General features: G+C 44.2%; 8 protein-coding genes, 1 long non-coding RNA gene and 1 other non-coding gene across 22 annotated transcripts; 3 read left to right on the top strand and 7 right to left on the bottom strand.

Moving 5' to 3' along the window:
* Positions 1–55,974: 55,974 nt before the first annotated feature.
* Positions 55,975–67,796, bottom strand: SPACA1 (sperm acrosome associated 1). The gene is made up of 7 exons (XM_090031406.1): positions 67,658–67,796; positions 64,188–64,250; positions 60,602–60,703; positions 60,099–60,205; positions 59,433–59,568; positions 56,530–56,650; positions 55,975–56,242 (listed from the first exon to the last, which is right to left on the bottom strand). Exons 1-7 carry the CDS (start codon positions 67,794–67,796, stop codon positions 55,975–55,977), a joined length of 936 nt encoding a protein of 311 aa, XP_089887532.1.
* Positions 67,797–260,446: 192,650 nt separating this feature from the next.
* Positions 260,447–304,661, bottom strand: LOC149872907 (uncharacterized). 3 transcript variants are annotated; one of them, XR_016440777.1, is made up of 5 exons: positions 298,755–304,657; positions 294,527–296,166; positions 291,433–291,806; positions 261,769–261,884; positions 260,447–261,009 (listed from the first exon to the last, which is right to left on the bottom strand). It is a non-coding gene; the product is annotated as an uncharacterized LOC149872907 (long non-coding RNA). The 3 variants fall into 3 exon arrangements; XR_016440778.1 differs by lacking the exons at positions 260,447–261,009; positions 261,769–261,884 and having other exon boundaries at positions 282,881–291,806; positions 298,755–298,925; positions 299,070–304,661; XR_016440776.1 differs by lacking the exons at positions 260,447–261,009; positions 261,769–261,884 and having other exon boundaries at positions 282,881–291,806; positions 298,755–304,660.
* Positions 304,662–308,363: 3,702 nt separating this feature from the next.
* On the top strand, positions 308,364–326,561 carry AKIRIN2 (akirin 2). The gene is made up of 5 exons (XM_090036362.1): positions 308,364–308,874; positions 320,884–321,027; positions 321,716–321,865; positions 325,446–325,517; positions 325,865–326,561. Exons 1-5 carry the CDS (start codon positions 308,667–308,669, stop codon positions 325,873–325,875), a joined length of 585 nt encoding a protein of 194 aa, XP_089892488.1. The 5' UTR covers positions 308,364–308,666; the 3' UTR covers positions 325,876–326,561.
* Positions 326,562–333,944: 7,383 nt separating this feature from the next.
* On the bottom strand, positions 333,945–413,479 carry ORC3 (origin recognition complex subunit 3). 2 transcript variants are annotated; one of them, XM_090036344.1, is made up of 20 exons: positions 413,367–413,479; positions 403,624–403,675; positions 395,080–395,177; positions 385,596–385,740; positions 383,431–383,535; positions 382,144–382,298; positions 379,977–380,110; positions 378,107–378,266; positions 376,536–376,649; positions 374,862–374,995; positions 374,303–374,366; positions 358,054–358,170; positions 357,086–357,165; positions 348,207–348,340; positions 343,796–343,878; positions 343,277–343,371; positions 341,133–341,274; positions 336,645–336,761; positions 336,107–336,186; positions 333,945–335,292 (listed from the first exon to the last, which is right to left on the bottom strand). In XM_090036344.1, exons 1-20 carry the CDS (start codon positions 413,388–413,390, stop codon positions 335,187–335,189), a joined length of 2,139 nt encoding a protein of 712 aa, XP_089892470.1. In that variant the 5' UTR covers positions 413,391–413,479; the 3' UTR covers positions 333,945–335,186. The 2 variants fall into 2 exon arrangements, with proteins under 2 accessions (XP_089892470.1, XP_089892475.1); XM_090036349.1 differs by having other exon boundaries at positions 343,796–343,881; positions 413,367–413,471.
* Positions 356,257–356,363, top strand: LOC149872905 (U6 spliceosomal RNA). The gene has a single exon (XR_016440094.1). It is a non-coding gene; the product is annotated as a U6 spliceosomal RNA (small nuclear RNA).
* A 129-nt stretch (positions 413,480–413,608) lies between the features above and the next one.
* On the top strand, positions 413,609–477,582 carry RARS2 (arginyl-tRNA synthetase 2, mitochondrial). Of its 2 annotated transcripts, none has more exons than XM_090036296.1 (20): positions 413,609–413,800; positions 419,693–419,766; positions 423,206–423,311; positions 428,774–428,857; positions 432,498–432,595; positions 435,295–435,350; positions 436,538–436,621; positions 441,476–441,552; positions 449,856–450,011; positions 452,699–452,805; positions 453,299–453,394; positions 454,768–454,828; positions 459,650–459,726; positions 460,942–461,066; positions 463,081–463,148; positions 463,247–463,356; positions 464,290–464,385; positions 469,306–469,380; positions 470,196–470,259; positions 475,203–477,582. In XM_090036296.1, the coding sequence occupies exons 1-20, from the start codon at positions 413,762–413,764 to the stop codon at positions 475,287–475,289; spliced, it is 1,740 nt and encodes a 579-aa protein (XP_089892422.1). In that variant the 5' UTR covers positions 413,609–413,761; the 3' UTR covers positions 475,290–477,582. The 2 variants fall into 2 exon arrangements, with proteins under 2 accessions (XP_089892422.1, XP_089892432.1); XM_090036306.1 differs by having other exon boundaries at positions 413,743–413,800; positions 423,210–423,311; positions 475,203–477,579.
* Positions 477,583–477,601: 19 nt separating this feature from the next.
* Positions 477,602–499,408, bottom strand: SLC35A1 (solute carrier family 35 member A1). 2 transcript variants are annotated; one of them, XM_090036329.1, is made up of 8 exons: positions 499,196–499,408; positions 494,547–494,724; positions 490,427–490,586; positions 488,628–488,780; positions 487,076–487,142; positions 480,856–481,032; positions 480,381–480,515; positions 477,602–478,897 (listed from the first exon to the last, which is right to left on the bottom strand). In XM_090036329.1, the coding sequence occupies exons 1-8, from the start codon at positions 499,209–499,211 to the stop codon at positions 478,767–478,769; spliced, it is 1,017 nt and encodes a 338-aa protein (XP_089892455.1). In that variant the 5' UTR covers positions 499,212–499,408; the 3' UTR covers positions 477,602–478,766. The 2 variants fall into 2 exon arrangements, with proteins under 2 accessions (XP_089892455.1, XP_089892445.1); XM_090036319.1 differs by lacking the exon at positions 499,196–499,408 and adding an exon at positions 495,321–495,454.
* A 2,000-nt stretch (positions 499,409–501,408) lies between these two features.
* On the bottom strand, positions 501,409–530,929 carry CFAP206 (cilia and flagella associated protein 206). Of its 6 annotated transcripts, none has more exons than XM_090036239.1 (13): positions 530,844–530,929; positions 529,010–529,118; positions 526,256–526,339; positions 524,681–524,771; positions 522,729–522,917; positions 522,303–522,461; positions 519,318–519,526; positions 517,402–517,521; positions 514,921–515,119; positions 510,774–510,914; positions 509,843–510,036; positions 506,564–506,707; positions 501,409–505,327 (listed from the first exon to the last, which is right to left on the bottom strand). In XM_090036239.1, exons 2-13 carry the CDS (start codon positions 529,115–529,117, stop codon positions 505,097–505,099), a joined length of 1,869 nt encoding a protein of 622 aa, XP_089892365.1. In that variant the 5' UTR covers position 529,118; positions 530,844–530,929; the 3' UTR covers positions 501,409–505,096. The 6 variants fall into 6 exon arrangements, with proteins under 6 accessions (XP_089892365.1, XP_089892373.1, XP_089892411.1 ...); XM_090036247.1 differs by lacking the exon at positions 530,844–530,929 and adding an exon at positions 530,246–530,559; XM_090036285.1 differs by lacking the exon at positions 530,844–530,929 and adding an exon at positions 527,379–527,539.
* Positions 530,930–557,069: 26,140 nt separating this feature from the next.
* On the bottom strand, positions 557,070–566,355 carry C1H6orf163 (chromosome 1 C6orf163 homolog). The gene is made up of 5 exons (XM_090025873.1): positions 565,206–566,355; positions 562,590–562,684; positions 560,862–560,969; positions 559,248–559,450; positions 557,070–557,568 (listed from the first exon to the last, which is right to left on the bottom strand). Exons 1-5 carry the CDS (start codon positions 565,351–565,353, stop codon positions 557,070–557,072), a joined length of 1,053 nt encoding a protein of 350 aa, XP_089881999.1. The 5' UTR covers positions 565,354–566,355.
* A 5,211-nt stretch (positions 566,356–571,566) lies between these two features.
* SMIM8 (small integral membrane protein 8) lies at positions 571,567–574,064 on the bottom strand. 3 transcript variants are annotated; one of them, XM_090036217.1, is made up of 3 exons: positions 573,939–574,064; positions 573,283–573,440; positions 571,567–571,880 (listed from the first exon to the last, which is right to left on the bottom strand). In XM_090036217.1, the coding sequence occupies exons 2-3, from the start codon at positions 573,415–573,417 to the stop codon at positions 571,722–571,724; spliced, it is 294 nt and encodes a 97-aa protein (XP_089892343.1). In that variant the 5' UTR covers positions 573,418–573,440; positions 573,939–574,064; the 3' UTR covers positions 571,567–571,721. The 3 variants fall into 3 exon arrangements, with proteins under 3 accessions (XP_089892343.1, XP_089892353.1, XP_089892332.1); XM_090036227.1 differs by lacking the exon at positions 573,939–574,064 and adding an exon at positions 573,757–573,925; XM_090036206.1 differs by lacking the exon at positions 573,939–574,064 and having other exon boundaries at positions 573,283–573,750.
* Between the last annotated feature and the right edge of the window lie 2,652 nt (positions 574,065–576,716).

The raw sequence follows: 576,716 nt of genomic DNA, 5'->3' as shown, positions 1-576,716 counted from the left end.
ACAGGGCCTGCAGCTTCACGTGGGGGAGAAAACGCCCACAGCTGGGGCCCTGTGGATGCATTGGCTCCACCAGAGGAGGACCCTGGACAGGACCCTACTCCTGGACAGCCTTGCCATGGTATTGGAGGACTGGATGGAAAATGCTTGGGCCTGGCAGACAGAGGATACCACGTATAAGGACGTGTAGGATTAGTGCAAGAAGGTGAAGGACAGGGCAGACTTAGAATTCCAGGTGCAGCTCCTGGCCCTGGAGTGTGAGGGGGTGGAGGCACTGTAGTTCTGGGTAGGACAGTGCAGGCTATGGACAACGACCACTGGGTGCTAGACACCATTCTGGTCCTGGTGGTTGCCTTCATGCTGGCTGCTGCCCAGCCCCTGACCCTAACTCTGCCTGCCCCCCCAGCAGCCACCCGCCAGAAGCAGGCCCCTGTCTGGGCCTTGGAGGAGGTCCTGCACCACCTCCAGCAGCCAGAAGCCCCTGGCCTGGACCTGCCCTGGGTCCAGCACCACCCAGACCTCCCTGCTAGACCCAGCCCTGCCGCTCACCCCGACTCCACATGGGCATGCAGCCAGCATTAGAGGAAGTGCTCAGCCAGTGCCTTCTGCACCCAGTACCCTGGCCCCTGCTGGTGGGTGTGTGGTTCTCCTAGGGCCTCAGATGGGGGGAGGGCAGTGCTGCTACTGGCACTGTCACCACAGGTGGTGCTCCTGCTGCCAAGCGTCCTCCGCACACTATGCTTCCTTTGCTTAGACACCATGGAACAGTTCCCCCTGGGCCTCGCAGATATTATGCAGCACACAGGTCATGAAGATGAAGGCTCCAAGACACTGCTCGTAGTCCCGGATGTGCTGGATGACATGCCACTATCAGTCCTGGCTGGCCAGAGGCAGTGGGGCTGAAGGGCAATGGCGGCCCTGGTGGTAACATCGTAGAACTCGTTGTCAGCCTCCCTGGCCAGGGTCCAGCCAGCCAGATGGGTTCGAGGTGGCAGGTGTGTGTCAGCAGCCCTGGGATGGCACACAACTGGTGGGCAGGTGGTCTCCACATGTGGGGGAACCAGCAGGGGCAAGACAGTTATGCGCCAGCCAATGGCCAGCACAGCATGCCAGAAGGGCCTGCGTAGCACCCAGAAGGAGTGTGGGGCACTGGTCATCATTGCTAGGGGGAGAGGCAGGAGCAGCAATGGTGCAGGGAGGCAGAGGTGGTGAGGAGAGTGCTGCTGTGTGCTGTCCCTTGAATAGGACTGCCAGATGCTGGCAGCAGTGGCCAGAGCCTGGAGCTCCTCCAGGTGGAGTTCCTCCTGGTGGTGGCCAGGGCCAATTGCAGGGCCCCAGGAAATGGGAACAGATTGGCAGCAAATCTCCCACTTCCCTACACATGTTGATGCCTGCTCAGCACCATGTACTCATGAGTAATTTATTCACAAGTAAACGGGTGCTGCAGCAAATGCACATGCAGATGCGCCCACACAGCACAACTAAGCATCGAGTTGTATGCCAAACTCACATTGTCTTTGACAGGTGCTCCACATATGGAGTAGTGACAGCACAAACCTACCATAGTTTATGAGAAATCCCTTTGGGAACTTACCCAGCTTGCTGAGCAGGACCAGATTGTTCATCACCTTGCAGGACTGACCTCATAGCATGTCATTATATATTATACTGGTAATGTCTCTATTATAACTGGAATATTTAATAAATGGATTGTGAGGAAAGATGTGTTAAAAACACTGGGCATGTGCAATGCAAACCTCCCCCAAAGATGTAAAAATAAAGGGGTCAATTTTGCCATCAGGATGTATACATGTAAATCTTAATTGTGGAAAAGGTGATTGGGGTAAAGAACAGAGCCATATAAATGACTCAAGGACTGGAGAAAATCCCTTTCTGTAAGAGACTGAATGGACTAAGTCTGTTTCTGTTATCAAAAAGAAAATTAAGAGGCAACTTGATCACAGCATGTAAGCACCTTCAGAAGATACCAGGTATTAACCAGCAGGCAAGTGCATGAGAAAAATCAATAGCTGGATGCTGAAGGCAGATAAATAGATAAAATAGAAATAAGATAAAATATTAACAGTGAGAGTGATTAGCCACTGAAACGACTGAGGGAAGTGGTAGATGCTACAGTTCCTAATATCTTCAGGTCAGAACTAAATGCTTTTCTGAAAGATATACTTTAGCCATATTAAAATCAAGTTATTAGGCTCAGTAGAGACTGACTGGTTGGAATTTAAGTGTCTGTGATATACAGGAAGTCACACGAGATGATATAATGGTCCTGTCCAGCCTTCAGAATTTATGAAGCTATTCCACTAAGTGGTAGCCTTGTGTACATAACTGAGGGGGGAAATTGATCCTAAGCCTTCACTGTATCTTTCATAAGGCTGAGGAAAATGAACATGCCCATTTTCACTATAGAACTGAATCTAACGAGACGGTAAGAGTTAACAGTAAGAAGAAACAACAGTTAATTAATTTTTATTTTTTCAGCAATTATATTGGAAGTCTGGGTCCCTATAGAAATGAATACCATAAGGCAGTAATTTACACTGGAGTTGTTCAAATGAAATAGGCACATATAAGCGTGTGTTTGGAGACTGTTAGTCTTCTGTGATAAAATTGCATTAGTAATTAATAATCTCACTGAAAATAGATAGAGAACCATCATCTGCTACCATGTGTCTATTAGCAGATAAATCCAAAGTGAAAGATAGTCCCTGTGGGAATACTTGATGGATTATATTAAATTTAATGGTAATGGAAGGAATACTGTAATTGTCAGATGCTGCAGGGAAAAGATATGGAGGAGGTGAGAGAGAGAGACTCACACTGCTGGTATGACAGACCCAGTCACAGGGCTGACTTCTTACAATTCTGCACAAAGGAACACAGGAAGTTTTGGCCCCCTCTATAAGCAGCAGGATGCTCCAGACAAACCTAACTAATGTGATAGCCTGCCCACATCGTCCCCAAGGGAAGTATGTTCTGCAGGTTGGGATACCTCCTGCTTCTCAAACCAGCTGGCACTTATCATGCTATCAAGGGGCTGGATTCTATTACAAGTAAGTAGACTTAGACACCTGAGCATGATTCTGTTTCATCTTGCTTGAAAAACTTCTAATACAAACGGTGAGTGGATCCTCCTCTTCACTGCCTTCTTGCAAGTCATTCTTAAGGGTATGGTAATAATGTGTTACAAAAGTAGGCATATTCCTGGGTTTTCAGGGAGTTGAACAGGGTGAAATATAAATGTGCTTCGGTACCTAAGTCCATTCAAATGCCTGGCAGATAGAATGCAATGTGGCCCTGTGTGTGCACTAGGCTCCCATTCCATGAAGCATTGGTAATGTCCTGGTTACCCCATTTGATGCATAATCCTTCACTGGCCCACAGCCGATAGGTCGTGACCCAAAAGTAGGTTCCAAGAATATGTGAAACGGTTGTGAACAAACTTTAAAAATGGATTCTCATTTAAATGAGAAAAACATGGGAAACTGTGGGTTTTGCCTTGCAGACTGGCAAAGTTCCAGTGTGCATGGCACTGCTTGGGGCCCCCCATGCTGCACACCACACACCCACCCTCTACCCCACATACTGTGCGGCTGGGGCCTGGGGGGCAGTGGGTCGGGAGTGAGGGGGACTAAGTTGGGACTGGCCATTGATGCTTACAAATTAGTGCTGGTACAAAAAAGAGGTTGAGAACCACTGACTTAGGGCACACTTACACTGTTTCCACAGCATGCACAGGAAGCCTGCTTCACTCATCTGTGGGCTGCTCCTGGCAAACTCAGAAATAAGACAGTAAGATCATGCTGACAGCTCCCCCTGCTGCCACTCTTGGACACACCAGAGACAGAGATCACATCAATACCCAACTGAGTCGGGGGCAGATCTGGGGACGGTTGGTGGTCCAGTATCAGCCCCCTTTAATTCTTGATTCTTCTACCACTCAAAGTTTAAAACAAACTTTCCAGCAAGGACAGCTGCACTCCTATTCAGGGTGACCTGAGGGAATCAACTGATTTCAGAGTTTATTATTATCCATTTGATACCTACTAATCTCTTCACTCCATAGGTGTCAACAATCTTTGATCTTCCACTAATAAAGCTAGTCTTTCTTCTACAATTATCTTATCTGCTATCTACTGGTAATGTCTCACTACCCACTCCCCAGTGTGTCCAATAAAGATGTGCTGCTACCGAGGAGCCTGTACTGGATGGTTTTGTTTCTAGAAGATAGGGAAGCTGTGGGGGGCTGCACCAGCAGCACAAAGCCAGACATGGACAGATCCAGGACAGTTAGTCTCCCTGAGCAGGTGCTGCAAGCAGCTGAAGTGAGTCCTCCCCAGGCCCATCTGTTTCTTTCTTTATGCAGAGGGTGGAGGGCAGTGGAGATCAACTATGGGCATGCTGTGGGGAGGGGTGGGAAAATGATGGGGAAGGAGGACAGTTACAGCTCTACTCTCACCTGCCCTGTGACCAGGGAACATGAGAGGTGTGGAGAACTGCTTGGGAGTTCATTCATGGGGACAGTTAGGAGACAGGGTAGGACTCAGTGCGGTGTGATGGAGATGGTGGGGGGTCTGATGGGGTTTGGGGCATAATGGGGTGGGACTAAGCATGAGGGATATGTGGGATAATGGGGGCAGAATGGAGCCGGGGGCATCTGAGGTGGCAGGGGAAGTGCATAAAGGAGAGTGAGGGGCACTTTGGAGCCATGGTGCAGTGTCTTGGGGACCCACATGTTGGGATGTTGGGAGAAGTTCTGTCTGTAGCTGAGCTGGGGGATAACAGTTGTACCCTCCTGGCACCAGATATCTGTCCACCCTAGAGCTGTTAGTCAACCCCTCCACCCACCCAAACTCAGTTATATATGCTTTTGCTTGGATCTGAAACTGAATCATATAGCCCTACCCCCTAGAATATTAGTAACTCTTTTAATGTCTTTTTAATTGGATAAAATATGTGTTGTGTTATGTGGTGATGCACCACACCACCTGCACCTTTCTTTTTCAAAATCCTAGAGCCACCCACTTACTGGCTAGGCTGAATTTGGCCTTACATGTAAATATTGTATATGTCATGGGAAACAAACATTAGAAATACAAATCTACAATTTCATTTCAAGGGGAAAAATCCTAAAAGATCAATTGAGTTTCCAGAAGCAACTGAACACAGCAGTTCTTAAGTAACCAAAATAAGGTTGTGGGCTTTTTCTCATCCAGCAGTGTACATGGTGCACCTATTTGAGCAAGGAGCATATGTCCAGACACTTCTATCAGCAGTATACAGGTATGTCTAGATAGAAACAGCTCCCAGTTGTCCAGACTTCCCAGAAGCATAAATGTCTGAAGTATTTTCAGTCAGGAAGAAAAGTATTTTGATCTGTTTGTTTGAAGATACAATAATCTTGTTAAGAAAACACATATACCAGGCAACTTGTATTTAGCACCTGGTGCATACAGAATCCCACCAAAATAAAACAGAACCACATTGATCATGACTATGGTCCAAGATGTGCTAGAATAAAAAACTGAGTTTAACAGAACAACTTGTTAAGGAGAAAAGAACAGGTTTTCCCCATGACTTTCCAGCATGATACTAAGGATTAACCTACTTAGCCAGTGAAACATCAAATTAGTATTATGTTAGCAGCACAGACTCTTGTCTGAGCTCAGTCTTTCCCAGGGCCCAAAATACCATTTTAACTGGTGTCTGAAAGCTGCCTTCTGCAGATTAGCATTTTTCACAGGTGTCATATGCCACACAACTGAAAGGAAAGCGATGAACAAAAGCCAACACATGTTGACAAAGAAACAAACCGTGAATATAATATTATACTAGATTCTGTACACAGACCCTGGAGCTATGAGATGCCAGAATCCTAATCTTCTAGTAGTCTTCCATATAACAGAGCTCCTGGGAGAAGAGGGGAGGATGGTATTGGCGTTTCAAATTTTGGTCAGTTGATATTTTTTCTGTTGGATTTATGCTTCTTTTTTATATTATACAGTTCAATGTGATGTTGTGGGAGCTGGGTGAGAGATTCATATCCGCTTGTTTGACTAAGGTAATGAAAGTATTCAGTACTGTCTTTTAGGAGACAAGCCCCTGTAATGGTCCCACCTGTCCCAGGCTGCATCCTCACAATGCACTTGGAACCCCTGGTAAATCATTGTTGAAGATTTTGTCCAGTCGAATCCTTAATTTCTTTGCAGAGGAACATATCTGGGAGCAAAGTGTAACCCTGTTGCTACCCTACTGCTATGACAGCTCTCTGTGGCGCTTATTTGCATACTACTATTGGTATGCAAGGTTGGATTATAGGGACTGCATCTCTTATCTGCATATCCTCCATTGGTATGCATGGGCAAGGGAGTGAAAAATTCTTTTGTGCTTGTTTTGACTGTGATAACATGTTTTAACATTTTGAATGTGAGTGGCCAGAGAAGTCTGGCTCTGCCTTCTAAAACTGTAATTTTCTTAATGGAGACTGATGCTGTATGGTTGCATCTACATGAGACACTTTACTGCAGAGCTGACTAATTAGCATCACAATCTACATGTGCAATGCTATTAGGCTGCAGTAACTTAATTTACTCTGCTATAGGATAGTACTGCTTGACACAAGTACTATCCTACAGTGGAGCAGTTACATGCCACAAAACGCACATGTAGACACTGACATGGCTGGCTGGGGCACAAAGGTGCTACAGTGCAGGGGCTGCCTGCTGGTTTGCCCCGCACTGACACACCCACATGTCCCAACCAGCCCCTCCACAGTATAGCTACTCATAGCCCCTCCACAGGCTACTCTGGCTACTCTGGTCCAGCTCAACATGCTGCAGTCCTGTGCGCATGTGCAAATGCTGTGCCTGGGAGCAATATTAATCTATTGCTACATGCTAATGACATGTAGATATACCCTATGAGAAAGTTGAGTAAATGTAGCTGAGAGATCAGTGCTAACTGTGACTTCTGTGAAAGTCTAAATTGAAGGCACCCCCCAGCTCAGGAATCACAAAGCGGGGAAGAGAGATTCCAGACAGGAGCATCTTGCTGCAGGGGAGATCCCATGATCAACACAGTGGTTTTCCCAGGAAGAGGTTTGTCCCTTGTGCTCTGGGCAGGTTGACCCCTGCAATTTCCCCGAGGCAGTTCTGCCAAGGTGAGACCTGTCCATTGCATTCTGGACAGGCTGATCCCTGTGAGCTTGCATGAATGTGGGGATCCTGACCGCACAACTTTGTGACAATGGAGGACTGCTTACACACTTCCCCCATGGCTTGTTCTCTCAGCCTTGTGTCTAGGAGACTAGGGAGCACCCAAACCCCAAAGCCTTCAGCTTGTATGGAGGATGCCTGCCATGGATTTAGGGAGTATCTAAAGCCTAAGACTGATGGATTTGGGAGGAAGGACACTTGCCTGATGGTAGTCACACGTGTAGACTCAAATAACTGAGCTCTGCTTAGTCAAAATTTGGAATCTGACTATCGGGCTTTTCCCAACAGAATTCAGAACTGGTTTGGCCCTTTAAAACAAAATTAAAAAAAAAATCAAACCATAAAAGGATAAATGCTAGCTATGTACAGGCCCCTTCAATGGGTTCAGTCTGAGCCTTGTTCCTAAAAGGCTGAAATCCTTAGGGTACTAGCAGGTAAAGCCTGTACTTGCCAGTTCCCAAAGAGCTGAGGTTGCATTTGTGACGGGCTAGCTGGCAGTGACCTGGCCCAGGGGCTTTGAAGGGGTAAAAGATGATTGGAGGACTTGGGATTCCCTTTCTGCACCAATCAGGCCCCAGAGACTCACCCTGTCCCCACCACTGTATCCCCTAATTGGCCCCTTGGGTCACATGAAGGGGGATAAAAGGGGCGGCGTGGGCTGACTCAGGAGAGACCAGCAAGGGACAACAAGGAAGGAGCGTCACAGAGCTGAGCCACTGGGGCAGGAGCAGTGCCCCAGAAGAGCCTGAAAGAGCAGGACCTGCAGGCAGCAGTGGGACCCTCAGCAGTGCGGCGTGCGGCCGGCAGGAGAGGTTCCCCACTGGGCTCCAGGGTCCCCAAGAAGAGGCTGCAGCCAGCAGGAGAGGTGTCCCTCTGCTCCAGCAGGGATCTGAGCAGTGACCTGAGAGGTTCCCAGCTCTGCTTCCAGCTCCTCCAGTCAGAGGCCAGGCAGCTTGATGTGAGGCCAGGGCTCTGGGAAGGTCAAGACCCCTAGCAGGCAGGAGCAGTGGTGGCTGTGTGGCAGTGTTCCTGCTTACCACAGTGGAGATCTGGGTTTAAGTCCCAGTTGAGGTGGCTTGGGCTGAGTGAGATAACAAGAAGCAAATCTTCTTGCAGTGGAAAGGGGCCATTGTGTTTTTCTCCCTCTCCAGGTACCAAGGCCCTATATTTCCTTGTCATTTGAAATTTTGCATTTTGTGCCCTTTTATATTTCACCAACCCGTATTGTTTGTTCTGATGTTTGTGTTTTATATTTTGTTAACCCTGTTTTTTGTCAATGATTGTAAGTACTGAACCTTTGTTGAATCCTGCCCCCTTGGGGCATTGTAGTGTCCATTATACCCTCTGATTTATGCCTGTTATGTTCCCAGTATTAAAAGGTATATGGTTAAGTCCCCATTGGTGGTCTGGCTCTGCTCTATGGGGGGGGACAGTCCCTACACCTCCCACAGCACTTGTGCACCTGCTTTGATCCATTCAATTAGAGAGGAGGTACCTCTTGGAGTACCGCCCGGGTTACACATTTAAAAGAGCTGGGCAGTGGTGAGGAGTGATGATGAGCAGCACCCCTGAGGAAATGCACCCCCCGCAGCAGCAGCGAGGAATAGTGCCCCAGCAGTGGTGAGGAAAGGGAAACCTTGTACTAAGAGCTACACTAGCTCTACTGACTATACTGTTCATCCTGTGTGGGACTAAGTGAGACCTCTAAATGTATTGACTGTGCTGAACTGCTAATAGTGGGTTAAAATCATAGGAAATATAGGTTGGAAGGGACTTCAGGAGGTCATCTAGTCCAACCCCCTGCTCAAAGCAGGGCCATCTCCAACTACATCATTCCAGCCAGGGCTTTGTCGAGTCAGGCCTTAAAAATCCCTAAGGATGGAGAGTCCATAACCTCTCTAAGTAACGCATTCCAGTGCTTCACCACCCTCCTAGTGAGAGTTTTTCCTAATATCCAATGTAAACTTCCCTTGCTGCAACTTAAGATCATTGCTCCTTGTTCTGTCATCTGCCACCATGGAGAACAGTCAAGCTCCATCCTCACTGGAACTACCTTCAGGTAGTTAAAGGCTGCTATCAAATCCCTCCTCAGTTTTCTCTTCTGCAGACTAAATAAGCCCAAATTCCTCAGCCTATCCTCATAAGTCATGTGCTTCAGCTCCTAACCATTTTCATTGCTCTCTGCTGGACTCTCTCCAACTTGTCCACATCCTTTCTATATTGTGGAGGGAAAAGGGGGCAAAACTGGACACAGTACTCCAGATGTGTCCTCACCATTGCAGAGCAGAGAGTAATAGTTACTTCCCTCCATCTGCTGGCAATGCTGCTACTAATGCAGTTGAGGTGAGCTCCTAATTATTAAGTAGTTCTTAAACCTGCTTGTCATCCCATCTCAGTTTCCCCATTAATAAACCCTGTTATAGTTTGATATTGCTTTTTGAGTGGGGAAGTTTGTTCACATTGGAACACCCAGGCAGAAATTATTTTCCCAGGTTTCTGGGTGAGGGCACAAGCAAAAATAATTCCTTTATGTAAAACACCTAAGGTGAACTCAACCCCTGTTGCTGCCATATGGTGCCTGGCAGAAAAGTTACAGAAGAAACTTTCAAATACAGGTTTCCCTCGCAAACCACAGGGGTTAGGTTCCTAAAAGTCCCTGTGGTTTGCAAAACTGTGGTTGGCAAAACTGGCAGGGCTGGAAGAGCAGGTGCTGTGGGTGGGGGCTGAGGGGCATGAGTAGGGCCAGGGGAGTTTTAGGGGGTATTTTCAGACTGTACCCCCCACCCCCTTCTCTGAAGCATAGATACTCAAAACCGTGGTTGTCAAAACCGTGGTTGGTGAGGAAAACTAGTAATGTAAGAGCTGCTACTTGAAGCCAAAACCTTCCACTGAGGGTCAAACCATACCCTATTTTTACAGGGCAGCATGATCTAACAGAGGGCTGGGAACCAAGTAGCCCTAACTTTGCTAGAGACTTGTTCTGAGAACTTGGACAAGCTACTTAACCTCTGCCTCACCTCCTTCTTCTCTTGCTTCTTGTGGGAATCAATTATTAAATCTTTGTACAAGGCTTTGATGAAGCATGCATCACTTCACATATACTTAAGTGCCAATCTAGTGGTTTTCTGGTTGATCACTTACTGTGTGTTCCTGGTCCTAATTAGGTATGTAAATATGGGTCTAAGCACCCGTGTTCTGAAATCTGGGTTGTAATATGTAAATAATACCAAGATTGTGACAAACTCCAATCAAAGTAAGGGAATTCAGCCTACCTAGGTTTAAATGTTTTTAAGTGCCTAAGTAATTGCTAAAAATAGGGCTTAGGTTCCTAAATCTCAGGCTCCTTTTTTACCCACTTGCTGGTCTGCCACAGCAATACACAGCATGCTCATAGAAAGCAGTGTCTTTTGAAAAAGTACACAAGCAGAGCTGGAGTCAAATTTGTCTAATGTCACGCTTTATCATGAACCCCAAACTTGTGCCTGCAGTTACCAAATAGTTAACAGGGGTTCTCAAATAGTGAGAATATGTCTATAATACTATCGAGTCAAATGTTAGAACTTCTAGCTTCAGTCACATGAACTGTCCTGCCCCTTCTATTCACCTGGTACTACTTTTCAAACACACCACTAAAAAGTATCCTACTTTCCTTGCCAAGTGAAAAGCTGAGACCTTCTCGGAATCTAAAGACTACTTGTCTCACTTCTTGGTTTTGCATATATTTATGGACAGTAAGAAGAGAAAGTCCTGAAGCAAGGAACTGTGGGACTGCTACTGACAGACTACTTGTACCAACAAACAGGTAGTTTCTAAACAAAATGTAAAGAAAGGTGAGTGAGGGAAGTTTGACATCATACCTAGAAGTTTGGCAGAGTTTCCATGTTCCAAGTGGCCTGAATGTAAGAATCAGTGGGAACGGGCTCAAGGATGATATTAAGGTCAAGCTTAATTATTGGTCTAGGCATGGTTTTCCATTGAGTCTGGGCCATGTTTCCATGACTGGATTGTGTTAAGTATGGTTTAAACAGAGACTATGTTTTTTTATCCCATTACCTTGAGCAGGGGTTAGACTAGATGACCTCCTGAGGTCCCTTACAACCCTGATTTTCTATCATTCTGTGATTTCTACCTGGATTAGCTTTTGTGATTCCTTTGTTCCTATGGGATTACTACTTCCATGTTTACCTTTCATGGCACTGCGTTTCTCCCCTTTCCTCCCACTCTAACTCTCTGTCCTTCACTTCTGCTTTTGTATTTAAATTTCCATACTCTGTTTTGTGCACGTCCTTTCAAAGCATCTGATGAAGTGAGCATCAGCTCACAAAAGCTTGTACTATATATTGTTTATTTGATTAGTTTATAAGGTACAAATGTACCCTGCCTTCTCCATGTTTCAGTTGACTTAGGTCACCTAACCTTGGAAACATATTTTAGGCAAACTTCCCCTGCCCCTTCCCCACCATGTATGTTGGGAAGGGATATATGGTTTCAAGTGGAAACCTTAGGGTTTTGTTATGTGTTGCCTTCTGACCTGCTCAAATGTTGATTGGTGTTAGTGCTGGCTTCAGCTAGGAACAGTTGCACCTTAAGGCTGAAAACCTTCTCTGACTGTCCCCCATTTGCACAGCTGTGACTTGCACTAGAGGGCTGGTGTAGGGGCCTGTTTAGGAACTACATCTGTGAGTTGCCACCACAGGGCTGGTGAGACTTCTAGCCCTGTTCAGGGGTGGAGGGAGGAGGGGTGAGATGTGGGGATGCAGGTGGAAACATGAAGCTGGCAGGTGGAGAGTTAATGGGATGTAGGTGTGCAATGAAATGGGAGGTGGAAGAGAAATGGGGTGGGGGAAGCATGGTGAACTGAAGAAAGTCATCCACTTTACAAGCAAAAAGAAAATAATGTTAAAAGAAAAAAAGAGGAAGTAAACCAAAAAAGGTCTCATGTTTTAATAAATTGGTATTGGAGTATGGGGGATGCTGGTCATACTTCCTGGGGTGGCTGGGAGGTGGGAGCAGTGAAGCAACATGTTTTTGGGGGAGCTACTGCCCCTGCCCTGGAAAGGGAGCCTCAGCTCATGGGGACCTGATCTGGTCTCCTACCTTGCTTCCCCCTCACATCTCTAGATCCTAGACTTTTCTGTGTCCTACAACCTGGCTAGCTGGTATGTGGTCTACAGACTGTTTGCATGGGGTTGCACTCCTGGGGATGCAAAGGTCACCCCTGGGAGTAGGAGTTGGCTTGGTGCCATTCCTGGGCAGTAGAGTTCAGGGGATGGAAAGTTTGTTCACACAGAACAGGAGGGTAGGTGAGGGTACACTGAATCCTGGGACACTGGAGGACTGCAGCTTGGGTGGTTCATCTGTGGAGAGTGGCCGCAGCTTAATGGCATGAGCTGGGTAACACAAATCTAGAGTGGCATAACTATAGGCCACCTACAGTGTTCTTAAAGCTGGTTTCAGATGCTAATGTTTGGACAATCCAGGGGTTAAGAGCTCCAAGATCCACCTAAAATTACTGTGTCCCAGCATCTACCGCAGTGACATTTCAGAACCTGCATTCATAGACAAACAAGGCTAGAAGAGGCTTCAGAGGTCCATCTATTTCCCTTCCACCTTTGCCTGAGGCAGGATCTTTCCTGGCTAAACCATGACAGACAAATGTTTGTCTAACCCAGTGATTCTCAAACAGGGTGCCTTGAGATCCTTTCAAGGGTGCTGTGGGGTGCTACACAATGTTAGCACTATAAGGCATGCAAATAAGATAAACCCAGAGATTTCAAATATAAATCCATAGTTGTGGTATTTCTGAGTTATCTGCAACAGAAAAACTGTTCTATTATTTTCTGTAGTCAAAGAAGAATGAAAACTAAAAACCGCCACTTTCAGAGGGTACCCTCGAGTCTGTCCAGAGATCCCTTGAGTCTGAAAAGCTTGAGGACCACTACTTCCTGTAGACTGGAAAAATCATGACAAATTGTTTGATAACCTCCACTGATGAAAACAGCAACTTTGCCTACTTATACCACAGTCTGGTGCAAGTACAGCTCTACGGATGGCTGTCACTAATGGTTATAATCTAGCCAAATCCCCAGTATAAACACGACCTTTATTTCTTGTTGAGTTTCAAGTTTCTTGAAATCTAAACTTGAAAGGAATCCCAATGGGTGAAAACCTATGGAGATGAAAACCAAACAGAGGCTGACAATGCCCAAGCCCACGGTAAACAAGCTGCTGAGCAGCTTGTCAATGGGGTCATCGTGGTATAGCTGAGATCAGACCTTGGGCTCATCTGTATTGCAAAACCCTGGGAAATGAGACTGAGTTAAGCTTGTTTTGATGATGTTGGTGTTATCAGGCCTGAGTTATTGGAGTGTGCTCTTCATATGTTAATAGTTGGGTACACTGTTAAACAGAATCTGATTATGTTTTGTTTACTAGAGGCAACAAATCATTCTCATGGTCTTATTTTCATAAAAAATTATTCTATGTTAAGATTTCATTAAGATGTTAATTGTTCTCTCAATTATATGCACATAAATAATAAACAGGAATATCTACCCATTATTAGAAAATAATTTCAACACATGCTGAGCCATATGCTTTAATTTGATTTAAATTGTAGTGGAAGTTTGGTATATGTGGCTGAAATTAACAAAAGTACTTTTGTTTAGAAAATGTTTCTTTATTTCCTTCTGTAAAGAAACCTGATGAAGAATGCCTTGAATTTGAACATGCAGTTGGTCCAATAAGAGATAGCTTCCAAAAATTCTTTCCTTCTATAATAAATATCTTGCTTAAAACCATGTTGAGAAAATAAACAATATCAGAATAGAATAACTAAAAATAATAGGGTTTTAGTAATGCATTACAATGTGCGGGTTAAATTAGACTGGTATTCTTGGAAGTCACAATAATAAACACAATTATGATATGGGAATGAACTTCTATCATTTTACATGAAGCTAGCTCCTGGGGGCAATCAAAGCTGTGATGTCTGCTGAACCACCAGCTAACTATTTTAGGATTAAAATCTTGATCCTGCAATGAGTGATTTGTGAAAAGAACCATGCTCTCACAGTCCCACCAAAGTGACAACGGGGCTGCCTGCTCATGCAGAATGTGGGTACAACTGGGGACGGACTCTTCTTGTATATTGTTCACTGATGGTCCTCAGAGATTGAAGACAGCAGAACCGGATGAAATAGGGATACATGCTTGGTTCCTCAGTGTAAAAGCGTGAGAGAAAGCAAACAAAAGCCCTGAGATACCTTACATGCTGAGCAAGGGGGGACAGGAGAAGACAAACAGCTGGCAGCAACAGACAGGGAGAGTGAAAACAAACAACACTTACAGCATGCAGGGCAGGCAGGGCTGCAGCTGGAGACCGGAAGGGAAGAGAAACACTCACCACACTTCTGGAGCAGCATCTCACTCCGTACTGGAGGAAGGAGGCTGCCCAGGGGTATTTCCAGCCCCAGAGAGGGGAGAGAAGGGTCAAATCCCTGCAAGCCACAGAGAGAGGAGCGGCTGAGCATCTCCAAGGTAAGGGTTGCAAAACTTGCCAGAGGAACCCTCCAGGAATGACCTGGGAGGTCTGCGCACACACTGTTTTTGACAATCTCTGGAGCAGAGTGACAGCTGAGGATCTGGGGAAGAGGACAGAAGAACTGCTGCCTCAGGTTAGAACCTTGCGGTGCATGGGAGAGATCCCACTGGGACTGTGAATGTTCACAAGGGAGCCCAGTAGGCCTATGCAGGACAGTGATTGGACTAATTGATTTCTTTCTGGTGTGATTGGGACATCAGAGCCTGATTCCAGGTGAAGGAGACATGGACTGAGCCTGGCAAAGAGACTGATAGCAGTCAGGGTTTTGTTCCTTTTTTTGGATATTTGAGCACAGGTCAAGGCCAGCCCTGGAAGGGTGCACCTAACCAAAGCCAATGGTCACCCTGGTGGCAGAGGGTGGAACAATAGACTAACAGGCAGTATTAAGACCTGGCTGCAGAGGACTTCGAGTACCATCTGGAGAGGGTAGGGTGGGGTAAAGGGAAGGTTTGGAGCCCCACAGAAGAAAACAGTGATTGAGACTGGGTGGAATCACCTTGGGCATCGTCTCCTAGGAATATAATTTCATCAAAGTCATGGCAGGCAAGAAACACAAGATCAGCTTCCTGACAGACCAGGTGATCTGATGCTGAGGTCCATCCTGTCACCATCTGTAGGAAAATGAACTCAGGGCAGTGGGAGCAAGCTCTACAACACCTACAGTCGTCACACTCAGTTACACTCAATTTTACTTAAAGGGGATGACATGGACAGATTAATTGATCAACAAATCTATTCCAGCTTTAAAGACAAAATGTATTAAAGACATGAAAAACACAGGGGAATTCTTATGTAGAGCTTCCACACAATGCGACAGCTCAGCTGGCCAGGCATTGTCAAAGCACTGAGACTTCCACTCACAACAGCAAGGTGTCTTGTAAGGTTTCCATCTTCCCAGCTGTTGAGCTTTCCTAAGGCTAAGCTGCTTCAATAGCTATTTATGTCATTCCATATTGTTTTTTCATTTCCACATGATTAACATGCCTTCACATAGGATGAAGTTACCAGCTCCAACCAATCTCTCCTTTACAGCAATTATTCTCCACCAATCACTCCCTTTCAGCAACTATCCCCTCACTTACTCTCTTCATAGCAACAGTCACCTTGTTACTGTTACCCACATTCTTTCACTCTTCTAAGTGTTAAAGAGGTCAGTTACATAGGTCAACTAGCTAGGTCGCCTCCCCCCCCACACCCCCAGGCTGCTACCTACCTGTCCCATGTCTAGCAAATGGCACTGGTTATGTTAAGGCAGCATTTTGCCATCTCGGAACCAGAAAAATACCAAATTATATTCTAAAAAGTCAACATCTACAAGATTTATTAATTTGATTTAAAAGAATATTTTTGTCCCAATTTAAATCTGTTTGTATGGTGTACGTGTTGCAAAATAGCTTAAAATGAAGTCTTAATCTTGTATATTGTGAGGGGGACACATGGGGGTAGGTATAGGTTTGTGGGGGGCTGTGCAAGTGTGGGTGTGTGGGCTGTGCAGGAGGGTGTGGGTGGTGTGGGTGTGGGGTGAGGGAGCATGTGGGTGTGTGTATGGATATGTGGCATGTGGGTGGGTATGGGTTTTGTGGGGCATTGTGTGGGAGGGTGGGTGGCTGGGGTGTGTGAGGGGGTGTGGGTGTGAGGGCATGCGTGCATGGCAGTGTGAGGTGGGGTGTGGGTATATGTGTATGGTGGGATGTGTGTGTGGAACTCATCCTATGGACACACACACTCTGTCCTTCCCTCCCTGCATACACACATACACACACACTCACACACACACCCTTCCCTCTCCTGGCCCCGAGGTACTGGCATGGACCCTATGCTCCCATGGTCTGGCAATGCAGCCAGGAGCCACATGGTACTGGAGCAGTACAGGGACAGGAAAGAAGGGAAATGGCTGGGGGTGGAGCGGGGCTGGGCTGGGCTGGGCTGCTGGAACTTGCTGCCAGCTCCCCCTGGGTCCTACTGCCCCTAGCTACTGACATTTTTGACAGGCAGTCAGAAGCAAATAAATAGTAATTTTCCAAGTTTTTAGGGGCCCTGTGGGCTGAATAGAGTGGGCTGGTGGGCTGCATCTGGCCTGTGGGCCATATTTTGCCTGCCCCTGTTTTAAGGCCTCAAAATGGCTTTGGTTATGTCAAGGCCTTAAAATGGATGTTGAGTCCTACACCTCCTCTTCTAAAATAGCAGTGGCTGGAAACTCTACAGAGGGAACCCTTAGAAATATCACAGCAAAGGATTTGCACGGAAGCCTACTCATCTAACAAAGTAATAGCATGGAGTACAGGAGCCTGAACTGTGGTCTCTGTAAAAGGCCCATTTCTGCTACTGACTGAAACAGGCAGAAGGACCAAAGATACACTTGCTGGAGGTCTGATGATGCTGAGAAGCCCTGATTTTTAGTGAACTTCAGCAGGTAGAAAGAGTAGTGAATCCAAGGCCATGCAGTGGTATGGATACACCCCCTTTCTGCTACAGCCCCCACTGATCCTGGATGATCTGAACACACAGAGCTCCTCAGAGCTGCTTCTACCCACTCCAGCCTCATGCTGTGGCTGTGCAGGGTGCCAGGCTTAGCTGGGGACCACTGCAGCAGCACGGTTTCCTCCTCCCAGTGCCTGATCCATGCCTCCTGCCTCCTCTAGTGTTCCCTGCTGGCCAGCAGAAGATGCTGGAAGGAATAACCTGTGCACTGCTGCCACTATCCCCAGCTCAAACAGGTACAGAGGCAGCCACTCCTTCCCCTCTTCTGCCCCATGCTACAGGAAGCAGCTGTGTTGAGAGCTTGCTTGGCCAGGAACAGTAGCAATGTACAGTTTCCTCCTTCCAGAGCCTGCTCCCAGCTAGCAGGTGACATGGGGAGGGGAGTGAGGAATGGGCAGGGAATTGGAACTGGAAGGAGGAAAATGCATGCTACCATCACTGTCCCTAGCCAATCTCAGTTCCTCATATAACCATTCCCTATAGCCCCTGGCTGAAGTAGGGAAAAAGCAGTTTTGCTCCAGGTCAGCCAGGGACAGTGGTAGTGGTGGCAGCAGGGACAGAGGACACGTCCATTTCCTTGATATGCCTGCTCCTTGCTCAGCTCCACGGTGTCTTCTGCCAGCCTGGGGACTCCAGCCATGCTTCATTTTCATGCCCCCATGATTTGAGGGGAAGTGTGCTGCACCCCCCTTTAGGAAAATTTGCATCTGTCCATGGGTAGAGATAAAGAAACAGGATAAAGAAAAAGGCAGCTCTTTCAGATGAAAGTGGAAGATATACTAGAAAATATGTCCACTATATCTTCATTTCTCAACTTCCATACAGGTATTAGAAGTTCAGCATATGTGTGGGAATTCAGATATGTCACCAAATAGAAACGTGAATGGTGAACAAGGAAAAATATAAATGTAGAGTATAAGTAATCAGAAAACATAAGTGAGAGCCTGAACTTCAAGCAACCTCAGTTGCAAGAGACTGCACAATAGGAAAACCTGAAAGTCGAAGCCAGAGGGACTTGGAAATAAGAAAAAGGAAATTAAATTTAGAAGAACCCTATTTGGATAGTGTTAACTTTGAGACAGCAAACAGAAAGGACCAGGAAATTCAAATCTCAGTCCAATTACCTCCTTATTTCCTGGTCCCTGTGAAGAATAAAAAACTCAATCAGATTCAATAGTTGAAATTTAAGTATCAAGTTAACTTTACATATCTTGATATGTTTCTGTATTTGCATTTATTTAAACATAGTTGTTGATAGTTGTGAATTTAGTGACTGACCCATAAAAAAATATTTATGTTTACACTGTTAAGTGCACTTGGACCAGAGTCTATTAATACTGGTATGTCAAACCCAAGATTAAGAATTTCAGAGTTTTGTTGAACTGGAACTCAGCCCAACCCAGGGGTATATATAATTAATCCAATCTTGATTCTGCTTAAATCAAAGATGAAACTCCCATTCATTGACTGAGAGCAGGTTCAAACCATATAAAAGAGTTTCTTATTATAAGGTAACACCGACTGGTCAATGTGAATTATTTGGTAAATATTTATTTTACTAGAAACTAAAGCTTATAGTTCTTAGGCCTTACTCAGATAATATTTCCATAGACATCAAGCTGGTAGGGTTTTTGCCTTCATTGTAGGTTGGCTACTTCATTGTCCCAAGTCTACTTTTTTTTCCTCTAGAACTATAAAAATTGCACTTGACTTTTGGGCAGGGTCAGCATATAGTGAGGCCCCCAGTCTTGACTTTTGACTTGCAGTACTCTTGTATAAGCAGTAAAAATACCAACTTTAACTTCTTTTTTTTCAGGGTGGGTTAATGTTTGAATGCATTTAACCTTTTGATTACTTTCCTTGGTTATCTAATTCTCTTGTGAGATTTTGTAAGGACAACAGCAGTTCAAGGTCTTTACCTGTAGCTACTGACTTATATTGAGGGAAAAAGCTTGTCTTCCATAAAATTGAACAAAAAAGTGTGGAGTTGACTCATATGTGTCAGCTTGTAATTGGAACAATATGGCATTTGAAATACAAAAATATTACAGCGTTTTGACACCTGATCCTACAATCCTTAGTTTCCCATTTGCTTTAACAGGCTCTTGGGAAACACAAATAATATGTAGGCACCTTGTCCTCAGGGTTCCTAGGGAGGTATTTTCTGGGACACCCTTTGCCCATCAGTTCCTGATCATGCATACCAAATCCAGAAATGGAGGGGTGGGGGCCAATTAAGGAGTAGCTCCTGCAGATGGACCCAACACTTCTGTCTCTGATATGTTTGAAGGGAGATTTTGGGAGTGTCTCTGGGATGGTATCAACCGCTCCATTTCCCGGGTTAGTGTGTTAGTGCAGGATTGGGTGGGTGGGCAGGACAGCCTGGGGATGCAGTAAAGAAGTATCAAAAGATGGCAAGCCTGGCCTCCAGTTGTAGGAAGAGATCACATTATCCTGATGAAAGCTATTTGATAAATGGGAGATTCCCAGAACAGTGGACAATTGTTGCAGAGGACATGAATGGCAAAATCCAGACTGGGCCCTTAGATACCCTGCACATAGATGGACCTTAGCATGCCTAAAATTAGCTCCAGGAAGACAATTCAAAGGAACAGTTACGCACCCACACTTCCTACACTGTCAGTGAGGTGAGTTAGGTGCCTCCAAATGGTGACTCAGATTGCTCTGAGTGGGTGCTTGGAGCTGGCCAATAGGAAACATTAAACACAGGGATATCTCTGAAATCCCACCTATTTCCAGATCTTAGGCTTCTAACTCAGGACTGCACCTTAGCTGCCCTAATTCACTTGAGATTGAGAAGTCATAGTTCTCTGCTGGGGGTATGTGCCGAAAGGAGGAGAAGGTCATGCTAGTGCCACTGCACCTACCATGTACAAAACAGCTTAGTCATTAGAGTACTTGCCCAAGAAGTGGGAGACCTGGATTTCCTCATCCTGGGATGATGAATCCCACATCTCTACTGTCTCAGGAGACTTCCCCAACCATCAGGCTATGCGTTAGGCTTTGGTTGAGGAAATGAAGTACCTCCCTTCCCCCCCTCTTATTGAATCAGTGCCTTTATACAGTCATGGGGCCAAAAGGCAATTAAACCAAAGGGAGCCTGATTCTGTGGCCTATTCATTAGTGCATTTATCTGGGAGGGGAGAGAGACCTGGATTTCAATCTGTAGTCTAAGTCCCATAGTTTAATGATGTGGATGTGGCTCTAAGCCTTTCTTTGCAATAATGCACTTCACTGAATGGAATGTGAAGGTGATTTTTTCTCCACAAACACTTTTTCACTCATAGCACTAAAAAAACCCCAACACATCAGTACGGATCATGACTAATTACTCATACATAAATAGTGGGCTAGATTATGCCCCAAGTTACTCACTCTTCTACTCTCAGTGAAGGAAAGTCTGCCCAGCAGTGGGCTGTATCAACACATAGCCCCTTCTTTCCTTTTGCTAGCAGAGCTCACAGCTAGCCAAAGCAGTGGGTGATACTGATTATGGAAGAAACATGACTAAGGTAGGTGGGGAATACTTTGATTCAGTCCACTTCCTTAGCAGTGCCTGCCAGCTGACTGACAAAAAAGCCTCAGCTATCATTTAAAGCTACCCTTTTCCACCAAGAGGAAAACAGCAGTACAATCCCCACTTTACTTTTCCTTGAGAATGTCTTTCCAGTGCACAAGAGTGCCTACTGTGCAGTAAGATATAACTTTTCCATACCAGCATGGGTAGGAGCAAGTCTGACTTGGAAAGTGGCAGTACTAGTCAGACTGACAAAGCCTGCAAGGTTTTGGAGAGACATCCTCTCTCTCATTATTGGCTGAGCCTGTCACAAATTGCCTTCCAGAATTTGTGTGATTACTTGTAATAGAAATACTTTGGATTGCCACATCCGATTGATTCCAAAATTTCCAGGAATGTTCTAGACAATACCCAAAGCCCTTTTGGTTTTGGTGAAATGTTGAAAATTGTTGGAGGGAAATGCCCCCTCTACACACAAACCCCTTGACACACACCAGGTTAACCAGCAGTCTCTAAGGATCAAGGACCTGCAAGGGACATACAGGATGCAAGATGGAAGGGACTGAAAGAAGCACCAGGAAGCTGGTCTACGGGCCCGTGGTTTGAATGCTACTTACACTTGCAGAACTTCAGTACAACATTCCCTGAATATCAAAGAGCTAGTTGAGTATAATAAGCATGAAGTCCTCTTAAGTTATTGCCAATGGCACAGTACTTGAAACATGGTGACAGAACTCAGTTAAATGAGATCCACAGCAAGGAAAATAATGTGATTAACATGCAACCACAGTAGCATCTAGACACAGATTAAACAGGTAGGATGGATAGACTCAGACCTCCAGGAACACTGAATTTCCAGCCAAAAAAAGATTGGCATAACCAAGGAGGCAAAGGCTTAAGGCAGAATTCTGTTTCACTGCTAAGGTGAATAAGTGCCATGTATACCGCAAGTCACCTAATGACATTCTAATTTGCCTTTTGTAACAACCTGAATCCCCTGTGTACACCTTACTTGGCTACATTCTTGCACTACAAACTAGGTTTGTTCCTATTAGGTATGCTTGGAAGCAATATTTTACTGCCTCAGAGGCATCGAAGTCCATTCACACTCTCTTGCTATGCAGCTTTGCCTAGGATGCCCCAGAGCAATGTATTAAGCCCCAAATTGTGGTTAGTCAAAACTCATAGCTCCTAACTTTTTTCATTTTTAACTCAGTGTACTAGGGCATCAGCACTGACCTCTTGCCTGATGGCTGAGGCATTAGGATACCTGTTAATCACAAAGGGTAAGGTTGGAGACCCTGATTCTAGGTCCCCTCCCCCAAGGAGATTTGAGACCCCGGTCAGAGAGCAGCACTCTAATTACCAGGCTATGGAATTAAAAATACCTTCCTGTTGGGGCTGTGTCACTGTGCAGCCAGGGGTAGGGACAGAAAATAAACAAGCAAGGAGGAACCGAATTCTGTCCTTTGCAGGAGGTGCATGCTCCTTTGGCAGGGAGCCCTCGCTTCTGTTTGTGCATTTTGCATTACATAACCTTTGAGAAAACTGTACAAGCAACAGTGCGGGTAGAGAGAAAGTTTCTTCACATGGTGCCCCTCCTGTTTGAAACTCCTTGCCTGCTGACTGCGCTGGGCAGAAAGGCTGTGAGTGGCTTCCTGCATTGCAGAACTTCCTCATGAAGGACAGGCCACTTGGAAGATATGACCCAGAAGCTCCTCCAGGAAAAAGAATGTGGCTGTGTTTGGTGAGAGGCAACTACTGGCTGGTGCACGGGGTAGTAGCCAACCTGAAGGTTTCTGACTTTCCTTTGAGAAAATAAGGTGGCCCAAACGCATGCAATACTGAGTATTCTCCAGCCCTCTGTCATTAGCCCACCTTCCCTGGTGGGACACCAGCTGATTTTCTCCAGTCAGATCTCTCCTGAAATCACAGTTCTTCTGTGACACCTTTCACAAGGGATCCAGCTGTATGAACAGGCTTGGGAGCAGGGATCAGAACCCACAGTGCCATCTCTTCCAGGACAGGACCCTCTGCCCAGCCCTCCCCCCCTTGCCCTTTCCCTTTTGGCCTAGGGGGCAGCTCTAAGAGGGGCATGATGAAAGATGCTCCAGATTTTACCACACAGACTCAGTAGAGGAAGAGGCCATCTGGGGCACTCTGCTGGGTCTTCAGGGGTTCAAGTCTCTGAGACTGCAAGGGCCCTAAAACCTAGGTCCCCTAAGCAGTCTAACCATTAGGCTATTTATGGAGGAGGAGGGTGAGGGTCCTGCAACTATATCAGACCAAAGATCTCTGTTTGGAGGCATCTAATTACTGTCCAGTGAAATGAATGGGAAAGCTATATGGTTCTGCAGGGTGAAGTTTAGCCACACACTTCTGAGGCCACAACTCAGAAGTGACTGAAAGCATAAAAGAATTATACATCTCCTTGGTGAGGCAGCATTCCTCCCTGATTCTCATAATGCAAGTCAGGGCTTTGGCCGCAGACACGTATTAGACACACAGGGCAAAACCCTGTTTACCTTTATGTACCTAAGTGGCAGTTACCCAGCTGTGTAAAGTGACATTTTTGGCACTCTATGAACAATTTATTATTCTGTTTCACCCCCTGTGTCTTGCCCACTGCACCTTGCATTTAATATTAACTGGATAAAATAGAGAGAAATAGTGGGAAAGGTTCTTCTGCACTGGGAGCAAGGACCCAAGCCAGAACTCAGGGACACATCCCATCCAGGTAAGCATGATCTCATGAAACTACACATGCTTTGACTTGTTCTTGTCCTCCTGGCCTCACATATCACCCATGCTTTGCTGTCAGTTTAGCCAGGTTCTAGGAGATGGGGCAGGAAGGGGTCTGTATAATGCCTAGTCTGTGGCTTGGTGATAACAGAAAGGTGCTGAGAATCAGGAGATGCAAGTTTATATCCCCTCTACATGAGGAGAGGGGAAAGCTAAAACCTAGCTCCTACTTCCAGGGACAGTGCTTTAATCACTCAGCTGTTAGGCTAAAACATGTGGGGAATGCCATTAGTTATCAGAATGCAGAGATGAGAATTCAGGTGCCCATGTGTAGCTCTGGAAACTTTAAAGTTTTCATGGTTGAAGACAGGCTCATTGTGAGACACAGCTCTAACCCTAGAGAATTTCCCCCATATAGGCGATGGCAGGTAAACTGTCTAGGGGAGGATCAGAATGGTTTCAGTCACTAAAGCAGAAAAAATACATAATTCAAAGTAACCAGACAGACTACTAAGAATGCAGGCATCCTCATCCAAAATACACTGCACAGCCAATAGACAACAATACAAAGTATATGTGAAACAGAAACCACTTTATGTCTTGCTGTCACAGTCAGGGCTGGATTAACGCATAGGCAAACTAGGCACATGCCTAGGACCCTAAGCTGCAGAGGCCCCCAGTCTTTCCCTCCACCACAGTGACATGAGTGTCCCTGTCTGCCTCCCTTCTCTTCCCCTCCCTTCTGCTGGCCTTGCTGCAGCAGTGGCTGCTTTCTAGCAGTGGCTCCAAGCCCCGTTCCCAGCAGGCGGCAATGCTGGGGTGGGGAGAGGGATCTCAATCAGCCCAGGGCCCACTAGTTTTTTTGCCTAGAGCCCACTAAAGGGTTAATCTGGCCCTGGTCACAGCTGCCCCAAGGAAGAAAAAACAGCTGTAATATGGAGACTTCCAGTGAGGAGGAGGGTGTCTACAGAGTGCATTAGCAGACCAGAGATTCTCAGTACACATGCACTGCAGAAAAAGGCATTCAATTGCATATTGGCTTATGCTATTAGACTAACCAATGTAATATGATTCCAGATGGATTGTGGAGCCAGCTGCAATGTAATCCCAATACCATTGATAAATAACAATATTAGCCTCAAGAAATGTGACCAAGTGCTAGCGATGTACAATAAAACCATTCTGAGGCCAGTGAGCAAATGCAGGCTGTCAATAAGGAGGAAAGACAAGAGATGTCATTGGAGTTTACAGTAGCTACAACCAACTGGGCAAGCTGTGGATCTGATTTCAGGACCACACCAGAATGCCCTCGCTGTGAGAGAAAAGGAAGAATAGACACAGTTGGTTCTCTCCAGAAAGCTTTTTGTTTGTTTGCTTTTTAAATTTCATGTCTTGGACCAAATTAGTTCCTAATTCTATCAATGAAGAGAGCTCAGTTGTTCAAATCAATATAGCACTACCACGGACAAGTATCCCACCTCCCAGACTCTTCGGTTTGGGGCTTCAGATACTCCCACATCCATGGCAGGCATCCTACATGCAAGCCCCAAGCCCAGAGACTTTGGATTTCAGATGCTGCCTAACCTTGCTTGCCCCTAGCCTTTAGGGGCTCTGGAAGGTTGTCCCTTATTGCCAGGGATAAACCATTTGTGCAGGATAAGATTTTGTTTAAAGGGGACCAAATAAGAATCCCAGTGGATTATCCTACAGAACAACGGGAAGACAGAGTTGCCGGTACAGAAAGCCAAGAGACTGCTGATAGAGGCAAAAGAAACAGGAAAGTATCCTCATCTTGTATTATTGAACCATCAGAGTGTGACCTCCTGAAGGCTTCTGGAGACTAGTTAGTAGCCCAGCACAGGAATTTAGGTACTGTAGAACCAAGTCTGTACTCCCCATGAGGAGCAGCCTGCAGCTCCCAGCAAAGGAAAAAGGGAGAGTTCACAGAAGGTGTTATGAGAACAGCAACTGAGGTGGCAGCCAGTGCCCTAAGACTACCCCAGTGAGGTCTTGAGCACAGGACATTGGCTAAGAATAATCCTACAGTGTCCTGTTCCTGTCTTTGGCCACACTTCCTCCCTCTACCAGCTATAAGAGACAAACCCAGACAAACAAAAGAGAAATTGGCAAACCAATTGTTGGTGGGGATCTGCGAGGGAACCTGGCTGCATTTTACTGCCCTGCCTTAGGAAAAAGAAATTGGACATTTTTGGTCTGAGCTAGAACATTTGATGTAGATAGGGGAAGTGCAGGTCCTGCACCTCAGACTGGTTGAGGACACATGGGCAGTCCTAAATAGTGCAGACATGCCTTTAAAAGCTCAGCCATCAGCCAGCATGATATAGAAAAGTTAGACAAAATGAGGTTGATTAGGAATACAGACTGCCATCAGAATGGCACAAACAGGAAACAAGGCTGGTTCAAAGAACAGCGTATTAGAAAGACTATAAGACTGTAATGGACTGGCAGTACAAGCCAGCTCTATGCAGGAGACTAGATATTAGTATAGTAACCCAACAAGTAAAGGTATTAGTACAGTAAACCCAAACAAGTAAACACAGCAAAAGATACAGCAGCAGAAATGATCAAGAAAAAAGCTTCAGCAATCTGCATTTTAACTGAACTTGGAGGGCAGAGCACAGGTTGCAGAAGTGAAGAGTTCAGAGGAGACACGCAAAAGCCAAGCTGGAGCTTAGAGAGTCAGTCACAATGGCAGCATTTCTGTGCATTGTTCTTTTAATGATCAACTAGCTGGTTGTGTTTTACAAGCATTGGGTCTCACATTATTACCTAGCATGTAGTCTATGAAACAGCAGCCATTAATAACTGTCAGCATAACAATAAGACCGTCTCAGTGACCGGTATACTTTATCTCCCAAACAGAATGATAAGTGGGATGGATGCGGTCCCCCTGCACCCTGGTTAGTTTAAGGATGGGGGAGGGATCCTGGTATGTGAGGAGTAGAACGAAGGGGCTGCACAAAGCTGATGGCCTAATGTCACAAACCCTTCTGTCAAGCTGTTCCTGGAGCCCTAAGTTTCTCCCCACTGTCCTGATGCTCGTCTCAAGGACCAGACTAAGGTTTTCCTCCTGGACGACTCCTTGTCCCCGAGTTCCAGCTGACCTCACACTAGACTCTGCAGCTGCAATGGGAAATGTTGCCAGTTCCACAACCTTCAGGCTGTAAAAAATTATAGGTCCAAAGAAGATAGAAGCCTGAGCTTTCAATTGCTCTGAAATCACACTTTACCACAGGCTTTCAGTTAAGACAAACGTATAGCAAAAGGATTTATTACATGGCAGCCAGTGCCCTAAGATGACAATCTACTGATCAATGGTCTGGATCCAACCACCCAGTAACCATACACAATGGCAAAAAGCACCACACCAAGCTGCACTGGGGACTCAGGTCATAGGAGACAGCTACAGAGGCAGGACAGCAGTGGAGATGAAACTCAAGACAAGTGTGGAGGAGCAGCAGTAAGCTAGCATGCATATACGAACAGCACAATGTTCAGGACCAAGACAGAGACTACATCTGCTCTTCTGGCTCGAGTCAACCTTATGGCTACCCTACAGACCTTAGCCATCAACTGTCTATACTGTAAAAGCCCTTAGCTCAACCTTTGGCTGCAGTCCAGCCCGAGTACAATAGCTATTCAGAATTTCCAAGTCTGAAGTCAGCCCTGCCGCTGAGCTCACCAGTCTGCAGGCTTGGATCTCTTTACAGCAGAGATAAATGGTTCAAGACAAAATTACCCATAGAATCTGAAGGCAGGGTATGGAAGTAATTCTCACTTTCTTGTCTGACTATAATGGTCCTTCAGAGAGTTTTGTCAGTATTTCCAGAGACCAGCTTCCCACTGACTCATACCACTTCTGATAACTGGAGATCAAGATCCACCCCAAAAACTACATCTTCCCAACAGATACTTCCTAAATACCTTAACATCAACCCCTTCATAAACTATGAAGTCCTATTGTCTGTACTGTTCTATCTCATTTCCCGGGGAGCAAGAAAGTCTTCCCGAACATCCCTTCTGGCCAAGGGGTGGAGGGTGTGGGATCTGGCATTCTCCTGGTAATGCCCTTTCCCCCCCGGTATATCCTTGTCATTGTGAAAGGCTAGCATTTCTCGCTCTGAGCTGATCAATCCCAGAAATGGTTTGCCTCCCTGTTCCAATAGGCCTCTTTTCCAGGTACCTGGGGGTTGGCCTGGGTTTCTCTGACAATGACCCTTCTTCTTGGAAAGCAATTGGCCCACACACAGAACAGCCAGAATAAGGAGGCAGAGATGGAAGGTGGCAGAGAGCCTGTGTAATAGAGAGGGATGGGAGTGTAGCATCCAGGGAGCTTCTGGGAGAGATACAAGGACATAATCAGCTGAACTGACAGAAGCAATTAAGTATGCAACCGGCTTGCATCTAAATATTGCCTTTAATACTATTAGGTATACATGCAACATCCAGGCAGAGAGCCTCAGCCTCACCATGGCTGCATAACTATCTGATTTCTACCTGTAGGATGAAAACCCTAGAGACTTATTCTGGTCCGCAGCATAAGAATAAGGGAACTTAGCCTTTTCTATGCCCTGGAAATATACCATTTCAAGCAGGGCGCTTTGGCAACAAAGGCAGTTTGATGTTAATTACAGCTTGTGGGTCTAGTTCTCAGGGATAGGGAGGTGAAGGGACCGGAGGTGCACACCATTCCTCGGCTGCACCAGCTCGAGAGCTGCAAAATAAAGTCAGTGTTCCTGTTAACATGAGCCCTGAGAGCTGCTCAGAGGCTGCAGGCTCCAAGGTTTATTCTGCTCACAACGGTTTCCCCAGATTCTGATGCACAGCCCTTCCTCCTGCTTTCTGAACCAGAGCCCCCTCTGGCTCAACAGTCCTTATGTGGAGGAACCGTACGAGGGGTGGGAATGGGAGCCAACCTCCAGGCAGTACATACCTTGTTGCAAATGTTTTTCCAGCTGAGCTAGAGTATGGGCCGTGACCCTCATGAATCCCAGCGTGTGTGTATGACTGCTTGATTTATGTAATCATTGACCTAGTGGCCATGCCTATGATTCTCTAATGGGCCACCTCACGTTCCCTTGCTGGGCTGAATGCATTTGGCCTGGAGCCTCTCTTTCCTGTGCACATACTCGGCAGCCTCTATTTTGTGAGTTTATTTTGTGCATTTGAAATGACTCACAAAATTGCTTCTCTCAGGAGAGTGAAACAAAACTGTTTAAGTGACTCAACCAGCTATCTGCATAGTTACAAAGCAGGAAAGAATACACTGTTACTAGGAGCCAGGCTGACCTCCATGTTAATGGTAGAGATGTGGAATGACACACAATGTACTGCTCCTTTTGTTTTCCTATGTGCTTTGTTGTGGTTTTCAGGCAGAATCACTTTGACATTTTAAATTGGTCTGCTCTTGGATGTGTCACTCTTGTTATTGGCACGCAAGCTGCATAAACCATCAAGATTGAATCCAGGGGAAATTGGCATGGTGGGCCTGGATACTCCACAGGGGTAGGTTCCTCACCTGCCTATGAAGATGAGAATTTGCCAAGATCCCCAACAAACAGGTGCATGAGACTGCTGAAGTGCTCCGGCTGTTTTCTGCAGCTTCCATTTTAAAGGCAGCAGCTTCTCCCATTACCTGTGTGGGACCACTGAGGAGTTCCAGCTGAACAGCAATAAAATCAGTAAGAGCCATAGATAGCATTCAGCCAAGTGGGATCTTTAATTCACCAAGTTGCTGCAAATTAAGTGGGTTGACAATCACCTGAATATGAGTATTCTAGCTCCTGCTGAAAACCGAAGACTGGGGATTTTACATAATACAATGCAAAGGTGATCTCCTGTCCACATACTGCCTGCTAAGCCTTACTTGTCCCAGAGCTTCCTTCTTTCAAGCTTAAGATTGTATTTTTAATGTTCTTTCTGTTGCTGCAGAGTCAAAGAATAAAACATAATTTATATAGTAACAGTAACAAATACTAAATGCATAATCTATTAATACAGAAAAGGAGATTAAGGTAAAGAGTGTGGCCTGTCACTAAATTTCACAGCTGAGACTATTTAAACCCATTTCAAATGCCACAGCAGATGTTCCACATGATGACCTGGGGGCAATGGCAAGCTTGTGAAGCCCTAGTCACTTGACTTCATACCAGGGAAAAGTGCTCCAAATCATTTAGATCAGTGGATTCCAACGGATTCCAAGACTTTGCCACTTGCCTCTCAGAGGGGCTAGAAGATTCAGTTAGATCATACTCAACAAAAACTATCCTTACTGGAAGTGAAAGCCGTGGTGTGGAGAGTGAGTGCATGACAATGTATATCCCACTTATAACCAGATTTTCAGTGTAGCTGACAAGCACTTGGGTTAGGGTTACACTCCTACTCCTTCTCTCTGTCTTTCATCCAGAGACCGTTTGGTCCTGATCTGGTTCTCATCTGGCACGTCTACACGTGCCCCTATGGCATTGTTGTTACTGCACCATTGCTTAGTTCTTCCTTTTGGAAGTACTAAATGACAGCACAGTAACAGCCTGTACTGCACTGTGTGCATGGTGCACAGTTATTTTTAGCTGCTACATAGTTTCAGTGTCACGGTTTTTGCCTGCAAAAGCTACCTCACCATAGCACACTGCTATGGCAGCGTAGCGTCACATGTAGACGTACCCAGCATAAGCTAAAGGCTGCTGTAATTATCACGAGTTGCCAAGAACTAATTTCAGCTACCACAGGTTGCCTGATTGGAAGGAAGTGCCATTTTCCTCCCAGGTTTGCATTCTGCATCAGTGACCAAACAGTGAGGTATTATAGTCACTACTCTACACCTTACCTAAGACTCCACATTGGAAGAATCTTCTTAAAACCTGAAATTTTGCATTGTACAAGTGGTGCAAAGCTGTCAAAAGCAGTCCATGATCTGGGCCACAGCTTCCAACCCAAAGACTTAGACTTCCATTTTTTTGTTATATGATTTGATTCTGTAGAACCTGATTCTGTGGCAGTTATATAAAACCTCAGATAAACTGAGTGCTTGAGAAAGGTAAGTGTTGACAATTCTGGCAGTAATTCTCTATCACCACAGAACAGGAGTTGCACCATGAATAGCAGCATGGTTACAATTTTCCTAAATGCAATTTTTACTCTTCATTTTCCAGCGTCAATAGATTTTTTTCATCCTGTATATGGAACTTGTATACAAACCACAAAAAGTCATGGAGGAAAAAGAAACAGAGAAAAAAGAATTCAGCTCTGAAGATGAAGAAAGCATCACAGGTAGGTGAATTATACCCGCATTTGCAAGTGACAACTGAAAAGAAGTGTTCTGCATTCTATTCCAGTGCTTCCACTTTTGGTTTCTATTTTTTGTGCTTCCACTCATGGTTGAAAAGCCTAGCAATGCAATTCGCATTTCAAACACTGCTGTGAATCAGTCTTCCAGAGACGGATGTGTCTTGCAAGAGGTGGGGAGTGATAGATATTACTCATTTCCCTGGTAAGGTTTTGACATGTCACTTATTGATGAACCAATTTTGCTGAATGCGGTTGAAATCATAAGATGTTAGTGACAGATATGCTAGGTCCTTTCCAGGTTTCTGCAGGATGGAGTCTGCTCTATTATAGTGGTGTAAATTACGACAACTAGTGGTGTTAGGCAACTAGAAAAACAGTCTGACTCATACCAGAATAAGGCCCTGTCAGTATGTAAGATGCAAATCATGGTCAAGAAAAGCTGTGTTAGCTTTTATCAAGGATAAAAATATTCTGAAGTAGACATTCTGTAATCATAGATTCTATGCCACCAATCACTGAGTGATAACACTCTCCTATTTGTACAGCAGCTTTCATACCAAAGAATTCCAAAGCAGTTCAGAAACCAAATTACCGACTAAAACCCAGTGTCCATCTCACCCCCATTGAGATGTAACAAAATGTATGGTAAAACAGCAACTTTTTAACAGCACACCTACTACCCAGCAGGTTAGGACACTTAAATGTATGCACAGTGGTTGCCTGGATAGAGGATGCAATCTGATCAAGTTAAAGAAGGATCTCATCTATGTAAATATGTCTGTTCCTCCCTTATAAAATATTCATTTCATATATACGTTTGTAAATGGCATCAACAGTCCTGGTTTGAGTGAGCCCCTGAGAAAGTTTCCCCCATAAAAGCATATTGTTGTCACACCAGGCAATACCGCAGATCTGTATGCAGAAGGGGAAAAAATTCTCCTGGTCTCTCTTTTTCCTCTTATTTACACACTGAGGATATCTGATTATTCTCTTCAACTAGAATTGAAACAGAAATGAACAGAGCCATGACAGCAGAAACTCTGATGAGGTTTTCCTCTTCCCCCACTATTTTTTCAAAACATAAAATACAATCTAAAATAAAGTACCTCTTTGGTGTTTTCTCATTATCTATGGCTTTTGATTGCAGCATCCATCCTTGCTAGTTTTACTCACTGTGATAGGGGAAGCTAACACAGGGAACTCCAAAACATGCTTTTCCCTCACAGTGTAAGCCAGTCATTGACAGAGCTAATCCAGGTTTTTTGATTGAGAACAAAAATGATCTTTCTGAAAAATGGGCTAATGTTAAAAATTATTCTTTCAAAGGAAATGTTGGTCTTGGTTACTTGGAAAAATTAAAGATATTTTGAAAGATTTTTGGTTATATTTTGAAAACAGAAAACAAAATTTGATGTTTCATTCCTTTCCTCCTCATTTTTGGCACCAAGTGCTAAGGAATAAATTCCTAGGGATTTGTCCAGATTTTCCTTCTTTTTCCACTGTGAAGTTCCTTGTAACTTTGAAAAAACTTCCTCCAAGTCTGGAATGCTAGAATAGCAAAATGGAAAGTTGAGCACTACAATTTTGCAATTCTGACTTACAAGAAGTCATGGGTCACTTTCCCTTTTGTCACACTGTCCCTTCTCCTGAACCCTCAGGTGCAGGGCATGAAGTGAGCTAAGTGCCTCCGAACAGGTTCACAGTGGCCACCATATTGAGTAGGGAGCTCCTGGAGCTAGATTATAGAAAACATTGTTTACAGGACAGTGTCTGAAATCCCACACCTCTCCAGAGTGTGGACCACTGACTCAGGGCTGTAAATTTGTCCCCTTGGGACACAGAAGCCTAGACCCCCTCTTGAAGGTAGGCACCTTTTAGAGAACTGAGCAGGGATCACACTTCTAAAAGCAGTAATAGTTATTATGCTACCATCCACATATCATAAATTACTTGTGATTAGAGCAGTCAGAAACCTGGGATTGCTTCCTTCCTCAATCTGAGGAGGTTCAAACCCTCATCTCTTAGCTCCCTGGAGAAGGTGCTAGCCATCAGGCTACCAGCTAGTCAGGGAATAAAGAGTTACCTGCTATTTCTCCTGTTGAAGCCAACCCACTGGGCAGTCATTAGTGCTAATTCATTAGTGCTGGGCTATTCAAATAAAGTACACATTAATAGTGTTATATAGACAGTTATACAACTAAGAACACGGCATGTTGGTGATACCTACAGAAGCAGGGATTATATCACGTAAAGCAGTGCAGATTCATTAGACCAGAACGTGAAATCTCAAGGGCCAGAAAAATGGTGCAGGACCAGTTCACAGGCTGGATGAATGGTGCAGACCCCACTCTGTGGGCTGGATCAGACCCATAGTCTCTCCTCCCCATCCCCCCATGCCAGATCCAGGTGCAGGAACATGCCACGGTGCTGGGCTTCTTCTCATAGTGCTACTGAGACTCCAATGCCACTGCTTTTGCTTGTGTACTTGGCAGCCAGGACTATGAGCACTGTGGTGCTGGAGCACCAGTAGCACCATGAAAAGAAGCCCGGCATTGCAGACACTTAGCTACTGCCACAGGAACAAGCCACTGTGCTGCTGTGTCTCCAGCACTATGGTTCTTGCCCAGGCACTTGGCTGCCAGTACAAGAACAAGCTACTGGGGCTCCAGAGCTGTGGGTCTCACTCAAATGCTTGACTGCTGCAGCAAGGTCCCTCACCACAGCCAGAATCAAGAAAAAAGTCTGCAGGCTGGGTCCAGACCATGAGCCATATCCTTGACCTGCTGTCTTAGCCAGTGGCTTTTTATTTTAGCATAGAGAGTATTTTTAGGAGTATGGACCAAAACCCAGGACTCCCACTCCCCAAGTGCCATAATCATTGCCATGGGCAAATCTAGAATTTTGAAAAGGGGTATGCAGATATAGTCACATATAATGTAACCAATATTTTCTCCAGTTAAAGAGAAACTAGAAGCTTTTCTAATATGCTAGGAGCCCAGGGCTATGTTATTCAGTTTAAGATCAAAGCAAAAACAAATATAACTTTATTGGAATGTGCACTAATTTGCTAGTTTCTATATTAAGTTTAAAAAACACAACAAACTAGGGGAAAATGGTCAAAACAATCAAAATATATTGTTTCATTAGTCTTGTAGTCATTCGATATACATCTCTTATTCAAAGTCATAAAATAAAATCAAGTCTTTAACATCTTGACAGTGCCTCCCATACTTCACTGTTAGTCATTCCTACACCTTCAGGTGTAATATTACTACGCCTGAGTTAATGTTTCTATCCAAAGCTAAAAACAGTCTACAGCAGTGGTGCTCAACTTTTTTGGCCAGCAGGCTGGATGGGCAGTGCCCAATCCCTTCCCATCTTGGATCTGGCAGGGCCCCATTTGGCCATACAGAAAGGGAAGGGGGGCAGCCAGCTTGAATCTAACCATGTGGAGGAAGGGGTCTTGGTCCAGCCCCAGTCTGGCCCCATGGGGCATGGGCCAGCCCCAACGTAGCTGGGCAGAGTGAAGGGGGCATGGCCTGACCCTACAGAGGGGAGGGGACATAGCCCAGCCCTGCAGAAGGGCATGGCCCAGCCCTGAAGGGAGGGGGAAGGGGGTATGGCTCAGCCTCATGGAGAAGGGGACACAGAAGTGCCCCCCACTACTGCCAGCCTCAGGAAGAAGGGGACACAGCTGAGCCCCAACCCAGAAGCATGGAGGGAAGGAGGTATACCCTGGCTCCAATCTGCCAGTGTGGTGAGAGTGTCCTGGCCTAGCTCCAACCCACTCATGAGGTGGATTCCCAGGATCCATGGGCTGCATTTGGCCCATGGGCTGGTGGTTGAGCATCCCTGGTCTACAGGGCTGTGAAGCAGAACAGAGACATTACCCAGAATGGTTAACAGAGAGCAAAATCACAGAAAAAGGATAGTTTGAATAGTGGAACATTGAGACCATTAAAAAGGAGAGATGGTTGTTAACACCTATGGAATAAAAAAACAGATTAGCAAGAATCAGGGAGATTATAAGGAGCCATGAAATCAATTGGCTCCATTAGTGCTGTCTAAACAGAAATGCCACTTTCCCACCTGGCAACTAGTATTGGGGTAAAGCAGTAATCAAAGAGGGGTGAAACTGCACCATTACCCCATGGCCCCAGAACTGCCCCTGATTGCTCATACCTATAGAATAAAGACAGATTAACAGGAATCTGGTAGATTATAAACGGGGATCCAGGTTTTCTGTTCACCATAGAAAAACATGGTAAAACATGGGTTTTCTTTTTTTAAGGAGAAAAATGCAGATTTTTTCCTTTACAGGAGAAAAATACAGGAAATAGCAGGTTTCCTCTTGTAGGCTGGCGAGTTCCCGCCTGCAGGGGGCTCGGGGCAGTGGGAGGAGGGCAATCTGGAAGTGAGCACCAAGCACCATGTGCACGTAAGCGCACACATGCACGTGGCAGCCAGGCAGCATAAGAGCATCTCCTGCAGCTTCCCACAGATAAATCTGGAGGGGGGAGGGATGGGGGGATTGAGGCCGTCATAGTGATGGAGGGAGGCAGCTGTGGGCTCAGGGCTCCCTGCCCTCCCCCTGGGGCCTTCGTGGCCCAGAGGGCAGGACCCAGTATGGCAGAGCAGAGTGGGGCAGGGAGGCTTTGTGCCACCTCTGGGAGCCGTGTGCCACCATGGCATGGTACCCCCTGGCTACTCAGCAGCACCTGGGGTGGCAGCACGGAGTTGTGTGCCCCACTACTGCCAGGTGGGCAGGGGGGGCCTCACTGTGGTGGCGTGGGGGTCCTGGGAATGGCATTGAGCCACCTCACCCCGCTCTGCCTTGCCGTGCTGAATCCTGCCTACTGGGCAGCGGAGACCCCAGGGGGAGGGTAGCAGAACTGTGAACCCCAAGCCTGCAGCCACTAGCCTACATCCACCCATGCCCCATGGGCTCCATGCCAGCTGTGCTGTCCATCAGGGAGAGGGAGCAGGCCTCCATGCTTCACTCTCCCACAGAAGCCACCACCGCCCGTGAGCAAGCAGTTGAGGCTCAGGCAATGCTGGAAGAGCGGCAAAGGGCTGTAGACCTAGGTTTCTGGCCCTGTAACCCTGGTAGGATGGGGCAGGGGGCTGTGGGGAGAAGTGAAGGTCACCGGCAGGGCTGTGGGGGCTGTGGGAGCTGTGGGTTGGGAGTAAGGGCACCAGGAGGATTGGAGTAAGGGGCATCAGGAGGGCTAGAGGGCTGTGGGTTGGGTATAAGGGGCACTGGCAAGGCTGGGAGAGCTGTGGGGGCTGTGGAGGTGGAGTGAGTGGCACCAGCAGGGTGAGGGGGCTGTGGGTGGGGAGTGAAAGTCACTGGCAGGGCTAGGGATGGGTCAGGAGTGAGGGGCAATAGCATGGGCAGGACACAAGCATATTAGGGCTACTCAGTGCCACAAAGCAGTGGGTGGGGAGTTGGGGGGACAGCTGCAGCTGGACTCACATCCTGGTGAACAAAGGGGGCAGGGAGAGCTCTGAGTTTCCACGATAAAAGCCCCCAAATCACACGCCAAAGTATATAGGTATTTAGAATTTATTTTATTATAATGATTAAGGCACTGGTAGGCTTCCACGTTGCTTTCAAATTGTAAATATGTCAATAAAACATTGTGTACAACAGATACCTACATATATCAGTGGTGTTTCATTTTAATTGTGGAAAAATGCAGTTTTTGGGTTCTTTAATCAGAGGATTTGCTATTTTTTATAAGCGAAAACCAGGATCTCTAATTATAAGGAACTGTGAAATCATTTGACTTCTTCCATGCTGCTTGAATAGAAATGTCACTTCCCCTTCCAGGCAGTTAGTTTTAAACTTTGGGCAGAGCATAAGAAGCCCAAAACTATTGGTGTGTGTTAGGCATCCTCTGAGGACATGTATTGGGTGAGCCCCCCTCAAGGCTGTGAGGGAGGAAGAATGCCTCAGTTTTTGGTAACCAACTAAGGGAATGCAGAGATGAGCTGTTCAGACTGGGATAGTTTTGGGCATGCACAGGAGAGCTTCAAGGCTGAACAGGTCGCACTTAGGGAATTTAGGCAGCAGCCAGCAAAGGGCTTCTGGATCATGTTTTTGGACTTAAGTGCCTCGGTTCCACCTCAATTCTACCTTAGCAGCTTACATTCCTTACTGGGTCCAGCCCTAAGACTTAGCAGCACACAAAGTTCTGATTAACAAACTAGACAATACAGTGTCAACAGAGCACCTGCTAAATGGATGGGCAACTGAGTGCTTAGCTGATCTCAAAAAGTTGCTCTTGGTTGCAGTTTTCTTATGGGGGCTTATAGGGAGCAGCACTAGGCCCCAGGCCCTTCAACTGTTTCCTCAATAATATGCAAGTAAATATAAAATCACTGTTGGTAAAATATGCAGAGGACACAAAGACTGATAGAGTGGTGAATAAGGATGAAGACAAAGCAGATGTTCAGAGTGATCTAGACTACTTGATATGCTGGGGCTATTGAAATAAAATGCATATGGACTTCAGCTACACAGCACAGTTATACATCTAGGGAGAAGGGATGTTGGCCGTACCTGCAGGAAGGGAGATTATATCATGTAAAGCAATGATTCTACAAAGGATTTGGAGGTTATAGGGGACCAATAATTCAAGATGAGCTCCCAGTGCAGTGCTGTGGCAGAAAGCACTACTATGATTCTTCCATGTATAAAACAAGGGGGTACAGAAAAGGGCCACAAAAACTATGTGAGCACTGGAGAGAATGCATTTCATTGATAGCTCAGTCAAAAAGGAATGATGACTTGATTAGAGTGTGTTAATAACTGTGTGGAAAGACAATACTAGGTACTAAAGAGCTCTACGCTAGCATAAAAAGGCTTAACAGGAACCAGTGGCTTGAAGTTGAAGGCAGACCACCTCAAATTAGAAATCTGTCACTCAGTTTTTTTGACAGTGAAGGTAATGAATTCTTGGGACAATGCCTTTCTGGAAGATATGTTTTAGCCAAATGCAAACACAAGCTATATGGCCCATTACAGGGATCAGTGGCAGAAATGTAGGGATCTGCAATATACAAGAGTTTCAGACCAAATGATCCATAGAGTTTCTGGTGTTAAGCTCAGTGAATTTATGACTCTTGGCTTCTCCGTTTTTTTCAGGAAATCTGAAATTTCTTCCCCTGAAACGAATAAAAATCACCTAGACAGCACACAGCCAGTTTGAATAAAATCAGTGATGGAAAAATAAAAACAAGACATTCAATTATACATGACTTGCTCCCACACTATTGAAAGGGAGCTGACATTTTGACTTCCGCAAGCTGGGAAACTGCTAGGAGGATCACTTGGACCGGGAAGACTGATGACATTTTGAAAGAACTACATATTTCACCTAATTAACTTTTTATGAGACAAGGAATTTACCCTCTTTCTAAATACTGTAATTATAAAGCTCTGCAAGCTTTAAAGATAAAATGAAAAACTGACACAGGCGAACTTAATTTACCTGGCTTTTGAAGCTCTAATAATATTCTTTTAATGTGTTTTTTTCTGTGTGTAATTTCCTACATTAAAAAAAATACCAAGTTGAAAAAAAAACAGGGATTTCATCATGTGGCATTAACTTGACAATCATAAAGATTACCAGCAGAGCTACATCTTTTGGCACTACAGGCCTCCTGCCACTTGAGCTGTTGGAGTAACTGACAGCAGTATTAAATTGTTATCCTCTTTCTGGGGTTGACACATGCCTTGCCTGTGGGTTTTCTGGCAGTACAGGAATGATGATGAGACCTAGCAGTACTGGATTTTATTTCAAAATCATGATAGGAGTGTGATCTTCTATTTTTCCAGTTCTTGGTATTTTTGACCACATCCCCTCCAAAGTGGCCCTGCCTGATTTCTGTCTTTACACTCATGCCTCCTTGTCCCAGTTCCTGTCTTGTTGCCTGCTCACAATTTTTTTATCCAGTCAGCCTTAGCCTCTTTCTCCAGGTTTGATATGTGAGTCTTAAGCTTCCTGCCCCATTCCCCTACCAAAACCCAGTCTCCAGTTGCTTTCTCAGCTAGTCACACAACTGTCATGCTCTGTCTCAGATCTTTGACCCAGTTTCTTAACTCTTCCAACCCCAGGACCCCAATCCTGATTCCCTGTCCACTCTCCTTCTAATCTTAGATTTCATTCCCAGGCTCATCCAGTTTGAGTCGCCACTCACTTGTAGCTGCTTTCCCAAAAAGTCCCAGTACTTCCTCACTCTGCAGCTTCTTGTCATATCCATTATATCCATCTTACCTTTCCCCCTGGCACTCAGCCCTCCAAGGTTTCTAGTTCCTGGCTACTTGCCCAATCATACCCAACTTTTCTGCTCCCTTAAGTTTTTCAACTGATTTCAGTATTCTTCTCACCCAATTTCCCTCACTGGCTTTCAGCCTGAGTCTCCTCATCCTGGGTCCCAGCCTCTCCTCTTCATCTCCTAGTTGCGTTTTCACCACTCATTCAGTCCTATCTTCCCAGCCCAGCTAGGCCATCTGCCATCCCGTCCACTTCCCCACAGTCCAGCCAATCTAAGTCTCTTTTCCTGCCCATTCCCAGCTGCTCACCCTTCAAATCCAAGTCACAGTTTCCTCCATCCCAAACCAGCCCCAGTTTCACAAGACTCCATGTTCCAATTCATTTCTTTACTTCCTTTTATCCCACTTTTGTCCCCTTTGCATTCAGATCAGCGGGTTTCTTCTCCAAGCTACCCGGAGCTCAGTTCTAGAGTGTAGCTTAGTTCAGCCTAGGTGGGAGCTTGCAGTCAAGGCTGAACCAGACTTAATTTCTCTGGGACCATTGTCTGTACACACTCTGTTCAAATGTAGGAGTTGTGAGGGGACAGGCTCCCCTGTGGAAGTGGTGCATATATACTCTAGTCAGCGCACAGAGCTGTGAGAGATTCATAGATTTATAGACATTAGAGCTGGAAGGGACCTTGGAAGATCATTGAGTCCAGCCCCCTGCCCAAGGGCAGGAAGTCAGCTGAGGTTACAGGATTCCAGCAGGGTATATGTCCAATTGCCTCAACAGAGTCCAGAGTAGGTGCTTGCACAACTTCTTGAGGCAGTCTGTTCCAGGCCTTGGCGACTTGGACAGTAAAGAAGTTCTTCCTTATGTCCAGCGTGAAACGGTCTTCGAGAAGTTTATGACCGTTAGACCTTGTCATCCCATGAGGTGTTCTGGTGAACAGCTGTTCCCACAGATCCTGATGCACACCTCTTATATACTTATAGGCCCCCCCATGAGCCTGCGCTTTTCCAGACTGAAGAGTCCCATGGCTCTCAGCCTCTCATCATAAGGTCTGTTTTCCTGCCCTCTGATCATGCACGTGGCTCTCCTCTGGACTCTCTCAAGCTTCTCCACATCATTTTTAAATTGTGGAGCCCAGAACTGGACACAGTACTCCAGCTGTGGCTTCACCAAGGCCAAGTACAGTGGGAGGATAACATCCTGGGATTTGCTGGAGAAGCATCTGTGAATGCAATCTAGAGTTTTGCTTGCCTTGCTGTCCACAACATCACACTGATGGCTCATATTCATGTTGTGGTCAATCATGACCCCCAAGTGCCTTTCGGCTGTGGTGCTAGCAAGTGTAGCACTGCCGAGCCTATATGCATGCTGCAGGTTTTTCTTCCCAAGATGGAGTACCTTGCATTTTTCAGAGTTGAAGGCCATCAGGTTTACATCCGCCCATTTTCCGAGCCTGTCAAGGTTGGCCTGAATCACCATCCTGTCTTCAGGTGTGGACACTTTACCCCAAAGTTTGGTGTTATCAGTGATTACTGATCACTGGCCAGTCTGCTTCTAACTCCAATGTCCACATCATTAATAAAGATGTTGAAGAGGATAGACACAAGGACAGAGCCTTGGGGGACCCCACTGGTCACAGTGCACCACAATGATTGACTTCTGTCAATTATCACCCTCTCGGTCCAGCCTCAAAGCCAGTTCCCCAGCCAGTGGACTGTGATGTAGTCAAGGCCTCAGTTGGCCAGTTTTTCCATAAGACAATCATGAGATACCACATCGAAAGCTTTTTTAAAGTTGAGATAAATGACATTAATCACTTCTCCCTTGTCAAGGTGATATGTCACCCAGTCATAGAAGGAGAGAAGATTGGTCAGGCAAGACCTACCCACAACAAACTCATGCTAGCTATTCCTCAGGAAGTTGCCCTCAGCCAGTTGGTCAAGTATGGTCTCTTTGATGATTTTCTCCAAAATCTTTCCTGGGAAACAGGTCAGGCTGATGGGCCGATAGTTCCCTGGATCTACCTTCCTCCCTTTTTTGAAGATGGGCAACACATTGGCCTGCTTCCAGTCTTCAGGTACTTCACCTGAGCGCCATGAGTTTTCATATATTTTAGGCAATGGTTGGGCTATGACATTTGCCAGCTCCTTGAGTACCCGAGGGTGTAATCTGTCAGGACCAGCTGACTTGAAGGTGTCAAGCCTTTCAAGGTGATCCTTTACTAGATCAACACTGATGCTGGGTGTAAATCCATCACCACCCTGGCCATCCCATGTCTTTCTAGCCAGGGCAGTCCCATTGGACTGGTGAAAGACTGACGCAAAATATCCATTTAGGAGGTTGGCCTTATCCTGGTTGTCGGTTATCAGCTCTCCTGCTTGGTTCAGCAGGGGTCCAATGTTCCCCTTACTTTTTTTCTGACTAGGACTTTTTGTTATCCTTGATGTGTGTAGCCAGATGGAGCTTGGTTTCAGTTTGGCTATCCTGATCCTCTCCCTGCAGGTATGGACCAGTGCTCAGTAAACCTCCTTGGTGGCTGTTCCAGCCTTCCATCCTTTATAAGTCTCTCTTCTGAGGCATAGGAGGTCCTCCAGTTCCCTGCTGAGCCATGGGAGTTGCTGCGCCCTTTTGCTACCCTTCCTCCGAGATGGGATGGCCATCCCTTGTGCCGTCAGGATCGCTCCCTTAAGGAACAAGCACTCCTCTTGGACACCTCTTGCAGTCAAGTCTTGGTCCCTTAGGGCATCAACAATGAGCCTCCTGAGCTTGTCGAAGACAGCTTTCCTGAAGTCGTGGACTTTTGTCTTGCTGACTGACTTGTCAGCTTTGTGATGGATAGTAAAGGTGATCAGCTCTTGGTCACTCTAACCCAACTTGCCATCAATTCTTAGGTCACTGACTAGGTTATCCCCTTTGGCAAGCACCAGGTCCAGCAACGCTTTACCTCTCGTCAGCCTATAGACTTTCTGGGTCAGGTAGAGGTCATCCATGCATATGAGGAAGCTTTGCGACTGATCAGATTTTGCTGAGTGCTCTTCCAATGAGATGTTCGGATAGTTAAAGTCTCCCATGACTACCATGCAGTGAGAGCATGCAGCCTCAGCCAGTTCCCTGGTGAATTCCTGGTCGAGCTCCTGTTTCTGGCTTGGAGGTCTGTAATAAACTCCTACTATGATGTCCCCTGTGGCATGTCCCCCATGTATTTTGGCCCAGAGGGACTCCAGATGTCCTTCCTGGGTGCCAAAGTCAACTTGGAGGGACATGTAGCAGTCTTTGACATACACATGGTCTCGCCTGAATAGGGTATAGCCATCTATACCTGTGGCCAGTCATAATTGGAGTCCCACCAGGTCTCTGTTATCCCAATGAGGTCATAGTCCTTCTTATTTAACAGGAGGATCAGTTCCTCCTGTTTTTTCCCCAAGCTTCTGGCACTGGTGTACAGGCAGGCAAGTGTCCCATTGGGAGCTCCTGCCTTCCTTTCAGGTAGTTCAGTTGTTTGGGTAGGGGCGGGTTCCCTTAAGTTCCTTAGCCTGGCGGATTCACCAGGGGTGGCAAGTGGGCTAACAGTGGCAATGGAGAGGCCTGAGCATGCTCAGTTTCCCTCAATTTATGCAGTACATGGGGTCCCAGAAAACTGCATAATTCACATAAAGGGAACCCAGTTTGTAATGTAAGAAAAGGGGATATGTTCCCATGGTGATGAGGGAGGGAGGGAGTAAGGCTGGGACTGGGGAAGGGACTGGGGGAGTGCCATCACCAGCCCTAGCCCTCAGGGGCAGCCTGCTCTCATCCCGCAACAGATCCGGGGGCATGTGCCCCCCGGGAAGAGCCCAGCACAGCCCCCAGCCCTCCTGGGGTGAGCATAGCAGCAAGAGCTGTGCCTCACCCCTGCACCCTGCACCCACTTACAGTTCTCTCCACTTTGGTCCCTGCTGCAGCCCCAGGCCTCCACCTCTCCCCACTCACCCCAGCCCCTGCTGCAGTGGCCCCAGAAGAAGCTGATACCAGCTGGCTGCAGCTGCTGAGCTGCACCATGCCCCAAATGCCCCAGGGTTTGTCCCCATACACCCCAGCTCCTGCTGCAGCAGACCCAGGAGCAGCCAACACCACCTGCCTGCACCACGGCATGGTGTAGCCTAGGAGCTGGGGTGAGTGGGGACAAGAAGAGCCCTGGTGGGGTTCAAGACATGGTGCGGGTCAGTGGCTGCAGGCAGCTGGCATTGGGTGCTCCCAGAGCAGGTGCAGCAGGGGCTCGGGTAAGTGGGGCCTCAGCCCCATGACTCTTTCCCTGTCCCCCACAGGCTTACCTGCTTGGGAGGTGGGGGTCTCCTATGTCGATCACATAAGAATGAATTTACCTCACATATAATGAATTTTGGGTATAAAAAGGGTCATCACATAAGAGCAAATTCGCATATACAGAACCTGCATAAATTGAGGGAACCGTGTAAAACCAGAATCTTTGGGGATTTTTTTCAGCTAAGCTGTAGCAAGTCTCTATTGTGCATATAGAACGTATAGTTTTTCAAAGACTTGTAACATGGCCAAATTTGGGCAGATTTTCATGTAACTGAAGAAAATTTTACATGAAAGGTGCTCTTATACTTCCAGGTATGGAGGTACAACAGCTGGTCAAAGAAAAATATTCAATAATGAATATGGGCAAAACAACATATTTTCCATTGTCTCATTCTCAAAGAGAGCTAGGAACATTTGGCTGAAAATTTCAAAAAATACAGCTTGAGAGCCAGACATCATGCATGGGAAATTTCAGCCCCAGAGGTTTAAATCTGGCAAAGTGATAAGCAACTGCAAATAAGAGTTTGTAATTGGACATGTCAGTGATATTAATAAGAAAGTGTTATCTTTCCCCCCATAAAAAGACTGCCATCATTCTAGGTGTAGTTTTAGCCAAGGGTAGAATCACTTCTTGTGTACCATAAGCAGATTTTATTTTTTGATATAATATCTATTTATTATATCGTGGTAACATCTAGAAATTCCACTCCTGATTGGGAACTCATAGTACAAAGCCACTGTCAAAAGATATAATGTGATGAGATCACTGGTACAAAGAGGTTACAATTTAGATTTAAGACTTTATTAGCTATATCTAACACTCTTCAAAATGGACTTTACACTCATAGACTTCTTTAGACATCTCCATGTGCATACAGATGTTACACTTAGAAGTTTAAGAGGTTAAAAATGGCCACCTGATTTAATTCAGTTATTAGACAGGTGCTGGGAGCCCCATCTAAGTTAACATGGGTAGAGGGAGGAGTGAACGGGATTGGGAGCCCTACCAGGACTGCAGGGGAGGTTGGTGGAATTGGAGGGCCAGCAGGGGAGTTTGGGGGGATCAGGGAGCTAGTGGGGTACATGGGGTGGTTGGTGGGGTTTAAGGGGTTGGGTGGCACTGGGGGGCCTAGTGTGGGCCTGTGGAGGGGTTTGGGGGGATGGGGAGGTTGGTGGGATTACAGAGCCTTTTCAGTTTTGCTAAACCCCCATGGGACTTCCCCCAGTCCCCACCCCAATCCTGCTGAACTGTCCCCAAACCCACAAACCACTCCTACAACCAGTTTTACCAGCATTTGCTGATCAAAGTAAACTGGGGTGGGAGAGGGGCAGGTGAATGGTCAGACAGAGTCTCTGCAGGAGGGGTTGGTGGGAGTGAGGTGGGCTACCAGTTTCACAGGGGGTTGCTGGGGTACAGGGGTGTTTGGTGGGATTGGGAGAGGCTCCCTCCCTTTCCTTGACAGAAGTCTATTTTTTTCCCCCCAACCTCCTCACCACCTCCTGTGGACCAACCCTTGCCTCCACCCCCAACTTACTTAGATTGGTTTCCCGACTCTGGGGCAGTTTATGGGCTGGGGTGGGGGTTGACAGGGGCAGGGGGGCTAGCTGGTCTGTGGGGAAGGGCTGTCAATCTGGGGGTGGTGGGAGAGGTCAGGTGGCTAAAAATAGCCTGGTTAGGAAAAGTGCATCCCTGGGGTTGCACTCTAGCTGTGTACAGATGTTCAGTTCACTTACTGCACCTTCCAGGTGAACTAAGGTTGGTTCGGACCAGCTGTTTATGACCTTTTCCCTTACGGGAATGTCGATACAGTTTAGCACTTAGATCAGTCTAACCAGGAATCCAAGTGTAAGGTTTGCTTGTGGGTGAACTAAGTCAAATTCAGCACCCATTTTTTACCCTGACTTCCTGAACATCTGTACACACCTTAAGTATGAACTGTGATATGTTTCATACCTCCCATTTTGCATAGATACTATGTGATTGCAGGATGTTCATACAATTATAGGGTAGACACAGAATGAAAAGCACATAAGTTAAATAATTTTAGATAGCCAACCATCCATACTGGTTTTCTCACAGGTTTGTTGGATTCTGGTTCTAAGTGCTTCAAGCATGTGTGCTTCTTTCCAGCTATGTTTTCACAGACCGACAAATACTATTTCCTGTTAAAATAATGTTATTCTGAACTACTATAAGGAACTTTCTAGTCTGAGCACTGTGACCCAGTTCTAATGAAAGGATTTCTAGACAGCTTAGATAAAACACAGTAATGTAACACAAGTGCACAATTTTGGCCTACTTTAAAAAAGAGGTGCCCACAATGAAGTGATTGGGAGCTGGCAATGTTTAGCACCTCAGAGAAATCAGTTTATAAATTTCAAATAAATAGTAGGAAACTGCAGAGCTATTATTTCCAGTGGAGAAAAAGCAGAGTCAGCATAAAATACTGCATATTTGACTTCACATTTATCTGTGGCTATTCCCTGCTTTATAAATCAAATTATTTGTTTCCTGTATCATCGGCACTCTGCTTTAAAATTCACCACTAGACACAGAGAACTAAATCTGTTTTCAGCTAACGCACTTTATTTAATTTTAGGAACCATCAGGTTTAAAAATTAGCTTTTTTCTGCTGCAAAGTTCTCTACTCTGCAGAGCAGCAAAGAAAAAAAACATTGAGTTCTTAATATTTTCTAAGTGTGTTTGACTAAACGAAGTAATAAAAATAATGAAAATCCTTGCAACTGAACATCAAAATTTCATTTCCTAAAAAGACCAGTAAAGCTGTCAAGGAAGAGCTGGTTTCCATCATATATACTATTAGATCATATATAAATGAAACTGCACGTACATCATACCTAAACAACTATCTAAATGTATCTGAAATTTCCTGAGACAGATGGTGCATCACATACAAACAAGCCCTGAATCCCAAAAAGTTCTTCTTTTTAAAAAGAAAGAAAACGCAATAGAATAACGTTTTAAGTACTGTTAGAATAAAATAAATATATGAAGCTTATGAATGAAATTTTGACACCTCAAGGTAAATGGGAGTAAGAAGGAGGACACAATCAATTTGGCTGTGATTCAGTAAATAACTAATATATGTGTTTAAATGTATCTTTGTTCAGGAGTGAAGTACAAGCTTAATTTAAGCATGGGTGAAATTTTCACCTTCATGCTGGACAAAGGGACCAAAACAATGGAAAGCTGCTTTAAGGACATGACTATGCTATGGCAACAGCAAGCCCTAATGGGAAGGTCCTGAAATATGCCCAGCCTACATGCTGCCACTTGCATACTCCAAACCTGGAAATGCACCAGTGAGGTCACACCAGTGGCCACTCTGGAGACCTCATTCTCCAGTGCATTTGAGGGTGGCTGCTAGGACAACCCAGGAGCAGCCTCAGCAGCATCTTTTGGGGTTTGGAGTGAATCTTCTGGGAGGAGGGAGTTTTCAGTTCCTAACCCTGCTTGCAGAGCTATTGCTTCTTCTTCGAACTTCCAAATCTCTAATGTAAAATGCCTAAAAAGTTCTGGCAACAGGGATAGGAACCCAGGACTCCCCCCTTCCCAGGACAGCACTCTCTTCTCTGAGCTACGGAACCACAACTCCTCTTGTGCATTTTCCTGATCACATGAATCCTGCACTCTTGTCTGTTCTGTAGGGCAGTTTCAACAGGAGAGGTGGGGGGTGTCCTGGGCCTAATCTAGGCCATCACCTGGTGGCTAAGGTGGGTAGTGGGAGATGTTCTCAGAGTGAGAAGGACCTGAAATCCAGGTCTCCCACTTCTAGTTCTTACCACTAAGCTATTGGGTAAAAGTGGCAGCATTCATGGATGAAGAGGAAGGTGCTTTGCTGTATACCTAACTACATGCTTCTCACAGTTAGGTAGGTCCCCTCTTTTGGGCTGGTCTGTATCCTGAGGTGATGGACATATGGGCAAGCACCTACATTTTAGGCATTGTGACATCTGAGAGTAGGTGCCTAGAAGATCAGTTTGAATCTGACTGTAAATTATGCTTCAGGCTGCTCCAGCCCTTCCAAGCAGCCCAGAATCAGGAAGGCATAAAGGTAGTTTAAATCTATCCTAGCTCCACCCCCTGTGCTGCATTTTACATTTCATCTCTTAGAAATGCAGCATAGTGTCTCATCCCTCACAGCTTAAATCACATTGATTTTAATAGGACTTAGACACATCCTGAATACTTTTCTGGCTTGAGTGAATCATGAAGTCAACATCAAAGTTTCCACTGCAAACAGTGAAGAGGAGGGAATTTAAATATTGTATTTATATCCCAGAAAAAAGGGAAACTTTGGTTTTGCACTCATCATTTATCTACCTGCCAGAATATAACAATGAAAAAAAGTCTCATTGCTATCCATTTACATTTCTTATTAATTGCAGATATTGTAAGACATGTTAATTTATCTTTAATATACCATATCTAATTGTTTTTACTTAAAACTAAGAGCTTGATCAGATTTTGACACACTTTTCTTCTTGAAAAAAGGGTGGGGGTGGGGGAGGGTAAGATGTTTCTGGCACTGAGTTTATCTGCCAGAGATGCTTTCAAAATAATTAATGTATGTTCTGATTATGAGATCAAAGGCAAGAAATTAATGCAATGATCAAATTGCAAGATCAAAAGTCATTTAAGATTGCTATGACTATCCCTATTTTTCACCTCCGGTATTTTACAAGGTATCTAATCAAAGAAAAACACATCGGTTGCATCTACTTGTGAAATCAATTCAAACCAATAAACTCCAGAGCAGTTTAAGCTGGAGTAAACTACTCCCAGGCACAGCACCTACACGCACACCCAGGACAGCAGCAATTTGAGCCAGGGTGGAACAGTTTACACCAGGACTACTCTTGCACTACTCAGGCAATGGGCATGGGGGGTCAGCCGCAGGCTCCAGATGGTGGCAGAGGGGCTGGCTGGGGCACAAGGGTGCTGAAAGTGCAGAGTTGTGTGGCTAGGCAGCAGGCAGGAGTCTAGCCCTCCTGCTGGCTCAGCTGACTGGTCACAATTTGCACCCGTGGTCAGCTTCTACATGTGTGTCTAATCTTAGTTAATTACCCTGCCTTAAGATAGTACTGTCCCTGACAGTACTATTTTACAGTGGTGTTAATTAGTTTACTGTGGCCTAATAGTGTTGCACGTGTAGACAGTGATGCTTTACTCCACAGCTAATTAGTCTACTCTACATTTAAGTACACATGTAGATGTAGCCATTAAGTATTGCATTTAACAAAGAAAAGATTAACTAATACAATGTGCCAGAGCAACCTTAACTTTTGGAATTTCATTACTTCAGTGTTTGTGATCTGCCAACATTAATACTGCAATAGGAATTTATTTACAACCCTGACAATGGAACAGGTAAATGCTCTTCTATATTCAGTGCTGGAGTTTTGCTTGTAACTTGGAAGGAAGTTTTTGTGGGAGACTTTAAGGAACACAAATTAAGAGAACAATAAAATCTGAGGATAATCATGGGTCATAAAATATAATCTTTTCACCATGACAAAGTGTAAATTCCTTGATCTGCATTTATTTAGCTGCACATTTAATTCATGCAGACTTATTTTGCAGCTTTCGAATTCCATGGTCTGTACATTCTTGTGGAGTTTATACATTCTGCTGAACTTGGCAACAGCCCTTATAAATTCAAGGTCCACAATATAGCCCAAAATATGATTATTTTGGAACACCAAATCTCTGAAAAGTTGGTTATAACTGAAGCAGATCTTATAATAGAACTATATCTTCATCAAGTGCCTGCTCTAAATAAGAGTTCAATCTATTAACCTAGTGATAGAATTCAGCATGTAATTTCATTGGGAACTGTCCCCAAGTAAAGGAAAGTAATTGGTTTTGGATGAGTGCCATAGATGAAATTCTGGACCTATACAAATGTCCCTCTTGACTCCATGGGGATGATTTCACCTATAATGTTTAATGCAGTTTTGTAAATAGCTCTTCCCTCCTAGACACATTTTTCTTTTAGTTTTAAAAGACTTTCAGGTTCATTTATCAAAAGAAATACCCAGTGTCAGGACTACCAATAATATGCTCTTTTTAAATTTTTCTTCCAATGGATGTTTCCTAAGTGTGTGTCATTATTTAAATGTGGTGTTTTATTTGCAATAACTTAAATGATTTTTTCACTGAAAATAGGCAAACAAAACAATATATGAAAAATATGATAATGATTTTATAGGGAATAACAGGTGCACTTTAAACATCTGCAATGATATCTGGACTCAAGAGAACTAATAGAGCTTCACTGAGAGGATAGGCTACTCAATGTAGTCTATTATTTTCATTGAATAAATGTTTTAAAGTATACTTTATGTTTATTGAGAAGCAATTCTCTCTATTCATGAGTGTTTAAAATGAGCTTTCACAAAAAAAAAAATCACAACAGGATACAGTACCAGAAGGACTGCTATTCCATCACAGCGATAGAGCCTGTCAGCTGCCTTTTATACTCCTTCTACTAGTTGACCTATCCATCCCTCTGCATAGGGTGATAGCTACTTAGAATTCTGGTCAAAAGGGACTTCAATGTCTGTGTTCAAAGTATGGTGACTCAGGCCCCATAACTTCTTTTTCAAGTCTGCTTACACATACAGATGCAACAATTTCAGGTGAACCAATACACCGCAGCACTGCAAATACATACCATCTTGAAACCAGGTGTGGGTACCTCCCTCCACTGGAAATCCAGTGTGGACTACTCCTCCCAGAGGTAAGAACCTAATTGACAATAGCTTACTCCTTTCACAAGGAAAAAGAGGTGGTGGAGCCACTATCTTGCTTTTGTGAAATTAGCTTAGTACCTAAAATACTTATCCAGGAAGGGGGAGAGCTCAGTTCTGTCCTCCTCAGCCTGGGGGATTCCAACCCACACCTCTCACTTTCAACAAGAAAGTGGTCTAACCCTCATACTCTTACTTCCTTCTGGATGGGGACAACAGCCAAGAACTCAGGAACCATAGGGAAGGGAAGAATCCTGAAAGTGTATGTCCTTTACTGAATGGCGAGGTGAAGCTTATAATGGACAATGAAGTGTTTCATGTATTTTTTTTCTTCCATTTTCCAGGAGAGGTCAACAATCAGATGATGAGCACAGTTAGCAGCAACAATAGAAGAGGAGATCATGAGTCTGTAATAGGGGAAGAACCAGTAAGAGATTACTTAGACAAGCTAAATGTTTTCAAATCAGCAGGGATGGATGAGATTCATCCAAGATAACTAAATAAATTGGCTAAACTAATTGCAGAACTACTGGTTATTCTCTCTGAAATCTCTACAGAGGTCAGGTGAGATGCCAGAAGAGTGGAAAAGTGTAAGTATAGCACCCTTCTTTAAAAGAGGTAACGGATGATGTAGGGAATTATAGACTGGTCAATACCATGAAAAGATATAGGAGCATATTATCAAAGAATCTACTTTCAAGTATCCAGAGGATAACAAGGAATAAGGAACAGTTAATATAGATTTGCTTAATTAACCTGATTTCCTTCTATGACAAGTTGGGTGTGTCTACACGAGACATGTTAATGTGCATTAAAAATGGTGAATTTAGGCTAATTGGGCATTTATACACATACTTTTCTTCCCACAATGCACTGGAGATCCACTGCTTTGGAACAGACTCAATTAATGGAGTCTGCTTTGCACGTGAGCTGAGGCAAATTGTGGTGCGCTGCATGCAGTTGTATAAGCGGCAAAATACACATCAGCATGCAGAAAATGACGGCATTGCACTTTTGAACTAAAGCATCTCCAAGATGTTTTAGTTCAAAATCACACTGCTGCCATTTTCTCAGTGCTGATGCGCATTTTGCCTATTATATAACTGCAGCTCTTGCATGTGTAAAAATGTCAACAGTGTTTAAATTTGATACCTGCAAATGCAAATGCAGGTATCAAATTTAGGCATGATTATTCAAAGCGCATTAATGCACATGTAGACGCGACCTGGCACTAACTTTAGTGCTGGGTCTGCCCAGCCACTAGGGGCACATGGCAGGGCTGCAGGGACTTGGCAGTAACTTTAGTGCACTAACTTTAGCCCCAAGAACCTGCACATGTAGACAGCCTCCCAAAAATTGCTTAATGTGCATAAGCTTAATGCACATTAAATTTAGCCATGCTTATTTGCACATGTAGGTATGCCCGTTGAAAATAGATTAGTTGATAATATGCTTTATGGATGCAGGGTGAGCAGAGGTTGTGATATACCTCAACTTTAGCAAGTCATGTGACATAGCCTCCCATGATACTCTCTCAAGTAAAGTAAGGAAATATGATCTAGATTAAACTTCTATAAGGTAGGTGCATAAATAATTGGATAATCATGCACTAAGAGTTCCTTATGGGTCTATCCTGTATCCAGTAATGTTCAATTTATGACTTGGAAGATAGCCTGAATGGACATTTAGTAAATCTGAGGATGACATCAAACTGAGTGAGGTTGAATATGCTTTGGAGGAAAGAACTAAGATTCAAAATGATCTTGATAAATAGGTAAAATAGTCTGAAATATAGAATAAAATTGAATAATTTAAAGAACAAAGCACTACACTTATAATAATCAATCAAATGTACAAAAATTGTGACCGACCCCTTAGGTACGTCCAACTTGGACTTTGGTATGCCTAAAAAAATGGGAATGACCATTAGGCTGCAGAAAAGGACTAAGGATTAAAGTAGACTGGAACCTGAATTAGCCAACAAGTCTCCCTAACTGGTTTAATTGGGAAGGTGGTTAAAAATGCTGGGATAATATTATGGAGGGGCCACAGAAAGGAGAGTTCTAGCTGTCCATTAAGAGGGTGTGATGTGTGGAGTTATGCTTGCTGTCTCCAGGTTGCTGAGCAAAATGCTTCTTGGCTTCGCTGGTTGCCACACAGGGCCAGGAGGAACTTTTCCCCCCCCATGTTCCTACAGGTATCAGGGTTTATTTAGGGTGTTATTTCCTCATTCTTCAGAAACATTGAGTGTTGGCTGCCGCCAAGACTGGGGATTTTGCCTGGGATGTGCCACTGGTGTTGGGACTAAAACCCAGAGTATTCAAGATAGAGGGTCTTGCCTGTCCGCTCAGGCACAGACCAAATGCTACATTTGGGGTCAGGAAGCAATTTTATCGCATGGTCAGGTTGATATAGACAGTGGGGATTTTTGCCTTCTTCTGTAGTGGATGGTGTGGCCCTCTTCTTTGGATTTCTCAAGTGTATTCTAACAAACCTTGCAGCTGCAGAATAATGATTACTGTTACCCCCCACACATACTTTACCTGTGGTCAGGGTGCTATGCCTTGTAGTTGTACAACAGGGTTGATTGTGTAGTTTTAGTAATAGGTTAGACAAGGATTTGCATAGGATGATTTGGATAAGGATGACCCTGTCGCAGGCAGGGGGTTGGACTAGTGACCTCCATACTTCTCCGTGATTCTATGATCCTATATTGTTTCAAAAAGTTAATAGTATACTGGGCTATAGTAAGAGGAATCATATGCAAGTCACAGAGTGATTTTTCCATTCTGTTTAGTACTGTATCCAGTTTTGGGTACCACACTTCTCAGAAGAAAAAGACAAACTGGAAAAAGTCTGGAGTAAAGCTACAGAAACGATCAGAGGCCTAGAAAACATGATCCATAAGAAAAGTTAGAACTGAAATTATTTAGTTTGGAAAAGAGAAGACTGAGTGTGTCTATACAAGACACTACTACTGCAGTGATGAACTAGGACAATGTAGCTCGTCACTATGGCGACATAGTATCAGCAGGTATGAACCATGCTGCTGCTGCTGCTGCTGCACAGTAGCAACAAGCTACTGCACAATAGCTTGTGCAGTACCAGGACTGCACAGTACCAGCAGTTGCTGTGCAGTCATTTACTACTTGCTAAAGCAGAAACAACTGTGCAGTCAGGCACATGTATAGATGTATCCACTGAGGGGGAGATTTGGTAAAAAATTTTTAATACAAAAAGGACTGTTATAAAGGGGATGGCTATCTGCTGTTCTCTGGCTCCACAGAATTAATGTGGACCCAGAGAACTAATAAGCCAGAATTGCAACAAGACAAATTTAGGTTGAACTATGAGGTTGGATACAGGAACAGATTACTTAGAGGAACCGTGGACCCTCACTGGAAGTTTTGAAGTGGAGGTTAGGCAACAGTTTATCTGAGATGGTTAGGCCAGCAGTGCTCAATCTCTAGCCCACAGGCCAGACCCAGCCCATGGAGCTATGTCATCTGACCTGTGGGGCTACAGGTCCAGAAAGTTGGTTGTATTAATTGCTGCTCCCCTGCTACCAAATGTCTGGACCATGGGGAGCCCCACAGGCTAGATTGTGCCAATACAGTCAGAGCAGTACTCAGGGCCACCCCACCGCTAGATCTGGTATGCAGGGTCAGGCCAGTGCACAGCTGGATCTGGCATGCAGGTTTGGGACAGTGTGTGGGGTCGGGCCACTATGCAACCAGATCTAGCTTACAGGTTGGCCCCTGTGGGCTGAACCTACTTAGTGTCTGGTCCCCAGACCAAGCTTTGTATCACTCATGTAGCCTGTACAGCCAGGTTAGGCACCACTGATTTAGACAGGTGTGATTCTGTGCTGAGCAGGAGGTTGGAATAGATAAACTGCTGTCCCTTCCAGCCCTGGGATTCTGACTGCCCACTCCCAACTAAGCTCCCTAACCAGTAGGCTAGTCAGTTCCCTTTTGCTTATTCTCTCTCAGGGACTGGGGCACTTCCATTTTTGGCTACACAGTAGCTCAGTTCCAACAGAAGGGGCAGTGGTTTCCCCAATACAGCTATTATATAGCTTGAGGGTTACAGAACCCTTGGGGAAACGGATTTGAAACCCCTCAAGTTGACATGGGCTTAAAGTCAGCTCTCCTAATTCCTCATGAGTACTCTAACCACTAGGCTATTAGACAAAAGGGAAACCCCTCCCTTCCAATCTGTGAAGGTGACCATGGCTGCTGCATTTCATAATGAATTAAATGCTGTATACATGTATTAGGCATGGTCTAGGCACACTTTATGCATGGAAGCCTAAGCACAGGCAGTAAAGCATCTTTAGTCCAAAATATAGCTGCCAAATGAATTAGGGACATTCATTAATGTTGTGGTTGCTTAAGCAGGGATATTGTGGATTCAGGTAGCTAGGGCACCTATATGCGTGCATTGAGGCTGCTCCGATGCACTAATTATAGTGCATGAAAGCACGTTCAATTAATTGAGTCTCAATTAATTGAGACTCCGCATCACATGTATCAACGCCCCCATGCTGAAAAATGGTGGTGAGGATGCTTTAACGAAAGCTTGTTCAATAAGCTTTAGTTAAAGCACCCCCACCACCATTTTTCAGCATGGGGACACTGATATATGTGATGGTCCAGGTGCTTTAATTAGAGTGGCTCTCAGAGCCGCTGTAATTAAAGCAACTTCCCTCCCTACCCTGCTTTTCAGAACACATGTAAATACCCCTAATTTCTAACTAAGTCCCAGTTAAGTGCCCAGTTTATTAGCTATTAACTGCCAAAAATATTTTATTTTTCCTTTAGGTGAAATATATTAAAGGGGCACCTGCCTGACCATAACCATTACATACACACTTAGGGTCAAGAAGAATCTGGGCCACAGTGATTATATACAAGCCTTTAGGCTGGTTATTAATCACATGTGAATACTTTAGAGGATGATCTTCATCTAGAGTAGGCATAGCCACTCTGCAACACATGTGCCACAAGTGGTATGGACAGCCTCTGTGTGGCACATAGTAGATCAGGGAAGGGACAGGCAGCACGGTGGCAGATAGTGTAGGAAGCAACAAATCAGGCAGGGGAAGAGCATACGTGTGGTACTCAGGGCAGGCATGGAGCTTAATCTGTAGCATGCATGCCAACAACGTTGGCTCCCATGGGTGTAGAGCAGTGATGCCCTTATCCTCCCCAGGCCAGATCCAGAGCACAGGGCTCCTCACAGGCCAGATCTAGACCTATTTCTGATGGTGGCGTGAGTAGTAGCAGCAATAAATAGTACAGGTCATGAGCCACAGAGGTTAGGACTACTGCCACTTGCCCTTTCACCACCAACTTGTACCTCCAATGGGTCTTTGTATGCCAGAATTCCACAGAAGACCCATGGGCCATTTCTCTGACACCCGGATTCAGACCATTTAATATTTAAAATGTGAAAATGCTAAATATGCCATTTCCAAGCTCCTTTGGAAAACGTTGCTTCTGGTTTTCAGCACCAGAGATGATCAGATTATTAAAAGAACTAGTAATCTCAGAAAACAATTAAAACCTATCTGAAGTAGTTCGACCCCACCATTTTTCGAAGTCAGTCCTTTACAGCCAGCGTGTATGATATGCAAAAAGCAGTCCTTAAAAATGATACTGTAGGTATTCTAAACATCTTTTAATCTCTTTTCAAACATTTTTAGTCTTATTTTTCTTTCTAATTCTCTTCTTCATTGTTCCACTCATGAAAAGACCTTTGTTCTTGCATGTTATTTTCTATGTGTGAGTGCTGTGATGCATCTGCTGTTGGGGTCAGTGCTGGTGCTGCTGCCAACATTGATGCTGATGCTAATGCTGATCCTGATCCTAATACCAATGCTGCTCCTCTTTCTTCCTCTATGGCTCTCAGTGATCCTTTAGAACCTGATGGCTCTTCTTTGGAGCTCCTTGCAATTTTTGATTTCCAGAAGGCTTTTACAGATTCCCTAAAATGGAAGCAACAATTGAACATACATACAAGTTCAACTAGATATTCATATTCTCTTACACAGAATTTCCTGGCCTTTTCCAGGAGAAATCTAAAGGGTTCCTTTGGAAAGTATTTCTGTCAAGGCTACTCTAGGTAAAGATGTTGAATGTACCGTTCACTAGCAATATAAATATTCTAGTGTCAAAAAATTAAATTAGCTCATCTGAGTATCAATTTTACACTGAATAGTATCATTCCCTGATCGAATAACATTAAAAGTATATTTATATGCTGTCCACCTACCAGTGAAGAATTATGAAAATTAATGCAAAGATCACGCCAACACAAACAATAACTCCCGTGATCAGGACAAACACCAGAACTACATCAGCTCCTGGTCTCTTTGATCTTCTTGTTTCCAATTCTTTAAACGGAAGAAAAGGAAGGAAAAAAAGGAAGAAAGAGCATGATCATTCTGGCTTAAGCATCTAGATAAGATGTTAAATGGAAGGAAAATCATTTTGAAAAACAGAACTTGATTCTTCCTAACACCTTGTGCAAACCCGTAGTACTATGAAAAGTGAATCTGAATCAGAATAGCAATATTTTACACCTACTTTGCATAGGTGTAAATGACTGCAGAAGATTCAAAGCAATTGGAAAAAGAGGGCTCTGACCAACATGGGGGGAAAAAACCCCATGGTTTACCAGAAGCAGTGGCGCATTAGTTGGACCCGGCTCCACAGCATCTGTATAGATCAGATGCTTCAGTGGGGCTTTTTAGGAGCTTTTATCTAAAACTGATTGAAAGCACTTGATCTATACAGACATTGGGTGAGCTGGGTCCAGCTAACAAGATGCCTCTTCTGGGCATATGCTAGGCTTGGTGCCAAGTTTTAAGTAAAGTGCCATTTTTTTCTTCACATATGTAAGCAGCCACAGTGACTAAAAACACTGAGTGGCTGCAAAGGACAGTAAATTAGAAGTTGCAATGCAATACAATATGGTGGCAGGAAATTAGGTAAAGTAATCCTGAGCTGTAAAAAGGACCATCACCTGACAGAAATCATACGTTAGGTAGTCCATTTCTATGCAGCCCTACTAAGATCATACATGGGGGGGCACTGTGCATAGTTCTGCACACATCAACATCAGAAAATGAAGGGAATTAAAAACAGCACAATATGTTAAGTTACTAATACTCACATAAAAGTACAATGAAACTATGAACACTTCAGCTAGATACAGACATTACATTTTTATCAGTGTAAGTGACCAGAAACCAGTCTATACCCATAACAGAACAGAAGTTCAGCACACATAGACTGGCTTAAAAATGGCAACACTCAGTCTAAGATTTGCTCCCCCCAATCAAAGAGCAAACATGTGTTTTGTTCACTACTGATTTAAACTATGCCGCTTACAAAAAAGTACACAACTTAGGTCGATCCCACCTTGGGCTTTTTGAATGTCTGTACTTAGCCCTAGCTGAAGCTATCAATAATACTAGCTGGAGATGGAAGGAACACGACCATCTTCAGCCATACTACGTCCTAGTTCCTTATTTGCGTAGCTGTAACAGGCAGGTAGCAACATCAGCTCTAAACCTGGGATTCCCTTTTTAGGGAGATTCAGCAGCTCTTTCCCCCTTTGTGCCAATATATAGCATAATTAGGACAGAGCACCCAAGGAACTGGCCAAGAAAGTTTAAGTCAGTTGTTCATGGGTCAGTATACCCCAAACAGGTACATATAAATTTGTGGATGATCATTTCGGAACTTCCATAAAAATTAGATTATGTGCAGACTAACCAACCCATTACAGTTGCCTATAGTAGGAACTAGCAGTATATGATGAGTAACAGCATATTTATAGCCAAATAAATGTGACGGGATTGTGAGGAGACATGCTTTTTTTTTCCAATGACCACACTGTTTACTGAGGGAATACTAAACAATGGTTTTCTCTGCCAGGTACCATGAAAGATGAACAGAACCAGTCAGACTAGAACTCTTCTGAAAGCAAGGAGAAAGGAAAATAAGTCATGGCTGTTTAAAGTGTTTTGCTGATTGGAATCTCTCAAAAGAAGCCTCCCGTCCTACTAAAGCAATTCAAGAGTTTGAATAATGGGTGAAAGAATTATTTCCACCCATATTTATTTTGTTTCTAAATTATTGATATTTGAGGCTTATATTTTCAAAGTTGTATGTAAATACAGTAACACAAGTCCATTCTTCACTTCTCATAAGCTACCAAAACTGTACATTTATATTTCTTCATGCCTTACATTCATTTGCATTTTTCTGGTGCAAAAAAATGAGTGGCAGCCAATGGTAGGTACAGGAAGTATCTCAGCCTGTTTTACTGAGGTGAATGAAAAGTCTTGTCAGGCAAGACTGATTTATCCAAGAAGTACTGTAAGGGAGAGCACATGAGGTTGGAAATTTTCTTACAGTCCTTCATGGTTTCATGTCCATCTGAATCCTCATTTTTTTCAAGAAGGGGAAGACCAACCAGGTAATGCCCCTCCTCTTACATTTTCCTTAGGAAGTCTGGAGTTTCCAGGTGGCCTCTCAAGGTTTGGGAAAGTAGACCCACTGCTGCCACACCTGACAGTGTGAGCAAATAATGGCTTGCACCAGAAGAGGGAAGAAAACTGTTCTAGATATTCCATTAATGAAACGCTCTTTTAATTTTCAAGCTTTTCTAAATCTTTCATGAACAGTAAAATTGAACTTGGCAGCAAAAATTGGTAACATTCAAAAGGTTACCTTCCTGCTGCTTCTCTGTAATTTTGCAAGAGTCTAATTGGGGCAGAGAAGAGAGAGAAGGTGCCAACACCTAGAGTATTGCTTCTTCCATATGACTGGTTGCCTTTCTTGCCTTTTACTAGCAGTGAGAGGAGAAATCCTGTGACCTAGTCCAGCTGACCAAGCAATAGTGACCAAATAGTAGGTAAGGGAGGAAACTCTTTATCCTAGCTTACATGTTTTCAAATTTAAGGATTTACTTATTGTTTCTGTAAGAACCTCACATTGTTCGTAACATCATCTTCTTTTATATCTCTTTGTTATCGACAGGTATTTGTACGGCACTTATCACTACAGGACCAGTTGCTCATGTACAATGCTAATAATCTCAGGAAGAACTAATACTGCATATGCTATGGTAAAATGTCAACTACTTAAGAACTGCTATGGACTTACCAGCTGTGGTATATACTGTATATTTTACAGAGGCAATTAGGTCATCATTTTCTTTTGTGTCACACTGGAAAGCAACTGGATGGGTATCTCTGTGTACCTCCAGAATAGCGGAATCATTCGGGAGAATGAGTGCTTGCTTTATACATTTAAAAAAAAAAGATAGATAAAAAATACTATAGACTTATATAGCACTATATCAATGTTGTACAGAATGTGCTTATTCTACTTCAGACACTTTTTCAGCATGTTTCCCCAGCCAGGACACCTCTCCCTGAAGTCCCCTTCCATCTCTATTCAGTACATGCTATTCAGCAAATGGCAAGGGAAGAGTGTTTGTGACCCACTGACATCCATTCACAACCTGTAGGTTTGAAAACCAAGATTTATACTCAAAGAAAGAATAAAACTGGTTCTTTCTAAATTACTTTACAGAAATTATTGATACCTTAAACAACAAAGGAAAACTAGTGTTCTACAAAAAGCACCAGAGGGGAGCACATGAAGGGGACACGCACTAGATTTGGAGTATTAGTCTCTCAAAGAGACACTGCAAGATCTCATTTGTGAAAAGATAGAAAGAAAATACTTGAACCAGGAGTGTGTATGAGTTGAATGAAGCATTGAATAAATACACTAAATGTATTAAACTAAAGGTCAGTTACTCACCTGGTCTGGAATTAACATTTTCCAAACATAAGTAAATCGATTTTCAGGAGGTACAAAAATACAAGGTATCTTCACGCTAACCAGGCTTTCAGAAATGGGTTTACCCCCTGAAAAATAAAGTTGTAATAGATAGATCATTAACTGGCTACATCAGCTCTGTGCATCCCGTAAAGTTCATAATTTATCTAGCAATAAATGCTATTTTGAAATTATCCTTCCAATTAGAATAATTTAAAATATCCTCAGTTTGGTCAAATATTTATAACTTCACACATATCTACAACATTGAAAGAGCAGAAAAATGGTACTTTACAAGGACTTGAAATCAAACAGACATCAGTACAGAAATGAGATTTGAAATGTTACTAGATTGCTTAATAGGGTAATTGGAGACTGGAATGCAATCATTTCATTCCACTTCCACCACACTCACAAAGAATAAGGCTGTCTGCCTTGAATAAACACATTCACTCTAAATCCTGGTATCACAGGGATCTACTTACATCCACAATCTGTTGGTCCTCTGCATTCTTCTACACGAACAATACACTTTGTTTCACTCCCAGGGCAACCATTGGTTAATAAAGTTTCTCGAATGCCAATCCCTTTTGGGGCAAAAAAATTAAAAAATATAATGTAGTTTTCCTTTCTTTCCTTGCTTCCAGCCCTGGATGTCAATGTATTTCCTGTGCTGTACAAAAGGCTCCTTTTCAGAGCACCTGTTAAGACCATACCTCAGATTTGTCTGGCAACACTTACTTTTGCCTTCTCAACCAAACCCTACAAAGTACACTTCTTATACTCACCATGTCACGCTGTATCAGTCATTTTTAATATTCTCATTTTAAAAGAATTCAAAGTGAAACTGAATGTAACATACTGCTAAAAAACAATCAAATTTAAACGTTACAAACTGCATAGGCCTCTCAGTTCTCATGTCAACCGGCGCAGAGAACACTATATGGGCAGCCTACACAATCTGATCTTAGCCCTGAGATGTTCTGGCCATCCTTACACCTCATAGAAGTCACTCAGGCCTGAAGGGGATAAGTATCTCACAGGATTAAGAGAAGACTGAGCACCTTGAATCACTTTACAATACCATAAATCTTGAAAGGGAAATTTCTATATGTAATTCAACTGAATATAATAGATTTTGTTTCAAATATCAGCATTTTAATAAGAACCACCTTACTGAACAATTAGAAACACACAGAACAAGTGTAGTATTTTCTTGGCAAAAAGTGCAAACGCAGTTCGCTGACATAACAAAGACTGTGACAGAGTGGTAGGGAGGGAATAATGCACACTGAAGAAGCTGCCATTATTCTGGAAGCATTTGTTCACTGAATTTCAGGGACACAGGAAGAAAAGAAGTAAGAGCCTCCTGGAATGTAATGATAAACGGGAAACTGATTTGAATACTGAATTAATCCCACTCGTGAAAAATAAATTGCTGTGACACATGTGTATGATACCAACGGATGGATGTTAGACTATTTTATAGATGACATATATAGATTATGAAAAGGTTCTTCAAGTGACAGAAGATGACAGCAACACTCACTGGAACTGTCATAAACTAGGGATCATTCTCCACTGCTGATAATGCCTCATTTTGGAGATGCAAAGACAGAGGGGAAAATGGCAATGAAGTGACACTTTTATTAAACACATTTCTCTTACTCTGGAGTTCTTTATTCTTTCATTTTTTTGAGCCAAGAAAGAGAAGGCAGAAAAACTATGAACATCAAAAAGTGTGGTTTAAAAAACTGAGGCACTGCAGTAGCATTTAACAGGAAATAGCTTGACCTGTTTTAAGTACCTGTTACAACTGGGGAACTCTATCAAACATGAACTAACTGAAAGGACTTCATCTTGAGATCTGCACTCTCTAGAAACCCCTGACTTCACTTTGGCTAGTTTTTCTTCCAAATAATCTTTTCCTTTCTCTCTCCCTTTAGCAGCTGCCAATTCTACAGACATTAATCTACTGCAATACTGGATGTGTCTACACGTGACACTTTAATGCACATTAGCTTAAGTTAATGCACATTAAGGATGTGTGTCTACATGTGTGCACCCTTAACGTACATTAAAAATGGTGAATTTAAGCTATTTGCACCTAAATTTGGTATCTGCATTTGCAGGTATCAAATTTAGGTGTGAATAGTTAAAGCACATTAATGCACGTGTAGATGCATTAAAGCTCATTAAAGCTGTGTGTGTGGACTAGATTAATGTTAGGCCCAAGTCAGTCCACACACAGTGTTAAGGTGCTTTAATGCCTGCACATGTAGATGCCTACCTAAACCTGCGTAATGCAAATCAAGGTAATGCACATTCAATTTAGATATGCTTAAATGCACATGTAGACACACCCAATGTGATAAATGAAGTTGTACTTTAAAGTTACTCAAATTAACTTGCACAGAAACACATGATGATTAGAAATATGGACAGAAAATAACTTAAAATGGATTTCAGTTTGGATAAATACAAATTATTATTTCTGGGTAAAAGTATAAAGAGTGTAAATATTCAACAGGCAGGGAAATAGTTATAATGAAAAAGACTTGAAGTAACAGTGGACAAAACAAATAGATGTGAGGTTAATGCAACAAGCAAAAAAAATAAGGCTCACATAGTACCATGTTACACATGAAGTAGCTTCTCTGTTATGTGAAAATAAGGCCTTAGAGGGTCTACAAAGCTACAGTAAGCTCACATCTGGAAATACTGAATTCTAGCCACAACATTACCAGGAAGATAATAAGGAACTGGAGGAAGTACAAACAGCAATAAAAATGACTGAAGGCTAGAAGCATTAATGTGAGAATTAAGTGTGTATAGTTTTTTAATAGTTCTTCTGAGGGGACTGTGATCATAATTCTCAACCCACCAACGCCTAACCATGGCATGTCATGAATCAAGAAGGCCAAAAAATAAGGGACATAAAACATTTTCAAAATTCAAAATCATGAAGGGTTCACTTTCAGTGTAAGTAACCTGCCTCACCACCTCTAAGTTGTGATTATTTAGTATGTATGTAAACAATTTTAAGCAATAAATGTGAGGGGACATCAAATTTGGAGGGAGCATAAGCCACTTCTGGACTTGAATTAAAACCCTCAAAAAGAGGGACCTTTGTGAGATGTGCTAGAGAGATGGGCTATAACAAATCTTGCATCTCTCAAGGTTGTGAGTATGAAAGAAAGTGATGTTATTTCGGGAGGTATATGATGGGGGTTTAAAAGACAAAACAGAGAAATAGAACCATTAAGTGAGGTATCAAGAAAATCCTCCTGACATCCAGATGGACAAAGGTGTTACAATAGATGTAGTGGAAGCCCCTTCATTCCACACAATGAAAACTAGTCAGGAAAAATGTTACAAAACGCACTGCAGAAAATTATATCAGATTGGGGGGAGACTCATTATTTTTTTCCCTTTCTTTCTTAGCCCTACAATACTATGAGACAGCTTCTATTCATAACAAATGATAGAATATGCGAATCTTTTGCTAAATTTCTAAGCAGTGCAATTACCACTTCATTCCAATGCCTATCCTTGCACTAACCCCAGAGATGTCTTCTTTTGTACTCAACAGTTTCTTCCTATCTACCCACACCAGGATGATACCTCTTCTCTCCATTGCGCAATTTATAAATTGAATAAATGTAGAATACAGAATAGAGTACTGCAGACAAGCAATTTTTTGGCAATAGTGTATGTGGGAAGACATCTGTGAGATGCATCAGAAGATCTTTCATCTTCTGAACATCTCACAGATGTTCACAAATAGAGAAAATTGTTACTTTGGTGAAGGCAGCTCATGTGCTAATAAACGTAGGGAACTGGTTTAAAATAGGAGCTTGCAGGCTGTGAAATTAATAAAACAACAGATCTGACCTAAACTTCTAATGACAATCAGCTTGATTGTTTTTGTTAATTATAGTTATTGGAAATTGAAATCAATGAGAGGTGAAGGAGGGCAAGCAAATTACAACTGCTAATTTGCTACAGTTAGCACTTTTTTTTCAAAAAAACAAATTACAGTATGTTTTATTCATCTGTTTTGCTACTTACCACATGTAACTGTGCATGGTCCAAACTCTACTTGCTTGGGCACTGGAGTGGTGATATTCAAACCTGAACATAAAGTCTGAAGTTATATTTCTAATATAATGAAACCTCTTCACAGGGGTGGAAATACCCAATTAACAGAAAATTCATTCTTAAAATCTGCCTTAGTAATTTTGAGCTGAAACCTGGAAAAAAAACATTTTGTCTAAGTTTTTTCTCTCACCAAATAAAACAGAAGAATTAAGTATTTCCAAACATATCAGAAAAGTGAGTGCAAATAACATCTACATTCTAATCTGATTTTCAAGTGAAAACATAGATAGATAGATAGATAGATAGATAGATAGATATAAGTTAACATGACCTATCATTGAGAAGCATAAAGTACATAAGCCTCATGCAAACTATAGGTCTTCCCTTAAAAGAGTTAAGCAAAATTCTCTCTAAACAATATTCAGTCAACTCATTTCCTAGCTTTTTCTGGCTAATGTATGCCTTCCCACATATTTTTTCCCCCATCACATTTCAAGGTCAGGTTTAGACAGCTAGCACAAGTGATGAGTCAACCAGGTACAGTATTTTAATTAGGTATTGTGGTTTAATCACTGTGATTGGGCGTCTTCCATTTTTCTGGTACTTCTGAGGTTAGGGAATGGGTTTCACAGAATATATAGAAGCAAAAGGTTCACATCTCCATCTGGGATTCAAATCTGGATAATATATTTTATTAGTATTAGCATGCAAGTGGAATGCTTATAAGGATGTTAAAAGAAAGTTACTGTTCAGTAGAGGAAGTAAATAACTTAATGCAGTGCTGTTTCAAAGAATTCACTGAACAGACAATAAGTCTTTTTAATCTTCTAAAATGCTCAAAGACCAAGAAAGTTTATTACAGATGTTTTTACAAGTCTGCATTGGCAGTTTACCCTACTCAGCATACATTTTTCTTTTAACAGATACCCATCGGTACAAATTTATTTTCTTTGTTTCTAAATTATTGATATTTAAGGCTTATATTTACAAAGTTTTATGTAAATACAGTAACACAAGTCCATTCTTCACTTCTCATAAGCTACTAAAACTTTACATAACATTTATATTTCTTCATGCCTTACATTCATTTGCATTTCTCTGGTGCAAAAAAATGAGTGGATCCATTCCACTAGCAAACAGTATACACAAATATACAACTGCCTCCATTACTCCACACTAAAGGTTTGCTACTACAGAGGCACTTTGCATACTCCATAGTAATAAATTGATACCAAACTCTGATAACTACTTTTCCCAACATTATTCATGAAAAGACAAAATTATGCTCCTGTGCTATCCCTCAAGTCAGTATGGCTTTTGTCATTTATTTCAATACATGAGCTGTGTTAATCAAAATGGCCTTTTAGCACATGCACAAAAATATTTAAAGAATAATTTCCAAATTTAGTTCAATGCTAATGAAAGACTCCAACCTATTTTAACAAGAAAAAGAAGAATTACAGATTCTGTCACTGGCCCCTCATGTAAAGTCCTATGGAAACAAAATACTCTTGCAAGGAAATGAAGTCTGGTTCTGGCTCTGATGAACCTCAGAAAGAAACTGATTCTTTTATAGTTGTCCCCTAACTTCGGAAACCCTGCTTCCAGTTCACACATCTTCTATTAAATCAGTGGGAGCCATTCACTCAACAGCTTTGGCTGCTCTCAACTGTCATAACATAACAGAAAGACAGAGATGTCAGAAGTCCTGTCTGCAGTTAAAATATAACCATGTTTAAAAGTGACTGTGTTCAAACTTTATTGTAACATGGTTTATGCTTGCTTGTGCAGTCAGAATAAACGTAACCACTGGTCGTAACCACTGGTAGGGCAGATCTTCCACTGGTGTAAATTGTCAAAACAATGGTGCTACGACAATGTAAATCAGCTAAGGATCTTCCCTTAGGAATCTACTTTGGAAAATATGAATTACAGCAGTCAAATCTTGAGATGGCACAATGAGTCTAATGTGGCAAGATGTAGTCATGTCTGACAGGATAGGCTGCAATCTCAAAGATACAAATGGGGAAAAAAACATTTTGGTCACTATTACTTAATTTGAAAGCAACCAGGAGGGAATGCATGCATTATCTTCAGAAATTCCTAACAGAAGCAGGACAACTTTACTAAGCAAAGAAAGCAAATGTTTTCTACATATAGAGGAAGCCACACTATCTTCTCAACATGCTTTGTATGATTCAGTAGCATCACTGCAAAACATATTACCAGTAGGGCTTTTTTTGTCACAGATGGACAATGCTGATTTAATCATGAGGAAAAATAGCCCTGAATTAAAAAGGTTATTTTATTTTCTAAATGCTAACATTCCAACTCAACCTTTAAACATATTTCAACATAGGAAACTTCCTGAGTTTTAATTAGCAGAAATCACTGGCCATAACCTCATCCTGAACTCTACCAAGTCTATTAAAAGAAGGGCAACAGGATCAGAACCAGAGACAAGCTCTAAAGAACATCGTACTGGATATATCTGGGTTCTGATGCAGCCTTGCATCCTTGTTTACTTGCATTTCTTCACTAAATTTTCTAAATGACGCCAAAACTTTAAGCCAAAAAAAAGTAAAAGCAAAAGAAACTATTGATCCCTATAATTATGTAAAATGCCTGCTTTGGTTTGCATCAGATGGGGATAAAAAGGCCCAGTGTCACCCCTATACAAAGAAATTGATGCCTGTAACTTCTATTAGCATTAATAGGAGTTATATATGTAAATCCCACACACGGAGATGAGAACGTGCTAAAAAAACTGCATTTACATTCCTGTCACAGGCCCGCAATTAGCTTCCGCGATGCAAAGGCAGCTCGGATTCTTCTCTCCCTTTGGCATCCTTGTGAAAAGAACCGGGCAGCAGAGAAATCTGTTCCGCTATTCACTCCGTGCGTGACCGGTCGCATCCCCAAATGCAAGTGGTTTGCTTTATTTGGATAAACACTTTTAACAACAACAACAAAAGAAACCCTTGATGGGCTTAATGAAAAGTTTCAGCCAAGGATGTTCAAAGTCGAGGCTGGGAAGGGAGAGGAAACCAGTTGGAGTTTCAATCCTGAGCTCTGTCCAGAGAAGCGAGTCTGGTGTGGTGGCAGAGCTCACAGGAGCGGGCCCGGAGCTATGAGGCAGCGGGGATGCACTGTCCCTCCCTGCCTGGGGCCAGGGGATCCTGTCCACAGGGGGAGGAAGGCCACAGGGAGCCCCGCGCCAAGCGGGAGATGCCACCTGCATCCGGGCTGAGCCCGCAGGCTTCACACGCGCGGATCCGAGGGGCTGCCAGCTCCCTCGCCGCCGCCGGGCCCACATGGGGCGGCTGCACAGGCCCCTTCTCTGCTCCCTGCTCCCCGTGCACCTGCCCGCTGCCTGCACGTGCGGCCCGGGAGTCACCCCACTGCACCGGGGGCCGGGCCGGGAGCGGGCTGCCCCTCACCAGGCTCGAGGAGCGTCACGATGGGCTCCACCACGGCGGCGTCCAGGGCAGAGCCGCTGTCGTTTTTGGCGCCCGCGGGCTCGCTGGCCAGCAGGCTCAGGAGCAGCGCCCCCACCAGGGCCGCGCCCCGCAGCGCCATCCTCCGTCGCCCGCGCCCGCCGCCTGCTCCGCCGCCCCGAGCCGCGCCCGCCGCCCCTGTGACGTCACAAGGGGCCCGACCGGGCGTTCGGGGCGCCGCCGCCTCAGCGCCCGCCGGGCACCCAGCGCCGCCCTCGGGCTCCTCGCCTCGGTGCCCCCGTCCCTGCCCCGTGTCACCACAGGGGCCTCCTTGATCTGCCACTGCTGGTCTCCCCTCGCCCAGAGGGGTCGCCGCACCCCCGGTCTTCTGCCTTTCTCCTCCGCCCCCTCCCCCCACATCCATCCATGTTCCTTTTCCCGAAGCCAGTCTGGGGGGTGGAAGGGATCTAGTCCAGCCTCTCTCACCCCGTGGGTCACAGCCCAAAAGTGGATCTCAGGAAGATATGAACAAACTTTAAAAGTTTAAACCTGGATTCTCCTTTCAAGGAGAAAAACCTGTGGCAAACCACCGCTTTTCACTTGCAGGCGGGCAGTGTTCGAGCTCGTGAGCCCCCCTGTTCCCCCAAACACTCCCCCCTTGCCCCACACACCATCCCCCGCCCTGGGCATCGGGAGTGAAGGGCACGGAGTTGGGGATGGGCCATCCATGCTTACAAATGGGTCCTGGCACAGCAAAGGTTGAGAACCACTGGTCTCATGGGCGACTGGTATCACCTTAGGGGAGCCCCAGGGACCAGTCGATGGGGAGGAGGGGGTCCCCCTGAGGCCAATGTGCTGGAAAAATCTGGATTTTTCCATTTGCTGCAGAACAACACGGAAAAAACAGACTTTCTCTTTTAAAGGAGACAAGCATGGGAAATGGTAGGTTTCCTCCTCCCCCCCAGCCCCAAGCAGGGGCCTGCTTGGGGCTGAGGGGAGCAGGAGGAGGGCAATCAGGCAGGGGGTGCTACAGGCATGCGCATGTACGGGGCAGCCAGGCAGCATGGAGAACAGCTCCCACAGCTCCCCACAGGTAAGTCCATGGCGGGGGGCTTAGACAATGCATCATGAGGTATGGGGAACACAGGCTATGTGTTGGGGGGCATGTGCCCCCCCCAACTTGTGCACCCACAGCGGGCATGGGACTGCAGCCTGGCTGGACTGGCATGGGCAGAAGCCTCCTCTGAGGCCCAGCTGACAGGACCCAGTGCAGGACGGTGGAGCAGGGCAGTAAGACTCATTGCTGCCACCAGGATCCCTGTGCCAGCCATGCCACCAGCAATGTGAGGAATAATGACCTGGGGTGGAGGGCATACTGCCCTCGCCGCCTCCCACCACCAGCCACTCTCATACTAGGCCACGGCTTTACCCTGCCACCATGGCCCAGCCACCACTGCCTCTCCCCTCAAGCCATGGCTCTGCTCTGGAGGGGAGGTGGGCTGGTGGGTAGCAGGGGCGCCATGGAGACAGCTCCTGCCCACGCTGGTCCAGCCAGGCTGCAGCCCTGTGCCCAGTGTGAGCACACAAATCTGGGGGGATACATGCCCCGCCATGCCCCACACATGGGGAGTCTGGGGCCTGGGGGTGAAGGGCAGCAGATCAGGAGTGAGGGGCACTGGCAGGGCCAGGGGCCTATGAGTCAGGAGTGAGGTGCAGCAGCAGGTCAGTTTACAGTATTTTTTCAAATTGCAAAATGATGAATGTCACTTGCAAGTAATGGAGGGCCACATGTTGATATTGCTGTTAATGTTTTCCTGTTGATACTGATTTCTGTCTTTAAAATTAAGACTGTTGAGCTGCTTTAACTTGTAGCGTGTAGTAAGTATTTTGGGGCCAAAATACTTGTGTGTTTTCTATTTAAACAATTTACTGGATCAGGACAGGCCATCGATGGGTCCTGGTACAAAAAAGGTTGAGAACCACTGGTCTAACTCCATCCTCTTTGAAACCAGCCTTCAAGTATTTGAAGGCTGCTATTAAATCCCCCCTCAGTCATCTTTTCTACAGACTAAATAAGCCCAGATTCCTCAGCCTCTCCTCATAAGGCATGTGCCCCAGCCCCCTTACCATTTTCGTTGCCCTCTGCTGGATTTTCTCCAACTGGTCCATATCATTTCTGTGGTGGGAGGCCTAAAACTGGACACAGTACTCCAGATGTGGCCTCACCAGTGCTGAATAGAGGCGAAGAATCACCTCCCTCAATCCGCTGGCAATGCTCGTACCATTGCAGCCCACTATGCTGTTAGCCTTCTTGGCAACAAGGCTGCTGGCTCATATTCAGCTTATTGTCCACTGTAACCCCCAGGTCCTTTTCTGCAGAGCTGCTGCCCAGCCAGTCAGCCCCCAGCCTGTATTGGTGCATGGGACTGCTCTGTCCAACATGCAGGATGTTACACTTGTCCTTGTACCATGAGATTTATTTTGGTCCTCCAATTTGTCCAGCTCTCTTTGGACCCCAAATACCATCCTCCTCTGGGCTTCTGACACCTGGAACACATTCTACTGAGTTACATGGGTCTAAATCAAGAACAGTTCCTTTGAAGGGTGTTGTCAGGCCTCCCTCGGGGGCATGGGGTGTTGGCTACAGCCAAGGCTGGGGACTCTGACTGGGGAGTGCTGATGCTGTTGATGAGACCAAAGCCAGATATTCCTGGCTAGACAGTCTTTCCCCTGCACTCAAGGTCAGACCAATCATGAGATTTGTGTTATGGAAGGAATTTTACCCCATGGTCAGATTGGTATGGACTCTTGAGGGTTTGGCCTCCCTCTGTAGCAGGGGGTGTGGCCCTCTACCCGGGATGTCTTGAACTTACATTGACATTTTATAGAAGCCAGACATGGGCTGCCATGGTTCTCCTGCTTTACCTGTGGCTGTTAGCTCTGTGTTGTGTCTGGGTTGAGGGTAATCTTATGTAGAGTTTAAATTATGAATTGTATAAATGGTTTGGATAGTGCTGATCCTGCCTCAGGCAGGGGTTTGGACTTACGTGACCTCTGGAGGTGCATTCCAGCCCTACTTCTCTGTCATAGACTATGACTACGAAGTCACTGAGCAGTATATTGGTCTTAATGGGGCCTGATGTGTGTGTGAAGCCAACAACTACAGTTAATGTGCCATACCACACATTTGTACATGTGGATCTCATGCTGAGTTTTCTGAAAATATGGAATGTCTACATTTCCCAGATAGGCCTGAGAAATACAATATGCATCTACAGCTGAATCCATAGTACTTCCCCAAAATTCAGGGAGAAGAGGGTTTAGAGTTAAGTGTCCAGGTTCAGGCCTATTTCTAACAAAAATACTGTACTTTCAATAATGTCTTACATACCTGTAGCCAAAAAATAAATCTATAAATTACACGTATACAGCCCCAAAGAAGAGCATTTGGAGTGGAAAGATGGGATAACTGTTTTACTGGACAACTGCTGGATATAAGATGGACTTTTGTCTACTAGGTTAAAAATGCTAGTAATAGCTGCAATGAACATGTTACTCAAGTGCTGCGATTACTACTCAGATTCACCACTCACCACCAAATACAGAATCCAGTTCAAGATCTCTGTCCTTATAGTCAAAACCCTCTAGGGAATTCATCCAAGCTACCTGACACACACAGCTTCTCTCTCAGCAACCACTGATAATTACATTTCACTGGAACAATGAAACTCAGTTAATAGAGGAAGACTTGTGAATGCAGGGGATGAACTTTCAGAGAAGGAAGATTAAGACGATGGAATTCACTTGTGCAGAAGAGGAGGATGAGCAGAGACCTCCCCCTTCACAGAACTAGATGCAAATTTCATTTCTTCAACTTCGCTTTCCCTCAATATTTCTTCCCACGCAGACACACACAAAGCACCCACTCACTCGCATGCAAAAACATAAGCAAACAAACAAACAAAATTCCTTGTAACTGAACTAGTTATTCATCCTATACGCTGAGAGGAAGGAAGAGAGCTTATTACTTTATTAAATACTGGAGAAGCTCTTCATTTTCAGCTTGGGGAGTTGTAGAACTACACAAAAAGGTTAGGTGATGAGAGGCATTTCCTATTCCGTAAAATATAGGAGACTGTTAAGATTTATAGTGTCAGAATGATGGGGATATCCTAAATACCACCTCACATTTTGAGAGCTTCAAGTCCCACTCTCTGAGACTATTAAATCCAGCCTGGAAACCAAAACAAATGGAGGAGGGAGGGAACCTTCTGTAACAGACAAACTAAACAACCTAATAGGTCAAAACTCTACATTTTTTTTTTCATTCTGGAGGTTTTTAAAGCACTTCATAAAATATCTATGAACAGTGCCAAGGAAATTCTGTTCCCTTTGATGTGGAGGACAAAGGCCAACAAAGGTGCAATGTTTAGGAAGGACAGCAAGGAGAACCATGGCTCCAAAAGAAACAAATCTTTAAAAACAGAGGTCTGCAAGGACATTAATGGGTCTACTGAAGTTTTGAAGTTTCTTCCATTCCTTCACCATACTCCCCAATTATTTAGTCTTCTTCCTCTTCATCAGCTCTTGTCTAACTCTTCCCCAGACTGTTTCTCATTTTTCCTAACTCTCCCTAAATTTCACCCCTTTTAGAATGGATACAATTTGAAAGTCATAAGCAGGGACATGCAGGACTTAAAATAAGACTGCATAACTCCAATGAGGTAAGTAAGAAACTAGAACTTTTTGAGGGGCCAGCTAAAGAAGCCTAAATACTGGATGCCTCTACATGAGACGCTAACTGAACAGTAGCCTAATTTTACTGCACAGTAGCATGAAGGGCAAAACTACACAGTAGTATTAGGCTACTGCACAGTTAGGATCACTAAAAAGCCATGCCCCAGCACTAATGTGCAGTATTGCCAGTTACTGCACATTGATATAGTACTTGGTTATCCAAGGACTAAACTTAATGCGCAGTAACTACAGCTCATTAATGACTATGCAGACACACTGACTTCACACAAACATAGACTGACAGACCCTGCCTTTCTCAGTCCACTACTTCATCTCCCACATACTCAAGGCTCCATGGAGCAGTAGCGGGTTCCCAGATGGGCAGTCACATTTACTTGTGCTACTTCCATGGCTGGTTACATCATGGGTTGCCCTAAGACCAGGGAAAAGGCTGGCAAATGAACAGTTTTGAAAATGCTTACAGCTGCTTCTTCAGCTCTCTAGCATCAGGGCAGCAATAGAAGTTTCTGCAGTGGAGTGGGTGTTTGGAAGCTTTCTTCCAGGCTGTTTCTCTGCTCTCATGACTGGCACCCTACCCCACATAGTATTTTCTCTCTTTTCAGCCAGTTAGAGGAAGGAGGAAGAACAATCTGCCTGGACTCATAGCCACTACCACCCCCATACCAGAGGAACAGGAATTGCAAGAGTGGTCAGAGTTATATTTGCCTTAAATTCCCTATGTGAAGGTTAAAGGGAAGGGAGGTGAACCCCCTAGTACAGGAGACGCCTACAAACTGTACAAGGCATAATAACTGTTATAAACATCCAGATTTGTATTAGTACTCTTAGAGTTCATGCTGTATTTGATGTGGACCTTCTTTTCAATCACATAATGCAAAGTAGTTTCTTGCCAATTTCATTAGTCTTCTTGCTAATTGCTAGATCATATAAAACCATTCCCGCAATTGAAGAAGGGAGCAAAAAAACCCACTTTCTTACTTGTCAATATGAAGAGTAGTACAAAAAATAGATGCTTCACAGTTTCATTAGTCAATCATTGTAGTTGTGATTGGTTTGAAGCTGCACATAATTAAGCAACATACACAATACTGCAAGGGACCTGTGCAGCCATGGCTCTTATTCACATTGATAATCTGGGTGGCTTTAAATGGAAGGAAGGATTTAATCTTTAGGAAAATATGAACTCCATGCCCTTTATCTTCTATAAATGCTTTAGATCAATAATATTTGTTGACACTGTGTAGGAGCAAACGAATTATTCTCCAAGTTTAATGTAATCAAAACTTCCTGCAGTAGAGCTGATGTCACAAGGTCAGCACATCTGGAGTGGGCAAGTGGGAAAACAGTAGTGAAAAACACCTCCTCATTCCTATGCACAGATAAAGGGATGCTTCTTCCAGTGGGTAAGAATTGTTGCCATAGTAATGTTTCCAGCACTCCTCTGGATCAATAGGAGAGCAGAAGGGTTTTTACATTTTGTTTTTTTATTGTTTGCTATTCTGCAGTCATGCCCCTAATATACTTCTACTCTTGCCTGTAAAGTAGATTCTTTCTAAGACATTTCAATTCTATACAGAAATGTGAAAAAGCAACATACACATGGTATGTACAAAAAATTGGATCAAAATCAGCCTAGGAAAAGCAAACCTAATTATGCTGAAGTTATAGGAGTTGAATCTATTTGTTTGGATATCTTAATTTGGCTCCTTCAGTCCATATCAAAAGCTGGCCAACTGCTTGAATACACTTAAACCAAGATAATTAGTTGGGCTCCTCATTGGGACCCAACCACTGTTCCATTCCCAAATCAATGAGCATTTTTCAGCCAGCATCGATAGGAGCAAGGCTGTTCCTGTTCAGAGTGTACGCTAAATAGATTACCACAGCTGAGGCTCAGAAATGTCAGCTCTCAGCAGCTCTGGCAAGTGAACAAATGGGAATCTATTTCCCATTTCCATAATGGTCCCTAGGTAGGATTAAGGCACCACAGTGCCACATTAAGTGCCTAAATCCAAAATTTAGATCCTCAGAATCCTTTCTACATTGCTGCCTTACTATGCAAAAACCTAAAGTCTACAGGTACTTCATTTTTTTACACTGAAGTTCCCTAACTGCTTCAAGGTTTACTTCTGAGCTTTGATTCAACTCATTCCTAACAGTGCTGAGTAGTTTAGCAACTCTGTCTGATACCTAAGCCCATCAGACAGCAAACTGGCCCATGGGCCGGGAGCCTTTCAACTCAGTCTGCAGACCTGTGGTTTCAGTGGCACTTGGTAACAAGGGGCTTTGCTCATGCTGCACCACAGTCAGGCAGCAGGGGCTTTGGCAAATGGGGTCTTTGTCCACACCACACTGCTGCTGAGTGGCAGGGATGGCCAAGTCCTACTGCCAACCAACCTCAGACGCAGGCTGGGTCATACTGGCCCCTTGCTAGAATATGTTGCCATCCTCTGCCTAAGCCATTTTAGGATTCACAAGGTAAATGAAAAAAGTTACCTACTCTTGTACAAGAAACCTCTTAAGTACCTTAGTAATGGCACCATAACATTTGTGTAGACACCTGATCAGGAACAAATCCTTATCTCCCAGCCTCATCATGATCAAGGAGCAAGGGGCTGAAACACCCTCATCTCCCAGCCTGGTCCACAGTCATGGGGCTTGGACTGGGAGAGAAGCATCTCCCAGCAGCAGTCCCACAGTCACGGAGCCAGCGCTGGGCGCTCTCTGCTGGTGGGGGCTGGGGAGCTTGTTCCTTGCCCAGCTCCATAAGCACAGCCTGCCCCCACCCACCACATGACGTGTTCCCCACCCAGCTCCACACTCATGGAACTGGGCAGGGAACAAGCTCCCAAGCCCCTACCCTGTGTGGCCAGGTGGGGGCAACATCCCCCTTCCCCAGCAGCAGGGAGCTTTCAGGCCCTGCTCCCTGATCATGATCATAGAATGGGGGCTGAGAGCTTTTTCCCTACCCCTGCTCTGCAATTGCAGTGTTGAGGCTGGGAACAGGCTTAGAGCTTCTTCCCAGGCCCCACTCCACAATCCCAATTGTAATTGTGGAGCAGGGGCTGGGAGCTCTCTGTATGGGGATAGTTCCCTGCCCAGCCTGAAGCTGGCTGGGACCTGCCCTGACCAGGACAGTTTCCAGCCAACCCCAAGGTGTATGGGGAAGCATGTGCATTCTGGAGGTGGCTGGAGACAGTACTGTTTTGGGCAGTCCCAAGCCAGCTCCAGGCTGCACATACAGACTTCCCCACACAGCCTGGGGCTGGCCAAGAACTGTTCTAATCAGGGTCAGGTCCCAGCCCCATGCCCCAATTGGGTGATCGAGGCATGGGGCTTAGAAAGGACTGCAGGTGTGGAGTAGGTCCCAGCCCTTTGTCCTGATCTGCCAGTGGGGCAGCTATTAGCAAGCTATCAGGGCAGGTGGCTGGGACCTGCCCCTCCCCTGCAGCTCTTTAGAAGCCCCATGCCCCTGATCAGGGAGCCGCACATGTAGACACCTACCCAAAAACCCTTACTAGGTATGTCTATGGCACCAATGTTACTGCTTACTGCACAGTAAATCTAAGCTGGAGTAAATGCATGTATAGATGTGCTCACCAGTTCTTTTCTGGTGACCAATGTATATCACAGCTTGCTGAAAATATTATCAAATGAGAAATTCAAAAGTTGTTCTTTCTGAACAGCAACAGTTAACACCAGAGACAGACCCCTCTTTGGGGGTCAGACCTGATGATCTGTTTAGGTCCCTTCTGACCCTAAGTACTGTGAATACTAGAACTGTGGGAGATGCTTAAAATAGTACACCCTATTCCCTGGATTAAATATACTGTATGCACCTCAAATGACCTTCAAAAATTGGGCATTGCTCTTTCTTGGCTAGTTTGCCTGCTAATATCCTGACATTCTATCAATGGTTTTAGTATTCTTTAGCTGCTGTTTTCAACCCATCCCTGTTTTCAACAATCACTAGACGTTTTCCTTTTTCTGCCAGAGCTCCTTCATCATTGGTGGAGCAGAGAGCTCACTTTAGGCTTCGGTGGTTTTTTGGAACAAAAGATAGGGATCTTCATCTAAGGTTTTTGTCTATGGATAGCAGTGTAATTAACTGTAAAATGTGGATTATCTTTCTGGTTACGTGTTAATCATCAGATGATCTATATCTGTTGGTATTATTTAAGAGATGTGTGTACCTTCCTGAAACTATCCCTTTAAATACAAACAATTATAAGAATAATTCTAGAACTATCATATAACCCCTGTGTATATTCCAACTTTTCATCCAGTCCCATTAACTTTCATATTTTAAGTAGTTCAGTAAACTGAACACAAAATTCAGAAAAATATTTTAGAGTTACAGTAGCAATGAGAGTTTGTATAAGAAGAGAGAGATTAAGAATTGGGAGCATGCACAACTAAAATTCTTGCTATAAATTCTTGTAAACAAAGGGTTAAATTTTGTTCACATGTACAACCCCTTTGTTCGCAGTGGAAGCGAGGGCTTAATTTGATCCAGAAGGCTAACCTTGTTCACTTAAAAATCATTGGGATCACTGCTATTAATATCAGGTAATAGCAGGCTGGTGAGTCTGAACTTCAAAATGTGCTGAGTGGTTGTTGCAGTTTTGATTGATTTCAGAGGGAGTTCAGCACCTAGGACAGTGTTCTCAATCCTCTCAAGGGTGCCATGGGTTGCCACCCTATATCTGGGTTACAAACATGATTCACAAGATAAACCCAGAGATTTCAAATAGAAATCCATAAGTGTGGTCTGAGCTCCTTGCAACAGAAATAAACTGCTCTATTATTTTTCTGTAGTCAAAAAGTAAAAAAAAACAACTTGGCATTTTCTGAGGGGTACCTCAGGTTTATCCAGGTGTGCCTGATGTCTTTCCAGGTATGCCTCGAGTCTAAAAAGAACTGAGAAAAACTGACCTAGGAAAACCAGACCCTACATGTAAAAACTGATCTGCAGGACAATGGAGACAAATATAGAGATTTTCAGTAATGTAATGTCTGTGACATTCTTAAAATATATTTATTTCCTGGCATATCAGATGCACATACTAATTGACTGAGATGACTGCTTTTGGTGGCTGGTAGCTTTAAACTGTAATTGCAGGAGTGCAAGAAGTGAATCGCCTCTGAGTGCTTACCTTCTAATTGTTTCTCAACTTAAATCCATTGTCCTTATAACAATCCATAAGAACTGAGCACAACAACAGACTTTCCATAAGATTTTTTTTTCAAGAAACTTCTTATGTTTGTTGTCTGCCCATCTGTAAAAGTGATTAGAAAGCAGCCAAGGGATGTTTAGTAGAATATGTCTATCCAATTAAAATACTGCTAAAGAAGAATCCAGGCACAGAGCATTGTCTGAAGCATATTAAAAAACAGGTCAGCTTGAGAAAAGCAGATCACCTTTAGTCTGTCTGAACACAGGAAATTTTGACATTTTGACATTTTGACTTTGTTGCCATTACCATCAAAAAACATCACACAAAACATGTAATAAGATACCATTTACAGTGCATCTATATGCCACAAAGCAGCACTGCACTGAAATTGTACTACTTTCACTCTGCACCTGCTAGCTCCCATAAAAGAGAGTGACCTCAGTAATGGTCACTGCACCCTTACCAATAAACTCTATATCCAGTTTGCAAACTAACAAGGAGCAGATTCATCTCATCTGAGCACCGCAGCACTGTATCTCAGCATGGCTCTGCATTGCAGCATATGGACACAGAATCATAGAAAAGCAGGGCTGGGAGAGACCTCAAGAGGCCACCTAAGCCAACCCCATGGTCAAGCCAGAATTATCCTCATATAAACAACCCTAGATAAATGTTTGTCTAACATACACTTAAGACTTCCATGATAAAGTAATCTGTTCTAGTGCTTAACTATCCCAGGTTTCCCTTCACTGAGTCTGTTCCCATGCTCGCAGGGAAAAGCCAGGAAAATCAGGCAGGGGGGAAGAACCCACCTGCTGTTGCTACAGTCACTATCCCCAGCTCAGCTTAGCTCCCCATAACAGGGCAGGAGTGGCTCTGGAGTTTCCCCTCTTCCTAAGTCAGCCATAAACAGCAGCAGCAGCACATAGGAAAGAGGGAAGTAGGAAGAGAGGAAATGTGCTGCTGAGCATGGAGAGAAGAAAGTTGTGGAGGAATTCTTACTTGATTCAGGGACTTAAAGGAAGTCCCCAGCTGCTTGTGTGGTGTGGTCCAAAAGGAGTCTGCCACTGCACCCTCCTCTGGATCTCTCCCCTGGGCCTTACTAGTACTGAATACAGTGGGGGGGGGGGGAAAAATCACTCTACAAGACTTGCATAAACTCTGCTAATCTCAGTTTGCAATGACGTTACCTTGTTGACTTAGCCTGTGGTCCATTATAACCCCAGGCCCTTTTCTGCAGTTCTTCAGCCTAACTAGTCATTCCCCAGTTCAAGCAGCTAGCTCCTTCTCTCTCCACATAATGTTCTCTTCTGGGCTCTTCCTCAGTCTTGAAGAGGCTGCTTTTGCAACACATCATTGGACCTATATTCTCAAGGGCTTACCACCTTCTTCAACTCCCTCCTTGGTTTCCTGAGGGAATCAACCAACCGGCACCTGTCCAGGATGCATTCTCCCACCTGGCTCTCTTTGGCAGGGACATGCAGCCCACATTGCCAGCAAATCAAGGCTGGGACCTGAATGAAGGTAGGTAAAGTCAGAGATCATATATAGACAGAACCTGCAGAGGTACAGGAAGAGGAGGAACTAATTGCATAATGATTTTGGTGATACAGCATCTTCCAGCCATTGTAACACTTCCTTTTCTGTTGGTCTCTGTTAGAACAAAAAAATTCCCTCTCCTTTCCTTGCCCTGCTGATTATTCAGCAAGCTTACATGAAATAAAGACATGCAAGCCACTAAAACACTGAAAGGGAACTCCCCTTCCAAACTCCCAGTCAGATTCCCCTGTTCATTGGCCCTCCTTGCTCCAGGTGTTACTCACTGCTGGCTGGCTTAGGCTTGCAGCTTAACATAGATCAAGGCTATTTTAACAGCTGTTAAGGCTCAGCAGCTCTCAATAGCTCACTGTTCCAAACAACATTTGAAGACAGTGAAAGAACCCATGCCACAAAGCACAAACCAAGCAGACAAATACATTCACAAACCTTCACCTGAAACAACATACCCTGACAAGCTTTCAGAATCCAGTAAGAAAGGGCAGTCAGGAAATTACCGGGAATGCTAAGGAAGTGTTTCTCCAGGCCAACCCTGGGACAGATCATCCTCCAGCCAGAGAACAGCTCCCACATGAGGCCACTGAGTTTATGTGGAGTAAACTATTTTATCTCTGCTATAAGCCCAATCATTCAGCATAGGCTTGGAGGAGGTAGCTTCACTTAAAATCAAGAAATTGCAAAACTGGATTAAATGAACGGCCCATCATGTTCCGTCCTGTCTGACAAGAGCAAATACCACATATTGTAGAAGATGCTGCTAGACTCCTCACAATGGAAAAGTGCACAATAATCTTCAGATATGCTTGGCCAGCAGATTTGTTGTTTGTGGCACTATTTAGAGGGTGAGGGGGATTACTTTCTTATTTGTTTTAGATTTGGCTATGGAGGTGGGTTGCAGGGATTGCAATTCAGGCCTCACTCAGGATCAGGACATGTTCATGCTCCACACCCAGACTACAAAGAAAGATGGTCCTCACCCCAGTAGGTTTTTATTCTTCATAAAACATGTCTTTTTAAAAGAACCTTGGGAATTTTGAATAAAGAACCATCATAATGTTCTAAGTCTTCTGAGTTCCTTCACTGAAAGAGACAGTATTGACTTTAGTTTCATATGGGCAGCAGTTCATCCACTCATGTTGTAATCTCCTGTGGTCAGTGCTCTCAGGGGCAAGGAGGCCAGAACATTCAGGAGTCACCTTACACACTCTCTTGCACATTTCCCTCAGAGGAAGAGGATTTACAAGTCCTAAGAGGAAACAAGATGTCAATTGGCAAAGCCTGAGGGCCTTGGGGATTTATAGGAAACCCTGCCTTCAGCCTGGCAGTTTTCACTAGAGAATTAGCTTGCTGTTAGTCTCAGTTGTTCTTGTTAATTCTGTCTCCCATTTAGACATCTCATCTTCATGAGTCATCTCCTTAGTCTTGGAAAATAACGAGGCAGCTACTTCACTTGGAGGGAGAGGGCAAACTGCAAAGCTGATGGCCTTGCTCTTTGCTCATTTAAACTGTCACCACTGAGAACAGAGGCCAAAGCTCCCACATAATCATCCGTTGCTGTTCATTCTCCAATCCTATTTTATAATCTGCCATGACCCCCCAGCTGGGGGCCTATTATTCTGTCCTCTTTTCTTTTCCACTTTCCTTTTCTGTACCTTGTCCTAACAAGTACTTTCATCTACTGCTTCCTGGTACCCTCACTACCTGACTGCTTGCAGTATCCCTAGCTTTACTCTTCTGTATTCTCAGATACCACAGGCAAAAAGCATGCCTGCTCACAAGCTGTCATATCAGTGCCCTGCCACCTGGCCAGAGGCAGATAGCAAGGCATTGGTAGACAAATGACAAAGCCTCCCTGCTGCCTTGCTAGCTTTCCTTCCCCAGTCAGTACATTATTTCCAGGAACCCTGCTGTTACTGGCTTCTGTCCTCTGCCATTGGGCAGAAACATCCATTTAGAGGACCCAGCAAGAGTTAATGCTTATTAACTCCTCCTTAGATATTGATGGGTCTGGACTCACTGAGATACCATGGTAATGAGTGAGGTATAGGTACACAGACAGACAGACTGACAGTAGTCCCACAGCTAAGTGAGAAATGGCACTGGCAGATATTTCAGTACATTAAATATGTATTCTGAACACAGGAATATATAAATAAGCAAGTCTGTGTACACACAGAATAAATATATTGACTGCTGTGACAGTATTTGCAGGATGCTGCAAAGCCCTAGCAAATATTGTGCTATTAAGAAAACATTTTAAAGATCAAAATAATATCTAATGTGTGATAAATTGTATTTAGAAGGGTTTTATACTTAAATAATTTAAGACTTTCTATTATTAAGTAAAAACAGTCAGCAATTCTCTAGAATGAGTATTCTGAATGTAAGAGATTAAGATCAACAGCCTCTCATATGGCCTAGATTTAAGACTCTCCGTATGATCTTCTGATAAGGATTTCAAAAGTTCAGGGTTCCTTTCTGTTCTAGATGCCAGTCAGTGTAGACCTAGTCCCCACTGTGAATTTAACTTGATGAACCTGGAAGTTGATAGAGGAAGAAATTAGGAGCTGCTTTAAGAATATTAGTGTGTTTGTTTTTTCCCCTCTGGAAATTAAATTTGAACAACCAGAGCATAATTTTCAGAAGGACTGTGCACCTGTGGCTCCCACTACAGTCATGGATATGATGAGTGCTCTATACCTCAGAAAATCAGAGGCAAAGGATAGTTGCTGTGGCAAGATCTTTCCAGGTCATATAGATCTAATATTTACCTTCAGTATTTCATGTTTTTGTCCTTCTAACTTACCTTATTTAAATAGAGCCCCAGACAAGCATAAAGTACCCAGAATGATTTTGTTTAATTAAAAGACTGCAGTGAAAGAAAAGAAAGACAAAGACGTGCCCTGTTTTGCAGTACAATAAAAGTAAGTAAATACAATTCCAGTTAATTATCCATCACTCAATACAGAGACTTCTACTTAATTTAATCACTGGTTAATTAGATTGTCTGTTTTATTTGATCAAATCTACAGTAACCAAATCATCTGCATTTGCATTGTACTTTGTTTATTTTGATCATTTTCTGTTATTAAAAAGGTCACCGTCAGGTCAATTTAGGCCCACATTTATTTTTTTTAATAAAACAGAATTTTGTAATACACAATATTTCTATAGGACACAATAGGGAACTTGATAATTTTAAAGATATTTAGGTCTTACGAGGCCAAAGGTCCAGATCCTCACAAGTAGTAGGTGTCTAATGCCCACTGAAATCAGTACCTTTAGGTTCAAGTGACTTAGCTAAGGCCCACTGCTAAGTATCAATGTAAGCCACCTTTTAAAGTAGGACTGGGCACATCTACATGTGTGCTTTATTGCAGAGTAGACTTACTTACTCCATATTAAAGCATCACTGTCTACATGTATGCCACTATTAGGGCACACAAGACTAATTTACTCTGCTGTAGGACAGTCCCTTCAGACACAAATACTATTCAGTGGTGGAATAAACTAGTGTGATTAAATGCACATGCAGACACTGCACCCAGGTTAGTTTACTCTGCTGCAAATTGCATCAGAGTAAATTCAGTCACATTAATTGCATATGTAGATGCACCCACTGGAAGCTAAACCCACAGAAGGACTGAGGCACTACAACAAGTAACATCAAGCATGTAGGCACCTTTCCACCATATAAGAGTCCACACAGCCCTGAGCTAGGGGATCCAGAAAAGTCATTATGCAGAATGAGATGTCTAAAATACACAGTAGGAAACACTTGAGAACAGGGGCAAGTCTTAAATCCTGTTCCTACCAGCACTAAGGTGCCTCCCTCCACTCTGGAGTTACAGCCAAGAACTGTACTTAAGCCCTTTCTTTAGAAAGCTATGCAGGGTCAGTCCTGTCACAGCCATGGGAAGAGCCCTGCACTTCTATGAAATGGGCTAATGGTTAGAGAGCTCACTCCCCACTCCTCTGCCTAAGGGAATTAACACCCATATGTCACACCGGCCACTAGATTGCCCTATCACATTACTGATTAATTTTTGGAGGAGCTGGGCTCTGTCTCAGTAGTGGAAGCTGTTTCACTTTCCACAACACAGCAGGCATGTTTACATGTTGATTAATGCACTGTAATTGCTGCACATTAAGTTTAGTACTTGGATAACCAAATACTAAATCAATGAGCAGTAACTTGCACTAGTGCACAGTAGTGCTGGCATACAGATTGTTAGTGATGCTTACTGCACAGTAGCCTAAAACTACTGTGCAGCAGTGTATAAGCATGGTTTTTGCCTGGCTCGCTACTGCTCAGTGGTATTAGGCTACTGCATAGTTAGGTGTCTCATGTAGCTGCATCCAGCTAGAGACTAATTATGATTTAGCAATTATAAGCAAACATAAGCATAACTTTTTAGCCTAATGGTTAGGGCAGCCATCTGGGAAAGGGAGGACATGGATTCTAAGGTCTACTCTAAAGAATACTTATATAATTTATTGAATGGCCATTTAAAATTAAAAAAATAAACATGTATTAGGCAGGGACTGGAATCCAGGTCTTTCCTCTCCCAAAGGAGTGTCCTAACCACTAACTTAAAGAATCACTCTTACTTTGTGCTGCCTCTCTTCCTGTGGTCTAAAGACTCTTTTCATGGAAAGCAGAACAGCTTTACCAGGAGAGATTGCAAGCACCATCTTCCTATAGACTGGGGGTTAGAACACACTTATGGAAGTTAAAATCTCCCCATAAGGATTCTCTGTAAATAAATGAAATGGTAAAGTAATGTAAAGTAAGTAAATTATAGCTGACCCAAAAAACATTATCATGCAGTAATAGACAATAAGAAATCATTTAAAAAGACTATGAAGCAAAATGCTGAATGGGCTGCTGGTGGGCTTCTCACAGCAGCTTTCCTTGGATTAAGTTGGGGTTGCACAAAAGGCATAATATTGCAAGATATGGTAGCATCTTGGCAGCTTTGAGGGGAAAAGATCATATAATGACCCTACATAAGATCATATTGACCCATGAAGTTCATGGATTGTTGTGCTATAGGTCTTTAGATGTTTCACTGTATAGCTTTCTTTAGAGCATCTTAGTTTGTTGTATGAGGAGCTGTAAAATGCCTTAGTGCACTTCCTGATGCACCTCTGGGTCCTTTGGCTTTTTTCCAGTATATGTTCCTTCCACTCCATAGTTTCCTGGGCTTGGAATGCAGAATTCTTGTGTAAATCTCAAAACATGTCTCTGGTTTTTTTCTCTTCCTCTTTATCTAGGTCACTGTTTCAGAGGTAATAGAGATGTTCCTTTAGGGTAGCTCCACAAAACCTACTGACAAATAGACATGGGTTGTTAGATTTTAGAGCTTAGCATAACTCACCAAAATTTTCCCGTATGTATCTGCATAAAAATATGAACCCTACTACTTGTTCAAAGCTGTCCAACAGCGTACAGCATAGTGAGCATGTAAAGGTACTTTTCAAATTTTGTAGCTGTAAGGAAACATTGTCATCTACAGTAAATGTAAGAACAGGGTAGCAAGCACTACTAAACTCTTTATATTCTGCAAGATATATTGCTCTTAAAAAGTACCAAAAGTACTAGAGAAGGCAAATAACTTGAGGCAGCTCAAGATCACCCTGGCATGTGTATTGCCAGCCTCTTCATGGTGATGGTATCAACAGAGCCTATCGCATAGTGGCATGGAAAGATATCATACTGCAGCAGAAAAACAAGACAGCCAAAGATGTGCTGGCAAAGATCAAACAGTACTTGTTTGAAAATCTCAGTGAAATTGTGCCTGAGGACAAAGATACATTCATGCCACGATAAGTCATAGCTCTGCAAGTTCAGGAGAGTTGTCACGAGGTACTTCTGTGAGCTGAATCAAAGTTAAGACCCCCTCAGCCAGCAACATACTGCATCTGCCTCTCTGAGTCTGAGCACAGCCTACAAGTAATTTGTTTTGGACTTTGACTTTCAGACTGGAAAAGCAAAATACTATGTTGTTACTGTTTACATATGGATACTATTCCTACAAATGCATGTATTTTTGATGGCCAGTTATTGGATTGCTTGCAAGCATCTTTAGTACCTTTAAAGTATTTTATTTGAGTACTCATATATTGGGTTGAGTGTATTTATTTTTCTGTTGGCAACACATTGAATTATATTTGCATTGTTCTTATGTTCTTAGAAATTTTATCTGCCTTCATAAAGAAGCCATTTGGGAATGGCTTTTTTTGGTTGCTCAAAGTATTTTATTACTCTTTGCTTAATACTATCAGTGCATTCTCTTAAAGTAAACTGGTAACTTTAGAAGGCAGTTTCAATACTCTCTGCCCTGGTTGCCTTTTACAAATAAGGAGGGTGAAGTTTTAGGCATTGTGAAAAAAGTGCATTAATATGCCTGAGTTCCCTTCTTCTTCCTCAGCAGATTTCAATCTCTGTCTGAGCTCTTCTGAGTGGGGCTCTCTCCATCCTTCATCACTATGTAGTGGAACAACCACAAACTACAATATGTTTAGTTCTGGGATTCCTTTCTCTGGACACCAAAATGTGCCTGCTGTCACTGATAGATTGACTGCAGTGTCTCCTCTCAGTGTTGTGCCAAGCTCCATAGAGTAGCAGCAGTTCTGGTGATAGTCCAAAACGTTCCGTCTCCTCAATCCTTTGGTGGGACTGAGGCACTTTTTACCCCACTTGTCCCGACATTGCTGTTCACCCCTTTTGTACCTCAGCTTCTACACATCCTTTTCAAAGTCCAAATGAGCAGCAATTTCCTGCAGCAATTCCACAGCTAGGTTTGCCTGGCCTCTTGTCTCCACAGGCCAAGAAAATCCTGGTTATACCCTGCTTAAATACTCTTCCTCTTAACATCCACTCTGCCACTGTGAGGGACAATATACTGTGCTGGATGGACCTATGGTCTGACCCAGTATGCCAGTATGCATTTCTTATATTTCTACGACCGGGCAGGAGCAAGAAATTTATGTTGGTATTTTACCAGGCCTGTGTGGTCACAAAGGGGGCCTAGGAGAAAGGAGGACAATTCAAGAAGACATTGTCAATTTTATGGAGGAGTGGGGTTGAGCAGTCATTGTACCTGGCTAGCAGATATTCAAGTAAGCAGTCACTGGTGTGAGAACAGGGATATTGTGGGTTTTTTGCAGGAGAACAGTTTGCACTTGTACAGGTAACGCACCATCCACACAGGCACTGTACTGGTGGAGTAGTACCAGTGTAGAACTTAAGCCACTCTAGGAGGTGAATAAATTTGACTGTCGGGAACACAGGATTTTGCTAGTGGGATCCAATATTGAACATGAACACAAGATATGAGGTCAGAAGATAAGGTTTTCCAATAAAACTTTGTAGTGTAGGCTGGGCTAGAGCCACAATAAAATTCACTTTACCCTTGCACCACAGAGCAGGGCAATGCCTAAATGCCTTTAAAAAAATCTGAGCCTGAGTTACGTTCAGCTCTTGTCAGTTCCTCAAGGGATGGGTGGTTCATGAGATTGACATACGGGATTCCAGGGTAAGCTATTGATTTTATAGTAGTGGTGCTGCTACAGTTGATTTCACATTGTTAGTGAGACTAGGCTATTGCTCTGGTTCCTGTCCCTTATTGCCCACTCCTCATAGCGGTACTTGGAAAATAAGATTCTTTTCTTTCTGACAACTCTTTGTGCTCAGCAGTAGGCCTCACCTCGCATCCAGCTTAATTAAAGGTAACTCTTTTGGAGAAATGCACAACCTCTCTGCTCCTGCACCTCTTCCTTCTGTGTAGGATTATTCCAAAACTTCATTCAAAAATAAAAGTTTTTTAAGTTTTTTCCACAGTTCTAGTTTCTAAGTGTTATTATTTGTGTTCTTACAGTCAGCAAGTTTAAAGTTGGGGTCACTGGTTGCTTAAACTGATCTCAAGCATATTGCAGGACCTTAAACGTCACCCTGTTTACTCATGTATTGATTTTAACAACATATTACTAGCAAAAGTCTATTTGCAGAAAGGTATCCCATCATTTGTAGGCATCAAGAGATGGAGAATTTGCTGTTTCCCTTGATAGTTTGTTCCGGTGAGTAGTCAGCATTACTGTTAAAATATTGGGACAGTGCCTAGAGGTCTAACTTAGACATCAGGGTTCTCAGGAGAAAGGCTCACCTCAAGCCTGACATTCTATGAATGATAAAAAACGACACTGACAGTCAGTGACAACCTGTAAATGTAAGTGTGAAGCTAAATGCCAAATGGAATATTACCCAGTCAGTTTCCAGGCTGCTTAGTCAACTGAGAAAGTGTAACCCAGGCGGTACTCCAAGAGGTACCCCCTCTCCCATTGAAGGGATCAAAGCCGGTGTGGGAGGTGTAGGGTCTCTCCTCCCCCTATAGAGCAGAGCCAGACCACCAATGGGGACTTAACCATATACCTTTTAATACTGGGAACATAACAGGCATAAATCAGAGGGTGTAACAGACACGACAGTGCCCCAAGGGGGCAGGATTCAACAAAGGTTAGACATTTACAATCATTGACAAAAAACCAAGGTTAACAAAATATAAAACACAAACAGTAGGACAAACAATACGGGTTTGTGAAATACAAGAAGGCACAAAATGCAAAATGTCAGATGACAAGGAAATATAGGGCCTTGGTACCTGGAGAAGGAGAACGGGGGAAAAGTAATGGCCCCTTTCCACTGCAAGAAGCTTTGCTTCTTGTTAGCTCACTCACCCCAGCTGGGACTTGAATTCAGATCTCCCATGTGGTAGGCAGAAATACTGCCACACAGCCACCACTGCTCCTGCCTGCTAGGGGTCTTGACCTTCCCAGAGCCACGGCCTCACATCAAGCTGCCTGGCCTCTGACTGGAGGAGCTGGAAGCAGAGCTGGGAACCTCTCAGGTCACTGCTCAGATTGTGGCTGGAGCAGAGGGAAGCCTCTCCTGCTGGCTGCAGCCTCTCCTCAGTAATCCTGGACCCAGTGGGGAGCCTCTCCTGCCAGCAGCACACGATGCTGCTGAGGATCCCACTGCTGCCTGCAGGTCCTGCTCTTTCAGGGCACTGCTCCTGCCCCACTGGCTCAGCTCTGTAACACTCCTTCCTTATTGTCCCTCACCAGTCTCTCCCCTGAGTCAGCCCACACTGCCCCTTTTATCCCCCTCCAGGTGACCCAAGGGGCCAATCAGGGCACACGGGGGTGGGGGGCGGTGAGTCTCTGGGACCTGATTGGTGCGGAAAGGGAATCCCAAGTCCTCCAATCATTTTTTACCCCTTCAAAACCCCTGGGCCAAATCATTACCAGATTGGTGAGGAAAGGGAATCCCAAGTCCTCCAATCATCTTTTGCCCTTTCAAAACCCCTGGGCCAGGTCACTGCCAGCCAGCCCATCACAAAAGGAAGAAATTAAACAATACTATGCCCTATGCTACTTTAGGAGTCAGGCCTCAATCATAAAATGTAGATACGAGGCCTGTACTAATCTTACAGGCACAACAGAAATGATTCTCAGAAGACTTTTGCCCTTAGGAACATGGTATGATTTATAAAATAGAATAAGAAAACAGAATGTGAAGAAGGAATACAAATAATGTACAGAAGAAAATGCAAACAGTTCCCTGGGGATTAAACAAGACAAAATAGCCACGAGGGGAGATGAACTCTCATCTTTTTCTGAGCCCGGGTTGCCTGTGTTCTCCATGGAAAATGATAAATAATCAAAATAAACAGGAAGCTTAGGGATTCTTATAATACTGAACAATATCAATTCCCACATATACAAAATATTAACAGTTCCCAGGGTGTATCTGTATTAATCAGATTAGAAAGAAAAAACAGGCTGACTAAAATGAATTATGCCTTTGAATGTATTACTGAAGATTGTTTAGGTTTTTAATTCATTCTTTTGTCTTCTAGAATATCCTTTTTTTAAATCTAGGGTTATTCACCAATGTGAATTCAAAGCTTTTAGCAATACTTTAAAGCTAGCTGAGATATGTACACAAAGCTTTTTTTCCCATTTCCTTTTAAAGGTTTATTGGTCTCTTCAGGGTAGTATATTCTGTAATTATTTTTTTTTAATTGAAAAAGAAATCATAGGTGTAATAGGCCTAATCCTCCCCTTCCACTAGGTTTATACTGATTGGGGTCATTGACTTACGTGAACTTATTCTTCTTTTAACCGACTTGGAGAAGAAAGAGAAGCCTGGTATCTTTCTGATTACCTCACAGAGAAAAAGTCAGTAGTCACTTGGGCCATGTCCTGCTTCGCCCAGGACCTTTGCTGAAAAACAAGTCCCACTCACTCCATATGTATGCAAGCCAGGGGATGAGGAAACAGCCCGGGGAGGGGAGTCCTAGCACATACCCAGCACCATTTAAGACTCTCCTGAAACAGGCAGCCAGAAAGTGGCCCTGAGATACAAGCTTGGAGCTGCTTCAAGACATTATTCTGCTTAATTGTCAGTACTGGGCCAATGCAGATCAGGACCAAGTTGATAGGGCTTGTATAATGGGAGGCCACAGCCCCATTACAGAGAGAATAAGAGAAAGAAAGGGAGAGAAGGAGGTCTCCTTTAAGGTAGAAAGCACAGGCCAGCAGTACCTCCCCTGCAGGGCTATATAACCCAAGCACCATGAAGCGCTTGTCAGAAGGGACCTGGAAGGGAAGAGAGAAAAGCTTCTGCAGGATACAGCTGGTAAAACTAGATCCCAGGGACAGGCCAGAGCTGGGTGAAGTTCAGGTGCATCTAGGCAGAGCTGGTGATAGGCTGAAGTGGGGACACCTTTTGTGAGGACTGATTTGACTGAGGGGCAATGTGGAATTAGAAATCTGAGCCACAAAATGTAGGGCCCCTGTAAGGGGAGTAGGGAGGACACAAATAGGGTACTGCACAGGAGTGTCACATAACTGTTGGGGCTGGCAAGCCTTGGGGATCGTTTTAGAACTGACAAGCTGCTTGTGATTGAGTGAGGGCAGAGAAATTGAGTGTGGACTGAGTTAGGGATAACAAACTGCACCGTGCTGTGTGCTGGCTGGAGCGGTAGACGAAGCCATTTGCCGCTCCTGTCCTGCTGAGGGAGTCTTCCAGGCTCTTCTGGGCAACAGCTTCTGCCCGCTGGGCAGTTCTCCCTGGCTCTTCTCAGGCCTGCCTGCTTCTTTGTCCCCTGACACGTTTACTGTGTGCTGGGCATGCAGCACTTTTTATTCACTCCAGAGGCTCCACCTCCAGAGGCTTGCTGGACCATGCAAGGGGTGGGGTTGGCCCTGCCCAGCCCTTCCCTGATTGGTGGATGGACTCCACCAATCAAAATGAAGATTTTCTGAGTCCATTCAAGCCAGACTGGATTGGTAAGTCTGCCACACATATGGAAAATGCTTGGACTCTTCCTATAGTGAAAATTTATAGGCAATTCTCCCAGCTAAGATGTCAAGGAACAGAAGCATTAGTAAACTACACCAACTACTTCTAGATTATTGATAGGGCCTTGTTACACAGTAATTTTAAGTGGCTTCTGGAGCTCTTAAGTTTTGGATTGGCTGCACGTAACACCTTTTAAGTGGTTTAAAGCAGTACTTATTCATTTTAAAGTTACACCACTCCAGGGCAGAATTATCTCTAATCCACCAACTTTTGCTCCTGTTTCATTAAGGTGTGGCTATTCTCCACAGCTGTTCTGCCCAAGTTGAAGTCCTCCAGCATCCCAGGATGCAGTGGCCTCTCCTGAGTTAGGGCGAGTAGGGATGCCTGGGTGCAGTGGGGCTGGAAATGGCAATTTGCCCCCCAGGCACATCAGGCACAGTGAGCACGGCAGCCCTGGAGCACCCAGAAGCCATGGTGTGATACCTCTCACTGCCACTTGGACCAACTCTCTTTTCTCGCTGGACAAAGTGAGTGCTGCAGCCCCAGAGCACCCAGTAGCCACAGTGCAATGCCTCCCATCCCCACTTAGACCAGCTCTGTTCCCACAAAGTAGAGAGAGCTTGTCTAAGCAGTGAGGGGGTGGTGCTTGAAGTGTTCAAATGGTAAATAAAAATTAGGATTGCCAGAGCTCTGGTGCATTTCAAGAGGAACTCTTGGGTGAAAAAGTAGTTGTTATAAACTTGAAATAATTTAAGTAATAGTATATGTCAGATAAAATATATGAAGTCCAGCAGAAGTATTCATTTTTTTTCTTTATATTTTCAGAAATCAACTTCATAGGTTCCAAACATAGATCATTTCAACAGCCTATATTCTGACATCTCCTGGTGTTATCTAAAAAAATGCCAGCAACTCAAATGTAAAATAGAAATGCTGTTTCAGTTTTCTTTCACATAATTTATTTTCTTTGTCCTTTGACATCCAGTTGCTGCAGATATGATGGCTTAATTTTACAAGTAACTGCAACTAAGTGAAATGTGGTAATAAGTGACATCAAATTCCAAACAGGCTTCAAATCAATTAAAAAATATGTAAATTTAGAAGCATAAATTAAAGTTTTAAATACAAGAAAAATAAAGAGCATTCAACCTGCATATAAAATATGATACAAGTTATTTTATTTCTTTTCTTAAAGCAAACAAGGCTAGTGCTCCAGTGGGATACAACCTTCATAACTTTCACTCAGCATATAACTTGATCAATTTAAGAAACATAAAGCAAAACCTCTTGAGCCAAAGAATCTCTAAAAATGCTGTGTAAGCCAAAGCCTAGTTATAAGCTAGCTATAGGCCAAAACCCACCTCGGGACCTGTATTATTGTTTCTTCCTTGCTTTAGACACCTTCCAGCATTCTCTTCCTGAAATTTCTGCCTTTTCTTGGTTTTCATGACATTGTTCCTTACCTCAGTGTTTTGTTCTGTGGGATCACTTCAAACCCTTCATGGCTTTCAGCAAGGCACCTCCAACTGGACCCTACCTTTTTGCCCTTCTCTTGCCCCACTGGATTTCAACCCTTATTTGCTTTTTCTAGTGTTGGCTTTGTGCTGCTGACTCATAGGTTTACTCTTCTACCCCAGACCTGTCTCCATCTGACTGGACACACATCTGACATTACCCCATAGCTGTTCAGGTCTAGACTCAAGGTGCCAAAACTGGTATCTTGATCTCGCTTTAAATAAAGCCTTGCGCTCTCCACACTTCTCCATTATGATAGACAGGTCCCAAATGCTTAGGTGTGGTGATATTGAGGGGTAAATCCTGTTTCACCTTCAGTTCCTACTGTGTATCTGAGTAAGTGCAGTATTTGGTATGTAAGCAGTGTCTGGATTCTATTTCCACTTGTGCAGTTGTGCTTGCCCTGGGCTTATATCCCAAGCATGCTGAGAACAGTGCATTATGTCCACAAGAGCTCCAGGGCAGAACAGGATCATACATGTGTGTGCCCAAGTCCTGAAACTTCAGTTGCAGAACACCCATAACTAACGAGTGGCTATAGATGACCCAACAGCCTAGTGTTTAGGGTACTGGCCCCAAGAAGTGGGAGGCCCAAGTTCTAAGCCTTGCTCACCGTAAGAGGGCTAAACTTTCCAGCAAAGTGATCTAACCACCAGGCCTCAGGCTAGGTACAGCCCAAAGCACTCTTATTAGAAGCTAGCCCAGTGGCTGAGCCAGGAGGCAAAGCTCTGTGAGGGTAAGCAGAAAAAAGCAAGCCAAAGGGAAGGTAGGTCAGTGAGATGGATGCTGCCCTGGGAAAAGGGGGACCTGGTTTCTGATCCTGGCAGAGTAGAACTTATTCCACAGTTGTTTATTTGTCTTATCCAATGAATATCAACTACAAATTATAGAAAAACTGCTGGGAATATGGACCAGGGTTCCTTCCTTATCACTGTACCACTCTTCCTCTGACCTGTTTTTCTCCTCCCGGTTTCATCTGATATATTCCCTTCCTGTCTGGCTGCCCAGTAGGCCAGCTTCAAGAAGAGAACTGAAAATTACTCTGACCATTGCCCAGTCCATGGCCTGCTGTGAAGTATGAGATGCATGTTCAGACTTCCCTTAGGGGGAGGAACCAAGAGCCTAGGTAACTGCCCTAAGCATAAGTTATTGAGCTAAAAAGTAGGAGGAGCCTCTTCCTGTTCTATTTCAGCCAAGTGTGGGTGTACTTGATTTATCCTATCCCACCAGAGGTGGAAATAGAACATAAAAGCCATGTAGATGTAAAAAAAATTATCTTACACAGCTATGAAGGTGCCTGTTAGGCATAGAAACATGAAATAGGATTTAATTCTAAGTATTCACCCAAAATGTAGGTTCTCCTGGCCCCAAGACTCTTGCATGGTTTTCCACATGATAATTCGCTTTTAACAGGTTGCTTACCCAAGTCTATAGCCTCAGGGTTAGGACAGTTTCATGGAAAGTAGAGGACGTGTCAATTTCTATTTTGTAGTTAAGTGCTCTAACCGTTAGGGTACAGGACAAAAGGATGGATTCTTCTCCTCCATTAGTATACTCCGAGCACACCTTCTGCATTGGACCTATCTGGGTATTTAGGTTGCAGGGACTTAGGTGCAGTTCACTTCAGGTAGGATTCTCAGCTCAGTCAAGATAGTAGCACTTCTAGGTATGCATAGTAGTTGTTATGGTAAAGGCATAAGTCAGTTTTTTCCAGAAATCTAGGATGCCTACATGGTTAGGCAGGGACTTTTTTGGGTTGCTCACTTGGAATTAGGCCTGTACATCTGGTGTAAGGTCCAAGGTGGGTGTCTAAGTCCCTTTTTGGCTTTAGCCTGTAGTCTTTGATACAGCTGTCTCTCTACCCTCACAGATTCAAACCATAACTACACCTTGATGCTCTTTCTTGGATAATATCTCTGGGAATTTATAGATGTACTCCAGGAGGCAGGGGGCAGAGAGAGGGTACTTTAATTAGAGCGGCTCCGAGAGCCACTAATTAAAGCATCCGGAGAGTCATGTGTTTCAGCATCCCTGTGCTGAAAAATGGTGGGGGGTGCTTTCACTAAAGCTCATCAAACCAGCTTTAGTTAAAGTGCCACTGCCACCATTTTTCAGGACAGGGACACTGATACATGTGATTCTGGAGTCTGCTGGAGCACAGTAATTACCACACTCCAGCAGACTCAATTAATCAAGTCTGTTCCAACGCATTGTCATTACAATGCATGAGAGCAGCCTCTCTGCATGTACAGGTGCCCTTTAAGCCCCGGGCTTTCTTTTTTGTCAGCACCGCTAACATAGTCTAGAACTTCTTTCTCTTTGTCCTGTATTATTGCAACTATTGTAATACTGCAGCTTTTGTCTCCCTGAAGTCTATGCAAAATGCAGCTGACTGGATCATCTTCTTAGCTTGTTGCCCTGACTACATCACTCCCTTGTTCGTGGAGCAGTGGCTCCTTATTTTTGTCTCCATATTACACAAAAATAATATCTTTACCTTTAATATCCTTCACATCTTAGCCCTGTCTATGCCTTGCTGCTCCAATAACTTACTAGGATGTTGACCTTGTTTTTGTTCTGCCAGTACTCTGAGCCTATGCCACCCATCAGTATTCTTTTACTTCAAGCAACCTCCTGCTTCTCCAATGATGCATGCGAAAAATTCGCAGATGTCCACCCAGCCATGACCCTACTTTCTTCCAAGCCCCTCCTTAACATTCATCTCTACTGCAATCCTACAAAACCTTATCTGTTCACCATGGGCTAAACAAATGATGGACTGTGACTGCCATTTTCTTCTTTCCCTACTCCCTCACTCTGTCAGTCATGCCATGCCTTCCCATCCTATCTTTATACCAGGGGTGGGCAAAATGTGGCCTGTGGGCCAGATGCACTAGGCCATTCTATCCAGCCTGCGGGGCCCCTAAAAAATTTTGAGAGTTGATATTTATCTGCCCCGGTTGCCTGTCGTGCAGCCCTCGATGCCTTGCCAAAACTCAGTAAGCAACCCTCCACCTGAAATAATTGCCCGTCTCTGCTTTACACAGTTAAAAGAAGAAAAAAAAAACATGTAACCAAAGGCTGCAACAATCATGACTCAGACAAACTGTTCATTTGCTCTAGCCCCATCAGCTGCTGGTCCTCTAGGTTGTAAGCTGTCCAGTACCAGGACTGTGTCTTTCCCCATGGTTGTACAACACAGTGGAGCCCAGGTCTGACTGGAGGCTGTGGATGCTACTCTAATGAATATCTCAAGGCTGTGATAAAAATTATAAACCTGACTAAAATAGACTAGAACAGGTTGAGTGACTGTTTGGATCTGTGGTTTCAGTTCAGCCCATTATAGAGATCAAGATAAGCTAGAAACTTCATATCTAGATCCAGACTAGAACTGCCTCATAATGTGTATTAGAGAACAGGATTTTGGTTTGGTATCATCAGTATTAAAAAGCTAAAACATTAAAGAGTAAGTGTTTCCTAAAAGTCTTTAAACTAAATATCTATTTTTAATTTTTTTCCCCATCAGATAAAGAGAACATTTAAGCACCCTGTTCTTCAAACAGTGTTATCTGTCTTCTCTGTCTTTCCTAGACGTTATCAGTGTTCTAAGTGCCTTAAATTAGAGCGCTCTCCAAAGGACAGCATACAAAGGGTGCTGACAGATGTGCAGCTCCTCGCTGTAACTCACAGGACTTTGCAGAAACCACAATGAGTTACAGTGTTCCCCCCAACCCAACAGACATTTGCATCTGAGGGAGCAGAGGGAGCTCAGCCTGGGGTTTGCCCAGCCTGCGCTGGAAGGTGGGGCAGCTGGATTAGAGCCCTCCCTCCACCTCAGGTTCCATCCATCCATCCATCCCACCCTCCAGCACAGGCTAAGCAAACCCCAGGCTGAACTCCCTACCCTCCCTTCTCCCCTCCCGTTCGAAAGACAGCACCAGGGGTGGGACTGGGCTGCAACAGCCCAGCCCTACTCCCGGTGCGTGCTGACAACAGTTAATGAAGGCATTCCGCTTTGGAGCACCTTCATCTGAACCCTCATGTAATGAGAATTCAGATTGTCATGTGATTGGGCACTTTTAAAGCACTCTGCAGCCATGCTATTCTGTCAGGACAGGGCTGTAGAGCACTTCAGGAGCCCGATCGTGTGACAAAACGTCACTTCTGTCAGTGCCCAAGATGCAATAAAGCAATCTGGAATGCAAAATAGAGGTTTTCATAGTGATAGCATCATTTTGGCAGGGAGGGGAGTACCTGTAACTTTTCTACCAGCTAAACACTTGAGGATTTAAATTAATGGATTATAGGAAGCTGCTTGTCAAATTATCCTCAAAAGGATTGTGTAAACAAATCTTCAATTCTTTTCAAGCAGGAATTCCTCATGGCTCAAATATTACACTGGAAATGAAACAAAATTTGATTTTGCTCAGTAAATGTCTGCCAGTTGAACTGGTCATGCCATGATACTATAGCTTTTATGATAAAATGCTTTAATAACTGGAAATAATCACCAAGGAACACTAATAACCTGGCATTCATATAGATCTAGTGAAAGTCTATCAGTCCCAATGGTGCAAAAATATAAGCAAGAGAAGAGACACTCATCTGTGCTTGGGATAATTAAAGGGATATGAAATAAGAATTGTTATTTATTTTTCTATTCATTGTTATTATCATAGCTTGTGTGCGGGTGTGTGCGTGGAGACTTGCTAATGATGTAACCCTGGAAGGCTTTTAATCTGCTCAGAAAACTTAATAGCAGAAAATTTATATGAACAAATATTAAGGAATTCTGCCTGTCTTCCACTAAGCAGTTGAAAATGAAATGACAGAATGCTATACAAAATCTGCTTGGCAGAAAGTCAATGAAATAAAGGATGCTAAGACAGATAATCAAGTTGTCTGCTGTACTTATGATAGGTAAAGATCAAATGAGTACTTGTCTAAGTTAGGTATCCATAATGGTTTTCCTACACATAAAGGCTAGGCAGATAAGCAGATTCTGACAACTGAACTGTATTCACACATGACTAAATGGAACCTTAGTGGTAAGGATGTGACATGTGTAGCTTAAATTTATGACGGTTCATCTATGAGCTATGTGAGTGGTATCTTGAATGGAGTCCAGCAAGTCTTCTGTCAGCTGCATCCATATGCTATGCATGTGTTCACTGCTAAGCACATCTTTTAAATTTAGTGCTCGTGGGTGCATGTTCTACACTTTCCCTGCATTTGTGGTTCTTCTGTATATATACTTTTAAAATATACTTATTCATTTCAAAGCCTCTACCTGATTCTCCGAGGGCTCTCTGCCCTTTCAGCAGTGACCTCTGAAAGTTTCCTCTCCTACCTAGTTCTCTCATCATCGACTAGTATATTACATTTGTCTGAAATGTTTTGTCTATACAGTGGGTCACAGATTCCTTGGGGACACAGCTGGTGCTTTCTTATATATTTGTACAATGCTGAGCATACAGTTAGCACTTGATAAATAATATATTTGCCTGTTTAAATTTTGAAGACTCCTGGGTTAAGTAATCAAAAGAAAGTCTCTGAAGCAGTGATAGAAACATGCACTTTTAAGACCCCTATGAAAATATGGGCAATAACTAACCCTCATATAGGCAAAAAGCATCTTGTTATTTTTTATCCTTCCCCACCATTTTTTAAATTAATACTTCTCAGTAACTAATAGAACCCAATAATTTAATTGGAATATAAATGGGGAGAAAGGGACAAAGTTAATGTGCTTTGAAAGTGATAGCTGCTTTGAAGGGTGTCCTTCCAGGTTTCAAAAGCAAAAAGAACTTTTTTTCCAGAAAAAAATGAGTCTGGCAGAAATAGGTGGTGTAGAACTACCTGATAGCAGGGTGACACACACTCAACACATTATAAAAGCCTTTTTTCTAGTAGGCATTTGTTCCCAAGTCTTCCGTTGGAACAGAACATACTGGCCCAGACAGCACAAAGAACTTAGGAATCAATGAAACTGAGCAAATTATAAAGGACAAAAATAAGGAATACTTTTCTCACAACTCACAAATGCAGAGCAGTACTGTTCTGACATTAAAGATTGGCACAGTTCTTCAAACTTAAGAAGCAAGACTTAACAAGGGAGCTGCACAATAATATCCAGACGGAAAAGGGGGAAAAAAGTTCATTTAAGGTTGTAAATTAACACCAATATTCAGTATGGCAAAGGGTGTAGAGTAAGAGCTGAAATGTTTCCAGATGAAACACACACAGATGAAACATGTCATAAGAGAAACATTTCAGTCAGAGAACACAGGTATAGAGAGGTAAGCAAGGGGGAAGAAGGCAATGGCAGGTGCCCCCTGGCCCTGCCACTACTACCAGGAGTCTGATACTCTAGCTTCAATCCTCTCTACCTCTCCTCTTCCCCTCTTAGCCCAGCAGACAGGTAGAGGGAACTGAGGTTGGTCTACCTGGCGCCAGCCATGGTATATAGGCTATGGATTGCTCCAGATTTTGAGCTGAGAGAAATCATGGTGTGTTTACAGGGTTAAAACTGTTGGGGAAGCTTCCTTCTTCACTTTGGTGCAAAGTGAAATTCGAAATGCAATGTGTGCACTTTTGTTATTAGAACAATTACCTAAGTTTTAATTGTCTGACCTTTAAAGTGACCACATTCTATTATACTTCTCCCATTACCATATGCACACGTGGAATTTCAAAATGGGAGGTACAGGAATGAAGCCCAATGCTGCAGGGAGAGTTTCACTCCCTTGCTCCCAAACACCTTCCACCAAGTTGGGCAGACCATGCTGTGGGAGCACCAGCTGGGGATTTTTTTAAGGCTCTGAATCAGGCAAGAAACTCCCCAAGCATACTTTGTACCCTCTCCCTCCCTCTCCACGATCATCAGCACCTCCCCTCCCTTCCTATTCCCCCCCCTTGTCCTCTCTATTTGCAACTCTGGGTGCAGAGCTGAGAGACCTACCTGCTTCTGCTGCTGTCCCAGCCATTGCTGCCCAGCTCCAGCCAAACTGCCCAAGGAACCAAGCTCAGCCAGGGACAGTGGCAGGTGGCTGGCAGGTGGTTTCCTCCTCTCTGCTCCTGGGCTGGTAGGGAACACTCAGGAGGATGGGGCAGGGAGTGGGACCCCACCCACTAGTACCAGTGTCCCTGGCTGAGCCTGGGTCTCCACACAGCCCAGCTGGAGTGGGGCGTAGGCAGCTCCAGAGTTTCCCCACCAGATCAGCCAAGGGCAACAGCAGGTAGGAGATGGGGGGAATGGGAAGGGAAGAGATTGGAGGGGAGGTGTTGCTGAGCATAGAGGGGCAAGGGAATGAAGCCAAGGATGCGGGGGGTGAGGAGGAATGTTTACATTCTTTGGGGACTGAAGTCCCCAGGTGTTGCTCCTGTGGCACAGTCCAAAAAGAGGGCGGGAAGGAGGGCACATTATTATGCCATCACACCCCCTCTAGGTCTGGTAGTGGGCAGGGACAAATTCAAGCATCTCTTATCCATTTACATCTTTTTGTCCTGCACTGCTTTCCTTTCCTTTTTACCTCTAATGCCTTGATTTACATCTGTGGCTGAGAAAGGATAAGTCTGGCCAGTTCCCATGATGCCATCTTGTCAGCAAGGCAAAAACTAAAGTAAATTTGACACAGCTCTGTCCCCATCCATCCATCATCCCTTCGGCAAAGTTGTACCCCCTGGTTAACTCACACCTACTGTGTCTGAGGGGTAAAAGGGAAAAAAATAAATAGAAGAGGCAGGAAGTATAACAGAGAAACAGGCACCACTCATAGTAAGGACCATGGCCTTAGAGATAAAAAGGTTTAGAATCTGTCTTTTTTTATACTGAGCAACTCACATGTGTTTCAAGCTAGGCTCAACTTGCGCCTATCAGATTTATGCAGTGGTCCCCTTAGCATGTACACAGCAGGCTAGCCATTTTTCTGGTCACTACACATGCTTTTGTAACTCCCTGCTTAGTGAAGCATGCAGATCTCCTGTGGAGACTAAGTTGCCTGGTAACTCTGAACATACATAAATACACACATACCAACATAGAGCACCATCACAATGATAATGGTTACAGAAAAACTAATTCTCTATGCTTTAAAGTACTCTTGATTGGTGGAAGTATTCAGAAAAATTTATGGCTTAATTCACTTGGCAACATCTATAGAGAGGCCAGAGATCTAAATGTCACACCTCTTTTCTTTGTTCAAATATCCTTTAATTATCTAGTGCTAACTAAATGGATGATGATTAAACAGAATTTATCCTATACTGTCCTGTTTTGGGAGCAGTAATTATCATTCACTATCATTAGACTAAATCAATTCCCTGGGAAACATCCCAATAAGATGATTAAAAGGGATAGTCTAATGCTTTGGGGCAGGGACTGTTTCATTGCCCTGTGTTAAAAGAGCACCTTAGCAGAATGGGATCTAGTCCATGACTAGGCCCTGTAGGTGCTTTGGTAATACAAATACACAGCAGTAATTCAGGGGAAAGTCGGTCACAAGTGGAAAAGGCACTTTGGCAGGCCCCTGCTCAACACATCACGCTAATGCTAAAGCCTCATGCTGAGGGCAGGGTTCTGAGAATACTTTCTCATCACAAGTAGCTACACAGGCACCTTCCCCTGTTCCCAGTGCCTGATTACACAGATCAATGCTCTGAGCTGACTCTGAGCTCTCTGACGAGCGCTCTGTTCTCTGCAGCACAGGAACCACTCCTGCAGGTTTGGTTATTGCCACAGATACTGTGCACTGTGAACTCACTGAGGCCTGAGCTTGGACTCCTGTTGCCATCCCTTCCCACGACTGGTAGGTTAGCGTGGACCACCTACATTAGTCCCAACAGCATCCAGCTCCATCTGGCTACTCTCCTACCCAGGGCACAACTAAACACCCCACCCCATGGTTACACATTCCTCTAGTCTGGGATCCTTTTGATTTTGAATCAACAGCCCCCCTTCTAATGAAACTCAGCTCACCAGCAGCTAAACTTTCATCTTGGTTTGGGAGTGAAATTCTTCCAGCCCAGTGAGTCTATCAATCCGTAGCCAGTCTCCTGCAGTCATTGTCCCCGCACCATGGGATTGTGGTCTTGGAGCAGCCTCTGGAAGGCAGGGTCCCTCCTCACGTCTAGCCAGTCTTAGCTCTGAAGGCGGGCTAGTGTCACCTCACATACCTTTCACCCTGCAGAAGTTAACAAACTATAAACATATCTGTAGTGGCCTCAGAGGGAAAAGCAATAGGTAGCTAGCACCTGGGACACTTTAGATGGTCTGAAAAATCCATACAGGGTAGAGAATTTAACCGATAGACCCACAGAGCTGGAAAGGGCCACTTGGGTCATCAGGTCCAATCCCCTGTGAATGCAAGCAACCATGTACTAAATGTTTGTCCAACTGACGGACACTGAAGATGAAGGGCCCAGCCAAACCTCAGAAAAATCTGACATGACCCCAACACTTTTTCCTGTCACTGGCAGGGGGTTGGACTCGATGATCCTTTGAGGTCCCTTCCGACCCTAGCATCTATGAATCGACAAATTATTGCAGCCTGGGGCCAGATTTTTGGCTACGACAAATGTATGCTTAGTACAGATGAAGAGAGAAGGATGCTGAGCTAGCCAAAATCTCTAATGGCTAGGGATGGCTGCAACATGCACAATAACAATGACACTAGAGAGTCCACTGTACTGGTCAGGAATCAGAAGGAGTGCTAGGCACTCTGGCTCTCCACAAGGCTCTTCCCAATGTGACGGTCTCCTTGTGCTGGGATGGGGGCAAAAGAACCAACTGCTGAAAAGCTAGCAAGTGGAAGGGGTGGGGTATGCCAGGCCCCTTCCTCACCAGCACTAACAGTGCCATGAGGCAGACAAACCCTAAGCCTTCCTTGACAGCAGAGTCCATCTATGCTATCCAAGAAAACCCCTTTTGTGGAGGTATTTTCACTGCCTTTTTAGGTCAGTTTTCTTCCAGATCTGATCAAAGAGTCTGTATATTTAGACCACTTAGGGTTTGTCTACTCTGAGGCCTGGCTGGATCCTGGTGGAGAAGAGGCCACTCATGTTCTGTCTACCTAAGGCCTCAGACATATTCCAGACCCAGAAATGTATCAGTGAAGCCTGTCCAGGACTCCTCTTGTCCTAGGTCCCCAGAAGCCATGAGAATGAGAGCTGGGGACAAGCCTGTAGCTGCCTTATTAGCAAACTTTCAGTTTAGGACATGTCAGCAGGTGCAAATGGAAGGGGTGGGGTATGCCAGGCCCCTTTCTCACCAACACTAACCAGTGCCATAAGGCAGACAAACCCTAAGACTTCCATTACAGCAGAGTCCAAAACCCCCCACTCCTATACTGCATATTTTGCAGGCTCTGTATGCTTATTTTTTGTCAAAACAGCTTCTGTGTCCACAGAAATAGCTTTCTCTTCCCCTGTCCCTCTTCTATCCTCAGACTATTCCTCTGCCAGCCTCTCTGGTTCCTTTGTGTTCAGTACATGTAGGTTACAGAACTAGATGGTTGTTCGGCGTGTGCAGTGGTAATAGTTTTTATTTCTCCATCTTGCAGGCACACCTAATTATTAGTAATACCTGTATGGAGGTTTTTCATTTTCCAAGTACTGTTAAAACAGTAGTCACTATATTACCTCATTGGAGTAGGTGTGTATGAATTGAGGATTTCATGGCATTTTACATCAAGTGATCACAACATGCTTTATCAACACCCGTGAGTTTATCCTCACAGCACAGCTGTAAAGCAGAGAAATGTTACCAACATCATTTTACAGATGAGGAAAATGAGGCACAGGGAGATAAGTAACTTGCTCAAAATCACCCAGTGAGTTGGTGGTAGAGCCAAGATTTGAAACTGGAAGAGCCCGGAGGTTGCCAAATGCATGCTTCTCTTTCCAGGGTGGTTTTGCTGACCTGTGAAATGGATCAGCAAACTGAGTTCCCAAGTATGCCAGCTTTTGGGGACATACATGGGACTTCAGTGAGGATATGAACTTTGTGCTGGCTTTCTACCTAAGGGAAATTTAACTCCTAGATCAGAACTCAGTTTTGGAAGAACGACTGAACTGTAAGGAACTTTGTTGAATGCCTGCCAGAAAGCAATGCCTCCCACTCCTTCCGGAAGCCAGATACCTAGCAGTACACAATGCTGATTGCATTAACAATTCTAGCAATCTTTTTTCCTCATTCTGTGCCCTGAGTCTTGCTAAGATTCACACACAGAAGAAGGGAGTGTGGTAGACTGCACTGAGCTCACTCAGAGTTCCCAGTATTCAGCTGAAAATAAAGTAGAACCCTTGGCACTGAATCTGCTGTGCTGACGACTGCCTCCATATTAAGCAGAAAGCTTGGATTTTTCCTGCCAGAAGTTAGTCATAAAAATCCTGTAATCAGTACACTGCTAGCCTATCATTTGTAAATCAGAGTAGATGCCTGGGGAAAATACACAAACTGAAAATTCATTGTTCACTCACTATAATCACCATAAATAATCCCTCACATTTGAGATCAAAAATGTCAGGTTGGTTTTATCTGGAAGTTTATTTTGTATGATACAGTTCTTTCTAATGTCTCCTAATCATCTTTTATGCTACTAAACGTGTAATCTGAAGTCAACGTGGACCCCTTTCCTCTCCTTCTCACACATCCAGCCTATAACCAAATCTGGTTACACTATTTTCCCACAAGACACTGGAATTTTTATCTTTTCTATTTCCTTTGTTAACAGATTAATCATCTCAGTCCTCAAGCTGCTGCTCCCTCTCTTCTAGCCTCTCAAATGCCTATATTGCCCCCACCCTGATTTATTCAAAACCCACCAGGTAAATTACCTTCCCTGACCATCACCCTAAGTCAGGGGCAGGCAATTATTTCAGGCGGAGGGTCGCTTACTGTGTTTTGGCAAGCCATTGAGGGCTGCATGATAGGCAGCCAGGGGCAGATAAATATTAATTTTCTAAATTTTTTAGGGGCCCCACAGACTGGATAGAATGGCCTAGCGGGCCGAGTCTGACCCACAGGCTGCATTTTGCCCACCTTTGCTCTAAGTCTACTCCCTTTAATGAATGTGTCCACTGGATTCTCCTCACCATTGTATCCATCTCAAAAGTCTTGTTCCCATTTTCAAGGCACAGTTTCCTCCCAGTCTACATCTAGTATCTCATCAGTAATTGCACTCTTTTTTCTTCATCCCTTTATGCCATAACACCCATCTCTGTGTTTCACTCAGTCCTTCCCTGTACCTCTGTCCCCGTTGCACAGGGAATGATCACCTTATCTCACATCATAAGCCACCAATTCTCCTTGTTCAGACCTCCCTCAACTCTCACCTCCTCCAGCACTCCCAGTGTACCCACCACCAGTGAATAAACAGATAAATAATGAAAGAAATGGTGAGTTAGAAGCTCTTTCTGGGTTTCCCAATTGGTTCTGTTTTCTCTTTGCCTGCTTCCTAGATTTTAGCCCTATTTGGCAGGGACTCTCTTTACCTTTGTCTCACACACCACCGAGCATGTCAGCAGTACCTAATTACAGATGTGACAAAGGCTCCAAAGATCCACCAGCAGGTCAGGGTGTCAAACTCATTTCCAGAGGGTTCGAAAATCCATTTTCAATTGTGGTTTGCAAGTGGGGGACTGCACACACAATCTCTTGGAAGACATCCCCCCGATGCCAACAGAAGGTTTGTGTGAAAGTCAAGGGGAGAAAGGGTAGGACCTTGATGTAGTAAGTAATTTGGAAGTATAACCCAGAAACACCCAAGGGTGTGCCCATTCTCAGTTGGAAGGGATAGATGAAGCAGGGGACAGTGCTGGGAGAGGGACACCAGTGATCTGAGCATGGGTCCCTCTTTCCTCTATAGAGTCAACTCCACGCCAATGCTCTTAACTATTTACAGTTTATTGAATTACAATATACGTATTATTTCTTATTCAATATGTATATAGGTAAATATTCTAATAGGTAGCAAAAGAAAACTTTCCAAAAATATTCTTAGCAATATCTTTTAACAACACCAAAGGTATTCAGATAAATATTTACAATACAATAAGCCAAAAACCCATTATACCAAACTAACCCAATCCCATAACATTTTGTACAACATACTCACAATTATGATAACAATTATACAAAATACTAGGCACAGCTTTACACAATAAGGTGCGTTTACCCCTGGATCCCAGCTAGCAAGGGGCACTTCCCCTTCTATGGGTCTTGCTGGGAGGGAAACTTCCACCTGGGGTTTCCTTCGGGGGAGGGGAGGGGGTACCTTATTTCAGGAATGCCTTCCCTGCGGGACCTGACTCTGCCAGCAACTTACACTTTTCCTCAAGGAGCTGCTGACCTTCGTTCAATCAGAGGCCCCACCAGCATTGTCTGTGTCACTCTGAGACCTCCCCTCCTGGCCCTGCGCCCTGCTTTGAGCACCAAGAGTTTTTCCAGCTCTCATGGGGGGGAACCTAGCCGCTGCTGGCTGGGTTTATCTAGACTTATGCCTGGGCCTCCCCTTTCTCGGGCCCTGCTCTAGGCTCTGGGGCTCTTTTAGTTCTTTGGCCGGGCCACACCACAGGGCTCCAATTACCTGGCTTATGTCAGGGCTAACCTGAGCAGCCTCAAGCTCTTCCCTCTCCAGTGTCCCTCACCATCTCTGCCCAGTGTGCTAGACTGGGGGCCCTGCCCCTGAAGTCTGCCAGATCTGCAAAGAGCAGTCTTCAATCAGGTCCAGGGGCTCCTCACCCTCCCTTCTGCCCACCTCCGAGCAGGGGCAGGGCAAGTGCCCTCCCCAGCTGTTACCTGATTGGTAGACATGTTCCACCAATCCAAAGTGTCCTTCTCCAAACCAGGCTTGCCAGGCAAAAGCAGCGAGGCTGCCACAGAAGGTTGGTTCCCAAAGCCCACCTTAGGGAAAATGGTGTGATGGATGAACTTGTATTTTGGTGCCCCCCGCACACAAGTCAGCGGTGCTGCTTCAGGAAGGAGCAAGACAGGCAGATTGGAGCAGGTGCTATCCCATCCACACATACCTGGCCCAGCTCCTCCTGAGCAGCAGCTGAAAGCAAGGTGCAGGCAGGGCTAGGAACTGCTCCTCCTGCCTGAGGCAGAGATCAGCTGAGATAGGGCAAGGCAGGGGAAGAGCACTGCTGTAAGTACAGGCTGCTTACACATGTGTGTGCATGTGTGTGTATGTTTGGAGCCCCCCTAACTATGGCACCCTGGGCAATTGCCCACACCACCCACTCCTAAGGCCAGCTCTGTGGCTAAGGTACTGGCAGGAAAATAAAGATGAGGTGTAAGCTAGTCAGCTGGAGGCAGGTCAGTGCCAGCCATAGTGAGAGCTGGCACAGTTCTGTGGGGACTGCTTCTAATTTACACCCTGGAAAGAGAGTTCCTGAAGAGCCCGTGAAAGAGCTGGTGGAAGGCTCATGAAGCAGAACTCAGATCGACGTTGCACCTCTTTCCTACCTCCTTATGGGAGCAGGAGACTACTTGCTGGCCATTTTCTGCCAGATTCTGGAGCCTTTGCACTGACTACTTTTTGTATCCAGCTGAACTGAGGATCAGTTGTGATCTGGCCCTTAGCACATAATAGTGACGGTCAGTGAGTCATATAGAGTATCGCTGTGCAGAGATACATGATCCCAATCATTATTTCTGTTCTTTGTTTCTTTCCTTTCTCTTCCTCTATGGAGTTCCCCACTCCCATAATGCTGACAAAAATAAGACTTGCGCCAGCTGCCCAACCATTCCTCCCATCTAGCAGGACAGAGCTTGTTACGGGACAGAGGACTGGGGAAGAGGTGTAGGGTGGGTACAAATCTGAGTTCTGCTATGCCAGCCTTCCACCAGCACAGGCTCTTCAGGTACTCTCCTTCTGGGGTGTAACTCTCCTTCGCCTTCTCTCCCTCCACAAAATCATGCCAGCTTTCACCATGGCTGGCACTGACTTGTTTTTAGGTGATTAGCTTGCACCTCACCCTTTTCTTCCTAGTAGTGACTCAGCCACAGAAGAGAACCAGCCTTCCAAGTTTGGTGTCTTTCCCCTAGTTTCATAGTTAGTAGGGTCGGAAGGGACCTGAGCAGATCATAAAGTCCAACCCCTGCCATGGGCAGGAAAGAGTGCTGGGGTCAAATGACCCCAGCTAGGCGAATATCTAGCCTCCTTCTGAAGACCCCCAGAGTAGGAGTGAGCACCACTTCCCTTGGAAGTTGGTTCCAGATCCCAGCCACCCTGACTGTGAAGTAGCACCTCCTGATGTCTAGTCTGAATCTACTCTCAGTCAACTTATGGCTATTATTCCTTGTTACTCCCAGTAGTGCTTGGGGGAACAGGGACTTTCCCATTGCCTGCTGGTCCCCCTTGGCCAGTTTATAGACGGCCACCAGATCCCCTCTCAGCCTTCTCTTTTGGAGGCTGAACAGGTTCAGGTCCCGTAGCCTCTCTCCGTAGGACCTGCCCTGCTGCCCCCTGATCATGCAAGTGGCCCTCCTCTGGACCCTCTCCATGTTGTCCACATCCCTCCTGAAGTGCGGCACCCAGAACTGGATGCAGTACTCCAGCTGCGGCCTGACCAGTGCCGCATAGAGGGGGAGGATCACCTCCTTGGACCTGCTCGTGATGCATCTGTGGATGCATGACAAGGTGCGGTTAGCCCTCCTGACTGTGTCCTCACATGGGAGGCTCATGTTCATCTTGGAGTCTATAATGACTCCAAGATCCATTTCTGCCTCTGCACTGACAAGAAGGGAGTTCCCCAGCCTGTAGGTATGCTGCTGGTTCTTTCTCCCTAGGTGCAGTACCCTGCACTTGTCAGTGTTGAATCCCATCTTATTCTCATCTGCCCACCCCACCCCTTTCCCTGCCTTTGTATCTTGCCTTCATTCCTTCCTCTGCATGTCCTTCCCTGCAACAACTCCCAAGTCCCTCTGTATCCATCCTGGACTTCACACTCCGGTTATATTCACATCCTGCCTAATCAAATGAAATCATTAATGACGACAAGTACAGGGTTAACACTGGCCTCTAGTGTTACCATTGCTCTTCTATCAAGGAGCACATGGGATTTCACACTTCCCAGAGCCACAGTTTCAGGCTGTAAGCAGCCTTACAAAGACAACACAGAACCAGCCACTCTTCATTCACTTCTAAAGAGTTAATTTTACAGCCACAATGGCCAAAAACTTACTTTTAAAATAATGGCAGCTTAGCTTCAGCAGAACAAAAGAGAAAAAAACCCCATGTTCTTATTACATGTTAGCAAACATGTAATAACATGAGGTAAACTCCCTCACCAAGGCAGTTCATATTTTTCATACTAGCAGGTCAAAGTGAAAACTATGATGTAGCACAGTTTTTTATCTTGACCTGCTAGATCAAATTAATAGATGTTTTGGATGAGGAATCCAGAAAACAAAGATGACAAAGCTGAGATGGAAATACAAAGCGCCCGAGCGAGGGACTAACAATCGAGGGATGTGGGAGAGGAGGGGAACACAACTAGGTTACATACGATACAATGTTAGCCAACTAAGCCCGGGGGTGGGGGGATGTGGGAAGGGGCAAGGGGAGGTGGGGGGTCGCAACGCTGAGAGGGAAAGGAGATAGATACACACATACCCGTTACAGTGGTCTGCAATGTTGGAGGAAGTGGCTTGGAGAAAGCGTCTCAGTCCATAAAGTCCAATTGCGGGGGTCCTCTTCGGGTGGGGCGGGGTTGTCCGTGGCAGCGAAATCCTCTCGATGCAAAGCGAAGCGGGGGGGGGGGCGGTTCAGGCAGCAGTGTCTATGAGCTGGCAGTGCAATGCTGTAACCAGTAGGGCAAGTAATACTCTGGCATGCATCAATTGATGCATCTGCAGCAAAGCCAAGAAGGTCATTCTTCCACTCTACTCAGCACTGGTGAGACCACAGCTGGAGTACTGTGTCCAGTTCTGGGCACCACACTTTAACAAGGATGTGGACAAGCTTGATCAGAGTCTTACATGGCAAGCCATACAAGGAAGGGCTTGGGGATCTGAGACTCTTCAGCCTGAAGAAAATAAGGCTGAGAGGGGACCTGGTAGCAGCTTACTGCTACACTAGGGGAGTATGTCAAGGACTTGGTGAGCAGCTGTCGGCCGGGGCACCCAAGAGGAAAACTAGGAGTAATGACCACAAACTCCTGGAAGACTGATTCAGGCTCAACATTAGGGAAAACTTCTTCACGGTCACGGTCCAGACTATAAAATAAGCTCCCTCCAGAGGTGGTGCAACCACCTACCCTGGAAATCTTCAAGAGGAGACTAGACAGTCACCTTGCTGGGGTCACCTGACCAGTTATCTTTCCTACTTGGTGCAGAGGGCTGGACCTGAGATCTTCCAACGTCCCTTCTGGCCTTACAATCTATGAAACTACCTTGACTGAATTAGGATTTTGCTGTATATCATGTGAGCTCTTTATGAGAGGCTATGTGTTAGCCAACAAAAGGTATGAACACACCCTTTTTACTACTGAAGACAACTCCAGAAGATGCCACTTAGACTAGAAGCCAGACTATGCCATGGATACAGATGAAACTACAAGTCCTTACTTGGAACTTGTACTAGGGAGGCGTGGGGATCCTGCTAGACCTTTAAGAAGCCAGGGTGGCTCATTCCCAAGAAAAGTAACTGTAGGGGCAGGATCTGGGGGAAAGTAACCTGACTGAAAAAAAGAGAGAGTTGAGTATAGATACTGAGAGGGACAGAGACAGGACAACTCACAGGGACCTGCTGGACTCCTACCAAAGGGGCTGTGGAACTGATCTGAAACTTGGGCTGCAAGGATCTCAGGCAAAAATGAGTACTCCCTGTAACTGCAACAAGGGGTGAAGACCAAGGAAGGAAAAGATTGAGAGTTAATAATGAGGACAATGTTGGCACAGTCAGCAGTAGGTATAAATCAGTCCTGATTAAATTTTAGCAGGAAATTTGAAGATTTCTAAGCATCAAAGCAGCAGGGTTCTGGAACAGCCTTCCAATTAGAGCAGCGGGGGCAAAAACCATAACAACTTTTAGGATGGAGCTTGGTCACTTTACAGAAGGGGATGTATGGAGTAGTGCCTGTAACAGCCAGGAGTCAGAGTCAATGACATGGTAGGTCCCTGCTTGTCCTGTGCTCCTTCATAACTCAGTTCCTATTTTCCTGTTCTCAGTAAAGTCAACACCACTGTTATTTCCTGCTTCATTCTTCCTTTTCCCAGGTTTGTTTTAACCCCTGTGTGGGGGGGGTTTCACTCTTTGCCAGCTAGTAGCATTTGATTGATCTAGGGATGGTACCCCACATGTCTGGCACAGAGAGGCATCTCTTTGAGAGGAAGCACTTATGGAAAAAAGAACCCAGAAATTGATCCACGCAATGGGAGGAGAGAAGCTGCTTCAGGTATTGGAGAGAAGAGAGGGGAGAGGTTACCTGTATAACAAAGGTATGGGGCTTTGTTCTAGACATCTGCCCATTTTCAAGTTAGAAAATGTCCATAAAATGGAAAGGCTTGAGTTGAAAAATGAACATTCTTGGATGAAAAGTTATATGAGAACACTTTTCTCCTGGGATAGCTGTGACGCTCATTTTGGGGAGCTGGGTTGGTTGGATTTTTGGCTGTATGTATTGCAATGTGCAGCTCCTCTCATCCTAACTGGTTGGACCAGTGTGGTCAGAAGAGTTAATGCAAGCCATTTGTGCAAGACAGTAGCTATAAATCTCATGCTGTCTTTGATCTAGGCAATTAAAATAAAGAATTAGGAAGAAGAAGCTCCGTGCTTCTCCCTGCTTCAGTTTAAATGTGAGGGTTATTTCTTGCACCCCTCTTCCACCTCGAAGGTCCATTCAGGATTTTAGGGGGACAATGTGCCAACTGCAGCACTTTGGGGCTCACTTTTAGCAGAAAATCCTCCAGTGCTCTGTTTGCTGAAAAAGCAGCTTCTCTGCAAGTGTAGCATCAGTGACAGATCTGTTTTAGTATTTTGAATGGGGAAAAAAAATCTGGGCATTGTGCTTTTTCAAACATTTTTTTGAGCTCCGGTAATTAAAATAAATCTTTCATTTGCAAGTGTTAGCCATGACACATACTGTAGATTAGACCTAGGTGATAAATACGTGCTCTGCTATGTTTCATAATGCATCATTTTCTCAAATTTATAATTAAATTAAAATTGTGTTCTGTGTGGGCACACAGTAATAGGTCATTAACTTTATTGATTATGCTATAGCATGGTTCTCCAAGTGACAGGATACCCGGAATTGTAACTACTAGCATACGTACTGATATAAATGGGCATAACTCCTCTGATTTCAGTGGCAATTTATACCAGTTAAATCTTGTATGGCTTGGTGGCAGAGCTGGGCAAAACAGGACAAAACATACAAAAACTCATCTGGTTTGGAAATGTGTTAAACAATCAGGTAAGTACATAGGTTGCTGAAGAATCTATAAGCTTTTCAGCAGCAGATTGCACCCACAGGTGAAATTAGTGTGCCTGCATAAACTCTGGTGCAGTTTGTGCTGGAGTTTAATGCTCCCAGGTGCAGTGTTTACATGTGTGTCTGGGACCACAGCACGTTGAGCCAGGCCAATGCAGCCTCAGTTGGCAGGGTGCCCAAGGGATTAGCCTGCCAGTCCAGAGCTGCTCCACCCTGGATTAACATGCTGGGGAGGAGCTAGCAGGGGCACAAGCCCCTGCACTGTAGCATCCTCATGCCCCAGCCAGCCCTGGTCAACATCTACATGAGCGTTATGGCAAAGTAAATAACCCCGCTCTAGGATATTATTTATGTTGGGCAGTACTATCCTATGGCAGAATTCATTAGTTTACTCTGGCCTAATAACACTGTATGTGTAGACAACAATGTTTTATTGTGGAGCTAATTAATCAACTCTGCAGTAAAGCATGCATGCCCCCATGGAGAGTGATTAGTAAATTCACATGTAGCATCTGCAGGGAAAACAGGATGGTTTTGACTGAATTCTGACCAACGGATTTTTTCCCCAAGCCTCATAGCATAAAAGTCTGGAGTTGTAAAGCAAAATAGATTGAGCACAGGGAAGGTAAACCTTTTTGCACAGTGTTTCCCCAAGAAGCATGAGCACACATTTCCACAGAGTTCTAATCACTGACTTCTGGGCATGCAGCACAAGCCTCTCTGAGGATCTGGCTCAAGAGCTGTATGTACTTGGCACACAGTTTCATTACAGATTGGATTTGGAGGTAGAATGTTTGTGTAATTTGCAGAAATATATAATCTGCTAGTGTATGTCTATGTAAGATTATATGTATACATAAATGTAGCTAAACAGACTGCTGGATTTCTTCTGAAACCTTTATTATAAAAACTAGAAAATTGCCCATCAAGAATGATGGGGGGGCAGGTGGGGACAGAGCCCTGTGTCTGCTCCCCCCTTGTCTGGGCCCACTGCTCCCCCTTGCCCCCCTCCAGCGGCAGCAGCAGGGGGGGCAGGGGGACACGCTTCAGTCAGTGTTTCCCCATCCCTCAGCAATCTTAGTTTAAAGCCCTATCTAGAAGATTGGCCACCCTGGCTGAGAACAGGGACTTACCTCTCTGTATGAGGTGGATGCCGTCCCTTCCCAGGAGTCCTCTCTCCCTGAAGTGTGCGCTGTGGTCAAAGAAACTGAAGCCCTCTCAGTGTCACTTCCACCGGAGTTGTCAGTTCACTTCCTCAGTGCATCCTTCCCTCCAAGAACCATGGCCCACAACTTGGAGCGCAGAGGAAAAGACTATGTGTGCCCCCAAACCCTTAAGCCCAGCCTCCAGAGCCCTATAGTTCCTCATGACCCAGTCTGGATTGCTCCTGGCTGTGTCATTTGTTCCCACATGGATGAGGAGCATCCTCTCTGTGCCCAACAATAACAGCAAGGGGGCCTGCTTTGAGATCCCATCTAGGAAGCCACTCTACACATGAACAGTCAAGATGTGTCAGGCCAGTATCATGGTCCCAGCACAGCCTGAAAGTGGCACCTAGTAGCAGCAATGCCAGAACAAGCCCGGCCAGGTGGCATTCCCTATAAAAACTCCCTATCACCAAGAGGACCAAGATAAGTTTCCTAATGGGTTCTTAGATGGACATCAGAGGGACACCAACCCACCAACTGTTGACACTGACTTGGTACAGAGTCACTTGGATGGACTGGATGTGTTTAAGTCAGCAGTCCCAGGTAAGCTTCATCCAAGAATACTGAAGAAATTGGCTGGTGTCATAGTGTTGCCCTGTGGGGTCAGGCCAACTCTCAGGATCTGAATATTGTGCTGTTAGACAGGAGGGTGTGACACAATTGCATATATACAAACACACAAATCAATCAGGTGCATACACACACACACTACCAGCTCAGGCACACACACATCCAAACTAGCCTAGACACATGCATACCTGTCACCAATTCAAGCACATACACTATACATCCCAGAAGTTAGACACAGATCACTAATTTGTATATCATGCACACAATGCCATATATATACACACACACACATACATACACACACACACACTCTCACACCAGCAACTCAGATATACGCATGTTCAAAATAACTAGTTTAGGTTTATGCACACCTATCACCAGTTTAAGCCCATACATGCTACACACACCAAATTTAGACAGAATCAGTTACCAGTTACCAGCACCAGCACATTCAATACACATATATGGATTATTAATTCATATACCACACACACACACAATGATATCTATATATGTATATATATGTGTATTTACTACCTCAGGGTTGCAAATGACAGTGGTTTTATTGAACAGGGGAGATGGTGACACAATGTCAAATTGGTTCCCTTGCACCCACACACACACGCACACACAATGGCAGCAAGGGTTAGAGAGGCTCGGTGCAGAGACTGCTATTTTGTATCACCTCGAGATCAGCCCAGAACACTACCAGCGGCTCTTCCAAGCAAAGAAGGGAGTGGAAGAGAGGCGACCATGGTTGTTACTCCAGCGACTTCAGGATCTCTTCAGAAAGTGGGTCAATTTGAGTACATGTACGCTGGCGTGACCCTCGTGGACCAGATCGTACTAGAGCAATTTGTGAATGATTTGGAAGAGAGAACCCAGCACTAGGTCTGCCAGCACTCCCCAGAGTCCTGCGACGAAGAATTGAAACTGGCTGAGGTATTTGTGGCCAGGGAGTGGCGTTACCCATGGGGGAAACGTGGACCCCCACCACCGGCACCAATGACAAGAGAAGTGGAGCGGCGGAGACCTGGATATAGGGCCCCAGGAGGGGACATGGTATGCTACCATTGTGGCCGGATGGGGCACTTTGCCTGGGAGTGTCCGGGGCGGGTCCTTGAGAGGTGCCGGATGCAGAGCTCTGAGCGAGGGATGGTTGAGTTCCCTAAAGAACCCATTCAAGGGGAGCCCATGGACTGTAGTTTTGGGACAGGGGGCGAGAGCCCAGTATGGAGGCACCCTGTGGTGAAAGCCTAGGTTGAGGGTCGCCCGGTATGGGCTGTGCTAAATTCCGGGTGCTCTCAGTCACTGATTAAAGCTGAACTCTTGCTAGACGTCCACGATTGTCAAGAGGAACCAGTAAGTGTGTCATGCCTTCATGGGGAAACTCAGGCTATACGCCGAGCGTGGACACGTCTCCGAGTTATGGAGCATCATGGGGAGTTGTTGGTGGGCCTTGACCCCGGCATGTGTGATATATGCTTTTAGGGCGAGATTGGGCACCGCTGTATGATGTTATGGACAGAGTGTGGGATGTCAAGACCACACGCAGGACCCTAAAAACATGAGAGGGATGGCTCAGTGACTCCGAGGAAGGAGATGGAACCCCGTGGGAAGAGGGGGATGCTGTAGCAGACTGGCAAGACATTGCCAGCGGCCAACAATTCCGGCAGGCACAGGAAGAAGATCCTGAACTGCAAGAACTTTGGACGCAGGCAAAGGATGAGGCTCATCAGCCGACGTCAGTCTCCAACCCGTACTTCAAGGTAAGATGCCACCTCTTGTATTGGGTCCAACCTGGCGGGGTGGAGAAAGAAGATAGGGTACAACTGGTGGTACCTTCTTGTTTCCGGAAGGCGGTATGGCAACTGGCACACGCCAATCCAGTAGGGGGCCACTTGGGGAGGGACTGAACAATAGGCAAGATATCCCGGTGGTTCTTCTGGCCAGAAATGGGAGAAGAAGTGGCCTGGTGGTGCGCAGAGTGCCCCATGTGCCAAAAGGCTAGGGAAGACCAGCCCCCCCGAGCCCCAATGAGACCCATGCCTGTTATTGATCTACCCTTCTCCCAAATTGCCATGGATGTCATTGGTCCTTTACCTCGCAGCAGTAGTGGATACCAATACATCCTGGTGTTCGTGGATTAGGCTACAAGATACCCCAACACTGTGCCTTTGAGATCAGTAACAGCACCCCGAATAGCTGAGGAATTGGTGAAATGGATAGCCCACATGGGGATTCCCCATGAGATCCTCACAGATCAAGGGCAAAACTTTATGTCCAGGGTCCTGCAAGGGGTGTGTCAAACCCTGCGAATCAAACACCTGTGGACGTCGCTCTATCACCCCCAGACCAATAGGTTGGTGGAGCAGTTAAACAGAACCCTAAAGGAGGTACTAAGACAGTGCAAACAGGGTGACCCATGGCACTGGGACCTGATGCTCCTGCTGGCTTTGTTTGTACTCAGAGGTGCCTCATTGGAATCTCTGGCGTATTCTCTTTTTGAACTCGTGCTAGGCCATCAACCCTGAGGTTTGTTGCAGATCCTCTGGAAAGAGTGGGAACAGGGCCCCACGGTCATCTCCAGCCCATCAAAATATCAACAAGCGCTCCAGCACCATGTCCAGAGCACCCAAGACCTGGTTGCTGACAACTTGAGACAGGCTCAACAGCGACAAAAGGAAAAGTATGACTTACATGCGAGGGAGCGGGAATTTCAACCGGGGCAGGAGGTGCTGGTCCTATTACCCACCTCGCACAGTAAGCTGTTAACCCAGCGGCAAGGGCCATTCGAAATTATATGATGGGTCGACCCAGTCAACTATGAGGTATACCTCCCAGGTCACCAAAGAACGAAACGGATTTACCATGTTAATCTGTTACAGGAATGGCAACAGCCTGAAGGATGGGCGGCATTCAGAGAAGAGACGGCCGAGGATCCTGGGCCACAAGAACTCAGCCTGGACCCCGGGGTTCCAGAACCCTTAAAGGTTGTCCGAGTGAGTGACGAGCTAACGGCACCTCAGAAAAGGGAAATGGGGGACTTCCTCAAAGAATTTAAGGAGGTCTTTTTGGAGGATCCCAGATGGGTAAAGGATACCTACTACTCTATCCATACACCCCCAGGCACAATCGTATGAGACTGGTGGCAGCCAATACCTCACCATTTAACAGATGAGGTACGTAAGGAGGTGGAAAAGATGCAGGCACTTGGTGTCATTAAGCCATCCTGAAGCCCATGGCGAAATTCCTTGGTGCCAGTACGAAAACCAGACAGGACCCTGAGGCTCTGTGTTGATTACTGAAGGTTAAATGAAGTAGCCACATTCGGTGCCTTCCCCATGCCATGGGTAATGGAACTAGTGGAACGAATCGGGGCAGCCCAGTTCATAACCACCTTAGACTTAGCCAAGGGGTATTGGCAGATCTCCGTGCGGCCATGTGATTGTCCTAAGACAGCCTTTGGAACCCCCTGGGGCCTATACGAATTCGTAAAGATGCCATTCAGCTTGCACAGGGCTGCTGCCACCTTTCAGAGACTAAAGGAGCGCATTCTGGTGCCACATGCAGAATACATGGCGGCATACATCAACGACATCGTCATATTCACTCAATCATGGGGCCAGCACCTACGCGCCCTTAGGGTGGTATTAAACGAGCTCTGGAGAGCAGGTCTGACTGCAACCCCCCGCAAGTCCGCTATCGCACATAAGCACACAAAATACCTGGGGTTCCTTGTGGGTCAGGGGACCATCAGGTTATTGGAAGACAAGGTCTGAGCTATTCACTTGTTCCAAGCCCCACAAACACTCAAACAGCTGCAATCCTTCTTAGGATTGGTGAATTACTACCGCAGATTCGTCCCCCGGTTTTCAGAAATAGCGTCACCCCTGTCAGAAGCCGTAAAGGGGTAACATCAGAAAGGGGTCAAGTGGACGGGGGTCATGTTATGCAGTTTTCAGGCCTTAAAAAAAAGCCCTGTGTGAAGATGTGCTTATACACAACCCTAATTTTAATAAACCTTTTACATTGCAGATGGACACTTCTGAAGTCGCTATTGGGGCAGTGCTGACCCAACAAGGCGCAGACTTGGACCGGCCCATAGCCTATGTGAGTCAGAAATTGCTGCCAACCGAGACCAGGTATGCAACAATCAAACAGAAATGCCTTGCGATTTGGTGGGTGGTGGAGCACTTCCATTATTACTTACTCGGGAGGGAGTTTACGCTCGTCATGGACCATGCACCCCTGAAATGGCTCAGTTCAGCCAAAACCGACAATGCACCCATAGGCATTGGCACGGCGACCCTTTAAATTCCATATCATGTACCACCCCGGGAAAGACAACATAACGGTGGACTTCTTGTCTAGATGCAACGACGGCGCCAACCAAGACAGCGATCGGCGAGGTTGTTGGCCCCCACAGCAGATTGCAGGTAACGATGGCACGCAACTCATGGAACTGCCACAAGGCAACTGGCGGGGGGGTTAAGTCCTGGGAGACAAAGTAATGAGTGGCACTTACCAGCAGCTCAGGACGGGACGTGCACGGGGCAGAAAGAGGAACCCGCACGGCTCATTAGCTGCCTTTTTGTTCAATTACAGCCAGCTGATGACATCAGCATCGGACGCCAGCCAGCGGAAATAAGAACAGCGGCGGCTGCCGCAGAGGGGGCAGACAGTACGGGTGAAGAGTTGCAGCTGCTGTCAGTGACGGGAGGAACCTTCACTGCAAGACCCACGGAGCCAGGAAAGCCGGCAGGGACACGTGTGGAGCGAGGCAGAACATCCCGACAGGAGCCCATGCCAGACAATGTGGGAGCTGCAGGCATGTTACCCGAAGACACGGCTGGAGTGGCATCTGGGAGCGATGCAGCCCACAGGTGGGGTGCTTGGATGACAGGGCATGGAGAAAGCCATGCCAGGTAGGGAAGACCCTAGGAGAGCCCTGAGAGGGTGCAGTCGGGGCGGGCATTGCCGCCAGTCCCAGATAGAGTGACGGGTAGAAGAGAAGAACGCTGGAGGTGATTGGTCCGGGGTGGACCAGAAGGAAACCCCAAGGAGTGTTTGGGGTAGGCTAGTAAAAGGGTAGGGAGTGACCTGGCATTTTGTATTTTGTTGGTCTGTATATTTAGTCACCCCTGACAAAAGGGCAGAGAGATAGGGGTTTTTACCCCAAGGGCTGAGGCTGAAGAGAAGCCTCTATAAGTTTACCTTTTTTTTTGGTATGTTTTCTCCCTGAAGGAAGGGGTGAAGCCGAGGAGGACAGTTAGGAAGGTCCTTACGGCAGTCACAGTGGCTAGGGGCCACTCAAAGGCAGACCGGGAGGTGTTACTCCACAGTGGGGAACAAGACCAATGGACGGGTGACACACCAAAGGTGGCGTGAGGCTGGGGTGTAGGGGTGGCAGACCCCTGTGAGTGACCGCCAGGTGAATCCCGGGCCACCGGGTATCCTGTCAACCGACCCCTCCTACTGAGGAACAGCAAGTCGTGGCAGGTGAGAGCGGGGCTGGTGACACGGGAAGAAGAGAGCTACTCTGGCACAGACACGATCCTGGGAGGTGTTTGACATCCACCTGTAGAGCAAAGATCACTCGAGAGCGGTTATTTGAAACGTGGCGGTCACACAGTACAAGGACAAGTGCAGAGTGCTGCAGCTAGGGTGTAAAAATATCCAGCACACCTGCTGGCTGGGAAGTGACCCTCTCTGCAGCACAGAAGCGGGAAGAGAGCTCAGAGTCATAGTGGACTCCAAGATGAACATGAGTCGTCAGTGTGACAAAAATCATCAGCAAAGCTAATCACACTTTATCATGCATTAGCAGATGCACAACAAATAGATCCAAGGAGGTGATACTTCCCCTCTATGCGGCATTGGTCAGATCACAATTGGAATACTGCATCCAGTTTTGGGCGCCATACTTCAAGAAGGATGTTGATAGACTCGAGAGGGTCCAGAGGAGAGCCACTCGTATGGTCAGGGGCTTACAGGGCAAACCCTATGAGGAGAGACTGATGGATCTGGAACTCTTCAGCCTCCACAAGAGAAAGCTGAGAGGTGATTCTGTGGCTGCCTACAAATTCATTAGGGGGACGCAGCAAGGGATCAGACAGGCTCTGTTCACCAGGGCACCTCTTGGGATAACAAGGAACAATGTTTACAGACAGAGAGCAGATTTAGGCTAGATATCAGGAAAAACTTCTTCACGGTAAGGGTGGCCAAAATTTGGAATGGGCTTCCAAGGGAGGTGGTGCTCTCCCCTACCTCAGGAGTCTTTAAGAGAGGACTGGATAGGCATCTTTCCTGCCTAGGCAGGAGGTTGGACTCAATGATCTGTTGAGGTCCCTTCTGACCCTAGCATCTATGAATCTATGACCTCCAGTGGTGGCTGCTGCATGGTGCCCTGACAACCTGGACCTTTTGCCCCTCCTTAAACCCTGGAGCATATGTGGGCTGCCTCTTCTGCATCCATGGTTTAGCCTGCCTCCAGCTGTGGCTAATCTTTACTACATTTGTGCCCCAGGCTCGGTGTGACAAGGGGGTCTTCCCAGGGCTAGATCATGAGTTAGCCTGTCCACCTGCCTAGGGCAGTCTATCCTGACTTGCCTGCCACAACTTGAATGTTTTCATAATGTATTAAGCGGGAGGCTGCCCATTCACTACCCCAACACCAGGGGTGCTATCCATGGCTCTGTACCTTCTCTACACCATGGCCCATGCCTCACTGATAGCATCCAGAGTATTATTACTCCCTGGCTTCAGGCTGGGACAGACTCAGTACACTGCTGGGCCTCTTTCACACTCACACTCATTCTGCCCCCCTCTCACAAGGGCCTCTTGTATACCTCGCATTACTGGGCCACACTCAGCTGCCCTGCTGTCTTGAGCAACCCCACTAGGCCATCAGACTTTACTACTCTCACTCTGGGTCAGCACATGCAGCAACTTTGATACGTTTACACTCCCCTACTCTCTGTGGCCTTTCCTTGTGCCAAACACCGGACTGACTTTGCCCCTAGCCTGCAGCAGGCAACTTGATCCTCGTCTCACTCGTGGGGCTTGCTCATGTACTGTCCTTCAAGCTGCTCTTGCAGACCTACTCAATACATCTCTGGTGTGCAGTCCTTCACACCATCCTTGCAGCCCTATTCTGTGCCACCCCCCCGATACACAATCCTTTGAGTGCCTCTTTGCACCCTACTCTGTGGGGGCCTCCACACCAATACTACCCCTTTTGGGCGTCCAGGGTCTTATACCCCCGCTGGGCTTAGGTCCCTGTTCTCACCCAGGATGGCTGATGTTCTAGATAGGACTTTAAAAGAAGATTGCTGGGGGATGGGGAACCACTGACTGGAGCATGCCCAGGGACCAACATACAAGAAAGCTCCATAGATGGGGACATTAGGAGAGCAGCTCTTGCAGGAGTTGAGGGAATAGTTCTTCAGTGTGACAGGAAGCTGAGGGTCTCAATTGGAGGACTCAGGTGCCTGTACACTAATGCCAGGAGCATGGGGAAGAAGCAGAAGGAGCTAGCCCTCCTACTCTTCAGTGGGCATTACAATCTAGTAGGGATTATGGAGACCTGGTGGGACTCCTCACGTGATTGGGATGTAGCCATAGAGGGTTACACCCTGCACAGAAGGGACAAAATAGGGAAGAAAGGTGGAGGTGTAGCTGTCTATATGAGAGAGCAGTACACCACCTTGGGGGCTGACATTGGCTCCAAAGAAGAATGGGTTGAAACTCTCTGGGTCAAACTGCAGGGTGGGGCATGGGGGGAGGTCATGGTGAGAGAGACCTAACTGTAGGTGTATATTACAGACCACAGAACCAGGGGGAGGAGCTCAATCTGGAGTTCTCTTAAGAACTGACAGAGGCCACCAGTGCATGAGACATGGTCATCATGGGCGACTTCAGTTATCCAGACATCTCTTAGGAGGAACACTTGGCCAAGTTACATTGGTCGTGTTCCTTCCTGACCTGTATTGAAGAGCTCGTCCTGACTCAGGAGGTGCACAGGCCAACCAGAGGTAATGCTCTCCTAGACTTAGTCTTGGCCAAAGGAGACTTTCTGGTGACCGACTTGAACAGAGGGCAACCCTGGGTGACAGCTACCATCATGTTCAGTGTCCCTCACAAAGCAGGCAAACTGGATAGCAGGACTGAAGTTTTGGACTTCAACAATGCAAATTTCAACAAGCTTGAGACAATAGTAGGGGAAGTGCTGAGGCACCAGGAACCAAAGGCAAAAGGAGTGCGCAAAGGGTGGTCATTCCTGAAGGACTCTGAAGCACGAATCCTTGAAGCACAAAGGAAGTCCATTCCCATGTGGAGGCAAGGTAGCAAAAGGGCTGGGAAGTCTTCTTGGCTAAACAGTGAAATCATGGTCCTCTTAAAAAAGAAGAAAGAGGGGTACAAACAATGAATGCTTGGGGCAGTCCCCAAGGATCAGATTAGAAAGGCTAAGGCAGCAACTAAACTTAAATTAGCAATGGAAATCAAGGACAACAAGAACTCTTTTTTTTAGGTACATAGGGAACAGGGAAAACAAACCAGAATCTGGGGCTTCGCTCAGCAACTCAGGACAGCTGGTCACTGACACTTAGGAGAAAACTGAATTCCTGAATGACTACTTTGCTTCAGTGTTTCACCAGACCAAGGGGAAAATCATGCCAGATAGGGCACAGAATGGGCATGGTGGGAATAACTACCTTTCTACTATTGACGTTGAACTGGTGCATGTTCAATTAAAAAAATTAGACATATATAAGTCAGCAGGGCTGGATGAACTTCATCCGAGAGGGCTGAAAGCTGACCAAAGTCATCACAGAACTCCTGGTGAAGCTCTTCCAAAACTCGTGGTGCTCTGGAGAGGTCCCTGAGGAATGGAAGAGGGCCAGTGTTGTGCCCATCTTCATAAAGGGGAGGAGAGAGGACCCAGGTAACTATAGGCCAGTTAGCCTAATTTCTATCCCAGGGAAAATCCTGGAAAAAGTCATTAAGGAGTCTATGGGCAATAGGCTTAGAGAAGGTAGGATTCTGAATGACAGCCAGCATGGCTTCATCGCAGGCAGGTCTTGTCTTACCAACCTCGTCTCCTTCTACAACCAGGTAACTCACCACCTGGAAAAGAGAGAGGAGGTAAACACTGTATACCTTGACTTCCAAAAGGCCTTTGATCTGGTATCCCACAATGTTCTCATGGGAAAATTGGAGGATTGTGGGCTTAACTGCACAACAGTTTGGTGGGTAGGAAGCTGGTTGCAGGGCAGGACCCAGAGATTCCTAATGAACAGATCTATGTCATTCTGGTATGAAGTGGCCAGTGGTGTCCCTCAGAGGTAAGTGCTTGGCCCAGTTCTTTTCGACATCTTTAAGAGCTCAGTGGCCAAGTTCACGGATGACACCAGGTGATGGGGGAGCGTGATCACGCTTGAAGATAGGCTGCAGATACAGGTGAACCTAGACAGGCTAGCAAGTTGGGTGGATCAGAACCAAATGAAGTTCAACATTGAGAAGTATCAAGTGCTCCATCTGGGGATGAACAATCCTCAACATACCTACAGGCTCAGTGGTGCCAAACTGACTAGCACCATGACTGAAAGGGACCTAGGGGTACTAATAGACCATGGTATGAATATAAGCTGTGAGTGCGGCACTGTAGCCAGCGGGGCAAATAAAACTCTGGCATGCATCAATCAATGCATCTCCAGCAAAACCAAGGAAGTCATTCTTCCACTTTACTCAGCATTGGTAAGACTGCAGCTGGAGTACTGCATCGAGTTCTGGGCACTACACTTCAACAAGGACATGGTAAAGCTTGAGAGAGTCCAGAGAAGAGCTACCTGTATGATCAGAGACTTGCACAGCAAGCCATACGAGGAAAGTCTAAGAGACCTGGGACTCTTCAGCCTAAAAAAGAGAAGGCTGAGAGAGGACTTGGTAGCATCTTACTGCTACATCAGGTGAATACATCAGGGGCTCATTGAACAACTGTTCACTAGGCACCCTTGGGGAAAACCAAGAGTAATAGCCACAAACTCCTGGAAGACCGTTTCAGACTTAACAGTAGGAATAACTTCTTCACAGCTAGCGTGTCCAGACTGTGGAACAGGCTCCTTCCAGGGGTGGTGCAATCACCTACCCTAGAAATCTTCAAGAGGAGACTGGACGGTCACCTTGCTGGGGTCACCTGACCTCAGTTGTTTTTCCTGCCTTGTACAGGGGGACTGGACCCAATGATCTTGCAAGGTCCCTTCCAGCCCCTTAAAAGCTATGGATCTATGGATCAGCAGGATACTAGGCCTGCCACTCTCGTAGCTGTCTGTGGCCAGACATAGGCAGGGACGGGGATGGTACAGATAGAGAGAGATGCATGTGAGTTTTACAGTCCACTAAATCACCCAGGTGGATGATTAAGTTAGAGCATGTATGCAGCTCCCCTGAAATCAGCGGAAATACTCATATGTTCTGAAGTTAAGCGTGTGCTTATGTGTTTTGCTGAATCAGGACCTCGGGGCTTATTTTGTGAAGTGCTTAAAGACAGGTACATGTCACACATCATGCAAACTTGAGACTGAATCAGAACAAGTGACCCACCAGGTTCTCTCATCACTGTTAGAAAATGCCTGAGCTTCATGAACCAACTAATAAAAGACTTGAATTATGGTAGTATCTCCAAAGCCACAGAATGCATTATTGCCATCAAGTTGCTTGCCATGAAGTTAGGACTTATTTCCTAACATGAAGTCTCAAATACCATTAGAAAAGGCTCTGAACATTTTCTATTCTTTCTGAAATGTAATGTTCTAGTTTCAAGGAGAAGAGAGCAGTAAACTATTACACTAAGGATTTTTTTTTCTTTTTCTCTCTCTGTACTCTGACTCTCATCCAAATCCTTGAATCTGTTTACTGCTTACTCCTTTGATTGAAGTACTCCATTGCTGAGGCGGCTGCTTCTCCCTGGGCTCCGGCTGCAGCTGAATGCTTCAGTTTTAAAAAGTGAACAAAGGGAATGTGCCACTGGGGAGTGAGGCACTGATGTGAGGGCTTGCAGGGCTGAGGTTATCTCCTCCCACCAAGAGACAATGTGCTAAAGACTTATCTTCATTCTTGTGTATGATAAACACTATTTAAACATCTGCTAAATTCTAAAGCTGCTTTCACAGGCCACATTCAAATACTTTGAAGAAATATATGACAATTCAGAAATCCATATTATACAATATATTTCCAGACAGAGTCATTACAGTATAGAGCTTATTTTTCTTTTTTTCTTAAATAGAAACTGCATCTCTTAACCTCTTCCCATTTTGTATGCTACTGCTGCTATGCAACAACCTTCAGTCAGTCAACATCTTACATATGCTGAAGGGCTGAATTGTTTTGAGGTGAATATCAGGGTTGACAAGGTACTATCTGCCAACCATGACCTTAACAGGAGTTCAGTGATAGTCACTGCACTCAGTCCTTTTTCTCTAATACTGAACTGTTGATATAAAAATAAATGGAAGCTGCATTTATAAGGGGTCACATCGACACATCCTTTACTACTCACTGAGTACATCTACTTGTGAAATTAGCCCACCCAAATAAACTCCAGCATAGTTTGCCCCTGAGTTTATTGCTCCTGGGTGCAGCATTTATATGTGCGCCCCAGACCGCAGCATGTAGAGCTGGGGTGGTTCAGCCCCAGCTGGTAGGGGACCCAGGGAATCAGCCTGCCAGCCCAGAACAGCTCCCTGAGGCTCAACATGCTGTGGAGGGCTGGCTGGGGCACAAAGGTGCTACAGTGTAGGACTAGCCAACAGGCAGCCCCTCACTGTAGCACCCTCTGCCCCAGCCAGTCCAGGTCACCATCTACATGTGCGTTGCAATGGAGTAAATAACTCCTTTGTAGGATGGTACTTGTCTTCTTCAATACAAATCTGCAGCAGAGTTAATTATTTTACTCCAGCCTAATAGCTCCACACATGTAGTCAGAGATGCTTTACTGGCAGCTAATTAGGCAACTCCACAGTGAGAGCATTTATACATATAACTTTTTATTCCATGGTGTGCTGGAGAGCTGGTGGGTTGGAACAGAGTTGATTGAGTCTGCTCTGCACACGAGCTGACACACACAGCACTGCGATGCATACAGCCCTCCACAGCATGTTGACCCACAGGGAGCAGCTCCAGGCTTGCAGGTTGACCCCTGCGTTCCCTGCCAGCTGGGGCTGCACCACCCCAGCTCAAGATGCTTTGAGGTGTTTTAGTTCAAGTAGACCGCTGCCATGTTCTCAGAACTGATGTGCATTTTGCCACTTATACAATTGTATTTGCCGCAGCACTGGGTGTTTTTAAAAATGCCCAGCTCTGCAGCGCAAGCTTGTGTACAAATGCCCTAAGCATCTCATGTAGATGCAGTCTCTGTGTCACAATGGAGTCACAGAATCACAGAATCATAGAAAATGATGGTTGGAAGGGACCTCAGGAGGTCATCTAGTTCAACCCCCTGCTCAGAGCAGGACCTTCTCCAACTAGATCGTTCCAGCCAAGACTTTGTCTAGCCTGGTCTTAAAAACCTCCAAGGATGGAAACTCTACAACATGTCTGGGTAACCTGTTCCATTGCTGTACTACCCTCCTTGTGAGAATGTTTTCCCTAATATCTAACCTATACTTCCCTTGCTGCAACTTGAGATGATTGCTCCTTGTTCTATCATCTGCTACCACTGAAAACAGTCTAGCTCCACCGTCTCTGGAAACACCTTCACGTAGTTGAAGGGTGCTATTCAATCCCTTCTCAGTCTTCTCTTCTCTAGACTAAATAAGACGAGTTCCCTCAGCCTCTTCTCACAAGTTATGTGGCCCAGCCCAACCATTTTTGTTGCCTTTCACTGGCCTCTCTCCAATTTGTTCACATCTTTTCTGGAGTGAGAGCCCCAAAACTGGACACAGAACTCCAGCTGTGTCCTTACCAGTGTGGCAGGCTGGCCAGTGGCAGCCCAGCTTGATAGTTTGAGCTGGATGGCTCAGGACAGTTGATGGAGCATTTCCCTTTCCTGCCAATCAGGAGAAGGCAGGAGGAAGGGTTGTCCCACCCTGACCTAGGGGTGAGGTGAAAAGAGGACCCGAGGAGGAAACTAACCCCTCAGGCTTTCCCAATGGTCCATTTCCAATCTGGGGGTGGAGACTCTAGAAGGGATAAAACCCCATGTGCCCAGCACATGGGCAGCTTCAACAAGGGACAACAACGAAGGCTGTAGAAGAGCTGGTAGAACTGACCAGGGACAGAGCAGTTGCCCCAGAAGTGCCCAGAAGATGCCTCTGCCAAGCAAGAAGCAGCAAGCAGCTGTGTCCCAGCCCCACCATGGAGGGAGCCGTGGCATCAGTGCACAGATTGGTGCGTGAAGGGTTTGGACAGGACCTCAGCGGCTGCATGAGGCAGCTCAGGTCCCCAGCCCTATAGCAGGCAGGAGACCTCAATGCACAGGTTGATGCACAGGGCTGGAGAGCTGAGAAGGAACTCCCGTGGCTGCACAAGGCAGCACAGGTCCCCAACCCTGCGAGCGGCAGAGGTCCCATGGTGCACGGATTGGTGCGTGGGGCCATGAAAGAGCTGAAGGGACTCCAGGACTGCATGAGGCAGCACAGGTCCCCAGTGCTGCATGAGGCAGGAGCCCTTGGTGCACAGATCGGTGGATAGGGCTGTAGAGCTGAAGGGACCACTGCAGCTGCATGAAGCAGTGTGGGTCTCCATTCCTGCATGAGGCAGGTGCCACTTCAGTGCACAGGGTGGGGCAGAGAGCCAATCAGAGCTGACAGGACACCACAACCGCACAAGACAACCCAGGTCTCCATCTCCGCATGAGGCAGACACCTCCTTTGGTGCAGAGGACAGTGCACAGGGCTGTGAGCTAAGCAGAGCTGACAGGATGCCAAGGCTGCATAAGGCAGCTGCCCCTTTGGTGCACAGGGTGGTGCACGGGGCTGAGAGAGGGCTGACAGGCCCAGAGGCTGCACGAGGCAGCTCAGGCCTTCCTGCACTGAGCAGCAATCACTCTAGTGAGGGAGGAGGTCTTGCATCCAATCCAGAGACAGACTAGCCTAGCCCACCAAAGCTGCTGGGAGTCATGAGCTACCCAGGAAGGGGATTTCCACAGGGGAGGATATCCCCATTTTGGATAATCAGAAGGAAGCCCCTGACAGGGAGGGGGATGACTTGCCCTTGGGTATAGAAGAGAATCTAGGGCCCCAGTTTGTTAAAGGTGGTTTCATGGTTATAGGTCCTTCCTAGTCAGGTGACCTAGGAGAGGGTGATGGTGTTCCTTTAAGTAACAGGATCCTTTCCCAGGTACCATTTCTTCTTTGGCACAGCTGCTGTGCCATTGTTATGGTCTGGTTTCTTGTGTTGTTGGGATTATTTGTGTAACCTCGCACACTTATTGTTGTACTGAGAGGATTGTAAGCTGTTCTATATGTGAAACCATTGTATTGGTTTATGCATATGTATCTCATTTAACGTAACCTTATCATGTATATTCACTTATTGTCCCATCACTGCCAAATATTCCTGTTGTTGATTTGTTGTCTAACCTGTGTTTTATCATTGACTGTTTTTTTGCCTGCTGCCTGGAGGGCCCCGTTGAAGGGCAGGGGCTGCATACTAATCAGAGGGCCACAGAGGGTTAAGGCCTGTGCCTAAGTTCTGGGTTAATAAGAGTTAATGTCTATGTAAACCTATATTTGTATATAACGTATTATATATATACAAATATACATTTGTATATATATGTATGTATGTGTGTGTGTATACACACACACATACATACACACAAACATATGTGTGTGTATATATACACACATAATCATATATATACACATAATCATATATATATATGAGATTATGTGTATAAGTTTTATATTATGTTGTACTATTAAGCCTGTAAATAGTTAAGTATCACTGGATGTCCCTGGTCTCATCTCTGCTCTACTCTGTAGGGAAAGGAGGTGAGCTGCCCTGCAGGTAGGCAGTCATGCTCCCACAGCATACATGCATCCACATAAATCCCTTCAATTGCAGAGGGGGTACCAGTCACGTACCACCTAGGTTACACCGGTGCTGAATAGAGGGAAATAATCATGCCCCTTGATCTGCTAGCAATGCTCCTACTAATGCAGCCCAGCATGCCGCTAGCCTTCTTTGCAACTTACCATTGGCTCATATTGAGCTCACTGTCCACTGTAACCCCCATTAGGGCTATTTGAAATTTCAGCAGCCGTTTTGTTTCAGAGGTGTTTCAGCCTGTTTTGGTGCCCAAAACGCCAAATCCAAAAAGAAATGGAAGTCTCTGAAACATCTCCAAAATAAAACAAAATCATCTGAAACATTTTGGATGTTTCAGGTGTTTTGGAATGTTTCAGAGGTGGGCTTGCGGGGAAACAGATACTGAGAAGAGGGAGGGGGAATGGGGTGGGGAAGGACTGCTCTGATATTGACATCTGTATCTGGCCAGTGTCTGTGATCTGTCCCTGTGGTCCTTTCCAATCCCAGTGCTCAGGGGGAGGGACAGAGAAAAAGCATATAAGCCTGTGTGGAGCCTTTCTCTGCTTTTTGTAAGCTGTCTGTCTGGAAGCAACAGCATGTGAAAGGTACTGGCTGGCTGTAGTGACTGCCTTCTTAGTCAGTCTCTTGCTAGTCTGTCTTTTTGGAAAGGATGGGATATACACCTTTCCAATATATTACATATAGAAGATACAGTAAGCACATAGACAAAGACATAGAAGATATAGTAAAATGAGCAGGAGGAGGACAGGGCTGCTCGTGAGGGTGCCGTCACAACCAGCCAGCTCATTTAAAAATGCAGGAACGTGGTGGGCTACTTCCACCAGAGCATCAAGCAGGGTAAGATGCTGTTGGACAAACAGGCAGAGCTGAGCACCCTGCAGCACAAAATCATGCAGGATCATAGAATCAATGAGTCAGAAGGGACCTAGACAGATCATCTAGTCCATCCCCCTGCCATGGGCAGGAAGAAGCACTGGGGGTGGCAGGGGACATAAGACCCCAGCCAGGTGCCTATCCAGTCTCCTCTTGAAGATCTCCAGGGAAGGTGAGAGCACCACCTCTCTGGGAAGCCCATTCCAGGCTCTGGCCACCCTTACTGTGAAGTAGTTCTTTCTAATATCTAATCTAAACCTATCCTTCCTCAGCTTGTGGCCATTGTTCCTGGTGACTCCAGGGGAGACCCTGATGAACAGACTTTCCCCGAGTCCCTGCTGCTGGCCCCTGATAAAGTTGTAGGCAGCCACAAGATCCCCCCTCAGTCTTCTCTTGCGGAGAGTGAAGAGATTGAGGTCCCTCGGCCTCTCATAGGGCTGGCCACGGAGGCCCTCAACCATACGAGTGGCCTCCTCTGGACCCTCTCCAGGTTCTCCACGTCCTTCTTGAAGTGCGGCACCCAGAACTGGACACAGTACTCCAGCTGCGGCCTGACCAGCGCTGCATGGAGGGGGAGCAAGACCTCTCTGGATCTGTTAGTGACGCCCCTGTTGATGCAGGACAGGGTGCGGTTGGCTCTGCCTATTGCTTCCTTGCATTGGCGACTCATGTTCATCCTGGAGTCAATCCTGACTCCAAGATCCCTCTCTGCCTCTGTGCTGCCGAGAGAGTCAGCCCCTAACCTATAACCATAATGCTGGTTCCCTCTCCCCAGGTGCAGCACCCTGCACTTGTCCTTGTTGAACCTGTTCAGATCTGCCCATTTCTCTAACTATCCAGGTCTGCCTGGATGCGGTCCCTGCCTGCCGGTGTATTCACGTTACCCCACAGGTTGGTGTCATCAGCGAACTTGAACAGGGTGCACTTCACACCCTCGTCCAGGTCGCTAATGAAAATGTTGAACAGCACCAGCCCAAGGACCGAACCCTGGGGGACTCCGCTGCCCACAGCCTCCCAGGTCGACATCCACGTATCCACCACCACCCTCTGGGTGCGCCCCTGGAGCCAGTTTGCCACCCATGTGACCGTTTATTCATCAATGCCACAGTCCCTCAGCTTGCCCACCAGAACTAGGTGGGACACTGTGTCGAAGGCCTTCTGGAAGTCCAAGAAGACGACATTGATTTCCTCCTTCCCATCTAAGCTCTTTGTTACCTGGTCATAGAAAGAGACCAGGTTAGTCAGGCAGAATCGGCCTTGCACAAACCCATGCTGGTTACCCCCCAATGTCACTTCCCCTGCAGGGCTCTCACAAATGTGGCCCTTGATAATTTTTTCAAAGACCTTCCCCAGAATAGAAGTGAGGCTGACTGGCTTGTAGTTGCCAGTCTCTTTCTTCCTCCCCTTCTTGAAAATAGGGACCACATTGGCCCTTTTCCAGTCCTCAGGGACTTGGCCCGAGCACCAGGAGTCCTCGAACAGCCATGCCAACGGCTCCGCAATGACACCAGCCAATTCCCTCAGCACCCGTGGATGAAGGTCATCCGGGCCCGCCGACTTGGACACATCTAAGCCCTCCAGCTAATCCTTAACTAGGTCTGAACTAACAGTCGGGGGACTCGCATCCTTCCTGGGCCTCTCTACACTATCACCTGAGAGCACCCCATTGTCAGCAGAGACAATGGGGAGGCAAAGAACTTGTTGAAGAGTTCTGCCTTCTCTCGTGCGTCCGTCACCGACTGCCCTGCCCTGCCTTCTGGGGGTCCAATGTTACCACAAGACTTCTTCTTGCTACCTATATACTTGAAGGACTTTTTGTTATCCTTGATCCCAGAAGCTAATCTAAGCTCCAGTGCTGCTTTAGCCTTCCTCACCAAATCCCTACAAGCTCGGGTCAGGGAGGTGTACTCCTCCTTTGTCCCTGCCCCGTGCTTCCACTGCCAGTACACTTTTTTCTTTGCCTTCAGGCCAGCCTGGATATCCATGCTCAGCCATGAAGGTTTCTTGGACCCTTTTCCCACTTTCCTGCACAGAGGAATTGCATCCTGCTGTGCCCCAAGGATAGCCTCCTTGAGGAAGGACCACCTTTCCTGGACCCCCATACTAGCTACCCCCTGGGCTCCGAGTGCCTCCCTGACTACTGCCCCAAGCACATCCAAGTTGGCTTTCCTAAAGTCAAGCATTTGCGCTGCGCTAGTTACCCTCCCCACCTTTCTCTGAATAACAAACTGGATCATTTCATGATCACTGTCCCCTAGCTTCCCTTGTACTAGCACCAACCCCACCAGGTTGTCCCCAGAGGCTAACACCAGATCCAATATGGCGTTTTCCCAAGTAGGGACGAATACCTCCTGCACAAGATGTAGGTCCTGTATGCACGTCAGGAACCTTTGTGAGTGGCTAGACCTGGCCGACTGCTCCTCCCAGTTGATGTCAGGGTAATTCATATTACCCAAGACCACAACATCCTTTGCATGCACAGCCTCCCCCAGCTGCCTGGAGAATTCCAGATCCAGCTCTTCCTCCCGATGTGGTGGCCTGTAGTAAAACCCCTACCACCAGATCCCTCTCCCCCCACCCTCCTTGGAGCTTGACCCACAGGGTCTCAGTTAAGCCTTCCTCTGGTCCCATTTGGAAGGAAGAACTGGTATACTGTTCACTAACATAGAGCACAACCCCCACACCTTTTTCCCCAGATGTGGAGACCTGGTGGAACTGGGAACACCTGTCCTGTCTGCCGACCAGTGTTCTGAGCAAGAAGGTGTTCAGCATTGTTGGCGATGTTGTGAGACCCCATCACACCTGCTTGGATCCTGGTTTGGTGGAGCAGCTGGTGTTTCTCAAGGTGAACCTTCTGCTGCTGGGGTTCCCCAAGCTCCATGTGCAGATGAATTGAGTGCCACCCTCCTCATTCTGTCTGTACCTATTTCCTTTTTTTATTTTTTTAAACTATTTAATGCCCTGCTTTCAGAGCTGGACGCGTTACTCACTGTATCAGCAGCCTGCAGGGGAAGAACATTTCCTTGCTGAGCTCCAGTGTCAAGACGAACTTGGAGATATGAGCTGGGACTATGGGGAACTAGGAGGCTGCAGGTCCTGGGCGTGACCTAAAACTGCGCCCTGCCAGGGTTAGGAGGCCTGGTGGGACTGCTGGTGGCACAGCAGCCCCCAAGAAGTGCCAGGACCGCAAACCACCCTGGTGAAAAGCAGGCAGGAAGCACCTTATAACCTCCAGCCATGACACATATGCACAGTCCTGGCTAGGGAAATCCCAGACCTGTAAGATCTTTAAAAGGCCTGAGGCTTGCTGGTTACAGTGGAGTTGTGAGGCTCCAGGTGAGCTTAACTGCCTGGGATGTCATCTGCGAGGCATGGGTCACAGTGTTAGGAGAGGTATGGAACTGCAAATGGATGTCACCCCTAGACATCAGGGGCTGAAATGGGCAGCCTCACTCCCAGGAAACATCTGAATCAGTTTTCCATCAAGGTGTGGCAGGAGAAAGAGGGGCAGGCAGTTAGCCCAGAAACAGGTGGGCAGGCTGAGATCTCACCTCTTCCTGGATAGAATGAGTAGTGAAGAAGCCAGAGGCTGGTATGCAATGCAGGCAAGTAAGCCAGTCAGTGAAAATGTAAATTGAGGTGTCAAGGGGTGAGGGGCAGGTGTGGGGGGCGGGGAAGAGAGATGTAGCACGTAAAAGTGGAGAGGTCCCTGGGGGGTCAGATGTTGGGCAGGTTATACTGTGTCATAAATCCAATGTCTATATTGAATCCACGAGTTTCTGTATCTAGGAGGTGATAAGGTGAAGTTCATAGGCTTGCTTGTGAAAAGTGGTTTGTAAATTCCCTTTAAGGATCAGGCCTAAGAGACTGGAGACAGAGTGGCTTTCTTGTGAGAAATGTGCCTCCACATGTAGTTGGCTATTCGTGTCTGTAAAAGATTTCCAGTATGCGTTCATTCTGGCGTGCAGTTGTTGCTTGATGTCTCCTACGTATTTTCCATCTGGGCTTTTTGTGCAGTGAAATAGATATATAAAGTTTCTGGAGGTGCAGCTGTAAGATCCAGGAGTGGTGATGGTTCTGTTGTGGGGTGTAGTAATTGTGGGGCGCCTGGAAATATGTTGGCAGGTTTTTCATTTCTTGTCATGGCATGGTCTGGAACCATTCAGTGTATTTTGGGCTGTAGGAAGTTTGCTTCTGGTGATGAGGTTAGTGAGGTTCAATGCTTGCTTGCATTTACAAACCACTTTTCACAGACGAGCCTATGAACTTCAGTTCGTCAACCTCCTGGATACAAAAACTCATGGACTCAAAATAGACATTGGATTTATGATGCACTATAACCTGCCTAACATCTGACTCCCCGAGTACCTCTCCACTTTTACCTGCTACATCCCTCTTCCCCCACTACCTCCCAGCCTGTCCCTCACCCCTGACACCTCAACTTACCTTTTCACTGGCTGGCTTTCTTGCCTGCATTGCCTGCATTGGGAGTCATACACAGAACCATCCTGCCAGGAGCAAAGTGCAAATGTGGAATTTGCGCTTTGCTCCTGGCAGGATGATTCTGTGTATGACTCCCAAGTGCCGTGAAGATCTTAAGCAGTGTTATGCAACCTGTTTTAGCAATTGTTCTGTTGCAAAGAATTAAGAAAAACTGCAACTGGTCAGTATGTTTTTGATACTCTGGATTCCTGTTTGAAATCTCTGGGTTCATCTTTTGAATCATGTACAAGTGTTTGCATACCTAACAGGGATAATATTCCACTCCCATGGCACCCTTAAAAGGATCTCATGGTACCCACAGCACCCTGGTTGAGAATCACTGGGCTAGAGGGACAACTGGATGAGCAGGCCCTTCCTCCCAGAACCTCTTTGGTTCTTATCTGCCTTCCAGATTGAGTAAGACTGCTTCCAAGCCTTTAGCAGGTCAGCTCTATTGCAGCCACATTAGAAAGGCTACACTTGCCTACTGCTGCCACTAAGCTGTCACTGGAAGGAGCTTCAGTTTGGAGGAAGGAGGCCAGAAAGTTAATGTGGCCTCAGGCTTCTATAAACCTGCTTATGAATTCCAGGAGAAATACCATGAAGGAGCCTCAGGAAGCCTGAGGATGGTAACACCAACCCTTAACTAGTCCAGAACTCCTTTATGCATGAAGTGGATAGGCAAGGAGAACATGTATCATCTTCTAGGACAAGGGTGAGCAAAATACAGCCCACAGAGGGGGTTTGTCCAGCCTGCAGCGGGTTCCTGGGTCTTGCCTGGTCCAGGTGCCATGTGGCTGTAGCACATCCTGCCCCTCCACCCCCCTGGGCACACAGCGAGGCTGGCTTTCTAAGCAGAGCAGGCAGCAGCAGCTCCTTCCAGCTGCCACCGCTGCTGGCCCCAGCCCTGTGGTATGGGTGGGGACCCGTGCATGTAGTCCCAACCTGGTGTGTCCCATGCACCCATTCAGGTTCAGCAGCGGCAGCAGTGGTGGCTACTGGACAGAAACTGTTGCTCCGTGCAGGGGAAAAGTGGCCCCTCCCCCTCGCTGCTGGCAGGCAGCTCTTGGTGTAGCTGCCTGGAGCCTGTGCTGAGCCAGGCCGCCCTTCAGCTCTTCCACCATCACCGCCACCTCTGGGTTGCCCAGTGGGGCAGCCGTGACAGTGCAGAGCAGCTGCAGGGCAGCCCAGGGGGCAGTGATGCAGGGCAGCCCAGTGCGGCACAGGCTCTGGGTAGCTGCACCAAGAACTGCCTGGCAGCAGCAAAGGAGAAGGGCCACTTTTCCCCCATGCCAAGCAACAGGTTCTGCCTGGCAGTCACCGCTGCTGCCACTGCTGAGCCTGGACAGGCGAGTCCAGAGCAGGCACTGGGTGCACCGGGTTGGGGCTGCGTGCGCAGGTCCCCACAAGTACTGTGGGGCTGGGGTCAGCAGCAGCTGTAACTGGAAGGAGCTGCCCCAGCCCTGCTGTGTGCCCAGGGGGCTGCAAGACCAGATCCTCTGTGGGTAAGAATCTGAGAAGCTCACTGAATAGAGCTGTGACATTGATTCACACTGGTGGAAGAACTGGCCCTGTATATGCATTCTTCACTTCTATAGAGTATATTATTTCAAACTGCTCTGCTGTGTTTTAGAACTTCTGAGATTGGAAGATGAATAAGCATTGTGTTTCTAAGATTGCACATGTGGCTTCTTGGGATTTAATTCTTTCTTGTCCAAAAGGAAGACAATTATTCCGGCTAGCCCCAATTGTGCTGAGGATCTTCTTAGGGATTCTCACAGGATTACAGGAGGAACTTTCTCTTGTTAAGATGCAGGACATCATTTCCATATCCTAAGAAAAAATATGCTAAGTGGCCAGGCAGCAGTTTATCATCCGAATTATCCTGTAATGATAAGGGGCAGAAAAGTGATCTCTCAAAAAGAAAGGGAGAATTTCTAACAAGTCTGCTTTAATGAGGTAAGAAGGTGTTCTTGCAGAATGTTTAATCTCCAAGGAAGCAAGTTTAAGTGAATCACTGGAGGGGAGCTGTGGCATAGCAGATGGATTTGATATGGAACTTGGTACTGTGCAGAAAACGGGTTTGGTGGCTGGGAGAAGGACAAGGAAAGTGTGTGCGTGTCCCCCTCCATCACCACCTGCCCCTCCGTTTCCCTTTCCTCAGGTAAACAAACTTCCCTCTCTCCTTCTCCTTCCTTTTTTTTTAGGATTCAAGCTTGGACCACTTAGAGGAGATAACAGTGTAGAGGAAAAGGAATATGCTCGTCTGCATCGCTTTGACTGTTTTCTCTCACACCAATTCTTTTGCCCTCTCTTGCAGGGCCAATTTCCTGCCAAGTGCCCAGGGGTATAAATTCAAATATAAATTCATATTTGTCAAGCATTTCAATACTGTGTGACAGATATCACATGAGCACAGATAGATATAGCGCTTCTTTGGGCTTGCCAAACAAGCACATGGTATCGTGAAAATCCATTTCAGGCATCAGAAACATTCACTGAGGTTGAAGATTAGATAGGGCTTGCAAAATTGGAACACAATAAATATTTACCTCAGCTTTGGCTATATCATCGTGAAGCCCATGATAGAATATATCTTCATGCAAGGCATCAAAAGTTTGTTAGTTGTCCAGGGGGTGGAAATTTGCCATGGAAATGTGGTCTTAAGCTTGCTGATAAAGCAGGGACTGACTGCTAGGGAGGTGATATCTCTCTGTTGTCAGGCTAGGGACAGATTTGCAAGTTTAGAGAGCTCTTCGACAGCAAAAGATCTCTTGCTTCAGAGCAGAACTTGCTATAGCCATTAGGTGGAAGAAGCTACTCTCATCCCTGACTGTCTCTCATGACCTGTCACTGGGCATTTAACCTCATTTAAAAATAGTATTTGACAACAGAAACCAGGTCATTGATGGTTTGTATATTTTAGTTAGGACTATATTTTCTGATCACAACTGCCACACATTGATTTTCCTAGAGAAAGTATAGGCTCAGTTCCCTACTCCTGTCTACAGATTTTTATGAAACTCATTTAAATGAATTTCTTGGAAGAAAATAACATCTGCTCCCATTTCATGCAATTCTATCAATTTCTCTCTCTAAAAAGGGAGATTTCATGGCCTTTATATTTACAGATAATAGAGGTAATATGGCAATTGGATTTAGTCAAGGATAGGGCATAAATCAGTCTTAGAAGGTAAAAGGGCCATTCAATGTATTTTGAGGTTACCTGGGTTACAAGCCCCCCATTCAGCACTAATAAGGACATACACATACCATTGTCTACCTTTTTATTTTTAAATAGCAACTTTGCTTCACAGAGTGGAAAGAGAAAAGCATAAACAGAACACCCAGGGAAAACTGTTTTTTTCTAATTTGCCTGAGGAAAAAAGAGCCACTGGTTGAACTACAGAAAATGTCAGCCTCAAACTAAAATAAACACTGCAATTTGTTAACATCAAAAAAAACCCATAATGGCTTTAATATCCCACTATTAAAGCATCAAAACAAGTTCATTCAAACCTCCAGGTATATCATTTCCTACAAATTAAAGGAAAAGAAAAGATGTTCCCACACACTGATTTGCTTGCCTGCATTGCAAACACAAATAGAGACCTCCATCAGTGGGAAACACTGTTTCTCAGGGGGACTTTCATTGCACCCACACAAAGCCTGGGCTATCAGACCCTCTTCAGGTGAGGTGTGGATGGGCTGGAGAAATGAAAGAGCTCCACCTTCCTCCCAAAGCTCACAGCTTTACCCCATGGTCACACACACAGTAGCAGTTCAGTGCAGTCTCCCCAGCACAGTGCCCCACGGCTATCCAACTAAGAAAATGTTGCTTTTTTCCAAAGAGCAGCAATTTTACCTGCTAACCAGCCTTTTCATTTTGACACAAAGGACATTCCCATTTGCTGCTAACTTTGATCAGATAGATACCCCCTGAAAACTGTGTCTTGCCTTACCAGTAAAGTGCAACGGAGAGAATTGTATTAAACCTTTTTTCTCCTGGTGTTCTACTGACCCACCCATCTGAATGGCTCATGCAGCTAGCAAAATCAAGGTCCTTTACCTACATTATGAACTACAGAGAAATGTTTCTAAATCTGTCCAGTCTTTCAGACCATACTTATCGCCAGCATATCTTTTCTGATGTGACAGCTAATATTCCATCCTACTCTGGTTTAGGCAAAGGTGGGTGTCTGAGCAAACTACAGGGATGTCCTTCAAGTCTTCTTATAAAATCTGCTACTGAGATTCACTAAATCCCTGACTACAGTTAAAAATCCTATCAGCAGCTTTAGCACACTTCTCTTTTACGCTTCAGCAGAGGACTTTGTCTTGTATATCATTTCAAAACTATTCTGCCTTAGAGTCTTACCAAGAATAAAAAGTACAATTCACATTTACAAGTTAGCATTTTCCAGAAGTGGGGAGACATCCCACAGGGCATCCTCCTTCTGCTACAGCTTGGAAGAAGGAAACATCTAATTGCCTATTCATGAGCCAGCATCAGTTTTCCAGGGAATGTAAAATTTTGAAAGAGGATATACAGAGAATAGTGGTGATTATGAAAACACTAGCTTCATTAATTCAGAGTCTTGGAAGGAACACATATATAAAAAGTTAAATCTCATTTTTTATAATCTACCAGTGAAATGTCTTTAATTTTGTCCTTTTGAATTCCATCCTACCATAATTATATATGGCTTATATATGAAATGCATCCAATCAGTTGAAATACATATCCTGAAAAGAATAGCTCTGTAGCCTTCATACAGTGAAGACGTTATCCTTTGCTTACTACCTGAAGCATTGACTATTGCACCCTAAGGCTAGGATCAGAAGTTACACATACATTGGTTTAAGTGATCAGAATCTGATTTAAACCTGTAACAGAACACAAGTTCAGTGCACACAAACTGGTTTCATAATGTCTGAAACTGGTTTAAGATAAACCTGGTTGAATGTAGTATCAGACTTAACTGATTTAGGTCAGACTAGTTTATGGAACTTCTGTCCCAGGCCCTTTCCTGGTTCAAGTTAAATCAGAGTCCCCCAGCATCCCAACATGCTTTCCAGCTGGGGGACTCTGATCTGATCCAGCGAAGTAGAAAGCCAGGCAGATCCCAGCTGGGGTCTACATGCTGCTGGGAGAGAGGGGAGATGAGGGTTTAATCCCCCTCCCTACCCCCCTTCACCTGAGGCACTGCCCTGGATGATGTCTGGCTATCCCCCCTTCCACCTCAGGGACAAACCTGGCAAGGGCTGCTTCCCCCTTCCCCCTCCAGACACACCCTGGGTGGGGTCCCTGCAGGCCAGGGTGGGGATTTAAGCCCCTCCCCAGTCATACTCAGCCACCTGTCAGGGTCAGGCCATGCCCCCCCAGCTAAGCTTCCCTCTAGCCTGGTGGCTGCTGCAGAAGAGAGGGAGGTTTTGCTCTATCATGTCATGACTTCTAGCCTGAGCCACTGCAGGCATGTGCCTGCATTTCCAGAATCAAAAGTGAATGTCTGTTCACTTGCAATTCAGTTCAGTCTACACAGGTTAGACTAACCTGCAAAGACTGAATCAATTCAGGCTCAGGTTTTTTGAATGTACTTAGCCCAAATCACGCTCAGGTGTCCAGTCCCCTGATGTCAAAAAATCTTGCTGCCAATATTAGTCTTGATACTCCATCAACTGCCTAGATAAGGACTGAATGAGATGTTTGATTTGTAGACCCAGTATATTTCATTTTTAAAAGTACAACTATACCACCACAGGCAGCAATGCCAGTTCTCCTAGGACATCAGAGGCAGAAAGCAATGTTTGTAGAAAGCAATGCTGAAAGTTACTGTGACAAAGGGAGTACAGAACCAATGATCCAGCTTAGTTCTTGGATGCGTTATGTGGTAGGAGCTCTTTGTGAGCCAGGTATGTGAATTCCAGCTGCCAAACCATCAACACTCAAGGGATAGTTCTTCATACTGGTGGTATTTGTCTGAATACAACTTATACTTTGTTTCCCTTTAAAACGCATTCTTTTTTTTTCTTTATTTATATTGTATTTACCAGGAATGATGGGCCAAATCCAGAAAGGACTTAAGTGCCTAACATGAAATTTAGGAGGCATTTGGAGTCCATATCCAATACTGTGATACTGAAAACCTCCACTGACCTGGGGGTACCTGACCTGCATAAGTGCCTGCCAGTTTGACACTATTTCCCAGGAGCCTAGAATTACAAGTCTGAATGCTCCCAGAGAAGTGACCCAGGGCTGAGCATCTCATAGCTAATCTCTATCAGGATCCAGGAACTAAGCACCCCCCAGTGCAGCTGTCTATGGAAGGTATTCCCAAAGCACACCTAAGATACAGGCTGGGCACCCCAGAAGTGATCCAACCCGCAAAATCATGTCACCAAGCCTATGGGGGTTCCCATGGATCTGGAAATTTTGTTGTGAGGGAGCAGTGGCAGCACTATTTGCTACGTTCTTGCTGCCAGATTTCCAGACCTGTGGGGACCCCCGCAGGCTAGATACTGCAGCCACATCTGGGCAGGCAGCATTGGGCCAGCCCATGACTGGATCTAGGTGCCCAGAGTCATGGGATCACACGGTGGATCAATCCCATGCACCAGCCCCATACAGGATCTGGCCACTACACCACTCATCCTGCCTGTGGGGCCAGAAGTTTGGGCACATTGGCTAAGTGCAGGGGTGATCAACCTCTGGCCTGAGGGCCATATGCAACCTACGGAGCTGTGGAATTGAACACACAGCTCCCCACAGGTCAGGAAATCTGACAGCAGAGAAGCAATGGCCATTAATATGGGCGTCCTCCCCCTGCCAAATTCCCAAAACCTAAGCCCAGCACATCCAATCAGAACCAGGCCTCACCCCTTTCCTCACACAGGGCAGGATTGGGACCGGGCCATGCCCCATTCCCCCACTGTGGGGCCAAGCTGGGACTGGGTTGCCTCCACCCCACTCCGCATGGCTGGATGGCACTTTGCTGAATGAGCCCCAGGCACTGGATTGGAACTGCCAGTGGGACCCAGACTGTGGCCAGAGTGGACGTTGTCCACCCAACCTACCAGGGAAAAACGCTGAGCACCACTGGCCTAGTGGTCAAAATATTCACCCAAAAAATGGGCAGCTCACTCAGTGAAAGGTGGAAAATTCCTTTTTGCATCTGAAGGAAGTCAAATCCACATCTCCCACCTCCCAGGAGAGTGTCCTATAGATACAATAGGTGGGGGCATTCTGCCTCCCCTGGGAAAGCTATACTAATCTGCAGCTAAGAAATCAGTCCTCTTTCTGCCACTACATTAACAGTTATTGTATATAATAAAGCTATAGCCCTAAAAGCATGAAGCAAAACCCACATCCCCTGCATCCCAGGGCTGTGCCCTTGTCCCTAGGCTCCAGAGTCAAGTTCCTTCTTGCACACCCACCCTTTGGCCCAGTTAATCTTAAATCCCTTTCTGCATGGTGGTCCAGCTTCAGCAGGAGAGGTGCATCCAGGATAGGGTGATGCTTAGGGTGTTTTTGTGGGAGCTGTAGATATGAAATCACTCAAGGGGCAAGAACTGAAACTGGGTTTCCCACTTCCAGGGGGAGTGCTCTAACTATTGGATTGAAAAAGTCAGGTGAAATCAGCACCATCCTTCCTGTTGTGTCTGAAAAGTGTGAGCCCTTTGCTTAATACTTTGAAAGCAAGGGCAAAGGCACAGGCACACACCAATGGGAGAGAGCTATCAGTTATGGATCCCAAACAAATGACATTGCTGCCTTTGGAGAGGAATGAATTTAAAATATAACTCTGTGCTCAGTATTTCCTATTCATTGCTCTAGGAAGCTGAATCCTGGCTGTGCAGACTCAGGTGGCTCCCAGCTCAGCATGATAGCTGCTTTGGATCCCATTCTTTTTCCAGGCACATAACTCCCTCCAAACATTACATAAGGGGCCTATATGCCTCATTCAGGATTCTGGCTTACACTCAGGAAGTGCCTAAATTTTAGCCCACATCTTTATTGGCTTCAGACCTCAATTTAGGTAGTTCTTCACTCCCAGGATTGTCATGTCCCAGTATCTCTCCAGAAGGCTCAAAGGCAAGTCCAGGTCTGCATATAATTTTTAGTAGTTGCTTTTGCAATTTTTACTTCCAATGCATTTATGGTAGGGCAGAAACATGTGAGCTATTCCAGGCATCCTTCCCAGTTCCACTTTCTCGAGTAATATGCATAGATTTAAATGTGTCCCTGCCAGTTTACAATGCCTTGAAATGAACTGTTAGGGGATGGCCTTAAATCCTAGCTGTGCCTTGCCATTTATATGTGCTTATCCATTAAGAGCCTAAACTGCCTTTATGGCATATATTAGCCCACAGGGATATTTTAAAAGCCAGGCAACAACATCTATTGCACAGGTAATAAAAAGGTTTATTTGTTTCTAATTCCTTTCCCGGTCTTTGTTTGATCTGGGATTTCAGCTTAATAGAAAGGGATGGAATGAAAAGGTGTGCCTAACAATATTATGCCAATAGCTGCACTTAAAAGTAAGAGGAAAGAAAGAAAATGGAGTGTGTGAACCCTCACTCTGTCATTATGTACAATGAAGACAAAACAATTTAACTCCCTAAATTCTTCTGATTCTTTCTTATTATTTTCTGCTCACTTTCACCTTATAACCACAGGAATGCCAAATGTCATTTTCCTTCTTTTGCTCGTTGCCTCTATTTATGGGCAGAAGTATGGAATAACAGCTATCTCAGCCCTGGGGAAAATGGGCAAGTGCTCCTGTTTCTTCAGGCACATACACAAACACATGCACAAACCAAAGGATTTAAACATCCTAAATAAAACCCACTTCCCACTGAATTAATTTCATTTTACTCCTTTGATATCAATAGTGCAATGAACTTACTAATTCTCCAGTAACACAGTATAACCTGCTACACCATCATCTCAGTTAGGAGTTTGTTCTTATCTGTTTGCCTATAGGAATATTTTCTCTAATATCCTAATCCTTACTTGTGCTAGCTTTGCAATAAGAAATCTGAAAAGGCTCTTTCTAACTAATAAAACATACCAACATGTCCTTATATCTCAAACACTATTTGATGAAACTATAATACCAAAAATTGGATTTGAAAACAAGATGTACTATGTGGTTGTGATTTTGTTTCTGTCTAGGATCCATGTACTAATAATCTGATAGGCTGTGACCACTCATTTAAGTTTACAGGTCTCTAATCCTTTCAGTCCTTTCCACTATTATGTTCTGATACCTAAAAGAAACATTTTTATATGCCATGTCCTCCGCCCATCCTCATCCCCTCCCCACCATCCCCCCACAACAAAATCATGAATTAATAATTTATTAAAGTAAAACTACGTACTCAAGGGGAACAGACTGGAAAGACCTGAACAGCTGTTCTGCAACGCAACTATCTTGTATTAGTGATTTCTATATTATTTTCAGTTATTTTCAGGAGTTCAAAAGAATAGCCTATGTCTGGCCCCTTGAAACACAGCCTCACCCTCACTTTGCCTCTTCTGTTTCAAAGGTAAAATAAGTTTTCATGTGTCTGGTGCACTGTGTTTAAAAAAAGTTTACAGTTTCCAAATGTCGGCATGATTCAGCACAAAAACAGCATAGCTTTCTTATGCACCTGACACTGGGGTATCTGAAGATTTATTAACAGTGGGAAATTTATCACAATAGCTAAATCAGAATAATTATGCTGGTATCAACCCCTGTGGGCACTTTTATTCCAGAATAAGACTGTCCACATGAGGAGTTATTTCAGAATAATTATTTTGGTACATTTCCAAGGGTAGACAAGTCCTAAGCTTTCCAGTCACGACTGGCATGACTCATTCATTGCCTTAGTAGAGAGCTGCAGCACTGTGTACAGTGGCCAAATCATTCTACAGCATTAAGCTACCCCATTTTAGTTGAAATATGAGCAATTAGTGCAAATTAAGGGTCTGCTCCTTTTTCTTCATTTAACTAGCCCTTACACAAGTAGTCTCATTGCAGTCAGTGGAACCACTCGACGGCGTAAGTGCCACCAGGAATGACTACAATTTGCAAAATTGGGCCCACTGGACTACTTACACTAAGAAGGGTTTTTCAGGACAGCTGCTGATGACTGACAACACAGCATCAAAACAATTTTTATTTCTCTGCTTCTGGGCCAATTCTACCTCACATACCTGACTCCCATCACAGGGTGCCCTGAGGACTTCACAATGCCGAATATGTTTATCAACTCTGCACCCCCATATGGTAGGAAATTGCTGCTATATATAGTAAGGAACTATTAGTATTATCCTCATCATCCTCATCCTCATCCCAATTTACCAGATGGGGAGCTAAGAAACAGAGGCAGAAGGCTCGGTGTTTAAATATCTATAGGTACTGAGTAATGCCCAGGCACTACTAAAAATCCCTCTAGGTACTTATCTGTACTGTCAGGCACCTAAAAATCTGGCTCTTAGTGACAGGCCCAAGGTCACACAGGAAATTTGTGACAGAGCAAAGCTTTAAATCTTTCTTCCCTTGAGCCCTATATTTGTACCCAAACCACAGAAACATCCCTCCTCTTTAATATGCTTTTTAATTCGTTAGGCTCTAGGTTCACCACTGTGGACACAGGGAGAAGCAGTTTTCATATTCATGGGTCTGTTGGGGCAGTTGCTTTGAGGTGGTAAAGCTCCTGGGAGAGGAAGCATGATGTTATTTGTGTCACTTTTCCCTCAAGGCTACCATCAGGGTGAGAGGCTAAGAGGTACAGAATCAGCGCACCCCCTGCCAGTATTGCTCAGCTCAGGAGCTGCACACCCTGTCTCTAAGACTACTGGGGCAGGTACTTCACCTCCCAGCATGCCCACCCTCGGCAGTCTTTTTCCTCCCACAGAAGCCAGCCTTGCGACTGCATCAGTTAGCAAATCCAGCCCTGAGGTTCTATAGGTAATCAGAACTATTACTTGAGTGATCACGCAGGCAATTTCTAAAGAGGTAATAATTTTGCAGCATTCATTCAAAGAGAAGATTTATTGGCTGTCACACAATGTAGCATTAGCAGTGTTCTGCTATAAATATCGGTGCAGCTCCATCCCTGCACCTGAGCCATCACACGGCTTCATGAGGCACAAAGCATGGCTTTGAGGATTTCTCTTGAAAATCCATATTGATCTGATATTGGCAGAGGTGGGGCTATGTGCCGTCAGCGTTGGATTTCAATCCTGTTCCATTAAGGCTATAAAAGTTTTGCAGAACCTCATCCAAATGTTTTCTGACACTTCTCAATCAGCGATGTATTCATCCAGGCCAAACTCATATGTTCTCCTCTGCAGGTGCTGAGGCTCCTCAAGCAGCAGACCTGATGTGGTTCCCCTGTGAAGGAGGAGAGCTTGGGCAGATGGCACAAATCTACTTAGCAGGAGACTGGGGGAAGGGTATGAGCAGTACTTAGGGATTCACTACTGCTTGGTCCAAGCAGCGGTCAGAAGAATGTAGCACAGTGCAGAAAATGTTACAAAAAAGGAAAGGCTATACCAAATAGAGGTCCATCTAACCCCCTAGCCTGTTTCTGGCAGAGGCCAGGTACCTCAGTTGTCCAGAGTTGACAACTATGCAGTGACATGCCTAGGGAGGAAAGGTTTTTATCTAACCCCAGGTAGTTAGTGGTTGGTTCATAGTATAAAGCAGTGCTCACCAAGCAGTGGATCTCGATCCACTGATAGATCTCGGAGTCCCTTGCGGTAGATCTCAGAGCCTCTTGGAGTGAATCCAAGGCTGGGGTGGGGAGTTGAGTGCCTGTGTGCATGCACATGCCCCAGCCCAGCAGATCAGTCTGTGGGGGAGGGAAGGGGCGGGGGTTGATCAAGGCCCCCCGCAGTGAGGGACAGCACTGCAGAGGCAGGAGCAGGGGTAACTTGAATGGGGCCCCAGCTGGGTAGGACTTACCTGCTGGGCAGGTGCGCCCCCAAATAATTTTTTCTCCCTCTACCTCAATCGCCCCCTCCCCCACTTCCTGCCCCACAGACTTACCTGCTGCAGTGGAGGGGGGCGGCAGTGCGTGGTAGATCTCGGGATGCTTTTAAATCCCAAAGGTGATCTCCTCCTTACAAAGGTCGGCGATCACTGTTCTGAAGCATAAGAATTTTCCATGATATAACTGCACATTTTAATGTCCATGTAAATGTCTGGTTTTTGTTTGAATCCTATCACACTATTGCAGTCAGTGATATTCTGTGACAATGCATTCAGCAGTTTAGTGCAGGCTGTGTAAAAGCATTTTTCAGTTTTAAGCTTGCTACCTTTTAGCTTCTTTGAAAGCCCCTCATTTTTATATCAGAGCTTAAGAAAGCACTTCCTTTCCTTTCTTTCTATCTATCACGTCATCTCCTTCCTAAACTAAGTGGTCCTAATCTCCTCAGACTTTTGCTATGGAACACTTTCCATGCCTTCTCCATTCTTAAGGTCCATCTTTGAATCCTTTCCACTTTGACAACATTTTTTCTAGGAAAGGCAATAGGAAATGGATGGAGGTCCAAGGGCAGAGTTGTCTGTTTATATAACAGTATTGATGTCCAAGATCATTTTATAAACACAGCTTAACTTCTCACATGCCTTTTAGCCAAACACTAACCAGGTGTTTTTATTTTTTCTGTCCACAACAGCGCCAGTATATTTTTCCCTCTATGGTGATTATACTTAATTTCTTTCTTCTATTGTGCATTACCTTATATTTTTGGTACAATAAATGTTATTTCTCATCATGTTGCCCAGTTACCTATAGCTTTGTATACCAAAGTTCTCAGCAACTCTCTCCTAAATAATTGTATTCTAAAAACTAAAGCTATTATAGTTATCTCATTTGCAATATACCAGAAAATTACCAGATCTAGATTCCAGGGAGAGCCTAAAATTCAAAGATGAAGCCCCTGTAGTTCAGAACTGAGTCACTCTGAGTGGTTTTCCAGATTCCCTCATTTTGAATCTAGTGGGATATGCTATTTCAGTTTCCCAGTGATGGTGATTCATATTCTTAGTGCTGGTGTTTCCCTGCAATCTTTCCTTCTTTCACCTGACTGAAAAATCTAATCTGCTGATCTTTTTATTTAGCAGTCCTTTCTGCTTGTATCTCTTTATTACAATTATATTGTTACTTTCTTTTTCATGGTCTGCTAGTCTAGCTCTTCCTGGTTTAGGACGAGCCTATGCTGGACTAAAGAAATCGGAAATGATCGTTTACTAGGAATCCTGTCTTCTCAAATAGATGGCCCAAGTTTTCATGAAGGCTGGTCCTGTAGCTCACCTGGGAATGCAGTGCCACACAATAAAACTAGGGTTGTAGTCTGGTATGGGTGTCTAACACACCCCTTAACCTCTGTCTAGAAAGAAGAAACATTGCCTTGGAGGATTAGAACGACAGCTGGAGACGCTCAGTATCAGGGGAAGACACTGGGGGAGGAGAAGGGGAAGACAGAAAAAGAAAGAGATAAAAATTGTAGATGAAGTGTGGCGGGGTGTCTAAAGTGGGTAGATGAAGGGGTAGATGAAGTGTCTGAAATGAATCGGTGTAAGACGTACAACCTCAGCCATGTATTTTGGTGTGAGAACTTGTCTGGCACATGTCTTTTGCTGAAAGATGGAAGGTGAGGGGAGAAAATGCTGAGACAGCCACCAAAATAAATAAAATCTTTCAGTCCTTCCTTAATCTCAAATTGTCTTATTAAGAGCTCAGCTTCAGAAAGAAGAAAATCCTGTTAAGCTACATATACACCCTAGCAGTAACATTTGCTTTTAAAAACCTCCCTCTCCTACGCACTCCCAAATCACTTAAGAGGTTTTTATTAAATTTCAGAGTGTTAGATAGCTTTCCTTTGTCACACAACCCAGGAGGAGGAGGTGCCAGCCAGTAACAAGGAGAGGGAAGGTGGTGAGTACTGACTTAGGAAATGAGATGGAAAAAACAAGAGAAAATTAATTGTAAAGGTCAGGTGTTATTTTTTCCCTCCCCTTTCAAATCAATTAAAGGTATGTTTCTAAAAGGTACAAGATCCCTCACCCAGTGATCTTAGTTGCAAGCCTGCTGTACGGGAAAGGGCCGAAAACAAAAAAGTATAGTAAATCTATAATAAATTATTAAGACTTAATCACCCCAACAATTTACCATAACATATCTAAGAGGGCCAGACCTATGAGAGCTATCGTGTCACCGTGACATGTATTTACAGAACTAAGACAGGCAATTACTACTGCTGCTGTATTGAGGCCATTAGGACACCCTACTTGATAATCCATCTCATTTACTGTTCTTTTTCTCGAAGACTCCATCTTTCAAATCTATAGGAGAAGGTTCTGCGCTGTTCCGCTCATGTAAATTAACAGCAATTCCATTGATTTCAGTGGAGTTACTACACATTTCTACCACGATAACTGAGAGCAGAACTAGTCTTGTTTTCTGTGTAAGGTATTGAGTCAGCTTCAGCTTTGCTCACTGAACTCCCATAAACACAGTGTATTATATCCCCTGCAATCCTATACAAGGTATCAGAAGCAAGCCCTTTTTTAAGTTATGGATGGTCTCAATTAATCTTTTATATTTTCCCCTCATTAATTGTTTATTAATCTTGGCTGCAAGCACAAATGACAGCATATGGATTTCTTACAGCCATCAGCTCAAGGAGAGGTTAAGGCACTGTGATAATGTTGTCTGGGCTGCACTCCAATCATACCTAGGCATTTTGCATAGCATTCTCATTTCCTTACTGATTCAGACGTAGGGGAGTTGGAAAACAAGTCCCGAAGGAACATGCTCAAATGTATCTCATCATGTATGAGGAATTGCAGAGAACAAGATGATGTAATATTGATTGTCTGTTAGTAAGGAGGATGGGAATGTCAGCCAAAGGAATTAAGTCCATGAATAGCAGATGAAGAGGAAATAATGAGAGAATTGGTATAGTAAATGAAGACATAAAAGCATGTAACACAAAGAAAGCAGCATTTGCTGTGACCCCTAAGACCTGCTGTGGTATTAGTGCACAGTTTTACTACTATAATGATCATTAAGGTTATAATCTTCATCATAAGAAGCATAGACATTTTTCTGACTTGCACAAGTCTGCGCATTCCAGTCCAATATTAATAAAAACTGATTCCACATATCATTATGATTCTCTGGTTTAATCATCTTTGAGTATATTATGCTTTCAAATGATGCCGTTTCAGTCAGAGCAGTGAGCCAGTCATCCTCATTTAACAGGTTGTTTTTTCCAGCATCTCAGTACAATCTCTTTTAGTGTGTATAAGTGCTATCATCATGGCCCATTTAAGCAGATGAGGAGTGAGGTTCAGTGCTTCAACACAGATGCATGATTGTTTGCTTTGGGTTTTTTTCCCCTCCCCTAGATAAATAACTAAAAGTGAACTTCTTCATCTGAGATCTGGTGACTATACTACTAGATAAATAACACTGTTTCTTTATAGAAGCAGACTTAGGAGCAATTCTATAACATGCACATCTGCCAAGAATCCAGACGGTCAGGAATCTTCCAACAAAACGGGTTCTTGTCAGAATATAACAATTAATCAAAATTGATGTTTTTTAACTATGACATTTTGGTTTTTAAGCTTCTCCAGTGATCCAGAGGTTGGTTTGGGTTTCCTGCCAGCTTACTGGGCAGACTTCTGGGAGTCCAAGCTTCCAGGATCCATGGTTCCGGAAGAAGTCCTGCCGTGCAGCTTGCAGCATTCAGGGACCCTTGGCTAATTCGGCTCTCAGTCCTACAGCAAGGGCTCCTGGGAACTATGTTTCCAGCTAGGAGCCTGGCACAAACAGGAGCTCTCTGGGATTCCAAGATCACTGCCAAGGATCCAGAAGCTCTGGTTGGAGCTTGGACCTCAGAGTTTCTAGGCTCTCTGTTTCATGGCTGACAACCCCTCCAGGAGCCACCTGTTTTATGCTGTTTTATATTAACAAAAAACCCAACTGGGAATGTTTCGATTTTTCCAGAAGAATATGGTGAGTGGGGTTTTTTTTCCTGTGGAAAATTACAAAATTACTCATTTTAGTACCAATGTGAAATGAAAACTTGTTTGTCAAAATGCCAGTCTTGCCTAGGGAATAGAAATCCCTTGTTTCAATCAACTATAATCAAAAGTCATTCCAGCACAACGCATCTGTAGCTAACTTTGTTTCCTTAGTTACATAGCTCATGCATTCAGGTAGAAAAGGGCAAGGGTCTGCCACAGCTAATGCTGCATTTTAAAATATCTGAATACTTACTTAGCTTTCAGAGAAGCGAGGAGTGTGTGTCTACACTCAGGAAGACAGCTATAGGAGAACATTTGTCTCCTATAGGAGCTATTTGTCTCTCCCCCCCCCCATTATCAAATCAGTAGGTTTCCAGTTTCTGTGTCTCACTGTTCTGAGAAAATGGTGTTGTAAGGAATGGGATGATTTACAGCCAATTTACTTCTCAAATTCAAAATTCACGCAGGAGTCCACAAACTCATCTTTATTTTCCTGGCTATACCATTATACTTTATCCCTTGCATGGATGCATCCAGGTCTCCATTTTTCCAGTCTAAGCACTTTGTTTAGCCTTCCAGCCAATCTAAAAATCCTTCCCCACTGGGGTAACAAAGTCCCAAAGAAAAGTTCAGTTAGAATAAGAAGCCTGTTTCCTGAGTCACAGCCCTCCCTCAAGAGCTTGCCTCTCTGCCCTGTGTGTTGGGGACTGTGCCTTTTAGAGCTGAGCTTCACTTTCTGGAGAGTAATAGTACTTTCCCCCAGTCTCTACAGCTGGTTGTCTTTCCCTTTGATTGCATAAATGTAAGTACATCATCACCAGCTGGGCTCAAATTGGGCCAGGCAATATCTGGCTGGAGATGTTTTCAATACTTCTGCCTCGCTTTTCAGAATTTTAACTCTAATTTAAAAAGAAAATGCATAAAAGCTCCTACCCCTTCATGGTAGCAGAAAAAAATCTTGAAGAGTGAGAAGATATGGGGGTGCCTGTTAGATCTACAGAGAGTCTGAAACTATAGCTGACCGGTATGAACAATCCCAACTCTCTCAGCACCACTGTTATCTCCAAATGAGGGTACATTCAATATCAACATTGCTAAATGTTTCACTGATATAAGCCACAAAAGAAAGGGAAGAAAGTATCACAGATGAGCACCAATGGTGTCATATTTTGGCGTCTTGAGTAAGTGGAGTTTGGCAGATACCAACACCTTTTCCTTCTCTATTTCAACCTCTGGAACCTAAAAGTCAGAGAAAGGTGGAGCCCCGGGTGCGTATCTGAGCAGCATCAAAGGCAGGGAGGAGGGATCAATCGCACAGCCTAGCAAGGCAACTCAGCCTAGTCTGCAAACACTCCTGGACAGTGTGGGCCACACTTTCTCCAGAAGCAGCCACAGTGTCCCATGGTTTCTCGTCAGCTCTAATGGCAGCTGCTCCTCATATTTATAGAGCCTCCAGCACCACTGCACCAGTGAGCCTTGCAGATACAGTCTAGGGGTTTCTTTACCACCAGGAGGGTTAAAAGCAATTGCTTTTAATCTTCTGACATCACAGCAAGGTTCTGGGAGCTGGGGCCCTTAGCTCATTTCAACTGCAGTTATTTAGTCCTTAACCTGGCCCTCCCCAGGGTGCACTGGAACTCAACCAGCATGGAGTCTGGCTTGAAGAGTTCAACAGAGCCTATGTTTGTGTTCGCCACAACTGCAAAATGCTGCAAGTGGCCTCTGCACTGGGCAGAGACTGCTAATACATCACTACTTTTCTTCTTCCTCTTCTCGTTCAAGCCCTGATGTCTAGCCAGCACCACAGGGGAGCTCATTTTCTTCCATTACCACAAATACTGTCCTGGAGGCCTTACAGAATGAAGCAGCAATTCACCAGCCCTGTTTCACGTTTCTCCCAGACCCATGTCTTTGCTCCCAACTTGTATATCCCCCCTCCAGTCCTTTCCCCAGGCTCTTTCATCAGTGCTTCTCCTGAGCTACTTCCTTAGTAGCCTCTCTGCTGGGAGCCCCACTGGTGGTCATTACGCACTGCTAGGCACCGAGAAACCCCACCAGTAACCAGCCTCCTGATACTCACCTCAGATTTTTCTGTGTTGAATGGAATGGAGTTTTCTACATTGCCGCCCCATTCCCCAGTGTGCATTGCTTCTAGATCTTCCCATCTTCCCACCAAAAACTACAGTCACCCTGAAGTCATAGGACAGTAACAGAAATGATAGGCCTGGCTCTGCCATTTAAACACCAGAATAGCTTGTTAGACACATGCATGTTTTATCTTTGCATTTACAGATACTTTATGAGGAGGAGGCAGACACTTGATGCAATTAAGTGATATGTGAATTTATAACAAATAAGAGGAAATAATTACGCACACAGTTCTCTAGACTGCAAGTGATCATTGGGATCCACACTGAAGCTAGATTAGAAAAAGGACTGAATAATTTTATAACTACTATAATCTTTATGTAGTGTACAAATATATCTCTGACTTCTGAATGGAAGATAATCACCTCAACTAACAAAAATAAACTCCCGTGTGTATGGTATGATTATATAATCTGCTAAATTCATTATGGCGCTTTGTGCTTTTTTTCAGTCCCCTGGAGGAGCAGGTTTTGTCCAGCGTTGGCAGCTGGATTAAACAATTCATGGAGCAGCAGTCCATTCACCAGTGGAAAAGATCACATTTCAAAATGCAACAAAATGTCTTTTGTTGTTGGATATTTATCGTTTTAATAGGTAGAATTTGTATCAGCGTTTTTTTGGAACTGGAGCATTGTGACAGAGCAATATTAATGCATCACAAAATAGCCTGTTCATGAAAGGCCCAAAACAACGACCAAAAAAAATCCCTCAAGCTAACCATTCAGCTAGGAAATTGTCCATTTATCAGTTTGTTTCTTTCTGAGTGGTTGCAGTGATTTCCAAAGGTATGCAAACTGTCATACCACAAGTACCATCTTTTCTCCCCTCTGTGAGAAGTGGCCATTTAAAAAGTGTCAATTTGGACTTCAGAAAAACCATTAGTATTTTAGGAATTGTATATAATGCTGAGAGAAGCTTTCTGAAACCCAAACAAAGCTGTTATGGCTTTTAAAGTGGCAGCTACTAAGTCAGATGCCCAGCTGTTTGGGTTTTTTTATTCCTCCTGTGAGAAGAGAGATTCCAAGACATTCACAACTTTCAAAAGATCTATTTTACTTTTGCAAAGCCTTTCTGACCACAAAACAATCATTACAGAGCAGCAATGCACACAACAGTCACTGTCATCTTGAAACTCCCTGATCTAGGCATTTGAGAAGATCCCATGCTCTTATCTTCTTTCATAGGGAACAGATGGAAAACTAGAAACAAGAGTGGGAGTGAGAAGGAAAAGCACATCTTCCCCTTCCAGGCCCAGGGATCTGTTTTACAAAGCCCATTCCCTGAGGTTTCTGAGAGCAGTCACAGCCCAAAGAATGGCTGTCAGGGATGGGGCTTGATGCTGGATTTGATGTAGTGACTTAAGCACTGTATCTTATAAATAGCAAATTCTGAACCAATATTCAGCTACACTGCGAACAAACTCCTCTCCAGTACTCCACATGAGCGAGGCAGCTGGCAGAAAGGTGCTGGAGGACTGCAGATACCACTCGTGTTAGAGACTGCATGCACTGCACTGCAGGGCACTGGCACATTCTCACTTTTAGAACCACAGGGATTGCCTTTACCTAAGGGCTTTGAAAAAGAAAAGATAGCAAGTATTTATCAGTTGACACACTTTGAGGTATTCCCCAGGTAACACAGAACTAGTATGATCACTCTGCGTAATTCCCTTAAACTCCTCTACTCAAGGGAAGGGAATATGACACAAATACTCTTCATCTTTTCCTGCCTACTTCACGAGACCTTTGGGGATCCAAAGGGGTAGCCCCAAGGCTCCTCTAATAACTGAGCTTGAAATAACCCTTAACCATCCCTTTAACAGGGAAAGTATTATGGTAACACAAAGCCCCTCTTCCCCCTTCCCATACAAACCACTAACAGGTTCCACATCAGACAAAGCTCAGGCGCATGCTGAATCAGGCTCATAGACTGGACACAGTGTGTGTACACTGTCCTTTGCCAGAGCCTGTACTAAACCTTCTGGTTGTGATGGAAAGACTTCTCTTGCATTTTCAGAGGAACTGATTTTATAAGAATACAAGGTGTTTAACAGGGTTATTTATTAAAGGTTGTATTAATGTTGGAGCACTGGCAACTGACAGGTTTGTTAACAATCTTAACTTTGTCCTCAGTTCTGTCATTTTTAATGTCTGTGGTGGGTCTATGTTAAAAGACTGATGGCACTCTACTTTCTAAAAAAGTAAGGTTGAAGTAAATTTACAGGGCTGTTATAGAACAAGAAAAGGCCAGTGAAAGGTGTTAGAGAGAGATGGATTGGTTTTCACATATTAAATATGAATAATCACCCAGTGCTGCACTTTTTGCACATCTGAACCAACCATTTGGTTGGCTCTGAAACGATGAACTCATTTGCCATTGGTGAAGTTTTCCTATGTAATAGTTATCAGTAAATCAGTCCTATTAACCCATCAGGGTTGTGCCTAGGCACCCATTAATTCTTATTTCATAGCAACAACCAGAGGTTATGGCTCTCTTAGGTTCTGGATAAACACACACAAAGAAACAGTTTCTGCCACAAAGAGTTTTCATTTAGAAGGACAAAAACCATGTGGATCACAAGGAGAGGAAGGCAGTCCAGTTCTCTTCTGTTTTACGTACCTGCCAAAGGTTTGATCCAAAGCCCATTGAAGACTGTGGGAGTCCTTATATTGACGCTAGTGGGCTTTGGCTAAGGTCCCAAATGCCTTTTATCTACCTTTAAAATAAATAATGAACGAAACCACCTTGGCTATAATGGATCACCTCCCAAACTGTCCTTCTTTACACCCACATTCAGGAATTAGCAGGCGAATCATCAGGCCATGTTGTTTAGCTTCTCTGCAGAACACAAGTAGCTGTCCTTGGATATCAATCACTGGGGTAAAAACTAAGAAATGTTGCCAAGGAAACGCTGTCAGGCCCATTGGCAGCCTCCTTTGTTTCATATGTTTACATGTGAGGAACAATTTATGATTTTAAAATATAGAAATGTTAAGATAGGCATGGTATCTTTGATGGCTTCACCTACTCAGAGAACACCGGGCTGCAAACAGCACCTGTAATATATCGGTCTATTTTGATAAATCTGATAGTTTCAGTAAACTCATTAATCATCTTTGGATTCAGATGCTCAGCTTTCCTAGTAAAAAACACCCTGCTAAACAAATTTATCATTAATCCAGATGTCTTAGTTATCCATGCAGGTAAATATTATCAATATTTACTGTCCAAAACAGCCAAAAGAAAGTATCATAATGTTTCATATTTTTATCCAGCTTTGAAGCATGAATTACAGCTAGATGGAGGCAAGAGAGATAGATCTGACTTTGATCAGTGAGGTGTATGCTTTAAATTGTGAGAGCAAATTTAGTGCTCGTGAAAGTGAGGGACTAATAGCATTGATTTCAGCCAGACCACATGAGACAGGTGCTGTCCCAGCTTCCATCACCAAGCACTTGTAATGCTCTTCTGTATAGATTAGACATGCCTCTGCTAATCCAGTTTTGGTTTTCTTCTGTGACTCCATTCTGCCTGCTGTTGAGCACCCCCTGTGAAGTACAAAGTGCACTTAGCTACTGGTGAGCACAGGGAGAGTTGATGACGTGTTCCTCTCCTGGCAAAATGTGTCTTTTTACACAGGAGACTGAACCACATGGTACTGGGACATGCACAAGCGGGGACTCAGAACAACAACCTCATTTTCTAATGACTGGAGCTAAGAAGTAGACATCCATCTTTGAAGGTATAAGGCTAATGATACAAATAGGCATAGAGACGTAGATAAATTCATCCATTGGTTTGGATCATCTCCCTAAGATCCACACATCAAGGGGATAGTCAAGGTGCAGAAGGGGGCGGAGGGCTCACTCACCTCATGCTACTGCCTCCCACATCCCTCCAGAAAAGGCCTCTCCACAGGTTCCACACAGGAGAGAGTCTGGAGACTTTCTGAGCCAGATGGGACATAGAGCTCAGGACTGTATTTTCTTTTCCAAAGAGCTTTCCCTTCTAGAGCATCACTGGGGTAATTGGAGCCCAGACGATTCCCCAGCACTGCAAATCGCATGATACCAAAAGGTGCCATTTTATGGCCAGGAAGTAGCACTTTCCAGGTCAGAACAGTCAGGAACCATAAGACTCCACCATGATCCTACAGAAGAGCCATGGGAAAGCCTGCAAGGTTAGGCCTTCATAAAGCCAAGGTTCATAAGCCTTGTCTATTTCTCATACTTCTGATGTGTGAAGAGGAAAACTATTAAACACATACAGTGGCAAAACCCAACACTCCCTTCCCAAACTAAGGTAATCTACACATGGCCCCAGGGAGCCTTCCTCCCCTCCTGCCCCTGCTCTACTTCTCATGCGTTCTATTGTGTGGGTTTTACTACAGAAAGGAATGACCTGGCCTATTTTTATCATTGTCATTTTGATGGCTGTGGCAATGTGTCCATCTCTGTGTATGGCACACATACCAAAACACAGATTCTGCCCTGGAGGATCTTACAATTTAAGGACCTGTTATTCATCCAATGGTATCCCTAAGCATGGAAATAAGTCCAATAAAACTGAAAAGCCATCAAAGACATCTACTGACCCAGCAGGATGCTTGGAGACCAACCCCATGGAGCACCAAATGTCCTCAGCTCCTAGTGACTTAACAGCACTAAGTCTCTGAGAGGATTAGAGGCCAACACCTCATTTTTTTTAAATATAGATGTGTGTATATATGTATATATATGAGATTCAGTTGCTCCTTTCGGCACTTTGCTCAAACAGGTGCTTCCAAGCATTATAAATGTCTTCTCAGTCAGAAAAGGACACAGCAGAAGCCATAATTATTGCATAAATAAAACAATTAAAATTGATTAATGCATTCAGACACCAGTACCAATGTGCATATATATCTGCATTTATTGGCACCTTCTTGGGTAGTACAAGGAGAGAAAAAGCAAGCAGCTCTACTCATTAAGTATAATATTCTCTGATTTGTGTCATTATTTCTGCTAATTTTTTCATTGCATATTTGAGGACAGAATGTCCTGCGCTACAGGAACTCATATGGGCAATAAAAAAGGGGAAAATAGACTATCACTCTGGAAGGAATAAAGAAAAAAGCAAGGAGTAATGATCTACTCTTCTCCCAGCATCTAAAAATGATGCTGCAAGATCATCCTTGCAGCCAAAGGCTAGTTTGGAGAAAGAAATCAATCAGAGCTGATATTCAGCCAGAAAAAACAACTCCACAGATTGAGGTATCCCTTCAAAATCCACTTCCCATAGGATCCCTAGTGAGAACTTTGCAATCCATCATCATACTTGACACTGTACCGTATGTAGCTACATGAATATTATGACTGTGTTTTCATTATGCTGCTCTTTACCATATGCAGGAGTCTGCTGGAAACAGCTGCCATTTTGTGTTCAGTTCAGATACCGGGCCTTACAGAGGAGACACACATTTTCCTCTCACCTGGGCCTTACAGTCCTTCTCATGTTTGCATATCCATGTGCTTAATGTTTTATGTGTGTGGCTTGTCCCATCCCTTATGTGTGTGTATTTGTAGTTTTGATGCCTTAGAGGCATTACTTTTGCCCTGCTTTATTTTGCTGCTGCTTCTCTGTGGGCTTCACAGTCGCCTTCCCAAGAGCACACAGAAATCAGAAAGGAATTGGATAGGGCATGAATCTAAGGCACAGGTCCAAGTCTCTTTTCCACACCACAGAATTTCTGTGTGCTTTTGGGCAAGTCATTTAGGCTCTCTCAGTCTCAGTTCCCCAAGTAAAATCATTTGAGGGGAAAAAATGCCAACCATGTTGAGATAAGGCATTTCATTTCCTCTCCATATTCAGTTTTCCATTTTTTGTGAAACCCATCCTGAGGCCTCATGAAATCTGGTGGGCAGGCCATTTCCAGCAAATTGTCATGGTTCATATTCAAAGGTCGCAGACTGTTATAGATTCCCTTGGTGAGAAGTGAGTCATTTGAATATGGCTTCTGGTAAAGGCTCAGCAAAAAGATATGCATCCCTAAAAAAAACCCACCCCAGATAGGTCACTAACAATGAAGGGCCTGTTAGGGTTAGATCAGAAAAGAACCTGAGGCTGCATCAGGAAGAGCTGGAGGGCAAGTGGAAATCGGCTGTCAGACACTCCCCATCTCATCTACAGTACTTTCTGTCTTGTTCTGAGGACATGAGTGCTCCGAAGACAAGACTTGCTCTGCATCTGCAGTGCCATCATGCTCTGAACTGTGCTAGGAGCCTGGCAAATTGTAATACCCCCAGCCATGAGATGACCAATGTCCAATTCAATAAAACAGAGAAAGGGAGAAAAACCTCAACATTTTAGCAAGCCAACGTTTAAGCAAAAGGAACAATTTTCTTCAGCTGCTTACCCTGAAGCTATGCAGCCTGCATATTCCCCATGTTAAATTGCTCATGTCCTGTTTGGCTGAAACTAGCCGATATTGTGATTTTTATTAGCTGATTGTTTTTACAGCCTCTGAACTTTACTCCTAAATACTTGATCACTTGGACTTTTATTTGTTAAAGGAGGCATGACATATAGCCACTCCGATAATGTTTGTTTGGTCAGTTCCACCTGCTGTTGCCCCAATACAAAAGCGGCCACATAATTACCTAAATATATTTCTATCTTGGTTTTTTCCATAGAGCTTGGTCTTTCATGTCTTTAAGTATTCATGCGCCACCTAGTGGCCTCATGAAACTTTGGATCTATTTGTATCTTCAGCAACTCAGAGTCAGGCCTCATCTACCCTCCAAAGTTTTGCCAACAAACTCCAGTGTTGTCAGCAAAACTAGTAGTACACCCACAACAAAGCTCATCTGTGATTGCAGACCCCTCCTTTCTGCTGACAGGGTCACATCTCTGCTAATTAAAGTTTCTGCAGCCACCCACCAGTTGGCTGAAGGTGCATGTAGATACTCCCCCATCTACAGCCAGCTGCTGAGGCTTTCAGTGGCTGGTGCCTCCCCAAGATACACTTTGCATTCTGTTGGCCCAGCTGGTGCAGTGAAGCCAGACAGAGCCACCAGAAGCGTGCAGATGTGTAAGCACTCTGGAAGTTTGGCAGTGGAGGCTAGGCAGGTGTAGAAGGTCTTGTGGTAGAGCAAAGCAAATATAAATAAAGCCTCAGAAAATCCCATTTTCCCCCCAATCTTCTCACTGAACACTTTCCTAGGAGGAAAAGCAAAACGCCAGTCTACCTATAGTAGGGAATGCTCAAAAAGTGCCATCCCTTGAACTAAGACGTTCTTTAGCAATCTTAGTGACTATTCATTCCATCCAGAAAGAGCACATACCAGCAGATCCTGATGAAGAGTTTTTAAACCCAAAGGCTTGCTAAAAATAGTTTTTCCAACTATGTAGCTGGTCTAATAAAATATATCACATTTAACCTAAGAACTTTGTTTGCCTATGTCCTTAAACCAACATGGCTACAATCTACACCCCTGTTAGCAATCTTTAGAATTCAAAGAGTTGTTCATTGCCTAGGATTTTAATATCTGAGTCCTGTTTATAAGGAGGCAAAGTCATGCATGTTCATAGGTAAGTCAATATGCAGAAACTGCAGTTAGATGAACAAGCTGGGAAAGTGCATATGCAAACAGTTACTCATTGCTAGACTATTTGTGCACAGAGGAGGTCTAAGTTCATTGCATCTGATGTAATTTCATTTATGTCCTTTTTCCCCACCTGTTTTTGAGGATCACTTAGTTTTCCATCATTGACTTTAACATGGTCACTCCTACTCCCCTCTCTAATTTGGGTCCTTTAGTATTTTACTATAAAAGCACTCACACCAATTAAATACACCTAAAAGAACCCATAATTATCTCATAATAGGAGAGGCTGTGCCACCTTAAGCTGCCCCTAGCTCTATTCAGCTCTGCACTGCCCCAAATGCAGATCTATGCCTTCACCACACAGCATAGAACCTCATCTTAACAAGTATTATGGGGCCAGAATCTGGGAGCCCTGGTATTTTCTGGTTAATACATTTGAGGTGGGCTATTTTAAGGAGCTTGAATGAGTTAGGTAGCTAATGCCTATGGAAATCCAATGGGAATCAGGTGCCTGCATCCTACTGGCTCCTTTGAAAATCCCAGCCACAATGGGCTGGCTTTGGAGTGCTACAGGAACAATTAGATTACAAATTATTTTTTGGCCTCTTCAAAGATGGAGAGAATGCAGATACTTTTCTGCTTGAGAACCCATTTGTTAGAAATGTCAGAGAGACTGGGCCAGCCAAGCATTTGATTTAGCCTTTATTATCCAAAACAGGGTGACAACACTACTCTATAACACTTGACCAGCTGTGACCCTGAGCAGATTAAATTCAGATCCATGCCCTGTGCTTCAAAGGAAATCCCATAGTTTTCACCTTCTGTCTAGGGATTCTTCTGATGCTTAGCACTGAAGTTCACAGCTATTGATAGATTTTTACCTTTGTAACAGAAAGGAGCCTTCCCCTGTTCTACTGAACTGAGGCAGATTAAGTGTCTGTTCAAGGTCACACTAGAAGTCTGTGGCAGAGCCAGAAGCTGAAACCAGCCCTCTGAAGCCCAGATTCAAATACTGTGACTTGCCCACTAGACCACCCATCCTCCATCTCAAGTAAAGGGCAATGCAGGGCCAATCTGGAATGCTTATGACATGAATCAAAGGCCTTTTTAGAGCTCCATCTGTCCCTGGCTGCAATAAAGTATAAGAAAGGTAAATCAAGGTATACTGCTCTTCTCTCTATCCAATTACCTTGAATGAGTAGAAAGCAGTGATCCCTCAGGTCCCTACTGGCCCAATTTTTAATGATTCTCTGATTCTCCACCTGATCTTGGTGGAGGAACACTAAAATTTGGTTCATGTACACCATCATTTTTTCAGACCCTTGATTTGCATCATAGCGTTTTAATGAGCTAATAGTTAAAATAGTCCCCTATAATTATGCTAGAATAATCCAGCATTATTCCAGCATAATTATAGTGGGATATCTTAACTATACAGCATTTGCAGTTCTCAGTCACTCTAATGCACAGATGTCTGAAAAAATGATTTAAAATACCAGCAAGTTATAAAATATCTAGCCTTGTGCTCTTTACATCTATGGGAAATGATAGTGTCTATTTTTTCCTACCTCTGCCAGTCATTCTTCCTCATTGATTATTTCTTGACAACTAACCAATAATATGGAAAATAATGGGAATAAAAGAGATCATTATCCCAAATGTGCCCTGGTTTTGTTGACTCCTTCGTGTTCATATCTCCCCATTCCTCTCATGGAGCTTGCTTCCAATATACAACAGTTCATTTCTCAAAATCTCTTACAAATTAAAAAATAAATCTATGGTGTTCTCACTGCTGATTGAGCAAGGGCCAGTTTTCCAAAATGTTGTGGGCAGAAGTATAACAAACTGGGGCAGAGGCGTACCTGACATAACAGGGCACATGGGGGCAGCGGTGATTTCAAGCTGCTGCTGGTATGATTATGTGGCTGATAGTGTGATGGCAGATAATATTTTCATATCCCTCCCCCATCCCACTTACGTTGGTGCCCAGGGCAACTGCCCCAGTTGCCCTAGCCTGGTTATGCTACTATTTGTGGGCTTTGTTGATCAGAATAAAGTGACTCTGCCTCAGGCAAGGAGTTGGTCTCCATCACCTATAGAGGTCCCTTCCAGCCCTAATTTTCACTGATTCTCTGTGATTGTGTCCCAGAACAACTACCGTACCAGCAGGGCATCCATGCCACATTGTTATTCACAGTTAATCTACTTTCCTTTGGAAGAACTGGATCGGTACAGCACTGCACTGCTTCAAAGTGGGCTCAGTGTTCTCAGAAGACGTCCCATGATGCAGTTCTGTGCATTTTGGTGGTTTTTTGCTGCACATGTGCCATACCAGAAGACATCGGAGTTTGGTTACTTGGAGTAAAGTAGACAACATCCCCATGATTCCACTTGTTTCATCCCATCATTTCTCTTGCAGTTACAGGCAAGAACTATTTTGAAAGAGCTGCCAGGGAAAATGGAAGAAACACTGCTGAGCATTACAATCTGGGCTGTCATTAATACAAACTGGCAGATGTGTGTGTCCATGTGTGTATTTCAAGTCATGCAGAGCATGTCTACCTTGACTCTACTATACCCTGAGGCTGCTGCCAATTAATAAGCTCAACATACTCCACCCCTGGAAATATATCTGAGAGTGTACTTGGGGGGCTCCTCCCCCACAGCTCTTGAGATCCCCGTCTCTGGCACACATAACAGCAGCTGGAGGGGGCAACCTCACCCCCAAATTGCAAGGTCTGGAATGAGCAGAGAGGGTGTGCAGGGCTTGCCATATTTTCCCACATACAGCACATACCTTTTTCCAAAAAACCCCAGTGTTATATGCAGGAAATACAGCAGGACCAGGTTCTGCTGCTTAGTAGGCAAAAGCAAAAGTAAAGTCTGCATGCAATCCACAGGGAGCAAAACAATGAGCAGCCTCATCTCCCTAGCTGCTGCTACTTAGTTAGTACAAGAAAAGATCTGTTCTCTTGATCCAGCCTTTCAAAAATAAGGTCTCTCTCTTACTTTTTGGGGCACATTGTATGTAGGGTAGCAGGGCCAGGGCAATATGAGCACTGGCAAAGGAGGCTGATACTGAGCAGCAATTCCTGTTGACATGTTAGTTCATTTGTTGGACTCAGTGAACAGCTGTTTTTGTACTTGGCCAAATAGTCCTGGTTGGTGGAACAAGATAGCTTTGCAGTCCTTGGACGACAACAGAGGTGGCAGGATGTCAGCAACCACTTGCCTAAAGATTTGTACAAATCAAGCCCCAGAGCTGCAGCAGCAAAACATTTCCATGCAAACTCCCCATAGCCTGTCTTGCAGTTCATCAACAACCAGGCATTTCTCCATGGTGCTGAAAGGCCTTGTTAATCAGCCCAAATGGTTCATCAATATTCATATGAACTAGAGAATAGAATATGTGCTCTAACTTTTGATGGTATTGCCATTCTTCCAGTCATTCTAAGAAACCTGATTTATCCTCTGCTTCCCTAGCTTATGAAGCCTTTTACTGGATGCTTAGCAAGAAGGAAAGAGACCTGTTTTACTCTACCCTGAAGAGTAAAATGGCAGTGGAATGTGCATTTGGAAAACTGAAAGGAAGGTGGAGTGCCCAATGTTGAAACTAAAGACTGGCAAGCAGCATCTGTTTCATAAGATAGTAGATTGCTGTGTTTTTCATTGCCCATATAAGAACTGTGGTGCTGACTCAGGTACCAAGAATGCCCTCACTCCATTCATTCTGACAGCCGTTTGTAGACCTGTGTACTACAGTGACTGCTCTTCAGCTGGCACTGAACACTACTCCACAGGGTAATGAAAACAGGAAATTAGCACAGGGCCAGGCAGACTGAAGTATTAGACAAGGCTGTTTTATAGCTGGTTTTAAGTCAAAGTGTATGAGCTGCCTATGAGTTGGCACTGCAAAAGATGACTGCAAGCCAGTTTTTATACAGGGAGATGACCCACGTCCAAGATGACCTCTGGAGTAATGGAGGGCACAATAGTAAAGAGACAAGACAGTCAAAGTAGCCTGCAAAGCATCATGAAATACAAGAAGGACTACATACCAAATGTAGACCATCTTCTTTCAGGGCACAAAATAGTTAGCCACAACTATTTTGCTATAGCTAAACTCATGCTGTCCTATCTAAACCTAGTTCCAAAGTGAGTTCATTAAGTCTAAAATGTCAGATAGTTTAGCACAAGAATCTGAGAGTGTGCAGGGCCATGTGTGCATATTGTGGAAAAAAAACACCCTTCCAGTTACCCAATAACTTTTGAGAATGGAAAAGCCTGAAGACCCTCTGCATATTAAGCCTCCGACAGATTTCCATAGTCTTACCAACTGCTAAAGAAATGAACCTTGGAAAACTTCTATGCTTCCTGTGCTTCTCTGTTGATATTTGTAAAGCTCTATTGTTGTTACAGTGCTACATATGCTACACCTGTTTTATAAGGGGGATAGGGTGGCAGTTCATCCCTCTCTTCTGTAAGCCTCCACCTGTTTTCACAAGTCAAATTGCTGTGAGCTGTATTGGCATGTTTCTGGTTCCCCTCAGGGCTGCCCAGATGGAGAGGTACTTCCACCACTGTTCTCCTGGCTTTTAATTTCACGCTTTGCCTGGGACTGTGAAAATAATAGTACTATGTATGATGGCCAGGGTTCAATCATTATTCATAATTTATTAAAAATATTCTCACCCAGTGAAAACAAGTATAGATCCATAGGAATCAACTTATCGATGTCAATTTACACCTGCTAAGAATCCAGTGCCCAGGCTCTGAAACCCTTCTTGCCCCACATACATGATAAACAGGGATGACAAAAACTCCAGAGAAACTATGTGACTTCACACTCCAAACACCTATCTGAAGTCCTATTTGCTGTACTCACTTATTTCTATATGGATGATGTTCCCTTTGTTTAATATCAGATGACTTGTTAGCCTTCATCTAATGTATAAATCAGAAATGCCTCTTTCATCCCACTTACTGATGCTAAAAAGCTGTTCATGTAGCTTGGACTAGAAATCTGTCTCACACACTAAAAGCCTTTAACTTTAGGAGATGTGTTTCAAAAAAGAGGTTGTATCATTGGGTCAGAAAAGTCAGGTCCGAATCCATGAGGGACTCTCTGTCCCTAAGCTCAGTCATTCTCCACACAACTTCTTCCTCAGGCTCTTGTGGGACACTTCACTACCCCATCTGTAAAAGCTACCAGTCCTGCACAGTGTGTAACCCACACACATTGATCATATACATACTTAACCAGGATTCTTATTTATACCAAGGTAACTGTTATCATTCTTTAGTGGGCCATGACTCCAGTTCCAGTCTGAACTTGCCTGTAGTAACTAAATCCTGTGGGACTCATGACCCTGCTCATAAATGGGATGATCCTAAAAGGGGTCAGGCCCCCTAGTTTGGAAACTATTAGACTAAGGCTTTTTTTTAATACCACCCTGGCAGTGCAAATCACATTAGAGAGGGTATAGATATAATAATGATAACAATATAATAATTTATGCTCACTTTAAGGCTCCATTGCACTGCCAGAGTTTCTCTGCCTTTGGTAAATGGTGTTTATCACCATTTTAAATCTCATGGCAGTGCTGGAAAGCTTAGCAAGCTATAAAGCTAAGCAAATGCTGCCAAAATGTTCCTATCAACAGTCCCTCACATTTCAAATGTTTGCTTTGGCCACCCTCCTCCCATGTTTGCATTCTTGAATATGATTGTGTCTTGTTGATACAAATGTTTGCAAAATGAGCCCTTCCAAGCTGCATGCATGAGCATTCTTGGAAACAGTCTGAAGTTTGCTCTTTGCACGTATTCATGCTGGAAGTCCTTGTACACTTACCCATGTAGCAAAGAAAAGCAAGGCCATACAATGTGGTGAAATATGGTTAGCTGATGCAGCTGAAAGGTGAGTAGCAAATATTCCTCAAGATCAAGCCAGAGAGCTAAAAGAAAAAATAAATCCTGTAAAAAAATATTTTTGGATAACCTTTAAATGCACGATGATTGAATGAATTTCCTCATAAAAGCTGTGCAGGAAGGGGAAAAAAGAGGCTACAGCCATCATCAGCTTATTTGTTGTGAATTCTTTGCTCATTTTTATTAGTTAGGATCAAATTGTTCTTCCAGAGCTACACAGAGAGGAAAACCTTCTGCTCCGTACCTCAGATCCTTAGGTATTGCTCTGGGTCATTTCTAGCTTAGGGGTGTTGAGTACAGACTGTAACAATGTAAATTATGTAATGCTCTGGGGATGTCTCTAAGGAAAAAATAAACAGGAGTAAGGGCCAAGTAATGATTTTTGGCATATATCATGAAATGACCAATCTACTTTGCATCAGAAAAAAATGAGCAAAGAATAAATAAGAGTCTGACTAATTCTCCAGGTCACTTCTGTATCTTCTAGGTTTCATAAAGAAACAAGTCTCCACTGAAAGCTTTTGGACCAGATCTTCCTGTTCATTAAAACCAGTTTATTACCACATAACTGTCCAAAGAGAGCCAAGGAAGGAAATCACTTGGACCAAAGAGACTTGTCTAATAACATATTACATTACAGTGCTGATTAGATCTTTCTCCAACTTCCAGTAAATCCTTAAATAAATTCAATTTTAGAATGCCTCCTTGAAGCTTCCCTGAGCAAAAAAACCCAAAACTAAGACTTATTTTAGATGAGGTTAAGACCTCTAACTTTTAACCAGTAGACCTTATAAACTTGTAAGATACAAATTCCATTATTTAGCTGATGGGCTCTTTTATTGTTTACAAAATACAATACATGTTCTTTAAAGCAAGACAGTCTAGGATCACCCACTGTGACCTCAGTAGCTGGATGAAATGCACACTAAGTACTTTATGAAACAAGGACGTGCCAGTTTCAAATGTGAAGGAATATTTGGTCTATTAATTTTCTCAGTCCAGACTGAGAAATGAGAAATTGTTAAAATATGCATTCAGTTTAAAACCCCCTGCAAGACCAGATGCTCACTAAGTGGTTATACTTCAGCAAATGCCTGCACATTAAAAAAAAAAAATCTAGCACAACTGGAGCATTAAACAAATGCTGACAGGACATGCATGAGCACACACAAGTCGTTTTGTCTACAGTGCATAATTCAGAGAATCCCCATTTGCATATGGAAATACCTAATTGTTCTGATGCTGCAAGTATAACATTGCTTAAATCAATCTAATGGAGGCCTAATACTGCATTCTTCATTCAGACAAATAATTCATTAAATACTCAACATCACCAGCAAAACATGCCCACACCTGCCTTGGGGTGGAGTGCAACAGATATATGGCTAATTATAGCCCCAAGTCAACAATAACAGCCAGAGATCAGCCTCCAAGGGTGGATTGCAACCGTTTATGTGAACAGTGCATTTGTGCTTACTCCAGGTTTAAGCCTCCTGCATATGATAATGAACAATGTTATCTCCCCACAGGCTGTTGCATCTAAAGACACAGTGACATTCATCAGGTACATCTGAATTCTTTCCTCAGGCTGGTATCTCTTTGCACCCTCCTGAAAATGAATAGGACAAACCCCAAGCAGAATGGCATCAGATCTTTTAAATCCGATAATCTAGCATTTATGCTGCAGCTGTCAAACAACAAAACTGCAACAGATGTTACAGCAGGATTCGAAATCTGCTGGCCCAGAAAGGAATGCCGTATCTTCACTGCTCAGTTCTCTATCTGTATTGAGAAACAGAAGCTAATAGATAAGCCACCAATTAGCTTTTTAGGAAAAAAAATCTAAGGTGATTCTTAGCAAGTCAGCAAAACATTCCATGCAGTCATACAACTTCACTTCAGTCAACAGAAGATTAGATAAGGTTGTTTCAGGAGACTTGGCTCATACAGTGTCTTATTATCTTCTCATTTTTGACCATCAAGCTGAAGACCAAATTCCCTCTGAGATTAACAAAGAAATTCTGTCAGTGAAACTAATGGAAAGGCCACTTCAGTTGATTTTTTTATATTGTTCCGTATTTTGTATGTTCACAGAACATAAGGACAATAAAAATTAATTTTGCGATGTAATAAAATGTATGCCTCAGAGCTTTATAGTAGCAGAAGCTGTTTTTTTTATTTGCATGCAAAAATTCATTATGGAGATAAAAATATGAAGATATGGTATGATTGTTAAGCCTTTGTATTTCAGCATATGGCTGATTTACAACAATATAATCAACAAAATGAAACACATGCCAAGCACAATTATGAACATTAGCATTAAAAATAATAAATACCCTATTTTCAATATATTTTTTCAATCCTCTTGCAGTAGGTATATTAAAATATGGTTACTACAGGTGCACCAATATATCAGATTGCCACCGATAAAAGGAAAACTAACATTATGGGCTATCGGATTTTTTGGCTGGTATAGCCAATAATGTTCATTGATCATTATAATATACCTTCTGGCTGGGGTCCCCTGATGCCACATGCATGCATGGTGCTGCACACATGGACATGGCCAGGAATGCAGCTGGCCAGTATGGAGAGCAGTGCCTTGCAAGTAAGTCTGTGGAGGAGAAGGGACATGGGGAAGGGAAGGGACATGGGCGGCAGATCAAGGCCCCCAAGGCGAGTGGGGCTGGGGCTGGGGCATGCTACCCAGTCAGAGCAGTGAATGGGACCTGAGGCCAGGGATGAGATGGGGATGGAGCCACAGGCAGCTTATCCAGGAGGTGGGGAGGGAGGGGGACAGCTCCCCATCACTGTGCACCTCACCCTTGGGGGGAGGCATGAGGGGGCATGTGCCCCCACACATTTGTGCACAGGGCAGATGAGGGCTGCTGGCTGTGGGCTCAGCACTCTGCTGCTTTTGCCTTGGGAGCCCCACACTGGCCATGCACCCCCTGTCCACTGGGCAGCAGTGGGAGAGGCGAGTTGAGCATCCTGTCCTGCTGCCAGGCGGGCAGGGGGTGCACAGTCAGAGTGGGGCTCCCAGGGCAAAGGCAGCAGGGCAGAGAACCCCAGGCTGGCTGTGGGCAGTCCACATCCACACTTTCCCCACTCTGCTCGGCTCTGACTAAAAGTATCCCCGCGCTTTAAAATGATGTCAACAGCGCTTGAACTAAAGTCAATTTGATGAGCTTTAGTTCAGGTGCCCCTGCTGCCATTTTTAAGTGCCAGGATGCTGATCTCCTGCACAAGCCAACCACAACTCTGTTCCGCCCCCTGCCCTAGCCCTAGGTCCCATTCATTACCCTGATTTTACAGCATCCCCAGTCTCTGCCCCTGCCCCACTCCCTCCCTCACTGTGGGGGCCTCAATCTGCACTCCATGCCCCTTCCCTCCCCCACACACTTTCCCCTCCATAGATTTACTTGCAGGGAGCTGCTCTCCATGCTGCCTGGCTGCATTCCTGTAAATCAGTTATTGGATTAGTATTGGCTGATATGACTCATAAATAATTGGCTATCAATATTGTCCAAGAAAATCTTTATTGATGCACCCTTAATGGTTACAATTACTCACTCTGAAATTTTTGTTCTTTTATTCTGGATTTTCAAGGTCTAGTTTTCCTAGAAGTTACCAGATCTTGAATAATACATATTATTCCACTGTAGACCATTTTTTGCTCAATAAAGCCCATTGGTTTTGTTTCCAATTACCCAGAATTTCTTTTTGTTGGGCTTAAAAAATAAACTTGTTTTGTAGTTTTCCCTAACCTTGTGCCTGGTTGTTACTATATGATGCAGCAATTTAAGGAGTAAGAAAAGTAGGGCAGCATGGTGACCCTGCTCTGAGTGGGATCAGAGAGACAACCCTTAGCTTGAGAACTAATAAAAAACAGATTATTTAGTGGTACTGCAGTTCATTTGTGATTTTCCCAAACACCAAACTCCCTTGTTTTCATCAGCTTTTGGATCTGCAGGAGGTGGCCATGACACAAGTCACATTCAATTTTTTAATAAGCTGGAAAATGTCTTAACAAAGTGATGCTTCAAAAAAAATGTTTTCACTGATGATGTGGGTTGCTAATGTATAAAGCATTAAATTGCTAGTTGTCTCTGCAGTGTTTGATAGAGAAACTGAAAGAGATAAACAACTCATTGTAAGAACAGTTAAGTATGGATAGGATCTCTTTGTAGTTTCACATGGACTTCAATAAAACATGAGCAATTAATGTTTACATTTATTATTGGAAAGGTAGCAGAAATTAACTACAAAGCCAAATACTGTTTTGCTTGGAGTTGGGTGAAAGCTAGCTTCAGCTGCTGAGCCTGACAGCCATTCTTAATCCAGGATAAATATAAGATTTAAGCTCCTTTGTGGAATAAGATAGCTGAAACAATATGAGCTACTGCGCAAAGCACAGGCCATACACAGTGCTGAACAGGAACTAAGCTATGTATATCAAGAACAGCCAACATGGATTATCAGTAGTGTTCCGCAGTCTTTTTTTTTTTTTAAATAAAAACTGAATCTGGAAATTCCTTGAAACATAAAAACTAGGATGGAATCAGGATAAAAGAAAGAAAAGGAAAAAAATCAGTTTGAATCAGGGAAAAATTGGCAGTGAGAGAGGGAAGGAGTAAGGCTGGGATTAGGAAAGGGGTGGAGGGAGAGACTCAGTGCACCCCTCTGGCTGCTCCCAGGACTGCAGCAGGGAGCAAAGCAGGGGGAGCTGTCAGTGGGCATGGGGTAAGGGGGCGCGGCTCTTGCTGTTATGCACTCCCTCTCCTCCCCCGAGAGTCCTGCGGGCTGGGGAGCCTGTGCCAGGCTCTTCCCAGGGTGTGCATGCCCTAGTCAGTGGCAGGAAGCACATGGCACCCTGCCCTGCTCTTCTTCCCTGGCTGTGTTCTCGCCCCTCCCCACTTCTGCAGCCATCTGCTGCCAGGCTGCCCTGATGTTTGTGCAGAGGAGAGAGTGGCATGCAACCCTGGCACTGGCACCTCCTGCCCTGCCTAAGGTCAGAGCCCCACACCCTCAGGCAGCGGCTCCAGCCCCATGGGCCTATGCAGAACAGCTGGGTGCAGCGCCCACTGCAGGGAGTGGGGCCAGGCTCTCCTGCCTGCCCCCCCAGGTGGGGTTCACAGCTCCCCATTCCTCTGGGGAGGGCAAAGCTGGAGCTGCCAGGGTGCAGCTCAGACCTGCTTGTCCTAGGAGAGATTTCCGCAACCCATTCTGCGTGGGGTCAGAGCCAGGAGCCCTGCACTCCCAGGCAGCAGCTCCAGCCACCCTCCCCCGGCCCCCGTGCAGCCACCCCAACTCACCCCAGCTCTGTATGTGGCCACTACCACCACCACCCCTACATCCAGTCGGAAACCTGTGTCTCAGGTAACTGGCACAGCAGCACTTTTAGCTTACCAGCACCACCCATTTTTCAATGTCCCATTCCCCACTCATGCCAGTTAACAGAGATTTGAACTGAAAAATGGGTGTAAATCAGTAAAAACTGAAAAAATCATGAAATTTATCAGGTGAAAATTGATAAAAACTGAGAATGTGGAACACTAATTATCAGGAAAGGCCATCATGGATTCACCGAGAGCAAGGCATGCCTGACTAACCTGATTTCCTTCTATGATAAGGTAATAGGTTCTGTGGATGTGAGGAGAACAGTGGGTGTGATATACCTTCTCTTTAGCAAGGTTTCTGTCACTGTCTCACACAGCATTCTTATTAACAAACTAAGGAAGTACAGACTGGGTAAAAGTACTGTAAGGTGGATACATAACTGGTTAGATCATTGTGCTCAATGAGTAGTCATCAATGGCTTAATGTCTAGTTGGGAGGAGGTATCAAGTTGGGTTTCCCAGGGGTCTGTCCTGGGTCCAGTATTGTTCAACATCTTCATGAGTAATTCAGGTAATAGAATTGATTGCATGTTTAGAAAATTTGCAGATGACATCAAGCTGTGTGGAGTAGCAGACACTCCGGAGGGCAGGGATAGGATCCAAAATGACCTGAATAGACTGGGAAAATGGTCCTCAATCAAATTTATGAGATTCAACAAAGACAATTCCAGCACTTGGAATGGAATAATTGCATGCGCAAGTAGATACTAGGAAATGATTGACTAGGTTGCAGTACTGCAAAGAAGGAGCTAAAGGTTATGATGGACTATAAAGCTGAATATGAGCCAACAGTGTGCTCTTGCAGCAAAAAAAAAAAGACAATATGGGTTGTATTCATAGGAATGTCGCTTGCAAATCAAGGGAAGTGATTCTTCCACTCTGTTCAGCACTGGTGAGGCCTCACCTGGAGTCCAGTTTTGGGCCCCACACTTCAAGAAGGATGGGGATAGACTGAAACAAGTTCAGTGAAAAACAACAAAGTGATTTGGGACCTGGGAAGCAAGATTCATGAAAAAAAGGCTGAAAGAACTAGGATTTTTAAAATCTGAAGAAAAAAGACAGAAGGCAGGTTTGCTAACAGTTTTCAGATACTTGAAGGACAGTTATACAGAGGCTGGAGATGGTCTCTTCTCTGTGGCTGTAAGCAACGAGGCCAGGAGCAATGGACCCAAGCTGCAGTTTGTAGATTAGGAGGAAATTCCTGACTATGAGGGTGCTCAAGCATTTGAACTAGAGAAATTGTGAAATCTCCATCTTTAGACATTTTCATGGGGAGATTGCCATTTTCATCATTGCCCCTGTGTTCAAATTGCTACCAGCTGAGTAGCTAGTGGGACTGCTAGCTGGGTTCTCACACCAAGCATGTTGCACTTTTTAGGGTGAGTGATTACAGCCTCTGGGCCCACACCACTAGTAGGCAATGAATCCATCTACCTTCCTACACTCAACATCGAAGGAAGCAGCACAGCTTAGCTCCCTGTACTCAGATTGCTGCTGAATACATATGCAGCTGTCATCCTCCTGCAGGAAGCCCACGGTGAATCTCCTAACAGACCAGAACTGCAAGGCTTTAGTCTGGCTGCCTTCAGCCTCAGCAAGACCTATGGCCTTGAACTTTTGTCAGAAGAGACACTGAGTAGTGCCAAATTGCTTCCTCACCAGATGACAACAATGAGTGGATCACTTTCAAAATCAGTGACACTTCCATCGTCAATGCCTCCAGGAATTCTTCTGTCTTCTGCCCAGCTGCCACCAATCCAACACCCATGCATTGTACTGGTTATCTCAACTCACAGCACACAGATTGGGGCTATAAGAACACGATCTTGATGGGGAGTTCTTGGCTAACTAAGCATCAACAAACAACTTGTACCTGCTTTTTGACTCCAAAGAACCTGACAGCTCTGAGTCAAGAAGATGGCAAATAACTCCCAGCCTTGACCTGTCTGTCTCAAGTGAAAATATCAGCCTACAAGATGAGTGCTGGAGATGTTCCCATGGTCACAACATTGGCCATAGATAATCATACACCTGAGCTTTGTAGCACCAACAAACAGCAGCCCATCACTTAGGTGGAACTTTCACAAAGCCAGGTGGGAAAAATTCAAAACGGATACAAACTCTGTTGCTGAATCACTGCTGAACCCATGTAATACAGCTGTGAATGCCTCTGTGACGGCATTCCTAAATGTACCAAGAATAGTATCCCCAGAGGGTATAGGTATATAAAAGTTTCATCTCAGTTATGCCAAAGCAAGCCAACAATGATGTCATAGAACTCATCAACCATCTAGACAAAGTCAGAAAAGCCAATGGGAAGAAACAATGGAGTCAATTAATTTCTCACTCTCCAGCCAGAAGGCTTGGCAGAGGATAAACCAGTTCACAGGAAAGAAACAAAAAGTGTAAGTGAGTGCAAAATGAAAGCTGATGACATTGCAACTCAACTTGTATGTAATGGCTGCTACATGAAACATGACAAGGAATTCTCTAGACAGACAAAGAAATAAGTTAAACAGCTCTGGAAGACATATGATCCCAATGCTCATCTGTCTGGAGAATTCAGTACTGAGGAAATGAAGTTTCCTTATGCTTTTAAAGACCAAAAAATAACCGGGGCCTGATGCCATACATGCTGAATTTCTTTGTTATATATAGGGAGATAAACTCATGAAGCCAAATGATCATCATCTCCATCTGTGTCAAATGCAACAAGATCCCTTGCATTTGGAGAAAGGCCACAATTGTTGCAGTCTAACAAGACCAAGGATGATGCAAAGAGCTGTAGACCTAGCTCCCTCCTGTGAATTCCATTCAAGCTACTGGAACACCTCATTTATGCCCAAGCCTATCCCATAATTGATCTGCAGCTGCCTAAGGAGCAGGCTAGTTTTAGACACAGAAGGTCAACAGTAGAGTGAGTAACTCTCGTTATTCAAGACATTGAACAGAGTTTTGAGTCTGGGGAAAAGGTCAGTGCTATCCCGGTGGACCTCACTGCTGCATACAACACTATCTGGCTCCATGGCCACTACTACAAGATCTTCTGAATGATACCTGACAAAACGATTGTCAGTTTTATTATGCTCATGCTTCAGAACCGCAGTTTCAGTATCAAGATCATCAATGGACAGGAAAACCACCCTAGCAGTCTTAAAAATGGCATCCCTCAAGGCTTGCTACTTTCTTCACTGCTTTTCAGTGTATACATTGTTGACCTGCCTGACACCCAGTCCAAGATGTATGGCCATGCTGATGACCTGGCTTTCACCAAATCAAGCAAGCGATGGGAAGCCATTGAATCTAGTTTGACATCAGATATGAACACCCTTGCCAACTACTTCCATAAATGGCATCTCCAGGTCAGCCTCACTGAAAGAGTGGCAACAGCCTTCCACCTAAATAACCACCAAGCAAAGAAAGAAATAAAATTCAAGATTGGTGACTGGACACTTGAACATTTTTACACCATTACTTATTTAGGAGTCAAACTGGATCAGACCCTTACCTACCAACAGCATCTAGAAAGGTTCCAGGGTAAGGTTAACAGCAGAGGAGCTCTTATTCATTGACTTGTTGGCACTACATGGGGTACAAGTTTCCAAACATTTGGCACCTCCACTTTGGCATTTGCATATGCTCCTTCTGAGTACTGTATAATCAATATGTGGCCAGAGCACACACACACTAAGTTAGTGGATTCCAGCCTTAACAGCATCATGAGGACCATTACCAGATATCTTATACCAAGATATCGAAGAGGATTGGTAAGCAGTCAAGATATAAGATATTTCCTGCCCCCACCTCTTCCCCCCTGAAGCATCCAGACACAAGATACTACCCTGCCCTTAGGCCTCAAAGCTCAAGATCCAGACCATTTTTTGCACTCCAGCTTAGTAGCCACAAGCCAGAAAACCAACTACCACCTGAAGTCTCAGAACCCATTCTCCACTGAGGCCAATATGCTCATTGAATCTGCAGATGGCGTGTCACCTACAGCCTGGACCTCCCATCGGGGGGCAGGAAATATGCCGCACAAGAACTGTGGCTAAGAAGTTCATTTCCAACACCAGCTTCCACTCCTCAGGGTGGCAGCATCCCCTCAGGCCTGGACTTCTCTTAGCTGCCTCAGAACATGTGTTGGATATTTTAAGGCAAGCATGCACTCTTGGGGCCTCTCCAACGATGCTGGCTGCAGTTGTTGTGCTCAAGCTCAGATGGCGGACCACATCATCTATGAATGCCCTTATGGCCCTCCTTTGGGCACCCAAGGTCTTATTGACATTGTCCATTCTACCTATTGCTGGCTTTCTGGCCCTCGTGCTTCCAGCTTGAGTATGGTGATACTCACCTCATCATCACCACAGGCAGATTGGACAGACACTTGGCTGGGATGGTTTAGTCAGGAATGATCTTGCCTTAAACAGGGGGCTAGATTAAATAACCTTGTGAAGTCCCTTCTAACCCTGCCTTCCCACAATCCTATGTAGCTGAAGTGCTTTCATTAGGGGCTACATGTGAACTCAGAAGGCTGTCTGACACTTTGTTAAAACTGTTTGCATGTAGAAGGGTAACAGTCAGGCAAAGACACAACAGAAGCCGCCAGAGAAGACGAGAGAAAATTAAACACATCTAGAGGACCTGTAGCATGACCCTGGAAATTCTTGTCAAAACACAAGATATTCTATTCACCTGGATGTGGTGCAGCTCTACATTTCTTCCTTCTTATAGGGGACCATATAACACAATCACTAATGAGAAATAATGCAAAGAAATCTAGGGAAAATAGAAACATGAGCAGAAAAACGACAGAAGGAGCTTGAGCTTGCAATCACACATAACAAAAATATCCCATGAGGAGGAAAAACTAAGAAGCAAAAACACTACAGGAGACAAAGCAGTGACTAAGGGAATGGGATATTAACGTGCAATGAGGGTTGATAGTAAAATAAGACTAATGCATTTTGGAGCTAGGCCTAGGTAGAGATATTTTTGTCAGGCAAAAAAAAAAAAAAATTGCCCTACTCTCTCTTATGAGCCCAATCTTGCCAGTCCACTGTGCACAGAATACAAACAGAGATATACCTGTTATAAAAGCACAGACAGAGGGGTGGAGCTGAGGTAACCACTCTTTAATTCTGTTTATTGTTTCTAGCCAGTTAATTATCCACAAAAGTTATAAACAAATGGAAATAAGAGTCACAAAAATTATGAGGACGCTAGAAACACTGTGCTAGATCCACATATGGTACTTCATTGATTTAAGCAGAGCTACACCAGCATGTAGCACCTGAGAAACTACCCCATATTATTCCAGAGAAATAGGAGTGAAGCTAAATAGGTTTAGTTCAGCTGACAATGCCTACAGAAGGGACATAGAATCTACACATATTTGAAAAGTACCATGTGGCAGGAAGAACAAAGTGTGGTAGCGAAGTAGTGAATACGCCTCCCTACACATTTAGAGGTGTGAGTGTGAGGCTTGTGCCAGACCTGAGCCAAAGACTGCTTCCAGCTGACACAGCCTAAATGGTACTTGATCTTTCAGACTGTGGAGTCAAAGGCCACTGAAACAATTTGTCCCCTTGTGTGCTGCTGGCTACAGAAACTGGTGTGCCTTAAACATGCTAGTGTGATAGGCTGGGATAGACCTTCGATCTAGGAAGGAGACTATTTAGCATAATAAGAACTGACTTTTGCAAAGCTTTTGATACAGTCTCTCTCTTTCACAGCATTCTTGCCAGCAAGCTAAGCACGTCTGGGTTGGATGAATGGTTTGGGAGGTGGCTAGAAAACCTGGCTGGATCATAAGGTTCAGAGGGTAGTAGTCAATAGCTCAATGTCTAATTGGCAGCCAATATCAAGTGGATCAGTCCTGGGATCAGTTTTGTTCAGCATCTTTATTAACAATCTGGAAAATCGGATGAAGTGCACTCTCAGCAAGTTTATGGATGACACCAAACTGCAGGGAGTAGTAGATATGCTGGAGGGTAGAGCTAGGATGCAAAGAGACCTTGACAAATTGAAGGGCTGGACCAAATAAATCTCACAAGGTTCAATAAGGAGAAGTGCAAAGTCCTGCACTTAGAATAGAACAATCCCATGCACTGGTATAGGCTGGGGACCAATTAGCTAAGGAGCAGCTCTGCAGAAAAGGACCTGGAGTTTACAGGAGACAATAAGCTGAATATGAGTCAACAGTGTGCCCTTGTTGCTAAGAAGGTTAACAGCATACTGGGCTGCATTAGTAGGATTGTTGCCAGCAGGGCAAGGGAAGTGATTATTCCCCTCTGTTTGACATTGGTGAGGACACATCTGGAGTAGTGTGTCCAATGTTGGGGCCCCCACCATAGAAAGGATGAGGACAAATTGGACAGAGTCTAGGGAAGGCAATGAAAATGGTGAAGGGGGCACAGGATTTCTTAAGTCTGAGGGAACTGGACTTACTTAGTCTGGAGAAGAAAAGATTAGGGGCAGAGGAAGAGGGAGCATTTAATAGCAGTCTTCAACTGCCTGAAAAGTGATGTTCCAGGAAAGAATGGGGGGAAAGACCTTGAATTAAAAAGGAAAGTCCTAGGAAACAGAATAAACAGGAAGGACAGGGAACAAACATAAAAGTTAAAATAAGAAAAAACTTACCCACAGAAGGAGCTGCAGCACAGCCAGAACAGGGAGAGAGGCCTGTGTGGCTTATTAGCTGTATCTTTATCCAGCTGCAGCTGGCCAATGACATCATCAGCAATTGCCGGCCAGCGGAAATAAAAATGACCACTAGTAGAGCAATGGGGAGAGGCAGAGGAAGAATGACAGTGATAGTAGCACATATTCTGGGAATTGCTCAGGGAAGAAGGAGCACCAAATGAGGAGTCAGAAGAGGCTCCAGACACTGACTCTGGTAGCAGCAGCAGGGAACAGCTCAACAGTGCAGAAGATGAACCAGAAGCAGCCCCTGCAGTCAGCAATGGTGGCAGCAACAAAGGAAGCAGAGAGGGAGACATTGTGGCAGGGCACTGTGTGTGCCTGCCACTTCAAGGCCCTGGAGCTGGCAGCCACCAGGTGTCTAATGAGGGCCACCTTTTTAGGTTCAGGGCTGCCCATATAAACATAGATTTCATAGATTTCATAGACATTAGGGCTGGAAGGGACCTCGGGAGATCATCGAGTCCAGCCCCCTGCCCAAAGGGCAGGAAGTCAGCTGGGGTCATAGGATCCCAGCAAGATAAGCATCCAATTTACTCTTGAAGGTGTTCAATGTAGGCGCTTGAACCAGCTCCGCTGGCAGACTGTTCCAGACCTTGGGGGCTCGGACAGTAAAGAAATTCTTCCTTATGTCCAGCCTGAAACGGTCTTGCAGGAGTTTGTGACCGTTCGACCTCGTCATCCCATGGGGCGCTCTGGTGAACAGACGTTCCCCCAGATCCTGGTGGTCACCCCTGATAAACTTGTAGGTGGCCATCAGATCACCCCTGAGCCTGCGCTTTTCCAGGCTAAAGAGTCCCATGGCTCTCAGCCTGTCATCGTAAGTTCTGTTTTCCTGACCTCTGATCATGCACGTGGCTCTCCTCTGGACTCTCTCAAGCTTCTCCACATCGTTTTTGAATTGTGGAGCCCAAAACTGGACGAGGTACTCCAGCTGCGGCCTCACTAAGGCCGAGTACAAGGGGAGAATGACGTCCCAGGATTTGCTCGAGAAGCATCTATGGATGCACGCCAGCATTTTGGTCGCTTTACTAGCCGCAGCATCGCATTGGAGGCTCATGTTCATCTTGTGGTCAATGATGACCCCCAAGTCTTTTTCTTCTGTAGTGCTAACCAACGTAGCACTGCCGAGCCTATAAGGGTGCTGCAGGTTTTTCCTCCAAAGGTGGAGAACCTTGCATTTTTTGGTGTTAAACACCATGAGGTTCTCGTCTGCCCATTTGCTGAGCTTGTCCAGGTCAGCCTGGATCACCCGCCTATCTTCTGGCGTGGATGCTTTGCCCCAAAGTTTGGTGTCATCGGCGAACTTGGCCAGTCCACTCCTGATTCCAATGTCCACATCGTTAATGAAGATGTTGAACAGTATGGGTCCCAGGACAGAGCCTTGAGGGACCCCACTGGTCACAGGGCACCACGATGAGTGACTGCCATCAATCACAACCCTCTGGGTCCGACCACGAAGCCAATTTCCCAGCCAGCGGATCGTGGTGGACCCAAAGCCACAACCGGCCAGTTTGGCCAAGAGGTGATCATGGGATACCAGATCAAAAGCTTTTTTGAAGTCAAGATATATGACATCAATCTCTTCTCCCTTGTCCAGGTGATAGGTCACCTGGTCAAAGAAGGAAATGAGATTGGTCAAACAAGACCTACCCACAACAGACTCATGCTGGCTGTCCCTTAGGATGTTAGCCTGGGCCAGTCCCTCAAGGATGGCCTCCTTAATAAACTTTTCTAAGATCTTCCCCAGGATAGAAGTCAGGCTAATGGGCCTGTAGTTAGCCGGATCCACTCTCCTCCCTTTTTTGAAGATCGGCACCACATTGGCCTTCTTCCAGTCTTCGGGCACTACACCAGAGCGCCAGGAGTTTTCAAAGATCTGTGCCAGGGGCTGGGCTATGACGCTCGCCTGCTCCTTGAGTACCCTGGGGTGCAGGTTGTCAGGGCCAGCTGACTTGAAGGTATCCAGCTTCTCAAGTGTTCCTTCACGAGGTCAGCATTGATGGAGGGTAGGGGATCCCCCTCACCCAGATTTCCCTGTCCCATAGCAGGCATGGGCATCCCGTGTGACTGATGAACGACTGACGCAAAGTACCTATTTAACAGGTTGGCTTTTTCCTGGGCGTCAGTTGTCAGTTGCCCCATCTGGTTTAGCAGGGGTCCAACATTGCCCTTGCTTTTCCTCCGGCTCCCCACATATCTGAAAAAGGACTTTTTGTTGTCCTTGATGCCTGAAGCTAGTTGGAGTTCACTTGCAGCCTTGGCTTTCCTGGTTTGCTCCCTGCAGAACCGGACCAGCGCGGAGTAATCCTCCTTGGAGGTGAATCCCATCCTCCATCCTTTGTAGGCTTTCTTTTTTAGCCACAGTAGGTCCGCTAGGTCCCTGGAGAGCCAGGGGGGCTGCTGTGCCTTCTTGCTGCCTTTCCTCCGTGTTGGAATAGATTTAGCTTGTGCACTGAGGATTGCTTCCTTGAGAAGCAACCACTCTTCTTGAACTCCCATCTCCCTGGGGTCACGGTCCCTGAGGGCCTGACCGACAAGCCTCTTGAGCTTGTCAAAGTCGGCTTTTCTGAAGTCAAGGACTTCTGTGTTGCTGACTGACTTGCCAGCTTTACGGCGGATGGTGAAGGTGATCAGCTCGTGGTCGCTGTCACCCAACTTCCCATCAATCACTAGGTCGCCGATTAGGTCGTCCCCCGTAGCCAGTACCAGGTCAAGCAGCGCTTTGCCTCTCGTTGGCCCATAGACTTCTTGAGTCAGGTAGAGGTCATCCACGCATGAGAGAAAGCTTTGCGCCCACTCAGATTTAGCTGAGTGATCTTCCCACGAGATGTCCGGGTAATTGAAGTCACCCATGACAACCAAGGTCCTGGACCCAGCGGCCTCAGTCAGTTCCTGGGCGAACTCCTGGTCAAGCTCGGGACTTTGAGTGGGAGGTCTGTAGTAGACGCCCACCGTTGTGTCCCCTGTGCCGAATTCCCCACGAATTTTTACCCAGAGGGTCTCTAGCTGTCCATGCCAGTCGCCAACATCAGCTTGCAGGGACATGTAGCTTTCCTTCACATAGAGAGCTACACCCCCGCCCCTTTTTTCAACACGATCCCTCCTGTACAGGGTATAGCCCTCTATACCCGTGGTCCAGTCATGGGTGGAGTCCCACCAGGTCTCTGTTATCCCAATGACATCATATTTCTTTGCACTGAGCAGGAGGACGAGCTCGTCCTGCTTGTTGCCCAGGCTCCTGGCATTAGTGTACAGGCAGGCAAGTGTGCCCTTGGGGGATCTTGCCTTGCCCACAGATTGTACCAGGGCTGGGGCAGGGGTGGGCTCCCTTAAGTGCCCCTTTAAGTGCCTTGGTCAAACAGGGCAGTTCAGCTGCAAGAGGCCAGGCAACAACACTATCTGGCCAGAGGGCTGCTGAGTTTCATCTGAAGGTAAGGGAGGAGCTGTAGGGGATGGTAAGGAGGCTCCTGGTCTTGGGTATGACCTAAAACTGTACCCTGCCAGGAGTGGGTGGCCTGATGGGAAGATGCCAGGCCAGTGATCACTCCAGTGAAAGGTGGGTCAAGGCACCTCAACCCCCAGCCTTCACCTTTGGGTGACTCGCGTTCAATCGGAGGCAGTCGTGGGGGTGCAATTCCATTTCAGGTGGTGTCAGGGTGCAACCCCCGAGGAGGAGAGTAGTGAGCCAGGTCCAGGTACAGCCAAGGCTGCCTGAACCCTGTGGGGTTTTGAGGGGGAGAGTTGGAAGCTAGGTGGGGCCGAGGCCACCTGAGCCTACCTGAGGAGGGAAGCCCCAAGACCATGAGTAGAGGGGGCAGTGCGGAGAAGCCCCAGTGTGAGGGGGCTCAGGCAGAGAGCGAGAGAGCTGAGTCCTGACCCCAGTAAGTCCTCCACTGCGGGGAGGCTGAGTGTGGGTCAAATGTAATGCCCAAGCCCCAGTGGGAGGTGGCAGCGAGGAGAAGCCCCAGTGTGAGGAAGCAGTGTGAGGTGGAACCCAGTGAGAGAAGAATGGGGGCTTACCCAGAGAGTGAAAGAGCTAAGTCCTGACCCCAGTGAGTCCTCCACTGTGGGGGGGAGGGGGGCAGAGTGTAGGTCAGAAATAACATCCATAGTAGCACCACAACCTGCTGTCCAGGGAGGGAGGGAGAGTCCCCTGTGAGACTGAGGCACCAGTCATGGGGTGAGGTACCCCAGCTCCCCACGTCCATGAAGGAGGACCCAGAGAGGGGAACCCTGGGAAAAGAGTACGGGTCATACATTGAGGCCTGTCAGAGTTTCCCCTGAATGGCCCAGGTGGAGGCCAGGACCAGGATGGTCAGAAGGGCTAAGGGGCCCACTGAGAGGGATGCCCAAGAGCCAGGGACCTGGGGTCTGGACTGGCCTGGGGGTGGGCTGGGGCTAGAGGAGCGAAAGGTCCCAGTGAGGGGACCACACATGAAGGGGAACTGGTGGCAGGGAGATGTGGCCTGGTATGACGGTGCAGAGTCTGCCTTAAGGGAGGGACTTCCCAGGTGGGGTCCTACAGTAAGGCTCAGGCTAGACTGTTCTCGGTGATGGCAGATTGCAGAACAAGGAGCAATGGTCTCAAGTTTCAGCAAGGGAAGTTTAGGTTAGGTATTAGAACAAGCGTTCTCACTAGGACAGCAATGAAGCATTGAAACAGGCTACCCAGAGAGGTGTGGAATATCCATCTTTGGAGGTTTTGAAGGCCCAGCTAGACAAATCCTTGGCTGGGATGATCTAGTTGGGGATGGTCCTGCTTTGAGCAGGGGGTGGACTAGATGACTTCCAACCCCCATTTTCTTTAATTCTATGATTCAACCAAGTTAATGAAATTAAAATAAGCATTTGTGCTGGATATCAAGAAAATCCATTTGGCCCTTAGTGGATATTTTTCTTCTAGGAGGTATAGTAAAAACACTGTTGTTTTAAATATTTAAGTTTAGAATGGACAAAATACTAGCAAGTAGACAATCCCACAGTGACAAAAAATAGACTGGGTTGAATAATCTTTTGCAACTTCTGCTTTGATTTGAAAAACTTGTGTAAGTGCAATATTGTCAAAGTAAATATTTCATAGCATGTATCTGATACTGCACAGAAGAAATACATTTTTCTTTTATAGTAGCAAGACACATTAAAGATTCACTGAAAAAACAGAGCTATGACAATCGTGATACAGATCAAATTCCAATACTTAAGAGTTCACATAAGAAATTGTCTGCTTTTCTGCACCACTAGTAAGTTCTGGGTACAAATGTCAGCAGTTAAACAACTAACTTATGGGCAAAAATGGAAAAAAGAAAGACTAACTGATGGTGAAAAAAATTGTGCCCAGAAAAAGCAGCCATGCCCAGATCTCAGATGTTGGATATATACCTCTTGTTGACTTTTTAAACATTACACTCTTCATTCTAAGTGATTTGCTAACTAATTATTAAACTGGCATGAAGTTCTGGAAGATCCTTCCTATATGACTGGTGAGGACAGGGCAATTAGTTTTACAATGGAGTTTGATAAATTAATGAAAGGGATCAGAGATCAGATCATGAGGTTGCTTGCATTAGTGTTCTGGGACTCCAAGTTGGCCAAGGCTGTGAGGATACAAACTCCCCACAAGGTGAGATACTCAAGTACAGGACAACTAAATTTAGGAATAATAAAACCCAACTTTAATAATTAGGAGAAAGTACAACAATAGGATTAGGAAAGAGGGAACATAAAAATAAAGGCTTAAACCAAACTAAGCCCTGATGCTTTTCATTCTCATACCTGTACAGTGCTTTCTTCTCAGTCTCTGCCTGGTTTCAGCAGCAGGCAGGAAACATCACTGTCTCTGCAGGAAACGCGTCCTTGTCCCCAGAGGTCTCTGATTCTCTGTTAGCCCTCAACAGGTTGCCTCTGCCTGACCACCCCAGGCTTTCCAGTTGCTGTCCCCACATGGCAGATGCTCTCCATCTCCTCTATCTGGGGCTTCAAACCAGCAGACTTCTGTGGACTCCAGGAGGCTGGCAGGTACCTACACAGGCACCTGTACTCTCTAGCTCCTCTGCTTATATCTCCTTCCCCAGCTTGTAGCAAAAGCCAGAGTTCTCTGGGCAGGAGGCTTTTAAGAGCCATCTGAAGGGTGGAGCACAATAAACCAGGCCACATCCAGCCCATATGCAGTCCAACCATTAACACTTTCCCTGACAAAACAAAACCCATCCAAAGAAACGCTTTCAACATATAATATAATCGTCACCGTTGGCAACTGGACCTCATAACCCAAGAAGGTCTTTTCCAGTCCTATGTTCTCAGCCCATTCCAACTGAAGTCAGTGCTAAAAGTCACATGGAAGACTCTCAAGTCGTTGAGGCAGATGTTCTATCTGCCTCCACACAAAGCACAGGGACAACACTCAGCAGATAGTAAGATGAGAGTAATAAGCAGGTGGCAAAGGAGGATGTGAAATTGTTTGATGTCTCCCATGATGAGTCCTTACTTTATTGGAACTGTGCACACAGACATGGGAGGCAAGAACAAGGTCCTAAGCTCAGATCAGGTAAATCAGTTTCCCTAGGTCTCTTCCTCAACACTTCAGCACCAGTAAGACTAGGGCACAAGAATTAGCTCCATCTCAGTGCATCTACACAAGACATTTTACTATGCAGTGGACTAAGTGACTGCACAGTAAAGCATTACCGTCTATACATGCAGGCACTTACTGCACAGTAAATTAGTCTACTATGCAGTTAATTTGCTACCTACTGTTGCTGTTGCTGCCGTCGCAGCTGGTACTCCTGGTGCTAGGTGTCCTCTGTCCGCTGCATCTCCTCTGCCTAGGCCTCACGGAAGAGCTCCCCATGGGTCTTGCAAATGCAAGTAGCAAATTAACTAACTGTATTTACTGCACAGTAGCACATGTGCCAACAAGGAGCAACAAGGACCAAGCTTGTTCCCAATCAGCCCCACCACTAGAAGGGCCACACAGGGCCCAGCGCTAGGGCCACAGGGTTTGCAGCTTCTCCAGCCCCAGGGCTGGGGAGGCCCTTTGCCTGCCTCAGCCTACCTCTTACAATGGTGTGGTGACCCTGGGGCCCTGGGCCACCTGCAGCCAGCCTCTGGCCTCTGGATTCCACACCAGTAGCCCTGGGCCAGCTACAGGAGCCTGCTCAGACTCCAGCACTGTCCTGCAGCACAGCCCCACTGCCTGCCTGCCTGTCTCACACTATGCCCCTGTGCTGGGTGCTACAGCCCAGGCCTGCCAGCACCTGGACTGTCATGCACAGCCCTAAGGGCCATTGAGGGGGTCATGCTGACGTCATCCCTGATGCCAGAACTGATCCCAGGAGGAGGCCGCAGATGACACGGTGCTGTGGGAAGAGGCTGAGGTCCTGAGCCAGTTCACCCAGAGCGGGAGCTCCAATACCCGCATCTATGAAGATCTGTCAGGCCACATGCAGGAGTGCTGGCATGGCCCAGTCAGCATGCCAGTGCCACATAAAGGTCAAGACCATGTAGGCACAGTGGGTCAGCATCACTGACCACAACCACTGGTTGGGGACTGCCTGCAAGTCCATGACCTTTATGCAGCAGCTGGATCACATCCTCACACCCCAAGACATTGGCCGGAGCCATGACATGTATTCCAGCATGGGTGGCCAGCCCAAGCCTCCACTGTGGCCTAGCAGCTGGAACAAGGTGTCAGCAGGGAAGGGCCTCTTGGGGTGCCAGAATCCTGTCCTGCCTTTGTTGTTGAGGAGGGAGACAGGGTGGGGATCTATGTTTGTGGAGGGGAATAAAGTGCTTTTCTGAAAACTGTCCACAGTAAGCATGGTGCTGGAGGTGCATGGTGGGGCTGGAGTCTGTGGCCAGCTGTCCAGGTGGCCTACAGCAGGGCTTATAGGAGGAAGAGTCCACCAGCACCTCTCACACCTGGTGCCCCTGTCCCCTGCTGCCAGGTGTGTGACTTCCCTGGGGCCTTGCAGGGGAGGGAGGGCATCGCTGTTGCTGCCACCACAGCTGGTGCTCCTGGTGCCAGACCACCTCTGCTCACTGCACCGTCTCCACCCAGGCCTCGTGAAAAAGCTCCCCCCAGCCTCACAAATGTTATGCAGCACATAAGCTGTGTGGGTGACCTGAGGGATGTTTAGCACCCTCACTGGACCTTAAGGTGAGTGGTGAGGGTATGCCAGCACCCCTTCAGGTGGCTGAAGGTACACTCCACCAGTGCATGGGTCCAGCCCAGGTTGAAATGTTCCTGGCAGGGGTCCAACTGGCTGGTGTAGGGCCACATGAGCCAGGGGATGAGCAGGTAGGAGGGGCAGAACTGTCACCTTGCCCAGCTGAAGGTCCAGCACCCCTGGCATGAAGTGCCTGCTCTCCACAAGGGCTAGCAGAGCAGAGTTGCAGAAGATGTGGGTATCATGAGCACTGCCCACACAGCCAGTGCTCACACTGGTGAAGACACCATGGTGGTCAACAATGGCCTGCAGCATGACAGAGTGAAAGCCCTGCCAGCTATAGTAGAGGCAGTCACCACAGGGTGAGGAAGAGATAAGGATGTGAGTCCTGATTTACTGGGGAAATCCAGGGTGCAGAACCCCACCACCACCTCCAGGGGGTTGTGTATCCAAAGCACAGTGTGTCCCAGCATGTCTTGGAGGGTGCTACACACTTCCAGGATGTCCTCCCCAGGGGTCAGCTGGCCCATACTAAAGAGGTGGCCAACATAGTGTAGGCTAGCAGGTGTTGCCAGCTTGAGCAAAGTGATGGGCAACCAGGTGTCTGCGGGGAGGTGCCACCATATGGTGGTGGGCTGCTGCTCCAGGTGCAGGTAGAGCTACTCAAGGAGCTCCTGGAAGGTGGACTAGATCATCTGGCATGACTCCAGCCACTGCTTGTTGTCCCAGGTGTGCTGGACAATGTGCAACCACCCATTCTGGCTGGCTGGGCAGGCTCACAGGTGGTGGGGTTAGAGTCCCGGGAGCTCATGGGTGGAGCCCAGAGGGTTGGACTTGATGCTCTGCCCAGGTCCCTTCCAACCCTACCAACTATGAAACTATTGTAACCTGGGCAGTACTCCAAGAGGTAGAGGTACCCCCTCTCCAACTGAAGGGATCAAAGTAGGTGCACAAGCACTGTGGGAGGTGTAGGGACTCTCCTCCCCCTATAGAGCAGAGCCAGACCACCAATGGGGACTTAACCATATACCTTTTAATGAGAGAGACAGTGGTGGGAACATAACATATATAAACCAGGGGCTTTAGGGAACACTACAACCCCCCGAGGGGGCAGGATTCAATAAAGGTTAGACACTTACAATCATAGGTGGCTGTCCAAGGTGGGTTTACTCCACAGTAAATTACTGCGGAGTAAACCCATATAGCACTAATTGCACGTGTAGATACACTCAGGTGTAAAGCAATGGGAATCTTTGTCTGTCTCAAAGTAGACAGAAGTCCAGTGGATTGCCTAGATTCACCAGCTAGGAGACTTGAGTAATTTTAGCCTTAGAGCTTAGAAAGAAAGGTCTGGTTATTTGGACTATCTTCAGGTTTCCATACAACCCTATCCTGCCTGCCTAGTGTCTTAGTTATGTCACATTTTTAGCATAATTGCCGTCCCTGGAATTGAAGCCAAAAATGCTGACCAAAGTAGAAAAGAAAGACCTTTTCCTCCACTGCTTTGAACGTTAATTAGTCACCTCTACCTGCTCAAAGTGACTGCACCATGGGAGAAAGATTGGTTGTTTCACACCAAATGGACTCAACTGTAAATGGCTACCCAAGATGCCAAGCAATGGGGAAAGAAGCCTTTTATTTTTATTTGTCACATTTCACAGTTGATTTGCTGTGAAAAGGGCTTTCTTCACCTTTTGAACGCTCAAACTGGTGGGCTGAGCAAAAATGTGCAGCTTCCCATTAACTGGAAGAATAGAATTGGTTATCCCCAGATACAACATATGAAGATGATTAATTATCACACGCTTTTCACTTTATCAGGATAATAAGTGACAGGATTGTCAGGCAGTTGGTCTTACTGTTCAACCTCAGCTTAAACAGTGTGATTCAATCTCACACACCACCTTCAGAAGAGGAGAGACAGAGCCGTGAGTCAGTGGGACACAGATCCAAGATTCCTTGATGCAATATTGTCAGTCTTATCAAGCATCAGTTAAAATATTTATTAAATATAAAGACAGAAGTGATTGTATCGTCCTAATTTGGCAAGGCTGTCAGAGTCGTTAGAAGGCACAGTCCAGATCAGCTTCATTAAAATGTTTCATTTCAGGAAACTAATGATACTCATCAGGCAACTAGAAATTCAATGAAGAAAACAACAAAACTGAATGAACTAATATATGACATAATAAGTGTCAGTTTCCTTTTGTAGTGCCCAACTCCTCTTTATATGTGCATCATTCAGGAATCAGATCTCAGATAAAACAGAAGATAAATATGCTAAGAAAACTTGGACTCCTAACTTGAACTGGTGCCCCAGCAAGCCTCAAAGGCCCATTAAGAAGTGCAATAATACCTGAATAACAACAGTAATAATAAATGCTCTGCCCTTCAAATAGATGCCTACTATTTGGAGATCTCAAAGGGTTTTACAAACCAATGTAAGAGTATAATCCCCATTTTATGTCCTGGTAATTAAGAAGATTCATAAGCATTACATTCACTAATGCAGCTTGGAGAAAGAAATTTCTTGGAAGTCTCTGGGCCAAACTGAGCGGTAATGTAAGTAATACTTTAAATTATGCCTTCGGTGAAATTTGCAGATTGGTGTCCAGTGGCTAAGGAAAAAGGCTGCCAATGTGCCTGTGAGAACTTTATTCACCCTCCCACCCCTGATTGTCAAGCTGCTGGCGTCAGTCCAGTCCACCTCTCCTGAGGAGAAACACAATGCAGTATCAGGGCCGTAGGCAAGGAAGTTGGACACAGTAGTCCACATGGGTAGAGAGTGCCAGGAACTAAGGGACAGGGAACAGCTGAGTCTTGCCAGCTGAGAGGCTGGAGCACTGCAGTATCAGTGAGGGATCAAGTGACTGTACGTACAAGGGGCTCACGGCCTGGGGACAAGAACAGTACAGAGACAGACAGGTCATAACAGGAACATGGAGCTATGGGGCAGGAGCACTGGGGCTCCGCCGAGCGTCCCTGAGCAGTGATATACTAGGAAGGGGGGGCAGGAGGGAATGGGCAGGAGAGAGCTGCAGGGACTTGTGGCTAATTCAGGATTTGGGGAAAGTGGGAAAGACCCTCACCAGGCTCCAAGTAGCTGCTGGCTCCCACCCAAGCAGAGGAAGCAAGCATACAGTAAGCATATGCAATACAGGGAGATGCAGCCATTCCTCTTTCCCTTTCTCCACACAGTGAGGGAATTGCAAGTACCGTTCCCTTTCCCCACGTGTGTGTGCATGGGCAGCTGGCATGTAGGAGAATGACACACTGAAGAGGAACATGGGAATGCTGTCTGAGATGTCAGGTGCTAAGTCAGCTTGCAGGGGACATACAGACATTATACTCCCATACTGGTACTCGCAGACTTTTGTAGGAAATCTGGGCCTGTGCTTACATTCCAAATTTTCCCATAACAGGGAAAGAAGCAGTCATCCAATGGCACTGATGACCTGCAATTTCAGATCACAGCAGAGCATGCTGTCCTTAGGAACACAGATTATACAGCCAGAGGACAGGAAGGACAATTGCCCTTAAGATGCCATTTGCTTGGGGCCACTGAACACCTTTGTGACAGGGCATCCCTCTCTCTCAGAGAGACCCAATGTGGTACTCAAGATCTTGCCCACCCCTATAAAAACACCCTGGTTGTTCTTCCAAGCCTATGATCAGACAGTGGAATTGCTTCTACAGGACGCATTGTCCTAGTGGCAGCTAAATCAGGAGTGTTCAACCCTGAGCCCACTAGCTAGATCCACCTCCCAGTGCCTTGTCATCCTGCCCAGAGCGCTCCCCACAGGTCCATATGGAGCCCCACAGGCTATGGCCCTGTGAAGTAGATCTGGGGCTCAGGGCAGTGCACACCCTGATCCTGGCATGCAGGGCCCCAGAACCCAGTCCCACACACAGAGGGCCAGGCAGAGGTGGTGCAGGGCCTTGGATCTTGATCCCCACTGGCAGGGCCAGGAAGAGGCAGCTTGAGCCCTGGGGCCCCAATTCTGGTGCATGAAGCCTGGAAGAGATGGCACAAGATCTGGGGCCCCAATCCCAGTACATGGGACTGGGCAGAGGCAGTACAGTGCCCCAGGGTGCCAATCCCAGCAAGCAGGACTGGGTAAAAGTGACATGGGGTCCCAGGGCCCCGATCTTAGCATTCAGGGCTAGGTAGGGGCAGCACAGTTTGGATCCAGGTGTGCGGGCCTGATCCTGGGGTGTGGGGTCTGATCTGGCTGCATACCCACCTTGTACCAGTCACTTGGCCCAGGGGGGTAAAATGTTGAGAACCACTGTTCTAGATCTTTAAAAGTGTCTGGTCATTATAGTTGGCTAAGCCAAAGACAACTAAAGAGATTTTCTTCTACCTTTCCACAAAAAATCACTTTTGGTCTAAGAACAAGCAAAAGAAACCATTTAGCATGTTTAAACTTAGAAGCAGCAGAAAATAAAGTTGCAGATAGAAAAATTCTGTGTCAGCTAGCTATAGCAATACTTCTAGGTCTGTAACAAGGGAGCATATTAAGATGACAGAGTTTTCAGCCTATATTGTGACCTTTATAATCTCTCCCACATTAATGTTTCAAGAGCAATAATCAGGAGTGTTCTCTGTGGGAACTCAGGCAGGCCCAGTGCACTGCCTGCCCCGATTGAGGCTCTGTTGGCTCTGGGACACTGCTCCACTTCCCCACATGGCCTTGGGGAGCGAGGAGGCACGTGGCGTCAGGGCCAAGGAACGGAGCAGTGTCCCGGAGCTGGCAGAGCCTCACTGGGACAGGCAGCAGCTCCTCCCCAAGGTGAAGCAAGGTAGGGATGGAGACTGACGTGGGGGGCTGGCGCAGGGGGCTGGCGTGGGCTCTGCCAGCTCTGGGGAAGTGCTCCACTTCCCGACCTTGATGCAGGGGAGCAGAGCACTTCCCCAGAGCCAGTGGAGTCTGCACCAGCTCCTGACTCAAGCCCCTGGCCCTTGGCCCCTGGCTCCAGCTCCTGGTCCCTGGACGCTGGCCCCTAGCTCCAGCCCCTAGACCCTGGCCCCAGGCTCCAGCCTCCAGCCCCAACCTCTGGCCCCCAGCCTCTTGGCACCAGCCTCCGGCCCCCATCCTCCAGCCCCCAGCCTCCAGCCCCCAGCTCCAGCCTCCGGCCCCTGGCCCCAGCCTCTGTCCCCCAGCATCTCAGCTCCAGCCCCCAGCTCCAGCCTCTGGCCTCCAGGCCCCAGCCTCCGGCCCCCAGCCCTCAGCCCCCTTCGGTAAGTGTCCCACACTGGACCGAGGTGGTGCGCTCACGGACCGCTACTCCTTAGAGGGAACATTGTGCAGCACCCACTGTGGACCTGCCTGCCTAGCCACAGTGATAATGACAGGGAAAAGCAGGACCTGGAGTTTGTGCCAGGGCTGCCCTGTGGCTCCTCTGTAACATCCCACTGGGTGCAGGGACCTAGGGCAGCCCAGAGGTGGCACTGATGACAGTGGTGGTGGCAGTGGGAAGGAGCTGCAGGCCAGCCCTGGCATGGGTCCTGGGTCCCACTTTTTCCTGCTGCCACCAGGATGGACCAGGGCTGGGGCTGTGTGCCCAGCCCAAGGCTCAGGCACTTTCCATGCAGGTCTTCATGGGCTCCAGCTCTATCCCATCCTTGGGGCCCATGCAGGCAGGGTGCACAGCCCTGGCCCACCCCTTAAGAGGGGCTGAGGTCCCTGCAGTACCCACTCCAGACCTGCCCGCCCTAGCCATGATGTGCAGTGGCAGCAGGAAAAAGCTGGACCCAGAGCCCACACAGGAGCTGCCCTATGTCTCTTCCCTGTCACTGCTGCCACCAGCACCCATGCCAGCCCACCTATGCCCATACCAGCTCCCTGTCTGCCTGTGGCCCCATCCCACATAGGGAGATTTGGTGAGCTGTTACACAAGGAGGTGGGGAAGGAGGTGCTGACCTGGCTTATGACCACTCCTGAAACTCCCTATGTCCAGAGGAGAGCCACGCGCATGATCAGAGGTCAGGAAAACAGATCTTACGATGACAGGCTAAGAGCCATGGGACTCTTTAGCCTGGAAAAGCGCAGGCTCAGGGGTGATCTGATGGCCACCTATAAGTTTATCAGGGGTGAACACCAGGATCTGGGTGAACGTCTGTTCACCAGAGCACCCCAAGGGATGACGAGGTCGAACGGTCACAAACTCCTGCAAGACCGTTTCAGGCTGGACATAAGGAAGAATTCCTTTACTGTCTGAGCCCCCAAGATCTGGAACAGTCTGCCAGCGGAGCTGGTTCAAGCGCCTACATTGAACACCTTCAAGAGTAAATTGGATGCTTATCTTGCTGGGATCCTATGACCCCAGCTGACTTCCTGCCCTTTGGGCATGGGGCTGGACTCGATGATCTCCCGAGGTCCCTTCCAGCCCTAATGTCTATGAAATCTATGAAATCTATGTGGCCCAGAGGCCCAAATAATTGCCCAGCTCTACTATATTGACTAGGAGAGACTTCCAGGGACTGGGGGACAGGGAAGAGCTGAGTCTTGGCAGCTGAGGAGCTGAAGCACTGGGGCATCAGTAGTGGTCAACTGAGCATAAGTACAAGGGTTTAGTGGGTAAACATCATGGGTTTTTGGAGAGTAGAATCTGGGGATACCAGCTACTGTATACTGTGGCCCTCACTACATGATTTACTCAATATTTTTTAGCTATCTAAGTAATCATTGCAATTTTCCACAAGTGAACTGTTTTACTGCACTGACAGTATACAAACCCAAAGTCTTTGGGCAATTGCTTCTGCAGTTTCTGCAAGAATTACACATATGTGAAGACCTTCCTTAAAAAAAAGCAAGGAGACACACTGCTCACATGAGTGGCAGTAGCTGCATCTGTTTCCAACAAAGCCTGGAAACAGGTTGCTTCTTCTCAAACCACAGCTGTTTCTATTGACAAAACCTGTTATAAACATGTTAACCTATAGTGACCACAGTGTGAACATGGTCCTATTAAAAACTGTAAGCAGAAAAACTCACCAGGGACTGCAAGTATAATTACCGCGAGAAGAAGTGAAATGCTTTCCTGAAAGCCAATTTCTTTTATTTGTAGTCCCTGTTCTCCTTGGAATTATAAGGTACTGAAAATATATGACCTGAAGATAAGGCACAGAAGGTGGATGAATTATAAGACAAGTTAGCCAAAACATGAACATAAACAGCAGCAATGTTTTTAAATGCCTATAAGGGATGGTAGGAAGGAGAATATATTTCTTATGGGCAATTTATAAGGACAAATTATGCAGCTGAGAGATTATATCAGAAATTCTGAACATGACACTGCCTCAAGGAAACAACAGCATGACATTTTTTGAGATTCCAAAAAGTCATTTAGAAGGTTAAATTGAATTTCTTCCATTAGACATTATTCTAAGTGGAATCTCTACAAGTAAAATCCGATCATTGGATGGCTGACCTTTTATCCTCATAAAAAACTTTTTAAAAAATCAGTCAGAAGTTGCCATCTCTATACAATGAAAAAAAAAAGCTTTTAAAAATGTATTTATATGAACAAACTGCTTTCTGACAGACTGAAGTCTTTTCTCAGATGCTCTAATTCAGCAAAATACTTGCAGCACTATTGAAATGCCTCTAAAATTAGGCACATGTAAGCCATTTTATGAAAGGCGGCCTAAGTTTATCAGAATGCTAAAGTAAAAAAGTACCTAGATCAATTACTTGGTATATCAAAATTAATGTCACTGTAATGATTTATTTTAAAACAAAGTATTTCAATTCAGCTCTACATTTACTTTCTCTAATAAACGCAAAGAATGGAGAATTTAAAAATGCAACCTCAGTTTCTAATTTTATGTTATTAATTTGTTGGATTCTTTTTTAACAGGTAAAACAGATGCCTCAAAAATATAACTAATCATCAAAAATAGATTTCTAGAAGAAAAAGTGTTTTTCTTTACGTTACACAAGGACCAACAAAATTCTGAACCTGTCAAACTATATATTCTTGTATGTTTTTCTAAAACAATAATGGCAACCGTGAATTTTGTAAAATCCATTCTCAGTGAGAAACCTGCATTAGTGTGGAAGGATTTCTTTCCTGAGAAGTAAGCAAGAGCGCTACTAAAAATAAAAATATTGCAACAGTCCACTGTCCTAACCTTTAAATATAATGGCACTAGTAGACACCACTGCAATACAATTTATCAAGGGATTCTGGGAACACCATGGTAACAAAGAGAATAATGGAGCTCAAGCGCTTGGTATACAACCTTGAGGTATGAGCACATCCTAGGCCTGAAATATGCATTAGCCATGCAACGCCTAATGAACCAATCTTTTCTTTCAAGCTTTTTCATGAAAAGTTCACAGGGAGTCTGGCTTTTGGACAGGCAGGGCTGGCACACACAAGCTGTTCCAGTTGGCATTTCTTCTATGAGGAGACAAGATGTTTGATCCAATACTCCCTCACTAGCCTGCCTAGCACAAAGGGGAGCAGTACAGAAAAGTGTCTATCCTGGCACTTCACATTCAGCCCATGGGAAACATCACATAGCAGCGGTATAGCTGTGCAGCCCTCTCCTTGCTTGCCATCAGGAAACATAATCAACAATTGCATTTCTCAATGGGATACTTTATATAGAGCTTTTGACTTTTATTTTCTGTTGCTTAAGGCACTTTCAATGACCCATTTTAATAACAAAAATAAGTATACACAGAATGACTGGGATCCATCACCATGGTGATATTCATTGTCCTGGAATAATTAAATATAGTCTCTTCACTTGTCTGATTTGAAACAATCCTGATTAAAATTAAAATGTATCTGTCCTTGCTTCCTGTCAAAAATGACAGGAACCAGGGGAAGTAGGACCCAGGGGAAGCCCAGAGGGCTCCCAAAACAGCAGGGCCTGCCCGGCCCCACTCCACCCAGCTGGAAGCCCCAGCAGGGGCTTCTGGCCTGGGACCATGTGCCTGTACCATGCTGGAATCTCAGGTGGGGGGGAAGGGCAGGGAAAGAGGTGGTATGGAGCATGGGGAAAAGCAGCCCCTCACCCACCCCATGGCCAGCACTCCCTGCTGCAGCCACTCGCAACCCAACACAGGGCTCTAGTCTGCGAGTGGCTGCAGCACGGGGTGCTGGCCATATGTCAGGGGAGGGGCCGCTTTTTCCCACGCTCAGCACCAGCTTATAACCCGACCCCATGCAGCTCCGGGCTCGCCCATCAGGCAGGAGGCTGCAGTGCAGCTGCCACCTCCGCCTCTGGGCTGCCCAACATGCGAGCTTCGGGTGGGTCCGCCTCTGGGCTGCCCAACATGCGAGCTTCGGGTGGGCAGCAGCAGCAAACACTGCCCAGCACAGCAAGTAGGAGGGCTGCAGCTGCTGCTGTTGCAGTGCAGCCCCAACAGGCAAGCCCGGAGCTGGTGCGAGGCCCAGGCTGGCAGTGGGGGTGGGTTACAAGCTGGTGCTGAGCACAGAAAAAGTGGCCCTTCTCCTACCCTGTGGCCAGTGCCCTGCACTGCAGCCATTCGCAGCCCACCTGGGGCTGCCTGTACCTGCTCAGGACAGCCCCACACGGGCTGTGAACAGCTGCAGCAGGGAGCGCCAGCCATGGGGCGGGCAAAGGGCTGCTTTTCCTTTGGCTCAGGCTCCCTGCACAGCAGCTAGGTCCCTCACTGAAGTAAACTGCTTCCTTTCCTACACACTGCTTGCTTACAGTTCACCCATTTCTGCTCTCTCCTCTGAGTTTAAGCTCCTAGTGGGACACTTCCTCATTAGCAGAATATCCCAGCTGCAGATTCTTAACAGGGCTGGTTGTCCACCTAGTTACAGTGAGTCAAAAAAGCAGGGTTTTTATTTTAAAATAGTTTCAATTGAATATTCTACTGGGCAAGTATCAGATTTCCAGATTATTTTTTGGTTTTTATTGATAAACTGCATCACTGGGCATAAAAAAGTTTTTTTGTGGTTAATGTTGAAAAATAACTAACAAACATTGCTATACCAGACCTAGTTACAAGGGACACCATGGACACTGAACTCTTTCACAGTCAGATATGCAGATTTATTGCACAGTAAATACATAAGATTGTATGTTGCATATAAATATACACAAGCAAACACACATCTACAGTTAAATGTACCGCTGACAGCGAGGTGAAAGCCATGTGGTCAAATAAATCACTGCTTGTGTACTTAGTAAAGTACTGCCCTGTGTAGTTAGCAGTATGCATTTCACCTGTCCTGTGACCACTAATTCTTCTCCCCTGAATTTATTAAATAATTATATAAAAGTAATGGAGTAGCTTTAATGAGCCGCCTTAATAAAGAAGCAAACTGGCACAAACATTTCCTTCTCCTTTTCCCAAACCTAGAATTTCCCTCCAAAATTTACTTTTGCCCAATGTCTAGGACGGGTGAATTGCAGTCCTGGGCCAGCAACACAAGGTGTCATACCTACACAAATGTCTGAATTAAGAGAATGTTACAGTTTCAAACTGAAACCACCAACAACTGGAAATACCAAAGCCATAGGTGCCTGCAACCAACATCAACGTCACTACCCACAGATGTAAAAAGGTAGCTCTGTGCCCTGGGCAATGGCTCCACACAGGGCAATGCCAGGTGCTGTCTTTTCCACAGCAGCAGTGCAGCCAGCCCCCAGCTGCAGAAACGTATGTTTTTACTTTCTTTTCCCCGCAAAACAGTTCCTAAGCTGTTGCTCCAATTGCCCCCATCAATTACACTGCTATCACCACTTGTGAATGCTTAATGGGGGGAAATTACTACTGGTTTTATTAGACTAAGCTTGGCTGAATGACAGATCAAGTAAGACTACTTACCCTGACTCCAGAGGCATGAATCCAGACCATGGTAAAAGCCATCCCCAGTCAACCTAGCTGTAATAAGGCATCTGAACATTTGAGTCAAATGTGCCCAGCTATGATGCTAGCTAATCCACTCCCTTTTGTGTAGTTGACTAGAGAAACTGGCATACCTTAATCATGCTAACCTCAATTGTTCAGGTTGATGTTTGACTTTACATTTCTATTGCATCTTTCATCCTTCTGTTACAAAAACAATGCATTCAGCACCAGTGAAATGCAGATACCTCTTGGGTAGAAAGGTGTGACCTACCACACTCAACAACAGTAAGAGAAATTACATTTAGGCTAAGAATTTTTGATCAAACATCTGCTTGATGAAAAGTACTAGATGACCTCCAGTGTCCTTTTAGAGCTGACAAGATATTGATTTTTAAAGGTGAGATTCAAGACACCTCTAGGCAATAAAAAGCAGAGAACTTAGAACCAACTTGGAAAGAAAGGACTAAATTGACTCTGCTGAAACTTGAATCTCTAGGGAACCTGGGTATTTCTGAGTTCCAAGAGAGACACGCTATCTTCTCTAGAGGCATGAGAAGGGAAAGAGTGAAGGCCTAATAGCAAATGTTATCACTTCCCAATTTCAGCAGTATAGCAAAATTTGCTCTAGGATTGGTCTAAAATAATCAATTTTCTGATGAAAAGCAGTCTCAGTAAAAATTTCTATTCAGAGAGAAGTTTTTATCCACTGCCTGTTCTCCATAGGAATGCAGGTTTTTTCACTAAAAAGCAATAAGCTTGAACACAAGTGGTTTGGTTTGTTTGTTTCTGTTCAAGGTAAAAACTGAAATGTTTCAGTCTGGAAGTGCAGCCACAGGGCTTCGTGGAGTTCAGCGTTTTATGCCCTTATTCCCCTTCAGATGCCAAACTCCCCAGGCAAACTACATCTCTGGAAAAACAGGGACAGCCCTGCAATTCCTGATGCACTCAAGAGGGGAGATCATCCTGGGTGGTGAAATCTGACTGAGGACCTGGCTGTTAGAAGACAATGAAAGTGGGAAGCACCTGACTTTATGCACCCATTAGGCACTGTAGGAGCATTTCTGATTTGAACTACTTCAGTGTATTGCTGACAAAATTAATTTTTCTCTGGAAAGCCTTTGACAGAAAAAAATCATTTGTATTGATAATTTTCATAGAAAAATACCAATTTCCTATGGTCAATGAAAACGGAGCTAACTTTCACTGCATCTAGTCAGCAAGGAGTCAGTACCTATGACAGAAGCCAGGAATATAAAATAGTTACAGGATGAAGGTTGTACTGTACCAACAAAGGATTAGATTAATAAATGGGCTGACTAAGAAATAGATAGTTTTCCAGGGAATAATTTAAAAAAGGACCTTTAGTCATTCATTTGTGCTTCTAAGATGAGTTTGTATTAAGAAGGATCTCCTACAAAGATCTGAAGACCATGTTCCCTGTCAGGCACTTTATAGGAGCATCATTTCCCTTCTGGGTTTCATATATTTGTACGGTAGAGACCTTCTCAGGGATGATGGAAAGCCATACCCTTCCAGGCTTTATCTGTTCTACTAAAAATCTCATCCTCTGTCCTTCTTGTAAAAGGCCTAATATTTCAGACAGCAGCAGTCTATAAATGATATTCCACTGGGAAATAATATATATTTGCTTTCTTTGGATCTACAGCTGGAAGAATTATATGACCTTGTTAGTTTTTCTCTCTTCTGGGAACTATAGATTTTTACCCATGTAGACTATTATGTTCCACTTTAAAATTAGAAATCATTTTTGAAAAAAAACACTTCATTGCCTGCATTTGATTCAAAAATCCCATTCTATTAAGCTAAAGGAACAGTCGATACTAGTTCAAAGACAAAAGCTGACAGTGTATTTCAGACACGGAAAAAAATCAGTATTCTCTTGAACACACCTATTATTTGTATTAAAGTAACACAATTTTCAAGGAAACTAAATGCAAATGAATTTCATTTAACAAAAAAAACAAAAAAAAAACAAACCAAGAGTGCTTACACAGGGCAGAGAAATGTATGATCAGACAGTCTGAGTTTAAAACTAGGAAAAGCTCCTGAGTTTTGTTTTCTGACTGTGTGGTCTTTATTGCCATACTCAGGTGCCTAAAGGTAAGTCCTACAATCTTCCTGGGGAAGGTCTTTGAAAAAATTATCAAGGGCCACATTTGTGAGAGCCCTGCAGGGGAAGTGATGTTGAGGGGTAACCAGCATGGGTTCATGCCAGGCCGATCCTGCCCGACTAACCTGGTCTCTTTCTATGACCAGGTAACAAAGAGCTTAGATGGGAAGGAGGAAGTCGATGTCATCTTCCTGGACTTCCAGAAGGCCTTTAACACAGTTTTCCACCCAATTCTGGTGGGCAAGCTGAGGGACTGTGGCACTGACGAATGCATGGTCACATGGGTGGCAAACTGGCTCCAGGGGTGCACCCAGAGGGTGGTGGTGGATGGGTCGATGTCAACCTGGGAGGGTGTGGGCAGCAGAGTCCCCCAGGGCTTGGTCCTTGGGCCGGTGCTGTTCAACATCTTCATTAGCGACCTGGACGAAGGTGTGAAGAGCACCCTGTTCAAGTTTGCTGATGACACCAAGCTGTGGGGCAAACTGAATACACCGGCAGGCGGGGACCGCATCCAGGCAGACCTGGATAGGTTAGAGAAGTGAGCGGATCTGAACAGGATGCGGTTCAACAAGGACAAGTGCAGGGTGCTGCACCTGGGGAGAGGGAACCAGCATTATGGTTATAGATTAGGGGCTGACTCTCTCGGCATCACAGAGGAAGAGAGGGATCTTGGAGTCAGGATTGACTCCAGGACGAATATGAGTCGCCAATGCGATGAAGCAATAGGCAGAGCCAACCTCACCCCGTCCTGCATCAACAGGGGCATCACTAACAGGTCCAGAGAGGTCTTGCTCCCCCTCCATGCAGCGCTGGTCAGGCCGCAGCTGGAGTGCTGTGTCCAGTTCTGGGCACTGCACTTCAAGAAGGACGGGGAGAACCTGGAGAGGGTCCAGAGGAGGCCACTCGTATGGTTGAGGGCCTCCGTGGCCAGCGCTATGAGGAGAGGCAGCAGGACCTGAATCTCTTCGGTCTCTGCAAGAGGAGACTGAGGGGGGATCTTGTGGCTGCCTACAATCTTATCAGGGTCCACCAGCAGGGACTCAGGGAAAGTCTGTTCACCAGGGCCCCCCTTGGGGTCACCAGGAACAATGGCCACAAGCTGAGGGAGGATAGGTTTAGGTTAGATATTAAGAAGAACTACTTCACTGTAAGGGTTGGCCAGAGCCTGGAATAGGCTTCCCAGAGGGGTGGTGCTCTCACCTTCCCTGGAAATCTGCAAGAGGAGACTGGATAGGCACCTGGCTGGGATCTTATGACCCCTGCCACCCCCAGTGCTCCTTCCTGCCCATGGCAGGGGGTCAGACTAGATGATCTGTCTAGGTCCCTTCCGACTCATTGATTCTATGATTCTCTAATTTTTCTTAAAGGAGAGGATAACCATCCAGTTACCTGCTCGATGACAAGGGAGAGCTCATGAAGAGGCCTAATTAACAAGTTTTGCACCCTAAGCAAAACTCTGCTGGAGAGTGGGGAAGAAAGTGGGACTACCAAGTGCCAGGACAGAGGGTGATTGGTCTTACTGGCCCCAGGGAACAAAAGACCCCAGCAGCTGCATCACTCTCTGTCCATTACAGCAGCATGGTGTCTCTGCACCCAACTGCTACTGCGGCATGGGGCTGCTGCTGCTTCTGCTTAGGAGGCCTACCATTCTGGCCTCCCCCTGAGTCAGCATTTGGGGATGGTGCCCTGCTTGCCCAATCCTTAGTTACACTACTAGCATAGGTGGTAGAAGTGGGGGCTAACTGGGCTTAGCCCCCGCAAATGCAGGGCAGCAGTAGGGCTGCAAGGCACCCTGGCTGCAGGCTTCTGGTGGCTGCAGCAGGGGTGGGGAGGGAGTGGGAATGGGGTAGGCGCTGCACAGCTGTGGTGGGGCAGGGCATAGGACAGAGCTGCAAATGGCTTGTTCAGGGGCAGGGGGGTGGCTCCTGCTGCTACGCATAGCCCGGGAGGGCACTGGGGGCATGTACCCCCGGATCTGCATGGGACAGTGTCTGCGGGCTGAGGCTGGGGTGGTCCTTGGCTCTTCCCGGGTGGCGGGGGGGGAGCTGGGCCATGCTGTGCGGCAGTGGCACTGGGAGGGGGACTATGGGGGGGACTGCAGCCACCCTAAAATTCACTGTAGCCCCCCCAACCTCCCCTCCCAGTCCTGCTGCCACCCACCCCAAGCACAGCATGGCCCAACCCTCCCCACAAACCAGGCTCCCCCCCACAGGCAAGCTGCTCATAGCTCTGCCCCGCGCCCCCCCCAATATTTTTATCTCCCTCTGCCTGTGACTACTAGGCTCACATCTCCTTCCCAGGGAGCCTCACAGAGAAGTCTGCTCCTAGCTTCCAACAGATTTTACCACAGGAGGTGTTGATCCAGGCCATCACAGCACTGAATTAGGCAACACAATTTCCAGAGCTCCTAAACATCCACAATTCCCTGAACTTGTCAAAGATTCAGAGTGTCCACAACAGCCTAGCCACTTCAAGTACCTGAATAAGAACCCAGATGCCTAATTTTAAGACGAGAGTTATCTTCAAAGGCACAAATTACAATTACCTGCTATGGGAGTTAAGCTCTTAGCTGCTACTTGTGCCTTCAGAAATCTCCTTCTAAGTTTTGACCCAGACTACTCTAAGCCCAAGTTTCCCCATATAAAAAGGGAACAATTGCAGTAATGCCTATTCTCATGGAAAAATCGCAAGACTCCTAATTTCCAAGTCAAATTAACTCTGACTCATGATCTCTGGATAGAGAGATCAAATCTCAGGATTTTTTCTTCTGGCATATGTAGAGCAGTACTGTGCCAGTAAGTCTGCAGAGGGGAAGGGGTGGCGGGGAGAGGGAAAGGGCATGGAGGACAGATCGAGGCTCCCATAGTGAGGGAGGGAGTGGACAGGAGCTGGGGTGAATGGGGCCCCAGGACTGGGAAAGGTTATGCGACAGAGCCACAGGTGCCTTATCCAGGAGAATGGGAGAGGGAGAGGGGGGACAGCTCCCTGCCACTACACACACCCCTGGGGGAGGCATGGGGGTCATGTGCATCCCAGATTTGTGCGTGGGGCAAAGGCAAGCTGCAGGCTGAGGCTCTGTGCCCTACTGCTTTTGCCCCAGGAGCTGCATGCTGACTGCACCGCACATCCCCTGTCTGCCCAGTAGTGTACAGGTCAAAGGCAGTAGGGTGCAGAGCCTCAGCCCAGAATCTGCCTCTGCCCCACACATAAATCCAGGGGGGCACATGCTCCCCATGCCTCCACCAGAGGTGCATGCAGCAGCAGAGAGTTACACCTCTCCTCCCCCACACTCCTGGACAAGCTACCCGTGGTTCTGTTGCACAACCTGCCCCAGCCAGTCTGTGTGTGTGTGTAGGTGTGTGTGCACGTGCACATGTGTGTCTCTGTGTCTGTGTCTGTCCCTCACTCCCAAGCCACAACCACCCCACCCCTGCTGCTGCCCCTCTCTCCTGACCCACAGTACCCTGCATCCTGCCAGGGTGTGTGAGGACCCCCTTCCCCAGGCTCCAAACCTCCCACACATAGACCCACAGGCCCCTACACCATCACAAATAACCCCACTACGCACACACATTTCAAAAAAGCATCTCATGACTTACATTCCAAATCTCTTACTTTTTCGTCTCATGATTTTTGACATGGTGGGGTTGGCAATAATGCAATTGTATGTACATCACAGGGATGTCACAAGGATCTAGTGGCACTAATTAAGGATTCTGTACAACTACTGTAGTGGTGACATCAATTTAAAGTGGTATTTGGCTAACTTCGCAAAGAGTACTCAATCCAAATATGGGCTCACACTCTTGAGCATCACAATATACAGTAGATCCATAAACAGATAGTTCATAGTTTCTAGGGTCGGAAGGGACCTGAACAGATCATCTAGTCCAACCCCCTGCCATGGCAGGAAAGAGTACTGGGGTCAAATGACCCCAGCAAGGTGTTCATCTAACCTCCTCTTAAAAACCCCCAGGGTAGGAGCCTGCACCACATCCCTTGGAAGTTGGTTCCAGATCCTAGCCTCCCTGACTGTGAAACAGCACCTCCTGATGTCTAACCTAAACCTACCCTCTGCCAGCTTGTGACCGTTATTCCTGGTCACTCCTGGCGGTGCTCGGGGGAACAGTGGCTCCCCCAATGCCTGCTGATCCCCCCTGACTAGTTTATAACAGGCCACTAGATCCCCCCTCAGCCTTCTCTTTTGGAGGCTGAACAGGTTCAGGTCCCATAGCCTCTCCTCATAGGGCCTGCCCTGCTGTCCCCTGATCATGCGAGTGGCCCTCCTCTGGACCCTCTCCATGCTGTCCACATCCCTCTTGAAGTGCGGCGCCCAGAACTGGACGCAGTACTCCAACTGCGGCCTGACCAGTGCCGCATAGAGGAGGAGGATCACCTCTTTTGCCCTGCTTGAAATGCATCTGTGGATGCATGACAAGGTACGGTTGGCCTTCCTAACTGCCTTCCCACACTGCCGACCCATGTTCATCTTGGAGTCAATGATGACTCCAAGATCCTTTTCCGCCTCCGTGCTGACAAGAGGGGAGTTCCCTAACCTCTAGGTATGGTGCCGGTTGTTCCTCCCCAGGTGCATCACCTTGCGCTTGTCTGTGTTGAAACCCACCCTATTCTCATCCGCCCACCCTTGTAACCTGTTTAGGTCTGATTGCAGCCTGTTGCTTCCTTCTAGTGTGCCCACGTCCCCCCACATCTTAGTGTCATCAGCAAATTTGAACAGGGTGCTTTTTACCCCCTCGTCCAAGTGACTGATGAAGATGTTGAACAGTGTGGGCCCGAGGACCGAGCCCTGAAGAACCCCACTGCCCACATCCCTCCAGGTTGAGAAGGACCCATCCACTACCACCCTCTGGGTGCAGCTCTCCAGCCAGTTGGCAACCCATTTGACTGTGTGGGTGTCTATGCCACAGCCTCCAGTTTCTTAATGAGAACAGGGTGAGAGACAGTGTCAAAAGCCTTCCGGAAGTCCAGGAAGACTATATCCACTGCTACCCCTGCATCTAATGATCTGGTGATCTGATCGTAAAAGGCCACCAGGTTGGTCTGACAGGACCTGCCACTGATGAACCCGTGCTGGTTGCCCCTAAGCATGCAGTCCCCTGCTGGCCCCTCCTGGATGTGTGCCAGAATAATTTTCTCAAACAGCTTGTCTAGGATCGAGGTAAGGCTAACTGGTCTATAGTTTCCCGAATCATCTCTCCTCCCTTTTTTGAAGATGGGAACCACGTTGGCCCTCTTCCAGTCCTCCGGTACCTCTCCAGAGCACCACGAGTGCTCATAAAGCCGTGCCAGAGGACTTGCAATGACCTGGGCCAGTTCCTTTAGAACTCTAGGGTGGAGATCATGCGGACCGGCTGACTTGAAAACTTCCAGCCCCTCGAGAAGCTCCCTAACTAAATCCTCGCTAACCCTTGGCCTAGGTGTGCCTCCCCCGGGGCCCGAGGGGGGCCCAGCAGGGAGGTGGCTGTCCTGGTCCCTACTTAGGAAGACAGAGGCAAAGAAATCGTTAAACATGTTAGCTTTGTCATCTGGTGTGACAACCAAGTTTCCCAACACATCCTGCAAGGGCCCCACATTACCCGGGACCTTCTTTTTACCTCCTATGTATTTAAAAAAGGACTTCTTATTGTCCTTAATCTGGGAAGCTAGTCCCAGTTCCATCTCCGCCTTGGCCTTCCTAACTACCCCCCCTACATCCCCAAGCAACTGCAGAATAGTCCTCCCTGGAGATGACCCCTTCTTTCCATTGAGTGTAAGCCTCCTTTTAAACAAGGAGACATTCCCGGATGCTTTTGGTGAGCCATGGAGGCTTGTGTGCTCTCCTGCTCCCTTTGATCCTCGTCAGGATTACCTTCTTTTGGGCTTGGAGGATCACCTCCTTAAGGAGCGACCACTCACCTTGGACACCTGGCTCCCTCTCCTCTGGGATCTCAGCGCTTCTCCAACAATCCTCCTTAGCTCGTTGAAGTTTGCCCTCTTAAATCTAGGGCCACTGCCTTACTGCTTGACTTTGCCACCTTGCGCTGGATGGTGAATTCCAGCAGGCGATGATCGCTGTCGCCCAGGTGGTCGAGCACCCGCAGCCCTCTCACCAGGTCACCACCCGTGGCCAGCACTAGGTCCAACAAGGCATCCCCCCGGTGGGGCTGTGCACCTCCTGGGTTAGATGGAGGTCCTACACTCTGTCTAAGAACCTACGTGAACGATCTGACCTGGCTGACTGCTCTTCCCAGCAGATGTCCAGGAAGTTCAGGTCCCCCATGACTACCACATCCTTAGCCTTCACTACCTCTGTAAGCTGACCCAAGAAATCCTGGTCAAGCTCCTCTCCCTGGTTGGGAGGTCTGTAGTAGACTCCCACCGTTAAGTCTCTTTTCCCTCGACTGCCTTGCACCCAAACCCAAAGCACTTCAGAGTGCCCCTCCCCTGACTCCTTACTAATTGATGAGGATGTGAGATGGATGAGTGCATGCATGAATGTGCATGTATTTCCTGTGTGCACAGACACCCTGCTAGCGTCACTCATCCCACTGCATGACTAGCGCAGCCTTTAAAAAGAAACCACCCTTTTTACCACACGCACAAATATTTTATGTGCGTGCCTTATACATAAGGCATGGGCCAAATGACTTGCCCACACAGTTCTGAAATGTACTCTTGTAAGTCCTTCACTGCCAAGGAAATGTTATTGACTACAAATGGAGATGAAGAAAATTGTACAACCCAGTCCATACCTACAAAAACCAGCAGCCCAAATGCAAATGCCTATTTGAAGGGATACAGATGAATCAGTAATGATATTAGAGTGATTAGCCAACTGCTTTACTTGATATGTACAAAACCATATGTGCTTATAAGCTTACAAATGCTAACTCACGCTTATCACCATCTGCACAAAAAAGCCACAGTAAATTTCCTTTTCCTAAATGTAGGTTTGTCATTTTAAACGAGATGTAGGGGGGAAGTGCTGTTAGGCAGTGATGTACTACATTCTTCACCACAGGAGCATGGGTCTCTTTTAGAAAGAATTTGTTTTGGGAAAAGCAACTTCGAGGGCTAGTCATCGTCCAGATCAATGCAAATACATTGGGAGGACTTTAACAACTCTATCTCCAGAAAGGAAAATAAAACCAGGTGCTTGTAGCAAATACAAAAGAAACCAACACCACTAGCTCTCTTTGTCTCCTTCTTTCACACTCTTGTCCAGGCTCTTGCCCTCACTGAGGACGGATATCAACATCTTTTTTCCAGAAGCACACAAATGACTTAGAACCTGAAGACCTAGTCAACCCTGAAAAGTCTTGCTGGTGTAACAATAGTTGCATGGCTGCAAGGGTTTTATTCCAACATTCTTCTGTTCACAAAAGCCTTACACATGAAGTCCATTTGTTAGTGTAATTTTTTCTGGTTACTGAACCAGGACAAGTGATACCGGCAAAAGCACTTTTTCTTGCCAGCAACCTTTTAGCTATAGACAAGACCTAAGTCCCATTTTCCAAAGTGATGGGAGACTAAGAGCTGAACATTTCTTTGGAAATCAGTGGGTGGTAGGGAACTAATACTTTTATGGATACAGGGTCAAGTCCCTTTTTAAAACAAGCCCTGGAACTTTAAAGAGACTCCTGGTGCTGGATTCTGGTGGAAGAACTATGATGCCTTGCTGTAGTGTGCACTGATGACTGCCCCACAATCACCTTAACTATGAACAGGAACTGAGGAAGTCAAAACTAACTATGCACAACCCCTGGCTGCATCACCCCCTTGAGTGTCTTAACCACTCTAGATGTGTGAGCCCCTGGGCTATGGGCCACCTGGGCTAAGGCTAGACCTTTTAACTTTTTAAAATCCTAACTGGGCACATCTTCACATGCAATTAATATGGCTGAATTAACTCCAAAACAATTTGAGCCAGAGTAAACTAATCCGGGCATCACCATCTACATGTGAGTTAAACGTAATAATTTACTGTGCTGTCAGGTAGTACCTGTAGACACATCTATATGTGCACTTTACTGAAAAGTAAACTAATTTATTGCACAGTAAATGAGATCCAGTGTGGCCATTCCTGTCACTATCTCCACATGCACCATAATTAGGGTGCAGGAGACTAATCTACTCCAATGTAGGATAGTCCTATCAGACACAAGGTGTGTCTACATATGCAATTAATGCGACTGAATAAACTCTGGTGTAATTTGCACCAGAGTAAACTAATCCTGACATATCTGACAGGACTATCTGGCAGCACAGTAAATTAGTCTACTGTGCCCTAATTGTCATGCACACGCAGATGGCGATGCTTTACTGCACAGCAAATTAGTCTGCTGCACAGTAAAGCATCTCATTTAGACATGACCACTGAGTTTTTGTCATGCTGGAGATTAGTTCCTTAGTCTTTAGTGGGAGAGAAAGTTAAAGGGAGAATAAAACTTTAAAAATATTCCATCTGAAAATGGAGGGTACTTCTGCCTGGATGAGTCATTTAACTTTCAGAAACACTGACAGTATTGCACATTAGAAGTGCCATAAAGATTGTATCTGCATAGCAAAGGAAGCTGATAACTTGTTATAATTTAGCTGTCACAATTTCACTGACATAGTGTTGTGCATGAATGACCAGAAGGCCTAACATAATAATATTGGCAGCCTGTCGTATTTCTTCAGTGACATTAAAGATGGAGTGGCTGGTAGATATTTGCTTTGATCGCATTAGCCAACACTTATTTTCTAGCAAATGAAAGAAGGGCTGAAAGGAGGAATGCATGTGAAAGGGACTGTTATTAGGCACCAACAATTCTTAAATGACAGTGTATCCTAGGATGCCCGTAATAAGTGTCACTCACCACCACTTTAACAAGCATATCTGGAACAGCGCAGCACTGAGAATCTAACAATAATGGCAGGGATAGCAAACCAGCAAGTACACAGCAATTTGAGGAGATGCCTTAAATACTTAGCCCCTCTGAGCTGAGCCCCTCTGAACTCAACCTAATCCCCACAGAACTTTAGGAGCAACAACCTCCATTGCATATGGCACCACAGTGCTGAAATCTAGAACAACTCAACACTGAGAAACTATAAAAAATGGCTGGGATAGCAAACCATGGCACTGACACTTGGAAGAGCTTATGCTGAGAGATGTGGGGTATAGTTCACAAGGTAGGTACAAGGAGCAGGTTCAATGAAAATGCTATTTTGAAAGGAGTCGGCCAGAGGAGCTGAAGAAAAGGGACTCTGTACCTATGTCCATGTCCCATCACAACATTTCAATGAGGCACGTCCAGAAAATAGGTTAGAACAAATCAGGTTCAAATCAGAAAGTAAAGCTGCTATTCAGCTTTCACAGGTGAGTAGGCATATTGACTTCAATGGGGCAGTCACATGTTCAGTGATAGGGAAGTGCTTAACACCTTGCCCATCTGATGTCCTTTCCCAGCACAGCTAGTTATAATACCTTAATCTCTCTCTCAGGTGCAGCTCTGATACTCAGGGACAGAACTTCTTAGATGACATTTTATTTGTACATTCATCTTAAACTCATCTTGTTTAAAAAGAAGCAGCACTATGCCAAAAATGTCACAATAGCTCATCTTAAATAAATTACTTTCCCATAGATTTAAAAAATAATGGTAAATGATGAACCACTATCCATTAGGGTTTCTAATAGGGATGCCAAGGATCTGTTCTCAGAGCTGTTTATTCAATAGTTTTGTCAGTGATCTCCAAAAAGTACAAAACCAACATTCAAAAAGTTTGCAGATGACAACAAAATAGTGGAATAGTGAGGAATCAAATCTAAGAGTGATCTGGACAGGCTAATAAGATAGATTAATTGGAACAATGTGAACTCTACTACAGTACAAGGCAGAATGTGTGCATCTGGGAACAAAGAAGTCACACTTAAAGGATGCAGAATTGCATTTTGGGAAAAGAGAATGTGAAAAAGACTAAACTCACTGAGTGTGAGTTCCCAGGGTCATGAAGAGGCTAAGAGCTAATGCTTCCTTGGCTGTATAAGGAGGGGAATATCAAGAGGAGGTAAGAAAAGGATGTTACCTATGAATACAGTGTTAACATGATCATTATTGGGAGTGACCAATTTGGAGCACATAAAATATCTCTTACATTTGCATTATCATTAACATTAAATCATTTTAAAGGATCCCATAAATTCTTGTCTCATGCTATTAAGCAGTCTGTAATATGTGATGTCAATGAAAAACTTTTACATACAAATTTGTGTGGCCATAATCTGTGTGTGCAGACCCCAGATTTGTCTATGCAAAAAAGCATTTATGTGATCAAAGCAGGTAATTGAATGCTAAAGTACCCACTTGTACTCATTTTGTGTACCCATGGGCACTCATTTTACACATGTACATTCACATTCTACTTTTGGTAATCAGGACTAAGGCCCTGAGAAAATCACAATTTTGCAGACTGCACAGAAACCACAAAATTTGCCCCACACCATAATTTTTAAGGATTGCAAGCATAAGCAATGGAAGGCTGGGGCTAACAGGGCTTAGCCTGGGGGTAGGTGGTGGCATGCTTGGAGCCTGAGCAGCTCATCCAGGGGCACAGGGGGGCTCCCACTGCTGCATGCACCTCGGGAGAGGCTTGGAGGGCACATACCACCTGGATTTGTGTGTGGGGTGGAGGTGGCTGCCGCTGCAAGCTGGAATCTGCACGCCATTGCCAGCGCTCCTCCCTCCCACTGCAGCCACCTGGAGACCATACCCAGGCTGCCCTGCAGCCCTCTGCACTGCCCTACGTTTGGGGGGGTTAAAGCTCGTTAACCATGGCTTCCTGCCACCTATGGCAGTGTGCCTGCCTGCCTCACATGCACAGGCAAAGTATCATTTTTCACAGAATTTTTTACAAGAAATCCCCAATTTGGTCAGAGCCCTAAGCAGGACCAAGAATAAATCTCTATTAGACTCCATTAGAAATCTAGGATACTTATATGAGAATGGTCAAGCACTGGAACAGACTACCCAGAGAAGCTGTGGAGCCTTCATACTTTAAAACTTTAAAAAGCAAGTTAGACAGACATTGTTTGGTCAGGGGCGATCCTGCCTTGAACAGGTGGCTGGACTAAATAACCTCATGAGGTCCCTTCCAGTTCTGCTTTCCTATGATGCTATGATCTTATAATCTCAGTGAGGAATGATATATATTATAATAAAATACGAAAACATATCTATACAAACAAATGCTCAATGGAAAATTGAAATTTACACTGGATTTGATAAGCCATCTAGACCAGTGGTTGTTGACCAGGGTGTCACCAGAGCCTTTGAAGGGTGCCATGAGATGTGAGGAGATAAGTGAGGTGTGATGAGATGAGCAAATAAACTAATCATATAAACCAGGAATTATTCCCCACCCATACTACACAATCCCTCTGTAAGAAGGTAAGCACTGTAATATATAGGTTTTGAAATTGGGTGCCACTCAATTTACAAAAGTTATGGAGGTGTGCCTTGAGCCCAATGAGGAGTGCCTCATGTCCAAAAAAAGTTGAGAACCACGGATCTAGACAATTGTTCTGTCTCCAGGAGTATCCAGGGTCAGCAGCTACAGGAGACCCAGAAGAGCCCTGCAGTAGGTAAATGTGGATCATTACGGTAGCATTTTGCAAGAGTTATGCTTGCAAATACAGTCCAGGCGACATAATAATGAGACCTGCTCAAAACAATAAGGTACCCGGAACTAATTTCATGCAACATATTTAATATGTATTAAAGTTCACTGTCCTGTGGCATCTTTGAGATTTACCACCAGACAACAGGAAAGGCTGACAGATTTTTTTTTTCAGTTTTGTGACACTGAGAATTAAAGAGCAATTTTCAGTCTGGTTGAGATAAAGCTCTGAAATTATTCTTTACATTCACTTTTGTTAATGTCTAAGCATATGAATTGGTTGCACACAGTGCAGTGCAGCTTTAAATTCTTTCTAATGTATTCAAATACATGCAATAAAAGTGCAGTTACGGAGCAATTAAAGTGCCATTTCTGTTCATTTAAAATGTCAGTGTAATTAAAGTTCACAGACAATAACACAGACAGATTCATAAATCTGTAGAATTTCCTATGTATTTGCTCAGGTTGCCATTTCAAATTTCCTGAGGTTTTCTTATGTGAAAAATCTCAGCTTCTGTTATCACTGATGTTCAGTTAGTTGGGACACTTTTCTGCCCACAGAAGTGCCCTGTCAGCTTACAAGCTTGTCTACACTTGACATTTGTTGCAGATTAATACAAGCTATATCACATTAGTGATCTCTTTGCAACTTGTGATGAAGCGTCTGGCATTTTAACGTGGATGCTGTTATAACCACTTTGGAAATAGATTTATTAAGGTGAGGGATGAGCTTGCACACAGTGCAGGTGTAGATGGATTCCTGTCCTGGAATGATTGTTGCATCTGCAAAGTTTTCCCAGTGCTATCCAGCTACTAATGTCCTCCTGTTTGTTAACCTATGTAAGTCACTGGATATCCCTTCCCTCTTAAATGTTAGCATGCAGCCAGATGCTCTCCTTTGATTCCAGCTTGTAGGGGATTCTAGTGTGCACATACTTTTGTCCTACTCCTAATTACTCAGCAATCAGGCCTCATGCTTCAGCATGTTCCCATGCTAAAATCCCAGGGTTCATTCCCACGAGGGGGAAAGCAGCATGTTTAGATCCACCTGAATTCTTGTCACACTAGTGTGTAGATACACAACCAGATATCTGAGAGACTGAAGGAGAAGAGGACCCAAGCCAGGCCCACACGGAGGGCAATAACAAGAGCTCTTGAGTCTGCCACTACAGTAAAGACTTGGTATTTATATTTGCATGAGATTTCAGAATCCTGAAAGTGCATTTTGTGGATACTTACAGTACCAACCCATTTTCAACTTTCATGCTCAACACTTTGCAAAGGTGAGCAAGTAAGTGGTCAGTGCACATAGTGGGAGCCAAGGCAGAAATAAGGCAACAGGCCTAATTCTTATTTCCCTGCCTTTGTCAGGGATCCTTCAAAACAAAATCTGCATTGGCATTCACCTTGTGTAGTCTCATGAACTTTGCTGGACTTGCACAGCATAAAAGACTGCCCAGACTTTGGCCATTAAGGACAAAGTTACATGCTGCTGAAATCAATGCCTATATATTCTTCAGTTATATACCTAATGCTTATCTTATCAGAATTTCATCTACCAATGTACATAAATCTTGTGTACACGTCAAGTAGTATTTCCAACACACTAAAGCCCCCTCTACATGTGCAGGTAAAGGTGCAATTGAATCTAATGTGTGATCCACACAATCATGTGTTACCTGGGCAGTACTCCAAGAGGTACCCCCTCTCCAATTGAAGGGATCAAAGCAGGTGCACAAGCGCTGTGGGAAGTGTAGGGACTCTCCTCCCCCTATAGAGCAGAGCCAGACCACCAATGGGGACTTAACCATATACCTTTTAATGAGAAAACAATACTGGTAACATAACCAGTGTAAACCAGGGGCTATAGGGGACACGACAATGCCCCGAAGGGGCAGGATTCAACAAAGGTTAGACACTTACAATCATAGACATATTCATCCAGTTGACAAAAGACAGGGTTAACCAAAATGTAAAACACAAACAGCAGAACAAACACTACTGGTTGGTATTACTGGAAATATAAAAGGCACAAAATACAAAATGTCAAATGACAATGACTATAGGGCCTAGGTACCTGAAGGGGGAGAAGGGGGAAAAACACAATGACCCCTTTCTACTGCAAGAGGAATTTCTTCTGGCTAGCTCATTTACCCCAAGCCACCACAGCTAGGACTTAAACACAGATCTCCTGTGTGGTAGGCAGAAATACTGCCACACAGCCACCAATGCAAGCACTAATCTAGCCTGCTAGGGGTCTTGACCTTCCCAGAGCCCCAGCCTCACACCGAGCTGCCTGGCCTCTGATTGGAGGAGCTGGAAGCAGAGCTGGGAACCTCTCAGGTCACTGCTCAGATGCTTGCTGGAGCTGGGGAACCTCTCCTGCTGGCCACAGCCTCTCGTAGGGGATCCTGGAGCCCAGCGGGGAGCCTCTCCTGCCGGCCACACACCGCACTGCTGAGGACCCTAGTGCTGCCTGCAGGTCCCACTCCTTCAAGCTCTTCTGGGGCAACTGCTCCCGCCCCACTGACCCAGCTCTGTGAAACTCCTTCCTTGTGGTCCCTTGCTGGTCTCTCCTGAGTCAGCCGCACTGCCCCTTTTATCCCCCTCCTGGTGACCCAAGGGGCCAATCAGGGGACACAGAGGGTGAGTCTCTGGGGCCTGATTGGTGAGGAAAGGGAATCCCAAGCCCTCCAATCATCTTTTACCCCTTCAAAACCCCTGGGCTAGGTCACTGCCAGCTAGCCTGTCATACGTGTTTCCTGCTGTGCCACAAGTCCGTGGCAGGAGATGCGACTAAGGGATCATAGATTCATAGAAAATAAGGGTTTGAAGGGACCTCAGGAGGTCATATAGTCCAACCCCTGCTCAGAGTAGGACCTGCCCCAACTAAATCATCCCAGCCAAAGCTTTATCTAGCTGGGTCTTACAACCCTCCAAAGACAGAGATTCCACTGCCCCTCTGGGTGACCTGTTACAGTGTTTTACTGCCCTCCTAGCAAGGAAATTCTTCCTAATAACTAACCTAAACTGGCCTTGCTGCAAGTTGAGATCATTGCTCCTTGTTCTGTCATCTGCCACCACTAAAAACAGTCTAGCTCCATCCTCTTTTGAACCCTGCTTCAGGTAGCTGAAGGCTGCTATTAGATCCCCTCTCATTCTCCTCTTCCCTAGACTAAATAAGCCCAGTTCCCTCAGCCTGTCCTCATAAATCATGTGCCCCAGCACTCTCACCATTTTTATTGCCCTTTGCTGGACTCCCTCCAATTTGTCCATATCCCTTCTGTAGTAGGGGCCCAAAACTGAACACAGTACTCCAGATGTGGCCTCACCAGTGCTGAATAGAGGGAAATAATCACTTCCCTTGACCTACCGACAACACACCTACCGATGCAGCCCAGTATGCTGTTAGCCTTTTTGGCAACAAGGGCACACTATTGGCTCATATTCAACTCATTGTCCATTGTAACCCCCAGGTCCTTTTCTGCAGAGCTGCTGCCCAGCCAGTCAGCCCCCAGCCTGTACCAGTGCATGGGATTGTTCTGTCCTAAGTGCAAGATTTTGCACTTGTCCTTGTTGAACCTTATGAGATTCCTTTTAGCCCAATCCTCCAATGTGTCTAGGTCACTCTGAATCCTAGCCCTACCCTCCAGCGTATCTACTACTCCCCACAGCTTGGTGTCATCGGTAAATTTGTTAAGTGTGCACTTTATGCCATCTTATGATGAATGATGAAAACATTGAACAAACCTAGCCCCAAGACCATCCCCTGGGGCACTCCACTTGATACTGGCTATCAACTAGACATCCAGCCATTGATTATTACTCTCTGAGCCTGATGCTCCAGTCAGTTTTCTATCCACCATTCATCCAACCCGTACCTCCTTAGCTTGCCTGCAAAAACATTGTGGGAGACCATCTCAAAAGCCTTGCTAAAATCAAGGTATACCACATCTGCTGGTCTCCCCATGTCCACAGAGCCAGTCATCTCATCATAGAAGGAAATCAGGTTGGTCAGGCATAACGTGCCCTTGGTGAATCCATGCCGACTGTTCCTAATCACCTTCTTCTCCTCCAAGTGCTTAGAAATTACTTCTCCATGGATCTTCTCCATGATTTTTCCAGAGACTGTGGTTAGGCTGACTGCTCTGTAGTTCCTCCTTTTTCCCTTTCTTAAATATGAACACTATGGTTTGCCCTTTTCCAATCATCTGGGACCTTTCCTAACTGCCACAAGTTTTTGAAGATGATGGTCAGTGGCTCTGCAATCTCATTACCCAACTCCCTTAGTACCCTCAGGCACATCCCATTCTTCCCCATGAACCATATTGTAGCAGGTTTACCTTTTCGGAGCTTGGGTTGAGTCCCAGGATCGAGGGCCTGCTGTTCGATTGGTAGAGCCCGCCCACCAATCTAGAGGCAGCATAAGGGAAGTGATGCCCCGCCCTTTTCTGAAGGGAGGGGGCAAGGAGCAGCTGGACCTGAATCAGAACTGCACCAGCCAGGTCCAGAGAACTTCAGGGGTAGAGCCCCTGAAGGGTATAAAAAGGGAGCATGCTCAGCAGGCTGGGGAGAGAGGACAAGGGACAGCAAGGAAAAAGGAGCTCCAGAGACAGCTATCCTCAGGACCCTGCTTGAGTTTCAATTGTACACAGTCAAGCTCTAGGAGCCACTCGAGGCAGCTTGAGCTGGGCAGTTGGTGTGCAGATCAGCACATGGAGAGGTGGCCCTGGGAGCAGCTCGCGGTTGCTTGGGCCTCACCCAGTGCGCAGGTTGGTGCATGGAGAACCGTCTTGGAAGCAGCTCGTGGCTGCTCATGTTAGCCCCTGCCCTAGGCTGGGTGACCGAAGCCCTGCAGTGCAGCTCTACTTTTAACTAAAAGAGCCCCAGTGCCCAGACCAGGGCCCGGGAAAGGGGAGAACCCCTGCGTGAAACCAGGGAGTCAGAGCCTGCGAGGGCTTGGCCCCCACAAGAGAGAGAGAGCGCTCGGTGCCCAGTGCAGGGTGCCAGGCCGTTGAGGAGAGCCAAAGGCACTGCTGGGGAGAGGCTCTTGTGGGATCAGCCACCAGGGGATGAGCCTTGACTTCTCCAGAGAGGAAGCATGAGTTACTGGGGAAGCGGGCCCCACAAGGGAGGCTGACACAGGTGAGGAGGGTCTGCCACCTCCACCCTCCATTGCAGAAGGGATGTGTCTACATCCCAGGGCCCTAAAGGGGAGGGGCTTCAGGGAAACCCCTTGGGGAAGTGCTGAGTGTGCTCCCTATCTTGAGGGACTCCCTTGGTTCCATGTGGTGCAACTGGAACCAAGAACCTCATCATGTACAGGGATTCTCAGTCCCAGCTGCATCCCACAGGCAGCCAGCCAGGACCAAGAGCCCCACTGGCTGCAATCTCCCAGCCCCAGGGGTGCACTGTGCTCCCCAGCACCTGGGAGGCCACAGCCACTGTGCCACTGTGCTCACAGACAGCCTACATATGCAAATTAATACTGAATAGAAACCAGCTAGAAAGTTATTACACACTTTCAAGCAATAACTTTATAGCTGGCTGGACCTTTGTTTGGGGGGACAGTTAGCTTTGCACATGTAGCCAGTCTACAATGTATTGTGCAATTAATAAGGTAATTGTGTAATAGATATAATATGTAGAGCGGGGCTAACAAACTCAGCCATTGTAATGTATTCAAAGCAGTCCTGTCTTATTGCCACCACCTATAATAGGAGCAGCACTCAGGTGGATTCTCCAGTCTCAGCACAACTTCCTGTTCCACTGCAGTTCCACGTGATGGGCCACAGAGGCCCTGATTGATAACCAAGGGCTAAAGGAGATCCTGTCTCATACAGCAGTACCAAGTGCAGGAATGAAGTGGGGCTCAGGTCTGAACCCCCAAGTGGACAATTGAATCACAGATTCATAGAATCATAGAAAATTAGGGTTGGAGGGGACCTCAGGAGAGCCTGAGAGAGAGGAGACACGCAGCTCCCCATGTAGTTGTTAAAGGGCTGGCTTATAGCTTGAGAGGAGCTTTTTCTGGTCATGTAAAACACTTTTATTTAGTTTGTTATGAACTAAGCACCCTAAATGCCAGAAGGGGACAAGAGACTTGTGGACAAGAGGTATTGACCCAGGTTGCCTGCTCCACCAGCTTACAACACAATGGGCGTGTCTACCTGTGCACTCAGTGTGAAGCAATACACTCCAGAGCTTATTGCTCCAGAGTTTATTGCTCCGGGGTGCACAGTTTGAATGGGCACCTGGGACAGCAGCACGTTGAGCCAGGTCAGAGCAGCCCTGGCTGACAAGGGGCCTGGGGGTCAGCCTGACAGCCCAGGGATGTCCCCCCCGCAGCAACTCAGTGTGCTGTGGATGGCTAGCAGAGGCACAAGTGTGTTCCAGTGCAGGGCTAGCCAGCAGCCCCCACACTGAAGCATCATGCCCCAGCCAGCCTGGGCAGCATCTGGATCTGGATCTGAGCACTGTATGGTATTCAAAGGGTTAGTGAACAAACATATCTAAAACAACAAGCTCCTAGCCTTCAGCAGTTGTTCTGCACTAATCCCAAAGCCTGGTAGGCAGGTCTCTGTGTATACTACTGCTGTCTGAATGTTATGGTGTATAGCCAGACCTGACCTGGATCCTTTTCTTGCACTGATGACTCACTCAGTTTCCTAGCACCCACAGAGTATCTCACTACCTCAGGCCTACTGTAGATTGATAACATTTCAATAGCATCTCTCCCTGTGCAGCAATATCTGGAAAACACAGGAGAGGTCATAAAACAAATTTAGGAAGCTGGATTGACATCACACTGAAGGAAACAGAAATTCTTCAGGGAAACAATTCTTTGCATTATAAATAATGAATATGTGTCATGATACTATTGCCACTGTCTTTGGAATAATTCTTCCACAATACTTTATAATATTAGCTATCTTTCACTGTCCTGTTTTATACTATAGCCATGCTGGAGGACAGAAAATACCTTATAGACAAACTAAATGGATTGAACATATTGTCCCTGAAGACCACTGTATTCCCAAGACTTTTTTCTTAATAAAGAAAGATTGAATTCAAAGACTGCTCCTTTATTGAGATTTCTACATTTTGAACTTTCATCCAGCCTTACTACCTATGCCTCTGATCTTGTCATAGGAACATAGTTAACTCAGATGCATCCAAAAGAAGACAGCTCAGTAATTGCTTATGCAAAGAAAACCTTATCTGCTTTCAGGCATGAAGCCTGATGGAAGAGAAAACTTAAAATTACAGAATCCAAAATATATTTTCCTCTTCTTTGGTCTACTTTAATCTGTTGGTTTTTGTTTGTTTGTTTGGGGGGGGGGGTTGCTTTAGGAAGTCAGGTCTAAAACCTGTTAATCATCTCAGAGAAATTAGACAGAAGAAATAAATACAACTGTGAAACTGTATTATTCATGCCCAGGCTAACCAAAATTCTCTTTTTAGGCCAAAAAAATTAGCTGCTCTTTGATTTGAAAGCTTATCTGGACTAAGAACCCAAATGACTCAAGAAGGCTCATAGCTAATGTGGCCTTCATGGTTGGAGAAGTATAGTACATGTGCCCAGTCAAATAGTTTCTCCTTTCCATTGTGAAAAATATAAAGAGATAACTGCAGTAGAGAGATATTTGCACTACAAAATAGCACAAGATGACTGAATGTTAAATTTGTTTCAGCATGAATTGAAAGGAGTATCTTTATTAGCCAATTCTTATTAAACTGCAGTATTAGTATTCTAATACAAGCCCAAAAAACTTAAGGCTGACCTTCTCTCCTAAATCTCTAGTCACCCTAAAAGCAAAATCACCAAGGGCTTTAAAGGTAATAGAGCTTTGAAATATGCAGAGATAAATCAAGTGCCAGACATTATCTCAGTCTCTCCTAACACTCACCAGGGCATATTTCAACCAGAAAGGGCAAGGAGCATAGAGAAAGCATGGTAAGGTCACAAAAGCCTCTTCCAGCCCTCACCCTGCCATTACATAGTTGGGAAGGACTATGCATCCATAAGGCACAATGTCTTGGAGTTGCACGGAGGTCAAGCAGTCTGCACCAGTATAAGCTAGCTGTGAATAGGCACATTAGCAGCAACAGCTCCAGACATTGTGGATTTCCATGTTCTCCAGCATGTTTGTTAACAGTAAATTGATTTCACTCCATAGCAAAAATAGAACAGACTGATGACACACTGCTCTTCTACCTAGTAAATCACACAAGTCTGCTTGAAAGAAGTGTAGTAACTTTACTATGTCAGGTATTATTAGATGAAGAGTGCCGTGTGTCTGTTCCCCTAGTCAATTTAATCATGGACTACCTGTTTGTTCAATACAGATCAGCTCCCCTGCCACCTAGTAGCCACATGCTTCACTAGCTCATGTCTTGGGCAACCTGCTTGAGAGAGCTGGTGGTGCCTCCACTCTTCATTATGGAGTCAGTTTTCTACGGAGTGAAATCAAGGGTAAGTGACTCCATAGTAATCATGCGCATCTGCACCTGACACCATGTGTTTGCACAAACCTCCTTAGAAATCTTGCTAGTTTTTCCATATGTGCCAGGACAGAACAGGACAGAAACATGCTGGCATTGTCTTTGCTTTTTCTTCAACATTAGGAACATGAAGAAGCCCCAGGGATATCTTGGTTCCAAACTAGCCAGGTTAACACCACATCTTAATGTAACAGGCCTAGCTGCACACAAGCACTGCTGCTTGATTCAGATTCTGGTGGCTTCTGCAAGTGAAGAAAGGGAGGTCGGCTATAGGATTTCCCAGTTGTTCAAAGGGATATGGCCCAATTTCTGTAGATTGCAGGAGGGATTTGCAAACACCTCAGCAGTGGCTTCACTTTGCTCCTTTAGAAGATAAATCTCCCATTGATTTCAGCTAGGCCTGCATGAGATACAACTGAAACTCTCCCTTTTACAGCTGTAACAAAATTAAGCAAACCGTTAAAATTAAGCTACAAGCTGACCTTGACAGGTTGCAACAGTGGGCGGATGAGAATAGGATGGGGTTTAACACTGATAAGTGCAAGGTGTTGCACATGGGGAGGAAGAACCGGCACCACACTTACAGGTTGGGGAACTCCCCTCTTGCCAGCACGGAGACGGAAAAGGATCTTGGAGTCGTCATTGACTCCACGATGAACATGGGCCGGCAGTGTGGGGAGGCAGTCAAGAAGGCCAATCGTACCCTGTCATGCATCCACAGATGCAACTCGAGCAGGTCCAGGGAGGTGATCCTCCCCCTCTATGCGGCACTGGTCAGGCCGCAGCTGGAGTACTGCGTCCAGTTCTGGGCGCCACACTTCAAGAGGGACGTGGACAATATGGAAAGAGTTCAGAGGAGGGCCACTCGTATGATCAGGGGTCAGCAGGGCAGGCCTTATGAGGAGAGGCTACGGGACCTGAACCTGTTTAGCCTCCACAAGAGAAGGTTAAGGGGGGACCTTGTGGCCTGCTACAAACTGGTCAGGGGGGATCAGCAGGTATTGGGAGAGTCCCTGTTCCCCCGTGCGCTGCCAGGAGTGACCAGGAATAACGGTCACAAACTGGCGGAGGGTAAGTTTAGATTAGATATTAGGAGGCGCTACTTCACAGTCAGGGCGGCTAGGGCCTGGAACCAGCTTCCAGGGGAAGTGGTGCAGGCTCCTAGCCTGGGGATTTTTAAGAGGAAGTTAGATGAGCACCTTGCCGGGGTCATCTGACCCCGGTGCTCTTTCCTGCTAAGGCAGGGGGTCGGACTAGATGATCTACCTAGGTCCCTTCCGACTCTAGCTACTATGAAACTATGAAACTATGTTTCTATTTTTTCTTCAGGGCAATTAAATCTGAAAAAATGCTCAGTAACAGTGTTAAAATAGTACCCGTGCAGGAGCTGCGGTCCATTTTCCTAGGTCCTATACAAACTTGGCATGGATTGTAAAGTACTGATGATGACCTATCTGACATGGTGTGGGCACCGTCCATTAGGGCTATGTGAAGCTTCCCGTGCTGATTCGATTCAGAGGAGATTCAGCCCAATTCAGTGGCCAAATCTCTGAATCTGAATTGAATCAGGGGACCAATTGAAAGGTCTGAATCAATTTGAAGCTCTCCAAATCAATTTGGAAAAGATTCAGAGAGCTTTGGCAATTCAGGCAGTCCCCGCTGGCTGCAGCACGGAGCTGGACCTGGACTCCATGACAGTAAGCAGGGGGCAGGGAGGGGGCTGGAGCAGGGTGGTGGGAACAATGGAGGGATCCCCACCAGACCCTATCCTCTGCCTGCTCCCTCAGCCCCACTGAGCGCTTCCCCACCCCTGCCCAGTCTCCCATGGCTGCCCTGCCCAGCCCCAGCTCCTGGTTGTTTAAAAAAAGCCCCTACTCAGCAGGTACTGCCAAGTGGAGGGGGCAATTCCCACTGCCCCACACTGTGTGGGGGACTGTGCAATGACCCCCAGCCCCACTATGGCTGCTCCACCTACCCCAGCTCCCTGCCCTTTAAAAAAACAAAACAAAACCCCTGAACTCACTAGTTGCTGCAGTGGCCTCGGGGCTTCTGGTTTGCTCATGGAAGAGCCCCCCCACACAGCACAGAGCAGTGTGGGTCAGTGGGGCTCACCCCCTGCCAGGCAGGAGCCAATGAGTCTAGGGGTTTGGGGATTTTTTTTAAGGGGCTGGAAGCTGGGGTGGGCAGGGCAGCCATGGGGGGGCTGGTAGAGCAAGTGGGGGATGGGGGCTCATGGCAGAGCCCCCCCACACAGCATGAGGCAGCGGGGATCGCCCCCCCCCCCCCACCCCCCATCTGGCAGCATCCAGTGAGTGCAGGTTTTTTTTTTTTCAAAGAGCTGGGAGCTGGGCCAGGCAGGGCAGTCATTGAGAGTGGGCGGAGGATGGGGCCTGCGTGATTCGGAGATTCAGCTGATTCAGCAGCAGCCAAATCTCTGAATCAGATTCAACCAAATTGATTTGGGACTGTGATTTGAATCACCAAATCATATCACTGTCCCCCACATTAGCCGAATCCAAAGCGAATGCTAGCCACTTCACACAGGCCTACTGTCCATACCTTGCAAGTTGTTTATAATCCCATTATAATCAAATTTTCTTTTCCTGAAAAGCAACTTTCTTCTTTTTATATAGTAGAACTTAAACTAATTCCAACTCAGTATTTTCTTCTATTTTTTTTTTTTTAAACATTGATATTCTCTCTTTGGAGGGAGAAGACAAAGTGCCTCTCTCTGAGATCAAGGTGAAGGGCTCAATCTTTTTCTTGGTACTTCTGGAGTTTCTTTTGGAAGCAAAGAAAGTTTGTCTTGGGACAAGGGTCTCTTTAAGGGCTGGAAAGTTGCCTCATCTGTAATTTTATTTTTTCCAGCAATCCTTTGCTGGGCTGTTTATGCTTGCAGTTGCAACACTGCAGAAGAATCAAACATCCTATTAAAGGAACCAGAAAGGCTAGCTAATACAATGCAATTCATTTTCCATACACAGCAGCCAAAAAACCATGACACAAGCTTATGTAGCCAAATCCTGGCCTTTACTCAGTCAAAACTCCCAGAGGGTCAGATTTTCTTTCCAGCCTCCTTGGCTTTGCATCGTCTGCGATGTTCTGTTGAGGATTGTTGGCAGAAGCGTTATTGACACCTGACCTCCCTTATGGCCATACTTGGGGGCGGGGTGGGGGAGCTTTATTTACTGCCAGTGCTCTGTAAGTATGCCATTAAAGGCTATTGAAGTAGTGCAATGATTTAGTTCATCAGTCTGCTCAGTTCCCTCCCCAGCCAGGGCTATTACCATCTGCTTTTTGGATGATAACTGCTGCCTGCAGGCTCCAATGGGAAGGATTATGTGGTTCCTTTTACACCATTATCCCTACCCCCCATCTTTCTCTGACACCTTCCAGAATCAAATAGCAGGTGAATAATATTTAGTATCTGAAGGGTATTCTCAGTACTGCAAAACAGTTGCAAGCTACCTGAAGGCACACGTCACTGCGTTACGCAGCTGGTGTCACTGTCACCCCAAGACAATTCTAAGAATCTGTGGAATCCAACAGGAAATTTGGAGAAACAAAGAGAGTAAAAACTGACTAAAGCTTTGTGATTCAGCTCACTTTTGAAAGAAAAAGCGGGTTTTAGGGTGTGATTTAAAGAGATCAGCTGATTCAAAGGAGAGAAAAAGAGTTAAATTGATGAGGCAGCCCCAGGAAAAGCAGCTATGAAGAAATCAGGGTTGGAGGATGGGGCTGAGCTAGCTGAGACATGGGCGGATGGCTGGAGAATCATAGGAATGGCAGTAAACACATACTGAGGATACAGAGAGCGGGTGACTGGTCAGTTTACACATGGAAAATAAGTCACTGGAAAATATATTAAATATAGAACATGCAATGAGTGAGTCTGGTTTGTGATGAAATGCAGAGTTTAAAAAAGAGGTGTTGATTCATATCCTGGAACAAGAAAGTTTCAGAGGCCTGCTTCTTCTTAAGCAGAGGGTGACTGATAGCATCCAAAACCAATTTGATGCACTGGGACAAGGGAAGAGAAAAGGATGTGTGCTCAAAATCAAATAGCAGGTGAATCATTCTTCATGTCTGAAGGGCAGTCTCAGTACTGCAAGAGAGTTGCAAGCTATCTGAAAGCAGCAATTTTTCAGCATTAAAGCTGAAAGCTTGAGAACACAGGATTTGTTATCTGCTCAAACAGATCACTTGTAGATCAGTGCCCTAGGTCTAATACTTGCCAGCTTTGGATGCTTTGCAGGATCAAAAAAAATCACAATGCATCTAGCAAATTGTCCAATGCTGTTTTTGAGACCAAAAAAAAAACAGCACTGGTTTTTCCTGACCACTGTGGTCATGACTTTCCTGCCTAAAGCATGAGACTTTATAAACTACATTAATATACAGACTGAAATACTTCGATCCCTAGCCACCAGCCTCATTCTTCTTATTTCATTGGTGTTATAACAATGCATAATTCTTCTGACTTCAGTAAGAGTTACTGCTTTACATTGGGATGCATTGCTGTAAATGGGATTAGAGTCAGGTCTTTCAGTATTTTATGGTTTAAAACCACTACAAGGTGTGCAATTTTCATCATTTAACTAGTATATGATGTAGCAGGCAAGCAATTCAGGGGGAAAAAAAATCTCATCTGGGCTCTAAAACTACTTGAATTGCAAATAGGGCTTGTCATGCTATACCAAGTAATCCTTTTGTGTGTGTATTTGTGCATGCATCTGTGTCTCAGAAAGGTACCAGGGACAATATCCTTTATCAAAGATGAGTGATTTCAAGATTAATATAAAAAAAATTAAACTTCCAATGGTCATCACCAGGTCAGCCAGTATATGACACAATTAAATCTTTAATATTTCATCTCTTTAATCTTGCATGAGTTTCCCTGGGTAAAAGTCAGTTTGGAAATACTAGCTATTTTATAAGCATTATGACTCTGGGACTGGTTGTTTGCTAACAATTTCCATTACATGTAGACTATGCTGAATAAAAATATTTTATTGAGACCAATATATACCAGGCAGTGCCTCATTAGGTACGTTTGCTTTTATTACCCTTTAGGTATTGAAAAACAAATAAAATTACCTCACTTTATCAGAAGATTTGCCTTGCACACAAATTGGCTTTGATTTTTGTTGCTGTTCCTTTTTTAGGAGTAGATTTTCAAAATGCTTCATGCTACTTATATATGTAAAAACTGGGTATCATATAGATATAAGTATGTGCACTGGCTGCTGTCCATTATATTGGACAAAGACATGCAGCAAGAAGATATCAGAAAGAAAATGAGGATCAGGTATGTCAGCTCCATAATGTACAAGGGATTTTCTGTCCCTTCATGAATACATGGAAAAGCACTTCTGCATTGTGGATGCTAAAGAACATATATTTGTTTTCTTCTTGACATTTCTTTTTCAGTTCCCTCTCTATTCTTTCAAATCCCTTTTTTTAAAAATACCCACAATTCATTCCAGGAAGCTGGTCAAAATAAGCCACCAAGTGTGGAGATACCCACTCACAAGAGTTTTGAGACTAGACATTCTCCTGGTTACCCTGTTTTGTTTGGAAGTTGTAAGCAATATTTAATTTTGATTATAAATCACAGATGACAAGAAACATGCCTTCTTCAGCCATGTATAGTGTTGTGCAGAATGATAGCATTTAAAGAATGCATCATAACTTCATGCACAACTGGCACCTGCAATTTATCCCAATAACTATGAGCAGGATGGCTTCAGGTTTGATGGTGGGAAAACAAGCTTTGGTTTAAAAACCACAAGTGCCTCACACCAGAGTTTCAAGGGATCTGCCAAAAATATCTTTGAATTTGATGACCTTCAGGTAGGCAACCAGAATTTTTCCCAAACATGTGAAAAGTGAGCAGAGGGAAGAAAATATCCTAAGAATGAGGATGTGCTGTAGTGAGAGGAAGATATGCATTACAAGACCACAAAAATGGAAGAGACTTTCTGGGTCCCCAAGTTCAGTGGCCAACTATTACAGGCAACCACACCATATTGACCCTTTCATAAGCTTTTTAAATTGCCTGGCTAACTGCTGGTAGTTCATATTCAACTGTACTACAGCACAGAGGATATTATTTGTCTTCTACATTAAGTTATGGCAAGAGCATTGAGGGTATAGGAACAAACATGCTTTGTCGTTGAGAATCCATGCACTGGTATTGTTAGAGCTTTCAGCCTCTTTTGGCCTACCACAAGAGGGCAATAGGAGCAAGCATACCCAGGAGCAGCTCTGCCATTCCACCCAGGAGAAGGAAGCTGTACATACAACTCAATCCAACTAGGTACTGAGCACCATATCCCGATTCAACACAGCATTTCAGACCATGCACAATTTTGAACAGATGAGCTGACTTGCATGCTTCACTGCACCTGGGTCACATCCATAGTGGTGGATAAGATACAACAGAGTGAAGTATGTGGCTTTCATGAGACTTTCTTCTTCAATTCCACGAGGTGCACATTGAAAGTATATAAGTTCAAATGTCAGGTTTCAAATGTCAACATACTCGAATCATTTCATTCCTAAAAAAATGAAAGGATGAGAGCTTAACATGTTGTTCAAAATCCCCCAAACCAAATTGTATAATGAGGAGCCATTTAAGAGATAAGCAGAAAACATGGTAATTTTAATACAATGCTTAAAAAAAAAAGATGACGATATCTCAGCTATCTGATTGCTCCCTTTAAACACACAAGTCTATTGTGATTTTACACTGATGGGTATTTACCTAGGCAAGTAACTCAATACAATGAGCGCACACAGTAAAGTGGTATTGAGTGCTTATATGCGCTAATGACTTCTGCTTAAGGAGTATGTTAGCGAGGAAGCATGCTGCTTAGATAGTATGTTGATAATCACAAGAAAATAAGTATATGATGAAAGCTATCTATGATTGCAAGCATAACAGCACTTACACATTTGCAAAGGAAAAGGATCAAAGGGACTAGAACAATGGTTCTCAACCTTCTTAGGCTCAAGGCACCCTTTAGAAAATACCAGCTCTTCATTTTTACTCCATTTTTTACTACAGAAAAATAATAGAGCAATTCTGCAGCTGAAAGAAGTCAGAAAAACTACAACTGGTCAGAATGCTTTTAACACTATGGATTCCTATTTGAAGTCTTTGGGTTTATCTTGTGAATCATGTTTGCACACATAACAGTGCTGACACTATGGGGCACCCTGCAAAACTTGCCATAACACCTAGTTAAGAATCACTGAACTAGAATGTGCTGAGAATTGGTAACATAATACAGAATCCTTCCACTCCTGACAGCTGGTTCAAACCCACCTCTGGTCAGCAGTGAATGAAAGTCATCACCACTTGGTAGTTTATCAGCAAGGAGTTGATGCTCTTATTTTTTTGCAGTGCTATCCAAATTACCACTAATCAGCAATCTCAGCACAGATCAAAGGTTAAATGAGCATGTAGACTGACCATCTCAATGTGAGAGTGGGTTTCCTCCAGAACAAAATGCTTGACAGTAAGATGAACTGGAGTCTCACTTCTGAAGTGAACACCTACTGGAAATATTTAAGTCATGTTTTCATAACAAATTGAGTGTTAAGTAGGAAATTGAATTCACTTACAAGTCCAGTGATACTCAATTCAATTTTGTCCCCATGCAGAAATCTTTCATTTGGGGTACAGGCTAAAACTCCAAGCAGCACAACTCATCAGCTGCTAGCATAACTTCTCTGTAGTGTGGAGGCAGCTAGTTCCCCTTGAACCCAGACAATACTCCAAAGCCTACCCATTACAAACTCTTTGGTCCCACAAAGGAAAAGCAAGCTTTCCCAGAACTAACTGGGGAAAAGCTCAGAAAGGCTCAGATTACAGCAGGGCAATGAACCCTAGGAACCCCCCAGAAGTCCTGGTACTTCCCACAGTTGAGTGCAACAATAGTAAGGATACAACATCCCCAATTTTATTTTCCAGTATTTTCTGTTCTGACTCAAGCTAGGCTAGCTCAAGAGAATGAACTCAAGTATAGATAGCTTCAGTTAACCCTGCAGCAGAGACATAGCCACAGTTGTTCATAGCACCACTTGAGCAGCTACATGGCATTTATTCCACAAGTAATTGCATGAGGGGAAGTAGAGACAGTCATAGAATCACAGAAAATGAGGGTTGGAAGGGACCTTAGGAGGTCATCTAGTCCAACCCCCTGCACAAAGCAGAACCATCCCCAACTAGATCATCCCAGCCAAGGATTTATTTAGCGGAGTCTTCAAAACCTCCAAGGATGGAGAGTCCACCACCTCTCTAGGTAACCTGTTCCAGTGCTTCACCACCCTCCTAGTGAAAAAGTTTTCCTAATCTCTAACCTAAACTTCCCTTGCTGCAACTTGAGCCCATTGCTCCTTGTTCTTTCATCTGCCACCACTGAAAACAGTCTAGCTCCATCCTCTTTGTAACCACCCTTCAGGCAGCTGAAGGCTGCTATTAAATCTCATCTCCAGTTTCTCTTCTGCTAATGACATAAACCCAGTTCCTTCAGCTTCTCCCCAAAAGTCATGTGCCTTTGCCCCCTAATTGTTTTCATTTCCCTCCACTGCCCTCTTTTCAATCGAATCCCAGCCTCATTTGCTGATTTAATAAGGAGAGATTCAAAGTGGCTAATGGGGAGGCTGGGCATGTGTGTGCAGACACAGAGCAAGAATACAACAGCAGAGGTGTAACAAGCAGGTTTGTGTCCTGGGCAACAGCAGCAGCAGTGGCTGGGCTAGCAAACTTGCACCACCTGTACATTGCCACCCAGGACTGGTGCTTTGCTCACCCATCCCAAATAACTTTGCTATACTATAGTATCCATCTGGCCACTAAGGTGCCCCATATGAATTTAGGTCTAAAAGTTGCTTGTATGGTGAGCAATGAGGGTAGGTTCCCTCTATAGCTTCTTCTGGTTTCTTACACAGTATTATGGGGAACTGATCATGATGGCTGAGGGAGAGTAACAGGAAGGTGTGACACACATTTCTTTTGCTTCACCATTGTCTCTGAGGAACTGTGAGAAAATAAAAGGCAGGGGACAGCTTCCCACTTGTTTTTGGAATAGCATGTAGAGAGTGATTCTGAACCAGAAATAATTACTCTTGCAAAGCAAAAATTAAAATAACTGCAGAAAGTGTATCAAGTTCTTTGTGGCAACCCTTGCAGGCAGCAGTTCTGTAAGTTTCAGATAAACAGAGCAGACACTGCAAAACATCTTTTGGAGCTTAATCAAAACCTCTAACACAACAATAAAGTATTCTCACAGCTGGAGCTACTGAGCCGCATTAATATTTACTAACAGATGAGTATATTTACATGAAAGAGAGAATTTTAAGAGCACTTTCCATAAGGCAATTAAAGCATAAACATGGTCTGGGGGAGAAGATGAAGTGAGACTTTATTATCTACCTACTGTTATCTCTGCTAATTTGCCAGCTTTATAAATGTGCATTCAAGGTCTAGTAACAGGGATGATACAATGCAGTTTTTAACCTGGCTAAGCTTCCATGGTCCTGTCAAATACAATGTCTAAATTTCAGAACACAGAATAATAGAGGACAAGGCTTAAATATGTCAACATGTTATTTTTTGTCAACTAAAGTTCATTATTAGGGTGTGTGATGTAGTTCACAAACATAAGAATGACAGCAATTCTCTGATGGTACAAACCGCTGTGAAAATAAGGTACCTCCCTTTTAACTGTTGAACACTGAAACAACAGGATCATAGGAAAGTAGGGCTGGAAGGTACATCATTAAATCATCTAGTCCAGCCCCCTCCTCAAGGCAGGATCATCCCTGACTAAACCATCCTAGCCAAGTGTCTTGTTTAACCGGCTCTTGAAGTTTTCCAGAGATGGAAATTTCACAGTTTCTCTTGGTAGCCTGTTCCAGTGCTTGACCACTCTCATAGTCACAAAGTTCTTCCTAATCTCCAACCCAAATATCCTCTGCTGCAACTTGAATCCATTGTTCCTAGTCCTATCCCCTAGAGCCACACAGAAAAAGGTTTTCTCCATCCTCTTTTTGAAACTGGAGTCTGCAAGTGAGAGAGGTGCAAGTGAGAATGGGGAAAAAACCCTGAGCATACCAAGTTCCCTCTACCTTTCGGCATCTGCTCTGCCACTGTGTGACACAGAATACTAGGCAAGATGGACCTATGGTCTGACACAGTAAATGGCAAATCTTACATTTGTATATTCTTTATAATTGCCCTTCAGGTATTTGAAGACTGTTATCAAACAGTCTTCTTTTTTCCAGAATAAATAACCTTAGTTCCTTCAGCCTTTCTTCATAAGTCATGCTTCCCAGGACTCTATCTTTTGTCACTCTCCACTGGACTCCTTCCAATCCATCCCCATCTTTCCTGAAGTATAGGGCCCAAAACAGGACACAGTGCTCTGTAGTGCACAGAGTTGAATTCTCAGTTTTGGGGCCTGGGTTGGGATATCATAGTAAATAGTGGCAGTTTCATCATGAGCTGTGATCTTTTAGATCTCACAAACCAGGAGAACAGCTGGGATTCACCAGTGCTTGAATAGACCTTCACTATAAACCTAGCTATGGTCAGAGCTGGTGCTAGTGATTAGTAGCTAGAATAATCCTCTTTAAGGGTTTCACTAGTGTTTGCTCCTCTTTTTACAAGAAACTCTATTAACAAGAACTTGTCTGTCCACACAAATTGTCCCAGTTTACTCAAAGTCCGATATTACTCTGCTTAGTTAAACTAGAGCAGTATTGCATATGGACACTCCTACAGGGATAAGCATTGTTTAACTGGCTTGAAATCAAGATATGCTAGAATTAAATCTAGATAGAGTATGCAAACTAGATAGAACGCAGTGGTTTAACTGCATTGGGTCAATATGACACCTTCAGCTAAAATAGTACAACTTTGTTTTCAAACCATATAACACATTTGTATATGGTAACCTAGGCACTCCATAGACATTAAACATGTGTTTGCTTTAAGTAGGACCTTACTATTATTATGTGTTTAAGTTCCAGTGGCTTCTACAGAGCCCAAATCAAACCAGATTAAGGATGAAAGAAAGGAATATCACCAGTTTTCAATTAATGAATGAATAATGTAAATTGTCTTTGAACCGGAATGTTAAATCTCTAAAAATAGAGATTCTACTACATTCAAATGCTAGTGTTGTACACCTCTTGGGGCTAGGTTACTTATTCTATCATTCCAAGGGCTTTATTAAAGAAATTCTGGCAATTTTATTTTATTGTGAAGCAGGTGCTTGGATGTGTTATCAACATCTTGATTATTTAAAAGGACAGCATTTAAAAAATCCAATTTATATGATCATTTACTTATTTTTTGTGTGTGTCTTTGTCTCCTTGGATAATAAATAGGCATTGAAGTCAGTTTAATTTTATGGAGTCAGTTAATACCTTCCCAGGGCTGCATCATGGGTTGCCAAAACTGCAGAGGTTTTTTTACTGGTACAAAAACAAAATAGCCATTGGATTGAGAAGGAATACAATTGAAGTAGTTCTAATGGGTGAAGGTTTTGTAAATGGTTGGAGGCACATATACACATAAATGCATGCAGACATACATTGTGTTTAAATTCAGATTTGAGTCAACAATCCCCCTCCAATTACAAGTGTTCACTCACTATTGAGAAGAAGGAATGACACCCCTAGCCAGCTGTCTCATGAATCCATGCTTAAAGGAAGCCACTCAACATGACTTTGTCATCCACAACAGTCTCACACCCCTTCTATCCAATTAACAGTCCTAATTAGAGTATTTATACGCAGAGAACTTGATTTTGATTTCAGAGTGATGTAAATGAGATCAGAATCCAGTTCAGGGCAGTTTCTGTTATCCAAGCTATTTTGTTATTCAAATCAGGGATGCTAATTGTGTCACAAATGTGAGCAACAAAGCTGGCACCTTGAAAAGTATTCATCAGGATGACACAAGTCAGAAGATAAATGTCTAAACATATCTCTAAAGAGCTAAATAAAAAGGCCAGACTAGGAACTAATTTTTTTGTCCACTTTGCCCTATCGTCACATTTTCCAGAAATAAGTAAGTGGAAAGAAGAGAAGAGAAGAAACAAAGAAGAATACCACCAAAGAGTTGGACAGAGATAAGAAAAATAAACTCTCTAATTTCAGGCTAAGAAACAGAGGGAGGAATTAACAGGCCTGATATATCTTATAGGCAAAGAGATGAAGGGGAAGGAAAAAGAAAATAGAACAGTTTCTTATTGGTGAAGATACAGACAAAGCAACATCTTAGTCTGAGCACACAAGCCATGGAGATTTTCCATAAGATTCAGCAGTGAGAAGAAGAATTCTCTAAGCTATGGAAGTCAAGTGGATCCTTTTTCTTGTAGCTATTGTAGCACAAGGTCTGCAGTTGATGTCACAGGTCCTACAACCCTTCTTTAGGAAAGGACATCTTATAGATCCTCATGCATGGTGACTAAGCACCTTTAAGGTTAGAGACAGAAGTTACACATAAACTGGCTTAAGTAATCAGAAACTGGTTTAAACCTGTAACAGAACATAAGTTCAGTGCACATAAACCAGTTTCAAACTGGCTGAAATGGGTTTGAGATAAACCTGGTTGAATGTAGTATCAGACTTAACTGATTGAGCTCAAACTGATTTATGCAATGTCTGTCCCAGACCCCTTCCTGATTTAAGTTAAACCAGAGTCCCCCAGTATCCCAGCATGGTCTCTGGGCTGGGCTCTCTACTTTGGTGGAACAGAGCTGGCCCCAGCCCTCTGCTGTCTAGCCTGAGCAGGGGTGGGGACCTGGCAAGACACTGCCTGGCACAACCCTGTTAAGGCAAGGAGGACAGGGAGGGGATTAATTCTTCCCTCCTTCCCCTCCCCCCCACTGCAGCTGGAATCTGCCTGTCTTCTGGGGGGTGGCAGAGTCATAGGGGGCAGCCAGAGCTGGCAGACCTTGGCTGCAGTCCCCAGGAGCGGAAGGGACAGAGGAAGGAATTACCCCTGTCCCTGCCCCCTTCACCTTAATGGGATCGTGCCGGGACAGTGTCTGGCCATGTCCCACTGCTGCAGCAGAGAGGGGATGGGGGAGAGCAGCAGCATCTGTCAGACTGCCCAGGTGGCAGCTCCCTTCCCTGTCTCACTGGCAGGGACTGCAGCTGTCTCAGCATGGCCCCATTAAGGCTAAGGGATCAGGGGCAGGGTTAATTCCCCACCACCACCACCAGTGGGCTGCAGCTGGGTTGGAGCAGCCCCCCTCCTCCATATACCCCCCATGCCACAGAGTAGGGAGTTGGGCTCTGTGCAGGGCTGCCTGCCCCCAGAGGGGGATTCTTCCCCTCCCCTGCAGGGTGAGAGGCTCTGTTCAGTGCTGGAAGGGACCCTTCCTCCCTTCCTCCTTCCCCCTGTCCCAGAATGCCACTGGGTGGGGAAGAGGGCTCAGTGCTGGAGGGGGACTCTTCCACTTCCTCATGGGTGACTGGTGCTTCCTGGCTCGGGGGGGCACCAGCGGGTAAGTGTCAACTGTGGGGGGTCCCCCAGCAGACGATCACCAACCCCAAAAGCACCGGCAGCAAACTGGAAGTGCCATCAGTGCATCTCAGGGGGAGCACTGGCTGGTGCTCCCCACTCCCTGGCTGGCAAGGGCCAATTTCAGACAGACATGGCCCCCTCCACGTCCCCCATACACGTTGCCTATGACCCTACTCCTCCCCTGCCCCTGCCACCATGAGGTGGGGAGGAGGGGGCTCGGTGCAGGACTGCCCAGCCCGGCCCAGCTCAGTCCAACCCAGCCCCACTGAACCCCAGCCGAGGCAGCTGCACGCTGGCCTGGGCCAAGCCAGGCCACAGGGGTAGGGCCACCCCTGGCAGTGGCAGCTCAGTAACATGGATGCTGAGTCCCGTTAGCAGCACAGCCTGGCCTGGCACACATAGGCAGCGGCTGGCTGGGCAGCGGGCTACCTGGGCCAGCTCAGAGGCTCCAGAGGAACTCATGGGTCTACAGCGAGCCCCTGCAGTGGGTGGCTGCTGGATCTGGGCCCTGCAGAGAGACCCCCTCCCAGCCCCACAGCAGCATGGGGTGAGGGGGAGGAGGAGGCGGAAAAGTGCCCCCCCAGCACCAAACAAAACCTCACCCCCACCTCATGGGGGAGGGGAAGGGGAAGAGTCCCCCTCTGGGGCCAGGCAGGCCTGCACAGAGTCCCTCTCCTCACCCCGCACCAGTTGGAGGGGGCAGAGGAGAAGGAAAAGGAGACAGAAGCATCCCCCTCCATCACTGCAGAGCCCCCCTCCCCACCCCACAGCCATGGGGGAGAGGGAGGAGGTGGAAGAGTAAGGAACAGAGCAAGGCCCCTCTGGGACCGGGCAGTGCTCTATGCCCAGATTGCTCCTGGCAGTAAGGGAGCTCCTAGGGTGGGCAGAGCTCTCCTCTCCTCCTACTCCTCCTCTTCCTCCTCGTTCTGCCCGCCAGCCACAGGGATCTGGCCACACTCCCTCTTCCCCCACCCTTCAAACCCCGCAGGCTAAGGTGACAGTTTAAACCCCTTCTCAGTCTTAGGCTTGCCGAGGCCTGGCCATGTGCTTCCCCCCCTCCCCCCAGCTCAGCTTTCCTGTGAAAGGGAAGGGAGGGCTGCTCTAGCACCTCTGGGCTTCTGGCCTGAGCCACTGCAGGCACATGCATGCATTTCTGAAAGGAAAAGGGAATAGACATTCACTTACAAACCAGTTCAATCTTTGTAGGTTAGACTACCCTGCAAAGATTGAATCAATTTAGGCTTGGGCTTTTTAAATATCTGTCCCTAGCCTAAATGTCTCTGCAGATGGCTAGTGGGATACTGCCTTGCCAATTGGTGCTGCCCTGCTATAGTCAGGTCCCTCATCACCTGCAAGACAGTCAGTAGGACTGAAATTTGTCATAGAAGAGAGTATACAGGGAACACTACCAAATACTCAAAACCAAAGAGAATTTCTGGAACTATCCACTAAACATTTTATTTGAGAAGTCACTTGAGAAAGCTTACAGCCTTTTGCAATCACTTCCTATGAGTGTTCATGGGAACAGAGTTCACAGGCATCAGTGCTTGCAGGAAGCAGATTCTTCAAGCACAAAGTAATAATCATTTATGCTAAAAGTATATGGGAAAAAACTCCCACAATGGAGCATGTCCATAGCTCTCTCTACAAGTACTAAAAAAGCATTTTAACGGTGCCCTAAATAGACAGCAGAGTATTCTCTTGGTGTTAAAAAAACTTCCTATATAATCTCTCAAGTTCCTGCATTTCCTTCAGTCTGTGGTCAGCATTTATCAAAGAAAGAAGGCATGTTCTGAGCAGGTACACAGCTGTTGCTGTTGATGAGGCCTTGAAAGCTAGATGTGCTGGTTACAGAGTACATGGAAGTTTGAACCTGCCGCATGGGCTGAATTTATACTCAGACAGTTTAGTTTCATAGTTTCATAGTTAGTCAGAAGGAACCCAAGCAGATCATAAAGTCTGACCCCCTGTCATAGCAGGGAAGAGTACTGGGGTCAAACGACCCCAGCAAGGTGATTGTCAAGCCTTGTCTTAAAGACCCCCAGGGTAGGAGCCAGCATCACTTTGCTTGGAAGTTGGTTCCAGATCCTAGCCTCTCTGATTGTGAAGTAGCACCTCCTGATATCTAATCTGAATTTACCCTCTGCCAGCTTGTGACCATTATTTCTAGTCACTCCTGGTAGTGCTCGGGGGAACAGGGACTCCCCCAATGCCCCTCTGACTAGTTTGTAAATGGCCACCAGATCCCCCCTCAGCCTCCTCTTGTGGAGGCTGAACAGGTTCAGGTCCCATAGCCTCTCCTCATAGGGCCTGCCCTGCTGCCCCCGATCATGCAGGTGGCCCTCCTCTGGACCCTCTCGATGCTGTCCACATCCCTCTTGAAGTGCGGCACCCAGAACTGGACGCAGTACTCCAGGTGCGGCCTGACCAGTGCCACATAGAGGGGGAAGATCACCTCCCTGGAACTGCTTGAGATGCATCTGTGGATGACAAGTTGCGGTTGGCCTTCCTGACTGCATCCCCACACTGCCGGCCCATGTCCATCTTGGCATCAATGATGACTCCAAGATTCTTTTCCGCCTCTGCACTGACGAGAAGGGACTTTCCCAGCCTGTAGGTATGCTGCTGGTTCTTCTTCCCCAGGTGCACACCACCTTGCACTTGTCAGTGTTGAATCCCATCCTGTTCTCATTCGCCCATCCCTGTAACCTGTCTAGGTCTGATTGTAGCCTATTCCTCCCTTTTAGCATGCCCACATCCCCCGACATCTTAATGTCATCAGCAAATTTGAACAGGGTGCTTTTTACCCCCTCATCCAAGTCACTGATGAAGACGTTGAAGAGTGCAGGCCCGAGGACAGCAATCAATCATGAAACAGATACATTAACTATTCAGCTGCTGTGGACAAGTATTTTGTGCTTTATCCAGTGACTGCTTCTTTTTCCTCTCAGTCTGGTTCTGCAAACTTCTCAGTGAACATGATGAAAGCCAAACTGCAGGAAGTTATTTCATAAATTCATAGATTGTAAGGGTCATCAAAAGATCATCAGCCCCCCTGCACTGGGCAAGAAAGACAACCGGGGTCAGATGACCCCAGGAAGGTGACTGTCCATTCTCCTCCTGAAGACTTCCAGGGTAGGTGATTGTACCACCTCTAGAGGGAGCTTTTTCTACCATCTGAACACCCTAACTGTGAAGAAGTTATTCCTAGTGTTAAGCCTGAAATGGTATCCCAGGAGTTTGTGGCCATTGCTCCCGGTTTTCCCCAAGGGTGCCCTGAGGAACAGTTGTTCACCGAGCCCTTGATGTTTTCCCCTGATTTAGCGGTAAGCTGCTATCAAGTCCCCTCTCAGCTTTCTCTCTTTTAGGCTTAGGAGATCCAAGTCCCGCAGCCTGTCCTCAAACGGCTTGCCTTTAAAGACTTTGATCATACATATGGCTCTTCTCTGGACTCTCTCAAGCTTTTCCACATCCTTGTTGAAGTGTAGTGCCCAGAACTGGACACAATATTCCAGCTGCAGTCTCACCAATGCTGAGTAAAGCGAAATAATCACCACTTCGGTTTTGCTTGAGATGCACCATTTGATGCATGCCAGAGTATTGTTTGCCCTGCTAACTACAGCATCACACTGATGGCTCATGTTCATACTGTGGTCTGTTATTACCCCTAGGTCCCATTCAGTCATCGTGCTAGTCAGTTTGGTGCCACTGAGCCTGTAGGTATGTTGAGAATTGTTTGTCCCCAGTTGGAGCATTTTACACTTCTCAGTGTTGAACTTCATCCTATTCTGATCCATCCAACTTGCCAGCCTGTCTAGGTCTAACTGTATCTGCAGCCTATTTTCAAGCATGACCACACTCCCCCATAATCTGATGTCATCCGTGAACTTGTCCAGTGAGGTCTTCATCCCCACATCCAAAACGTTGATAAAGATGTTAAAAAGCGCTGGACCAAGCACGGACCCCTGAGGGAAACCACTGGCTACTTCTCACCAGAACAACACAGATCCATTCATTAGCACTCTTTGGGTCCTACCCCGCAGCCAGCTTCCTCCTCACCTAACTGTCAAGCAGTTAAGCCTGCAGTTCTCCAGTTTTTCCCTGAGAACATCATGGAATACCAGATCAAAGGCCTTTTGGATAGGTCTAGGTATACAATTTTTAGGTATAAGTCTAGGTATACAAGGTCGACCTCCTCCCTCTTATCCAGGTAATGAGTTACCTGGTTGTAGAAGAAGATGATATTGATAAGACAAGATCTCCCTGTGACAAAGCCTTATTGGCTGTCGTTCAGAATCCTACCTTCTGCAAGCGTATCACATATAGACTCCTTGATGAATTTTTCCAGGATTTTCTCTGGGATAGAAGTTAGGCTAATTGGCCTATAGTTGCCCAGGTCCTCTCTTCTCCCCTTCTTGAAGGTGGGCCAACGCTGGCCCTCTTCCAGGGACCTCCCCAAGCACCACAAGTTTTGGAAGTTTTGCCAGAGGTCCCGCAATGATATCAACCAGCTCCTTCAGCACTCTCAGATGAAATTAATCTGGTCCTGTTGACTTATCATAGAATCATCATACAATCATAGAAGTCGGGTCAGAAGGCACCTTGTAGTTCTTCAAGTCCCATCCCCTGCCAGGGCAGGAGAAAAAAAACTGGGCTCAAATGATCCCAGCTAGGTAGGCATCAAGCCTCCTCTTAAAGACCCCCAGGGTAGGAGCCAGCACCACTTCCCTTGGAAGTTGGTTCCAGATCCTAGCCACCCTAACTGTGAAGTAGTTCTTACGGATGTCTAATCTAAACCTACTCTCCAACAACTTGTGGCCATTATTCCTTGTTATGCCAGGGGGTGCTAGAGGAAACAAGGTCTCTCCCAAACCCTTCTGGTCCCCCCTAGTGAGTTTATAGACTGTCACCAGGTCCCCCCTTCAGCCTTCTCTTGTGAAGGCTGAACAGGTTCAGGTCCCGCAGTCTCTCATTGTACGGTCTGCCCTGTTGTCCCCGGATCATGCGGGTGGCCCTCCTCTGGACCCTCTCAATGTTGTCCACATCCCTCCTGAAGTGGGGCACAGAGAACTGGACACAGTACTCCAGCTGTGGCCTGACCAGTGTCACATAGAGGGGGAGGATCACCTCCTTGGCCCTGCTAGAGATGCACCTGTGGATGCATGACAAGGTCCGGTTAGCCCTGCCAACTGTGACCTCACATTGTCGGCCCATGTTCATCTTGGAGTCAGTAATGACTCCAAGATCCCTTTCTGCCTCCATGCTCTCAAGAAGGGAGTTTCCCATCTTATAAGTGTGCTGCTGGTTGCTACTGCCAAGTGCAGTACCCTACACTTGTCAGTATTGAAGCGCATCCTGTTTTTGCTAGCCCACCCCTGTGACCTATCCAGGTCTTGCTGCAGTCTTCCCCTCCCTACTAGTGTGCTCACCTCACCCCAAATTTTGGTATCATCAGCAAATTTAAACAGGGTGCTTTTCACCCCGTCATCCAAATCGCTGATAAAGAGATTGAACAGTGCGAGCCCAAGGACTGAGCCCTGGGGGACTTGCTGCCCACTTCACCCCAGGTTGAATATGACCCATCCACCACCACCCTCTGAGTGCAACTTTTGAACCAATCTGCAATCCATCTGACTGTGTAGGCATCAATGCCACAGTCACCCAATTTCTTAATGAGGATGGGGTGGAAGACAGTGTCAAAGGCCTTGCTGAAGTCCAGAAAGTCTACATCCACGGCAACACCTGCATCCAAGGCTTTTGTGACCTGATCATAAAAGGCAATCAGGTTGGTCTGACATGACCTCCCCCTAATGAAACCGTGCTGGTTGCCCTTGAGCACCATCTCTGAGGCCGGCCCATCTCAGATGTGTTCCATGATGATCTTCTCAAACAGTTTTCCTAGGATTGAGGTAAGACTGACGGGCCTATAGTTGCCTGGGTCCTCCCTCCTCCCTTTTTTAAAGATGGGGACTTATAAATGTCTAACTTTTCTAACTGATCATGCATCAGCTCAATGTCAACAGTAGGAAGGCGGTCATTCCCACCATGCCCATTCTGAACCTTATTTAATATGATTTTTCCCTTTAGACTAGTGAATTACCAAAGCAAAGTAGTCATTCAGGAGTTAAGTTTTCTCCTGAGTGTCAGTAACCAGCTGTCCTGAGTTGTTAAGCAATCGCCCCATGCTTCCATTTGCTTTCCACCTGCTTGCTACATACCTAAAGAAGGACTTCTTATTGTCCTTGATTTCTCTTGCTACTTTAAATTCAGTTACTGCCTTAGCCTTTCTAATCTGTTCCCTACAAGCATGGGCCATTGTTGTATAGTCCTCCTTTGGGACTGTCTCAAACTTCCATTGTTTGTATCCCTCTTTCTTCTTTTCAAGATTACCATAATATCCCTATTAAGACAGGAGGGCTTACCATCCCTTCTACCTTTCCTCCACATTTTCCAATAGGACATGTGATTAAAGGCTGCTTTACAGTCAAAAAAATGTCATGGGAGAAAGGGAGGAATTTTCATATGGGTTTCAACCAATACCCCACCTAGAGTAACATCCAGTCCCCCACAGTGGTTGCAAAACGGCTGTGATGACAGACTAATTAAAGTTTTTAGCAACAGCTGCAGTGGCATGACTTCAGACCCTGCTCTGGATGTGTGCCAAAGACTAATTACCATAGACCAAGCTGTAGATAGGTACCTGGTCAGTCAAGATGTGGAGTTAAAGGTAACCCAGATGTTGTGCTACCTACAGCTCTCCCTTGTATATCACTGGCTACAGGCAGTGGTATGCCTTAACCACACTAACCCAGTAGACTAGTAACCTCATCTGAACATTTATCCCTTTTTTATGCTGGTCAAGAGGAAGAAGGTGAAGGGAAGCTTCATACCTATGGAGTGATCTGCTCCATTTATGCTTTTGTAAAGGTTTGTAAGGGTTTAAAACCCATGCATATTTTTTTTATTCTATCCACATAGCTGACATTTTGTAATGAGATAAGAGTGAAAGGCAATACATTTATTACACAATGAGTGTGTCTACACATGTAATTAATCTGAAGCAATAAACTCTGGAGCAGTTTGAGCATAGAGCAGCTACAGGGGGGCACGTGCCCTGCCTAAAATTGGCTGGGGAGTGGGGAGTGCCAGCCGGTGACCGCCCAAGGAGCACTGGCAGCACTTCTGGATTTGCCAGCAGCACTTCCAGTTTGCCAGAGGTGCTTCCAGGGTTCGCGATCAGCCCCTGGGAAACCCTCCCCCCCCCATCAGTGATTGGCTGCAGGTGGCCCCCCCAGAGCCAGGAGGCAGAGTTAAACAACTCCCAGGTTGTTTACATCTACACATGCACCTCAGACAGTAGCAATTTGTATCAGGGAGGAGCAGTTTACACTAGAGCCACTCAGCCCGACTCCAGGCGGCAGCATCGGGCAGCAGAGGGGCTCGCTGGAGCACAAGGATGCTGAAAGTGCACAGCCATGTGGCTAGGCAGCCGGAAGAAGTCTAGCTCCTAGCTGGCTGTGCTGACTAGGTGCAACTTATACCCATGATGAGCATCTACAGGTGCATTTAATCGCAGTAAGCTACCCCGGCATGAGATAGTACTATCTTACGACAGTATAAATCAGTTTACTGCAGCCTAATACCATCGCACTTGTAGATGGTGACAGTACTTCACAACTAATTAGTCAACTCTGCAGTAAAGTGCATGTGTAGATGCAGCCATTGGAGATTTAACAGTGAAAAGTATGTTTAAGATTAAAGAGCAGTATCATGGAACTGTCCCAATGAGGTTGTTTCTATACAGCCAACAGGCCTTCAGTATATTTGTAAATTCACAGCTATTCGGGATGACATTTGTACCAAGGGAAGGGAAGAGAGGCAGATCCTATGTTCCCACCCAATTCATTACCTCAACTCCTTTCTGATAGTACCAGAATAAATCAAAAACTTTACATACGGCAAGGATGATTTAATCAACTGCTGCTTTCATTGGATGGGGCTTGGCTCCATCTTCAGTGACCTTACAGTCAGGTTTAAAAATTATGCTTAAACCAAGTTTGAACTTGATTGCAATCAAACAGGTTTTGTTTCCCAGCCACTGTGAGTTGACCCAAATTCTCAGGGCCTTTCCACACCAACAAAACAACTTTGTCCCAGACTGTGTTATAACATGTTTTATTCCTACCTGTGCAGTTGAGACTAAATTATTTCATAACATTACCAGCTCATGTTTCAGCCCTGATAAAGTAAAAAGGTAACGAAATATTTACCCTGGGACACAACCCACATATTTGGTTCCCAAGATCAGTGATGGTCTGTAAATGAGTCAAATGGATCAAATCACAGCTTAACAAGGTCAGAAACTATTGTGTTACCACACCTTCACATTTAATAATTTAGATCAGCCAAAAAACAGTTTGGACTCATCATTAGCTGCTAATCAAAAATCTTTGGACTTTAATAGGTCATCTTACTCTTCCCCTTAACATTGCAATCCTTCTTTCCCTCATAACACAAGCATGTTTTAATCTCTCCCATTTTAAAACCCCACCAAATTACCACCATGTAAAGGCCACATCTCCCTTTCATCTCTAAACTATGTGTGCCATTAGCGTGCCACAATAAATGGCAGAACTTAATGCTCTGCAGTTTTTTGCTTCCAGGAAGCTCCTGGGCACACGGTTTACATGTGTGCCCTGACTGCAGCACACTGAGCCAGACTGTACCAGCGCTGGCTGGCAGGGAGCCCAGGGGTCAGCCTGCCAGCCTGGGGCTGCTCCGACCAAGCTCAATATGTTGCAGAGGAGCTGGCTGAGACATGAGGATTCTTCAGTACAGGGTTAGCCAGCAGGCAGCCTCCTTACTGAAGCACCCTCATGCCCCAGCCAGCCTGGTCAGCATCTACACATGCCCTATCAGGGCACACAGGACTAATACACTCTACAGCAGGGTAGGAGTTGTAAAAACAAGTCCTTCCCTGTTGCAGATTTTTTTTTGTGCACAACAATGCACATGTAGATGCTGACCAGGCTGGCTGGGGCATGAAGGTGCTTCAGTGTGCTGAGACATTTACTGTGCAGTTAATTAGTCAACTGTGCAGTAAATGTCTCCTGTAGACGTGCCCACTGTCTACAACAGTGGTTCCCAATCTGTGGTACACAGACAACCTCTCAGTGGTATGCGTTAACAGATTTATTATAATTTCTTTACATGACAAAAAATTGTTGGTGGTACTTAAGGTTGTATTGTTTTAAATTGGTGGTGCATAATCTGTCAGAGTTTGGGAACTGCTGGTCTACAACAATGATTCTCAACCGAGGTGCTGCAACATCCAGGGGTGCCTTAAGATCATTCAAGGGTGCTACCCAATGTTAACACTGTTAGGTGTGAAAACATGATTCAAAAGGTAAACCCAGAGGTTTCAAATAGGAATCCATAGTGTTAAAAACATTCTGACCTGTTGTGATCTTTCTAAGTTCTTTGCAAGAGAAAAATTACTCTATTATTTTTCCATAGTCAAATAATGAGTGAAAACTAATTACTATGTTTTCCAACAACTGCCTCAAGTCTAGCAAGGGGTACCTTGAAGCTAAAAAGATTGAAAATGACTAGTCTACAAAAACCATTTGGAGCTTTCCTCCACATCCAGCTTTTGCCCTCTGTAATCCACTGAAACAAGCCTTCCTAAAGTCTAAGAATCCTTGGCCCTCCAGCCACTGCCACAATCACCTGTTTCTCTTCGTATCTGCCCTTGCTTGCTATGCCTTTTCCTCCTACTTCTCTAATCACTCCTTCAAAGGATCCTCATCCTTCATCGATTTTTCTCTTAGGGTTGCACTGGGCTCTGTCCTAGGACCTCTTCTCTTCATTCTCAACATATTACTTCCAAGTACTCTCATCTACAAATATTAATTCAGCTACCAGCTAAATGCTGGTGACTCATAAATCTACTTCTATTCCAGACTGGTCTCCTTCGGTCCAAACTAAAATCTCAGGCTCTCTTTCTGATACCTTCTTATTGGGCATGTCCACACAAGAAATTTACTGCAGAGCAGACTAATTAACTCCACAATAAAACATCAGCATCTACATGTGCAGTGCTATTAAGCTGGAGTAAGTGAATTAATTCTGCCATAGGATAGCACTGCCCCACACAAGTACTATCCTACAGCAGAGTTATTTACTCCACCGCATGCACATGTAGACACTGACAGGGCTGGCTGGGGTATAAGGGTACTTTGGGAGGGGAGGGAGGTTGCCTGCCAGTTAGCCCACACAGTAGCACACTTGTGTCCCAGCTAATCTCTCTGCAGCATATTGCGGTGGGTCAGAGCAGCCCCGGGCTGGCAGGCTGAACTTAGGGGCCCCTGCCAACAGAGCTGCTTCATCCCAGCTCAACATACTATGGTCCCAGGAACATGTGCAAATGGTGAGCCTGGGAGCAAAAAACTTTGGCTTAAACTTACCGGAGTTTATTCAGGCATGCTAATTGCACATGTAGATGCTCTCATTGGCATCTAACTCTCAGTTCAAGTCCAACATAACAAAGTAAGAGCTCTACATCTCTCCCCCCACCCCCACCCCCCAAAAAATAAATAAAATCTCCCCACTACTTCCTTTCTTGATATGGACAGCACCACCAGGACTGACATTCAAGACCATAATCCTGGGGTCATTTTGCTCTCTCAGGAAGGGGACCTGGGGTTCTCAAATCCATGATACTGCCCACATCATGCAGATTCCATCTGCCTAGCTTTTGTAAAATATGACCTTCCTAACTATCTACACTCATGCTTGGTATCTTATTGTCCCATGTCTCAACAACAGTAACTGGGACCTAGTCATGGAAAAAACATGTAAATTAACTTTGCCTAAATTAATTTCCAGAAAGATGGTCTCTGTGGCTTCTCTCAACCACTTTCACTAGGGTCACTTTGTCTCTTAAAGAAAGCCCAGGCAGACAACCGGATGTGTATACAATGCTTCCCTTAATGGTTTGGTGCTGCTTAGCACACAAACATCTCTGCAAAAAATCCTTTCATTTCTCTAGGAACTACTGTGTTCTGGAGTACATAGATTTCCAGAACCATGTTTGCAATAGCTTTATATGCATTAACCAGGAGGCTGACAAGCCAGCAGCTGGTCTCCATGTACCAGTTTGCTGATGCTGGTTGAGCTTCTTGATCCATGAAAAACCTAAGGAATTGAACCTCTAGTGCTAGCACAGACTGTGCTTATTTCCAAACAAATCCTGATGTTGAGACTTCATAGGTTTTGACTTTTCCCTGCCATCAGTGTCTTGGCAGAAAATGTTATTCTGTGTGTGCACTTCTCAGGTACTTAAGCACCCTGAGGTGACATTTGTTCCTAGAGCTTGCTTAAAAACACCCCCAGCTACAATGTGTTGACATTAACATAGCAATGATCTCCCTTAAAGCTGTGCTGGCAATTCAAGGGAACCCAGGCACAGAGTTTCTACTGTCCTCAAGCACTCACATGGCAAGACAGAAGTTCCTGAGGCAAGAAGGAAGTTTCATTAGCCATTTTTATTGTTATGGCCAGCTCATCACCCTAGGGTCACATACAGAATTTGGTCACCAAAAAGCAGAAGTAGGACTAATTTATTCAATTAAGACCCTCTCCCCCCTAAAAAATCACTCTTCTTCATCCATTCTTACCCACTGAATACCTCCACCTGGAAATGCTTACCTGTTTGACCTACCTGAGCTACAGTGGACTGAAGGTAAAAAGGAATTCCAAAGCTGAAGGGCTGTCCTTTGGCCTCCACACAGTAAACCTGAATGGCATTAATTCCAGTAACTATGGTGAATTCATACTTCTTTACATGTGCTCCAGGGGTGGGGGAGATGCTTTAATTAGAGAGGCTCTTGGGATCCACTCTAATGAAAACATCTGCAGCATCTCATATATTCAGCATCCCACACTTCAAAATGGTGGGGGTGCTTTAGTTAAAGTGTCCCCACCACCATTTGAAAGCACAGGGATGCAGAATACAAGAGATGCCAAGGCTGCTGAAGTGAGCTAAGTAGCATGCTCCAGCAGACTCAATTAATCGAGTCTGCTCCATTGTGCTGTAATTACAGCGCATTGGAGCAAGCATCCCACACATCTACAGGCACCCACTGGTACCACTTAATAGAAAGAGACAGCCTTCATTGTTTATTGCATGTAAAATGCTACAAATTTACATGGATCCAAGGATTTTATAAGCACATCTTATCACTGGTATGATATTAGCCCTCATTAGTAGAGGTCTTCACTGTAAGAAACTATACTTGTTTATTTTTCTCCATTTAAAAAAATTAATTAATTAATGAAATTTAAAAAATAAATCCTTTTCCTGGGCAGCTAACAGTGCTATTTTCTTTTTTAGGTTTTTCTAGCTGGAAGTATTGTACAACTGTGCTTTCTAAATTTTTATAAAGATAGATATTTATAGATATAGATGTAGATATATATATCAAATTGCAGTTTGATAAAAAGAAGAAGTTTGCTCTCTAGTGGCTAAATTTAAATAGCTCTGGAAATTCAGGCTACTTTGGAAAGAAACAGTTTTTAGTCAAAAATATACTTTTTCCATATCCTTTTTGCAACCAAACCTAAGTATTTGTTGTTCATCATTCTTTGATGTCTGAGAACTATCCATGGTCAGTATCAGTTCTGAGGACAGGAAGGGGATTTTTTTTTGTAGGTACAGGCCAATTTTTTGTATCTTTTGGATGCGGAGGAGTTACTATGGGGTTTGAAAGCTTAATTATGGTCAAGGAGTTTTATGGTAGGGAGTGGGATTAAGTGGTGTTAGGCCAGATTGTCATATGAGGTAACTGCCTATTGCCAAAGAATATTACAGGGAGACTAGATGATTTTTCTCACATTGCCTTTGTGCATACAGAAAGGCATATTGTACATGACATCTTTGTAATCAGCTCCCCAAGCAGGTTTTTAAAATATAAGTCTTTATTTTTAAAGTCTTTCTTTAAAAATGCAGGTATCCCCCATTGTTTTTCTTTGTGGTCACAGACATCTCAGTGGGGACTAGTGTCTGCCACTAATCTAGTTCAGGACATATTTTTGTCTATTATTTGTGCAATAGTACCTTCTGGCAGCTCCAGCTCAGATCAGTACCCTAGGAACTGTATGAACACTTAGTAAGACAGCTGCTGCCCTGAGGACCTTACAGTCTGCCTAAGCAAGGTAGAAACAGGTTAAAAGGTGGAAAGAAGCTTGAAAAGGTGAAATGATTTGCCCAAGGTCATACAGATAGTCAGTAACAGTCAGAAATAAATAATCCTGCTCCACATACTACCCCTCAGATCCAGTCAGTCAGTATCCAGATATGAGGGAGGCTTCAGTAGTGGATGTTCAGCTCACTAATTATGCAGCTTGTTGGTCCAGAAGTGTGGGGCCTGATTCCTGTCTGCCATATGCCTTGTGTAGTCACTTATACTTGATCAAAGTAAGTGCAAGAGATTCTGAGACAACCGCACTGTGTGCTTGTTTTGTGCAGATGTGTACAACTACCCACTGTACAAAGCAGTAGAAAACCAGGCCCAGTGGAATTAGATCAGCATGAGAGAAAAATCAGGCACAAATTGAGAGAAAGACGGAAGATCCAATGTCCTCCCTACCCCCCCTTCTCTTCGTCTGACCCACCCACTGCAGCCCTCCCTTTTCCAATTAAAGAGAACCACATGAAATCCCCAAGCTGCTGTGGGTCCCTCACATCAAGAACAAGTTGCTGGGAACTGTTGTTTTTATGGGCAGCACCTCTCCATTAAAGATAAGGTCAACTGGAGGCCAGCCTTCTACCACCCTTGTTTTATTGCTTCTCGTTATAGCATATATAGCTAGATGAGCTGAGTTGAAAACACAGTTGTTAGTGTGACGGGGTTAGCTGAGGTGCAGTAAAGAATCAGACATTTAGCATTAACGATTACTGAGAAAGAAAATAACAAAGTACCAGACAAGCCCAACATCATGTTTTTCACCTCTTTTCATTTTTTTTAATGGAAAAGTCTGCAAGTTCTTGTTATCCTTTAGCAACAGCTGCAGAAAGGAACAAGGCAGATGAGAATGAGAACAAGGCCTCTGAAGGCTTCTTATTCCCAAGGTCGATTTCCAAACACAGTAATTGCCAATCAGCAACTAACGCCTTTATAATTAAAGTGTTGTATTAGCTGGAGGATGACTGGGGTTTTTGGATTTTTGTTTAATCCCTGTACATTAAGGTGAGGCAGACTGATGTAGAAGGAAGGCTCCAGACAGCTCCCACCAAAATCAATGAGTATTTTTGCCACTGATCTAAAGTATGGGTTAGAATAGAGCCAGAGGGCATGAAATAATCATCTACTCCCACTTACCTCAGTGTACATTCACAGCAGGTCCCCCAAGGTGAGGTACATGGAAGCCTCTCACCACATATGGAGAACACAGACATGTCTGCCTCTGTGTTGAAGGTTTAATTTGAAACAAGTCACACACACAGACACGCTTGGGCAGAGGAGAGGGATTTCCAAACTTCAGAAGTGAAGTGTTGTAATTATTAAATCTCATAATTTGGTTAGGGGGGTATATCTATTTTTTAAGGCTTATAGGTTAATAATACTGTTAACTGGAAAATGGAGAACCAGCTTAACTCCCAGCCATTTAATTTTGTTATGCTTTTGACCAATATGTCTAACACCCCTCTGTTATCAAATTTCAGTCCCCATGTAGGTACCTATTGACTGTGATTAAGTCACCTCTTAACCTTCTCTTTGATAGATTCAGTAGACTGAGTGCTTGGAGTCTCACATTATTTAAGACGTGTTTTGCAATCCTTTTAGCATTCTTGTGGCTCTTCTCCGAACACTGCCCAGTTCACTATCACTCTCAGAGTCAGATACAGCATTCCAGAGTCAGTCACGACCTGCCAGATACAGAGGCAATATAACCTCGCTACTCCTTCTCCTCCTAATTACCTTATTTATGGGCATCCTTCATTAATGATAATTTTACTTTTTCTGTCAGTTGCTGATAAAACAGTGTAGGGCCCAGAACTGAGATCCTAAAACACATTTGCAATTCTAGTTTGTCACCTCTCTGTTTTCAGAAACAGTCCTACCTCTCTGCTCAGGGTCTTGACCCCTGTCATCATCATCATGAGTAAGATTACTCTCCTCCATATTTCCTTGGCTTATGGACAGTACCAGAGAAGGTGGTCAATAGTTCCCACCTTCCACTAGCATGTTTGCCTGGGGCAGTCTGACAGGTACTGTTTGGTCACATGACCCAACAGCCCACTTGACCAGTTTATCTCCTGCTTCAGAAACACACTGTGGAAGACCAGGAACCTAGTCATGTGCAGACACACAAGCCTTTCAGTCAAAATGGGACTGAGTGAGGTGCAGGGATGTTACCAGAAGTCAGTAGAAGACATTGGGAAGGGGATGGCAGAGATCATACAGAAAAGAAAAGACTGGCATAGACTGTTCAGAGGTGGGATGGCTGGAGAGGGTGAGGATGATGACAACAGCAACAATTATGATGATGAAGACTATGACAATAATTATAGCAACAAGTGAAAGGACTGGGAAATCAGGAGTGGGAGTTGGGAGGGAGATAGGGACAGGAGGGCTGGGAAGATGTAGAAGTGGTCCTTTGCATGATTGTGATGGCTAAAAGTGAAGGTGACAGGCACACGGACTCATGGGAGCACAGGTGCATGGTTCAGTCATTGTAACAGGAATGAAGATGGTGTAATGGTAAAGGTGTATATTGGACTGTCAAGTGAACCATAGCAGTCACAAGACAGCTTTGTAGAGGTGTAAAGGCAACCCCCACTTAACGCTGTTTCACTTAGTGGTATTTCACTATAACACTCATTTTAAATTGATACCCGATTTCACTTAGTGCTCAGCTTCTTCTTGGCCCTGTACAGGCCATGTTCCAAACTTGCTTATACAGATGCCCATGGGATACTGTTGCATGACAGACAGTAAGGAGCAAATGGAGACCAGCTAGTTAGCCAGCCAAAGAGTGGGCAAGAAATGTCTGTTCCTGTCAGTGGTGAGGGCTCCAACTGACTCATGGCAGTTCAAGCCAGTTTGTCTGAGTAGTGGTCGGTCTATCTCTGAAAACAGATTTTTTTCCTGCAATCATATGTATAGAGATATATAGAGAGAGAGATAGTGAACCACAGCAGCGATGAGATAGGTTTGTAGAGGTGTATATGTACATTCATGGCCATACAGGGTCAAGAAGTTTCCCCCCTAATGTCTCAAAGGGCCTGAACACCCTGTTTCAAATGAAACATGAAGGTATGGAAGGTGATGATATGTCATTCATACATTTCACATTGCTTAAGAAGCTTGACTATAAGAAGAACACTGCAGTGCATGCGTGAGACAGAGAGAGAGAGAGAGAGTCTTTAAACTTTCATTATAAAAATATTAAAATAAAAGGTGAAAGTACAAAACTGCATAGTCCTCCCAAGTACTGAGTGTGAAACACTTATCAGCAAAAAAAATATTTGTACTTCCAGAGATTGAAATTTCCTCCCATCCACCCTTCACGAAGTTGCACATTTAGGAATGTCCATCTTCCACATTGCAGAGTGCCACCTTGCTGGCTCAGTGTGACACAAACTGGTCCACATTTTCTTGCAAGATAAAGTGTCCAGACTCAAATGTGACATGCATCCAGACCAAGAAACAGAAGAATCGGAGGGCACTGTCAGAGTCTGCCCCTGTGAGCCAGTTTCTGCAGCTTTTTAGGGCTGCCATATAAGCCTGGCTCAGAGAGATCACACTCCCTTCAGCTACTCAGTACAGGATAAAGAAAATGTGCACAGTCTCATGGAAGTCCAAGTCCAGTGCACCAAAGAGGGCACTAAGACAAGCAAGAGTGGCCACAGCCAGGGACAATCCAGAAGGGCATGGAAGAGAGTCTTCTCTACCTCCTCTTCACAGAAAGAGCAGGTCACCTATATTGCCAGGTCTAAGTGGTAGGCCAAAGTACTGCCCTTGGCCAGGGCCTTGTGCAGCGGCTACCACAGCAGGTCACCAGTTCTTTTGTCAATGTCTAACAGAGAGCCTGGGACTCTCTGCTATTTTAAGGGAGAAAGCCCCAGGTGAGGAGAGACTGCAAGGGAGAAAGTTGCAGGAGAGCAGGCCCAGGGAAACTGTAACTGTGCTTACTGCAGTTCCAATTTCCCTATTGGATGATACCTGAATGAGCAGTAGGAAGCCTACTGCAGTTCTAGCTGCTCCACAGCTGGAGCCCTGCAGGGAAGACAAAGCACTGCTACAGGTGAGCTGCCCTGGAGACCAGGCAGTGAACCTAAATGGAGGGCACTTGTAGCCAACCCTGTGGAGTCACCTGTCCAGGAAGAGCAGGGCCTGGATGAAAAATATAAGCCAGGGCCTGAACCAGAGGAGATTAGTCTGGCCCTGGGACCTACAGAGAAAAGAGCTCCAGACCTGGAAGCTGCATAGTGACAGCCTGGTGACAGTAGGGTTGCCTGGGGAACAGCTGGCAAGGTGCTGTTGGTTTACAGGGGAATATAGCTCATGGGCTAGGCTGAAGTTTGAGCCCAGCATGGGGCTAATTTGTTTTATAGCCATGGGGCTTATCATTTAGTTAGAGTTTATACTAGGGGTGTGCAAAGTGGGCCCTATTTGATTTGGATTTGGATTCGGCCCGAACTGGGGACAGTGATTCAATTTGTTGATTCGGATCACTGATCCCAATTCAATTCAGCCAAATCTGAATCTGAAGATTCAAAGCTGATTCAGAGAATCAGTGATTCGGCCATAGACGCAGCTTTAAATGTTTTTTCTACATACCTCGAGGCACCAGCGCGGCTCCTGAACACTGTGATGCTGGGGCGGATGGAGCATCCCACAGGAGCACAGACGGGGGCAGCCCTCACATGCTCAGTGGCGAACCAGGAAGTGGACTGGATGTACTGGCTTGGGGACTGGCTGTGGGGGGACCCTGGCCCCACTCCCCAGACCTAGGATGTACCAGTCGCCAAGCCAGGGGGACATGGAGGGCCCCCCTGCGCACTCCTCAGAGGACCCAGAAGTGGACCGAAGTACTTCAGGTCCACTTCCGGGTCTGCTGCCAAGTGCACTGGGGACCCCCCTGCACTCCTGTTGGACACTCCATGTGCCCCACCATTGTAGCATTCATGAGCCACCTGCTACCTAGAGGTATGTAGAACAAACATTTAATGCTGTGTCTATGGCCAAATTGCCGAATCTTTCCAAATCTCTTTGAATCGATTTGGAGGGTTCTGATTCAATTCAGACAGATTTAAGGATCCTCTGATTCAATTCAGATTTGGAGGTTCAGCTACCAAATCAGGCTGAATCTCCACCAGATTGAATCAGGGGCCAAAGCTTTGCACAGCCCTAGTTTATACCAGTGATTTGAGTGGTTCTGTGAGGGGCAGTTTTTGGAGGTTCCATTAGTACCCTAAGGACACATGATCACCTTGAGCTCTGCTCAGGGCAGGCTCAAGGCAGAGTGAGTAAGAAGACCCCAGCAAGGCAGAGTGTGGGGCTGGGGAGCCCAGACCCCAGGGCAGAGCAGAGTGATGAGAGCTGAATCAGGCTTAGTGCCAAAGGAGGGCCAGGGCAAGGCTGGAACCCAGAAGCCAGGGCCAGGGCAAGTGGGCCTAGGCTACAGGAACCAGCCAAGAGAAGAAAGGGGCTGAGGCTGGCAAGGGTGAGTCCCAACAAGGTTGTAAAGACCTGAGGTGGTCCAGTGTTGGGTTACAGCCAAGTCCCCCAAAACATTTAATTAGCCCCAGAAGCCAGAGTGAGATCAGGCTTGGGAAGCTGTGGGGCAGCCTCCCTTTCTTTAAAGGACTATAATATCAAAGTGTGGCGGGTGAGCAAAGGGGAGACTTCCCTAGTAGGGCAGACCAAGCAAGGGCTGAGTGATCACCAGGTGGTGTTGTGGCCACCCCCTGGGACCAGTGTCCAGTTACACAATGAACAACTTATACAGGGTCTGCCAAGCCAGGGAGGCTTGCTCTGGTGTTGCTGCCATTAGGTGTCACCTGCAAGAGGGAGGAAGAGACCTTGAATGGAAAACATATAAGACCCCGCTGTGGTATCTGTAAGATTCCCTCCAAACTCCTATCCAGGACATATTTACAGTTGAATTAGATACTGCATGGGGATAACATAAAACCCAGTACCTGGTACCTATGGCACTTTGGAGATTTGTTAGCACAATTCACACCCTCAGCAAAGCTAGATATAGTCAAGAAACCTGTTCATTCTCATTTCTGTCAGGACAAAATATACTTAAAAGCTCCCAGAAATCTTAGAAATAGCAAGTTCTATAATATAAATTAGAAAACACTGGATAAATTCTTGCCTTACTCCCACACTTACAAATGGATGAACACCATTGATCTCAGTGTTGCGTTTACTGAAAAAAGATTTGGCCCTACTTAGAGCCCCTATTTCTTCTGAGAGTATTTAAAATAGTACAAATATGAATGCTGATGTTTTCTTGTTGATGCATAGATGCTAGGGTCAGAAGGGACCTCAAAGGATCACTGAGTCCAACCCGCTGCCAGTGGCAGGAAAAAGTGCTGGAGTCATGTGACCCCAGCCAGGTGCTTGTCCAGTCTCCTCTTGAAGACCCCCAAGGCAGGGGAGAGCACCACCTCCCTTGGAAGCCCATTCCAGATTCTGGCAACCCTAACCACGAAAAAGTTCTTTCTGATGTCCAACCTAAACCTACTCTCCATCAGCTTGTGGCCATTGTTTTGGTTATTCCAAGGGATACTCTGGTAAACAGAGCATCTCCTATTCCTTGCTGTACCAACTCCTCACCCCCTAGTGAATTTGTATACTGCCACAAGATCCCCCCTCAGCCTTGTCTTGTGGAGGCTGAAAAGGTCCAGGTCCCTCAGCCTTTCCTCATAAGGCCTTCCCTGCAGCCTCTAACCATACCAGTGGCCCTCCTCTGGACCATCTCAAGGTTGTCCACATCCTTCTTGAATTGCAGCACCCAGAATTAGACGCAATACTCAAGCTGCAGCCTGACCAGTGCCGCATAGAGGGGGAGCATCACCTCCGTGGACCTGTTCGTGATGAACCTACTAATGCATGACAAAGTGCAGTTAGCTCTGCTAATTGCTTTATCACATTGACAACTCATATTCATCTGATGCTGCAGCTAGTAAAGCGAACAAAATGCTGGCTTGCATCCATGGATTCTTCTCAAGCAAATCCCAGGATGTCATTCTCCCATGTACTCAGCCTTGGTGAGGCCACAACTGGAGTACTGCATCCAGTTTTGGGCTCCACAATTCAAAAAGGATGTGGAGAAGCTTGAGAGAGTGCAGAGGAGAGCCACGCACATGATCAAAGGTCAGGAAAACAGACCTTATGATCAGAGGCTGAGAGCCATGGGACTCTTTAGCCTGCAAAAGCGCAGGCTCAGGGGTGATCTGGTGGCCACCTATACATTTATCAGGGGTGACCACCAGGATCTGGGGGAATGTCCGTTTACCAAAGCGCCCCGAGGGATGACAAGGTTGAATGGTCACAAACTCCTCCATGACTGTTTCAGGCTGGACATAAAGAAGAACTTCTTTATTGTCCTTGATAATTTTTTCAAGTGTTTTCCCGATGATGGAGATGAGACTAACTGGTCTGTAGTTACTTGGATCTTTCTTCCTCCTCTTTTTGAAAATAGGAACCACATTGGCCCTTTTCTAGTCCTCAGGAGTGTTCAAACAGTCATGCCAGTGGCTCTGCTATGACACTGGCTAATTCTTTGAGCACCCTTGGGTGGAGCTCATCCAGTCCCACTGATTTAAACCCATCCAGTCCCTCCAAGTGTCTCTTTACTAGGTCAGCGCTATCACTTGGTGGGCTGGTGTTTCTCCTGCTTCTGTCAGTAATGCATTTGGGAGGTTTGCCTAGATCCGAGTTCAAGAATACAGAGGCAAAAAACTCATTGAAGAGCTCTGCTTTGTCCCTCCAATCTGTCACCAGCTGCCCTTGTTTGTACTGTAGGGGTCCTATGATGCCCTGCGCCTTCTTTTTGCTTCCTATGTACTTGAAGGACTTTTTGTTGTCCATAATTTTTGTCATCAGCTTAAGTTCTAATGGTGCTTTGGCCTTCCTAACTGATTCCCTGCAAGCATGAGCCAAGGAGGTATATTCCTTCTTGGTAGCTACCCCCTGCCTCTGCATCCTGTATGCCCCTATTTTTGTGCTTAGGCTTTTGTGGATTTCCCTGCTTAGCCAGGAGGGTTTCTTAGCCCCTTTGCCCCCTTTTCTACGTAGTGGGATTGTCTCCTTCTGTGCCCAAAGGATCGTTTCCTTGAGGAATGACCGCCCTTCCTAGACCTCCATTTTGAGCTTTAATGCCCCACTAACTAATCTCCTAAGCACCCTGAAGTCAGCTTTTCTGAAGTCTAGCACTTCTGTCCAGCTGCTTACTTTTCCCATCCTTTGCTGAATAATGAATTCAGTTAATTGATGGTCACTATCCCCTAGGTTGCCCTGTACCTGCAGATTTCCCTCCATGTTGTCCCCCATAGCCAGCACCAAGTCCAGCAAGCCATTCCTGGGATCTTATACCTCCTGCATCAGGTGGAGGTCCTGTATGTACGTTAAGACCCTACGTGAGTGATTAGTTCTGGCTGGCTGATTGTCTCAGCAGATGTCAGGGTAGTTTAGGTCACCTATGACAACCACATCTCTTGACCATTTGACCTCTGAGAGCTGCCCGGAGAATTCCAGGTCTAGCTCATCCTCTTGGTGGGTGCTCAATAGTAGAGCCCTACTACCAAGTACCTTTCCCGGAAGAGTTTAGCTTGCTGTGCTGTGCTGTGCTTGCTTATTTAAGGTGCATTACACCACCACATTTCCTACAGGAGCTGGAATTAATGTGCAATGCGCCACCAAAGCTTGCAAACAGTGACACCGTTAAAGCGGTGCAAAAGCATTTAGCTCACTTTAAAGTGCCATGCACACATGCCCCTTGTTTTGTCTACACGTGGCCTTATTTACCAGTGAAACTGGATAATCAGAAGAGTGCCTGACTATTACTGTGCCCTACCGGTAACTAAAAAGGAACTGAAAAATCGGTCTTCATATTCTTACGTACAATTAAGGAAATCATTTTCCTGCCTTATTTGTCCCAACTTGTTTTTGTGTCTCAGCATGTCTCTTGGAAATAATGAAGTAGAGCACAACCCTCCAAAACATAGCATGCAATACTTTAAAATGAAAATGATCATTAATAGGACAGGAAGGCTCAGGAACCTGGGAATGAGATACAGACCTGTGTATCTCTAGGTGCCTGGTTAGAACCCAGCCCAGACCAATAGTGGATAAACGATGCTATGATTTGATAGGCATGTTGCAAGCACAGCCTCTTTCAGTAATTGTCTGCAGAAACAAATCCTTACATGGGAAATGACAAACTCGATGACGAAAGAGCCAAGAGGAACTTGCACTTACACAAAAAAACAAACGTTCTGTATTTTCTTCTTTTTTAAAAAGTATTTCATGTTTAACCAATTTGTCCTTGGGCCTGGGCTGCATGCAAACTTACACCAATATTACTAACAGTGGGCATGCATCTACACGAGATGTTTACTGTGCAGTTGACTAATTAGTCTTGGGATGTACACGTGTGCCCCTGTTAGGCTCGAGTAAACTAATAAACTCTGCCACAGGAGAGAACTTGGAAATACAAGCACTCTGCTGCTAGAGTAAAAAAGAAACTCCATAGCAGTGCACATCTAAATGGTGGAGGGGCTGGCTGGGGCACAAGGCTGCTTCAGTGCAAGGGCCGCCTGCCAGCTAGCCCTGCACTGAAGTTCCCTCATGCCCTAGTCAGCCCCTCTGTATGCTGAGCCATGGGGACAAACCCAATGCTGGCAGGCTGACCCCCCGGGCCCCTGCTTGCTGGGACTGCTCTGACCCAGCTCCACCTGCTGTGCATGAATAAACTGCAATGCTTATTGTTTCAGAGTTAATTGGTCCCTGGCACACGTTCAAATGGCGTGCCCAGCAGCAATAAACTCTGGCACAATAAGCTTTGGAGTTTATTCATGTGCAATAACAACACGTGTATACGTGCCCACTATATCTTAAATACATTTAGTAAAAACAGTGTAAAATCTATTGTAGCCGTATCTAGTTTGGTTGAAGGATAAGTTATAAGGATTTACTTTAAATTAGTTCTAAACATACTTAAATTAAGCCCAAATAAAACTACTCTTAACTCAAAATAAGGGCGCAGACCAAAGAATAGTTCCCTGTTGCAACTCATAGCACTCTGAGTTGCAACCATTCCACCGAACCCAGAAGAAGTTTGCTGTTGGTTCTGGGAGTTGGGAATTCCAGCTGCTGAGAGATCCTGCAGCCTGGTTCCCGCAGCAATGCCACCCCCCTCTCCCAGCCCAGATGTTGTTTTCAGAATGGGAGGGGGGAAAGGGAGCAGAGGGAGCTCATTCTTGGGTTCCCCAGCTGGTGGGGGGTGGGTGTGTTAGTGCTTTAAAAAGGATTGACATGACACTTTCATGGATGTTAAGCAGAAAGGTTTTATTAATTAGATAATGAGCTTAATAGGAAAGTGACAGGTAGGCTATTACAATAACAAATAAAATGAGCTATAATCAAGTCCAATCTAGCCATGATAGTGATTTCTCACTAGTCACTGGCAAGGAAGTGGTTTTGATCTTGCAGCTTTCACCGGGCATGGATCCATTGCTAAGGATGGTCAGCTGGGTGCAGGTTATGGGGTTTGTCTCTCCTGGGGCGAGTGTACTGTACTGGAAGCTGCCCTCTTCTATTATACCCATTCGTCAAAGTATTTTTTTTTGATGGACTAGCGATCAGAGACCAGACAAAGCTGGCTGGGTGAAGGTTATTGGTGTTGCTTCATTATAGATGTTACCCTTTCAGATCCATCCCTGGTTGTTATTGGTGCAACTGACACGCACAAAACCCTTGATCCTCCAGAGATTTGTTATTTACTTAACTATAACAGGACTTGATTACTTGAGTTTAAACTGGAGGCTTAATAATAGGACTTGATTAATCGAATCAAGCACCTCAGACCATGAGTTGCAGGTACTGTATAGGTCACTGTTACAGCAGGGCAGATCCCAAAACACTTGTTAACCTGTCTAGGCTCCTAGACTGGCGAGTAATGTTGCAAAAAGGGAGAGGCAAAGGGTACTTATTTATAATTGATCTCAGGTTGTTAGACCTGGGGTGTGTTCAATACTGGAATCTGGAGATGGGATTAACTATATAGTTGTATTTCGGGTGGTCCCAATCATGAGTTTGCATTCCTGTGCAAAAGGCACTGTTGTTATAACTTAGTCAGTCATTTACATCTTGCATGAAGGTCCGGACAAGCTCTGAATCCAGCAGGTGGATTGGAGCCCTCCCCACCTCTGGGAGGGCTCCAATCCACCCACCCCACCTTCCAGCACCAGCTGAAAAAACCCCAAACTGAACCTCCTCCACTCCCCCTTCCTCTCCCCTCCTCCCACCCCTTCTAAAAACAGCAACAGGCTGGGAGCTTTGCAGACACAAGTTACAGAACATGCTCTGTTTTGGAGCATGTTCATCCAAATCTTCATGCAATGTGGGTTCAGACTTTTACAGGATTGGGCTCTTCTTGTAAAGCACTCTGCAGTCATACACTTCTGTTTGATGGCTGTAGAGTGCTTTCTAGGGCCAGATCAGGCAAAAATTCTCACTTCTGTCTGTGCCCTAAGTGGCTACAGAGAGTTTTTAACTATCAGCTTTAAAATCAATCAGAACTAAGCCACTGAAGCGCTCTCATGTAGACAACTGTTGTCATCTGGATTGAAATGTTAAGTTTAATCAATACCCTTTTCTAGAGATAGTTTTAAGAGACAATTGAGCACATATTTATGCCCCAAACAAAGATAAAAGCAAGGCTACTCAGAACTCAAACCACCTGAACAAAGGACTAGGCCAAGTATTGTTTGGGGCTTGGCTGTACATGGGGAAACAGACTACATACAAAAAAGACTTAGTCTGCCCTCCTAGTTCGTTCTACTTTACCTATACAGTGGTAGTTCCTTTTGGCTAAGTACAGTCAAAAGCCCAAGGTGGAATTGATCCAATCTTTGCAGGTTTCTCTAAGGTGCATAGACTGGAACCATAGTGACCGGGACTCACATTCGCTCTTCAGTTGGAGAAGCAAGCAGATGTCTGCACTGGCCAAGGCCAGAAGACTGGGGGTGCTCCCACATACATCCCAGCCTGCCAGCCATTGTCAAGGTGAGCTGAGCCCAGGCAAGTAGAAGCCATTCCTGATAAACTGACTGGCACATGCCCTCAATCCCATGCTGTCAGCTGCAGGGAGGTAGAGAGCACACAATTTCTTCTCAGCCCCATGGTGGTAGAGGGGGTCAGAGAAGGGAACGGAGCGCCTGCTCCAGTCCTGGGCTCCCCCTAAGCTGGGGTCTGCTTAGCTGGGGGGAGCCCTATGCTGTGTCCAGGTTGCCCAACCCTGCCCACCAAAAGTCGCTGCCTTTGATCTGCTGGGGGTGGGAAATGGAGCCTCCTGCTCTAGCCTCAGCTCCCCCCATCTGGGTAGACCCCAGCTTGGGAGGCCAAGACTTGGTGGGGGGCTCTGTTCCCCAACCCCCATGGGAGGCCACGAAGCATCCTGGAATGCGAGCTGCGACATAATTTGAGTCAGGAGGGGATCTGGAACAGAAGTTTGATAGGCCTAACCTAAACTGATTAACTCTGATACCACATCCATGCAGGTCTAACTTCAACTGGGTTCTGCCATTCTGTGTGCACTGAACTTCTGTTCTGTTACAGGTTTAGACCTGTTTCTGATCACTTATACTGGTGTATGTGTAATTTCTGTACCTAGCCCTGGTGACCACTAAGGGCTGTTTCTGGCACCAGATTTATGCCAGCTCTGCTGAATGGCAGAAGCTATGTTAGCAGAAGCCTCCTACTGACTACAGAGGATTTTGACCTGCTACGTTAGCTATGGCAGGGATGTTAGACATGCAGCCCATGGGCCAGATTCAACCCACAAAGCTGCTCTGTCCTAGCTACTGGCAGGTTAGGAAAGTCAGGGCTTGTGGCTTGGGTGGAGGCATGGCCTGCTTGAGTTCATAGCCCTCAGTGACAGAGGCAAGTAAGGACTTCTCAGACATGGTCTCACTCACCGTACAGCCACTAGGCCTATTAGTACCACCACAGCAAGCAGTTATTTGTCCCACAGCCACTTGCCCTAACACAGCTGCTACCACTGCCCCATGTCCTTTTCTAGACCTACTGCCATCCCGTGTCCCAGACTGGATCTGCTATTGTCAGCCCCACCACAGCTGCCTTGTGCCTTGAGCTGGACCCAGCCCACAAGGTGCACCACAATCCAGATCCAGCCTGGGGCATGGCATAAGTTCGAAAACCCTGATGAGAGAAAGATCAGAACTTTATCATGCAGACAAGGTCACAGACTGAAAAGAAAGCTTGACCGTCTGAACTAGCACCAGTTGCACCAAGGAAAATCCACAAGAATGAGACTTTGGGGTAACAGTGCTGATTGAATGAGCTGATTCTGTGAACAGGGAAACTGTCTGTGGTGATCTGGTTCCTCTGATGCTCAAGGAAGCAGGATTTTGTACATTCTTGTAAACTAAACAGGCTTGCAGAGATACCTGACATCACCAGTTTCATCACCTATCTGAAATAACCTATGAGCCTCTGAGTTCTGCATAGATGCTTAGGACCAAAAAAAAAACAAAAAAAACCACACACACACCATTTGGAGCAAAATGTCGCTTGCATATAAGCACAATCCACTGATCCTGTTTAAGTATGCTAAGGAATTGTAAAAACAGGAAGAGTGTAATAAGTGTCTTTGGTGTATATTACTTAAACACAAAAAGGTTAAAGCTTTTCAGTATTTTTTTCTGTCTCTTTAATCTATTCACTCTGAACACTCGCTTGCTCAAATCGATGAAAATATGAGGCATCGTTTTTACTTCTCACATTTATTATATAATTTTAATAATTAAGGAGCCATAAAATTAATGTTTGATAATAAAAATCCGCTCTGGAACTCCGATTGTCCAGAAGCATTAACTCTGTTAGTAAATGATAAGATTTTTTTTCTGGCCTTTTTAAGAGTTTGAGTGTTTAGTCCATAATGTTAAGCAAATGTCATCTTACAATTTGCCAGTCTGGGATGTTTGAGCAGATGGATGTGAACTTCTCTTAGACTATTAGGAGTTGAAGGTCATGTCATACTGCATGCTGTATTTAATTTCCCTTGAATTTCCAATAACATCTCCATTTGATCTATAATCTCCAGTATTTGACCTAAAATCTCAAACAGGCAGATTTCAACATAAATTAAGCTTTGGCACTATGCTTTAATGTTTGAATTAAACAAAAAAATTAGTAGTATTCACTTACAAAGTAAATTCCACTCACTTTGGATGCCAAAAGAAGATGTCAATATGAGATTCCAGTCACAATAGATCTTCATAGCATGAGTGTACCTCTCCTCCTCCACCTTGCATTCCTTGACCTGTAGTGAAATAGTCTATGGTGCCAGTATTTACATTTTCATCATTAGACTTCAGAGCCAACGGACCCTCAAAATGAAGAGAAACAGTGGCATTGTCAGTGCTATTGTTTTAGATTGGTGGGTGGTCAGCTGAGCTGTTACTATGCCAAATATTTGCAGTGTACTCAAGGATGATGGTCTTGATTAAGGACTTAGCTATACTTGAAATATAATTAACTCATCTATTCTCATGAAACTGTAACCGTTGCTGGTCTCATGGGGTAACTTGTCACTGGTTCCATTTTGTTCATGCGGGTGGGGTAACAACAGTATAAATGTACCAAAAACTATTTATTAAACATACAGATTGTTTGAAAGAGTATTTATGATAATTTGAACCCAAAATATTATTTAACTAGAACCATGAGCAAAATGTAAACTTTTTTTAGACTTTCAAAATGTGAATGAACAACTTGCTAAGTCTGCAGTTCACAGTGTTTTCAAACTGACAGTTACTTCCAAAAACATTTCCTAATTGTTTTAACTAAATAGTACATTCCTCGCAATGCAGCAGTGATGTACTGTGATGCACACACAAGCAAATCGCTTACAATCTTCGCATTATTTCCGGGTTTTGCGGTCATCTGTCTTTAGACAAAAAGCACAATGTCCACTCATGCTTGCAGAAAGTTGTACTGGGGTGTGTTGTGGCAATCTGTAATTTAGAGCAGTAATACCAGACTTGACAGATTTAGGCAGATTACATGTATCCATCATTCTCCATTTTATTTGTCTGTTAATCAACTGTTCTCCAAGCTTCTGCAAAAAGTGTCATCTTCTTAAATGTGATCTTTGCTTCCAGTTTGGGTTGTGGCCTAGCCAAATGATGAAGCTGGCAATGGCAGCCACATCCAGCATATTGAAAAATATTGATTATCTGTCTGCAGGTGGTCATATGGACTAAGTGGTCAAGGTTATCCACCTCACCCTTGTTTCTATTGTAGTCATGGATGATGTCCAGCTTTCTTTGCTCTCCACCCACTGACAGGTCATGGTGCATGGTTGACATCAACAGCACAACTTTGGACTTCTTTGAAACATAGGAAACTAGGGTGAGTTCCCCATCTAAAGCAAAAGCAGAGTGGAGGATAGTCATCCATTAGTTACTGTGGATACATGAAGTGGACATGAATGAGGTGTGAATGAATGCTGACCTTTCAGATGCGTCTACCCAAAGTGGCCAAACAGGTCTAGGCCCATCACTTTTACAGAAATTGCACTGGGGTAATTACCCCAATGCATTAACATGGGCTTGGGGTAAGTTGTTACCTCATATGGAAAAAATACATTCACACCTGGGGTAACATGTTACCCTGGGCAGTTTTTCATCCACAGAGAGCAAACCATTCATGTAAGCTGGCTGTTCTTTGGGGATATTGTGCACTGTGGTGCCAGTGACAATGTTCTAAAAAGAAAAATTTTTAGAATTAATTAACTTTAAGATACTGCACAAAATATAGGTCTGGGATAGGAAATTACCCCATGGGAACGTATGGGGGTTAAGGTATAATCTAAGTTTCAAATGCAATTTTTATTCAGGGAAAAAGTCCCATTCTAGACAGTTAAAAGCCCCTATGTTAACTGGGATCAGCTGACACTTTAGAGAAAGCAAGGATTGTTGTATTATTTAATACGTGTTCTGTTAAGATGTAATTACCTAGCATAGACTAGGCCTATGTGACAGATGGTTTAGATGCCCTCAGATACATTGGTACAAACAAGGATTCATATCCTTTCTGAGGCAGAAATACCATAGAAATCCTAAACTTGGAAACATCACTGACTACTTTTGGATAAGTAAAACTGGACCTTTAAGGTTTTTACCTGTTGAACAGGTTGCTTTCTAATCAAACTTTGCTCTGTAACGCTGTTGTGGGAGCCCAAGCTTGGATCAGTGTTTCCTTTCTTGTGTGGCAGGAGTTCAGGCTTTGACTTGGGATCTGAAAATGGGTGAAAAGGAGGAAAAAAAGTTAAAATTTTACCAAAACATTGAAATGGGGGTCTCTGCTTGCTTTTTGTCTTAAGTACACCTGTCTGGTTCCTACTGAAGAGTTTGGGGAGGGTAGAATTTAATACTGAACCCCCTCCAGGTTTTTTAATGAGTTTTTAGCCAGCTGTACAGCTAATAGTGTAATTGTAGTTTCAAGCACCTACATTGAATGCCTTCAAGAGAAATTTGAATGTTTATCTTGCTGGGATCCTATAACCCCAGCTGACTTCCTGCCCCTTGGGCAGGGAGCTGGACTCGATGATCTTCCAAGGTCCCTTCCAGCCCTAATGTCCATGAAATTTGTGAAACCTCAAATTTAAGACATTCTGTTTGTGGACATACAAACATTTTTCATATAGTGGTGCTGTATGTACACACTAAGTACCGGACTTCCAAGACAAGCAACCATTCACTGCAGTTAGTGTCTTTGCTTAGTGCTAGTGAATTTTAAGAGGTGTTTTTTGGGGGGGGGGTTTTTTGTTTGTTTGTTTTTGTTTTTAAACACTGTAAACTTGATGCTGTGATTCTTGGCTATAATGCACTTGTCTCCTGGCAGAGCAGAAGCACTATGCAGAAGAACTAAAGTGAAAAGGGTACCAAGCTATGGTTTAACAGTGCCCTCAAGCCATGGACTATAGCAGGACCTGAGGAGCTAGATAAAATGGTCTCATCTACACTGCAAAACCAAGCAATTCTTTGCATACGTAGGGAGACCTCCTTCCTTTAAATTGTTCAACAGAGCCTGAAGCTGGTCAGTTTTTTCTACATACCTCAAGGTACCAGGATGCTCATCAATGCTGTGCACAGGAGTGCAGGGGGCTCCCCAGCATGCTCAGCAGCAGACCCAGAAGTGGACCCAAAGCACTTCCCATCCACTTCCAGGAATGCAGCAGAGTGCACCTGGGGGGGGGGGAGGGGGCCTCACTCGCCTAGCTCAGTGAGTGGTGCCTCCTGGGTCTGGGCAGGCACCCAGAGTCCCCCCACAGCTGATCATCGAGCCATGAGGGGGTGCAGGGGGGCCCCCCAGTGTGCTCCCCGGAGGACCCAGAACTGGACTGGAAGCACTTCTGGTCCACTTCCGGGTTTGCCACCAAGCATGCAGGGTGGCCCCTGCACACTCCTGTGGGACACTCTATCCATTCCAGCATCAAAGCGTTCATAAGCTGCACCTGGTACCTTGAGGTATGTAGAAAAAACATTTAAAGCTGTGTCTATGGCCGTATCACTGATTCCCCAAATCAACATTAAATCTTCAGATTTGGCCAAATCAAATTGAGGACAGTGATCCAAATCAACAAATTGAATCACTATCCCCAATTTGGGCCAAAGCCAAATTGAATACAGCCTGTTTCGCACACCCCTGATGGGTGTATCTTCATTCACTCTAGGTGAAAATTCTTCTGCTGTAGTAATTGGGGAAACAAAAAAGCAATGTTTTATATAATGTCTTGAATTTACCTGAGTGTTTGTTTCTTTAGTTACTTAATATTAGCATCTAAATGGCACAAGTAAGCTTTAAAGATAACACCTCAGTAGAGGGAATGAGGTGGAATGGGTGGTACTGTTGAAAGGTTACTGTTGTTACCTGGCCAGTTGTCTGCACAACCTATTAACTAGAAAACAGAGTATGATTTTACATTGCATCTACATCTAAAAGGTAGGAAAATCTAATTAGTTTTTAAAGGGGAGAGCCAACCTCTATGGAAAGCAGTAAAAATCTGATAAGCTGCATTACTGTGGGATCTGCCATTACTTTTTGATTTTTTTCCAGTTGTTATAGCTTTTGCTTCCCTGTCACCATAACCTAAACATTTCCTCCAGAGCCCTAACAAATTTGTCTGAGGGAGGGGCTGATCATTCTAAGGCCTTTATCAGTCAAACAGCAAGAAACAAAAAAGAAAAAAAACCAATCCAGAACAACTTTTATGAAAAACCAAATCAATCTTATTCCTCACACACATGCTAAAGTACCCGCATATCAGATATTTTTACAAAAAATCCTTGGGAAGAGCAATGGACCAACATTTCAAAGTTAAAAGTTCTATTTAAATATATCTCTACAGTTATAAATTATAGTCTCTCCAGGGAAAGAACTTGCTCTACAACTTGTACAGCACCAAACAGAGCTGTGACACAAAACGGAGACATAATTATTAAAACTAGAGGCCTACCCAAGCCAGAACCTCAGCCCAAAAAAAACCCCCAGACTTGGGAGAGGAATTCTGAATTCAAATTCCATTTTAAATGGTTTGACTGACCTCTGTCTCTGTAGATCCTGTAGGTCCCTGTTTTTACAATCACCCAGAGTAAAGCCCATGAGCCAAGCCTAGATCTAAACAAGCATGGAAGGCTGTGCATAACTCAAGGTAAGGGAGCTGATGTCAGTAGAAGTATCTGTTTGTTTGGACTGTAGTGGCAGAGTCTCACTTCATAAGGAGGACTTGCTCTGGAATTTGCTGAAGGCCATTCCTAGTCATAAGTAGACACCTGGTCCTCTGAGCCGAGGAGTCAAAGGCAGCTGATTATGGTAGTAGGAGCATTGCTCTCTTGAAAGCTGTTAGCTACAGAAAGAGGCATGTCATAACCATACTAGCTCTGTGGGCTAAAACTGCTAAAAATTAAAATTTGTGTCTTAGTACTCTACTGGCTTAGGGTCCTTATCTTCATCCAATATAAACTGACATAATAGTATAGAGGTCAAGGGACTATTCCAGTTTAACTCATCTAGACTACGTGCAGACAGTCAAAAAGCCCAATGCTGAATGAATGCTAATATTAAGTAACTAAAGAAACAAACACTCAGGTAAATTCAAGACACTATATAAAACATTGCGGCTAGGAGCTGGAACCAACTTCCAAGGAAAGTGGTGCTGGCTCCTACCCTGGGGATCTTTAAGAAGAGGCTTGATGCCTACCTGGCTGGACTCATTTGGTGGGGGGGGTCAGACTTGAAGATCTACAAGGTCCCTTCTGACCCGACTTCTATGATTCTATGAATTCAATCTTTGCAGGTTAATCTAAGCTGCATAGACTACCAATAAGCAAGTGAACAGACATTCACTTTTGATTCTGGAAATGCAGTGGCACAGGCCAGAAACTAGGGGGCGGAGTAGTGCATGGCTTCCTGCTCAGCTGGAGCAGATAGCTTGGGCTAGCCCTCTCACTCTGCAATGGGGGATTTGAGGGGAGGTGCAAAGCATTCTAGGAATGCTGGGGAACTGTGAGTAATCTTAAATCTGGAGGGCATCTGGGACAGAAGTTCAATAAACCGATTTAACCTAAATCAGTTAAGTCTGATACTACATCCATCCAGGTTTATTTTAAAACTGGTTTTGGCCATTTTGAAAGCAGTTTATGTGCACTGAACTTCTGTTGTGTTACAGATTTGAGTGGCTTTCAATCACTTATACTGGTTTGCATGTAATGTCTGTCCTTAGACTGAATGATCTGGCCTTGTATATTTAAATACCCATCTTCAGTGTTTCAAAATCTAGTTGATACAAATATTGCAGCTGAGCCTATTTCAGTTCTAAGCCCATATCATTCCCAAACACTGAGGGGTAGAATAAAAATCATAGAAAAGCAAAGAATTTCCCAGAAAGGGCAGGAACTGCAATCACTCATTCCTGACACAACTATGCAGTTGTTGCTTAAGCCAGTCCTTGTCATGCCACAGCTGCTTGATAGTATCAGGAACTACACACACATTTGTCAAACAGGATGACATCTAAAGATAGCATTGAACCTAAGGGGAAGGAATTTAAAAGAAAACAAATCACCATGGTTACAATGTATGATAAGAAGCACAGTTCTGAAGTGTTCCGTATGCATAGAAATGTTGACTTTGGGGACCTTTGCTGACCTGGACTTCTTGTTCTGAAACAGAAATAATCTGTACAAACAGGGGGAAACATGAACAGCTGAGTTCCAAGAAACATGTGCAGAGGTTTTAATACTATGTCTGGATAAAACAGATGCATTCAGCCAGAAAACTCTTCTAAGTCTAAAAAAATTGCCTAGTGTCTCAGGTATGTACTGAGAATGGTAAGAGTTAAAGGCCAGATTCTGACACATGTACCCACCCACACAGGGCTGGAAGGAGGATCAAAGATCATCCCCACCTCTTTGAGTTGACTATGCAGACCTGTGCAGGAGTAATGGGTGTGTACTGACACACTCACTACTCCCCCTGGGAGCAGGTGAGGAGGGGAAAGGGTGGGATTTTTTACTCTGTCACTCTGCACTAGCCATCTGTACCAGGGTATGGGGGGAGGGGACTTCAGCAAGTTATTAGTCACTTGGGACTAGGTGGGTGAAGGGAGAGAATGACATGCAACTCTGAGATGCCCTGTGATTTCCTCATGCTGTTCCTATGGTGATGATGGAGCTATGGACTGCACTATACATGGGACTGTTGACAACACTACCATCTAGCCCAGGGGTGGGCAAAATACAGCCCATGGGCTGGATCCAGCCCGCGAAGCCATTCTAGCCAGCCTGCAGGGCTCCTAAAATACTTAGAATTAATATTAATCTGCCCTTGGTTCCTGTAAAAAATGACAGGAACCAAGGGCAGTAGGACCTAGGGGAAGCCTGGCAGGCTTTCACAACAGCAGAGCCCACCAGGCCCCCCCACCCAAGTAGGGGCTTCTGGCCTGGGACCATGCCGTTGCCCATGCTGGAACCGCAGGTAAGGGGGAAGGTGGGATGAAGGGCAAGGGAGGAGCCCCAGGGAAAAGTATGGGGGGAAGCAGCCCCTCCGCCACCCCATGGCCTGCACCCTGCACTGCAGCTGGTCACAGCCCATGTGGGGCCATCTGTGCCTGCACCAGACAGCCCTGCGCAGGCTGGGAGTGGCTGCAGCAAGGCGTGCAGGCCATGGGGCAGGCAAGGGGCTGCTTTTTCCACCCCCCACATTCAGCTTTTCCCTGGCTCCTTCCCAAGGCAGAGGAAAGCAGCCCCTCCCCTGACCCATGGCCTGTGCCCTGCAGTGCAGCTGCTTGCAGCCCATGCAGGGCTGTCTGGAGCAGGCACAGGCAGCCCCATGCGGGCTGCGAGTAGCTGCAGTGCAGGGCACCAGATATGGTGCAGGGAGGGGCCACTTCCCCCCATGCTCATCACTACACCTTGTAACCCGGCCCCGCTGCCAGCCTGGGCCCTGTGCCAGCTCCGGCCTCGCCCATCAGGGCTCCATGAGGTGACAGCAGCTGCGGCCCCCCTGCTTGCCACGCTGGGCAAGGTTTGCCACAGCTGCCTCTGTGCTGCCCAACGCACAAGTTCCGCGTGGGCAGCAGCAGCCAACACTGCCTGGCACAGCAAGCTGGGGGGCCACAGCTGCTGCCGCTGCATGCAGCCCCGATGGGCGAGCCCAGAGCTGGCGCAGAGCCCAGGCTGGCAGCAGGGTGGGTTACAAGCTGGTGCCAAGCGCAGGGAAAAGCAGCCCCTTGCTCGCCCTGTGGCCAGTGCCCTGCACTGGAGCCACTTGCAGCCCACATGGGGCAGCCTGTGCCTGCTCCGGACAGCCCCACATGGGCTGCAAGCACTTGCAGCAGGGAGTGCTGGCCATGGGACGGGGCAAGGGGTCACTTTTCCCCACACTCAGAACCAGCTTCTTCCCTGCCGGCAAGCAGGGGTTCAGGGCTGTGCACTGCCCCCCACCTGTACCGCAGGGCTGGGGGGCACTGGGAGTGAGCACATGTGGGAGCCAGCAGGAGCATGGGGCCTGCACCGGTGTCCTGGGGCCAGTGCCAGCGGGGTCCAGAGCAGGGTTGCAGGAGCATGGGGTCCCAGCCGGCAGGGACTCTGTGGAGCTGGGACAGTGCCCTCCTCTCCCTGCTGATGCAGCTCAGCCTGACTCCACAGACCACTGTCAGCCTGTAACTCGTCACTCCTCTTTGGGCCCCACTGGTGCTGGCCTTGGGACATTGGTCCCAAGATGGTGACCAGGGGACCTGGCACCTGTCAAGGGGCAGGGCTACCCATGCAGCCTGCCAGAACTGGGTAAGTGGCCCTCCACCCAAAATAAATTGCCCACCCCTGTTCTAGCCCAAAATACTAAATGCTGTAAACACAGCAAGCATGTCCCCATGAGTGCACACATGCAGTTTGCAGCACCGCAGACCCATCTGCAGCACCATGAACTGTACATGCTGGCATTCACCACACTGTTAATTCGCAGTAGAGGGGGTGGGGGTTGATGCCGGGAGGTCCTGTTGTCAAAAAACCGGAAAAAAGGGTGGCACACATGGTGGCAGCTATGCTCTGGCTGCTGGCTAGGCTCCACGCACCTGGATCACCAAATTTTTGTTTTTAAGGAAAATTTGTGTTCCAAGTCAAATTAGCCAAATCAATTTCAAATCCATAAGTCATTCAAAAACCATATATGGCCCTGCTACCAGCAAACATCCTCCACCCAGATGCTTCCAAATCCTTTGACGGGCATCCTACATGCAGACCAAGCCAAGAGTCTTGGGGTTCTGATGCCTCCAAGTTTTGCTTGCCCTCAGCTGTACAGCTGCAGGAGCAAGCTAGGGAGGAGTCTTCCATTTCCATAAAGTGTGTGTAAAATCACTGGAAGTGAATGTGGGAGACTAACTATTCATTACCTCTGCCCAGGTACTACCCCCTTGCCAGAAAAGCAGTTATCCCAGTAGAAAAACTACTTTAGTAGTCATGGTGTTCCCTTTGTGCCTGGATCACCAATGCTGGAGCCTCAGAAGGCCCCAAGGACTCCAGATAAGGCTGCTGGGGCCAGCTGTAGTGCTGGCCCGAGCCTACCCTACTCCACTCGGGGCAACTTGCTACACACCACAGCACGTATGCGGGGTGTTCCATGGGGACAAACATCAGCAACACACATTTCTGCTGCTGCTATATGCCCCCAGGGAATGCACGTTCCCACTCATGAGGACAGTAATTTACAGCTGGAGAAACAGAAGCACCTGCCAGTCCAAGGTTCAATGGAATGCAAAGTGGCACATGGCCTGCTTTGCCTCCTTTTCACCTTCTGCATCCTGCTCTGAGAATAACTTAGAAGGACCCAGGGATCTGGGCTGCTCTCATATGTGAAATAGAGATCATCTGAAAAAGATTAGAAAAGGGTTATGATGGGAATCAATCGGTGCAGTGTATTTCCAGAATGTCCCCAGGTAGCATGATTAAGCTGATGCCTTCAAGTCTGAGAAAAATCAAAGTATACTTGCTCCTGAATTTTTCCCTTGGCATTTTTGGTACCATGGGCTTCTCTCCCAAGGTGAGGTATGTAATAACACTCCTGTCTGTATACAATGCATGTTACTTTGGGGACAACAGCAGTGTAACTTGAAGGAGATACTACTGTGTTAGAAGTAGAGGTGCACAGATACATTGGTCTGATATCGGATCGGTACCAATATGAAGAAAATTTGCTATACCAGATATCAGCCTTATGGGGCCACTAGTTTGGCCAATAAATACCAGTGCTGTGCACAGCTGCAGTGCAGCACAGTGCAGAGCTGGCAGCATGGAGAGCTGCCTCCAGCTGGTAAGTCGGAAGGGGAGGGAGAAAGGGGGAGAGAAGGGGCGTGGGGGGCAGATCAAGGCCCTCCACAGTAAGGGAGGGGGCAGAAGCAGGTGTGGCCCAGCCAGAATGGGGGGGGGGGGGGCCACAGGATGGAGGTGCAGCTCATTGGGTGGCAGCAGCTCCCACTGCTGCTTGCACCCCGGGAGAGTGGGGGGTGCCCCCAGATCTGCGTGGCACAGGGCGGGTGGCAGCTACAGGGTGGAGCCAGCGCTGCATGGGGCTGTTCTTGGAACAGGATCCGGTGGCCCTGGGAGGAGGCTGCAGCCACCCCAAATTTCACCACAGGTCAGCTCCCAGCCTTGTGTCACCACTCAGTGCAGCTGTGGCTTTTCCTGGCACTTGGGTGGTGGAGGGGCGTTCAGCTGGGGCTGCACCAGGTAGCAAGCGGTGGCATGGGCCTGGAAGAGGAGCTGCAGTGAAATTTGGGGTGGCTGCAGCCTCCTCCCAGCACCACTGAAGCACACTCTGAGCCCAGCCCCTGGCAAGAAAAGTCCCGTGCAGCACCGGCTCTGGCTCAACCCTGCAGCTGTCACCCTCTCCATGCCCCACAGATCTGGGGTCACACCCCCCCTGCCCTCCCGGGATGCAAGCAGTGGCGGGAGCTGCCCGCACCCCACAAACTGTGCCTGTTCCACACTGTCCCCCGCTCCCCCACCCTTCCCCGACTGGGCAGCGCCTGCCCCTGCCCCAGCCCCACTCCCTCCCTCACCACGGGGGGCACTGATCTGCCCCCACCACACCCCTTCTCTCCTCCCTCTCCTTCTACTACACAGGACTTACCACCTGGACACAGCTGTATCGGATCAGTATCAGCCAATACGCCTCCTTAAATATCGGCTATCGGTTTTGGCCCCCAAAATCTCTATCGGTGCACTCCTAGTTAGAAGTTTATTTAGGAGACCTTATTAGAAAACCTACTTGAGTAGGCTGGAAAGAGAATTCCACTTCTGAGTGTTTCCATGGAAACAATATAACCGACCAATGTTAATATATTATCAGGGTTACCTCATCAGAGCAAACTCTCATTGGCTAATTACATTTTGATTATACAACACTATTCCTAGCCTCACACAGAAGCAGCTGTCTCATGCATATTTGCCTTCTCTGGGCTGTTGCAAACACCACAGCGATCTCCGTATAGTCACATATAAACAAGTTATGATTATGCCTATAGCACTTGTTTTGTCTGAAGGACCAAAGTGCTTTACAAGTATTAGTATAACTTTTTTGTGGGACTTCTACATACCTAATGATTTCATAAAAATGTAAGTAAACTGGTGGGCAACTGAAAAAATATACAAGTTGGAAGAAATGTGATTCAAGAATTAGCTACCATTCTTCCCTTCTCTTCCTCCATCCCCGATACATTTTCCCCTTTTTTCCCCCAACTTATCTTTCCATCCTTCACTGACATTTTGTCTCTGGTGCTTCCCCATGAATGGCTAACTGGTGAGTGAAGGAACTGTGACATCAAGAGGCAAAGACATATATATTTGATTCAAACCGAATGGCTGGACCAAAAAAAACCCCATCCCTCCAAGCTTAGGTATATCTTTTAGTAGTAAAATATTTCTAGGACTCCTTTTACACACAACATAATTTTACAAATAGGACTTAATTGCTCAGTTCTTTGTGAGATAAAGAGGGCCTGGAAGTTTGTTTTGGTTTGTTTTATTTTCCTTTAGAAATATCAGGCATGTAAATTCCGGTCTTTCCTGATTTTTGCTGCAAAACTTCCTGAGGATATTAGGAGTTGTAGTTGGGAAGTTTGCACACCTTAATTGGAGTGCTGGTGGTGAGCCTTTAAGGTTTCCATCTCCAAAATGTTTTTTGTTATTTGGCTTAAATGTTCACATAACTGTCTTAAACCTTGATTTAAAATCCTTTTCCCTCTACTTTTACTCTTCGTTTTCCTGCTGTCGGTAGTTCTCCGGCCATTACAGAATTTGTTCAGCTCCAAAGTTCTACAGTAAAATACAAACAGAAATTTAAAATATAAAACAAAATAGCAGAGCATTTTTTAGACCAACTGCATAGGGCAGAAGGGCAATTTTTTGTTACTTGCTGGTCACAGGTAAGACTTAGGACCAGATACTATAAATGGTTGAACTATATATAAAATGGAACTGAATGTCTGGCTAAGCTCTAGAGTTGCTTTTTATGGTTTGTGTGTGGTCATGTTAACATAAAGCACTTGCATTTATTCCCCCAAACCAATTATACTAGTATACCAGAGGGGTTTTTTTACCCTGATATTACAATACATCTCATAGCAAATCCTAATGATAAAAGGCAAGCCTCAGAAAAACTTGTCAAAACTATTTACAGTTGGTAGAAAGTTCAAAGAGGCTACACAGGAATTTAGATTAATTGGAAATCTAAGCAAATTGGAAAGAATATAAATATCAGACTCGAAAAACCTTCCAGTTTATGTTGCAAACATAATGCATGCTCTGATCTGTGCTGCTTTTTAAGAGGTGAAAATTCTATGATAAATTGATGTAGCTCCTGGGATGAATAAAATCAATACTGTAATAACATTGAGTTAATTCCTAGTTGACATTGATTGAGAATGAGTGCATAGAATTTGAGGTCTCCTTCCATATATAAGCAGATATTGGCAAATCCAAGACAGATTTCCAATTAAATGTTGCTATTTCAGAGTAGACTAAAATGAAATAACACATGATAAAGAGAGTATGCAGAGAGAAAAGTTATTTAAACCGACGCCTACCATGCAGTCTATGATTCTTAAATAGGAATATTTGGAGGAGTTAAAACTGCCCTCAGAATGTGTGCTGGATTTCATCATCTCTCATATATTTTCCCATAGTTATTCCTGATCAGATATAGCCTTTGGAGGTAGTTTGGGATGTGAAACCTTCGTTTAAAAGACCTCAAAACTTGCCACAGAGGTCTGCTACTATTTTCCCCATATAAGACAAGAGGACGGAGGAGAGAAAAGTAAATGTGGAAAACTAACACCTGCTTTCTCATAGGCCAGCTTCCTACATCTGTTCTGTGTATATCTATGCAGCTTCCAGAGTGCTTCTGAGTGCACTATTGAGGAGGCAGCCCAGCCCAACCACTCCCACTGGACATGTGCCAAACCTGGAAATGAGCTAGTGAAGACACCTTGAGGTGCCCCCTGCTGCTGCACTCAAACACAGCAGAAAGTAAAAGTTTGTGACTGGTGGTAGGTGGGGCACTTCAGGACCTCTTCACTGCCTTCTTTTTAGGAAGGGTATGTGTGGAAGAGGTCAAAGGGGCCCTACTTACAGCAGTGCACTCCTAGGCACTACAGAAGCAGTAAAAATGTATCCTCAGAGTTACATCTGCTTACACTTAACTTCTCACAACATGCAGAGGCAACTCAGCTAGGTATTGCCCGTATCACAGCTATGACCTTTATCTCAGTCTGGTTTGGGCACCCTGATAAGAAACACTAATTGCAGAAACTTTTTGTTTTTGTTGCACAGGCAATAAAGAACCCAAGGGTGGCTTTCAAATTCTAGCTTGGCTTTACAGAACTAAGAGTTCAGGGAAAAAAAAACCCATGTTCTTATAATTTTGTAAACAGAACAGATTTGATCTGGAGTCATTCAAGATCCACAAGTATGGAACCATGTGATGACATTTTCAGAACAGAATTACACTTTAAAACCAATGGAAAGGCTTCCACTGACTTCAATGGAGTTGCGTCAAGATGTTAGTGACTACCCCAGGCCAATGAAGGAAGTCTTTGCAGGGCGAGAAATAGAATCCAGATTTCCTCACTCCTAGTTTTGTGCTTTAAATATAAAATCATTTTCCTCCTACCAACTGTGAAACTTAAAACTCAGCTGGATTACTTCTCTAATTAAAATGTAGATGTATACTTACATAGAGCACAACCCCGCTTTCAAAGATGACCCACTCAGTGACACGGGTGCCTCCCTGTACTGATGTTGGGGTGGCATAGCTACTTATTGCTCTAAATCATGGATGCTCAACCTCGAGCCCATGAGCCAGATCCAGCCTGCAATGCCATGTCATATAGCCCACGGGGCTACCCCAGATCTAAAAACATGGCTATAGGAGAATGGTGGCAGCATTAATTGCTGCTCCCACGCTGCCAATTTTCCAGACTTGTGTGGAGCCCCACAGGCCAGATATTACGGCCCTGCATGCTAAGTCAGGCACACTGAGGTAGGCAGGGGCAGCTCAGGCCTAATTTCAGCACAAAAGGCCAGGTGGATATAGCACAAGGCTTGATTCTTGTGTATAGGGTACAATCCAGCACTTGATCTGGCTTACTTGGCTAGGAGATTGAGCACCACTACTCTGGATACAAGGCTTTAAGCAAAATCACAATCTCCATGGATTCATCTACACATGCACATGCTTACTTCACAGTAAACCTCCCTAATCCCAAGTAAATACGCTACCTGCAAATGCAAGTAGAAAGTTTACACAAGATTAGTAATGGCACCGTAGTGCTCATGTAGATGCCTGACTGGGATCAAAATCTGTTCCTGGTCAGCCGTCCACCAGGGGGCAGGAGATAGCTCCCTGCCCCTGGGAGCTGCCTGCTGCCTGGGTGGGCTCCGTCACAGAAGCCCAGGCAGGGACTGTGTCCCACTACCCCAGCAGCAAGGAGCTCTAAGCCCCCTGCTTCAAGATCACAATCAAGGAGCAGGGACTGGGAGATCCTTATCGCCAGCTTCACAAAAGGGCTGATGCTGGGAGATCCTCATCTCCCAGCCTGAGCTCTGTGGTCATGAAGCTCAGGCTGGGAGACTCTTCTCTCCCAGTGCTGGTTTGTGGAGCCAGTGCTGGGAGATAAGGATTTCCCAGTCCATGCCCCATGCCTGCATAGCTCAGGATGGGAGATAATGATCTCCCAGCACTGACTCTGCCATCACAGACCTGGCACTGGGAGCTCCCACCTGGTGGAGTCAGGGGAGCCTGTTCCCCACCCAGCTCTGCAAGTTCAGAGCTGATAGGGAACAGGCGGGGGGCTTGTTCCCCACTCAGCTCCACACTCATGGAGCCGGGCAAGAAATAAGCCTCCCGGCCTGTTCCCCCACCCCCAGCTCTGTGCCCATGGAGCTGGGCAGGTAACAAGCTGCCCAGCCTCCACCTGGTGTGCAGGGCAGGAACTGGGAACTGTCCTGGTCAGAGACAGGTGCTAAACCCATGTCCCAGTCAGGTGATTGAGTCACCAGGCTTGGAAAGGGCTGCAGGGGTTGGGTAGGTCCCAACCCCCTGTACTGATCTGCTGGCAGATCATGGCAGGGCAGTGGGGCCTGCCCCTCCCCTGCTGCTCTTTTCAAGTCCCATGCCCCTGATCAAGGAACCAGGGCCAGGAGCTCCCTGTTGCCAGAGTAGGGGGCTATTGTCCCTGCTCCAGCAGCAGGCAGAGCCCCAGAAGCTGCTCCCTGCCAACATCTAGGCTAGCACCTGGGGGGAGCCCAGAGCTCGCCCCAGTGGAGGCAGAGGCCCATTTCAGGGCTGGAGGGAACTGGGTGTCTACAAATGCACTCCCTTAATGCGCCTTTAAAATGGCAATTTTAGGCTATTCGTGCCTAAATTTGATACCTGCATAAAGCAGGTATCAAATGTAGGTGTGTCTAGCTAAAGTCATAAAAGCAAACATGTAGATGCATTAATGCAATGTATGTTCACTGACTTGGGACTAACTTTAGTTTAAGTGCGCATAAAAGCACGTGTAAATACACCAAGTATGTAGGAATCTGTGCTACACACAGCAGTTGATAGCCACATGAAAATCACATACATCAAACAATGCAGTTTGGCTCCTACTTGTATAAACAGGTTTATGAATTTATTTATTTATTTATCTAGTTAATCTATTTTCTGCCTACTGATCTCTCAGTCTTGCTCCCACTGAAGTCACTGGGAGTACTATCACTGGCTTCCAGACAAACAGCAGTAGCCTACCAGTTGACACACTGAGGAGGAAGAGAGGGGATCCTGGGTCCCTAGTCCTGTCAATGAACATTTGGGGGGGGTTGTTTTGGGGGGGGGGGAGGGGTTAAATCCAGTGACTAAAAAGTATAAGCAGTCAGAGAATGAGCCCCAAGAGTCACCCTGCCCAGCTCAGTGCTCTAAACACTAGGTTCCAAAGTAATGCTCTCTCAAGGTTTTTTTTCCTGGATCCATGACTCTTGCATTCTTGCCTGAACATTGGCCCAGGTTCTACAGAGGAAGTGTCCACTGTGCCCAAGACACAACAGACTTTCTACAAAAACTTAAAAACATAAACCACCTTCCCAGTATCACCCTCCTAGCCACCATGGATGTTACCAACTCATCAACATTCCACACCAGGATGGCATCCAAGCTTGCCTTGTGTATCTACAAGAGCAAGATTACAACTCAGAGTAGAGACCTAAAGATATTACTGAACTTATCCACACACACAACAACTTTACTTCCATATACCAACACTTCCTCCAGACCATGGGCAGTTAGGGGCATCAAAATGGCCTGACAATATGCCAACCTTTTTATTAGCCACCTGGAAGAAGAATTCCTCAAGGAATGCACCATCAAACCCTTGCTATACTTAAGATATATCAATTACATCTTCTTCATTTGGACTGAAAATCTGCAATCTCTGATTTCTATCAGAAATATATCAATCATCATGCTTCTATCATACTATCTCTTGAATACTCCAGCACCAACATTTCCTTTTTAGACACTATGATCGCTGTCCATAATGGTAAAATACGTACCACCATATACAAGAAACCCACAGGCCAACATACACATCTGCACAGAACCAGCAATCACCCTAAACACACCAAGAAAGTTGCAATATACAGCCAAGCCTTCTGGTACCACTGAATTTGCACTCAGAAGAACACCCAGGATTGTCATCTCACAAATCTCAAAAGGGCTTTCACTCAACAAGGACACTTCTCCAGAGAGAGATAGATCACACTTTTTAAAGAGCCACACAGATACCACATGAATTGCTGCAGTACAGAAAAAAAAAACACCCCATGAATTGCACACCACTAGTTATGACATATCATCCCTCTCTGGAACCTATATGGAAAATCCTGAAACAATTGCAACTCATACTAGAAGTAGACCCAATTCTTAAAGAGATCTTTCCAGAACCACCCATCCTAGCCTTTAAACAAGAACTGAACCTTGCCAACTGCATCACCAGAAGCAAACTTCCTACGGCCCAAGACACACTGGATGGATCCAGACCATGCCATGACAAGAAATGTAAAACCTGCCAACGTATCACCACCACTCCCACAATAACTCCCACAACAGAACCATCACCATTCCTGGATCTTACACCTGCACCTCCAGAAATGTAATGCATTTCACCCAGTGCACCAAATGCCCTGATAGAAAATATGTAGGAGAAACCAAACAATGACTGTGCACCAGAATGAGTGCACACCAGAAATCTATCAAATACAAGAAAACCCAATTACCTGTGGGGCATATTTCTAACAAGAAAACCACTCTCTTTCCAATCTCTCAGTTCTAATCCTCAAAGGGAATTTACAAAACACCTTTCACAGACAAGCCTACGAACCTCACTTCATCAGCTTACTAAATACAAAAAAAGTGTGGACTAAATATAGACATTGGATTTATGACATATTATATATAACCTGCCTAACATCTGATACCCCAGGTGACTGCTCTACTGTTTACCAGCTATACTCTTATCATCAGATCTACATCCTTCCCACACCTGTCTGTCACCCATTGACTGCCTCAGTTTGCACTTTCACTGACTGGCTTTCTCACATGCATACTCATCTCTGGCTTCTGTTCTATTCTATCCAGGAAGAGCACACACCAACTGCAGATGCTTCCTCAGCCTGACAAATGGTGTTTGTACCTGAAAACTTGCAAAGAAGAATTTTTCCAACTATTTTAGTTGATCTAATGCAAAATATCAGAGCCACCCTCCCAACAGACATACAGCCTAGTCTTTAGGTTAGTGGTTAGGGTTTGTCTTGGTAGGTGGGTTTGAATTCCCTTAAGCTGAGGGGGCCTAGAGCCCAGGTTTCCCATATCTTGGTTGTGTGCTCTACCCTTCAGCTATTATATAAAAGAGGGGGACAAGAACACTTGTTCTAACTCCATTTTAAGAGAATGAGACCTGCCCAGGTTTTTCAAAGAACATGTGTAGGTGCCTACTCTCCAGAGTAGCTTCTGGGTTCAGGATCTCAAGTGGACGGAAATGACTCCTCTGCAGCTGCATGTCAGCCACCTAAGAGATAGCAGGGAGTTCTCCCCTGCACTCCGTGTTTCATATTGGCTAGGTCTAGGCAACTCCCTCCACCCTGGAGGACAGGGTTCGGGCATCTGAGGCACCTTACTCTCCTCATGCACTAAATAGGGAACCTGAGCACCCTGACTGGATTCATGATTCCATTCTGGGGAGCCAAACATTGCTTAAAAATTAGTACCGTACATATAGATGCCCTGGATCTGGCTCTAGGTTTGTCATAATCGTAATGGCTGCTGTTGGAAAGCTAATGAATAAGGGAAGCAAGCTGTCAGATGTGACCTCCATGACATAAGCTTTTACAATAACATGCAGGGATCAGGGAGACCACCTTTATGCCTGAGTATTACATAAATAAACCATGGGTTCTTTGGCAGCAGTGCAATTCATTCAACTTTTCCTATAAAACAGCCATTCCCCTTGTTATGGGCAGCTTTAACCTCTGCAGGAGCACCCTCCCCCCCCATAAAAGTTAATATTCTGTCTGAAGAGCCAAAGTGAAGAGATAGCCACAAATAGTTTAGGAAACAGTTTGATCTCTAAAGTAAAATAATGAAGGGTTAAAGGACATCTTGGCATGAGCCTTTAGAGAATATAAAACTTATCTGTTTATTGTTGTACACTGGACCCCGTGTACAGTTCAAATTCAGTTCATAAGCTTATCACCAAATTTTATTTTATACAGTACCTTAAACATAAACTCCCACTCAGCCTGATCAAAAGCTTTTCCGGCATTACAAAGCTAAGCAATAACAGTTCCCTTTTTCATTTAGCCAAGTCAATGTTCTTAATCAGTGTAAAAACATTCAAAGTCAAATGGTGGTTTTTAATAAAACCAGTTTGATCAGGCTTCAAGTCAGTGGCAGCAAAAAACTTTTCTTGTCTACTCCTAAAAAAATGCATCCCGATACCCGAAGTGCACAACTGTAGCAAGGCCCTGTGGCCCATTCAAGGATGGCCATAACTGCCCCCAAAAACAGCAATTAACCCCAAACCATGTCTGCACTCTGGTGCCAGAATGCTGAAATTCATTTGTCTCAGCTCCTTTCACTGGAAAATAACCAAGCCCTCAGGCTTCACTAGAGATCAAAGTAATGATTGCCTCAGTTGTCTCTGTTTAAAAATCCATCATTTCCTCTAACTTAGACACTGTTCCTTATTAAGATAAGGCAACTTGATGGAAAAAGGAAGGTCCACAGCAGCTGAAGAATGCCCAGGAGTATTTTGGGGAACATGCAGGCTACACCTCTCCCTGGTGTATCTGGGGAAGGATCCCCACAAGCATACCTCACCCACCTGATCCTGCTCACGCATGCCAAACCCAGTTTAACCATGCCAGAGGTGTCTCTCATCACCATTCTGAAGTATGCCAGAGAAATGTGTCACTGCCATTATTTCTGGATTTGGCATATGCACATAGGAATAGGTAGAAAGGGCTTGTTCAGGAGCATGGTGTAGATATACCTATGGGCAATTATGCCACTAAAACAGCTGTAGCCTGCACCTTTTTCAGTGTGGCTCCACAGAGCCAAAAAGGTAGTGCCATCTCATGCTGCTCACAATTCACATCACCTGGAGATACCCCCCTTTAAGCATTCCCAGCTGTGCTGACCAAGCTGTTCTTTTAAGCTCTTAGCCTGTAAACAGCCAAAGAAATTGCTTCCTACATGGAAGTGCTGAGAGAAGGAACTCCCTGAATGCCCCCTTCCTTGCCCCAGTGCATCTGCGATAGAGTTGCCATAGTTTGGTCCTGTTTCTATTCACTTGCTTACTTTGATTGAGAAGCTGAGGGTCTTGCCTCAGCTACAAAATCAATTGGACCAGGATTCCTTTTGCACAGCACAGGGCCCTCAATCATACTTTATCCATGGGCTCTAATCACATTAAAGCTTTCAGGTCTTTAGCACAAACTGGGGACCTGATAGAACCCTTGTCTACACTACAAAGTTTTGGCAGCAAAGCTGCCAGTAAAGCCCCAGAGTGGTCACAACTGACGAAAGGCAGCCTCCACCGGCTAAGTTGCTGTCATCTCTGGGAACTGATGAAAGTCTAGCAACAGGAAACTCATTCCAGCAAAGCTGTGTCCACACTAGGAGACCCTGGCACCTCAGCAGTATAGCTGAAACATCAGCCCTTGCAGTACAGACAGCTTAAGACACGGTTGAGTCTCATCTACAGTATATTGCAAAATAGAACTGTGTTTCAGTAGTATCAGGGGGCTGTGGTTTCCTAACAGCCCTGCTTGTGGAGTATTATCAGAATCTATGCTAGAAATTGTATTACTTTATCAATTTTCTAAAGCATTAGCTTCCAGATATTGCTTTTTTAGGGAAGACTCGGCAGCACTGTGCTTCTATATGGCTGTAATAAACATCAGTACCATGAAGTTTTCTGTCGTGCCAGGAATGAGAACTAGCAGGGAAGCTATGGGGAAATGAGACTCTGGTGAAATAAACTTAATTTTCTGATTAACTCTTAAGACATTTCAGAGCAGTTAACATACATTTAATTGTGATTCAAGTAATTAAAGACAACCTCTGGTTGTGGAAAGTTAAGTGGGAAGGGAGAAGGGTCATTTTAGCTTCACATCCTGAGAAAAATAAGGTGACAACACTCCTGTGTTCATTGCCTCCTCTCCTTTTTAAAACTCCCAGGTACAAAAGTTGCGGATAAGATCACTGCAAAGGACTTTATCAGGAAGAGACTCTCCTGATTTTACCCACCCTACATACATATCACTTCACAATGAAAAAACATAACAAGAAGATCTCTTTCTCTCACTGGAATGATCTTGATTGGAAAAACTCACTTGTTACTACTAGCTCTGTTTAAAAAGCCTCTGTTCCCAAATCATTTCAAATCTAAGGCCCCAATCCTTTTGGAAAAAAACTCAAGGTTGATCCCTGTGTGCATGCAAACCTTCCTCCTGGGGCTTTGTTGGGGTACAGGGTCAAAAGAATGAATGTAACAGAAATAGAGACAGAATTTAGATTAGGAAATTGGGCAGGTAAGGTAGGACACAGTTAAGACACTCATTGTGGATGAGTGGATACTTATTTTAATCTTACTTATATATCGCGGGTTCAAGCGTGTTTTAAAGCACATCAAGGAGACAGGGTATCTGATCTTTCATGCTATTATTAAATACTTCCTACTGGCTTGTTTTACATTCCTGCCAATTCAGCTACAGCGAATGAACCCAACAAAGGTTTTGCAATGTCCACGCTATGGGAAGTCCTTATTCTGAGCTCATTTCCTCTCTGACACAATTTCTGCAACCAGGGAGAATGGGTTGGTGGTGGGGAAGGAAGCAAGCTGAATTATCCTGAAATAAACTGTTAGGTGCTTAATAGTTCGACGACTCAGCCAAATTATTTAAAAGCTGCAAGATCACTGATTCACAGAAGCATAGGGCTGGTGGGGACCTTGTGAGGTCATCTAGTCCAACCCTCTGCTCAAAGCAGTGGTGTAACCAGGGTGGGTAACCAAACAGCTGCCCTAGGTGCTGACTTGTGGGGCTGCGGGGTGCAGAATAAAATGGCTGCCAACTCATCTACATAATCACACCAGCGATGGAACATCAGCCAGATGTTATTACTGCCCCTCTGTGTTGCAGCTGCCCTGCAAGCCCAGCTACATTTGCCACTGGGCTTTACCCCTGTCTAAAACATCCCAGATCTGCTCTTAAAAGACTTTCTAGATAATCTACTCCAGTGCTTATGTTTATAGCTAGAAAGCTCTTCCTAAAATCCAATTTATTTCTCCCTTGTTGCAATTAAAGCCCACTACTTCTTGTCCTGATGGACTTAGGGACCTAACTTTATGTACGTGAGCTTTTAAAAATGCCAGCTGACCCTAGAGATATGAGTATCCAATGACTTCATGGACTTGTGTCACTATCACTCTTATAAAAACTAGTGCTTTGTCCTGTCTTTCGCAAACTTCTGCAGATGGGACACCCAACAGGGCCCCAGCTGAGCTGGTGAAATTCATAAGGCTCAGACTTAAGTACAAATAAACTTCAAGGCCTTTGCCCCATGGTACCTGTTTCCACTTCTGTCTTTCCAGGAAGAACCTGCTTTCCAAGAGCACTGAGCACTAACGTAACTAGGGGTGGGCAAGAGGGACACCAGCCTCTGGTGCCAACTTAGAAAGGACACCAGAATTGTACCCCACCTCTGTGAGTCCATATTGCACAGCAAGAGCAGTCCTACGGTATTGCTCTTGGAGCAACAGCAGCTGGTGCATAGACATGCTGCTGATGCTACTTTTTTAAGAGCAAGAGCCACAGTGGGCAGAACATGTGCAGTGGTGGCAGCAGCAGCAGAGCTGGGGACTGTTTGGGATTTCCTGGGCTAGGTAGGACTCCTGTGTCCTCCCCTGGTCCCCTGCTCTTGGTCCCCATATGCTTCCCCCCAGCTCTGGGAACCACATCCCCCACCCCCCATCACTCTCCCCACTGAGTTTGCCCAGGGCACAAACCCTGCTTATTACATCTCTGATACTGAGACCAGTCCCCCCACACACATAAAGTTGGTATCCACAGGGAAAGAGAAGATCACTTGGCTGAGGAAAGAGAAAAGAGGTACCATATATTTTCTCCCTCACCTGTGGGCACCTCCCCAAGACCCATCAAACCAGTCCACATGCCTTCCAATTTTCTCTCTTCCCCCACCCATTGTGACACGTGTTTTGATTTTTCAGTTGAGAAATCTGCAACCCTACCAAGTTTACAATGTCCCCTTTTGGATGCATGTAGCACATTATGATGTTGATTTTTCGTTCTGCTTCCGTTAATCCCATTTGTTATCTCACAGCATTTCCATGTTAGATTACAATTGTGACAGAATTCAAGGATCAACAGACATAAAGGACAAAGTTCAGGTCAAGTGATTTCTAATAATAGGACAATGTTCTTGTGCTGATGAATTATCTTTCTCTGATAATACGAGTTAGGGATGGGAAGAATCCATTTTTATTGTATTTGTTCAGTAATATATCACAGAAATCTGAGTTATAAGACATACCACACAACTGAATGAAAATAAATGTTATATATTCCTGTAGTAGATCATCATGAGATTTTCCCATTCAGGGGAAGGTGGGGAGTTCTATGTTTTTTCCTTATGGTATACTTGCCTCCAGGGGCAGATCCAAGGGGATGCACTGGTACGCTTGCACCCCCTTTTGATTCCTGGTCCATCCAAAGTTTAAAGCCAACTGCCTAGCAGTGGCAGCAGCACTTCTATTCAAGCAGCAGTGAGGGAGTCAATTGACTTAATGGCTCAGTATAATTTGCTTGATTCCTTCTAAACTCTTTGTTCCATAGGTGTTAATGACCCTCTGTCCTTTTAAGTGGGTTTTAATGGTTCCGCTACTCTAACTATCCCTCCTAGGCTAGCTAGAGTAGTTTAGCAACATTGCCATCCGTTACATGCTCCTAGTCACCTACCTCCCATTTCACAGCCCTGCAGACTGTTTTTAACTTTAGCTACAAACATTAGCTTACGTACGGAAATCACTTTCAATGAAGCACTGGAAGCATTGTCTGCATACCCAGGAAGGCTTCATTTTGTTTTATGAATCTAAGAGAGAGATTAACTATAATGACTCTGGGATTAATGAAACAATATCGTTGGATTATTTTTGCCTATTTTATTGTATTTTTATTTAATATATGTTATACCAAATTAAATTACATTCCAATGCAAATTTTTTGGTGCAATCTTAAACAGAATAATATAGCTCTAGACCTCTGTTTATCAGTGAAGCTTCTAGATTTTTTTCTACCTGGAGAAAATGTGTATTGTATTATATGTGATGGTGCACACCATCTGCACTCCCCTTTTCAAAATCCTAGATCCACCCATATTTGCCTTCCAGGCAGAAAAAAAATTATGTAGGGGAGCCTTTGAGGTAAAGCAGACCACCATACCTTTCAGTTAAAGCTCTAAACCCTGGCTGGAGTCTACAGAGGAAGTTGATTTCCTGGAAAAGATAGATTTTAACTTGCTGACATTCTTTGTCACGATATTTGTTGCTCTCTTTGCTACTTAATTAGCAGCTGGATTGTGCACCTATGGAAATAAAAGGAGCCTTGCCATTGTCTTTAAAAAGGAACAGGATTAGAGTCTCATTTCTTTTCCCATTTTTTATTCTTCCCCATAAGAGGAATTACAGATTTGGAAGGAAGCTGGAATGCCAAAATATATAGGCCATGTGTTTCCTGGCCTACAGTAGCCACTACAAGAGGGAGAAATTTCCTTTGTGAACCATTCCATAGTTGTCCTTTACAGTGCTTTCTGTGTCTTTCTGAAGTGTCTGCTTCTGGCTATTGTCTGAAAAAGGAGGCTGAACAATGTGCCTGTGAATAAGACCCACTACATTTTTCACAGTGAAGATAAAGCTAAGTCTGATTTGTGTCCCCTCTGTGAGACTGTGGTTCCCAACCACTAAGCCATGCAGGGAGGAGAGTGTTCAAGGACTGAGACAGGAGTTTCAGGGTCATGACACACCACTCCAGGAGAAGCCAATACATTTTTTAACTTGTAATTTTGTTCTGTCTTTATGCTCTGTTCATACTTTGAGCATCTGTGTGGACATTTTTTATAGCCTGCATCTAGGAAACGTTGTATTTTGTGTCATTACAAAGGAATGGAGGAAATACAAAGCAGCATGGGAATAAACAGGCACTTTCAGTTATAGAGGTCTGTTTGTGTAAAACTTCCAGCAAACACTAGCAGAGCCCACCCAGGCTGTGTAAAGTTACTACTTACAGGGTCAGCACTCACATTACATTTCAGAGTGACCTAGACAAATTGGAGGATTGGGCCAAAAGGAATCTTATGAGGTTCAACAAGGACAAGTGCAAAGTCCTACTCTTAAAACAAAACGATCCCATGCACCGCTACAGGCTGGGGGCTGACTGGCTGGGCAGCAGCTCTGCAGAAAAGGACCTGGGGGTTACAGTGGACAATAAGCTGAATATAAGTCAGCAGTGTGCCCTTGTTGCAAAGAATGCTAACAGCATACTGGGCTGGATTGGTAGGAGTGTTGCCAGCAGATCAAGGGAAATGATTATTCCCCTCTATTCAGCAGTGGTGAAGCCACATCTGCAGTATTGTGTCCAGTTTTCGGCCCCCCACTACCCTGCTATTACTTCTGGTACTGCTTTATCAGAAGAAAATGGAAAATCAGGTTGTATTTTCACAGTGACCAAGCTGCAGCAAGGTTATACCATTCCTACTTTTGTGAGTCTGCTTTGTACCAATGTGAATTGGGCAAAAGCTGCCAGATTTCTACATGATTCACTTATGGTGTACAGAATTGCTACACCCAAAGAACTAGATAAATGAGAAGAAGGAGGATACTCAGTGAGTATTCCCCTTCAGGGTAAGTGTGTCTTGGATGCTGGAGCACCTGAACTTTTCCCAGTTAAAGGCTCCATCAGTAACCTGCCAGAGAGTAGCTAATGCATTCAGTCTGCTCAAAACAGAAGATATTGCAACAACATTCACCATCCAAAAAGAAGGCACAGCCTACAGGCCATAACCTGTAATTCTTTATCTTTATCTCAGCGGTCTTCCATTTAACTTAATAGTAAGCAGTACACTAAGTCACCTCCAATTTTCCAGTTTGCACGGGCTTTATCTATATGATATTTTTTAGTGCCAGCTGTTATTTGGCAGTGACTCCCACTGTAAGATATTGTTTTCAGTTGTTTAAAACTTTCCCAAGTTTCAGCTGCTCATACTGAAAATTTTGAATGGTAAGTATCTACCGCTGACTAATTTTTATTTATGTATTGATTTTATAAGCTTCCTCTGAAAGAGTTCATCTTTTTTCTGAGAACAGGACTAGGGAAAAAGTACTGTGTTATGTCCATGTCAAAAACTGTGGTGTCCTTTCCTTTTGCAAGTGCTTGTCTCCCTCCTCCCACTTCCTTGGGTCAGAGATCTAAAAACTGACAGGAGGCAAGAGGCTTTTGTGTCAGGAATGTCCCTTTTGCCATCCTTGTGAAAAGCCAACCAAAGATGCCATGCTATAAGCCTTTGAAAAATCACACTGTGCACTTTCTCAGTAGAGACTTCTTTGATGTTAACTAAAATTGTTGGAGTCTGTCGTCAGAGACCGTTCCAGCCTCTCAGCCTTCCCAGCACTAACCAAAGTACACATGTGCCTTCAACACAAAGCAAATTATCATGTTCCAGCCCACAGAGATGGAGACCAAGCTGGACTTCCCTAACAATGATCACTCCTGAGCCCCAGCTCCTCTGGATCCAAAAATAAAAGCAGGGACCTGTTTCTCTAATGCTCTCAAGAACCCTCCTGCTGGCATGTCCCATGGGGTAGAAAACCATCTGATTTGAATGAAAAAAGGAAAAAGTTAGATCAGAGAGCCAGATAGCTGTAGACTGGGGCAAAGAGTCTACTGATATGGAGACTGAAGCAGGGGAAAGAAATTAGGATGTAATTAGGACACTGAGACAGATGTTGGGAGAGAGGTAGGTCTGGCAGAGAGACTGGGACTGAGACAGTGAGCCCACAAGAGGAGCCAGTGATTGGTTAAGCAATTTGAACATATTCTTACAGAAAGAATTTAGATCTCTAGAACAGTAGATGCATGTGCAGCAAGACTAGGCAAGAATTTGCAGGTAGTCTATTGCCACAGTAACTTGGTTGCTCAAAGGAGTATTGAGCTGAAGCTATGCTCATGACGAGTCAGTTCGAAATCTACCATGGCAGCAACAGGAGAATAATTTGTAGGCCTGTTGCTACTGTCTGCTTCTATCAAGGAGTGGTAGTTTGGGCTTTTTTGGCGTGAGAAGGAAGACAGAAAAATTTGCGTGTTAAGTTTAACAATTAATTTGAAAGAGAATATAGCCACAGCCTCTTGCAAACAGTTTCAGGAACATCTGGCGCTGGGTGCAGCTCAATATGAAGTGACTTTGATCCAGAGGATGGAAGCAAAGTGAGAAAGAAGGAAGCAGCATGCTGTAAACTTAGACTGCCACTCAGACAACACGTGGATCTGTGAAACTTGTAACAAGTGTCACTCTTGAATTGGGCTTGTCAGCCACAAGCGGATTCATCAGGCACCTGACTAGGCCTCTTACACGTACACCATGATCCAGAGGATGGACAGTTGCCTAGTAATCATTATTTAAAAACTAATGAATTCCACATGTTCTATGTAGATATCCTGAGCATATGACTGATTTTTTAATCTGGGAGAATTTTACAAGAGAGTGCCAGCATCAATCAGTCAATTAGCATTGATTACTGGAATGGAGATGAAAGACAATAAGGATAATGTAATCTGGTTTCCTGAACAATGGGCTTGAGTGTGCTTAAGGTTAGGATGTTCCTGTTGCCACACAGCCCCCTAATGTGAGGTGTTAGTAACCTTTTTAGATTCTCCATGGCTATGCTGATACAGATCTTTGGAATATGGATGGGGAGGAGCAATGAGAGGGATACTAGGTGTGCCTAGGAGCAGTTCTGGGAGTCAGAAGCTGGGAGACTGCAAAGAAGGGAGGGGATAGTGGAGACAGAGAAGTGGCAGAGGGAAAAGGAAAGAGAGGTTTTGGAAAAGGAAAGAGAGGGAAGGGGAATTTTTTGGAGGGGAAGGGAAATAACTGAGGATATGCTGTAGGGGAAGTGAGCAGTATTAGGAGTGGGAGCACAGGCCAGCAGACTAGAGGAAAAGATGAATGGGTTGAGACAGAAGAGTGATTGGCAAAAAAACCCAGAGGTCTCAGAGGTGGGGGGACCACGTCAGTCTTAAATGAGTGAATGTGCCAGGATGTGGTAGGGCTGCCACACTGATGGGGTATGAGGGAGTGTGCCTGTATCTCTCTCTCCCTTATGTGTACCAGCACATAGCTGGGGAGAACCAGCCACAGCTGGGATGGGGGGTACAGCTAGGAGAAAACAGTGGGGGGAGGTTGTGGCACCAGTTTACTGTATAGCTTTGTCTATGTAACCAAGGGAGTGTGTGCCCCTTTAGTGAAATGCTGCCTGTGATATATGTATGCAGCATAAGAGGACACCAGAAATCAAGGAGCAACTTGTAAGTGTTAATGGGTTCTAAAATAATAATGGCTGAATGAATTAGGAAGGAAGTTGCTGGAAATGTTGGCAAGGAAGGCTGTTTGTTGTAGAGGATGGCAGAGGAGAGGACAGAGAAGGACCATGCACCATCCACTCTCTTGTGCTTAAAATTAATGTAACAAACATGGAATCAGATTCAATATTTTTTGGACAGAGCGGGTTGGGGTGGACATAGACCTTGACTTATGTCCCTGCTCTGCCAAACCTTCCAAAACCCAGAAGCAGAGATTTAAAGTACACTACAATACATTTTTAACTTTTCGCTCTTTGTCAGCCTGGCTCTGCATGGCAAAATCGCTGTGACTGAAGCCCCAGGAGGCCCCCAGTACCCAAGGTAAGGCTTTTGGGACAGGCACAGTGCTGGCCCCAGCCTCCCCTACTACCCGTGGGGTAACTTGCTGTGCACCAAAGCGCACATGGCACAAGCATTCCCTGGGACAAGTAGTTGCGGCACAAGGTGCGCTGCTGCCAGTTGTCCTCTAGGAACCAAATGTCCATGCACGTCTGGACGCACCCATGGAAGGTAACTCTAGTCACCCTATTCAGTCCAGCTCACCTAAACACAAGATTTATATTCCAAGTCTCATCTGAAACACTCCTAGGGGCTAATGCACTGTTGACCTTACGATAAGGAATACAGGGCCCTATCCAAGTGTTACACAGTGACGCAACTTCCCTTCCCTTTCCATCTAGGAATCCTATCTTAAAAAATATTAAAGAGTGCTCTTGAGCCTAATGGCCCATAAGATTACTGTGAGTAAGGTGTGCCAGGTTCTGCATCCAAAAGGACATGAAGGATGCTCATCACATTCAGCCACTTAGACTCCCCAGCTTGAATGACCAGAATGGCTTTGACTCCTCAGATGGGGACTGACTTACTGATTCACTCATTTACAGCTGGATCAATTGGGGGCAGCCTTTGACTTGCCTCCAGAACAACATTCAGACTCAGACCTCTGAAACTGCAAGAAGGTACCATCTCTGCTCTGCCATTGCATCCCTCAATTCTAACCTTATTCCCTTTATGTCTGTTTCTTTTCCTGCTACTAAAGCTGTTAGTCCAGCAGTGTTCAACTGTCTTCCCAGACACATGCCAGATCCTGCTGCCTATGCCAACCTGAACTCAAATGCTGGATCCAGCCACTTACCTGCCCGACCCCAGGTGCCAGATCTGGCCACACAACAGCCCAAATCCATGTGCCAGATTTGGCCATGTGCTGGCCTGATCCTATCCCACACATGGTACAATCCTATGCACTAGATCTGGCTGTGGAGTGACAAGCAGGGAAGTGACAACTAATGCTGCCACCACTTCCTTGCCACCAAATTTCTGGACCCCTGGGAAGACCCGTGGGCTGGATGACATGGCTCTGCAGGCCAGATCTGGCCAGCAGGCCAGAGGTTGAGCACTATAGTATTAGTTGTCTCTGTTCTTGACCTTGTACCTTATCAAAGCAATGATTCACAGCCAAAGTGGCCCCCTCAGTTCTGTCAGTTATACTGCAGCAGCGTTATCTGGCCCTGTAACAGATAGCCTCTTCTGTGAACTTGCTTTCACTCCTGCCAGCAACATTACCAGGTTCTGTAGCCAGCTAGACCACCAAGACAGAGGATGAGGATTATATTCCCTAACAAGGGGTAGAGGTGTCTTGTTTTGGAGTGAAAACTAAGACAAACATATCTGGATACTGTTGAATGGGAATTGCTATATAAAAACCTGAGATGTCATTTTAATAATCTTCCTTTTACTGAGGACACTTTAAACCTCTCACAGGGTTATGATAAGGAGTTGCTCAGCCATTTTGTAAGAGAATAAAACATTCTAGTTCTTTTTTCAACTTAAGTTAAAACATGGAAATGTACATTGTATTCAGAACACTTCTTTACCTCCATCAGGAACTGTGCATACCCTTGATAAATTGATGAACTGTGCCTTACAGACATGTGAAATACTTGAGTAAAACATTGAGGTCATATTATTTCTAGAGCTCTGTTACTGAGAGAAAGGTGCTTTCAGTGTCTGACATTCTCTGGGTTTCACAGATCCTGGTTTTCCAGCTATCTCCAGAGTCTGTTGTTTTCTCTGAGACAAGGCAACGTTTTCTGCATATTCATAGAATCATAGAAGTAGGGTCAGAAGGGACCTTGTAGATCTTCAAGCCTGACCCCCTGCCTGGGCAGGAGAAAAACTGGGCTCAAATGACTCCAGCTAAGTAGGCATCAAGCCTCTTCTTAAAGACCCCAGGATAGAAGCCAGCACCACTTCCCTTGGAAGTTGGTTCCAGATCCTAGCCGCCCTGACCGTGAAGTAGTTCTTATGGATGTCTAATCTAAACCTACTCTCCAACAACTTGTGGCCGTTATTCCTTGTTATGTCAGGGGGTGCTAGGGGAAACAAGGTCTCTCCCAAACCCTTCTGGTCCACCCCAAGCGAGTCTATAGACAGTCACCAGGTCCCCCCTCAGCCTTCTCTTGTGAAGGCTGAACAGGTTCAGGTCCCGCAGTCTCTCACTGTAGGGTCTGCCCTGTAGTCCCCGGACCATGCGGGTGGCCCTCCTCTGGACCCTCTCAATGTTGTCCACATCCTCCTGAAGTGGGGCACAGAGAACTGGACACAGTACTCCAGCTGTGGCCTGACCAGCGTCGCATAGAGGGGGAGAATCACCTCCTTGGCCCTGCTAGAGATACACCTGCGGATGCACGACAAGGTCCGGTTAGCCCTGCCAACCATGACCTCGCATTGTCAGCCCATGTTCATCTTGGAGTCAATAATGACTCCAAGATCCCTTTCTGCCTCCATGCTCTCAAGAAGGGAGTTTCCCATCCTATAAGTGTGCTGCTGGTTATTACTGCCCAAGTGCAGCACCCTGCACTTGTCAGTATTGAAATGCATCCTGTTTTTGTTAGCCCACCCCTATAACCTATCCAGGTCTTGCTGCAGTCTTTACCTCCCTACTAGCGTGCTCACCTCACCCCCAAATTTGGTATCATCAGCAAATTTAAACAGGGAGCTTTTCACCCCGTCATCCAAAGTGCTGATAAAGAGATTGAACAGCGTGGGCCCAAGGACTGAGCCCTGGGTGACTCCGCTGCCCACTTCCCCCCAGGTCGAGTATGACCCATCCACCACCACCCTCTGAGTATGACCCTTCAGCCAATCTGCAATCCATCTGACTGTGTAGGCATCAGTGCCACAGTCGCCTGGTTTTTTAATGAGGATATTGTTGTAAAGTGAACTACTTGGAAAGCTTAGGGGGGCTTTTCTTTCTTCTACAAAATAATATCTTGTTCCATTAACCCCCTGAATTTGAGCTTGGTTCCTGTTTCTCTACATAGGCAGTAAATTGACAGGGAAATGAAACTGACTTTCTATTTTCACTTCACTATTCTGTGCAGTGTATCATTGAACAAGGGACAAGGATAACTCTAAAAGCTGAGTGAGCCATTTTCCAGTACAGAAGAGAAATGATCCTTAAGACAGGATTTAATTCCTAAATACAAGATATAGCACCCCCCCACCAGTACACACAAACACATATATGGAGTTACCATGAGAACAGTGGGATTTTGTTGCAAACTCCAAATGTAAAAAAGAAAATCACCATTTCCAGCGATGGGTTAAAATAAGAAGTAAAGCAAAGTTAGCTGTCTATTTTGCAGAACACTGCTTTGTCCCAGGATCCTTGTTGCTGCTGCTGTTGCCTTGAAGGTTTTCAGAGACAGTAAGAGGAAAGGCATTATATGTGGCTGTAGACCTCTTTTCCTTTCACGTTGTTTTTTGCTGGGAAGGGAAGAAATCCAGAGAAAGTGCTTCTGTTCCACCAAGATCACAGCTATGCTATTCCAAGACTTCAAAGCTGACTTGTGATGGTAAAAAAATAAGTCTGTACCTTTTTTCCTGTTTTTTTATGGTGTAAGATAGCCTGAAATAAAATAAAGTAGCAGTCAGGTAACAGGGGCTGATTTATCGTTTCCTTTAGAAATAAATTAGGTCTATCTCTTGACATCTTTGGACAGTGGCAGGATTGCACAGTGGCAGGATTGTAGCCAATGAGGTTAATCCAACGTGTGACTATTGCTAATTGAAAACTCTTCCTGAGATTGAAAGCTGAACATCTGAGTTGGGAAAGCACAATTATACTATTTAAGGAGATAGGACTGCCAGGGGCTTCTCAAGGCCACTATTTTTGTGCACAGGCAGCTATTTTCCCAGAGTCATAGAATCATAGAAAATGAGGGTTGGAAGGGACCTCAGGACATCATCTAGTCCAACCCCCTGCTCAGAGCAGGACCATTCTCAGTGAAATCATCCCAGCCAGGGCTTTCTCTAGCCAGACCTTAAAAACCAGTCACTTGGACTGAGACATATGTAAAGGCAATGATTAAGACTCTTCAAAAATATTTATGTTTGTTTAATACTGAATTCCAAAGACTAACTTTGTAATCATGGTTTCTCTTACCAAAACTTCTAGCAGTGAGACAGAAATGCAATTTTATCTTTGAAGCAGGGTGTTCCTTAGGCTCCGTGCCAATGTAATTGGCGTATTCGTATCCTTCCCTACTGATTACCTCAGGGCACTCTACATCCCTACAAGGCCTATACATTCTGATGATTTCAGTGCATGAAAATCATAAATATTGTTCTGGAACTGGCATGGTCCTTACAGCTTCCTACCCTCAAACTAATTATTGCTGTCAATAATTGCCCAATAGATTCGCACCCTTTCCTTCGATCTCACATTGTAGAAATAGGGGAGGCTGCTAAAAAGCAATGGGGAAATTAATCTTTTCCTTCCACTGGGTGCTAGGAAAATATCCTCCAGGAACTTTGCATAGGAAGCTCTGGGCCACTATGTTTGGCTTTCAGTTTTGGGTTTCCAATATTCTCAGCAAGAATCTTTCAGCCAGGCCATTCTTCTGCTGTATTATATATGGGCCATTCAGGTCACCCCCAGTGGCCAGGACCAGGTCCAGCAAGGCTTTACCCCTAGTGGGTCTGTGCACCTCCTGGATAAGGTGAAGGTCCTGTAATACAGCCAGGAACCTAAGCAAGTGGTCAGACCTGGCTGTCTGCTCCTCTCAGCAAATGTCTGGGTAGCTTAGGTCACCCATGACAATGACATCCCTTGACCTAACCACCTCCATAAGCTGACCAGAGAAGTCCCGGTCCACCTCTTCCCCCTGGTTGGGTAGTCTGTAGTCGACACCCACTGTAAAGTCCCTTTTGCCATGCCACCCTTGTAGTTTGACCTACAGTGTGTCTGCCCAACCCTCCTCTAACCCAAAGCTAATCTTTGATGATGTGAGTGTCGCAGGGATCTCCCCAGATGAATGGCCAGGCCACAGCGAAATGGCAGAATGCTAGGCTGTTACATGGGCCTCTGGACGGGTGACCTCTGTCATGTTCACGAGGCAGGGAAGTCAACTGCCTCGAACTGCCAACAAAGCAGGAAGGAAATTGCAATGTAACTGGCTAAGAAGAAAACAATGAGGGGACTGTGGTGAGGAAGGGGCTATTGACAAGTAGAAACAGAATGCTGGCAGGAAGGTAACACAATTGGCCAGTAAAGATAAGTAAAAAAGAGTGAGGGTATAAAAGGGTAGAGCCACGAGGCCCTGACGGGAGAAGTTCAAACCGTAACTTCAAGCGTCAAAGGGCCCGCGGACTGATCACCCACAGGGTCGCCCCCTGCCCTCCCCCAAGCGCTGCCTCGGGTCATTCTTGAGGCCTCCGCAAAGAGACTAATGTTCCCAGCCATGAAGCCGCTCCTTTTGTTTGCTGTAGTGGTAAGCGTGCACGTAAGACTGTAGTCATTTACGTTTGTATTCGTCTGTCTTTCCTGTAAAAGACCTGAGCCATTGACCAAGTCTGGATCTAGGGTCTTGGCTAGCCGCACCAAGGTCATCCGCGATCTTGAAAACAAGGAGCCTTGACCTGAACCCTGTGACTCAATGGACGTAATTTCCCGTTAAGCTGTTTGTAGTTATTTTGATTGATTATGTTTTGATTGTTAAATGAACTTTTAAGAAATATGAGCTGTTGACCAGGTCTGAGACTAGGGCCCTGGCCAGCCGCACCAAAACCACTCATGGTTTTGAAAGCAAGGGGCCTTGACTCGAACCTCATGACCCAACGGACATCGCTCCCCAGCTTTGATTGTTTGATTATTGTGTGTTGTCATCGTATTATAGATTAGTATTATATAGGAAATCATTTGCTTGGTTTGTCAATATTTTATAGGTTAAAGCCAAATAAATATTGCATATTAATCATAAACTGCGTCCTCATTGGTGTCCAGCCCACTGACCTAGCCACAACTGAGCATTTTCAACCTAGTGCGACAGTAAGTTGCTCTTTGACATAGAGCGCAACCCTCCCACCTTTCCCCTCTGTCCTGTCCCTTCTATATAGGGTGTATCCCCAAATGCCCACCACCCAGTCATGGGTAGAGTCCCACCAGGTTTCTGTGAGCCCTACTAAGTCTGGATTCTTACTCGCAATCAGGAGGCACAGTTCCTCCTGCTTGCTCCCCATACTACGAGCATTGGTTTAGAGGCACTTGAGGCCTCCTGAGGGTGCACACGCCTCCCCCCTACTCCCAGAACTGTTGTGGCCCCCAACTCCCAGGACGTTGTTGTTTACCTGGGCATCCCTTTCTCTTATCACCCTGAATGCTGGTGAAGCATCCTCTTCACTTGGAGCGGCTCCTTCCTACGGCGAAGCTAATTTAAAGCCTGCCGTACGAGATCAGCCAACCTAGAAGAAAAAATATGTTTGCCCTTATGGGAGAGATGAAGCACATCCCACCCCAGCCCCCCACCTGAAAGTCTCGCTGAAGTCCAGATACACTATAACCACAGCATTCCCTTCATCACCCAAGTAGTTATTTTGTCAAAGAAGGATATCAGGTTCGTTTGACATGATTTGTTTTTCATAAATCCATGCTGACTGCTTGCAATCAGACTGTCCTCCTCCAGATGCTTGCAAATGACCTTCTTTAGGATACACTTTAGTAACTTCCAGGTTATTGAGGTGAAGCTTACTCATCTGTAGTTCCCTGGGTCCTTTTTCTTGCATTTTTTAAAGAGGGGAATTAAGTTAGACGTTTTCCAGTCCCGTGGTACCTCGCCTGTCTCCCATGACTTCATGAAGATCATTGTGAACGGCTCCAAGATCTTTTCTGCCAGTTCCTTCAGGACCCTGGGATGAAGTTCATCTGGCCCTGCGGACTTGAATTCATTCAGACCCAACAAAATCTCTCTGACAGTCTTCTTTGTTATCTCCTCCCTCAGTTTGCCCCCTTCCTTATCCAGATAATCCGTGTTAAGTGTCTGGCAGTTTACATTTTTTGTGAAGACTGAGACAAAGTAGCTGTTGAGTAGCTCTGCCATCTTTGTATATTTAGTTAGGAGTTCCCCCAGACTGTTAACAGAGGATCCACAGCTGCTTTGGTCCCTCTTTTCTGGCCAACATACTTATAGAATCTCTTTTTATTGTCCTTAACCTCTTTTGCCAGTGCAGCTTGTTCTTTATCTTTGCCTTCCTGATTTTGTCCCTGCAGGTTCTTGTATTTTCTGGTATGAGCCCTTGGTGACTTGACCATTCTTCCATTGCCTGTATGCATTCCTTTTGCATTCGAGACATTTTAGAAGCTCCTTATGTAGCTACATTGGTCTCTTGCTGTCTTTCTTGTGCTTCCACTGTGTCGGGACAGTTTCTTGTTGGGCCCACTGCGCCCTCTAGAAGCTCCCAGCCCTCCTGGGCACTTTTATCCTTCACTCTATCCTCCCATGACACCATGCATATTAGCTCCTTGAGTTGAATGAAATCTACCTTTTTTAAATCTAGCATGCTAATTTTGCTGACCTCATGCTTTCCAGGCCTCAGGATCTGGAATTCAATACAACTGTAGTCACTTCTTCTCAAGTTACCCATCACCTTCACATCCTCCACCAGTTCTTCCGTGTTGGTCAGGACAAGACCCAGGATAGATGATCTCCTAGTTGTATCCCTTATTTACTGGAAAAGAAAGTTGTCTTCCACACAAGTTAGGAACTGGCTTGATATTTTATGTTTGGCTGCATTGTTCTTCCAGCAGATGTCTGGAAAATGGACATCAGTACCAACCCATAGCTTTTGGATTGCTTTGTCACCTCCTTGAAGAGTGCCTCATCTAACTCATCTTGATTAGGTGGCCTATAATAAATCCCCAGCATTATATTGGCGGTGTGTCTTTCATCTTTCATCTTTACCCAAATGCACTCTGCTTTGCCATCTTCTTCCTGAATCAGAGAACAAGTGTATGTGTTTTTGACATACAAGGTAACACTACAACCTTTTCTCCCAACCCCGTCCTTCTAAAACAGAGTGTAACCCTCAATGTTAACAGGCTAGTCTAAGGGCTGTCCCCACAGGTCTTGGTGATGCCAATCAGATCATTGTTCTTTTCACAGGCATAAATAGGAGCAGCTTCCATTCACTTCCACCAGTGCTGAATTTGACTTTATCATTTACATGAGAAATATTCCCCAGGTCAACTCAAGATGTATATACTTATCTCCGAGAAATAAACAAGGCAACCAAAGTTTCTTATTTATTCACGGAGAAACAAGAGTTGAAAGTAGTTTGCCTGGCCACCTAAAACCCTTGACATTTTAGATTCCTTCCCCACCCATAGCATTAATAGTTTATATACAACAGAATACTTTAAAGAACATAGTTCTAGTACATCCTTGGAGCACTCAAAGATATTTTCCACTGGAGGTTTACACAGAAAAATTGCCTGAGATTATGCCTTCAGGGGCAGATTACTAATGTACCTTATTTAAGTCAATACCTTTCTCCTTGGGTTTTGTGTCCTTAAAGTATATTTAATAGGAACATTTCTTGCTTCTAAATCAATATATAAATGCCAGCTGGAAAGCGTCTAGGAAAAACTCCACCCTCCTTTGCGTACCTTTGCATTTTGGCTTGTGAAACTATTTCCATGCTTACCAGCTCTCTCATACAGACCTCCAAGCAGCAGCATTAATCTGTCTGACAGTGAGATTTATGCAAGGTTTTTAGTAACAACAGTGGCCTTATACGGCAGTTATCACCATTCTGATATTTGCTCTTGCAGTCTCCTTAAAGTATAAACTGCTCTTTTTCACATTTTGTACAACTTTTATTACACATTTCTGTCATTCCAACTTCAGCAATCAGACACTTCTGTATCAGAGAAAACACCTGAAAGCTGGCTTGCTATTTTGCACAGACATTTGGAGTAAGATGTTAGTGACCTTTATATTAAAATCTACACATAACAGTTCATCCACATATGCATGCAGTTAGTGCAGTTATTTATGAAAAATACCATGATGCATTTATATTTGGACATAATGATTTTCTATACAAAAGTTTCAGAAAACAGTACAGAAATTATGACAGCCTATGCCTGAAAATGTAAGTGAACTATATACTTTATGTAGTTTTTAATGCACAATACATCCAGTGCCTATGAATGTGATATTAGGAATGACAAAAATAGGTTCAGGTGTGAAGAAAGACTACAAATAGAAACAAACCTCCTTTCAATTAGAACATGTACAGCTTCTATAAATGATTATAGAGAAGTTTGCTCATATTGAATCTATTTAAAAAACCCACCAACAAACCAGTAAAAAGACACAGATCCTACCAGAAATTTTCTATATATGCAGAGGTTTAGGAAAGTAGTGCATATCCAACATTAATAAATCAAATATGGTTAGCATGCAGTCCGGAAAAATCCGTACTCCAGATCCTCTGTACAAAATCAAAGAGCTGGCAGCCCTGAGGATTCTATTTCTTTGATCCACAATGAAAAGGATAATAAAGCTGTACATACTCAGCCTCCTCTAGTTTTCACTTTCTTCAAGGGAAGGAGTCATGCTGATTCTGGACTCCAAGCAAGCCCCTGGAGAATTTTGTTCTTACGCTTCCCCATGTATCAGACCCTGACTTTAAAAGAAGTCCTCAAACTTTTCTGTCTCTTTACTTAATTTAATCATTTATATTAATTGTGATTTCTTTAGTGCTCATCACCAGGGTATTTTGAATCCTTTCTCATTTCTCTTTTTAAAAGGGTCAGTTCTGGCCTTGATACCTCTGTTTTCTTTCAAAGTCTGACTGAACAATTTGTGCTCCTCCATATTCGCTTCAAGGACAGAATGCTTCCTTTTGTCATGGTAATTCTTATTCTGAAATGTTTCAAACTTATAATCAAGTACAGAAATAAATTTGCTCTTGTTCATACCATGGCTGCTGGTTACACATTTCAAATAAGTACTAGAAACTATATTCTGAAGATGATAATACAGAAAAGAATGTATGATATTTGCTTATTTTAGCTTAGCCAAGAGAAGCTGTTCAATTATTTTACTTGGAATTGATCTAGGAGGATCCAACTTGCAACTGACCCTATGCCAATATTTTGTCACCAATATTTTGCCATTCATATCACAAAACAAGCTGACAGCTGTAATGGGTGTGGCTGCCCCAGCTACACTGGGGAAACCATAGCAAATAAAGCCATTGTGCTTTCTCACATACTTATGCATGGCCATTGCTGGCTTGAAGCTATGTATGGAGAACCTTCTCCTGTTTCCACCAAAGTCAGTGGGAATTCTGGCATTGACTTAATTCCCAGTAAAGCAAAAAATGACGCAGAAGGAATATTTTCCCTTCTTTATTCTTTTGTAATGGAAACCAGTGTGTCTTATATGGTTGTTCATTCATTCTACCCAATAATAAATACATAACAGTGCTCCGAGGATCCAATTCTGATAGGAAACCCATTGTACAGACACAGAGGAAGGCCTGGAGTGCCAACAATCAGACAGTTTCGTACCTGTTGAGGATGCCAGTCATGGGTTGGCAGTTGACTGCTCTTGGCAGATGTGAAGATCTTTTCTCAAGGTTCCAAAGTCCCAAAAAATAGTGAATCCCATTGTTTGGTACCCAGTGTGGGCACTTGATTTACATGTTCTTTATGGCAAGGCGCAGAATTATGGAGATGGTACTAGAAGAGAGGTTTCGTCAAAGGAGCTAATTATTTAAAAGGGGGGAAGAGTTTATTAATATGCTAATTCTTATTCATGAATACAATTATTATTTCTCTAGTGCCAGGAAGTAGCCATTCTCTTGCAGACAGCCAGCTTTATACCTGTTTAGTTCTGTTGACATCAGTGAGGTTATAACCTTTTACAAGCAATGAGACATCAGAATCAGGCCCAGAAGCCCTTCTGAGGAGGCTCAGCATCTGAGGACAGAAAAGAACATTGCAAATATGTGGAAGGCAGTCCATTCTAATACTGAGAGAGCCAGCACATCATTTTTGGCAGAAAGGAACTGGCAAAAGCCAATTCCACAGCTAGTTTCTTGTTAGGGTTTTTGTTTTTGGTTATGAAACAGGAACATTTTTTATTATAAAGGACTGACACCTATTTTAGTGGAGGAATTTCAGTTGGATAGACTTTGTGGGAGAAATCAATTTTCTGGAGAGATTTGAATGAGGCATTGGCAGATTTGGTTTACAAGTTGTCCCAGACATAAATAAAGGGCGGCATAAATGAAAGCACTTAGAGAAGAGTGTGAGGAGGTAAGGAAGGAAGTGATTAGTGGAAGGTATGGCTGGACCACAATGTGTGGGAGCAAAGACACAAGCATTGATTAAGACAGGAACAGAATTGCACACAGCCCTGAAGGTGAAGACAGAAGTCTGAACATGATAAAGAATGGACTAGTTAAAGAATTAAAATAGGAAATTGATGCAGCCTGACTGGTAGGCAAGAAAGCAAAAAAGCAGCTGAATCTAAGAAAGAATCAGAAAGGAGAGAGGGAAGGAGGATGGCCTATAGAATTATAACATTAACAGCGATTGAAACATATACAATGACCAAGCCTTGGACTGGGGCTTTGGTAGTAAGGATTTGAGGAAAGAACAGGTGTTATAAAATAGGAACCAATACCAGTAAGCAACAGTTTATATGTGGTGGGAGAAAAGGAGTCAAACATGACACAGTTTATAAACCTGAGTGATTGGAAGCATGATAAAATTATCAGCAGTAATTAAGAAGGAAGGGGTAAGGGATTAGAGGGGTGTGAAGAAATGTTTGGGGTTTTTAATAACATAATAGGACAAAGTGGTAGTGAAATATACTGTATATTGAGTGTCTCTGGGTTAAAACAATCAACAGATTTGGGACCAAGAAGGAATTTATCCTCAGAACAAGTTGGCAAGGACTGTTAGGATTTTCCTTCCTTCCTTTGTAGCATAAAGACATGACCCATTTCCTAGGATTTTCTGGGCACACTTTTCCTAACAGATTCCATGCAATTTTGGAGACTGAAGGTCTTGCTGCTCTTTGTCTCTTTTATTCTCTTCTTGTGGCACTTGCTAGGCTCTAGGTTTTGTCTGGATTAAAGATTCATAGTTTGGCCTGAGGAATAAAGGGGACTTTGTGGTGTGTGGAAGGCAGGTAAGAGGATCATTCTGAAACGTTTTATAATAAAGGTCTATTACACTATTGCCTGCAATTGCAGGGTGCTGGATTCAGTGATCCTATGTTGAGAGGCAGACAGAAATAGGGAACCGCACAAAGGTGGATTTGGGAGTCACTGTACAGAGATGATATGGAGATGGTCTTGGTAGTTGTGAAATAGATCCCAGAGATAGGCTTGGAAAGAGAAGTGGATTCTGAAAATAAAGAGTTATCAGAAAGCAACAAAAAACAAGAAAAAGAAACTTGTGTAAGATTTCCTGAAAGAGAAGTAAGGGATGAAAAAAGAATCAGAATAACAGTCTGAAAAGCCCATGGTTCTTTCTGTGCTCATTACATAAAAGATGGCTTAATAAAGGGGTAAATTTTCATTTCCCTTGCACTATGTTTACCTGAACAATATGTGTGTAAACTATCATAATACTGTACAAAGAAACAGATTATATTTCTCACTGCTAACACTATGCCAGCCAAAGATCTGGATACTGAAGAGGTGCTCTTTCTGCTTCATGTACCAGGAGCAACAATGAAGTTCCTGGGTTGATTAGTTAGCTAATTGTTTGGCATGGAAGACACTACCAAACTTCCTAGAGCTTGACTCTCCTATATAGTAGACAGCACTTTCAACTCTTACTCTACCCTTAGTGAGGAAATCCCCTGCTAGCTCATTTCAAATCTTTGGCTTCCACTGCATCTGGACTGTATGCAGCTGAAAACATGGCTCAGGATTTGGGCTTTGATCCAGGCAAGCACTTAAATATGTCCATAACTTTAAGCACTTAAGTAAGACCCTTTGATTACAATGGGACTATCCACCTGCTTAAAGTTATGTACATGATTAGTGCTTTGCTGGATTAGGGTCTTTCCTTGTAATTTTTTCATCATTCTAGTTCTACTCATTTATGGTTGACTGTTCTACCCTGTGATTAATAAATCATGCTGTACAGCTCTCTTATGAAAACATAACTTACAAACAGCAAATAGCATCTATGAAAAATAAACACTTTTTTTGGAAACTAGTTTCAATCCCCTTTATGCTAAAGTATAGTATTTATGGCAGCTTCAAGAACAGCAGCAATGTGAAGTTTTAGTGCAATATTAATGTTTCTCATTTCAGGCTGGCAAGCAATTATTTGATTTTTTTAAAACCCTGACCTTTTAAATTTACTTTGGAAGTAAGGGTAAAAATCATCAATATCAACAATGATAAGGATATATAATGTATTTATAGATATGGTTCAAGAGCCTGACAGGTTATATTTGACATTGGAGTCTAAAGATGTACAGGGAATGGGGAGACAATGTATGCTCTACTGTCAGCTGTAATAAAATGTTCAGCAAATTGTGACCATCCTGTTACTTTTTGTGACTCCTCTAGGTATTGAAAAACACTGCTCTAGGGCACTGTTCTATTTTTTTTTTTTTGCTGGCGTTGATACTTTTCTGAGGTTTCAGAAACTAAAAGAGCTGCACTCTATAAAAGTGTAGCAGGCTTACCTTTTTGGAGCTTGGGTTGAGTCCCAGGATTGAAGGTCTGCTGTTTGATTGATGAAGCCCTCCCACTAATCTGGAGGCAGCAGAAAGGAAGCAATGCCCCGCCCTTTTCTGAAGGGCGGGGGTAAGGAGCAGCTGGACCTGAATTGGAACTGCACAGCCAGGTCCGGAGAACTTTGGGGGTGGAGCCCCTTAAGGGTATAAAAGGGGAGTGTGCTCAGCAGGCTGGGACAGAGATGATGAGGGACAACAAGGAGAGAGGAGCTCCAGAGACAGCCATCCTTAGGAGCCTGCTTGAGCTTCAGTGGTATGCAAATCGGTGCACGGAGATCAGGCTCTAGGAGCACTGGCTAGGCCGCAGCTGGAGTACTGTGTCCAGTTCTGGGCACCGCACTTCAAGAGGGATGTGAACAACATGGAGAGGGTCCAGAGGAGGGCCACTCACATGATCAGGGGGCAGCAGGGCAGGCCCTATGAGGAGAGGCTACAGGACCTGAACCTGTTCAGCCTCCACAAGAGAAGGCTGAGGGGGGATCTAGTGGCCTGTTACAAACTAGGCAGAGGGGACCAGCAGGCACTGGGGGAGTCCCTGTTCCCCCGAGCACTGCCAGGAGTGACCAGGAATAAAGGTCACAAGCTGGCAGAGGGTAGATTTAGGTTAGATATCAGGAGGCGCTACTTCACAGTGAAGGCGACTAGGATCTGGAACCAGCTTCCAAGAGAAGTGGTGCTGGCTCCTACCTTGGGGGTCTTTAAGAGGAGGCTAGATGTACACCTTGCTGGGGTTGTTTGACCCCAGTACTCTTTCCTGCCATGGCAGGGGGTCGGACTCGATGATCTGCTCAGGTCCCTTCTGATCCTAGAAACTATGAAACTATGAGCCTGCGAATCCAGCAAGCAGCTGGGCAGTCGGTGTGCAGATCGGCACATGAAGAGCTGGCCCTGGGAGCATCTTGAGGCTGCTCAGGCCCTGCACAGTGTGGAGGTTGGTACAGGGAGAGGTAGCCCTGGGAGCAGCTCATGGCTGCTCGGGACTCACCCAGTGCGCAGGTTGGCGCAAAGAGAACTGCTTTGGAAGCAGCTTGCAGCTGCTCATGTTAGCCCCAGCCCTAAGCCGAGTGACCGGAGCCACGCAGTGTAGCTCCACTTTTAACTAAAAGAGCCCTAGTGCCCAGACCAGGGCCCAGGAAAGGGGAAAACCCCTGTGTGAGACTGGGCAGTCAGAGCTTGCAAGGGCTTGGCTCCCATGAGAGACAGAGAGCCCTGGGTGCCCAGTGCAGGGTGCCAGGCCGTCAAGAAGAGCCGAAGGCGTTGCTAGGGAGAGGCTCTTGAGGGATCGGCCACCCGGGGATGAGCCTTGACTTCTCCAGAGAGGAAGCGTGAGTTACTGGGAAAGCAGGCCCCACAGGGGAGGCTGACGCAGGTGAGAAGGTTCTGCCGCCTCCATCCTGCATTGCGGGAGGAGCGTGTCTACATCCCAGGGCCCTAAAGGGGAGGGGCCACAGGGAAACCCCTCAGAGAAGTGCTGTGTGCGCTTCCTATTTTGAAGTTGTTGTGTTAAGGGCTGTATAGCTAGGGGTATTCTTTAAGGGGGTCTATATGGTTTATGTATTGTAATGTCTCAATGTGTATATTGGTATTGTTATTTGTGAAGGTTTAAAGAAATACTATGGTTAAGTTACTTGGGTTATATAGGTTAATATACCTATGTGTTAATTGTATTGTATAGGATGTAAAGTATTTGGTTCATATTTGGTATTATATGTGACTTGTGGAATATTATATATAGTATTACATGTTAAGCCTTGTAAATATTCTGTGTTTTACATTAAGCGTCTGTATTTATTTTTGTAATAAATTGTACATAGTTAAGTATTTGGTTTTGGTCTAGCTCTATAGAAAGTGGTGGAAGCTGCTCTAGTTGCTGACCCCTTTATCAGCACCCTGCCTGACCACCACTACTGTCATCAGAGGACAGGGCATACCCCCTCTGGTGCACCTGGGCTACAGAAGTGCAACACTTTACTCACAGCTTCCTAATTATTTTGCATCCAGTCTCTTTAGCAAAATTCATAGTTACATACCCATGTGCAGAGGGATTCTTTTATTTTTATACCATCGATGTAGTATCCTAGGACCCTGGCACATGTTTATTTAAAGGCTCCATAGGACCTGATACTTGATTGCAACAGTTGCACCTCCTGCAGTGCCACTTGCACATGGCAGGAGGTGCAATTTAAGGATCAGGGGTCAGATGCCAACTGTGCCTCCTCTGCTTGCTGGTGCAAGGGGAGGCTGGGATCATGATCCTGGTCTCCCCCTGCACTAGCTAGTTGAAAGCCAGATGCCTGCAGCCTGGTGTGAGCCAATGTAGTCCTGGGCCAGAGTTGACCATTATAGCTGGTTGTTGGCCCTGGCCCCAGGACCACATGGGCCAGTTCAAGACCCCACGGCCAGGACTAACAATCAACTGTTTGCTTGCCCTGGCCCTGGAGCAGCCCTGGACATGCCATACATTCAATTTAAGGCAAATGTGAAATATTTTTATGGCTCGTTTGCCATTTTAATATGCACCCTTATCATTTATACCACAATTAACACTTTAATTGCAGCATAAATGTAACCACGTAGAGGGGCTCCTAGAGAAAGGCAAACTTCCCTTAATTTAATTTTATCCCATTTCTATTACTTTAATACTTAGGGATCCCATTTTCACTTCTCTTTCAGACAGTTCTTTACCCACTTGACAAGTCTTACACTAAAACCCATCTTTTCATCTTAACTGATAATTTCCCCTGTGGCATCTTATCAATTACTTTACTTTTATCCAGATTAGATATATTGTATTTTCTCTAATAAAAGGGTCAGCAACCTCTGGTCCGTGAACCAGATCTGGCCCACAGGGCCATTGGATCCAGATCGTGGAGTGGGGCTTTGGCAATATTCAGCAATGGAAGGCTTCAATGGGATTCTGTGGTGAGGGGCTTTGCCCATGCAATGCTGTATTGTGCTGCAGCCTGGCACTTCAGCTATATTGTGCCATTGTTGGGCAGTGGGGACAAGTGGCAGCAGTGCTGGCTGGGTATGAGCACCAGCCTGCCTTCAACCTGAGCTTGGTCATTTTGGTCCATTGCTGGAAAACACTGCCAACCGCAGGTCTAGAAAAATCACAAAGTGTACCTAATGGCAATTTGGCATAGAACAACACACCCAGTACCTAACTTGAGTCTACCTAAACCAGAGAAAGAAGCAGCCAATGTGGCTTAGAATATATGGCCTACTCATTCTGAAAGTTATGAATCTGTGCACCAGAGACAGTGAAAAGACTGCCTAGTATTGTCACCTGTATGGTGTGGGTCCCTGGACCCTTCAAAGGTTCTCTGGTTGGAAGGTGAAGCTGCTGGAGACAGCATAGCATAGCACATCTCTTTTGAAGTGGGCAGCCCTCAGAAAGTGTGTTAAAGTAGAAGGATGATGATGTGAACCTTGTGTGGAATGAGCTAAGTCACACAGAGATGAAATAGGTGAAGCTAGACCAACAGAGGATGCAAAGAGCATGAGAAGAGGGCAGGAAAAAGAAAAAAAAGAAAGGAGAAAGGAAATTAGGTAGAGTTTGAGGCAGCTGAACAAAGGGAGAACAGAATGAGGAAAGAAAAATTGGGGAAACACAGGAAAGAGTATAATGTCTAAGAAGATTTACACTCAGGGTGCTTGATAACCAAGATACCATTGTTCAAAAACAATACACTATTTCCCCACATTTTCCAAAACCACACAATATTAAAACACTGTGCTACATCTTGACTGTAGCTTTTTCAATACATACTGTTATTAAAGTACAGCCCTAATAAAGACACAATTTTGCAGCTTCAGTTTTGAACAGGTTGTTTAACTCTATGCTCAGTGTTAAGAAAATTAGTGGGTTCTACATGTAAATATATAAGACTATAAAATATGTAATATATTATTTAAAATGCGATTTGTTTTTTGTAACAAACAAACCAACGAAAGAACAGCAATATAAGCAGTGGTTCAGAGCCCCGACTCCAAGGTATTTTCCACCATAATTAAACTACAACCAACCAATTCACTGTTACTGGATAATTTTCTGCCTTGGGGCTTATCTACATTCAACATCTCACTTGTTTAGCTTAAGATATAACTTCAAATTTAAATTGATGCTAAAGGTTGTTTAAAAAGATGTTATTGCTTTAGCTAAACTAAAACCAGTGTGTGGTTGTGTATAGCCAAAGTGCTAAGTTAGCTCGCTGTTCCGTCTGACTACAGCCCTGACTGCATAAGCCAAAAAAGCTGCACTTTAGTTCTATTAGTTTTTCTTAACTAAATTTCTTCACCCTCCTCAGACTATGTCAATGGAGTTAAATTGTGTCTTATGTGGCTGGTAAGGTGTGGGGATTTGTGTTCAGGGAAATGGATTGAGCTAATTCAGTTGACAAGATGTTTTTATGGCTCAGAAAGACAAGGTATAATAGTTCCAAATGTGAAATAAAGGATATAAATTATTGTGAGACTTCAAATAGCTGTCTAAATGTGGACAAGTCTCTCAGAACTTAGAGGAAGATGTCTTGATTCTGTATAGATGTAGACTAACATAAACTGGATGGACATATAGAATATGTTGACAGATGACAAGATTTCCCTGATTCAGAGCCATCACCAAAAGAAAGCTATGTTTTGCTATTCTTGGGTTATGGAGTTTTAATCTGATTAAGTCCTGTGTGAAGGCTTGTCTGAATGGGGAAATTATCTGGTATCACAACACGAGCATAATTACTGGTATACTATCATGGTCATGCAAGTATAGCACTTGTTATGAACACTACTATTCACTATTATTCTAATGTGTAAAATAAAAGTTGCCACAGGAGGAGCTGGACCTTGTAAAAGTTTTCCATATATGCCCAGGGGTAAGTATACCCCAGTTTGAGGAGAGTTTTACAAAATCAGAATTCGTCATGGTTTAAAAGTGGGATTTGTCAAAGCCAGCCTCAGGAAAAAAATTGTCTTCAGAAAAAAGAAATTCTTTTCTGGCTGTACATGGTTAGAGAAAGATAGGTTTGTCCATGCAATCAGTAAAAGAGAACACCGATTATTAAATATTTCTTTTTATTACAGTATGCAAAACATCCAAGGCTGATCCCATGGTGTTAGGAACCCCGCAAACACAGGGTCAGCATGGTGGTCAGATGTATATTATGATTGCTGTGATCCTCCCACGGTTTGGTGAGCGCAGATATCACCTAACCTCGGCCTGCATAACTAAAAGTCACTTGCAGCTGAGGTTCTGGAAGGACTTGAGCTTTATTCCACTCATCATTTGCATCATTTGAAACCTATTTGTTTAAAACTTTTTTTAAAAAAACCTGATAAAATCTAGACCCAAGTCATTGCTGTTAGGAATGCTTTTCCATCTCTGAAAGCCTTGCTAATTTCCCAAGGACATAGGCTAGCATGCCTCCATTCTCTCTCTCAGCCATAGTGAAATAAGACTATTGACCTTAGACAGCTAAGTACCCGCTGTCTTTTTCTTTTTTCTCTATTTTGCAGGGCACTGGCTCATGACATTGCTTTGGATGCTCAGGAAGCAGAAGGCCTGGTGTCTTCCCGGCAAGAACAAAGCTCCCTGGTGAGAGCACCATTGGATCGGCTGCAGGGTGCAACACTCCTAGCCAGGCCTTTTCCCGCGGCAGACCAGCCCTTCACTTGTGCTGAGTCCCAGAAATTGTCCAGAGGCCTGCTGCTGCGGACACCAAACTGGCCATAGCTTTTGTGTCCCAGAGGGACTGGGTCCCGGAAGCAGCCTGCCCATGGACAGAGCAGGCATAAAACGGGGTGGGGTAGGGGGGATTTAAATCCACAAGGGCATTGGGACTCTGAGGAAGATTTAAATCCATGAGGGCATTGGGGCACCAGAGAGATTTAAATCCACAAGGGCTGCAATGCCGCGCTGCTGTCTGCAATATTGTTATGATTAACTTTGTATAATCATTATGTTATACATTGTGTATTATACTTACATATTATATTTATCATTATTAACAACAATTTTATTACTATTATTAGGGCTGTGCCAACTAGGGGGTCTGTTGGCCCACCCACTCCTGATGGTATGTGTGTGCAACGGGCTATGGCCAGGCCGGGCCCCAGCCCCTACCCAGGCTGTGCCTCCCCCGGGACCGAGCCCCGCCCGTCCGCTGCGCCACTGCCCAAGGAGGCAACCCCTCCCCCCGCTCTCCAGTCCTTTCACCCGCACCCCGCAGCCTCGCTGGGGATTTAAACGCTACCCCGGAAGTCGGGGCGGCAGCGCGCGGGAGCCGCCGGGATTTGTAGTCCGTCCGTCCGTCCGAGGCGCCTTCTTGCGGAACCAGAAAACCCCAAGTCCCATGAGGCTGCGCGGCGACCACCGCCCCGGCCGCGCAGGCGCAGTGGGGTAGGCTGCTTTTTGAATCGGCGGCGTTGTTATTGACGCCATATTGCTGGTGCGGGAGAGTCACAGAAGGGACCGCCACCGCCATCGCTCTTCATCGGCCGCGCCGGGCCCCGCCGCGCAGTCCCGCGCTGCCGCGCCGGCCCAGCAGCACCTCCGCCACCGCCCGCCGGCTGAATTGAGCGCGGGCGGCGCGGGCTCCCCGCACGCAGCGCCCGGCCCGAGCCGCCCCCCCCGTCCCGCGCAGCCCCCCCGGCCGGGAAGGCTCTCCCGGGCAGGGCCCCGCCGCCCCGCGCCCCGGACCCGGCCCGGCCCGGCCATGGCGTGCGGCGCCACCTTGAAACGGACTCTGGATTTCGACCCGCTGCTGAGCCCGGCCTCCCCGAAGCGGCGGCGCTGCGCCCCCCTGGCGGCCCCCGCTGCCGCTGCCGCCTCGGCCGCCGCCTCCTTCGCCGCTGCCTCCCCGCAGAAATACCTGCGCATGGAGCCCTCGCCCTTCGGAGACGTGTCGTCCCGACTCACCACAGGTGCGGCCCGGCCCGGCCCGGCCCGGCTGGGGGGGGAGGGGGGCGGCCATTTTCTTTGCCCCCCGCGGCGGGGACACAATGGGCGGCCGGGGTGCGGAAGCGTCATGGGCGGGGGAGGGGGGCAGGGCAGGCGGGCGGGCCCGCCCGTGGGTCGCGGCCATTATGGGGGGGGAGGGGGGCAGAGGCAAGGCGGGGACAACAAAGCCGCCCCCCCTCCCCCCGGGGCTGCGCCGAGGGTGCAGTGAAACCCGCGGGCAGGGGGGTTCTCGCTTGGCTGCTCCCGGCGCCTCCTCGCCCTTGTCCCGGCGCCCGGCCCCCTCGCTTCAGCCGGGTGTCACCGTCTTTGTTAGCCGGCTCGTGGGTCCCAGCTTGCTAAGGCTCCCGAAAGCCTGGGCCCTGCTTGAGGGCAGAGCTGTATAGCAAATGCCCGCAGCGGTGGAGCTGAAGGCAGCCTGGGAGAGGGCAGGGAAAAGGGCATTTTCTTGCACTTGACCCCGCGGCTGTCCTGTACTTTAAAAAAAAAAAAAAAAAAAAAAAAAGGTTGGGAAAGGATTTTGCATGAGTCAGCAGCAGGCAGCAGTTCTACTGGGGAAGGATGACACTGGCTGATACACATGTCCAGTTATAGTAATTGTCTTCTTGTATCTTCCTCTCTCTTTTAAGAAGAGCTGAGTTTACCTTGCCCTTTTAAAAAGAGGAGTTCTTGCTTAAAATAGGAAGGTTTTACAGTGGGAAGTGGAAATGGAGGGTTTTGGCACCAGTGTGGTTGAGGAGGAGGAGAAACGCTGTTACTGTACAGTGCTGTGACTAATACGCTTTGCTCAAAAGGGGGTGATGAATGTAGCTGTCAGACATTAGCAGTGGGGAGGCAGTGCATTGGCAGTGGGCTTCATAGGTCTTTACAGACAACAACGTATTATTAGTAGCAACGTTCAGCATCTGTTGGCCTCGGGTTACCTTGTGGGGAGGAAGGACAGCTTAAATTTGTAAGGGAAGAAAGGAAATCCAATAATGACAAAAAACGCAACAGCCCACAGGCAAATTTATGAAGTAGTTAAGGGGGAGTGTCAAAGGTAACCTTCTGGTTAGCAGAAGGGAAATGTGTGAGCCTTTTCCTAATTCTGTGCCTCCTGGTCTGGTCAGCATCATTTATGGATATTTGCATCCATAAACTAGTTGAAAAGTACTGAAAATAAAATATTTGATTTACAATATGAGAAATGAGCCATTTTATGTTTTTGGTTTGGTACAGTCTAAAATAGTATAGAACTCTGGGAGGGTATGAATTATTGTATCCTGGATTTTGTAGCAGCACGTTGGCTTTATTTCTCTGTAGAAATGAGTGTCAGTGGTAGCCTTTTAAATTATTTGCTTTTTATATTTATACATCCTAAATTAAGATGTTCTAGTGAGGTGTGGTTTAATCTGTTCCGAAAACGAAACTGAGATGAGCTGGCTTTGTGAATTATTATTTCATAATGGCAGAAGATAAGGTGTAGTGAATCAGACGTTCCTGCAGGTTGTTGAATGGCCTTAAACATCTTGCCTGGTTTAAATTGGATTTATGCAAATAGTGTGCTATGACATAAGATGTTAGTACTAGTACTGTCATAATGAGAGCTTTTTTGTCGCATATCTGTTTAGTGCTAACTGTGAATATTTGGGATTTAGCAAGTTTTATACTTTTAATTAAATTTAGTGATGTGTTCTTTCATGAAAGACATTGTTGCCCACATTTTACTTGATTACGTTTCCAGGGAGACCCTGTCCTTTTAAAAAGTCACTTTTTAGAAACAATTATAGTATCTATACCTGTATAATTCAGTGGGGTGTTAAACAAACTAATTCCATCTTAAAAGCTTGTTTTCAATTTTTATACCTTAGTAGTAGTAGTTTATTCAGAAGGCTTGAATTTAGTTGGTTCCACTTAGTTTCCTATGTAAAATACCTATGTGTAAGTCTTCAGCACTTGAAGAGAATTTGTAATTTTATTTCATGATAATATTTCTATTAATATTAATAAGTTCTGGGTATACAATAACTTGTTATTTCTATACTCCTGTATAGTCCTTAGTGCAGCAGTTTATTTCATTTTTTTTTTATTTGCTGTTCAAGGTCTTTCTACTGTTTGACTTCTATTCTTAGTAGAGAGTGTGGTGGACCCCTCATTCTGTTTTAATACTAGCTAGTCTCTTCAGAAACAAATGCTATCTGAAAACAGAATGTATAGTTTTGAATGGGCACTGGGTTTACAGGAGTGCAGATTTAGAGACCAACTGTCTTAAATTAAATATAAAATTTAGGCAACTAAATGATATGCCGGTTTGGGAGAGGGAAGACTTCAAATCGAAATGAAATTTCAATTTAACAAGACTGTTTGAATATTTTACGGTTATTTGGACAGCTCTTAGGTTGCTTTTAGTGTCTTGGTGGATTTGGCAGCTGTTCTGCCTTGTGGATTTCTTATCCGCACTGCTTACAGATTCTCTATGTGGGTTTGTATGACTGAGTCATTACTGCATACCATACCATAAATATTTTGTATCTAAAAGAAATTGTTAGAGAGGCTTAAACAAAGATTTACCTTTGTCCAATCAGTATATGTATTTGTTTCTTAATTGTATTAAAATATTTCCCCTTTTTGAGTTGGGGAGAGAATTTTTGTACTTGCTAGCAATTTTGTTGTATATTTTCTAATTAAGATTTTATGTGGTACCCCTATTTTGTGTACATATAGTTAGTGAGAAGTGAGTGCTTTGTATGAATTTAGTTTGAAAGGCTTGGATTAAATAGGAAAATAATTGCACAGTAAAATAATCATAACTAATCATAGCCCAGTAGCTTCAGGGTACAATATGAATTAGAATTTCACATTTTATTGTGATACCTCAAACAGATTAGTAGGTGGGTCTATAAGTACATGTTGGTGGGACAGGATTTAGGCCCAAGTGTCCTGTGGCAGTTTCCTGTATCTTATACCAGTTCCCTTGAAATCTGAAAACCATGTTATAGATCTGATCAGCAAATACATATCGTGGAAAGTGGATGTTTTCCTCAGTGGGATGCATCAGCACGGCCTTACATTTAGTTTCTTTACTGAAGAAAAGAATGCATTCTGGGTAGTAAACTTAATGCATTATTCTAATAATTTCTGTTTTGTGTTTCAGATGTGAAAGGGAGATCATTACAAAAAAAGACTCTGCTGGTTACAAGATCTCCTGGCACTAACTTTTTAAGTAGGCTAGGGAACAGTGTAGATCAGAGTGGGCAATTATTTCAGGCGGAGGGCCGCTTACTAAGTTTTGGCAAGCCATTGAGGGCCACATGACAGGCAGCCAGGGGCAGATAAACATTAATTTTCTAAATTTTTTAGGGGCCCTGTGGGCTGGATAGAATGGCCTGGTGGGCTGCAGCCAGCCTGGGGACTGCATTTTGCCTACCCCTGGTGTAGATCTTTTACTAGCTGCTTTAAATTTAGTTACTTAACACCAATTGTATGTCTGGAAGGCCTTTCTGCACCTTCGCTGCAGGTTACATGTTATATAAACTCAGATTTCAATAGCTTTCTTATAGGACAGTGTTTCAGTCTCAAATGAGACTGTAGCTTACATCTTGGAGAATCATGAGAAAACAATTGTTTGAAAGGGTCTGTAAAACTTCTATCAAAAACCCATGAGCCAGATCTTTGAGTTTATCTGTGCTAGTGATTTGTTCTCCATATGAGGTAATCATTATGAGCAATTTCCCCAGTGGCTAATAGGGGTCACAAACCAAAGATCAAGGGGATATCTACTGGGTATACATAGTCTTTCAACTCATGGCACTACTTCAAATCCAGGTAGATATGAATAGTGAATTAAACTAATTAAAGCAGTTTAGAGACTTGATCAAATGGAAAAGTTGTTCTCATGCCATTTCATGTTGAACTAAAACCCACATTGTAAACTACAGTCACTGTTTGTGACTTTATCGGCCTTACTGCCTAGTCTACCAGTAATTGAATAGGTATGAAAAATTGTACTGTTTTTTTTTGTCTGCTGTCTGAGGAGCATTACTTGACTGATGTGAGAATATTGTGTAGCTGCCAGCCAAACTACTTTTTCCTTGGGTAAAAAAAATACTTCAGCTTCCAGGTTGTCAGTCCTGTCTTTTCTGTGCAGTTTATTCTAAAATAGAATACAACAGTTCTGTCTTTCCTAGCTTCTCTCTTAAAGAAGGATAGACTTCAGGTGAAAAATATGAAAAGGAAGGTTGCTAAAAAGATACAGATTTCTATTTTTATGTATTTGTCCCTCATAAGTGAGGGCAAATATAGAAGAGATTTGGCTGCAAATACAGTCTTCTCAGTAAGGTAATGAATTTAGTTCACAAACACAAGATTGCATAAATGTCCAAATTCATTTTTAATACCGATATTAAAACCACACAACAAAAGATTGGCCAGCTTGAATAAAAATACCTATCAATTTTCTCTTGGGCTGTTCTTACTTGACTCCTTTGAGCTACTTTGTGATAAAACTACTGTTTGTCTGAAACCTATACAGTGTTCCCAAGTATAAATTGGAGTGCTAGATTGAACAAGTCTAAAGGCCTTAAAAGGAGACACAGCTTGTTGCTATCGGTAAACATTTCTCTACTGAAATGATATCTTCTGTGGGCTAATTAGCATGAAGGTTTGTCCTTGGATTATTCTGGCAAGATGCCAGGTGTTTCAACATGCCCTAGTTATTACAAAATTGTGCCCTTCAAATTATTTTTGAAAGTTTGTATCTGAACTTCTCAAATCAATTTACTTCATTCTGCAAGAGAGATTTCTATTGGCACATAAGATGATGTTCATCATTCTCACTATGAAATGATTAATAGGCTGCTCCTGTAGAATGTAATGTGTTTTGCTCCTTGTTTGACAAATACCACAATGGTTAGTTTAGGCTATAGAAAAATACAGAATTGCTGTTTGTCCAGCTGATTTCATGCTTCTAACTCTAATTTTCATTCCTTGAGCTCTAGATTGTGAGAGTTGGGATTTCCTGTAATGTCACATTTTTGTAAAGCACGCTAACACAGATGCTGGAGATGCCAGAACTGATGCAGGAGGACTAGAACTTTCATACCTTCATCAGTCTGAGGTCCTAGTTAATTGGTTCTCATGAGATTGCCACCTCTGCACTATTGGGCCTCTGGGGAGAGGCTGCTGTTCACCCTTTAAATATAGGAACGGGCTGTTAAGTGTCAGAATGCACCATTATCCACATTTTATTCTTTTAAATCTTAGTACTGTCCTTTGAGACTAACATCATTTCCAAGAATAGATAGTCTGTTGCAAAAACCCAGCAGACCTTGTCTGATTGAAAAATACATTGAAGTGACTGTCCATGACCAAAACAGGAGAAAGCAAGACATCTGGTTCCTTTTAAAATGCAGATCTTTGTTAATTCTTGTCAAGATGTCAGTAGATTGTGATTTGGCAGCCTCAAATTGAGATATTACTAGGTAAAGAACAGTGATGCTTCAGAAGTGGCTGCCTCTTGCCTTGCCAAGACAACCTCTGAATTAATTGAACAGGTTGTATGACAGTACATGTAAGAACACCTGGCTAATACTTCCTGAAGCAGGTTTTTGGTGACACCAAATCCTGGGAGAATGAGGGAGTGTGACACTGTCTACTTAAAAGGTGGTGAATCTGGAATTACTGAACTAAACAAGTACAGCTGAGCATCTTTTTTGTACTTTTTATGGTGTGTGGTTGACTGCAGTCAATAGCTTTTTTCTTGTCTGCATAAAAGAAATCTCAGGAATGGTTAGTTTCTGGAGGATTAAGCTACATGGTGAGAGCATAAACTGAAATGTGAACTCTCTCTGGGTTCTGTTTCAGGGCTGGGAAAGCTGCCACTCTAGCTTCTGTCTACTGAGTCACCATAAAACTCATTGTGCCAAAGTGTTCCAGCTAAACGAGGGAAACTGGAATTAAGGTTTCTGAGCTTATTGTTATAAAAGGCAAGGAAGCCTGGAGAAACACGGGGGGGGGGACACGGGACTGTCAGAGCAAACCTGACATCAACTTCATGCTAGATGAAAGCAGTCAGTAAAATTCTGAAAACAATTGTTTGCCTTGTTAAGTTTCCAAACTGCACTGCAGTTTGAATTGTAAATCATGTCTAGATAATTACCAGTCATGATGAGGTGATTATATGACAAGAACTTTTGACATAATTTTAAAAAATGGCCTGCTCCCTTAATTGTGCATTACGGGAAGTATGAAATATCCAGTACTGTTTGGAAATTGCTATTCAGCCTGCTCATCTATTAGTATGGCAAGTTCTGTGGTAGAGAGAGAGTTAAATACATTACCATGAAGTCAGGCAGAAAGCAGGGTAGACCTGCACCATATAGACTGACTAAATCAGAAATGCATAAACTTCTTTAAATGGCTTACTTAATCAGATACTGTGAAAGGACTTGTTAAATAGAAATAGGTGATTAGAATACAAAAGGTAGGGAAGTGGGAGGAAAAAGGTGGTGACACTGCTGGGAAAGGCAAGATGGGTAGATGAGAGAAAAGCAAAGTAGTTAACATGGAGGGACATAAGGTTATCATTGAGGCAGTGAGAGAAGACTCTAGTTCCTGTTCACACTGTACTGAGCCCAGTCCAGTCTGTGGATGATTTCTTGTTCTGTAATTGCATGTTCAAGTTGGTTTTTGAAGCTTTGTTGCCTAAAAAGAGCTGCTCTGAGCTTAGTAGTGCAATGTCTAGAGAGGTTAAAGTGTTCTGCCCCAAGCTTGTGCATCTTCCTGGAACTGGTATAAAATCAGAGTTGATTAATTCTGTCATATAGGGATTGCCAATTGTCTGTCCAGTGTAGATAGCGATATGGCACTTTAAGCAGGTGGTGGCCTGTATGATGTTGGTTGAGGTACAGGTGAATGAACCTTAGATTTTGTCATCTGTGGTGTTTGATCTGGTGATGACATGATCTATGTTGATGAGGCAAGATTGGCATTTGGGTCTGTTCCAAGGCCTGCCCGTGCAAGAGTAGAAATTAGATCATGTGATGCTGGAGAAATGCCGTTTTGGGTTGGGGGACTGTCTGGAAGTTAGGACAGGTTTGTCCACCCTAGCCACCTTGAGATGGTCATCATTTTCCAAAAGGAATTGGAGGTGATTAATGATGCGTCCAAGGTGTTCAAGCTGGGGACTGTAGGAGGCAACCCAAGGGTTTCTCTTACCCTTGTCTTGCTTTTGGTAATGTAGCAGGTCAGAGTGAGGTCTGAGTCTGGCTCTTTTCATTTGAAGTTCCTGTGGTTTTAAAATTGTACTGCAGGTGCTTATGCATTTCTGACTTAAGTTTTATATGGTAACCAGGAATCAATTTCTAACGATTGTGAGTGGTCTGAAGGTACTTTAGGAGCAGAAACAAGGGCTGAGTTTATCTGAATGTGTAACCTGTTGTTTGGAGCATAAAGGACTAACATTTCTATAATAGGCAGCCTTCTAGTTAGCTCTTAGTTTGAAGTCAAGTATAATACAATGTAGCTTTTCACCTTATAGACTAACCAAACTGTGTATATATAGCATAAGCTTTTGTGACCTGAAGCTTACTTTGTCAGATCCTGATATTATAGGTCAGGAAACCTGGGAGATCGTATGTTTTACTTTGTCTAGTCACCCAATATAATAGAAAAGTTTTACTGGTTTTTGTTTTTTGCTTGGAAACTAGATAGGCTTTTGTCTGCCTTCATGTTTAATACAGTATATTCTTGATCAAATGTAGATTTAAGTTATATGATCTTGTTGATAGTGAGCAAGATGAGCATGAATAACCACCCCTCAGAAATGAGGTATCTGTGGTGTACATCCCCTACTCCCTTCATTTAATTATTTGGCACTCCCAGATATCCATTATCTCAACCCTGCAGCCTCAGATTACATGAAACTTTTATAGCTGTTATATTGCTTTGCAGATGGTTAAAGAATGGGTTTTTTCCCTTATTTTAGTCTTACTTTCCTGTGTGTATTGTTGTAGTTTCTGTGGTCTTACCTTGAGTAGGAAAATTATTGTTTAAATTGGACTTGGATTCCATAATGCACACCTGTTTCAACTTACCACTTTTCCCAGACATGTTTTTATTAGATCTTTTGTTTAAATAATTTTTAAGTTAATTTTAACATACATGTTGCAAATTCTTTGCTTTTTTAACATTTTTTATTCCTAAAAAGGCTCATTAGTATTTGTTTATTCAGTTCCTTCGTTGTTTAGGATTTTTTTCTGTTAACTTTTATGCTTAATATTCATAGGTACCAACAAGTCTAGGAAATTTTAAATATTATTTCAAGAATAATGCAGATTCAGAAACAAAATGCATAAGCCAATAGCTTGTGGTTATTTGACACCAGAGGAAAATATTGCTATATTGAATACCCAAACTTCAAGAAAACTGAATTTTTTTTTTTTAATAAATTGCATTTGTCCATCAGAGTTAACAATCTGAAGTTAATGGGGCTTGCTCTTAATTAAGTTAGTTGGTTTTGAACATCCTGTGCAAAGTGTCTAAATGTGGGTTTTGGAGCTAAAATTTAGGGGTTCTGTTTTTGAAAATTTCATGAAAAAGGATTGGGGAAGAACATACTTATTAAAAAAAAATCTATCAAACTTGTATACGAAATATTTTTCCTTTAAAAATAACTCTTTTATCCTTGATAGTTCATTAAATTTATTGCATGAGATTTTTGCTATAATTTTGCAAAGTTCTTCAGATTTTTGCTATAATTTTGGTTATAGTTTACTTTAGGTACAGTGCAATTTCTTTTCTTGTGGACCAAGTTTATTTGAAGTTGAGAAACTGAAAGTTGGAAAAAGGAATAAAAGCTAGACGTAAAGACAAAATCTACTAATTCTAAAAGCTTCAGCAATACTCCACCAGTTAATGAAGTGATGCAGCTAGGTGCCTAGTAGATTTTTTCATGTTAGGTCATCAAAATCCCTGGGAGTTTTGGGCCTGGTGTGCTTAGGCACCTTGGAAAATGAGAATCATTAGCTATAAAAATATTTATGAACATTTCTTCTGGCGTGATAAAAATATTAACTAAATTAAAAGAATGAAGACTTTGCTTAAATTAGTTTTAAACTAAAAAATGTTTTGATATGTTTACATGTTTTATATCAGTGCTAGCACATATTAGATGAGCTTACTTGCATACAGCTGGAAAAAGTGTTTTTTGCTTCATTTAATGTCTGTATCTTGAAACTTGCTGTAGAAATTAAGGGCTCTTTTACACGTGCAGGGAGGCTGCTCCAGTGTGCTGTAATTCCAGGCTGAAACCTGGCAAAGAAGAATTTTCCCAACTATTTAACTGGTCTAATAAAAGATAACACATCTTCTCAAAGATTTTTATTCTACCAGTTTTTTATCCAGTGTTTTGAGTTTGTTGGGAGTTTTGATCCATTGCTTTAGAGGCTAGTTCATTTTTTAGTTTCAGTAATTCAGTGTTTTGGAGGAAAGTTATATTACATTGGCTTTGTAGATTTGTAGATTTGTACTTATTTTGAAAATAAAGGGAATTGCCTTAGTTATGCTTAGCTACGATAGGATAGCATAGATGTAATACTTCTTTGCAAAGCTGTAAATAGAGGATTTTTGTTAGGGATTTTGTCACATTTGAAGCTTAATTGATGTGTTTATAGTCAGACCCAAAGCTTGATAAATGTACTTGATACAAACTAGCAGGAATAAAAGATGCATGTGGTACCACAGTCTTGCAGTTTAAATTGATATGGCAGTATGTGGACCTTCCTTTAGCACAAAGGGTACCTTGTAAGCCACTTGGCTTACTATTTGCAATGGCTTTGATATACAGATACATCCCTCTAGCTAATTTGGCAATGAGTTGTTTGGAAAAGGACTGTGTAACTGCTCTAATATCATTTAGTGACGGTAATGATGTCCTAGCATCATTTAACCAGCAAATACTTTCTGGGCCACTGTTTCGGAACATTTGATGTAGTGCTTCTTGGCAACCCCTTGCCTAATCCTTGTAGGAAGTTTAAAATTGCAGCTACCTTTTCTGGTTCATTCCCAGTTTTCATTACTGTACCATATGGGAGCATGATGCATCTTTTCCTGCTGTCCGTGTGTCTTCCCTGTGCAACCACCCCTTTATAAACTCCACTTTCTGTGCTCTACTTCTTTTATGTCTTCATTTCTACATAAATGTATCTTCGTTCCTACACAAATGTATTCTTTTCTGACTTATTCCTCAGTTGCTTTCTTTCTGAGCCAAGTTACTGACCATATCCGTCCCTTACAGCAGTGGTACTCAACCTCCTTAGACTTGAGGCACCCTTCAGAAAAAGCCAGCTTTTAGCTTTCACTCTTTTGGCTATTGGAAAAATAATAAAGCAATTATTCTGCAGAAAACTCAAAAAGACCACAACAGGTCAGTGCTGACACTATGAATTCCTATTTGAAATCTCTGGGTTTATCTTGTGAATCACGTGAAGGTGTTTGTGCACCTAATAGTGCTAATACTGTGTACCACCTGGCCTTACAGGATTGCACAATTTACTAGAGAGGCTGATAAGTATGTGCCTAAACAGTATCCTTGAGGCTGCTGTTATATGGGGATAAAATCCTAGTGAGGAGCCCTATTGCTGAAGATGCTGCGATTTTTTTATTTTTGTTCACAGATTTTTCTCTCTGGACTCTATTTAGAAACTCCATCATGTTTTCTTGCATCCATCCAGTCCCTCTGGCTGTTGGAAGGTGGGGAAAGAAAAAATAGAGAAAAATGATGCTTCTCTTGCTAAAACAATACCAGGAATCAGAAGATCTGTTTTCTGTTGCAGACAGACTTGTGTGACCTTGACCAAGTAACTTAAGCTTTCCTGCTTTGGTTTATCTACTCTCAAGTGAGTGTTAATCCATTAGGGAATGCATAGATGTAGCATTGCCCTTAGTATTCAGTCAAGCAGTAAAAACTGGCTAAGCAGTTTTCACTATGTTGCACTTTAGCAAAGCATTCAGCAGTCACAGGCAACTTTACTGAATAAAGTTGTCTGTGGACTTAGGCAGACAGCATTGCTTGATTTTCTTTTTTAGTTGGTGATTGGAAAGCTATCTTTACCTGAAGGACTAAAAGCTTAATTTTGTAACATGAAAGCTTACTCTACAGAAGCCAGTTGTCCAGGCAATCTTGTTTTGCCATTGGTAGTGGCATTTTCAAGCCATGGTTGGACTTTGCAATCAAAAACTCCGTATTCAGTGTAGCAGTAAAAACTAGCTAAGCAGTTTTCACTATGTTGCACTTAAGCACTTCCATACCGAATAGGGAAAAAGAAGGATTTTTCTAGGCAATTGGAGGCCTTTTTTATAGAACAGAGTGCTTTTGCTTTTTTTCCCAAGGTGGGAATGTTTGTGAGGCCAGAATGGTTTTGGTTGCACTATGTGCTTGTTAGTGTAACTTCTTGGCTACTAGGTCCTGAAATAAAAATCAAATGTAGTAAATGTATAATAATTACTATTTTGTTATTGTATAGCAGTATCTTTGGAATTGGAGTAGTTTAATGCAAGTCAGTTTGATTAAATATGTAGGTAGAAAAATCTGTGGCATCATTGTAAAGTTACAATATATACTTTATTCACATCGATAATATTCAGAAGAGCATATAGGCTGTGTAATATTGAGTCTAATATTGTTAGGAAAGGACTGGTAACACTCGTGTTTAGTAGTTTATGCAAATCTTGAAGTCCCTTTTGCTTTATTTTATTTTTTTGGCCATCATCAGTCCTTTGACATAAATAGCATGGAGTTAAACCTTGCAAATGTCATATTCTTTACTTGTCAGTCTTTTAGTAAAGGTTTGTATGCTAAACACAGCTTAAGTTTTTAGGAATTCCTTTTGGTTTGTTAATCCTCCCAGGGTGTTTGGTATCTGAAGTCAAAGTCAAGTGTGTAGGGTTACTGAGATGTTGTCATCACTGAGTGAATTGTTTTCACTGTTTGCTTTTAGAACAAATTCTGTACAACATAAAACAGGAGTACAAACGCATGCAGAAGAGGAGACACTTAGAAAATAGCTTCCAGCAGACAGATCCATGTTGTTCTACTGATGCACAGCCACATGCATTTCTTCTTACTGGACCAGCTTTGCCAGGTATTAAAGACAAGTCTGTGGACCTCCAATGCATAATGCCCTTTCACTGCAGGTCCTTCCTTTGCCTGTAGTAAGCCCTGTCTAGTCTCCTGATGTTTACTGTAACCTTACTGCTCTGTGGTGTCTGTCTCGGGAGACAATATGTCAAGTGAAACATCACCTTGTTGAATGTAATCCTGCTTGAAAGATAAAGCGAAGCTGGAGTGACCTCTCCAGGGTGCAAAAGCATGGGAAGTATATATGGAGATGCTGAGCTGCCTACACACCTGTGCTCCCTCTCAGCCTTGCTGGTTTAATACAAATTAAAGGCAGTGTCAGTACTTTTGGAACCAGTTTGGCCACAGGAGGTGCGCAAAGGAGATCATTCATTTTTTCACCTGTTGGGGCTCTGCTTCTAGTCTGGTTGCCAACCAGGGTTAAAAAGCCCAGTTTACCCTATCGTGGAGTGGACTTCAGTGCCACACTTTTTTGGTGGTATTTCCAAGCCATTGTTAAATAAAACTCAGTGCATGGTAAACTGAATTGGTATAGGTTGCTTATTTTTAACCCTCTGTATAAAATTAATAACATTTGGAAGCATCCAAAAGTTGCAGCAATGTTTTTCCTAATGTTTTGTTTGAAAAGTAAGAGTAAATGCCTTACAGCAAACTGTAAGAGGTTAGTTAGATTAACTCTGAATTACTTACAGGTACTTCATCTGCAGCATCATCACCATTGAAAAAAGAACAGCCCTTGTTTACTCTCAGACAAGTTGGAATGATCTGTGAACGTTTGCTGAAAGAGCGTGAAGAGAAAATCCGTGAAGAGTATGAAGAAATCTTGACCACAAAACTTGCAGGTATGTTAAAATTTAAATATTGCTTGGGGATAGGGAGAAAAGAGAAATGATGGGAAAGAAGACATTTTCTCTAACTTCAGTGATTTATGCTGTATGTAGCTGAGCTTATTCTGGCTAAGAATTGGTTTGTTGAACATGGCTCTCGACAGCAGAGTGATGTATAGTGTATAGCAGAGTATCTGTTGTTTTTTCCCTGTCACTGCTCTGGGAAAAAATTATAACGTGGGTATGTCTGCAAGGTTGGCCAGTGGAAGCAGAGGTTTTATTTCAGGTAGCTTTCCTGTGCTGGCTTATTTGAACAGACTACTTTTCTCCCCTTTTAGCTAGAAAATTCCTTTCCACTTGTAAAGGGTTTCTTCATTGGGGTGAACAACTTTCTCATTATTCTTTCTGGAAGATTGGTATAAAAGGCAGGCTCCTTTAGCAGTAGAACAGCAGTTCTCAACTTTTGTTAGCCTTAAGACACCTGGGTCTTTGCACTTCTACAGAGTTTAGAGTTATCCCAGCTGAGATCACTGAGCTAGAATCTAATTTGTGCCAGGTGAGATGGGGAAAGAGCACACCCTCATCCCACTGTTCCCTGCTTCTTCCACTATCTCCCCCTTCTTGATCTCTTGGTCTGTAGCTGTCGGGGGAAATGGTGCATCTCCAGGTACTTGAATGCTGGCACCTGGAGCTGCAAGCTGTTGTCTTCTGCTGGCCCCCGTGGGGGGAGCTGGGTTCAAAACTGCAGCCCTACAACTGCCTGTCCACTCACGGGCTCAGCATAGCATGGTGCTAGGAGCCTGAGGAGCAGTCCTGGGCTGTGGGACCTTGAAGTGCTTGGTTCTGGGGGGATTGGGGTCTTCATCGCTTACTTCCTGGTACAGTGACACCCTTGAAAGAATTGTACATCGCCCAACTGGGAATCATTGCATTGGAGGTTTCCTTCATATTTGCCAGCTGTTTCCTATCCCAGACTGGCAACAATATATAGCAACTGCGTATTGCTTGTAATTCCCTTTTCCATTGGTTTGAATGTCTTCCCTCTTTATTAGGCAGTGGATATGTTCCAGCTGGTTCAGCAAAGTGACTTTTGCACCTGGTGCCAACCTGCCTCCTCAAGGGTTATGTTAATATTCTTGCAAGGCAGCATTCTGTTTGGTTGGTAACTTGGCTGGGTTGAAACTATGGCATCAGAGCAGTTTCTGAACAGATGATGCAATTTCTGATGAAAACAGACTGGCAGCAAGTCAGAAGCTTGCATACAAGCTTAGGGGGGAGAGACTTTCTCAGTGAGTCCCAGGAACAGCTTTAATGTAAAGCTTGTGGAAGGGCCATGGCACAAGTGACTGCATCCTCTGCTCCTGTACCATTTTCTGGGATACTTGTACACGATACTGTCATTGTTAATGCCAGGCTTACCCTTGCAGTTAGTGGAAGGAAGGAAATTTTTGTGGTTATGCTTGTGCGCCATTACTGGTTAAAAATGATTGTAGTTACAGGTCCCTATTATACCTGTATGTCTCTTGACTGAAAGCAGTGTAAAATGCATAGCTAATTCACAAAGTTTCTAATATCCAATTTCTTGCATACTAATCTCTAATCAGCCTCTCAGTTCATACATACTGCTCCTGCTCCAAGTAGATCAGATCCTGGGAAGACTGTGCAGAGCAGCAGGGCTGGACCTGATGATCTCACGAGGTCCCTTCCAGCCTTAAACTTCTGTGAATCTGTAAAGTCATTGTACAACCCTAGTCTTTCCCTCCTTACCTGACTGATTTGTGTTAAGACTTTGTCATGCCTTCCTAGGGTTCTCCAGTAGGTTATCATCCTAGTGTCCCATTTGATTAAGTATGTTTACACATTCATGTCCTGGATAACTATAGGTTTCGACCCATGAGAGACTTCTGGGTGACAGTCTCTTCAGAGGCAAATCCCTAGTAAGCACTCCCTACCAGAATTTCAAGGGAGGCAGTCTCTGGTGAGTGATGAGTCTGGGTGGTCATTTGGCTGCTGTTCTTAGAGCAGAGGTTACCAACGGCTGTTTGGATCATATTACAGTGTGCCATATATTGAGCAACAGAGATAATCTGTGATGTATGAAAATCTACAAAGAGGGAAGTGTCAAAAACATGCTAAACCAAGTCTTCCAAGCCTAAAGTGGTCTGTCTTGTTCTGTTTTGTTACTGCAGTGGTCATCACCTTCCAACTCAAGTGTGGTCAAGTGGTGAAAACCATTCCAGGGTTAGATGCCTGGTCTAGAAGATTTTTTTTTTTTTCCAATCAAATGGCATCCTCTCTAAAATCCACATTTTATTACTTTGAGTTTGTTTTTAAAACTCAGAATCTGTCTCCTATAAGTAAGAATTGAGAACTTGTAGTTTGAGGGAAACCTCCTTTCTACAGAGCACAAGTGCTTTTTGGTCAGGAATGAATGTGGGGGTTCTAGACCCCTCTACTTTTATCATCTCAGATGGTGTGACTCTATAGGTGTTGGTCAGTTTTTGAAAGTTCAAGGAGAAAACTTGTTTAGTGTCTCACTGGCCCTGATGTATTTGTTTTCGAAGTGTAGCTGTTACTTTGGGTACAGCTTTCAGGTAATGGATCCTTCCCTTTGCTGTCATTGTTATGTGGGCCAAAGCCAAGATCCTTGTGTGACTAAGAAAAAGTCAGGAATCTGGATTCCAGTAAGGCAGAGGTTATGCTTGAGGGCAAGTGGAAAAGCACTTCAAAAACCATGGCTGCCATGGCACTGACATGTCACAGATCAATGCAAATCATGATGTCCCCTGCTTTGGGGAAGAGCCCCTGTGCTTGGGATTGCCAATTCATTGTTCACCCTGAAGGTGTAGCTCATTCCCTGGAGAAGGAGTTTTGAATGGAAGCAGACATCAGAATGGGATTCTTCTCTGGAAACTAAAGGACCATTTTGACAAAAAATGTAGTTGGAGGTAAAGATTATTGGTTTTGCCCATGTCTGTGAATGCCCTGCATGCTGCATATTTGTTTTTCCACAAGGAAAAGAGCAAAATAGAAGGTTCGTCTACTAGATACTAACTACCTTGTTTAATTTCCCAATTCCAAAAGGAGTTGTATATTGAAGGGTGCAATATTGTCAGTAAATAAAATCAGTAGAAGGAGAAAGACTATATGTATGTGCTTATATGGAGAAAATCCCTAATAGGAGTAGTACTTAGTTCAGCGCTAGCTTAATATTTGTTCAGTATGTTACTTTCAGTATTGGATTGAAGAGCTGTTTTTATTAGGCCCACAGTCACCTCATCCTTTCCTTTTATGATTTGTTTTGGAATAAGGTGAATAAGATTTTTTTTCACTCAAATGTTCATCCTGTTATCTGCCTTTGTTCTAACATTCTAGCAATTAGTAACAGCATTTTGTAGTGTCTGTAGTGAAATCCCGTTCTGTATTTCTTCAGTGCTGCTATTCCACATGCCTTTTGAATACTTTGGTTTCTCATGAGAATAATAGTGACTGGAACTGAGAGAATGCGCATGTGCGCAGTTAACCACATTATGCTTCCCTTGCATCTGTAAAATGGGTTATACGGCTTTGACTAAGTCTCATTTTGTGCTTTCAGAACAATACGACGCGTTTGTGAAGTTCACGCATGATCAAATCATGCGACGATATGGAGAACAGCCTGCTAGTTGTGAGTATTCCTGCTTATGTTTTACAATAGCATTAAGTCCCTCGAGCATTCAGTAGTAGCTTGACTTCTTTTCACCTCTGTTTCAACAAAAATGGCCTTGAGGTGCAAAAATGCTTAAGTTCGTGATGCGGTGGAGCATGCAGGTTAAAATGGAGGCAAGTGATATAAAATGCAGTACATGTTACAGTGTGTGCAAAACCTTGCCAAAATAGTGTGCCTCTAGTATCACATGGGTTTTTAAATGTCAGGTTTAAGGTGTTTTTTTAGCTATTAGTGTCTTAACTAAATCAGATGTAATCGGAATTGGAGAACTACTCACTAATGGCTTCTTTTTCTACTCTTTTCAGATGTTTCATGAATCATGTTTTCTGCATATGTGGGCTGCCCTATCCACCCCATTTAATTGCTGTAAGCTGTCCCAGTAAAAACTTGCAGCAATGCCATATTTCCCCCACCCTCACCCCACCCCCTGTGAACACAGGTTATTTCAAGCTTTTGTCAGTGGCAACCACTCTTATGCAGCAACTGGTTTTGGAGTGCTCCCTGATGTCAGTACCACCTGGATGTGGACCTTTGCTACCTGTAATAATACCAGTGGCCTCATTTGCTGTATCATTAAAATTTGGCTTCTTATGTTAATAAGTTTGAAAAAGTAAAGGATTAAAGCTGGTGTTCTAGAACTTGCCCTTCACTGGTTGTGTAAATAAAAATGTAGAATGACACTTCTGACTGAAGTTAGTGTGGTTTTCATAACTGTGCACTACAACCAAGCTGTAATCACAGTTAAATTAGAATGTAATCCCAGGACAATTTTAAGCAAATAGCCCACAGTACTGCCTGTGAAATAGTGAAGGAGGGCATTTCTGTATTCCATGACTTTTTTGGGGGTTAAGAATGGGTTTATATGATTTCTCATTTTTGTAGTTTTTATTTATTCTATCCGTCTTTAACAAATGTTTATTGCTGCAATTTTTCAGTGTATCATTGTTTTACTGCCCTTGTAGTACTGGAATTTAGTTGGAAGAATAAAACATTTACTTCTAATCTCTTTGTTTTTAATATGCAGATGGCACTTTTGCTGTTTAAGAATAAACTTAATCTGAGTGTTTAAATGAAAACTTCATTTACTAGTAGTTTGGGGGCTCGGAGAGGCTGGAAGTTGTTAGTTTGGGGGGGGAGAGATGACTGGGAATCTAAAATAATTTTGTAGAGGTTTAAAAAATTCTCTCTTTCTCAAGTATGATCCACCCTGTGCAGAAACGTGATTAACTGATTGCTACCTACTGGTTCAACACATTGTGGCCAACTCACCAAGCCAGAGGTTGGCACCTGTGGTCCATAAAACCTCAGGTCTGGTCTGTGGGTTGGAGCAGCAGGGTCCTAGCATCCACCTGTCTGTGACCTGTGTAGGTCCTTGTGGCCCACCAGTGGAAAAGGTTGCTTAGTACTCTGAGGAAACTGTTTTTCCTTGCTCTCGGGTTTCAGGAGCATAAAACAGACCAAGCTATTTCTCAACCCAGAATCATGTCCGGGCCTCAGAACTAATGGGATAAGCCCTTGGTACCTGAACAAACGGCTCCTGGGTATGTTCTAAGCAGGCCCTGTGCAGCTACATTTGCACAGAAATTTTAAAATATAATGTGTGTTGTGACCGCAAACAAAACAGATGTTCAGTGTCACTTTGATTGATCAGCTGTTGTTTCTGCATGCACAACATAATTAGCTGAAAAGTTACTCCGTGGCCAGAGTCGCTGTGTAGTATGGGTAGCAGTAGACTAAGTTACTCAGTAAGTAGGATTTGCTTCTGCGAGTTCAAGCTATTTCAACACTTGTTTTGTGTTTTTAAGCTGTGGTCTTGCATAGAATTCTTGCACTGCTTTTAGTTTGATAACAACCAGTAACACGAGTATTGACATGATCCCCACTGTTAAGACAAGGCTTTGATCTTATCCACTTTGCATGTAAAGGTTGAGCTATAAATGCAGATTCTCAAAAATTCAAAATAGCAGGATGCAAATCAGTAAGTGCTGCTGTTGCAGCTTGACAAACTGCCTTACTGATATGCCTTAACTCCATTTTTGGAAAGCATTTTTTTTTCAGAACTTTGTAAGCCTTCCTTTAGGGCAATGGGTTTGTTGTTTTTTGGGGTTTTTTTTTACACATGTTGGCGTGGGGAGACATGGACACTTCAGTTAGAGCAGCTCTCAGGAGCTGCTCTAATTAAAATGCGTGCAGCATCTTGTGTTATGTCAGTATCCTTATGTTTCAAAATGGCAACATGGATGCTTTAGTTAAAGTGCCCCTGCCACCATTTTGAAACACAGGGATACTAAATACATAAGAAGCTGAAGCATTGTCATTGAGTCTGCTCCTCTGTGTTGTAATTAGAATGCACCAGAGCACATACATATGGTGCCCATGGTGACCTCTCACAAATACTACAGTCAAGGAAGAAAAGGCTTTGCCTGTTCTGATTTTATGCAATGGCCATACAAATTAATACACCTACCCATGCGCTTGACTTCTTAAGGAATTTGGGAAAGGAAACACGTCTCCCTTCTGTAGGCAATGGAAAGAACAAAGACTCACTTTTCTCAAAATTCAAAGTGGGGAAATAGGAATATCATGCCTGGTGAGAGTGAGTTAGTTCCCTGACTCAGTTGTGTTGCTTACTTAAAGTGGAAGTGTAGCTAGACACCAGCATCCTTATACATTTGGTTCTTTGGTTTCCAGAACCCTGCCCTTAACCAGATAGCTTAGTGGTATACACTCACAGAGCAAACGCTATCAGGTGCTTTAACTAGCACAGCCTCCTTGTTTATCTTGTGATCTGAGTTCAGAGTTAAGCTCAGAAATGCTCATTCTAAAGATTTTTATTTTTTCCCTAAATCTCATTTAACCTTCTTTTAGGGGAGGGTTGCCTTTGTGGCATGTGCTGCCAGAGGCTGTGGGCTAGGTGTTGTGAACCTCTTACCATCTATTCTCAGTATTACCCTCAAGGAACAGTTCAAGATACAGTTCTCTTTATTTAAAAGAAAAAGGGTATAAAGAGAAGGCTGCTAAAAGTAGGGAACGATGCAGTGGCTGTGCATGGATTTTTTTTGGCTCCCCAGGAGTTGATAATGCTGCTCGAGTCCCATTTTAAATCCCTTTTAGTGCAAAGTGTTTTCTGTTTTCCACTTTTGGATGTGTTGAACAGCTATGCTTAATAAGTGTTCCAGTTAGGTGCTGTGTTGAAGTTTCCTGCAGTTGACTGTTGAATTTTCAATCCTTACAGTGACTGTGCTACCATTATACTTCTGGAGATGCATATTTGCCATCTTGTATAAAACTGTACTTTGCAGTCCAAAAGCAAAATTCAGTTGGAAGTGGCTACCAGCTGTTTCAGGCAAAGCCAGTGTGGAGCTGGGTTAACTTACTTTCACACAATCCATTTGTCCATGTTTCTGAGTAGTTGTCTCTTAATAGTTTTGCTTAGGAAGAAACAAATGCATTCTGCCAAAGAAAAAAATGAGGTGATGGATGTTATTACCAAACCTGCGTGTAGCTTGGTATGAAGGAGAGGGATAGGATGAGATGCTTGTATTTGTTAGTATCTTGCAGGGCTGGCATGTGCATTATGGATGGTGATGAGGGACAAGTAGCCTGCCTATTCCGATGTATATGTAAACACCTGTCTCTGAAGAAAAGCAATGGGTGCTGCTGACTAATATGGACTTTTGAAGGGCCAGTTATTCTTTAGGGTTTCAGCAGGAGGGGAGGCAATTAGTGGTACATAATTTCAGTGAAAGCAGAATTCTGTAACTTAAGTTTTCCTCTCCACTGTTCATATGGGAAACAGTTTGACTACATGCTACTTTTAACAAGTAGGCTGCTGCATACATCCTGAATCAGCTAGCCCAGGGGTGGGCAATTTTTTCAGGCAGAGGGCTGCTTACTAAGTTTTGGCAAGCCAGAGGGCCACATGACAGGCAGCCAGGGGCAGATAAATATTAATTTTCTAAATTTTTAGGGGCCCTGTGGGCTGGATAGAATGTCCTAGTGGGTCACATCTTGCCCACCCCTGAGCTAGCCAGCTTTTCTGGCCTTGTCCTTTGCTGGTAGTCTAACTGGTTTGGAATCCATTTCTCATGGCTGTCCCACAAACCAGTGAAGCCAGGCTGCAGCCTCTATTTTACTTAAGTTTTTCAGACTTGCTGCAAGGACTACTAGTAAAACATTTTAAGTCTAGAATGGCTTATGACAGCCCATAGACCAGATTCAGCCAATGGACCTTTTGGGGGGGGGGGGAGGGCTTTACTTCTGGCAATGAGCAGCAGTGATGGGGATGATGACTGTGGCTCCAGCTCCTGCACCAGCCTCCTTCCTTCTCCCCCCACCTCCAAGAAGCTGCTCACTCTTTGTACAGAAAACTGAGCTTTGGCAATAGCAGTTCATGCACATAACTTCTAAGCTGCTACTTCTGAAGACTCGTTTATGTTAAATGAGTAGAGGTGTTTTTGAAATAGGCAGCAGCAGTTAAGTTATTCTACAGCTGTGGCCTTTCACTCAGCTTTTTGGTTTTAATATTGGACCCAGATTGCATAAGGATTCATTCTCCCCCTCTGTCTTCAAGCTTTTTAAAAGGAGTCATTTTTGGTCATTTCTGTCCTCGTGTTGACTTGCCACAAACAATGCAGCCATTGAGTATCCCTGGGAGTTTTATACATGCAGAAAACAAAACAATCACAAGCATGCTGTAGAAACCAGGCTTGTACATGTGGAAGCACTTGTGCACTGTAGTTGGAACAAGGGTCTGAGTGATGCATCTAGGCAACAAAGGATAAATTGAGAATATTTACAAGTCAATCAGTGATGTGTGTAAAATATTTGAATGAATGCATAAATCATAATTGCTCCCACAGTAACCTGCAAACAGGAGTGGTTTGTTACAAGCCTGAGGTAGCTGCAGGAGCACAGGTTTTGGCAAAGACACCAACATTATGTGGAACATAATGTTGGTGGTGTCTTTGCCAAAACCTGTGCTCCTGCAGGTACCTCAAGCCTGTAACACCTCCCCCCCCAGTCATGCATACAGCCCTGTGCTATAATTGTTCCATTCCTGTTGATAATGTGTATGTAATTCTGCAACACTTGACTCCTCCAAGTTGGCTGGGACCCGAGTAAGGACAAATACAGAATCTAGTCTCTGCAGGAAGAAACAGGCTGGAAAATTTACTTTTTTTTTTTTTTTAAATATAGATCTCAAACCTGCCTCCAATCTTCCTCCCAAAAGCAGCTCAGATAGACCTAATCAGACTTGTAATCCCTTTGTAGTAGGTATATTACTGCATTTTGGCAGCACAGTGAGCTCAGGATTTGATCTTGGGGAATAGACATCTTGCTGGGAAACAGCATGTAGTTTAACAAACAGAAGTGACCTTATGCTTTAATGTTCAAATTAGTTTATTGTAGAAAGAGTAACATTACATGTTTCACTTAATCTTTAGTTACTTTGTCCCTTATCTGATTAACTAACCTATTCAGAAACACCTATTTTCATAGTACTTAAAAGCCCTACTGTGGTCCTGTCTTGCTTTGCTGTCCCTCTTACTGCTTCTGACACTTTAGCCTTAAAACATTTTAAATTAATTGGCAAATTAGACTGTATGGTAAAAAGATTTGGCTTTCAACCCCAGGTGCTTTATTGGCTGCATGTGATCCCAGCACATCAGTAAGGATATTATATTTTAAACCAACCTATGCACTTTTTTATAGTGCTTTTACTAAACAGGATGGTTTTTGCCTCATTGGTACAATTAAGTCCAAAAACTCTTCTAGATTTTTGAAGTCTAGACTGGCATTCCAAAATTTTTCCTCGGAAAGGGCTCTCCCACCTGAACTTGTGTCAAAAGCAAGTTCATACTGCTAACAGTGGGTACAGCAGAGATGCTTCAAATGTTACCACCTAAAGCAGTCACCTAAAGCAGTAACACCAGTGCTTCCATATTTTATCAAGGGCTAACTCTTCAATAAAAGCCTGAGTCCATAATTTTTATCTCAACACCCATGATCAGCTGCTGCCTAAGTTTTTGCCAGGATAGTTCCCTAGAGACCTATTGTCTAATAACCAAGTAGGCCACTCACCTGGGAAACAGCTGGGTTGCCATCCTTGCTCCAAAGAATATTTCAGTATGTACACTACATATCAATTGAAGCAGCAACTGAAATTCATGACACCCCCTCCCCCCAACCACATGCCCTCAATGCTGGACTTTTGGACAAATGGAAAGACAGCTCCACCTCTTCTCTCCATGTTTGCATGGGTTTGAGCATAACCAGTGAATTAGGCCCTGAAGCAAGACAGGCAGGGGAAACTCCTATTTATGAAGTCCAAAGGGATGCCATTGTGCAACAGACACCAAACAGCTTACCTCAGTCCTTAGGAGACTCTTCCATTGGAAATTCCAGCAGAGTTGTTAACAGCATTAGCAGGGGATTTCTGATGTATATGCTGACAGTGCCTTGACGTAGGCACCTACACTAATTGCCACTTATGACCCTGCTGTGAATCCAGCACTATTATTTCTCAGGTGCATAATTAATTTAGCAAACAAGTTAACCGAGGGAGTCTCTCTCAAAGACAGCTTTTAAGGGGAGACGTGAATTTGCTTGGACATTTATTTTCCAGTGGTTGGATGGGGAAGGCCTTACTGGGCTTTGTGAATAAATGTTGACTGCAGCAGCTTACCAACTAATATGACAATAAGCAGTAGTTATTTCCCTCCCCCTGGAAAAATACGATTTGCTGCTGTCTGGGGTTGTTCATCAGCTAACCCCAGATGTTTATATCCCTTTGGAAAGAAAAATACAACCTTGCTCTTTGCTGTGAGCCAACTTTAGCACTCTGAAGGTGTTTATGCATTCATTAATACACAGTAATTAGAGTTACTGTGCATTAGCGCCAGCACTTTTTTTTTTGTGATGCTTACTGTGCAGTAGCCTAATACTATTATGTAGTAGCATATTAGCCCACTTATTACCCAGCAGGTTACTGCAGTGTTATTAGGCTACTACACCTGAAGCAACTCAAGTAGATAGAATCATAGAAGCAGGGTCAGAAGGGACCTTGTAGATCTTCAAGCCTTACCCCCTGCCTGGGCAGGAGAAAAACTGGGCTCAAATGACTCCAGCCAGGTAAGCATCAAGCCTCTTCTTAAAGACCCTCAGGGTAGGAGCCAGCACCACTTCCCTTGGAAGTTGGTTCCAGATCCTAGCCGCCCTGACTGTGAAGTAGTTCTTACGGATGTCTAATCTAAATCTACTCTCTAATAATTTGTGTCCATTGTTCCTTGTCATGCCAGGGGGCACTAGGGGAAACAGCGTCTCCCCTAAACCCTTCTGGTTCCCCCTAGTGAGTTTATAGACAGTCACCAGGTCCCCCCTCAGCCTTCTCTTGTGAAGGCTGAACAGATTTAGGTCCCGCAGTCTTTCAATGTAGGGTCTGCCCTGTAGTCCCCAGATCATGCAGGTGGCCCTCCTCTGGACCCTTTCAATGTTGTCCACATCCATCCTGAAACAGGGCGGACAGAACTGGACACAGTACTCCAGCTGTGGCCCGACTAGTGTCGCATAGAGGGGGAGGATCACCTCCCTGGCTTTACTTGAGCTGCACCTGTGGATGCATGACAAGGTCCGGTTACCCCTGCCAACCGAGACCTTGCATTGTTGGCCCATGTTCATCTTGGAGTCAGTAATGACTCCAAGATCCCTTTCTGCCTCTGTGCTCTCAAGAAGGGAGTTTCCCATTCTGTAAGTGTGCTGCTGGTTTCTACTGCCCACGTGCAGCACCCTGCACTTGTCAGTATTGAAACACATCCTGTTTATGTCAGCCCACTCCTGTAACCTATCCAGATCTTGCTGCAGTCTTCCCCTCCCTACTAGTGTGCTCACCTCACCCCAAATTTTGGTATCATCAGTGAATTTGAACAGGTTGCTTTTCACCCCATTGTCCAAATCGCTGATGAAGAAATTGAACAGCGCGGGCCCAAGGACCGAGCCCTGGGGGACTCCACTGCCCACTTCCCCCCAGGTCGAATATGACCCATCCACCACCACCCTGAGTACGACCCTTGAGCCAATCTGCAATCCATCTGACTGTGTAGGCATCAATGCCACAGTCGCCTAGTTTTTTAATGAGGATGGGGTGGGAGATGGTGTCAAAGGCCTTGCTGAAGTCTATGTCCACGGCAACACCTGCATCCATTGCCTTTGTGACCTGATCATAAAAGGCAATCAGGTTGGTCTGACATGACCCTGAGGAGCTCAACCTGTCTTAAAGAACTACCACACAGCAACATGCAAAGAGAATCAAAGATACAAATAGATAAAATAACTGCATCTTCCTGAAGAGAGAAGCCAAAGCAGCCTGCCAGTGTGAGACCATACTTGCATGGCAGATTTTTAATTCTGAGAAACAGATAAACAGAGGAGGAGCCAACAGCTTTATTTCCACCTCCCACAGGCACTCCACCCACCCCCAGGTTAATGGCATTTTACAAACAATTCCGAACCAGTGGGTTAATGTCTGCACCAGGCTATAATAAGGCAGCCCCATCATGGAAATTGTTTTATTCATTTGCGCACAGGGCCCAGACAGTTTGGAATGTCACTGCCTGCACATCTGTCATACAAGCTTTATAAAGCCCCGTCAACAACTGTGTTATCCTACACAGCTGCTTCCCTTTACTTGTCCCACTGCACAACAAACACATCTTCAGGGAAAAAAGTTATGAACTTGTGTTTCTAATGGGTATTTTGTTATCTTCTTCAAAAGTACACATCATTCTCAGAGTCCTGTGCCAATAACAAAATCTCACGGGTACTACAGGTTAGCTAGTGCCACAGAACTTCCCTAGAAAAGACCACAATTTCAATGGTCCTATTAATCCGTCTTCAATAGCATAACTCTGACGATAACAAATTCCTTTGACTCCCTTAAGGAACATTTTTGCTTGCATTTCTAATGCAGCAACTTGTTGTTGTTTTTCTGTTTGCAGATAAGCTTCCCCAGGGCTGCCCCATATACCAGTGCTGGGTAAAGTGTTCAGGAGTTTGTGATTACAGAGGGCTACTTTCATTTTTTGGAACACAGAATTTTTTTTAAAACTCCCTGCAGCAAACAGACTGGGAGTACATTTCATAAGAGAGGCCAATTGAAAGCCACTCAGATTATGAGTAAGGTAATAGGATTCCTTCATCCCTTCTGTGCTTTCCACATCAAGAGATGAGTCAACACATTCTCATGCTGGCCTTCTACTTTAAGTCAGATCAATATGGCCCCATGTATTGAACAGAAGATTAAATCTGGCAAAGTTACAGTGCTTGGATTTGGCACAAGCTGGGTATTAAACCATGTACTGAAGCTGAATCCTTATCTGTTGAAAAAATAAAGGATAGAAAAAAAAGAGGTAGCACTTTGGTATAAAAAAATCATCCAGGCAGCTGGAACATAGTATGTAAGGGGTCAGATGTATCCTTTCACCCTATTTACATGAGTAGAGTTGCATCCAAAGTTAGTTTGGCCCAATGGCTGTATTTCTTCCATACGTTTTACTGAAGAGTTTAAATAATCAAACTTCCCAGGCTGAGTAGATACATGGCTGTGTCTTCCTTAGCTTGCCTGGTCATTTAACAACCTCCCCATGTCAGCCTGGCTACATGATCTGTTTTCTGCTTGCTGGGCTTTACGAATCCTAAGAGTTGTAGTTCAGAAACAGCTCTAATAAAACGAGCGCTGCAGCTTTGGTAAGGGAAATAAATAAGTGTATACTCCGATTACAATTAGACATTACTTTTAGGGGCAAACTGGTTCAATGAAGCATATACAATATATGCAAATCAAGGCAACATGACCTCTGGCCTACAGGGTGGAAGGACCCTCTATCTAATTAGTACTACTACTGCCAGCTTCTATTGGGTCTGGGGATGCCCTAAGAAATGCAGAGAAAATCCTACAAAAAAAAAAATCACTGCTTTTGCCATCTCTCCTAGAAAGGGTTAAGGGTAATTTTGTTTGTATATTCCTAGACAGCAGAACTGGAAGGAAGAGGAGAAAACACTTAAATGAAATCTATAATTTCTCTCTCTGGCATAATAAAAAATGCCACAACATTTTATTTCCATTTTGGTATTAATTACTGTTACCTGGCTAAGAGGTGTGATGCCTTGGAGATGCTCATGTTTAATCTATCTTCCCTCTTGTGCTGCCCTCCCTCACACAGCCCCATACATTCTTGATTTAAAATGACAGAGGGTTTAACTTAGCCATATTAAGGGCAAGAAGGCATGTTTAAAAGGAAACTACATTAATGCTACAGAGCAATGAAAATTGGGCACAATATCTAAAATTGGGCTTGTGGGTTCTGTGCTGCCTTGTGTTTGTATTTTCATCACAATAAGCCTGCTGGAAAAGCATTTCTAGCTCTCTTGAGGTTAATTCTCAATGCTCAGGGAAATCATGTCTGTAAAACCCTGGTTCATCTCTAATGGATGCTACTGGCTTGAAAGTATTTCAACACTAAAAAAAATAGAGCAATAAGAAAGGATACTGGATAATCTCATCCACCTCGTCTGAGGCAACTGAGTCTGCATCTGTTCCTTTGACTGCTGTTACCACTGTTGAAAATGCCTAAAGAGAAAAATCAGCACAGAACGATTACATTTCATAAACAGGCAAATATATAACATCCCTGCACCTTAGAGACAGTACTTCACTGCACAAGCTTTTCTGTGAACATTTGTGTCAGCAAAAGTTAAAAGGCTGAGGGGAAAAAGGCAGCTCTGTGAAGCATAAAATCTGATCTACACTCAACATAAACAAGGTACAAGCAGCAACAAGGATTTTCACTGTTGGTGAAGCCGTGCTGGTAATAAATGATTCCCAGCAGTGGGAGGGGGGTGAGGTGGGCTGGTGATTTGTGGGTCCTGCACATACTTGCAGTGACAGGATGCAGTGTGGTATGAGAAGACTTCAGCTTTCAAAAGTGGCATTGAAGATTTTTTTTTTTTTTTAACGGATACGAAGAAAATCAATTAGCAAGACAGAGCATTGATACATATGCAAGCACTGCTTTCATCTTCACGTACCTCTAACCAGTCAACTAGATTGATTAATCTGCCGCACTCCAAATGAAGCTTATATGCTATGCAGATGTCAGGAGCTTTATTAGAAATGCATCCCGCATCACTTTTCAGAGCTTGATTCTGATAAAAGAGAAACAAAAAATGAAATCACTAAGTAGTTTTGAGAATCTTATCCTTAAAGATCTCTACGGTTAACAGCAAACGTGGTGCTGATGCAGGAAGTTACTATGGCAGGTATCTGCACATTTATTGTTTGTATGTTTAGCAACATGGTGATAGGGGCAATAAATATCAGGGAAATAAGAAAATGTGTCATCTGGTTTGCAAAAAGTACAGCTCTTTCACTGCTGGCTTCACTACAGTTCCATATACTGACAACAATTATGATTTGTTTATTCCCCTTTTCTCCTGCTACTTCTCTTCTGCACACTGGACTAAGGAGGGTTCAATTCCATGGAAAATAAATTTATTATGATTTTGTTTCTGACCCCATTATCTAATAGAGTTCTTTTTTTCCCACGTGGAAGAAAAGGAATACAAGTATGTATCTCTTGCATATCTTAACAAGCTTGTTTGTTTTTATTTATTCGCTTCATATCCTGCTCTATCCAAAAGGCTCAGAGCTACAATAAAAGCAAACAGCCCATGGACAGGAGATCCCAAACAACACGCCAAAACTGAAGAACTCTTAACTTCCCCCTCCCCTCAAACACTACCTCCCTGCCCAAACCCCTAGAGAAGTAAACCCTCCCACCCATCCCAATCATGCCTCCTAACCACCGCAGACATCCAGCTAAAGGACACTTCTTTCCACCCCCCACACTCCCTGCCCTATTTCCCCCCAGAGGAGATCCCCTAACATCCTCTCCAAGCCCACAAACCCCACTCTCCTATGGACGGGCTGCAACTGTTACCCTCTTAACTGCTCCCTTCCTGAACAAACACAATGCTCAATTAAAAAAAACCCTTAACAAAAAATGTAAAAAGACCCTCCATCCCCAGTGGACAACAGCAAATTTCCTGTACATTTTATCTTTAATGTGTAAAAATCACCACATTTTCCTCTGATTTGAAAACTAGGTTTTGATGGTAAAGTCATTATCCAGAAAACATTTGTGTGTCAGGAAATCCAAACCGTCAGCAATGAAGCGAATTGACTGGAAATGTTAAGCTAGAAGCAAAAGTTTTCGATGTTGTTATTGCAATTTATAGCACTTTGACATCTTATATTTTTATCCATAGCCTTTTTTTTTTTTTATACATTTTATTTATATATCCAGTACTTGGTTCCATCCACATTAGCTGACTGGGATCTCCTACCAAGTACACTGCCCTGATTTCTCTGGCACTCAGATGATAATACCTGCCCTAAAAACTGAACTTCAACATCTACAATGAGAGACTGTGGGACCCAAACCTGTTCAGCCTTCACAAGAGAAGGCTGAGCCGGGGGACCTGGTGACCGTCTATAAACTCACTAGGGGGAACCAGAAGGGAGAGACCTTGTTTCCCCTCGCGCCCCCTACATGACAAGGAATAACGGCCACAAGTTGTTGGAGAGTAGGTTTAGATTAGACATCCGTAAGAACTGCTTCACAGTCAGGGCGGCTAGGATCTGAAACCAACTTCCAAGGGAAGTGGTGCTGGCTCCTACCCTGGGGGTCTTTAAGAGAAGGCTTGATGCCTACCTGGCTGGAGTCATTTGAGCCCAGTTTTTTCTCCTGCCCAGGCAGGGGGGGTCAGACTTGAAGATCTACAAGGTCCCTTCCGACCCGACTTCTACGATTCTATGATCTAGGGCATACTATCGGGTGGCTAGGAAAGAAGTGTCACTTTCTCTAAAACGGAGACTACACTCATAAAGAGAAGATGATGAGACAAGGAGTTCATTTCCTGCTCATGGAATCTCTAACTTGCCGTTCACAACAGATTTGTCCAAGTTATGACAAGTTTAGCTCCAAGGCTGAGTTCAGCACTCACACGTAACTCAATCCCACCGCTCGCAAGTAATTCCCTTACAGAGTTTTTTAAAAAATCCAGTACAACAATTTTTCAAATTCAATTGTATTGTTCAAGGAAGACACAAGTTGCAGGCATTAATTTGATGTCAGTGCATCACTCACAACTCAGTCCAGATGGCTTCAGTGTCACAGCTGCACTATCAACTAGCATAGCTGACACCTAAGTTGGCCTATCAAGAAGACATTACAAAACAATTCTGTGATTTAGGAAAACATGGTAAAATCATTCCCTACACTGCCATTTTACAAACTAGTAAGACAGCCAAATTTATCCAACTAGCTGTCCAAGCTAAAACAAGACAACTTCTACAGTTGACACAACCTTTTTAGTCTTAAGTAGTATGTTAATTTGGACTCAACAAAGGCAACAAGAGCTAATCAGGGGGAAATATTACTTGTGCTCAATGCATGGTCTATGCCAGGGCTGAAGAATGATAGCTCACTTTAGATAACTAGGCCAGGTCTTTATAGCTTGCCCTGAGGGAGCTGCTCAGGTTAACCTCAACTTCCTGGAGCAGCAATGCATAACCAGTCCCTGACAGGAAATAACCAGTGACTAAGACTGATAAGCAGGAAGCAGCTCCAGAATGCAAACAATCATTAATGAAAAGGAAGACTTTAAATACCAATACAGCACTTAACTGGCAACTACTGCTACTTTAAAATAAGGAGCATAAACAACTGAAAACAAATTCAGAACCTTCTAAGGGGAGTGTCCTAAGGGGACACTTACCTATTCTCTGCCTCAGGGGGCTTGTCAGTGTCCTCCTCCAAAAGCAGGATAGCCAACATGCAACTTAGGGAAATATTTACTACTTAAATCATCTTTATTGGGTGTTGTTGTTTAAGATCTATCAAAAGCTCTCCTTGCTATCACCCTGAGACCAAGCATCCGCAGCTGCCTGAATTCCATACATTTTGGGCTCAGCTTCATCATTTTTGCACTGGCACCGAGCCAAACAGTGCCTAAGTGAGATCTTCTGAACTGCCAGGGAGCTGGGTTTTTGAAAAATCTATCAGGACAGAATTACAATTCTTTCTGCAAAGCTAAATACCAACCCAGGTCACACTGGGCTGACTTAGTAACTGGAGCAGATTCCCAGGAGAAGAGGCATCCTCTCATTAATCGTTTACTGGTACTTCACTGTGGCAAATACTTACCTGCTGGCACCTCTTTGGTCAGAAGAGCCCTGAGAACTTTTGCTCTGGATATATCCCATGCAAGCACAAACTGTGCAAAATATACCATACTGTGTGGAAAATTATTTCTTCTGTTCAAACAGATTAAAATGTTACCAATGCACCGCAACAACCAATAACTGCTGCTGTTCCTAGACACACAATTAAAAACTCAAACATTTTTCAACAGCATAAGAAATGCATTTAAAAAAGTAAAGGACAGAGTGCATGAAAGGGGAGAACTAAGTCTTTTAAGTTCTGTGACTTCAAGGAGGCAAACATTTATTAAGCACATGAACAGTTAAGTTTAATTAGCTCTCAAAATCCTGGTGCATTTATAGATGGATGAAACTGTAAAGAGTTGAACAAACAGACAAGGACGAACCAATCCAGTACCAAGTGGGTCACATGAATTTCAAGACTGATCTGTATTCAGGTTGATTCCTGTTTCTCAAGTGTGGGTTTGACTCGAGTAGCATATATATAGCCAGGAATGGCCATAATCAAGCGTTTTTAGAAAGGGTGGCTGCACTGAGGGAAATATGGGATGGTTCTGGGAGGAATCAGAGCAATGTGGGAGAGAGCAAAGGAACCCTGTAGCCAAGGAACCCTGAATTCCCATCCATCCCTCCTCTGTCCCTCCCATCCAACCGATTTCACTCTGTGCGCAAGGAGGGCTGGTTCAAGAGCTCAAGTAAAGGGGAAGTGAGGTTCATTGGAGGGCTGGACCAAGAAAGGTCAGGATGTTAGCACACAACAGACCTTGAAGGGAAGGAATCATCCTTTAGAGACATTTGCATTCAAACAGCCTATTACCAATTTCACCAGTTCTCCATCAAGCAGGCAGTCCACAGGAGTTTATCAAAACCAAGATAAAATACCATTTCTGTAAAATCAGTGTCCCTGGAACAAGCCTAGGTAACTTGCGAACTCTCCTTTTCACAGGCCTATGGTCACCATGTTCAGCGTAGAGAGCAATAAGGTCTTTTTGCTTATCCCTATGGAGAAAGGGAACACAATCTCTTGTTCCAAGACATGAGTATAGGAACAGTCTTCCCATCCAAGCCTCTTACTAAAGCTGCATCATCTATTTTCCCAGAGACAGGCAGATTACCTGGCTCCCAGCCAACTCCCCGGTGGCTCTGTAAACAGCCACTTGCTAATTCCCTGTGACAGACTCTCGTGTGAGCCAAACTTTACAAAACAGCAAAATTGAGATGCAGGCAGCTTACCTAGAACCTTCACAAATATACTCAGTACCACAAGCAACTTAGATTTGCTCAGTTCTCACCTTCAGATAGAAATAGGGCTTGTTCAGAGCAGTATGAAGAGCAGTGCGTGGGGCAGCATTCAAATGCTCACAAAGGGTGCTTGCTGCGCTGAAATACACCACCTCATGCAGTGTCTGCATCTCTGCAGGAGCAAGGTAATTTCTGAAAGAGCAATGTGAATTTTAAAAGAAAAAAGTAGGCCTCTACCTAGAAGAGTGCTATGAAACCCTACTGCAGCCATAAGTCTTTACAGAGACTGCAAGAAAGTGCATGTCTCAACAGGCATCAAAAGAAACCCTTCTGAAAAATGGAGACACTCCAATACTTAAAAAGTTGCTGGCTTAAAACATCAGCTGTAATTCTAAGGATTACAGCTGTAACCCTCACTTTTATGGCTTTTTATTTAGACTCCTACCTGAATGAGGGGACCCCATAATAGAGGCAACAGCTTGAATACCGAGACCAATTGCTTATCTTGTCCATTACTTCTACTGTATCTCCTACCCCTTTAAATTTCTTCATTGGCTTCTTTTTAGCTTTGTCATCAAATTCAAGCTTCCTCTCTTGGCCCACATAGTCATACATGAGTTAGTTCCCTCTAGCTTCTCTGTCCCAGTTCCTTTTTACTCCATGTTCATTCTTTCCCTGTATTGAAGCAGTGAAGTAACCACTGCCTTCACAGCCTTTCCTCTTCTGTTCTCCCTTTTCTTCCTTGTGAATGCTTATGCTTGGAACTGCCTTTGTGACCTATCTGCCACACTTTACTTCTTTGTTGGCACAGTAACCAAAGTAGAAAAGAACATCTCACACACCTAGCCCATATAATTCCCAAAGAAACAGCGCACTGATCAGTACTGATTATTATGGTGCGAGCTCATGCTTCATCCTTCCGCAGTCGCAGGAATAAGTTACACAAACTGCTTCACAGAATTGTAGAGTACTGGAATTGGAAGAGATCTCAGAAGGTCATCTCAATCAAGTGTTTGTTTAACTTGTTCTTAAAAACTTCAAAGATGGAGACTCCACAATTTCTATGGGCTACCTGTTCCAAAGTTTAACTGCTCATATTGAGAAAGTTCTTCCTCATCTCCAACCTAAATTTTCCTTGCTGAATTGTGAGGCAAATACTGCTAGTCCTGTCCCCTGCAGCTACAGAGGATCATCCATCTTCAACTTCTTTATAACTACCCTTCAGGTATCTTAAGTCTGTTATCAAATTCTGCCCTCCACCTCAGTCTTCACTTCTCCAAACTAAATAATCCTAGTTATATGTCTTCTCATAAGTCATGTTTCCCAGTCCTTTGCTCATATTTGTCACTGTCTGCCAAATTCTCTAATTTGTCCATATCTTTCTTTAAGCATGGGGCCCAAAACTGGATATAGTTTTCCAGGTGAGGCCTTACCTGTGGCAACCAGAGCAGGAAAATTAACTTCCTTTGATTTATGAGTGATGCCTCTATTAATAAAGTCTAGTATGCTATTGGTCTTTTTTGCAACAAGAGCACATGGTGACTTACATTCAGCTTTTGGTCCAACGTAACCCTCAAATTCTTTTCTGTGGTATTGCAGCTTAGCCAATCATTCCCTAGTTTTGTGTTGGTGCATTTGATTGTTCCATCTTAACTGAAGGACTTTTCACTTGTTCTTGCTGAATTTCATTTAATTAGTTTCAGATTATATTTCCAGTTTTTCAACTTCATTCTGAATCGTAAGTCTTATCCTCCAAAGTGTTTGCAAGCCCCTCCAACGTGATGTCACTATTAAATTAGTTAAGCATGCACTTGATCCTGTCCTCCAAATCATGAATGAAGACATGAAACAATGCAGAGACCCACGGCAGACACCTGGGGAACCTCACTCAATACCTCCTCCCAAGCAAACATGGAGCCAGTGATGAATCACTAAGTACAATGATCCAACCAGATTAAGTATGTATCTTAATAAGCTCACATTCAATTTATGGAAAAGAGGTATTCTTGGAGATCTCAACCATTGCAGAAATAAGAGTCATACTTCAGGGCTAGTTGCAATTTTGATAGACATGAATTTCTCCTCTGAGTCTCAGCTCTTCAGAAACTTGTTGTTTTGGATATAAGTGTTTTTGTGTGGTACACTAGGATACTGCAACAAACTAAAAGTGGGGATCTGAAGACAAGAGACTCACCTTACAAGACTGTCTATAAAGTCAACAACTTCAAACCGGAGCATTTCAAACTTGGTTAATTTCTTAGACCTTGAGTCTTTCAGCTGCAGCAAAGTCTATAAAATAAGCAACATCCTGTCACTTGGATGGCAAACTTATTTATCTAGAGTAATACTTGCTGCATTTTAGAAGTCAAAACATGCAAGATAGTTGCCACTGCTTTCCTAAATAATACATGATTGTAGGAAAAGTAATAAAATTATATCCTCAGAACTGTAATCTCAATTATTATACTGTTTTACAAAAGGTATATAAAGTATATAAGTATCTGGCTGTGAAAAAATGGAAACAAGGGCATGCATGTTTAGTTTCTCGCGGACAAGTAGCAGTGGGACACCTTGTGTTGGGCAGGATGTAAAATTTTCAAATTAGTCACAGAACATGGTTTGTTCAAAAGCAAGACGCACCTAACCAAAAAAGCAACAGCTTAGAAGGGATAAATCCTGTAAATTTGTTTGGAGAAAGTAAAATTAGTTTGACCTTTTGAAGATGATAGAGGTCTGTCTTTTTCTGGAGTTCCTTTTGTGATGATATAGGCTCATCTTGCACTTTGCTGGCTTCTGCTACTAGAACAAAAAAATCAGTCAGTGGTCAACATGTAGGTTAAACTTTCTGAATTACCTCAATAAACCTGTTACCCAGGCTACCCAGAGATCAAGTCAATATTACTTTCATGTGAGATAGGAACCCAAGTCCACTTACATACTAGATTTTTCTACTGGTAAAGGGAGTACAAACAATAGGTTCACTGTATAATGTATTCTACAGTTATGTGAAACCAAACTGTCAGCACAAGACCTCTGCAGTACTTAAGCCCTAATGGTCCATAACCTCAACTAGCGTTAACTGGCAAAGTTCCACTGACTTCTCTGGAGATGTCACTTAATGAGCTTTCAGAAATCTAGACATAGTATAATTTGGTTTTTCACTGAAATTGAAGATGGACTGGTAGCAAAGAACCAAAGCCTGAAAAAAGTGACACTGGGATATACTGAGGCATATTATTGATCACTTTTAGCCTGGTTTTAGTTTATATCCGAGTTTTGCTTATGTTGATAATTGTGTCCATTATTAGCAAGCTTCTTTTCAACACAAACATGATAAATTAGGGTGTTATGTCTTATGGTTGTGTCTGGGCTGGCTGTAGTTTTGCTAATATATTAGGCAATGGATTTGAATGGGATGGTTTGGATAGGGATGAGCTTGCCACAGACAAGGGACTGGATTAGATGATGTCCGGAGGTCCCTTCCAACCCTACTTTTCTGTGGTTTCTACGAGAACCCTGTCCCAAAAACATCCTCCCTAAAAAACACCTCCATATGTTCCATGTTAAGACTCAGGTTTGGAATACAAAACCAAAAAAATCCTTCTTTTTCCCTAGTAATAATTAACTCTAAAAAACCCAAGTGATTTAGGTCATTTGCATTCCTATGGTGTTGGTAATAAATTAGACAAGTCCAGCACAGGTTATTCGTGATGTCTAATAGCAGCTTGGAAGCCTACATGAAGTGAGGTAGTCTTTTCAGTCTAATGCCTAGTAGAGAGCTGTCAGCATCTCAACATCACCACCATAGTTTGCTATCCAGAAGAGTGTAAAAGATTCAACGGAAAAAATGACTCAACTCCTCCCTGCAATCCTACATGTGAGCCCTCAAATGGAGAGCACTGCTATTTTCAGTACTCTTGATTTTTATCCCCAGCTTTGCAGTCTTACATATTTTAAGGCCCCATCTCCTACAGAAAACTGCTTACTGGGTATTCTTAGCTTTCAATGAAGAAAAAAGTATCTAGCTATCCCTATTACAGAGAAAAGACTGAAATGTAAAGCGAGCATACCCTAAGGCTGGATCCAGATGTTCAGGCACATGTGTTTTGTGGCTCTGCAAATTTCTTTGCATCACCACAAACTTCACGAGTTGCACAGTAAACATTGCGTGGTGCTGCTAATTTACAGCGCTAAGGCAAAATGTGCTACCAGGATTCTCAGGTAGCCAAAAAAAAAATCCCAGAAAAAATGGCGCAACCCACGCCAAGTTGGCAAGCACCGGGACAAATGCAGAGATGGGGGAGAAAGCAGCCCAGAGCAGGGAACCCTGCTCTCCCATCTCTGCACATGCTGGTTGGCTGGGGCACAGGGTGCCTCAGGAAGGACAGGGCCAGGCAGCTCTGGCAACACTGCATCCCAGCCTCATGAGGAGCAGATGGCTTGGGCGCGGGCTGCCTCAGTGAAGGGGCTCCACAGTGCCCTGGGCTGCCTGCACCTCCACCTCCACAGGCCACTCTTCGGTGTACAGGGTGCCTCAGGGCAGGGGATGGATAGTCTCTGCCGAGGCACCCTGCGCCCCAGCCAGCCCCTCCTGCAGCACATGGAGCAGTGGCACACTGTGTCTTGCTGCAAAGGCTATGGGAAAGGGTGTACACTGTGGCACAAAAGTAGTGGCAAAAATTTTTGCCACTACTATTTGTGGGCATGCCCCTCCTTGTATGGACTCAGTCTAAAGGTCAGAAATCAGAAAACAAAGTTAAACAAGCTCAAATATATACGTATTCGCAACTCTCATCATTTGAAGACAACTTAGTGAACTCTGAGGCCTGACTTACGACTATCAAATGCTTGGGGTTTATATTATGCTAGTTCTGGTTTCCAAAGAAGCTGGTAATACACAGCCATTCATCAGCTATTTTCATTTTTTAAAAGAAAACAAAAAGGCTAAAAGTAGCTTGGGGTAGTTCCAAAGGTGAACTGAAACAAATGTGAAAGATTCCCCATATGCATGCATTAATGACAGCCTGAAAGGAGATTTAGATGACATCCAGACAAATGAAAAATGAAAACCATATTTCTGTATGTACATAAGATGCAAGATTTCAATCAGGAAAGGCCTCTCTCTCCCCTTCACTATTACTGTGATATATTAACTTTGGGCTGGTTTTATCAAATGTTTCCATCAGCTCAAAACAGACTTAAAAGAATGATACTTTGCTGCCTCTAGCTCCACATTTTGATTTTTTCAGTTCACTAGACAAACCTGGATGGAAGGAATTTTGTTGTTGGTTTACAAAGCAGATTTCTGTTTCTTTACTTCAGGGGACTCTGAGTGAGATTTGTGTATGTAATCCATTTTGGCATACCTTCAAAAGTTTCTGCTGCAAGCCAACACAGTCACAAGAACGTGCATAGTTTTAGAAGCAGTAGAAAGTCATCTGGGCCCACAAGCCTGTCCATTTACCATTCATCTCAACTTTCCCTTAATGCTTTCCCATCACACATCAAACCATTACTTCTCTGAAAATAAATCTTGGCCTTTCTTGAAAAAACTCCTTTATACTCTTTGTTTCAATCATCTTCCCTCAAACCCTCTTTATTACCTCATGTGCAATGTAGCTCTGCTACCCAAATTCTCTCTGTATCCTTTATTCCCCATACTTCAAATGTTTTTTGTATCTTTTAATATTCAAATGTATGAATTCTACTGAAATCTTTCGTAAATGTTATGTTCTAAAACCTGCTAATTCAAATATTTCTTTTCTCCAGACTTGATGAAACTAGTCTTCCAAGGGAGCTTAGATTTTCCTAAACTAGATCTTAAGGGCTTGTCTATAATGCTGCCCTGTCAGCCCCAGACTGCTGCTTAGGAAACAGTCCTGCCCACTCCCACTCCATGCATACGAACTAGAGAGCAAGGCGGTTAGACTGGGGGAACAGCTATCCTGGAAGAGCCTAAGAAAGGCAGGCACATGCTGCGAGTCCACTCAGAGTCGTTCTAAATCTCCAAGCCAGTGCTGGGAGATGTCCAAGTTGGGTGTGAGGAAAACAGGAGCAAGTGGGCAAAGCTGCCTTCTTTGGCAGTGATCCAGGTCAGGCAGGAAGATCCTGTCAATAAACCCTCGTAGATTGCCTTCCTCGAAGTGACTGCCACCTTCCTGTGTTACAGTGGCTAATACTGGACCCAGGTTACCCTTGGACATGTGGTAGCAACTGCCCGATATGAACAACAGTCCACTTTGTTCATTTTCTGACCCAGTCCTCATGCTGCGATTCAGTGCCTTGTTTGCGTTATTACTATAACTGTGCAATGAACTGATATTTATTTTCCCACAATAATCCTCAAACATTTCTTCTGATCAGCATGCTACCCATGTCTGTAGCTGTTGTTTCTGTGCTCACCATCTACTGGCCCAGCTGTCTGAACCAGGGGCCTTCCATCAGTAAATGAGAGGTAGGTACAGCCTGCAACGCTGCCTCTTAATCCAGCTAAAAGGTGCTTTGATTAAGAAGAAGCATGATTTCTATGGGCTAAGCTTCCTTTTGCAAGGACGGTGACTTTGTGTTACATTATAAACAGTTTCTAGGTTGCCACAGGGCTGTACTCAGGTTTCCCATAATCTGAATCCTCTAACTCTCAATTCACTTTGACTGGAGCTTGTTTTGAATTTATTAACTGGCATGGTAACAAACCCAAAAATACTTAAAATGAGTTTGTTACTATTAATATTTTAAGATTTTGACTTATTCATTAAACATCTTTTGATATTTGGCATACACTTGATAAAATACTCAAGACACATTAATTATCAAATGCCTTTTGATCTGTCCAGTTCCCTATTTCCCATAACTCTACCATCTTAAAAAGCACGAGCCATCTGGCTGTAACAGAAATAAACAATTCCTATTCTGTATGTAATTTGTTTTCCATAGAAAGGTACTGTCATATAAAACACCAGTCATACATTTTTCAAGTGAGGAAAATTTTGAGGTTTGATATAACAATGCTATGTAACAACAGTAGCCAGACCAATGAATTTCCTCAGTCAAAATGCAAATTCTTTGTAGTCATTGTATAATGGATTGCTGCTGCTGAACAATTTGGCTTGATGTTACACACTCACCTTCCAGATTTTGAAATTGGGCCAAGAACTCCTTCAGTTTCTCTACTGTGTTGCCAAACTCTTTTCCAGGAAAAGACATAAAAATCTTCACGCATTTTTGAAGCATGGCCACCAAGTCAGCCTTACACAACATCCTGAAAAACAGAATCAATAACTGTAATATAATCAGCAAACAGGAAAGTTTTCTGAAGTATTTAACAGTTTTTGCTACTTATTCAAAAAAGGGAGAAAATTATCCCAGTATTTTCTCACTTCAAAATACACAGCTTTCCTGTACAGCTGATGTCCTTCCTTGCTGTTACACATCTTTATTTACTGCCCTGTGTTTAAAAGTAGCCCAACCATCTATTGGGAGAGAAGCAAGTATCCTGCAGTTTCTCTGAAGTATTGAAGATGACAAAGTTTGTTAGTATCTGGTCTCCAAAGTGAACAAGATGAGGATGCATCTTCTAAACACCTTTCTCTGTGATTCTAGTTTAGAAGGGTGAACTTGGACTTGGCACGTTTGACAGGGTTTGCAATTCATAGCAAACAAAACATGAATTACAGAATCTGGAATAGTTACTAGGGCTCTGCAAAGCTTCGGACTGCAACTCGGATTCGAAGATGATTCAGATGCCAAATCTACAAATCTGAATCGAACTGCTAGAAGCATTAGACTTTCCGAATCAATTTGGAAAAGATTTGGTGGTTCAGCCATAGAGTATAACGGGGAATCAATGAAATATCCGTAACTTTATTGTTGTGGGGCTGATTTGGATGAAACTTCCAGGGTTGGTAGCGGCGTCTGAGAGCATGAAGCCTGCCAAGTTTCAAGGAGATAGGTGCAGGGTTTTCTGGGAAACTGCACCTCAAACTGCTGACAAGCAAAACTCATGACATAGGTGACACTGCATGTGTGTGTTAAGGCACAGGGGGGTGAAAACTGTAGGCCTGATAGGCCCTGCTGCAGCCACAAAGCCTGCCAGCTGTCAAAGAGATAGGTGCAGGGGGAGTCTAGGTTCTGGGGCCCTGCACCTCTGGCTGCAGGCAGGGAAAACTCATGACATGGGTGCTTGTGGGACTGTGTGTGTGTTCAGGTATGCCCTTCCTGGTGCTGGGGCCTCTGCACAACACGGCAGTGTGCCCTCATGAGGCCGCCTCCTCCCCTACAGCCTTGACCAGTTCACCACTGTAAACAACAGCACGTCAAAATAATTTAGCTGGCTCAACACCAATAGCACCAGCAGCAGCAAAGGTATCCAGACAAAACTGTCACAGAGCCTTTCTTTTTATAAAGGAATTGACAGCAAGAAGTAAAGATGTTGTGTTGCATATATGTTACTCGTGGTATGTGATGGCTTATCTTGTGTTCTTATGTTTATTATGACAAAAACCAAAATAGTTGGAAAAATATATCTTAGGAAGCTTTCGGGTTGAAAAATCCTTTATCAAACTGGGGAAGTACGTGCAGTTGGTGTGTCTCCTGGTCCTGGATGGAAGGAATAGTAAAGAAGCCAGAGGCTGGCTTGGCATGCAATGCAGGCAAGAAAGCCAGTCAGTGGAAATGGAAATGGGGGCGTCATGGGGTGAGGGACAGGCTGGGGGAAAGGGGATGTAGCTGCGCAGGTAAAAGTGTAGAGGTGCAGTTTCCCAGAAACCCCTGCACTTATGTCCTTGAAACTTGTCAGGCTTTGTGGCCTCAGCAAGAGCTACTACCCTTGCAGTTTTCACCCCACTGTGGCTTAACACGCACACACATGTGACATGGGTTTTGCTTTCAGGACTTTGAGGTGCAGTTTCTCAGAAACCCCTGCATCTATCACCTTGAAACTTGGCAGACTTCATGCCCTCAGCAGAAACTATCACCCCTGCAAATTCCATCCAACTCAGCCAAAAAACAACAAAGTTATAGATAGTTCACTGATTCCCCGTTATACCGTATGGCCGAATTTCTGAATCGACTGGGCCAAATCGAAAATCGGACAAGCGATTCGAATCTCTGAATCGAATAGGCCAAATCCATACTGGCCCAAATCCGAATAGAATAGCTGCCTATTTGCATAGGCCGTAATAGTTACCAATAGCTACCACGTTAAGTCCACAAAATCCATTACAATGTGAATCCACAAATTAATTTAAATCAAAATCCGTATTATTGCTTTGTGTGTTTAATTAATATAAAACTGTTACCATGTGCATGTAAATGGTACTCGTAAGCTCTAGATCTCAGTGTTTTCTAGAGATGACTAAATATTTCTGTCTCACTATTTTCATTTGAAAGGCAGAAAAATCTTCACAAATATCCAATATAAATGAACTGTAAAACTATTAGCAATAAACATAATGAGTAATTAATTTAACTCACTGACTTAACATACAAGTCTTCTTCTGAAGTACAATCCAAGACAGATTTAAAACAGAGACCATATTGGTTCTGAGTATGATGCATTTGACATATGGCAGTGCCTAGGAAACCTTGCTAGGGAAAAGGACCCACAGTAAATGCTAAGTTTATATAAACTAAAACAAAAAATGATCCTTGCCTTCAAAGAGCTTACAACTCAAGGATTAGATAATCAAGATATAGGCAGACAGGGGGTACAAGGAGAGAAAAGGACAATAATGATCAACAGCACAGGCTGCCCCATGTTTAAAAGCACATTGGCCACATAAATATCACCATGGTTTTATAGGTGTTTTAAGGGAGGATATGAAGGAAAATAAGATGTTTACAGGGACCTCCTCCAAAACGTGAGTTGCAGTCTAGAAGAATACAGGGAGGTGCTTATTGGAAAATTTAGCAACTGGCTAGTGGAGGTTGGCATCACAGAATAAATCGGGGTAGAAGCTTATCTCAGTAGGCAACAAGAGATGACAGTGAGGGACAGAAACAAAAATGAAAGAAAGAGAGGAACAAAAATAAAAATGAAGAGTGAAAATGGAACTCAGGTTTGGGGAAACAGAAAAGAGAATGGTGATGTGGTCAAAAGAGCAGGCCAGGATGTGGTCTTCACAACAGCACTCTCAGTGGGTAGGACTATTTTGTAAAGACTAGAGAAAAGGGTAATCAAGATACAGATGATGAAGGCTTGCATGAAAATTCTAGGTGTGTGGGCAGAGAAGAAAGGCAGTATCTTAGTGATGGAAAAAAGAACTGGACATTTCCTGGATGTGAAGACCTAGAAAACAGTGTGGGTCAACAGTCAAATTCAAGTTCTGTATTTGAGTGATAGGCAGGATGGTCAGATTGTCTACAGTAACTAAGAAACAGGCCTGGGAGGGAGAGAGAAAAAAAGCTTAGGAGGAAAAATTGAGAGAGTTTTGCTCTAGCCATGTTGAAGCTTGAGTTGAGATGTAGAAGGTTTCTGGTTATCCTGTGCTTCTTTGCTTTTGCTTGTCCAGGAAGGAATTTTGTCCCTTTCCTTATTGCTACCTCAATAAGCTGAAGAAGTAGAGCTATAGAGCTAGGATGAGATGGACTGAGGAGGAGAAAAAGAATTCATCTTGAAAGAATCAGCACGGTCATGGAATTTCAATCAAATTCTCTTCAGCCCAAGAGCTGGAGCAGAGAAAGTAGACAGGGGGTACACATCTACACAAGACACTACTGTGTAATGGTTACTGTGCATTTATGTAGCACTTGTATAATCAAGTACTAAATAAATGTGCAATAACCAGAGTTATTGCTCAGTAGCACCAACAAATACTTTTTTTTAGTGATGTTACTGTGCAGTAGCCTAATAATACTGCCCAGCAGCATATTAGCACTGTTTGTGCTGTTACATGCTACTGAGCAGTATTAGTTGGCTACTGCGCAGTTAGCGTCTTGTATAGATACTCCCAGTAAGAGTAAACCAGGGCTCAGTTCTGGAAGGTGGATTCTTCAGTGGGATAGAGGGACAATAGATTTATGGATAGAGGAGAATGAAGCACAGAGAGAATCAACTTTCGAGGAAAAGACAGCAAGGAGGAAAGCTCTGTGGCAGAAATCATCAAAAGGGGTGGACTAGAACTTATAGAAAGGCTGAGTGATAGGGTTTAGGGGTTGCAAGCTGATCTGCAATACTGAAAGAAGGCAGATGACAGAGAGGGGGAAAACTCCAACAGGGATCAGTGCTTGGAGAAGGCCAAGTCAAGTGAACAGAACTTCTGATAAGTAGTAAAGCTAAGCATGAGGAAATGCATAGCAAGGGTAGTGGATGTGTTTTTAGTACTGAAGCTGAAATCATCAACAATTAATATGAGAGACAGAGAGAGAAACACTGAAGCTGAAGTCAGAGAAGAAGGCTGATGGGAGCAATTGGTTAACATGAAGAGGGAGAAAAGCAGACAGCTGGATGCAGGGGTGTTTAAAAAGGAGAATGGAGGATGCAGGAGGAAAGAAGGGCGATTTATGGCATCTGAAAAATGAATGCTCTCAAAGACAGGTGCTAGAAAAGAGGCTAGAGCCAGAAAGGGTATGGATTTTGCTATGGCTATTTCTGAAGTCAGTATTCTGCTGGCTGTGGAAAATAGAGAAACATTTGTTCAAGCCGTGTTCAATAACATTCCTTGAACTCCTGAATGTAGATCCACATTAACTGAATAAGGTCCTTCAACTGTAGAAAGTTAGAGCTCGAAGAGACCTAAGGAAGTCATCTAATCCAACCCCCCATCCCCAACTAGATCACCCCAGCCAAGGCTCTATCTAGCCAGGCTTTCAAAATCTCCAAAGACAGAGATTCCACAGCCTCTCTGGGTAACCTGGTCTAGTACTTCACTGCCCTTCTAATGAGAAAGTTTGTTCTAATATCTAACCTAAACTTCCCTTGCTGCAACTTGAGACCATTGCTCCTTGTTCTATTATCTGTCACCACTGAGAACAGTTTAGCTCAGGTGTGGGCAATTATTTGGACCCAAAGGCCACGTAGGGAGTTTTGGGGAGCTGTCATGGACTGAGTCAGCACAACCCCCCTGCAACAGGCTCACCAAACCTTCCTATGTGGGATGGAGCTGCAGGCAGGAGGGAGCTGGTGTGGGCATAGGCAACAGCTTCACCCTCCAGCCCACTCTTCTACCCCAAAGAGAGGTTTGGGCAGACACCCCAATTCCCTGAGGGAAGCTGTCACCTGCATCCACAGCTGATGCCCATGCCTGCCCAGCACTGCTTCTGGTGCATGGGCCAGGAGCTGGTATAAGCTGCAAGGCCGTGCTGGAGGTGTGGGATGGTTGGGGTAAAGGGAGAGGGAGAAAAGGGGAGAAAGCAGCCCTGTCCATGAGTGGCAGCAGCTGGTGCTGGGTGCTCGGCAAAAGCAGGACCCAGCAGTGGGCACACTTGCCGCTTCCATGGCCCTTCTGGCTGCAGCTGCCTGGAGCATGCGCCACAGCTGCCCTGTGGCTGCTCCATGCTACTGCCACCCTGCACCACCTCCAGCCCACCTTTGGCCCTCAGAATGGCAGCAAGGAGGAGCTGCAGGGCAGCCCCAGTATGGGCTCTGGGCAGCCACAGCCAGAATGGCCCCGGAAGTGGCAAACACACCTGCTGCAGGGTCTTGCTTTCGACTGGCCACTGCTGCTAATCATGGGCAGAGCTACCTTTCTGTCTCTCCCTTCTTCCTCCTCCTCCCCCTCTCCCACAACCACCCCACATCTACAGCACAGCTCGACAGCTTACACCAGCTCCTGGCCTGTGCACCAGAAGCAGCACCAGGTGGGCGACAACATCAGCTGCGGATGCAGGTGGTTTGTTCCTGCTGGAGATTGGGGCATCCTCCCAGGTCTATGGATGACATTGCTGCATAGCTGTGGTCCTAGGCAGTTACCCTGATCCCTGGTGGGAATTCGCAGGCACCGTCCACAGCTGATGTCAGCATGCACCCGGCACTGCTTCCAGCACATGGGGCAGAAGCTGGTATGAGCTGTGGGTGGGGCCAAGAAGTGCCCACCTACCTGGAATGAAGCAGCAGCTGGAACTGCCGGCTCCCCATGGGCCATATCCTATGACTGCGGCCGCTGATCCACAGGCCAGCTACAATTGGTTGGCATGCTGGATCTGGTTCTCAGGCCATTGTTTGCTCACCCCTGGTCCAGCTACATCCTTTTTGTAACCACTCTTCATGTAGTTGAAGAGTGCTATTAAATCCCCCATCAGTCTTCTCTTCTTCAGACTAAATAAGCCTAGTTTCCTCAGCCTCTCCTCAGAAGTCATGTACCCCAGCACCCTAACCATTTTTGCTGATCTCCACTGGATTCTCTCCAATTTGTCCACATCTATTCTGTAGAGGGGGGCCCACAATTGATGCAACCTACTCCAGATGTGTTCTCACCAGTGCCTAACAGAGGGGAATAATTACTTCCCTTGATTTACTGACAATGCTTCTATTCATGTAGCCCGGTACGCCATTAGCCTTCTTGGTAACAGGGGCACACTGTCAGCTCATATTCAGCTTATTGTCCACTGTAACCCCCAGGTCCTTTTCTGCAGAGCTGCTGCTTAGCCAGTCAGTCCCCAGCTTGCACCAGTGCATGGGTGCACAAATAAGGTTATTCAAGCCAGATGGAACATTTAGAGAAGGAAGCAAGCGAGGCTCTGAGGAGCAAATGTGGTTGGTTCCAAGTGCATCTCATTCCACTCAGATGATGTTCTGGATTGATATCAATGACACATGTAGATCCCCAGAGGCCAGCAGCAGTGGCGTTGCCAGAACCTTTAACAGAGGTTCCCTGGTCCCGAAGGAAAACTGCTGATGCCAAGAAATACAATCATTCTCAAAGAGACAAAAAAAAAAAAAAAAAAAAAAAAAAAAATCACTTGGCAGTAAAGCCTCAAGTTGAGAAGAGGCACGTGTGAAAGGCAGACTGGGACAGGCAAGGGGTCTTCCACATGGTGACATGGACTGGTGGAAGAGAACAGTGTCTCCTATATATTTCTCCACAGGATCATTTTGTGAATCTGAACGCTTCCTCTTCTCTCCTCCCTCTTCCTTGGAACAGAAAGGTGATTTGGTAGCCCTAACTGCTCACTGTAGGAATGACTGGCTCCTACTCTAAGGTCACCAAGCTAATTTTGGGGGCTAACAGTGGTTCCGATGTAGACTGTGGTGCTAAAATAATTTTCCTGTTGTGCCAGGTGGGAAGCTTAGCCCCAAGTAGATGCTGCCTCATGGTGACTTATTTCAGGCCTCACTCAGAGGATAATACTAGCCCTGGGATACCCACCTGTATCTCCAGTCCCAGTCTCCAATCCAAACACAGGATTTTAGCAGACAGACAACTCGAAACTTGGGAAGAAGGGCTTAGATGGTTCAGTTTGAGTTTAAAGAAGCCAAATATATTTGCAGCCTTAGTCTTAGCTATGTTAAAAGGCACAACAAACTGTACTGGGGCATCCAAGCCAAGTCTAGACCACAAGCTTACTATGCCTGGAAGCAGAACCTCTTAAACACATCCCCCTACTTCCTCAACTGGAAGCAGGTTATCTGTGTATTTACATGGATTTTCAGGCAAACTAATTAATGTAGCAGAGAGTCCCTGGTTACTGTCACTCAGTACCAGTAAACACGCTGCTTGTAGCCCTGTGGGAAGCAGCTACCCTGCTCCTGGTTCAAGATGCAGCTCACATGGAGCAGCGCAGCATGTTTGGGGATACTAGTGCCAGGCATGGAAAATCTGTGGTCTAGATGTGGCCTAAAAAAACTTGTTCCTGGCCCACTAATTAACTAACAAATAGTAATACAACTACCTACGCTCATGGACAATGGGAGCTTAAGTCTCTGTAGTGAAGGCAGAGGAACAGAGATAAGGGTGTGCATGTCCTAGTGCAACAGCACTCCTTTATCCTCAAAAGACATCCTGAAAGAGCTTTTCTCGTCAGTGCTGTAACTCCAGGCCAGTGGTACTGAATCCCTTAAGGGAGACTCCAAAGAAGAATTCCCTATGACCACAACACTGTGCCTGTGCCAGGACCACCACATTGGCTCAATATTTCACGATACTTGTACTTAACAGGAGGAACAGTTGCAACTACAGCATATTTTCTCTAAACTGGCTTTGAAGTTTTTCCTATTCTAAACATTCACAACCAACAGCAGTTCTTGTTTTGCTGGGACCTATATTAAAATTGCAAAGCTACAGAAAATACCAGCATGGCTCCTGGCCAAAGATAAAATGCAATTTTACAAAACAGAGAAATAGTAAAGCTGTTAATAAGTAATTGGGAGAAGTTACTTAAATTTTCATGGCAAGTCAAAATTTTGCCAGTTTATATTGATAATTACCATTAATAAAAGGAATGCTGGAAAAAACTGTAGTACTGACAGTTTGTTAAATTTATGAACACCCAATAAATAATCACATAAAAAATTCTAAGAACCTCATTCAAACAAGTATTTCAAGTGAGTTGCCAAAATCCTAATGCATATTGAGCACTCTTAAGGTAAGTCTCTACTGCACACTTCAATGCTCTGTAAAGATACCATCAATAGTTTTTAATGAGCTACTCCTAGTGCCAAAAAAGATCGACACAGAGCTCTGCATAGGGAAAAATATCCAACTTCACAGCAGGTCAGCTGGTTGGTGGGTGTCCTCAAATGTTGTTTCAAAGCTTTGACAGTCATTTAGTGGGCAGTGTAGACATACCCTCAGTAACAGACAGTGACTTCAACTGGGCTACTCAGAGTAAGAGAGGAAGTGCACAGAGGAAGATACTAAAAATATGGCTTTGCGTGGGTCCTGACAGCTTACCAAAACAAACAAAACTGCAAATGAGAAACAATAGCCAATTATATTTACAATCAATAATATATTCAGTTACAAAACTCCAAGGCAGGAAGAGTTCTAAATTTATGGCTCTGGAGAGGCAGATGGAAGATGTGCTACATATCTAAAATAAAACATATAGAAAATGGAAAGAAGATTACCTCACTAGCTGAAGAGCTGACTCATATTCTTCTGTTTCCCACACTCTCTTTTCTAAACATGCACAGTGCAGCTCTCTGATCTATAAATCAGCACATGAAAAATAAATAAATAAAATGTCCGACAAAACAAGTAATGACAAGTTTTACATTCACTTTACAAAATGATGGCCAATTTGAAGCTTGATTCTGTGAGCTGCTGAGGGTCCTCGAATCATATTGACCGTAGCTGGACATGAGGTCATTCAGCATCCGGTAAGACCAGGGACCCTCAGAGTTGCAAGAATGAGCTTATATCTAACAGCATGTTTTAACACAGTCCATTCAAGAAAAAGCACTGCCAAAGATTAGATGTAAAACCATGCCAAATCCCACAAATCAAACAAACATTCTCATTGGCAAACACCAGGAAAATTCACATTGTGTCTGCAGCTAAGGCCCACCTCTAATGATGATGTGGGGGGCGGGGAGAAGAATTAACTGCTTAATATAAAAGTCAAATTTGTTTTTTTTAATCAGTGATCCAAATACAGGTCAACAGGCGAGGTACTAGTAAGAGTACCAATGACTGTTTCATTACTGCTATTTTGTTTCTGACCCAGGAATGCTAATTCTCATGCGAGTTCTAGATTTAGGCAACTGGCTGATTGAGGATAGGAGGCATGCAAGATAGTAATTCTCCATATACATTCCAGATGCATGGAAGCCAGACATACTACAGATGGGCTGGCTGTTCTGTGCATCTGTTTATCCTATAAGCTCTCCGATGTTTAGTCACAACTGAATATGATATGTGCTGTTAAACAAACCATGTTCTGTTCACCTTCCATAATAGAATTGAAAAAACATCTGACTGTGAATTCAAGGAACCAAGGGAAGCAAAAAAGACAAGAGCATATTTAAAAGTATAAATATGTCAAACCACGAAACAGAAGTCAACATTTCACTGAAATAAACAGATAGTACTTTACCTGTTTGCCCAAAGGGTACTTTGGAAGAGAAGATGTGAAAATGTGAAGACATTTCAGAACTGGGAAATAATTTTCATGGTAAATATGCAAGTCCTCCAGTAATATTTGTGTTACTTCCTAAAATAGTAGAATAATTATTTCAAACTTGTACAATCTCTACCAGAACAGTATGAAATAATAAGAGTACTTTAAAACAAACACTTAATATTTTAAATCTCTTAAGTTGTGACAAACCATATAAACTGAAGTCACTGATTTTACTGATACTTTAAAAAAAGAAAACAACTTAGAACAAGGTTTCTTAATTTAAACACTTGTTTTCCATTTGTACTTTAGTTATTTTCTTAAAGAAAGGTTCAGTTTCATGTTGATTTTAAGCCAAAGATGGGCTTCACACTAAATACAGTACTTTTAGTTGTGCAAAAGAATACACCATATCTGTAGACATCTATTTAAGCACTTAACCAGTTCAACATGCCTATTCAGATTCTTATCAACTGCATGTTATTCTCTGAGAAAACGCAGAATGGCATTTTTATACACCAAGTGATCTGTGTCTAGCTACATTTCAATGGACATAAGCATAAAACAGCAGCTGAGAATGTTTTTGGTTTGCTTTTAAATTAGTTGTCAAGCTACCTTAATTGTTTTTGGATTTCTAAGAAGAAATGGTAAGTTCATCAAAATATATTTTTCATTTAAAAGTGATTTATTAAAAAAAGAAATAATGAAACATTTATCTGTAGTAAGATAATTTACAAAGTTATTACTGTTTACCATAGGCCAGATTCAAAGGGATCCCTCCACTTTTTTCTTCTAAACTTGATTCATCAACAACTCCAATTTACCAAACAAATTTAACATTTAAAGATATAGCCAATTACCTAATATATATAACCCTCCTGATTTCAATGGGAAGTAGGCACCTAACCTGCTTAAGCACTTTTAAAAAAATCACATTAGGCACACATCTTTTTTAATGCCTAAATTCCTTTACAAAAATCTGGCCACATGTCCCTCAAGTATTTAGAATCAGTAGATATCCTACTCTCCCATCTGTTCTTGCTCAGAGATGGGAAGATAAAAATGGGCTTTCCTATCTTTTCAGTTCCCAGCCAGTTCCTCAATTTTTAATGAGCTAATCCAAATGAAGAAAATATTCTCTCTACACCCACTCGGTAAACTGAAAGCAATTAAGACAAAAGCTTTTCTGCATAACAAACTGGAGGTACCGATGTGAAAAAAAACTATAAACACCAGCATTTGCTCCTTTGCAAGGCTGAAAATTATGTAAGTGCTTAATGCAGTAAATGACTTTATGACAAGTTCATAGTTTTGAGTTTACTTAAAATATTAAATATTTCTCAGCTCTTGTATACAATTACAAAAGCAGCAACCTTTGATTCATTAAAATGTTAGGACAAACATGGTAATTTTTAAAAGAAAATATATTTACATTTAATACTCAAAGTAGGTCACTTAATTATTTTAAATTAATCTGTATTCACACTATGACAAATTGACAGTAGCAAAATAGTTTTGAACTAAGGTTTCCAAGCAAACTTGATTCATTGAACCACACCATTGTAGAGCACATTAATTAGTAAAAATACAATTTTACAGGTCCCTATATACTTGGCAGGAGGTACAACTTTGGAATCAGGCATTAGATCTCAATTGTGCCCTCCGTACATACCAGTGCAGGGGGCACTTGGGCTTGCCTTGCACCAGCAAGTTGAAAGCAGAGTATGCACAACCTGGCATGACCCCATGTTGTCCCTGGGCTGCAGCCAACAATCTTTATTACACTTACAAATTAATTTTTTTTTGTCAAGGTGAGCAATCTTTTATGTTGCATTGTATCATATAGTTCTAATTTATGGAAAGGAAAGGATATACCTGATTACTATTAAAATATTTAATATAGGCCTCATAGGCAGGCCCTATGAGAAAAGGCAATGGGACCTGAACCTGTTCAGCCTTCACAAGAGAAGGTTGAGGGGGGATCTAGTGGCCTGTTACAAACTAGTCAGGGGGGACCAGCAGGCACTGGGGGAGTCCCTGTTCCCCCGAGCACTGCCAGGAGTGACTAGAAATAACGGTCACAAGCTGGTAAAGGTAGATTCAGACTAGACATCAGAAGGCGTTACTTCACAGTCAGGGCAGCTAGGATCTGGAACCAACTTCCAAGAGAAGTGGTGCTGGATCCTACTCTGGGGGTCTTTAAGAGGAGGTTAGATGAACACCTTGCTGGAGCTGTTTGACCCCAGTAATCTTTCCTGCCATGGCAAGGGGTTGGACTTGATGATCTGCTCATGTCCCTTCCGACCCTACTAACTGTGAAACTATGAATTTACCTACAAAATATTTTCAACTTCTCCTTGATTATTTAAATTCAGGGGTTTTTTTTACGTGTGATTTATAATCAAGTAAAATTATGGGATCCAATAAAATCAGAAATGCACCAAGTTCTGTAATGATTTTTCTAATTGTCTATACTGCAAATTCACTCCCTTTTAACCTTTCATTCTTTGTAATATACATGAATAATTAATTCTACATTTGGGATCTCTCTCACTAGATGATAACAATTTTTTAAGTCAAGCATGGAAAATAATTCTTTTCTGAGACATTTTATTTTACATATATATTTCCCAATTTTCAGTCAGACAGATTCCCGGAAACAAAAAAAAAGCAAAATAAATCCAATAAGCTGATTGCTTCAGTGTAAGCCCTCCAATACTATAATTCACTAGAAAGCATTTTTTGGGGTACCAGGGGGGTAGGATGGAGTGTCACCACCTAATGCTCCATGCTGCCGCTGTTCTGTCTCTTGCAGAGAGCAGGGTGGGGGAACGGAGGCCCGTGTTGCTGGCCTCGGCTCCCCCACCCTCTGCCTGGTCCTTGGCATAGCTTTAGAGTCGTGGTAGCACTCCCCATGCTTGGAGCACTCCGATTGGCTGTTTCCGTCAGCCAGTCAGAGTGCAAATACAGTGTTACAGACAGACAGACAGACTTAGGCTTTCATAATATTAGAATCCTTGTGCTCTCCTGACACTAGGCTATTTTCAGGGGAACCAGCTTCCAAGAGAAGTAGTGTAGGCTCCTACCCTGGGGGTGTTTAAGAGGAGGTTAGATGAACATCTTGCTGGGGTCGTTTGACCCCAGTATTCTTTCCTGCCATGGCAGGGGGTCGGACTAGATGATCTGCTCAGGTCCCTTCGGACCCTACAAACTATGAAACTATAAGCCCGCAATGTACTTAAGAGCCCTAGGAGTCTGCCATGGGCACCTGGTGCCCAGTGGCCAGGCAGTGACAGGGGGCGGGGATCCCCCATGGCCAATCATGCTAATGCAATTGGCCGCTGGGATCTGTTCTTCTGGTGCCACCACTCCCTGGACGGCACTCTTGGGGGGGCACTAGCAATATCGTCTGCCCCACTGCTTAAGTATGGAGTGCTGGCCTTTAGGGCACGCACCAGTGCTCTCAGGGGTGCGTGTGCATTCTCTACGTGTCACCACTAGAGTCTGCCTTAGTTATCGCAACCCCCAAGTTGCCTTGCTACATGGAGACTTTGCAATGCTTCATATTGCATTATTGACCCCAACATGCTCATCCTACCTCACATATCACCTATGTTTGGACTGGTGGGGTCCTCAGATAGTTGTCTGTTTCAACATGTCCAGGTACACTGAAGTATGCTGGCTAGGAACAAGTTTCTTAGGACCTCTTTACACTGCTTCAGCCCATTTTCTAGGCATACAAAGGACCAAACATGATTGAAGATCTCACCCTCAGTTAATGTCTTTCAGCCAGCCCTGTCTTATTAGAATCCTTAAGTGAAGCTTAAGCATGCTTTGTTCTCAAGATGCTCAGGAATCGATTATGTCTAAGATTGCAAAAATCCATTCCACCATCCCCACCCCAAAAAGGCCTATTAGAAGCAGATTTACCCCATCCATGTACGCCACTGGACTGTGTTGGACGTTCAAAATAAAAGAGCACTCTTTATGTCTGAGTACGTTGTAGTATATGCATTCTGAGTATGCTGAAGTATATGCAAATTCAGTGAAACCAGTGTGGATGGGTGGCCCTAAGGGAAGTTTAAGACTTTAAGATGATAGTCTGCTGCACTTACACACATACTGGGCCAATACATAATTCATTTAACTGCATAACATAATGCCAGTCCCAATTTGTTGCCCATTGCTTCTGTTATAACAAACACTGCATATCAATTAAATACATAAATTGCTGAAGTGGATAGCATCTTTCAACCCCATTGTCTACTCTGTAACCCTGTTGTCCCCTGCATAGAAACCTGAAGGGGAAGCAACTGTCAAAGGGCTATAATTAGAAGCCTGGCAGGAGGTCGGACTAGATGATCTACTCAGGTCCCTTCTGACCCTTGAAACTATGAAACTATAAAGGAGCCAGTCAGTTCCAGGGCTGCTCTCTCTCCTCATTTTCAAAGCTTCTAATAGCAGCCTTGAAACCAGGATTAGAAGCCTTGAAAATGACAAGACCTAGTCAAGTTTCAGGGCTGCTAATATCGTAGTACTGACAGCACAGTGAAGTAGCGAACATTGTTTAAATTAGGTTTGGCACAGTGTATACTCTAGATTGGAGCATGGCCTTTTTCAGGGCTGAGGCTAAGCACTTAAACTGAGTACACTGTGTGTTCCAAAGTTCTTTCTTCATTTCAAAGCAGGTGACACGAACTTAAACACTTCTACAGAGAACCATATGGTTGATTCAATTCTAAATTAATTTGATTCCCCCCACTTCTGACTGGTTGCAAAAATTGTCCATCATGCGGTCTTGCCCCTCAGCACTAATTGGTTGCAAAGGCTGTCCATCATGCAGCCCTGCTCGTCACTGCCAACTGGAGAGAAGTAGGGCCATGTGACAGCCAGTCCTCTCAGTCAATCAGCCACACCGGGTGGGAACAGCAGCTGTCTTGGTGCTGCACCCCCCTCCAAGGAACCAGCATTTTATTTTCAGAGAGGAATTTTTTTTTGTGGATTTCACAGGCATTGCCCAATTTTGCAGGCAATGCCAGATTTCAGTAGGCCCCTGACTATGGGATACTTGCATATAACATGAAGTGAGTTTATCATCAGTTACTAGGTTCTGCCATCTTTACTCACAGAGAGAAGTACCTCATGTACTATGGGCCAGTTTTAAATACCCCTGCACACCAGCTCACATGCACATGTGCCAAACCTGGACTATGGTGGTGAAGCTACTCTAGGGTACCCTCCCATGGCACTCAAGTGCACCAGAGATGGACATTTCAATTGCAGTAGTAGGTTTGCTATATACATGCAGGAGGGCAGGACATGCTCAAGGGAATACCTCTCCAAGAGTACCAAGGACACAGTATACATATAGGCAGGCATGAGGTTCTACAATTTGGTGCAACAGAACCAGAATCTGATCTGGCTTTAAGTAGCAATGGTACGGTTCTGCTCCTCACTGAAGGCACTACTACTAATTTTTTGGATATTCTGTTATAACAATTTTTAAACTATTAAAGCATTATTTTCAAAACTTTAAGCAACTTAACACTAGTAACAGAGTCAGAACTGGTTGCACCAATGCAAAAAGCAGAGATGGAATCCGAATCAAATCCTTAGATCCAAACACTACAGAGTTCTAGAGAAATTATGATCCAATTCCACACTTTGTGACAGGCTCAAAGCCAGAAAAAATGCTGAACAGACATGGAATAATCCAGAAATGCTCAGTGCTAAGAATATTGCTTTGTTTTTATTTAAAACTTAAATAAAAAAAAATAGTTTGGCCTTAGGGCTTATTCTTAATACTCAACTATGCAATCCTATCAAGAGAAGTCAACAGTGTAGGCTGAAGTATATCCCAGAGTGGTTTTTCTGTTACCATAGACTATCTCCCCTGCACAGCTACAATTATAGCAAGAAATGCCTTGTGCCTAATGGACAAAAAGCCAAATCCCTGCTTTCTAATGGATGATGTTTTGTAGTTTGAGGTACGAGATTTTTTTTTTTTAATTCAGCAGGACAAAAAGTCTTTAATATCCTTCTTGCTATTTATTCCAAGAGCAAATGGCAGAGACTGAATGTGGGTATTATTGTGATGGATGGATATTTCCCTAAATCACAGACAAGGAGGCTGGCATTTCCTTAGCATCTCAAAGTAGTCCAATTCCAGTAATTATCTGCTGTGACAATCTAGCATGCATATTTTACAATGGAGGTCTTTATTCTCCCCCTTTACTTTACGGGGGAGAATCTCAGTTTGTATATGTGAATGTTTATGAGAGACAATTTAAGTACATTGACTGGTCCCATCTGATGCTGCTGGGCTGCTTTTCAGTTAGTTTCTCTTTTAAACTATTTAATATAGTGCCTGCCTAGCTCATGTCCACTCAGCATGCTGTTGCAAAAAGGTAATTCTCCTAACCTACTTTTTTGATGATATTGCCTTTTACTCTGCAGTCCTCAGGTGGTTCATTCTTTTCTATTGCATCAAACACAAGACACACACCTTCTCTTTCAAGCATGATTGGTTTCACTCCACCCATTATCTCTTCGTATTCAGGATGAAGAAAACAACTCATAATTTCCATCAGTCTATGATGTAACTTTCCATCACCCACAAGTTAAATTTTCCTACAAGCACCTTTGTGTTTTTTTCCATGCTGTTCCCTAATCAGCCAGGTCCGTGATAAGGACTCCTGGTGGTAAAATAATAATTAAAAGCTGGCCCAATGGGAAAAAAAAGCTTGCATCTAGTTTTATGCAACCTATACATTGTGTAAGATGGAGAAATGAACTGAGGAAATGCTTGATGATTCAGTGTTCTTACATGCAACTACCAAACCTTCTCACACAGAAGTTCTCAACTTTTTTTTTAAACTTAAGGCCCCCCCCCGAAAATACTAGCTCTTAGTTTTCACTCATGTTTTGACTACAGAAAAAGAATAGATCTATTCTTCTGTTACAAAGATGACGACAGACCACAGAATGGTTTATAACACTCTAGATTCCCACTTGAAATCATTAGGTTTATCTTGTGAATCAGGTTTACACACCCAGCAGTGCTAACATGGTGGGGTACCCTTGCAGGGACCTTAAGGTAACTTAGGTGCTATAAATCACTGTTGTAGCAGATGTAATAGTTACTAACAACCATTTATATCCTGGACAATAATAAACTCAGGTCACCATCTACTTAAAGGAGGGCTCTCATTCCAAGACATAAACATGACTGTCAGAGGTTTAGTTCTTCTATAGCAGTGGTTCTCAACCTTTTTTGTACCAGGACCCATTTGTAAATATTAATGGCCAGCCCCAAACCAGTGCCCCTCGCTCCTGACCTGCTACCTGCCACCCACAGGCTCCAGTCCACCCAGTGTGGGGGCCACAGGAGGGCCCCAAGCAGTCCTTCACAGGCTGAAACTCTGCCAGCCTGCAAGGGAAAAGCCACGGTTTCCTGTGTTTTTCTCTTTTAAAGGAGAATCCATTTTTAAAATTTGTCCCCGACCCTTCTGACATATTGTTGTGACCCACTTTTAGGTCATAACCCATGGGTTTAGAAATGCTGTTCTATAGCACTCTGCTGGGTGTAGCAGGGCCCTGTGCTTACTCACTGGGCATGTCTATAAGTTCATTAATGAGCTATTGCTAATGTGTATTAAATTTAGTACCTCCATTGCAAGGTACTTTAAAAAAGGTACATTAGCCTATTTTAATGCACATTAGCAAGTGTGCACTTTTTTGCAATGCTTTAATGCACATTAAAATAGGCTAATGTGCATTACAGAGCACATATAGACGCACCCACTGTCTTGTCATCCATGAGAATCAATGACCCCTGAGGAGCCACCAAAAAACATCTTTGTGGGTTTTGTTCAGAGTCCAGAACACATTCCTCTAAGAACTTTCAGGAAATCTGTATTATCTGGGCAGGCTCAGTCCTCAAATCACCTCTCTCTACAGGAGTAAGGGATTAAAGGTCTGTCCTCTTTTCTATGCTACTGCATTGACCAAACTGGGCTTCTCCTCCAAGTTCTCCTCTAGGCTTTACATTAGCCTGGAGCTGTTGTGGGGAAAACTCCTATTTATCAGGAAAACTGTTTGTATGCTTTGGCACATAGACATAAATAAAATATAATAAAACTTACTTTTGGAACAAAATGCAAATGTTCTGTCAGGTAGCCCTACACAGAGGCCACGGGGTTTTTTGGCTTTTGTCTCCTCCATGAATTGTAGAAAGAAAAACTTTTTGCTTGGCTACACACAGAGTTTATGGATCTCTTTTTGGTTGACTGCTGAGTTGGTAAATACTCTGCCAGATAATTTATATGTTTATGTTCCTCTTCTCAGCAGTAACCCATCTGCAGAAGAGGTTATTGAAGTAATAGTTGGTTATTTTACTGGGGAAAAGTTACTGACAAAAAAATATTGTAGCAATTCAGTATCTTCTCTGTTAGTGTAAGATTATAGAAGATACTTGTTTCTTAAACTGTCTTAGTTTAAGAAATTCAAAATCTGTAGCACAAAAGACAGGGATGTGAGTGAACAATATCTTTACAGCTTCTGAATTATAACAGTTGTCAGAATCTTTCTAGTTTGAGAGTGAATGTGACAAACAAACCCATAAGAGAGATGAACCCCTTTATAGAGATTTTTTTGTTAAATTCTAACTCATAAACCAGACTATATCAGACTAGACTTCTCCCTAGCACTTTCTGGCTGCTACAACATGGATTGTTAAATGAATATCATCACTTGCTTGGACCTGGCTGCACAAAAGTTGCTAGGCTTCACAAGTTTCCTAGCAATGGGCATATGTTCCTATATTTCCAGGTTTAGTTACTCAGAAAACTAACTACATTTTTATACTGCAAAAACACTATTAGAACAGTTTACAACAAAATCTGAATTTTTTGGGAAGGAACAGGATACCTCTGTTCTCAATAGCAACTTCTTAGAAGTAGAATTTACTGGCTCATTGTCTCCTTTCATGTTCTTTGACTGGATTCACAATGTGAAAAGTTAAGTATATTCTAGTTATAAAAAGCCAGCCAGTTTTCTGGTTATAAGATTTGTATTATCTGTTGAATATCACATGTTCAGTAAAAGTAACCAGTAATGCAGTGGTCCAGAGTAGCCTTCAGAAAATACAAACAAATTACCATAATGGATCAATGGTTTATGTAGTCCAATGTCCTGTCTCTAACAATAAATTGTACTAGCTGCTTCAGATGAAGATAGGATGGATAACATGACTGCAGAAGAAATCTCTTAACTGTCAGTTTGAAGTTGGTTTATGTTCCAAAGTGGGAATTTCTCCTTTAATAATCTTGCCTAATATACTGCAGATATCTTTATGATCCAGACTGATGTCTCACCTTCTTTCAATTACAGCAGGGTGCCACACAACTACAGTCTAATCAACTGTGTATCATTTCTGCAATGAAGTTTCTTTCCTTTTAACTATTTCAAAAAGGGAGGGGGAGTTACTGCTCTAGCGTTCATATCAGCTATTATACAGTAACTGTTAATGTCTGCATGCTCCCATAATAATACAAGTGAGATGAATTTCTATAAATGTAACCCTGAATGGAAAGGGGTAATAGTGGGAACAGTTTTGCTACACTTGCACAGAAGCATACAGAGTTAACAGCTACAGAGTATTTACTGATCAGCTACATTTTCATAACTGCACAGGGGTCCAGCCCAATTAATGTGGTTGTCCAGAATTCTACTGTATATCATGGTGTATCAAAAATTTCCAGAGATTACGTACATGATCTGTAAAAATGAATTTCCTTATGTCAATTTTAAAAGTCTTGTTTTCAATGCCCCCAAATACTCTTCTGCTCCTGCATTATGAAAAAGGATATGTGGGACTGCTTTTGACTGATCTTCTTCATAACATTTCTTATTTTTTTTGTGCGTCTCTCTCACGTCTCTAATTCATACTTGCTATAAAGCAAACAATTACAGTCTTTTCAGTCTCTCCACTGATGGAATTCTGCTCTATCCCATAACCTGATCAATAATTTTATTGTTGCCTCTCTTGGGGCCCTTTTTATTTTCACTGTCTTTTTCAGACAGGATCACCAGAATTGAACAGAGTATTCTAAATGATAGCAACATCACTGATTTACAGAAAGCTGTTACATTATTCTTGACCCCGTTCTTTAAACATTCCTTTTTTTTGTCTAGCTTCTTATTACAGTTATACAGTGAAGTGCAGGTCTTACTTTTGTCTGCTGCAATTGATGTAAAACCCACTAATATGCAGGAATATTTCAATGATTGCTTTTTTGATATGTACTAACTCACATTTGTTAACACTGCATTTCATCTGCCATAATAGTGCTGATTCATCAAGCTTTGTTAAGCCCCTCAATTTCCCTGTCTAGTCTTAATTAATGCAAATAGTTGTGTTACATTTGCATCTATTAATGAATGTAATAAATACTGTACCTAGTACTTAGAAAAGTCCTTTTAAATGATGAAGCTCAATTCCATAAAGATTCTTAATCATTTTGACTGATCTACAGCAGCCTGTTCTGCCATGATAAATTCACTACAATTAAGATGATATTTAGGAAAACCTTTGTATCCTGTCAGAACTCAACACTGGGTCCTGAGGCCTCACTTAGAGTGCTGTGTCCAGTTAGGGGGCACATCAATTCAACAAAGACATGGGAAAAAGTAGAGTGGAGAGCAACAAACAGGACAATCTAGAAAATACGATTTACAACGAAAGTTGGAAGAAATGGAATTATTTAGTCTGGAGACAGGAAAACTGAGGGGGATTGATAAAAATATTTATCTAACCTGTTCTTAAAAACTTCCAAGGATGGAGACCCCACAACCTCCTTAGGGAATCTGTTTCAGTGCTTAACCACACTCTAGTTAGGAAGTTCTTTCTAATATCCAACTTAAATTTTCCTTTCTTGAAATTTAAGACCATCACACCTTGTTCTGTCCCTTAACACTCTTCTGTAATGGTTTAGATAGGCATGATCCTGCCTTGAGCAGGGGACTGGACTAGATGACTTTCTGACATCCTACCACCCCTATTTTTCTACAATTAAATATTGGAGATGGTTCTGACAGCAAAGTGACAGTAAACCACTCTTTCTTTACACTGGATGGAAGATTTCTAGAGTGCTCACAGCTGCCTCATATATTTGAGTAATATTCAGGGATCGGGAACTTTTAAGTACTTAAAAGATACAGGGAATGGTGAAGAACTTTCATTTATTTTTTCTGTAAAATCCAGAAAAGAAATTTAAAAAGTAGACTTTAAATTAAAACAATCTTATACAGCAGAGGCTAAAAAGGGACCTTTTTAACAAATTCTTTGCCTCCATTTTTTTGTGCAGGGACCAGGACTCCCCCACCGGGATTCAGGACGGAATGAGGAGAGACCTCACCAGGCCTAAGGTCAGGGAGGACCGAATTAGAGAACTTCTGGAGGGGCTGGACATGTTCAAATCAGCAGGTCCAGATGCTCTCCACCCCAGGGTGCTGAGGGAATTGGCAGGGCTTATTGCAGGACCCCTGGCACGGTTTTATGAGAACTCGTGATGCTGTGGCCGCATGCCAGAAGACTGAAAGAAGGCCAATGTGGTCCCCATTTTCAAAAAAGGGAGGAGGGAGGACCCGGGCAACTATAGGCCCGTTAGTCTTACTTCGATCCTGGGGAAGCTCTTTGAGAAAATTATCCAGGAGCACATCTGTGATGGACCAGCAGGGAGGATGATGCTCAAGGGCAACCAGCATGGGTTCATTAGGGGCAGGTCCTGTCAGATCAACCTGATTGCCTTCTACAATCAGGTCACAAAAATTATTAGACGCAGGTGTCGCGGTAGATATAGTCTTTCTGGACTTCAAGAAGGCCTTTGACACTGTCTCCCACCCTATTCTCATTAAAAAGCTAGGCGACTGTGGCATTGATGTGTCAGATTTGACCTGGAGTGATGTGGGCAGTGGAGTCCCCCAGGGCTTGGTCCTCGGGCCCGCACTGTTCAATTTCTTTATTAGTGATTTGGACAAGGGGGTAAAAAGCACCCTGTTCAAATTTGCTGATGACACCAAGATTTGGGGCGAGGTGGGCACACTAGAAGGGGGGACAGGATACAACTGGACCTGGAGAGGTTACAGAGGTGGGCGAATGTGAATAGGATGTGATTCAATACTGACAAATGCAGTCATGTTATCGGTCCTATCTTCATCTGAAGCAGCTAGTACAAGTTATTGTTAGAGACAGGACACTGGACTACATGGACCATTGATCCATTATGGTAATTTGTTTGTATTTTCTGAAGGCTACTCTGGACCACTTCATTACTGGTTACTTTTACTGAACACCTGATGTTTGACAGATAATACAAATCTTATAACCAGAAAACTGGCTGGCTTTTTATAACTAGAATATAAACCAGTAGCATACCTATAGGCTGCAGAACTCCCTTCTCATCAGCACAGTGACAGAAAGGGATCTTGGAGTCATTCGAATCCAAAATGAACACAGGCCGCCAATGTGAGGATGCAGTCAGTAAGGCTAGCTGCACCTTGTCATGCATCCACAGATGCATCATGAGCAGGGCCAAGGAGGTGATCCTCCCCTTCTATGTATGCCAAGCTGGTCAGGCCACAGTTGGAGTACTGCATCCAGTTCTGGGCACTGCACTTCAGGAGGGATAAGGACAGCATCGAGAGGGTCCAGAGGAGGGCCACTCGCATGATCCGGAGACAGGAGGGCAGATCCTACAAGAAGAGGCTACGGGACCTGAACCTGTTCAGCGTTCACAAGAGAAGGCTGAGAGGGGACCGACCTAGTAGTCATCTATAAACCTACCGGGGGGACCGGCGGAGAATGGGAGAGTTCCTGTTCCCCCAAGCACCTCCCGGAGTAACAAGGAATAACGGTCATAAGTTGTTTGAGAGTAGGTTCAGACTGGACATTAGAAGGCACTACTTCACAGTCAGGGCGGCTAGGATTTGGAACCAACTTCCAAGAGAAGTGGTGTTGGCTCCTACCTTGGGAGTCTTTAAGAGGAGGCTTGATGATTACCTTGCTGGAGTCATATGAGCCCAGTATTCTCTCCTGCCCAGGGCAGGGGGTCAGACTTGATGATCTACTTAAGTCCTTTCTGACCCTACATCTATGAATCTATGAAACTTAAATTCAGCTCAGAAAGTTCTAACTGGTATCTCCTACAGAGGCCCTTCCCTTTCTACACTTCTTTCACTTAATTAAAAAAAAACAACAGGAAGCCAGTGAAGGAATGACATGATTAAAGCAATGAACTAGAGAAAATAAGTTTTTTTAGCAACATTCTAAATTGATGTGCTGTAGTACAATATTGTGTTTTTCAAGGCAAAAGAAAAAAATGTTGCAATAACTAAGATGAAAAGTGGTAGTAGCCTGGACAAAGCGATTTAGCTGTGTGAAAGGCCCCATCCACACTGGCCAAGTAATGCCTATTAAAACTAGTTTAATCCTGGAGTGGTTTTAAAATGTTTAAAATTACTTGAGGGAGTTAAGAGTGCAGACATAAGCAATTCATAAAATGCTGATTCTTGAATTTTATGTCAATCTTCTACATCTAACCACATCAGTGAACACTATTAGAACTGTCACCTTGCGTAAATGTTCTTTTTCAAATCTTACACTTTTCCCTCTAAAAACCATATGACGACTGACAACGTATACTCTGGTATTTATTTGGTTTCCTTCTGGTTAGTAGTTACCATAAGTATGTCATAAATAAACTAGATGAATAAGCAGGAAAGAGAAGCATTACTGAATTTTTATATACAACAAATTTGTATAAGTTGAACAAAAAAGCTTTTACTGCTTAGATCTATGGACAGGGAAGTCTAAATTTTATGATGTATTTAGCATTTATCAGTTTAATATTAGGATTCATCAGGTCATTTTTGTGGGGATTTAATCAATAAGAATACTTTATAGGAGTAAAATATTTGATGTATTATTAATAATTCCTAGGGTTATTTTAAATCGAAAGTTCCTTGTTTTACATGAATATCATCAACCCATTACTTTCAAATAATCAAATATTATTAAAAGTATGTACGTGTGTGTATGTATATACACACACAATCATGTATGTATTTATATTACATGTATGTACATGCACGTACACACACACACACACACACACACGCTCTCTTTCCCCCAAATTACTGTCTGCATTATACAAAAATATCTCCATTTCTTCAATCCTCCTCTGTTAGCCATTCCAGTGATATTACTTTATATAAGTATTATGCTTTGTGTATTTGGAGATTTCAGATTATGAACTAAAACCCAATGAACCTGAAACTTGTGTAGATATAGATGTACACACACACATATTGTATATGTAAATACATATGCATGTAGATATCTAAACAAGTTTCAGGCTCATTGGGTTTTGGTTCATAATTTTAAAGCTCCAAATACTTCTTTATTTCAGTATTATGCTTTGTGCATTACTGGAATGACTAGCAGAAAAAAAACTTAAGATACGAAGTTATTTTTGTATACTGTAGGCAATAATTTGCAAGAAAACTTTTAAAGGAGTTGCTTCTGCATTCTTGGAAAGAAAAAAGTCCTTTTCCAAAAGAGCCCGGGATGATTTTGGCTCCTGAGTTACCATTTTCTGTAAAATATTCTTTTTTTTACATTTTTGGCCATATTGAAGCTATGCCCAAGTATAACAGCAATAACATTTACCTCAACAATCTTTCTACCACTGGTACCTAGCTTATTTTGTAAAACGTTTACAGACTAATACTTTGTTTTTGTGTTATCTAAGGATTACAGAACACTATCATAAACCAAGGTCAGAATCCTACATGATGTCTAGAATGAGCAGAGACCTTGGGATCACTGGATGCCCTACTGCCTTCAGTGGGGATCTACACAGAATAGTAGGGGCAACTGCTTCTGCAACAGATTACAGCAAGATTTATTTATACAAGTGCTCTGGGGAGTTTAGCCTTACTAAGAAGTAAGAACTTAACTGTAAATAATTTAAGACTTACCCCCGCCTTGTGAGACAGACAATTATTCCACCCATTTTACAGATGAATTAATTAATGCACAAAACGATTACATGATCTGCCTGAGGCCATAAACAGTAAATCAACAAAATCAGGGATGTTTAACTTCAGAGTGCTGGCAGCCACATGCTGCACTGGTTGCGGGTATGGAGCCACAAACGACGTGGGCTGTATGGGCTTCCCGGGTCAGTCATGTGCAGCCTTCCCATCTACCCCCCTCTCCTCCTCCTCTGATTGCTGCTGCATAAGTAGGCTTGGCAGGATTTTATTTTTATAGGTAAATGTTGATAAACATCAATTTCACCTCACACTTACAGACCCACAAAAAATATTTCCATTGTTAAATAATCAAAATTCACAGAAAGGGAACATAAGAAAAAGTACAGCTGATGGAGAGTGTGAACATAAGGGGAACAGAACCGTGCTGAATGCAGTTTGGACTGCAACTCCCTGAAACCTCAGGGGACCACAAATGAAGCGGAAGTGACAAAATGGACAAAGGAGCTACTGGTGAATAGAGCTGGGACTGACGGCAGCTCTACCACTCAGTTGGCAGTAGTCTTACAGAAGTTGTGTTTGTCGCAGCAGGCAGTTAACCTGCACTATAATAATCATATACTGTCATTGATAAATTGTCTGCTCTGTACAACCCTAATTTCAAGCAACCCTGAAAATTTAAATTGATAAAAATCAAAATAAATGCTTAAAAAGTCAATAAAATCAATATCCGTCAAAATTATTAAAAATAAAACTCATATTCTGCCAAGCCTAGGCATAACCACACTCCCCACTGATGCTGCCACATGGGCAGCAAGCTCATTGGGATTTCTACAGTTCTGCCTTGCCTCAAAGACTCCAGCCATATCAGCAGCAAGAACTAAAGCAATGTGGGGAGCGGTAGCCAGCTGGGCCCCCTAGCATGTTAACCCTTAAATGGGCCAGATGTGGCCCGCAGGCCACCAGTTAGACAACCCTGAACCAAAAACAACTGCCATGTAGGTCTGAAATCCAGTCTAGAGTTAATAATGCACATTTCAGGACAGTACTTTTAGGATACCTACAGTACCTATTGCATAGAAAACTAAAACAAAATTTGTTTCCCACTTTTCACGTGAAATAAAAGTTTCTGGAAAGTTATATCTATTCCAACTTTTAAAAAAAATTTTACCTTTACAAAGTTGTCTTCAGTCAACAGTGCAATCTGTTTTTCTGATACTTGACTTTCCACATACCTGAGGTAACAATCATCATTATAATCATAAGCATAATATAAACATAATAAGGAAGGTATAGTTAAAGTGACAGAATTAACAGATGAGATCTGGTTAGGAGTGAATTTAAATTAGCAGTCAGGATCTAGTGGGTACCAAGGTTACTGTAGGTTTATGGTACAGATCTGCAATACCTTTCAACTGGACATCTAAAAATTATCAAAATAACATACGTTTCTATAAGAAGGACAAAAGAAAACATAGCTCTCTTACAGCAATGGGAATGATTCTACAGCAGGTTCTCATGTACCATAAGAACTTCTTACTTAAGCCAAGAGATCAAAAGAGATCCACAAGGAATTCAAAACGGTCTTATGCTGGTTTTACCCATTTTAAATAGGTAAACACAATTGTGCATTTTAAAAATGCAAGGTATTTCGTAGGATTGAAAAACCCCCCTTTTTTTAAAGAACTAATTTGATACAGGACTGTTTACATTAATTATTTCTCCTTTACCTTCTAAAAGATGGTAGGCTCCGAATACGTTCACATTGTTCATGTGAAAAAGAATTTACTCTTTTTTTAGCTTTTGGAAGCTGGCAACACAGCACACTGAGGGGCTGGGAGTAGAAATGCTCCACAACAGACAACTGAAAGAGACAATACATTAAAAATATGTATTTTTACATATATAGTTCATTCATCTTGCTATGTCCTATGAATTGAAAGCTTCTTTTTAAAGAAGCGACACAATTTATTAACAGTTTCTAAAATAACATTAATTTTAAAACATTATAATTAGTTTAATAAATGAATATGCCAGGTTGAATTAATGCTTTCTAGCCGCTAGAAGTATACGACTGTTCTGTCAATAACTTTGCCATTTTCTGCTGTGCATATTATTCAGCTTTTTTTTTTGCTTTATACAACCAGACTAAACAGCTGGTCAAATATTACTTGATTAGTTTACTCAGTGAATAAGAATAAGCTTCAACAAATGCATTATTTACTGCATGGGTTTTTGGTTGTAGCCGTGTTGGTCTAAGGACATAGGCAGGCAAGGTTATTTGGTGAGATGTGGTATCTTTTATTAGACCAACTGAGTAGTTGAAACAAAGTTCTTAGCAAGTCTTTGGGAGCAGTCACCCTTCTTCAGGCACCTACTCCTGTAGTCTCCCTTACTCACCTTTGGCTTTCTTCCCTTCCCCTCTTTTCCTGCCTCCTTTTCCTGCTCTACCTTTTTTCCTAATTTCCACCTATTTACAGTCTCACTGACATCCCTCCACACTTTTAGCTTCTCTCATTCCTTGGAGTCTCAGAACAGCAGAGACTCCCTATGCCCGAACAGCAATGCTCTGCCCAAAAGCTTGCTAAGAACTTTGTTCCAACTACACAGTTGCTCTAATAAAAGATATCACATCTACCCAAAGAACCTTGCCTACCTTATTTACTGCATGTTTTTTGGAAGGCAAGGAAATGTAATTAGATTATTTTGTCTAGCTGTGTAAACCTTTTCCGCTATGGAATGATTGCCTTTTGAAACCTTTACAAAGTCTGTATGTTTATTCGCTTCAATTATTGTGTGTCCCTGAAGAGGAGAATTGTAAACCTTGCACGCTCACAAGATTGCAGTTCTGCTAACGAGTGTTCGTAGGGAATCTGGGGCATCATTATTGATCCGGGATGCTTAAGATAGCTGGACTGAAAGGCATCATTTCCATGATGGGGAGAGGCTGTGTGCAAAATGCTTTAAGAAACCAAAGGAAAGTGACAGCATCTTAAGAGCAGAATTGTGGGATCCAAACAGCAGCATGGGAAGTACTACCAGGCTTAGGCTAGCCTGCATATTTATTTCTCCTCCCCCCAGCCTCACCCCCAAACTGATTCTGCCCTTTGAAGCACGTTCTCTTTTTTTTTTTGTTTCCAACTTTTTTGTTTCTATGGCTTTTGCTATAGAATGACAAAAATGTTCCTTTCTTCATGACTTGCTTGATTTTGAAAACATGGGAAGGTTTGTAGGAAACTGCCCAGAGACTTGATCTGACTCCACTATATTCAAAGGGAATTTCGCTATCAACTTCAAGAGAAGCAAATTTAGGGTTTAATAATGTGGTTGCAAGTCATCCAATATGGAGAAATCCTATTCCATTTTCACCATCTCTCAACAGAATACTTCTTGCCCCTGCTTACCTGAAAGCCTTTGATAAAATTCTGGACAGAGAAATCATGGTACAAAAATATGTTGATTAGGACCTGAAGTACTTTCTCACTTAATTTAAAAGGAAACTTGGATGTTAGAAGTAGCTGGAGGAGTCAAAGAGAAACAATTAATTTTCTTCCTGAACTTTGCCCAAGTAGATTACATTTAAAGTTATGTGCAATTTCAAGTAGCGATATTAGTAGTGTTCTTTCTTGAATACATAAGTGGTAAAACAGTTATAATCTGCCTTTGGTCTAACTCTTGGCATGTGCTAAAATTACACTACAATAACTGGTTCATATATGTAACCAACTTCTGCTAGGCAGCATTCATTTCAAGTGCCCTCTACATATGTTGTGCTGGAAAGGCCTCTTGCCCTGCCACATATGCGTGACAGGAGGCGCAACTGTGGGATCACACATCAGATCCAATTGGGAGCCTGGGATGCTCCCTCTGCACTGGCAAGGAACAAGCTCCCATGACTAGGAGCTCCCTCAGCTTCACGCACCTCCAAGGCTAGGAGATTGCAACAACCACGATCTCTCAGCCCCAGGGGCTTCACAGTGTCTGCAGCTATGGGATTCTGGATGCTGGCAGTTGCAGAGATGCTGCCAGGACCCAGAGTCTGCTGCTGCTGGAGTTGAGAATCCTCTCAGTTACGGGACTCCCAGTCCCAGCTGGCAGTGCAAATTAAAGCGTGATAGCAACCAGCTATCAGTTAGTACACATTTTTGAGATCTAAATTTATAGCTAGTTGGAGTGTTTTATGGCTTGATAGGTACCTTGCACATGCGACTAGTCTCAAGGTAACTGCACAATTAACTGTGCAATACCTGTAACGTGTAGAGGGAGCCTCAGACATGCACAGTTTTATTTATTGAAAAGGACATTTTAATGTTTACTGTTATAGGACATTTTACATGTTATCCAATTTAAATTACATGCAAATTTTATATTAATTCCCTCCCCCCTTTTTTTTCTTTCAAATTATGATATAGCAAATATTACAACAAGCATCAGGGGCATTATTACTTTCTGAAAGCATAAAAGATGATCCACAGACATTCTGCATATGGACTAGCACTGAAACCACACAAGCAACATATTTGAATGGCTGGACATTTTAACTGTACAAATCTCATTGTCATCATTCTGAAGAATTTCCATTCAGCATAATTTTCATTGTACATGTACGCTATAGTGCCATCCTTATTTGGAACCAAGTGAAAAACTTCAAAGCAGTGCTTTAATAAAGGAGAAAGAATAACAACTACATAGCTCTGTGTATGTGTGTGAACCATCTCCAGAACTGTGTAAAGAGGAAACTCTTAATAAGTGACTTGATAAGCAGCTTTAAAGCAATGGATTGATATAGAGAACATGTGGCTTTCAGGAACAGATTCTCCTTTAAAAGTTTTAAGTTAGCCTAAATTCATAGAATCTTAGAAAATTAGAGTTAGAAAGGAGGTCATCTAGTCCAACAAAGTATAAGATGCTATTATACATGTCCACAGTACTTGTGCATATTTACTCCCACCAATTTATCTAGAAAGCCAATTACCTTATCAATTACTGTTGCCAGGTGCTCCTTACATGAAAGACACTGGAAGAGCTCTATACACAGCAGAGAAGAAACAGAATGAGGCAGTAACCTGTGGATGATCATTGGAGATGTGGCTATCCCAAAAATGAGAACAAGAGGTAATTCATGTATGTGCTGACTAGACCATGGGGAGAGGAGAGAAAAAAAAAAAAAAGAAAATGTAATAGCTATACTTCTTTCCTCTGCTATTTTCCTATAAAATAAATAAATGCAATACAACATATTCCTGTTACAGCAGCAAGCTAAATGGATTGAACAGGAGACAGGAGCAATGTAAACAAACCACTATAACTAGAACAAATGAATTTTGACTGGGGAGGGGAGGGGGAGCAGGTGTTGTATATACCACCCACCCCACATTCTCTCCATGCCAAAGGGAAAAAAAAAAGAAATCAAACTATTTTTTTAGGATACATAACTTCAAAAAGAAACTGTTTAAATATCTGCCTTTAGAGTCAGAGTACATGCAGGATTCCCTCTGTTAATTTTATCTAGCTGAAAAGCCATATTTAAATAACTATATTTTGCTGCTTTTATTTGTGTATCAATTTGTTCATGCATTATGAGGCAGGGAAAACTGGTGGATGAGTGGCTTTTTCAATATAGCATTAATTACTGTATGTTGCATGAAAATACTGTATCACCAATAATTTGTTCTTTAAAAAAATCCTAAACTACTTTGTTTCTCTTTGTATGGAAGTTTTTTCCATTTTTGCCCTCTATAAATCTCTTCTGAGCTGTGATCATCAGAACTGAATACTGCATTCAAAGGCAGATGTGTCTGTCCTTTATAGAGAGCCAAGGTATTTTTAGTACAGTATTATTCCTTCTACCTTTCCCAGCATCATGGAATCCAAAATGTTTGTTACTTCTCAGTATATTTTCTTATAGATAATTAATACATTAAAACATATCCACATATCTTTACAGAGCCCTGGGGCACTCCCTACCAACCTCCCTCTATGATAAGTATTTACTCTTTTGTTTTTAACCTGAATTTCTGATCCATGACAGAGCATCAACTCTCATCCTGTGGCTACTTCTTTTCCTTAACTACGTTTTTCTAAGGAGTTTTATAGACTATTATACAAAACCAAATAAATACTTGTCATTTATCTTCTATTCTTTCACTATCTTACTATCTTCCAAAAAGTCTAATGAGCTAGAAAGGTAGGATTTTTCTATTCAAAAAACACTTTTTTTTTTTTTTTTTTAAAAGTCTCTAGTGTTATATGCATCCATAATGGACTCTATCTTTCCATCTTTATTATTTCAACAAGGGCGCACCTTATATTTGAGTATAAGTGAATTGGTCTAATTTCCGGAACATCCCAAGCACCTTAAGAGATTAAGATAATATTTCCTAACTTTCAGTCCATCAGTACAGTAATTAATTTTAAAACTGACAACTTTTCTCTTACTTGTACAGTGATTGTACTGACTCTAGACTTATCTGAAGATACAATCTGAAAAAAAGATATGCTTTACATATTGTTGGTAAGGCACATTCTTTACTACAAATTCATGGCTATTTGGAAAGCTGAACACTAGGATTCTTTCAAAGTGAACTGTGGGAGAATGTGTCCATCCTTCCTGGCATGTAGAGGGGGGTTGTAGGCAAGAGTACAAGTGGTGTTTATTTTCCCAGCTGGGTTACATAGCCCAAGTCCAAAGCACCACCACAAAGCTCAGTGCGGACTGGAAAAACCCACCCAAAAATAAGGTAGTCTGCTAAACTCCCTTATGCTATGCATTTCCCTCATGGCAACAACCAGAAAATAGGGAGTGGAGCAGGAAGGTATCAGTCCAAAATCTCAGTTCAAATTACCTGCTAATAACGATGAAGTCTTGGAGTACTTTGGTTGTGAAACTTTCCATGTCTTTGAAGATAACCACAATTGGAGGAGACTCCCAGCGACTGGAAGAAGTTCTTTTTTTGCTTGGAGTTTCAGAATCTGTTTTCTTTAAAGCCATTGTGCATATATTACAAAATAGAAGTCGGCAAGGTATAAAGGTAAGCTTCTTGTCTCCTATGTTATACCCAAAATGGATAAAAGTAACTATTTCAGGAACACAATACATCTCCTGTTACAGTATACAGCTGCAGCAGTCTTCCTGTATCTGAAGTAAAACAGCCATGATAACAGAGAACAAGTAAAAACAATATACCAGTAAGGGCATATCTTTCCCTTAACCTCTAAGTATAGAGAGCCTCCTGGCAAAAGAACTACTGTGATTCCAATGGGAAACAGGCAAGACAATGTGGCCAACATCTGCCCACTTATGCAGTGCCCTGTAGCAGCAAAGGCATATGTTAAAGTCCACCTTCATTTGCAAAGCACACAAGTTTCACTGAGGTCATGTAATAAAAACAAAAGCTAAAAGCTTTCACTATAAAACTTATAACATGAGAACAAGAGGAAGCCTTTGGAGTGCTAGTCACTTCTGTAAAATATCTGTGTTCCTAGATTTCCATTTGTAAGAAAATATGAAACATTTAGGAAGTTGAAGGCTGTAGTGCACTGTTCACACTTTAGATGGTTTAATGGGCACAATTAAATTACTACACCATATCCCCAGGTATTTGGTTGTTTGTATGTAATATTCAATACAAGCATTTCAGGGCTCACTTTTGAAAATATTTTTAGGAAGTCATAACTGAGTTTTAAGCCTCCAAAATGTTTAGAAATAAACAGGAGGCTTGTAAGTTTTCATAATCCTTAAAACACAAGCAAAAATGTTAAGTGCCTTTCCAAAAAGGCACACATTCACTAGTCTGAGGTCATTAAAAACAAAAACAAAAAACCTCTTTCAGATTCTGAAAAGCTCAGGAAAAGTTATTATCTAGCATTTGACAAAAAGCTAGTTTTGAAAGCATTTTGACTGTCCGATATAAAACTATGGGTGCAGGCACTACACTTTTATTAAGTGGAAAGGACATATATATGATGCACATTTATTCTACAGAAAAAGCTGTTCTCTGATGCAAAGTTACTTCTGTAGAAGTCAGAAGTAAATTTACTCCAAGGAAAATTGCTCTGGTATACATGCGGTGTGTCCGCTAACATGGTAGTAGACAAAACTAGACAAAACAAAAAATGGATTTCTCCCAGGACAAAGCCTTTTAATTCTAGGATCCTACAGACGTACAAGCCCATCTTCCCATTTTAAGTACCTGTAAAATACCAACACAATACTTCTCTCAGACAATCATCTGGGCTAACTGTATACAGCTGCAGCAGTCAATTGCCATTCAAAATGTATGTAAATGACTGGTCCCATTATTGTTCTGAGAAAAATAATGAGACCCAGGATAACTCAACATTTGTTTTTAGCCTGCGGTAGCTTTCTGCTCAATGCAAAATTGCTCCACTGCTACCTAGTGGCTAGGTGCTCCACTAGCCTAGAAGCTTGGAAGTGTTGTTTGTACAAACTAACTGCTCCTTACTACAGAGTAAATTTACTGCAGGATAAGATCCAGGTTAAATTACTCTAAGTCAGCGGTTCTCAACCTTTTGAGACTCAAGGTACCCCTCAGAAAGTGCCAGGACTTAATTTTCACACATTTTTCAACTACAGTAAAATAAGAAAGTCTTCTGCTGCAGAGCTCAAAAAAACCACAACAGGTCAGAAAGTTTTTTGACGCCATGGATTCTTATTTGAAAGCTCAGGGTTTACCATAAGGATCGTGGGTAAGTATCTGGATACCTAACAGTGCTATTGCATGGAACTGCAGAACACCCTGGCTGAAAAGTCACTGCTCTGGTTTACCAGTTTTCAAAATGCATTTCCCAGAATCCTGGGGTTCTGCTATGGGTCATATGGGGTTCTGCAAACAGATTGAGTGTAATGATGGAGTGGGCCAGGAGGTGGTACACTGCCATTGCCAGGCTCTTGACAAACAAATCACATGTCCACACCCCAGGGTATGAAGTCAAATTCCTACAAGACTCCATAAATCTGGCATTTTGTAAACTGGCGATATGAAAACCTACCTTTGTTACACACTCATACCAGTCGGTAAGAGAATCCAGTGAACAGCGGATTCTTTTCTTGGAAACTGTAACATAGTCCTCCTCTTCAGACTGGTCATCTTCTACGTAACAATCCATTAGCTGTCCCATCAGCTTCTGCAGCAGATGCCTTATTCCTTTCCAATACACATAGATGCACATTGAGGAAACATTTTAGTTACCAAAAACTGTAAACCCCTCACCACACAACAAAATCTACATTTTATTCACGTTTGTCCTGCTCTTCTCTCTTGTTTTTAACTTTCTCCAATATGCCCTACCTCCCTGAAGAGCATTATTCTCGAACTACCAAGACAAATTCCTAACCTCATCAAATAAGTGTTCAATATACACTGTGTTGTTAGCTTGCTATCTTGCCTAGGAATCAAGAATGCAAATCCATATGCTGATCCTTCCCCCCTCCTCCAGGCTTGAACCATGAACTGTTACAATGTTAGATCAACCTGATAAAAGGCCAGAAGCCTAATTAAGAGATTTGGTAGAATTTCCAGGAGTGATATCAGTCCTTGAGTTTCGGAAAAGAAAATGTAAATATTTGGCGGAAAGTATTATAGATGTTTCCCGCCTGCAATAAAATAATTTAAAAGCATTTAAAAAGACGAACTGATCTGCTTCACTCTTAATGGCATATAAACGAGCCAGCTGGTATGTTTTTCATACAGTATCAATATGTATACACCAGGCCTGTCCTTGACATTTAGAGAAAAATGGCTAGTGTTTTTCTGCAAATAGGTAAAGCAATTCTTTTAAACAGATGCAATTCCCTTCACTGTAAAAATGATTCCGAGTCAGAGCTGATGGCTAAGGGATAGGGATTAGTATTTATGAGTGTTCTCTACTGAAGGAGATTTTAGCATACAAATCTCAAACTTCTCTGCTTCTTTCAGTGTTAAAAAAGGATATGGTTAGTTTAAATATACAATGGTAAGATCTTTATGTATGCAACAGCTGTATTCCAAATTTAACAGGCTGACAAAGCTAAAATGCTGGCATTAGGGGTGGTAGAATCCTTATTTTGAACAAAGCTGGACACAGCTAAAAATATGTAAAGGAGAATAATACATTGGTCACAGATTAGACTAGATGCCTGGAATGGACAGTACTATTGCACTGAGTCATGAATTGGACTAGGTGTCAGAAGTCTTTTGCATTCTTACTTTCTATTACTTTTACACTGAGAAAAAATATAGAATTTGTAGTTAAGGGTATTCATCATTTGAATGTTGTCAAAACAATGACAGTATCTACCTGGACATTCCTTGGCTTGCAATGAAACTACATAAGGAGTAACATTATCCTGAAGAACCTCTGAAAGACGTTTAAATGTCAAGTCATGATCTGTAACATTTACACCTAGAAGGAAGAAAAATCAATACTGTATGATTCCTGTTTGTGACCACAATCCCTGAACAGCAAACTATGCAATAAGATAATGCTCAAAAATAGACAAGCAAGTGAAAAAAACAACCACCTGACTTTAAGATAAGTTATACAGGGTGTTCAGAAGCTCCCATTAGTGCTGCATAAAAGCAACAGAAAATATTTAATCAATCAAAATCCCTCCATAGGGAAGAAAAAAGCTCAGGCACTTGAGACTTGAATGTTTCTTAGGGGTTGTCTACATGGGAAGTTGTCATGAAATAAATCAAGCTTGTACATTTTCAGCACACTAAACTCAATAGTAACTCTGCAAATGGATGGGGGAAAAATGCATTCATGGTCATAGTCAGTCTGTCCAGAGAGAAAATGGTGATCTGTAAATGCAAAGGACTATACTTGAAAGTCCTTTTCCAGTCCAATGGTCTTATGCACGCACTTAGTATGCAGTAAATTTACTTTGTTTACTTCACAGCAAATCCCCCTTGTAGGTAACCTTCAGTTGCATTCCAGCAAAGTAGGAGTACTTCAACTCTGAATTTCAGTCAACTAGGTGTCAAGGAGGCTAATCAACTGCAAGGAGAAGTAAAGTCTACTTTATTTTTGTTATATAGAATTTTGAAGGGACGAAGACAATGAAACTGGTAATAACAAAAGAAGACTCTCCAAACTCTTCACAGATACCAAGACCCTCAATAATCCTAAGATACAAGTAGTGTTTATTCTCTCTCTGTTCCCTGCCACAATTATTCAAAGAATTGATCAATTCCAGGAAGGCACATATTTGACCTTTTAAAGAAGGGAACCTAAAACAGTTTGGTAGTGTGGCTAAAGGAAATGACTGAAAAGGAAAACCCTGGATTTGGAAGGCTTGAGGTCAACTCCTGTGTTTGTCTACACTGGAGACCTCTTAAAAATAATTTAAAATGTGTTTCACTCAAGTCAAATAAAAAAACCAAACAAAACAGGTAGAGCCATAACACAGACCTGATTTTAGGTAACAAAAGACAGCCTGACTCTAATATTAAAGTTTCAAGACCAAAAGTCTCATGGAAATATTTCAGTAAGAAATGGATCAGGTATCTTAAACAGATTAATGATTGTAGCAATTTTGTAACTGTTTTAGACAAGCAAGTTTCAAAGCTAGTTAGAAAATCCCACTACTGTAGGAGAGGCAGCTAGTCAAATATTACTATAGCCACTGAAGTTGAAATGTTGGCCCCACTGAGGTTAAAGGTGAAACTCCCAGTAATATTTATGGATTAAATCATGGCCTCTTTCTTTTTTCCTTAAGTTCCTTATTTGTCAACAAAAAAAGGTAATACTTTGATATGTCAAAGTGGGCCATCGGAACAAACACAAGACATTTGTATACTAGGTAAAGAGAAACAATGTAATAACTTAGATAGTTCAAACAAAATGCAGAGCAAGTTGGTGGAAGAACTGGGAATAGAATTTAAACATCCTGATTTCCAATTTGTTATTCAACACTGCCTCTGACTGCCTACGATGGGGGTGCTAAAACTCAGCCCACGCCCCAGGCTGGATCTGGACCATGCAGTTCCTTGTGGCCTGGATCTGGACCCAGATGCAGAAGGGCAAGCAGAACCATGTCGGCACAGCCATCACTTGCCCCCTTGTCACCAAAGACCATTCTCAACGTGGTCCCACTGCTCTGGATTTTGCAGCAGGCCCCAGCCCCCTCCCCAAATTCCCAACCCTTCTGGGAGCCCCATGGGCCAAAGAAAATGGCTCCACAGGTTATATGTTTGATACTTCTTCCCCAAGATAATGTCTGTGATGGAGATGTTCTCATATTGTGCCTTAATACACGTAGAAAAAACAAGAACCAAAACATGTTAACAAACAAGAGTCAAGGAGAGAGTTGAATGTATCCGAAGCTCAGGCTCCTGGCTCCAATAGCTGGAATGCACTGACTCAATTTCATGTGACCTTTATATTAATTTAGAGAGCTGACAAGAGATGTGACAGATGTAACACAAAGTATCTATCTTAAAATGCCAAAAAATGGTTACCCAAGACAAGAGCTGCAGTAGGAATTTCACTGGACTTCATCCGACAAGTCCATTCTGTCTTCTTCTCTTGGAATTCTGAGTGAGATCGTCTCAGAAAACGTATTATGTTGTCGTATAACTGTTTATTCAATTCCTCTTGTATTTGCTACAAACAAACATTAAATAGTTTTTATACACAAATATGGAAACAAGAATCCCTCTCATCTCCCTCCCCTCTTTTCAATTTACTGTTTTTAATAGCCCCAAAGCAAATAATCCAGAGTCCAGTTCTGAGAAAATGTTGTTTTCCTGTCATATTTGAACATTGTGTGTTATTTATTAGGTGACAGGAAAAATGCTTTCCCTAGATGTTATGATCATGTGCCTCTATAACAATTCCAGGATACTATATCTTCACTTAACTGTCTGGTTGCATAACAGGTTGTCCAGGAAAAAAAATAATTTAGCTATGGAAAACTGTAAGTAACCTTTGGATGAACAAAAATACAAATACTTTCTAGCAGAATGCCTACATCTATGCTTATTATTCCCTACTGATTTATGAAACACCTGCAAGCAGAGTTTATGCAAGTTCTATAATTATTCCTATAAATCTAATCAGGAAAAGGCTAAAAGAAAGCAATAGGTCTAAATTATGGGGGAGAAAAATAAAACTTCAGCCACATCACTGACGATGTGCCACCATCTTTTGCTCCCCTTTGTCCTTAGAGGATGATTTTCATACTGGGACCAAAACAAATTTTAAAAAAACTCTCTGAATGACAGATATACATTATAACACATTACAAGCATTGTTCTACTTCCCTTTATTGTTACTTGTATTTGTGGTGTTCTAACTTCAGCCCAGTTTGCTACTTCTGCTAAAAGTTAAAATCCAGTGACTAGTATGAGACTGTTGCTTTAGAATGTGGATGTTAGAAAGAGGAAGAAAGGACAAATCTCATGTTCCTAAACAACAAAATTTACTCATGGGGTTGGTTTTAGGGGCCTGCTGTCACTAGGCATGAGGCAACCTGGCAAGAGTCAGCTTGTAGTTTCACTTAATCATTTTAAAGCCAGGATCTGAAATCAGATTGCAAAAAAACTAAGGATCTGAATTTTCTCTGCATGGAGTCTGGCTTGTTCTGGAACTATTTCAGGTACGGTTGAAAAGCTCATTATTTTCTTACTTTACACTTAACACTATATATGATTAATCTCATTAAGACCACCTGTCCTCATTATGAAAAGCTGAACAGGACTTCAATCACCAGGCAACCTCAACTGTATCACGTGGATAGCACCAAGGCAATCACGGGGAAAGCAGGCTGGGACCAACACAGGCCAATAACAGAGCTGGCTGAAAGTCAGAACCTCTCTCATGATGCGAAGGTCCGAGTAAAAAGCAAAGAAAAATAGAAAAAAAAAAGTGGCCACCCAGCCTGTCAATCTAGGGAAGGGAACCTCATTCAGTAAGTACATTCCTTTAAACTCACTAGATTTTTTCTATTTTAAGTAAATGATATTCCACATCATACTATGCAGTTTCTGATCATCCTGTTGGACCTGTTGGATGGATGTGAGCTAGTAACCTTTTTAAAGTTCCTCTTCTCTTGTGCGTGCTTCAAAGAGACCACATGGGAAAGAGGGAGGGAAGAGATGGGGGAAAATATGTTCAGAATCAGAACCTGGCTGTGCACATGTAAAAGCTTTCTGCTCCGAGTTGCTACACGCTTAAAGAACCCCCATTTCTCTCTGCCAGTTCCCCCCATTTGACCTCTTGCCATAAACACATCTCTCCTCCCCTGTGCTCAAAACAGCAATTCCACTGAGGAAGCAGCTCAGAAGACAAATACTGCTGCAGTAAGAATGAAATAGGATGGTCCATCACACAGAAACCTTCTCCATTCCTGCCGCCTCCTCCCAACATACCCGTTGCTACTGTAATCTCTCTTTTCCTCCCATGTGCTCAAAACAGCAACTCCATCTCCTCCCCCAGTTTTTAATATGCCAGATTAAAAAAAAGAAAATGTGTTCAGTGCCCTTTCTGAGGCCACAGATTTTATAGCATGCTACTAGGGCTTTGCAGAGCTTTGGGTGGCTATTTGATTCAGAGGAGATCTGGCCTGATTCAGTGACCGAATATCTGAATCCGAATAGAATCAGGGGACCAATTAAAAGGTCCAAACTGATTCAAAGCTCTCTGAAACTTCAGAAAAGATTTGGAGAGTTTTGATGATTTGGGCAGTTCCCGGTGGCTGCAGCAGGGAGCTGCAGCCGGACTCAGAGCTGGTAAATACTAGGGGTGGGGGAGACCACCATGGGGGGACCCCTGCCAGCCCCTACCCCCCACCCACTGCCCCAGCCTCCCGCCCACACCAGATCCTGCTGATTTAAAAAAAAAAAGCCCCCAGTCACTGGGTGCTGCTGGGCGGAGGGATGATCCCCACTGCCCCCCTGTCCCCCATGCTGCATGGGGGGCTCTGCACGAGCCCCCTGACCACCCCCTCACTCCCCCAGCCCTCCCCCATGGGTGCCCCACCCAGGCCAGCTCTGGCCCTTTAAGAAACCCCCCCCAAAAAACAACACACACACACACACCAAGAAAAGCTATGGGACTCACTGAGGCTGCAGCAGCCTCAGGGCTTTGGGGTGGCTCGTGCAGACCCCCCCACATGGTGCGGGGCAGCAGGGATCACCCCCCACCGGGCAGGAACAGAGTCCAGGGGGTTTTCTCAGTTTATTTTTTCCCTAAAGGGTTGGAACTGCAGTGGGTGGGGCAGCCATGGCGGGGCTGGGGAAGCAGGGGGTGGGCTGGAAGGCTCGTGGAAAGCCCCCCATGCAGTGTGAGGCAGTGGGGGGCAACAGGGATTGCCCCCCCCACCTGGCAGCACCCACTGAGTTGGGGGCATTGGTTTTTTTTTAAGTGCTGGGAGCAGGGGCAGGTGGGACAACCATTGCTGAACTGGGACAGTGGGCAGGGGATGGGCCTGGGCAATTCAGAGATTCGGCAGGAGCCAAATCTCCAAATCAGACTCAGCCGAATTGAATCACTGTCCCCCGAATCAGCTGAATCCAAACCCAAAGTGAATGCTAGCCGCTTCACATAGCCCTACATGCTATGAGGGACAATATATCACAGAACTAGAATGGCAGCTGGAAAACCACTAAAATAATATTCAATAGAATATAAAAACTTTCCTCAATATTTTTGGTAACTTGAAGTCTTATATAAATATTTTAAAGTAGAAAACCTACATGTTTTCATAAGCTTAATGTTGCAGGACGGAGCAGGTGAGACATATTTTTAGTTAGGGAATATCAGAAAAATGTAGTCTCCTAGCTTTCCCATCTGGTTCCGCCTCCACCTGTTAATATAAAAAAAGAATTTGGGCCCTGTGCTGAACTTAAAAATAACAGACTTTCTTTTAAGCACCAAAAGAGCGCACCGATACACTGACCCTATACTGGATCAGCACCAATATGAGAAAAATAGAGAATACCGGCAATTGACTTTTTAGGTCTGATGTGGCCAATAAATGCCTCCTGTACGCATGCAGCCGCTGTGCAGCATGCAGGCTGCCAGGAGCGCAGCCCAGCAGCATGGAGAGCTGCTGGATTCAGCTGGTAAGTCTGCTGTGGGGAAAGGGGCAGATCAAGGCCCTCACGGTGAGGAAGGAAGTGGGGTTGGGGCAGGCGCTGCCCAGCCAGGGTGGGGCACAGGATGAAACCATGGCTCGTCCGGGATGTGTGGGGAGTGGCTCCCACCACTCTGAGTACCCCAGGAGGGCACGGGGGGGCCAGATGCCTCCAGATCTGCGTGTGGGTTGGGACCAAGGCTGCATCAGGCTCTTCCCAGAGGGTGGCTGGGCCACGCTGTGTCCAGTGCGGGCAGCAGCAACATTGAGAGGGGAGGTTGGGGGGGCTGCAGCCACCCCAAAATTCACTGTAGCCTCTGCTCCCAGCACTGCCACCACATGCCCTAAGCACAGCCCTGGCTGGGAGAACTCAGCACAGCCCTGACCGCAGCTCGCTTCGCCCCGCATGCAAATCCAGGGGCAAGTGATCCCCATGCTCTCCGGGATGTGCGCAGAGGTGGGAGCTGCTTTCTGTGCCCCCTGGACAAGCCACAGCTCCGTCCCGTGCCCCGGCTAGGCAGCGCCTGTCCCTGCCCCATTCCCTCCACTGTGGGGGCCTCAATCTGCACCCGTCCACGCCCCTTCCTTCCCCCCACAACAGATTTACCAGCCAGATGCCACTCTCCACATTGTGGGGCTGAATATCAGAATCAGACTGGTACTGGCCAATATGGCTCGTTAAAAATCGAACATTAGTATCGGCCCAAGAAATCTCTATCAGTACACCCCTACATACAACTATATCATAAAACTATTACAAAGAACTTTTTCTCAAATACAAAACATAGCCTTTCAGCCATAAACAAACTCTTTTTAAAAATATACACAAATATGCATAGAAAGAGCAAGACACCAATAAGGCAAAAAGCTCAAATATCATTAATCCTTATAGTTCTAAACAATCTAGTTCATCACAAACTTTATGCTTGACCACAGGGGACATAAAATGATATTTTAAGTACATAAAGTTCTCTATATCAGGCAGAACTGTTCTAATGAATAATACAACACAAACCTTCCCAAATTACCTTAGGAAAGATGGGGTGCCTGAAAGCTTGTCAAACTTCTTTCCCAACTATACAGCTGGTCTGATAAAAGTATCACAACAAAACCCTGCCTTTCCTAAATAAGCACTTGCACTGATTTCTGGTTACAGAGCAATATCTTCCAACATAAGCACTATCTGTAGAGATGCAAATGCAATTACTAATTTACTCCTCCATACCTACGTGTCCACAATCCCCTATCTCTCATGTCCCTGAAAGCCTTGCCTGCCAATTCACCATAACAACCTGCTTCATCCAATGCTATCTTTGAAAGCTCATGCCTCTCCAAACTAGTTAATCTCTAATATGCCACCCTGACCTGCCTTCTTCCTGACTGCAGGCTAACCACCTCTCCGGCCAGCACTGTAACACCCAAGCCAATTGCACACCGCCAAAATCTCTAGAGTAACTATCCAAAATGTCCTCAGATATTCTAAGAGTACATACAGCTTGCTAAGAAGAATTTTTCCAACTATTTGAGTTGGTCTAATAAAAGATAATCAGATTTACCCAAAGAACCTTGTCTACCTATGTCCAGACTAACACGGCTACAACCTACACCCCGATAGTGTTCCAAGGCACCTGGGAAGTAAGCTGGACAAAAATTTACTATCTCTACAGTCTCCCAGTACTAGGGAGCTGCTCCAAGCATGGCATCACAAAAACCCCAAACGGTCTTACATATCACTGAAACTGGACAAAAAAAGTGCTTGTTACTTTTCTTCCCTTCCACAATTAACTGCACCCTGGGCAAACCACATCCTTAATTCAGTCCCCAGATCAAACTCTCAACATCTACCAAATCTGAAGCAAAACAAAAGATTAAATGTTTGGTATACTAGAAGCCTTAAAGAAAATGAAGTGGTAAATGACAGGAGTGGATTTTTTGAGTGCTAAGAACAGTAAGAAAAAGAGAGGTAACCAAAAGTAGGCCGAGAAGGGCCTCTGTCAGGAAGGTGGCCAAGCAGAACCTTGTAATTACCCAGGAAACTAGAAAAGGAAAAGATGCAGAAGCAGCTTGAAGGGCCTGGAAACAGATAAACAGCTGTCCTGAAAAACATTCCCCCATGCAGTCACCTCTGACAGCGGAACAGCCTCCACTGGCTCTAGCTCCTGTTATACGGTCGCTATTGAATTCGTATTTCTGAGATCACAATTTTGATAGGTGGATCCAAAACCACAACTCCTTCTCCCCAAACACAATCATGTTGCATCAAAAATAACAAGTTCCAGAAGCCAATCCCTGAGGTATATAATACACTCATGGGTTTCTGCCTTTACACTCCAGCGGTCAAGATTCTTGGAGGGTGACTAGATGGAAAACCTACAGCAACATACAGCTGCAAAGCTTCAAGCATGAAAGCTGTATACAGTTTTTGGGGGTTTTTTAGAAGACAGTTAACAAATAATTTCAAGTTGCTGTACTATGTGCAACACTTTTTATATTATTTTTAGTTCTAACATTTTATTTTTGCACAATTTTTCATAGGAATTCCTCACAGAAATAATGAGATCTATTTGTACTTGCACTTCTAGAAAAAGTATCATTTAACTCTGACTATATATTTTTCTAAAGTTTTGGTGAAAAAAGTTCTAGAAAAGCACAGTTCCAAACCTGAAAGTACTCTCCCCATACTCAACAATACCAATGGTTCATAGTTCAAATTTTAAGAAAAAAAATAATGAGCTCCTTGACCACACCTGGAATAGAGTCCTAGAACAAGCCAGATTCGACATGGTGAAAGTTTGGGCCCACACTTAAAATTCTGTATGAAATATCCTTGAAATATTCATAAATTATTTCATAAGTACTTTATGAAATAACCCATAACACTTTCATGAAAACATGTGAAAAATTACCTAGAGAAAAACCACTTCATGCACACTGATATTTGAGTTTAAAATTCAAAACACTCCCATCTTCTTTCCCGTTAGTTCTCATGAAAATTGTGCAACATAAAATAGTCATAATACAACGCAGTTACTGCTCAGCAGCCTCTATCCTTGTCATGAGGCAGCATATCTGCCTTTCAGTCTCCCCAAAACATACTACACTGTCATCCTGAAGCTGCTTAGGCAATAGTTAAAAAAGGATCTGGAACTTTACTAGGATCCAAAGTCATGGATTGGGGGGGGGGGGGGGGGGAGGATGGGAGGGAGCTTTTACTTCAATCCAACTCCACAGCATCTGTATAGATTGGGAGCTTCAGCAGGGCTTTTTGGCACTTTTATCTAAAGCTAATTCAATCAGCTATTAGATAAAAGTGCCAAAAAGCCCAACTAAAGCACCCGATCTATAAAGATGTTGGGAAAGCTGGGTCCAACTAATGCGATGCCTCTTCTGGGCATACACTGGGCTTGGCAGGGGAGTGCACCAAGTTAAAGCATCATTTTAAATTATTTTATACATCTGCAAGCAGCCTAATTGTCCAGGAAAAGTCAGCTAGGGCAGGAGAGAATAAACTGGGTTTCCCAGAATCAGAGGAGGAAAGTCAACAACATTAGTATCTGTACCAGCAGCTGTGAAAGGAAGTCTACCTTTTTCATTAAATAAAAGAGGTTCTTTAAAAGAATCCAGCATCATAAACTTTTCCAGACCACCCAGATTACAAAGAAGTACCCGTTTCTATTTCTGAACTCAGGAAATCAAGGGGGAAGGGTGGGGAACAGGAAAACAGATACCATCCATTGCCCCAGCTCAACTCAAAACCTCCAAGCGTGCAAGCCTCAAAGGAACAGCAAGTTCTATAATACACTTAAAAGTGTTTAAACAGCAGAGCACACCCCTATCACTACAGGTACAAGTAGCCAACTAATTTATAACAGTTCAGGCAGGGTAACAAGCTGCCAGATGACATTTCCCATTTGCGTCTGAACAGGGGGAGGGCTCTCATTTTAGTGTGCTGCTACCTGGTCTGGGGTGAGCTCTGCACAGATGTACAGAAAAGTACCCTTTATCATCCTGCAAATTCTGCAGCCAAGGCTGTCGTCCCAGACCTGCAGTACAGCCCACTTCTTGCCGTCAATAACTGTTCACAAACCCAGGCACAACACTATGACATGAAGCCAATCCAAGAAGTTCCCCAAGGAAGCAGCTCCTCCCCATTGTCCTCCTAGCCCAGCTGTTGGGTTTGCTGCCAAAACCACTGCTATGGCTGGTAACTAACTTTCAAAGCTGAAGCTGTCCAAGAGTGAAATGTCAAATGCATCTCCACAAACCACTGTGTGCATTCAGCAGTGCACTCTTTCAATCCCAAATGACATGAACCAGCTGGCTGTATGGACATGATTAGAGCACACCATCTAATTCAGTGGTTCTCAACCTTTTTTGTGCTAGGACCTATTTGTAAACCTCGATGGCCAGTCCTGACCCAGTGCCCCCCACCCCAGTGTGAGGCAGAGGGAGGGTGCGAGGTACGGGGGACCCCAAGCAGCCCCGGAGAGGCTGAAACTCTGCCAGTCTGTAAGGGAAAAAAACCCCACAGTTTCCCCTATTTTTCTCCTTTAAAGGAGAATGCATTTTTAAAGTTTGCTGATCCATTTTTAAAGTTTGTGACCCTTTCATATATTCTTGTGACTCACTATTGGGTTGCAACCCATGGGTTGAGAAATGCTCATCTAACACACAAGTACGGCACCACAGCTCAGTGCAAACCCCCACATGTGGACAAGTCCATTCATACTGTTTATAGCTGTTTGTCAGGTTAAGCTTTTAACTGTATTATCTAGCATCTTCTGTTCAATTGCTTCTCCTCCAATCTACAATCAGACAGCCTTAGGAAAAACTGCACCCTGGACAAACTTCTATGTCAGTGTGTCTTGCCTCCCCACCTCCCCAAATGCCTCCCCCTAGTCACTGTCACCGTGCATGGGGGGAGGCATGAGGTGTGTGTGGGAGAAGGGTGTTTGTTTGTTTGGGGAGGATGTGCATGAGGAGCACATGTGCCCCAGTGGCTGTGGGTAGCAGGGGGCCCTGTGGGCTTTTGCGAGGCAGCACATCTATTCATCCAAGGTGCTAGCCTGGTGCCAAGCAGTGGTGCCTGGGAGCAGCAGGGGCAGGCAGGGCTGCTTGCACAAAAAGCCAAGCCCCTACAGCAAGGTGCTCCTACCCAGCACCGAGCCACCTGTACCCCTCCCTTAGCACTAGTGCCAGTGGCTGGGGGGGGAGGAGAGGTCTGCAGCGCATCCTCCAGCACCAGATCAGTGATGGTGAAGCCCTTGACGTGCAAGCCAGGGCCGCCCAGCCATGCCATCTTCTCACTGAGTACTGCCACCTTACCTTTGACTCGCCTCTCAGTGACCTGCTCCTTGCCAGTCAAGCTGCTGCCCAAGGGTTTTTTTTTATCCTGCTGTCCTGGCCTGCCAGCTCCAATTAGCTCTGGGTGTGGCAGGTGGGGGGAGAGGAAGGGAGGCAGGCTCTGCTGTCCAATCCCTGGGATTAGTTGCCACCAAAGTTCCTTGATAGCTCCCACCTGGCACGAGCAGTGAGCCAGGGCAGAGCTTCCTGGCAATGCTCCTCACCGCCTACATGCTGCGCTGCAGCTGCGCACGTGCACAGGGCATTCATCGGCCAAATTATCAGCCATGAGGCTGATTTCCAATACAGACAATTTTCTTTATATCTGTGCTGATTTGATACCGGACCCACGTTTCAGCGCACCTCTATTATGTAGCACATGGGGGTTTCAGTCTCACTTTTCATTTCTGGCCCTCCTCCCTCACAATATCACTGTTTTCAGCAGGTAAAGGAAATCACCTTAGGGGAGAGACAATTGACTGAAAAGGCAATGTTGTTCTTTAGTAATATGTAGTAGGACCTACCTCTGTTTCAGATTTGATCTGCTTCCATAATGATTCGCATGTAGCAAATCGTAGCCCACTGTCTTCCGAATCATTTTTACTGTCATTAAAATAGTCAGCTGCAAAGGCAGAATAAAGAAAATCATAAAAGGTTTATAAAAAAAACCTGCCTCTCCTTCTCCCCCCGTCCACAAAAGAAAATTACACAAAGGCTGCCACAGCTGACTGAAAAGGGATACTCATCCTCATTCATTCAGATAAGATGACAAATCATTTTATCTGCTTGCACCTCTGGTAGAACAAGTAAAGGGAGAAGGTAGCAACTGTTGCTAGAAGGACCTCAAAAGCTACACAAGTACTTAAATATCAAACCCTTTTACCTGCTAAAAACCCTATTCTCTGCTAAAAATTTTGCTCAGCTTTCTAGATGCCATGCTACTCCAGAAATCTAGTCAATAAAGACACTTTATACTCAGTCTTCAACCAAAAAGACAGTCAAAAGCTAGGAGAAATAGGTAACTCAGTGGAAAACAAAGATTTTTTTTAATTAAAAAAAAACCAAAACCCTCAACAACCAGAATCTTACTCAAACTCAGCTTCCATTTTTTAACAAGTGCAGGCAGGATTGGTTATTACCCTTTAACTCTTGAAAAGCTACATTTATGTTAAATGCATTTGCAAGGACTGCCAATACTACCTAGATGTGTACAATGGCTGAAGATTAAATGAACAATTCAGTTAACTGTCATTATAATGCTGGGCTGTATGCGATAATTACATTTTCTGCCTGTGAAGACAATGAAAAAAAGTGTAGGTCTTTCTAACAATCAGTTTCTGTGCTATCAGCTGTGGTCTTATTTCTAGAAAGGAATTTGGTGAATGCTTGAAATCTTTCTGCAAACAAGATAGTGCTGTAAGCAGTAGTGTTATTGTACCTGTGATGGTCCAAGGATATGAGAGAAACAAGATTAGTGAGGAGAGGCAATCTTTTATTGAACTAACTTACGTAGTTGGGAAAATAAAGAGAACAGGTTTCAGACTTCAAGCACTTTTCTCAAAGATATTACCTTACCTTACAAGCCACATGTCTTTCACAGCACTATAAGCAATTAATGGAAGACTCCCCCAGAGGCCTGATTCTTTATCTACACTAAGAAACTACTTAAATGCAGTACAGACTGTAACATCCATTGATTTTGCAGGTCTACTTTCATTAACAATATTAACTAAAAGCAAGTCAAACCATTGTATGTGTGTTATCTTGCCAAAATGCCATTTCTATTTTTTTATTTTAGTTTTATTTATTTATTTTTACTTTTGAGTCTATTTTTCAAGTATACTTTTCAAGTTTACATGGATGTGTGCAAAGGCCTGCGCTAGGAGGTCTAGAGTACCATCAAGTCCAACTAAAATGAATGGGATTTCAGAGGACCCTCCACCCTGCAAAAGCTAGAAATACGTGCATTAACAAATTCCTATTTCTTCTGCTCGCATTCATGCATTCTGGTTTGTATACAAGTAGGAAATGCATAGCTAGAGTCCAGTTCCTCCATGGCTGGCTAAAAGGCAAACACAAGCAGTACTCTGGACAACGGGCTAGATTCCTAATTTAATTGCCTAAAGATGCAGTTCAGTACTTACAAGTGTTTTAATTCCTAATAGGAGTTAGATATGTAGGTCCATTAAATACATATTTGCATCTTCACTTGCAGATATACTTTTTAAAACCTGGCCCTAAGAACAAGAGGACAGGAGTGTTGAAAGACAGTGGCTGGCCAATATTTTTAGCAATGGCAATTAAAAAAATACAGAGTTGATGTGCTTATTTCATGGCTCCCAGATTTATTTCTTCAGGGTAAGAAATTAAGAGTTAAACAGCATCTGGTTAATCCGAGTGCCATCTCCTTGGGGAAAAGCAGTAAATAACTAGGTGTGTAACAGAATCTGAATGTTAAGTAGCATGATGCTGTATTGGACCCCTCTTCTCCCCCCTGCAAAAAAAAAATTCTAAAGAGATTACTGTAAACCAGTAATTGTTTAAAATAACAAAATTAGTTTTTATTTATGAGTATTAAACATAGACTGGACTCCTCCTTTGGCAATCCCTTGCAATCAAGGATGATTATCTTCCATGGCTGTCTTATCTGTGGTCTGAAGATGGCTGACAAGGCAGATTCAGGATCAACAGACTGTTGCAGTTCGGACACATTTCCGCATGGAGTGGGTGGCTTTAGATTCTTGATTCGGTCTGCAACACAGTGTTTCTGCTGCTCCTGCTTATTCACCTCCTGTTGTCATTGTAAGGTTTCAAAGTACTGAAATTTTCACAGTGGACTCTTCCTCCATTTGGTGTGGTCCTGGGCAATAATCTCCCTTGAGCTAATGTCAATGTTGCATTTTTTCAAGTTGTCCTTGAAGCACTTTCTATGCCCTCCCCTTGAGCATACACCTTGGCTAAGCTGGGAGAATAAGATTTGCTTTGGGAGTCTGGAGTCAGACATCCAGATGACATGGTTGGTCCAGAAAAGGGGATGTCAGATGATAACTGGCTTGTTACTCGTGATGCTTGCTTGTGAGGGGACGCTAATGACATTAATTGACTGAACTATCCCCAAAGATAATGTTATCACAACTGGAGCAACATCTGTTTTAGTAAGATTAATAATATCCAGATGAAGCAGTTTTCAGCAAGAGGCAAAATTCTACAGTGGCTTAATTGTTGCATGATAAGACCCCCTCATTGGCCTAATTATTTAAAATTGTGTTGTAATGATAGAAAACTGGGTTAAACTTCCTTGTCTTCAACTCCCTGAACTAGAGACACGTCAGCTCTGGGGGAAAAAATCATTTTGGACTGATTTTAAACCAGGTGTTAAAGTAACTCCCTCTGGTGATGAAAAAGTCTGCAATGATTTCCAAAGAGGTTTAAAATCTGGCTCAATTTTTTTTTTTGCACTCTTCTTCTTCATTCAAACTGTCACAGCTTTTGACAGCTCTGAAACGAGCAGGGACTAGGAGTGCTGCCAAAACAGCACGCTTAACCTGGGAGCAGGGACAAGATGTCCCTTGAGCAACTCTCAACACAACTAACTGAGCAGCACCATTCACATATCCAAAGGGAGTTATCCTGCCTAGTTCTTTACAGATGATACAAAGAGAGTGAAATGTTGTCTAAACAGTAGAAATGTGAGGAACAGTAGAAAGGAACTTGAGGAACAAAATAAAGGCTTCCCTCTAAAATCAGGGTATAGGGCCACTTGGGGATTGAGGAGCCAACCAGAGTCATTATGGGTGAGCAGAATCTGAGGACAAACTGGGTTGGGAAGCCAGGCAGTAAATGGGGACTAAGAGCAAGTCAAGTCAAGAAGCCAGGAGATCAAGCAGAGAGCAGAGTCCAGGAGAAAGGTGGAGGGAATAACAAAGTGGTCTTGGGTCAGCTTGATCCCTGTTTTCTGGACACTTATTCCTGCTCAGGTGTTTATAAGGGGAAGTGCAGAGTCAGCTGGCCAACTCCAGTGACAAGTAGCAGGCGGTAGGTTAGGCTCTACTGGAGGCTTCAGACTATCCTCAATCAACCACAGGGTGGCAGGCTAGGATGAGTAGCGCCAGGTTCAAGGCTGCTGCCTGACATCACCTTCCCCAAGTCCCAACAGAGGCTCTGGAGGGCCACTGGCCCCATCTTCTCTGGGTAGTCCCTATGGAATTTTTTAGGGAGTCAAGGGTGTGGACCTTTTCTGCTGGTTCCCACACACAGTCTTTAGGTCCACATCCCTCCCAGTCTATCAAGTAGTGCAACTCCTCTGTTTCCTCTTACCCTCTAAAATTGATGGACTATGTATTCCTCCTGTCCCTCACGGTACCAGGGGATGATGGAGTTTGGGTACAGTGGGGAGGAGAATTCTCTATGTGCAGCTTGAATAATGAAACATGGATTACAGTACTCAGTGAATCTTTAGTGTGTAGAGGAGTTGTAGTTCAAAGGCTAGCAGGTTCATTTAGCAGGTTATGCAGGAGGGGCTGAGAAAGTGGTGATCCAGTTTCCATGATGGCTGGTCCATACAGAGGTGTTCAGTCAACAGACACACTTTCTCCCCTATACAGTAGGCAGGCTCTGGCTGATGGTGCTGGTCTGCCTGCCACTTACAGGCCTCTTTTGTCCTTTGCAGGTGATGCTTCAACTCCTCCTGGACTTTGTAAATGTGACAGAGTCATTTCATAGCTCCAGGGTTGTCAGATCCTATAGGTAAGGTGGGATGAAACCAAAGCTGGAACCCATAGTTTGCAAAGAACAGGCTTTGTTCTGCTGAGGCGTATGTGGAGTTGCTGTATGCAAATTTTGCAAGCATCAGGAGTAAGACTCAATCATCCTGCTGAAAACAAGTACCAGTGAAGGTATTGTTCTAAGACCTGACTGGTCCTTTCAGCCTCACCATTTGTCTCAGGATGGTAGCCCAATGAGACATGGGTGCCGACTCCCAGGAGGTGGAGGGCTACGGACCAGAGCCAAGAAATAAACTTTGACCACACACTCTGATATGATGCAATCTGGAAGGCTATGGAGGTATACCACAGACTGCATCTTTTGCTGAGGAAGTGCCCATGGGTGGAATCAAGTAGGTCATTTTTGTGAGTTGGTCCATTAGAATCACAGAACAACCGTTCAAGACTGGCACCTTTTGATGAAGTCCAGGGAGATTGCAGACCATGGACGAGGTGGGGTGGGGAGGGCTGGAGAAGTTCAAAATGGTTCTGAGGGGGGTCCCTTGGTATGGCCACAAACAAAAGTGCATAAAAGCCTGCACCATCATGACCACCAAAAGTACTGGGAGATAAAGTGGTATCCTTATCCAGGATGACCTGCTAACAGGGAGTCATGGCTTAGGTGAAGGACAGTTAAGACTAGCTAAACCCAGGGGCAGACAGATCCTAACTCAGGTAAATATGACCCCATTCTAAACCTGGCATGGCTCTTGAGTGAAGATGATCTGCTCTTCTGGAGACATTTCCTTTCAGGTGGTGGCATGCAGAACAGATATTTTGGCAACATGGAGCCAGTGAAGTTACAAGGCTTCTGAATAGGGGCTGTCATGACAAATCTGTCATACTTGACCTTCCAGAGATGCCATCTGCCTTCCCATTTCTAGACCCAAGCTGGTAAATTATATGAATGTTAAATCAAGAGAAGAGTGCCCAAAGTTGCCTCCAACTCCTTTTTGCCTTTCAGAAGTACTGCAGGTTCTTTTGGTCAGTAAGAATTTGCACCTTGCGGTGCACAACTTCAAGATAATGTTGCCACTCCCTCAGAGCTGTGGATAGCCAAGAGTCTGCAGTCCAGCATCTTATAATTTTGTTCTGCCAGAGTCAGCTTGCAGGAAAATAAAGTACAGGAGTACAGGGCCTGTTCTGGACCTTGCCAACTGTGAGGACACGGTGCCTACTGCAGTGCTGGAGGCATCCACCTAGGCAAAGCTGGCAATGAATTGCCAATAGAAGTTAGAAAACCTCAAGAACCTCAACATTCCAGGGAACCTTTCACTCTCAGGTGGCCTGAACTTTCCAGGGATCCATTTTTAATCATTCTGGGTACAAAATAAAACCAAGAAACTCAATGGAGTTTTGGCAAACAATTCGGCCAAAAGATTATGTTGGCACAGTCTCTTCAGAACTGCCTAAACATGTGATAGGTGTGGGTCAGGTCTTCTGGGAAGATTAGTATGCTGATCAGGTAAGGGAAAACAAATTGGTACAAATAGCCCTGCAGCACATTGTTAATGAAGGGCTGGAATGTGGCTGGGGTGTTGGCGGGTCCAAAGGCCATAACTAAATACTCAAAGTGCCTGTACCACGTCCAGAAGATAGTTTTTCATTCATTGCCAGCCCCAATTTGTGCTAGGTTATATGCTCTCTAGAGACCCAAGTCTGGTGAATATGTGGATGGTTTCCAGTCAATGGAACAGTTCTGGGATGAGAGGTAAGTGGTACTGATTATGGATGGCGATCCAGTTCAGAACCCAATAATTTACAGAGATGGAGCATCCCCATCCTTCTTGATGAATAGGATGACAGTCCCAGTGGGGGAGACAAGACTTTCTTATGAACCTCTGGTTTACCTGCAGGTATTCTCAGACAGCAGCAAGTTCTGGCTTTGACAAGGTGCAAAAGTGCCCCATTGGGATCTTTGCCCCAGGCTGTAGGCTGATGGGGCAATCATAACGTGTGTGTGGGGGGGAGGATCTCCATGTTCTTTTTTCTCAAATACATCAGTGTAGTCCTAGTATTTTCAGGGCAGACTGGATACAACCTCAGGGGAGGGCAGAAGTCATTGGGACCCCCCTGACTGAATTGTAGGGTTGGGCAACTCTCCCAGGTTTCCAGCAGCGTTGCTGGCAGTAAATGGAACTGGAGTTAACTTCTTCTCAGGCTTTCCATCCAATTGGGGGTCATAGTAGGTAAGCCAGGGGAACCCTACAATCAAGGGGTAAGGCAGGGAATGGACTGATCCAAAACATAGCCTCTTGCAGTGCTGATCAATGCTCACCTCCATGGTGATGGTCTCCCACTCTGTAGGGCTGAAGGCAAGAGGGGAGCAATCTATAGCCTTGAAGGTCTCTAGCTTGGACTGTCACTGTAGTGGGATTCATAGGGCCTAGGTCATGGTTTCATCGATGAAATTGATTTGACCTAGGAAGTAGAGGTGGATGTACAGATGTAACTGAGGGTACTGAGGGTTAGATCAGATTCGCTGCAGGTTTCCATTATTAAGTGAGTGAAAAAGGTCTGTAGTGAAACTAAGCCAGCCACCCTCACTAAGCATGGACTAGTTACTTTTTCCATGCCCCCTCTCTTGGGGCAGCAGGCATATTAGTGTCCTAGGGCCTTACAACAGAGAAACAAAGATTGTGTGGCATTTCTTCCGTTCATCTGGGGTACAGCAATGGTGTCTCCATCAATGTGCATGGGTTCAGGAGTAGCAGCAGTGAGATGGGGAACTGGAGGGGGTAGTGAGTACCCTTTTTCTTCCCTCCACACCTAGAGATTCAATTTAGACTGCCAGGTCTAAAAAGGCGTCAAAACCTGTGGGCAGTTCTACCTCTGGAAGTTCATCTTTTATTTCTTGCCACAGACTGCACTGGAATCAGTAAAGCTGGGCTACCTTGTTCCAGTACATGTCTGCCATGTAGCAGTAGAAAAGGGACATACAGGTGGTGGCAATACCCTCCCCCTTGCAAAAGTTCCTTAATGCAGATTCTGCTGTCTGGGCCTGGTGGGGGTCATCAAACTTAAATAATTCTTGAAGGAATGGCTTCCAGTCCTGGAGGGCTAGGATGTCATGCTCCAGCAGCAATAAGGCCCAAATTAGTACATCTTGTCAGGATGCTTATGACCAGGCTTACCTTTGTCTGACCCCTGAAGTAGATTCCAGGGCTAGGAACAAAAGGCAGCACTGGATTAAAAAAATCCTTGGAGCGCCTGTCTCCATCATACTTTTCACATAGCAGAAGAGAAATAGAACTCTGTGGGACAGGCCCAGCAATCTCCTCCTGTAGCCACTGCGCCTCCTCACACCAGCCCTAGCTATTCATATGGCAATACACCACCAGGGTCTGGAGAGACTGGTTCTCAGCAGTTGCTACGTCCACGTTTCCAGGACTCGTTGGGTGGAGGCAAGCTGATTCAGCCAGTGCTGTCCAACCTGGATGTCTCCTTGACCTGTGGCATCCAAAGCAGGCAGGTCTGAGGGTACAAGCAAGATGAACCCTCTTCACTGAAGATGCAAATCCAAACTGCCATGCCAGGATGTGGGCCATCCAGGCAAACTGACACGCCAGGACGTGGGCAGCTGAATTTAGGGCCACTCATGGATGAAGGTGCTGATTAGGGTCATAAAGGGTGAGCAGAATCCAAGGACAAACTGGGTCAGGAAGCCAGGAGGTCAATCTGAGAGCAGGGTCTAGAAGTGAATTGGGTCAAGAAGCCAGGAGACCAAGCAGACAGCTGAATCAAGCAGCAAGCCACAAGGAACAGCAAAGTGGTCTTGGATCAGGTTCAGCTCTGTTGCCCAGGGATATATACGGAGGAAGTAGAGGGTCAGCTGACCCCAGCTGGCCACTCTGGTGATATGAAGTGGGCAGAGTGTTATGCCCGTTTGCAGACTTCAGGCCATTCTGGATGAATGTGGGTGATCAAAAAGTAGGAGGGCCAGGATAAGTGGCTGTGTGGGCCTGGGCCAAGTCCCTAGGTCTGAGGCTGGGTCTTGTCTACTGACTTAATAAATCAAATCAGTAGACAATTTTAGCTGTTCTTCATACTATAGAGAAAAGCTTTCCTGAGGAAAAAAACTGTCTATAAAGAAAAAGAGTGGCTACTCTGATTTCATTTCTCAAGATGAGAGAATTTCATAGTTGTCAGAGTGGTGCTGCGGAAATGACAGTTCAATAATACAATGTCAGCACTGGCAAGGAAATTAATCTTTAAATGGATATTACAAATTTCAATCTAAATTAAAAGTGTTAGGGTCAGCAGAGCCTTTCTGAAGCATAGCAACACATATCAAAATGTACTCACCTGTTGAAGCTATCCTCCTCTTCTTAGACTTTGGCTTAAAAACAAAACAGCCCTAGGGAGTAACAAGAAAAACATCTGAAGTGAGTGACCCTCTGACCAAGATTCCTGGGCCTCAACTGGCAATTTCTTAAGGTTATTCAGTTTCTTTGTTTTCAGATCAACTGACTTCTCCATGTTGCCCTTTCCATCTCTTTGTTTCCCTAGGTTTCCAGTTTGAAAAATGTCCAAATTGTTCTTTCCTCATTCTAAGTACCAGCTCCCAGGCCTGGGATGGATTTTTTAACCTTTCCATTGGATTTTCAACCTATCTACCAACCAGTGTGTTGTCACCAGAAATAAAACCAAAAACACCCTCAATCTAAATAATATTTCAGAAACAAACCTAAGTATACTGGGACCAAATAGTAAGTTAATATTTAATACAAATTAAAGGAATATGATGCAAAATAAAACAAACTTAAACTAAGACAAAAATGGACAACCCTATGTAAATTGGTTTGTGGACACAAAAGATAGAAACAACAGGGTTTTTTTCACCTCAGTGGATAGCTGAGGAAATTAAATATCAGAATAAATGTCTTTTTTTTAGTTATTAAAATCATTATCACATGGAGGGGCAAATAATTTAGTTAGTTTTAATATGGTGTGTGATAAACTAATGAAGCTTATTGTAAGACAGTGGTTGCCTGTAATAGCAGGGGAAATCGAGAGTTCATGATCCAAGCGATTCCTTCTAGTTTTATGTCCTGCATTGCTATATCTGAAATCTCTTCAAGAGAAATCTCAATTTTAGAAGATGTATTTTGTTTGCTGAAGTATGCAACTTTAACAGTAAATAAAAATAAGCAACACTAATATAATAACACTGTTAATAAAATAATACTACAAACGAAATCAGACAGCTGGAAAGAGCGCACAGCATGGAAAGCAAATAGAAAGTAGTGTGCACTCTTTTTTGGAGCCATGCTTTGGTCACTGCCCATGGATACAACAGTTTTCCATTACTACTTATAAATCCCTAGTTGTTTATCATAAAGTTATTAGCTATATTTCATCATCAGACTAAACATCTGGATTCTCTCATTGCCTGCCATTACAGCTTCAACCATAAGTTCCTTCCATCAAGCGTTTTCTGGAATACTCTTAAACCAACATCAACTGCATATCTACCACTCTCAGCATAAAAATGACACCCTACAAACAACCATATACAAAAACCCAATACAGACCAGGAAAGTTGTAGTCTGTAGCCAAGACCTCGGATGCAATATTTGCTCTGAGAATATCTACAACACCCATCTCATGAATCTAAAAACTGCCAAATTGTAGAAACCCTTTACATTTATCTGTCATGGACTCATGCGAACTGTACAGCAGCTCTAATATGACACAGCACAATTACACACTGATTTAGGAGAGAAAGTAAGGAACTGAGAAACGCTATACCTCATCTATACTTAGAAAGACAGAGGAAATGAAAGATTTTATTTAGTTAAACTGGAAAAGGACCAGGTACCAGGGGAGGCACTCCTACTCTAACCTAAAGTAGTCAGGACCTATTGGTTTATACCACATCTGAAGAAAAAAAAAAAATATAGCAGTTTTTGAAGCTGTCTTTTAAAACACGCAGGAATCCTACATGCGGTAATGACTTAGAGGCAAAAATACCTCCAAATGAATTTACCAGCAACCATTTTCTGCAGCACCTGGATTTTTTCCCCTTTAAGACAAACCTCAGTTGTTGGTTTTTTACCTTACACAATGTGAAGGGATCAGAGTGAAGCAGCATGTGTATTCAACAGGATGACAAGACAAATTTAAATTTATAAGGACCTAATTCGTGTTGCTTCAAAACATGTGGAATGAGAAAGGAAGTATTTTACTTTGAGAAAGCATCTACCTCTAACTATAATGTGGGATACCAACTGTTTTTTCAAAGGATGGAAGAAGAATCTCAAAATAACACATGGTTTCACAGTTTATATAAAGAGAGCTTAAAAATATATAACTAACTGTGGTAAAACATGATTACAGTTTCTAAAAAGAAAGAAGCAGGGTATCAAAATACATAATCAGACATAGTGCATTTAAAAATAAATAGAAGAACGATGAAAAATAAGGAAATTAAATTCACAGTGACAGTTCTAGAATGGAATAAAAGTGGCTAAGTACAATCCATGAAATTGAAGGAGGCCCAAAGTGAAACACCGTAACATCCCATCATAGCAATGAAAGCAGTGAAACTAGATACAAGCATCTTTAAAAGCAATGTGCAACACAAACTCTCCCAGCCGGGCAATGCCCCTCATCTAACCCCACCAGCGCTACCAACCATGGAAGCATTAGTATAAATTGTCCATTGACATCGTTACAATTGTGTTCTCTAACCCCGATCAAAGCACGTCGACACGACACCGAGCAGTTCAATGGGGATTCTCCTACATCTGCCAGTGTAGTAAAAACCACAAAGCTTAACTGGAAAGGAGAATTACCACAGGAGACAGATGCCACAAATTAGTGACTTCCTCAAACTTTTCACTACAAACCTACTGCAGAATGACATCCATTTCTGGAAGGTACCTCCAACATTATGAATTAAATTTTAAAACAGATTGAAAGTATTTTCTTTTCCTTTACTGATGGCAATAATAATTTATACTGAAGGATCCAAAAACATTTCACAAATTAAGAGAAACTATTACACAGGGGTCACGTTTTCCAACTTGGAAATGTAGCCATCTTTGGTATGAAGCAATTAATATTGCCACAGAAACCCTGTACAAAAGTTTAGAACATGAAGTAAAAACAGTTTGCTGTATTTTATTAAAACTTTTAAAATATTCCTTAATATTGTTTTGCTTTTGAAAATTGTGGCTACAATTCCTACAGCTATACACTGCCACTCTCATAACCGTAATCTTACCCCAGATCTAAACTTTCAGTCACAGAAGAAACGGAAACACAAGAGATTTAAAATCACATGTGTGTAGTGACAGCAAACATTTTATTTAATTTTTTATCACTGATATTAGTTCAATGAAGGACACTGAAGGAGCACTCCACGGGAGTAAAAGGAAGTGCCAAGCTTGATTTGGATAATAAATAAGAGCTTTATCTGCAGCAATAAAGCTGGTGCTTAATTCAGATGCATGTCAGTTTTATTTCTCCCCATCTCCACATTTCATTAATTTGCTCTAAATAGAAATTTAGTTTTGTTTTTGGGAGGTATGGATGCAAATAAGGGGGTAAAGAAAAGGCCGAGCAGCCTAAATTGTATTCTGTCAACCACAAAAACAGCGGCACAGCTCACAACCCATATTAATGTCAGCTACATAAAACAAACAGCAGCATGGGGTACACATAAAATGTATTTTACCAGTGGACACAATAAAGAGTTTAGGAGGTACTTAAACACTGGGTTACAATGGGGATGGGAGCATGGTAACTGCTGGGTGCATAATTTATAGACCAGGCGATATCACTTTTACATGCTGGCATTCCCAGTGTGTGGGTATATTTTAAGCCTATTTCTACTACATAATATAGCAGGGGTAGGCAAAAAAGGGCCCATGGATGTACCTGACCTGCCAACTGATTCTACCAGCTGAGGGCAGATGGTGTGGGCAGTGGCTCTGGCATTTGCTGGTGCCATGGAGGTCACCGAGGGAAAGCAGCTCTGCCCACCTGCGTGGGGCCCTGGCAGCTTCAGCTCTGGCGTCGGCTGGCACCATGGGGGACGCTAGGTGGAAGCAGCCGTGCCCAACCACCTGGCTCCACACAACAGGCCCTTGGCAAACAGCACTCAGGCCCTGGCCCCCTGCTCAGGCTGAGTAAGAGGTACCCTGCCCACCTGCAGCCTGGGAGGCCATGACATTGCCAAGGGCCCTCACAGGAACGCTGCCCCGAATGCCCAGAGCCCAAGTTGGTTAATGCACATCAAGGGCTTCATTCTTCCCATTGACCAAGTTCGTTTTTCTTTCACCTAGTTTTCAATATACAACAGTAAGACTTTATTTTGAGCTGTTCTGCCAGGGACAGGCAAAGTCTGGTCCATGGGCCAGATCCAGTCAGCCGGGGACTCCATTTCCCAGATGCCCCTGTTCACATGACTTGTGCCAGTCTCCATGGAGAGCCCAGCCACACCTGTGTGGGAAAGCTCAGGTTAGAATTGCAGTGGAGACCAGCATCAGCATCTCCAGCAGCACGCGAGGCAGAGCAGCTCAGGGGGATGCTCTGGAGCCGCTGGGAACTTGGGATGAGGGCAGCTTGCTCCAGAGCCAGGGCAAAGCTGCGATCTGTAGCCTGCATTCTGTGGGCCAGGACACGCAAGCAGGGGATCATGGCTCTGCCCCTGGCTCCAAACTAGGAGCCAGTGAAAAAGTTCTTTCTAATATCCAATTTAAAGTTCCTGCATTGCAATGTAGAGCCTTTACTTCTTGTCCCATCATCATCCTCTTAACAAGTGTTCACATGCAGAAAGGATTATCAAATCTTCCACTGCCTCAGTTTTCTCTTATCCAGTCTAAATCATTCCAATTCTTTCTATCTTTCCTCATAAACCACATTTCCCAGATTTCTAATAATTTGTTTCTCTATGCTGGACTCTTTTTAATTTGCCTGCATCTTTCTTAATGAGAAAGGTCCCAAACTGGACGCAATACTCCAAACCACCAGAGTAGAAGAACCACTTCCACTAACAAGGAAACTTGAAAGCAACATTCCTGTTAACGCAAGGCAGTATGATACTGGCTCGTTTTGTAACAAGAATGTACTGTTGGTTCATATTCAGTTTATGGTCCACTATAACCCTCAGGTCCTTTTCTGCAGCGCTGCAGCTTAGCCAGTCATTCCCCAATCTGTGCATGTAAGGACTTGTTCTTATCTAATTGCATTTGATTAATTGCAGGCCATTTTTCCAAATTAACAAGGGTATTCTGCATCCTAATCATCCCCTCCAGAGCATCTGCAACTCCAGCTTGGAGTCATCTACACATTTGTTAAGGGTGTACACAATTTAATTCTTCAAATTATTAATGAAGATATTAAGCAGTACCAGACCCTAGACAGATCCCCAGGGAAACCCACTCAATACTGCTGCTTATGTTGTCTAATTGGGAGGAGAACATAAACATCAGGATTTAGATCTCAATTTGGTTAGGCTTGAACTCAAGAGAAAGATTTGCCCCCAACATCCAATTATTAGGGGTTCACCAAAAGAGATTTTTGGGGCCGGTACTGACGGCCGATATTTAAGGAGGCATATCAGCCGATACCCAACTGATTTCCAAAACAGCTACCTCCTGCTGGTAAGTCCGGAGTCATGGAAGGGGAGTGGGGAGGGAAGCAGCGAAGTGGGGCAGATCAATGCCACCTGTGGTGAGGGAGGGGGCAGGAGTAGGTATTGCCCAGGCACTGGTGGGGGGGGCGGGGCGGCGAGCTGCTGTTTGCACCCAGGGAGAGCATGGGGCAGGGCAGGCTACAGCCAGGGCACTGCAGGGCTCTTCTCCATGGGGGCTGGACTAGGAGCAGGCACCGGCACCACTGGGAAGATGCTGCATCCACCTGTAATTTCAGCACTACTCCACTCCCAGTGCTACCAGCCACCTGGCACAGCCTCGGCTCAATGCTCCGCCTCCACCCATGCTGGGAAGAGCCAGGGCTGTGCTGGGTAGCTGGCAGCAGCGGCACTTGAAGTGGAGTGGCAGCAAAATTTGGGGTGGATGCATCCTCCCAGAGCCACTGGCACCCACTCCAAGCCCAGCCCCCGCTGAGAAGAGCTCCATGCAGCCCCAGTTGCAGCCTGCCCCACCCCATGCAGATCCAGGGGGAACCACCACCCCCATGCACTCCCGGGGTGCAAGCAGTGGCAGGAGCTGCCTCCCCCTACACACAAGCCATGGCTCCAGGCTCCCCTCTGCCCCACCTGGGCAGCGCCTGCCCCTGGCTCTACCCAGTCCCTCACGGCGAGGGGCATTGCTCTGCCTCCCCCACCCTCATTCTTTCCCCACTCCTCTTCCACCACACTGAATTTACAGCTGGAGACAGCTCTCCACACTGCTAACTCCGGTCCTCACTGCCGCGGCTGCTCACAGCATGGGGAGTTATCAGCCAAATTATCGGCCCCATCAAGCCAATATCCGATACAGCCAGTTCTCTTTATATCTGTACTGAACCAATATCGGACCAACGTATTGGTGCACCTCTACCAATTACTGTGTTTACCTGAATCCAAGACAAGTTTTTTTTTCCCCCAATCAACATGGGGGGAAGCCTCTTCTTAGATTTGAGTACTGGCCTGGGCCTGGAGCCAAAGACAGAACTTAGCCCTGCCTGCCCCAGGCCAGGGTGGCTCATGTGGCAGGGGTGAAAGCTGCCTGGGTGGGGGTGAAACACAACCAGAAACCACATGGTGGCAAACACAGGGAAGACAATGCAGCCTCCTCCTCCCCTCTCCCATGCTGCTTACCTTCTGCTGCTTCTTTGGCTGTGAGCCTGAAGCTGCTGCTGCTGCTTCTGCCTGGCTAGGCTGGAGCAGGGCAGTGCGAGAGGAGCAGGCAGCAGGGGTCAGGCACAGGGACAGTGGGGGAGCAGGCAGGGAGGGAAAGGGGCAAAAAGTCTGGTCTCTCCCCTCCAATAATTAGGTTCTATAAATGGAAAATGATTATGAATTTACTGGGTAAACACAGTATCTAATATTAAACTTCTCCTGCTACACTGTTTTTATGGGACACACATATTTTTGGTTGGCTGAGGATGGTAGAAGGCCTTTTTGATCTTCAAGGTCTTATCTCAATTAAAGCCTTGAAATTATTTATTGTATATCCCTCCCTATCCAAGTCTCAGAGAGGCTTATGATAAATCATATGCAGAAAGAAATCCCTAAACAACACCCCAACACTCTTGAACTCTAATTCTCCCTTTCCTTCCAACCACAATTTCCCTGTCCAAACCCCCATGTAAGCAAACCCTCCTGCCAATCCCAACCAATACTCACATCCAGATACAAGAACCCTTTTTCCTCAGCCCCGACCCTCCATTCTCACCATGCAGCCCACACCATCCTCCAAAGTCCCCTTCAAGTCTACACCCCTGTTCTAGTACAGGGTATAGATGAATAATTTCTGAAGGGAAATTTACCACATATTTTACTCTGTAATAAGGAGCTGACACAATCAAGCTCTCCTAATGCCTGCCAAGGGTGGATACCCTGAAACACCAGGATATCAGGGTGTAAGAAAGACAGCCAGCACTAGGCAGACAGCTACCCCAGATCAAATAGACTTTTTCATATACTAAGTTTATTGCAAAGGGAAAATACTACATATTTTTTACAGGGTAACACTATCCAGTATTCAAGAAATTTATATTACAGTGGAACTGTGCATCATGCTTTTGCTCTACTTTTACTACATAGTAAAGTCAATTTATTACACAGTAAACGCACTGCATGTCTGCATTCTTCATAACCTGTTGCAAAAACCTATTTTGGTAGGAGTCTTTCTATTCACTTCAAGAGACTTTAGATCAAACCTATACCAAGATCAAATTCAAAGCTCAGATCCTTAAACTAAGAGCGTGTGGATCAAGAGAAGCACTTGCACAAAATTATGAAACCTAAGGGACAAGGTTTTGGACAGATGAAGCAATGGAGCACAGCTAGATGGTCCAAGCTTTGGACTGAATACTATTTGTAGACAAGGGGAAGGTGTCTATTATATTTATTTATTATTATTCATGATGTTTTCTCCTAACTGATGATTACCTTAAGATATTCTTGAATTCAGCACTGACTGCAATTTAGAAAATTAAACTTTTAATAACTAGTGCAAGCATGAGCCAGCGGTGTGACAGTATTTTGGTATATAAATATCCAGCATCATGTCTATTTCCCCGCTGTTACATACAGAGTGGATAAATATATTAAACTTTATGTACTTCACAAAATGTATATAAAGTATATTGCCATAACCCCATTGTCCCAGTCCCTTTACTGGGATAAGAATTATTCATTTCTATGCTGTATTTTCCATCCTTCAGAGCAGTGAAACATAATATCTATATGTCCCCTAACTTAGGACAATAAAAGATAACTGGAGGTATACAAGGACAGACCGAAAACACTAAGACTCTTCAGTTTAGAAAGAAGACTGAGGTGGGATAACAGAGGTCTATAAAATCATGATGAGTATGGATAAGAGGAATAGAAAACTGTTATTCACCAAATCCCAGAAGACAGGAACTAGGGGATACCTGCTGAAATTATCAAGAGGCAGGTTTAAAACAAACAAGACACATCATGCAGTTAACTTGTAGAACTTGTTGCCATAGGAAAAAATTCACAGAGGACCAGGCCACTGGGAGCTGTTGAACAGAACCATCAGAGATGTATCCTCTGATATCCCTGGGCATTTATACACATAGTTTTTTGTCCTGCAACACGCCAGAGATCCACAGCTTTGGAGCAGACTCAATTAATCAGTCTGTTGCGCATGCGAGCTGGTGTGCACTGCACGGCATCTCATGCAGTTGTATAAGCAGCAAAATGTGCATCAGTACGCAGAAAATGGAAGCAGTACACTTTTGAACTACAGCACCTATGTGTTTTAGTTCAAATGTGCACCAGCACCATTTTCTCAGCACTGACGCGTTTTTCCCCCTTTATACAACTACAAGCGTTGTAACACCAGGCGCTCACATAGGTAAATGCCCCCTTGAAGCTGCCCGACCTTAGAGAAAAAGACAGGGAACGGATCTCTCTAGATGTGTCCCATTCGCATATTCTTTCTCTTTATGCAGTAGGGGCCAACCTTTGTTTGGTCAGTGAGCCACAAATTAGTCTCAGACCCTCTTCAAAGCGCCACTGTGATTCTACCCTTCTCAGTCTCTTGCTGCTCCGCTTTTGTTCCATGCTTGGTGCTCCCTGCCCAATCTCCCACTCGGCTTTCTCCTTCCTGCCCAATCTGCTCCCGTGTTGCCTGCCCCACCTCATTTGTTGAGTGCTACATACAGAGATTACCCATGCCACTTGCGGCATGCACAAAGCAGGTTGGCCACCCCTGCTCTAAAACATCTACTACTTGCCACTATCAAGAGACAGGCCTACTGTGTTGTGCCATGAAGGTAGGCCTAGGCCCACCAGGAACTAGAAGCCCCCTCCCATCCCTTAATAGCTGGAGGGAGGCCACTAATTCCACAACTAATTATGTCAGACAAAAACAATATACCAGGAACAAGACTACAGATTATTAGTTAATACCTAGGGGTGCCAAGGAAGGGCACCAAGCAGAGAACTCCAGCCAGTGCCCATTGTGTCTGAAGGGGTACTGGGCATCACGCAGTGAAGCTCTGGGTTAAGACAAGCAAAGAAATGAAAGGCTGGTGCAAGGCAGAGAGCCCAGGAGGTGGCTCGGCCACCTGCCAGAAGGGAAGGCACCGCACGCTCGTACCAACCTGACTGTTGGAAGATTCCTTCCTGACCCCAGATGTGGGGATCAGTCTGACCCCAACTGGGAGCAGGGGTCCCCTGCATACCCGCCAGCCAGGGTCGGACACCCGGCAAGGCAACAGGGGCACGTAGGTGACGTCACAGGAGGCAGCCACAACCCCACGGGCAGGCTTCGCACCTCGAGCCCCCCGCGCATGCGCCCTCCGCCCCCGGCCGCTTAAACACGTGGCCTGGCTCCAAACCCGCGGCGCGCACCCCAAACCGCTCCGTTCTAGCGCCCCTTCCCCCGGGCACCCACCTTGGAGACGGAGCACGTGCTCATGTTAGCCCACCCCTCCCCCCGCACGTGCACGCAGTAACGGCTGCCCCCAGCCAGAGCCCGCGAGCCGTAGGGGAAACTAGGAAAGGGAGGAGGTGCTAGCGCATGCGCATTTGGAGAAGGGGGCAGCTTTTTCTCATCTCTCAGGGCTCCTCCCCCCTCGCGCAATGGGACCGTCCATTCCCTGCCCCGCCCCCCGAGCGGGCGGGTTCGAACACCGGAAGGAGGGGGCGCGAAGAAACGGAACCCCTCCCAACCCACACCTGGTACAGTCCAGTCTGACCCTTCCCTAGTTGAAAGGAGGATCGACTTCACCCTCATGGGGGGGAGGGGATGATTCTACACTTGGCAGCGGTGGGGGCTGCTGCGGAGCTATGGCGGCTTGTTACTTTCGGAGGAGTATCGCCTCTCAGGTACTGCGTTCCCGGCGCCGAGGGGGTCTCTCTTGCGAGAGGTCTAACCACCCTCCTCCTCGTCCCTCCCTCCCCCCCCGGCGGCCACTCAGGTGGTTCAGTCCGCCTGTTCGGAAAGCGGCGTGGCGCTCCACGACTCGCGGGTCTCCTGCTGGCAGGGGGTAGCATCAGGAGCGTCGGCCTGCCAGTGCAGCCAGGGAGGGCCAGGGTCGATATTAGGAACAACTGTGGCACTAGGAGGGGAGTGAAGCACTGGAATGGACTAGCTAGAGAGGTGGTGGAGTCTCCGTCCTTGGAGATTTTTAAGACCCGGCTAGACAAAGCCTTGGCTGAGATGATGTAGCTGGGGACGGTCCTGCTTGAAGCAGGGGGTTGCACCTCCTCGGGTCCCTCTAACCCTCACTTACAATGATTAAGGGAGGCCTCATAGCTTTGCATGGTGGGCCTTGGCCCACCATCCCATTGGCATATCAAAAGGCCTGGTTTTCCTGCACTCAGTACCATACCTAGACACCTAGCAGCCCTGGGCAGGCTTTTAGTAGAGATGGTGATGATGATAATCGATCAATAGAAAAAAATACCAATTTTGGGCCCCCTCTTTTCCCCTTTTGCCCATGCCTGTGTCTGGCCTTGCCTGCACTTGACTCCCCTGGGATGAAGCTCCAGGTGTGCCCTTGGCTTAAGCCCTGTCCATGGCTTACCAAGCCCCAGGATCTCCTGCTCAACCTCCTCCCAGCTCTAGCCAAGCGCTTCATCTCCCAGACCAGGAGGGTTGCATTGGCTGGGGGGGAACCTGGCTGCCTTCATCTCAGTGTCTTTGTTTTTCTTAAACTACTAGTTGTATTACCAGTTGCCCCCCTTATTAAGGGGGGCAGGGGGTGTAGTTTTTGGTAGAGGGCCTAGGCCCACAATATCTTCAGCACAACAATAGGCATGTTGGCTTGAGCTGCAGACCTGGAGTCAGAGCCCCAGTGGTCTCCTGTTCACAGCTGCTGTAATCCAAGTTAAGGTGAAAACGGGTGTCCCAGGACTTCTGGGACAAAGCCTTGCATCCTAGGATCCTACAGAGACACAAGCCCATTGTCCTGCTTGAGGTCCCTGGGAAGTACCATGATGACACACTTTCCCCAGAGCTGTGAGGTAATGGTAGAGTGGCCATATGTCCCAAAGGAGGGGATAGTCCCAGATTTTGAAGGCCACTCCCAGCCAGTTGGTGAAAATTAAAGCAAACATCTCAGAATTGGAGGGGCGTGGAAGAATTGGAGTCTGGCAGGAAGGCCGAGCAGCATGGAGCACCAGGCAACCCCGCCAGACTGTACCTGTGCTACTTCCCATCAACATCTGCTAGTGCCTGCAGCAGTGTTGGTGACTTTGAGAGGAAAGGGGCAGTGTTCCAGATGTCCCAGATTCTTATGGTCACTCTGGTTAATGGCCATTCCAGCTGCATGTGTAAATAACTGTCCCATGCTAGTTTTGGTGGGAGTCCAAGACCAGGGCAGTTAGATCCACGTTAATCCTTATGCCTTTGGCTAGAAACAGATGACCGATTCAATTCATCTGGCCTCCCAGCAAACAGACCTTACAGATGGACAGGCACCCATTGTCCCACATTAAGTATCGGTGAAGGTACTTTGCCTCTGAACAGTTGTGGCTAACAATTGTCACTTAAGTCTCGTGTGTAAATGACTATCCCTATGCCTGTTTTAATGCAGGTGTAAGCCTGGGACAGTCGAACCCAAGATAAACCCAACATCTAGTTCTGACCATAAAAACCCTGTGGCTTTGCATTGCAAATACCCCCCCAGGAGAAAGTTTCTCTGGTTTAATTCCAAATTTGCGCTGCTCAACCTATCCCGCCCTGCAGGCTGGGTAGCAGCAGGGGAAAGGATGGCACAGGGTGACTCCTGGAGCTGCCTTTTGCCATATACACTGCTGCCCCTGAGGAGCCCTCAGTCCCTTCATGGGCTTTAAAGCAAGGGGAGGGCACCTTTTAGCAGAGTCCTCCAGGGACCTTCCACTGCCATCCTTCCAAGAGCTGTTCCTCTCCTCCCTGTGTTTGGCACTAGCCAGGGCAGCACCATTCAGGGCTTAAACTGATCCCCCAATGCAGCCCTATACTCCTGCCACTAGGAAGCAGCCTCCAGAGACTGTCAGCATGTTTTGACTTCCCCTGTAAAGACAGACCTCTCCTTCTCCAGCTGCTGCTGCTCTGCTGATCCCAAGAGCCAGTCAGTTGCAGGGACTAGCCATGCGGGAGAGCCTGTTGCTGCTCCATTGAACTATCATGTCCTGCTCCTCCCACTGAGGCAGGTGCATTTGGGAGGAGCAGTTCCTTTAATGTCAGTCGCTGCATGGCTCAGAAATGGAGCTAGACAGCACAAAGGCTGCCCTGGCAGCAATGGGGTTGGACCAGGTTCAGGTGAGCCCATGGATACCAAAGAAATAGAGGGAGCTTTGTAGCAGCTGCTGCTGAGTTGTCCTTGGGCAAAAGGAGATTCCAGTGTGGGATATCTAGTGCCTGATGAGGGAGCAGAGTGTGCAGGAGCAGCTGCAGGTGCAAGAACCAGTGCTCAGTTCTGTAAAGAGGGGAAGGGCAGCTGGGTGCTGAAGTCTCAGCAGCCTGGAAGCTGAGCAAAGAAACAAGGATGTGTGTGCGCAAGGACTTAGGCGGGACAGGATTGGAGATGTTGAGAGGCAGTTCCTCTTGGCAGCAGAGGCTTGTAGCACTTTTAGAAGAATCTAATGGCACCCTGGTTGATGATCATGGGCATACCAGTTCTCTTCTATTCTGTATTTGCACTCTCAGGTGCTTTTCCTATGGATAGCACCTCATATTTGTTTTTGTTCACTTTCGTCTTGCTGTCTGTGGCAAATTAATCAGGATGCCTTTGAGCTTTGACATGATTCAGAGTGTTTGCGGCCCCCCCCCCCCAGTTCTGTGTCATCTGCAAATTTAATCAGTATGCGCTTTGACTCTGTATCCAAGTCACTGATAAAAATATTAAACAATACAGGATCCAAAACAGACTCCTTTGAGATCGCCCTGCAATCCAGCATTGATCTATATGGAATTACTCTTTGTGGCTATTCAACCAAATATGTATCCACCTAATAGTAATTGTAGCTAAACCAAATTTCTCCAGTTGTGACTCTGAAAACTGTATTGAAGTCCAGGACATTATGTCCACTTTCCCTTATTAAACAGATTAGCCTGTCAAAGAAGGAAATCGAGATAGTTTGACATGATTTAGTTTTGACAAATCCTGTTGTTTAGTAGTGATTCCCCCCTGACTCCTTAAGCACAATTATCCAAGTTATGCTTGCCTGGTTTCTAGACCAGGGCTGTCCAACTTCTGAGCATCCAGAGTTGCATTTTGTGGGTGCATCTCTACATGTTATTAATGTGACACAATAAAGTCCAGAGCAGTTCAAGCCAGAATAAACTGCTTCTATGCATAGTGTCTACAAACATGCCTGCGACAGCAGCAATTTGAGCTGGGGCAGAGCAGGCCTTTGGCTGGCTGAGCTGACTGTCTTCAATTTACTCCCATGGTCACCATTTATATGTGCGTGTCAGCAAAATAAATTACTCTGCCATAAGATAGTGCTATCCCCAACAGTACAGGAGACCCTCGCCATTTGTGGGGGATATGTTCTGGAAATCCCTGTGAATGGTGAAACCCATGAATACAGGCTAACTCAGAGATGGAATTCAGGCTAGCTTTGAAGCAGGATTAAGGATAACAAAAAGTCCTTTTTCAAGTACATTGGGAGCAAGAAGAGGGCACCAGGCCCCTGCAAAGCTCAAATGGTTATCTTGTGGCTACACCAGATGAGAGAGCTGATATTTTTAACAGTTTCTTTGCCTCTGTTTTCTTGAGCAGGGACCGGGAGACATCCTTCCTACCAGAGGTAGGGACAGTCTCGGGGATGGGTCTGTCAGGCCTTGAGTCAGCGCAGATGTAGTTAGGAATCTTCTGGAAGGGCTGGACATTTTTAAATCTGCAGGTCCAGATGCCCTCCACCCAAGGGTGTTGAGGGAGCTGGCAGGGGTCATCGTGGAGCCCTTGGCCTGGCTGTATGAGCATTCGTGGTCATCTGGCCAGGTGCCAAAGGACTGGAAACTAGCTAATGTGGTCCCAACTTTTAAGAAAGGGAAGAAGGAGGACCCAAGTAACTATAGGCCTGTAAGCCTCACCTCGCTGCTTGGGAAGATCTTGGAGAGAAACATCAAGGAGCATATTTGTGGGGGGCCAGCAGGGGAGATTATGCTCAGGGGCAATCAGCATGGGTTCATCAAAGGCAGGTCCTGCCTGACCAACCTGATTGCCTTTTATGACCAAGTAACTAAATCCTTGATGATAGTGTTGCCGTGGACGTAGTCTTTCTAGACTTCAAGAAGGCCTTTGACACTGTTTCTCACCCCATTCTCATAGGTGACTGTGGCATTAATGCCTACACAGTTGGATGGGTAAAAAATTGGCTGGTGGGGCACACCTAGAGAGTAGTGGTGGACAGATCGTACTCAACCTGGCGAGATGTGAGCAGTGGGGTACCCCAGGGCTTGGTCCTCGGGCCCACACTGTTTAACATCTTCATCAGTGACTTGGACGAGGGGGTTGAAAGCACGTTGTCCAAGTTTGCTGATGACACTAAGTTAATGTAGGGTGAGGTGGGCGCACTTGAAGGGAGAGAGAGGCTGCAACTAGATTTAGACAGACTACAAAAGTGGGCAGATGAGAATAGGATGTGGTTCAACGTAGATAAATGCAGGGTGCTGCACCTTGGGGGAAGGAATCCACAGCATACATAGAAGCTGGGGAGTTCCCCTCTTGAAAGCACAGAGGTGGAAAGGGATCTTAGAGTCATTATTGGGGAATATTTGGCGCACCGCGAATATTTGAAACCACGAATGCCAAACCCGCAAATAGCAAGGGTTTACTGTATTGTCTTATGGCGGAGTTAATTAGTTTCCTGTGCCCTAATACTGCACACATGTAGATGGTGCACTCTCTGTGGACTATGGGCCACATCCCTCACAGGTCCATCCCCCTTTACCCTCTGATTCCATCCCCCTGCTGTCTGGGGCCCCTTCCCAAACAGATTCAACCCCCTAGCTATGTGGAATCCGCCACTTCCCCTACTGCATGGGGCCCATGGGCAGCATCCAGAGTGCACATTACTCAGCATGACTTCTGCCACATGGAGCTGGTCCCAGAGTTGTGTGCAGGAAGTAGAAGCTGGAAGGGACAAAGGGATCCTGGAGACCTGGACTGCAGCAGCAGGAATGGTAAGAGAAGTGGTGGCCAAGTGAGAACCAAAAAGCTGCATCCAGCCTATGGGCCTCCAGTTGGACAGAGCCCTGACTGAGACCATGGGTCTGCCTCATCATGGGCACTGAAAATCATTAGGGAAAGCAAACACAATTCCCACTTTGTGCTTGGCATCTGAATAAGCCTTGTGAATAGAAAGCATTGTTGTTCAGAGACAGGTTTGCAATTAGTTTAGTTTTATGTTTCATATTATTGTTTGGTATTATGTTGTGTCTTCATTCAATTTTAAAATGTTAGATGGTACAGTGGAACAGTTCAGCTTCACATTTTATTAGATGATAGCCTTCTGCAATCTTCCTTCTTTTATCTACAAATAAAAGAGCTCACGTGCTAGGGTCTAGAGCTGCATATATTGATTAAAACAGCTCTCTCCAAAGTTCTCTTTGTGTTGTGTTATTGGCTGTGTTTTTAAGATCTATTTTTAAAATATGGATTACAATTAACTGTAATTAACGTGCATTCTGGATCAGAATAAGTTTATAAAAATATATGCTATGTCCAAACAGAGATTTTTACCGCCCTCTTTCTTATTCTGTTTTGCTCTTTATTTCAAATCTAGCTTTCAAGAATTTTGGACCTGCCGCCAGAAAGTTTGATAAAGTCAATATCTGCAGTTCCTGTCTCCAAAAACCGGTAGTGTTGACATTTCATGTTCTAATGAGTTGAATTGATTTTAATGTGGTTGTGGGACTTAGCAGTATAGGTTCCCCATGGGGTTTTAGGGGAACATAAATGCAGAAAAAAAAATGGTATAATTAATGTGCAGGATATCATTGTTATCTATAGTGGTCCATTTTTGAGCAAAACTTAAATCCAATTAAATCACTGTTTGTTTATTTAAAATAATCATTTTTTTCTCTCAAAACAGATTTCTTCCGATATTAATATCAGTACACTGAAAATAAATATTCTGCTCCCTCATCTGAAATGCAAATGATAACAATCTGAAAGGAAAATGCCTAGAAACAAATTTAATTAATTTTCCAATGTTTTTTCCTTGTCCTGCTTGAACGATGCAAAGAGTGAATACTATTAACATTGTTAGGCAAATGGGATTTTAGTAGAATAAATGTTAATATAAGGTGATATGCCATTGCATTAACTATAAAGATGACTGTAACTGTCAGAGAAAAAGTATATCAAGGCAGATTAAATTCTTCTGCACTAAGATATCTTTTGAATAGTATAAACTTGCAAAGATTCTTAACTTCTTTTTAAAATATTCTCTTAATCCTGGAAGTGCCTGATGTTAGTGAGAGAAGTGGGTGGTCTCAATGAAGTCAATGAAACTATCCATGCTTAAAATTAAGCACACACTTAAGTGTTTTGATAGTCAAATCCATCAAACAGAATTAGGCCCCAAATATAAAGAACATCACCAAAATGAGGCTACTACTGAGTAGAGCAAGGTAAAGGACCAACATGTGTGATGCACAACACTGTGGGGGATGTGGAGTCTACCACTGTTTCTTTAACCAATAATCAAGACATCAAGGCCGCAGTAAGCCAGTTTAGCCAAGAGGTGATCATGGGATACCAGATCAAAGACTTTTTTAAAGTCGAGGTATGTGATGTTGATCTCTTCCCCCTTGTCCAGGTGATAAGTCACCTGGTCGTAAAAGGAAATGAGGTTGGTCAAGCAAGACCTACCTGCAACAAACCCATGCTGAGTATCCCTCAGGATATTGCCTTTAGCTAGTCTGTTAAGGATGGCCTCCTTGATAATCTTTTCCAAAACCTTCCCCAGGATAGAGGTCAGGCTGATGGACCTATAGTTAGCTGGATCTACTTTCCTTCCTTTCTTGAAGATAGGCACGACATTGGCCCTCTTCCAGTCATCAGGCGCTTCACCAGAGTGCCAGGGGCTGAGCTATGATGCTTGCCAGCTCCTTGAGTAGCCTTGGGTGTAACCCATCAGGGCCGGCTGACTTGAATGTATCCAGCCTGTCGAGGTGTTCCTTCACGAAGTCAGCTTCGATGGAGGGCAAGGAATCTGCCTCGCCAGGGCCTCCCTGACCTATAGTGGGCAGAGCTGTCCCATGGGGCTGATGGAAAAACTGATGCAAAGTACCCATTTAGTAAGTTCGCTTTTTCCTGGGCATCAGTTGCCCCATCTGGTTTAGCAGGGGTCCAATGTTGCCCTCGCTTTTCCTTTGACTCCCCACATATCTAAAAAAGGACTTTTTATTGTCCTTGATATTTGTAGCTAGCTAGAGTTCCATCACAGCCTTGGCTTTCCTGATTTGCTCTCTGCAAGTTCAGACTAAAGCAGAGTATTCCTCCTTGGTGGCGGTTCCAGTCCTCCATCCTGGATGTCAGCACAATCCACTGGCTGGGGAACTGGCTCCGCAATAGGACCCTGAGGGTGGTGGTCGATGGGAGTCAATCATCTTGGTGCACTGTGACCAGTGGGGTCCCACAAGGCTCGGTCTTAGGGCTTATACTGTGTAACATCTTCATCAATGATGTGGACATTGGTGTCAGAAGCAGATTAGCCAAGTTCACCAACGACACCAAACTCTGGGGTAAAGCATCCACACCTGAGGACAGGAGGGTGATCCAGGCAGATCTGGACAGACTCATGAAATGGGCGGACGAGAACCTGATGGTGTTCAACACCAAAAAATGCAAGGTTCTCCACCTTGGGAGGAAAAACTTGCACCATGCTTATAGGCTCGGAAGTGCTACGCTGGTTAGCACTACAGATGAAAGGGACTTGGGGGTCATGGTTGACCACAAGATGAACATGAGCCTTCATTGTGACGCTGTGGCTAGTAAAGTGAGCAAAACGTTGGCTTGCATCCATAGACGCTTCTCATGCAGATCCCAGGACGTCATTCTTCCGCTGTACTCGGCTTTGGTGAGGCCTGGAGTACTGCATCCAGTTTTGGGCTCTGCAATTCAAAAAGGAAGTGGAGAAGCTTGAGAGGGTGCAGAGGAGAGCCACGCGGATGATCAGAGGTCAGGAAAACAGACCTTATGATGAGAGGCTGAGAGTAATGAGGCTATTCAGCCTGGAAAAGCGCAGGCTCGGGGTGATCTGATGGCCACCTATAAGTCTATCGGGGTGCTCATCAGGATCTAGGGGAACGACTGTTCACCAGAGCCCCCCAAGGGATGACAAGATCAAACGGTCACAAACTCCACTGTGACCGGTTCAGGCTGGACATAAGAAAGAGCTTCTTCACTGTCCGGGCCCCCAAGGTTTGGAACAGACTGCCACCTGAGGTGATTCAAGCACCCATTTTGAACGCCTTCAAAACACATTTAGATGGTTATCTTGCTGGGATCCTATGATCCCTGCTGACTTCCTGCCCCTGGGGCAGGGGGCTTGACTCACTGATCCTCCGGGGTCCCTTCCAGCCCAAATGTCTGTGAAAACTAGGAAAGACAATTTCACTATATTCTATCAGTCCTCAGTTTTTGCTTTCCAATAGCTTCTCTGTGTGAGGTGATTAAAAATACTCTGTTAATACAGCTACAGTTTTCAAACTAAAGTGTGTTTCCGCAGGTGAGGTTGACTGTCTCAGATGCAATGTATTAATTATACACTTCCGAAATACTGCTGACTGATTAGGTAAAGCCTTTAAAGGTCACTGGAAATTGTAGACATTTTGAAAAGGTTTAGGAAAGCATTATGTTTGCATACATTGTGTGGCTAAAGCATTGAATTTATTTTTAGCTTGTGTCCTTTTAGTCATCATACCTTGTTCGATTTTGCCTTTTTTCTTTTTAAAGTGAACAGAAGTTGCTCACTTTGCACTCATGTAAGGGACACACCATGGTCAGAGTTGACAGCTGAATTAATAAGTGTTTATTGAAGAAATACAGAACCTGTTACAAGTTCCATCATCACTCTTAGGGAACTATGATCTGTTGTCATGGTTTTTTCCCCCCAAAGGATAGTGGGAACAGGCTATGACAGGAAAAACAAATTTTGACACTTGTTGGTTTGACCTGAAGACTTTTAGTAGTACCAAAATGTAATTATTCCACCCTAAGTGAAATCTCTATTATACAGTAAGCTTCCATAGCAGTTCAACATATTTTCCCAATCTCTTTCTCTCTTCAGGCAGGTTGCTGATTTCCAGCTCTTTGTGGATTCTGTGACAGGGAACAGATCTAGCGGTCACTCAAAGGCAGATCTTCAGCTTCAAGCACAGAAGTTAGCGGAGAAGGTACCATGATACAATAAATGTATTTATTTGATACAGTTGCAAGCTTATTAGACAAAAGAAGACATAGTAGACATCCTGGAGCAAATGGTCCTCAACTACAAGCAGCTCCTACTGATTCCATTGGGAGCTGCACCTATTCAAGTAGAGTAGAAAAATGCATTAAGCTATCTGACCCAGTTGCGTATGACACCTTTTAGGAAACTAGAGAAGGAGGGTTGATGAGACATCTGTGAAATGGCCTCACCAATTTTTTAAAATCAAAATAACCTGAGAGCAGTTCTGGAGAGTAGACTGGAAGTAACATCTAAACGTTAGGTCCATTTTGGGTCCAGTACTATGTAATATTCTCCGTATTGTTGTAAAGGTTATGACCAATCTGTGGATGATACAAAGCCAAGAAGTATCAAATATACTTTGAAAAATGAGATTTTAATAAGGCTCTCCTGTTCACAGTACTGTAGAAATTGGATTGCCAGGAATAAAACCAGAGGCACCGCAGAGAGAAACTAGTATGTGTAAAAAGAAATAATCAAATGGACAAATAGGAAGCTATATGGAAATAAAATAGAGAAGGATATGATTGTAGTCCCAGATTCAATACATTGTAAGTGCGGTTTTTAAAAAAAACATAGATTACATACATGCAAACAAACAAGCATACAGTGCAGTGATACTAAGAGAAATATCACTTCTAAAACACGAAATGATTCAGTGCTGGTTTGGACTGGTACTGTTTTATTTTGACAGTACGTTTCCAATAGATTAGAGAGAGCTTAGAAGGAAACAGGTTAAAAACGAAAGATTGGCAAATGAGATTTTTGAGGGAAAGTATGAGAGAGGCAAGATGACTGCACAAAGATAACTGGAACAGATCCTGAGCTGTGGCCAGGTGGTTCTTTGTATAGCTCAAAGGTGACAAAATAGGGGCCTATTGACTTTTTTAACTTGTGCTGGCTGCTAGTGGCTCTAAGGGGCCATTCTGGAGACTGGGGATTTGTGGTGAATAAAGGAGCCCTTTCCATCCCCCTATACTGGCAATCACCAAAGTCATCATATGAAAGCCACTATCATTATATGCAACCCAAGAATACCCCATATGCAGAGAGAATTCTTCCTTAGTCAAATAAACAGGTTTTAAGGCAGCTTGAAAGAGTACCTAAACCAAATTATCTGTTTAAGGATGTCAGTAAAACATCTGTATACCCCATAAAAGATAGGATTCAAATTGCAACTGAGCACAGATGCAAATTCTGTAAAACCAACAAGCTGTTAGATTAAGGGATTAGATAAAAAGGGTGGGTGGTCTCTGGTGTGTATGTACAAATGTAAAATATTTAAAAGCAAAAATACACAAAATGAAGCATGTTGACAATGAATGAAGATATTGATACAACAGTACTATGGAAATGTGATGGTAGTAAATAATAATGTATTGTTATACCTGCATGCAAACTAGGCAAAAAAGGCATATTGACTAAAGAGATGGAGTGGCACTGAATCTAAATGATTTCATAGATGATTGCAAGCTGATCTTACAATAGAGAGAACTGCAGAGTTAAGCATACAGATATAACTTCCAAGCTGAAATAATTTAGCTGTTAATAGGGCTGTGGTTGTGGCCTCCAAATCAAGAGCAAGAAATGGTCTCATTTATCTCTTGGGTTCCTTTGAACATACTAACAAAGAGGTGGATAAGGGAGAGGCACCTGACAAAATTTACTGCAGTTTCTAAAAGTAATTTGTGTCATGCACTTGAAGCTGCTAAAGAAGCTGAGTAATTATGGGGCGAAACAGGTTAAGTAATCCTGGGGTGTGAGGCAAAGTACAGTATTATCACAGATCAGCAGCTGACTAGGAGATAAACCAAATGTAAGATTAAATGTGGTGTTTTATGGTTGTATATTAGGACCTTTATCAAGTTATTAGTGTTCTGGAAAGAGGGGTGAGTAGTGAGAGTAAAATGGCAAATGACAAAAGTTATTTCAGTTTAGCCGGGACTTGAGATAACTGTGAAGAACTTCACCTAGGTTGTTTAAACTTTAGAACTATGTGAATGGGCATTATGATGGCTAATAAAACCCAGCACCAGTAGCACAATGTCAGTAAATGTATATTAATGCTTTTATGGGAGGATATTTAAACTGTTTGCATGGTCCTAACTATATAAACTCAAGAAATGGATATGGGTGTCATTTTGGACAATTCAACAGATTCCTCTGCTCAGTGTGTCACTGCAGTCAAGAAATGCTAATGCTGCCCAAGTAACATAATGGTGGATAGGAAGAATTATTATTATTTTTAAAACTTCATTAGTTTGTGTTTTAATTACTGAAAAATCCTTTTCCCTGGCTGTGACAGATGACATCTCGCCCTGCTTATATCCATTCAGAATGTTGCTGCAAAGATTATTTTCCTAGTTTACCACTTTGACCAAGTGAGTTCTCCCTTTACATCCCTTCACTGGTTCCCACTTAGTTGCAACTAATATAAGCTATTTTTCAATTTCATAGATTCATAGATTCATAGATGCTAGGGTCGGAAGGGACCTCAATAGATCATCGAGTCCGACCCCCTGCATAAGCAGGAAAGAGTGCTGGGCCTACATTACCCCAGCTAGATACACATCCAACCTTCTCTTGAATACCCCCAGGGTAGGGGAGAGCACCACCTCCCTTGGGAGCCCGTTCCAGACCTTGGCCACTCGAACTGTGAAGAAGTTCCTCCTAATGTGAAGAAGTTCCTTCTAAGTTTCAGGCACCATCACAGCATATCTCTGCTCAGTCTGTCATTTCTAATTAAATGTTGAGATGTCAGGTTGCCCCTCCTCTTATCTCATGTTCCCAAACTTCACCCATTTGATAATTTTTTCAGAAAAGCACCTTTGTTCTTTTTCACATGCTTGGAAGAAACTCCCCATAAATCTCTGTAGAGTTGCTGCATCATTTCTCTTTTCACCTCTTTCCTTAAAACTCTTTATCAGTTTGGTGCCGGCAAAAAGATAGACAGTGGTTAGGATTCTGAGCCCCGCTGCACATTCTTTCTTGTGGTCCCTTGTCTGTCTGTGTACATTTGTCTCTTTTTCTTATCCTTAGTTTGTAAGATCTTTGGTACAAACACTTTGTTCTTTGAATGGCAGCTAGCATAGAGGGGCCCTGCTCCTAGGCACTGTGAAAGTAAAGCTGTTGGGTAACCTCATCTGGGTTACTGTGTGGAATACCAGTCCCACTGCCCTAAAAAAAAATATTAGAGAACTAGAGGTAGCTTGAAGAAGAGTAATGAGAATGATCAGAGGCCTGACAAAATGCTCACATAGAAAGAGAGTGAAAGGATAAATATTGCTTATCTTTGAAAAGATAAGGATGAGGTGGGGCATGATAAAGTTAAGGAATGTCTAGAGAAAGTAGATCAGAAATTTCCATCAGTCAGAGATACCAGACCAGTGAGCAGGCCAGCAAACAGGAGTTTGAGTGGGACCAGTAGGGGAGGAGAGGAGCAGCTGCCAGGTGCTCCCATCTGCTTCTTGCAGTGGAGTTCCCAGTGTGAGAAGCTTTGCAGCACTGCTCCCTCTACTCAGCTGCCAGCCCTAGGACAGGGGCGAGCAATTATTTTGGGCAGAGGGCTGCTTACTGAGTTTCAGCAAATCATTGAGGGCCACATGGCAGGCAGCCCAGGGCAGATTAATATTAATTTTCTAATTTTTTTAGTGGCCCCGTGGGCTGGATAGAATGGCCTGGTGGGCTGCATTTTGCCCACCCCTGCCCTAGGAGCTGAGTACAAGGAGCAGTGCTGTCCTTTGCCATTTTTCATTTGCCCCCTCCGCTTCTTAGCTGAGTGGTAGGGGTCCAGGCTCAGGGAGGGTCTTCCTGTGGTACTGGGTCAAAGTGTTGCCCAGTCTAGACAGGTGCAGGGAGTCTTTCCCTGCTGCTCTCTTCCCTCTGGGATTTGAAGGAGTGAAGCAGGCTCTGCTCCCTTCACCTTCCCTAGACCAGGATCACCCTGGTGTTGGAAGGCATGGAGAGCAGGGAGAGGGTACAGCTGCAGAAGGGTTTCAACATGTGCAGCACAGTCAGCAGAAACTGCTCTTGCTGCGGCACAGGTAGCTCCATCAGCAGCAGAGGCAGAAGCCCCATCACCATGAGCAGAACTGGGGTTCTGACCATGGTAGTGGGGCTTCCCATGGTGGCAGCCAGCACACTGACATCTAGGTGCTGGCACCCCCAGAAGCTCAACAGGCAAACCCTGCCACTGTAGCCAGAATGTCAGCTCTGGCTGTGGTGGTGGACCTTTCTGCTGTAGCAGCCAGCAGCCTGGTTTTTGTTGGCAGGGGAGGCAGCTCCAGATCCCCTGAGCTGGGTCTTTTGTCCTAGCTCTGGCCACAGTGGCAGGGCTTCTGCCAGTGAAGTCGCGCAGTGATTGTCTATGCAGAGTCCTGACTGCTGCCATAAGTAGTCCCACCACTATGGGCAAAGCTGGGGCAAAATTTGCAGTGGGTACTGACCTATGTCAGTGGGCTGGATCCAACCCACAGGTCATGTTTGACACAGCTGCTATAAGAGAGATGATTGATTGCCATTACAAAAATGGGAATGTTCTACAGCTTTATTTTTTTTAACCAAGATTTTTCAGAACATGGTGCCTCTAATAAGCTTTAAAGTTTTAAATATGAAACACCCTGAAGTGATCTGAGCTAAACATCCTTTACTGTTGATATGACTCATAAACTTTATCACTATATTTGCTTTTTAGTGTGTTAAGTGTGGACTTATGCACAACATTTTTATAGATTCATGATCTGATTTATCACCATATTTGTACTTGATTATATTAATTCTAGGGGTAGGAATAATGCTTTTATAATACTTGGCCCTATTTTATTATTACATTTGCATTTCTGTTCTTTTTGTTTGAATTTATATTATGTTATGTCATTTTCGGGAGCACAGCTTTCAGCCAGAATCCGTAATAATAATAATAAATTGAATTGAATGTGAAACATCCAGGAACCAGTGACCCTAACAGATGCTTCAGGTTGAACAGAGAGCTGATGTTTCTAAAAATCAGGTCAATTATTTAAGAACATAAGTAAAGATTTTGGATCCCACCTTTGGGCTCCTATTTTTTTTCCAAGACACTGGTAACTAATATTGATTTTTTTATTTTTTTTTATTTTTTTTTTGTTACGCACATCTCTCTACTGTTGTTGAGATCAAACACTGCTTTCAGTTAAATTTATAAAAAATGACTAGATTACAGAAAGAAACAGGTATCGTGTAAGGCTCAGCTAGATGCTTATTAAGGATGGGTTGGAAATAATAAAGTAACCTCTCACTTCTTACAAGGAGGATGGATTAAATGACCCACTGAACTATTTCACGCCAGTATAAATATTCATGTAATTTAATGAAGACAGTGTTCCAATTCATTTGTTTCTATGGGTTTTGTTTGTTTGCTTGTTTTTTTAGCTAAACTGTGATACAATAGTGAGTGAAATCAGCATCGGTTCAGGCACAGTGAACTTCAAAATAAACAGAGAATTATTAGCAAAGGTAAGTACTCTTAATTTTTGTACATATGAATGCAATGGCAACACAAGCCAATACAGAAATAAAAACCAACTACTTTGTGTTAGATATTCAAAAAGTTATCTCTGGTTTTTCATATGTTCCCCTCTAAGGATCCTGGTCATTCTGTTGTTACATAAGAATTTAGAATCGGGTTCACAAGGGTCTGTCTGAAAAATTTAAGGAAACAATTTTTCTTACACTATTTGATTGTACCAAGTCTTCTTTCCCCTACCTCTTCATGGTTCTGACCTGGTATGTGCATTAGGTTCAGGTTCCAAAATGCATCAGACAAAAACTTAATCTTGAGTCAAGCTGTCAAAGAGCCTTGCTTTGGAGAGTCTGTTGTAAAAAATAAAATAGTAACTTTCTGATCTTTTATGTTGTATTATAACTTAGTTTGCATCAAAATAGGAAGGTCTCTTCTCAAAGTCTCTTGGCTAATTGGAACAGACCGCTTAAATGTTAAACCAGTAATTTAGTGATAGGGTGGCTGCTTTTCCCAAGGCAGGGGTTGGAAACCTAGGGTCCATGGGCTGGATCCAGCTTGAGGAGCCTTTGGATCCATTCCATGGACCTGTAGCTTTGGTGGCAGTCAAGTACCAGGCTCCACCAGAGGGGAGAGCTCTCTCTGTACAGTGCCACAGTTGGGCAGCAAGGAAAAGAGGTGAGCCAGATAGTTTCTAGTGCCTGCTTGTCTCGGAGCCTCACTGGAAAACATTGCCAACCTCTGCCCAAGGGATATACCCCAATTTTGGGGACCTTGTTCACAACTTTCTTTGAAAGGCAAGTGTATCATCTGTGGGTGGCTAATGATTTTAGATCCAAATGTTTTTTGTGATGCTTAAAGTTGGGCGGGGGGAAGCTTTGCAAAGCTGGTTGCTCAGCTAATTTATGGAGCTAGGTGCATCACATTGTTTTTCTGAAAGTCTTAACTGGAGATTAATCCATGTTTTTGACGCATGAAATTGCGATATTGGAAAAACTGATTGCCCCTCTCTGGGGAAAATCATGATTATTTTCTATATTGGCAAAACCCAAGAAGGTGCTCTTTCCTGTAGGACTTTTATTAATAATTTAGACTTATAGTCTTCTTTTGTTTATAAAATAAATTAAATATACACTTTGTAGCATAATTCCTCTGTACACTTCTGTTTGACTAGTTACTATACTTCTTTCCCTGCAAATATCAAAATAGTTAAAAGCCCCATAAAAACTACTTTCATTTCAAATTGAATATGTATAATTCATCTCAACAGTATGTAAATTCATTGAGAATAGTGTGCTTATTTAAAACATTTAGTGTCCTAGGTTCTGATTTTATTAATGGCCATATTATCAAACCAGAAGTTCTCTTTCTGCTTAGCATTTTTATTCCAGCAAAAATAACTGCCTAACCTGAGGGTGAATTTTGCTAGCATAAGGGTAGAATTAGGGCCTGATCACACATCATTAAAATCCATGATGGAGAGAAGAGTAGAATAGAGAAAATCAGGGTACCATTTGTCCTCTAGCCAGTAAGGAGAAAAATGAGACTGCAGGCCTATTATATTTTTTTGTTGATTTTTTTTTTTTTCTTTTCCCTCATGGTTTGTACTCTGATATTACAGTATTCCACGCCAGTATGAAAATATAAAAAAAGATTTCTGTAGAATTAGCAATTCTGCTTGTTCCTTACACTTGCAATCTTTACCTAATATAACAGAATCCCTACCTTCTGCCTGAAAAGACTTTTTCATTTGCAAAAATCTTACTTGATATGGTCAGGGCCCATATACTCCTCAGCAATTCTTCCCCATGGCTGCAGCCCCAATATGATACATTCTGAGGTACATTGAAATCTCTGACAGATGGAAACATATACAAATATTTTTTATTAAATTAATACAATATGTATTTATAATAGGGTCCATACAGTATTTTTGGTCTCATAGATTGAATTCAATAAAAAGCTCAATATCTGAATTTTTTTCAGTGCATTTCAGTCAGTCCACAGAGTCTCAGCAGGTAAAGTGAGACAATATTTTGCAATTTTTAGAGGTGCACCGATGCATCGGTCCTGTATCAGATAGGCATCAACATAGGGAAAGTTGACAGTATCAGAAATTTGGCTTTTTTGCCTAACGTGGTTGATAAATGCCCCATGCATGCGTGCAGCCACAGCATGCACGTGGCCAGGAGCACAGCCCAGCAGATTGGAGAGTAGCATCTGGCTGGTAAGTCTGGTGTGGGGGATGAGAAAGGGCGGGGAGTGGGGGTGGTAGATCCAGGCCCCGGCAGTGAGGGAGGGAGTCAGTCTGGGGCAGACACTGCTCAGCCAGGGCGGGGCACCTTCAGGATCTTGCAGCCTTGGACAGGGCTGCGAGCAGCTCGTCTGGGGAGTGTGGATGAGGGGGGGACAGCTCCTGCTGATGTGTGCACCTCGGCTCAATCCCCGCCTCTCTCCACATGCTAGGGAAATCCAGGGCTGCACTGGGCAGGCAGGCAGTGGCAGCAGCACTGGGAGGGATCTACAGTGAAATTTGGGGTAGCCCCCAAAGCCCAGCCCCGGCTCCAGCCCACCCACCCACCCTGCACATATCCGGGGGGCACATGCCTCACCCCCCTGTGCTCTCCCAGGCTGTAAGTAGCAACAGGAGCCATCCTTCTACCCTAACAAGTGCCCCACCTCACCCCAGCTGGGCATCGCTACCCCTGCCCCCTCCCTCACTGCAGGGGGGCATTGATCTGCCCCTCTATCCCCACAGCCCTTCCTTCCCCTCCCCTTCCACCACAACAGACTTGCCAGAGGGAGGCTGCTCTCCATGCTGTATTGGAAATTGGATTGGTATTGGCTGATATGCCTCCTTAAAAATCAGACATTGGTAATGGCCTCAGAAATCTCTATTGGTGCACCCCTAATTCTGACCCTTTGATTGGGTCTAGGGTCTAATTTTAAAGGGTAGCCTTTTGTTGCAGGATTCAGCACTTCATTGCTAAAGAAGGCGGAGTGGTATACCTCAATGAGTGTCTTGCTTCCTGTGCATACTCTGGTCAGAACTCTATATCTGACAGTCCGACAAAGCTGGCTTCTACTAAAATCAGGCTTTACCGGTGTTTTTGCAAAACTTCTTTTTTGTAAAATCTTAGGTGTCCAGCCTGGTTGGAAGGACCTGATTGAAGTGAGGCTGGCAGCAGTGGGATTGAGAACCTTCTTCCCATACCTGAGCTCACTGCCCTACCAAACCGTGTGCCTGGAGTGACTCAGCTTCCCTGCCACAACACTTTTTGAAGTCATGTACTTTGCCACTGTGTCCTAAGTGACCAAATTATTTTAATATAAACTTGGGTTTTTCTGTCTTTCATTTTCACCAAAATCAACAGGTTTGCCAGCTGATGCCTTGAACTTTCAGCTTTTGAAACAATAGATGTGAGAGTACATTTCAAAAGTCCTTATATTACATGCAGAGAGAGGAAAAACTGAAAAATCTCACTGAGCAGAGTGTGGGTGCCTGCTGTTGTAGAGTTGCTAATAAATCCTGAAGGCTGCAAGATCAATTTCAGTGATTAGTAAAACCATGTTCTTTACTGGTCTCTTTCTATTGATGAAGCAAGTTTCTCTTCCATTTCCCTCCTTGTTTTTTAGACAGTGTTGCAGCATGTGTTTAACGATGGCTCAGAATATGGAATAAGAAGTGAACTCTTCTCTGCACTGCCCAAAAGAAAGATAGTGGTTGAATTTAGGTGAGTATTAATCCTTTTACAGAAATCAAAAAATGCCTTGTAATTAAATAAGAGAGGCATGTTGTATGCAGCAGTGTTGGGCAGCAGTATTGCTTAATTGGACTAAGCAGAAGTAGAACATAAATCATATTTGTGGCTTTTTCCTGGGACTGATGAGTGTATTTGGTGTTTGGAGTGACAGGTTAGGCCTCAAGCCAGCTTTTAGTGAGAATATTATCCCATTGGGTAAATAATGTAGTTCACCAGCCTTTTTTATATTAATTCTTTTATCAAGAAATGAAAGCTGTCCCTCTTTCACTTTTAACTGGGCTACAATGTTTTTAAGTGTGGCTCTGCAGCCACAGCTGCTTGAGCCTTGTGAGTCTCCAGCTTAGGTCACTTTAATACTTACGTGCCTGGTCACTCTTGCAGATCAGACATTTGGATCTCTGTTAGCTTCTGAATTGCAGGCATAAAGATCCAGGTACATAACTCACTCGTGGAATAACAACCTACCCTCTCCCCCCCTAGAAAAACTATAGGCACTTTTACACCTGCTCTGGGGGTGGGGAGGCAGCGCTTTAATTAGAGCAGTTCAGAGAGCCGCTCTGATTAAAGCACCACCATGTCTCGTGTATCCTATGCTTAAAAATTCTGGTGTAGATGCTTGAACTAAAGCTTGTTCAAGCTTCAGATAAAGCACTCCTGCCACCATTTTTAAGTGTGGGGACACTGGTACATGAGATGCAGGAGGTTGCTAGACCATGGCAATTCATAGTTGGTAGGGTTGGAAGGGACCGGAGCAGATCATCAAATCTGACCCCCTGCCATGGGCAGGAAAGAATGCTGAGGTCAAATGACCCTGGCTAGGTGATTATCAAGCCTCCTTTTGAAGACCCCCATGGTAGGAGCGAGCACCACTTCCCTTGGAAGTTGGGTCCAGATCCTAGCCGCCATGACTGTGAAGTAGTGCTTCCTGGTGTCTAGTTTGAACCTACCCTCAATCAACTTGTGGCTGTTATTCCTAGTTAGTCCTGGTAGTGCCCAGGGGAACAGGGACTCTCTTGTTCCCTGCTGATCCCCCTGGTAAGTTTATGGACAGCCACCAGATCCCCTCTGAGCCTTCTCTTGTGGAGGCTGAACAGGTTCAGGTCCCGTAGCCTCTCCTTGTAGGGCCTGCCCTGCTGCCCCCTGATCATGCGAGTAGCCCTCCTCTGGACCCTCTCAATGCTGTCCTCAATTCCCTCTTGAAGTGCGGTGCCCAGAACTGGATGCAGTACTCCAACTGCGGCCTGACCAATGTTGCATAGAGGGGGAGGATCACCTCCTTGGTCCTGCTTGTGATGTATCTGTGGATACATAACAAGGTGTGACTTAAAGCTCCCTTTTCTCCCTGCTTCTTTCTGCCAGCCTGGCCCAGGGTCTGGCAACCCACCCCTCCCCTGCTCCAGCTGCAAGTGAGGCAAAAGCCTGAGGGGCTGCTCACCCCCACCTGGCAGACCCTGGCTGTGCTCCAGGGCCAGGTTTCCTACCACCTTCTCAGCTATAATAATTATTGGAGTAATAATGCTCCAACTGTGGACCAGGGGGGCTGGGCCAACCTGGTTCTGTTGGAGCAGACAACATAGCTCAGCCCCAGGCTGCAATTGCCACCCCCCAGCAGACTTAATTAACTGAGTCTGCTCTGGCATGCTGGAGTTCCAGTGCATCAGAGCAGCCTTTGCGCTCATGTATAGGTGCCCCAGATGCCCAGTTAAGGTCACTTAATTTCAGAATATTTGTTCTATATTCCAGTTTTCTGGTTCGTTTGTGCTTCTTTGCAAGCTACTTACTCTGCAACATAACAACATGGATACCATCAAGTCAGAGATAAGCAGCTGGCTTTTTAAAATTCCAAGCTGGACAGCTATTTTTGAGCATCTATTTTTTTTCCACAAAAAAAGAAATTAACTCCAGTGTGTAAAAAATCTGGCTAAAATGTTTTAAGAAGCTGATTCTTTGCCTAATCTTTTCTGAGCAGCGGCAAGTCCCCCTACCAGCAGAGGGAGCATATGAGAACTAGCAGATCAAAGGATAGTCTGAGTTTCCAGATCATGAGCTTATCTTAACCCAAGCTAATTGATTTATAAACTAGGGAGCAAGCAAGACCATTTTGATTGTGTGTTAGCAAGTTGTTTTCAGACTTCCAAGAAGACATTATAAATAGCAGTTAATACTTGATTATAGACACTTAAGTTTGCTGGTGGCATGAAAATTTTCATGAAGGGCTTGTCAGCTGTGTAGGCCCCATAAGTTGTTTGCATTGAGGTTTAGTTGAGGACAAATGGTAGCAGATCAGTGGTCTCTATGGGAGAAATCCATAAGTGTATACAAGACACCACTGCAAAATCCCTTGTTACCTATTTATTTAGGTTTTATTTTTAACACTGTCTCAAATTACAAGGTGGCAGGTGTTAGTATGGGGTAGCTTGTCTGGATGTCTTCCTCTCGGGTACTGTTGGGATACAAGATGCTAGCCCATATTTTAACTCAGCCTAGGAATTTTATGGGAGTGGGTGTCACTGTGTCTGTTGTGGGGGGAGAGAGGGAGGAGGGGTTAAAATTTTTCAGCACAGGGAAAGAACACAGCCAGTCTTTGCATGTTTAGTAGGGGAGGCAGTGATCTGTCAGGCCTATGGCTTGAATATTGAATGAATGTTGCCTGTGGTTGTTCATTGCAGTTCACCCAATATTGCCAAGAAGTTTCACATAGGACACTTGCGGTCCACAGTAATAGGTAAGTACCAACTTAACTTGAGGTCTCTTAGCTCATTCTTTTCTATTCACACACCACTCTGAGAAGCACTATTCTGATAAATAATCCTGTAGATTGGGGTGTCAAACAGCCTGCACGATGAATCCAGCCCATGGAGCTGCCTCATCCGGCCTGCGGTCTATTGGGAGGCTACCAGACAGTGGGGGCATGGGCAGGGGGAGTGACCACTGCAGCCACCACTGGTCCTGCCATCCCCAGTGTTATCCCCGCTGCAGATGCTGCTTGTCCCACCATCCCCACTGTCACAGGCACCAGTCCTACCACTGCTGTCCCATGTTCTAAACTGTATCCAGTCTTCAGCGAGGCTGGCAGTCTGGGTCTGACCCAGGATGAGTTTGACACTCCTGCCATAGATCACCATTTATCCGGTAGTGATGGAATAAACTAAATAGAATGAAAGAATGTAATGTTATGTGCATTAAGAGAGTGTAAAAATGAAGATCCCTGGACTGAGTTGTGCTGTATCCTTTTGTACTCTTGCATAGGAGCTAAAAGGCTTGAGCCCCCACCAGAGAAGTGTAGGGAGTTACAGGCATAGACATTTTTTTTCTCATGATTCCAGTGAATAGCCAAGATCAGGAGCCAGGTGAAGTTGTGAATCCTTCTTCCCTCCCATTCTCTTGCAACAGTAATGTTACAGCATAAAGTCCCAGCAAAGGATATGTTTGCATCAGACCTTGTGTCTGTGATATGTCCTGTATTTATAAATTGCATGGTGTTTACAGCACAGAACCCTCAATTCTTTTCATTTTTGCCAGTCTGTGAGAATTTGAATGGTCATTTACCCTTTTCATGTGTGTGTCTGTCTGTAAAAGAGGAGTTTGTGTTGCAACCATGCAGTGGGGCTTGGAAAGCATGCTATAAGGTTTGGATGAATAGGAATCTATAAATACGAAGTACTGGTTTTTGTTGCCTTTGCTGAGACTATACAACACAGTCCAGATGCACAAGAATGTTACACCTCAGCATGTTAATACTTGAATGGATTTGCCGTCTAACTGTGATTAATTTCCTCAAGAAATTCTGTAGAGCAGTTCATTTGGTTGGATTTCTAATAGAGGCAATACAGATTGAACGAAAATAAAAAGGAACGAGAAATGAGAAACCGCTTGCTGCTTTGATTAATAGTAACTTTAATTGATTACCAGGGAATTTCATAGCAAACCTCAAAGAAGCTCTTGGACATCAAGTAACAAGAATAAATTACCTTGGTGACTGGGGCATGCAGTTTGGTATGTTTTGTTTCTTCTTTTCTTTTATTGCCTAGTCTAGGCATACAACCTTCATTTCTTAGAGCTTTTCTCTCAGGTCAGCTATTACAAAGATCACTAACCAGACAGGTTAATGCACTATTGCAAGGTATAGAATTTAGAATCTGTTGCGTCTGTAATTTGATGCTGCATTCCTTATTCAGGCAAAAATCTCTACGTCTTTAGGAGTTTTGCAGGTATGAGGACTGCAGCAGAATGAACTTGTTGTAATTTAATTTATTTATGCCATAAATTTCAGTATAACCGTAAAGTAAAATAATTTGTCTGTGCAATAGAAACATTTGCTTTTCTATTCCATAGTCAGCCTTTAACATACTAAACCTTTTGGGCACTGATTTGTTAAAGTACAGCTCCGTGCAGGTTCATGATGTTTATAAATAACCCATGTTTTCCAGAATTACTTCTAAAAGTTAAAACTCAGAGAATGTTCAAACAGCTGCTATCCAAAAAGCATATGGAGAAAGAAGGGGGCTTATGTGGAGGCCTTCCATAGAATATTAGAGTGTATGTTCATCCGGCTCCCATGAAAAACAAACAAACCAAAGGCAACACGCATCAAATAAGAAAGGACAGAACATTTTGCTGATCAGGATGGGTGACTGTTTATTCCCAGACCAATGACTGTTCTAGGAGTTCCGATATTATCATACAAACCACCTTGGCTACAAATATTTATCTTCTAACATAGGAGGCCAGAACTCATTCCAGGCTTCACAGTGATATATAACTTCAGTTTCTAATCCTGTTGTTTTGAAAGCTCTCCACTTTTCATTTGATCTAGTTTTGCCCCCAACTTCCAACTTCTTAATAAAGCTATTCGTAATATTAGGAATTTTAAAAAACTTACTAGTACTAATAACTTTGAAGTTGGTACACTTGTATTGGCTGCTGTATCCAGACTACAAAATTCTGCTCTGTCTTGTCTGGAGAAAGGAATTGTTTCTCAGATATGCGAGTAAGACATTGTGAGGATTATAATACAACATGAATGGGGGAAAACTTGTACCAGGGCTACTTTTCTCAAGGCAGTTTAGAAAGGCACCTTAATCAAATTTTCATGCTACTTAAAATATTCTTTTGTTGCTTTTTTCCTTTTCTCAAAATATTTCAACCAGTTTTCCCTGGGGCCAGTTCCTATTTCCAGGGCCAACCTGGGGGAGGTGAATTGGGGCGACCGCTTCAGGTCCCATGCTTTGCGGGCCCCACAAAACCAGGTGAACTGGCTGCGGCCCCTTCTGCAGGGGCTGCCTAGTGCTGTTAACTCCGTGTGGTCCTCACTGCCAGCTCTGCGTCTGGGCACTTGCCAGCCCCCCACCCTGTCAGCCACACTGCCTTCTTTGCGTCTGGGCCCTGCACAGGCTGATTTGCCCCGGGCCCTGCATCCTGCTAGGATCATCTCTGCCTATTTCACTAAAGTCATGGGGAATTTTGCTGCGGATTGCAGTGAATTCAGGGTTTTTATCCAAGGCGTTTAAGGAGGGAAATTTGTCTAAGGAGTTGGCTTAAAATTAGATTGACTCCATAGTTGTGTGTTTCACTTTATTTGTGTCTCTTTTATATGACTTTGCTGTACATTTTTTTACAGTGAACATTGCAATGAGGTTTTATTAGCAAAGTAAAACCCAACTGAGAAAGTTTTTCCCTGTTGTGCTGGTCTATACTTTGAGAAGTATGGTATCATCACAGAATCCTGCTTGGAGCTTTCAATAATAGAGACACTGTATGCTGCCATATACTTGTCACTCTCAGGCAAGGTTATGGGAAAGCATGTTGTCTACATATGAATCTGCTGTCCAAAGCACGGCTGATAGTCATGTGTTTGAGCTACTAGTTTTAACTATCCCTTATAAAACAAATGCTCTATTTATATCAGCCAGTTCCATTTAGGTATTTAACAATTTTATACAAGATGTGAACATGGTTTGCAAAATTATAGTTCAAAAATGTTGTAGTAATGGTTCTTCTCAAAAGCACCACTATAGTTAATGATCTGTCCGCAGTTCTATTGTAACTACTGGGGTCAAAAGTTTTATAACTTGGCCTGTTAAATTGCATCCTGCTGAAACTTGGCAGACAAGCTTTCAGCTCAGAGACTGCTTTTAATAAAAATCTGAATTTAAATAGGATTACACCTACTTTATTTTGTCTCTGGATATTGTGTTGCTTCCCTTATTAAACTCCTCCTAGGACCTGCATTCCCTGAACCCCCCGCAGGAGCTGGATAGGACGTCCTTTAAAGATGCTTCTTAATTTGCCACTGGAGTGATCCATCCTTACTGAGGGCTGTATGCTGTCTTCACAGCAGTCCTAGTCTTCTGTTAGCAAGGCTGGAAGGAACTCAGATAGAAGACAAAGATTTAAAATCAACCCTAGACCACCTAGGTGGCTGCAGAGCATTGGGCTAAGTGACTGGACAAAAATACTTGAATTGCCTCAGCCCTCAGATGATCTTTGGGCAGTTCTAAAGCCAAACCAGCTATGGTTGAAATAAAAAGAAATTGCAAATATCAGCATGCAGCAGGAAGTCTTCCTGGAAGTAGGATTCTACCAGTGAATTACATCGCCCAAACCTTGCTCTGTCAAAGCTTCTCATGTCCTTAATCTGGTTAGCACTGCCAAGGCAGGAAGCATAACCATGGAGCTATCCTGTCACTGGATAGCCTTCCTCAGGCAGCTTCTGTGGAGCCCTGGCTATGGTTTATAGATGTCTTCCCCTAGTAGAACCCTCTTGAGGTGGTAGAAGTGGAACTACTGACTGGTGCTCCACAAAGGTGAATGCTCACTTGGATGTAGCTGCCCCAAGCTACATATTTCCCAATACCTGGCACGTTGAGTGGTCTCATGTCCTTGCTTTTACTGACATTAGGCAGAACCTTTGTGCTTCTGTAGGATGGAAGCATTCATTTTAAAAAAAAAAAAAAAAAAAAAAAAGAATGCCAAGGTTCAGTGGTGTGCTGGATCTGCTGTGTACTGCTCTCATGCCACAGAACAGAAGTAAAACTGACTAACTGGGCTGATTCAGTGAAATTTGCGATAGTTGTCTGTTACCTAAACTGCAGAACAGCTGTGGCATATTGCTTGGAAGCAAATATGGGCTGGTGTCCTTGACAAAGGTGATGGAACCTCCATCCCTGGAGGTTTTTAAGGACCCGCTTGACAAAGCCCTGGCTGGAATGATCTAGTTGGGGATGGTCCTGCTTTGAGCAGGGGGTTGGACTAGATGACCCTAATTTTGTACGATTCTGTAATTTCACAGAAGCTTCAGTGAGCCTGCTGCAGGTTATTTTTCTCCTGAGTTGCAATATAATGAAAACTATTGATGTGCTGATAAGAGAATTTTTGGGCTGATACTGATGACCAGCTTTTAATGAGTCATATTGGCCAATAGCAGTCCAGTTCTGATATGCAGCACAACAGCTTGGAGTGAGGCATACAGCTGGTAAGTCTGTTGTGGGGGAAGGGGTGTGGAGGGGGACAGATTGAGGTCCCTTCTGTGAGGGTGGGAGTGGGGCTGGGGCAGGGACAGGTGCTGTACAGCCAAACAGAATCTGGGATGGAGCCATGAGTGGCTCATTGGGTGGGGCGTGGGGAAAAGAGGGGTCTCCTGCCACTATGTGCACCCTAGAATGGCAATGAGGGGCATGTGCCCTGGATCTGCAGGGTGGGGTGGGCTGCCACTGCAGGCTGGGGCCAGGGCAGCACTGGGGTCTTCCCAGCGGGGAAGGCTCAGGGCAGGCAGCAGTGGTACTGGGAGCGGGGTTACGATGGGGGCTGCAGCCACCCCAAAATTCGCTGTAGCTCCCTGCCAGCACCGCTGCCACCTGCCCCGAGTGCAGCCCAGCCCAGCCCCCCACAGGGAAGAGCCTGGTGCCACCCCAGCCTGCAGCGCACCCCATGCACAGATCCAGAGGCACACATCCCCCGTGCCCTCCCGGGGTCCGTGCAGCAGCAGGAGTTACCACCTCCTTCCTGCATCCGCCTGGATGAGCCACTCCTGGCTCCGCCTTGGCTGGGCAGCACCTGCCCGTGCCCCGCTCCCTCCCTTACCATGAGGGCCTCGATCTGCCTGACCCCCACCCCACCCCTGTCGCTTCCCTCACAACAGACCTACCAGCCTGACCCAGCTGCTCTCCATGCAGCCAGGCTGCTCTCCTAGCCAACTGCATGCTGTGTTTAGCTGCCTGCATGCACGGGGCATTTATCAGTGGCAAAGCCGATTGCTGATACAGTCAGTTTTCCTTACAGTGGTGCTGATCTGATGTGGGACTGATGTATTGGTGCACCTCTCATAAAAACTAGCAAGAATCTAATCAGTTTCCCTGTGGCTTTTCAGAACCCTGAGAATGTTAATAGTTTGGTGAGATCTGCTGGAGAGAGAGACCCAAAAGAGAAAAAGTTCAGTAGAGCAGTGGATAATAAGCCCCTTGCAGTGCCTCTGATTCTAATGAAGGGTGTAGTTTGGGGCAGTTATGGCATTACTGTGGGAATGCAGAGAGGGCTTCACGTTCATCAGATGCCCTTCACCAAAGGCTGATGTGAACAGTGGAGTCTTGATGGTTTTTGGTATTGGAAGAGACTCCTTGACAGAAAGGTTACTACAGTCTTTCACACCAGTTTCTGGTAACTAATAGTTTTTAGAGCCTTGAAATAGTGTTGGTTTATTCTGTGGCAGAAAGTTATGCTTTTTAAACATGCTGCCGTGTTTTACTTTCACACTTTAAATCTGTATCTTAGCATTGTTTCATACAGAGTATTTAATCAACATAAAACACACTGGACTGGTTTCTTAACATCTCATTTCATCACTTACTTTAGGCTTACTGGGAGCCGGTTTCCAACAGTTTGGCAGTGAAGAAAAGCTAAAATCCACTCCTTTACAGCACCTCTTTGAGGTAAGTCAGATAACTGTATTTGAAGGTACACCAGTGTTATGCAACTGTACAAAAATATTTGTCATAAGCCATTGCTATACAGCATGTAGAGAGAACTTAGATAGCTTAATCTGGCTAGGTGGGTTAAAACAGCTTGAGTAATTTAGTACTGCATTGTAGACGTACCCTGAAATAGACTGCTTAGACATTTCTTTTATTTAAATTACATTGTTTTGGATATCAACATCTACATTCAATTTACATTGCATTTAGTGAATTCAGTTTCTGTTCCTTAAGTTATATTACATCATGTATATCTCAGCTAAGTAGATGGCTTGATTGATATTGATATATAAAATACAATGTAATTTAAACAACAGAATTTTCACACTGTTTCAGGGTGTGTCTGTACTGCAGTGCTAAGTTTTAATATATAAAATGTGTGAATGTTGTAGTTTTCATTTGTATATAGATACAAAACAGAATATTATAATAGTCATACATTTTCTATTGTGATCTGTCAGTTACACCTTCAGCTACAACCTGAAGGTAGGGGAAAAGGATCTTAAAAAGATCTTGAAATCTGAATGCAGCCCAACCTAATAAACATGCTGAAAGGGTGATTTATTACAATGCATGTTTTCAGAATGCTCTTTTGGTTGGATTTTGCTTTCATTAAGATTCTGAAAGTGAACTTGATTCAGAATCTAATAGGTAGCTTCTAGTAGTAGAAATAGTATGCATCCCTTGCTGGACAAGGCTGAAGCTTTTCCTTGTGCGAAAGTGCAGTTCTTGGACTGAATGGGCAAGTTAGTACGGAGAGATGCAGATTGTTTTTCACTGCACCAAAAAATTAATCTGGTCTGCTAATTGCACAATGGGCTCACATATGTGTGATTCTTTAGCATTTTCCCAAATCTCTTGCTGGTTTAGATAAATATATTTAGGATTTTGATTCATTCTTCTCAAACCTGTTTCATATATGAACTAGCTTTTGATCTTTACTCCCCAAATTTATAAAAGAGGCCATTGCTATTGATCGCATTTATATGCAAAGACCAGAGACTCCCAGTGAACTCTTTTAATACAGTCTGATAGCCTGTCTCTGTCAGCTACTAGAAACAGGAGAATGTAGATTTATGGGGCTTTAGAGAATGATTCCAGCTCTTGCTTTGGAGATGTGCAGATGAAAATTTCTGAATTGTAAAATGTTCCAGGTCCCTCTTTTTAAAGGTAAATATAGCAAATGTTATGAGGCTTTTCAGCAATGATTCCTGTACAGTAAGATAAAATTGCTACAGAGTGTGAGCTGTAATACAAAGCTTGAACAACACTTTGCTGTGCGTTAGGGTGAACTTGGTGGTTGTTTGTAACACTGGTACTGTAGACTGTTAACTGGTCGTTATGTCATAGGATGATAGCTTCAAATAAATCCAATTACTGGCTCAGTCACAAGTGTGCTAAGGTGTTTTGCATTCTACCTATTATGTATTATATGCACATTGCTTGTACAGGAAAATAATGGCTTCTAGTTTCCAAGGTATTCACCTTTCTGTCCTTTAACAATCCACGTTTATTTTTTCCTTGGGCTTTTTCAGTATAATTGATAGATTCTGGACTTGGACAACTAGAAATTGTACTTTTCTGCAGGATTATGCACAGTGGTTAAGCTTTCTGGATTTTATTTTCCCTTTTTCCCATTTGCTTTTCTCTCTTTTCTTTATCTCTCTTTTCTTTCTCCCCTTTGGGGTGACTGAGTGACAGAGCTTACTCTATGTAAAGCTAGTTCAGGTAATTGAGGGGTGAAATTTGGCTAGGCACCCATATAAAAAGCACCCCAGTGGGAAGAGAGGGCATTACGCAGAGAGCAGTTCCTCTGAGATAAGCAGCTCAGGTGTGGGACTGCCTTAAAAGGCTTTTCTCTGTGATAGTGACTTAAGGTGGCTGATCAGTACTAGAGCAAAATATGGGGTGAGCAAAATATGGCCCGCAGCAGATCCCTCAGTCCTGTCTGGCCCATGGCACATCCCGCTGCCCCTAGACACGCAGTGAGCCTGGGGAGGGGGCTGTGTGGCTGGACTCCATTTCCTGGAAATGGCTTCTTCTGACTGCCACCGCTGCTGGCCCTAGCCCCATGGAGACGAGCCAAGACCTGCACAGGCAGGGCCCAAATCCCCAACTGAGTGCACAGCTCTGGCCCTAGCCCCAGCCTGCCCTATGCAGGGGGACAGGGTCCCTGCACTGCCTACTCCAGACCTGCCTGTCCCAGCCATGGTGACAGTGGCCAGAAAAAGAGGACCCAGAGCCTACGCCAGAGCTGCCCTGTGGCTGCTCTGCACTGCTCCGCAAGGCAAGGGGGGGCTGGGGCAGCCCAGAGACAGCACTAGAGGCAGTGGCAGCAGGGTAGAGGGTGCTGCAGGGGCCCCAAACCCTTGCGCTAGGTAAGCCAGTGCCAGGGCTGTGCGCTTAGCCCAGGGCTCGGGCCCTGCCCACATGGGTCCCAATGGACCTTCATGGACTCCAGCTCCAGCCCTTTTTTGGGGCCCATGTGGGCAGGGCCCAATCCTCAGCCTGCCCTGCGAAGGGGGTCACCCACTTTGGACCCACTCGCCTCAGCCACAGTGAGTGGTGGCAGCAGGGAAAAAGCAGGACCTAGAACCCATGCTGGAGCTGCTCTGTGGCTGCTCCCCGCTACTGCCGCCATCAGTGCCCATGCCAGTCCACCCACATCCATGCTAGCTCCCCTCCTGCCCACAGTCCCATCCCACATAGGGAGGTTTGGTAAGCTATTGCACGGGCAGGGGGGGATGCTGACCCAGCTTATAACAGCTCCCCAAAACTCCCCTGTGGCCTGAGGGTCCAAATTATTGCCCACTCCTGTGCTAAAGTGTTTGCCTACTGTCTGGTGTGGTATATTTGCTTCTCTCCTGTGTTGTGTGTTTGCTTCTCTTCATCTCTGTCTCTTCTTCCCACCTCTGGAGTGACTGAGTGACAACGCTTACTCCAGGTGAGGCTAATTTAGGTAACTGAAGGGTGGAGCCAGGGGCAGCCCTATGAAAAGGCACCACCATGCCCTCCCCCCAATCCCCCTGCAAACTTAGAGAGAAGCAAACAGAAAAGATTTTGCCTAGGGTGGTGGTTTTTAACCACCCTGGGGGTCTGCGGTCTTTGTCTAAGGGGTCCTCAAAAGGTGACTATGATCCATCAAAAGTATGTGAATACCCAAACTGACAATTCAAAGGAGTCTGCACCTCCACTCAAAATTTTTTAGGGGTCTGCAAATAATGAAAACCACTGGCCTAGGAAATTCCCCCCGAAGAGGGAGCCAGGGTGCGGGAGATTGTGCTTGTGAGCATGTGCAAGGACCCTGGTGTGGGTGTTGGTGTGTAGGTTCTTGTGGCATGTTTTTTTTCCTGCTCCCCTGCCCCTCGTCTTTTTTTTCCTTACAGCATAGGTGTATGCTGGAGCAAAGGAGGGACAAATGGAGGCTGGATCAGCTGTTGTGACCTGTGTGGGATGTATTATGTTTGTGTTCCTCCTAGATGGTCAGGAGCACTTCATCTGCACCAAGTGTAAAGCTGGGTGTGGCCTGAAGGAGAAGATTCAAAGACTGGAAGCACAGGTATCCGTGCTGTATTACATCAGGAATCATGGAAGATTGCTTGGGTAAGAGTTATGAGAAGCTGGTACTGGGAACACCAAAGGGCAATGAGAAGTGGCAGCATGTGCCTACTTGAAGAAGGAGGGTATCCAGAATTTAAAGAGCACCAGATTTGAAGTAAGCAACCACTTTCAAGCACTCTGTGGTGGAACTCCTGAAGAAAAGACAGAAGAGAGAACAATCTGTAGGCATGAGGCAGAGGAGTCAGCAGCCTAGGGAACAGGAAGTGCCAGGCCCAAAAATAGGGGCCCTAGGGCCACTGCACCAAGAAGAAAGAGGAGTGGTGGTGGTTGGTGACTACCCTCTGCAGGGAGCATTGGCACCAATTTGTCATCCAGATTTGGGGGCCCAGGAAGTATCCTGCCTGCCTGGAACCTGAATTCAGGACATCACAGAGAGACTGCCAGAGCTCATCCATCCTTCAGACCATTAAGCCTTCCTGCTTGTCCACGTAGGCACCAAAGATACTGCCATTGAGCAGACATTGAGCAGATCAGAAGTGCCTGGGAGTCTCTTGGCAGGAGAATCAAGATGCTTGGAGCACAAATGGTGTTCTCATCAATTCTTTCCATGGAAGGCAAGGGTCCAGGCAGAGGCCATGGTATCCTGGAAGTTAACGCATAGCTGAGACAGTGGTGGCAATGTAAAGGCTTCAACTTCTTTGACAAGGGGTGGATGTTCTTGGGAGGAGGGCTGCTATCAACAAGAACAGGACTTCGGGTCCTCTTTGAGTGTCATCTGGCTTACCTAGTAAGGAGGGCTTAATTAGGTTTCATGGGGGTGGTGATCAAAACCCTCCAGCAACAGAGCGCACAGTCCAGAGAGGAAAGGACTTGAAGAAACAAGTTAACTCTGGGCCAGATAGCTCCAGGACTGCAACAAGTGGAGCAAAAGGAAAGCAAGTAGGTCAAAATGCAAAATATGTCTGATGCATGTACACAAATGCAAGAGGAATGGGGAATAAAGAAGATGAGCTGGAAGCTGCAGCCTGTGAAAAGAACTGTGATCTGATTGGCATCACAGAGAACTGGTGGTATGTGTGGTATGACTGGAATGTCAACATTGAAGGCTATGCTCTGTTTTGGAAGGACAGGGTTGGGAGAAAAAGTGACAATGTTGCATTGCTTGTCAAAAACGCATACATTTGTTCCCTGATACAGGAAGAAAGAAGACAGCAAAGCAGAATGCATTTTGATGAAGAACAAAGATAAAAGATACAGCACCGATATAATGGTGGAAATTTGTTATAGGCCACCAAATGAGGAAGAGGAGGTGTGGATGTAGCATTCTTCAAGCAGGTGACAAATCTACTCAAAAACCATGGGATGGTACTGATGGGACACTTCAATTTTCCGGACATCTGCCGGAAGAACGAGGCCAAACATAAAATGTCAAGCTGGTTCCTAACTTGTGTGGAGGACAACTTTTATGTTCCAGAAAGTGAAGGATACAAGTAGGGGATCATCTGTCTTGGATTTTGAACTAACCAACAGGAAAGAACTGGTGGAGGATGTGAAGGTGATGGGTAGCTTGGGAGGGAGCAATCACAGTTGGACTGAATTTTGGATCCTGAGATGGGGAAAGTGTGAGGTCAGCAAAATTAGGACACTAGATTTCAAAAACACAGATTTCATCTGACTCGAGCTAATACTCATGTTGTCGTGGGAGGATAGAGTGAAGGATAAAGGTTCCCAGGAGGGCTGGGAGCTTCTAGAGGGCACAGTATTGGAAGGCCAACAAGAAACTGTCCTGACATAATGGAAGCACGAAAAGGATGGTAAGAGACCAATGTGGCTGCACAAAGAGATTCTCAAATGCCTTGAATGGAACAGGAATGCATATAGGCAATGGAAGAATGGTCAGATCACCAAGGACTCATACCAGGCAATAGGAAGAACCTGCAGGGACAAAATCTTCACAAAGGCAAAAATAAAGAATTAAGCTGCACCTGGCAAAGGAGGTTAAGGACAGCAAAAAGAGGTTCTTTAAGTATGTTGGTCAGAAAAGGAGGGCAGGGGAAGCTGTGGGTCCTTTGTTAACAAGCTAAGGGGATCTCCTAACAAGAGATTCAAAGGAGGCAGATGATCTCAACAGCTCAGTCTTCACAAAATGATTAAACTGCAGCCGTACACCTAGTAAGGATTATCTGGATAAGGAAGGGGGCAAGCTGAGGGAGGAGATAACAAGAGAGAGTGTCAATGAGCTTTTGCTGGGGCTGAATGAATTCAAAACAGCAGAGCTGGATGAACTTCGTCCCAGGGGACTGGAGGAACTGGCAGGGGAGATTTCTGAGCCCTTGGCAATGACATTCATGAAGTCATGGGAGGTGGGCTAGGTACCAGAGGACTGGGAAAAGGCCAATGTACTGCCCTTCTTTAAAAAAGTAAAAAAGGAGGACCTGAGGAACTGTGGACTGGTTAGCCTCACCTTAATACCTAGGAAGTTACTGGAGTATGTCCTAAGGAACACTGTTTGCAGGTATCTTCAGGAGGAAAGGTTGATCACAAGCAGCCAGCATGCATTTATAGAAAACAAATCACGTCAAACAAACCTGATCTTCTTCTTTGACAAAGTAACTGCTTGGGTAGATTATTCCTTTCACTGAATTGATTAATAAATTAAAAACCTAGGCTTATGGTTAGATAGCCCCAGTTCACCTTCACAATTCACAGAGGGAAACATTCAGGGTACATGTGGTAGTTTCTAATGAAGTAGTTTTCAAAGTAACTGTACAGAAGTTTTATGCATGCAAACTGCTCTAAAAATTGCAGACCTAGTTTTAAGAGAAACCTGGATCTGTGTAGTATCAAACTTACTCAGTTTAGGTCAACCCAGTGCTTGGAACTTCTGTACACTTTTCCTGTGCAGCCCCAGGGCTGCTCTTTTCACTGCCACCCCAGCACTGGGCTAATTTTTATTCCCACCCTCACCCACCCTTGCTCCCCCCTCTCCCTCCACCAGCCCTTTCAACCCCTATTCCATAAGCTGCTCTGGGTGCAGCTGCTTTTATTAGCATTTCTCACTGTCAGAGCCAACTGTGTAGGTCCCAGTGGGGGAAGGGGCAGGCGGTATGGGGGTGTAGGCTTGCTGGGGGGGACCCTAACCAATCCGCAAGTCATGCCTGCCCTCCCAACCCACTGGTGGGTTGTGCTGGCCCCTCCCACTTCAACCGTGGGTGGCACCTGCTCCCCCACCCCTCGCAGGTTGCGCCTGCCCCACCCAACCCCACCTGCGGGTTGTGCCCTCGCACCCCATCCCCAGTTCGCACTGGCCCTCCCCTTATGGGTCATGCCTCCCCCATACCCCCTGACAGATCCCCCAATCCCCTCCAGCCTGCTGGACCCTCAACCCCCTTCCCCCCCGCTAGCCCCCACATCCAGATTTATCTGATATTGGGCAGCCATTCTGATCCAATTTAACTTCCCCCTAATGTCCCTGAATGTCTGTACTTAGCTAGTGAGACCAATAAATAGATTTCAACTATTCCCTATTTCTGCCTACTATAACTGTTTCATTATGCATCTGATCTGTATCAAATATTGACACAGGATTTTAACTGCAAATATTCTGGCTTAACAAAATCATTTGCAAGAAGGAAGAAACTGTTCAGTTAGGCTCTTTCAAAGGAAGTATTAACTTTTTCTTTATCTGCAACTGAGTTGCCACAACCTCAATCTGCTCTCAAGCTTTAGGATCATCACTGGTACCATCTGGTTAACTGATAACCCAGAAATTTATAAGAAATGTAGGGAAGAGAAAAAGTTCAAGAATGTTTAATTTGAGAGCTTTGTCACAGGCTAAATCAACCAGCAGGATATTTTGGCTAAACTTATCGTGTTGCACAGTTACGATTGTGTGCGTGTTGGAGGTTGGTTTGGTGGGGGTGTTGTTTTGAATTTGGGATGTGTTTTTTGTGATAAATTAGAGCAGTAGTTTCTAACTCGTGTAGTGACCAAAGTTAATTAATAAGCCTGTCAAAATGAGTAACATTGCATCAATATTGAATTGTCAGAGTCAAAATGCGAAACATGCTGAACCGGGTTAGTTTTAAATAGAACTTTTATAACATTTTGGCTTTTTGAACTTTTCTTCATGTTTTCTAAATGCTAAATTTGGGTTGGGGAAAGGGAGAAGAATCATACTTAATTTAATCCCCTGGATTTTAGGAACCAAAGGAATGTGCTAATCCACCAGAGGGGCCAATGTTTATGTACTCTGGCACAAGTGAATGCTTTAAGCACCTACTAGTATTTCTAGCAAATTGACACTGGCTCCATTAGTTAGACAATCTGCTTGTATTTTCTTTGTATGCCACTGGTATGATCCTGTCATTTGAAATGAACCTTAGCTTAAGTTTCTGTCATTTCCTTTGCATACAAATGAAGTCAGTATCATTTTTTGCTTTGAATGATTCAAGGGTAGAAGAGTGAAGTAGCAGAATCATTATCAGTAGCAATTGTGGGACTACCATTTGTGTTTAGGGAAAAGCTAATTTTCCCATCTGTGTCTGAACTGTCCAGTCAGCCCACAATTCTGTTCTTTAAAAAACAGAGCTGTGTTTCTGGTGTTACCATCATACCCTGCTGGGTGGCTCTTGAAGATATTACTCTGTTTTCCACTAACATTTTATTTATTAGACACTTTTCATGTGCTTGCATTTTAGGTCTATGTGCAGGTTAACAAAGCAGCACAAGATGAAAATGTAAAGAAGATGGCACAAGATTTCTTTAAAAAACTGGAGGCACGTGAGCCACAGGTGCTGTCATTGTGGCAGCGTTTTAGAAACTTCAGTATTGAAGAGTATGTCCATATTTACAAGGTATGTGTCTTCTCCAGGTAATCCTGACATGACATCTCCTCTCCTGCTTTGATAGTAATAACTGACATTGGGTAGCACAATTTTTTCCAACATACTTCACAAACTAAATGCAAATCTGCCAAAATGTAGTTACCCTGAGAGTAGAAGGAACCATTTCACCTTCTTACAATACTTGGCAAGAACAAAAAAAAAAAAAAAAAGGGAAACCTTTCCAAATAGGCCTGTGACAAAAGTAGTGTCATTATTTGTTAGGCACTCACAAAGCAGAGTGGCTCCTATTAGTTATGATTGTAGACAGATCTGTGTTGGTGCAATCCATGCAAGTACCATATTTACCTGAATCCAAGAAGAGGTTTTTGCCTCAATCATCTTGGCAGAGGAAGCCTTATCTTAGATTGGAGTACCAGCCTGGCACAGGCAGTGGCTCAGCTCTGGCTATGGCCCTGGGCCAGGATGGCTTATATAGCAGGAGTGGGGCTTGCAGCAGGGAGACCACGCAGTGGAAGAAAATACAGGGGAGACCCATGGTGTGTGGATCAGGGAGACAGAACAGCCTACTCCTCTCCCCTCACACCCTCATCACTGCTTACTTCTGCTCTGGCTTTGATTCCTCTGGGCCCAACCCAGCTGCAGTTTTCACAGCTGCTTCTGCCTCACTGGGGCCCCACCACCACTGCCTGCTGCAGAACAGAGTTACTTGAGAAAGGAAACAGTGGGAGAAGAAAGCGGTGGGGGGTGCCACAGGTGGCAGAAGTAAGGGGTGGAGTTGGGGAGAGCAGGTACCAGGGTAGATAGGGGGAACAGGCAGTGGGGGGCAGGAGGCAACTGGCAAGGAGGAAGGCACAAGAGAGAGTACAGGGGGATGGGTGGGTGGCAGGAAACAGAAAGCAGGGGCAGGCACTGGGGTGGAGAGCACATGGGAAGCAAGGGCCAGGAATCACCTGCTTCTGCTTTTCCTGCCACAGCAGTGCAGTTGACATATTTAAGACAACCCTCCAGATCCCATATATGGAAAATTATAACTAATTTATTATTCTGCATGTATATAATCTAATTGTGAGGGTGTCTTCTTAAATCTGAAATCATCTTGGATTCAGATAAGTGCAGTAGATACATCCCTGATTCGCAGGTAGTATTTATTATTTCTCCATTTTATTTGTACGTTACTTTTTTTTAACTTTATTACGATAATAAAACTGCAAATACTTACAGTTACCTAAGCATGAGAAACAACTGGAAGTTGCAGTAGACAAGATAAAAGTTATCTGTAAATAGTGTTCAGTTAAGGTAAAATCTTATCTCGCATGTAAGTTAGCAAGTGAAACTAGTTCCTTCCCTGCAGGAGAGAAGCTTGCATTTATTTTTTTTTTGAAAGCCTGTCCCAGGTGCCTTTGTTTTGGGACTGAAATGCAGTTGTACAGCAGCTGCTTCCAACTTAAACCCAGAATGTGATTAGCATAGAACAAAAGATTTGGGTTGCAGTCATATTATTATTATTATGAGCTTCCCACCCTGGAGGACAAGGTCTCTAGCAGGGAGGTGAAAGTGACAGCATGGCTTTCCAGACAAAGGTTGAAAAGCCACAGAGATCTTGGGAGAGCCCTCAGAGCAGGCAGCCCGCCCCCCAGGAACCACAAGCAGGAGGCAACACAGTGGCAATCCCTTTGCTTCTCCCTGGACGCATGATGCACCCCCGGTAGTGTTCAGCAGTAGTGCAATCCCAAAAAGGTGATGTGTCTACTTAGAACCCTTACCGGTGCACGTGGATACTTCTGTCCAGGGACAGCTGTGAACTTGTTCCCCTAGTCAGTGCCATTCTTCAGTTAGTGTTATGTCTATTGGTATCCTTAGTCTTCTCTCATCATAAGATAGGTTCTCTCTTCCTCCGATCATCCTAACAGATCTTTTCTGTATCTATGCCAGGTAGACTGAAATCTTTCTTAAACATTGTACATGGTATTCCAGATAGGGAATCACCAGAATGTTGTAAAGTGACATTAAAAATACTTCTGTATTATAATATTTATGATTCAGTAATCACCTAGATATCCCAAACCTCAGAAAGAACCTGTCAAACACTCAGTCGCTTCATACACTGTGTTTTTTTCCCTAGGTGTTCAGAAATCTGACCTTCGGTATCAATGGCATTTTTAAATATCAGAAATCCGTAGTAGGGATATCTGCACTTATTTCTACTTTAAGGGCAAGGGTCAAAAAGTGAAATGAAAGAAGTCATGATATCTGTCCTGTTGAAGTGTCACATTCAGTCACACTGAGACTGAATGTGACTGGGCACTCTTTCCTGCCCAGGGCAGGGGGTCAAACTCGACAATCTACTGAGGTCCCTTCCAACCTAAGAAATCTATGAAATGCAGAACTAGAACTCTTGGTGCAGAGATGATACCTTTTATTAGGCTAGCTAAGAAATTGCAAAAAAAATATTTTTTTTCTGCAAGCTTTCGGGCTCACACTCCTGAGCCTGATGAAGGCTGAATTCTCTATTGGAGAACTGGAAATTGTCAAAACCCAAACACCCCATCTGTTTGACATGTATGAGGCTCATGAATAAATGCATCTTTATACTGTCTGTGTAGCTGACGTATGACACAGTCTCATCATCTGATGTGTAGCAAAGATACAAAGAAAGTGAAAAAGCGTCTTGCTATTTTTTTCCTGGAACTTTTTAGCGTCTAGGGGTGCATTTTGATGAATATTCCGGAGAATCATTTTATCATGAGAAGTCCCAGGAAGTGCTGAAGATGTTGGATAAAAAAGGACTCCTTCAGAAAACGGGGTATGAACAATAGAATTTGTTAACAGAGTAACAATTATGATTTCTTTATCTGTTGGCATGCATCTTATTTCACATATATAAAAATTGAGGATGTTTATGTGTGTATAATCAGAAGGATTCTTTTGGTACAGAAGCCATAAGATCATAGCTGAAAATGGGCAGAGTGGAGGTGTTTAATAGCCAGCATTTTACAACCTAAGTTTAGATGTGATCCCTCTCCTGAGTCGTTGGCAGCTTAACATGGGTGAAAACTATATTTGTGAGTGAGAGTGGGCAGTTCTCTGGTCCCGCTAACAGAAGGCAAAGTGAAGGAAGTGATTCTAAAAGATATGGAGGAGGAGAGGGAAGATCCTTAGTTCATAAAAAGAATAAAATTGACCCAAGTAACAGGAAGCAGCATAAAAAGAGACCTTTTTTTGTATGTAGTCTAAATCTTTTTCTATTTCAAAGTCATTTTGCCATTAATTTCAATATTTTCTCTCTCAATTTTCAGGGAAGGAACAGGAATAGTTGATCTTTCTGAAAAGAGAGACCTCTCATCATGTTCTGTTGTGGCACGCAGTGATGGGACATCCCTTTATATAACAAGGTAAATTTGTGTCTGAGCTGAAGTTCAGGTTCCGTTCACTTGTAAATTATTTTGGAGCTGCCATTGTAATTTTTCTTGGGGACTTAAGCTTTTACTCTTGCGGTGCTACAAAATATTGAGTGCTGAATAATCATAATAGCTGAAGCTTACAGTGACAATGTTGTCATGGTTTGAAAGGGCATTAAATGAAAAGCCTTATTTTTTTAAAACTTACCCTCTCAAAGGGTCCATTAACAAATTGTCTTGGTTGCTTATAGATATCAAACCCCACCCCCAATGGTGCTTTACTTTAAGCTTGGCACACCCCTGTGCCAAGCACAGCACATGCTCAGAAGAGGTATTGCATTATTTTGACCTGGCTCATCCAAAATCTGTATAGGTTGGGCACTTCAGTGGGGCTTTTTGGCACTTTTATCTAATAACTGATTGAATCAGCGTTAGATAAAAGTGCCAAAAAGCCCTGCTGAAGCTCCCCATCTATACAGATGCTGAGGACCTGGATCAAACTAATGTGCTTTCTCTTCTGGTAAAGTGCCATTGTTGTTCGTTTGTTTGTTTTTTTTACATCTGTCAGCGCCCCTTGTTTCTAATTAGAACGGTATTTTTACAGTTCCAACCATGGAAACAGCCCAGAACCAAAATGTATTTTCTGCTTAATAAATAATTTCCAACAAATATTTTAGAGAAGGAACATGTCTACTAGTCCACTCACTGACACATGGTGTAAAGTAGAATAATTTGATCTTCCACATCTTTGTTAGCTCTGCAGTCCTGATGGCCTGCTGCTTCTGTATTACCACTCATTTTGTGGTGTTATTGTGTTTGAATTCTTCACAAGTCTTTTAAAACAGAAATGAGAACATGTTTTGCAGCATACAGTACAAACTAATCAAGCTTGTCTTTTGTTTGAGGTAAGTCTTGCTGAGCATGTGCAGAACTCTGAGGAAGGTTGTACTGAGCAGGGGCTGTCCATTCCTGAGGACTGTGATTAGTACTCTTTCAGGAGTGAAATCTATGATTTATGTCCAACTCTTGTAAAGTGCTCACAAGTATTCCTCAATTTGTTGGCCATTTTCCTATCTCAGTAGCGACATAGAGATTAGACTTGTGCTCTGCAAGATGTAGTTTCTCTAGTCACTGTTCTGACTAATCAAAGCTTTTAACAGCAAGATTGACAGAGTCCCAAATGCATGCCTTGAACAAAATACAGATGCTTATATTTTAGCATGAAATACATATTGCTCCATTTAGCCTGGCAGTCTTCCTTTCCTCCCACAACAGTAGAGAATTTTCCCAATTGGCAGCCCATTCTAAATAATGAAGTTTATTTAGTTTGAATGAGAGTCCAAATAGTTTTTCATTATCTCTTTCAGAGATCTTGCTGCTGCTATAGACCGAATGAATACATATAATTTTGATACTATGATTTATGTGGTAAGTAATCCAAGATACAGCACACAATGAGTTTGATTCTTTCCCATTAATCCAAGGGGCCTCTTGCTCTCAATATGACTTTGGTGCATAGTACTTTTGGCATCGCAACAGACATTTTTTCATTGCACAGCTACTATTCAGTAATGTAGCACGATGATTTTCAATCCTTTTTGGTTCATAACATGGAAAATGGCTGCGAGGGACTAACCATCTTAAAAGTTATTTGTAATTTGCTCTAAACAGCTCTTAGTTATTCATCATTGTGGTTCTCAGTTAAATGGCATCGTTAATATTTAAACAAGTAAAAAAGCTTGTTCTTGCAATTGAGCTGGTATAAAAAAGATACGAAGTGCTATTAAATTCATATTCTAAACTTTGATTTAAAGGCCCAATATAATATCACCAATGTGAAATTGAACAGCTTTTTACAGTGCATCAGTTTCCTTAACATTAGTCTGTATATCAAGCACCATTTAATCAATCCAGACAATGCAGCTGCAGACAAATAGCATTTTAACTTCTGTTTCTTAGCACGATAGCACCAATGCCAGTAATGGAGAGTGGAATTAATTCCTCGCTTGTTGCACAAAACTATTCTTTAGCAATTGTAAAGAGGCAGCACATGATTGCCTTTTAAATGCTTTTTCTCCCCCTGGAGACGGAATATTTTAAAAATCACATTTTAATATATGAAGTCAGCTAATGACCTTTGGAAAGTTATCTTCACATTTTTTGCCATGTTTCTTATGATGTGTCTAGAGGCATCCATACAGCTTGCTTTGTGTTATGCATTCATTATTCAGTACAAAATTACTGTATGCATTTGTTGCCCATGAGCTACTGAAAGCAGTGTCTTTGAAAACTCACCAGAACTAGTGATTGTAAAACCAGAATCCCCAAGAACTTTCTTTTATACCTTTGAGTAAATAATCTTACCACTTTATTTCCTTCCTTCTGGGAGTACCCATGAGCTTGTTTTTCCCTCTTTGGTCACAGGAATAATATTCTTTACACCAGCTGCAACACATCCCATTTCCTGTTACAGGAAGCTGCCTGGTAGCACAGCAGTTAGGGATGTTTACTGTTATACTTGTGGCTGATGCCCACAGTTGCTCATGTCCTGGGGTTTGAAGGGACCTTAAGGGTCCCTCTTGTGCTTGTGATTATTTTTTCCCAGGTGTAGTACCTTACACTTGTCTTTATCGATATGCTATGGTTACTGTCATGAGCTAATACAGCCAAAGGAGGTTGTATCCAACCTCAAAGAAAAATTAATTCAGCATTTTTGTGCCTACAGAGGGTGAAGGTTGTAAACTATGATGATGGAATAGACAAGTGCAGAGTCAGTGCCCTGAAGCAGCCTTAGGATATTAGTGGCCAGTTACTTTAACTCTTAATAACTATTTGGTCCCATGTGACTTGGTATCTTTTCATGCTTCCTGGACCTAATCCTTATGATACCCGCAGCAAAAATTTGAATCTTCAAGGTGGATTATTTGGCCATTGAAATTAGTCTCTGATAGAAGCTTGAAAGGGAAATTAACTCCTAAGTCTTCTAGTCAATATCTAATCTATCTTTTTCATAAGCATAAGGAATGGATTGCTAAACATTCACAGTTTTGAACACTGAGCCACATTTCTGGCACTGTTATCTCTTTGTATTGGCTGAACTTGCTGCTTGTAGAAGGGACGGATTAATATTGCAGGCTGATTTCAAGAAGACTGACCTGAAGTTATCTTACAATTAGGCCAGCCAATTGTGCTGAATTATGCCCAGTTACATGCTGGGAGTTTCTAATGTCTGTCACAAGCTGAGTTTTGTATGGTGTAAATTGGATTTGACCATAGGTTATCTGAGATCAGATTTCTATGAATCTAATCAATCAGTACAGAGGACTTTTGTATTTGGTAGATATATAATAGTTAAATACAATGGGTTGGGTCCCAATCTTGCATCTCAAATCTTATTATATAAGAAATGTACCCAAAGGTCTTTGAGTCTTATTTTATGAGATTATAAAGCTTTTTTAAAAACATTAAACTAGTTTATTGCTTGTAACTCTGCATAACATCATTCATAACAAATTTCACAGATCCAGCCACTTATTTCATGAAGGCCTCTAGGGACGTCAGCAAAACACAAAGTTCAGCATCTTACAAAAATCCGTAAGGTTTATGTTGGAGGCAGTAACAGTACCATAGTTAAGGTTCAGTTGAAGGTTCCACTCAAGCTGGGGGCTAAATTTCTTGATTATATTTTAGAAATAAATTGAAAAACATTCAGTAAGGGCAAGTGCAAAGTCATGCACTTGGGATAGAATAATTGCTTGCATAAATATGGACTGAGGATTGACTGACTACTACTTTTACAGTACTACTACAGTACTATGAAAAAGGATGTAGGAATTACAGTGGACAATACAATGAATATGAGCTAACAGTGTGCTCTTGCAAAAGGAAGACCAACAGCATCCTGGGTTGTATTAATAGGAGTGTTGCTTGCAAATCAAGGAAAATGGTTTTCCTGCTTTATTCAGGTCTGCTGAGGCCTCACCTGGAGTATTGTGTCCAGTTTTGGGCTTCACCCTTCAAAAAAGATGTGGACAAATTGGAGTCTATCAGAGAAGACTAGGAAACATGACTTAGAAGGAAAGACTGGAAGAAGTGGGATTATTTAGTTTGGAGACTAAATATATTGAATCAAATACCTGAAGGACAGTTAAAAAGAGGATGGAGCTAAATTATTCTCTGTGGCCACAAGGTGTTCCACAAGTGGACAAGGAGCCACAGTTTTAACTTGCAACAAGGGAAATTTAGGCTGGATACTAGGAAGAACATTCTCACTATAGCAGTGGTTAAGCACTGGAATATGTGGCCCAGATGTTGTGGAGTCTCTGTCCTTGGAAATTTAAGACTAGGTTAGACAAGTTTGACTGGGATGTTTTAATCAGGGGTGACCCTACCTTGAGGGGATTGGACTAGATGACCTCCTGAGGTCCCTTCTGCCCTCATCTTCTGTTCGAGGAATCAGACAAGTTTTAAACAGACTTTAAAAACCGTTTTTCATTAGTTTTTTTCCCTGACTCCCATAATATCACTCTGAGGCAGGGATAAAGTTGTTTCAGTGCCTTAATCCTGCATTCCCATATCTTTTAATAAGTTTGGATTTTTTTTTTAATTTTAGCTTGAGCTGCAGAACCACTGCATCCAAAACCCTAATCCAAGACTGCTTTTAGGATCATTACAATCTTCTGTAATGTAGTTTACCCTGAGTTACAGACATATACTATCAACCTAACCTCTTTTAGCAGTAGTTTTTAATCTGGATTTTTTTTTGTTATTAAATTCTAATATTAATCTATTTGAGACTATTGTAAAAGCTACCATCCTGCATTTATATCCCATTTAAAGGGCATGGTCCTGCCTAATAATTATAATAATAGGCAGACAGTTCTGTTTAGGTCCTTGATCCTATAGAAATTGACATGCCCAGTGTGATTATAGATACGTCAGATATCACATCTTGCTTGTTCAGAAGAGATGAGAAGGCTGTATGACTGCAATATGATGCTTTGAGGAACAAAACCTGCACTCATTGCTAGGTCTAGAAACTCCAGGCAGTAATCACCTTTGTACTTTGTTCTGACCTGTCAAATAGGGCTTGGGGGATTGATGTTTAAGAGTGAACAAGAATGGAGTAGTGGCAGGCTCTACCTTCTCAGCTGGGTGATAGGACCTGCATCACACGTAGTCAGGACCAAATCTGTTTTCCATTATGGAAAAAAGATTCATTCTTGTGGTGATAATTTTTTAAGTCACAGGACAGATTAATCAAAATTTGAGATTATGCAGACAATGCATATTTAATCTGAGGAGACGAGCACTGTACAGTGTGTGTGGTTACTGTGTGTATCTTGAGCATGGATACCAAGCCTCATAATTAGGGACCTGCCTAAATCGCAGTGAGACAAGGGGTTTTCACAGCTTGCTCACAGCACACAGAGCCAATTTCGCAGCTATTTTGTGGTGGCCCCGCCCTTCAGCGCTGATTGGCAGCCAGGTCTTGTCCCTTGGCACTGATTGGTGGAGAGGCCTCAGCGCGGGGCGGAGGGACAAGGAGGCAGCTGCCATCTTGTCTGCTGCCCTTCATACCATGCCGCTGGCCAGCACCTTCCCCTCCTAGCAATGAAGACTGGCTTCCACTGGGGAGCCAGCATTTTATTTTCATTGATTTTGTTGTTGTTGTTGATGTTACAGTTTCCATGAAATCTGCAAAACTGCAGATTTAAATAGGTCCCTACCCATAATTGCTGATATGTTATGTAAAAGCCATGGGTCTAATGGTGCTATGGTGTCAGAAGGGTTAGCCAAGAAGAGAGTGCCTCGTAGTTTTCAATGAAGCTTCTTGAGCCCAAGCAGGCACATTGTTGATAGGCTTTCATGAGTTTTCTATCCAGTACTTGAATTCAAAAGAACTGCAAGAGTTGATGATGATGTAAATCATGGGACAATAGCAAAAGCATTGCTGTGAATATGGAGGTGGCACTTGATGGGAGATGAGCAGAATCTGTGACTGCATCAGTGATGGCTGCAGTTTAATTCGGTGTCCTGGACTAAAATGGATATTTTAAAATAATCACTTTTCAAAAAGATAAAATACTTTTACTCTACTAAGGTGCCAGACCCTAATGTCCTAGTACTTAAGCTGATACTTAAGCTTAATACTTTTCAAGTCCAGTCTGCCTTCCTGTGTTTTAGGTGTGCTCTGTCCCTGCCTAAGTGGAAGTATTTTCTAAAATGCACCACTTTTTTCCCCCTAAGACAGATAAAAGTCAAAGCTCCCACTTTCAGAAACTGTTCCAGATACTGAAGCTCATGGACTGTGAATGGGCCGAGAGGTATGTAGGCATGTGTCATCATGTGTATCTTTTTTTATTGGGGTAGGCATATTTATAGAAAAATAAGAGATGATCATCAAAGAGCCTCTTAAATTTTGATGTGAATGTGAAAGTAGAAAAGGAGGAAATGACTCCTGTCAAAGACTTCATAGTACAGTATCGGTGTATGGTATACATAGATATGTTAAAAGCAATTATGCTTTTGGGGGGCATAGTTTTAGCAAAGATCTGAATTTGGGTTCATTTCAGTTCTGAAAAGCAAAAATCCATCACAAAAACACCATGATTGATTCTAATTGTTGTTGGCAATCTGAACACAGGTTAAAAGAGACTAAGTTCTGCTTAATGGAAGGATTTCTATTTACAAAAATGATTCTGGCTCCTTTTGCCCATATTAGAGTCAGACTAAAATTGTTTTATGTTTCTGAAAAACGGTGTTGTAAAAACAAGGCTAGTGTTTGGGTATCTTGCACAGTGAAATAACTTAAGTATTTTAGCACTGGTTTTGATTAAAATATATTCTTAGTTTAATGTAGGCATGATAAGATATTATGACCTACAGGTATAACTAATATATTTTCCATCCTGGGCAAAACCAGGTGGAGAGCAGAGGCTGGGGTTGGAGCTGAGATCAGTAGTTGTGTCAAAGGGACAGAGGGACTCAAAGACCCCAGCTACTGCTGCTGCATCTCTGTTCACAGCTGCTACTGCCCTGATGCAGGACTGCTGCTGCTGCTGCAGCAAGGACTTATTGGGACCCACCATTCTGGCAAACTGTCTGAGTCAGTGTTTAGGCTTCTGCCTCACTTGCCCACCTGTAGTTGTGTTACTGTTAATTCTCCTTTTTTGGATGCTTAGTTATCAGATTTGTATTGCTTTGATACTCTGATCTCATTGACTTCTCAAGCAACACCCTACATCCTCCTTTCCCTTATTTTACCGAGTAATTTATGTTAGCAAGCTGCTAGCATATAACCACCTCCTGAGAGCATGTGAATAATAGGTTGTCAGAAAAGTAATCCTTCTTGCCTAGTTGAGCAGTGTGCATGGCTGTGGTTGCTGCAGTGTGAGGTACTGACAAGTCACCAAATTGTTCACACTGGAACAACATTTGTGTTACTTCCAGATTCTGGTCCAGGGCTCTGCCCTGAGCAAACAATGCAGGCAGATTTGTTGATTAAATTATAATTTTGGGTCCTGTTGTTTTTAACACAGGTGTCAGCATGTGCCTTTTGGGCTAGTACAAGGCATGAAGACTCGAAGTGGAGAGGTGGTTTTCCTGGAAGATGTTTTGGATGAAGCCCGTACAAGGATGTTACAAAACATGGCTTCTGCAAAAAGTTAGCTGAGTCAGGTCTTACTCGTTTCTCTCTCAGAAAAATTGCAGTGCTCCTGTCCCTTACTCCCTCTACCGGCACTTCCCTAGGTCCAGTAATCCATCTGTCCTTTTCTGTCTCTGTGATATAAACAAAGTGGTAATAATACTTTGGGCCATGCTAGAATGTGAAATAACTTTTCCTCGTCACTGATTCCCAAGTATCTTGCAAAAGATTTTGTGCGTTTTGCTTCACAGTACCCCTGCAATCAAGGTAAGTTAATGTCCTTTTGGCAGGAAGTCAGGTTTTTCATCCTGTACTGATGTGGCAGATGAATGTCTAAGCTTGGGAACAGAACTTGGAAGTTGGTGATTTGCATCAGTGAAGGCATGCAGGAACTTCTGTAAATGCTACCTTTAACCTCTCTGTGCTTCACTTCCTGTCCTGTGAAGGGACAGTAATCCTTCCATGCTCCTGGGGTGGGCTGTAGGAGTGAATTTATTGACTTTTTGTGAAGTGCTCAGATGCTGCAGGTTAAACTTCAAAAGTGTTCAGGGCAAGTGGGTGCCTAACTCCCTTTGGATACCAGTGGGAGCTAGGCATACAACTGCCATCGAAAATCCTGCCTATCCTGATGTGGTCCATTTAAGTACTTGGGGAGAAGCTTCTTGGCTTACTGTTAACTGAGCATAGCTCTTCTGCCACTTACCTTTCCATGCTTATAGCTGCTCTTTCTTCTACACGGTTTATTCAGGCCCTGTTATCTGTGCAGTCTTTAATGCCTCCTTATGTTCCCTTCTGCCTCAGTCATGCTGGATCTGTTCCTGGATTAGTCTCCCTCCTGTGTAATAAACATCCTCCCTCACCAGCTTTCTATTCATATTGTAAACCTCTTTTCTGCATGGCCTTTCACTGCTGATTTTTGCCTTAGCTCTGACCACGTCTTTCCTTATCATCCTTCTTTGAAGTGTACCTGCCATATATGGATTGCAAACTCTTCTGGGCCAGGGATACATTTAAGCTGTTTGTTAAAGCATCATATAAACCTGTAGTATTGTATGAATAATAATTTGAACCGGGGGTGCTCAACCCCTGGCTGGCCAGTCAGATCTGGCCCCCGGCATGGTCTTCTGCCCTGTAGGGCTTCCCATGGGTCAAAAAAATGTCCCTGCTACTAAACTTCTGGACCCGTGTAGCCCCACAGGCTGAAGAGCATGGCCCTGCTCACTGGATTAGTTTGCACATGGCCCCATCTCAAGGCAGGGGCAGTCCCACACCACTCATCTGGCTCATGGGGCCAGAAAACTGAGCACCACTGATTTGAATCACTGTCTGATACTGCAGGATTTTAATAAGTTTAATTTTGCTGCCAGCTTATTGGAGGGTGGAGGGAACTCGGCACTGAACTGGGGAGAGGCAAAACCGTGGGGATTCAAAAACCAGTGTGCTCAAATTCTCCTCTCAGTGGAACAGGCCTGTGTTAGTGTCACTGTTTTGCTTCCTGGCACTAAACCCATGTGCTGTGCAGCAGCACTTCTGCCACTTGCCATGGGTCCACTCCTGCTGCACTCATAAAGGGGTGGGGCTGAAGAGTTTGTCGTTGAGGCTCTTGAGGGTGCTGTGAGTACATGGCCCAGTGGATTTTCTAGTTACAGAAAGAAACCCCTTGTTTCAGGAGAAGAAACTGAAATCTTGCCACCACATACTATTTGCCCTGTGCTGTGCAGGAGGGTGGGTTGGGCTATCATACTAGTCCCTTCTGGCCTTAAAGCTTCACAAATCATACTGAGCAAAAAAAGTGCTAGTCTGTGGTACTGGCATGGGTTAACTTCCAAAGCGGTTTTATAACCTGGTCCTATTTGTCCTGGCTCCCTGGCAGGTGGTTTTGGGTTGTTGTTTGTTTGTTTTGGGGGGGGGTGTTGTTTTATCTTTTTGTTACTTTTGACCAAATCTGTTGTCAGCACCTGTAGCTCTGACTCCAGGAGGCCATTTCACTGTCACAGAGTGACAAAATCTATTTTTGCTTGTACCTGTTCAGCAACTAAAGAACTGGAAAACCCTCTTGAGACTGCAGAAATGGTTGGGCTTGCAGCGCTCATCATTCAGGTCTGTTTGAACCATTTTCCAAAGTTTGCTTCTTTGAAAGAATATACATTGGCACTAAGAGCAATAGCTGCATGACACTTACTTACCTTTCATTTTAGGATTTCAAGGGCCATCTCTCATCTGATTATCAGTTTTGCTGGGATCGGGTTCTCCAGAGTCGAGGAGACACAGGTGTGTTCCTGCAGTACACACACGCCAGACTCCACAGGTAAGAGGATAATTCAGAGTGGGGCAATTTTCCGTTTAACTTCAGTGCCTCAATAACAGTTGGAAGCAAGGAAACCTCTACTCAGATTTAACACAGTCTCGCTTCTCTAGTTGAGGTGAATGCTTACAGTAAACATCCCCGAGGCCCCACAGAACAGTAAGCTAATGAAGATGGAACTTGTAACCCATCTCCCTGTGGCTGGTGGAGGAGACCATAATCATTTCCCTGGCCTGGCATACCACGGCATACTTCTGTCGTAGTAACTTCTAGTTGTAGCAACCTCCTTTAATGCCTGCTGTAAATTAGGAAAACGGGCCTTCAACAGGGCAGCCTCCAGATCAGGGCAGCACAGTGATTCTCTGAAGTTGCCAAGAAATTTGACTCTGCTAAACACACCTTACTAAAGCATTTAGTTTAATAAGCTGACTGGACTGTCACTGACTCTGATGACAAACATCAGCCTTTATTACGTTCATCTGGGAATTTCCAAAATATACTTTTAAGGATTTCTAAAAATTCTTAAAATAAATATTATATTTCAAGATAAATCACTTGTTTTGATGGCAAACTGTTGACATAAGTAAGCACAGACCTAGTCAGACTCCTCAGTTGGTTTGTTCGCATTTGAGAAAGTCAAGCTTGATGGAGTTCTTTTAAACTATATTTTTTCTTCCAGTTTGCTCTCTAGGTCGCTAATAAATGCTCTCAACATCTGGCTGAAGTTTATGGTAGCTTTTTGTCTTGGATTGAAATCAGTCCAGTACACATTTTATTCAGTTTGACCAAGGAAAGTAGATATAGTGAATAAAATGAAAACTGGGGAGGGAGGGAGGGTATTCAAGCCTAATTTGCCTTTAATTTCTATGCAGCTTTACCAAGAGTATGTTTAATTCAATATTTTATTCTCTGACACTGTGCTCTCCTGTTTTCTAGTTTAGAGCAAATGTGCGGAAATGGGCAACTTGCCAACTTTAATGCAGCATGTTTACAAGATCCACAAGCCCTATCAATCCTTCAGCATCTTCTCAGGTATTGATGATTTCCTTCCAGATATTATCTCCTGAGAAGCCATGTCTTAGGGGTTGTGACCTGCATGGTGAACAAGTTATATTGTATAATAGAAAAAGAAAGTACTTACCATGTGAGAAAATGTCCCCAGGACATGTGGAATGGAGCATCTTCCTCAGCTGCCAGCAGCCACCAGGGATACCCACAAATCGATGTCTATGAGGGATTTCATACTTTTCACTGATAATTCTCCCAATGGAAGGGAGGGGCCATCACCAGGGAGGATTTTACTGTGGTTGCTTGGGGATGCAGGGGGGCAGTCAGGAAGGCCAAGGTGGAGATGGAACTGGGACTAGCTTCCCGGATCAAGGACAACAAGAAGTCCTCTTTTAAATACATAGGGGGTAAAAAGAAGGTTCCGGGTAACATGGCGCCCCTGCAGGACACACTAGGAAATTTGGTCGTCACACCAGATGACAAAGCCAACATATTTAATGATTTCTTTGCCTCCATTTTCCTGAACAGGGACTGGAACAGTCACCCCCCCCCTGCTGGACCCCCTTAAATCCCAGGGGAGGTGCACCTAGGTCAAGGATTAGTGAGGAACTAGTTAGGGAACTTCTGAAGGGACTGGATGTATTCAAATCAGCTGGTCCAGATGATCTCCACCCCACAGTGCTGAGGAATTAGCAGAGGTCATTGCAGGACCCCTGGCACGCCTTTATGAGCCGCTTTGTGGTGCTCTGGTGTGGTGCCAGAGGACTGGAAGAGGGCCAGTGTGGTTCCCATCTTCAAAAAGGGGAGGAAGGAGGACCCGTGAAACTATAGGCCAGTTAGTCTTACCTCAATCCTGGGCAAGCTTTCTGAGAATTATTCTGGCGCATATCCATGAGGGGCCAGCAGGGGAGATCATGCTTAGGGGCAACCAACATGGGTTCATTAGTGGCAGGTCCTGTCAGACCAACCTGGTGGCCTTCTACAACCAGGTCACCAAATCCTTAGGTGCAGGGGTAGCAGTGGACATAATCTTCCTGGACTTTCGGAAGGCCTTTGACACTGTCTCTCACCCCATTCTCATTAAGAAACTGGGGGGCTGTGGTGTAGACACCCACACAGTCAAATAGGTCGCCAACTGGCTGGAGGGCCGCACCCAGAGAGTGGTGGTGGATGGGTCATTTTCGACCTGGAGGGACGTGGGAAGTGGGGTTCCGCAGGGCTCAGTCCTTGGGCCCGCACTGTTCAACATCTTCATTAGCGACTTGGACGAGGGGGTAAAAAGCACCCTGTTCAAATTTGCTGATGACATTAAGATGTGGGGGGATGTGGGCACGCTAGAAGGAAGGAATAGGCTACAATTGGACATAGAGAGGTTACAGGGGTGGGCGGATGAGAATAGGATGGCATTCAACACCGAGAAGTGCAGAGTGATGCACCTGGGGAGGAACAACCAGCACCATACCTATAGGTTGGGGAACTCCCTTCTCATCAGTGCAGAGGCAGAAAAGGATCTTGGAGTCGTCATTGCTGCCAACATGAACATGGGCCGGCAGTGTGGGGATGCAGTCGAGAAGGCCAACCGTACCTTGTCATGCATCCACAGATGCATCTCAAGCAGGTCCAAGGAGGTGATCCTCCCCCTCTATGCGACACTGGTCAGGCCGCAGTTGGAGTACTGTGTCCAGTTCTGGGCGCTGCACTTCAAGAGGGATGTGGACAACATGGAGAGGGTCCAGAGGAGGGCCACTCACATGATCAGGGGGTAGCAGGGCAAACCCGACGAGGAGAGGCTACGGGACCTGAACCTGTTCAACCTCCACAAGAGAAGGCTGAGGGGGGATCTAGTGGCCTGTTACAAACTAGTCAGAGGGGACCAGCAGACACTGGGGAAGTCCCTGTTCCCCTGTGCAGTACCAGGAGTGACCAGGAATAATGGTCACAAGCTGGCAGAGGGTAGATTTAGGCTAGATATCAGGAGGCACAACTTCATGATCAGGGCGGCTAGGGTCTGGAACCAACTTCCAAGAGAAGTGGTGCTGGCTTCTACCCTGGGGGTCTTTAAGAGGAGGTTAGATGAATACCTTGCTGGGGTCGTTTGACCCCAGTACTTTTTCCTGCCATGGCAGGGGGTCGGACTTGATGTGCTCAGGTCCCTTCCGACCCTAGTAACTATAAAACTATTAACATTTTCAAAAAGCTGAGCAAGCAGTATTATCCCCGTTATGTAGGTTAGGGGATTTCCCAGAGGTGGAAAGAAAGCCCAGGTCTGTCTGTGGTGATTTACTGTAACCATCTTGGCACTGTGGAAAGTGCATCTTTTTAGGACAGGGGATTTGTATTAAATATCCTCCAGCATCTTGATGTCTTTGAACTGCACCAGGAAGACATTTTCTAATAACTCCACAGCTGAATGTTTCAGGGCTCTGCATCTGCCCCACACACCTCCCACCTTGTAACCAGGAGCAGAAGCTTCTTGAAGCTGTTCCATAATACCCACATACCTGTGCCCCCACTAGCTGTCAAAACCTACCCCTGAGGTTTTGGTTGTGGCCTTTGACACCAGAACAAAAACAGCTGGCCTTTGAACTGGTCAGTTCTAGGCATTATTAACCTGGAAAAATGTTTGCAGATCAGTGAATCCCTTGGGCTAGTAGATTTATGGTAGCACTTTGCCCCATAAAAGCTGACCTAATTATTCTGCTTGTCACATCTTTTTGTTTGATCGCAGCTTGAGAATTTACTGAAACTTGCACCATCAATCATTTCCTAGTGCTCTTAAGCACCCTTGAATAAACCAACTCGTGATGATAACCATTGCACTAACAAACTGACAATTGCTGAAGACTATTTTCTACAGCCACAGCCCCGCTGTAGACTAGAGTTGCCAGTTACAATGTTGCACCAAAGCCTAGGCAGAGCCATTAATCTGGTGCATAAGAGAATCAATTGTAAACTGATAGAGATGGCCTACCACAATGGGATCCTAGTTGTGACTTGGGGCCCTTACATGCTACACTAAAACAAAATAATAAGGGTTGGCTTTGTGGTGTGCCTTCAGGGGAGGGTCACATGGAGCATTCCCTTCCCTAGAACTACAGTTCCCCTGGGATTATCAACTCCTGTCCTTATCCTGACTCCACTCCCTAAGTTCTGCTGTAACCGGATAGTGAGAGAGAAGGTTGCCAATGGTCTCCGCTTCTCAAACAATACTGTTTGCTGGGGCAGGCTTGGAAATGCATCCAAGAATAGAATGGCAATGGATTCCCTTTCATGATTGTGCTTTGGAAGGGACCAGGCCTTGAAGATCAAAACAAAGTGTGTCCAGCAGGTGCTAGATAATTTCTGCCAGCCACTGCACAATAGGACTATTACAGTTATCTCTACAAATCTGTACGTTTGAGCTGTGATGTGGTATTTGCCAGACTGTATTTCAGTATTTTGTAAACCCAGCATTTTATGAGACTCCCTTTAACTATTGAAACTTCAGAGCCACTTTTATTAACATTATTTACTGGACTGCTTTTTGACAGTTGTTTTCTGCCCACTAGAATCCACAATGAGCATTGGGAGATAACACAATCTAAAAGCAAAGCTTGCTCCTAAAGTATTGTCAGCTTCGCTTTGGAGCAGCTGTGGTGAGCTTTGAAATCTGTAATATTGAGGAGATTTGTGAAGCAGCATCAACAGAATAAATGAACGAGATGGAAAAATGAGTTGGGTATAATATTCAGAGACCAGTTTTAAAATGGTACTTGTGTTTGGCATTGGTGCTGATCCCAGCTGTTGTAGTGATTGTGAGAGCACTGGTGTCAGTATATCTACTTATCCAAGGCCCTGGAGCCTGCTGTCGATGGTCAGCTTCCTTTAGGACAGTGTCTTCTCCAGAAGCGGGTCGCCTGCTTGTTCTTCTGTCTCAGTAGGTCAGGTTCTGGATGAGGGCGCCACTGAGGGTCCTGCTTCACTGCCTTTTATCCCTTTCTGGCAGACTTGTGTGATCCCCCAGTATCATTTTGGCTGCCCAATCCAGAGATCGCCATCCCACATGGGTCCTGAGTAGTGCCTGACAGCTATTAGTCACAGCGGTCTTGCCTGGCCAGTAGTGCAGTTTTGGGGGTCAGTTTGTAATTTTGATTAATTAATAATGGTATTGTTAAGAGTTGCAGGAATAGTCAATCAGGTGGGTGCTCAGTCCCAGGAATCAGTTCCTTGGGCTGATTAGCCTAAAATGGCTTGTAGAGTAGAATTTTGTAATGATAAGTTCCTCTGGCTAGGCTATGGTCATTTAATACACTCATACTGATCTTCATACACTCGCATTCACTCAAGGGGGACCGGCCCAATGTAGCAGATTTTATCATTTTACAATTACAACTTCAATGCAGTTTTTAATAATGGTTCAGGGTGTAACTTCATTCTACAGGGAGTACATTTCTTAAGGGTCTAAAAGTATAAAATGTAAAATACAAACTGTCATGGAAAAGGTGAGACAGATGAAATATAAAAATGCACTCTGAGAAATATATAAAAATGCAATGTGAGGTAGTGAGGATCAAAGGCTACTGGGGAGTGAGTGAGTTAGGTAGCACACAATATATTTACAGTCTTTGAAGTGGATATTTTAGTTCTTTTGCTTTCTTTAGTGACACTGAGCTTACTTGATATGTAGATGTAGTTTCTAGGTTTCTCCTACAGAAAGCCACTTCAGCTTTCTGGCTTGCTCTGAGCCTTGCCACACCTATGCAATGAGTGCGCTAGGTCTCTGCCAATACTTAGAAGGAAAAAAAATGCACAAAATGGGGGGGAGGGAGATGCAGGCAAGAAGGGGCTTCTGTTATATCAATGTCCAGAAAGTGAATGTACAAAGGGGGCTTTCTGCTACACTGTCATCTATTTCCTTGTAGTTGCAGGCTGCTCCCTGAACTGTCCTCTGTCTCTTCTCTTCAGGTATGATGAGGTTCTGTACAAATCCTCTGAAGAGCTTCAGCCCAAGCACATTGTCAGCTACCTCCTAACACTCAGGTGAGGACAGATACTATTGGCAAGAAGCTTTGATTCTTAATTGCACTAGGATCAAACCCCAGGAATGCCTTCTCATCAACACAGGCACAGCCTGGATTTGCAAGCTTCTGAGTTTTCTGTCCTAGCGCTGTGTTTTGTGTCTGGCACTAACCCTCTGCCTGCTGTGCTGCACCCCTTCTGCCAGCAGGAAGGGCAGCATGTGGAGCTGAACGTTTTAGGTCTTCTGGGCTTGAGAGGGAAAAAATAGCACTCCGGCTGGTGTAATTCAGTAAAACAATTACAATTGGGTTTGTTAACGAAGTGACAGTGAGGCCCCCTCCCCCAAATATTACAGTTCCCCAGACCCAGTAACCCTTGGTCTCTAGGATAGTCTTACAGTCAGCAATAAGTGGACCAAGTCACTTCTTCCTTCTAGAAGCATGTATGAGCTGTTGAACACATCATCCAGCCGTGACTAGCCCCTGAAGCCCTTTTAGAAAGTGATCCAAGTGATCCTGTAGGGTGGGATGGATGGTCTGTACCATTAGTGGAACTGAAATGTGATATTTGATCACAGATTTTTGATCTGCAGATTTTTTTAATTTTGTCTAGAAAGAAGTCTGTAAAGACCTACCCTTTCTAATGCCACATCACAGAGACCAAGAACTCTCCCTCAGTGAAGCTAAAAAAAAAAAAAAGGTTAGGTTGTTCAGTGAGGTAACAGCCACTCCACACAGCAGTCAGTAACTCTTCAACCTTGGCACTTCCACCCCCCAGATTCCAATAGCTTCTGTAGCCCACATAACAGGTCTTTTCAGCTGCTCTTTCTTTTCCAGCCATCTTGCAGGTGCAGCACATGAAACTCTCCATGTGAAAGGCAGCGCTCCTGAAATAGCACAGGTACTAACACTGATTGCATAACTATATTTCGCTAAGGGTACATTGAATTAAACTCTGAGTTCTAATTCAGACAAATACCTGGTTAGGAAAACACATCTGTGGGCTCAAATAGCTCAAACCAAGAGGTTCGGGCTACATGAAGCACCCACTCAGGGACAAGGTTAAGCTTGGTTCTGATCAGCATAAGATAGGTTTGGATAAAGAAGCTGGTGGTAATTGGTGCAGCCTCACCTTTAATTGAGAGGGCTACCTCTGGATCTCTTCAACAACACCCTGAACAGTTGGTAGAGGCCTGTGGGGTTAGACTGTCTTACTAATATGGAAGCTGGAAGTTCAAGACCAGAACAGTGGAGGCTGTCCCCTCACTGCACCTCCTTGCTGAACCACTAGAGCTTTTTAGCAACTATTCCTGAGAGGGCTATCCTCTGACAGTTTCCTTCAATCTTACACAAGAGGAGAGAGTGATGAGGTAACTAATAGGGCTGTGCGAAATTTTGCCGGGTGTTTCATTTTGATGCTGTTTCAACTTATTTCAAGCTCAAAACAGCAAAAACAAAACAAAAGGCTTCGGAACAGTTTCAAAATGAAAGGAGGGCACTTGAAATGTTTCTAGTTTGGAAGCTGGGCTTGCTTGGAGGGAAACAGAAAGTAAGGAGGGGGAGGGGAAAGGACTGCTCTGATATTGACTGTGTAGCTGGCCAGTGACTGTGATCCTTCCCTGAGGTCCCCTCCAATCCCAGTGCTCTGGGGGAGGGATGGAAAAACATCCACACCTCAACACACGCAGACAGTCACAGGTCATGAGTTTTGCTTGTCATCAACTTGAGGTCTAATTTCCCAGAAACCTGTGCACCTATCTCCTTGAAAGCTGGCAGGCTTCATGGCCTCAGCAGGGGCCTACCGTGCTTGCTGTTTTCACCCCACTGTGCCCTCTCTCTCTCTCTCTCTCACACACACACGTTTTTTTTTTTGCTGTGAACAGTTTCAGGTGCGGTTTCCCAGAAACCCCTGCACCTATTTCCTTGAAACTTGACAGGCTTTGCAGCCTCACAGGGGCTGCCCTCCCTGCTGTTTTCATTAAAACAAAGTTATAGGCAGTTTCATCATTCCCCATTATAACCTATGAGGAAAATGTCAAAACAGCATCGAACAGTTTTTTGACAAACAAAATGCAACAGTACTTTGAAACTCAAAACGAGACACTGTCCTGCAGAAACTGCGAAACGGAAGTTGAAACAAAATGGTGCTGTTTTGCACAGCCCTAACTAAATCTCTCCTCTCTTCCCAGCTACATATTCCAGGTTATCTATATTGCCATTCTGTCAAGAACATTTAAGCTGACAATTGCTGCTATGTGCCATTCCTAGCAATTGCAAAGTAAAAGGCTATAAGTGTTTTAGGGAGATGTCTGACTTCTTAGCTGTTCACAGTAAACAGCGCTCTGATTATATACCACCTCCTTATTTTATGACTGATTTGACAAGTAATTATCTAGCTGCCTTTGGTAGCTTCAGTATCAGTCTCTGCTATATTCAGTTGTGGAATAACAGCAGCAAAACTATCAGTGCACCATAGACTTGGGGCATAAAAGTTATCGTTTTAAGCTCTTAGTAAGTGACTTTTTGATGGATAAAGAAGTCAGCTTCCTGTAATCCTCACAAGTGATAAAAGTGGGTCTCTTCCTCCCCCTTGATGCTTACACACACTTCCTGAAGCTTAATCTCTTCTTGCTCTTTAAAGTGACCATTCGTAGAGCAAGTGGGCTTCAGCCCAACAAATATGGTAACAAAGAGATGACCTTTCTACCTTTTGGAAGCTGTTCCTTTTATTCTCAGAAACAAGAGAACAAGTCAAACAATGCAGACTCCAAGTGGAAATCTAACACCAGTGGGCAACCATCTCCACAAACTATACAATACAGCAGCTCTTACAAGCCCAGTGAGATTTGATACTGTTCTTCCAAGCCTACCAGGTCAAACCATTTATTGACATGGGAAACTATTCAGATCTTGCCCCCCTACAGTAGATTAATTGGTATGTGCAGTTAAACACCCCTTCTGGAGATGTGCTTTTTTTTTTTTTTCCACATCTATATAGGTTGTGTCTAAGCAGGTTTCCAGTTTTTGGGTTTTTTTAATCAACTTTATCCCTGTCCAGTTCTAGCTCTTGCTGTGCAGTCCAACATGTAACACAGGCCTACTCTGAGGCATGGACAGCATCTGTAGACAACACAGAATTCAGGTTCAATTAATGTTTTAAGAAAATTGAACTCCCAGTCAGAAAGGAACAAGGCATGAAAAGGGAGTAACTGGGAATGTGAGCAAACTCAGCCTGTGCTTTCCATGGATATCTAGGGCTACAGACAGATGCAACTTTTAACCAGTTTTAAAAGGGAGGAGAATTTGCTAGCTGTGAGCACACATCAGCTGTTACTGCTACGTGTTCTTATGCACTGATTTTGCTACACATCTATTGCTAATTTTAACTCTGAATCTGATAAATCTGTCTATACCCTGATACAGTTTGGAGAGGCAATTGAGATTTCCTTGAGCTACAACTGTGGATAGGACAGAACATTAATCATAGAATCATAGAAGTAGGGTCGGAAGGGACCTTGTAGATCTTCAAGTCTGACCCCCCCCACCGCCCGGGCAGGAAAAAAAGACTGGACTCAAATGAGTCCAGCCAGGTAGGCATCAAGCCTCTTCTTAAAGATCCCCAGGGTAGGAGCCAGCACCACTTCCCTTGGAAGTTGGTTCCAGCTCCTAGCTACCCTGTGAAGTAGTTCTTACGGATGTCTAATCTAAATCTACTCTCTAATAATTTGTGTCCATTGTTCCTTGTCATGCCAGAGGGCACTAGGGGAAATAGTGTCTCCCCTAAACCCTTCTGGTCCCCCCTCTAGTGAGTTTATAGACAGTCACCAGGTCCCCCCCTCAGCCTTCTCTTGTGAAGGCTGAACACGTTTAGGTCCCACAGTCTTTCGATGCAGGGTCTGCCCTGTAGTCCCCGGATCATGTGGGTGGCCCTCCTCTGGACCCTTTCAATGTTGTCCACATCCCTCCTGAAGTGGGGCGGACAGAACTGGACACAGTACTCCAGCTGTGGCCTGACCAGCGTTGCACAGAGGGCGAGGATCACCTCCCTGGCTCTACTTGAGATGCACCTGTGGATGCATGACAAGGTCCGGTTACCCCTGCCAACCGAGACCTCGCATTGTCGGCCCATATTCATCTTGGAGCCAGTAATGACTCCAAGATCCCTTTCTGCCTCCGTGCTCTCAAGAAGGGAGTTTCCCATTCTATAAGTGTGCTGCTGGTTACTACTGCCTAAGTGCAGCACCCTGCACTTGTCACCATTGAAACGCATCCTGTTTATGTCAGCCCACTCCTGTAACCTATCCAGATCTTGCTGCAGTCTTTCCCTCCCTACTAGTGTGCTCACCTCACCCCAAGTTTTGGTATCATCAGTGAATTTCAACAGGTTGCATTTCACCCTGTCGTCCAAATCGCTGATGAAGAAATTGAACAGCACAGGCCCCAGGACCAAGCCCTGGGGGATTCTGCTGCCCACTTCCCCCCAGGTTGAATATGACCCATCCACCACCACCCTCTGAGTATGCCCTTGAGCCAATCTGCAATCCATCTGACTGTGTAGGCATCAATGCCACAGTCGCCTAGTTTTTTAATGAGGATGGGGTGGGAGATGGTGTCAAAGGCCTTGCTGAAGTCTAGAAAGACTACGTCCACGGCAACACCTGCATCCAGTGCTTTTGTGACCTGATCATAAAAGGCAATCAGGTTGGTCTGACATGACCTGCCCCTAATGAAACCGTGCTGGTTGCCCTTGAGCATCATCCCTGAAGCTGGCCCATCACAGATGTGCTCCTTGAGGATCTTCTCAAAGAGTTTCCCAAGGACAGAGGTAAGACTGACGGGCCTATAGTTGCCCGGGTCCTCTCTCTTCCCTTTTTTGAAGATGGGGACCACGTTAGCTATCTTCCAGTCATCTGGCCCGAGCACCACGAGCGCTCATAATGCCGTGCCAAGGGCCCTGCAATAACCCCAGCTAGCTCCCTCAACACCCTGGGACGGAGAGCATCTGGACCCACTGACTTGAACACATCCAGCCCCTCCAGAAGCTCTCTAACCCGGTCCTCCCCAACCTGAGGTCTGGAGGCGTTCCCCTCAAGTCTGTCTGGCATCACAGCGGGGAAGTCCCGGTCCCTGCACAAGAAAACAGAGGTGAAGAATTGGTTGAAGAGTTCCGCTTTCTTCTCTGGCGCAACCACCAGATTGCCCAGCGTACTTTGCAGGGGCCCCACATTACCCCTGCAATGTATAATATGTCCATCAAATGTATATTATAGATGTTAAGATCTTAAAATCCATATTAAGGGAGTACAAATATATCAACAGCCTTGAAAACTTCTAGTAAAAAATGAATAATTCACCTGTTTTGCTTGCTACTCTGTTCTTGCAGGCTATATCATCTCATACAATCACAGCCATCTCTGGTCACCCCTTGGATAGGTTTCAACAGCTGAAAAACATTTTTCCTCTGTGGTCTGTGTTGAATGTAACTGCATAACTCCATCCCCTATTCACTGTCTGGCTTGAGACTGAAATGGTCTATACAAAATTTGAAATCAGTACCATTTCACCATTATCACCATTTGATCCCTTGACTGAAGATGAAAGTAGCTCTGGAGCTATTAGTTACCTACCATTTTATACTGTCTATGTTGTATGCATCCCAAACTTCCAACCCTTTCTCAGACATTGTAAAAAGAAAAAAAAAGATGACTTTCTGAAATGGTATCTTCTCTTTAAAACAGGCTGCTCCTAACCATTTCCTGGAAAAGATGATGGTTGGCTGCATTAGTTTACACAGCTGATCAGAGAAGATAATGTGACTGACTGATTCATCTCTTTGTTTTGCAGGCGAGACTCTGCCTCTTCCAGGCAGCACGTTTGGTTTTAGCTAATGGAATGAAACTCCTTGGAATCACACCTGTATTAAAGATGTAATAAAAAGGGCCCCTGCAATGTAAATGAAAATTTTCTAGTAATTTTTTTATAGATGTCAAGCTGTTGTAACAATCATTTGTACCCAAAATCTGCACTTTCACTTGTGCATTAATATAGTATTTGCAGCATCTTATGGATAGGACCCTGTTGTCTGCACCACTCACTTGCTCTCTCCCATTAATCATTTTAGTGTTTGAAGTAACCGAGGCTGGTTGATTTGCTTGAGTATAAATTGCTGGTCAGGTATAAATGAAAACAAAGCGACTGAGGTATGTATTTTGTAAGCAAGAGTGCAAGACCATGTCTTTGTAGTGCTAAAGAATTTTTCCCCCCTTGATCTACAGTTTTAAAATTAAAATTTTCTCCATGTAAGAGTTTTCAGTTGCAAATGCATCTCCTTTTCAACACAAGAGCCCCATCATCTTTCTGCCTGTTGTAACTAGTAATTTCCTAGTTGATAATGTATCAAATTGCATACTGTCTAAGGAATAGCTACGTTGTCAGGCAACAGCTGAGAGGCTTTTGATTTGTTTCAATCAGGTTGCCTCACACTAGCACCGACTCAAATCCTTATGGATATTCAGAAGTGAAGCATCTCACTGAACATTTCCCTTTCACTTACTCTTAACTCATGTTTATAGTCTACAAAAGTAGGTTTAACTTTTGTAATCTAAGGTTGTCTAAACATACTCAAATGTTTCCATGTTCCAAGCCTTTTTGCACTTTGTAGTGATTAAGCTCATCTAAACTTAGTATAATAGCGATGTGTGTCATAATGATGTGATTCCATTTAAGCAAATTAATGTTGGTTATTTTGTTTCTTCTGGATTTTACATTGTTCTTTTTGTCTCCCACTTTTCACCACCCATTTATCTTTTATATTGAAACTAGTTCTGGGGATAATGAAACAAAAGCAGCAGTTACCACATCACAATTTATTAATGGTACTTACTGAGCACCATGTGCAATGTCATTCTTATGGCACGTAAGAGCCACATGAAGATAGTAGATTGTCCACTGCTATTGTGAATGACTGCATGTAACAAAAAACCTTGTTTGTCAGACCAGCAAAATAAGCCACTGTGTTCTTGTAGGCTAGTTCTACAGGCAGCCACCACCCCTGCCAAACTCAATCTTAATGCTCTGTTTAAAATGAACTAAGGAATCTAAATTTATGATGAAGGGAAGAATAAAGGAAAGAACATTCTCATTTTATGAATCGGAGCCTGATTTGATTTCCCCCTCACCCCCACTGAATCAAATGAGTATGGTGAAAAGTAAATCAGATAAGCACCCAAGAATTTAGAAAGGGAAACAAACTAATATTTACTTTCTTCTTGCAAAGAAGTAGTACACCTGGTATCCTTTGCACTGAAGTATAGCACTGGCAAGGTGTTTTAAATGATGACCTTTTCCACCATGTAAACATTATCCAGATCTTTCTTCTTGCTATCAGTGCTCTTAATATGCCCCACTTCAGGTAAATGAAATTCAACTGATAGAGATGCATAAACAGCAGTTGGTTTGCCCATTCCTGCCTCATGGAAGAACTGAATAGTCCCCTTCCCCTTGAATCCTTCATCTTGTTTCCTCTGGCAAAAACAAGGCAAAATAGGAAAAAAAAAAAAAAAGGAAGGAGTCTGAAGCAAGGAAGTAATGAATCTTCTCCCAAGCTACTATTTCTTTCTTTTCAGTAATCGTAAGTCCCAGGGCAGCTTTTGATATTCAGCTATTAACCCCATCTCCCTCTCATGCAGCAGAGTTCTCCCACTCTTGGATGCCTCTGTCAAGCAGAGAAAATTCCTACAGGCAGCAGTAGTGGAGAATGGGGTATGTCTGCCGCCACCACCACTGTCATGTCATTATACCCCAACCCATATTCCTGCTCCCTATAATTTCAGGGCTTTAGAGAGCCTGAATAGAGTCAACCACTATCTTTTGGCTCAATTCTCTGTTCTGCCTGTTACCGCTGCCATTATGGACAGAAAAGCCTCCTAAGCTCTCTGGAGTAGTGTAAGGATACACCCAGGTACATTCAGTATTGCTACTTCCATTTTGTTTGTGTAAGTCTTTCTTCAACTTTTAAAATACAGGAGAAAAATAACTGCAAACGTGCTTTGGAGGGGTAAGTCCTCTTGTAACTCACTCCAGAAATGCACAAATGGCTTATTCTAACGAACACAAGGGCATCCACTACTGTCAGTGTGGGAAAGTTTACACAACTGTACAAGCACTATGTGTTTTAAAACAAATCTTGATTTTGGCAGGAACTCCTGCTTTAAAATAAACATTCAAATGCTCAAACTCAAACATTCACATTCTTCTTTTGAATTTAATTCATTATGAAATTCAACCTAAAAAGATGCACCAAAACCAATTTTCTACAAATAAAATTGTACAAAAGTGCATTGTGTCCATTGGGGGGGGGGGGCATTGAATTTATCTAGGTATCCTAGAGTCCCAGGCTAACAAAAGTAGGGTTCTAACATAAGGCATTTGTTCAAACTACAAAAAAGTTTCACTCACTAAAGCAAACATTAGAAACATTCTTTGAAATTTTAAATGCAGCAATTGCCTCTGTGCAGTGGCATGTAGTGCTATTTGGAAGAAAGATAAAATTTGTCCATCTGATGTGTACAAACCATGTGTGCTGACTTAATTTGGAGATATGCAGAGAACGCTTACCCAGGTATTCAACGGCTTCCCCCACTAAATGAAATCTGACTTCATAAAATATACCTAACAAGTGGAACACTTTACAACAGTTTTATCAGGGCATACTATGTTCATATTGCAACTATACTTTTCAAGCCATAGTGGAAAACAAATGGTCCTCTTAATGTGAATTTTGACTCTAGTCCGTTTTGGCAAACTTTACATATTACGAAAGTAATGCCCAAAGCATGTTCAGTGTAGATGAAGTATGATACTTTTTTTTCTCTTTACAGTCCACTCTTGGTATCTTTTTTAAAGTTACCAATGGAAATGAGCAACCAGTTGGTATTCAAGATGATACGCAGGTTGGTTTAGGAAAATTTCTCTTTCCCTAGGAAAATCAGACCAACATTTTCAGAAATCCATTGCCAAAATAGTATAAGAAGGAGCTTTGGCAACAAAATATTCTTCTGAAGCTTCTGGGCATTTCTGCCCACAAATGACATGATACATACGGTATCAAATATATAAGAAACCAGTCTTTTTTTCCTCTTTCTCTACAATGGTTGGTTCCTTCATTCTCCTTTGCAGATACATAGGCTCTTCATAGTCCAATATGAAATAAAATATTTTACATGTAATACTCCTTCACCAGCTTGGAATCTCTCATCCCGTGGAAACCCTTCATTTAATTCCAATTTACTTCTGTTTTTATGTTAAGTCAAGCCCTCCCATGACTAACTTAAGGCTAAGTTTAAAAAATCCAGTTATTTCAAGTCTGTTGTTTGCATTGTCTGTTGCTTTTTGTTAGGATAAACAACATCACACATTCATAAGTCTCTCTTTCAAACTTTTTGGCTCTGATGGCTGGATTTTTGTGGTGTCTTGTCGCGGTAAGCCATACAGGTATATAGAAACGCACACAAGGACAGCACCAAGTGCAAAGGTTATAGCTGGAAAAAAAAACAAAACTGTTTAAATACACATGCCTTGGGAAAAGGAAGGGACAGGAAGACTACTTTTACAAGAGATTTAGTTTTTACAGAGCTAAATTCTACTATTTAAATAATCATCCTTATCAAGGAGAATAGCCTACTTGTGCCTTTGAACTGTTATCCTGTTAATCTGTAGAATTCAGTGTCATGCTTTGACAGGGAAAACGTTGCGCACTTATAGGAAGCATTATGAGGCCAAAACAGTCAATTCATGAATGAGAATATGATCAGAAAAGCAGAACAATGTCCCACAGTGCTATGTTTATTCTGCCTTATCTAAGTGGGCTGAGGCAGACATGTTTAAGCAAACTCATGATTTGCCTCTACAAATACTGTTGGTAACATTGTTGATTCATGCATGAGCAATGGTGCCAGTTTGCTTTTCCAAACCTACAATGTAAGTACTTACTAAGAATGAGGTTCTTATAGCAGTTAATAGCCCTAAAGACCTGTAGATCAGCCAGTCCATGTCTGTTCCCTCTAGTCTAGTGTCTCAGTCAGTCATTCTGGTTTTAAAAGTAAAGTTGCATTCATCCACAGCTCCTTCCCCAAGCCACTTAGAAAGACTTTTTCTGTAAAGTTTACTTCCACATTTCATCTCATTAATATCCTGCCTCACATCATTAAGCCAATTTCGACACCATTCTCCTGTTCTCATTTTTGCTTTTTGACTCTTTCTACCATTGAAGGGGTAATACGAGACACAGGATTACATCTACGTTGGAAGATCAAGCAAGAGAAGCTGGTCTATGAAATAGTGTCAGGCTCCTGCTGAACCATGAGTATATAAAACAGCAAATAAAGTGAAAAAGTCCAAGAAAATCCTTCTTTAAGACCATCAGATCCTTCCCTCAGGATGCTTGTTGTATAAGTCAGGAGCCCAATATCTGCTGAGCCATTCAACCATGTAGTAGCAACAACACAATAAAAAAAATAAGAGGGAAACTGGTATTATCACACACTGCACTGATTACCCGTGTACAGGGCACCTTCCTTTCAGAAATAACTAAAAACAATTAAGCAGTTAGGACTAGTTCAGCGTTAATGAACAACACTTAAAAGTACTGTAGCAACCTCAGAAGTTGGTTCAGAAATTGGCGTGGAGGAGAGATTAAAACCTTTCCCCTTAAAATTGCAGGCTCCAGTACACTTTTTTGATAAACAGCTCTTTGTGAGGAAATAGGAGGAATTTACATCTAAACTTCATCCTCCCGTAGAACAAAGTGATCCAGCACTTCAGAAACTCATAAGACTGAAGTATCTAAGAGAGATTATGGTCAGAGTACTGTTTACTGTTTCATTCTTGAAAATGACACACCGAAGTAGGAATGGGGAAACAAACCCTCAAAAGCATATAAATTATGTGTATTGTAACCAGCCTAGGCAAGAAGACTGAATTTGTATTAGGAGTTTGCTTCGAAGAACCAAAAAAGCAACTTACTTATCTGTAAGCCAAAGAGCATCACTGATGCAACAGTAGAAAGGACAATGGCAGCTGCTGCAGAAAAGCCTTTCATGATGTTGTCTGTGTATTTAACAACAACAGAAGTGTAGAGGCCTCCAACACTGGCAAGAACTGAGAAACAAGCAGGATGTCATTACTGGTCTGAATAGGAAAAGATGCATGTTTTATTTACTATCTGACTCTTGATAACGCACTCTTGATAACGCACGACTTAAAACCACACACTGAAACCAACAGTCTCAATGGCATCTAACAGATTAAATGCAACTAAAATGTTGGTCGCTCAGTAGTTCAGGTTGTACTGAAAAAGCAGTTGCAGAGGGACTTATTTCCTTAGAAAAGCAAGGGAATGCTCTGAGCCTGTGAGTTTTATGCAGACAGGTTATATATTAAAAGTAAAACTAGCTATAGCCAATAAGGCTGTACAGCAAACAGGATGGCAAATACTTACAAATGACAAACCAGACGTAATATGTATAGCCATAGAAAAATCCTTTCTCGAGAACTTGAGTTCCTTCTGATATGTAGACACCACCTAAGGTCACCACAATCCCAGACAAGTACATCTGGATATTCCTCACCCACAAGGAAGTATCCGAACTCTTTAGTACCTTCTCAAAATAGACTCCTGAAGGGAGAGAGACAGACAGATTTCATAAAGAATACAGATGTCATTCTAAGACTCAGGGATTCATACAGGTTAATTTAAAAAGACATTAAGATAATCTAATTTGACTTCCAATGTAACACAACTCATTATACTTCATTGAGTTAGCTCTGTATTGAGCCCAATTATCTGTTTTATTGAAATTGATCTTCTAGAAAATGACTGTTCTTAATTTGAATCAAGAGCTGAACTACCTACTGCTTCCCTTGATAGTTTAATCCACTGATTTTTCAACCTGTGATCTGTGGACCCTGGGGGTTTGTAGACTATGTCTAAGGGCTCTGTGAAAAAATGACTATGAAAGATGACTGCACGTCTATTTAAAATTTTTTAGGGGTCCACAGATGAAAAAAGGCTGAAAACCACTGGTTTAATGGTTTGGACTTGTATTCCTTGGTTATACACTTGGGGACATTAATCCATTTTGTATGAATGGATCTTGTTTACAGCAATCCCTATAGCTCCCCACAACTTTTTCCTCATTATTTAAGATTATGACAGTCTGTTATCTGCATGTTATCAAGAGTGATTTTATTTTTACTTCTAGATAGTAGATGGAGAGTGTTAAAACCTCATGCATAGTACAGATTCCTGTAGAACCCACTGAAAATACTCACATTGGATAATGAATCTGTTTTAACAACTACTCAGAGCCAGTTCTTTATTTCTTTAAATGTGTACTTTGCATAATGCTAATTTTTCTATCAGAAAGTCTAGTACTATTTGGCGTACACATGCTTCAGGAGGTGGAGGAGTGCTTTAATTAAGTGGCTCTAAGTACCCAGAGCGTCACATGTATCAGTGTCCCCATGCTGAAATATGGCAGTGGGGGGCGCTTTAACTAAAGCCCATTGAACAAGCTTTAGTTAAAATGCCCCCTCCCCCTCCCCCCCCCCCCCACCATTTTTTAGTACACACAACGCTGGAATCTGCTGGAGCATGGTAATTACCACTGGAACACTGCCAGCCACCCATGGTTTCCCACATTTTCCTCCTTTAAAGGAAAATCTAATGTTTTCCATAAACCTGCTGACAGCAGTGGTGGCAGGCTCATCAGCCCAGGCCCAGCTGACCTCAGAGATCACAACAGTACCAGATCCACAGCCCCCCCCCCACCAAAAACCTGCTTGCAGCCCCAACCGGGGCCATGGAGCCCTGATTGAGAACCGCTGATTTACACAGCATCTTGAATGACAACTAACTCAAATGAATACCTTATCCAGACAAATCAGTCCTTCACAAGTCCTTAATGTGGAACAATGGGCTTGTACTGTCTGTAGGATGGATCTTGGAATAAAACGTTTTGTCCAGGGAAAAAAAAAAAAATCTTACCACCGTCCACTGTTTTTACCCTAAGTACTAGATTAAGCAGGATTGTGTTTCCAGTCTGGGTAAAAAACAGTTTTATCCCAAGTCTAATTGTCCTAGGCTTGGACTCCCATCAAAGCAGGCCCAGTGTTTGTATGGCCCACAGCCCAAGGAAGTCCTGGGTCTATGGCTAGGTTCTCTGAGGCATCATGATGATAACTGAAGATTTGTATTTTATTTATAAACCACACCTGTAATCTCATCAAAACAATGCCATCAGATTTGTTCAACAAGACCAGCATTCCAAAATGTCATGCTGACAAGTACTGATTATATTTCTTTATTAACTGAAACATACATTAGTCTTTTCATAATTTTCTTCAGGACTGATGTCAGGTTAACTGGCCTCCAACTATCCAATCATGCCACATGCTGTTTTTAATATTGTCACAACATTTGTGTTCCTTAGTTTTTCTCAAATTTCCTCTGAATTTCAAGCTTTAATAAAAGTTATCAGTGGGCTAGTGATCTCAGTCTATTCTAAAGAGTTTTGGGCGTTAGCCAGCTCCAGCGGTTTAAAATGGTTTCTCTCTAGAAGGATATTTGTTAACATCTCTTTAATTACTAATAAATTCGCCATCTTCATCTAAGAATACATCCTCTTGTTTGTTTCCAACTACAGAGCAAATATTTAACATTCTTGTTTTCTCTGCATCATTTACATTTTTATGTTTCCATAATAAGCCAGTTCAAGATCTTGGTTCCTAGTGTACTAAAATGGCAAAGTAACAAGTTCTTATCAATTACTGATAGATTTCCCTGTTTTTATCTTCCCTTATCAGTTTTCTGCGCTTGGTAACTTGTAATTTATACTGCTTGCTAATTCCAGTTTTCCATGTTTTTAGATACCGCTTTAGATACTGCTTTTCTTTCCTAAGTGTTACTTTACTTTTGCCACTGAAAAAGGGTAGAATGGAAAGAGCATGTGCTCATACAGCAGAGATCATGCCACACAGCACCAGTTCTTTCCTGAACAGAGCTACAATTGCTTAGCTTCTCTGAAGTTCAGGCCCCTCCCCACGATATCAGTTTAACTTGTGAAGGATATAATGAATATTTGGACCACAACAAACAGTAGGATACATACAGAACAGGTTTATACCTGCATATGTTGGAATGCAAAATGTTAAACAGGGAAATTATTGTGCAGATATATTCTAAAGTCTAAACAAAAAATAATCTTGTTATTGATATAGTGATTATTAAATGCATTATGGTCTGTCTCAGGTCTGTTCAATTTTTTGTTTAAAAAGAAGTTTAAAAAAGGTTTTTTTTTTTTAAACCTACTGATGTGGACTTCTTGCAGTTAGTTAAAAAATGAATCGTTTCACACACTGATTTACTTTACATCAACTACCTAATAATTTGCTTCAAAATCAACAGAACTGATAGATACTGCAAACTCAGAATACCACAAATGTAAAAGGTTTCTTTTCAAACTAGCATATGCCAGATCTTCAACATGTACAAAACATTCACATACATTTAAAAAACAAAATGGGAGTAGTGTCCAGGAGATTATGTTTCATGCATATTAATATTAAGGAACTCTATCAACTTATACTTGGCAAATTCATTATTTTTAAGAGTTGGCAGCTCCTCAACTCTTTTTAAACCATCACAATGGCAGCAGCTTTAAGTAGTCTTTTTTCCAACTTTGAGTGAAAAGGGATTCCAACTCTCTCTCACATATGCGTTTTCCTAAACTAATGCAACACTCTGGACTGACAGTCCCAGAAACTGAAGCTAATAGAAAATACAGCAGCTTGCTTTTATGATGATTTTAAATAGCAGTATGTAACAGGAGTGTACTGAAACCTAGGCTGACTTCATAGTAATTCTGTGTAGAACTAAATCTGAACTTTTAAAACCCCAAATGGCTGGAGATCTTCATACTGGTGATATTGGCTCTCTTTTCTTATGCTTTATTGCCATAGCTTTAATTGGAGAAGAACTTCAGCTGAGCTCTTTTATTCTAAGAAAAGAAACTTCTGAAGCATCATGCAGAAGTGCCTGGTCCTGAGGAGCAGGAAATTTGTTGGCCTTCAGGCCCATCTATTTCCTCAGGTTGTTGGAGGAGGAATAGCAAGGGCTGAGGTGTGTTATTTCACTTGACAGTTGGGAGTCAAGTGACTGGGGTTCAGAAGCAGCTACTAGAATTATTTGTACTAATTATTTTTTTAGCCTAGGAAAGGCTAGAGCTCAAGAGAGCCTTATTTACGAAACAATGCTAGAGAATATTTTCTGTGACTAGCAGTGAGCATACCTACTAATGCACAAGTCTCACAGGACGCTTCATAGTTACGTAGCAAACTAGAGGTGGTTGGTAACAACGCACTTAAGAGAGACAGTGAAGAATTTGCATTCAATTATTCTAGCGCAGGGGTAGGCAACATTTTTGGCCAGTGCCAAAAAAGCCACAGTGTCTACCTTATGAGGTGCCAGAGTGCCAGCATGCCAGAAAAACAAAACCAGGGCAGGGGGTGCATGGCAGGATGTGCTGCATATTAATATAGTTAATATTCATAAAAGTTGCCCTTTTACTTTTTCTTTTTACTATAAATACCAGGTTTTCTAAAAATTCTAAACCTAGTGAAATAAATAAAACTTCATCTACTACCTTTGTTGTTGTGTATTCCTTTTTTGTTAAACATATTGCGATGAGTAGAAAAGAGAAAAAAAGAAGAAAGCGAAAGAAAAGAGGACAGAGAGAAAGGAGAGAAGAGAGAGAACCAGACACATACACAAGCATGCCGAGAACCAGACATGCACACACACAGAACCACGGGTGCAGAAACAGAGAACCAGACATGCACACAGAGAACAGACACATGCACACAAGACACACACAGGACCGGACAGAGGCAGACGAACGTGCAGAACCAGATGCACGTGCGCACAGAGGTGGGCTGCTGGGCCACTGGACAAAGTCTGACCTAACAGTACCCTGGGCCTGCCACAGCCCCTGTGCTTCTCTGGGCAGCCAGCCCCCAGCTGCAACACAACCCACCAAGGCCCCGGCCCGGAGCCTGCCCATCAGCCAGGTGCACGGGCAGCATTAAGTGAGGCTTTGAGGAGGCAACAGCAACTCCAAAATTCGCCTTAGTCCTCCTGTAGCCCCCCCCCCCCAAGCCCACAAAGGTGAGGCACTCCTGGCAGGGGCAGCATCAGCCTCATCCCAGTTGCGGGGCTGGGCTCAGAGCAAGTGGGAGTTAGGCAGGTCAGCTGTGCGGGGTGGGCGCGCGGCAGTGGCAGCACTGGGAGGAGTGGAACCTCCTGGCCCAGCCCCACCACTGGGAGGCTGCTAGCACCCTCCTTGCTCTGGAGCCCTGGCATCAGCTGCATACTGGCAAGCGCACGCATGCCTCAGAGTGAATGCGGAAATGGACCTAAGGCAGCGCAAACCTGGCCTCTCCCCTGCTGTCTGCTCTGAGGTGCACGTGCAGTAGCTGTCAACACAGAGCTGATGACGGGGCTCCAGAGCCTGGCCCAGCTGTTTGTAGCTAGCCTGGGCTCTGGACAGCTGCAGCAGGCAGTGGGAAGGCTGCAAACAGCTGCACCAGGCTCCAGAGCCCTGGCATCAGCTCCATGCTGGTGGTGACTGCACGCGCACAGAGTGGACAGTGGGGGAGGGGTGCGCTGCTTCAGGTCCTATCCCCACCATCCACTCTGGGGCACATGTACACCTGCCAGCAATACGGAGCTGATGCTGGGGCTCTGGAGCCCGGAGGAGCTGTTTGCAGCCTCCTGGCTGCTGCCAGCCACAGACCTCAGGCTGCTCCCAGCTCCATGGCTGGTAGCAGCTGCCCAGAGCCTAGGCTGGCAGTGGCGTGCTGAACAAAATGGCCTCACGTGCAATGCTCGGCAGGCACATGAGGCCCTGCTCTAGCGTATCTATAACTTAAGGCCAGAAGTCTATCATTTAAAGCAAGAAAAATACTTGCTCCTCCACAGCCCTGTTAACAAATTTACATTATGCAATCCAAAAAAAATGCACTTTTCCTCTGGCAGTTCACCTGTCGCTGTTCTTTGGTTCTTACATTGTGGAAGGACAGAAAAAAGCAAGAACTGCTCCTTGAAGAGGAAATTCCATGTTTTAAAGAAAGTCTTTTATCATTCTGCTGCGTATAAACCCCTCTCACTTTGAACACCTCTCATGGAAGCAAGAAAGGGCTCATTCCAGCTGCTCAGCCAGCATAAAATGTACGGAGGAGCTTGACTGCCCACTGGAAAGATTGGAAGCCTTTTACATGCATACCACAGTAACCTCCAAAAGGCAATAGCATGAAAAAAACTGTACCATACAAGTCACTATCAAAGTTTCCTTTAGACTGACTGAAGGCATTTGAAGGGTGGTGGGTTACTATTTCTTTTCCAAGACAGTTTTGAAATCAACCCAGATTGTTTTTAAATATTATGCTTGGCTGTCTAAGTAATTATGGTGCCAGAAGTCTAATGTTACAACTATTGCTCACAGAAAGTAATTATGGGCCATAAGTGGTAAGTCTTCGCCTAATTTTATCTCATTGATCAACAAGTATGATTAAATCACACAAGACAGGAGTTGTTTTAGTTTTTACCATTATAAAATGTTCTCCTCTTTTGAAATGAGCTGTCCAGTAAAATAATGCTTTACCTGCAAATCCTGAACACAATACAGCAATAGTTACAGCTCCAAACCCTAACCATGGATTCTGTTCCACCTGCAACATGAATCATAAAAACAGATAATAGGTTAGCTATGTTACTACATTAATTACTTAGCATAATTATTTCAGAAACTAATTGGTTAATAACAGCAGGTATATTAGGATGTACTGCAACATAAAGTACATGGAGGTAGTCAAAGGTATCCTGAAGCTTAAAATAATTCAGCTTCCCTGAATACAGTTAAATGCAGGGTTTGATTTGCTAAGTATATTTTAACAAGCTCGGAAATATTCTGGCACAGTGTATAAAAATGCCATACAGGCAAACAGCTAGAATTCTTTTATAACCTCATCTCTCACACATGCTTTACTTATTTTCCCTTGTCTTGATGCAACACTTCACATATGCTATCCATCTGCACAGTTAGGTACTTTATAAATCTTAAACCTTCAATTTCCTTGCGAGTGGGCATTAGCAACCCCAGAGGCACAGTATTTCAGCTTACCACAATAGTTATGTCCAGTCTTTCAAGTTTTATGACTACACAAGGGCATCCTAACAAGTAACCTTTTCAGAGATGCTGAACACTGGCAACTAAGAATCACTGAAAAAAGAAAACACCTTTAGCAGAATACTGTTTCACCAGTGAACAACCGAAGTGGAGCTTGAGGCTAACTCCGAGTTACCCAGCTGCAGTGTAGCAGCAATTCAGTACCCCTGTGGGTGTGTAAATGCCACCATTATAAGCAAAGGGAGATTTTATTGCATCTCTGGAGGGCTATCCTATTCCTATGAGGGCATAACAGAATCACTCTGACAGTTTAGTTAGTTTTAAGCTGCATTTTATAATCATCCATTAGGTGAAATAGAATTCTGCCACATCTGCCTAAAATATGGCTTTAGGTGCTCACCTTAACAGAAGACAGAGGTGGAATGAAGAACAAAGTAGCTCTCTCGTTGCCAACTTCAAGTATACGCACTGGCAGTTGCCAAGATGAGTGTATTACTGAGACACCTTTTTAAGCTGTTGCATTTGCCAATAAATTAAGTTTGTTTTCTTTTTTCAGCAGCAACCTGTGCTCCCTTTCCAAAAATGGTATAGGATGTGGCAGCATAACATGCCTGTCCTAACTGGTATACATCAGATTAGAAATAATTAAATGATCAGCTAACATTTTATGTTGTCAGGTATGAGCGGTAAAAGAAAAAGGATACATGCCTACGAAGCACAGCCCTAACATTATGCGATAACATGGTACAGCAGAGCTGTCCAAGTAGTGGCCCATGGGCTTCCACCCAGGTGCTGCAGGCAGGATCTCCAGGCTCTCACTCCTTCCTCCAACTTCCACTTCCTGCCCTTGCCCCTGCCCTTGGGGGTGGGATAATGCTGCCCACAGGGGCGCTGGCCACACAGCAGTTAAACAGACCTGTTTCATAATGCCTCTGCAAAGTACAGAGGCAGAGCAGCTTAGAGGCAGCCTGACGTTTCAGATAAAGCACGCACAGAATGTAGAATGTATTTAAATGACAAGCCTTACTTGTACTTTTGTAGCTTGAGCAGGCTTCCACTGAACAAGAGTGACTCCACCACACAACATTAAGACAGAAAACCACTGCAATTTACTAAGGGAGCGGTTTAGCATTAAGACTGTACATAAGGCTGTGCAAGGAATCTTCAACTGGTAGGTCACCTGAAAGAAGGGAACATAGCAGACACAGAATGTGGTTATAATGAGTAAAATGCTGAACTCTATTCTAGACTGCAGTCTGATATATTGGGGAATGAAACCTATAGGAATCTCTTGCTGATCTCTGCAGCCTCCTCCTCCTGGAAGAAATTTCATTTGCAATTACAGCAATGTCCATTTGAAATTAATCCATACCACAGCAGAATTTGGCTTTTCTTGATCAGACTAAACTGTGCAGCCACAGACCTGTGAGTATAATGGGATTGACAAAGACCTTTTAAAGCATTGTGTTATCTGAGTAAATCTTTTTTTTTTTTATCTTGGCTCGACAAACTGTAGCTGTACTGTGTGCAATCTCCAACTTTGCTTTTGTCTTAAGTTATTTAAAAAAAATAAATCAATATTGCATCTTTTTTTGCTTGCTGCACACTACCCAATTTGGGCATTGAACAAGCCAGCAGTGGTTTCAGGTAAGCAGCATGCCCAAAACTTAAACTTGACATCTTCTGACTTGACTGCTTTGCTTTGCAGGTCTTGTGTTTTCTTTCTGTACTTCTGTGTACAGAATATTAGTGACATGCATGTTTGTCTAATGAATCAGAGTTATGGTAGTTAATAAAGTACAAAGCACATCTTGATATACCAGTATTATGATTTTCAGGGTTTTTCTGTTTTTGTTACAGTTTTCATGAAAGCTTTATTAATAACTGGAATTATTTTAACATATTTGTTTGTGGCATATTGTTTGCTTACAAATATAGTTGAATTTCAATTTCTTCCTCCAAGGACTCTAAATAGATGGCCTCTTCAGGCTTTCTAGTAACGTATATCACAGTAAAGATTGTAGATCACAGCATTAACTGCAAGCAATTTTTTTTCTCTTCTATGGGGTTCTGCTACCACACTCATCACAGCAATATCTGAGCATCTTCCAGCTAAAAATCACTGAGCAGTGAGACTGACCTGATAAGAAAAAGTTTTCAAAAAACTTAGTTTTAGCCAAACACCAAAAACAGAGAAAATGGCAATTTCCCCCCCTCTCCTCCACAAGGAGCTTAAAATTTATACCGTCTGGAACACATGGTATGAATTACAATCAGCATCATTTCTGTTGATCACCACAGCTGCTTTCAACTGCATACTGCAAGGGCATGGCAAATCAGCTTAGGTGTGACTATATACAATGTAACAGGAAACCAATGAATATTTTCCTTTACAAAGAGTGGGAACTTTTTTCAAATTTATTTTGTGGCAAAAATATAATTTCTTACACAAATGTATATCACATTTCATATCAAAGTATGAAACTCCCCATCTGCATTTTTGTATGGACCACAAAGATCCTCACACTCATAGAAATCTCTTTAAAAGCCTTATATATTTTTCATTGGGGGCTGGAGGAGGGGAAACTATTTTCAGGGACAACTATACAATTTTTGTGTCTGGGCCTGCCACTGCATCATGTCTTTCACAATCCCCTAAGGTGTGGGGACTGTCTTGATGTATTCTTGTACCATGCCATGCACTGCATCTCTGCTACAACGAGACATCAGTTTTTCTATAAGACACTAAAGGAGCCAAAATGAAATGTAGACAAAAAACAAACAAAGGAACCAAAGACCAGAGTCCCAAACTATGATGCCAGTTACCTGGTAGACTGCTGCATCCAAATTGCTAAGAGCCAAGAAAGCCATGTTGTTTTGGAGAGCATACACCACTGATGGAACACTTAATTTTACCAATTCCATAGGACTGCCCAGTATGTTTTCATTTAAGGATGATATCAGCCTTCCCAAGCTTCCTGTTTCTCTGTAAAGAAAGTTTAAAACAACCGTTTGACTTATTTACACTGATATTTGAAAATAATGTTAAACAGCATTGGCAAGGCCCTTGGGAAGACTTTAAAGACTTGCTTTTCATACCTGGCTGGTATCCCCTGTTCACTGAAACAGAAATTATGCTGAAAAATAAATAGCCATTTTAGTTCCAAAAAGGTCCAAACCATGAAAAGCAGGAACAAACCGAGATGATAAAGATTAGCTGTATTAATGTATGTTCAGCAGCAGCATGGAGCTGCACGGTCTGTATAATGTTAGTTGCTTATTTCAGTGCTGGGTAATAAATTGCACTGAGTAAGACAAAAGACTGAATGTCCTTGCTACTAATACTGAACTTTTTAGTCAGAGAATTCATCTGCAGTTTCCAGACCAAATTCAAACTACAGGTTAGATTCTGGGCTGCACCTCAAAGACACCGCCAAATAAAGCAGACTAGTTGTGCCACAATGTATCCCAGCACAGCTGATTTGCTTCACTGGGGAAAACCAAGTCACCTGTTGTCCTACCTACTGATGCTGCAGGACAATGGGCAATATGTTCTCCTGGGGCTTGAGGGGCCTGGACCCAATTCTGCACAGGAATTCTCAGGGTGAACAGAATCAGGCCTCTCAGGACCCTGAAGCACCTGCCCAGGGTGGCTGGAGAGCATGGGCAGCTCTGGGCTGGATCTCTGACTCTCAATGCGAGCGTGTTTTGGCTCACATTTGAACCTTGGTGCTAAGTTTAACTTGGAACCATGCCATTTTTTCATGGGACAAGATAAGTGAAAGAAATAATCATTTGTTAACATTAATTCAAAATAAAACAATAGCTTGTAACTCAGTTTGGCTTTTCGTGGTTCAGCTCACAAAGCTGTAAATCTTTTGGGATTCTGGACAAAGCAATTACTAGTTTAGAGTCCAAGTGATCAGGAGTATTCTAGGCTTATTTTCTTCCAGTAAATGTAAACTAAATAAATACACAGCTTAAACCATTGGCTCTCAAACAGGGGACCATGAGATTCCCTCGGGGTGCCAGATAGGTGCAGCATCAGACAGTCAGGTAAAACTGTCCTGTGTGCAGGGCTGCAGCACACATGCTCCTATTGCAGCAGGACAGCTCTCCTGTCCTGCTTTAGGGTTATTAGAGAATAACCCTAAAGCAGGACAGGAGAACTGGCTCAGGCTGTAGCCCTTCCTAGTCTGGTCTCCCCTCCTTTCCTCCCCCTCCCCACACACTCCTCCCAGAGACAAGTCATGTAGGTAGGACCTGTGCACCTCCGGTTTCTACGAGAAGCAAGAGTGGGAATGGGGTGGGACTGAAGCTTTAGGATTAGACTTTCCATGCTTTAGGGTTATCAGAGAGCCCTGATGCAGCAGGACTGCACGCATGCTGTAGCTCTTCCCAGGCTGGCTGTGCAGTAGACATATGGGGCAGTTTCACCTGCCCAGTTGAGTACTACTAAAGCAGCACCAACAGTGGTTCTCAACGTGGGATGCCACCACATCAAAAAAAATGGGAGGGGTACCTGGACTTCAAAAAGTTTTAACCACTGGCTTGAAATTACAACTGCTCTTCATTTCAAAAGGGAGAGTCATTTCACATTCATTTGAAGCATGACGTAGTTTTATCCATGCACGTTTAAGGCCCCACAAGTAAAACTAAGTTAAGAATTCAAGCAAACATTCTTAAAAATACAATTGCTGTATTGTGATACCCATGCCTCTTCCACATTATACCAAAAGAGCAGACCCTTTCTGAGTCTAGCCTATGACTTGTTAACATCTTAAAACAGCTATCAGCTTTGATGTTTCAAAGTTAAATACAAGTGACTGCAAGTGCAGGTGCTCTTTAATTAAAAGGGAGAAACTCACTGACTCTCACCAATTCCCAAATCAGTTTGGTCATTTATCTTACAATAAACAGTCCCTGGAGAAACTGCAGTCTACGTAGAAGGCAGGGCAGAGATGCATCTTATCTGTATCCTGCCTTCTTTCCAACTTCAGACTAACACAACTAATCTCTCTAGTCAGTGTAGATCGGGGTTGGCAACATTTTTGGACAGACTGCCAAAAAAACTCACAAACTCAACTTACAAGATGTTGGCATGCCAGGGGCAGATAGCAAGGGAGCCATGAAGGGCCCAATTCTTGTTGTGGCAGTGCAGCCCCTTCCCTACCATCTATTCCGAGGCATGTGTGTCAAGCAAAATGCCTTTGTGTGCCACGCTGGCACCCATGCTGGGGGTTGTCTACCCCTGGTGTAGATATACATGAGCCCATACCCACCCTCCCTTACACACACACACACACACAACCAGATTCTTTTGATTACAACGTTTATCATAACCACATATACGCCCACCACTTCTTCATGCTCTCCTCTGAGGGCATAAAGGGTAGGACAGCCACACCAATGTGGCGACATGTCTGGCAACTACTTGTTTTGGCATTCAGATGATTGAGGTTTAATCAGGCAAGGCACTGAAGAGAGAGATTATTTTTTTCATCCTTGATTGTGGACACCAAAGCCTAAGAAGAAAAAACAGTAGCTCAAAAAGGGCCAAGGTAAAATCCCATATGTACATGGGCAGTTGGTGGGCCCAGTCCTAGGGAGTCAAAGGTTGGGATCTGTAGAAGTCCACAGGTCTCCACCATTCGCAATAGTTTCCCTGGTCAGTGCAAGGTCCAGGCAGGTCCTGGTAACAGTACCATCATAGGGAAATGACAGAGCACAAGCTGTTGGTACCATGGGGAGAACCAGTACCAGAGGACATTTCAACGCAAAAGATAGTACCAGCATGGTTTATACCCATTCCACTGATGCTGACATTGATCTTAGTGGACTCTCCTTATGCCTGAAGAAGGGTGTTTGTGCCCAAAAGAACAATTTTTCCAACTATTTAGTTGGTGTAATAAAAGATATCACATCTACACAAAGAACTTTGTCTGCCTGATATTAGTGGAAGGTACCTGCCCCACTGGAACCTTCAGCACAGCAGTCTACTGATTTCTGCTGATTCAAGGCAACGTGAGGTTTAAAAGTTTTGTCCCCTGACAGTTTCCATCCCAGTCCTTGGAGGGCACTGTGCTCCAAAGCTGTGGGGAAGAGAGAAGCAAAGGCAGGGACACACTGACAGTCAGGTATCAGTACATCTTATCTCACTGCCAAAAGCAGTAAGAAAAAGAAAAAAACACTACAGAAGGTAGTTCACACCCTGACCGAATCCTCTGACTAGCAGTTTCTGTCCCATGTACAACATATATATACATCTATAATGTGGGATCCACCCTGACATACATGAAGAACCAAAACATAAGCAAATAACCCAGAGTTTTATGCCCAAGTAACTAATTATATTGATAGTACTGAGCATGCATTTCAGTCAAATTTCTTCTGCGTGCTAAAAATGGTTGTTTTGGAGATGGCAAAAGAAAGGAAAGGAAGAAACTGTAAGGGCAGACTCTTTCCCCATACTCAGGCATTCATACGTGGACTTAGCTTATTACTACCTAGCATCTTGCAGTTTCTAGAACACTTCAGGGGAAATGTGTTTGTGGATTATTTTGAGAAACTGATTACTGGACTTATAAGAGTTTTACACGCACATAAAGTTATGGAAAAGGTATGCCCTCATTTAGCCTAATAACTCAGAAAGCCTGGTATTTTATAGCCACTATAAACCTAATCCAAAGCACAGTAATAAAATATGCAAAGGGACACACCTGCACATTGTGCAGTTTACTGAAGAGATTCAGGAAGGAACCATTCACAAGTAGTGACATGCTTTAATCTTCATTCCTTGGTGCCACTACTGTCCGGTTTAACAAGGCCCAGAAAGACAACTGGCTGTACTGCACATGCACTTTACACAGATGCATGAGCATGAAGGAGACTGAGTCAGAGGAAGTGAGAATTCATCTCCAGAACACTGATTAGTACTCATACTTACTTAGCCAAAATGCACACACTTAGGAATAACTTGATAACTTCTGTGATGCACACAGCTGTGGTTGAAAAGTAGAGTTCTTTTTCCACCGTTCTTGTGTATCGTAAGGCTACGGTGTATGTTGCAGCAACTACAGTCATCACCGTCAGGCAGTACAACTTGAACAGTATAGTGATATTCTCTGAAAAAAGAAAAAATAGCTCAGTAAGGTATGGGAGATAGACAACAGCTGCTTGCTACAGCAATCACAACTCAGTGTGCTCCATTCTAAACTAAGAACTGAAACCGGGAGTTTGAAAAACTAAATAAGTCACATGTACAATGCAGTCCCACTGCAGCAGTGTACATTTCATAGATTTCATAGACATTAGGGCTGGAAGGGACCTCAGGAGATCATCGAGTCCAGCCCCCTGCCCAAAGGGCAGGAAGTCAGCTGGGGTCATAGGATCCCAGCAAGATAAGCATCCAATTTTCTCTTGAAGGTGTTCAATGTAGGTCCTTGAACCACCTCTGCTGGCAGACTGTTCCAGACCTTGGGGGCTCGGACAGTAAAGAAATTCTTCCTTATGTCCAGCCTGAAACGGTCTTGCAGGAGTTTGTGACCATTCGACCTCGTCATCCCTTGGGGCGCTCTGGTGAACAGATGTTCCCCCAGATCCTGGTGGTCACCCCTGATAAACTTATAGGTGGCCATCAGATCACCCCTGAGCCTACGCTTTTCCAGGCTAAAGAGTCCCACGGCTCTCAGCCTGTCATCGTAAGATCTGTTTTCCTGACCTCTGATCATGTGCGTGGCTCTCCTCTGGACTCTCTCAAGCTTCTCCACATCCTTTTTGAATTGTGGAGCCCAAAACTGGACGCGGTACTCCAGCTGCAGCCTCATCAAGGCCGAGTACAAGGGGAGAATGACGTCCCGGGATTTGCTCGAGAAGCATCTATGGATGCAAGCCAGCATTTTGGTCGCTTTACATTAATTTTACAATAGTCACATTGTTGTCTTTAATAATTCTAAATGGAATCCTCAAAATACTTTGAGAATACAGAAAAGACTATAGGAAAGTACCAGATACATCTGACTTGCGGTGGGTTTCTTTACCAAAAATACATTCTATATATATATATATCTCCAGTGCATGATGAGTTCCAAGTCATACACTGGATATATACAATACACTCTACTGTGTCTTTAAAGCACACAGCAAGTACTGAGCCCAAAAAGTGTAACTAATCCTCTGCACACAGTATGTTAAAATCTCAAATGGACAAAATTTACTGAACTCTCAGATTAACAAAAGGCTTTTGAGGCAAAAATAGTAGGTTTGATATGCAGTAGAAACTGGGAGGCAAGAGACTGTGGGGTGGGGGAGAGAATAATCATTTCAGGAAAGTAGTAACAGGTGTGATGATTTTAAATGTTAAAAACTTATTTTAACCGTAGGAAGGTAATTCCTTCCATTTCAAGAGAACCGATTCTGAAGGTAAATGCCCCTGGGCCTCCTTTAAGTAGGATATTTATTTACTGGGGCGGAGGGGCGTGCCACAGTATAACAATGCAAGTTAGAACTTCTAAAGTGGTCTGAACTACTATTAGGAAAAAAGTGTGTTCTATGAAAAAATGTGTGTCTTTTTTTAGATACATAAATTCCTTTTATTTTATGCATGCAGTGTAATTTTGTTGGTGAGGGTCACCTTATAACATACTCCAAGTTTCAGCCTTCCAAAACTTTTAAGATCAGTTTCACTGACGAATTAAGTTTCATCAGGTACATTTCCCACCAAGGCAGTGATTCTTAACCAGCATGCAGTGGCACCCCGTGGTGCTACGAAATCCTTTTAAGGGTGCCACAGGGTGAAACACCAATGTGTGATTCACAAGGTAGACCCAAGTTTTTCAAATATTACTCCATACTGTCAAAAACATTCTGATTTGCTGTGGTCTTTCCAAGTTCCTTGCAACAGGAGAGTTGCTCTATTGTTTTCCCATGCTCAAAAAATGAGTGAAAGTTAAGAGCTGGCCTCAATTCTAATAAGGGTGAGAACCACTGCACTAGTACAACAGCTCAGTCAGCCCACTAGCCGACCTCTGATCAGATCCACACAGGGTACAGAGTGTGTTTGTGGCAGGGGCCAGTCCACGGGCCAGATCAGGTCCACAGAGCCAGTCCCCTTCCCTCAGCATACCTGATCCAGCGGCAGCTGCTGCAGCCAGTTTGGGACCCGCATAGTGTGAAGTGCAGATCTTAGAGCAGCTAGAACAGGTGCTGCATGCACCACAGTCCAGGCAGAGCGGTAGCAATGCTGCACACACTGGCCACCCCAGCAGACCTGGGACTGTGCTGCATGCAGCACCTGCTCAGCTGGTCTGGGACCCAGGCTGCACACAATGCCTGTAAATGCTAAGTGCAGCACAGATCCTAGGCTGGCTACAGTCTTGTCTACAGCTATAGGGTAAGCTAATAATACATTCCCTACAGAAGGACTGCTGTGATACCTATCTCTGCAGAACATCTCTGCAAAGTATGCTTGAGCACCTGCTGCTACAAGCATGTGAATTAGCTATATCCTTCTAGATTATATCCTATCTACATCAATAACCATTTTCAAAAGGGGAGAGTCAAGTAGTTCTTGGAAGAGCATTTAGACTTTGCCCAAACCAGATTCACAAGCCACAAATGGAGTTTTCATTACAATTTTTGCTTTTTGCAGACATGCAACAAGCACTAGAGCCAGAAAGTAAAACTGACCAGCCTAATCAGCTAAACTGAATTAAATTGAGAACAAAGAGAAGGAACTTAAAATCTGAAGTTTAAAATTCGTCATTTATACTATTCTAAGGGTTTGTTTTCTACAAAGGAGTCCTGGGACTTAGCATCCTAACTTACTATTTAAAAGTACTTTCCTACAGGTCATGGTCTGAGCAATATGGGATATTTGTCCAGTTTCTCTGATGATTATTTTGCACCATATAATGCCCCAATTCAGCAAAACCTTGAGTACTCTAAGACTAAGAACAGAAGACTTGTTTAATCTGGGGCTGACTGTCCGAGTTTTGACTCGCATCAAAACAGGCAGGGGAGATAGTCTTTTACATAGCTTGAATGACAGCTAACTTGAATTAGTCTCCACTGTTAAGAATGCAAGAACTACCATTCACTAGGTCAGACCACAGAACTACCAAACACTAGGTCTGTCTTCCCAGTCTCCTGTGTCACACAGTGGGCACTCCCTGGTGTGCTCTGCTCAGCATCCCCCCTCAGTGCACTCATTTTGAACCTTTGACCATCACTCCTGTCCCTGTCTGGTCTTCTATTTGTCCCACAGATTCAGCCGACACATACCCAATAGCCCCTCTATTAACAAGGGGAGGGACCTAACCATTGCTGTGGGGGCATAAGAGGGTCCTACACACATGCAGAGAGGCTGCTCCAACATGCTGTAGTTATAGTGCGTCAGAGCAGACTTGATCAGTCTGCAGGAGCATGGTAATTACTGTGCTCCAGTGTCTCATGTATCAAGAGTCCCTTTTTCCTTTGACAGACTTTAGTTAAAGCACCCCTGCCACCATTTTTCAGTGCAGTGACACTGATACACGAGACACTCCAGGCACTTTAATCAGAGTGGCTCTCAGAGTTTCTCTAATTAAAGTAGCCCCCACTCCTGGAGCACATGTATAAATGCCCAAGAGTTGCATGCGTCAAACAGGCCCATGTGGCACAGTGGGTGCTGCCCAGCGTGTGCTGCTCGGCATCCCCCCCAAAGTGCGCTCACTCCATCGCTCCTGTCCCTGCTTTGCCTTTCTTTTGTCCCGAGAAATTAGGTGTTACTTTCTCAGTGGCTGAAGCTGACAGATCATGGGCCCTTGTCCACCAAGAACCCCTAAAAGTAACAAACAGGCCTGCATCACACGAGCCAAGCAGATGCCGAAAGGGAGGCTGAATTGGGCGCAACTCGCTGGGGCAAAGTGTTTGTCACCTTCACAGTGGAAGGCAATGGAAACGGATCAGGGGCTGGGGCACTTGACTTGGGAGGAGGGAACAGGGTGTATTTAGTCTGGAGAAGAGGCGACTGAGAGGGGACTTAAAAGCAGCCTTCAACCACCCGAATGGGTGTGAGTTACAAATTGGACCCGGCGGCTGTTCCTCGCTGCTGCCAGACCAAGAAGCAACGGTCTCCACGGGCAGCAAGGGAGGTTTAGGGTTGGCACCAGGAAGGTCTCTCCCACACAGAGTGGCGAGACACGGGACCGGTGACCCAGACAGGCGAGGGACTCTCCATCCTGGGAGTTTTTGCGGCTGGACAGAGCCCCGGTGGGGCGCTGTAGTCGGGGCTGGAGCAGGGGCTGGGCCAGGTGCGCAACGCCCCTGCCCCGGGGTCCCTGCCGCCCTCATCGTGCATGACTCTAGCGGGGGGTGGGCACGGGTCTCTCCCCGGGCCGGTGGCTCGGCCCAGCGCAGGGCAAGCCCATTCACGGCCCCGGGGTGAGGGCCGCCCCCCGCCGGAGATGAGCGCTCCCGGCTGGTGCCCGCCCCGCGCCACGGGCCGTTCCATTCTCTCATCGGGGGGGGAAGCGGGGAGGCGGGTGATCTCACTCCCCCCCGGCCAAGATCAGGGGCAGCCACGCCCCCTGCCCCCGTGCGGCGCCTGCCCCTCACCTTTCGGTGGCGCCATGGTGTCCGGGAAAGCTGCCGAGACCGCGGAGCTGCAGCCGCGCGCTGTGCCCCGCCGCTCCTCCCATTCACCATAGAGGGCAGGGGGACCGGCTAGAACGGCCCGCTCGGCTCTGTCACCATAGAGTCCGAGGCGCCTCCCGAGCCCCTCCGGAAGCGCATTACGTGGCCCTGCGGCCTTGCTGCAGGGGTGGGGAAGAGAGAGGGCTCAAGCGCATGCGCGCTGCCTGGAACGCTGCCGTTTCAAGCAGCCGCATGCCGGGTCGGGCGTACGGAGTTACCGTAATGATACGAGTATGACAACCCTTATACAATGTGCGATCAATAACAGTAAAAATATCCAAATGTACCATGACTTTCGACTCGAGGCAGGTAGTTGATGTAGTACTTTCAGGGAGTCTTAACTGACTTTTGGGTTCGGTATCGACACTTTCTTCTGACTGCTTGCCTCGAAATAAAGAAATGCTTTAACTTTTAACCAGTTCTCACTCCCTGGCTTACAGCGAGCAATATAAAGTAAATAAGCCTTATTTGCATAGTTATTTGCATATTTTTCGGTGTACCATACTTTAAGCAAATAACATAATTTTGAGCTTCTGATACAATAATTTCATATTCAAGACCTGGCAAAGGCTAACCCTTTCCTCGGGCCAGTCCCAAGGAATTGGAGCTGTGTACATAGGCAGCTGTTCTAATGGGCATCCAAACCCAAGGCAATGAGCCCTGGGTTAAACCCAACCACCTCTTTTTGGGCCTCTACTTTCCATGCAGGCTCCAGGGGACGATTTCATGACTCAGTCCCCTGGTTCTATTTTCATTCCTTTTAATGAATTCCTTGTCATTCATCTCCAAGATGCAGCCTCTGCAGGCACAGAGCCTGGGCTCACCCTGTGGCTACAGGTGCTGTGTGAGGCTGAAGTCAGGAAAGATAGAGCGACCACCTCGGAGGCCAGCCAAGCAGCCATTCTCAGCAGGGTGCGGCCACAGCTGGGGGCACTGAGATGCTTCCAGGGTGCCATGGGCAACTGGTGCCGCCTTAGTGGGGGCACATGCCCCAACTGCAACCAGTTCCACTGACCAGGGAGGGTCCCCGCGCAGCAAAGCTGCCTGAGGAGACCCCCACAGCTGATCCTGCAATGGCCAATAGCTGCAGCTGCTTCTGGGAGTGGCTGCAGCCGCTACACAGCACCCTGTGCTGTGTAGCACCCTTTGTAGCTAGGTGTGCAAGCACTTGCATGAGATCCACAAGATAAAAGCAGAGATTTCAAATGCGAATTGGCAGCATGAAAAATGAGTGACAAATTAAAATTTATTGGGGCTCTGGGCAAGCAGAAAATTTGAGTTCCCTCTGTGCCTGCCCGGGGGGCTGTGGCTGGGCCTACCCAGCCTCCTCAGCATATCTGGGGTGAGCCAGAGGAAAAACTTACTCGCTAGGAGGGTGGTGAAGCACTGGAACAGGTTACCTAGAGGTGGTGGAATCTCCATTCTTGGAGGTTTTTAAGGCCTAGCTTGACAAAGCCCTGGCTGGAATGATATAGTTGGCGATGGTCTGCTTTGAGCAGGGGGTTGGATTAGATGATCTCCTGAGGTCCTTTCTAATCTTAATTTTCTATGATTCTATGATTTCTGGAGGTCCTGAGCACCAACTCGAGTCAGGTACGTGCTCAGCAACTCTAAAAATCAGAAGTCAGGTCATTGCACAATAATTTAGTGACTGCACATGCCTTATCCTACGTGTTTTAGCCAATTTAAGAATATAGCTAGCAAAGAAAAAAAAAAAATCAAATATAAAAGGGACCTAAAGCAAATGCACATCATATCACAAGAAAAAAAACTAAATAATTCTCAGAGAAATAGCAGATTGAGGCATCCTAGCTGCAAACAGTTTCAGTTCAGCCCTGGATGTAACCAGATTAAATTATTTAATACAGGGGAGTCAACTGTCAAAGATCTACCCTTTGGAACATATCTGACCCACAGAGCTGGCTTCAACTGGCCCACAGAGCTCCTGGAGGGGCCAGGATGAGCAGCACTGGGGCCCACCACTGAAATCTGGGGTACAGACCCCCACTGGGGACCTGTGTTAGTGGAGGTGAGAGCAAATACCCCTGCATTAGCCTTGCCCTGCTGCTGTGCACCCTGCTATAAGAGGTGGATCTGGATTTGGCCCATGGACCTGCACCCTGCCAGCACTCATTTACTCCTAACAAAATCCAGTGATAAAAAAAGACTGCAAGGCCCATCCCCACAGCTTTTACTATGAAGATTTACATCAAAGAACAAAAACTAGGTGCAAAATTACAGGAGTTTTACAGAGAGGGAAAAATCATCACATGAATGCCCACAATTTTTAGTAGACAGTGGGGGCTGGGGTGGTGTGGGTGCTAAAGTGCACAGTTGACAGCTCAGAGGTCACAAGTTTGAAGCCACAGCAGAAGCATTCACAGTGCAGCCCTATCAGATTCTAACAAATCTGTGAATTCTGCTAAATATCTTGTCACATGAAGAAGGAAGTGAGGACGCAGGCAGTATGGATTGTGTATGCCCTCACCTGCATACTGCCCTAATGGAAGCTATCCAGCCACTTCGTTCCTTCACCATGAAAAAAACACAGTAAATAACTTGGAAAGATCTACAGATTGAAGTAAGAGCTGCAGGCCAAGCTCTGTACTGCTATGCTGCAGTGGAATTTCATGACACGGAAAGCTGGCACAGAAGTTTGCCTTTATTTTTTAGGTAGGTATCCTTAAACCAAAGGCACCCAATAAAAGTTATGCATCAGCTCCACTGTGTTAAATAGGCACAGTAAAGACAAATTAAACTGGTTTTAGAGCGACACAGACCATCTTAGATGGCAATCCAGTCTAATGTCCCCATTCTAGTCTCCCTTCCCAGGCTGCATTCCAAAGCTAGCATGCACCACTGCCTATGGTAGACAAGAGAAATTCACATTGTTGAAGAGCAGTGGCCTTGTGACTAAAGGATTTTGGGTCACACAGACAGGGGCTGTCTGTGAAACAGTCTTTGGGGCTGTTAGGAATCTTAAAGCTGGGGAAAATGGAATAATTTGTTCAGGCTATTGCAGGGATATAGAAGATTCTACCCAAACAAATGTTGGAGAATGTTTGTATGTGCAAGCTATTCAATAATGCTCATTGAATTTAAGTGAGATCTAATCAAGCTACAATTTACTGGCAACTCCCTGCCCATATCAGTTTTCTCTACATAAAACTTAATGGAGAAAGTAAACATTTTAGTAAAAACAAAATAAACATTTTCAGCATTACTGTGGTAAGCAGCATTTATGGCATATGTTCCATGAACATTATTATTAAATCCTAACAATCCCAGGCACTTACTTCATCCCCTAATTACTGGCTCTAAAATATAGGAAAGACCAACACTTGTGGTGCCTTTCTGTTATGAATATTTGATTTTGCCCAGAAGAAAGCTACTGAAAAGAAGAGGAAAACTGAAGAAAGAAAAAAAATAGAAGACAAAGGCAGGTTCACAAGGGCATCAAAGCTCTAACTCCTCCCCATTCCTACACAATTCCTAAAAGTAATTTAAAAAAAATGAATAAAGGCATTCCTAAATGCAGTAATCTTACTTAATTTCCCAGGAAATTCTATAGACCCATAGCAATATATTCCTAACAGCCAAAAGCAGTATTTGGCTCCAAATTCTTGCTCATTCACACATAGCATCTGGTTCATTCTAAAATGATTACAAGTGTATTACCCAATATTTTATGGTTATGCTGAAGCATTCCATATGGGCAAGAAAACTAAGTTATAGAAAATAGAGTAAAAAATGTTATTCATAAATGCCCTTTTAAACCAATTCATCTTTGCCACTTTAAAATGATCCTTCAGTTCAAATACAATAAATTGGAAAAAGCAAGATATGAGATCAAAAGCAAGTGGGATTAATGAAAAATATGAAAAGATAACTGCAAAAACATAAACTGGATTAAATACTACACTAGTACCCTTACATCCTCTAAATAAGAAAGTAGAGTCACAAGCAGAGATGTGACCAGTAATGGAGTACTCAGGTTATTGATAACTGAACTACCATTTAAAAACAGCCACCCCTTCTCACAAAAAAAATCCCATCCTGGCCATTCCTTCAAAGTGGAATAACTGCAGAGAGGGGAGAACATATTAATGAATTATTCTACTTAAGGTATTTTTTCCTGCTAAATGTTTTTAAATGTCTGAAATGCCTTAAAATGGTTTGCCCCATTCTTCTTTCATTAACCATTTAATTCAGGTACTTTTGATCTGACTGTCAAAATAGTTAATTGGAAAAAGAAAGTTACTATGAGTCTTCACAGCTACAATGCAGTCACAGTCCACTTAATTAGCCCATATATCAGGGGTGGGCAAAATATGGCCCAGGGGCAGATCTAACCTGCCAGGACATTCTAACCAGCCCATGGGGCCCCTAAAAAAATTAAAAAATTAATATTTATTTGCTCCTAGCTGCCTGTCAAAGATGACATCAGCCAGGGACAGTAGGACCCAGAAGAAGCTAGTGGCAGGACCCAGCAGCAAGATCTGCCTAGCCCTGGCCCCCCAACCAGAAACCCCTGCCTAACAGTTCGCCAAAACCTGGTAAGCAGCTCTTCGCCCTAAATAATTGCCCGCCCCTGCCATATATTAAGGATATGAGGGAACTCCCTAGGTTCCGTAACCTAACCCTTCCAACAGCATTACTAAAATCATTATTGTCTTCATGGCCTAGGATTGCAGGGAGAGTCAAATGCTTCACCTGAGTAGAAGTACAGCACAAAAAACTTACGTAGCATTGTTTCATCCCATACCCCATGATGTTTTACAGAAAGTAAACTATCAGACCCATAATTTATGAGAAGTATTTTTCCGTTTCATCACCTCACATTTTATCAAGAAACTGTTGCAGCCTGACTTTCAAATACATCAAAAATTATTTTGCCATTTGGTGAAAAATTATCAGCGGCATTTGATTTATTAAAGCAGGGATATGTTATACTGGCCTGTCTTTACTGTAATAAAAAAAAATGATATTTTGGTTGGTTGTTAAAAAATGTATCAGGAAAGTAGAATCTTTAAAATCTACTCTGAAGTCTGTATGTCCATTCCTACAGGACTCGCCTTTGCAGCATTTAAGCAGTGTGTACAGAGAAGTTTTGGAGAGCACCGGAAAACTGGTGTCATAGCTCCCAGAGTACAGGCCATCCTTTCTATTCTGTTCTTGGTATAAGCTAAAATGGCTCCACAGACTATTACATTTATGGGAATTAAATTTATTGGACTCTTTTAGAATTATTAAACTTACAGGAAGCACAAATGGGAAGGGCTGAGGACCTTGGTTGATCTCTTGCCACTGAAGTTAATTGATTATTATCATCTCAGTAACTGTGCTCCAAAAGGGGGAGATAAGAAGTGAAGTGTTTGGATGACTCTCCTATGATTAGCTTCATACCATATCATCAAGAACTTTTTTCTGCATAAGAACAGAATAACTGGTCTCTATATTTCATACCAATCTTTTTAATATAATGTCTGTGGGAAGTTCAAAGGAAAAGCTGTGCTTTGGTGAGCACTCAGGTTATTACAGTATCACAGACATACAAAAACATGTGCTTCCTATTGGAAAGTAAGTTTAAGTCAGATTTTTCAGCCATGTCTAGATTCTTTATTATTTTTTTTAGAACTGGATGTTTCAGGCTTCTTATCTATCACTTCATAGCACTCAACTACTTCTATAGGGAAACAGGGAAAGCAGTGTAACAACTGCTCTAAGAACCAACAGACATGTTCGAACTTACTTCAGAAATATATTTGGATTTTTAAACAAACGTTTACTATATTTCATCAGGCTTTTCTTTGTGAACTATGTTTAGGTTTCATCAACTGCTCTTGTTAAATCCATTTTGATCAGATGAGTAGTTGGAGATGATCCCCCTCTGAGACCTGCTAGGAAAGTCTGTGGCTTGGGCACATTGCTAGAGCTGTCACATTTAGTCTGTGTGCTAAAATCCTTCAAAAGGTACACCTGGCTGAAATTCTCTCTTCTCATGTGACTGAGATTAGTCTGTACTGAATGAGTTAATGTCCGACGTAAATTAGCCTAAAAGGAAAAAAATCTGAATAAAAAGTATCGTTAAGACATATCAGAAACAATGCATGTTTAAGAGTTCTAAACTATAATGATGCTTGCTTGCTGCTACATCTGTAGCTATTTGGGTTCACAAATCATTAACTGTGCAACATGTAATTTTAACAACAGTTTGTTTCCTTACCTCCTGTAATAAAGGCTACAAAAAGGCTTCAATGAATTCTTTACACTGTTGAGCTAGTGCTTTAAAATCACCTGGTCTGTTCCACCTTCCAGTGAACCTTTAATGTCAGTGATTACGTAAAAGGATAAAAAGTATATGATGGAAGATTATTTCTGGACATTATGAAAAAAACGGAAGTATGAACAACAAGGAAGAGAGTGCATATGTCTATTACTAGAATAGATTTGAGATAATTTATTTTTATATTTTTAAATGCCATGCCAAGACCTTTGGGGAAATGTTTCTGTAAGAGGTAAATAAATAACTGTATAACTGGTCCCATATAGAACTGGCCGTAACTGTTAGTTAATGTTACTCTGAGCAAATTTAGCTGTAAGTTATTTTGCTCTTGGCAAAACTGGATGTTGCAAAATATATGCATTTCCTTGGATACCTGAAATCAGGTTGCCAAAGGCTAGACAAGGCTCATTATGAATTTTACATAAGCAATAGGCATTATTATAGATTCTATCACCTGTATGTTCATGCAGCATATTTTCCTCAAAACTAGTTACTAGTTTTTTAACTAGCTCCTTCAATGGTGTTCTCTATCTACACTTACTGCCAGTTATTGCTATTCTTTCTTGTGTGACCTAATGGTACAACAATATATTAACACAGAGCGCAGTTTGCCATAAAATTAACATGGGCCTTTCTGTGTCATTTTACTGCAAAGGGAGCACATGGCACATTATCTTGAAAAGGTTAAACTGAGTGCAAAGTAGCATTCTTAAAATTCATTATTAATGAAAAAGATCTTAAACCTTAAAAAGAATGTGTTTGTGATTTTAGAATCAGGGGCTTGGACCTGGTAATACTGCTCCAAGCAAAAAATATAAGGTGGAAAACTTTTGAAATAGGAATATAAATGTGAAAAAAAAGATCTAACAGAGAACAGTGACAGGAATTTGTCTGTTTTTTTGTGTGTTATACATTAAGGCCAGAGGAAATAATTTAGTCCAACCTTTAGCATACACATGCTCAATTTTGGAAGGCTTAATCTTCCAGATGACACTGATACAAACCAACTTTATGGCTTTTCTCCTCAGTTCCCATTCATTCCATTCATAGGACTTCACAATAGTTGGAGGCAAGATATGAGTGTCAGTTTGAGTACTGCTGTCACATTTTGTGATTGGCTTCAACAAATGTTTGTCTCCACTTCTGACCTGGATGAAAAAAAATAATTAGGAGTACTTCACAGTAAAAAAATGACATGTCGCTACACCACTTTTATTAAAGCAAACAGTAACCTGGGAATACTGAAACAGCATTTTGAAAGACCCAACTACCTAACAATTATATTACTAGGTCAGTGATAGGGATCATACATTCATAGCATATCTCTCATTCCAGAGTGCTTTACTGTACCTATCTGAAATTGAAGAGGAAATGCAAAAAGGCAGAAAACGATTATCTAGGACACCAGATTTAATATTCCTACATTAATATGTTTTAAAACTGGGATAGGGCTAGATCTCCAAAAGGGCTTACCCATCTAAGAAGCACCAAACTGTAGGACACAAGCCCAAAATATGGATCACCAAAACTCTCATACAGCTATCTTATTCTGAAGGGTTTTAAAAGCTGTAGACACTTACATTTCCAGTAAAACACAGGGTTGATTTGGACCTTACAGACTAATTAAAGTAGACAGACAGACAGACAGACAGAGCACAAGTTTTCATGAGCTGAAGTTTACTTCTGAACTTCAGTTCATGAAAGCTTGTGGTATGTGTATCTGCTTTGGTTAGTGGATAAGGTGAAAATCTACCCTACTCTTTTTTACTTAACTTCAGATTAACATGACTAACTACATCTCACTTACATTTCCACCAATAAAATTTCTTCAGCACCTAAATATCTGGTTCTAGACATATCCAGAGTCATGTACAATACTGAGCTGTTAGATATGTATTTCACAACTCTGTTTCTTCAGTATCCATGAGCTACAGATTCCCCCACCCATCTCATCTGAGGGGCTCAACCCAGCAAGATACTCAGAGCACAATTAACAAGTAAAAAGGAGGTGATGCCGTCTTTATTCTGAATAACCCTGTGACTGTGGCACCTGGATTCAATTCCTGCCTCTCTCAGGGCATTTGGACCTACATCTCGCACCTCATAGGTATATCCGTAACCACCAGGCTATAGAATGTTTTGATGGGTCTCTCTCAATCTCTCTTAATAAAGCTGATTTAGTTTGCAGGGAAGAGAAACCAACAAAAGAGAGAGAATGCACACAAGAGAACAAATCAGTGTGACTGTGATGCCTGGCAGATGTTAATCACACAATAAATGACAACATGCCACATATTCATGCAATTTTTACGGTAAAAGTGACAAACCAGCCACAAAAATGGTGAACCAGTTTCAAAGATATTATGGAACATATTTGTAGCGCATTTGGAATATTATATGGAACATATCTGTAGTGCATCTGATTGTGTTTTAATTTGAACTTGTGGCACATTACTTAGTTGAAAGAGCATGCAGGAAGCCTGGACCGAGGAGCTGCTCCCCAATGTTGGGCTCCCTTCGTAGCCATTAAACTTGCCAGTGCATTGCAAACCATGCATTAAAAACCCTAGTACCCAGCTCCCCACACACCAGGAATTTTAAATGGGTATGCAGAAAATCTAGCACCAAGGAGCACGTCACTGATGTAGGGCTCCCCATATACCAGCAAATTTAAAAGTTGCACACGCAGCCTGGGATCAGAGCATGGCTCCTTGGTCCTGCGCTGCATGTACATCCTTTAAAGGTCTGAGAGCATGGGGTGCCTAGGATCAGGCTTCAGTCTCCAGTCCTGGGCTCCCTAAGCACCAGCAAGTTTAAAGGGCATACAGGCAGCCCATAACCAGGGAGCCACTCCCTGCTCCTGGGTTCCCTGAGTGCCAACAAACACATGATGGACTGTGACAAGGTTCTTTGGGTGAATCTGATATCTTTTATTAGACAAACTTAAGTAGTTGGGGAAAAAAATTTAAACAAGCTTTCAGGTTTAAAAACCCTTCATCAGGCTGAGGAAGTTTCTGCACTTGGTGTGTGCTCTTCCAGGATTCAAATCCCCAAAGTCCCGCATCCTGCTGTGCTAGACCTCAAACATCTGGCATGGGAGCACAAGTAATTTTAGGGATTTGGGATAAAATGCCTCAGATCCCATCCTTTGATTACATTAATACCATAATAAATAGACTTGAGTTAGGGCACATGCCTCAGATCCCATCCTTTGATTACATTAATACAATAATGAATAGACTTGAGTTAGGGCACATGCTAGGAAGAAAGATTCACTGGAACATGAGTTAGAAAACAAGTTCCCTAACCACTATACCCTAACCATTAGGCTACAAAGTTCTCTCTCTTTCTGGTCAATGAATATTCAGTTATTCCATACAAAGTGAAAAGCTCTGACAGAAGGAACCGAGACCCTACCCACCCCCAAATTACCTGGGAGGTGGGAAACACAGCCCAACTCCACTCAGGCAGAAAAAAGTATTAAATGCAGGTCTCTTCCATCTTGGATGAGTATTCTACCCACTAGCCTATTGGGGATCACATCCATTACCACCTCCTCCAGCCATATTTTATGAAGAGGGACCAGCTTATTTATTTATTTGATGTATACGTCACCCTTCCCACCAAGGCTCAGGGTGCCTTACAATAACAGAATATTAAAACAGAAGAGTGACAAGAGAATAAAACCTGCAGATGCTCACTGCAGGAATTTTTCTACAGGTACATAGCAGGGAAGCTCATGAGTTTTGTGCTCTACACCTGCAGATGCATACCCCAGGTCAGAGTCAAGCAGCTGGTGCTACTGTCTATGGCTATACCACCCTGAACACACCTCATCTTGTCTGATCTCAGAAGCTAAGCAAGGTCAAGCCCTGTTAGTATTTGGATGGGAGACTGACTGGAAAAAGCTGTCTGCAGTGGCAATACTATACCAATGAGGTTAATCTGAGGCACGAGTATTGCTAATTGAAAACTGGTACTGTCCTGTAGGATCGGGCCCTGAGAGCACCTGTGACTGGGAAGCAGGGGCAAGCCTGGGCTGCCTATGCTCTCACACTGCAAAGCAAACAGACTTTTCCTGTGAAAAGGCAGCAAAAACTGTTATGCTCAAAATGGTGGGCTTTTGTGATGCACCAAAGGCATGGACATCTGTTTGCCCAGGTTTTGTGCATTTTATAGTGGTACAAGGTTTTATTTGCAGCCTTTGTAACAATGTTCCTTAAAAGGACAGCTAAATCAGTAACACATCACCTCTTCAAACAAACTGTACAAGCAGTGACTACCTGTGTATATGGGGCAAGGGATTCAAACTGATGGTGAAGCTCAAGCAACTGAATTAATTCTGCATTTTCTTTTGCTTTTTCTATAATCAGCTGAATGAACTTATCTGGATTTTGGGCAAAAATATAGGCAGATTCCTTGGAATTGAAGGCATAAAATTTCTCCTTATGTTTCAAAATACCAATACTAGGATTTCCTACGAAGCAAAGCAAAAACAAGAGTAAAAAACAGCGAAGCATTAAATACACAGGGCACTTGCCGTCATAAATATGCATCTCCCTCAAGCAAAAGTGCACATATGAAACAGTAACAATTCTAGAACCAAACCTTTTTCAAAATAAAACATACGTTACCTGGAAGCCTTAGGTACAAATAAAATCCATTTATCCAGACCAAAAATAGTTGCTTGTTCCCAGCTTACATTCAGTATCACATCATACTTAATAACAAGCAGAAACATTTCCCAGACTTTATCACCTATATCTATCAAGGTAATATAAAACATATTCCCCATCCAGATGTTGCCTACATCTGCACAATATCTGTCCTGAATGTTCCCTATGAATATCTGATTCTGACTCAAATACCCTTTTATGCCAAAGGACACTGGACTACTATTAAAACTGCTTTGTTTTTATTCTTGCAGTGACATCCCTCCTCCTCTTCCTAAAGAGTTGAAAAGGTAACCGGGATAAGACTTATTTCAACATAAATGAACAACATACCTATGCCCAGACACACGGTTATTTGACCACTAATTGTAATTTTGCAGTCTTATGAAATGGCATTCCTGAAACTATATATAGTATATGTACTATATATACATCCAAAATTATTCTAGTTTGTACCCTGACACAGCAAAAAGCAGAATGCACATACTTAAATTTATTTTTTGCTAGTATTTACATCTATACAGTAAGATACAGAATGCACCTGGAAGGAGGAGGCCATCTTTCTCAGCAAATGTGTGCGCACAAAACCCATGATACTGGATCTGTAGTTGATCAAAATTAGCGGTGGTTTCTGGAAAAAGCCATTCTTGTTCCTTGAAATCCGAAACATCTACTTTGATTCCTGAAAGAGAATTTGACAAAGAAAAGATGTCAATGAAAACAGATGCCTAAATGATTTGATGGAAATCCTGAAAGGAGCCCAATCAGCCATTACTATGTGACCATGAATAAACCCCATCTACTCTGCTGGCTGCTATAGAAGTTGAAATACTCAGTGCCTCTGCAGCTCAGGCACTTAATTTCTAATTTGATTATTTTGTTTGGCAGTAGAGTATCTTCAGACATTCTATGTACGTTTTCCTAGAAAGCACATGGACACAAGCAGATTTCATCCTTTGTTATAAATCCAACAATTAATTTCAAATCCACTGCAGTAGAATTTAGTTAAACGGTAGGGCCATCTCCCTAAACCAAGAAATATTTCTGGTAACCTAACACTAGAAACACATTAAGCTGTTTCTTGTTTCCTGTTGTAGAGGTTTCAGAGGGCATCTGCAGCTACACGTGCCCCTGACTGTGCAGTACCCACTGGTTTCATAAACCCACTGCACAGTCCCAGTGGTGCACACGTCATTTCCAATCCTACACCGCTGTAACAACGAACTACTGCACAGTAGCAGCAGCATCAGTTAGTGCCCACCAGTGTTGCCATAGCTCATCGCTATCGCAACATAGCATCCTGTGCAGATGCACCCAGAATGTACAAAAAGACAAAGCAAGTCACATGGAAGCTTAAATAGTTTTAGAAATATCTTGCACTTTAATCTCTTTGGCCTTTTGGATGTCTTTGATTAGAGATTTTAAGAGCAGATAAAGCTAAAGCTAGGCTATAGGAAAGAGATTCATATACTCACTGTATGTTTATATTATGGTGGCACCCAGATGTTCCCACAGGAATCAGGGCTCCTTTTGGTTAAGTTTTATGCAAACATAAATGATGATGGGACAAAGGCCCTGCAAATTAACTTTGAGGCAATTCTATCATAGGACCCACTCTGAAAATCATGTCAAATGTGTTTCATAAAAATGTTTCTAACAAGCTTATCACCAATATCAGGGCCATGAGACAGGAAAAGACCTGATCTCACTCCTAATTAACTCAATGGCACAGCTTTCAAGGACTCTGCAGTGTGTAGGATTAGGCTCAAAAATTATAGCAAAGGATGAATAGCGCAAGAGATAAAACAGCAGCATTATACCTGGGAGCAGATATTAGCATCCAAACAGAGCTTTCCTCCCAGTTTTCAGAGTGTGTACCAATTCTATGTAAAACATGCAGTTTGTCAAGCAAGCAAGAGCTGAGCTCTGTAAGCTCCAGGCCCTAGCTGGAAGTAACCAGTCAATTTGAGTCATCCCTACAGCTACAAGAAGTAGTTCCCCCGCTCCCCATTTAAGCGTTATAAGCCCAGGGCAGAAAGCAGCAAGCTATCTAAGCAACAGATTGTCTTGCTGTATTCCTGGCCTGCTTGGAACCCCTCTAAACCAATTTTGATGCTTGATCCTGACTCTGACCTCAGCTCTGTAATCTCAGCTTGTGATCTCCATCTCTGAACTCCTGTCCTAGACACCCCCCACTTTATTTCTTTCCCCTGCCTCTTCCTTTTTGTCTCTGCTCCAGGATTACTCTTATTCATGTCCTGTCTATTCCTATCTTGGACCTTCGGGCTTGGCCAATGGCTTGCCCTGACCATGACCTTGTTGTATTCTGGACTTGGATTGGTAACTAAGCTGATCTTGGCTTCCACTCTGGTTACTCCCTGACCTAGCATGATCCACTTGAACTGAAGTGACTTCAAAGTGTAGGGTCCTCAGTGAGATTATTGGCATGATTAAAGAACAACATAGACCAGATCCTCATCTACTTATCAGGTCTCTAAGTGCAATCCTATTTCACCCTCTCAAATCTGGGAAAAAGTTAAAACAAAAGGTGGATGGACCCTCCTCCTGCTCACTGCTTTTTGACTATCTTAAGGCTAAAACTGTGGCATGTTATAACAGAAAGTAAGGATTGTTAATATTTTTGAGGGATTCAAACAGGATGGAATGTGATCACACTTAGAGGCGCTTGTACACATGACAGCATTTAATCCCCAAGAGTTTATTTTATGTCCCCTAAATTGAAATGGTGGGTTTTTAATTGCTACCCACCATTTCAATATTCCATCATGTTACAGTGAGACCCAATCCTTTTTTCTTTTTTGTCAGACCTGGAGCCTGCCTGTAACCAGAGGGCAAGCTGCCAGTTGGCCAAGCAGCCCCTGAGCTGTGGGAGACCCCAGTCCTTCCCTCTGCAGCAGTAGTGCCGCATGGGGCCACCCAAGCGGGCTGCTAGTGGGCTGGGTGCTGCCCCAGCTCAGAGGCAGCATCCAGCCCGATCCAACTATTTCCCAAGCTTGCCTGCTGAACGCTGCTCCCTGGGCGGGCTCAGGAAACAGTTGTATCAGGCCAACTGCTGCCTCCCAGATGGGGCAGCACCCCACCAGCTAACAACCTGCCTGGGCAGCCCTGGTGGGTACCACCACCACCAAGGGAAGAAGCAGGACCCCCCCATACCTCATGAGTCGATCAGACCACCGGCAGCTCAGCCCCTGGTCACAGGCAGGCTCTGCTGGGGAAAAAAACAAAAGGACTGGGCCCTTTGCTGACTTCAGCAGGCACCTAGCTAAACCAAGAAGTGGCAAGGGACCTGATCCTTTTTTTTTTTTGGTGAAGCCTGCCTGCCTCTCCCACAGCTGGGGGGCTAGCTGCCACTGGGCCAAGCAGCCCCTGAGCTGTGAGAGGACCTGGTCCTTTCCTCTGTGATAGCAGTCCTCCCCAGAGCTATCTGGGCAGGTTGCTAACAGGCCAGGAGCTGCCCCAGCTCAGAGGCAGCACCCAGTGGACCCAACTATTTCCCAAGCCTGCCTGGGGAGTAGCACCCATGTACTGATCCTGCTGCCTTCCTGCCGCCTGGGACTGGGCTGGCTTGCCCCTGGGGTAGTATGGGGAGGCAGCAGAAGGGCGGCTGATGTGCTGGTGGCTAGAGAAGGCAGCAGGAACAGTGCACAGGGTGCTGGAAGCCCAAGTGGGCTCAGAGAAGCTCAGGCTCAGCAGGCTTACATTATAAAAAAAATGATTGGGCCCCTCACCGCTTCTGCTTTCGGAAGCAACAAGGGGCCCAATCCTTTTTTCTGCACAGCCCAAGTTTCCCCAAGCCTGCCCAGGCTTCCAGCACCCCCTGCACCATTCTCGCCTTCTCCAGCTGCCATCACACCCAGCCAGCCTCCTGCCGCCACCCCACACTGCCCCACGAGCAAGCCTTCCTACTTCCAGGTGGTCCCAGGCAGTGGGAAGGTGGCAGAGACAGTACACAAGGCACTGGAATTCCCAGGGGCTCAAGGAAGAGTTGGATCTGCCAGGTGCTGCCTCCAAGCTGGGACAGCCGCAGCCCACTAGCAGCTCGCTTGGGTGGCTCCAGGGGGCGCTGTCACCACAGAGGGAAGGACCAGGGTCCCTCACAGCTCAGGGGCCACTTGGCCCACCAGCAGGCTAGCAGGACTTGTTATGGGGAAAGGCAGGCATGTTTTGACAACAAAAAAAAAAAAAAAAGGATAGGGCCCCTTGCTGCTTCTGTCTCCAGCAGATACCTGCTGAAGGCAGCAAGGGGCCTGACTTTTTTTTCTGTGAAGCCTGCCCACCTCTCCTGCAGTCAGAGGGGTGAACTAACAGATGCACTGTTGCAGTTTGCAACACTGCAAACTAAACTACATCCAGATATAGTTTAGTTTGCAACAATGCAGTCATTTAAAACTCCCCAAACTGGCACACATGTAATGTATGATGCCATTAAGCCACACAAATTACATTTCTGTCACATGTACAAGTGCCCAGGTGCCTAAGTCCATTTAGATGTCTAATAGGCGGAATAGGATCTGGTCCTTCATCAATAAAAAGTTGCAGAGTCAGGCTTTGTGCAACATGTGCTAATCTTATGTATCAATGTGATGCTTTTTAGAAACAAGATTTTAACCACAACAAATCAAGCAAAGACTCGAAGTAGAAAAAGGAAGTTTAACAGCTTTTAATACCCATTGTTTCCTCTATCCTTTGCTGATCACTTTTCACAGTCACTCCTTCAAGATGAGACTCCATCATTTCATCAGGAAAGAGCTGCAAGTGAGTTCCCAAAAACTGATGCAGATTGACAGCTATATTAGTGAGGAAACTGAGTAGTATTATTTCATCCTGAAAACTGGTCCATAAGTTAGCAAGTGCTATAAAGACAGGCTAGAAAATAAAAAAAGAAAGATCTGAAATTAACAACTGCTTTACAGCTGTAGTATAAAATGAATTCTGTGCAGAACAGTTGCAGACACCGAAACATGTAACACACAGGGCCCAATTTTGCAGCCCTTATGCCTTAGAAATTGTTGGAAGGTTCATGGAATTTTTGTATATGGCAGAGTTTATGATTGGGCCTGAAGTTGAAGGACACTTTTGACATTTAAAGTAACAAAATAACGTGTTGGAGAAGCAGAATTTTGGGGGATGTTTCTGAATTACTGTATTTATTCACATAGCATACACCCCTGAATAAGAAACACACTTTGTTTTGGGAAGGCAGACCGAAAAGAGAGAGAATGGGTGGGGACTAGGTAGACTTCTACCTGCTATGGCACAGTCTCACCCAGAAGCATACTTGGCAGGGGTCTGGGAATTCCAGACATGCAGAGGGGAGGGGATGGCGGTGTGAGTGTCTCCTCATCAGCTTTACTCCCCATCATCTACAGAGATAACTCTCTCACAACTGCCTACAAACTGTACGTGGAATAGCACAGTGGTGGCTGCAAGGGGGTTAACCCAGTAGTTGTTGGCCAGGCAGATTCCTCTGCCTGCAGCAATGGGAGGGGTGAGGCTGAGAAAGGGATTCCTTTCCCAACCACAGCTGGAGCCTCGAGCTAGGAAACAAATTGTTTGATGTTTCCTCATTAAGACATCGCCCCCAATTTTTAATCACTAGTTTTCAGAGAAAAGGTGTGCATGGGAATAAATACAGTATACTGGATGAGAGCTTCTCTCCCAACATGGCTTTACAAATATAGAAAGGCCAATAGGAAAATAGGGTAAAGGGGTATTACTGTGCTAGATGCCATTTAGTAAAGGCAATCAAGATTCAGGTCACCTTGCCAGCTAACTGTCAAAAGACATATCAATATAACCAAATGCTGACAAACTCTTTGCTCCTCTGTTTCTGCCAGCTCCTAAGTGGTGTAGTACAAATACAGATTTGTGACAGACAGTAACAGTGTCAGAAAATGTTCTCACATTATAACATATTTCAACTCACCAAGGAAATGCCCAGAGAAAAAATTACATTCCTGGCTCTGCTTAATCAATGTTGAATTAACACTGGCACTTGCAAGTTCCAGGTCTTAATATAATAGGAAAGGATCATTCTCCTATAAGGAATATATTCAGCGAACTTTAAAAAAACATGCTAAAGTGATGTAACACATTAGCAGATATATGTTACTGAAACCATTATAAGAATTGGCAGCTGAGTACACTCTGGAATTCAGCAGTACCATTATCATAGTGAAATGCTATGGACAAAAGAACGAGAGAAACTAATGCTAAGTAGCAGTAAGGCCAGACCCTTAATTTGTAATTAAGGGAAATAGCACTATAATTCCTCTTTCATTAAATTTCAAGCAAAGTAATCAGTTTATTAAATCCCTTAACAAGCCTCCCTGCTATGTTAGAAACCTAGGCCCTATGCTACAAATTCTAAATAGTAACAGAGCAGGAATAGAGCATTAATAGTAACAGGGCAACTTCTCAGCAGTAATACGAAGATAACTAGGCTTGCTGAAGTAGTTCCACAATGGGGAGTGCTCTCTGCCTGCAACAGCACAGATGGAATCAGATATTTTGCTGTGTTCTGTTGCTGTCAGTGTTGAAGAAAAATATACAAGCAGACAAACTAGAGCAGACAAGATATTTGAAAAGGAAAACAAGTGGTAGCTCCTGGGGACGAAATATTTCTTCCAGCTTGTTTGTAAAGTGTCAAGCATATTTCTGGTACTCAAAACAATAAAAAATGAACGACATGGCATGGAAACAAAAACAAAGACAAAGAACTGCAGTGGACAGCAGGATAACAGGGAAATGTATCCCTGCCTGCAGCAATAGTTTACATGCAGTCATTTTCATTTATAGTCTGATTAGCTGTAATTGCTTTTCCCTGTTTAAGTGAATCTTTTACACAGCAACAGGGAAAAGAAATGGCTATAAGAAAGTGCAGTTGTAAAAGTATTATTATGAGTCACAGGACTCATGACAATTGTAACAAACACTTTTTTTCTTTTTAACTCTTCTTTTTTAATAAATTACCAGATTACAAGGTTGAATATCCCTTTATAGTTCACCTGGGGTTGCTGATATACTAGACAAAGATAAACTTATATGATACTGCAGTACAATTTTTGGTTAGTGCTTTAATCAATAAAAGTTATTTTTCTAATCATTTCTGATTAAGAACAGAAGGGGTTTTCCCTTCAAATGCTTACAAAAACTTGTGATGTAGGTACAGCTGTCTTTGCTTGAACAATGCTTTTTAAGTGCTCCATTTGTGCTGCAAACTGCTTCTGCATCATTTCAACTTCTTGAGCACATGTGATCACATCCGACTAGCGAGAAAACATACTTCAGATAAGAAATGTGATAAGCAAAACAATTCAATCTCTAACAGAATGCATTTGTACTTATGTGCTCAAGCTTCTTTTGGGACAGTTCTGTTTTAAGGGATGATATGCAGCTTAATTTTTAATGAAATATACTCTTCCTGCTGCACAGCTCATGCACATTTCTTTACTCTAACACATGAACATCCGGTTTTGTAAAATAAAGCTTTATAACTAGAAATCCACAACTTACAACCTTTTACAATAAGAAAGAACAGCATCAGAAATCATAATTAAGATCTATCAGAATCTAACCAACACAAGATAAACATGGCTTTTTCTTCTTTTGCACCTTTAACATAACATAGAGAAGACTTGCAAAGATGCATTCTTTTTAATTTAAGGAGAGATTTTTTTTTAGGAATAACAGGAACATCAAGTTGTGTTTTAGATGACTCAGAAAAGGTCTTTCTGCATATTTCTAAGGTAAAAATTGTAAGGACAAGTGTACTAAATCCTTAACAAAGAGACCTTTTCTCTCAAGTATTTTAATTCCATAGGTGTTAACAGAATCAGCATTTTAAAAAGTCAAATAAAAATTACTACTCATTTCAAGTAACCAGGTTCCACATTCTAGGTACACAGCATCATTATACTTCTGGTTTTCCATTAATCCACAGAGTTCCAGCCGGAAACACAACCTGAGTCTCTTATAGATAAATAAGAGGAGAAAACCTGTATCTTTTGATGCCTCTTCATACAAAAGGAAAGAACCTCCTCCCCCCCATCCCCGCCACAGAGTAACACAGGGATAATGAAACTGCCAAAATGGTACAACCCATTAGACCAGGGGTTGCCAACATACAGCATATGTGCTACAAGCGGTATAGAAAAATGCTGTGGGCACCATGCAAGCCCCAGGTGCTCAGCAAAAGGAATCCTTGGAATGGAGACAGCCGGACTGCAACCTCTAGCCCCATCAAGTGGAGGAGGTGAGATAAGAGCAGAAAAAGGACGATGCTGAGAACAGGTGTTAGATGTTGCCATCAAGAGCCCAGTTAACCTTCCCTGGCCCTGCAACCACTGCTGCATTAAGGACTTTGGATCTTCACTTGCCATATAAAGCTGTGGGTTGCAGGGCAGAGAAAGGTTAAAGTGAGGAGGAAGGAAAATCAGAGCAGCGCTCGGGGAGGAGACAGCACATAATTTGTGGCACGCCTTTCAAAAAGGTTGGCCACCACTGCATGAGACCAGGGATGCTCAACCCCCAGCCTGCAGGCCAAATCCCACCCACACGATTGTGTCATCTGGCCCACAGGGCTACCCATGGATCCAGAAATTTGATAGTAGGGGAGTACTGGCACCACTCCCCTGCTGCAAATGTCCTGATCAATGGGGAGCCCCAAGTCCTGCACATTAGACAAGGAGCAGCACCAAGGCCTGAATTCCAATCCCTGTGCGAGGGGCTGATGCCAGGCCCCTGGAACCCAAACTTGGTACATGGGGGGCAGAGAGGGGCAGTGCCAGGCCCAATGCAGCCTGTGCAGCCAAAAAGTTGAAAATGACTGCATTAGACCAGCATGTCATGTGTCTGCTAGTTGTCTATAACAGGTGCTTTCAGAGACCATTAGTATCATGCAGTCACTGGAACTCTTAACTTCATTGACTCCAACAGACTTTGAATCAGATTCCTAGGTTCTGTTATTTCCAGTTTTTGGGATGGGAAAGTCTGTGTTACTTAAGAAGTGAAGCATATGCAGTTAACTAAACACTCCACAAGATGTGACACAATATTATCTCACCAGAATGATGCATAGGAAGGCTTCATGTTGTCTCACGTTGAACAGTGCTTCCTTCAACATAGTTGATCCTAGTTGTATATTTCCCTGTAGATTCTCATGCACTGATTCCAGAAGAGCTGTGTAGCGGTGAGCCATCTGCTGGGAAGCATGAAGCTCTGCATCAATAGACTGTGTGGCTGCTGGGATAGCTTCATTCAGAATAGCTGGCACTGGTCAGACATTTAATGAGATACACAAGAAAGTATCAGATACAGAGAAGGATCACAGTAATTACCATTGGACAACTACTGTTTTAGTTTTGGTACTATAATCAAAATGATCCTCCAACCTTCTGGTGAGTTAAATTCTAAATCTTTCACGTCACATTTCCAAAGGTTTTTCCCTGGAACCAGCTATTACATGTCCCACTGAATTCCCCAAAAATATGATGCTCCTATGAGGAAAATACTAAAGTATATTCCAGGATAGGGGGAAGTTAATTTTTTTCAGAATCTTGGAGCTCAGTTCTGGACTGAGACTGATTTCTTGCATGACTTTGGACAAGTCACTTAACTTCTGTACTTCAGTTTCCCATCTATAAAATTCAGAGTAAAGATATTTGCCTCCTTTGTAGAGTGCTTCAAAATGTAGTGTTTGTAAGAACTATGGGTGCCTACACCCAATTAATTGTGTCTAGCAGATTCCAGTGTCATGTGTATCAACATCCCCACGCTGAAAAATAGCAGCAGGGGTGCTTTAACTAAAGCTCGCACAACGAGCTTGAGTTAAAGCGCCCCGCCATCATTTTTTCAGCATGGGGACGCTGATACATGTGATGCTCTGGAGGAGCATGGGGACGCTCCGAGAGCTGCTCTGATTAAAGTGCCCTCCCCCCCACCCTTTCTGGAGTATATCTATAAACATGCAATATGAGCATTAGCAATGATTAAACTCAGATACATTTAAAGATCTAAAGTGAACTGCTTCACTGGAGAAAGTATTCTAGAAAACCCACAAAATCCCACAAACTCCACAGAAGGAATCAACAACCTTTTAGCTGATAATTCTATAAATGTCAAACTCTAATGAAGAGGTGTTGTCAACTGAAGGTGTAAGCAGGTCAATATCTACTATGTTTGTTTTTGGATATGCAAGTAGACATCTATGCAGGCATAAGACCTAAGTGGAAAGTTATCTGCTCTAGATGCAAAAAACAAGGTTGTGTTGTACACTCCTCCATAGATGGAAATTCTAATATTAAAAGTAGTTGTAAGCAGCAGAGGCAATGTACTGCAGTGATGTCTATGCTGCTAGAGAGAGCACCAAGTTAGCACTGGTATCAGTAGCAATTTACCTGCAGCAACACGGAGCTCTGCACAGGTCAATTTATTCTGTTGAAGTGCAAGGCAAATTAGCACATGCAAAGTTTCTGCTGCCATCACTAGACTGCCTCCATGACCTGAGCTGTCTGCAATGTAAATATCCCTCAGGCCTTTGGCAGAACATATTCTCTCTAATTCCTACATTCCCAAATGGTAAAAGTGGGACAGTACTTCTGGCTCTATGTTTGTGAATTGCAGTGAAATCCTTGAATGAATGATGCTAACATGCTGAATATAATCCTTTTGACTATGTACTTAATTGTTTGCATATTTTCAGCTCATAATATCATGTATTTTTGCATTATCTGTATACAGGTATTGCCGTATTGAATATTTTTTCAGGCAGTTTGTTAGCCTATGAAAATACAAGTAAACAATGTAGGTTACAATATACTGCATGCTATATTGTATTTCCACTGACAAGCCAGATATTGTATTTACTCAAATCCAAGATAATTTCCCCCATCAATATGGGGAAAAAGTCTTGTCTTGAATTTGAGTATGGCCCTGAGGTAGGCAGCAGTTCAGATCTGGCTTTGGCCCTGGGATGAAGTCGAAGCTGAGACACCCCTGCCCCAAGCCAGAACGGCTCATGTGGCAGTTGCGGGGACCAACTATGAGGTTCAGGGGGAGCAACCTACAGCCTGCCCCCACCCACGCTTGTGTCTGCCCCTCCCCACAGTTGCTCCACATGCCTGTGCCTGCCTCCCCAACATCTACAGTGGCCTTACCTTTTACTCCAGCTCCAGTTTCTGCAGTCCCAACCTGGCCCTGCCATTGCTTCTTCCTGATGGGACCAGGCTGGGGCTGACTGCCCCAGAGCCAAAGCAGAGCTGCAGCAGAAAGTAAAGGGGGGAGGGGGCAGTGGCCAAGCAGCAGGGTGCAGGAACAGGCATGGAGGGGCAGGCCACAAGAGGCATATAGCAGGGGATAGGCAACAAGGAGGGACAAGTTGCAGGGGAGAAGGCATGGGTGGGGAGCCAGACACAGGGGACAAGGGGTGAGGGGGAAGGAAGAGAGGGCAAAGGGCAAGAGAACAAGAGGTGGGGGTCTGGCCCCTCACCACCCCCAATACTGCTTTTCCCACCACAGTAGTGAGGGGCATGAATTTAAGTTGACTGTCTATTCATTAGACTCTATACACTCGATATAATAACAAATCTATAATTTTGCATGTACAGAATCAAATTATTGGGAGGGGTCATCTGAAATTCAAAATTATCTTGGATTTGGATAAATACAGTATATTAATAAATAGTTAAGGGTCATTTTGCAGTGAAATATATATTCAAAATATATTCAATAATGTTAGCTTTTAGGGGTTCAAAAATAAGAAGATTAGGTAAGCATATATACCTCTCCAAGCAACTGTTTTATTCCATCTCAAAAAGGCCAGAACATGAGTTTACACTGTTTTGATTATTAAAGCCACAGCTCAAAACTTAAAAAACAGATCTTTGAGAATTCAGTATCAGAAAAAATTACACTGCATTATCAGAGTGTCTGTCTGCTCTGCCCCAGAGTATTCTAACAGCTCCATTATAAACATATATCAAATTAAATGTATGTTCTATTGTAAATATTTTGCCAGGGCTTTATGATGTCAGTTCAGTGATATACCTACCGTCATCAATGCTTTCTCCTCCTTTTCCAGTGTCTTTGTTGAATAACCGAATTCCTGTAACAGTCATGGTTAGCTCTTTCAGCTGTCGCTCTTTGTCTTTCTTACTGAGTGAGAGAAAGACTCCCATCTCCGTCTGAGGAAACACACTCTGCAAGGCAGCTGGAAATTATTTTAAAATAGCAGTAAGCATAAGAAGAGGAACTAAAAATGCAAAGATAATAAAAACACCTCTTCCTAAGGTACAGTAGTGAAAAGAGCCAAGTGCATGATAAATTTGAAAAAAAGAGTTTAGGTACTCACAAATGCTTCATTTTACCATACTCCTAGCTAGTGACTGAAAAATAACTAGCGTGGGCAACAGAATCAAGCTCAGATTTGATTTTCCAAAAATGGAAACTCACTATCACAGTGTAAGTGATTTCTGACCTGTTGCCTCCCTGACAGCCTTGATGTCTGTTGGAGATCCAAGACCTGAGCGCAGCAGCACATAACTAACAATCTTTTGGTAAACACTTTCCAGTTCTTCTCGTGTACGAGCACGGCTGTCTGTGATTTCTCGGGTCACAGGAGCCAGTCTGGACTCTACAATGTGATGCTGTTCATTAAGTAATTCAACTGGGAAGAAAAGAGAGTTGTAAAGGGTAGGTAAAGCAAAGTATTTTTCTCATTTTCACTGTACCCCACACACCGTAACAGAATTTTTACTACTTGTGCATTCCAGACTCAATCCAAATGCCAGCAGGCTTTGGGAAAAGACCTTTAGTTTGGCTAAGTTTAAAAATCCACTAGTAAAGTCAGTGCTAGTCAAGAAAAATCTTTCAACTTTTTTTTTTTTTTTTTTTACAACTTATCATCTCTTAAAGGTAAAGCCCCAGGGCTCTCAGCCTTCCCTGTCCAATGAATTTTGCTGCCCTCTGATGTTCATTATTCCTCTTTTTTGTCCTCTCATCTTTCTCCTTTCCATGTTCAGTTGCTTGGAGCGGACACTAACCAGGGACCAATGTACTTATCTTTGTTATAATAAGTATTGTAACTCATTAATTCACTAGGAGCAAAATACTATTATTTTGTGGAAAAAAAATCTCTGAACCACACACGCAATCTATTTAAAATTAAACCGGCTCTATTACAGAGGCTAGCCACCTTCTGCTGCTGTAGTCCACTACTAACAATCTGACCTGCCCTGTAGGCTGCAAATCCCTACTACCCAAAGAGCACATGTGGCCTGCACTTACCCTCACTTCCAATCCCCAGTCCTAACAACAGAAGGGTTGTGGAAGAGATGGGTATCAAAATGTGAGACTGGATCAGACAGATTAAACCTCTGTGGCACAGATCTAACTTCTTTATGGTCTGCATCTGGCCCACAGGCCACAGGTTGTTGACTCAGGCTGTGCAAAGCTTCGGTAGCGAATTTGATTAGGAGGAGATTCAGTCCAATTCACCGGCCGAAACTCCGAATCTGAATTGAATCGGGAGACCCATTAAAAAATCCAAATTGATTCGGAGAGATTCGGAGATTCATCCATAGACTATACAGGCAGCAGTTCTTGACAATGGTGGACACAGCTGCCTCCACCTGGTAAGTCTGTTGTGGTAGGCAAAGGGGGAAGGGAATGGGCACGGGGGGAGGCAGATCAACACCTCCACAACAAGGGAGGGATTGGGGCTAGGACAAGCTGCCCAGCTGGGGCAGCACAGGAATCAGGGAGGGGGGCTCCTGCCACTGCATGCCGCTGGTCCAGGAACTGCTCTTCCAGTGGCTCTTCTGGCAGCTCTCACCACCAGTACGGGAGGACATGGGAGCAGGCGTGTATCTCCAGATCTGCGTGGGGCAAGGTGGGCTGGGGCGCGCTCTGGAAAGCAAGCCCCAGCCACCAGGCTGCGCTCCATGCAGTGGGTAGAGCCAGGGCTGTGCTCCAGGTGGCTAGCTCCAGCCTGGAGCCCAGCCCTGGCTCCGCCTGCCCTGCCAAGCACAGCCCAGCTGTGGGGGCTTTCTGCCCAGAGCATACCCCTGGTTCTACCTGCCCTGCAGAGCACAGTGGAGCAGGGGTTTTGGGGGGGCTGCAGCCATCCTAAAATTCCCCATAGCCCTTGTCACCACTCCCACCCCAATCTGGGTGCACACGCCCACCCCTTGTGTGACTTCTGACCCCATTATACATCCTCCTTGTTGCATGCATGCTGTAACTCTGCATAGCATAACAGACCTATCCAAATTTATGTTTATGTTCTTCTACAGCATCCATCCCCCTCAGATTCTGATAAGTGCGTTTAATACTCCAATACAAATAAATATAAAATACATATTAAATAATACACCTAGATAGCATTTTATCATCTCACATATATTTAATATTTACACAAATTAAAATTACCTCTGTTTATGTAATTCATATCAAAGAAGACTTGCATCTTAATGGTATCCAAGGATGGATTTGTTGTGTCAAGCAGTCTATCAATACAGAGCTAAGAAGAAAGACATAAGTGAATCTTTTCCAACCACTTAGCAAATTCATAAAACATCAACAGCAACATTACTATTTCAAAAGGAACAAGTTAATTCTCCTCCACAAATTCTCCTGCCATGAACTGGCATACAAGGGAATGAAACATCCATTCCTCACCTACAGAACCACAAGAATAAAATATTGCACAAATTTTGAAAATAATTTATACCTCAGAACAAAAAGGCCTTTTAGGAAATTGATCAAGTTTCAGGTTTTGGGGATTTTCAGGCTGTGATGGTGGCTAGGAGTACCTACCACCAACTCCATCTGGTGCAAGCTGCAACCCCTTTCTCAGATTTAGATTTGGCTACCATTGTCCATGATTTCCTAACTTCAGGGCTAGATTACTTTAATGTATTCAAGGGGCTACCAATTCACAAGTGTTGGTTTTGGGGCTGCCAATTCCAAGTCTTGGTTTTGACCTAGAAGCCTATGAATCTTCCGTACCCCACATGCCTAAGGGACCGCCTTTTCCTTTGCATTCCATCATGATCCCTAATGTCAGCTGAGAACAACCTCCTGCAAATAACATCAAGGCACCAAGTTGGTTTGGTGAAAATGTATGAAGTCACTCAGCTCCAGAATTATCTTCCCCATTGTGGTCCTCCAGAGCCTGAGACTAGTCATCTTCCAAAAGTGCTGTAAGAACTTTTTATTTGTGGGTGGGATTAGGTTCTCAGGCATTGTTTGAAGAGTTTATTCTATTACATATTATTAGATTTTAATACTTTTATCTGGCACAAGGTGGGACAGAGTGGCAGATATTTTTATAGGCAGATATTTTTATCTGACTTTATAACAGTGTAAGTTCTAAGGCCTAAGCCTCTTTTGGTGATGGCAGCAACCTAATAAATATATACAGTAAAAGCTTTGTTATCTGGCGTGAGTGGGGTAAGAGGGGTGCCAGTTATCTAAAAATTCCAGATATTTGAGTTATACCTATCAAGGAAGACAGGAGCACAGCCTGGCCACCCCTGCCGGGAACAGCACAGTGCTGCCCCAGCCCCACCATGCAGTGGCAGCCCACCCTGCCCTGCACAGCACCACTAACTAATGCGAACAAAAGAAATACTTGATGTGCATGCTGGACATTCTCAGCAAAGATTCCAGTTGCTAAAGTGAGGATTTGTAGTGGGGGATATTGGAAATTCTAGTTAACAGAGTATTCCGGTTAGTAAAATGCCAGTTAACACAGCTTTTACTGTACATAAATACATTTCTAGTCATTCTATTTTAGATCTCTGGAATTAATCTGAAGTTAGAAAACAGAACATTTAAGCCAGCAGTTAGATTGTTTAGACTTCCCAACAATACTGGTTGTTTTGAATAATTTTATGTAAGAGCTTATGGAAGGTAATGGCAGTATATTTTGTTACTAAAGGCAGGCAGATGCTCTCCATTGTGTGCAATATTGCTGAGTTTTTCAAGAATTTTCACAATTACCTTAATCAATTTTTGCACATCATTCTTTGTGAGGGTTCGATCCACATTGAAGTCATTCTCTGGATCCAAAACAACAGCTTTCACCTACCAGTTAGCAAAAGATATTGAATAAAGCAGCTAATTCATAATTTATCAAAGGTTTTTTTTATCTAACACTTTAACTTTTTTGTTACTCATAGATATCAGACCACCAACTTGTGTCATTTTGCCTTTGATTAAAAAGGATACAACTGCTGTAAATTATTGTCATTATTACTTCACTCTTCCCTATAGTTTATAGGCTAGGTCCTACAGGTACCCAACTCTAATTCCTGCCGTATGTGAGAAAGAACTTAACTTAGTGTTTCCCAAACTTTGGAAATCATACTAGTGCTGAGATGTACTGTTAAAAATGACACCAAATACATCTTTCTTTAACCAAAAATTAGTCTCTAAACCAGTGATTCTCATTCTTTTTAGCCTTAGTGCCCCCTCCCCTTAACTTTTCTGAATTTCATGGCACCTACCTCAGCTGAAAATCACTAAACTAAATCTAAATTCAGAAAAGATATGGAGTAGGCCTTGAGGCTAAAAAAGTTGAGAAGCTCTAATCTAGTTGATGCCACTTAAGGACAGAAAGGCAGGACTTCATCCTGTTATGCCCTGCTCTTTCCACTGTCTGCCTTCTCCAGACCCCAAGTCTTTACCTCAGGGGGCAAGGACAGCCCCTGAGGCTACTCCTGCAGTCTTACACTGACAGCCACCTCTGTGGCCTCCTGCTGGCCTCTGGGTCGTGGGAGGAGTGGAGGGGATGAGCCAGGCTGAAAAGCATGGGTCTGTCTGTGCATCCACCCACCTGCAAACAGCAAAGGTACTCCTGTGAGCACAGGTGGGAGGCACAAAGGAGCTATCTGAGGATCAGGAGAGGTGGAAGAAAAGCAGCAGCAGCTGCAAGAATCTCCAGAGAAGCAGCTGCAGACACCACTGGAGTAGCTGGGGCAGGCATAGGATGCCAGATGGAAGAGGATAACATTTACCTAAAGCAAGGGAATCCAGCAGCAGCAGGGATTTGGCAGCACCTTTTACCACTCTCAATGACACACTAGAGTACCCTAGCACACCCTTTGGGAATCAGCAACTTAACTGTATCCCAGAAGGTCGTAGTTCAGGGGCTGGCATCATATGGAGCTGTAGAGCCAGGGGGCTTTGGCAGCAGCAGGGCACTTTACCCAACTCCTGTCCCAGAACCAGGCAGTGAGGAGCTACACTGGAACCAGGCAGTGGGGAACTGTGCCCATGTCGCCCCTAGGGGTGTGAAAGGTTAAATGTTTAAATGAAAAGTATACTTATACCAGTAATGCATTACTGGTTAACATTTAGTCCAGGGCACAATCAGGTAGGGAAGGGAAGCGGTGCGGCACCCCAGGAACAGGAAAGTAGCAGGGCAGTCAGGGGGGAGAGGGACCGGGAAGAAGAATGGGGAGGGAGCTAGCCTATGAGGTTAAAGAACAAAACAGCAGGTGGCCTAATGACTCAATTAAGCAATTAGCTGCTGGTTCATAGGTGTGGGGCACTGGCAAAATGTAGGAGGTGCACGTGCACCCCCTGAAATAGGCCATGCACCCCCTGGAAGCACCAGCCACAAAACCAGAAGTGCCCTTCTGGTTTCCCCACTGGCTTCGCTCTTCACCCCCCACCCCGGTCAGTGATCTGCTCCCCTCCCAGACTCAGGAGGCACCAGTTGCCTATAACGTGGGGGAAGGTAGCTTGAGGGAGATGACAGGCCTGCTCCCTCCCTCCCAGTGTGCCAGTGGCTGCAGTGGGCTGGGAAAGCCCCTTTTATGCTGCTGCTGCTGCCTGCAGCTTCACATGGGCTATGTTGCCTGGTGGGGCTTGTTGCCATCTCCTCCCTGCCAACAAAGGCCCTGGGGAGCAGCTCCCGGCAGCAGCTGTGTCTCCCTGTGTTGCTCTGGGCAGATGGCTGTGGTCTCTCCCCCAATGCAGGGTGTGGCATGGCATGTTCCAGCCAGGGGCTCCACACCTCTTGGCCAGGACTAGGTGTACGTTATCAGTTATCTGTTTAACCAGTATACGTAGAGGAGGTTAAATGGATAATTTGTAAACAATATTTACATCCCTAGTTACCATGGGAGGTTAGGGGGCAGGGAGAAGCAGGGACAAGGAAAAGCAATGGTGGTAGTGGCAGCAGCCAGGTCGGGACAATGACTTGCCTCAGACATGAGCCAGTTTGCCCCAGCCCACAGCTGCAAAACTCTGCCGCCATAGATCAATGAGACTAAACAAGAGTGACTTCACATGTGCTTATAACTGTTTACAGTAATTAGTGCCATTGTGCACTATAGAGTCCTATGCCCAAAATAAGCACTTCACAAGAACTCCTTTATAAATATATCAAATCAGTGAAGCTCTCAACTACAACACAACGTCACTTCTAGCTCTACTGAAGCTCTCTCTTTCTGAGCATTAAGGCCAAGGAATTTTAAGTCCTTTGCTTAACTTCACTCATTGCAAGTAGTCTCAGAGACACAGGGGGTGTTACAGCAAGTAAAATTTAAATCTTTGCAGGATCGTCTAAAAAGCAGATCTAGATGACTCACTATAGACACGCAAGTATAAAATTTAAGAGCGATATGCTCAATTGCTGAATCTTTGTACCTGCTCATTGAAGATGTCACTAATCTCAGAGGGATGGTAACATGATCCAAATAATGCTAACAGGTTAATGGATAGCTAAAATACTCATTTTGCTCTTACCATGAAAGCCACCAAGGTTTCAGGCACAGTTTGTCCTTTGATGGCACATTCTTGTCCTATTTCACGGATAATGTTCTTAATGACACTTTCAGCCTGGGCGTGAGCCATTCTAGACAAACAGCACAGTAAAAGGTTTCATCATAATACACGACAGATGCGTCTTTCATCATCTCTTTGTCCCACCTCAACCTTTACTGAGACTACGTTTTCTGCAAGACCTCTCAGCCTTCCAAGTGTTTACTAACAGCTTGACTAGGCAGCAGAGGTGATTTACAGTAGAGTGGCACACAAGCAACAAGAGTATTTCCTAGCGGAAAGAAATTGTATGAAAAACAAAATGCAAAAGGGAAAATATACAAACGTAGCATATAAAACAATTTTGCCTGCCTCGCTTAGTTTTTCTTTTTTTTCCCATTCTCCCATTCTCCTGCTTTCCATTTTCAGTTGCTTGGAGCAGACACTGACCAGGGACCAACACACTGCACTTTATTATTATGTAGTAAGTATTCTGATTAATTCACTGGGAGAAAAATGTTATTTTGGGAAAAAAAATCTCTGAACCCCACACACAGTCTATTTAAGATGAAAATGGAGTACAGGGCTGGCAACCTTTTACTGCCATGATCCACTGGTAGTAATCTGCCCTGCACCATAGGCCACAAAACTCGAGAGCATGTGCAACCAACACCCCCTTCCCTCCCATCCCAGATCCCAACAAGGGAAGGGCTCTGGAAGGGACGGGGAGCACAGGGCAAGATTGAATCAGACATCCTGCTGTCATCTGACAGGAGAAATCTTTCCTTTCTCATCCTGTGTGACCAGTTCACACCAAGACGGGTGGGAAAAGGAAATCACTTTATGGCATTTCTGAAGGCAGCAGAGATTTCTGCAGAGCTGGAGAAACGGGGAATATCACTGGAGCCTCTGACCACATCCCTGCCAAGTGGTGGTGGGGGTCTGTCATGAGGGGCGAGAAGGGAGCGCAGAGTGGATATGATCAAAAAAGTCACGATTCAGACAACATACATAAGGCTAATGCTATAGTAGCATAAGTACAAAATTGCAAAGCCCCTATGGTTCTCTTAGCACCTAATGTAGAGAAGGCTTTTGATTGTGCTTCCTAGAAGCACCTTTTTTGTGTATTACAAAAGATGGGATTTGGTAAAGAATTGATAAGGTGGATACAGCTGTGATACACAAATCCCATTTCAACTGTTTGACTAACACCTATCTGACCATTTCCCTTGCAGTGATAATGGGCAACTTGACACAGTTGCCCGTTATCCCCCTTCTATCGGGTGCAGCACTGGAACCACGGGCCGCAGCTGTCAGGAACGAGGGGATATGACAGTCTTTGAGGCGGAAGTAATGAACACCAGCTCCTGCTGTGTGCAAACGAGGCGGTAACACTTCTGTCACAGCCTCAGATGAGCTCCTGCCCTCTGAGTATTAATACAATTATAGTAATCGACCTGGCTTTAAAATTAATAGGACTAAAATCTACACGAAGACGAGCCTGTACTTCCTGCCGCCCCCCAAACTGCACCAGCACCCAAACCACGACCCAAAAGAAGGCCGCCGCGCATGCGCAGTAAAACTCCCCCCGCGCATGCCCTGGGCAGGGAAGGCGTCTGCGCACGCGCGGCAGGGCACGCTCCGCGCATGCGCAGAACGTTGAAAGCAGCCTCTTCCAATACAGGGGGCGCTTTGCTTCGTACCGGCAGCGCGGAGAGCCGCTGGGGGGGAGGCGGGGCAATCCAAACCGGCCCGGGGGTCGCGCGCAGGTGCCCTCCTCCCCCACCCTAACCGCGGCCCGGAGAATCCTCGCATTTACCCGCCTCCAGCTTCGTCAGGACGCACCGAACTGGTGTTGTCATGGAGACAGAACGCCGCGGCGCCTTGGAGGCGTGACTAGGGGGCGTGGCCAGGCGGGGGGCGGGGGGCCTCGCGCTCTCCGTTGAGCAGGGCCTAACAGCCAATGGGGCGCCGGCAGGGGGCGGAGCCAGGAGGCGGCGGGGCTGGGCGGTGCCCGCGCTCTGCAGCGGCCCGGTAGAGGGCAGGGCTGAGGCCGGGCGCGGGGAGATTTCCCTGGAACTGTTTAGTAGTTGGTCATCGCAGATCGCGCCTTTGCCAGGAATCAGGTCTGTAACCACTAACAAGGCTAGACACATCTGGACTTGGCCAGAGTCTTGCTATGGGCGGGGGACGCCCAGCAGGGCGTGCTCCCCAGGGTAATTGTTTCTGATATGTCCTCCATAGGAGGTCTATATTGAGCAGATTCTTTTTGGTATTGGGTGGTGGAACCGGAGCGTGCTCCATCCACTCCATGCATGGTATTGCAGTGCTTCCAGGACCGGTGCAAAAAAACAGGGGAAAAAAAAAAAAAAAAAAAGCCTTTGCCAGGAATCTGCATATTTCCTGCAGTTGAAGCGACACTGTGGTGGGCCCCACCTTAGCTGTTACCACACAGGAAAGGGGGGAGGCATCGTGGGCAGGGCACTGGTGATAACAGCCCTCAGAAAGGCAGGCGAGGCGTTGGGGATCGTTCAGAGGGGACTTGTGCTCATGTGTCATCCTGCTCCTTTATAAATCCGTGGTGCATCCACACCTTGAATGCTGCTGTGCCCAGTTTTCATAAATTTCATAGACGTTTGGGCTGGAAGGGACCTCATGAGATCATCCCAAGGGGCAGGAAGGATCCTAGCCAGATAGACACCCAAATATTTCTTGAAAGCAACCAGTGTAGGTGCTTGCAGTTCTGGGCCCCTCACCTCGCAGAAGGAAAGAGACGAACTAGAGCCAGGGGCCAGAGAAGGGCAGCACGGAGGAGTGGCGGGGGCCAGGGCGGGGGGGGGCGCTTCCATGTGAGGAGCAAGACGGAAGAGGCTGGGTCTGGCCAATTTAGAAAAGAGAGGCTTGAGGGGGGCCGTGTTGAGGGTTTCTGAGATACAAAATAGAGCTGAGAAAGTAAGTAGGGATTTATTATTTAGTATCTCTATACAAGAAGAAGGGGTCAGGAAAGGAAACTAGCAGGTAGTAGGTTTAAAATTAACAAAATGAAGGTCTTTCACACATCATGTAATGAAAGTGAGGGACTCATTTGCTCGGGACCTACCTAAACTGCAGCACAGCAGTGCCTGTAATCTCGCTCTTGTGTGTGGCAAAAAGCAAGATTAAAGGCATAAACAACATGTAAGCTTTGAGAGTGGGGGGCACAACTCTGTGCCACCAGCCCCACTACTGTTAGGCTGCCCTATACCTGTGCTCTGCTGTTGGAGCAGAAATCGGGTGGGGGTGCCCCTGGTGTCCCCTTATGCCAGTGATTAAAGGGGCTGCTGCACTGCAAACTTCTGCTGCAACTTCCATAGGTCCCTACTCATTGCCACCAGGTGCTGTGGAAGCTGACAGTTTAGCTGGTTCAAAAAGAGATTGGAAAAATTCTTGGAGGAAAGGCCATCAGTGGCTATTGAGCATGGGGGTTGAGGATACTGCCTCAGAATCAGAACTTCCTAGATCTTAAATGCTGCGGGCTGCAAGTGGGAGAGGAAGAGTAGGAAAAACCCTGCTCGTACCCAGGTGAATCTCCCTTTCAGCATCCGCTTGCTGCCACTGTATGACACAGAACACTAGGCAAGATGGATTTATGGTCTGACCGTGTAAATGCTTCTGAAGATGGACTCTGAAAGGCTCAGTCCAGGTGTTTGTGTCCTCTCTCAATAGCATCCTGCTTTCTAGTCACTAAGGAATTTGGGGTCCAGGTGTATGATACCTGCCTCCCCCCTCCCTGTGATCAACCAAGAGCTTTCCCTCCCAGTGCATCACAGCAGTAGCAATTGTCCATGCATCAGCACATGTATTGTTGTATGAGCCGTGGAACAGTGCATCTCACCCACATGAAACCAACAGCACACACATTCAAGGCTTTCTTCAGAAAGGAAGAAAGAGGGAAAATTAGTGGGTTGGCTGCTGTGCTTGGAAACAGCAGGACCTGATGTCACTGGGATCTGCCCCTGCCTTTTGGAACCATTTGCCATATCTGCAATCAAATGTGTGGGTCTCAGATTGGCATCCTTGGCCATCTGTTGAGTCCCCTGGTCCCCAGTGACTTTGACAGTTTTCTGGTAACTAGGATTCTCATGTCAACGCTGCAGCCAGCCTTAAATGTTGGAGGCTGCGAGTCAAAGAGAAATGGGAAAAACTCCCTGTTCCCTTTTTCTTTCAGCATACCCTCTCTGCCACTGTGATACAGGCCTTTTTGATTCATAGCGAAATGTGGGTATGAGCCCACACTGAGACTATTAGCCCCGCTGTTTTTAGAAGGGGTTACTAATCCATATAACAGGCCTATTTGTTGTGCTTGGCAAACACTGGCCACCACAAACAACCATAAGTCTCTCTTAAAAAGGGAGGCTGCTGAGAACACAACAACTGATTGCTTGGGAGAAATAAAAAAGAAAACAGGAATTGGACAGAGGGTTACAGGTTCAAAACGAGATCCAGAAGGAGATATTGAGCATACTAGCCAGCACCCACTGCTCTCTGAATGAGTTGGGGCCTGTGGATGCTGGTCCCCTCAACCATCTCCTGGCTTAAAACATAAGGTAGGAACGCTGATTGTATATATAAGGCAAGTAGCACATTAAAACTTCTTGAGCACGTATAAAACAGCATCGCTGAAATCCAATCTCTGGTTTGACGTTTTGACACTGAAAGTCACAAAAAACTAGAATTACCATGTACTATTGTTTTAAGATTCAGGCTGTACTTTTTCAAATACTCTGTTCTTTCTCGCATAGTCTCAGTTAGTGGAATGGTGAAACAAAAGCCTGGACATGCACAGAAGTGAAACAAAAGTAGAGTTAGACCTGTGCCCCAGAGGTTAATTAGATTGTATAATGCAATATATACAATCTAGTATTCATTTAACAATGCTAATATTATTTTCATACAAGGAGAAGAAGTGGGAAGCTCAAATATTCAGTTAGAAAAATCTTAAAACCTACTGAACAGAACCAGTAATTCAACTGTAGATTTAAAATAGTTTAAACTTAAAATAGTTTAGAAATAGTTTAAAATTTAGAAACAGCTATTAGTTAGAAATAAATTAATTAGAAATACATAGAAATGCATTTATTTCTAAGTAATGTTAGAAATAAATAGAAATAACTTAGAAATAATTAGAAAAAACTAAGAAATAGAATAAACTTAGAAAGTGTTTAAACTTAGTCTGTAGAGAAGACTGAGGGGGAATTTAATAATAATCCCCTAAATACCTGATCATAGAGAGTTTGGAGATGGGCTTTTCTCTGTGGCAATAGGGGACAGGACTAGGATCAATGGCCTCAACCTTCAGCAGGACATTTAGTTTGGAGATTAGGGGGAACATTTTATGAGTATGGTCAAGCATAGAAATATTCAAGAGCAGGTTGGCTAGATGCTTGGCTGGGATGATTTAGACAGGGATGATCCTGCCTTGAGCTGCAGCTGGACTAGATGACCTTATAAGGTTCCTTCCAGCCCTACTTTCCTATGATCCTATACATAGCCACGTTCTGTAATAGTCTGCAGTGCAAGGTTCTAAAGTACTCAAAATTACTGATATCATGTGCAAGGAGAGCACAAACCCTTCTCAGCTTTGAGATCTGAGGCAGAGAGGAAACACTAACTTGCGGGATTCCAGAACATTGTCCAATGTGGCCCCAATGGAAGTGGCATAGAATGGAATATCACACTTAATAACGACCTTAATGGGGATTGGATAGTCCATTATGAGGGTCTTTGTGAAGTTGTTGTCTCTCTCCAATACACTCCAAAACCTCAAAAATCAACCGGTAGGAGTGTATGTAGTAAAACAGCATTTGGAACAAGAAGTATTAGTAGAATCAAAATGATCATTGTAAAAGAATATTTAAAATTTAAACGCTGCAGATATGGTTAGAATGAACAAGGCGTGTGCTCCTTTTATAACCCCATTAGAGGAAGGATGGAAAGCGTGGATGGTTAAGTGGTACTTGGATCCCTGTGAAAAACAAAAGCGTGATGTCTTAGGAACAGTCCTTGGAGGAACTGGAACAGGTTTGGGAATCATAAATACTGTAAATGAGGAGACTGGCTAACAAAATACATAGTATTGGAACAAAACTCGGAACCCTGACAGTTCCATCGACAGCATATGGAACAAGTTACCTTTTTGCTACCACACTAGTTCCTGAATGGGAACAATTAGAAGAACAATTAGAAGAAAATGCCACACAAATACTAGCAAATGCCTTGGAAGCATGGAAGGTGACATATCCCTAGCATTAAACTGCATTCAAGTGCAAACCTGGATGCGGACCTTATGATGAAATTGATTCAAGAAGGTGAAAATAGCATTTTACCAAATGAAATTTGTAAGATAGTTTGGGACAATGCCACCAAAGAAGAGTGAAATTTTTGTGAAAATTGATTAATTTTACCTTGAATGTTGCACAGAATGTCACTGTGGCATATGTGACAACTGTCACACAAGCTCAGCACTTACAAGTATATCCAAATGCTAATGTCTCCATTTTATATTCAATGGATCACAGAAGTTGGGCTTATCAAGAAAATAATACTTGGAAAGCTGTTAATTTGGAAGCCTGTGTTGTAGAACATGGTCTTGGATTTATTTGTGAAGACCATGTGATAAAATTAGTGGATTTCTGTCTTAACCCATTCCAAGGGAAATGTCATTTTGAATTGGATGCCAATCCATATAATAAGTCAGTTATTGTTTATGCAGGAAAAGGGGGTGTGTGCGTTTGAACCCAATGTATATATATAATTGCTAATGATTGGTATAATTACACTGTGGATTATGGTTTAAATCAATGCTTCTGCAACGTGTTAAAGCCTGAAGGCTATGGTTTTAATTATGATGTTCCTGCATATATTAGGCAAGCGCTTAAAGCTGATTTTGTTTTGTATGAGTATGTTAAACCCTTAGACACAGGAATGAATATAACTTCGGTGAAGCAGATGTTGTAACACACAGATTTGCAAATTCGATTGCAAGAAGCAAAAGATAAGGTCCAAGCAGCCCTTATTACAGTCCATCATGATATAGATCAGGTTACTCAAATTTTGGACCATGTTAAAAAAATAGCAGATCATAGTTTTTGGGAATCGATCTGGGGATGGTCTCCAAAAGTGACAGGAATTTTGAATGCAATGATGCACCCACTTATTGTTTTTCTGGGCGTTATCATCATTATAGTGGTTGCTCAAATTGGAATGATAGTCCAAATGCACCAATTGGCACGAATCATCTGAAAATGAATTCAGGAGGAGGAGATTTATAAGCAACTTTTACTTCCCTATCTACATTAATATGCCTGGCAGATCTAATACTTGAAGTTGGTGACCCCAATTGCCTTGATTACAATAGCCAGGACAAAAAAGTAAATGGTAGCAACAGAAAAGCTTTCCCTAGCTATCAAGCAGGAGAGGTGTTGCAAGGAAAATCGAATCTGTTTAAGAGTTGACCAAACTCCTAGAAGCCTTTTTGAGATGATTCAGAATTGGCAATGATTGTGGCCTAAAACTAACCCCAGTAAAATGCTGACTGTACATTTAAAACAGAACAATAGGACTATGATGTGCTAACCTTTGGGACTAATTAATGTGGGAACAGGAAAACAATAGGAAAATATTCCCAGTGTGTAAGGATGTGCTATTGTATTCTTAGGAGCTATAAACCAAAATATATAACAAGACTTAGGCTGTTTAACCCTTTAGTGATGTCACCATCATCAATGCTAGCCAAGCAAGTGAAGTCAGTGTTTGCTGTATGCTATCTCTGAATCAGCTGCATGGATTTCTAGAGGAGTACCAAGCCTTTGGACTTGGAACAACAGCTCAATCCAGGAAGCCACCCAGTACGGCCGGTTGTGGAGAGTACCTCCTGAGCAACAGCTCTAGGCAGACAGTGAAGCAGTGAGGAGTCATGTTAACGTGCTCAGTTTTTGGTAACTGCCTGCTTATATTCGGGCAATCCAAGTAAAGCTGACTACTTGTATATTGGTAACCCCAGTTGATTAATTGCTTTGTGTGTTTGATGGATACTTTTGTAGTCAATAAAGCTTCTGACTGATTATCAGACCAGTGTCGGTGGTTAATCGCATAGTTCTCCTCACCCACAAAGAAGTAGGGCTCGAGTTTCAGCCTAACACCCAGTCCAAAACCCTTTTTTTAGACTGGAGCTAAACTAGCAGTATCTCCATCCCTAGGTTCAGCTATAAGAAGAAATATTCAGTTCTATTTAAATCTTAAATGACATTTTAAAGTAGAAAATTATATTTCATAACTTCACAGTATAAGCAGCTTGTAGGCTTTCTATCATTAGACAGATACCTGGCTAAATGGCTGAAACATTACTTTTAGAAGGAATCATTTTACTTTGGAGATTTTATCCACTTTACAAAGGCAAAAAGCAAAACCAAACCAAAACATATTATGTAGAATATTTACTATGACAGATTTGCCAGGAGCTATCATATTTTTATACACTAAAGTTAAAGGACTATTTTCTCCTGAGGCTGGTGCTTAATGCCCATTTATAACAACTCTGATACAGTATATTCTCTTAGATGCATTACATATATTTTAGACATTCTAATGCATGGTTTGAAAAATAAAATAATCTAATAATATGCAATTGCCATTGTTGCAAAAAATTGCGGTCCATTTCTTGGAGGCCACTGAAATCACAGACACACACTCATTAGATGGCACAAAAGGTATATTTGCAAATAGGGTCAGAGCAGAGTCAAAAACTCAGATTATTCTGAATCCCCCAAGGAATTTTTGCAGGCTGTATTTATCTTTTTCCTCCTGGGCACGTGTGCAGAAACAGGAACTCTTACAGCTCATTTCCATTTCATACGGACATATATGTGGTTACATCACTACATCCATCGCATGTACATTATAATTAACTACTTAAGTATGCAGGGCGGAGAAGTAAATATGCATCAGCTAATCAAGCATGCTCAGAAAGTTCTATAGGTCACCAAGAGTTTAACCCCCCCCCCCCCCCTTTCAAGGACACAGTCAGTTGAATTCCAGCTTCTGTAATCTGCATGAGAAAGGCTAGGGGGAGGCTGGGGGAGAGTCTGCGATTTAAGAAAAACTGTGGCAAGGCTGGCCAAGGAAAAAAAAGTCCTTGGCAGTGTTTCTTTCTTATCAGGCGCAAGATGCAAGCTGTGCATTTCTAACAATACTCCATTTCTAACACCATGTTCATTCAAACACTAGATTCATAGTCAAAATGCATGTCTTGCAGACAAGGCCAGAAATCAAGTTCATTATACTACTGAAAGACTAGCCAAAGTAGTTCCTTCAGTCCAGACAGCAAAAGTGTTGGTCAGGAGGGTTTGTGGAGACAGTTCAGCCTCTTGATGCTCGACAGAACTGAAAAGGCCCCTTAGGCCTAGAGCAGCCTGCTCTGGAAGCCTTGCCAGCTCCCGAGTCATGTATTATTAGGACTGGCACTATACAATTGCTTGCTTGCTAAGATTGTATCTTGCTAAGATTACTGAACTTGCTAAGATTATATCTGCTTGAAGTAAATACTTTATAATGCTCAATAAAATTGATTTATTAAAGAGTTAACTGGGTCCTCAGTTGGGGAAAATGAATAGGTCCTGAGTTGGAGGGAATAAATAGGCTCTTGTTTGGAGAAAACTGAAGCACATTTTAAGGCAATATCGATCCTACTGGTTGCTCTCTCTCCATTTGGGAGGAGAACCTCTTGGTTCTTAGGGCAAGAGGTTTAAGCGGTATTCATGAAGGCTTCATGGAACAAGTTCCCTTCTATAAACGGTTGAAGGTTTAAAGTTTATTTAAAATGGTGGTTAGCACCATCAAATACATGTATGCACAGATTTTGGCTGCTCTAGCTTGCCAAACAGAAAACAGAGATGAAAGTATATAGTCTAAACTTCACCCAAGAAATGACACCCGAGAAAAATACCTTATTTAATTGAAAGCTTTCAGAGCAAAAAGAGAAAGTAGTTGGGTACGGAGGGTCTAATGCTAGAGGTCCAGGGCTGTACCAACAGGGTGGATCTACATGTGTGCTTTACTGTGGAGTAGACTAATTTGCTGTGAGGTAAAGCATCACTATCTACACACATGGTGGTATTATGCCGCAGTAACCTAATTAATGCTGCCATAAGATAATACAGTCAGGGAGTAAATAACTGTCATTAAACGCACATGTAGATGCTGACCATGGGCACAATTTATGTCTATTTAGCCCAGGCAGCAGAGGACCAGACTCCTGCCTGCCATGTAGCCACACAACTCAATACTTGTGGCACCCTTATGCCCCACCACCTGGATCCCGGGGCTGATCCTCCCCATTCCTCCTCCACAGCCCAGGCTTGCTCTACCCCAGCTCAAATTGCTGCTGTCCCAGGCACATGTGTAGGTGCTGCACCCAGGAATAGTTTACTCCAGCTCAAACTGCTCCAGAGTTTATTGCTTTACATTAATTGCATGTGTAGATGCACCCACAGGCCATGTCTACATGAGATGCATACTGCGTAGTAGCTCACTAATCATGATGTAATGCTACCATGCAATAGTAATGAGTAGGCCTGTGCGAAGCAGCTAGTATTTGCTTTGGATCCGGCTGATTCAGGGGACAGTGATTTGATTTGGTGACTCAAACACTGTCCTGACTGATTCAGAGATTCGGCTGCCGCTGAATCGGCCAAATCTCTGAATCGAACAGGCCCCATCCCCTGCCCACTCTCCCAGCCCCTTCAATGGCTGCCTCACCTGGCCCCAGTGTCCTGGCATTTAAAAAAGAAGAAATAAAGACCCACATTCACCAGTTCCTGCCAGGCAGGGGGATGATCCCCACTGCACCATGCTGCATGGGGGGGGCTTTGCCATGAGCCCCCAGACGGCCCGATGGCTGCTGCAGCAGCCAGTGAGTGCGGCTTTTTTAAGTGCCAAGATACTGGAGCTGGGTGGGGCAGCCATTGGCAGGGCTGGGAGAGCAGGCAGGGGCCAGTGGATGCGCAGGGGCCCTGGGAGAGCAGGCAGGAGATATGGCCTGGTGGGGGTCCCCCCATGGGCCGCTCCAGCTCCCCCCCACCCGCCCCCTGATTACTGGCACGGAGTCTGGGTGCAGCTCCCTGTGGCAGTGAGCAGGGACTGTCCGAATCTCTGAATCGATTCGGCCCTTTTTATTGGTCTCCCAATTCCATTTGGATTCAGAGATTTGGCTGCTGAATCAGGCTGAATCTCCTCTGAATCGAATCAGCAAAATAAGCTTTGCACAGCCCTAGTAATGAGCTACTGCACAGTAGTAAAGTGGTACTGCACGGTAAGCATCACTAGACAACCAACTTCCTGCCCCTTGGGCTTCTGATGTCCCTTCCAGTCCTAATGTCTATGAAATCTATGAAATCATACTGGGATGCTACTGCACAGTAATACCAGTTACTGCACAGTCATTTAGTACTTGGTTATGCAACTGGACAGTCAGTAACAACTGCAAAGTCAGCATCTCCACAAAGCAAGGTTTTAGCCATCTTAAGGTAATAAGTGTTGGATGCAATAGTAACAGCCAAGCTACAATGTTTCCTTTGTAACCCAGGCGGTACTCCAAGAGGTACCCCCTCTCCAATTGAAGGGATCAGAGCAGGTGCACAAGCGCTGTGGGAGGTGTAGGGACTCTCCTCCCCCTATAGAGCAGAGCCAGACCGCCGATGGGGTCTTAACCATATACCTTTTAATGAGAGAACAATACTGGGAACATAACCAGTATAAACCAGGGGGTATAGGGGATACTACAATGCCCCGAGGGGCAGAATTCAATGAAGGCTAGACATTTACAATCACAGACATATTCATCCAGTTGACAAAAGACACCGTTAACCAAAATGTAAAACACAAACAGCAGAACAAACACTACTGGTTGGTAAAATAGAAAAGGCACAAACGTCAAGTGACAAGGAATATAGGGCCTAGGTACCTGGTGGGGAAGAACATAATAGCCCCTTTCCACTACAAGAGGAATTTCTCCCTGTTAGCTCACTCACCCCAAGTAACCACAGTTGAGACTTGAACTCAGAGCTCCTCTGTGGTAGGCAGAAACATTACCACACAGCCACCACTGCCTCTGATTGGAGGAGCTGGAAGCAGAGCTGGGAACCTCTCAGGTCACTGCTCAGATCCCTGCTGAAGCGGAGGGACGCCTCTCCTGCTGGCTGCAGCCTCTCCTCAGGGATCCTGGAGCCCAGCAGGGAACCTCTCCTGCCAGCTGTACACTGCGCTGCTGAGGGTCCCACTGCTGCCTGCAGGTCCTGCTCTTTCAGGCTCTTCTGGGGCACCTGCTCCCTGGCCCAGCTCTTTGCCAGCTCTTTGAAGCTCCTTCCTTGGGGTCGCTCGCTGGTCTTCCCTAAGTCAGCCTTGCTGCCACTTTGGCCCCTTAAGTCATCAAGAGGGGGATAAATCAGGACATGGAGGGTGAGTCTCTGGGGCCTGATTGGTGCGGAAAGGAAATCCCAAGTCCTCTAATCATCGTTTACCCCTTCAAAACCCCTGGGCCAAATCATTACCAGTTTGTGAGGAAAGGGAATCCCAAGTCCTCCAGTCATCTTTTGCCCTTTCAAAAAGCCCTGGGCTAAGTCACTGCCAGCTAGCCCATCACACCTTTAAGAAAATAGCATATTTTATTGATTGGTTATGATCCTTATCACTAATCACATTCATTTTTCCAAACCAATAACTCGCTGATTCTTCATATGCTTCGTGGACTCCCTTGACTATTACCTGCCTTACTTGTCAAGCAGCTAGCAGAGCAGTGAAAGGATATTACCCTAAGATGTTGAGTGTAAACGACATACAAATAAAGGATGTATGATACATAGTGGGCATGTCTATACGTTGCCATACAGCAATGTTGTTACTGCACCATGTTTTAGTACTTCCAAAAGTACTAAAAAGGTAATAAAAAGTATTAGAAGTACTTTGGAAATACCAACAAGGTGCAGTAACCACCCATACTGCGCCATACAGGTGGCTCATGCTTACATTTCCCTATTATGTTGCCACAGCAATGAGCTATATGCAGGGAACACGCCACTATGGTGACATATAGTTAGTGATCCTGTGTAGACCTGCATGATTGCTATGTTGCCATAGCATGCTGTATGGCAATGTAGCACATTGCTATGTTGCTGTAGTGTAGGGCAACATATAGATAGTGTGACTAAACAGAAACATCATGGCCAAGATTCTGTTTGAATTGGCAATTATCCACTTAAAAAAATTCTGTCTAAAAAAGCAAGTTTGTCATTTTTTCTAGCGACGAATACCGGTACTCTGCATTTCTTTATTTCAGCAGTTTAAATTGCCTTTTATTGGATTTACAGGCAGGTTAAATTCAGCGCTAAGCACATGGCAATTTTAATTCACAGGACTCGATGCATCATTAAGAGGATCACATTGCTATAAATCTGATGCATTTCTTAATCATTATCTTGTTAAAACACCTTCAGGCAGAATTATGATGTTTATGAACTGCTGTTCATTAACACCTTAAAAGTGCTATCATTTTAATATACGAGACATGTTATTCCTTTATAGTTTCCAGCTTAATTTTGTGAATTAACACAATATCATGAGGTCACCTCTAGACTTCCTCACATAGCATTGGAGAAGATGCATACAACCATAAATTATTAGGTAGACTCAAGGACTACCTAAAAACAGTTTAAATTCATTTTTAAATTGCTTAGATTTCAAGTTGGTGTTTTTTTAAAAGAGACTGCGGAAAATACCAAGTATAAAACATCAGAAATAAACCCCCACAAATCGTACACCACTGGTTATGACATCTCACTCCTCCCTCGAACCTGTATGGAAAATCCTCAAACAATTGCAACCCATACTAGAAAGAGACCCTACTCTAAAAAAGATCTTCCCAGAACCGCCCATCCTAGCCTTCAAACAAGCACCGAACCTCACTAACCTCATCACCAGAAGCAAACTTCCTCAAGCCCAGAACACACCAAATGGATCCAGACCATGCCATGACAAGAAATGCAAAACCTGCCAACACATCTCCACCACCCCCACAATTACTACACCCCACAACAGAGCCATCCACATTCCTGGATCTTACAGCTGCACCTCCAGAAATGTAATATATCTCATCCAATGCACCCAATGCCCTGATGGAAAATACGTAGGAGAGACCAAACAACAACTGCGCACCAGAATGAATGCACACTGAAAAGCTATCAAAGATAGAAATACCCAATTACCTGTGGGGGCACATTTCTCACAAGAAAACCACTGTCTCTCCGATCTCTCAGTCCTGATCCTCAAAGGAAACTTACAAAACACTTCCCAGAGACAAGACTATGAACTCCACTTCATCAACCTCCTGGATACTAAAAATCATGGCCTAAATATAGACATTGGATTTATGACACATTATAACCTGTCTGACATCTGACTCCCCAGGTCTCTCTCCAGTATTCATCCCCCTTCTCTCTCCCCCATGACCTCCCCGAGCCTCTCTCTCACCAATTGACTCCTCAATCTACATTTTCACTGACTACCTGTCTTGTATGCATACCAGACCAGCTTCTGGCTTCTTTACTTTTCATTCCATCCAGGAAGAGCACACACCAACTTCAGAAACTTCCCTAGCCTGATGAAGAAGGATTTTTGAACCTAAAAGCTTGCTTAATAATTGTTTTCCAACTATTTAAGTTGGTCTAATAAAAGATATCAGATTCATGCAAAGAACCTTGTCTACCTATGTCCGTAGACCAACACGGCTACAACCTACACCTTTGAATACTTAAAACATTTATATCTAAAGGATACTTATTTTAGTGAAGTAAGATAGCATTAATATTTGGAAAGAAGTATATTATTTTTATCTGAATGATGAATACTTAGGGTATGAACAGGCATTTAGTTCCTTACAAAGATGCTGAAAAAAATCCTTTTTGAGTAGGGATTCCTAAAATGAACTGATTATACTAGATGAAATATAACTGAAGGTTCAGATTAATAAAAGTATATACAGAGAGGAACAGGTTTTTTGAGTATAGAACACAGTGCTTCCTAAACTTTTCCTCAGCATCACCCCATTTATGGCTCCATTTCCTCAACATGATCCAATTTCCATAGCATGGCCCCTCACTTCCAACCCACAGTGCCCCCATCACTCTGCCAGGTACCCCTAACTCCCCATCCCCACCCACAGCCCCCGGCCCTGCCAGTACCCCTTACCCCCCACCCACCAGCCCTGCTGGTGCTCCTCACTTGTAACCTGCATCCCCCACCCTCCAGCACTGCTGGAGGCCCCCTCCAGCTGCCAGGGCTATGGAACCAAGGTCAGGGTCCACAGGCCCCTGACACCCCCAACTCCCAGCAGTACTTGAGCCCACCTGGCTCCATCCCTTGCCTTCCCCCACAGGTGGCACAGCGGGTTGGACCTGGCACAGGAGGGAGGGGAGGCTCAGTGCCACCATCGGTCACCCTGCCCAGCTGGCAGCAGTAGTGTCAGTGGCATGGAGCTGTGCCCCCCCACTGCTGCTAGGTGGGCAGGACGTACCTCACCATGGCAGCATAGCCAGCATGGGGCTCCCGGCAGCTCTGCTGCAGAGCCTGCATCCACTCCTAGCCCGCACACAAATCTGGGGGGGCATGTGCCCCCACCATGCCTCTCTCCCTGGGAATGCACAACCCCATTTTTTATCATTGTGATTGCAAATGGGGTCACAGCCCCACAATTGGGAACCACTGGTCTAGAAGTACAGAAACTTATGGACCAATTATAGTTACCCTTTAAGTGCCATGTAATTTGAAAATATAGACAGCATGCTTTAAATTATTACCACGCTAGACTGGACACTGAAAGCACACCAATTCCTTCCTCAGCCGACAAATCTTCTTCTCTAGATGCATGACATAGTAGCCCCAGGAAAAGTAAAAATGAGCCAGAAAATTCAAATCATCATCTAAAGACAGAAGAAAACTGAGAAAAAGACATGGCTATAACTGAGAAAAATTAAAAGAGCCCAGCTTGTAAGAGCAGGGTAAGAAAAAAGAGCCTCAGATACTCAGAGGGGTACAAGCCATTTTAAAGACATTTTATTTCTTCTTGAAGGACTGAAGGGAAAAGTGCCCAGCAGCCAAATTTCTTCACACTTCTTGCAAAATCCACTTATTTCAGATAGTACTACCAGTCTGGCAAGTAAGCAAAGGTCAGATCAACAGTAAGTGACAGCAGGATAGAGGGAGAGATATTAGATCTGATGAATGGCACATGTGTGCACAAAGGATAGCAAGAATAGCAGCTACCGTTAGCAAACCAGGAACTGGTCAAGCAAAGGCACATTAAAAATGTGATTTGTAAAAGCTGCTAACTTCATGCTTCCCAAATACTTCAGTGGGTTGCCTATGGCCCACTCCTCTGTGATATCAGATTTGAAAAGTTTCTGCACCAGATTAGGTCTTCAGGAGAAAGAAAGGAAGAGCAAAGAACTATCCCAACTTTAGCATAAAGCCACCATAACACCAAAAAAGCTTTAACAAAAGACCAAACCCCAGGGATGGACAAAATATGGGGCAGCCCAGGCCATGTTGCTTGCAGCCAGTCTCTCCAACTCCGGGCATGGAGGTGATGCCTGGTGCAGCCCACCCTGTCCCTGCATGCAGCTCTCAGGCATGCAGGTCTAGGAAGTGGGGTGGGGGCAGTGGGGCAGCCAGACTCAGCATCTGAGCAGCCCCTGCTGCTATAGGACCTGGCCCTTCAGCAGACACCCTGGCCCATCTGCCCTGTACCCACCATCAGGGGCTCTGGACAGAGAAGAAGAGATCTCCATGGAAACCAACCTGGGACCCCTGCAGGCTGGATGCACTTGGTGAGGCAGATGGGTTGTGGCCATGGGCAGGTGGACAGGAAGCAGTATCCAGGAGCAAGATGGGTGGGAGGGATGGGTTTGGGATCATGGGGCAGTGACAGAACAGGGCCTGGACCCAAAGCAGAGCCACATTCCACTCCCCACATTTTGATATCCATTGCAGGGACATGTGGGGAGTGGATCGCAGCTCTGGGCCCTGGCCCCACACCACCCCACATTGCCCCTGGTTCACACCATGTAAAATTGTGGCCCAGCAGCACAGGGCAGCCCCAATGGAGCATGACTAGCACAACCTGGGATCCAGCCCCTGCTCCCTCTGCCCTGGTACATGTGCACATTAGGCCAGTGCAAAGCAGCAAGTATTCACTTCTGATTCGGAGGGTCAGTGATTCGAGTCAGTGATTTGAATCACTGTCCCCATTGGTGATATGTAGGGGGTGTACACAGGTGCATGTGCACCCCCTGAGATTGGCGGTGCACCCCCTGCGAAAAGTGCCACTGATGCTGCTGGTGGCGCCTGTGGGTGGTTGCCACTTGCCACCCCTCCCTTGCTGCTGACACCATCAGCGGCATATGCAGGCAGTCCCTGATCACTGCTGGCCGCTGTTAACACTGCCAGTGGTGCCTGTGGGTGGTTGCCACTCGCCACACCCCCCATCACTGCCGACACCACCAGCAGTGTCTGCATGCGGTCCCTGATCTCCACTGGCCGCAGCTGATGCTGCCAGCAGTGTCTGCAGGTGGTCACTGCTCACCACCTCCCGCCACTGCCACCACCACAGCTGCCTGTGGGATCTCCCCACTTGGCCCGCCGCTGCCACCACCGCGGCTGACTGTGGGAGCTCCCTGCTTGCTGTCGCCACACCTCCACCACTACTGCCATCTGTGGGTGCTCGCCATACCCCCCCAGCCGCCAGGGGCACACATCAAATGTCCCGATTTGATTTGGTTGATTTACATTTGGAGATTCAGTGCCGATTTGGAGATTCAGACATAGACTATATGGCTGGGTGGGGTTGACTAAGAAAATCTCTCTCCCTGGGACTTATCTGACATGCCTTGATGTAATGGAAGAATAAGAAGTTAATTCCCCAATGAGAGAGGGTGTAGTAAATCATCCCAGAAGCAGGATAAAAGTAAATTGGTTTATTAGTGAATTCCCAGCAGGGTCTGGGCAACCCTGGCCATTATGACAGCATGTGGTCTTCCTTCACCACAGTGTAACCCACTCCCCTGAGCCTGTTGCCAAGCCTCCAGTCTGTCTCTTTCTTTCCCTTGTAGGCAGAACCGTCCCTAGGGCTGTGCGGGACCCAAGGCATATCAGCCCGTGCGGGGCTGGGGTGTGATGAGCAGTTGGAGTGTGGGGAGGGATGGCATGCAGCAGCCACAGCAGAGCTGTCAGCATGTGGCAGCCACAGCAGGGCCTGTACAGCACTTCCCATGGGGCTCCCAAAAGTGTGGGGCCTGAGGCAGTCACCCCAATTCACCCCTCCTGGTTATGGCCCTGCTTGTAGGTATCAGCAGATTCTTCCTCCGTGGGACCATCTCTCCGTGTGAGGATCAACCCAGTAAGTATCTCTCCCCTTTCACCTCTTTGTTTCACCAGCCACCAAGGTTACCTTCACACGGTCAGATGGTCTGATTGACGATCCACTCCTGGCTTTCCTCACAGATTCTTCTCACACTGTGAGCCCAGGGGCAAAGAATAGCCCCCGGCCCTGGTCTTTAATAGTCACTGGCCCTTAATCAGGCGAAATTCCCCTCTGGTGTGATCCCTCTCCCAACTGTGCCTATTAAGTAATTATCCTTGCCCGGTCCCTGACCTGACTTTCTCCCGCACTGGCAACTCTGTAGCAGCAAAGGAACAGGGCTATTCCTTGCCCAGATACAGACTATAATGGAGAATCAGTAAAATACATATAACTTTGTCCTTTTTTTGCAGATTCAGATGAAAACAGTAGGGATGGTAGCCCCTTCTGAGGGCATGAAGCCTGCGAAGTTTCAAGGAGATAGGTGCAGGGGTTCCTGTGAAAGTGCACCTCAAACTATTGAAAGCAAAACTCGTATAAAAAAAACTGCAAGCTTTCCGAATCTCCGGACCTCTCCAAATCAATTTGGAGGCTTCTGATTCAATTCAGACCTCTGAATGGGTCTCCTGATTTGATCCGAACTCAGAGATTTAGCGGCCAAATCTCCTCCAAATTCAATCAGCTGCTGAAGCTTTGCACTGTCCTAGTGCGCATGGATAGCCCCAGCATAGTGCAGCTGTGGAGCAGCTTGGTCCAGCAGTGCAGGGAGGGCAGCCTAATCCAGGCATGATCCATTGGGCTGCCCTGTGCTGCCGGGCCACCAACAGCCATGCAGGTACAGTGCAGGGTAATGCAGGGCCAGGGTCTGGGGCAGAGTTATGACCTGCTCCCCGCATGTCCCTTTAACAGGCACCGGGCCTGCGGGCAGGGGCATGAGGGGAATGGATCATAGTCTGCCCCAGCCCCGTGCTGTCAACACCCCATGATCCTGGCCCAACCTGCCTGTTCTACTCCCAGACATTGCTCCCACCCCCCAGCAGCCCCATCCCATCCTACTGGCCAAGTGTATCCTGTTCATGGGGTCTTGGACTGGTCTCCATAAAGACACCACCCACCTGCTCACCCATCCACCTGCTCTGTCTGGTAGGTGCGGGTCAGATGGGCCCAATTGCTCCTGCCCCCAAACAGCTTACCAAAACTCCTTAAGTAACCCTTCAGCCCAAATAATTGCTCACCCTGCTCTACCCTGTACCTGGGATCTCTTGAGCATATATTGACAACATTTCATAGAAGGATGTTGGCTTCTGTGGTTCCCTGCTTTACCTGTGGCAGGTTATGGTGTTAGGTTTGTGTTATGTCAGGTGACCGTAGGCTCATGTTGAGTTTAAATTATGGTTTGTATGGGATGGTTTGGATAGGGAGGATCCTGCCTCAGGCAGGAGTTGGACTAGATAACCTTTGAAGGTCCTTTCCAGCCCTACCTCTCTATGATTCTATGAATCTTTAGGCTAACATCCTGCCTTTCAGACTTTCTGCAGAGCTTATGGTCTGCTTTGCTTCATATAGTTCACTGAAAGATGCACTAGTAATACTGTTTACATTCTCATAAAAGACGCACTAGTGAGTACTTATTATAGCTCTGGTCCATTTCCACACTTAAGTTTAATCCCCAGTTTATTACAACACAAAGCAATGTTGAACATTCAATCTCTCTGAGACCATTACAGTATAGGAGAAATATTAATAAACATGTGATCCCCAGGGAATGGTGTCTATTACAATAAATCGTGCACTGTCAACAAGTTTCACCTTGGCAGGGGCCATGTATTGCTTAATTATTTCCAATAGCTATTCATTAGTGCAGCTTAAAGATTTGGTGCACAGAGAACAAATTACAGGAAGTGGGACAGAAAAGAAATGTGAATATATCCTGTGTTAGTGTTTGAGGTAATCAGTGTACATTTTGCCAGAGAGCTGTAGACAGATGAAATGCATTATCCTAATAAGGCTTTGAGGAAAGTTTGAGGTGAGACTGAGATACTCAAAAGTAATGTGCTCGCTCTACACTAAAGGTAAGTCAGTTTGCCTAAAAGAAAATCAGCCCCACCCTTGTATTGACATGATGCACAAAAAGCAATCTACTGACACTTGTTTTATTTGGGAATAAGAAGCAGCAAAGAGTCTTTAGAGTAGAAACAGCTTACAGAGTCTCTCCTGGTGCTCACTGCCAGTTTTTAAAGAGTCTGAATTCTTTTGCCTCTTTTTTGTCTACAAGATAGTGTTATATGCCACACTCCTCTAGTATATTGTGGTGTAACTAAAAATGCAAAAAAGATTGTTCTAATAATTTTAAAAAGAGGGAGTATTCTTCTTATGTGCTAGCACCATCTAAACTCACTTCACTACTGGACAGAGTGAGACAAAAATTGCATTACCTGTCTCTTCAACTTCTTTTCATGAACTCTCTGGAGACATGCAGATGACAGCAATCCCAGACAATGCTAGGAACAGCATCTGAGCCTTCATGCTCTTCAATGAAAGTACAACAGGGGTTGACTCTGAACCATCAAGTATACAAACACAGTAGTTTTGCATAACACAATCTTGATGAGAAAAGAGCTTAGGTTACCTTCACAGACCTGAGAGATATGCAGTCAGTAAAGTCACTAGTCCCTCTGGAAGAAGAGGTAGTTTTTAGACTGCACACAAGGATCAAAATTTTTCATGTACCATATCAGATGATCTAATTATTACTGCAAAATCATAGTATATTTTTGCAGTTCTCCAGTGGCAAGTTCAACCTAGGATTCTTGGATAACCTAGTAGAATATTTCACTTAAGCGGAATTTAGCAATAGCAATTGGGAGCATGCATCCACACACATTTGCTCATTTCCCTTCCTCCAGCTGGTCATTCTTTCAAGTAGTTTCTTAGTCTTTTTATGTGATTTGCAAAACCATGTTATAAGTTTATATTTTAGAGTCTAGAATCTAGACTACTATATCAATCTAAAGAAGTTACAGAAAGGAGGCTTGTCGGTGCTTGTTTTGCAAATTGTTTTTTTGGAGCCCCAAACTGCCATATAGTAGATTACAAAGTTTTTATTGGACTAACTGCATGGCTGGAATAAAGTTAGACAAAGTTTTGAATACAAGGCATTCTTCCTTTTCCGCATAATTCCTGGACCATCACAACTACATATTTCGAAACATTTTAGACTGCTAAATGCTATTTTATTGTAAATCTTTACATATAGATTCATCATGTTTTATATGTGAAGATTTAGACAAATTTTGATACAGCCTTCCAAAGGAAATACAAGTTTTGCCATAGCTTTCAGTTCACTAGCCAATTTAACATCAGTAGGTTGAATCCATAATGCAAAACAAGGAAGTCCTCTTGCCAACAAATTGTTGCTCCAAGTCATTTAGTAGTATTTGTCAGCAAATTGTGACCACAAGAAGTTAGCACATTTTGTATGCCAACTTCCGATTCCTGAGGACAATGGGCAATCTGTTTCTTCAAACAGAAAAATCTGGCAGGCTGCAATAAAATCTGCTGCGGCCAGTTCTGAAAAAGCATGAGTAGAAAGTGAAACAGCATGGAGAAAAATGAAGAAGGCTTGAGCGGCTCAGTTACAAGCACAGATGGCAATGTCATTCCCTCCTTTCACCTATTCAGTCTGTAGCCAGCTTTGTTTTTCAAGAATTGCACTGAAGTCACCAGAGGACATGTAGATAACAGCTGGGACAAACTTATATTTGACTTCAAGGGACTGCCATCATTATCTAAGAGCACCAATACTGACCCAAAATAGAATAAGTATGATTTTAGAGTACCATTTTATGTGCTTCCCCATAGTGCATGGGTGGTCTGTATCATACTGAAAGAACAAAACACATGAGGACAAGAATTTTCTTAATGAGGAACTTTTTCTGGAAAGGATTCCCTGGATATATTTGATTCCTCTGGTTCTGTGAACCAGGCCTGTCCATTAGTGCATCTGGTATTTCATCTCATTAATGCTAGAGAAGATTCCCCAGCAGCATTCCACAGACTGCAAAAGATTAGGCAGATTAACAAACAACCCCCTCAGCTCACCTGGGGAAAAAGGAAATTCCCTGGCCCATAGCAATATTCTAGCCTATCACCTTGTGTTCTCCCACCAACTTCAAGCACAGTAATTCTTGCCTTTGCTCATGTAGTAAAAAGATAGAAGCTAGTCTGGAGTATATTAGTGGGAATAGTTTTTAGTGTAAGACTTTACAGACCACTCGTACATGGGGAATGGCATGAGACACTCCAGTGTGACAAACTGGGACCCAGCCACTCAGAGCTAGTACAAGCTGGATTTTGTATATATATACCCTGATACAGAAGCCAAACAGAAAAAGACGGTTGTGGTTTAATTTGGGTGCTTTGCACAGTTGGCTAGGAATCATGTGTCATTCAGCATCTTCAACAACTTTGCCGTGGTACCTGCTGCAGAGGCACTGAATTGAGACTTAATGCAGGGTTACAGTTACTACAGCAAAGTACCTTTTGGATCATTGGGGCTAACTTGACAACAATATGAAGAATCCATCTCGAGTGTCACCAGCCAACAGTGAAACCAGTTTTGGTCTTGTAGTCAGAAGCCAATCCAGTGGCCATACTTGGGTTGCAGCCAATTTATACCAAGAAACTTGACTGACTTTAGTTGAGTTTTCCAGGGCAAAACCAGAAACTAGTTCTCATAGTCCTCTTCTATCTCAAGCCTTCATTTCAGGGTGTCTAGAAGCAACAAACTGTTCTGCTTGGGAGACAGTCACAGCCTGAGCTTTCAGTATAACGATGAAGGATCTACCATACGCACTTCATTCAGGTTGTTAGTATAGAACCCTGATTTAATTTAAACTCATTTATCATATACACGGACTCTGCTAACTAAGCAGAATGGAAAACGAGGTGTCCCTCATGAACGAACTAGCCATGCAGCTGTCTCTTGAACTGTCAAGTGTGTTATAGCTCCCAGTTCTGGTTTTGGCTTAGATGTGAGATTAGAGCACCACCAGACAGAAATTTGTTTTTCATGTTAATAATAATAAATAAAAGAGTTAGAACATAAATAGTAAAAAGTTATTTTTTTGCCAAAGTCAGTCTTCCAAATTAACACTTAATTTTGAAGTGGCAACATTTAATTTTGGCTACACTTAATCTCTCTGTCACGAACGATGCTTGTTCCAAGAGAAAAACAAATATTTAGTTACACTGCTGATCTCATCATCCATCAGATCCTGTAGCTTGCTCTACTCATTCAGGAAATATAATGAGTAAGCAAACTTGCTGGTCCAAACTGTCTCTCACCCCATTCTCATCAATAAATAAGGCGACTGTGGCATTGATGCCTACACAGTTGGATGGGTAAAAAATTGGCTGATGGAGCGCACCCAGAGAGTAGTGGTGAACGGGTTGTACTCAACCTGGCAAGACGTGAGCAGTGGGGTACCCCAGGGCTCAGTGCTCAGGCCCGCACTGTTTAACATCTTCATCAGTGACTTGGACGAGGGGGTGGAAAGCACGCTGTCCAAGTTTGCTGATGACACTAAGATGTGGGGCGAGGTAGGCACACTTGAAGGGAGAGAGAGGCTGCAACTAGATTTAGACAGACTGCAACGGTGGGCAGATGAGAATAGGATGGGGTTCAACGTAGACAAATGCAGGGTGCTGCACCTTGGGAGAAGGAATCCACAGCGTACACACAGGCTGGGGAGTTCCCCTCTTGAAAACACAGAGGTAGAAAGGGATCTTGGAGTCATTATTGACTCCAAGGTGAACATGAGCCGCCAATGTCAGGCTGCAGTCAGCAAGGCCAGCCATACCTTGTCATGCATCCAAAGGTGCATCTCAAGCTGGTCCAGAGAGGTGGTACCCCCCCTCTATGCGACTTTGGTCAGGCCGCAATTGGAGTACTGTGTCCAGTACTGGGCGCCGCACTTTAAAAAGGTTGTGGCCAGCCTGGAGAGGGTTCAGAGGAGGCCCACCCGCTTGGTGAGAGGGCAGCAGGACAGGCCCTATGAGGAGAGACTGAGGGACCTGAACCTGTTCAGCCTCAGCAAGAGGAGGCTGAGGGGGGACCTGGTGGCTGCCTACAAACGCATCAGGGGAGATCAACAGCAAATAGGTAGAGCCCTTTTCTCCCCAGCACAGAGCCCTGCCCTGTGGAAAAGGAGAAGCCAATCGAAAGAAGGGGTTTTCAGTCCCCTCATTCACATGGAAGGGGGATGGCCGGGGTTGGGGGCCAGCCACCTGAGCCCTGGTTGGCTGGTTTGCAAGCCAGGGAGGGACTGCCAGAGGGGATAAAAGCAGCAGCCCAACTGGTGTGGGGGCTGCTGACAGTGACTCCAGGGAATGATGCAGGAGGCCTAAGAAGAGCTGGGTGAGCTGACCCAGCAGAGGGAGCAGAGAGACCCCTCTGAAGAGCCTCGAAGGCCCTGGGAGGAGAAGGCAGCAGCAGTCGGCCATGCCTCCAGCCCTGCAGCAGAGAGGGAGTCGTGGCCAGGGCTTGGGGCAGGGAGCTGGTGCCCCAAGGCCCCATCGCAGTGTGTTGGACGTGTCAGGCGTCCCGGAGGCTAGGAGTGGCAGCCGGTCCCCCACTCCACTGCGGAGAAGAGACAGCAGCCAGGAGCCCAGGCGGCATCCTTATCCGGAGCAGGGAGCTGGGCCGGTGAGTTGAGGAAATCCCTTACCTTCCCCGGGGAAGCGGGACAGCAGCAGGCAAGGCACTGGGATCCTGAGGAGCAGCAGATTGCTAGGACAAGGGTCCCTGGGAGCTCGGGGCGCAGGCTGGTGTTTGGAGCGGGACTGGTGACCTGCAAGGTGTGTGGGGTGCCCAGCCAGTCATCTGGAGCAGGGGTTTAGAACAACGACCCCTGGGAGGTGCCTGTGCTGCTGACCCTCTGCCTCTGCCTGCCCCAGAGGGGACTCAGTCCTGTCCCTTATTCTGCAACTGATTGCCATCGGATGGAGTCCCTGAGCTTTGTGCTTTGGTCATGATGATTGCTGCAGGAGCCTACTCTGTTGCTTGTATTTTTTGTTGCCACAGAGGGTCATCCCTCAGCCTCTTTGCAGGGTTGGGGTTTGATACAATTTGATTGTTGCAGACCAGAAGAGCTTAACCTGTTGCAGTCTGTCGCTTATTGGGAAAGCCGTTGGAGCTGCTGGGAGTGAGCACCTTGCTTCCTTGTGGTAGCATCTCAGCAGTGGCTGAAAGCTGCCAGTTACCCTACCTGTGGTTCTGGGGAGCAGGGGCCAGCTGGAAAGTAAATTGGTGCTGGCCGAAGCCCTGCCTCACTCTCACCACACCCACCATCCCTGATATTGGGCAGGGGTGGCAGCTATTGGGCTGCCACCTGGGTTACATACTTATATTGAAAGTATCCAACCTTTACTGTACTAGTTTTTCAAACAAAAACATTTCATAATCTATTTGGTAATTTAGTTCAGAGCAAATTAGTACCAATCTTTTTTCGTCTACATAGATTCATAGATTCTTAGGGGCTGGAAGGGACCTTGCAGATCATCGGGTCCAGCCCCCGCCGCTCGAGGCAGGAGGACAACTGGGGTTAGGTGACCCTAGCAAGGTGACTGTCTAGTCTCCTCTTGAAAACCTCCAGGGTAGGTGACTACACCACCTCTGGAGGGAGTTTATTCCACAGTCTGGACACCCTGACTGGGACAGAGTTTTTCCTGGTATTAAGCCAGAAGTGGCCTTCCAGGAGCTTGTATCCACTGGTCCTGGTCTTCCCCAGGGGTACCTTAGTGAACAGCTGTTCACCAAGCTCCTGATGCAATTCTCTTATATAGCAGCAAGCCGCTATCAAGTTCCCTCTCAATCTTCTCTTCTTTAAGCTAAAGAAGCCAGGTCCACATGACCGATGACTATGAAAAGATCAATATTTCAGCTGAGATAAAAAATTGCATAATTTTTCCAGAGTACTGCAGATAAAAAACCCTAATGGAATTTCTATATTGTGTACATGCAGAAGCAAATCTGTGATGGGTTACAAGATACAGGTGAATGGATATGTTAGTAGTGGAAGCAACACAGGAGGCTAGTGCTATCCATAGACAGAAAAAAGTCAGACTTAGCTAAGTGATTATTCCGAATGGAGAATAAGATGTGTGCAATGCAGTGTTTTAAAGTTGAGAGCCATTTTGGAGTTACATGTATACACAAATGCAATTAGGGCCATATGGGGGTGTTTTGATATTACGGACAGGAAACTGAGTGTTGATTGGGAGAATTGCCTCCTTTAATCAGGAACAGAAAGGAACAGAGTGTTAGGTCAGGGCTGTACAACTTCTAAGCCATTGAGGGCTACACACCCCAAGAGCCATATGCAACACAAACTGTACTGAGCAAGCCGTGGTCCATGAAGCTGTGTGCCACATGGACCATGGGACCGGACTTGATGATCTTATAGGTCCCTTCCAGTCCTTCTTTCTACCATTCTGTTATTTTATAGATCCTCTTTGCACACCCTCTGCATTGGGCACTTTCTCACCACTGCGCTTGGTGTCCCCACAAGTGCTGCACTGTGGGGGCCTGATCTTGGCCTCCAATGTGGCCCTGATTTTCAACCTCTTTATGCAGCCCCGGACTCACCCTCAACTCACTGCACAGCACACCAAACTGCCCCACTCCCTGGGGTGGAAGCAGGAAATGGCAGCCAGAGGAGGGAGTGGGAGCCCAGAGACTTCAGCTGCTGATGGAGTCAGAACCATGGGGGGAGCAGTGGCCAAGCATGAACCCAGGGGTTGCAACTTAACTCCTTGGAGGTCACATGTGGCCTGTGGGCCACCAGTTGTGTGTGGGCTATCAAATCTAGAGGTTTCCCAAGATCTATAGATGTGTGTAGGTGATCTATGAAGCACCTAACTGACCTTACCACCACTTCTCCAGTCCATACCTTTTGGTGGCCTGAAGCCGTCTGTCTTTGACTGACTGCCACCTGGAAGCATCTGAGGATGATAAAGCTGCTTTGAGAAGTACCAGCTTTCAGTTGGACACCCTCAGACTCTAGAGAGAGTACAGCAAAACACAACAGCTCTGGACCCAAACCCAGAAATGCCAGCAAGCAACAGCTGAGTGGAGCTCCACTTCAGGAGAATTCTGCACATTTTCAGGCAGAAGAGCACATGACTGAGAAATGCAAGCACTTGTCCCTTCAGCAATCCATGCCCAAGATGCACTTGTTTTTATTCTCTTGCACTTCTTAAAGTGTGTCTGCACTCATCTGAGTATAATTAAACTTTTCTTGATCACAAAAAGTAGCTGAATAGATTTTCTTACCACTTAAAAGTATGAAATGAACAGTATGACATTTCAGCTTAAAAAGAACAATTTTTGTGAATGTATACATAAGTGAAAATAAGTGATTATAAGTTAAGGTGCAATCTTAGCTATATTATTTGTGGGAATGACTATTCATGAATCATTCCTGAGTTTGGCTCATCCATTAGTCATTCAATAATAGTAGTGCTTACTTTTCTTTTTGGCTTTTCCTACAACCACACAGTTATCATGCAGTGCACAGAAATGGCTTTATTCTTCATCATTCCCTACTTGTGATACTGGCCTGTCGTTACAGTAAATCTTACACCCATCTTAGGACAGGCCATAGATTCTTCATCACAAGGCTTAGCTCCCTTTTCTTGATCAGTGTAATCAGTTGTCTTTCGGAACGGCAGGATAAAATCTGCTTGTCCTGGAGACAGCTGAGGAAACGTAACATCAATATATTTCTGAAAAGCTTGTCTTGTGTCTGCTATTTCAGCTTCCAGGCTGTTTTTCCAAACTGTCATGTTTTCTAGTTGTTGGTTCAGAGTCTGTATTTGAGCTTCTGCTTCTTTCTGTTCGAGCAGTGTTTCTTCTAGTTTAACCTGATGTTCTGCTTTTGCTTCTCTGAGCTGCTTTTCAGTGTTCTCCTGATTCTCCTTTTGTGATATGTCCAAAGCAATATTCATTTCATACTGTTTTTCTTTTGTTAATTGATCAAACTTCTTCTGATACACTTCTTTAGCCAATATCTTAGCTTCATGGAGCTGCTCCATGTGCTTTCTATAAACAAGATATATTATTAAAGATTGTTAAAAAAAAATAAGTACTGTAGCACTGTGCAATGCTAACGTGTCTTATGCAACTACAAATACAAGTAAAATTATAACACAAAGTAGAAGAATGATAGGAATAAGCAGAATCAAAAAGGCTGTAAGGGGGAAATATTCTCCTTTGTATGGCAGACAACATTTTTGTGTCTATCACCTGTTCTACTTTATGGAGAACTTTTAATATTCAGTAGGCTGCATAGGCATTTTGCTCAGGAGAATCAGAAGAGGGTAGCTACATTGGTGTAGGGGTGCTATCTGCATAAGAAAGTTCTACGGGATGGGGCCTTGTTTTCATAGTGAAAATGAAAATTTTAAATAATATAGCATAACAAAATATGGCTCTATTTGGAAAACCTGTTGAGAAGGGAACATTCTGTCATAACAGATCTGTGCTCTGAACTGTCAGAGTTATTTCTGTTGGTTTTGGTGACAAAAGTACATTTTACTATTCTCATCTCATTGGAGAAGGAACACGATGAGTCAATATTAGCTTAATTAAGTAAAGGCAGAATTTGCCCTCACTTTCACCTGTCAAATTCCATTTCATTCAAATGAAAAAAATGGGTTTTGCACAAATGTAACTGAGAGCTGAGCTGGCTTGTAAAATTAATTTCTAGTGGTGATCTGTGTACCACGAAAAAAACCCTTAACTTTCAGACCCTACGATAAGTTTGTGGTACTGGCAATTAGAAGCAAAATACTGTTGTACTTCTAAATTAAGTGAATTTACATGAAATCAGCAAGACAATAGTAAGACTAAAATTCTACATGGCCATTTATAGTCCCAGAGTGGGTAACAGAATTGCTTCTACACTTTAGTCAGGTAACTCAGAATTGATTGCAAGCTGAACTTTGGGGCTGCATCCAGACAAGCATGGATGTGCGGTATGTAGCGCAGCAGACCCGTCTGTGGCACCACACAACTGCACTTACAGGCATGCCTCGCACTGAAACCTTGCAGTGTGGGCAGGGGGGTGGCAGGTTGACTCCAAAAAATAGTGATCTCCCAGGGTCAAAAAATCCACACCAGAAAAAGGGGGGTGGTACATGTGGCAGCAGTGTGTGCAGCCCAAAACCAGAGCCTGTCCAGCCAGAGCCACACTCCGGCTGCTGGTCAGGCTCCCAGCTGCAGGAGTGCTGCAGCTGCAGTTCCCTGAGGCTCCCAGTACCCCAGGTAAGGCTGCTGGGGTCAGCACAGTTGCCTGCCCCAGCCTCCCCTATCCCACCTGGTGTAACCTGCCATGCTCCAGAGTGTGCATGGCATAGGCATTCCCCTTGGACAAATAGCAGTGATTCAAGGTATGCTGATGCTACTTGTCCCTGGGGAAACAAATGGCCACGTTCGTCTGGATGCAGCCTGATTGTCCACTAGGTGAAATATCATTCTGTCCTTGGTGCCTGAGAAACATGTATGTCTTCACATCATTGTCCTTAGTTATATATCCATCTGTATGCTTTGTGTCCATTCTAGAGATAGAATGTACTATTAGAATATTAGTGTTTAGTTATTTTGACAATGGACACCATAGAAAACCCTACACAGAGTGTTTTAGTAACTTGAGGCATACATTTTTGTTTATCTTTATAAAAATGAACAAACTGTTGAACTATAGAAAATGTCAAGAATACTTTTGCTGTTTGGCCATTTCTTTCAGTGCAGCCTCCCTTTCCTGTCTTCTGGCTTCAGCTACAGCTTGCATCTTTTCCAGAGCACATTCCATCTGGACGCGTTGAAGTTTGTGAGCCATGCGCTGTTCTGCAGCTTCAGATTCCCTCTTCAGTTCATCTTCCAGATACTGCTTCATAACTTTTCTTGTTTGCAACTCTGTTTCCTTAAAAGTAGTTTTAAATAGTGGGCAACAAAGTATTTTTTAATCTCTCATTAAGCCCCCACCCACACCTATAAAACTCAGAGGGAAAACAGCATTTCAATATATCACTGAAAGAAAACAGCCATAACTCATTGTATAAAACAGTTCATCTTCTTGTCTTGTACACTAAGGTCTATCAAAAATACTTAATAAACTGATGGCAAATAAATGAATTGTCAAATATTAGGAATTCTGAGATTTTGCAAAAGCAAGAGACATCTTGGAGCACAGCTCAGGACTACAGAATAAATTCCCAGAGGAACTGAGGGATATTGTAAATCTCACCACTTTCTATTTCAAATACCAGGATGATTTCTTTGACCTTCTGTATATAGGTATATAGCAGTGTGTGTGTGAGAGTAATGCTGCTTAATGCGTTAGCTGGAGGTGTGCAGGTACTACAATGCTGACAATAGTTTAAGGACTAATAGCATCAATATATAAAACAAATAGAATACACAGAATATACTTATAGAATATAGAACAGGATGTTGTAGAAACTTAATCACTGTTTGTAGTTGTTTCCCTTTATATAAATTTTTGTCATTGGAACTTAGGTCAATAGTAACACGCATAAATGAAATCGAGTTTCTATACAATAAAATATTGCAGTTTTCCTGTTCAATTTATAAATGTTTTTATAGTAACATACTTTCAGATGTTTCCTCTTTTAACTCACTTAGGCCCCAGCTCAACAAACAAGTTAAACACCTGAGCTTCCATGACAAAGAATGTAAAACTGTACTTAAAACTGAGCCCATGTTTAACTGTTGCGCTGACTGCAAAAATGATTTAATCATATGCTTTAAAGTCATTTTCTAAACTGGTGCCCTACTGCACATCTGTTAGAAAGCAACCAGGTTTCATACGATAAAAAGAAAAGTACAAAACACTACCCAAAAATCCCACCCGTTCCTCCTCCCCACCAAAAAAGCCCAAGTATGTGTTCAGGCAGAACCAAAAAATTTAGTACGTCTAAACCCAATAGTCCAAGGCAAATTCTCTCACCCAACAGCAGATGTCAGACCCCAGCTGAACTGAGAAGGGCATACAGAAACATAAATACTTTTTTTTTAACATGCAGTAAGGGCATGGGCAGATGGTTAAAGTATGTTAACAGGATGCTGGGGACTTACTCTGTAAAAACTGATGTGCACTAACTGCCCAGTCATGTTTACCCTATGGTAAATGAAAGTTAAACCATAGTAAATCCTCCTCTGTGTCCTGGCTAGTAACTCGCTTTAATTTGACCATTTGCCCATATACTAGGCACCCTGTATATATATAGTTAATAAAATAAATCAGTTATACACTTGTACATTTCTACAGTAAAATATTTGGTATATTAAAAACAAAAGTAATGACTCCCAACCTTTAATTGCTGTTCGTGCCTTTTTTTAAGGTATTCTACAAATTCATTGTGTTCATCTGCTGCTCCCTCAAGGGCTTTTTCCAATGCATCTTCTTTTTGTATCTCAGCCTTTAAGAAAGGTCATAATTCAAACAGTTAGCTAAAGGAAAAGGACCAGATGTTATATCATCAATAACTCTATTGTTTTCCATTTAAAAAATAGAGTGCAATAATTCGAAATAAAGAGATGAAATGCCTCATGAGTTTGTCCCATTGGACAAAATTTGTCATTGTTCTTTCAAAAACAGACATACAGTGATCACTGTCAAAATGTTATTTGTTAACACTACTACCCATATAGTGGAGTTAAGATAATACATCCATGAAGTATTTTAAGTTATAGGGCACTCCCAGTATCTCACATAGTACAGCCTGGACAAAAGCTGGCAAATGCTGATACTGTGGCCACGGTGCATTTCAGATACAAATATTTAAGCAAATATAAACTTACTCTTCATAATGTTAACATACAGGTGTTGGAATATTTTTAGAAATGTGCCTTGTTGAGCATGCACCGCAAGCAGTTTATGAATGCACAGCTTACTCTTAGCTGCAGTGAAATTAGTGGGAGTTTTGCTTTGACTGTTTGGGGCAGGACTTGCTATTTGTGCAGCAACAATTTTAGACTAGGAATGTCAAACATATGGTACATGGGTCAGATCCACTAAGTGGAGCCATACAACCTGGCCTGCAGGTTTCTGGACTGACCCTCCAAGCTATATGAGGCAGATGCCAGTCCCAGCCCATGCTCTGCATGTGGCACATGGGCTGACCCAGCACTGCATGCAGCACAAGGGATCCATCCGGGGCATTGGCTGCATACAGCAACTTGCCACAGCCCTGCATGTGGGCTCCACTGTGCATGGGTGACCTGGGACCCCATTTGGACTGGCACTGGAGCCAGCACAGGGCCAGTCTGGTACGGCACTACATTGCAGCCCATGCTCTGGCTCAGCCCCTATGCTGTGTGCAGCACCGGGTCCAGTCCACACCACATGTAGGGCAAGCCCTGGAGTGAGGCTGGCACATACTGTATGTATCATTCAGGCTCAACCTGGTGCCATAGATGTGGCATGCAACATGGTGGGGTTGGCCCCATCTGACCCGCACTGTCAGGCCAGAGGACTGTCAGGGACCTTCCTCTGGCCTGTGGAGCCAGATGAGTTTGACACCCGTTCTGGACTTATTGAGTGCCTATACACGAGCAGCAAGGCTGCTCCAACATGTTGTAATTACACTGCGTTGGAGCACACTGCGTTGGAGCAGGCTCAATTAATTGAGTCTCCTGGAGCGTGCTAATTACTGCTTTCCAAAAGACTCCAGCGTCTAAAAGACTCATTGAACGAGCTTTAGTTAAAGTGACCATACCACCATCTCTAAGTGTAGGGTTGCTGATGCACAAGATGCTTCAGGCACTTTAATTAGAGCGACTCTCAGAGCTGCTCTAATTAAAGTGCATCTCCCTCCCCCACTCCCAGATCATGTGTATAAACATCCATTATTGCCAATTATATAAATAGGCATTTGTAGTTGGTCAAAACACACAAACTCCAAAAAATAAATGATTCAATCAAGACTATGTGATTTGAGCTCAAAGGACTTAATCCATAATAACCACATTATGATAAACATTCAAAAGACTTGAAAGGACTCATCAACCTGGACTGACAGTGGTATAACTTTATTTACCACAAGCTGGAGGTCCTTCTTCAGTTTTTCAAGCCGTTCTTGTATTTCTAACTCCTTTTTTTCATGTTGTTGTTGCTGAAGCTCTGCTCCAATTTCTATGTTTATGAAATAAATGGATCATGAACAACATGCTACATGTGTAAAGAAAATTGTAAACTGTTTCTGACCGTTTGCTTTATTCACTGTTCAAATAGAAATGGTACACAAACGTGAATCCTCACTTCACTTATTATCACATACATGTAATTATACATAGTGCTATAAGTGCCATGGTGTATGCAGTGCTTTAAACTCAAGGGCTTAAGTCTTGATCCAGTAAAGGACTTCAATGCCTACAGCAATGCTTAAGCAGAACTGAAGCTGTGCAGCTGTTCAGAAAATAATCCCAGATTAATTGGGCTAGAGAGAGGAGCATGAGTCTATAGCCCACTGGCTATGGCACTCATCCAGAGGGGAGGAATCTGAGAAAGAATCTGAGATCTGGTTCTTGTTCCCATGACTGCTTATGCATTTTACATTGAACAGGATAAATATATCTACAGCTCCAAAACATCACCACTCATGTTCTGGGCAGGTAAAAAGTGCAGTGGTTAGGAGACTCTCCTGGAGGTGACAGCATATGAAACCTCTTAAACTGAAAGTAGCTCTGAATCCAGGTCTCTCACTTCCTAGGCAAGTGGTTCAACAACTGAAAGATCATTAGATCTTAATAAAAATAGAGGAAAAGGAATTATCACATGAAGCTACTTTCATTTCCCAGCCCAGACAAGCAGATATTCATTTACCATTGCATTGACTGGGGCAACCAGGTACAAATCCAGAGCAGAGCTTGAGCTCACACCTCTGGAGCCATGGTGAGATACCTTAGGCACACACTGTGACAGTATCAGGAGGTTACAAATTTAGACATTTTCCCCACCTCAGTTGAATAAATGTGGTCTCAAAGCTTTTATGGATATATTCCTAAATTTTTTTTCTGAGAGAGAATTAATTTACATCAGGAAAATAAAGAAAATTAAAAGAGTGAATACATTGAGTAATAGATTAATTTAAAAAGAAAAGGAGAGGAAAATACTTCAAAATAGAGTATTTTAAGACAGTCCTTAAAATGTCTTAATGTCTGCATCACCCACAGCTCCTGTAGAGCACTGAACACATACTTGATACTTGAAATAAGTCTTCGTATTAGTTTAAAAAATAAGTACACCAAGCTTTATGCAATTACTTTTTGTAAGTCATGATTGAATATAGAAAGCATAACTCCTATAATATGTAAAATCACTGTTCAGAATATTTACGACAATAAGGCATATACCAGCTTAATTTGTTGGTATATTTCTAACTGTTGCTATTAATACTAACAAATTAACATATATTTTCTTCCAATTTTTAAATGATTATTGAAGTATTATAGATAATTTAATTAGAAACTTAGAGAGAGTCTTATGTGAGAGTACAGTACTATCTTGAGTTATTCTGGCAGAATCTTGCTTATGAACTTTCCATAGCAAAGCTTGTAACTTTGTTTAAATATTAATTGAAAACAATTATACTCAACATCGTTGTGACCACGGTGTCCATAGTCATCATGAGGTAGTCTCTAACACCATTATTATTTTTCTCTCAAGCTATCAAGGTATTAAGCTAAGGTCCAGATACAGAACAAAGACTTAGAAGCAGGCTCCACTAGGATTTGTGTAGGTATAAAGGATCCTGGGTGGATCCCACTGCAAGGTGAAAGGACAGTATGATCCAAATATGATTCTTCTCCATCCACTTGAGCCTTACCAACAATTTTCAAACATGTATATAGGTAGCTTTCTCTTGTTCTTTACAGTGGGCAGATCTTAAACACCTTCAGTTACTGCTGTTTACTTGAAAAAAATAGTTATTTGTTATAGCGTATTTACAGGCAGTCCTCGACTTACAATGCTTCAAGTTACAACGTTTCACGGTTACAATGTTTATAAATTGACACCGTTTCAACTTTCTGACATCAGTTTCGAATTTACAACGCTGGATCTGCTACCAAGCCACACCAGCGAACATCTGTTCAAACTTCCTTGGACACTTTCTTTAAGAAAGCAGACAAGACTCCAGAAAAACCTGCAGCCAAGGCTCCTGAGAAGACGCCAGCCAAGAACTCTTCAAAAAGTCCAACCAAGAGCCTTTCGAAGAGTCCAGCAAAGTCACCTCAAAGAAGTCCTTCCAAATCAAGATGATTGATATTTACAATATAAATACATTACTGTAGCGATATTACTCATCTATAATTGATCAAGCACAAAATTCTGGGGTATTTCTAGTGAAAATAGGGTATGGGGCCTTCGCTCAGGAACCAATCCCCCATAATAACATTTTTTTTTATGAGAAAATTGGTTCTGAGTTACAATGTTATGACTTAAGATGCAGTTTTCAGGAACCATTTGTGTCATAAGTCCGAGGACTGCCTGTATATGTATTCATAAGTAAGTATATTTTCCTCTGAGCAACCAAGAAAGGCCATCAGACTTAAGCTGTAAATGTCTTGTGAATGTTGAGAGTAGGTGTAGAGAGCTACAATTTGCATATTCCTGATTCTAGAATTACAAATGAACAATTTGGAAACAAACTTACCCAATATATCCCGGTGCGTATAAAACCGTGTTTTGTAAGGCTTATATTCCCGAATCCGTTCAAAGGTGGCAGGAGAAGGAGGTGGTGGTATAATTTTTGAACAAACGGCACAGCAAACAAAAGAGTTTAAATCTGGATTCCTAATCATGTCTGTATTCAAGTAGTTTTATCTAATTAAGGAAGTTACTTAAATGTCAGAATTATATTCTAGTTGGAATAAAATCAGGCCTCATTGCTGCCAGTAAAAGAAGGTTTACTTCTTCCACAGAAAATGTGCTGGTCAGTAAAAACATAGAATCATCCACCATTATTTTTTAGGGTATCTAAAAGATTCGCCTGCAGGTTAGGAACACAAATGCTGAGGAGCTCATTCCCGTGATGCAGACAGATGATGAGAAAAGCTTCATTATCTGACCTTTTGCTGTCTTAAAACAATCTCCTACCTAGCAACTGTTACTAGGCAGGACAAGCTTTGCTCACAAAAGCACTTTGGTTCATGTCTGGTGTTAGACCAGCATCTCAGCAGACTTTTCATTCATTATTTAAAGAATGTCAATACTTTCAATTGACACCAAGCTTAAAGGGGTTTTTTAAGTATGTAGTAGCGGCTTTTGTTTATAGGTTTGGCTTGCAGTGGTTTTGGTGAACAGAAATGTCACCACTGCTAATAAGAATGGGAGGCCTGCCATCTGAAAAAAGTCTCCACGTAAAAAATCATTTTGATTTATAGTTCCTGCCAGGCTAACTAATTTTCCTGTTAACTTCTCTTACTATCACTGAGAAGGAAAGCTACAGAAAAATGAGGAAACTAAAATGCACTGATGCTATTTTCTTGCCCCCAATACATGTACAAGCAGCTGTGCTGGGGAGTGGTGAGTGTACCTATTTTGTCATTCTAGAATTAGCCTGTATTAATCTCAGTGTGCATGCTGTTTTTATAGGAATCGGATATTTAACATTTGATGACTGACAACACTATTCTTATATTGCCCATCAATCCACTATATGGCCACGTCCAGATGAGTGAGCATGTGCCTGTTGCTGTGCTTCAAAGCAGTTTGAGATGCCACAATAGGCACACTAGGAATGAAAAAATGTTCTGCACGGACTCATTGTGATACCAGGAAATCATAGTATCAATTAAATCCTAAATCCCACACTGGGAAAAAGCGGCACAAGGCACATACAGCAGTGGATAGACCTAGGCTCTGTCCCAGATAAGCAGGGATGTGGGGAACTGTGGGAGTGGCATGGACTGTGTGGGTGGGGGGGACTCTGGGTGTGGGGGGCTGCTCAGGAGGTGTGGGTCCCCTACCTGCCTGCCCGCTGGCATGGCACACAGCCCCCACCACAGCAGCAGCGGGCCATCAGGGTGCTCATGGCCCACTACCGGCAGAGACCCAGTGCCACCTGTGCCACATGGAGCTGACCTGGCCTAGCCTACTGGCATGTGCCTTCAGGCAGAACCAGGCCAGCTCTTGCTTTCACTGTATGCTACAGTGCCCATATCACAGCCCAGACAGCTATGTCATCTGGATCTGGCAGGCATACAGCCATGGGGCTACAGATTCAAGGGGGCGAATGGTATCTTAGGTGGCAGCAGGTCACAGCCAGGCATCAGGCCCCACTGCCAGACTGCTGCAGTGGGTAGGGGGTGCAGGGGCCACTCTAGGTCAGGGCTGCTGCAGCAGTCCAGCTGACGCAAGGGGCTAGCATCCGCAGATACCAATTGGCCCAGTCTCAGAAGCTCACCAGAGCTGCTCCCTAGGGCAGCTTTCTTTACTGCTGGAGCCAGCACAAGTTTCCCAGCCTCTGGTGCCCCTGGCTGAAGATCTGGGAGAAGCGCGGCAGGGTCAGTTTGCCCCAAGTGGCACAATTTGCCCCAAAGTGCACGTTCAGGCATGCGTACTGAGGCACAAAGCTCCAGCACAAATTTGTGCTGTTGCTATTTGAGCTGCTGCAAGCACACTTGCCTGAATGTGTGTGCGCGGCCTGTGGTTGCATCCAGATGAGCGCGGCCGAGCAGTATGTGGTACTGCAAACACATCTGCAGTGCCACATGCCACGCTGTCAGCTGTTCTCTGTACTGCAGTGGGGCGCTGCCCATGCATGTGCTGCTCCATTTTTTTTCAATGGATTTTTTAAAAAACCTGGCTACCCAAGGGTAAAAAATAATGCAGAAAAAGCCCACAAAGCAGTGCATGCACAGGCAGCGCATGTGGCTGAAAAGTGGAGCTGGGTTGCCTGGAGCTGCACTCTGGCTGTCAGCCGGGTTCCATGCAGTCGGATCACCACAGCTGCAGCCCTGGGACGCCCCAGATACAGCTGCTGTGGGGCCAGCACAATGCTGGCCCCAGCCTCCCCTACTGCTCCCAGGATAATTTGCCACATGCCAAAGCATGTGTGGCAGGGGCATTCCCCAGGGTCAAGTAGCTATGGCACAAAGTGCTCTGCTGCTACTTGTCCCCAGGGAACCAAACATCTACACCCATCTGGATACAGCTTATCTGTTTTGTATTTGTCCTGTTTCCTCCATTTTCTGTATATTATCTGTGTATTATTAAGGGATTTCTTCTTAAAGTAATTGCTAAGAGTAAAGAAGGATGAACCTTATCTGAAAAAATAAAAGCAAGGCTGAACATTCCTTCAATCTACAGTGTTTGGTTTTGCTTAGCTAATTAGTTCTAATTTCAGTCAATGGACACCACCACCAAGTAACCTTCTCAGACAAGCTCCCCCCTAACACAATCATACTTGGACTTGCAGTTAGTTAAATAAAAACATCCTCTCTCTCCATTTTCATTTATTATTTTCTATTATTTATTTATTTATTTAGCTCTTGGTGCTAAATCATGTTCTGCACAAATCACTGGCTCAGAGGGTTGTGTGTCAAAAAGCACCTCTGTGCTATGGCAAGATTTTGGTTTGTGGTCAGAAAGGTTAGAAAGTTTGGTCGCTCAACTGCAAGCCTGTTCGAGATGTTTTTGCTCCCTAGGACTAGAGCATCTCTTATAGGATTTTTTTCCCCTCAGCAGTACATTTTATAATACGTCAATTATCTGGGTTTAAATTCAAACGGACTGCCTACTTCAAGTTGAAAAATATTCAGCCAAAATTGTTCATCTGTTCCTGAAGATGAAGCTAGGAAAAACATGGTTCTTCCCTATTTTACAAATCCTGGTGACCTTTATTGAATGCTTTAGTGCCTCTATGCTTTGCAGCAGACACTTTGATTTTGGCTGAGGCATGCAGACTCCATCGGAGATGTGCCTTTTGCCATCCCTGTTAAAAGTTTACCCACATTTGGCCAAGTTGCCATGTTTTGGAAAATAAGTTTGCACATGCTCAGTAGATATTTAATAGTTATTAGCAAGCAAATTCCCAAAGATTCTGTTCATGTTGGGCACACTCCAGGCTGGAGTGGAACAGGACTTCCCCTGTAATTGTTGCACTTGGTTGATGTGGGGTGGATCTGATTAGCCCCAGGCCAGACAGATCTGGGAGTCTTCTCATGGACCCTCCTGCTGGGGCTATAGAGCAGGGGTAGACAAAATGCAGCCCATGGGCCGGATGCGGGCTGCCACCATTATATCTGGCCTGCAGGGCCCCTAAAAAAATTAGAAAATTAATATTAATCTGCCCTGGGCTGCCTGTCATGCAGCCCTTGATGGCTTGCCAAAACTCAGTAAGTGGCCCTCCGCCCAAAATAATTGCCCGCCCCTGCTATAGAGCATGGAGAAGGAAGCTGCTTCATTTGAGTACAGACAGAAAAGAAGCCAGACCAGTAAAGATTGAGGGACAATATTACAGAACAAGGATCCTGGGATTGAGGAAGTGAAGGAGATGGGGGAAAAGGGGAGGGGGTGCTGGGATTCGGGACTATGACTGGCTTCACAAGGAGACTGGGGCCAAAGGCCAAAGAGCGACACAGGACTGGGAACTAGAAACCACTGGGTAATCAGAAGAAGAGACTGAGATAAAATAAGGTGCTAAGGAAGGAGGTAGGTTGAAGGGAGAAAGTACCTGATGTGAAAGGGGAAATAGATCTGATGAGGAGGCAGAGTAAGAGGAGAAAACTGAGACTGACAAGCGAAGAGATAAATCAAGTTGCTAGGTAGTGAAGCAATAGTATACTGATGCAAGAAGCCCAAGGAGGATCTGGGAAACCAACACAGACAAGGCTAAAAAGGAGAGCATAGGCCAAGGTTCACCCAGAGGTAAAGATCACAGAGGGGGACCCACAAAGTCAAGGCCCAACCGAACTCATGAGACAAACAACAAAAAAGCACGGGTAGAAGTCAGATTCAAAATAATGCCCAGCAGTCGATGCCAAATGGAGAATAGTGGGCATTGGGTATGTCTACACATGCTGTTAATATGCAGCAATAAATTCTGGTGCATACTGTACCAGAGTTCATTGCTCACGGGTGCTGCATTTATATGTATACCTGGTACTGTAGCACACTCAGCCAGGTTGGAGAAGCCCCAGCTGGCAGAGGATCTAGGGGGTCAGCCTGTTAGCCTGGGGCTGCTCTGACATGGCTGAACATGCTGTGAAGGGGCTTTGTGGGGTACAAGTGTGCTTCAGTGAGGCTAGTCGGCAAGCAGCCCCTGCACTGAAGCACCCTTGTACTCCATCCAGCTGCATTGTATGTCTACATGTGCAATGCTGTGGAGTAAAAAACACCACAGCAGGATAGTGCTTGTATTTAATTAGTTTCCTGGAGCCTAATAGGACTGCACATGTAGACACGCAATGTTTACTGCAGAGCTAGTCTACTCTGCAGTAAATGTCTTCTGTAGACACACCCACTGAGTGCCAAAGAAGTCCAAGGAGCTAAGGCAGGGTTGGGCAATTATTTCGGGCAGAGGACCACTTACTGAGTTTTGGCAAGCCATCAAGGACCGCATAGCAGGCAGTCGGGGCAGATAAATATTCATTTTCTAAATTTTTTAGGGGCCCCGCAGGCCAGATAGAATGACCTTGGCAGGCCGCATCCAGCCCCCCCGGCACATTTTGCCCCCCCAAGCTAAGAATAACACCCTTGAGAACTCTGTGGGGAGACATGAGGTAACAAGATAACAGAACAAGAAAGAACATAAGGGTGAAGAAATAAATAGCACTTGGCTACCAGCTTAATAGTATGCAGCCACCATGGCTGGTATATTGAAGGCAGCTGGAGGCTTGTAGGGCAGGGGAACAGCAAATGCACTCTGGCAAGGAATACCCTCCCACAGACCTTACATGAAACAGGAGTGAAGCAGGAGGCAAGGTAGCCCTCACTGCCTTGGACAACATGGTGAGGCTGTGCCAGCTGGGCCACTCTGTGGGCTAGGCAAGCACCAGGGAATTCACTTGGTCCTTTCTGCTGTTTAGAACTCAGATGGAAACTGTGCAAGGTGATCACCTCTACCAACAACAGATGTGGTTGCCATGACAAGTTTGCAGGCCTGGAGGAGGTATAAAGACAGGCAACTCAGGGAGGTCTGGAAGGAGACAAGAAATTATTCTGGCCATAATATAGCTCTCAGAGAAGGCAGAAGAAAGAGTGCATCAGCATGCTCTTTATCAGACTCCTAGCACTCAAATGGATTCATTGCTATATTCAAGAGGAAGGATCAAGGCATACTCACAGACCCAGCCAGAGCTATCTATGACCAATTGGGTCCAGATTATGATTGGACAAACTCAATTCTAACATCTGATTTTGAACTCTTGACTGTTCATCTTTAATATTAACATCATTTTGCTGGTGAAGTTATTTAAAAATGTATTTAAGTTTCTGTGTATAACATTTAATCTATCTTCATATTAATAAAGTATCCTGTGATTTTAGAATGTCCTTTACTTAGATCATCTTGATTCCAATGACTTGCATTAAATTGTAAACATAAATGTTTTTCAAGCTAGCTTTGAATGGATTCTTATTTTTTCTAAAGTATTTGTTCTCACAGCTTTTTTCACTAGAAGTCAACAGAAATATTTTTGTCAGTATCTTACCAAATATTTTAAAATACATTTGTCAAATGTTTTGCTTGTTTAAAACTAGGTAGTTGCAATACTAAAAATGCCAATTTTTGCAGATCATATCTATTACCTTTTCGCCACAAACAGTATGCCTTGAATTAAAAGCCTGTCATTATTTTCAACGGAAATTATGGTTCAACTCATCTTGCTATGACAGAAATTTAAAGGCATTTAAAGACCAGTTTTCACATGTTAATTATGCTTCTTCCTAACACAAATTCTAAGCATCAGAGACAATGGTTCTTAACAATACTTTTAATACTGTGCATAACTTATATATAATTTATAGGTATACACATGGTATTTCATAATCATAACGCAACTTAAAGTGGATTAAATTTCAAAAGAATCATTTATTCATTATTTTAAGAACTGAATAGGGAAAAAGCACTCAGGATACCGACTTATAAAACTGATTCAGATCAATAGATTTGGAAAGTTTACTGCCAGTCAGTTTATTAATGTTTGTCCTGTTAGTTATCAGTTCTTTAATCCCACTTGGAAGTTTTCCTTCTCATAGACCTGGTTCCTTCACTGTCAATAGCCTCATAGAGGTCCTTTTTATTCTCTTGTGTTGTATGCAAGTAACCAATGTAGGCCACACACAGTGTGATTGTTATGAGTCCAAATGCCATTACAGGTTTGTTCTGTTTAAAAAAAAAAAAAAGCAGTTAAAACACAAACTTTAGTCAAAACTGGGGTTGTTTTATTTATCATGTACATCAAATTCTTAACACCTGACCTGCAAAGTGACCAGTAAACTTTAAGGATATTAGTACTCGTGCCCTTTTGATACTTAAGCAATTCCCTTCAAAAAGACGACAGGCTCGACTTTTTCCAGGGATTAAAATATTTTCCTATAAAATGCTACCTAGTTAAAAGAAACTAAAACATTCCTTCCCATCCCCTTCATGAGGCCCCAGTGTGGATCACATATACTGTGTCATGGATCAACAGAAAGCTGAATTCCTAAGTGACAAGACCAGTTGATAACATGCTCAATCTGGATACCATTGGCACAAGAAGTCTGATCCTCTCAAACAAGTTTTTACTTTTTTCCCTTGCAAAAACACTTATAAATTATTGCCGCATCCTATGCTTCACTGAATGCACCAGAGAATGTGCAACCTCATTAATGTTGCTGGACTATGTAGATAAACATAAACAGAATATCATCTACTTAACTGCTAAAGCAAATATTACAACAAAGAACATCCACTGACATCTTCCAGTTATGTCAGGAACCCATACAAATGTACATTTAAAGTAATTTTCCACATTACTTTAATGAGATTGTTTTATAATGCTGTATTAGAAATAATAGGCAAACATCTCTTGGATATTTTTCCAGCCATTTTTTTTGTTTCAAAGCTACTGCTTTTCATGTATTAACTGCCTGCGGGGGGGGGGGGGGCATCTATAATTGGTACCAGAAGATAACAGCCTCTCCTTTCTGCACAGCCTTCCAAAGCTTGCTAGCATTGCAGAGGCTGGTGCCAACACCATGTAATGGGATGTACCAGATCAGCAAAACCTGCTGCTTGGCTACCCACTGCTGTCTGCCAGCTGTATTTTGTTTGGTGATAATCACCTAAGAGAAAGGTAAAGCCTAAATATGTGTGCTAACTGGTTCTAAAAGTTTTGTAAAGAGAAGTGGGAACATGTGCTAGCATGGAGGCCTTTAAAAAATAAAAGGGCCTAAATTTAAGGAACCCAAACCCCCCTATTTTAAAAATAAACATTTTCTTAAAACTTTAAAAACCTCAGAACCCCTTTTCTTTACCCTGTTAAAAACGGAGAAGGGAGGCTCCCTGTTACTGAAAATATTGACTCTCAGGATGCCAACATCCTTATGGAGTTCCTCTGACCTTACTGGGATCAGATACAAAAAGTCCAACAATATACAGGGGGAAATTAAAGCTATGTTTACACAAAGCAATGTCAAGTGCTCAGAGAAAAAGTATTTTTAGCATGCTCTTGTAAACAGAGCAGTTATTAAAGCTCAAGTCAGAAGCGCCTCTTGAAACAGTCTCTGAGTAAGTGTCTTACAGGTTTAATGAAGAGCTCGGGGTTCACAGCACGGAACAGGGTGGTGGTTTGCACGCCCCGGAGTCCCGGGCTCCGACAGCCCCTTTCCTTGGGAGCTTCATTTGGGGCACTCGGTGGCTCAGAGGCTGAGGGCATCTTGACACACGCTGAAGTGTGACCTAGGAACAAAATTAAAAATAAATCTTCAAAACACAAGTGTCCGGGATCCATCCATGTCCCCCCAGCTCCGCCTCCTCCTCTGACCAGGCCATCCATTCCTCCCCCCAATCTTTTGCCACTGAAGCAGGTGCTTTCCTCAGGCAACTGCTACTGCTGTTCTCCATGTTTTGAGGGAGTGGCTCTGGCCTGTCCCTGGGGTAGTGAGGGGCACCGCCCACAGCTACTCTCACTGCCTGCCCTGCCCCAAAACAGCCCCTGGTTGCTCCAAAACTCTCATCTTCCTTTCCCATAATGGGCTGCAGGGGCCCATAATACCAAGAGCGCGTTGGGGCCTGGCCAAGCCCCTGCCCCATCTCTGTGCACAGGGAGACCTCCCGGGCAGGGGCAGGGGCAGGGGCAGGGGCAGGGGCAGACCCCGACCCCTCCCCCATCAATAGGGTCCGCGCGCGAGTGGGGGGGGGTGTTGCACACGACACGCCCTTCCCCCCACGCCGCACCAGCCCCTCGCGCCCCCTGCCGGGGGAAAGCCGCCAACCAAGCCCCGCCCTTCTGCTGCCGCGGGGGGTGACGGGAGCAGCCCGACACTGCAGGGGATCGGCCCGCCCTAGCCCCGCCTCCTCCTGCTCTGCTCCCAGCCAATAGCCGCTCGGCGGCCCCGCGCCCAATCAGCAGCCGTCTCACGCGGGAGGAACGTGCGCAGAGGGGGGTGGCGCTGGGGCGGGTGTGGTGACGCAGAAGCGTAACATTGTGGCCCCGCCCAGCGTTCTTAACGCCCTACTGTGACGCGGCGGCGGAAGGGCCCTGGTCCCAGCTGCGGTTGTAGCGAGGGAAGAGCCTTGGTTTTTAATCAGAAGATGAATAAACGATCTTGTTCTCGTTGCAGTAAGAGCTCTGGTAAAGATGTCCTCCTTCCAGAGAGGGCGGCTGGAGAGGCCCGCGGGTACCCGCCTGCACTGGGGGGCTCTCTGGGTGATGGGCATCCCTGGCCCTTCATGGCCCCCCGGGTGACCCTGCGCTTTGCATGACCCCTCCTAAGCACTGCTTCCCCTGTGGCCATAATCAGGTCTCAGAACGGGGGGGTGGACCCTGCACAGGTGCAAATAGGACCATGACAAATGTTTACCCAGATTTTGCCCAAGGCAGGTGCCCAACTGCCAGGGAAACGCCACAGGCTAGGCCTGTGTGGGTGGGGCCGTGCAGGTTGTTTCTGTGACAGGTTGTGCCTTTTAGCCATCCAAGCAGTATTAGACAAGTGCTGGGTGGTCCCCAGGTTTGCAGCTCAGACACATCTCCCAGCCCCCTTGCAGAGGCTGTAGAAATGCAAACATCAGCCAGGACAAATAGCCCCAACATGTTCACCTTGAACAGATTTGGGGCCAATGTCGTATTTCAGGTGTTTGGACCTGAATTCTTGATCTTCAGCTCCCCTCTAAAACCCTGGGGGGCACTTAAATCATGACCACACTTGTCAGACTTCTTTGCCTCACTTACAACAAGGTCAGATGGTTAGTCTGGCAGAGAGAAGACTGAGCTGGGTTTTGATAAGCAAGAGTTTTTGCAGGTGATATATTTTATTGGACGAACTGCCTGGTTGGGACAGACCAAAATGTGGTAGGAGTCTTCCTGAAGGGGGTGAGAAACGAAGATGGTGATAGGTTTTTCTCGGTGGCTGTAGGGGACAGGACTTGAGCTGCAGCAGAGAAAATTTGGGCTGGAGATTAGGAGGAACTCTCTGACCATGGGTGCCATTACCCATTCACGGTAGCAATTGCTACCTACAGTTAAAATGCAAGCAGACTTGCTTTCAAGCAGTTTGGCACACGTTAAATGCCCTTGTGGTGTGGAAGAGTTGTTCCCTTTCAGGCAAAGGTCATCTCCAGGGATCCAGGTTTTCCATTTCTCATGGTAAAACAGAACCCCTTTCACACAGATTTATTTCCCTGGCTCACTTTCCCCCTGGAGCCTTTGAAGTAAGCGGGGCTTGCAGGGGTCTGGGGGCCAGCTAGGGGCTTCCTCCGGCAGTGCTGGAGGGGCCAGGGGGTGGGGCTGCAGGAGTGGGGAAGTGGTTCCAGGCTCCATGTGCAGCTTCCCACACACGTGAAGGGCTGGTTGGGAAGCTGCACATGGAGGCATAAAGTCACGTATCATTGTGCTGGGTGGGCTCCTGCTTGCCTCCATGAGCTGCTTCCTCCTGGAGTGCTGGAAGCCCCACGTGGTCGTGGACAGCCTGCCCAACCTGATGGCATACAGATCCTTGTCCACTCACCATCGGGAAGCTGCCCATGGAGGCACGGAGCCTACCTGGCCCTATGGCTCCTACCTGTAGTGCCACAATCTGCATGTGCTGGCATGGAGCCAGCCCAGTCTGGTTCAGAGGTGTGCACCAGTAGGCAAGGCTGGCTCCATGCTAGCATGTGCAGGCCCTGGGACTCAGCCAGAGGCATGCCCCACTGGGGGCTCTGCCTGCAGCGGCCGTGAGCACCCTGAGGGCCTGTTGCCTGATGCTGTTGAGCCACTGGTGGTAGAAACTGCACCACAAACCACACAGCCACCCACAAACTCCATGCCTATACCCCACCACACCCCAACCATACAAAGTACATGCATGTATTTTTAAGAAGGTTCAAACAGTGTTATATTTTGTTTAATTTGTAAAACAAAAGTAATTCACTTGGTATAATCTTGAGTTTTTCTGCTCATAATTTTGAATTTTTTATGGGTATGACTCCCCAGGGTGTACAGAGTGGTCTCAGCAGCAGCTCTGGTTTTCCATGGTGAAAAATATATCAGTACTTAGAATTTATTTTATTATAGTGATTGAGGCACTGGTAGGCTTCCCAATTGCTTTAAAACTGTAAATATATCAAAAAATGTGTTTGACTAATACCTACACACACACACACACGATTTGGGGTTTTAAAAAATCTGAAAATTTGTGATTTTTATTAGAGAAAACCAGGATCCCTAGACTCATCTCCTAACACACAGTAACTTTAATAGGTTACTATATTCCCATGATTTGCAACTGTTGCAAGGAAACTTGTGACAAGGCCCTATGAGGGTGGGTAAGCAGTAGGACAAGCTACCTAGAGAAGCTGTAGGATCCCCATACCTGAGAGTTTTCAGAATCAGGTTAGACAAACATTTGACTGGGCTGGCTTAGTTGCTCCTCTGCCCTGCTTTCTGAGAGTTTTTAGTCAGGGATGATCCTACCTTGAGCAGGGGACTAAATGACATCTCTTGATGTCCCTTCCAGCCCTACCTTCCTGTGATCA

This window comes from Crocodylus siamensis, chromosome 1 (assembly GCF_052110815.1).
Source record: "Crocodylus siamensis isolate JL-2025a chromosome 1, ASM5211081v1, whole genome shotgun sequence".
In the NCBI taxonomy this organism is placed as follows: domain Eukaryota; kingdom Metazoa; phylum Chordata; order Crocodylia; family Crocodylidae; genus Crocodylus; species Crocodylus siamensis.
Note: the sequence above shows the minus strand (reverse complement) of the source record. Positions and strands in the feature narration are given on the sequence as shown.

What these genes read in the sequence shown, in the direction of transcription:
- SMIM8 (XM_090036206.1), bottom strand. Translation starts at nt 573,537, where the DNA reads ATGGATGGCCTGGTCAGAGGAGGAGGCGGAGCTGGGGGGACATGGATG. An exon ending in CCGAGCTCTTCATTAAACCT is followed by an intron (nt 571,881 to 573,282) that starts GTAAGACACTTA and finishes TTTTTTAAACAG; the next exon opens with AACAAACCTGTAATGGCATT.
- SLC35A1 (XM_090036319.1), bottom strand. Translation starts at nt 495,426, where the DNA reads ATGAGGCTGCAGCTGGAGTACCGCGTCCAGTTTTGGGCTCCACAATTC. An exon ending in AGCCACGCACATGATCAGAG is followed by an intron (nt 494,725 to 495,320) that starts GTCAGGAAAACA and finishes TTCTTTTTTCAG; the next exon opens with AGAATATCACTATACTGTTC. An exon ending in CTCAAGCTACAAAAGTACAA is followed by an intron (nt 487,143 to 488,627) that starts GTAAGGCTTGTC and finishes TTCATGTTGCAG; the next exon opens with GTGGAACAGAATCCATGGTT.
- RARS2 (XM_090036296.1), top strand. Translation starts at nt 413,762, where the DNA reads ATGGCGGCTTGTTACTTTCGGAGGAGTATCGCCTCTCAG. An exon ending in GGAGGAGTATCGCCTCTCAG is followed by an intron (nt 413,801 to 419,692) that starts GTACTGCGTTCC and finishes TTTCAAATCTAG; the next exon opens with CTTTCAAGAATTTTGGACCT. An exon ending in CTTTACAGCACCTCTTTGAG is followed by an intron (nt 441,553 to 449,855) that starts GTAAGTCAGATA and finishes CTTGCATTTTAG; the next exon opens with GTCTATGTGCAGGTTAACAA.
- CFAP206 (XM_090036239.1), bottom strand. Translation starts at nt 529,117, where the DNA reads ATGGCTCACGCCCAGGCTGAAAGTGTCATTAAGAACATTATCCGTGAA. An exon ending in AGGAGAAAGCATTGATGACG is followed by an intron (nt 519,527 to 522,302) that starts GTAGGTATATCA and finishes ATGTCTGACCAG; the next exon opens with TGCCAGCTATTCTGAATGAA. An exon ending in AAGGATAGAGGAAACAATGG is followed by an intron (nt 510,915 to 514,920) that starts GTATTAAAAGCT and finishes ATTCTCTTTCAG; the next exon opens with GAATCAAAGTAGATGTTTCG.
- SPACA1 (XM_090031406.1), bottom strand. Translation starts at nt 67,796, where the DNA reads ATGGCGCTGCGGGGCGCGGCCCTGGTGGGGGCGCTGCTCCTGAGCCTG. An exon ending in CGTGACGCTCCTCGAGCCTG is followed by an intron (nt 64,251 to 67,657) that starts GTGAGGGGCAGC and finishes CTTTATGTTCAG; the next exon opens with GTTTGAATATCACCACTCCA. An exon ending in ACCATGCACAGTTACATGTG is followed by an intron (nt 60,704 to 64,187) that starts GTAAGTAGCAAA and finishes TTGCCCCAAAAG; the next exon opens with GGATTGGCATTCGAGAAACT.
- ORC3 (XM_090036349.1), bottom strand. Translation starts at nt 413,390, where the DNA reads ATGAGCACGTGCTCCGTCTCCAAG. An exon ending in AGATCAAATCTGAAACAGAG is followed by an intron (nt 385,741 to 395,079) that starts GTAGGTCCTACT and finishes GTTTGTTTGTAG; the next exon opens with CAAATACAAGAGGAATTGAA. An exon ending in GAGGTGGATGAGATTATCCA is followed by an intron (nt 335,293 to 336,106) that starts GTATCCTTTCTT and finishes CCAAAGCTGCAG; the next exon opens with CGCTCGTTTTATTAGAGCTG.
- AKIRIN2 (XM_090036362.1), top strand. Translation starts at nt 308,667, where the DNA reads ATGGCGTGCGGCGCCACCTTGAAACGGACTCTGGATTTCGACCCGCTG. An exon ending in GTCGTCCCGACTCACCACAG is followed by an intron (nt 308,875 to 320,883) that starts GTGCGGCCCGGC and finishes GTTTGCTTTTAG; the next exon opens with AACAAATTCTGTACAACATA. An exon ending in CTTGACCACAAAACTTGCAG is followed by an intron (nt 321,866 to 325,445) that starts GTATGTTAAAAT and finishes TTGTGCTTTCAG; the next exon opens with AACAATACGACGCGTTTGTG.
- C1H6orf163 (XM_090025873.1), bottom strand. Translation starts at nt 565,353, where the DNA reads ATGATTAGGAATCCAGATTTAAACTCTTTTGTTTGCTGTGCCGTTTGT. An exon ending in TACGCACCGGGATATATTGG is followed by an intron (nt 562,685 to 565,205) that starts GTAAGTTTGTTT and finishes TCATAAACATAG; the next exon opens with AAATTGGAGCAGAGCTTCAG. An exon ending in GAAATGGCCAAACAGCAAAA is followed by an intron (nt 557,569 to 559,247) that starts GTATTCTTGACA and finishes TCTTGTTTATAG; the next exon opens with AAAGCACATGGAGCAGCTCC.